This window comes from Pygocentrus nattereri, chromosome 24, assembly GCF_015220715.1.
Source record: "Pygocentrus nattereri isolate fPygNat1 chromosome 24, fPygNat1.pri, whole genome shotgun sequence".
In the NCBI taxonomy this organism is placed as follows: Eukaryota; Metazoa; Chordata; class Actinopteri; order Characiformes; family Serrasalmidae; genus Pygocentrus; species Pygocentrus nattereri.
In genome coordinates, this window is record NC_051234.1 from 29189981 (window position 1) to 29674980 (window position 485000).

The following is a 485000-nucleotide window of genomic DNA, read 5'->3' on the forward strand; positions in this document are numbered from 1 at the left end:
AAATCTCTTCCTGCCATTGGCTGTGCTAAACAGCTGTAGCTACAGGCTAATAACAACAAAAGCATGTTAGGCTGGCGTCGTGATCTCAGTTGTGATGCGGTTATGAGAGGAAGCTAATCCTGGAGTAAAAGTTTATACTGAAGTTTTCAGTCAAAACTTTAGAACAAAACCATCACAAAACAATATCCCAGACATCAAGCAATGCAGTTATAACCATGTTGTGTAATAACGGGATGTAGCTTTTAGAGCCATTAAAGGCGTCGGATGTCTGGTTCCTAGTACTATTATGGTGTACAATTTTTTTGGACTCATTTCAGACCTGAATGATTTTATTCACACCTAAACCACTGAATGATTTAAATAATTATCCTTTTATATTGACCACCTGGGCATAATTTATTTTTAACTGGTAAGTGATGATGCAGAACACTCTGGCAGTATTTTAAACCATTGGCTTCAGCACAAACTCAGCTTTTCGTTGATAAGTTAGTGAATGCAAATATTAAATGTTAAAGATGATAATTGTATACCATTTTGTGAAAGAAAAGAAAAATCGTGAGCTTGTTTATGAACTTAAAGGTCTCTTGATGTCTCTACTGTGGAAATGTACAGATCTGTGATGTTTCTCTCAGCACTGTCAGTGTTTTTTGTTGATGCTCATTCTGATGTGTATATTGCTGTAGCTGTACAGAGCCACGCTGACAAGTGTTTCCAGCCCCCGCGTCGTCACCCTGACTCTGTCAACTGTCATGTTTCAAACAAAACATGGTGTGGGAGGGTCTCTAATGCTAAATCTCTGCTTTGATTTGATCTGATGAATGGTGTTTTTTTTTTTTTTCTGATTGGCTACCAAACGATGACAAAAAATGACCAGTGATCTTTTATGCACTGATCTAAAGGACAGGCAATACAAATGATTCTGCAGATGTAGAGTAGATCCGTCCTGGGATTTCACAAAGAAATATGACACTGCACACACGTGGCAAACTGCTTAGATTTTTATTTATTTATTTATTTATTTTTAAACTGTAGTTCATTGAAGATACATGAGGAAAAATCCAAGGAGGTGACTGCACCTGCAGAGAAGCCTTCAGTTCCACATGCTGCTAAAAGTCCCCCAGTCCAACTCAACAATCCAGTCACGGTGAGTACACAAGCCTTTCATACTAACACACACATAAATTTGGCCTAAAACGGGGTAGATGAAGACAGCCAAATTAAACTAATGAGACAAATCATATTAGACTTGGTCATTTATTTATTAAGGAAAATGATCCAGTATTACAGATCTGCGAGTGGCAAAAATGTGAACCTTTACAGCTAAACGTTTCTGGAAACTGTTGATTAGTCCTGCATGGCTTGGTGGAATTTTAGCCCCTTCCTCCATACAAAACCGCTTTAACTCTTGTGTTGGTGGGTTTCCTCTCATGATTAGCTTGCTTCATGTCCACTGCACTGCAGGACCAAGAAGTGTTGAGATTCAGTGTAAAGTGATATGATCATAGACTGATGTGTCTTAAAAACAGGTAACTTGGTAAAAAAAAAAATTTCTTGTAGTAGCTGATTGACTAGCTGGGAGGCTCATCAGTGTAATCTGTTCTATTTACAACATCTGATTTTATTTGGAAAGCATGCAGCGCAATCAAAAATAACAAATGTAATTTCACCAGGAGCCCCGAAAGCCAAGCTATGCAGAGATCTGCCAGAGGATAAGAGAAGCACCGATGCAGCAGCCTGCAGTTGAGCCCAAGCCCACGGGTTCGTCCGCAGAAGACGCCAACTCTCTTGACTCTGTAGAGCACAGATGCAGAGAAACACGGCTCCCCTCAGCCAAAGCGGCACTGCCTCGTGTCCGAGACGCCTGGAAGTCTCATCAGGGTACCGGCGAGACATCGGCTTCCTCATCTCAATCCTGAGGGCTCGGCAGGGACTTGCTGCTTGGACTGAGGAATAAAGGCTCCGTGGGACAGGGCTGCTCGGCATAGCTCCCGTTCTGTAGGGCTTACTGTAAATGCACATATTGACAGCTGTCACTGGAATCAGGGCCTGCAGATGAAAGCACTTGTGGGTGCATAAGGGTTCTCTGATGTACTTTTCTTTTTTTGTTCTTTTGTTTTTGTCTAGTCCTTTATTTTTTTTAATGCTTTTATTTCCTTCTTTTTTCTTCTTCTTCTTCTTTTTTTTTTTGAAGGACGACTGGCCCTGTTGTGGAAAGGTGGTGGTTTTTTTTGGGAATTAGCTTTTTTGCCAGAGCTCAAGTCTTTTTTTTTTTTTGTTGATAACATAGTGCTGGTAGTAGGAAATACTGACTTTTTGAAGTAGTGCTGATCTTGAACCCTTTTTGTTTTTCCAGTTTTTTTAATCAACGTGTATATAATTTTCTAACCACCAGGCACTGACAGCACTGGGTCTGATTCTGTTGGGCTTTTCTACAGTAGGCTGACCAGTCGTAGCTGCTGTGCTACGCAATTCAAAAAGTCAATTTGTGTTCAGTTTTTATGTATTAATGCATCGGCACTGGAGTAGTTTTGAGCTCTGACTTTCATTTTAAAACCAGCACATGATGATTTTTTTTTTTTTTTTTTAAATTCAATTATACTGAAATGTCAAAGTAGCTGGTGTAACTATTATCTTGTCTTGTGTGCATGCATTTTTATGTATTTGATTTTTCCTTCATTTTCTTTCTTTTTTCCCCCCACTTCTTTTCTTTTAACTTCTTCTTTTAACGGATTCCCCCCAGGCCCACATTGCTTGAAATCCCCAGGCCCAAATCTGAGCCCATGTGTATCAAACATCGTCCACATCACATTCATTAAGATCCAAAAAGCAAAAAAATGGTTCCAGTTCAGCACTTGCATCGAGAAATTTGATAGATATGGTGATGCACATCATCAGATCAATTTTTAGAGGAACTGCACACTGATTAGTTCTCAGGGTGTGAGGGTGGGGGTGTGATAATGTGCCTAGTTTGCGTTTGTCTAATACAGTAAAGCTTCGTAATCAGCTTCTCAGAGTTGTTCTATGCTAGCGTGGTGCTATGGTTTGTCACTTGGTTAATTTGGTGCTGTTCTATAATCTCAGTAGGAGCAGGGATCGAGGGAGAACGTCTATCCTTTCACCTGGATTTTGCATATCATCAGATTTGCTGCCGTGGATTTGAAGGTGTTGCGTATATAACCTACATTCATTGAGATGTGCCTCCCGCACTCATGGACCAGTGGCGTGTTTGTCTCTTTCTGAAGCCCCCCACCCCGGTTAGTTGGTCAGTTGGGTCGGTTCACTCTTGAATTTTTTATTTTTTTTGGCAGAGCAAGTCTAGTCTTTTCTTTGTGTCTTCCTGCAGAGTGGAGAACCTTTATAGAATGAGTCGAGGTCATTGTGTCGCAGATGTCGGTCATGTTTCCGGTATGCCCCCCCATACGTGTTTTTTTTTTTTTTTTTTTTTTTTTTTTTTTTTTTAAATCATTTGCCCCCCTCATTTTTGACACTCAGAATGCAAGTTTAACATTTTCGTCCATTACGCATAACAGAGTAACAAAGGTTTGACTGCGGAAAAAGTTTTAAGGTGTACAAAAACTTACAAATTAACAGCGTTTGAAAACTTGAATTTTATTTAAACTTGAAAAGTGTCTCTGCCTTAACTTTTTAGAAGAGAGATTGGAGTTTGTTTCAGTTCCCAAAAGGGTAGACAAAAAAAAATGGGTGGTGTGGTAGGGATGTTCTCACAGCCTTGGTCACTGCATTTGTGTAGCACAAAACTGTCAGGGTTGAAATGGGATTTTGTTTTCTGTCTCTCTTTTTTTTTTTTTTTTTTTTTTTTTCTTTTTCTTTTGTACATGCTTATGGTCAGAACTGTAATGTGTGCTTTCACTGTACAGATGTAAATAATTGGAAAACATTTAAAAAAAAAAAAAGGTACCCTTAAATTGGTTAAGAGCAAGGTGTATTAAAATAAATGTCAATAAGAAATTGGATGCCCATTAAGTATTGATGTTTTGTCAAGTTGTTGTGTTCTGCAGAATCTCATGGAGCATTTCATCAGTTTGCCGTAACGTCTCTAGTGTGAAGTTATCACCACAAGGTGGCGTATCTTGAACATCATTTTCTTGTGGAGAGCTGAGACTGCAAAATAAAGTTCCATGACCCATAACGGCTTGAATGAGAGTTGATAGAACACTAATATTGCCTAATACAAGTGTTTTGTTTCTCTCTCTCTCTCTCTCTCTCTCTCTCTCTCTCTCTCTCTCTCTCTCTTTCTCTTTCTCTTTCTCTTTCTCTTTCTCTTTCTCTTTCTCTCTCTCTCTCTCTCTCTCTCTCTCTCTCTCTCTCTCTCTCTCTCTCTCTCTCTCTCTCGTAATGTCTAAATCCAGCTTCTGTAGAGAGAGCCTGATTATTGCTGTTTTAAGTGCTAATATGTGAGAACACTATAAAATATTAGTTTATCTCTGTCTATAATATTTGAGTTGTCTAACTTGTATAATTTTATGGTTTGCTGTTTGTTCAGGCAGTATTGTTTTCTAGAAGTCAAGGCTAAGCTTGAGGCAGACAGCTAATGCACATGAGTAGTCTATAGTCTTGATTTTAGTAAAAGGTAACTCCCCTGATTTTCCCAAATTTCTGTATAATTGAAGTGTTAACATGTCAGCAAGGTAAATCGGAGTGGTTAGGTGTGAAATGCTTCATTCCACCTCTAAAAGCCCCTCACAGAAAGTTAATACATGACATTATGAATTCACTGCCTGATGTCTGAAATGTTGCTTTACATGCGCTTTGTGATAAGGTTTTGGCCTGAAATGTGTTTGGAGGGATACAAGAAGGGTGTTCTAAGGCAAAATATTCCCCTGAGAAAACTTATTTTTCAGCTTGACCGCTATGATGATGTAGACATCATGACCCCTGGTTCCTATCACCTTCACTGCAGAGTCTGCAAGTTTCTTTACAAACGAGCCATTTATCAGACCATTCTGGATGACTTTGCACCCCAGCCACTGAATTATGCAGAAATTTTGAAAAATTGGTGGAATTCCCCTTTAAAGCTAATAGTACTTTGTGTTATGAAAGTTAATTTAAGTGATTCTTAAATCCCACAATGGGGAAATTCCACCTCTGCATTTAATCCATCCGTGAAGTGAAACACCACATACACACTAGGGGGCAGTGAGCACACTTGCCTGGAGCGGTGGGCCTATCCATGGAGCCCGGGGAGCAGTTGAGGGTTAGGTGTCTTCCTCAAGGACACCTCAGTCATGTGCTGTTGGCTCTGGGGATTGAACCAGCAACCTTCCGGTCACAGGGCCAGTTCTCTAACCTTCAGCCCACGACTGCCCCCAAGTGCCCCTCTAACCTCAAAAAGGCTGAAATATTGCTAAGTTGTTGTAATTTTTCCCTGTTTAGGCTGTATGTTAGTTTGTATATTACACAATTTCAGTATTTTAGTGATGAGCATTCGGTTTTATTTTGCTGTCATTTTTCCCACCGGCTCAGTGAGGAACTCCATATTTGTCCACATAACTGTACTGCTAATAGCTGTATTACTGAATGTAGCCCATTATTTTGTTTTAGTTTATTAGGCTTCACACTTGATATATGATAGCTATGATAGCTTCAAATACTGAAATGGTAACACCTTAGGGTGTGCTCTTGTTTTTATGTTGAACACGTGTGTCGTATTAGATGCTCAGTAACGCTGAGATTAATAACTGATCACATTGATTTATCAGTCTACTCAGGCTTTAGCAGAGCTCAGTAACGCTGAGATTGATAACTGATCACATTGATTTATCAGTCTACTCAGGCTTTAGCAGAGCTTAGTAACACTCGGATTGATAAGGGGTTAACTTCCATTGCTGCTGACCAGCAAAACCAACATCCAGAACACAACTGCTGGTGACCTATGCTCTTTTTTGTTGTTTAGTGGTGTAATATCAGTGAAGGTCAGTGCAGTGGTGGACATTTGGTTGGTTTCTCCAATAACAAAAAACTCATGATCAAGCAAATCAAGCAACATGAGCATATGTTTAATATGCTCAAGCCAAATTTAAAAAATTCATGTATATCTGTATAGGTACAGAGGTCTTTGATGGGTTAGATAAAAAACATATGAACATCTTTTTTTTTATGTATCGGCGCTGTTCAATGAAAATCAAGGAGATAAACACTCTTTAATGTAAGTTAAGGCAAAGAGATTTTATCCCGAGTGGTTTTAGAGTGTTTCCATTGGTCCGTTCATGTTCACATGACATGAACAACAGCTGTTGTGTTGAAATGATGTACAAAAATAAAATATCGACAAAAATGGAGATGCATGGTTTTCATTGGACAGTGACGATATTTAAAATGCATTTCAAATACGTTGCAGTCCATGCTGAGATACATTCCAAACATTGAAATGATTTTGGAATGTGTTGCCATGTTAACCAAATCTATTTTTAAAAAAGAAACTTTACTGTTAATGTTAAAGCAGCAATATATATATATACACACATACACAGGGTGAGTCAAAAGTCACAGGACACTGTTTTATTTCAGAAACGAAAGGGAAAATGACAGATCTGAATACCTCAGCCAGTAACGGTATCTTATAGGCTATGTTCGGCACATGGCCGCTATCTTGAAAGCCATCATATTGGATCAAGGGCAAGTTTTTCCAATGGGAAGGTGGTCATGTAGCAGATCAAAGACCAGACTTGTCTCAGAAACTGAGCCGCAATCAGACTTGCAATATCTCTTGTGGTTCAGAAAGTTGCAACAATAACTGGAAACGTTGCCTGTGGTGCAGCTATCTGACGTGTTCAGTGTGCTGTCCCTGGTGCTGAACACAGAGCTGACGGCGCAGGAACCAAACGTTATGAACCCGCATGAGAACCTCTGGAGAAATGCTGTCACAAGCCTCCACGATGCGCGATGCGGTGCTGAAGGTGGTGTTTGTTGCAGATTTTCTCAGCATACACAGTTTGTTTGAGATGACCCCAGAGATAAAAGTTGATAATAAAATAAAAAATAAAACAGTGTCCTGTGACTTTTGACTCACCCTGTATATATATATATATATATATATATATATATATATACATATATATATATGTGTGTGTGTGTGTGTGTGTGTGTGTAATTTATGAAACTGTAAGTAAAACAGTAATTTAATGATTCAGACATAAGTTTCTATCACAGTGTTATCTTAAAATGTATTTTAATCTATTAATGCTTGAGGGGCACATGTAGGGTTGGAAAAAGGGAATTTTACGTCACAAGAAAAAAATATTTACCATTTAATGGAAGTAAACAGAAACATTTTTTTCCAACTAATTTAGCATATTTCTGTTTGTTCGTCATGAAGGTTTGACACTATATAAGGCACTTCAGCCGTTTTCAAATTATGCCAAAAATGAAAAAACAACAAAAAAGGAGAGACAGGGTTTTGTCCTGACAGCAACGACATATAAACTCAGAAGACTCGTGTAGGCTCACTGGTGGTTTTGGATAGTAAGTAAAATTACTGTATTTGTGTTGTAGTCATTGCGACATCTGGTTCCCATCACCACCACTATGAAGACACCTGAGGCTGCAAGTTTCTCTACAATCAACCATTTCACATCAAAACAGCCTAAACAACTACACTGCTGAAAAAAAGACCATTAGGATTCAAATCTGATGTTTTGTTCTCTAATGGGAATTAGTTTAATGGTTACCATTAGAGACCACTAGTTTCTTGTAGGACACATTTAGATCTTATTAGTAAACCATCAAAGACAGTCAGTCCCAGAACACCTGCTTCACCTTTACACTGTGATATTAAGACATCAGGACAAACAAAAAAATGGTTCTTCAAGAGTTCTCTAGTAAAGGGAACGATTCTGTATAGAACCACGAACACTCAAAGAACCATTTGCATGCTTAAAGGTTTTTTGCATGGTGACGGTTCTTCAAATTGACAGAGAACGTGTTTGTAGGTGATTCTATATAGAACCTTTTTTGAAAACGGTTCTATAAAGCACCAAAAAGGTTCTGCTATCATTACAATGTCAAGCTTGTGACCATAGAAGAACACTTCTTGGTGCTATATAGAGCCACAATATAAAAGGCTCTATAAAGAACCAGAGAACCAAAGCACATTCTCCATCAGTCTGAAGCACAATTTCACCAAAGGACCCTTCTGGGTACTTTGAGTGATCATGGTTCTATATAGAACCATTTTATTTACTAAAGAACACTCGACGAACCATATTTAAGGGTTCTTTGAGTGATCATGGTTCTGAAGCATTTTCTTTCTTAAAGATCCCTTGAAGAACCATCCTTAAGGGTTCTTTAAATAGTTATGGTTCTATATAGATATCTATATCTTTCTAAAGAACCACTGAAGAACCATCTTTTTATGTGTGTAGTCAAGAAACTTGTTCAACAGGGTTTGTTTGCGTCATTGATCAAATTAGGCAGAAATTTGGTAAGATTGGTGGCGTTCCCCTTTCGTTTCGCCCCCTTGTGGTGAGTGGGAGAACAGCACGCCCCTTGCGTCATGCCAGGTTGAGAGAGAGAGAGAGAGAGAGAGAGAGAGAGAGAGTGAGAGAGAGAGAGGGAGCTGCGGACGCTGCTGTGCGATCAGCGAGCCTCTCCGCCGCCACACACGCCGACACACACCGCGCCTCTCTCCTCTCTCCCACCCGCCCAGCCCGGAGCCGCTCGGACATGGCTGGGCTCCGCTGAGAGAGACAGCACTCCGCACACGAAGGCGCTCCTCGACCCGCTCGGCCACCTCCATCTCCCTGAAGCCCTTATGCACCGCTGCGGCTGCGGCGCGGAGAAAGGACAGCAGCGCTGACACACTCGTCTGAGAGAGAAGAAAGAGGACGAGAGTGGTTTTATTCCCCTCTTTTCAAACGGACAATGGCGGACCGCGATGCGCTGCCCCTTCCTCTGGAAGTGCGAGCCAGATTAGCCGAACTGGAGCTGGAGTTGTCGGAAGGTAAGACGGGCAGCCTGTTTACGGAGTATCCGTGCCTTCATTGTTGTTGAAATACGGTCGCGGAGGAGACGCCAGCTCCCTCCCTCACCTACCGCCCGCCACCAGATGCTGGAGGTGAATTATTCCCCCTGCTGTTTGCAGAACGGTGATTTCGGGTGGAAAAGGCGAGGCTCAGCCCTCAATTCCCACCGCATTTCTTTGTTGTCAGTGACCTTGAATGAGCCATTCAGTTCAGACTTCTCGTTTCTCCTCAATCCTGGGAGAATTTCCGAAACTGAGACAAAAAATCCGACACGTCTCCCTGAAAACGTTAAATCACGGAGCTGAAGTCCGTCTTATTCGAATTTGCCCGTTCCACCTTAAACGGTGCAGCAGTTACACTCTAGAGCGGCAGCGCAGGCGCCGGAATTTAACGGCTGGAGCGTTACCATTTAAGGTGGACCGGAAAAATAAAATAATAGGCTGGCGAATAAGAAGCCAACTTCAGTTCTGTAAACATATAAAACATAACGTGGGGGAAAAAAGTTTTAAGAAGGAATAAAAACTGTAAGTTTGTGTGTAGAAACGTTAGTCTTAGCTAGCTAATCTAGGCTAATAAAAAGTTACAAACAGAGGAAAGGGCATCGACACCAAGTCACGAATTCTCCCGTTCCACCTTAAATGGTGCAGCAGTTCCATTCGGCCGAATGGGAGGACAAATTCAGCCTCGTCCTTAAAGCAGCTGACATATTTCTTCTCCACATCCAGATAAACAGAGTAATGCATGCATCAATGTGCATGTATGGCTCGTTGGGACGATATCTCCGCATGTAAGCGACAGTTAAACCGACACTGGAGGTGTAAACAGTCATTCAGGGAGGTCTGGAGTGAAACGCCTCACCGTAGAGGCGGCTTTCCTCACGGTGGCGGTGATAGGAACCTGGGGTCACTTGGCCAGGGGTCACTTATTTACTACCCAAAACCAATAGCGAACCTACACGCACCTCCTGGGTTAATGTATGTGATGTAAATGGTGGTAAAACAGCCATAAATCTGAAAATAACACGTTTTCCGTGGGAACTATTTGCCTTACATGTATCCCTCCGCCACGGCAGTATTAAAATGCATTCAAGCCAACGTTTTATCGCAAAAACTGTTATAAAACAGTGTCTCAGACACCAGACAGCGCATATATGACCATTTTCACGTTATACCTTTCAGTAAAGGGAGATTTCAGAGGCAGTCGACTCTTCAGACGTCTGGTTCCCATCACCACCACTGTGAACAGTTCTGACTCGGCAGGTTTTCTTGAACGAAACGCTTCACGCCAAACCGCTCCGATGGGCTTTGCTTACACGCCAGACGTCTAATTATGTGGGGTGTTTGAAAAATCGGAGGGGTTCGTCTTTAAACTGGTCTTAGGCCAGCTTTATTCAAGAGGAATAGGCCGTGTATAGCCCCCTACGCTGACAGGTTACCTTAAAGCAACCCCACCTCTATGTAAGCTGTCGTTAAAGCGGTTTTCCCGGAGAAATCTCAGTTGTCTGTGTGGTGGGCTTCGGCTTCGGCCGTTTAGCGCTGCTCGACCGTTGCTTTCTGGTGGCGCGCGGCGTCCTCGAGACCATTTAAGGCGCGAAGAGCTCTCGCTCGAGCGCCCCAGAGTTGTCGAGGCGAGCAGAGAGAGGCCGAGCCGCCGGAGTTTAATCGGTAAAAACACACATTTTATTACAGATATATCGCCGTTTTTGGGCCAGTCAGCAGTTAATGAACCCACAGCCGCTGAACGTGACTGTCTATCTGGACGGCGGTTCGTGTTTCTGCTCGCAGACGTGCTGAGGTGTGTGGGTCTGTTTTTACTGGAAGCCATCTTCAGCCTTTTCTTTGTGTTGGGATTTTTAAAAAAAATGTATTTGGTGGAAGCAAAATACTATTTAAGCCACCCAAAGGAAAAAAAAAGCCATATAGTATGTTAGAATAATGTTATAATAACTGTGAGAACATTCTCTTGTAATTATGAGGTGCTGAGCATCATTATGAAAAAGTAAGTCATATCTATGAGATACTAAGTCATAATTCTGACGTAGTACGCCAAAACTGACATTATTCTGAGGTATTAAGTAGTAATTATGATGTCAGATCTCAATATTATGAGATACTAAGTCTTAATTATATAGTTATGAGAATCTAAGTCGTAAGGTTAAGACAGTAAGTCATTAGTATGGGAAAGTAAGTCAGAATCGTGAGACCGTAAGTCATTATTATGAGGTGCTAAGTCATATTTATGACATAGCAAGTCGTTATTATGAGAAAGTAATTCATAATAATGAGATGCTAAGTCATAATTATAGGACAGTAAGTCAATATTTTGAGAAAGTAAATCATTATGAGGTGCTAAGTCATATTTATGATATGGCAAGTCGTTATTATGAGAAAGTAATTCGCAGTAATGAGATGCTAAGTCATAATTATAGGACAGTAAGTCATTATTATGAGGTGCTAAGTCATTCATGATCTAGCAAGACTTTATTATGAGAAAATAATTCATAAAAATAAGATGCTAAGTAATAATTATGACAGTAAGTCATTAAGAGATGCTAAGTCATAATTAAGACATAGAAAGTCATTATTATGAGGTGATAAGTCATATTTATGATATAGGAAGTCATTATTGTGAGAAAGTAATTCATGAAAATAAGATGCTAAGTCAATTATGACACTAAGTCATTAGTATGAGGTGCTAAGTCATATTTATGATATAGCAATGCTTTATTGATGGAAAGTAATTCATAAAAATGAGATGCTAGGTCATCATTATTGTGAGATAGGATCTCATTATGAGATGTTGTCGTAATTATCAGATGCCGTCATGATTGTGACAGTCAATATTATAAGATGCTGAGTCATAATTACAAGATGCTAACTTGTAGTTATGAGCTATTAAGTCAAAAACTCTATCATTATGACTTAAATGGATATATTTTTTCCAGTGGTGGAAACAGGCTTTAATGATACACAGCTAGGCCCTTCAGCACGGTACCTGTTCAAAAACATCTTCTCCTGAACCAGCTTTCTTGTAAAATCCATGAATTCGTGGTTTGATGGTAAGAAATTCCAGGCCGGCCTTATTTAGGTCCCCCAGTTTTATTTAAAAGGAACCATTAGCAGTCAGTTCAGTCAGTCCAGCCTTGTGTGTTGAGATGCAGTTATTGCTCAGTGTTCTGTGAAGGCTGCGCTCGTATCAGTCGTCCACGTCCACCAAATAAATCCGTGTAACTGGATCGCTGTAAAAATCAGGTGTGTAAGGACACGCATGGCTTTAATCGACAAGATTCAATTGAGTGTCTCATTCTCTATGTGGTATATCGATATGTCTCTACGCCTCTTCACAGAGCTTTAACTATCCTACTACACTACACAGGTTGATTTGGCTCAGAACAATATGTGCTAGACCCTCAGGACGGGCCGAGGGGCGCATCAGCAATTAAAGTTGCAGTGCATTGTTCGAACATTCATTAAAGTGAGATCAGGTGGAAATGGTCCGCCTCATGGGTTGTACTTTGGTCACAATAGTCTGTATCATACACAGAAACTCTACTTTTAGCAATAGTAGGTGGCTCCATGGTCCACTAATCGGATGTCACAGGGTTCTTCAGAAAACATCTCTATCCTCATGAGAGGTGGCTCTCTCCAAAAAGTGCCACGGGGACAGTTTATTGGAAACACTTCAGTACCTGTATGCGTGTTTTTACGGTGCCGCCCGGTGGAGTGGTGATGTCTTTTGGGGAAAAGTTGCTTTGTTAAGCAACTGTCTGTCAACTGTCACCCAAAAGGTGCAGTCGAGAGAGTGTGAGCATGTGGCGGGAGTGTGGTGAAGACGTGGGTGGTGTTGTGAGTCGTCTTTGGCACCGTGCGCTACAGTAGGTTCAGGGAGGATGCGGGGCACAGCGCAGTTGCTTTGAAATTCCTGTAGCTTTTTAACTCATTCCCCCGTAAAGTCTCCTCTACAGGCACATCTGGGCTTCATTTTACACATCCTCCGAGGCCCCAGGCATCTGGTGCTCCAAAACACAGCGAGGCAGCTGCCTTAACCCCTTCCTCCCTGCGCTTCGTACTCCTCAGGGTTCCTCATCAAACGCGGAGTACGATGACTACGTAGCACCTGTTTCATAAAACCGACACCCACGCACGGGATGTCTGAAGAAAACAGAAAGGCCCGTTTGTTTTCCTCTTTATGACAGGAATAAGGAGAGTAGGTGGCAATTATTCGGTGTCTTACGGTGTCGGCTCATGACTGAAGGTTAGGCTTTGTCTTGGTGCAGAAGCAACAGCTGGCTGTGCAGTTGTCGTAACGTATGCCTTGTACGCGCCACATCCGCCACAGAAGAGCGGGCCAGTTGAACCTAGTATTTGTTAGAATTGAAGATGATATTTTTAGATGTCCTTCAAGCTTCGTCAGGTTTAATCAGCTCATTTAGCAGTCATGCGCTTTGCCATTCTCTGTAATTGACATGTTGGAAAATGATCCTTCCGGACGCCGTTCCAGTAGAACCCTAGAGCATTCCTGAGTAGGGCTATGTGACTGTGAGTGTTCCTGATTCGTTTGTGTGATATTGCGACGATCCAGTTGTCACGCAACCTCCAGAATCCCTTGTGGAAATGGACTCGATCTCCCAAAATCCTCTGGGAGATCACGTGACATCACAGGTGACACAACGCTCCTATCAGCGCTCTAGGTTTCCAGAATATTGATGAGCATCACCTGGGTGGGTATATAGCCTGGGCTATAGATTAGAGACATTGCGAAGTATTGAATTGCCCGGTGTTGATTTACTGAGCGGTTTGTTATTGCTATATCTTTCGTGTATGACCTACTGCTATTCGTTTTTTGGTTTATGCTCTTTCTGCCCTGCCCTTTGGACGCATTTACTGCTTTCTCTGATTTTTGGATTTGAACTTTGCCTGTTTTTGTGACTACGATTTGGAACTCTGTTTAAATCGGTAAAAGCCCTTTCGGCTACAATCATCTGCAAGCGTCTGACTGTGCTGGGAACCTTACACCAGTCCCATTTCTACCCCTTGTTTTCGAGTGTCACCTTGCCCCTTGGATTTGAGCTACAAGGGGTAGTGGTTGAAATCTTCCCTACAAAATGGGACCCTCTGATGACTTCATTAACAGGCCACTGGTGTGAAACTGTGAGGGGAAGGGCAGTTGACATTATTAAATTAATTAAAAATTAAGTGCACAGTCTTAAGGGCTCAGCAGCAAAACCGGCCTGTTTATTTCTTAGTGACCTTGCTATGCATTCCGGCTACTGCTGTGCATTGTTGGGGTGTATTTTAGATAGATGCGTGTCGGCCCACAGAGCGTACGAGAACTCCCACCCTTTTCTCCCTGAACGGATGTGACAGCTCAAGGTCCCTTTGAGTGACTCCTGTTTTATTGACGCGTGCACAGATGAGTCCTTCGATCAGAGGGCCGTACACTCGCGGCTCATAATAGTTAATAACTCAGATCACCATTGATCTGTTTCTTAAAGTACTAGTGTCGCACTGAATGTAAATCACTGCTGATATTAGATACCACCCAGCAGGGATGGTTTACATAGCTTGCTTTGTGCTTGAGGACATGAAGAAATCCTTGTGCGTTTGCTAGCCGAGCCCCACTGCCTGAAATTTTATTACATTTTCCTGTCATGCACTAAAGAGGAAGAAAATTACTCTTTTTGACAAATAACTGGATTTCTTCTACCCCCTTGTTTGGTTGTTGGCCTACTTTCCGAAGCTGTTCATCATAGTGTTTAGAGCAGAATCCTGTGTTTTTCCCATTTGTATGTGAGTAAATTAATAAGCAAAGCTCACTCACATTGCTTAGTAGGTGAGAAGCTGTCCTCAGATGCCACCGAGTTCCTTTTTGAAGTTCTCTTTCCGTGTCTTAAAGCCTAAAATGAAGAATATGTCGTCATTAAATGTCAAAAACGAAGTAAAACGAAGTCACTTTCTAGGGATAACAGTAGTACTGGTATAAGCTTAAAAGCCAGTTGCCCCTTGGGACTGAAGAGAAGAATCCTTTTGACCTACATTGGCTAGAGTCATAGTCCTCCTTTGGGACTGAGCGCTGCATGGGAGGATATAATACTACGGGAAGGACTTTCCTGTACTGATAAAATGGTGTTATGAATTTGATACAGATATGCAGCAGATATAAGCTTTATATTTCAAATTTCAGTAGCTGACGTCACAAGTACAGTTCAGTACAGTTATAATTTCTCCTCTTAGGAAGCTTTTCTATATTATGGAACCGGTTCTGTTGGACAGTTTGGTTTTGTCAAATGCAATATGCTCTTGTGCTTATAAACAAGGTGCAAATGATTAAAGCTCATCTGTTTTAATCCGTGCTTGTTCTGATATTGAGACACAACTCATTAAGTCTGCGAAGGCTTCATTTCACATTCTTTCTGTAGAGAACCTTGGCTATATCAACAAAGAGGGTGCAGTGCTGTTAAGCAGAAACACCTTGGCAGAGTTTCTGACTAGTGCTTTTCCCAATTGGGCTGTAACCAAAGTTTCCTATTCAAGTCTGCAGGTGCTGCTTGGACCGCTGTTTTTTTCGTGGTGCTGACTGAAGTGTATGTTGTATAGGTGTGCTCTGAGCACTGATGGGACCTGACAGCGAGCTGGCAGTGGGGTTGAGGGGCAGCTCTCCGTGGCGAATGGGGGTGCACAGGTTGTGTCACTAGCGCTCACCTCCGTGTGGCCGTGGGGGTGGGATCGTGGCATTTGCTAAATGCCACGAATAAATGCTCACGCTTTGCCAGACGTGTGCAGCATTATGGTTTGTTTTTCAACATTCACAGCAATCAAATCTTTGACCAGTGCTGTTAGTGTCTCTGTTACGCTCTTATCACACATTCAGCGCTGATTAATTTAGTTCATTAATTCTTAAAGGTGTAGAAATGCATCAGTGCACTAAAGGTGCTGATTCAACTGCGCTGGTTTTGGAATCGATTAAAATGGATTACAGAGATGTTCAGTAAAGCGTGCGCTCATGTAGGTATTCGTTATAATGTGTGTATTGTGCTCCATATATATATATATACCGATCAGGCATAACATTCTGAGCACCTCCTTGTTTCTACGCTCATTGCCCATCTTATCAGCTCCACTTACTGTATAGCTGCACTTTGTAGTTCTACAGTTACAGACTGTAGTCCATCTGTTTCTCTGATACTCTGTTACCCCCTTTTACCCTGTTCTTCAGTGGTCAGGACCCCCACGGACCCTCACAGAGCAGGTACTATTTGGGTGGTGGAGCATTCTCAGCACTGCAGTAACACTGATATGTCCACTCACTGTCCACTCTATTAGACACTCCTACCTTGTCAGTCCACCTTGTAGATGTAAAGTCAGAGACGACAGCTCATCTGCTGCTGCACAGTTTGTGTTGGTCGTCCTCTAGTCCTTCATCAATGGTCACAGGACGCTGCCCACAGGACGCTGTTGGCTGGATATTTTTGGTTGGTGGACTCTTCTCAGTCCAGCAGCGACACTGAGGTGTATAAAAACTCGAGCAGCACTGCTGTGTCTGATCCACTCAGACCAGCGCAACACACACTAACACATCAGTGTTAAATAGTTATGAATCATGCCAAAATAATGCGGTCAAAATGAGAAGTGATATTCATACTCATTAAGCCTCAGATGATTAGATATTAGTGAGATGTTCTCAAACTTTCCAGAGTGCAGCTACAAGACAAGGAGCAGATGTTGAAGCACCTGCTTAGACCTAATTTCCTCTCTCTATCCCGTCAGCCTGTGCCGCTCATGAACACATGCCATCAGAGTCTGTTCCAGTCTCTGCCACCGAGGCTACTGAAGATGCATATTAGAGAAAATCAGTCTTCTACAGAACAGTGCTAGACTCAGAGCAGTTCTAATTTACCGTGACCTTTCTCTACTGGACTCTTTCTTTTCTAAGCTTACATCCTTTGTCAAAGAACGCTGCTCAGATGGCCTGTTTTTCAGGTGGGTGGTGAGTGGTTTGGGTTTATTTAGGCTCCCTGAGCTGCAGTATGATGCAGAGAGCTACTGTCTTTGAATGGCTCGCTGAGGCCCATCTGTTACCACAGAGCTCCTTCAACTGTTGACTGCCATGCAGGATTATGTCATCCCATTGACCTTCAAATTGCTTATCCTCGCCTCTAATCCAATCGCTGTAGTACGCCGACCTTCCGACCTCTCAGGAAGAAGAAGGTTAAGAGGCCTTTTTTATGAATTGTGCTTTTATCCACCAGAGAAGTCAGACTATATTTCATGGAAGCAAAGGAAACACGACTCAGGGGCGTTTCTGTTTGTTTCTGGCCTTTTAGAGCTGCAGCACAGCGGTGTGCTGATGAAGTAGGAGCCTGCAGATATCAGGTTTCCACTTCTCATTCCAGGCCCGGGTCGTCTCTAGAGGCCGAGGTTTCTTTGTTGTGACTGTATGAAGGATACCATGGGATACCGAACGGCGTGATAACATCAGAACTTCACTCCTCCGTCCCATAACAACACGTAAAGAAGCCTCTCTTTGCCTCTCGCTGTCTTTTTAGTGGCAACACATAGAGGCGGGGGACTGTGGCAAGAGAGAGAGTGTCTCAAACGATGCCTTTTTGGTGTGTCCATCACAGACTCGTGCTGTCGGTTCTACATATTATTGTCATTGGTTGTTAAAAGAAGCCAGTGCCCTTGGGAAAGGCAGTAAACAATTTCACACCTCGCTGACTTTGCCTTTCTGAAGCTTCAGTGTATAGGCACAGCTCTGTCCTCTAGATTTAGAGAACGATTCTCGCAGAGGGAGCCCAACAGACTGCATATTTTTGCTGCGTGACTGTGTTATTAGACTGTAACTCAATGCTGGGTCTGTAACCACACTTTTCACCAGAGGACACAGCTGCTGGAGAGCAACACTGACTCAGGCCGCCTAGCCATTCAGCACGGCCTGGATGACTCGGCCGAAATTAATTAGCACCATTTCATATGCTGACAATATTTTGTATACAGTACGCTGTGCATACTCTTTTCGATCATTAGAACAGCATAATTATTGTCTGCCTCTCTAAATTTTTATACATCTTATAATCTAGATTTAGCAAAGGCCCAACGCCACTTTTCCATTACTAATACCTCGACTGGAACTGAGACAGATCTAATGTTTTTCTTTAACCTTATCGAACTGAGCATTCATGGGCTGGAGGTTAGGGAACCAGCCTCGTCACCGGAAGTTCGCTGGTTCGATCCCCAGAGCCGACAGCACAAGGTGTCCTTGAGCAAGACACCTAACCCCCAACTGCTCCCCGGGCGCTGCGGATTGGGCTGCCCACCTCTCCGGGCAAGTGTGCTCACTGCCCCCTGGTGTGTGTGTGTGTGTGTGTGTGTGTGTGTGTGTGTGTGCTCACTAGTGTGTATGTGGTGTTTCACTTCATGGATGGGTTAAATGCGGAGGTGAAATTTCCCCGTTGTGGGACTAATAAGGGTCACTTAATCTTAATTTTGCCAGCAACCAATTCAGAGAATTTGATGAGGGGTCAGTTTAACTGTTAGAGAAGTGTCCATGTTGGGCATCGCATGTAGTATCTGAGCTTTCTGTTTGCAAACCCAATTGTGAAAAAGAGCTGCTTTGTCCTTTCAACAAAAACCAAACCAGCCACAACATTACATATATATTTAACATCGTGGCTGTAAAAAGCTCTCAGTATGTGCTGATGTGCTAGTATAGGCTAAAAAATTACAATATAAATGAAAACACAGACTTACTTTGCTCTGCTTTAAGCTTCAGCTCAGCTATAACCACTTTTCTCACATCTCCAGCAGGAAACTTTTCCTCAGAAGTAGAACAGTTTCTTGTAAAATGTCAAATTTTCCTCTTCCACCTTAAATGGAACCTGACACGCCAGAACATGCTTGCTGCACCGTTTAAGGTGGAACGGGAAAATCCGAAAGGGAAGCTGACTTCTGTGCATAGTCTTATCCAGAGTCTGTTTTACATTGATAAGAGCTTATAATCATTGTATTGTATTGGAATAACGTATATAAAATGAAATGTGATCGGTGTGTCACTTACATTCCTATTCATGTGTTGCTTGTTTAAAAATATAGCCTGTGAAAAAAAAATCTGGAGTTTTGGCTTTGTTAGATCACGTACTTTACATATCAAATTAATGTGGCAGCAGCACTGAGAAAACATCATTTGTAGGGCAGGGAGAGTCACTTTGTTCCGTAGGACTTAAAGGGTTAAAATTGGCTTTTTTTTCCAGACTCTTTACTTAAGATGAACATCTAAAGGTAGCCTATCATGCTCAAGCACTCTACAACCCCAGGAAAGAGATACCCAGCTCACATTATCTCACAGTGTGAAAGTGTGCCGTTTCAGGACAGATTTGTTACCAGATTAGTTTCCTTTTCTCTCCCTTCAGTATCAGATCCAGCATTTTCTGCTGATACCTGCCTGGTATTGATAACCGTCCACACAGTTTTGCCATCTCTGTGTAGAATGGGAACAATATGAGCTTATCAGTTATGTTGCAATAACAGTTATTATTAATGTCACCACTAACGTTCTCAGCTATTGTTCTGTACTTTTGAAAAACTGCTGCCGTTTTTTGTCCAAGACTAGCTCACCTATGCCCACATCCTGTAAATGGCAACCTTTGACTCTGCTGCTCTTTCCCCCGTCTCCCACCATCAGAACGAATATGCAGTCCGTCTCTCTATCCGTCTGGCCACTAGACCGGAGTGCAGAATGAAAAAAAAAATAACTCCATGCTAAAGTAAATAGGAAAGGGAGACACCTGGCATCCTGCATGACATCACTGGGCCTGAGCTGTGGCGAGGAGGCCACAACATGCAGTGAAGAATGCGATACAGGAATAGCCCCGTTTGCACTTACATGTGTTACAACAGCTGCAGGTCTTTCTCTCTAACTGTTGTGTGTGCATGTGTTGGAGTTAAGACAGCAGGAGTGATTTCCTTGTTCCATTGCTTTTTCTGGTTGATTATTTTTTTGGCATAGTGCGACTGCAGAACTAACAATCCAGAAAAGGCTAAGGCCGATGCTGTTTTCGTGCTCACCTTAAGATGTCTGAAAAAAGAAAAGATGAAAAATGTTGCTGTGTGAAGTATAGCCTGGCTTGTTTTCTGTCTGAGCTGACAACTGATGAGATGAAATTGTGCTCTAGCCTTTTTATATCTGAAGACTTAGAAAGGAACCAGAATGACTCGGAATGACGTCTGGTTCCATTGACTTCCATTGATTATTTTTCCTTCTCCTGTAAAGTTACCATTTTAGAGATACGAGGCTTTCTTCCAAGAACGACATATATCTCTAACCCATGTTTTTCCTGCTTTTTTTCTCTCTCGTTTTGGTGTCACTCCATCTCCACCCACATACTCTGTGATGATTTCATTGCATACTTCAACCTGAAGGTCACAGTTACCTTTATAGTTGTACTTTACCCATTGGCCTGTCATACAAACAGTCCCCATGCAAGTGACGTAACCAGTCCTGTAGTCATCCATGGCACTCAAGCTGAGATTCTCAAACATCTAACTACGGACTACCCATTTGTGTAGAGAACCACTTAGTGTAGATGTTACCATGACGACAAGCATCATGTGAGTCCAGTCAGAGTGAGGTGAGCAGCAGTGAGCAGTGCTTGTGTTTTTACTTACTTTAAAATGATGACTCAGGAAAACGTCCTTCACATGTCCTTATTAAAAAAGGCCGAGAGGAAGACGTCGTGTTCTGAGACACATAAGCTGGACGTCTGTCCCACTGCCGTCTTTTAAAGATCAGAGCATAAACTTTGTCGCCTCTGCAGACCAGTTTCTGCTCCGCTGTGTTGAACGGTATAAACTCTGCTATGACGTGACGCACATGCAGAACGGACTTGAGCTTTCCGGTACGGAACTTAATCGGATTCAGGCATTTACACAGATATTTTTCTTCTATGTAAAGGATTATTTACAGGATTACCCACCTCGTTCAATTGAATAGAAATTGTGTTCCGAATGGCCTCGGTCGGACTCGTCTATTACAATTGAGGTGTTTACATGGACGTATTCTATTCCGATTGAGCTATAAGTTGGATTATTAACAGATAATTAGGATGCATGTAAACATGGTTAATGTTTCCAAATGTCTAGTCTTATAGGTTATAATTTTTGATCACAGTAGATCTTCTCTGTGCTCACCTTTTGGTCCATGGATGTTCTTGATATTGACTTGGCTGAATGGGGTTGTTTCAGATGAAAGTGTTTGCCGAGTAGATAAATGCAAATGTCATGCAAATGTATCTCCGTCACATATCATTGCCAGTATAGTAGGACAAAGGCCAACACAATCCTCTACTTAGCCCATTGTACTACTTTTACAGTTGGTAGTTTAATCTGTTATCAGAAATGTTCTGGCTCAGAGAGTCAACCTGCACTTCCTGTGGTGCTGGATTGCCTTGGAAGTGCAGAAGAACCAGTGCCATACAGTGTGAGGCTTACACTGTACAGCTGAACATCAGTAGAAGTTCTCCTGTCTGTCTGTCCCTCTGTGCTCTTTGTGCAGGAATGCAGTCATGTGGTCCACTTCGGCCCCTGTGTTTACATCAGAGCGCTACTAGCAAACAATGCTCTTGTGTTCGGCTCCTTTGGAAATCTGTTCCTCTGGGCCTTTTCCTTTCCAAGGTGACAAGCGGTATCATCACCTCTGTCAAATGCCATGCTACTCTCATAGGTAACATTAAGCATCCGCCAAAGCGAACAGAACTCATTGTTCCAGCTTTTGATTGTCCACCACCAGTGAGAGTATGAGACGGGGGGGGGGGGGGACTGAGAGGAATAGCACAAGAGAGGGAACATCCAAGTCTCCTGTTTGGATTGAGCAGTCCTCAGAGATTCTGTAACCTGGAATCAATACCTTTTTTCCCCATCGCCCTCTTCAGAGCAATCGACTTGGCTGCTTACCCTCGCTCTCATAATGATCGTAATGTTCTCTTATTTCGCCAACAAGTAAACATGAACTGCACCAGCAAAGCTTGGGGTTTAACAGGCAAATCAATTTAGAAGTGGTAAAAAATAACTAAGGCTGTGCAAGGCCTTTGCTCTTGTCAGTGTTTTTTCATTGGTACATATTTTGGTTTGCTTTTGCTCTGGTAGGAAGCATTGTTCCAACACATATGCGAGTTTTCTGTTGATTGAATTCAGTGGTCTCAGGTCATTTGTGCTGAGCACCAGAGAAAAGGGACCAGTGTTTAAGCTGGTGGGAATGAGGAATTTGTATGGATATTAAGCCAACTGGAATTTGATATGGCCAAGAGCAGAAAGCATTCACACCATTTGCAGAATTTGAAATGGGGCTGTTAAGGCCCGGCAGTATTTGGGTGTGTCATCGGATCTTTTCCAGCTTTTACCCGCAACACATGAAGCCAGAAGCTTAGAAATGTGGCATTTTTTCCAGGTTTATATCAGCATCAGATCTTGTAGTACGAGATGTACTATCCCTTGGATCCCATATTTATAGAGGGAAAAAAGACACTGCTCAGGACCTTTCCACACAAACAAAGGGGTGGGGGTGGAGGGAAACGGCTGCCTAACACTCGCTGTTTTCAATTTTACATTCCCCACATGGGAAAGAATGTGCCTTTCTGTGTTTTTAGATCTTGCCTTGTGCTGTTTAAACATTACCGGCCATAGATTTTTGTGTTTCAGGGCAAAGAAAAATGCAGGGATGGGGTAGAGGGTCTGCATGGGTAGTGGGGTAGCGTAACAGCTTGCTAAGCAAAAGGTTGAGCAGGGGTTAGACAGCATGGAGCTTGGAAAGAGGAAACAAGAAGGAGTGCAAGGGAAAGAATTTGCGCCCTCCGAGATATTGTAAGACAGATGCTGAAAGGCTGTTGTTTGGGTCTCTGTCCAAACCATCATTGTAACTATAGAACTCCACACCCCCCAACCCCCACCCCAACTCCCGGCAGAGGAACGCAGGAGTAATCAGATGGGAGAAGTATCATGGCTGATCTACATGCTTTACCCACACACCTAAACTCACAGAGAAGGAAGAGAAGAGGGAGGTACACGAGGCATAGGAGGCCGCCTGCCGCTCTCCTCTGTGCCCTTCTTCTCTGGAGGCAGGCCCTCGCCTTTAATTATTCAGCTAAGGCAGCCAGAGGCCCTGTCTCTGAGACTGTGGCCACATTTAAGCCCGTGGATGACAATGCGCTCTATTCATAGGCTGCCTCTGTGCAGGCCCTTTTTTAGAGCTCAGGAGCATGTGAAGCCTTCGGTATGAGCGCGCCGGTGCTCTGTCCCATGGGAACATGTTTTGCATAGATCCGCACCACACAGGAGTCCCAGGGTGTGGGCTTTGCCATCAGCTACTTTGAGTTGAGTCATGGGTTTCCTGCGCATGTCGGAAGCTGTATCTGAGATTCATGCTGTGACCCAATTTCACATTTAATTCCTTCTGTAGAACGCCGGAGCTCACTTATCTGTGTTGTGTGTTATGTGGGTATCATTCAGTTTACCACAGGCAGTCATTTTTGCTGATGCATTTGATGATTATTATGTGCTTCCAGTGTGGGCGCTCAATCATCATGTTCTGCTTGGTTGGTTTCCTACTTTACCACCAGTTTATCATCGGCTTCTGTGCCTAATTTGGAGACTGCCCCTTATAATGACCGTCATTTCTGACGATTCTGGCCCCGCTCATCATCCCCTCAGCCCACAGACCTCCGCTGCTCAGCGGCTCCTCTAACGAAGGCAGTTTGATCCCGTCCTGTTGGCATTGTGTGAAGCTCTGTAGGTAATTAAGGTGTTCGTCTCAATGTGCCGTAACGCTCAGGCTCTTTCATCCTGTCCTTTATCGCAGCGTGGGCGCTCAGAAAGAGGGCCGCTCGCATGGCTCTGCGGTTCAGATAAGGACTGAGCATGCACCAGAGCTGCCCCGTATCAGCCCAGCCTGCAGCCTACACTCGCCTACCGATCGCACCGCTGATCGTGCCTTCATCCTCAAAGAGACAAATGACTTCTTTCTAAAGGAATTAAGTATGCACTCTCCTACCCCCTTTCCCACTTTCTATCAGCAACCATATGTGCCCAAACAAACTACTGACACAAATATTTCCACACTAACAAACACCACCCACCACAGACGGCTGTTTGCTACGCTCTGTTCCTCAGTACGTCATTTGAAGTGGAAAGGGTGAAGCTGGTTCTCGGTGGAGGAACCCTTTGAGGTGTCACATCATTTAGATTTAACTGGCTGTTCACGTTTTTAATAGCACCATGAAACTGTAGTGATTTGGATTTGGCAGATGGATGCTGACTTGGCAAGGCGCTGTTGACAGACGCTGGCATTTTACACCTGGTATCATGAGGGGTGATTTAGCAGTGGGCTCTCTGCTTTTGTCCTGCTGCCGGTCTCAGGGCGAAGCTGCATAACCAAGCCTCTCCACCACTGTCTCAATGGATAAACACGGATATAGATATCCTTGATGATTTGTTCTTGACACACCAGTTGTCCATATGGTTTTTGCAGTCAGCACAGCCTCAACCTTGTTCTCATGTGGCTAGCAAATTTCTTCTTTGTCATTAATTGATATTGTGTTTAATATTCTTTATTTCCAACATCACATTTTGAACTTTTATCTGGTGTTTCTGGGTGTAACTTTGAATATTGCATTTTCTTGAGTCTACATTGTTTTTTGCAAGCCTACATTGTTACCGGTTTTTGTCTGCACCATGGTGTCCATGTGTATGTGCTGTGGGAACACACATTTCCCTGCTATTACCTTCCTGTGGACACCCACCTCCTTACCCTCCAACACCATTTTGGGGTAATTGTGTCCCGCTGCAGCCTCTATTCCAGCTCAACCCCAGGGGCTTCTTGCTTTCTCACCATGGGCCCCTTGAAACACATAGATATCAGGCTTCAAACAGAAGCCCCCTTTTCAGGAAGTAATGGTAGATAAGAGTTGTCCTTTTCTCTTTTTCTTCTTTTCTTTTCCAGTTGAGCCCTTTTTCAGCACCAGAGAATCCTGAGTCTCAAAAGGGAGACTAAGCTGCTTTAATACTTTGTCATGGCTGATAGCCACTAGTACTTCACAGGCCTCCAGTGAAAGTCTGTGGTAAAGGGGACATAACGGATAGAGCTGGGAGTGGAAAGCAACAACGTTGGATGGCATGGACGAAGCACATGCACCCAAAACTTGGAAAATAGAAAGCGTTCCACGTGATAACGCAATGTCTCGACTTTGGGCTGGGTTGACATTTAGTTCAGCAGTTAGTCAGCCTCCCCCGTGAAACCCATGACAATGGGCAAATGTAGACGCTTGTTGGGAGACAGTGTGGCTCAGAAGCTTTGTAACATTGCCTTCTCTGTGTAACCAAAGGCTAGTTCTATTGTCGTTGCTTCTCTCCAACACTCCCCCACTTTACATTTCAGCCGTATGAGGCGGTGGTTTTGAGTGTGTGATGGATAGCCCTATTTTCGGCACTTCAAGCACGGCCGCTCACGTTAACCAGCATGCATGCTGAGAGGTCACGTTGAGGAGGCAGATGAGGTTTAAAGGAATGGTATTTCATGACACACAGGCACAGACACAGGCGTGCACAGTCATCTGTGCACACACACGGTTTCTCCCATGAACACATTTGCAGTGTGGCTGCTGTGCCGTGTAATGTGTGTGCTAGAAGGCCCTTTCTCTTGTGCACACAAGGATGGCAGGGGGGATAGAGTTACTGCTCCTACCATCTACAGCTCACCCCACCCTGGAACAGCCGTTTCTCTCTCTCTCTCTCTCTCTCTCTCTCTCTCTCTCTCTCTCTCTCTCTCTCTAGTCTCTCTCTTTGCCTCTGCATCTTGCATCTCTCACTGGCAGGTTTTCCATTCAAATGTTTTGCAAATTTGAAGCACATTTCCAAAAAGTCAATAAAAGCAAATGACTGTTTATCTATTAACTGCCGTTATGTGCTGAACATAATGTCACGTGCTAGAGGAATATCACACGAGACGAGTCTCTTGCTTGCATTCAAATCCTTACCAGCTTCTCGGTAAAGCAGTTTTGACAGCCCTCTGACAACCGTACATCACTGTAGCCATAACAGTACAGAGATGCTGAGCGGGTAGTGGCCCATTTAATGAGTGCTGTCGCCCATCGGACCCCTGGGAACATCAGTCCAGACGTAGCTTTGATGATTTTGATGATTTTTTTTTTCAAATCACATGGCGTTTAATTTTTTTCAAATCACATGTGGCTTTCGTTCCAGCTACATCATCACTCGCTCTAAAAATCTGGTTCCATCCCCATTTTTCACATTTCACTTTCATCAATAACCAAATTTTCCACCTCATCCAAGAATAAAAACTTTGGCCATTGTTTTAAATTTCTGGCTTTTCCAAGTTTTTTACAAAAAAAAAATCATAAAAAAAGTGAGTGGAAAACCCAGATTGGCCTTTCTTTTTTTTCTCTCTCTTTTCGCTGTCTTTTCATAATTCTGTTTTTATGCTCTCTATTTCTCTATATGTCCTTGTGGCATACGCCCGCCCCTCAGGCCACGATGTGGCCACTAGAGCTGGCAGGAAAGCGTGGCCCGAACATGGAGTGGCGTCGAACATCAACGAGGACGGTGGGGAGAGAGCTGGGTGTGAGAGTGGGTGGGGGACGGTGCGCAAAGCCCGAGCTCCAAGTGACGGCAGAAGGAGGAGGAGGACAACGACGGTGCCGTCAACAAGAGGCATGAGGGCAAGGAGCGAGTCCTGAGCTGCAAGCTGACGGGGAGGTGGAGCAGCGAGCTCTAGTTTCCTCTCGGCTGCTGTTGCTCGCCCCTCTCTCTCTCTCTCTCTCTCTCTCTCTCTCTCTCTCTGTTCCCTCTCAGTTCTTTTTAAAAGGCGCTTAATGAGAGCCAGCTGATACTGATATAGCTGGCAGCGTGAGCACCTGAGCTGAGAGGGAATGAGAGCTCGCTGCTGTGCCTCCCCGCCACCGCCCTTAGCTGGCAGCTCGGCCGCCCAGGTTGAATGTGAGGTGTAGTGAAGCGGCCTCACTGCATAACAGGAGGCGGGGCCCAGGCGGCGGAGCTTGGGACTCGCTCTTTGCCCTCGTGCCTCTTGTTGCCGGCACTGTCACCATCGTCTTCCTCCTGCCACCACTCGGAGCTCGGGCTTTGCACTCTGTCCCCCACCCACTCGCTGCTGTCTCACCGGCATCCTTGCTTGATGTTTAGGACACGCCTTCCTGCCGGCTCTCGTCGCCGTCATCATCAGGTCCCGGTGGGCGGGTGTATGTCACAGTCCTTTATGTTTTCACCCTCTCTCTCTGTTTCTTTCTCTCTGTCTCCTCTTTGCCCTGTGCAGCCAGGCGTGGTTCCCTGCTCCCCTGCCGTTAGATTACTGTGTTACTCTATGGGGCCACTCTCTATGTGTCTGTGTGTGCGTGTCTGATTGTCCAGTATGAAGAATGTGTTTGTCAGCTGTGGGACGTAAAGATCCCTTAAAGCCAGTTTGCAATCCAGAAGCCTCAGTGTGTGCTGCAGATGCACCCACTGTGCAGATATTATTTTGCAGTCAATGCATTTTCTAAAGCTGGATGCTCACTTTCACTTTTTTGGGTTTAGAGTCTTATTGAAAGGTTAAGGAACTCTAAATCTGCTAATATAACTGCTAAATTAGTTCTCTAAACTTGTTGTTTTTGCTGCAGAGAGTGTAATAATAGTTGAGAGAGGAGTAACGTAAGTGCATTTATTAACTTTGACCATGATGATGTACGTGCAGGGGTCGGCAACATGTGGCTCTTTTACTGTCCTGTTGCGGCTCCACAGCAGAATTAGATTTTTAGGTAATAATAAAATAATCCTCCTTTGCGGTAAAATAAAGCTCTGGTGATCATTCAACACAGTTTAACAGTAAATGGTCATAAACGCTGGAGTTAGTGTAGAACTGCTGATTCACCCTTTAACCCCAAAGGCTGGCTCGCAGACTGCTGGTCACCATGGCAACACAGACAACAGTCGTGTCGTCTGCCATTCTAAACAGTCGTCTGCAGTCTAGTTAGTAGCTAATGAAAAGGCAAAGAGAAAGATTTAAGACGAATATTGATGATTTGGAGGCCAATGGGCTTGTATTAATAATCACTCCAGCTGGGTTGCTGATATGTTTATTTTGCAGTGAGAAAGTGTCAAACACTAGAAAGTCACGATGCTGAAGTCATTTTCCCATTCCCATTCAGCCACGTAAAGAATTGAACGTTGAGAGACATTTTACAAGAAACTATTCTACTTTTGAGGAAAAGTTTCCTGCCAGAGATGCGAGAAAAGCGGCTATAGCTGAGCTAAAGCTTTGTTTATATTATATTTTTTGGCCTATATGAATACCTCAGCACATACTGAGACATATTTACAGGCACAATTGTAAAATGGGTATGAAATGTTGTGGCTCCCGAGGTGGCTTGATTTTTGTTGAAAGGACAGAATGACTCTTCTTAACATTTGGTTTGCCGAGGCCTGGTTTCGTTAAATTCATATCTCTATAATTGAGAGATTATTTGATTACTTATAACCCTATCCCAAACTATCTGCCTCATGTGTCCTCATTACCACATAAACCTGTTTAGATTGTTGAGACTGTTTCTGATCGGGAGGGCTATCTTTGTCCGATCACAGGACAGTGAAGTGCTTTAGATGTCAGAGCACTTTTGGTTGAACGCTGTTCAAATTGCCCGAGGATCCATCCTCCCACAGTGGATCTGACGTAGTTGATCACAATGGATGTCTGTGTCCGGGGTTGTGTTCACCACAGGGGAACATTCCTGCCATTATTGGCTGTGTCAGCCCAGCTCTTGGGGGGTAGTTGAGGGAGGGCTATCATCTACAGTGTTTTCAACATTAGCTCCCCATGTGAAAACAAAGCTCTAATTTCTTACAGATCTTCTCAAGATCTTTACTGTCATTCACATACAGTTCCTGTTTGCACTTCAGAGTCTGTTTTTACTCAAACGTTAGTAGTGCTCTTATTCAAATTAAGTGATTTTTTCCCTTTGTGCATGAGATGTGTATTGGCTTTGACATCAATACTGCCTTTGTCCTGTGATTTAGTAGGGGCTACAGCTGAAGTGAAGAAACGGACCATATAATCCTGCTCTTCATTAAGCCTCCTGTGCCCATGTTGACTTGGGTTTATGGCTTGTCCTAGAAATAACAGTGTGCATAAGGGCCTGAGATGCACTATCCTGTTGCTGGCTCTCCACAATGGGACATGGTCCAGTAACCCAACAAGCACTGTTGACCTCTTTAATGGCCTGCAATGGCAGCAGGCTAATCTTTCCAATCACCCTGTGTTGTGGTTATAAAGGGCATCGGAACTAGTTGGATTTAGAGGTAAATGCAGGTAAAGAAGACTGGGAGGAAGTGACATGTCATTGCCATTGTCAAACGTTATTGGGGGTAAGCAATGCACCGATAAAGCAACGACTGAATGTGTTTAAATCAGTTTGAACCAGAGGGGAACCTTCATGGCCTTCGTGGTCTTCTGTAAATGTGGGTCTGTAATTTTCAGTTCCTTTTAATTCAGTAGAATCTCATATTTAAACTTTGTAAGCAGAGTTTTCATTGAAAACAAAAGGGATGAATTCTTGAAATGGGCAGTGGAAAAACGGCCAGTCAGGATTTCTGGGACCTTTGTGGCATGTAGGTAGATATAGCTGAGTGAGCTGTCCTGTTCGTTAGGACTTAAAGCTGAAGAGAAGGCAAAATACATACGATAAAAAAATCAGTATAATTAGGAAGTGACAGAGGAATCAGACAATCGCGTATTGATTTCCATCAGCAGGACCGGTTTCCTGAGAAATACGTCAATGACTGCGGATATGAACGGCAGCCTAATCAATGAGTTGTTAGAAATGGAAAACAGTGGCAGCTCCATGCTAAGGCTTTCTACCGAGTCACTGTGAAACTGCTACAAGATAAAATATACGCTAGTGTGTCTGTAACAGTCTTCATGGAATGTCTTTCAGAAGCTTCAGATGCCTGCGTTTAATCTAGAGCTGCCAAAAAATGGTAATGCAAATCGCTCTTAGCTGAGTGCTAATAAACTACACGGATCTTGAGGCCTGTAGGAAAGCTGGTGGACTAGGGATGACTGTGAAGGGGATGGGCATCAACTACTGGAGCACTGTGTATATAGATATATGTATATACACAGTGTGTGTGTGTGTGTGTGTGTGTGTGTGTGTGTGTTTATTTATTTATTTATGGAACGAAACCTTGTATCTCCAAAATGGTAACTTTACAGGAGAAGGAAAAATCGTGCTTTACTTTTAATGCAGGCCAATGGAACCAGACATTTTTCCAAGTAATTTTGGGCTGTTTTTTTTTTATTTATCCTTCATGAAATTTACACACAATGTGAAGGACAACAGTCATTTTCAAATCATGTCAGGAACAGAAAAATGACCAAAATGGAGATACAAGTTTTAAATATTAATTATAGGCAGTAAACAGGAACAGATGATTGTAATGTGAGACCATTATGCTGTATTCATACCTTTGTAAGTGTGGCATTACTGTTTTGCTGGTGGACTTTGTCGAAAACCTCAGAAGAGTGTGATGTGAAAATCTCTTAAAGTATCACAGGGTTATCGTTCTTCATCCTTCCTGTGTAAATGTTTATTTAGTCAGAGTTCTAGTGTTTAGATTTAGATGAAAATCTCTTTTTGATTTTATGAAATTGAATTTCATAAAATATCATTTTAATCTGTCCTGCACAAAACATTGTGATCTTCATACATGATAAATACGTGGATCACAGAAGATCAGTCATGCAAATTTTTAAGCCTGAGAATATTCAAATCTTTATTTGTTTAATGTTTAAATGTTGGGCTAATAATTTACTCTTATACGCTCATGTGTGGAGAATACAGTGCTTGGTTGTTTGGATTTTCTCTCTGTGATCTCTTGGTCACCAATAGGCTCATGTAAAGTGGCCTCCTGGCCCTGCTTTGGTCCAGTGCTCAGTCTGGCATAGCTCAAGACCTAAACTGGCCCAATTCATTAGCACACAGCTGCAATGTTTATGAATGTAATTTGGAAAAAAAGGACAAAATCAAGCTAATTAATTGTGTAAAGAACATAAATGCAATTACTTTGAGTTATGTGCATTCAGACACGCACACACACACACACACACACACACACACACACACACACACACACACATACACACACACATACACGTCTCTCTCTCTCTCTCTCTCTCTTTCTCTCAGCCAGTGGTATTAGGTTTCGAATCTGAAACTGAAAATGAAAAATGGCTGCTGCTGCTGCCTGTCTCCTGGAGACTGGTTGCTAAGCAACCGCCTCCCTTTGCATTGGACTTTCTTTGCACGAGTGGAAGATGGTTTCTCCCTGTGGGTCGCACAAGAGGAAATTCAGATGAGGACGACAGCCTGCCTTCATCCCTCCCAGCTTACGCCGTGCGCTCTAAGAAAGGTGCTCTGCTTCGTGCCAGGGTTTCACGTCTCATTAATGTGGAAAGTGCGCACGGCTGGTATCGTAATACCGCAGTAATCAGAGAGGTTGCGGGGACACAGTGTTCAGTAGGAAACACCTGTTGTTCAAATGCTTACTGGAAAGATTTTGTGGTTGTGCCTCATTCATAAAAAAACAAGCGTGCAAAATGGTATGACAGATGCACGATTTTGAATTGGATTATAAAGCATATTGAAAAAAATCTCACTGAAAAGAGGTGAAACTGTTCCTTTGTGTAATGTGCTATACATCAGGGTACAGATGTTTTTTAGTCTGACTCTGTTATAGCAATGAATATATCTCTGCTACATTTGTTTAACCAAGGCGGTGGAATCCTGTTCTTTTGGATTTGCTGAATTAGGCCTGCATTGTGATGAACAAAGATAGATATAAAACCTGCATGGGGGGTGTGGGGGGGTGGGGGGTTGTGGTGGCATTGTATTAAGTACATGAATGCAGTAAAGGGAGACCACATAGTCAGACAAAGGATTGACTCCACCCAACCCCCCCCTCCATGGCTTTGACCTAAATACAAGCATTTAATTCATACAGGAAGCAAATAATGTGGTTGCTTATTCCTAATCATGTCTTAATAGTGCTGTTGGTATTGATGTTTAGAATGGCAATTGTACATTGAAAGCAGGATAATCACTTTATGAAAAACGGTGCGGTTGCCAGAGAACGTGACTCAGAGCTAATGCTGATCATTCTGTATTAGAATTCAGGAGTGAAATATTGAGGGTGAAAAAGCTCTCGATGCTAAATAGGAAATAATGAACAATTCTGCCTAATTGACACTTGTACGTAATTGGTGCGGCTGAGTCATCTTTTTAGTCAGAGGGTGTTAAGGGTCGGGGATCTTTGATACCCTGGCGTGGCGTCAGCTGTGATAAAATCCATGTTTGAATGTCTGCACGTCTGGTCACCGCGGAGGCTTTTCAACCAAAAATGACCATGCTGGAAATTTGGCTGCCCCAGATTCCCCGTTTACGGTCTCCATTAATAACTGCAGCAGGAGCCTCAGGAGGACTCTGGAGAGAAAACAGTAAAAGGGGTTCATGTCTCCGCTGCTCTGAGGAAGAGGTTTAGGGGGGGGGGGGGAAGAGAGTGTGTTAACATTATTTGCGTTCCTTGCCGAGAGTCCACCTCTTTGCCAAGAGAGTGTTTATAGAGAAGCTGAAAAGGGCTCGGTTCTCCCGGGACAGCTGGCCATTTTCAGTCATGCACACCCGCCCTGCAGTGCAAGGCATGCTACGCCCGGGCTCTTGCGAAAGCCAGCTAGAAAAGCTGCCGTCTGAGGAAATTAACCACCTTACTAGTCATCTGCATGGATGCAATGAAGTTTTGACTACCGAAAAGTAAAGCCCTGTTGAAAGGATGAACCTCTCAATAACACATACTTTGTCATTACCTTCAAAAGCATTAATAAAAAGCAAAATAAATGAATATAAATGACACAATTCTTTAAAAAAAATGCTATGTTTTTGGTTTGCTTTTGGTTTTCGTCTAAGTGTGCTACGAATTTCGTTTTTGGTTTTGGCCAAGAACGTTGCTGCATCACTATCCTGTATGAAGAGATGCTCTAACGCTCCTATTCAGTGTTGTCCGGCAGCAGAGAACTGGAAGCTCCGCTTGCCAAGAGAAATGCATCTGTGAATCGGCGAGACTTGTCACGATAGGCACTTTCCCTTTTTAGACCGAGAAAAATCTGTATTTCTATCTCCATGGTAACTGTATTGGTCCCTTCATTTCTCAGAGTGCTGACCCGCGGCTGGTGTGAGATGAGGCCAGGCATGGCTTGTGGCTCCTCCTCTTCCTCGCCATCTCCCTCCTCCTCTAAGAGACTCATTCATTAAAAATGCATTGGAATGGCATGTTTGGGTTTGAGTGCAGGGAGTGACTGGCACTGCTCTGGCAGATGATGTCCGTCTTTGTCTCTGGGGACGAATGACTGGCCATGTTTTTCAGTAAAAGTGACTTCACAGTGACAGGAAAGAGAGCGAGGGCTTCTTGATGTAAGGAGCCAACTGGAGTGAGACAAAGCAGGGAGTTAGAGAGTTGTGTGTTTGCATGTACAGCCTCTTTCGGCTGTACTCTACATGACAATGTCTCAGGAGGGGTTGTCTGGAGGCATGTGCGAGGCTTGTTTCAGGGCTGCTGGTGACCAAGCTGTAGATGCTGCCACATGAAAGCCAGTTGAAATCCCTCCGATGCAATCAACCAGCAGCTGACCCTCTCATCACTTATCCTCTGCATGCCTGGTTCTATTCTGTATTGGCAAAGGCACGCAAGGCCTGGACGATAACAATAATTAGTGAAATCAAACACCATTTTAGAGATATTTTGATAAGATGAATATGCTGTTCTATTGTTTAGCCCTGCATTAAGACAAAAGAAGAAGTCTAGCCGTTCACTCACGACAGCATAGGCCAGAGTGAAAGTCTGCTAACTATTGTTATTGATGAAATCAGTAGTAGTGGTATAGTGTTGTGGGTAACACCTTCTATGCTGTAGCCTGGGGTTCAATCCCCTGCCAGGGCAAGCACCCTATGCTATCCAATAAGAGTCCCTGGGCAAGACTCCTAAAACTACTTTCACTTGCCTGTGTAAAATGATCATCAGTGTGTCTGCTAAATGCTGTAAAATTTAAATTATGGAAAGGAAAAAAGCTGTGAATTTTACCACCGTCTGGTTTCACATTGTTGTCTGTTATTTTATCTTGGGTTAATAGCCTAGTCACATCCTAGCTTAATTCACCTCGTACCTTAGTTTGTGAAGAGTTCGTTAATCGACCAATACTAAACATGGTAAATTGTTGAAATTATGTAAAAGAAAAAAAAAAACGGTGTAACTTTGAGAAAAAAAATTAGCTGAACAAGATGTCGTCCACAGTATGGGCTAATAAAGTTTTCTTAAATTAGTTTCTTTTTTTGTGTGATTCAAAATTCAGTACACACTTACAACTGAGCATTACGAAATGGCCGTAGTCAGTATTATCGTTTTCTGAATTATTAGTAATCATCGTAATCAATGCATTGTGATGTGTGACAGTAGCTGTGTTTACACGCAAAAGTTTTTGCGAATCCGACTGAATACATTCCGATTATAGTTTAAGATTGAGGTGTTTATGCTCACTCTACTGAACAACCTGGTGAAAATCTCTGTTTACATGCTCACTACAAGTCATCCGATCACAATTACACACATAGTTCAGTGTAGATGTTGCTTTAAAACGATGTCAGACTCAGGAAAACGTCCTTCACACGTCCTTATTAAAGAAGGCCGAGAGGAAGATGTCGTGTTCTGAGACACATAAGCTGGACGTCCGTCCCACCGCCGTCTTCTAAAGATCAGAGTATGAACTTCGTCGCCTCTGCAGACCAGTTTCTGCTCCGCCGTGTTGAACGGTATAAACTCTCACTATGACGCGACGCACATGCAGAACTTTCCGATAGGGAATGTAATCAGATACAGGCGTTTACACGGATATTATTCTTCTGTTTAACGGATTATTGGCCTAAATTGTACTAGTGTTTTCCGACTGAGGTGTATACATGGACGTATCCTATTCCAATTGAGTCTGATTATTAACGTATTATTAGGATGCATGTAAACGTGTCTATGGTTACAAGAGTTTTGTCAGTATTGCCAGACTTCATCTCCCTCATCGAGAGCACTGTAGAGAAAAAGTGCAGGGAAGTTTTTGCATAAGTGTTTCACTGTTGCTTCCAGGACAGCCAGGGCGACAGTGTTTCTCAACACATTTCTGATCACTGCTCTGCTTTTTTAGCCCCTGTGTCGAGAGCATGGGGGGAAGAAAATGCAGCGCGGCTTTCCTGTGTGCAGATGAGAGTATTGGAAGCAGCTGCTTTGGCCATCTCTCTCAGGTCACATTCTCTACTGCAGGATGCGATTGTTGATTTATAAAGGAAGCAGAATGGCCAAAGAAAGGCGAGGCTGGTGAAAAACGAAGAGAGCGCACATCAAAACAGAGAAAAGTGATAGCCCTGTGCTTAAAACAAACACGCGAAACAAAGACCTCTCTTGCCCCCTCCCAATCAGCAGTAGAGGACCCAGCTGGAGCCTGAGTAGAAGAGAACTTTGTTCCCTTTTCCTTTCTCCTCTTTTAACAGTGCTTTGAGAAGCATCTCAGAGCCTGCTCTGCTATGAGGCCATGCGCCAAACACACATGATGTGATGTCACTGGTTTCCTGTTTGGTGTGAAGGACTATTCCACGTGGGTTTAATCAGGTCTGGTTGGCTCACACAAGGAGTGCAAAGACCAGAGTGTGTGTGCATGTTAGGGCTAGGCATTTCAGTCTAATTTGATATTTGAATTCGCAAGGCAGTATTTGAAAAGTGTTTTAAAAGTCTCCCTCTAAATCCCACGTAGGATTTCTATAAAGGCTACCAGCGTGTGGTATGAGGTTATTATGAGGATCAATGGCCCGGTCCAGGGGTCAGCAACCCAAGTGTTAGGAACAGCCGTTTTATCCTTTCACCAAAAATTAAACCACCCTGGGAGCCACAATATTTTTGGTCCATTTTACCATCTTGGCTGTAAATGTGTCTCAGTATGTGCTGATGTTCTGATGTTCTGTTGTGAAAACACAGACTTACTTTGCTCTGCTTTAAGCTTTAGCTCAGCTATAGTCGCTTTTCTCGCATCTCCAGCAGGAAACTTTTCCTTAAAAGCAGAACAGTTTCTGGTAAAATTTCTCTCAACATTTGACTTTTTACAAGAACGAGTTCATCTTTTCATTCGCCAGCTTCTTGTTCGAATTTTCCGTTCCGCCTTAAATGGTGCCTGAGTGTTAACTCCAGCGTTTAAGACCATTTATTGTTAAACTGTGTTAAACGATCAGCAGAGCTTCATTTTACTGTAAAGGAGGATTATTTTATTATTACTTACAAATCTGATTCTGCTATGGACCCACAACAGGGCAGTAAAAGAGCCGCATGTGGCTCCGGAGCCACGTGTTGCCGACCCCTGGCCTAGTCATATCGTAACTTTTTTCACCTCATACTTAGATCGTGAAAAGTTAGTTAACTGATCCCAAACAGGATTAAAATGGAAGTTTTATTCCATTTAATCTATTTAAACTATTCGAACAGGGAATAAAAATAACTTGAGCTGCTGTTTATAATGGTGCAGTAGCCTTTGGATGGCTGCAGTAGTCTTTCTATGCTCCTTCCTTTGGACTAAGCAGACTAAGCACTGGCTCTGCACCGCACTCTGGTAATGGTTAAGAACCATAAGGCATTGCCTGTGTTCATGGTATTATATAGAACCATTTTCCTTACTAAAGTACTCATTTTTAAGAGTGTATATAGGTTAAGCGCCTTCTAGCTCCTAGAAGAAGCCACCCAGAACTCCAGCAAAAGCTCTCAAGTTCTGTACTACCCCTTGATCGATCTTCCTTTATACCACCACGTCTTGTTGTAGGCACAGTGCACAAGTGGTAAATAAGCTGCTGAGGGCTGCTGATTACTGAGCGGCTAAGCAAAGTTAAAGTGAAAAATTATGTATTTTTTCAAAGCAACACGTGGCTGGTTTTGGTACTGAAGGCTGCTCAGTAATTGCCAATACAAAATATATACGACCTGTTCCTAACGTTGTTATTTTTGCCCACAGGATTTGTTGGTGTGGTTACTGAGCCCCTAAGGGCCCGTGGCAAAAAAACCCCAAAACTTCATGACATTGCATTCCCTCGCAAATGTTTTGTGTTCCCTCGTGAAACAATTGTGTTCCCTCACAAATGTTTTGCACTACGAAACATTTGCTCGCTGTCTGACAAGCATCTATTTTCTGCTAGGGGATGCAAAACATTTGCGAGGGAATGTCATTAATGTAATTTTTTTTTAACCACGGCCCCTAAGGGGATCTGTACCTGTTGGCCTGAGTGGCCAATGGGAATTTTTATTTCTTTCTCACGTTTTCTGTATGTAAGCGTGTTTAAACATGGTGTAATATCTCTTCAGTATCAGATCTCCTGTTCAGCAGACAGTACCACATTCCCCCACCCTGTACACTCACACACACACACACACACACACACACACACACAGCTCTGTTCTCCATTTACATAATTAAATGTCCACTCTGTAAGCATGATGCATCCTTTTCCAGTGACCTTCTCCTGCACTGTGAGAGACATTTTCCTGTAGCTTTCGTCTGTCGACTGAGTTTTTCTTTAATGCAGAAATGTAAGCCCTCCTGACCCAGAGGCTAAGCTTAATGCAAGGCTTTATGTCGGACACCAGTGTCAGTCTATCACAGATTAAACGGATCTAGCTAGTGGATGTTATTCACAGGACGTCCTGGCCCTGTCACACACGGTTGAGGATTCATGAGCATATGCGCGCTACATGCATAATACACGCTTAGGCATACGCACACACACACACACACACACACACACACACACACACACACACACACACACACACACACACACACGGACTCCGCCTCTCTCCTGTCCTGATTCCTACAGAAGAGAAATGGAGATTTATGCATAGCAACAATTCTCATCGTGCTGCCAGAAACAATTGTGTCAAGTCCAGGAGAAATGAACCTTTAGAAGTCTAGAGTTTGTGGTCGTTTAGCTGTGCTGTTAAATAATGAATTGATCACATCTTACCTAGTTTCAAAATCTATTTCATCTACATGTGACTTACATCCTCTATCAGCAGGCCTGGTCCTGCCCTTCATTAGTTTTCACATCAAATAATGACAAAAACATGGCAGAAATGATTTCAGAATTACAATTAAAAATTCAAATTAGAATAAAATATCTTGTTTCTACCTGTAAACAAAAAGGTGTTATTGATTGAAGGTTCTGCGCTTCCAATGGAATTACTCCACTCATTACTAGCGATGCGCCGATGTGGGAATTTCGGGCCAGTGCCGTTTTTGATAAATAAACATTTATAAAATGTAGAAAGTTGGACTTGAATTAGCACAACTCCAGGACAGGCTTGCCCCCCCCCGTCAAGTGGCTTATTTAGTTACAATTTAGACATTACATTACAAAAAACACAAACTGGGATGTTAATAAAAGAGAACTAACCAATATAGAAACGCATTTAATGAAACAGTTTGAACACCTTGCATCAAAGAAAAAATACAAATATCTCGTACCTACAAAAAACTAATGATTGACTTTCTAGACAGAGCTATGGTAGCGTTACAGTAGATGAAGTCTGGGAAATTGTTTGTTCCAGATGTCACAGTGGGGTTGGGAGCCAAATATGGAAAGAATGAGGTTGGAAGGTTAAAATGCGGTATTGTAGGACTGCTGGTTGCTTGTTTTAAAAATAAAAATTCTACCAATTAATGCTGGAGACACTGTGGGGTCTGGCCAGTGATCATAGTCATGCCTTCTGGGATCATTAGAAAATACAGACATTCTGGAAAAATGTTGAAGAGGAGTTCTGGAAAGTTTATATTCCCATGGACCCATTATTGTTCTTGTTGGAAGTGTTGCCTGAACACGACTTTACCAATGACCAGTGTTACATACTGCATGTTTTGTTGACGGTTGCAAGAAAGTTAATTACGATTAATTGGATGAAGCCAATGATTGTTCAGTGGGTGCAAAAAGTCAAGCATGTTTGTGGGATGGAACACATGACAGGTCAGCTGCAATTAAAACTGGGAAGAATGCCTGTCAATGTATATTAAAGGCAATAAAGGTAAAAAAACGTGTGACAGGTGAATGTAACTTTTGTTTGCAGAGAGTTACAAATGCAGTATAATGAATCATTTTATCACAGTAGCCCTGTGTCACCAAATCGCTATGTTCCAAATAAATACAGTAAATACATCATCAAATATTTGTTCTAAATATTGGTCAAATCTAATTCATCTGTCTCAGATTAATATAATGTATTTAACAATTATCTGCTAATCCCAGTATGATTCCAAATTTGTTGTCCCTGCTGGTTTCACTGAGCCAGGAGTGTAATCATCTTGCATTTAGAAATAATTAGACCAAATTTAAGATGATTCTTAGCGTGTAGAGGGACCCTGGAAGGCTAAGGAGACTCAATGGGGTGACTCTAAAGAAAAGAACAGGGGAAAAGCAGTAAAACGGTCACCATTGGTTGACGGGCAGTGGCGCGAGCGAGCCGGATACTGAAGCGCCTCCACCTGTGCTCGCCCCAGCCGTTCGTGAGTGACTCCCACAGGGGCAAGGCGCTCTGTCTGTTGCCATGGCGACTGTTGCCCTGATTTTTTTCCTGCCTCCTGTCTTCTCTAGCAAGGCCCACATACTTGGACAGCGCTGGGTTTTCAGCATGCCCATTCATATTCCCCATCTCCGCCAGCGCTCCCTGTTTGAAGGGGCCCTAACAAGATCTGCTGGGTATTGAAGCCCTGTGATCTTTACACAGCGGCATCTTCTCAGCCAGGGAGATTAGAGCATCACCTCCGTTTCCAGTGGAGCGAGGCCTGCGTGCTCTGTTGACGTGAATCATGTCGGTCACGAGCGGTTGAGGTTTCCTTTTGTTAAAAGCCGAGTTTCGGAGTGCTGTATGCCAACACTGCGGACTGTTTTGCTTAACGGGTCAATGTGCAGTCCCACTGGCTGAAGAGCTCTTTGGTTTAAAAACTGTTGTGAAGCTTCTCCGTTAGCTGCTATCAGATGTAATGTAGTAATTAAGAGTTAAAGCATGCGGCTACATATGCAGTTAAACCAGGTAACTGCAGCAGCGGACGTGCACCAGTTCATCACTTTTGGAAGGAAGGCCCTGCTCAGGTACTGGATAAGAAGTCACCTCTCTAATACACAGCGGCTGGGTTTATTAAATTTAGCATGAACTGGAAATCTTAACACACTTTCCCGTCATTCCTACATGTAGATTAGAGAGAAACGAGGGGGGCCTCTGAGCTAGTTGAGCCTTTTATCTCACTGAAACATTTTGATTTCAGATTGTCTTTAATGGACCATGTTCCCCAGAACAGACTTCAGATTTGTTCAGGGAAACGTTCTCAACTCTTTCTACTTATTTGAACAGGTCTTTTAATGTGTTTGTTATCCAACCAAAGGCTAACATTCTCATATCAACGTTTATGTTTTTTAGAGTATTTATTTGTTATTATTTTATTAACAGTCCATAATTGCATAATTGTAGATAATCAGAAATTCCACTGTTGTTGTTGTGGTCTTTTTTTGTCATTGTTGATTTGTTTTTGTGCTTGATTACTGGCGCTCTGTTGGCATTTTTCTGCCAGGCAGTGCGATACACACTCAGAAATAAAGGTAGTAAACTGTCACTAGGGCAGTGCCCCTCTTATCACTGGGCTGGGACCCTCAAGGCTCCATCTCAGTCCCTTTAGTCAGGGAACATAACTGAACCATAATCCAGTGAAATGATCTGTTCTAAGCTGTACTGACTCCACACACCCCGCCTCACCTCCAGGCTTTTATTCTACTGTTCTGTTTTAAAACATTCGGTTATGAAATGATACAAATATGTTCTTTTCCCGGGGAAAACCTTATTTAAGGTTCACAGTTGGACCTTAAAACCACTGTTGTGCCTTTGAGGGAACATTTACACTGTTTGTACCTTGATGAACAAAAATTGTACCCGTACAGAACCTTCATTTCTGACAGTGCAGTAATCTGTAATCACAAATCCTTGGTCATGTGTTTTGCTCTGAGCCATGTTGCACTTTCATGGTTCTGTTGTGTGATGGGAAACGGACACAGGCACTGGAGCAGCGTACCGATAGTTCTGGGTTTGGATTTGTAACCATCCTGTGCTGGACTGTACTGCCCAGTGGAAAACGCCATGTGTTGTTTGTGTCTTGTTCTGTTCGCTGTAATTAGGCCTGTTACAATTGTTACATGATTGCCTAATTGCAATTATTTGGGATGATCTCAGTCATTTGAGATGATATCAGCGATTTAAACTGACTACGCTGCTATGGTTTTCCTCAGTCATTGGATTTCATGATTATATTATGCCAAAAAAAGCAGAATATTAACTGGGTGCACTGAGGCAGATCAATGTAAATAGAAGAAAGAGAGTAAAGGCATCTTTGGTCTTACGACAAGAATAGCTCCAACTACAGTGTGTGACTGTAGATATTTGTGCGAGAGTCTGGAGCGCATACGACAGTGTAGGGAATCTTTTCATGTCAGTATGACCAGTTTTACTATGTAAACGTCGCTACGAAGATAGCAAATCAGCAAATCTGGCCACTTTAACCTTGTAGTTTAATAGCTGCGTACAATGTAGAAGAAAAGTCAATTAAATCAAAGGTCACAGTTATTAACTAAAGCAATGATCCACGTGCGTTACTGCGATTTTATCACGGGAAGGATGTTCTTGGGCGAAGTGGGGTAAAACTCCCCTGTGATAAAATCGCAATAACGCACAGCCTCAACTGGCTTATTGCTTTTATAAAACGGCGGCCAACATGAAATATGATAAAATACATAACAATAAGTTCTTATTAATAATAATCGACAGAACTATTCCGCCAAGAAAAGAAGTGCCTGAGAGTATGGTATCGTTGCCAAGCAACCATGGTCCACTGAATGAGGAGACAAATGTTTGGTCACTCATCGCTGTAAACTGTGGTCATTGCATGATTTGTTTAACTTTTTATCCTGTCATAATGATGTTGTGGTAACACAACACTTTCATGCAAAAACTTTCACATTGTAAGTAATTTGGTGTAGTGTAGTGGTTAACACCTCTGCCTTCTACACTGTAGACTGGGGTTCAATCCCCCACCTGGGCAAACACCCTACACTATACCAATAAGAGTCCTTAGGCAAGACTCCTAACACCGCCTTGGCCTACCTGTGAAAAATGATCAAATTGTAAGTCGCTCTGGATAAGAGCGTCAGCCAAATGCTGTAAAATGTAATTTTTGGTCACCCCGAGTTATTTAGCACCAATCCAGCTGCTCCTCTTCTCGTGCTGGGGCTGATTCTCAAACAGCTCAGTGCTCCTTACATAGTGCACTAAATTTAACTACTGGATTCTGCAGCACAACAGAGCGAAGTACAGCTAAGAAATCCTCATTTTGGATTCAACCACATCCTCACTCGATAAATGATGCTCTGTTTGGCTGTAGAGGCTAGAATTTCTAAACGTTCACGGCCAGCTCTATTTAGGGAGTACAGAGCCGTTTGGGATTCAGCCTGGCTTTGACGCGGCTTGAACATCTGAAACGTGTAAGACATTCAGGTGAAAATGTTTAGACTTTTATACTGTTGCTGTACACTTAATCACACCGTAAGAACTTTAATTGAAGCCTGTGACATTAATGATGGAGCTGTTTAGGCTGTTGGCTCTTTTAGCCTGTTAGCTAGCTGACCAGCCCAGGTCTAGTTAGGAACATAAGTTGTCAGCCCCTTGGTTTAAATAATTAATCAGTTCAATCGGTGGTCCACGCGGGCAGCATGAGAGTCAAAGGCACAAGGGTTTTTTCGTGCCGTAGTAATATACAGTTCAGTTGTTGTGAGGTGGTCAAAGGTGTGCATGTACTGTGAATTTTACAACGGCTAATCAGATTTTACATTTCATAAATGGAAATTAATCATCACCTAAAATGTCATGATTGTGACAGGCCTGGCTGTATTGAATTGAATTCCGAACCATCAGCTGACTGTGTTTTGCACACTGTGGAATTACATACATGCACACTAGTGAACACACACATTAGGCGACATTGAGCACACTTGCCTGGAGCAGTGGGCAGCCCTATCCATGGCGCCCCGGGAGCAACTGGGGATTAGGTGCCTTGCTCAAGGGCACTTCAGTCACATACTGTCAAGCGAGGGAATGGAACCAGCGACCCTCCGGTCACAGGGCTGGTTCCCTAACTTCTAACCCACGACTGCCCCCAGATTTTGTCTGTAATCAATGTCTTAAAGCAAAGATAAAGCTTTCTAGTATGGTAAGTGAGATAAAGTGAGGTATGTGCTTTGGACAGTGGTGTGGATTTAGTGGAGCAGAGGCCTCTGGTGTGCGGTCTTAAAAGATTGATATTGTGTTGAACGAGGGAGTGCTGTGTCCTCTACACACACACACACACACACAGTCAGGATTAGGTCTATATTGTCTGTATCATTGTTTGAACATTGTCACTGTGACCCTGTTCGTGTACTCTACTCGTTTTCCATCACTTTCACCTCACGGCGTGTCCCTGTATGAGTGCGAGGCAGCGCTGCCCGGCCTGGCCCTTTAGAGCACGTGGAGGCAAAGTGACACTTCATGATCACAGACTGCGTGGCCTGAGAAATGTGTCACATTTAAATAATCCAACAGGTCCAAAAACTGCAGCTGCTGAATTATGGATAAACCCGTGTCAGCGGGGACGTGTGGAGAGTGTGTAAGAGCGACGGAGTCTGGAGTCCCAGCACACACACACAAGCCCCCAGGAACCTCATGCAGGAGAAAAATGAGTCCCCGCCCGATGTATTCATTTGTCCTGATCCTGGGCAGCAGCCTCAGAGGCCTGTTATTACAACCTCTGTGAAGCGAGAATGCTCGCGCACTCCTCCTCTACACAGCCATGCAAACAAGTAATTTCTCTTTTCCTTCTCCTCCTTCTTTCTCTCTTCTGCTCTCTATCTGTCCCTCCCTCTTTACCCTTGAGCTGCTCTGCCTCATCCTCTTTCTTTATGGCTGGTGGTGTCGTTTGTGTGTGTATTGTGTCTCGTTCTGTGGTGTATTGTAAATAATTTACTGTATTTTTTGGAAAAGTTATTGACTATTATTATTCATTATAATTTCCTTCCCCAGTGTGTACACAGATCAGGCATAACATCATGACCACCTCCTTTTTTCTGCACTCATTGTCCATTTTATCAGCTCCACTTACTGTATAGCTGCACTTTGTAGTTCTACAGTTACAGACTGTAGTCCATCTGTTTCTCTGATACTTTGTTACCCCGTTCTTCAGTGGTCAGGACCCCCATGGACCCTCACAGAGGAGGTACTGTTTGGGTGGTGGGTCATTCTCAGCACTGCAGTAACACTGATGTGGTTGTGTGTGTTGTGCTGGCACGAGTGGATCAGACACAGCAGTGCTGCTTGAGTTTTTAAACACTGTCCACTCACTGTCCACTCTATTAGACACACCTACCTTGTCAATCCACCTTGTAGATGTAAAGTCAGAGACGACAGTTTATCTGTGTTGGTCATCCTGTACTCCATCAGTGGTCACAGGACGCTGTTGGATGGATATTTTTGGTTGGTGGACTATTCTCAGTCCAGCAGTGACACTGAGATGTTTAAAAACTCCAGCAGCACTGCTGTGTCTGATCCAGTCGTACCATTGCAACACACACTAACACACCACCACCACATCAGTGTTACTGCTGAGAATGACCCACCACCCAAACAGTACCTCCTCTCTGAGGGTCCATGGGGCTCCTGACCACTGCAGAACGGGGTAACAGAGTATCAGAGAAACAGATGGACTACAGTCTGTAACTGTAGAACTACAAAGTGCAGCTATACAGTAAGTGGAGCTGATAAAATGGACAATGAGCATAGAAACAAGGAGGTGGTCAGAATGTTACGCCCGATGGGTGTAAACGCCTATATGTAAAGATGCCTGTGTCTGTTAGTATGTGTGTCTGCTGTATGTTTGTGTCTCTGTCTGTTGAGGGGAGGTGTTCAAAGGTAAGCTGTGCTCTGGCTGCTCTGTTAATTGGCTCCATTATTCTTGGCTGTCTCAGACAGCACTGGCAGCACCTGTGACTTATGGGGAGAAGTAATAAAGAGTGGCCGTAAAGCAGAGAGAGAAAGACTCACTGACAGACATAGAGGGAGAGAGACACACACTAGTTCAGATCTCTCAGTTTGAATGCCACAAAGCAGATATAACTCCTACTGAGTAAACCTGCCATTTCTATAAGGCTTCGTTTCTCCTGGAGCGCAGGGTTTAGATCAGTGGTGGGCCGATCCACATTTGTAGTTTCGATCCAATTCCGCTATACAACTGATGATACCAACACGGATTCTGATACAGGAGCCCTTTTTATTTTAATGTTATCATTATTGTTGGCATTGTGTTTAAGTTATATACGTGGCCGTAGAAGAGCAAGAGACACTAACCGACGAAGTGACCAGGCCCTTTTTACGGCGAGCTCGAGCACATTCTGGGTGATGAGTCCAGCTGTCAGTCAATAGGGCTTCATGATCGCTCTTGTGATGCTGGCGAAGATGAAGCTGAACCCTCCGGGAGCGACTGGCGTTTGTTGGCAGTCATGGTTGTTTACCTCTAGATGAGCAGCGTGAAGCTCTGTCCATTTGCGCATGTGGGTCGGTTTATGAGCTTATCTGTTCAGACTTCATGTCTCATCCAGATCACATTTAAAATATATTGTGAACAGCCAAACAAAAAAAATCGGATTAGGTGAGAAAATCAGATTTGGGGCACTTTTACCTGCTGTGTAAACGTAGCCTGAGAGCTCCAACATGCTATGAAATCCTCTGTTTTCCTCTGCAGGCAGCAGTTGGTCATTGAGGATAATGAAGTTGAGCTACTTCTCTGTGATCCCTTTAGCCTTTCAATTGTCTGCTGGATGTTTATTGCGTTTCTGGAAAGCATCAGCGAGAGGCTGGTGGTGTCTTCCTGTCTGTTAGCTAGCATGGATGTACTCTTTCATGTAAAACCTCTGCAGGTGCTTAACTAAATTGGTTGCATTGTACGGCGCAACCGTACTCCCACCCCTCGGCACGCTGGCTTTACACACATTACAAGTAGCGGTGTTGCTTTTCAACGTTTCCAGACTAGAATATCTCCAAACAAACGACCAACAGCTAATGCAGTTTGCCCAGCTACAGACTGAAGATGCCGTGGGTTCCGGGTAAGATGTGAAATGAAATCTGTATCTCGTGTCACGTGTTACATTATGTTACATTGCAGCGGGTTCATGGTCCAGCGCAAGCTGTGGACCGGAATCTGGATCAGTAAGTGGATCGGCCCTGTCTGTCCGATATCCGATGAGTAAATGACGTCAGTATCGTACCTGATACTGTTGTAGGATCGGATTGGACCTCTACTCAGACTTGTATGATTTACATTGAATGCTATGGAAATCAAATCTTGACCTCGTATATCCATTGTTTGACATTTTTCAGGTTTTGACGAAATTTGAAAATGCCTGTTGCACTTTACATTGTGTGTAAATTTCATGATGAATGGACCAAAAGAAACAGCCCAAAATGATGGGAAAGAAGTCTGGTTTCCCTTGACTTACATTAAAAGTAATGTAGGTTTTTTTCCTTCTCCTGTAAAGTTGCTATTTCAGAGATACAAGGTTTTGCTCTAACAGCGATATACAGTGGGGAAAAAAAAAAGTATTAAGTCAGTCACCAATTGTGCAAGTTCTCCCACTTAAAAAGATGAGAGAGGCCTGTAATTGACATCATAGGTAGACCTCAACTATGAGAGACAAAATGAGGAAAAAAAAAAAATGTTTTTTAAATCACATCGTCTGATTTTTAAAGAATTTATTTGCAAATAATGGTGGAAAATAAGTATTTGGTCAATAACAAAAGTTCATCTCAATACTTTGTTATATATCCTTTGTTGGCAATGACAGAGGTCAAAGGTTTTCTGTAAGTCTTTACAAGGTTGGCACACACCGCTGCTGGTATTTTGGCCCATTCCTCCTGCAGATCTCCTCTAGAGCAGTGATCTTTTTGGGCTGTCGGCGGGCAACACGGACTTTCAACTCCCTCCAAAGGTTTTCTATGGGGTTGAGATCTGGAGACTGGCTAGGCCACTCCAGGACCTTGAAATGCTTCTTACGAAGCCACTCCTTTGTTGCCCTGGCAGTGTGCTTGGGATCATCGTCATGCTGAAAGACCCAGCCACGTTTCATCTTCAATGCCCTTGCTGATGGAAGGAGGTTTGCACTCAAAACAGTGACAGTAGCCTTTGTAACGTTGGTCCCAGCTTTCTGCAGGTCATTCCTGCAGAGGTTTCATTCACTAGGTCCCCCCGTGTGGTTCTGGGATTTCTGCTCACCGTTCTTGTGATCACCGCTCTTGTGATTATTGCTCCCACAGTAGATTTCTTCACACCAAGCTGCTTGCCTGTTGCAGATTCAGTCTTCCCAGCCTGGTGCAGGTCTACAATCTTGTTTCTGGTGTCCTTCAACAGCTCTTTGGTCTTCACCATAGTAGAGTTTGGAGTGTGACTGTTTGAGGTTGTGGGCAGGTGTCTTTTATACAGATAACGAGGTCAAACAGGTGCCATTAATACAGCTAATGAGTGGAGGACAGAGGAGCCTCTTAAAGAAGTTACAGGTCTGTGACAGCCAGAAATCTTGCTTGTTTGTAGGTGACCAAATACTTATTTTCCACCATTATTTGCAAATAAATTCTTTAAAAATCAGACAATGTGATTTTCTGAATCTTTTTTCCTCATTTTGTCTCTCATAGTTCAGGTCTACCTATGATGTCAATTACAGGCCTCTCATCTTTTTAAGTGGGAGAACTTGCACAATTGGTGACTGTCTAAATACTTTTTTCCCCACTGTACATGTTTGATGTTTCCATTATTTTGTGCAAACCCCATGTAAATCATTACCACCAAGTATCATTATCATCAGAATTACAGAAATTATCACAGTATATTATTTGTGATGTTATCCACCTCTAGCTCATACTCAGGTGGTGTACTTCAGAGACAGTTTGGCAATGCTATGACTTTCCGTGGACACTGACAGTTTCCATCTGCAGAGGGGAGCAACAGTGCCTGGGAGAGCGAGAGAGAGAGAGGCGTTAATATTCTGAGTGTGTTTTCTCTATCTTTCTGAGTGTGTGTGTGTGTGTGTGTGTGTGTGTGTGCCTGTGCGTGAGACAGCAGCTCCAGCAGCTCAGAGGATCACTGGGGCCCGCAGGCTGAGTTAAAGCCTGTCAAGGTCACCCAGTCCTCGCCAATTTCAAACCCCAGCCTTTTCCTCGCGCAGCCAGCCAGCAGACCTCTTCACTCTCCAGTCAGCATTGTATTTGTTGATTGGCAGTTGTCTGCGGCGCGTCAGTACTCACAACGTAATTAAAAGCTGGGATCACTCCAGAGTGTATTATCTTAATTAGCTGGGATTGATATGGCGGCCCTGGAGGTCTGATATACTGGAGCTGGGGGAACGGGGAAGGGGGGAGGGGCTGCTGGGGAATGTACTGGACTCCAGGTTTTGGAGAAATCCTCATGGTCTTGAGAGAGTTCTCCTATACATGCTGAATGAGCATGAGCAAGTCTACTAGAGCCGCCCACTATGACGATGGAGGTGTTTCCATGGCAACTGATGCAAGGGCTGTGATGTCATCAAGACCCTGGTGTTAAAAGGCCTTGGTCTGCACCCAAGTGTGAGGAGCCGGAGCTCAGTCGTGACCCAGCTGTGTGCGCACACACACGCGCACGCACGCAGGCACGCGCACACACACACACACACACACACACACACACACCCACACCTACACATACTTACATACGCTCTTTCTTTCCCTGTCCTTCACTCTTTCTCTCCCTCACACACATACCTCTCTCTTTCTCCTTTGCTTTCTCTTTCCTGTTCCCTCAATCTTTTTTTGTTTATTTCTATCGTTCCTGTACTCTCTCTCTTTTGCCTCTCTCTCTCTCTCTCTCTCTCTCTCTCATCTCATACCCACTTTCTCTCTTTCCTTCAGTTTCTCCCCTGCCCTCTTTCTCTCGTTCTCTCTTTCTTACTCTCTTTCTTTCTTTCTCTCATACCCACTCTCTTCCATTCCCAGTCTCTCTCTTTCGCCCTCTCTCTCTCTCTCGCTCTCTCTTGCTCTCTCACGCTCTCTCTCTTACACCCACTCTTATCTTTTATGCCCCTTAGTCTCTCTCTCACCCTCTCTTGTTGTCTCTCTCTCTCACTTTCATCCCATGCCCACTCTCTTTCGTTCCTTAAGTCTCTCTCTTGCCCTTTCCCACTTTCTCTTTCATCTCATAAACATTCTCTCTTTCATTCCCTCAATCTCTCTCTCTTTCTCTCTTCCACACCCTCTCTATCAGTCTGATTCCTTCAGAAAAATCTCTCTCTCTTCCTCTCACTCCTTGTCTTTTTCACACAGCCTCTTGTTTCCTCTTCACCACCCCCCGTTCCTCTCTGTCATTCTCGCTCTCTCTTTCTCCTTCCATCCACACTCATAATGACTCTCTCTCTCTCCCTCTCTCTCTCTCTCTCTCTCTCTCTCTCTCTCTCTCCCTCTCTGTCTCTCTTGTGTTGGCGTCATTCCCTCGTTAGCTGTCCCTGCCCCTTGCTGTGTGTCGTTTGGCCACGCTCCTATGGCCGCTCCCCCAGCGGTGAGGGAGTGAGTGGTTGACCTTTACCTGAATCCTCTCAGTCACTGCACTTCGGCCTCTACTATTATTTTTATGGTAGCGCCTTTGATTAGCGCTCGTCCTCATGCGAGGCCACCTACACAGCTCCCGATTTCTCTGCCCGAATCATCACATCCTCCCGCTCCCCGTTTGGAGAGGATTAGTGTACTGGCAGACTCATTCGCCTGGTGACAGCGAGTGCTCTTCCCAAATTCAGACGCAGACTGAGTTTTCTCCAAATGTTGGTCTGTGTGAGCGTGTTTTAGGGCTGCAGTTAACAGCAGTGTTAATTATGGCTATAAATTGTGTGTTGGGCAGGATAATAGAACGACAGTTAGTTGTAGCTCTAGTCCAGGGATGCCAAACTCAAACACTAAAAGGGCCACATTAAACAATCTCAACAAGTCCATGGGCCAGCTGTGTTTTTATTTTATTTTTATTTAGCATTATGGCATGACCCCATCTGGCCATTATTTGTGCAAACTATACCAAACCTACAGTGGCAAAAAATAGGCACTGAATACTTGAACGACTCAAAAATGATTTTAAATAAATAGTTTTATATAAAATAGTAGACTACATTAGCTGCAGATCACTATTAAACCACTTTAAATATCCCCACTGTTTTGTTTTGTTTTTGTGGTGCTGTCCCATAGATCAGTGTTGGGTGGGAACACACATTGATACTAGTACACACACACTGATTTTAGCAGAAAATTAAAATAATTTTGCTGGCTGAATAGGACTGTGCCACGGGCCTGACTTGTCTGGTTCAGTATTTTTGCCAATCAGGCAAGTGGATTGAAAGTTACCCTTCCCAAAAAGTGTTTATACTGTCCCAAACAGATCTTTGGTTTTCAAAGCTCTTCTCTAGAAATGTTTACTGTTATTAGTGTGTGTGTGTGTGTGTGTGTGTGTGTGTGTGTGTGTGTGTGTGTGTGTGTGTGTGAAAGAGAGAGAGAGAGCGAGAGAGAGAGTATGGGATGGCATTGATATGTATCTTTTGTGTTAGGAATGAAAACTACTGTTGTATACACTCATGGTATACACATACCCAGTGCTGCTGATGAGTGAGCAGGCGTTTTCGCTCATACTGGCGAAATAATTTTCCCAATAACTTAGCAACAATTTTCGAGAAACAGTGGTGATAAGATAAGACCTACAAACTACAAAGCACCTCTAGTATAGATGGGCAGAATCGACCCACTGAAAGCTACATTTTCAGTGAGAGAAAAAGTGTCTTACTCACTTCATTTCGTATTGCCGCTTCACTGGTATTTTGAATCACACTTCACTCTGTAAACAATAGCCAGCCCTAAACTGGCTCGATTTAACTCAGCGGTCAACCGGATTACACCATTTTTCAACAGCGAGGGGCTGTTTGCATATCAAGTATGTAGTTCACGTAATGTTAAAGTGTCAGCTTGCCTGAATGTGCCGGATTTTCAATCCAGCTGATTCAGTTTTTAGTGTTTTGTATGTTTTAAATGTCTTGACTCTGCAGAGACGTTATTCTGCATGTTGGCTGCAGTTTTATTACTCTTTGTGGATGTTTTACTGTAGTATTATTGTTAATTATTAGCGCACTGATAAAAACACACACAACACTCTTACTGCTGCTGTGGTCCAACAGCTGGTCTGTTTTCTCTGCTGTCCTGTGCTTGAAGATGTATAGTTGATGTTTGCTGCTGTTTCCATGTTAAATGCAGCGCTGTGTCCTGTAGAAACTACTTCAGGACGTTCCTACCTCGAAAAATCTGTGATGAAAAAAATGAAAAAAGGCTGAAAGTGGCTTCGATTTTCTTTGCTATGCAGTTTGGTTCATCTCGAGTAACACTTTATTTGGGTAGTCCACTTTAGATGCTTCGTAGATACTTTAAAGTTACATTCAACTAAATGTCTACTAAACTGACCATAATTTTGTTTGCCTGTAAATCTGGCTTTAATCCTAACCCTAACCTTAACCTCAACCCAAAAGCGAAACACAACCCTCACCCTGGTCCAAATCCTCACCCTAACCCCACCACTGTTTACAATCCACTGAGTTTTAAGAGATAGTTTGTTAACAATTTGAACTGTCTTTAGATAGTCTATAGATAATCTATAGAGGACTATCGGAATAAAGTGAAACCGATGAAATAGAACCTTTTTAATGTCTGCTGTGCTATAGTCTCGCAATACAAGCAAAAAAAAAAAGCAAATCCCTACAATTTATATGACTTCGGGGAAAAAAGCCCAGTTATTTGAGTGTGAATATATGTGTGGAATAAGCCCCTCCCCCATCTCTGTCCATTTTACTCTGATTGGATGCCTAGTTTTGATCATTGAAGGTGGTTTCCATGAAAGACAGTAAACAAGAGACGTAAACATGTTCGTGTTTACAAGTGTTTGATACTGTATTGAATGCGTAAGGCCCTGGCTAGTGCTTGTGGTGCCGGTGGAGGTTGTGGGAGGCTGGTTTTTCCCTTGCAGTCCAGAGTTCATTACTGCTGTGTGTAAAAAGCTGTTTTATTGCAGCAGCTTCAGACAGCAAGAGAGCGCAGATGCGAGCAGGAGGCGGCCAGTACACTCACCTGTGTGTTTAACCTGCCTTGATCTTTAGATCTTCCCTCCATCCACATTCACGCCACTGCTGATTTTACAAGCCGAACCATGTGACTGCAATTATTTTATTAGCTTGCTAATGGTTGCTTGCATCATGGCCGTTCTGGAGCATTGACTTCCCTCAGCGACTGCCTACGTTGGGTATTTACTACTCCTGTCCCCTGGTAATGAGTGAGCCGGGCCCGAGCAGCAGCCCAACGCCACGGCGACCCGATCGTTTCCAGCTCGGCTGTAATGTTTTTTAATTTGATTGAAGGAAATCTGGAAGATGGACCATTCCATCAGCTCGCTTTATTGAGCCTCGCTAGAAGTGCTCAAGCCTTCAGTGCCAACGTACCACTTACAGAAGAGAGAGGGAGAGAGAAATGGGAGGTAGAGAAAGAGAGAGAAAGGGGAGAGATCGAGGATAGGGGTGAAAGAGAGAGGGAGCAAGAAAGGGAAAGTGACAGAGGGAAAAGGAGAGAGAGAAAAAGATGGCGAGACGGAGAATTGGGGAGAGAGAAAGAGATCTCAGAAGTGCTAGCAGCATGGTGCACATTGATTATTCGCCGCTCTGGCCAGGTCTCAACAGGATCGGCTCTTTAAAAGCGTCTGCTCAGACCGCCGATGATTTACAGTGGAGTTGGGGTGGGTGGGAGGGCAAGAGGCGCACAAAATATAAGCCCCTTAACTATTGTGTCTCTGTGGACACATAATATATGAACAGATGACTGGGTGTGATTTGTGCATGTACTTAAAGTGATTGCCTCTCCAGTAGAGACCCTGTGTGAACAGTTGTGAATGGGCACCAGTATATCACAGGCACCGCAGGTTCCTGAATTTTTTAATAAGGATGCGTGATGACATCTGAATCATATTGGTATTTGCAGAAAATTGCTTCAGGAGATTTATAGTTTAGATTTTCCTGACGTTTCAAGCTGATAACTGATGATGCGTCTGTTGTATTCCTGAAGAGCGGAAGGTTTAGGCCAGGGCTCAGCAACATGCGGCTCTTTTACTGCCCTGTTGCGGCTCCACAGCATGATTTAGATTTTTTGGTAATAATAAAATAATCCTCCTTTACAGTAAAATGAAGCTCTGCTGATTGTTCAGCACAGTTTAACAATAAATGGTCTTAAACGCTGGAGTTAGTGTAGAACTGCTGATTCACCCTTTAACCCTGAAGATCAGCGCAGACGGCTGGTCACCATAGCAACACAGACAGCAGTCTTGCCTAGCTAGTAGCAAACGAAAAGGCGAAGAGAAAGATTTAAGAACTTGGATAGTTCAGCTTGAATAGTTCACGTTCCACCTTAAATGGTGCAACATTCTGGTTAATCTGGTTAATTAAGGTGGAATGGGAAAACTCAAAAAAGCGGAAAAGTTTCCTGCTGGAGATGTGAGAAAAGAGGCTATAGCTGAGCTAAAGCTTAAAGCAGAGCAAAGTAAGTCTGCGTTTCTTGTCTATATGTATATTTTTTTGCCTATACAAATACATCAGAACATACTGAGACATATTTACAGCCAAATGTTGAGGATCCCACAGTGGATTGATTTTTGTTGAAAGGACATAATGGCTCATCTTAACATTTGGGGGTGCCAATCCCTGGTTTAGGCAATGCTGGGCTATTATGCTAAAATAATATTACCGCAGGATGAGCGAGTTTCTAGTGGGTTGTATTTTCCATGAAACCGGATGCTTGCATCATGCACGGTCATGTGATAATAGAAAATGAAAGTCGATGATATTACGCATATAAAGTAGTGCTATATGCCCTTTAATTGCCATTACAATGTCCTTTTGAGTCACCCTGCTGGATCTTCTACTGCTAATACTCTCCCAGTGTAGAGAGGATGCAGTAGAAGACTGAATGTGACTGTAGTCGTGGTTAAAAGCTTTTTCTTTTCATTGCGACAATGGGACTAAAACTGTCAGAACACTGAATTCCGTCAAAAACAGTAGGTAATCTGGGCCTAATTTTCTCAGGGGAGGATGGAGGAGAACACTGGCGTGGGAAATCTGGACGGAAATAAAATCACAGAGTAGCACCTGTGGAGGAAATTACCTGAAATGACCCAATTCATACCTGATGAATCCCACCTAAATTAAATCCCATCCAAATCAGGGTAATGCATGAAAAATATCAGTATCGGCCAGGAATTCCCATATCAGTGCATCCCTGTTTTCTCCATGTCTCTTCTGGCTTTTGAAGCTTCTTCATTTTCACAGATTTCAAAGAATAATATTTCCTTTTTTGGCTTATTTATCTTGCACAGAGCTTTTCTGCCTCGGCAGAGTTAAAATGATTTGAGGCACGTTTAGAGGCTAGCAGAAGTCTTCAAACTGCATTTTTTATGGATTATGTTCGAGGCAAACATCTGTCTGAAGATTAGAAAAAGCATGCTAATCAAACTGCTCAGAAATAATCGCAGGTCATTTTGAATGCTGATGTTTTCTGACGTTCATCTCTGAGGTTCAGGCTGCGGTTCCACGGCTCTTTCATCTGCTGTGCGGTCACATCTGTGCCGGATGAAACGAGATTCGGATCGATTTGTCTCCTAGAAGTTATTCCCCGCCTCTTATCTGGGCAGTAGCCATTGACATGGTTGGCCTGGGTTCTCTTCAGTGCCAAACTGATTCAGGAAGCTGCCACCACAGGGAGCCTGTCACTTTAACCAGCTAATCTAAATGCAAATGAGCATCAGGCCTGATGTCCTGCGCCGGGAAAAGCAAAGAAAATAATAAATAAAAAAAAAAAAACGTATTTATGAAGAAGGATATGTGCTTACTCTGAATGAGCAGAGGAAATAGAGAAGTGCGTGATGTTTATTTATATACACACATGCGCGCGCACCAGCACGGGTGAAGGGATTAATCTCACCATTTGGAATTCATGGCATTATCCAAATGCACAGCAGGTTACATCAGTCAGATTATATATAGGTTTATATGTTCAGATGTATGTCAAGATGTGTATACACAGGACCAGTCAATAGTTTGAACACACCTGTTTATTCAGGTGTTGTCCTGTTCAGCGGTTTCCTCATTTTTTTACTGTTTTCCACGTTTCAGAGGAACTATAGACACTTAATGACTACGAAACAACTCAAGGGTGATTTCGTGGTGGCCAAAATTGTTAAATGAATCAAAATGAGCTCATGTCTTACATTGACTTGCCTTGATGCAACTTTGCGCACACACTCTTGGCTTTGTGTCATGCAGCTCATAAATTGGATTTTTTGCAGCTAGAAAGTATTTGTTCGGTAAGTATTTAAAAAAATATTGTTTAATATCTGTTAATCTTTAAAACAAATTCCAAGCATTAAAGCCTTTAGATTAAAATCTCTTAAAGATAACGAAAAACTTTCAGTCAAGTGGTGTTTTTAGGGGCGAGCGTTGTGGCAAAAGACATTTCTACCGATACACCATACGCAGGATGGTATTTAGAATTTCTGATGTTTGTTAAGTGTGAACAGATAAACGAAGATAACCATCAACCATAGCAGGGATGTCCATCATATATATATATATATATATATATATATATATATATATATATATATATATATATATATATAAAGAGAGAGAGAGAGAGAGAGAGAGAGCTGCTGTCGGAAGAAAACCTCTTATTTCCATTTTTGGTGTTTTTCAATTTTTGTCATCATTTGAAATTACCTGTTGTTCTGTACATTGTCTGTAAATTTCATAGAAAATGGCCCAAAAGAAATATCCCAAAATTACTTGGAAACACATCTGGTTCCATAGACTTACATTAAAAGTGAAGTAAAATTTTTCCATCTCCTGTAAAGTCGCCATGTTCTTGCCCTGTTCTTCCATGGTCAGGACCCCCACAGGACTTAGCATGTTAGTGTGTCATGCGCTGTTACATGGACTATTCTCAGTCCAGCAGTGACCCTGAGACGCTAAATCTGTGTCTGATTCAACACACACTGACACTCCACCACCAAATAGTACCTGCTCTGTGGTGGTCCTGTATGGGTCCTGACCTTTGAAGAACAGTATATCAAAGTATCAGAGTAACAGATGGACGACAGTCTATAACTTTAGAACTGCAAAGTGCTCCTGTCTGGTAAAGACATAATGGCAGTATGTACAGTTCTGAAACTTACACAAATCGGTTTTAAATACTACAATATAGACGCTTAAGGTATTTTATATGTTATGTTTTGTTTATTGAGTATTTAAGTAAACGTTTTGGGAACATGAAGGAGATGAGATTAAAGAGATGACTTGAAATTATTGTAGAATCTATGGGTAGATCTTAAGATGACCCAAGAATATCACAGTTCTGCAAGACAGAGTGGACAGTAAAAATTCCCAAAACAGGGATAGGAGAACTCTTAGGTGGCTGCAGGGTGGTATATCTGCTGAAGTGGATGCTTAAGTAGTAGGGTGTCCGAACTTTTGCAGTAATTACTATGTTTTAAAGTGCATTTCCGTTCATTTGTAGAACAAATACGCTATAGATGTGTGTGTTTATATGTATCCTGAGTGCATTGTGACACAGTTTCCTAGTGCAGAGCTTCTGTTTTGGTCCTTTCTCCAGATGTCTCTGCTAAGGATGACAGGCCTGTTAAAGGCTGGTGACCACTGTAAAACAAACGGGGTGGCTGCCTTGGATCATGTCCTGTCTGTTTGACAAGGGAGAGTTGTCGTGCGCGGTCAAACGTGGCGAGATGGCAATCTCTTTTTCTTCCCACGCTCTCTCTGTCACACACAGGTAGAGCACATCTCACTGAATGAGTTCTGAAAAACTACAGGCCTCTTCAACAAAAATACTGAGACTTGGCTCGACGAGAAGTAAAACTGCTTCTCATGAACGTTCCCAGTCTTCTTTAACGAACTTGTTAGCGGCTCTATAGCCACATCCACTCTTTCGGCTGTTTTACCTCATTGTGCTCTATTTATGCAAGCAGAATTTACAGGACTAAGGCATTTTTCAGAAGTTAACGAGTTATAAATGCTTGCAATGTGGAATTGTTTAAAAGCGGAAAATTAAAAGCGCCTGATGGTGACGGTAATATCTGCAGTGCGAGTTAAGATAGCCGCCTTTTGTCAAAACAAGGTTAAACTAGTCACGTAGCTGTTATGCATTTAATAGCAAGATGAACAGCGTGTTGCTGAGAAAAAGACGCATGTCAGAGTAACTCGAAATACAAAAGTAGGATACAGTCGTATGCAAAAATTTGGGCGCCCCTGTTCAAATGACGTTTTGTTGATTTCCTAAGTGAAAATAAGTTCAGACGCCCTCGAAAACACGTTTCTGCACATTTTAACCTACAATTCCTGTTTGCTGAATTTAATGTGCTGGGAAAAACACTACAACATAAAATGTGGCCTGTGCAAAATTTTTCATTTTGTGTCATTTTTTTTTTTCCCAGTAGGATAAACTAATAGAGGTCGATATGGTAAACATGATAAAGCAAGATAATAAACAAACAGAAATTGTGCACTGAAATGAGAAGAATGCCATATTTAAGTTCTCTGTAGAGGATAATAAGTGTAGTTTAACCGGGGGTGTTCAAACGTTGGCAGCTTTTGCAAGTCCAAATGAACTAAATGTCTCAGTGCACATCCTGAAATGAAGAACTTTTACTCTCTTTAAAATAACTGGCAGCCTAGCAGGTCTTACCTAAATAAGTTTCGGTAACTCGGCGACATTGTAAATGAGGGGCACCCTCAATGTTCTCCAAGACTAAATAAAGCTTGATTGATCGATCGATTGAACTTAAAAGTACTTGAAGTGTGAGCCTGCCAGCTAAATTATCGACAGAAATTAAAATATCTGATCGGTACTCGATATCAGCCATTCCACATTATTGGGAAAACGCGTATTCCTCTATCGCTTTTTTAACGACCGTCCGCTAACTGCAGTGACTTTCCCGACTTCCTGATGGATGGTGCGCCTGTAATCTCTTTGTGCAAGACGCGTGGAGATGGAGGGGAACGGCAGATGCGTCACTGCTGCTCAGCTCACGCTAGACAGTTCTGAATGTCTGGGCCTGCGGGCCTATCTACCTGCAATACAAAGTCCTCCACGCCGAACATTTGCAGTGTGTCAGTGCAGGAGCTTAAGCCTGCGGCATTACGCGGCAGTAGGCTGACTCAGTAAAGCCAGATTAAAAAGGAGCTTTAATGCTCTGTAAGATGACTTCATTAGCCCACGGAGGGCTAGCAGCTCCATCCCAAACACTTCTCACTAAGTATTGTAACTCATATGCAAAGCTGTGGCCTTTTTATAGAGCCTAAATATTAAGCATTTTTAGACTTTTGATGTTTTAAAAAAAAAGAAAAGAAAAAAAAGAGAGAAATGCCACTGTGGCTATAAGCACGCTATGCTTATTAATTTTCCAATTAGGAAAGCGATGGATTTTGGGCCATTTTAATTGAATTGGGCCTGCCTACTCCCAGTGACCTTTTATTCGTTTTTAATTCGCGCACGTACACCGCAGTACCTTTTTAAGGGCATATCAGAGCGTGCATGCCGCGAGGGACGGCTAAGTCCGTTGGTGCTCTGTGCCACGTGGGCGAGAGGCACTCCTGTGCCCGGTTAAGGCCGGCTGAGCTCAGGCAGGGCGCTGATTACTATATCATCTGCTTTAACTTCAAACCCAGCAAATCACTCAGCGGAAAGCCAGTTTACTCCCCTCTCTCCCCGCGCCTGTGTGTGCGTTCGCTCTGGCTCAACCAGCCAGCTAATCCTGCTCCATCTCCTTTACAGTAGTTAAAGGCACCATAAGGCTTCATCCTCTCAAACTAAACAGCACTTAGTGCTTGCTTGGAGCTTTTCCCTTTTTTTCTGCTAGAATACTGAGTTCATACAAACCCGTGTGTCCACTTTGTTTTGCTTTTTTTATTTTTGTATACAATATGAAGATGCAAGCTTTTCTTTGCACTGTGTTGAAGTTCTACAATGAATATATATACACATTATAAATGCTCCACAATCAGACCTATGTTCCATTATCTCCTGCTCAAAGTTAAGAATATTTTTCATTTTCATTGTTTTGGAGAGTTTTTTTCATGTTGTTGATGATGTTTGTGTGTTATATTGTCTGTCACATCAGGCTTACACTCCATGCTGCTTTTTGCATTGTGTGATCATCATCAATAGACGTGATGTGTAGTCCATCCTGACTTCTTGTAAATCTTGAAGATGGCGTATCCTTAAGTTAAGTGATACTTTATTAATCCCCCAAACGGGGAAATTCCACCTCCGCATTTAACCCATCCGTGAAGTGAAACACCACATACACACTAGTGAATAGACACACACACACACTAGGGGGCAGTGAGCACACTTGCCCGGAGCGGTGGGCAGCCCTATCCACGGCGCCCAGAGAGTAATTGGGGGTTAGGTGTCTTGCTCAAGGACACCTCAGTCACGGACTATCGGCATTGGGGATTGAACCAGCAACCTTCCAGTCACAGGGCCAGTTCCCTAACCTCCAGCCCACGACTGCCCCGATACTGCCCCGATTACTGGGGCCGATATCAGCCTAAAATAGTTAATCCTCTAATTTAGTCAACAAAATAAATGAATCGACTCTAATCCAGTAACAAATCTGCATACCACTTTATAATAAAGACTACTCTTATAAAGGGTTTATGAATGGTTTAAATTATGTTAATTATGATTATTAATTAGTTTATAAACATGTAAAAAGTGTGAATAAGCAGTTGTAACACTAATAAAGAAGGCAGATGTGAGCTGTTATATTTGATGAACACGAACGTCGTCGCTGTCCAAGAAAAGACAAGTATCTCCAAAATAATGACTTTACAGGAGAGGGCGAAAACACTCCTACCTTTCAATTTAAGTTAATGTAAAGAGATTTTATTTCAAGTGACTTTAGAGCGCTACGATCGGTCCATTCGTCAAGAAATATTCACACAACGTAAAAGACAACTGGTGTGATGAAATGAAGTCGTAAAATAAAAAACGACAAAAATGGAGATACGTGGTTTTCTTTGGACAGTGACGAAATGAGAGGGAGCTGACCGTTTTAATGCTGACTGATGAAAAAAGACAAAGTAAGATCAGTAACCAGTGGAGCTTTCACAGCATAGATGAATGTGTGTTTAATGTTAGGCGAACAGCAAGTCACTGTTTCCCTTTTTATTTATGTGTCGTAACAGCTTAATGATTTTTGGTTTGCATTAACTGATTAATAATAGTTTTTAAACCATTCATAAACCCATTTTAAGGGTAGTCTTATTTAAAAGTGCTACCTAAATTTGGCTTGACATAGCACATGCTCACATTGCTATCTGTGTGTTTCTTCCTGAGGGGCAGTAGGGTGTTTGAGCATGATAGCATGTTTTAAGATATCTTAAGTGAATCGCTGCATTTATAAATAGCTAAAGGTTTTTAAAAAAGGAAAATAGGGCCAGTACCAGTATGTATTGTACCATCTCTAAAAAAATCTCATTATATTAGTATGTAAAGTCAACCGCAAATCAAAATCAGAGACAGAATTCTTGTTTTCTCATGATTTTCCATTAAAATGCCCAACTTTGCCTGTCTTAAGGATGTCTTCTGAGTTATGATTATGTCACTGCGCTCCAGCAAGTGGGGAAAGATAATATTAACCAGCAGTTGCATGTTCTACCTCCTCTTTCTACCACCCCCGACTTATAGTGAACCTCCCTTATTCCATGTTTCCCTCAGAAGTACATCAGAATGATAATGTTACGACGTCTGAGTCATGTTGACTTTAAGCTTCGAGAACGTTTTTCGTCTCCTTGTGACAGTGGAGACATGGAGGATGTCGTAACTTGCGCGATTTTCAGTCTAATTAAGGCAAATCTCATTACAGCACGAGGAAATTAGCCATTTAAATGATTGATCTGTTCAATATCGGCTAATGAATTGCTCTATTCATGCCCTGAAGAGCTACACTGAGCGAGGCCCAAAGGCCATGGTCAGAGACATGGCCATATAGCGAGATGTCACAATGCAAAACTGTACATGCTTGTACACTTCCATGTGCTTACAATGAGGGCCATTCACTCAAATGCAGCTGTGTGTCCTAGACTAGAGCGAGCACTTCATCCAATAGGGCCTCTCAGGATTTCAACAGTCAATGCCAATAACAGAGGATTTTACTCCTGCTGTCATCTCTCTGTCTCTCTCTCGCTCTGTCTGCCCCCTCCAACTGTCGCCATAGCTACCTGCTGTCCCTTGGCTTATGCCATTCTCTCCATGATGCATTCATCATTATGGTGATTAAACGGGAATAAGCGATATTTTTGAGGCGGTTCGTCAGTAACAGAGTTTGCTCTGAATTGTTTTGGCTCTTTTTCCCCCTTCGCCGGCGGTTTGGGCGCAGTGATGTTTCCTATTGTCCGCTGGTCAGTTGTGGAATAAAAACAGGCTGATATATCTGATCAGATAAGGCCTGTCAGAATTGAAACTGTCCACGCTCTTCGCTTCCTGTCAATATGCAGGACTTCCTGTTAGCTTGAGCGGTTTTTGTTTTCTTTCCTACCCGCTCCGTTGTTGATATGGACACCTCTAGAGGCTCTTATCAGCCAGCGCTCTGCACCAGGGCCACGGGCAGAGGAGTCCCTGTGGGAACAGCCATATTTCAGTATCAGAGTGCTTTATTTGCTGAGACAGAGGGAGCGGCGCTGTAGCCTAAAGCCTAAATAAGTGCTGGATGGTGAACATTTTCCTAGGTGGGGCAACCCAGTTCAGTTAACAAGCCGACATCATAGCATCAGGGCCGCAGCTAATGATTATTTTCATTGTCGATTAATCTGTTGACAATTTTTTCCGATTAATCGATTCGTGGATTTTTCTGTAAAAAGTCAGAAAATGGTGAACAATGTCAATCAGTGTTTTCCAAAGCCCAAGATGATGGCCTCAAATGTCTTTTTTTAATCCACATCCCAAATATATTCAGGTTGATGTCACAGAGGAGTCAAGAAACCCGAAAATATTCGAATTTAAGAAGCAGGATTTAGAATTGTTTACATTTCTTAAATAATTACTCAAACCAGTTAATTGCTGAATAACAATAACATTAGTCAACAACTAATCAATTAATTGTTGCGGCTCTATGTAGCATTAATGAGTATGGATTCGAGTATTATGGGACCAGGTCATATAGGATAATTGGCAAGGTGCATTAAATAATATTGAACACACATTAATGGACCTGAGAGATGAAGCTGAATTTTTTTGCCTATTTACAGAATCTTCTTTTGAATAGTAAGAAAAAATACACTAAGAAACATCAGCAGCTACTTAAAGTGACCTTTATTACCTGGTGGCCCATAATACCTTCCCTGAATCCACACTATTCAAAAGACCTACATCCTGCCTCCGGTTTCATATCACTACCAAAACCCAAAGATAATAAGGCGGAGCCTTTTTTAGCCACACCCCTGCATTTTAGAACAGGAGGTGAGACTGCATCCCTGCCCCTCCTGGCCACATGGTGAGCAGTTAGATCCCATTGTTTTAAGTAAATGTGTCTCAAAGTCTGAAAATCAGTGTGGAACATTTAAGTATTGTCCTTACTGAAACTCATTGTCTGCCGTTAAGTCATTTCAAAGCAGTCCAAGCTGAAACACTCCTTCGAACTTCAATGTAATTAGGCAGGGCTATTTTTGCTCTTTTATTTAGGCGAAATTGTGGAAAATCTGAAATGGGCTGCTCAGAATTAAACACTGAAACTCAACCAGAACAGTCAGTTTCTAGGTTGAATATATAAAGCACAGCACATACACATATAATAGACATATAACACTTACATTTTATTCAGAAATCAGCAACTAAGTTACACACTAAATCTGCATAGGACAGGATCTCATATAACAGTCCTCATGTTCTGCTGACTACAAGATTACATCACTGGCGTGGGGCAGCAGTCGAAAGTCCGGCCCCAGGGCCAAAAGCGGCCCACAGACAGATTTTAAATAGCTGCTGGCTTCTGTTTTACAGTGTATTATAAGCCCACCAGCCAGTACGTTACAGTTCCTCCTTTCACCTGATGGTGGCAGCTGACCAGACCTGCAGCTTTACTCAGTGAATGACATTTAGTCGAGACTACAGACATAAAGCTCCAACTAAACACTGAGGACTGGCAATTTTGGCGAGATGGAAATCATCTTATCAGACCAAATTCAGTAGTTCAGTAAATTTTAACCCATTAAGGTTGAATAAAAATGTGGCTGCACTTGTTTATTTGACGTGTAAAGAAATTTAGCTAACAAAACCAAAAATCTATGGGTTTTTGTTTAGATTGTCTCACAAATTATATATTTTTATTAGTAAACATGTGAATAGGAAAATGATTAGATAGATAGATAGATAGATAGATAGATAGATAGATAGATAGATAGATAGATAGATACTTTATTGATCCCGAAGGAAATTTAGGATTAATACATCAGACATGTTCTGTTTTTACTCTTAAACAATTAAATTATTTATTATAAGCACTTATTAATCCTAACTGCTCTGAATGAACAATCCAGCAATAAAAGAAGCCTCGTGCGTCTTGTACACAGTGATAGGAAACACAGTCGCTCACAGAAAGCATGGATTCTGTGTGCCGATATTTTTGAAAATGTAATATTTTGAGTCATCTGTGAATAATTTGTCGGCCCTCAGGTATTTTATCACAGTGCAATCTGGCCCCTCTTTGAAAAAAGTTTGGATGCCCCTGCTCTAGTGCAAATTTCACAAAGCCCGCAGGATGCAGATCCATGTAGAAGTCCTTTGAGGGTTGGACAGCAGTTTGTGTTCAGATGTGAGAGAGAGACATGCTGCAATGTAAACATGATCCTTACTAAACTTAGCCTGAAGACCACTGCTCTGTAATCTAGCTTTAAAACAGTAGTTAGGAGCTGGACAGAAAGCTTTGTGTTGGTGAAACGTGGCATAATTCTCTGTAGTCGCTCCAGTGGACGCTCCAGAGCAGTTGTGTGGTAGGCTTCCTGAGAAAGAGACGTGCTCACTGTGGGCTTTCGCTGTGTCTGACAAAGATTTAACTGTTAGAACAAGCGGTTAGGCCTGCGGCGCAACGCACTGCAGTTTTTTTCTTTTGTAACATGATCTGTGCTCAACTGGCAGAGATAAAACACATAGCTCATTGTTTTTGTTTTACACATGACCTGGACTCACTCTCACTCTCTCTCTCTCACTCTCTCTGTATGCATGTGTATCTGTGTGTGTCGGTGCGCATGAAGCTGTAAACATGAGGAATGATCTCACTTATGAGGGTTGTGTGTGTGTACAGTGCTGGGTGGAGCGTTGTTGTATCGTCTGCTGGAGAGGAGATCTGATACTGAAGTTATATTACACCATGTGCAAACAAACTCACCTGCTCTCCACACCACAAACTGCTCATTAAACACACACACACACACACACACACACACACACACACACACACACACATTTGCCTTGCTATGCATATGAGGACATCCATGAGCTCTGAATAATCCTACACCTAAACCTAAACCTAGCCCTAACCTTAGCCCTAGCCTCAGTATCCAAAAGACAATTTTTCAACTCCAAAAATAATTGTGGTGAAAACAGCACATGCTCAAAAGCAAAACATTTAAATATTTTTTAAAAATGCGGTTGGGGGAGCTGGAGCCTATCCCAGCGGTCATCGGCCAGAAGGCAGGACACACCCTGGACAGGTCGCCGGTCCATTGCAGGACAGACAGACATGCAGTCATACACACACTCAGACCTAGGGGCAATTTAGCATGTCCAATTTGCCTGACTGCATGTCTTTGGACTGTAGGAGGAAACCAGAAAACCCGGAGGAAACCCACGCAGACACAGGGAGAACATGCAAACTCCACACATAGAGGACCCCGGTCGCCCGGCCGGGGAATCGAACCCAGGCCCCCCTTGCTGTGAGGCGACAGCACTGCCCACCACGCCTCATACTTAACCCATTAGTCCATATCTGAAATCTCACATTTCCTTTGGTTATATGTTCTCTGTGCTTGCCTGAGCATAAATATGAAGGTTTTCAAATCGATCATGGATAAAAAGTTTTTTAATCTTTTAACTGATCACATTACATTCAGTCTTTTGCTCACATGTCTACAGATTTTTAACAAAACATGTAACATGATTTAAAATTTTAAATATGATTAAATAAAAGCATTAAAATGTAATCACGAAAAATTAAATGCCAGCGGTTAGATATTCAACCAGCGTAGAACTTTATAAAATGCCATCACTTTAGATCAATTAGAGCAGTTTCTGTCATTTCTTCTTACCGTTCTAACTTCAGTTGTTGGCTTGAATGAGTTAAAAACAATAATATTTGGAATCTTTTCATTTCTCCGTTTGACCAATCAGATACGCTTCCATTTTAAAGGGCCACAATTCAACATTTTCACTTTTCTTCTTTCTCTCTGAGGTCCACTAACGTTTGTGTGAGTTTATATACCAGAAATAGTCACGGTTAATAATAATAGTGCTTCATCCTGCCGCACTGAGCGTTTTTACATTTACATTTACGGCATTTTGACTGATGCTCTTATCCAGAGAGACTTAAAATTTAATCATTTTGCACAGGTAGGCGAAGATGGTGTTAGGAGTCTTGCCCATGGACTCTTATTGGTATAGTGTAGGGGGCTTACCCAGGTGGGGATTGAACCCCAGTCTATAGTGTAGAAGGCAGAGGTGTTAACCACTACACTAACCAACCACTGTTTTTCTTATCCTCTGATCATTTTAAGGGCTCCCCTTGTTGTTGTTTCTTTCTGATGCATATTTGCTCATTTAGGTTTAATGACTGTGCGGATTGCAGGTTTAATGGAGCAGAAATATAATAACGTTGGTTGTGTTGTCCCATAGGAAGATTTATTGCTCAAAAGTGAGATAGCACAGGATTAATGGCGATTGTTGTCTGGTAGAACACAGCCTTCGTTTTGACAGCTAGAAAGCATAATAGCTAATCTGCTAATTTGGGCTCTTCAGGCTTGTATGGACTTATTACAATAGATGCAAAGAACAAAAGACAAATTGTGACGGGGAGCGAGGAGGCGGACACACGTGCTGATGAGATAAGCACTTTTTAAAGACTTTTATCATGGGCAAATCCAGGGTCATGGTCAAAACGGTCCAGGGTCATAGAGCCAACATGGATAGAACGATATACAGACAATAAACAGGTTCAAACAACACATCAAACACATCAAACAAACAGCATGATCAAACAAAGACCAGCAAAGACAAGGGGCAAACACAGGGCTTATAAAACAGGGATAACGAGGGACAGGTGAAAACAATCAGGGGTGGAGTCAACAAACAAGGGGGCTGGACCAAAACAAACGCACATGGATGATCCAAAACACAAAGCACATGGATAGGACTGGGAGGGGCCAATCGGGACACAAATCGTTAATTAAAATTTTATATATGAAAATTTCAATATCATGCAACAAAAACCATTTAATATCACAGAGATATTAAGGAGATCAGCGTCAACACTGAAAATTACATAATCATGTCATTTTTAATTTTTCTTTTTTTCAAAATTTTCATTTCATTAGGCACATGAATAATTGTGATCAACAGTTTGACTTTTTTTCTTTGCAAGTATTTTAATTTAATTTTAGCCTAAAGAGGCCAAATTAGCAATCTTGCTTCCTAGCTGTTGAGACTAAGGCCGCGTTCAGACTGCCAGTCCCGATCCAATTTATGGCATTCACACATTGTATCCATATAGATTCCTGACAGTCTGGATAACAAGAAACCTCATGAAATGTATTTTTTGAAAATCACATCCAAACCACATCGTAGGTGATTTTAAATGAGATTCCAACTGGATTTTTACAGATGCGCCTCGGACTGGCTGCGTAAATCGGATTTCAGAGTGTCTTTTGCGTCACTAAACATGTCAAATCCAGAGTGATGGAACTGCTAGAATTTAGGAGCAGCACCAAAGATTCATGCTTATGCCAGTGAATGTTGAGGAGTTTGGAGGGTGATATGATGCACCTCCATCTGTCCTGCATCTGTCTGCGTCACCAGTGTAGCCATAGTTACAGATGCCTACATAGTTGCCACGACGGCTCATGCAGGTGGGTTGGTGATGTCTGGACACACACAAATATGCTCTGATCCCTTGCAAATCACAGTGCGTACAGTCATCGTAAAAGATGTGGTTCTAGTCTGAACACAGCCTTAGTTGCTCCCAACTGGCGATGAGCACAGCTTTAGCTCAAGTAAACAAACATTACACTCTGCTGCCCTCTAAAGGTGCAGTAGCACCTGAACTGCTACTTTTCTGTTTTCCTTAATAATAAAAAAACAGAACTCAATTCACAATGAGACGCAAGCGTGTAGTTGAAATCTCCCGACTGTAGAAAATAATTGCATTCAGCTCAAATAATTGTGAACAGGCGATTATGTAATAATCTAATACGTTTCAGTTGTGTTATGCTTTTGGTGATTGTGTTTACAGATCTTTTTATTTTTCCTTAACTCAGTGTCTGTGGTAAAATTTCATTACTGCTCATTTTTGCTCCAGTGTATTTCTCAGCACTAACACACACACACTCGCTGCACACACTCCTTGTCTGAGCTGCTCAGCTGCCTGATTAACCCCACGTGGAAAACGTCTTCACACCAAACAGGAAACCGATGACATCACACCATAATCATCTTATTTGGCGCACAGTTTGCTCTGAGTGGATGTAGATTTCCTGTTAAAAAACAGAAGGAGAAGGAAAAAAGATGTTTTTCCTGCTCTGGCCTCAGCTCGAACCTGTAGCGCTGATCAATAAAGGAGCTCTGGGACAAACTCCTGCTGCACCGCCGCTCCTCTCCCATCCTCGGTCTTGACAAAGCGCCAGCTTGGAAATATTCCGCTTGCTCGTAATCCCTCTTGGATAAATAAAGGAGAGTTTTTGCTCATGAGGCTGTGCTTTCCAGCCATGCAGATTCTTTCCACCACAGGCCAGAGTGATGAGGCGGAGGACTGACCTTCTCCCAAAGAGGGACTCTACTGCAAATCGACCACAGTACCTGCAGCATGTCATTACGCAGAAGGGAAGAACGAAAGAGAAGGAGAAAAAGAAGATAAAGAAAGAAAAGCAGTGAGATAAAGAAAATACCTAAGTAAAAAGAAAAGTGGAACTAGGAAGGGAAGAGCGAGGAAAGATAAAGCGAAGAAAAGGAAAGAAAGATTAGGAAAGAAGAGCTAAAGACAAAAACAGGAAAAGGAAGGATAGAAAGAAAACAAAAATATAAAGAAGGAAAACTATAGAATATCAATAGAAAAATGAATGGAAAATGAGAAGAGAAAGAAAAAGAATGGCGGCAAAGAGAAAAGAAGAAAAAAGAAAGGAAGAAAGAGAACAAATATAGCACAAGGGAAAGATGGAAAGCAAGAGAGAAAGAAAGGAGAAGGAAAAAGAAAGGTAAAGGGGAAAGATGAGAAAGAAAAAGTGGAAATATAAGAAGAGGAGAAGAAAACGAGAGAAGAAATATTGAAAGAAAGAGAGAGAGAGTCAGGAAGGATGGAAAGCAAGAAAGAATACAAATATAGAGAGGGAGAGAAGGAACGCAATACAGAAAGAAAAAAAGGAAAAACAGATGAGAGACAAAAAGAAAATGCAGAAAGAAAGAAAAGAGTTTAAGGTAGAAAGCAACGCAGTGTGGGAGAAAAAGAAAGAAAGCGAGAGAGAGAAAGTAGAGGTAGAGAAAACTAGACACCAAAAGAAAAGAAAATGAGAGAAAAAGGAAAAGGGACAGGAAGAAAAAGACAAAGCAAAAAAATAAAGGAGCAACAAAAAAGGAGACAGAAGGAAAGAAATGGAGGAGGATACTTGCTCCATTCTTCCAGCTCCTGCTCATTCACTCAGTTGTTCACTGCTGAGCTGCTGAGCTGCTTCTTGTAGTAAAACTCCAGGTCGCTGTATTTAGGCATGAGACTAGTCACCAAGGTCATGGAGCAGCAGTTTATTCGTGTGTTTGTTTGTTCAACAGGCAAAGCTCTTTGCATTGATTTTTCAGTTTAGTGCGATCCAGATGGAAGCTCCTCCAGACACACGCGTGCACTGTAATCTGAGCCGCTCTCAGGCCTGTCTGAGGAGCCTCAGCGCTGAGCGGTGGGAGGACGAGGGCTGCAGAAGCCAACGTAGAGCTGAATGTCAGCTTGCTTCACCGTCCTGTTTCACCTTAGCTTCACTCCAACACTCCAACACAAGCCGTTAATCACAGTGTTTGTTATAGAGCGGCCTGTAAATGTAACACCAAACAAACACGAACTCACACTTGTTTGAGGCAACCAGATGTGCATACACATGGCCCTGGTTCTCTAAAGTCAGCCATGTCCATTAGTGTAGCTGCCCCACAGTATGCGGGGATGTATCCATGATGCTGGGATGGTGCGTTTTTGGTAAATGTTTTCACCTTCAATATCTTCAATCTGGTAAAGGCAGATTATAAAAGACTGGGCATCTCGCATTATACAGCTGGTTTCTGCTGATTTTTTGGGCGACTGAAATATTGGGGATCGCACACTAAACGGCATGTAGGCTGTTGCTGGACCGAACTCTTGCAAACTCTCGCAAACTCTCGCTCTCTCACATTACCAGGAGACGCAAATAAAAGGAGCAGCTACTGCTCCTGCTGTTTTGTGTTGACACGGTAAAGAAGCAGCAGGCAAACGTTTAAGTGAGGGTCATTATTATAAAGCTGTGATCACTGAGGTGTTTTTTTAGAGTTTTAAATATACACAAACTCGATTGTGCTCCTGTCTTAAATTCGGCTCATTGGCTTTGTTACCTTTCACCATTTTTTTGTTCACTTCCTGTATTTTCATCTTTCGCGCTCTCGTACATATCGGCTGACGCTCTTATCCAGAGCGACTTACAATTCGATCATTTTTACACAGGTAGGCGAAGGTGGTGTTAGGAGTCTTGCCCAAGGATTCTTATTGGTATAGTGTAGGGTGTTTACCCAGGCGGGGATTGAGCCCCAGTGTACAGCATAGAAAGCAGAGGTGTTACCCAATACACTAACCAACTCAGTTTTCATTGGCTGGAAACCGTTCAGATTGAGTCATTGATCAGTTTACACTACATTATGCTCACAGTCGGGTTGAAAGAATCAAACTTGTTTAATAAACGACTGGTCTGAAATGCTATTGGGAGGCAAAAAATCAGTCTGCACCTTTCGCACACGACTCAATTTATTCTCCAACTGTTGACTCTGACTGACCTAAAAGTCTGCAGACTAGAACCAGCCAGCACAGAGTCGGCCAGACTGAGAGTCAGGGCTAAAATCGAGGTAAAAGTCATGTAGTGTAATCCCAGCTCAGTGCATACATAAACAAACATTTTTGCTTAACATTTTTACACAGAAAAAAGTACTAAACTCATTGGATCAGTGCCCCTCTTGTCACTGGGGTGGTCCCTTCAAAAGTACGTCTCAGTACCTTTAGTCAGGGAACATAACTGAACCATAATCCACTGAAATGATATGTTCTAAGCTGTACTGACTCCACACACTCCGCCTCGCCTCCAGGCTTTTATTCTACTGTTGTTTAAAAACATTCGGTTATGAAAAGGTACAAATACCAACTTTTCACCTGGAAAAACTGATTTAAGGTTCACAATCAGGCCTTAAATCCACTGTAGTACCTTTGAGGGAACACTTACAGTGTTCGTACCTTAATGAACGAAACACGTACCTGCACAGAACCTTCATTTCTAGCAGCGTATGTAGTTATTTAAGAGTACTCACCCAGATAATGACACAGTGCAGCTTAACAGTAAACTTGCTTTGTTGTCAAAAATAGTACTTTGAACAAAAGTGTGCTCTAGCAAAATAGCGCCCTTGCAACACACACTACACATTTGAAAAATAAGCTAGATAACATTGTTTGGGTCAGCTGACTGTTGTGATTTATGGCATTCCAACTACATGAGTTGCCAGCAGGGAAGTTGCAGAGTGCCTTCTGATGGACAGATTACACAATGACAACACTGGTTGTCTTTCGTCTCTGGGTTTCTTTATTAATTGTCATTTACCCTCTGTTATAAACGCCAGTGCAGATTTATGTGCAGTAAGCTCATATCGGCCAATAATATCAGCACGCTGGGCTCTAGTGCAGACAGCTAGCCAACATTTCAGACAATTCAGTGCAACTGTTAGGGGTTCGTAACTTTGTAAAGAATATCTGAAGTCATAAGAAGTGTAGCTGTCTTAGTTGGTAAAAAGGATTAGTTCTGGATCATAAACGCAACTCCAACTCAAGATATTGCATAGAGTTCCATCACTCCAGAGAACGCATAGCCCAACTCTGGGGGGCTTTCAGCCCCTAGACCAGGGGTCTTTAATTAAAATTCAGTAAAGTTCAGCTAGAGAAAATATCCTCAAGCAAAGGTCCAGAACATCGTAATGTTTAACTTACATCACGACTCAGTGCCATATACTGTTTACTATAGTAGCCTAGAAGGAATATCAACATCTTATACAGTCAACAACTCAATATCAAATCAAATAAAGTCCAGTTCAGTCACATTTCAATAATATTTATTGTTAATTTATCTCCAAAAAGAGAAAACTATGTGAAATAACCTCCCTCTGACTCACTTTCTTTTCCGACTGCTGTTTTTTTCCTCGTCCTTCCCCTGTGTGTGTCGCTCTCTCGAGTCTCAGTGCTAACTGTAATACACGGATCTGATTGGCTGCGTAGCATCACGTGTGTAACTCCAGGAGAAAACAAGGGGGCCGGACTGGGAAGGAATCAAAACAAAGAAAGCACATGGAAGACTGGGAGGGGCCAATCGTGACAATGTGTGTTATTTAAAATGCATGCGCTTGTTCTGTGAGTCTCCCAGGCTGCTAAAGAAGATGTTACACTGATTAAAATAGGACCACCGTGTCGAAATTAAATAATTCTCCACAGTATGTTGGTTATAGGTCCAGGTCCGCATAGGATAGCGTCTAGGCCCGGACTCTGACTGACCTCTGCCCTAGACAACACTGGGCATTGGGCAGGGTGACCTCTAGAGGCCTCAAGAGCATCTCGTTCAGTTGACAATGCTTTTGTATGGAGATCCATGTTAGTAATGAGTGTGCCTTAAAGTAGCCAAATTCACTAATTAGAAGGGGTGTCTGGATACTTTTGGACATGCTTTGGAGTTACCAGTTTGTGTAAGTTCCAGTTACTATCCAGAGACTCAGAGAACATGAAGTGTACAAGAGAAGTCTTCGGTGTGATTAGAAGTGCTTGTTGAAAAGCTGACATGCTGCTAAAATGAGCTACACTCATTTCAGCCTTTCAGTATTTCAGACTAATTGCAGAAGCCAAAACGGCAATTTCAATGAATACACCCATAACACTGCAACCATGATAATAATAATATACAAATGATAATGCGGTCCAGCTAAGTAGACTCATGATTTCATCCACAATCCTTTCAAACAACATGCTTTCAAATAGACTTTTGATACTTACAGCATCTTTCATAAGCCCACCAGTAGATATTCATTAGTGCTCTTTTGGTGCCTCTATTTCTTGTGTTTAACTTGAATCAAGCACCAACAGCAGCAGTTAGAAGGTTAAGAAGATAAAAAATCTGGTAAACACGTAATTAAAAATTAAGTCATGTAGGTAAGTTTAGCAGTTTGTGTGGATGCCTTTGCAGGTGTGTTGATTAGTGGGCTTTTAGCTGAATGGAATAAACTTTTTGACATGGCACACTTGTGTATTGTGGCTCTTTGGAGAACAAGATGTTCAGCCCAGCTGCTAATTATGGTTGGGTCAAGTTTTAACAGCAGACTATTACCGAATCTGGGGTTGCTTACCTCTTAAATCTGTCAGGAGAAATACAGAAGAACTTCCAGAGCTTCATAACATTCCTGCTGCTGAAGATTTTCAACCTCCATAAATTGGATTTATGCTCACATCATGTTAGCTGTGCAGACAGTTATTGGCCAACATTTCAGACAATTCAATGCAATAGTTAGAGTGATCAGCGTGAAGAATGAAGTCACAAGACATGTTACTGTCTTGGCTTATTTGGAACATTTCATAGGCAGTTTGTAGTGTTTCTACAAATTCAGAAGAGACCAGTTTTTATTGTTTTGTGAATAAACAATGGCACACAGTGTCACTGATGCAAAGCATCAATCTTTTTCTCTGTGGTCATTATCATGACCTAAAACTTCACTTTGTCCAAGCCTGTGAGGTTTGTGAGTATTGAAATAGCATGCTTTATTTCAATACTCAATGAAATAATCAAATGCTATGGTCATTTCAGATAAACATGTATCTTTTTTCCCTATCAGATCAGTTTTCAGGTCTGACAGGAGTTTGTAGTAAAGAGGTTCCATTGGGCTTAGGCTGAGCAAAAACTCACATACCACATACAGTATAGTGGATAAGTCTTGGAAAAGTTATATTTATAGCTAATTTTTCTTTTTTTTGTCAGGAAAAAACAACAAAGTAAATACAAATATACAAAAACATCAGTTAGCGTAACCATTTACAAACCTCTTTTTGAGAAAGCCCAGTTTTACAGCTACCGTCCAGTAGCACTTTGGCTCTTCCATTGGCCCAATCCCATTTTTTTTACCTTGTTTTCATATGTCACCTTGCCCCTTGGAACAAGGGTAGTGGTTGAAGTCTTCCCTCTGAAATGGAACAGACCCTCTAATAAAAGAGCATCACTTCATTAACAGCTACTAGCGCCGCTCTGTAGGCGACCCTGCCTGTCTGCAGTGACAGCAGAGGAGGGGAAAGTTCAGCTCCTCACTGCTGGGCTTTAGTTACATTTAGGGATCATACGCCTTCAAAGAGGGGGGCAATTATTTATTATCACCCCCCCTAATTCTTCAGTGATGTGAAGTTAAAGTCAGATATTCGCCAGATTCTTGTTCAAATTTCTAGCGATGCTTGTTTTGAAGAAAAGCTATAATATAATACATTGAAACCACATTAAACCAAGACAATACAGTAGTTGTAATTTTTTAGCAGTGAAAATTCTCACATTTGTGGGTTTCTGTGGTCACTTGTGAAGCCATCTTGCCATTTTTTTCTCATAACAGTGGGCCATGTAGCTCTAACACCCTAGCCCTAGGCCGGGCTGATTGGTTGGGGCAAAGGGTGAAATGGGGTTGGGCCATTAAATTAAATCAGGAGTTCTGCTAATGGACTTTACCAGATCTTGCAGGGGCCAGCATGCTCTGAGAAATCAAAAAACCAAACCTAGATATCAGTAACGGTTTTGAAGACAAGAAACTGTTGTTCTTGTCCGTGTTTATGGAACGCGTTTGCTGTAATAGACCGTTTTCATTTTCATGGCTGTAATGGACGTTAGCGCAGTACTCTGTTCCCAAATCCACAGTGTGCCAGAATATTCGCTCAGCTGTAATCTATGTCTTATAATTTGTTTAAATTAGCTTGTGCTGCTCTTCTGTTATAAATCAGATCTTTTCATAGGTGTCCTGGCCCATTTATAACATTTCATAGGAGTTTGCAGTCATATTTACACTGGGGCCAGATTGATTAAAGACTGCATCGCATATGTTCTGCTCTGACCCACAGTATGTTTGCAGGTTTAAATTGCTGTAATCTGTATTTTATGGTGTTGGGTTACGGTTCAAAATTCATCATTTTTATATGGACATCTTTCATCTCGAAACAAAGTCTCTGGACGTATTTTCTGTGTTTTAAGGCCATACGAGGAAACAAAAGGCTTTTCAAAGTGTTTCTCAACATAATAGACAGTTTTGTAACTCAGACACATCAGTCAGTGGGAGTGGCTGAATGTGCGCATCTGTTTCCCGTTTGCTTGGAATATGAAGCTCAGTGTCTGTGCCATGTGTGACGGCCTCCGTTTGCTGCGCTGAGGTGTTTTCACTGGCACCTTCTGCAGAAGTGAGCAGAGTGGGATTTGCCTCATGCTGTGGTTTGACCCTGTGCATGTGCTTTGGCCCAACTGATGTATCTGATATTAAGGTTATTAAGGCATATTTATGGGTATCAGCAAACATCCTGCCGATAAAACACTGAGATTCTCACCGTTATTGATAAAAAAAAACGAAAACCGAATTCAAACCTGTTCTGTGATGTTTGGGACTGTAGTGTTTTGGTAAGCTTAGTTAGCAGGACACGTGTCGCACAGCACATGCCTAATTACAGTTAACTGATGATACCCCTTTTAGAGGATATCTGAGAGCGCAGAGTTTGAGTGACTGGCATTGGAGTGAAATGCGAAATCGAACGTTTTCTATGGCGAGTGGAGCTCTAAGCCATGCGTCATGCTGTCATGATTAGTTTTTCTGAGGTTTTTTCCGGCTCTGATTTTCGCCTCTATCAGTTACACCTATCAGTGACCACCCAGACCATCAATCAACGACCCCTCTAGGACATGAAGGGGTGGAATGCGTTTATTTAGCCTTGACACATGAATTTAACCTGCCAGTATTATTTTTAAATACCGCAGTATAGCTCATTCCTGTTACACTAATGCATTTTTCTTGGTCTTATGCTACTCGTTATAGCGGTGGTTCTCAAACTGGAGGCCGTAGAGGCCACTAAGAGAACACAGGAATATCCCAGGTGTTAGGATGAGGGAGTCGCAGACGAACGCAGATAGGAAATAAGTGCGTTTTTAATGACACAGAAAATATCAGCAATTGACAAAAGGGCAAAATCGTATCAGAATCATAGTCACAGTCCGGGCTATAGTCAAAAGGGTACAAATCCAAAAGACAGAGGCAGACGTATCCAAAATAGGGGCAAGGCCGGGGAATTGTATCTCTACTTTAAGCTTTAATTTTGTTAGTTTATTAAACCTGCTTTGGCCATATCTTAAACGGTGGTGCTGGTTTATAAATGGTAGATGTTATGAAACACTATTAAAATGAATGATGTGCCAATCAATTACAGTTTGCTGCCATACTGCACCCACTTAATGAACAGGGCCATGTCTCGCATGCTGCCTTCAAATTCTGTTGGAAATATCGTATTCACGAGATGGATGCAGATGAGCGGAACCACAAAGTCGTATTTACTAGTGGGACACACTGATTTTTCAATGAGCCCTGAGTTTCCAAGTTGGGGGCATGTCAACAAAAAAACCAAAACAGTCCACAGATAAACTGACCGTATTTCAGTCACAACAGTGCAGAAACCATCCACGCATGGAAATACAGATATAATGTATGTAACACATAATAACAGAAAAATAAAAGTAAACCAAAAACATTATTTCCACTATTTCTGAACAAAACCAGTTGAGCACAAATCAGGTCATACTTATGACCTCTGAAGTCTTAAGAAGGACCGTCCAAGGAGGACTTGCAAGACAGCATTAGTACGGGTCAGTGATAGCGGTGGAGAAAACTAGCAACATCGGTGCCGGTAAAGTGTGGTCCTTATTCGCTAAGGGGGCGTGAGGATTACAGCATTGTAGGGTGAACACAGAACGATGCCCAGATAAATACAAATAACTTAAATATTTAAAATAAAGAAAATGTAAAATGCCTCTAATTCTAACCTTAAGCCCTAGAATAATGTGTTTTGCCATAAAACTTCATGTGTAGAAAAAAAAACTAAGAAAATTGTTAAGTAATGAAATGTTGTCAATGCTGGTGACAACCTCAGCGCTGCAGTATTTATATCATTTAGTGCTTTAGTTTGTTTATTTGGGTTTACGAAATGTAAAATCAGATACTCGGCAGGAACCCACACTCTTCAATTATCTAATAATCGGTACGTTATCTTTAATATCTATTAATCTATTAGTAATCTATTAATATTATAACATTATCTATAATAACAAAATAAAATTTTGTATGTCATCAGTATCAGCCTGTGTTATCAGCCCACCAGTGTATCGGTTAGGCTCTAGTCAGAAGCTCAACACCTGTTCGGTAAGATACGAGATTTTGGACGTGCAAATTTTGAACCCCTGGAATATGGCCGGCTCTCAAACTCCCGCACATTCCACGGCTCTGCCGTTTTCCTCTCCCTTCATAACAGCAGTGCGCTGTGCATTTCAATTCACTCTGTGCTACAGAGGTGTCAAAATTTACGAGGACGAGTCAGGGAGAGGAGAGAGACGCACTGATAGAGAGGGAGGGAGACAGAAAGGGGGGGGTGAAGAGAGAGGCTGCCTCCCCTACATGGAGCAGGAGACGCTATACAAGTGAAGGACTTTTGATTGGCGGCGTGTGGGTGTGAGGAAATGAATCATCCAGCCTCTCTTTTTTTAAAACCTGTTCATCTTCTTCTCCTTTCTCATCCTCGGTCCCCGCAAACCTGATTCATCTCTATCCTCGTCCTCTTTCCGCAGCCCTGATGCTCAAAGCATAACATTACACCGAGGGAAGGAGCGGAGGGAGAGTGAGTCTTTACTGCTAACCAGCTGAAAGACTCCCGAGGGATCAAACGAGGCCCCCTTTCTCGATTGCTTCAAAGAGTTCCTCAAGAGCCGTGCAGGTTGTTGGTTAAAGGAGAAGTTCAGTGAAAAATCCAATTTGCAGTTTTAGCCGTATGAAGTAGGGGTGGGCAGTATGACAGTATTTTAGCATATTGTGATTAAATTTTCAGAGTATATCCTGCATATTATCAGTACTTAAAATGCATGTTTAATTATAAGCGAGCTAAATTAGTCTTGTTTGCGTTTGTATTCGTGGTAGTGTTAGTGTTTTTAAAATGGGACACCACTGCTTACAGATGGAGCCTTTTGTGAGGTCGATACTGATTTCTGACTCTAACACCATCAAGCTAAAGCTGGTTCCCATCAGGGGCGCAGACGGGATGACGTGACTTGAAATGAGATCAGATTGTCGCTTTCCTGCTCCTGTGCATTTTCAGTTTTGTGTTTTTGTGCAGATGTTAGAGGAGGAATCCACCCGTCATCTCCACAGTTTGGCAACTAATTGTTGGTGTTGTGTTGTCCATCTTTGCGAGTTCTGCTAGATTCACTGTACTTGTTTGGGTGATGTGCTCTAAAGTGTCGGGTCTTGTTAGTGGTATAAAATGTTAAGATGTCAACAGACTTTGGCTTCATGCGAGTCAGAGTATGTTTAAAAAAACGATATAGGGGCTCCCGAGTGGCGCAACCGTCTAGGCGTTGGCCGTCATCAGGAGACCGTGAGTTTGATCCCTGGTGATGCCACGGCCGTCCGTAGCCCGGAATCCAAGAGAGCACAGTTGGCCTCGATCTCACTGGGTGGGTAGGATGGCCCCCCTTATCCTCCCATCACTCAACGCGATGGTAGTCAGTGCAGACGTCTGTTAGCTGACCTTACAGATCTGGTGGTTGGCGCTTTCCTCCGAGCGCGTTAGGCTGTCCCGTGACGTTGCGTGCGTGGCAAAAGAAGCAGTGGCTGGTTTTGCAGGTCTCGGAGGAAGCCTGTGCTGCCTTCATCCTCCTAGCGTTGACAGTATTGTGTGATTGGTGTGGAATTGGGTAAAAATCCAAAAAAAAAAAAAAAAATGTATTAGTCAATGTTTTTTGCCAGAATCAGAATTTAGAACCGCTGACCAACTGTGCTTGCACACAGTGGAATTAGACCTCTGCTTTTAACCCATCCGTGCAGTGAAACACCCACGTACATGCACACTAGTGAACACACACACTGTGGAGCAGGGAGCACACTGTCTACAGCGCCCAGGTAAGGTGCTTTGCTTAAAGGGCGCTTCATTCATGCCCTGTCAGCTCAGGGGTTTGAACGGTCACAAGGTTGGTTCCCTAATCACCAGCCCACGACTGCCCATGTGATTGGCTCTCACCAAATTAAAGGAATATTGGCTGTTTGCAGATCACATGTTTAGGCCAATTCCAAACTGTAGCCAATCAGTCTTAATATCTCTACCGCTGGTGCTTTCTGTGTGTTCCAACTTATCGAAAAACGAAGTATCGTGATACTTAAGACCTGTTTACAGTTTGCATTAACAAATGTTTTGTGTCTGGATAAACGTTGGCCGGATTCCGTTTACACTTTAAAATGCGCCCCAGTGTGACCAGACGAGATCCGATTGTACTTTTCCCTCGTGAAGGACCCTACGTCCTTTCCGTTTGACTTTTGTTTACCCTTTTTTTTTCCTGTTTCAATACAAGTGGATGCTTTCATCAACCTAGAGCGCAGAAGGCTCTTGGTTTGGGACTAACTTCAGCCTTCAGTGTATCTTCCATCTCTTGTTTCATCGTTTATTCTCTCGTCTGCTAGTCAGCACTTGACTGACACATTTCCACTCACATAATTGTATACAGCTAACAAAGATGCCTTCTGTTCACACTTGTCTTAAAGGCATCTCTAAAACCAACTCACGCTTGGTGCTTCTTTAGTTTTGAACTGTTAGCAAACTTGTTTTTTTTTGCTGTGCGGTGTTCTTTTGTGCAAGAATGTAGAGAAAGAGATCGCATAAGCAAGTCTGTTTGGTGATTTAGGACCGCAGTTTGCACTGTGGTAATTGATGTGCCTAAGCTTTTCAACACATTTTGACCGATCGGCTATATCTAGGGTGAGCTGTGCTGGACTATTCTTTAAACGCCAAAGAAAAGGTCTGGAAGCAAGAAGAGGCTCAACCTCCTTCTTCTTTATATTCTTGCTGTTTGTCGCTCCCCCCGACAGTGCCTGCCTCGTCTGTTCTGCACCAGATCCTCTCCTAATTTCCAGGCAAATGAGAAGGCCCTCGTGGCTAATGCTTGGTGACAGGAGTCACAGAAAAAGCCCTGTTGCATTAATCATTACAGATTTTGTGCCATTGTCTCACCCGACGTTCGTTCGGCCGCCCAAACAGCAGCCTCACAGATATACAGCTCTGCACTGATCTTCTGCTTTTAAAGGGATCAGAATTTCTCCGTACCTTATACTTCTTTAGTTGTGCTCTTTAGTTCTGCTAATGTAACGAAAGCATTTCTAGATTGTTTTCCCAATTAAAACAGTCTTGCCTAGTTGATTTTAGTATAAAAAAGTTGTAATTAATTTTCACATTAGACTTTTACATTAACGAAGTACAAAGACGGTTTCTGTTACTTTGCCTTTGTAAGTGGAAACATGGAATTTTTGGAATGCCAGGGGCACCCAAACTTTTGCACATAACTGTACGAAAGCTAATGAAGGCTGTATCAAGTTTTCTGAATGCCTCAAAAAAAGGTCAGAACTATCCTGAACATCAGCTTGACCAACCAGGCTGCTGTCCAGTGTTTTACTGGCTTCATTAATGTTCTTTAGGATTGAATCTTAACTTCAGTGCAAACCCAAAGAAGCACACTTGATTCACTGGCTGCGTCTGGTGAGGGGGAAATTAGATTTTCCCAGAACTAGTCCTTTAATATGTTAGTTCGCCGCAGTGCTCTAGTAAAATCAATGCTTCTGTACGTGGTGGTGCAGGAGAGAAGCTGTTTTTGTGTCTTACTGCTGCAGAAAGCCTCTTTACAAAGATGTGTGTGCTGAAATACTCTTTGCCTTTTGTTCTGATGTTTGCCTTTTTTCCCTTTCTGCAGGTGACATCACACAGAAAGGCTATGAGAAGAAGAGGGCAAAACTACTCGGAGCTTATCTGCCACAGCCTCCAGGTAAATTTCTTGGTGCTGCCCACAGCTTGGCCTCCCTCCACAGGGACGCCTGAGCTTATCTCAGCCTGGAGAATGGTGCGCCCAGAGAGTTAAGCGGCGATACCGATCTGAGCGAGGGAGAGAGACAGAGAGAGAGCGAGAGACGTCTTGTGCAGCAGATGGGGTCTCCTTCGCTCCTCCTCCTATTCGAAGAGGCTCTGAAAAGCTGCTTTGGGTGTACGGTTTCTCCAGAACGGGGAGTCTAGGGCTTCAGATCTCAGCAGAACGATTCCTCACAGGTATCTTCTGCTCAGCTCCTCAGAGGGTTTTTTCCAGCACATTGTCTCCTTTGTCTAGGTTCCTTTTTGTCAAACGATACTGTAATTGCCTGGTTTTTCTTGTGGCCCTTTCAAAGCCTCATTAGGAAAGCTGAGCATTCCATAACCTTATCCAGCCGTGGAGCTAATGGAGCTCTCTGCGCATTGCTCCCTGGCCTCCGCTTGCTCAGAGCTGATAAGAGAGTGTCTGCACTTGAATTAAGACTTCTTCATAAGCTTGACTTGAGGGCTTCATGAAAGGTGCTCAGAAACCCCTCCCTGCTTTAACATGGGTTTGAACTGTTATAATCTTCCGTAGCTTCTCTAAGGCTTTATTTTTCTGTTACGTTAAATACGAACTCCCTTGATGAAAAAGGCCTTGTTTCAAATATTTTAAAGGAAAAAGTACCCTGGAAAACTGTATTTTGCCTTTTTGAATTGAGATCGATTTACTGTGGGAACGTTTGTAAAGATGTAAGAATTCTTAAAAGAATGCATCGTTCAGTGCGTATGATCCAGATATGGACACTAAAGCCTTGGGTTCACTGCATGACTTTTAAAGTCTTAATAGATTATAAAAGACTGGGCATCTCATTTAATCATATCTGATTAGTTTTTACAGATTTTTTGTGTGACTGAAATGTCACAGACTGAACGATTAGGGGTCACACGCGAACTCTTGTGTTGTCCTGCTACTAGGAGTCCCAAATAAACAGATGTGGAGCTGCTGCTACTCTGTTCTCTGCTGTTTGCACTGAAACAGTAAAGAAGCAGCAGGTAAACATGTTTAAGTGACGATCATTGTTGTCGACGACTGCGCTCGTACCTTAAACTCAGCTCATTAAAAAGCTTCGCTCCACACAAGAGGAGCTTCATTCTTCATTTTTCCTTTTTTACTTCATGTATTTTCGTCTTTCGCACTCTCTGTTTTCATTGGCTGTTGCTGGAATCTCTTCAGATTGAGTCGTTTATCGGTTAACACTGCTACTGGAATCGGTTGAAAAAATCAAACGTGTAATAAACTCTGGCTGGTCTGAAACACAATAGGGAAGCCAAAAATCTGAGTCTGCACCCCTCAAACATGACTCTACTCTCTCCAACTGACCCAAAAATCTGCAGACTGGAGCCGACCAGCACAGACTCGGCCAGACTGAGAATCAGGGCTAAAATTGGGGTAAAAGTAGTGCAGTGTAACCCCGGCTAAAGTCGAAACCACAACCCATTTGGCATTCACTGTGGTTGTGATGTTACCATGAGCACATTTACATATAGCCGCCTGTTTAGCCTTCAGGACAATAGCAGCTCATTTATGGTGCAGTGATAAGGAGTGTTGTCACTGCAGACAGTCTGTATCATGAGCAGAGTGTTGGAGTGGAAGATGTGAAGAACTTTGTAACATTCCTATTCCTGTTGGGAAGCAGATGGATCTTTATGTAAGGTCCCAAACATCCAAAAGGTGTGGATGTCGGTTTAGACTAGGAGTGTGTTCAAGTGCTCAGTTGACTGTTTGAAGCGCCAGTGCCGGTACACTTTGCTATTACAAAACCCAAGCCTTAGCGTATCATTACTGTTGGAACAAAACTTCGTACCTCCAATATGGAAACTTTACAGGAGAAGGAAAAAACATACTTTACTTTGATGTAAGTCAGTGGAACCAGACATGTTTCGAAGTAATTCTGGACCGTGTCTTTTGGTCCATTCATCACGACATTTGCACACAATGGCCAAAAGAGCCACAGGCGTTTTCAAATAATGTCAAAAACTGAAAAATGCTTGTTGACTTAAATTAAGCTTGTTGCTTGGGGCGCTTTGTTTGGACATGATTTGGAAGTTAAAGGTAACATTTATTGCTAAATAGGCTAACTACCTGTCTAGGTCCACAACCAGAATCAGAGTCGGTTTTATTGGCCAGGTGTGCTGCACACACAACGAACTACAGTGCCCATAACCAATGCCATTGCCACGATATAATGCTTACATATAACAGTAAGACAATAGACGCGATCAGACAGTTGACATGATTCTACAACAAAGACCACAGATATTGCACAGCCCAGGAATATTGTATGTTTTTAAGTATAGTCCAAAAATTGCTCAATTTAAGTTTTGCACCAAATAAGGACCAAATATTACTTGACGAATTATTGAGTATTGCACAATTCTCAGTGTGTGGTTTTTGGGATATTTTGGCACATGACTTGTGTGAGTGTTCATTTAGGTTAATGCCATTAATGTAGGTTAACAGCAAGCAGACAGAAACTGTTCTTGTGCCTGGATGTTTTGGCGGCAGGTGTTCTGTAGCGCCTGCCGGATGGGAGTAGTTCAAACATACTGTGTCCTGGGTGTGAGGGGTCCTCAGTAATTTCCCCCGACACGGGAAGAGTACAGGTTCTGGAGGGAGGACAGGTTGTTGCCGATGGTCTGTTCTGCAGCTCTAACTGTCTTTTGCAGTCTGGACTTCTCTGCTGAACCAGACAGGGAAGATGAGCAGAGTCTGGATTCCGTGAAAACCAGTGAAAACATTTCTCTGACAAAATGACGTATTGACGTGGAGAAGAGAGCTTGTGGAGAAGACGACAAGTCTCCATCATCATTCAGCGATGTACTGGTTAGCTCTAGTGTTAACTTAATAACTCTTGTGAAGTGGCCTCAGTTACTACAGTTAGTTTTTCAAAAAATAAAACTTTTTTTTGGCTGCAAATTTTTTTGTGCAGTTTTCTGCCTCACTTTGTTTGGATAGTCCACTTTAGTCCCCAGTAGATTATCTACAGATGTTCAAATTGTTAACAAACTATCTGTTGAAACTCAGTTGATGCTAAATAGTGGTGGGGTTAGTGTTAGGATTCGGACCAGGGTTAGGCCTAGGACCATGGTGAGGATTGGGTTTATTTTTTGGTCCGAGGGTCAGGATTAGAGCCAGGTTTAGAGTTAAAGAAAATTATGGTCAATTTTCGTAGAAATTCCATTGAATGAATGAACTTAAAAGTAAATTAAGTATCTACAAAGCATCTACAGTGGACTATCCAAATAAAGTGTTGCCTTTTTTCTTTTTGGACAGTTTTTTTTTACCCCCTCCTCCCAGTTAACTGAATATCAGTTCATTAACTCTTACTGATACTCAAATTTCACAACTAGTCAGATTGTGCATCCCTAGTTAGAAAGTAACAGTCTGCCCCATGCATTTCAGCCTGTAATGCTTTTTGAACAGTACAGTACAGCCAATTAGAAGTCATTTGCATTAGCCGTGCGCAATATGGCAATATTTTGTCATTAATGTGTTGAATTTTGTTCACGCTTTTCTGAGCAGATTGTGGATATTGTCTGTATGTAAAGAATACTGAACAACTGCATGTGTCATAACAGAGAGAGCATCAATGAGCCTGTTTAATTGGATTTTGTGCAGTGTAGTGTGTGAAACGCTGAATAAAAATAACCGCATTCAGTTTCTGATGGCTGTTTTGAAGTGTGGTACTGCTAGTGCATTGTGTCTGTGTCAGAATATCATTCATATATATATATATATATATATATATATATATGTGTGTGTGTGTGTGTGTGTGTGTGTGTATCACAGTATAATGATATTTTTGCCACATTGGCTACCTCTATTTTACATATTATCAGTTTTAAAGACGCAGTAAATACAGCCTGTTTATTTCTGAGGAATAAAGAGACACTGGGAGTTGGTCTTGAATTTTTATCTGACAACACAAGTAAACTTCAGAGACGAAATACCTGTGTGCAATATAATCAATACTCCATGTGCAATACATGTAAAATATTCTTACAATGTCAAGATTTTTTTTGCTTTTCTATTTATTCTGTTTAGATTGTTAATTTTGTGAAGGACAGAGTTTATATATTTTTATCTATAGTATTATATGTCACTGCTTTTTAATGAAAAAAAAAACCTGTTGCCGTTTACATTGTGTTAAATTTTCATAATGAATGGACTTAACAGTAACGACTCAGAATTACTTGGGGAAAAAAGTCTGGTTCCATTGACTTACATTAAGAGTACAGTAGGTTTTTTCCTTCTCCTTTAAAGTTTCTGTTTTGGAGATAGGAGGTTTTGTTCAGACAGCAGTGATTTTTACCAAGTAACAATCTGTAACCTTAAGTAATTAGGCTGATACCTTGTTTGAGTGCCCTGCTATCGCTTTGCTGCTGTAGCACTGTGAGTTTCCCCCGTTGTGGGACTAATATTGGATTATCTCATCTAAATAAAACACAAGAAAAATGTAGGATTTCAAACAGGTGGTTACTGAGAGAGAACGGCGTTTTCTGTAAAACATGTAAAACCATCAATGCATGTGCAAATCTCTGCCCTGCCAGCCCTTGGAGGCTGACCGCCTCTCGTCCTCAAACTGTAAGATGCCATTAGTTGGAGCGTAATGGGAACAGGCCGTCGCCATTAGCATGGAGAGATTCTCTGCAAAGTAATTGCTCGTTTCATCTCTGGAGCCTGTGTCGCTGTCCGTGGCTGCCTGTAGAAGAACGGTGTGTCTGTGGAGGGACTTTTTCACCCTTTTCATCGTGTCCTTACCGTTTTATTTTTAACTGACGATTTGACATTTCAAGGCATCTTTTTTCTTACCCAAGCCGAGCGACTGTACGCTGCGTCTGCATTGTTGATGAGAACAGCGTTTGTCGCCATAGCAACAGGCAGCCAGCATGTCCTCTGTCTGGTTGTGAGTAAAATATGACATCATGGCTGCAGCTCGGTGTGTGTATGCTGCAAGGATGGACAGCAGCGCCCAGGATATCGCTCTGTGGGTCGTATGAGATCTGCTAGAAGAGGTTTAGCAAGCCTCACTACAGTTTGGACACGATTAAAATCCTTTGTTAGACTGTTACAAAGACGAGACACGTGAAGCCGAGCCTCCGCCCTTTGTTTTTGTGCTTGGGTGGGACACGCAGTACAGTCTGCTTTCCCCCCCCTGCCAGTACACCATGCCTCAGTAGCCTCTTTCCAAAGAGGCTGAATACCCTCGTCCGGTGTCTCTCAGAGTCCTCCAAGGACTTTAAGTGCATCCATTTACCCACACAGAACAGGGACTGTCTCTGCAGGACACTTTGGCCGATTGCCGGGGAGCAAAAACGTTAACCCAATCAGGAGTGATTGGTGGAAATGACCCTTGCTAGCAGAGAGAGCAGAGCTTTAATCGGACATGAAATTTTATTCCAAACCTGAACATAACCAACAATATTTTGCTAGAGTCCTCACCTGACCTGCAGGCACAGGTTTTGAATCCAAAACTAACAATGTTCTGTATCCTGTAGACTGTAGTCTGTCTGAAATAACCGTAGCCTGACACAGTTCTGACCTACCCAGCTTCAGCCCAACAAGCTTCTGGCTGAAACCAGCCTGTATTTCTGTCTGAACCCGACTGTAGCCCAACAAAATTCTGATTAAATACCCACTGTAGCCCTCAAAATTTTCTGTGAAATTGACAGTAGCCAAACAAAAATCTGTCTAAACTCAACTCTGATGATAGCAGTTGCGAAATTGCGTTGTAGTGACAGCATTCGCTGTAATCAGATCATCGATAAACAGCATAAAAATAAATAGCCAAATCATCTTTGGAAAATTAAGGTTAAATTCTATTAAATAAACTGGAATGTAGCTGACAAAATTCTACATGAAATTCAACTGTAGCTAAAAAATTACCTGACTGTACTCGACTGTAACTGACACGATTCTGATTGAAAATAAGCCGTAGCTGAAAAACTTCTGTCTGAACCGACTGTAGCCCCTCAGTTGTAATTGAAACTCGAATTCAGATTGAAGACCGACTGCGGCCAACAAAATTCTGAATGAAGACAGACTCTAGCCCAACAAAGCTCTGATTTAAACCTGATTTTAACTATCATAATTCTGTCTAAACACAACTGTAGCTGAAAAAAATCAGTTTGAAGCCTCATTTTAACTTGGCTGTAGCCTGACAACATTCTCTATAACCCTGACTGTAGCCTGATAAAAGTGTCTAAACCGACAGCAGCCCAGAATCAGGAGGTTTAAAGGTGGGACCGAGTCTGCCAACAAGACATTCTGTCCAGCAACGTATGCCCCCTGTGCCCAGTCTATTCTAGTCTTCATCAAGCACTCTGTGCATCCGTGCATCATCTGGGCTGGACATGCTCTCTCACCTTTGCGCCTGGTGGAGTGAATAAATCTTGGTGCTGGGACATTGCTGATGAAATTGATTTCTGACTCAGGGGTCAAACAGCCCTTGGCTGGAGCACTGGACTGAACTCAGTCAGGCAGGAGCGCACGAGTCCCTCAGTCTGAGTGACGCCAGAACACAAGACGACATCGTTAGTGCAGCAGCCCAAAAGCAGAGCGCAACAATACGGCAAACATCACTACTAGCTCAACAGCCTAGACACTCAGCAGCTTCCGCAGATCCTTAGTTTTTTCACAAAGATTAAAGTGAATAAAGTCGGTCCAGTCTAGATTTGATAGGCTGTTGATTACCATGAAATGCTACAGTGTGCAGTGTATTTGCATTTACACTTGTTTTGGCTTTCCCCCCTCCAATTTATTCAACACTACGGATATTTAAACATCTTGCTAACGTCTGAAAACGTGCCTCACATCCCTCAGTTGTGTTGTCCATCTATGCGAGTGGTGTAAGTAAAGAGCAGTGGAGTAAATCAGCCTTAACAAAGAATTGGAATTTGATCTGACCTAATATAGCAAATGCCGATCCATTAAAATATGCCCTCTCTAGCAACGACATAACAACACTGCAAAACAGCAGCACGCTGGAGCCAGTGAGCCTACCCACAGCTTTCTATACCTACACTGAAAGCCTTAAAGCAGGTTATCCACGCTCTGCCTCAGCTGCAGTTATAGCTACCACCAACTGAGTGATGGGAGAGAGAGAGAGAAGGAGAAGGAGGAGTGACAGAGTTGGGGACAAAGAGGCATAGAGAAGAGATAGGGTGTGAGAAAGAAAGGGAGGAAGAAAGAAAAGAACAGGAGGAAAGAGGTCGCAGGAAATCGGGAATGCAAATCACACAGGCAGGTGTGCAGGAGTTGAAAGCTGAGGCAGAGGGAGGGGTGGTAAAAGCAGAAAACACCCCAAGCGGGGAAGGAGAGCAAGAGAGAGAAAGGGAGAGTGGTAGATGCAGAGATGTGCGAGGTGAATAAGTAATAAAAGCAGGCCTGCAGTGCTTCTGACTAGGTTGCGTAATCTCTCTCTGTCTTTCTCTTTCCCTGTCTCCCTCTCTCTCGCTATCTCTCCCTGTCTGTCCTTCAGGACTTGAAGCATCCATGGCACACGAGCGCAGACCGCCCATGGGCCCCTCCTCCGCCTCCCGGTACCACCGCAGACGCTCTTCCGGCACCCGAGACGAGCGCTACAGATCAGGTGAGTCTGCAGCAGCACCACCTACAGGCATAGCTGGACAAGCAACACAATGGAGTTAAGAAACAGTTCGGAAAAAAAAAGAGTTTACACATTTTTCCAGCTGTATTGCTGAATATTGACTCCCTTCACCCCATGTGACTCCTCTTCATGTACATACACATCATGCAGGCTTAGGGCTGACTCCAGGGCCTTTATGAAAAAAGTCAGTCTTAATATCAGTGAACCAGTGAGCTTGCCTGTTCCAAAACCTAGACTGCTGTTTGGCTGCCTGAATTACATTTTGTAAGTGTTTCTTTATCAGTCTGTAATCTACTGCAGCCAGCAGACCCAGCAGACACTCCCACTTCCAGCACTTTGCATGAATTTATGGTTTAAGCCACACCTGCTGTTCCTTTGTTTTTTGAAAGGAGGCATTGAGAAAAGTATCGTTTAGAAATTGGTACTTGGTACTGATGTTTTTTTATCGGGGGCAAATTTTTATTGTTTAAAAATGTAATTTTATTTTTATTTTTATTTTATTTTATAGTGGTAGCATAGAATCGATGGTAACCAGGTACTCAAAACCTTTTCCATACCCAGCCCTAAACAAACATGTGCAATTTATGTTGTTTGTATCAGTAAACATATATTTCCGCTCAAAATAAACAACAGAAATTGGGAACAGCTGTTCGGCTACACCATGAACGTTTGTTCATTTTTATAACTTACAGTAATGTGCGCTAAACCATATTGGCAAGTCTGCGCAACCTTAACGAACACCTGGATGTAATTTGACTACATTCCCAGCCTTGCTAACTTTCGTTACATCTTTCATTACAAGCTATTTTCCTTCAGTCAGTGTCTTAAAGGACCTGTGTTTTCAGCATCGTAGCTCACATGTCGTCTAAAGGCTGTGTGTTAATTTTATGACTTGCTTATCTCAGGGCGTGCGGTGTAGTTAACCTCCTCCCTCAGACCAAATACATGGCAATTGATGTGTCAGCAAAACAAACTTTCTGATTGGATCTCTGTTTGAAGTATCTCATGGCCTAGGAGTGCTTTGTGCTTTATCTGCGTGGCAGAAATATGGTGTGTATGTGGGTGTGTGTGTGTGACAGTGAGAGATTAATCTGTAAGAAGCTGGAGGCTGAAGGTGTTTGGCAAGCGGATTGATTCAGACACCTGATAACTTCTGTCTGTCAGTTTTCTCTGTCTCTTTCTTTGTGTCATTTCTCATGGAAAGCCACTTATAAAAACATGTTTTTTATAGCTCATATGTCCAAATCAGACTCACTGCACTGCTTTCCAGACACTATATTGCACATGAAGCCACAGTAATCAGTATTTTCAAACAAGTCGTACAGTGTTGCTAAAAGTACATCTGCTGGAAAGATCAAATGAGTCACTAATCAGGATTTGTCACCATAGAGTCTGTTGTTGTTTCAAAAATCTCATTTGAAAAGCTCTGCAAGACAAATATGCTATCTTTGACCCCAGTTTACATATTATACTAAAAAAATGAAAAGCTGGATTTGGAGGTAATACTTGCTTGAAGGGCATTTTGCTTGTTTTGGTACACATACTTTTAAGATTGTGTCCAGTATGGCTTTGCCAAGCAGTGTTTGTTCATTCCTCCATACAAATCTGGACAACCGCAGTTAAATAGTGGCTGGACCAGCAGTGAGCCACCCTCTTTACTGATTTTCTGTCACTCTGCGGGCAGCTTCAACTGGATTCTGTTAGAATTTTTACCCAATTCTTTAAATGAGGCTCTGTTGCTTTGGCAGAGTGAGTGGGGTCATTATCAGAGTGCTTTCAAGAATCAGTCTGGCTTTCCCACCATCGAGCTCCTCTTCTGTTTTGCCCAAATGACCTTCAGTAAACAGATTTCACCTCTGTCATTGTCGCAGGTTATATTATGTTATATTTAGGTTGTATTGACTCCACACACCCCGTCTCATATCCAGGCTTTTTACTTTATTGTTCTGTTTTAAAACTTTACGTTATGGGCTTCTGGTTCTCTATGGACTTGAGAATGGTTGTGTAACTTCAGTGCTCGCTGACCATTTGAAAGCACAACCCTAAAGTTGCATCGAATATTGACATGGAAAGAGTGGTTTCCCCCCAGTTTTCACCCCGATTTAATCGTCTCCAGTTCCACCCACAAGTTAGGACTCTCCAAATCACACGATACTACCAGCGCTAGGGGGTGAAGGCTAATACAGGCTCCCTCCAAGATCTGTGAAGCTGCTTTCTTTTCGAACTGCCGCTCACACAATGGCAGTGGACAGTTGAACGCGTTCGGGGGAAAGCACAAACCGCCAGTTCTGTTACGTCAGCTAACAGATGCCTGCACTGACTAGCATCACGCTGAGTGATTGGGGAGATGGGGGGGCCATCCTGCTCACCCAGAATGCCAGTTGTGCTTTCTTGGACTCCTGGCTACGGATGGCTGTAGCATCACCAGGGATCGAACTCACAAACTATGAATAAAGGGGTTGTCACTAGAGGTAGGAGTATTGTGTGTTCGAATACTGAAACAGTGGTACAACTAATTAGCCTAAGCAGTTCTCCAGAACTTGAGCAACATGGCGCTAAATTGTCAAACGCCAGTCTTGAGAAAATTCTGGACAAAATTAGAGACTTTAGATGCGACAGTAAACAACAGCTTGCCGATATAAAACGCAAACTGACCAAGACGAACAGAAGACTGGACGAGGCCGAGTGACGCAGTGAGGGAACAGAACAAAGACAGAATATGAACTGTTGAAACTGGTTCTGAAACAGAAGCTACTCTTCAAGCAAAACTGATTGACCAAGAAGGGTGCTCGCAAATCTGTGGCATCCTTGAAGTTATATAGGGATGCTGCATGGTGAGCTTTTCAGAGACCCTCCTGAATGCCAGCTTGAGCCCATGCACCAAAACCCACTCATGGGATTTGGTTGAAACCTCGTTCAATCGGTGCAAAGTTTCCGAGCTACTGAGTGAAGGAAGACAGACTTCGGAGAGCCTGGTACAAAAAAGAAATCTACAACAACAGTACAGTACGGTAGGACTTTAAAAACACTGTAAAGCCTCTGAAGGTATGTTTTCATTGTTTGTACCATGATGAACAAAACATGTACCTGCGCAGCCGCTTTATTTATAACAGTGCAATAATATGGGGACCAGTATCCTAATATTTGAGTAACCATGCCCAGCCCAAGCTTAGAGCTCTCTGGAGAGTTGTCCTAATAACAGCTTGGATCATTAGAGGCCATAGCTGTGTCAGTGTGAGGAACAGTGCCATACTTTCATATTTTCCTGTGACTACATATGGCAGTGGGTGCAGGGTACTGTCAGCTATGCTGTCAGCTTTGCATATACTCTCTCTCTCTCTCTCTCTCTCTCTCTCTCTCTCTCTCTCTCTCTCTCTCTCTCCATCTCTTTCTCTCTCTCTCTCTAACACACACATACACAGCTAGATGACTCAGTAAGCCCGGCACACATAAGGGCTGGAGGTGGTGCTTTGGCTCCTGTCACGGTCCCTTCACCACTCTGCTCATGTCACAGAGTGTGTCAGCTGTCAGGCTTCAGTCCATAGCCATTGTTAGCGCCCAATGAGCTTGTTTGTGTACCTGCCTCATTGTTTCTTCATTTTCACTCTCTGACTCGCTTTCCCACAGACGTGCACACAGAAGCGGTACAAGCGGCCCTAGCCAAACACAAGGAGAGGAAAGTGGCCGTCCCCATGCCCTCAAAACGCCGCTCCCTGGTGGTCCAGACTTCTATGGATGCCTACACCCCTCCAGGTGAGCCTCATCTCCAACCCTTACCTCACAGACATGCACTGCCTGTCAGAAGTTTGGGGAAGCTACCGTTTTAAAAATGTTTGGAAAAACTGAACGTACTAAGCTGTTTAGATCTTGCCGTTTTTCTCTGCAGAGGACCAACTGACAGGTTACCTGGGTAATAATGACATAGGCCACATATTTTATCCCCTCGTTGGGATGTTAATATTCATCAGCACCCTTCAGAGCTTGGTTTCCTGAAGGCATGTTGGCATAAAGATGATTCTTAAATGCTAGTGCGAACATCACGCTGAACACTCTCTCTACCAGTTAAGATGATCTCAGTGCTAAGACGCTTTTGAGAAGCAGGACCCAGGTGTTTAAACCTCCTTTACGCCAAAATAATTTCAATATGTGCCTTTATTTGTAGCAGGAGAAGAAAAAAATTCTAATAGTTATTTAGGTGAAACATAAAACGTATTTATTTGCATAAGGATTAGATTTACATTTTGGATCAACAGGTTTCAAATCTGCATTTCAATTTTTTGTTATTTTCCGTGTCAAGAGATGACACAAATTAGTACAAGTTCACCACTAATAAGCATTCACACTACCAGGCTGAAGTGGCATAGGTCAGATTTTTTGCCTCAGTGTGAGACAGCTGTGTTGACACACAAATCTGATCAAATCCGACCCACTTTCATATGTGGTACTACATCAGATCCGATATTTGTGGCCATACGACTTTAATGAGATCGGAATCCATGAGGTGCATCCACCATCATCCGTTTTTCCTTTCATCTTACTTAACAGTCGAGAGCTGCTCAGAGCAAATTATCTTTGTGACTAAGTCTTGTTCTGCTGGTTAGTCAGTTTGTTGTTCATGATTTATGTGGTTCATTCATCTGACGTTATTGTTTAGGACATGCTGGTCATTTCAGAACCCGAGTTCATTCACATTAATTACAGATTTGAGTCACTGACCTACATCAGAATGAACCATCAAGTGAGAAAGTTTAGATCTGAGCAAAAAAAATAGGAATTGAGCAACGAGGCTTGTAAAGTGAACATAGCCATAATGAAACATCACCTCTTCTATATACACTACAGAAATACAGTACAGTTGAAAGTTTAGAATCCGCACTTTCCTCATCATTTTTCTGTTTATGTCTTTGCAAATAAGCTACATTTGGTCTAAGGTGAAAATTAGGCAAATGAGACTTTTTTAAACAAAATTCTTCCAACAAATAGGTATTTCAAAGCGTATATACCCTTAAGGATCGAGTTAAGGTTAATAAAATGGTCTCAAAATATGATACAATAGAAGTCAAGGTTCCCCCAAACTCTTGACAGCAGTGTATGCTTTACAAACACTTAAATCCACCGTCTGGGCTGAGCGTCGAGTGGGTGTGAGTGACTCTCACTAGGCCTCTCCCCGCTTTCGTCCCTCCTGCCCCCCCTGACAGACACGTCGTCCGGCTCGGAGGAAGAGGGCGGCCAGGGCGAGGGGACACCTACGTCCAGCCAGGGCAGCGTAAGCATGGACCACTGGATCAGCCGCGCCATCCACCAGGGCTCCACCACCTCCTCCTCGTCCTCCAGTACACAAAGCGGCGGCAGTGGGGCAGCGGGGCGCCTGGCAGACGTCCTCGCCCAGACACATGTCAGCAAGCCAGGTAACTCCAGCACCCTCATCTTCCTTCCTTCTCCTCATCCCTCCACCGCCTTCTCTCTCCTGTTCTTTCGCTGCTTTCTGTCTAACCTCTGCCTCTGCTGGCTCAGCTTCCTCTGCTGCCTTTATGCTGTCTTTGTCTGCCTCCGTCTGCTGTCAGTTTCTCGTCCTTTTCATTTGCTTCCTCTCGCCCTGTACGTCTGCCTGTCTCCAGTTTACACACGCTTGGTGCCTTTTGCCAGCTTCAGTTCCTTCTGCTTATAGATGTCAGTATCTGCTTTGTGTGCTTTAGCTTTTTTGTGTGAGCTAAATTAAAGATGCAGTTCGGCGAAGAGGCTAAGTCACACATTTTTCCCTTAGTTTATCAGCCCAGATATGCTTGGTGTCTGAAGTTTGCTTATATGGAGGTACAATTGTGCAAGCCGTATGCCTAAATTATCATAATTTTCTCAGATTAGGGCTGCATAATTACTTATTTTCACTGTTGTCTTATCAGTATGAGTTTTCACGTTAACGGCGGACGTGGCATCACATTACACGGGCAGCAATGAAAGTTACCATTAGATTGTTAAAAGATGTGTCTAGTGTCAGAGCAGCAAGCTTAGCCACTCTGCTATAAAGTCAAGTATAAAGCACTAAATACACCGATCAGGTGTAACATCATGACCACCTCTTGTTTCTACGCTCATTGTCCATTTTATCAGCTCCACTTACTGTATAGCTGCTCTTTGTAGTTCTACAGTTACAGACTGTAGTCCATCTGTTTCTCTGATACTTTCTTACCCTGTTCTTCAGTGGTCAGGACCCCCATGGACCCTCACAGAGCAGGTACTGTTTGGGTGGTGGAGCATTTTCAGCACTGCAGTAAAACTGATGTGGTGGTAGTGTGTTAGTGTGTGTTGTGCTGGTCTGAGTGGATCAGACAGAGCAGAATTGCTGGAGTTTTTAAACACCTCAATGCCCCTGCTGGACTGAGAACAGTCCACCAACCAAAAACATTCAGCCAGCAGCGTCCTGTGGGCATTGTCCTCTGACCACTGGTGAAGGACTAGAGGATGACCAACACAAACGTCTCTGACTTTACATCTACAAGGACTGACAAGGTAGTAGTGTCTAATAGAGTGGACAGTGAGTGGACACAATGTTTAAAAACTCCAGCAGCACTGCTGAGTCTGATCTACTCGTACCAGCACAGCACACGCTAACACACCACCACATCAGTGTTACTGTAGTGCTGAGATCGATCCATCACATAATGATATGCCTGATAGGTGTAGCTCAAAATCTGTTCTGTCCTTAAACTGTAGAAACATGATAAATTTCTCTCTCCCATGTTTGGGGGTTAAATGTGAAGAAGTAATGGCTCCTGCTACAACAAACCTGCATCATCATAAGAAGAGAGCTTTCGAGATTTTAGAGATTTTAGTAATAATTTACTGCTTCTCATATTATAACAACTTTGAACACTGTTCTTTAAAAAATCTTTTAAAAATATGAACACATTTAGGCTTTAAGAGAACTGTTAAAACACTTTTTAGCTGGTCAAATTATGTTTTGATGAAGTTAAAATAAGTTAACACATCCCTTACAGAGAACACACTTCTGCACATTTAATGCAGTTAGTTTTTTTTTGGGTGGGGGCGGTTAGTTTTTTTTTGGGTGGGGGCGGTTAGTTTTTTTTCCTGAATTTTACATAATGGGGAAAACATCCATCCATCCATTTTCTAAGCCACTTCTCCGTCAGGGTCGCGGGGGGTGCTGGAGCCTATCCCAGCAGTCTTTGGGCGGAAGGCAGGATACACCCTGGACAGGTCGCCAGTCCATCGCAGGGCAGACAGACAGACACTCACACCTAGAGGCAATTTAGCACATCCAATTGGCCTGACTGCATGTCTTTGGACTGTGGGAGGAAACCGGAGAACCTGGAGGAAACCCACACAGACACAGGGAGAACATGCAAACTCCACACAGAGAGGGCCCTGGTCACCCGGCCGGGGAATCAAACCCAGGCCCTCCTTGCTGTGAGGCGACAGCGCTACCCACCACGCCACCGGTCATAGCACATTTTATGTTTTATTTTTTTTTCTATCTGTTTATATCAGCAAATAAATTAAAATCATGCACTATAGTAAGCTGTACAGGTCATGATTAAGTTGTTCCTTGTAGAAGATGTTTTAAGTCATTCTCACTTAGAAAATGGACAAAACATATCATTTTATGGGGGGTGTTTAATCTTTTATATGCAACAGTTCTTTTATTCATTTTCCACAGTTTTAGCGCTGTTTGTTGATAGCTTTTGGTATGTGATGCCATGCTAGACATACAAGAATAAAATACCCTCAGAGGGACTCTGGACGCAGCCAATGTGTGCCACGCAGATGTTAAATCAATCCAGGCACTTCGTTTTAAATGTAAACACAAGGCACAGTAAGAAGAGGAAAGACTTTGACTGCCAGCTCCCCTCACCCCACTCTAAGAGCGTTGACTGGGAGAAGCCGTTTAGAGGTTCATCGAGCCCCTTTGCCCGTCTCAGCGGCAAAGTGGACCGCATTATTAGCCGTATCATGTCGACGAGCTCCCTACGGCCAAGTTTAAAGTCTAGACGGAAAAAAGATCTCTCCATCCTCCACCCTCATACTTGTTTTGTTCCCTTCTTCCTTTTTCTCTCTACGCTCTGATTCTCTCCCTCAGTTTTTCATTTCCTCCTTCATTTTTCTCCTCACTCCATTGCCTCTCTGTCTTTATGTTCTCCTCGTCTCTCTCCACTTTCATTCTCTCGTTCTCTCTCTCTCTCTCTCTCTCTCTCTCTCTCTCTCTCTCTCTCTCTCTCTCTCTCTCTCACCCCCACCCTCTGTCCTATCTTTGTCACCCCTCACATGACTCTGTTGTGGCACCATCTAAAAGCAGACTACCAGACAAAGAGAGTTTGCGGGATCTGGAACACTCCCAGAACTTTTGCTCATGGCTATTTTGGACGATCATAGAGGGGGTGTAAATGTAATTATGCATCTTTATTCTTCAGCAAGACGCACACATTCCATCGGCTCAAGATCCAACTCGCCTCGATATCGTACCAGCTGCCATGGAGCGTGGAATGTATTTTTGATAGGTGGGGCCAGGCAGCAGCACCCCATGCCCACACTTGGTTGAATGTTGGGCACAAGTCCCGCAATTCTAGTCGCAGTTGCTCTTTCAGATCGCTTTGATTTGATTATCGTTTTACCGTGTTTGATCTGTGTTTGATCCTCACAGCTCTACCGTTGTCTCTGCATTCAGAGAGCAGCCGGATTTCTTAAACTCAAGTCAGTGCAATATTAAACTCTTTACACAGATTTGGCATCAAGAGATAGTCTTTATCTTGTTAAACGACACGTTAGTAGTGGGAGGAATAAAGGTTCATATGGTTCCAAACACTTAGGTCACAACCAGTATGCCTTTAGGGAATATAATATGGTTTTTATTGTTTTTTTGCATTTTTCACACTAATTAAAATAGCATGTAAGAACATTGTTACTGTGCTTGTGATGATTTAGATTTTTTTTGTTTGCTAGAGCATTGTTTAAAAAAGCGATATGTAATATTATATTTAAAAAACATTGTGTAATGTAAAATATTTAATGTCAGTTATTAACAAAGTTATCACTGCACCTTTTCTTTTCTGATTAATTAGTAAATGGCAATCAGATGGAACGATTAATCAGCTATTGAAATTAGCTGCAGCCCTGTTACTGTTACTGCGTTAATTCTAGGCATGTTTAGATTTATATATTAAGCACCTCCGTGTTTATTTAGTAGCATTTGAAGGATGGTAAATTCACACAGCGTATATACACCGACCAGGCATAACATTATGACCACCTGATTGATCAGATTCTGATTGATCAGATTCTGATTGATCAGATTGATCATTTTATCAGTTCCACTTACTATATGGGTAGTGGTGGATCATTCTCAGCACTGCAGTAACACTGATGTGGAGGTGGTGTGTTAGTTTGTGTGACACAGTGTTCAAAAACTCCAGCAGCACTTCTGTGTCTAATCCACTTGCACCAGCACAACACATACTAACACACCACCACCACATCAGTGTTACTGCAGTGCTGAGAATGCTCCACCACCCAAATAGTACCTGCTCTGTGAGGGTCCATGGGGGTCCTGACCATTGAAGAATAGGGTAAAAGGGGTAACAAAGTCTCAGAGAAACAGATGGACTACAGTCTGTAACTGTAGAACTACAGAGTGCAGCTATACAGTAAGTGGAGCTGATAAAATGGGCAATGAGCGGAGAAACAAGGAGGTGGTCAGAATGTTTTGCCTGATTGGTGTACATGCAGGATAGTCCAGGATCTTTTATGAACTTTGTATAAGTTTTGCGATCCATGCCAGCTGCTTCTCTGATTAGTTTCTTTCTGTTTGATGGGTGGGATGTGTGTGCATAGATATAGAGCTTGTGTAGGCAGCCTGAATCATAACCCCACCTTACCCACCCCTTCATGTGAGCCATGCCAGACCATGCTGTGCTCTATGGGGGGACATGGCAGCGTCCATGCTCCGGTCATCCGCCTCCCCTCCTGCCCATCCATGCCTGTGGCCGGTGACTCTTCGTCAGCTTTTAAGGTTCTGGTTCTCTCCCTCCTCCTCCTCCTCCTCCTCCTTCCACATCCAGGGCCGATTGCTCACCTCTCGCTGAAGCGGAAAACTATGCTCGGTGTAGCTGAGAACGGCAACTCGCTGCGTCGCTCCTGTGAGTTCGGATCTGACCTCCTCTGGCCACCTCCCTTGGAGTCGGATGGTCAGTATAAACCCTTTCCCCCTCAGCACACACTCAGCCCCACTCCCACCTTCTTCATCCCTCTTCATCCAGACCGCCTCAGCATCACTGTGTCCTGTGCATAGTTTCTTGTGTCTGCGCAGGACTACAGGCCTTTCAGTGTGTGTGGTGTGTGTGTGTGTGTGTGTATGTGATGAAGCTGCTCCATGTGCTGATGGTGTGTCTGACCATCAGCAGCACTGTGTTTGTAAGGACTATAGAGATGTCCTCCCCATCCCATGGCCCTGCGCTTCTGTATCTGCTGTTGTTATCCTGAGATACAAAGTGTGACGTTGTGGAAAGCGGTGTTCTTTGTGTGATCTGGACTTTTATTTTGTCATGATGGGTGCAAAGTACAGCGTGCTTGATTTATTTTGTACTAATGGGGCTTCTGTTTGGTCTGCTTTTAGATGCTCCGTCCATGCTGTCTGCATCTGTGTGTGTTTAATGTTCTTTTCTCAATCCTGTGTGTGTTTGTGTGTGTAGTTGTCGGTCTAGTGTTTTGTTACTTTCCTAAATCGCTGCTTGTGTCATACGACCCCATTTTTATGTGCATGCTGACTGTTAAACGTTGTGATGTACAGTACTGTGTAAAAGTCGTTTATTTACCTTCCAGTCAATACATGTACCATAAAATATACACTTAACAGAAAATTACAGAAGCCTCAACAGCTGAATCTAAATCAAATGTTGATTCTGCAGTTTGTCCACTCTTTCTTTTCAAGCGACTATTCTTTTCGAGACACTTGCTTTCAGTTTTGCTTCATTTTTCAACTGCAGGGATATTTCTCCATACCTCAAAGCTCAGTCTTAGAAGCTGGTTGATGATCTTCTGAAGTAATCAAACACATTCAGTGGTGTTGAGGTCTGGACTCTGGGGTGGTCAGTTCATCGTTCAGTTTCTTTGTTCAATGTGTCCGTCTCCTTTTCTCAGTGAGGTTCTTCTTGATCAGCTACACGTCCTTTCAGACCCACAGCACTGAGTTGTCTTCTCACAGTGGAAGGATGGACAGAAACACCTGTGGATGTTTTCAGGTCTGAAGCAGCTTGATTTTCTCCTCTTTTTCAAAGATGGAAGCTGTAAGTGCTGTTTATCTGATGGTCTATCAGGTCTTGCGCTGTTGTTAAGAGTCACATTTTCTCTTCAGTCATTGTTTTGGAAGTTGGATTGCACCTCCACCACCCCTGCTTATTTTTTTCTCTAACTCTTCTCTTCCTTGGAAGTGGATTATCTTGCTCCTAATCTCCTCAGAGACATCTCCTGAAATTCACACTCAATGACTGTTTTGACTTGAAATTCAGTTGATGATGGGTTTCTGAATTTTACGCATTACTGTATCTAAAAATGAGGAATTTCTGTGCAATAAAATAACTAGGAATTCTCTGATTTGGTAATTATGGACAACTGGCAATATCAAATATTTTTGTCATGTACATATTTGCCCATGCTGATACTATACACAAATATTTAGAAATTCAAGCAGAAATTTTGACTAAATCTGCATGGATTACTGTTACAAAGAAAAGTAGCTTTTACATTTTACGTTAAAAAGTGCAGTAAAATGAATAAAATGCAAACATCTTAGCAGAGCAGCCTAGCATCACCTGAATGCTCTGCTCTTCCGCAGTGCTATAAATACATCGGTAAAGATCGGTTTGAAATGTCAGTCAGATCTAATCATCAGTCACACTCCATGCATTTATTTAAAGCAGTCTTCTGGTAAAGACGATATGATTCCTGTATCATTGTGCATTCTTCAAAATAACATGTTCTTACGGTCATAGTGGTGAGTGATGTTGATGATGACATCCAGGTTGTAGTCTGAAAAGCATATTATGACATAAAGTGACATATCATGTTAATGATGTATGTCAGGGGTCTTTAATTAAAATTCAGTAAGGTCCCGTTAGAGAAAATATCCTCAAGCAAAGATCCAGAGCATCATAATGTCTAACTTACATCATGACTCAGTGCCATATACTGTTTACTGATGTAGCCTAGTAGGAATATCAGCATGTTATACAGTCAACAACTGAATATCAAACCAAATAAAGTCCAGTTCAGGCAGTTTTCAACAATATTTATTGTCATTTGTTTATTGTTTTCTCTTTTTAGATCACATCATATGAAATAACTTCCCTCTGACTCACTTTCTTCTCTGCCTGCTGTTTCTCGCCTCGTCCCTCCCCTGTGTGTACGTCACTCACTGGAGTCTCAGTGCTCATCGTAATGCACAGATCTGATTGGCTGAGTAGCGTCACATGTAATATTTACAACGTGTGCGATTGGTCTGGGAGTCTCCTGGGCTGCTAAAGTGGTACCATAAAGGCTAGAAAAGCAATGCCGATTAAAATAAGACCACCCTGGCGGTCCACCTATAAGTGACCTCTGATGTACATCATCATATTACCCACGTCTATGACAAAACTTTGCGTCTCTGACGTGGTAACTTTACAGTAGAGGCAAAAAAGGTGCTTAACTTTATATATACTGTTCCCTTGGAATTCTGACCTGACAACAGACCTGAATGCATTTTAAATATTGTGAAATATTAAAATCTTGTCATATTTATAAATGTGTAAGAGTTTTTTGGAGCAGATCAAATGCATACAGAACCTTCTAATCCTAAGAACTCACTTCAAGCTTGAAATTAGGTTCTTTCTGGCAAAACATGAAAAGAAGCACTGATTAAGTTGCGAGGAACACAAACAGTTTACTCGTAATTTCCTTTTAACACATAAAACTAATGTAACAGAGTGTCTCCGTTATGAGAAAGTGCAATTGAATGTGTTCTATGACATTTTTATATGACATTTATATGTATTATTTTTTATTTATGGAATTTATTTCTTGTTTTAAGACAAATTATGTTTTTCTTATTCAAAAGAGAATTGCAGGTTAAGTATAAAGGTCAGTGCTAAATATTTTGTCCAGTCCAGAGGTCCGACAGCAACCATCTACTATAATAAACTGTCCCAGCAATTGAGTTCAGCAGGTTTAGAGTTAAGGCCATATGAGGCTTTGTTTTGTATCAGAAATGTTGAGTCTAACCCAAAATGTCTTACTTTGGGAGAAAGAAGAAAAAGAAAATATGGATGAATGTAGGAAATCAATGTAGCTGCCGAGTATCAATATAGTATGTTGCTGTTGAAAGAAATATCAGTGGAAAATTTATTTCCTGTTGTAGGAGACATCGTATCACTGTACTAGGCCCCAGCAATACCAATCAGAGCCATTTTTGGCAGGTTGATGTCACTTTATACAAGACCCAGTCTCTATATCAATAGAGCCCTCGTAATAAGGCGTTTGACAAACACAGGCCGCACCAGCTGATTCCCCTCACGGGGACCATTCGTGGCAGACGACTTAGAAGTCGAGGGCTCTCTTGCCGTCCTTCCCAGCTTCTTCGAACTCCTCTGGGCTCAGTGGGAACTCATTAGCGCTTTCGTCAGTGAGAGAGAAAGTGTGAGCGTGCAAGTGTGAGCAGTCACCAGGCTATTTTCAGTCGTGTTACGTAAGCAAAGAGGCTGCTTGGTGTTTCCTCTGACAGTCACGCCTGAAAGAGGATGGGGCCGGGGTGGATGTAGATGTAGGACTTTATAGCCTGTTTTGTTTTCCTTGGCCACTAAACAAAAAAGCCAGCTAGATGTTTATCATGATCATTTTGACAAGACATTTTGTTGTAAAAGCTGGTGCCATAGTGGAGACCATTAGAGACAGGGCTGAGTCAAGAAAGAGACCTGGACATGACCAAGATCAGATTAAGATTTCTTCTCCAGATTGTTTTCAGAATGACAAAAAGCCCATTTTACATGAATTGCATTAACGCTAGATACCACAACACTACTAAGTCTTATGCTCACTGGCTTCAGATTTCTCAGATCTGTATAAATAGTGAAATGAATGCCTGTGTCTTTCCAAAATGAGCATTTTAAATAAACGAATGAATGAATGAATAAATGCTCCTCAGTAATAGTTCTGGCTAAGAACTTTAATTAAATTTAGAGTTGGAAAATGTGCCACAGTCATATCGTCCTAATTACTGTATGTGCCTCATTGAAAGTAAATTTATGCCGTTGAGCATTGATCAGTTGGGTTATGTGGTAGTGCGAGTGATTAAATTCTACATACAGGTTTTGAAGTCTTTGCCATTATTCTGTAGTGTGACAGCAGTAATAATAATGGGAAAAAAATGATATTTTAGTACGTGTGTCCTTGTATTAAACCTTAAACAAGCTTAACGGAATAATAAACTAAAGTGAATTCATTTATGATTAGCATGGGGCAATGCGATTTAGTCAGCATGCATGACGGACCAGCTCCAGAAAGGAATTAAGGATGAATGTGGTCAGTGGAATATATAATTATCTGAACTTTTAATGTAATCTTAATACTGTTACTCTAATAATTAATGTAATATTTAAATTTGAATAAGGCATGTGCTGTTTGGAATAAAATTTAAACATTTCTGACTGAGCTTGAGACGTAGAATCACAGAGTGAAGCTGGGTTAAATCTCATAATACTGGGCAGAAGTCAAGGATCACCCTTCATGTATTCAGTTTCAGTCAAAATGCCCATATAGTGAAATTCATTTGTTTTTCAGGAGACGTTTCTGAGGAGATTAGATAAGATTACCCACTCACATTAGGCAATTGATTTCAAAAAATACTTAAAAGCTACAGAGAAATTGGTCCTTTTATCAGCCATGCAAGACCTGGTGGACACCAAAACTGCCCTATCAGATAAACAGCACTTAAAGCTTTCATCTCTGAGAGAGGAGGATATCAATCTGCTTCAGATCTGAAAACATCCACAGGTGTTTCTGTCCATGACACCACTCAGTGCTGTGGGTCTAAAAGGATGTGTAGCTGTTGAAGAAGAACCTAAAGAGAAAAGGAGATGGACACATCAAACAAAGAAGCTGAGCAATGGACTGGCCACCCCAGAGTCCAGACCTCAACACCACTGAATGTGTTTGGATCGTGAGAAGCAGAAAATGCAACCAACTTCTAAGACTGAACTTTTTGGATTTTTAAAAATGTGAATATTTGAAAAAAGGGGTAGTGGAAGAGTGGTGGTGAGATAGACATGATCAGAGGCTGATGTAGGGCTTACAGTAGCACCAAGTTAGCAAGGTCAGTAGGAGCTCAGCTATCGGTCTTGGTCGCTGTCTTTTTTTCACTCAAATTCTCTCTCATTCTTTGCATCTCTCTCTCTCTCTCTCTCTCTCTCTCTCTCTCCCACTTTCTCCCACTGCCCACAGCCAGCCACCAGCATCAGCCCTGACTCATTCCTCTCAGCTGTATGACTAATACATGCATTTTTATCAAAGATTTAATCCAAATAGAGAAAAGCTGTAGCAGGACTGCTGAACGAAATAACGCAACCATTGATTAAATCAGCCTGTGCTTCGGCTCTGAATTCGCTTAAAGCGTTAGCTCAGTGATTCTCCATTCTGCAAAATGTAGCACTGCAATAACCCTCTATATCAAGTTATGATGTCATTGTTATGATGACATTTAGGTGCTTTTCTTTGTAACGAAACTCGAGGATGGCCGCATTCAATCCAAACCGCTCTGTCTGTTTGTCATTGAGCTTGGCAGACGTGCCGCTCTGGGCCATCTTGATGTTTTATTGCGAAGGTGACGTGGCTAGCTCAGGCCTCATTGCCATTCTACCCCCACGCCTGTTTCTGTCTCCGCAAGCCTAAATTCTGCGCCGGCCCACTCTCTTCTCACCTAGCTGCTCGATTGGGGCGTAATGGAGCGTGTGTAATGTTGGACAACCAGTGACAGTTTACGAGCTTGCAGAGAGCTCATGGCGCGACCAATGAAACGCTACTTTCATGAAGAGAGAGAAAGAGATGCGTCTGCTTGATGGTCTCTGATTCACCTGCAGACGGTGTTGGCATCGTCGTCCGGGGGCCGTAGGCACTGATATGATAGAAACATCCCCTCTAGAGGAGTCTCTTTAATATATTAGTGAGACCTGGGAGGAATGAGTGGTGAATAATAGGCCACAGACAGCTGAGGATTTACAATCAGTGAGAGAGAGAGAGAGAGAGAGAGAGAGAGAGAGAGAGAGAATAAAGCCCAGAGGAGTAACAGAGTGGAAGTAAAAAGGACTGTAATTACGGAGAGGAGGAAAAAAGCTCTCCTCTGTCCTCCATCTCCTCTCCATCCATCTACGCCTCAGACATATTCACGTTTTTTGTGAGGAATCACTCTCACCCCTCCCTCCTCCAGCCTTTTTTCCGCTCTCTCTACTAAACAATGTGCCAAGTGTCTGCGGGTCCCTTTGTAAGAGGGAGGTGAAGTGACCCGGGCCCCGGCTCTCTCTTCCTGCCCTCTGACTTCTGACTCCTGTGTTTCCTCCAAAACCCAGAGAACCACTCAGCCCCTCCAGACGTCACCACCTACACTTCGGAGCACCCGGCCCAGGTGGAACGGCCGCAAGTGTCCACTGTGCCACGAACTACTCCCAAATATGGCAATGCCGAGCTCATGGAGACCGGAGACGGTGAGTACATCTGTGTGGAAACATCTATCGGTGCCTAGTATGAATGCCAGAATGTACATTTTTTTAAGCTGCTAAACTGCAAAGAATCGTGTGTGAGCCATTCATATTATTTTCATAGTAGTCACTAAATAGTTAATTTGTTGGACAATAAGCTTTAGGATTAAAAACTGAACAATAACTAAAAGGTCTAGTGTTCTAGACTTCAGTAGCTTCAGTTGTTTGCTATACATTTGATCTATACTGTTTAAGACATAATTACATGATTAAACATATTTACATAATTAAGTTTACACTTGATTGGTTTACACTGCTGTTTGTCATATTAATAATTGTTACTATTTTAGTCAGTAATATCTTATACAGGATAGATTGAAACTACAGGCTAAGCACATGTATTTTAAGATGTTATGTTTAATATATAATTTTGAAAAGTTATTAAAAGATAAATATTACACTAATGCATTAATTAATAACTTAATTTAATATGTTTTAAAAATTATAAGAAAGACAGATGCCTTGAGAGTTTCTTTAAAATATTGGAAGAATTTGAAATATCTTGAGTCTTACAGCCTGACTGTATAGATCTGTATTAATATTAATATTATACAATATTATACAATATAATATTAATGAAAACAGTAATTCTAAAGTTTGAATGGCAGTTTCAAACTTTTAAAGCATGGAATCTATCAGGTTTGAGTCTGGACTTTCAACATTTGGACTTTCAACGTTACATTTATAACGGTGCTGAAACGTGACACACATGGTGAAGTTGAGGAGTCCAGGCTGTCTCGTCCCACACGCAAGCCAGATTCCTGGTCGTTAAAAACGAGTTTTCAGATGAAAATATGATCAAATGTGAGACTGTTATGGGCAAAGATGCTGATTTATTGCGCCGTGAGGACTTTTCTTCCACCTTAAATAAGTAAAAGACACTGAAAAAGCATTCTTTAGGCCATCACAGGTTTTCGGTGGATGCTAACACCATGATGGCTACATCACACGCATGCCACTGTCAGTCGCACCTAAAGGCACAGTGTTGCTTTTCCTCAGAGTCAGTGTGTAAACTCATTGATAGCTTGGTGATAGAGCTGTTTTGCATTTCCTCTGCAACTCCACTGTTTCTCCTGCGAATAGGCGTGTGCATTTGTTTGTTCGTTGGTTCATTCAGATGACTCTCTGCATGACTGCGAGTGCCTGTGCATGAGGGAATACTGGTTTGTGTGAATTACAGTTTGAGCTAGAGATGCGCTGCTGTGGAACTTCTGGGCCGATAATGACAAGCAATAACTAACAGTTTGTAGTGGCCGGTGCCCTGCGATGGACTGGCGACCTGTCCAGGGTGTATCCTGCCTTCTGCCCGATGACCGCTGGGATGGATGGATAGTGACCAATACTAATAACCGATAATTTTACTTTTTGTGCATTTTCCACTTTTTTTTGTATTTAATTTTTTTCCGAGAGGACAAGCTATGATGTGTCACTCAACAGAATGAGACAGATGTGTGTATATTAAAAAACTGATGAGGATTTTCTAGTTTGTTCCAAATTGTTGCCACAAACCAGCCAATAGTCAAATCCAAGTCCACACAATCAGGCAAAAGGACAGAATCGGAATAAACAGGCAAAGCTGATCTTGGATAGGTTGTAAGATTGTCATGGGCAGAGATGTTGAGTTATTGCGCCCTCAAGACTTTTCTTCCACCTTAAATAAGTAAAAGACACTAAAAAAGCATTCTTTAGGCCATTCTTCGGCATTTCGGTGGATGCTAACACCATGGTGGCTACATCACACTTGCTTGCCACTGTCGGTCGCACCTAAAGGCACAGTGTTGCTTTTCCTCAGAGTCAGTGTGTAAACTCATTGATAGCTTGGTGATAGAGCTGTTTTACGTTTCCTCTGCTACTCCACTGTTTCTCCTGATGGTAAGAAGGTGGCTTAACTGAACTGGGCTAGTTTCTATAGGCTACTTGCCTCGATTGCGAGTGTTCGGAGTTCATTGCGGAAAAGAAAAAGTTCATTACTGTGAAAAAAATGACAAGAACCATCTGTATCACTATAGTCAGCCATTTGCCACAGACCATCTAGATCTAGTGCTGTGCAGGTGCTGTGGTTTGTTGTCAGCTGTTATGGTATTTGAACATTAGCCAGTTAAATGTGAGGTAAGCAGTCTTAATGAATGAGTGATTTTCTAACAATTTAGGTATAATGAAGTTGGGTAGTTGATGGCCGTCAGAATTGCTACTTAATACTTGCTAGCTGGTGGTCCAGCCTGCCTCCAGGCCCCCCAAAATTTACATTTTTTTGCACAAAACAAGACTGCATAACCAGCAGAAACTGAAATTCAAACAATAATATGATACATTTATACAAGTTTTGTCCCCTCTGCTTAAATTACATTTTTTTTTATTTGATGTGAACGCACAAAAAATTGCAATATTTAAAAGTGCCATATTTAAGTTTGTTCCTCATTGAGGACGTATTAACTTTACTTGTTTTCGCTTAGAAAATCTATCCCCTCATCTGCGTATGAACACAAAGCAGTATTAATTGAAAGTTTAGAATCTGAACTTGTACCTGTTTTGCTTTTCAGTGAGCTCGAGAAATACGATGATAAATAATACTAGCATGAAATGATCAATATGAAATGACAGCACATGCTTTTGTTACTACTGTAATTGCAGCTTTGAACAGTTAATATCAACACTGATTGAACATCTCCCTGCTGTAAAGAGCTGTAAGAGCAGAACATGAGAAAGCTTCCAAAACATGCACTGGAGGTTGTTTGTATGCACCCTACTTGCTCGGTCCATTCATTGGACCCTGTATTCCCGGTGCCATGCAGCATAACTTGTATGGTTGATGGACAGTTCCATCTGCCTGAGTCCTGAGCTGGTATTTGTAGTGATGGATCCTCTGAGATTAGGCCATGATTGAGAGCATTGATCTGCCTCTTTTATGACAATTTAATTTGCTCCCCAGGGACGTCCTGGAGCGTCTGCATTTGACTGCATTTGTCAGAAGCATTAATCAATAACCTTCGTGGAATAAATTTGTTCGGAGTGACGCGAAAATTCAGGCATTAGATAATAAGAAAACGGAAGAGCGGGAAGCTGAAAGCAGGTCTACTCAGCCAGCCAGCCAGCTAATTTGTTCTGACTTCCCTCAGCCCGAACAGCTCTGTTTGTTTATGTGCGCATATGCGTGTGCATTTGTTTGTTCGTTGGTTCATTCAGATGACTCTCTGCATGAATGCGAGTGTCTGTGCGTGAGGGAATACTGGTTTGTGTGAATTACAGTTTGAGCTAGAGATGCGCTGCTGTGGAACTTCTGGGCCGATAATGATAAGCAATAACTAACAGTTTGTAGTGGCCGATACTAATAACCGATAATTTTACTTTTCGTGCATTTTCCACTTTTTTTTGTACTTAATTTTTTCCCGAGAGGACAACCTAAGATGTGTCACACGACAGAATGACACAGATGTGTGTATATTAAAAAACTGATGAGGATTTTCTAGTTTGCTCCAAAGTTGGTGTCACAAACCAGGAAAACTAGCTCTGAAGACAGACGCAGTGCCTCACAACATGCCTAAGCTAAAGCCTGGGCATATAAGGCTAACTAAACAGACCACATGATGCACAGAGCAGGTGAAAATACTCAGTCATTACAAACTGTTAATTATTGCTTATCATTCCACAGCAGCGCATCTTTAACTCAAACTGCAGTTCACACAAACCAGTATTGCCTCACGCACAGGCACTCGCAGTCATGCAGAGAGTCATCTGAACGAACCAACGAACAAACAAATGCACACGCATATGCGCACGTCCATGAGCCGGGGTCATGTGATCATCCGAGGGGCTCTGGGAATTGGAGTCCTTGGTGGATGAATGTGGGACATGATGTTTATGTACTAAAACAGTCCCAATTCATTTTTACATGACGACTTCTCTTTATCGCTTAGAATTAAACAGGCTGATTTTGTCACTAAGCCTTTAAGACTATATGTATATGTAAATGACCTCTGTTCTGGTTGGCTGCTCTGTCTTGCTCTTCATCAAGAACTGTCCAGTCTGAAATGCTCTTCAACTTCAGCATGAATGGACAAAGCTAAGCTGCTGTTGACTGAATAGGCTGGCATATGAAAATGTGATGGTTCACAAAAAAAAAATCAGTTCAGAGCAGTTTGATCGGACTGTATGGACTGGGAAATGTATTTTCTGAGATTTGCATGTTTACATACTACATTAAATTCTCATTTTTAAAAAAGTACATGATTTAGGGCCTTTAAACAAGTTAACTATAATCCACATATAAGTACAGTGAGCATAAAACTGGTTACAGCCGAATCATTGATTCAGTTTACATAATCATGACATAGCAAAATCAGACACAACAGCTATTCTAAACATTTTTCATATTTATCCGGAGTGAATTTCAGTGCCAAGTGAATGTAATATTAGGCCCTGTCCATGTCCGACCACTAGCTATCTTCTAATTATCTTCTAATAACTGGACAGTACTAATTTCAAGTATGAATGGGGTCCACAAAAGGATTTGGTTGGGAAAGAAATGACCACAGGCAGTAGCATTCCCGCTAGAGGGTGAGTCAAATATCCAGGCTTCTAAGTGTGTGGTGTCTGTGGTGTTATCCACTGTGCTGTCCACTCCAGAGAGTTAGAGAAAAACAGAACTGACCACACTTTAAAAAGATGGTTCTTCAAGGGTTCTTTAGCAAAGAATATATATATATATATATATATATAGAACGATGAACGCTCAAATAAACCTTTGTATCATTAAATTGTTCTTCACTTTGATGGAGAATGTGCTGTAGAAGGTTTTATGTAGAACCTTATTGATAAAGGGTTCTATATAGCACTAAAATGGTTCATCTGTTGGTACAATGTCAAGTCTCTAAAAATAGAACCTTTTTTGGTGCTGTATAGAGCCCTTTTCAAAAAGGTTCTACATGAAACCATATAAAAGACATTCTCTGTCAATCTGAGGAACATGCTCATGATGCAAAGAACCCTTTTCTTTGAGTGTTCATCATTTTTAATGTAGTGTGCATACATGTGCATCAGTTTATGTATTATTACATTATCCCATTTATGGAAGAACAACATATCGTCACTGATGAATTTTGCACTCCTAGTTTGACCAGCATCTTTAAACATATATACATGTGTGCGATCTTCAGGAGTTCCCGTCAGCAGTCGAGTCTCTGCTAAGATCCAGCAGCTGGTTAACACGCTGAAGCAGCCCAGACGACCTCCGCTTCGGGAATTTTTCGTCGACGACTTCGAGGAGCTTCTCGAGGGTAGGATCAGGAGACTCCTTCTGAAGCATCCTGACATTACTGGGCTTCAGCACAGTTCATACTCTGTATCTGGCATGTGCTGGCTTGTCACACCATCTAAATATAGGCCTCCAGATATAGAAAATATTCAAAAAGAATAATGAAAAATCAGTTGTTTGCATGATAATTTTACAGTAGACAGGCTAGAAGGCCAGTTTTCTTTTCTTTATCAACTGTTGATTTTGTATTTAATATCTTATAATCTGTTCATCTTATATAATATTGTTCATCTTATATAATATTGCATATGTAAATATGTAGCCAGGAGTTACTACTGAACCTAATACTTCTGAGCCTACATTGCTTATGTTTACAAGCCTACATAGTTTAAAACTGATAAAAGTAATGTAGCTGTTTTGTAAGTAGTCACATGTAATGTTGATAAAGAGTCCTACTCTGCCATGAAGACACTGTAAGCATTTACAGTGAAGCTTACTAGCTTATGTTTCATAAGCCGCTTCTCCATTGTTGACCAATGACATGTTGCTTTTAATTTGTGCTGCCACCTTTTGATTAAAGCTAATATTACTTTGCTAACCTAGTGACTGTTTTCTAGCTATGTTAAAATGTTTGCTGTCATTTTGAATTTTATTTCAGATGTTAACTGAATATTTGGTTCATTTTGATACATATGTAAAAAAGAAAAAAATATAAAGTTTTATAAAAAAAATTATAAAATTGATAAAAGTTTCTAAACAAATTCCAGAGAAATGGAAAGCACATGTTGTGGACTAATAAATGAAATCTTTATCAAGTCAGTCAGCTGGACAGAAAATAACAAAGCCTCTGCTTCCCTCCGATGTTTGCGGTTGCAGTCCAGCAGCCTGACCCAAACCAGCCACGGCCGGAGGGGGCCCAGATGCTGACCATGAGGGGAGAGCAGCTGGGAGTAGTGACCAACTGGCCTCCGTCCCTGGAGGCGGCGCTGCAGCGCTGGGGAACCATTTCTCCCAAAGCCCCCTGCCTGACCACCATGGACACCAACGGCAAGCCCCTCTACGTCCTCACTTATGGTAAACCATAATCTCATATTTTACACACCTTAACATAAATGCCTTTGGCATGTAAGCCCATTGTAAGAAATGGTTTGACAAAAAATCTGATTTACACAATTTCCCTCTTACCTCAAATGTGGTCAATGTTACATACAATGTTAGAAACCATGTAAGTGAGTCTGTTTCAAATGACTTACGGCAAGTGTTGGATGATTTAGAGTTGTATGCAAAAATGTGGGCACCCTTGGTCACACGACATGTTTTGAGGAATTTTCTAGGTGAAAGTAATCGTGTACAGAGAACACATTTTAATATTTAATTACATTTTATTTGTTGAATTTGTTGATCTGTTAAATGTAGTTATTTACTTTGCTCAATTTCTGGCACAGTTTCTATTTTCTGTGTTTTCTGTTATTTTTCTGTGTTAAATTCCACAAATAAAAAGAAATGTAGTTAAATTAGCAGAGAAATGCCATATTTAAGTGTGATCCCTGTAGAAGATTAGCTAACTTGTGTTCACTTAGACAGTCAATAAAATATGTAACTTTTGCTGTTTGCCCAGTGCTAATTGATGGGTACAAGCTTCCATTACCTGTTTGGCTACTTTGGCCTCATAGCTCCAGTGCAAAACTAAAGAGGCAAACCTCAGACAAACCTCAGGCAAATCAACTGCATTTGGGGTCTTAACAAAAATGACTAAAGTACAATGGGTGGGATTAGTTTTACGTGGGTAGGTGGAGTAATGAAATCATTACCTACGTCATTTTGGTTCCATTCTAATGTCATGTCAGTAATTTTTAAAGACTGCGTGCTTTCACATCAGTAAAGATTATAGCGGAAGTAACTCCAGGTTGTGTTAATTCCATTGCCTGTCGGCAAATATTCCAGCCGGTTCTGTGTGTGGATGCACTTGGAGAAGTAGCCAAAACAACCAACCAAACCAATTTATGAACATTAACCCCTTAAAATGCTTATGGCTTGTTATTCAGTAGCTACAGGGACTTCAATGCAAACTGGTTGAGCCATTTTTAGTTTACAGAAGTGAGTAATAAACCTTTATTAATACGCCAGTAGGCCCTGGCCATTAAGAGATGATAAAAAAAAAAACAATGTTTATGAAACTATATAATTTTAAATATTATTAAGTATTTGGACACATGAGCAGCTGCATGTGTTGCCTAAATATCTTTTTTGTTTGGATGGAAATATGTGAATCAAGCCGTCTACCGTTTTTATAATTTCTTCAGAAATTTCTTATCCCCTCATAAACATTAGAAACGTCCTGTGATAAAATTTCATTAACCCCACCTCCAGATGGAAAACTAATCCCCATCAAATAGTATTTAAATGTTTTTTTGCTTATTTAACATAGAGTGAGGAATAACATATTTTATGGGAGGTGCATAAATGTGCTTGTATTGGATGGCTCAGAGAGTGTGTGTTTCATTTATATTGCGATGTGTGTGTGTGTTTGTGCGCGAGGTGCTTGCCCCTGTGTCAGGTGAGCTCTCTGAGCGAGGATCCCGCCTGCAGCGTGTCACCGGTGAGAGGGTGTGAGGGGGTTGCAGTGTTGAGTTGCTGTGTACGTGTTTAAGTGTTTTTTCCTCTTTCCTCTCTGTAGTGGTTAATAATTTCATTCTCTGTTCCTCAAGAAGCGAGTCCTTACGGTCTTATTTGTCACACACGCTCAAACCATACAGGTGATGATATTCCTCTGAAAGCCCAGCAAATGATGCTTTTATTTCACCATGCCCTAGAGCTGGGCGACAACCCAATATTTCACTGATATCAACACTTTTATAATTGTATCAGCATCAGTATTGGCATAGTTTAACTGCAGCTGCGTAGGTAAGTGCCTGCCAGCAGCCACTCCGGACCATTTATAGAGCCTAATTTGACTTAATTTAGCTGAATTCGATAGGCAGTCTCAGAGATATTAGAAAGAAGAAGTCAGTTCAGTGGTGCGTCTTTTTATGGAGAAAGTCCCATATTTCAATTAAAAGCTTCAGTCGACTTACTGGTTGGCAGCTTAGCGTTATGTAGGAACGTGACAAAGAATTGGCTAAATAGCTAGAAAGATTGTACATAATTGTTCATATCCTAACAGCATAAATATCATCAATTAAAGATCAATTTTACAATAATTCATTAAAGAAATAAATAAAATAACAGTAAAGAGCTCCCTCACTTGAACTAGTGCCACAAGTGCTGGTGATGCTGTGTGCCATATGTGTTTTCTATCACTGAAGCTTTAATAAATGCTGCACCTCACACCACTAATTTACCTGTTTAATAATTCAACACATATACTGTACTATGATCAATGTGGACTGGGTGAATACTGGTTGAATGCTCCTTTAACTCTAGGCTTTCTAGTAAAATGGGATTCCACCGATTTTTCACAAATTTCTACAGAATGAAATGGTGACGATGTAAATAAAGTCATTCAGAGTGGTTTGATGTGAAATGGTCTGTTCAATATAAACGTACAAAGTCAGAGTTTTTCATAGTGTTGGTGATAGGAACCAGATGTCGGAAGAGTTTAATGCCCCTGCAAACTACCATAAAGAAAATTTATTACAGAAAATAGTCACAAATATGCCTGATGACTGAGACATTGTTAGTATTTTACCAGCATCAGCATTACATATAAAAACTCAAGAGTGTAGGTTCACTGGTCATTTTGGATAGAAAATAAAATGGCTATATTTGCCTTGTAGACATTGTGACCCCTGGTTCCTACTGTATTCAAAGGGAAATGAGCAGCTTTAACACCAGACCAGGTCAGCAACCAGATTAACCGAAAACAATACATGGGAGTAAACAAGATCAGAGTTGAATAAACAAGCGAGGGTCGTAACCAGAAAGTACACATATGTGGAAAGACAGTCCACCTTGTAGATGTAAAGTCAGAGACGACAGCTCATCTGCTGCTGCACAGTTTCAGTGTTGGTCATCCTCTAGTCCTTCATCAGTGGTCACAGGACGCTGCTGGCTGGATATTTTTGGTTGGTGGACTTTTCTCAGTCCAGCAGTGACACTGAGGTGTTTAAAAACTCCAGTAGCACTGCTGTGTCTGATCCACTCAGACCAGCACGACACACACTAACACCACCACCATGTCAGTGCTGAGAATGATAATAGATATAGCTGAGAATAGATAGATAGATAGATAGATAGATAGATAGATAGATAGATAGATAGATAGATAGATAGATAGATAGATACTTTATTGATCCCGAAGGAAATTTAGGAAGTGGAGCTGATAAGATGGACAATGAGTGTAGAAACAAGGAGGTGGTCAGAATGTTACGCCTGATAGGTGCATGTACAGAGCAAAACAGGTGGTGATGATTATTGACCTGCTTTGTTTACATTGCAGTTTTGTACTGCCATATTATGGATTAATGTCAGATACCAGTACACCGAATACATACATCCATACCTGCATGCACACATGAATATACACTCAGACACAGTGCATACAAACACATCTATAGTCCAGAAATATGTTTATCTGTATATTGTTTGTATTACAGTATGTGTATCTAAAGCTCTGTAAATAAGTATGTAATATTTTAAACATCATGTTATTCCTTGTAATGAACTGCATTCGTTAAATGGAAAACAATTTACTGTTAATTCAAATTGTGTTCAGATTTTTTTTGCAGAAACTCTTAAAAGTAATAAAAGTATTATAGTACGTGATAATGCTTTTAGTATTAAAAGTATTGTATCTCTGTTGTCAGAATAAAACCTACATTGTGTAAATTGCATGATGATTAGACCAAGAGAAACAAACCAAAATTGCTTGTAAAAACTCTGGTTCCTTTGACTTTACATTACATTACATTGACATTAAAAGTAAAGTATGTTTTTTTTCAAAAGTTACCATTTTGGAGATACAAGGTTTTGTTCCTAAAACAGCGATACATTAATACTGGACTGTTGCTGCTCTTTAGAACTAGGGTTCACTGTAATGAGCATCAGAAATAGCTTGTGAACGGTAATTATAAATAATTATGAATGTTTCATCATCATTTAATGCTGCCTTTAGAATAAGACTAGAGCTAGATCATCACTGGCTTTGTTCACATGCAAATATTTTTGCCAATCCTATTTCATACATTCCAATTATGTATTAAGACTGAGGTGTTTTTGCTCACTTTACTCAACAATCTGATGGAAAATCTCCGTTTATGTACACACTGCAAGTAATCCGATCCCAAATTACACGCATACATAGAGTACCACTTAGTGTAGACGTTACCATGACAACGAGCATCGTGTGAGTCATGTCAGAGTGAGATGAGCAGCAGTGAGCAGTGCTTGTGTTTTTAATTACTTTAAAATGATGACTCAGGAAAACGTCCTTCACATGTCCTTATTAAAGAAGGCAGAGAGGAAGACGTCGTGTTCTGAGACACATAAGCTGGACGTCCGTCCCACTGCTGTCTTTTAAAGATCAGAGTATAAACTTCATCTCCTCTGCAGACCAGTTTCTGGGTTCCATCATGTTAAATATTCTAAACCTTGGCTTTGACGCAAACGCAGAATGTACTTACATTTTCCGATAGGGAATGTAATCAGATAGAAGCATTTGCTCAGATATTATTATTCTATTTAACAGATTATTCACAGGATTACCCACCTTGTTCAGTTGGATAGATATTCCAAATGGGCTCAGGCGGACTAGACTATTCCCATTGAGGTGTTTACATGGGCATATTCTATTCCGATTGAGCTATTAGTTGGATTAGTAACAGATTATCAAGATGTATGTAAATATGGATAATGTGTCCTGCGACATGATTTAGGTCTGAATGGGTTAAATGCTCAGGCACTGTGAGTCAAATCACTGAACACAATGAGCACTCGGCTATAGTCTGTACTGCCATATAAAACTCCAACAAAATTAAAAAGAGCTTTACTTAACTGTCTGTTTCAGGCTTTGCTTGTCCAAGTAGCTGATGCTAAAAAGCTTAAATGGACACGTTTGTTATCTTGATGCTAATATTAAGTAAGAATTCCCATTGACAGGCTAATGGAAATATGGCTTTATAAAAATTTAATCCTGAAGCATTCCAAAACCTTGTCCCACATGCTGTTTTTATTGTCCCTGGGACGTCTGGAGCTCTACTGCAATAAACCATGTCACATTAAACCATTCTGAGTGAGTTTGTTTACATCTCAACCACTGAATTGTGCAGACATGATGAGAATTATTAGAATTATTAGAATAATTTCATAATAATTTAAGTTGCAGTTCTTAGTTTTTCAACTTGGCCTTTAATGAGTTATCGTTGTTGCGATCGAGATACATTTGTCTTGGAAAAAAAAAAGTATTATAAAAATATGTAGAGCCGGCATCTCTGGTGCAACTAGAGCATCCCAGAAAGAACAGCACATCCACACTCAGGGAATGTAATCTTTCTGAATTTTTTGCGTTTTTTGAACTGAACAAGCTCAGGAGAGGTGCCTGTGTTTCGCCCCGTCAGAAAATGACTTTACTCTCCCTTTTTGATTTTTGAAATGCTGAAATATTTATTGAATTATACATTTGGTCATATTGCCCAGCTCTGCCATGCCCCTGTTTCCTGTCTGCTCTGGCCTTGTCTGGTCAGGTCAGGCCGCTGTGTGGATGACGTGACACCCCCCCCCCCCCATCTTTCTTTTGCTCAGGCTGCCTGCGGAGCTGTGAGTTGAGTCAGCAGGAGCTGTGCAGTGCTGGCTCTCAGACACACAGCAGCTAGCCTCCACCTCCACACACACACACACACACACACACACAATGATCCGGGATGGGCCCACTGCGCTCTCCATGCGCCGGGCTGTGTGGGCCGAGGCTTTGTCTGAAAATAGAAAAGCCGACTGCCTGTTTCTGTGGCCTCTCCTCTCCCTTCCTCTCTCCTTCTCTCGCTCTCTCTCTCTCTCTCTCTCTATCTCCTTCATATTTCTCTCTCCCTCCGTCTCTGTCACTCTCTCTGTTTCTTCACTCTCTCTCTGTTTCTGCTCTGTCGCCTCTCTGTCTCTATCTCCTTCATATTTCTCTCTCTCTCCATCTCTGTCTCTCTCTTTCTTTCTCTCTTTCTCTGTCCCTCTCTCTCTCTTTCTTTCTCCCTCTCTCTCTCCCTCCTCCTCTGAAGCCCTGGGGGAATTTCAGGCTGCTCGTCAGCTCATTAAAACCTCACCCAAATCAAAAGAGTAATTAACTTCACAGCGAACGCAGGAGCAGAGTGAGATTGATATCTCTCGCCCGCTGCTCGCTTCGCACTGGGGTTTTATTCACGTCCTCTGTGTGAGTTTATGCCTGATAGCATGGGGTCAGAAATTCAGCTAGACCTTAGTGATATGATTTATAGCATTTTAAATGTATATGACTTGGTTTCTAAACCCTGTGAGATTCTTTGTACTGTTATGGTTTGTATATGACTTTCTGGACCTGAATGATGAACTTAATATGGTTACGAATGTATTTGACTTTGTAGCTTGAGCTCTGTTATGAAACTGTTATGAATATGGCTGTGACATTCAAACCAAGAGGTACCTGAATCCACATTTCATCTCTCTTTTTCTCTTGATGTGGGATTTTTGAATTCCTCTTTGCTTGTGCTGGATGTCGTGTGTTTGACCTTTCTGCTAGAGTTCAGGCTGCTGTTTCCTCATGGAGTTACTGACCACTCGGGATATTTTAATATGCTTAGCATAAAGGAGGTTTCCGACAATTGGACCAGATGAAAGCACTCAGAGGCAGCTGGTGGTGGGCTGTTTGTTCAGGATGTAACGTGTCTGTGTGATCTGCATGGCAGGGAAGCTGTGGTCGCGGAGCATCAAAGTGGCCTACAACATCCTTCACAAACTGGGAACCAAGCAGGAGCCCATGGTCAGGCCAGGAGACCGGGTGAGCAACAGGACCGATGCTGAAGCCTTCTCTTTCACAGATCATTATGATTTATCAATTTAAACAATTAATTTAAAATAAAATTATTAAGCTTTGGAAGTAAGGTGGACAATATTCATTGTTACCATGAACAAATATTACACAAAATAATCACTCTTGGAGCAAAACCTCAGGTCCCGCAAAAAAATAGAAGAAGGAAAAAACTTTGTTCACAAAGTGAACATAAAAGTATTTTATGCTAAATTGTTCTGGACATTTTGTATTTGTCCAATCATCATGAAAAGATGTAAATTAAGTAAAAAATAATTTTATTTTTATGTATGTATGTGTTTATTTGCTGAGAAAAGTATTAATTTTTGAATAAACAAAAAATATATAAATAATAATTAGTGATTTTTTGGATTTTCTGGAGTGTGTTTGTTTAACCATCTCCAAGCCTCTCCTCGAGGAAGTCCAGTATTATATGTAGTTAAAAAGCAGCTCCTGGTTTGACCAATCAGAGCTCAGTAAATTGAGCTCATGATGTCATTAATGTAATGATATTAACGAGTCTCTGTGGCGGCTGTGAAGGGATCAAGGAAAAATATGGACCCAAGAAATTCTTGTTACTTTTTATAGTTTTTATGTTTATTTGAATTATGAATATGATTTTATTGTAATGTATATTGTGATAAACTCACTGCTGAGGTACATTGTTTAAAATGTGCTTAGATGCCTAAAACTTTCACACAGTACAGTTTATTTTGAATTTACATTCTTTACTGACAGTTTCAGATTTGTTTCTTTTGATGCCAGGAAATGAAACTATAGATTCAATTTTTTTTTTTACAGAACAAAATTGCAGCAGTAACTTTCCATAAAATTAAGATAATTTAAGATAATCCTTTATTAGTCCCACAGCGGGGAAATTCACCATGCTACAAAGGCAAAGGGATACCAAGGCATTGAAGAAGAGAATTAACAAATAATCAACCTTGTTAATTACTTAACCTTGTTAAGGTTACAGTTTCTGACTTATGGCTGTATACGCAATATAAAAAAAACTGAAGAAAAAAAATCTAAGATGAAAAGCTGTACTCTATCCTTTACCTCAACTCTATGACTATTCATAAAAATGAATAAATGAAATAAAATAAACAAAAAAATCACACTTATGAGGATATTTTAAATTATATGATTCAAATCATACTTAAACTGAAATTGAAAAATAAAATTGAAAATTTAGAATCGGCACTTTCTCTGCTCATTTGAATGAGCTGTGAAAGAGAAATAATGAATACCTAAATTACACCATGTTCTTCTTATCATTGGCACTTTGACTTACACCGACTAACTTGACTCTTCTTCCTTTATACACTCTAATTCTCATTTAAGGAATGCGTGGTTACTCTCACTTTGGTGTCATGTCAGTGGTTCTGTCTAGCGTCTGACACTTCCCCCTCTCCCCCACGCTCTCTCTCTCTTATCTCTCTGTGAGCAGGTGGCGCTCGTGTTCCCCAACAACGACCCCGCCGCCTTCATGGTGGCCTTCTATGGCTGCCTACTGGCTGAGGTTGTGCCTGTGCCCATCGAGGTGCCACTCACTAGGAAGGTGAGGATACAAACTGCCCTGCACAGACTTTACAGCATCTACTGAGGCCCAGCTAGCTCTTGTGCAGCGCATGACTGGACAGTTTGAGTGCGCACTAATGATTTTAGCCTTGAATTTCTTGCCCTGGACATGTTTTCTGGGGATCTGCTACAACCTCCTGCCCAGACTGGTGCTTTGTGCCCATTATGACAGATCATTAACTGCTTGAACCATAAGAATTCATATGTAGTCTCACACTTAAATTCACCTGGCCAGTGCAATGTCCAATCGGAATGCAGTAGGAAACTCAGGAAGTGTCCAAACAAAGCCATGTAGCTCCAAGACAGCAACTTTAGACGAAAAGGCAAAAATGCTCTTAAATTTTAATGTAAGCTTTTTTTTTTAATTATGTAGAGAAATAAAAAAGAAATTCCATTTACATGGTTTATATATGACAGCAACAATATTGCTTTATAATATCATACATGCCATATATAACAGATTTTGTCACAAAGCAGCTTTACAGAAAATCCAGGTCCAAGCCATCATGGGTGTCGTCATCTCTTTTTTATTAAAGGAAATAATGATTATTTAATAGACAATTCACCATTAAAAACACTTTATCATTACATATTTGATGTAATATGTAAAATGTTTTTTATCCAGAGTAGTTTGCTTCGGTTTTATCCAGAGTAGTTTGCTTCGGGTTTTATCCAGAGTAGTTTGCTTCGGGTTTTATCCAGAGTAGTTTGCTATCTATTACTGGACAGTAAAAGTCGAAAGGATAAAAGCTAGTTTGAAAAAGTTTGAAAATTGCTCTGGCTCCATTTTGCCAAAGTCGTGTTAGACACGTCTTGCATTTGCGACTGGTGATACAGTGGGATCACTCCACAGAAAAGATGAAGTCAGAGCCTCATCTGCATTTATTTGCATGTATTTTAACAAATTAATTTTATATTTCTATAATAGAAATTTCTAATAGAAAATGTACTGAAATTTTAGCTTTATCGCAGCTTTTTATTATAACAAATACTGTTTGTGAAATAGACGATTTACAATTAAAAATGCTTTATCACTATATATTTAAGAGATGATAAAAAGCTAGTCTGACGTAAAGTTAGAAAATTTCTCGGGACACTTCTTGTTCATAATGGGATCCCGCCACATGAAAGACGATGTCAGAGCCTCATCTGCATCATGTACTACTGCGTCCAGATGACAACAGATTGCGCACAATAAATGTCATGTAGTCTGAGCACTGCATCAATTCTGGGATTGTGTAAGTCATGCAGTGTCCACTTTGAAGCTGGACAGACAGGATTTAATCTTCATTTTTGACTGTGTTACAAGCTGCAGCGCCACTGCCAACGCCCCCCCCACCCCCCATTTCTTGCAGCATAACCTCAAAGCTTGAGCTTCCGGTATGCAGTGCCAAGGCAACAGGCTTCATGATACTAAATATTAATATCTCTGCATTATTCATGTTTAATGTTAAGTGTTATGAAGGCCTTATGGAAACTTAAGCTCTGAGCGCTGTAAATATTGCAGGCGCCCCTCGTCTATTTTTGATAGCCACTGTTTTTTGTCAACTCCCAGTCTGAATGTGTCTTTGTGGAGGCGCAGGCCTTGTCCTGCTGAAATGCATACGTTGGAATTTCTCGCTGTAGAGAACGGAGTGAGGTGTGTGCTAGTGTGAGTGTGTGTGTGTGTGTGTGTGTGTGTGTGTGTGTGTGTGTGTGTGTGTGTGTGTGTGTGCGTGCGTGCGTGCGTGTGTGTGTGTGTGTGTATGTATGGGGAAGTGGCTCAGCCTTTTGGCAAGGCTCAGTCCGATCCCTCATCAGTCCAAAAATTCCAGGAAAAGGACCTTGAAACTGGCAGAACACTCTCTGGCTTCCTTTCCCTGCAGCTCCACACAGAGTCCAATAAAACTCTGTCCGCATTCCAGCTGAAAGGCGGCCGGATCTCTTTGCACTTGTTGCACGGAGTCACCAGAGCTGAGCAGAAATCACCAAAGTACCGCTTTGAACCGCTTCAACCGCTGGATTATTCTTTAACATCGTCAGTTTTAATGGGGAATTCCACCTATTTCCCAAAATTTCTTTTGTCTTTCAGAGTGGTTTGATGTGAAGTGATGCCCTGTAGAGAAGCTTACTGGCTCAGTATAGTGGTAGTGATAGGAACCAGGGGTCATTATGTCTATAACCCAACACTGTCTCAGGCATCATTCATCATATCGGAAGTTATTTCATGTTTAACTTTCGTGTACTTTGAGGTGTGTTAAACACCTGATGTCTGGTTCCTCTAACCACCAGTGTCAATGGTTTTGAGTCTACTTTCTCTAAAATTAGAGTGAAAATTATTAAGACTGTGTTGAATAGTAGGTGGCACGGTGGTGCAGTGGGTAGCACTGTTGCTTCACAATAAGGGCCTGGGTTTGATTCCCTGGGTGGGCGACCAGGGTCCTTGCTGTGTGGAGTTTGCATGTTCTCCCCGTGTCTGGGTGGATTTCCTCCAGGTCCAAAGACATGAAGTTAGGCCAATTGGTTATGCTTAGTTGCTCCTAGGTGTGAGTGAATGTACACCATATTTCCAAAAGTATTGGCTTGTCTGCTTTCACACGCATATGAACTTGAGTGACATCCCATTCTTAATCCATAGGGTTTAATATGATGTCGGCCCACCCTTTGCAACTATAAATTCTTCAACACTTTTGGGAAGGCTTTCCACAAGGGTTAGGAGTGTATTTATGGGAATTTCTGACCGTTCTTCCAGAAGCGCATTTGTGAGGTCAGACACTGATGTTGGATGAGAAGGTCTGGCTTGCAGTCTCCACTCTAATTCATCCCAAAGGTGTTCTGTCGGGTTGAGGTCAGGACTCTGTGCAGGCCAATCAAGTTCTTCCACACCAAACTCGCTCATCCATGTCTTTATGGACCTGCTTTATGCACTGGAGCGCAGTCATGTCGGAACAGGAAGTTGCCATCCCCAAACTGTTCCCACAAAGTTGGGAGCATGAAATTGTCCCAAATCTCTTGGTGCTAAAGCATTAAGAGTTCCTTTCACTGGAACTAAGGGGCCCAACTCCTGAAAAACAACCCCACACCATGATCCCCCCTCCACCAAACTTTACACTTGGCACAATGTAGTCAGACAAGTACCGTCTCCTGGCAACCGCCAAACCCAGACTCGTCCATTGGATTTCCAGAGAGAGAAGCGTGATTGTTCACTCCAGAGAACACGTCTCCACTGCTCTAGAGTCCAGTGGCGGCGCTTTACACCACTGCATTCCACGCTTTGCATTGCGCTTGGTGATGTAAGGCTTGGATGCAGCTGCTCAGCCATGGAAACCCATTCCATGAAGCTCTCTACGCTGTTCTTGAGCTGATCTGAAGGCCACATGAAGTTTGGAGGTCTGTAGTGATTGACTCTGCGCACTATGCTCCTCAGTGTAGTGAATTTATCAGGGTTAAAGACTGACCTTCGTCATTTTGAATTTAAAAATTTATCTTTATTAGATCACATGAACACACTGGGTCATCAAAACACCCAGAGATACGCTCAACTGGAAGTGTGGTTGGTCAGCACACAAAAAACCTGGTTGGCCGTGTTTGTGATAACAATTAACAAGAGGTATATTTTGCAGCTCTGTTATGCAACATAATCTGTTATGTAATTGAAGTGTGGCTCCACATACAGGCCTTTGCAGTCTAAGGGGTTATACATGTTCAGCTTTGTGGAAAAACACATACAAATGCACACACACGTTAGTTTACAGGCTGTTTTGGAAACACAGTCATCTCTCGCAGCTTAACTTCAGAAATAGGCCCCGGCCGCCCCCGGTGGTGTATTTCTGGCAGGTGCTGATGGATGTTTTGTATTGTGAGGCTGTTTAAAGCATGGCTTCGTGTTCTCTCTGCTTGGCATGATCTAGGACGCGGGCAGCCAGCAGATTGGCTTTCTCCTGGGCAGCTGTGGTGTGACAGTGGCTTTGACCAGCGATGCGTGCCACAAGGGGCTGCCCAAAGGACCCACCGGGGAAATACCCCAGTTCAAAGGTCAGTCTGATTCAGTCAACACGGCAGCATGTATAGAGGTGTAGAATGAAGAAAGGAAAAGAGTGTGTGTGGGAGCGTGATGGGGCACCAAGGTCACGAAGGAGGAGTGTGTGTGTGTGTGTTTGTGTGTGTGATCTGATCTAAGCCAGGACGCCTGCAGTCAGCATTTTTGCCCTCAGCTGCAGTGAGACGACGTTATAAATAGCATAGGCAGAGGTAACGAGTTTGTGATACTGCTGTAGTGCTGATAAAGAACAGAAAACACTGAATGTTTATTTATGCAGAGAGACAGAATCTTAAAAGGAGACACATCCATGTTAGCCATTAGAAGTAGTGATGCGCCGAAATGACAATTCCTAGCTGAAAGTCAAAATTCAGGACACACTTAGCCAAAAGACCTAGGATGACCATATGTGCTCTTTTTCCAGGACTTCAAAAATGTGTCTGGCCAGTGTTTCCAAAAAAAAAAAAAAACTGAATTAAAAAAAAAAAAAGAATATAAAATCAAATATGGTCACCTTATGAAAACTGAATTCAAAAACCAAAATGAAGTTTATTTTTTTTTTATTTGTTGTTTAAATAAACATAAAATATTAAAACCAAAAGGTAAAGAAAAAAATATTATTTTGTAATTGCAGTAGAACAAATCTGAGATGACACTGAGCTAACAGCAAGTAAAACAGTTTCCTTCAAATGTCCTTCAGATCCTAAAACACCCTTATATAGTCATAAATTAGATTCGTGATTCAAGATTTCTATCTCAGCATGAATCTCAATGTTTGTAGTTAATTCTAATTTGGTTTAAATGTACCTTCAGTAATCGTAGTCCTGTTTAATTCCATCTCACTGTAATGTAAAAACCTGCTAATACTTATGGCTGTGTGCTACACATTTATTGTTATTGAGTGTGATATCTGTTACATAATGCTGACATGAGCATGTAGCATTTACCAACTATGTTTCAGACTGAAGAAATGACATTGATTTTCTGTACAAGTCACTCAGTCAAATGTCTAAGATACTATATTAAAGATCCTCCTCTGGTCTGGTCCAATAGTGGTACAGTTACCTAATGAATTACATTTACACTCACTGGCCACTTTATTAGGTGCTTGTTAACACAAATAGCTGATCAGCCAATCACACGGCCGCAACTCAGTGCATTTAGGCATGTAGAGGTGGTCAAGATAATTTGCTGAAGTGCAGACCGAGCATCAGAACGGGGAAGAAAGGGGATTTAAGGGACTTTGAACGTGGCGTGGTTGTTGGTGCCAGACGGGCTGGTCTGAGTATTTCAGAAACTGCTGATCTGCTGGGATTTTCACGCACAACCATCTCTAGGGTTCACAGAGAACTGTCCAAAAAGAGGAAATATCCAGTGAGCGGTCAGTTGTGTGGACAAAAATGCCTTGTTGATGTGAGAGGTCAGAGGGGAATGGGCAGACTGGTTCCAGATGATAGAAAGGCAACAGTAACTCAAATAACCGACCAAAATCTCTGAGGAACGTTTCCAACACCTTCTTGAAAGTCTGCCTGGAAGAATTAAGGCAGTTCTGAAGGCAAGGGGGTCCAACCTCTTACTAGCTAGTGTACCTAATAAAGTGTCTGGTGAGTGTATATTCCGTACTGACAGGGTCAAGGCTGCACTTGTGACTTCTTGCTATTTGTTTCAATATCAAAACATTAAAAAAGTAAAAAACTAAGCAAGAACTTTCCACCAGATTCATATTGTAGAAATATATCTCCTCTTTTAGTTTGTTTCTGAGCTACAAGTGTACAAATAAGTATGACCGTGATAACGGTGACTCCTGAGGGTCAATCACATTATCTGTCTGATTATTGCTGCTGCCGCTGATGATGATGGTGATTACAGATACTAAATTACTTTTAAAGGCCTCATGCTAAAGTATGGCTATAGATGCTTTCATTAAACCTGTTTGTTGTTGGTGTGCACCACAGGGTGGCCCAAGCTGCTGTGGTTCGTCACAGAATCCAAACACCTCTCCAAGCCACCTCGTGATTGGTTCCCTCATATCAAAGACGCAAACAACGACACCGCCTACATAGAGGTAAGCATCCCAAAACTGCTCTTTAGTCCGGTGTCTCTTAGGACTAGGAGCCTGAATAGAAGCTTGGATGAGGTGTCACTTCTATTCGACCGTTTTTCCTGACCACAGAGTGAATTTTTCCTCATTCTGCCACTGTAAATTGCCCGTATTTTCCCTGTTGCTGGAACCCATCGCATCGACATCCGTTTTCCATATGCTATTTTCCCCAGCCGCTTTAAACTCTATTACGATCTCTCATTCTTGGATATTCCATATCTTGAGCCTGCCTGCAGGGTGGAATAAAAATCAATAGTTCCTATCAACGTGCAGCAGCGGACCTGCCTTCCATTAGCGGCGTATCACAGAGTGGCTGATGAATGATTAACGCATGCTTAATTGTGAAGTGAGGCTTATGTCGGGGGTTTTAAGATAAGATAATGGCTTTTCCTGTTAATTCACAACAAGGTAGTACAGTACGTCAGAGTGAACACGGCTGCCCCAGTCTAGGATTATTGATCATGTGGAGAATAAACCCTCAGCCCATCCATCATGAAGACAGAGAAATCCGAGACACCTCGTACGCATGCAGTTCTATTATCAGACACAATGCAGAATGTAAAGGCTCAGATCTCAGTTAGCTGCATTAGAGCTACTGCTTATATGGTGCTGAAACTTGGCAAATTTAAGTAGCAGCTCGTAACACTTTGTTTTGCATTTTTAATATGTGCTGTAGTGTAGTTTTGCATTTTTAAAATACGTTGTTTTAGGGTGCCTCTTAAAAAGGAATTCCACCAATTTTTCCAAATTCCTGCATAATTAAATGGTTAAGATGTGAGCAGAGTCATTCGGAGTGGTCTGATGTGAAATGCTATTTTCTAGAGAAGCATTCTGAGTAGAATTGTGGAATTGTTCACAGTGGTGGTGATAGGAATCGAATGTCTGAAGAGTTTAATGCCTCTAACAGCGCACTCACAGAAAGTTACTAAATGAAATGGTTATGAATATGCTGACTGATGTCTGAGACAATGTTTTATGATAGTTTTAGGAATATTTTGGGCATTTTTTCACTGCAGAAGGTGCCTGCAAGGTGCTTTTAGGCAAAGAAAAAGTGTAGAAACTCCGAAGACACGTATAGGTTCACTGGTGGTTTTGGATAGTAAATAAAATGTCTGTGTTTGTGTTGTAGATTTGATGACCCCTGCTTCCCATCAGCACCACTGTAAAGAAATTGGCAACTTTGAAAGATTGCTGAAATTCCCATTTAACATCTGCCCAGGCACAGCTGAAAGCCTTTTGTGCTAACTATGGCTCATTTAGAGTAACTTGCCAAAACATCAGCAAAAACATATCCCTTCTTTAGTTCTCCAATGTGGCTGTGAAATGAATATATCTAACAAGTTCATAAAGCTTTTTTTTTCTTAAAGATTTTTTTAACAGCACTGTCCAAATCGCATGTCTAAATTATTGCACAGTTATCTCATCAAACTGCTTAAAATTTTAAGTAGATGTGCACATTTTACAGTTAATTTGATTTTGTTGCCCAGCTGTTTCTTCAAAAACTGAATTTTGTGTGTCCAGAAATGGATGCTTGTGTGTGTTTCAGCTGATAGTTGATGACATGGCATGTGTGTGTGTGTGTGTGTGTGTGTGTGTGTGTGATTGAGTACAGTATAAAACCTGTAAGGATGGAAGTGTCTTGGGCGTGACGGTGATGAGGATTGCTCTGCTCACACACTGCCAGGCCCTCACACAGTCCTGCGGCTACACTGAGGGTGAGTATCCACACACATTTGTTTTAATTATGCATCATTTAATTATGTAAAATGTTATGAATGTATCAAATATTTATGTAAGTACTTTTATTTCATAATAATATGTCCCATATATTTTTATGGACTGAGGAGTTCAAATTTGAACTCTTTGGATGCAACACAGTCTTTCAGTCTTTTCTGCAACCATCTGTCCACCATAGTGGAGGATCGGTGCAAGTTTTGGGGATGTATAACATCGGAAATTAGTGATTTGTTTTTGTTTGAAAGTGCTGTGGATGCCCATTAATGCAAACAGATTTTAAGATATCATCTGGAAAAAAAATTATTGGGAGGAAATTCATTCTACAGTAGTTATCAAACAAAGAAGCTGCTGGTGTTCTCAGAACAATGGACTGGACACTCTAGAGTCCAGACCTCAGTATCATTGAATCCGTTTTGGATTATCTGGATCATGAGAGGCAGAAAATGTTGTGAACTTCTCAGAGTAAACTTTGGAGGTTTGGAAAAAAATATTCCTGTAGATTTCTTTGAAAAACTGAAAACAAGACAGAAAATAGAGGCTGTAATAAAGGCAAAGGGTGCAAAAACTGATTATCTATTTAGTTGTTAAAGCTTCTGTGCAGATTTCTGGTGAATATTTCTAGATATTACATTATTTTATCCAGGGACTGAAAAAAATAACTTGTAGTTAATGAGTATTTTGACTGGAAATTAAATCAAATAAAGGTTGTTCTTTGAATTTTGCATAGTACTGTTTGCCCACATTCCATTGGGGCTAGTATATGTCATGATGTAAATGATACGACTCATTAACCTTGCATTTTGCAATGAATCTCTTTCTCTCTCTTTCTCTGTTCCAGCTGAGACCATAGTGAATGTATTAGACTTTAAGAAGGACGTTGGCCTGTGGCATGGCATTCTTACAGTAAGTTACTCTTGACTGTTGATCATGCCGTCCCAAAGCCAAACGCTCCCACAGAGAAACGATGAGAAATGCTGACATAATGTGTGTATCCCTCAGAGCGTGATGAACATGATGCACGTGATCAGCATTCCCTACTCCCTGATGAAGGTCAACCCGCTCTCGTGGATCCAGAAAGTGTGCCAGTACAAAGGTCTGTCCCTCCACAAGTGAAGTATAAAGCTTGATATGTTCTGAATTATGAATTCCTGGTCTGTAATGGTAATATATTCTGCTGAGGTCTAGTTTAGAGATGTGCATTTTGACTGTTTTTAAGATAAGATAAGATAATCCTTTATTAGTCCCACAGGGAAATTCACAGTATTACAGCAGCAGCAGAGTAACAGGAGTAAGGCACTCAATAATAGAAATGGGAAACAGTATAAACCTTATCCACATTATAAATAATAAAAATTAAAGCTAAATCTCTAGACTATTTACAGGAAAATAAGGATACTAATAAAAAATTTTTGATTTTTATTTTGATACTCTGGTGTCCATAAGAGATCATGAACAGATATCTGGTCAACTGCAAAGAAAGACAAACATTAACTGAAAAATAATGCAGGGCTGAAGGCTTACTTTTTTGGATAACGGCACTGGTGTTACACAAAAGTTTTACATCAGAGAAGCGTGTTTAATTACCCAAAAATGGGAAAATTGGTAGGTTTTCATGCTGGACAATATGAAGCTGCCTCTTCAGATGAGCTAGTAGGCCAACAGTAAGTCAAATAATTCAAATAAATTAACAAATGTCATGTTGGATGCTGACAAGGACTTTTTGGCTGTGTTCACATAACAAGCCCAATAGCTCAATAGCTCTGATCAGCTCTCAGCTGACTGATACGAAGGGGAAAAAGGTGAGATGTGTTGCTTTTCCACCTTTTGCAGGCTTTAACTTCTGTTCGGTGCAGAGTGTTCTCATTAAGGCGGCATTGGTCGTGATTTGGATACGCATCCATTCTAGGAGCACATATGAAAGTGGCTCAGGCCAGATTTTAAAAGATCAGATTTGGGTGTCCACATGGCTCTGAAAGCACCAGAGTCCCATTAGGACAAAAAATCTGATTTGCGCCACTTCAGTCTGGTAATGTGAACGCAGCCTTCGTCTTCTACACAAAGCTTTTCTCCTCAGTGGATGATGTGACAACTTTATTTATTTTAGAACACCAGCTAGAGTAGTTAGTAAAACAGTCATGCAATCTGTGCCTTCTCAGTCACATCCTTAACGACGTGTCTTTCTCAACATGCTCACATTCAGTCACTAGTGTTTCAGAGTAACAAAGTATAACATCGCGTAATGAGTACCCTTATGGTGACTTCATTATTCAAATACTCAGAAACAGTCAACGGATGCTGGTGCACGTCCTTCGTCTAATTGCATCTTGCCCTCGTGTGTGTGTTTGCGTGTGCAGCTAAAGTGGCGTGTGTGAAGAGCAGGGACATGCACTGGGCTCTGGTGGCCCACAGGGACCAGAGAGACATCAACCTGAGCTCACTGCGCATGCTGGTGGTGGCTGATGGATCCAACCCATGTGAGTTAATTATTCACCCATTTCTCTCTCTTTTTATTTATCTCTCTTTTTCTGTGCTCTCATTCTGTCTTTTCTCCCGCCCTCTCCGTGTGGCGCTTTTTTTCTTGCCCTCTCTCTCTTTTTCCCTGACTTTCATGTAACTGTGGTGTGAAAGTTAAGGCATGAGCAGCTGATTGTGTGGATTACGAGGATTCTTGAAAAGCTCTAATGCTTAGAAAACTGTTTATTTGGATGTGCGTGTTTATAAGACATGGTACATATGATAAATAGCATCTTGAATGTTCACGGATGAGCCAAGACATTATGACCACTCACAGATGAAGTGGATAACCTCTCATAACAGCTAGCGCATGTCTAGGTCTGGGATATATTAGAGAGTAAGCAAACAGTTGGTTCTCGTGTTGAATGTGGGAGAAATGGGCAGCGCACAGGGATGAAGGAAAATGTGAACCATCTGCGGAGCCCTGAGGATCAGATTGGGAAACAACAGGCTTAAAACTTTTGCACAGTACTGTGTATAAATCTTTCTGCTGAATTTGTTCAAAGTCGTAGTTCAAAACACATTTTGGGATTTAAACTGACTTAGTTTAGACTAAATCCTTTTGTTTTGAATCACCCTGTAGTTTAATTATGTTTACTTTATTAAAATACATGATTGATCATTCCGTTCTGTCACTGCCCAAACAATCATAACGCTACCGAAACTTTACCAGACGTTTCAGTTAGTCTCACCAGTTTTGGACACACATAAAATAAGTATTTTTCCCTAAAACACAGTGGAAACCTTTACTTGCGAAAATATGTGTTTCGGTAGTGATAATTATTGATGTTCACACTAATTTTCAGACTTTGGGACACATTTACAAAAATAGTGGGATCTAACTGATCATTATATGGCCATGAGGGACAGGGATGCAGTCTCGCTTATTGCCCTAAAAGGCAGGGGTGTGGCTAAATTAAGGCTCCGCCTACAGACTAACACTGTGATTCTGTGTATAGTTTTTTTATAAAGTTTTTGTATAATGTTTTTTTTTTGTTTTTTTTTTAGAAATTCAACTCATCATAAAGCAATTTTAAAAGTAATCCAACATTTAAAAAGTTATTTTCACAAGTGTAAATTTAGGGGTTAGGATTTTGGACAGACACCTCTCAGAAGCAACCCTATAAATGATGATTTTGTATATATTTAGCTTATTACTATCTCTGTTAATACCTTTTATTTAAATAGATCATAACATAACCCTTATAAATATCTAAGGTCTAAAAACATAAATGTTGTAATAGTTTTTACTGTGGGACTGCAGTTTGAACTATTTTGAACGCACACACACACACACATACACACATACACACACACACACACACATACACACATACACACACACACACACATGGTCTTGTATCATAACTGCTCTCTAAGACCTGTACGGGTGTGAGTGTGCTTGCTGTAACGTCACAGTGCATATGAGATAAGTAGTCCAGTGTTGCTATTGGCTCTGATACAGCAACGTTGCACCCACGTCTCCATCACACAGTGAAATGATTTCAATATTAATTAGGAAGTAATGAGAAATCGCTCCACCCTCTCTTAATTTGTTTCTCTCTCTGTCTCTCTCTCTACAGGGTCTATCTCATCATGCGATGCGTTCCTAAACGTCTTCCAGAGTAAGGGGCTGAGGCCGGAGGTCATTTGTCCGTGTGCCAGCTCTCCTGAGGCCCTCACTGTGGCCATCAGGAGGTGAGTAATATCCTGCCACTCTCACACGTGCTACCAGTCCGCAGTCCAGTGCTCTGCTTGTACATGTTTGTGGGTATTTTGGTTGAACATATCGTTGCTGTCAGAAGAAACCTTGTATCCGCAAATATGTTTAAAAACTTTACAGGAGAAGGAAAAACATTCTTAACATGCAATAGATGTAGCAAGATTTTTTTCCAAATAATGTTTGACCATTTCAGCAGACTATGGTATAAATGTTGACACAATTCAAAGGTATCTGGAGTTTTCAAATTATACAAAAAATGCCAAAAACAGAAATACAGTTTTTACAACTATAAACTCATCATTCTTGCAGAATCTGGTCAAAAATGTATGTTATAATTTGTAGTAAATTGCACATTTTATGAACACTTTAGAAATTAACAGTTATCATAGCTATAAAACCTAAATAATTATAGCAGCCTTCACCAGTAGACAGTAATGATGCTAAGTAAAAGCAACATTTAATTATGTAATTTAGGATTGTATCATCTTTCAGATAAAAATATCTTAAAATACAGGCTGAGAAACATAAGCAATGCAGGCTCATAACAATGCAATTTTAAATAAATATGCCAAACACGATGAATATACACTGAAAACATTCACAATGATATTAGACAAAACAGTTACACTTTATTAAAGGATACTGTTCATAAAGGCTACATGACACCTACATAAGCTTGTTGTAACAAATAACATAAACCTTTATAACCCAAAGCTCACAATTTGTGGGCATAACGATAGGTCACTTCAGCCTTTATATCTGCAGAATGGTTTAAGCTTCAGCCATGAGACACATATCAGACAATTCTGACGCGCTAGCATGACGTCATCGAGCTGTGAGCTCAGCATCAGTGAGTAATTCAGCTCTGAAAATCACCCAAAATCCTGATATCATTGCTCTGTTTTTTTGGACTTCATGTTCCAAGAAAGGGTTAAAACAGCAACACGATTCACACATCAGATCACTCATCAGACTCTGTCCTCACCATTCAGAGGGATTTCATCCAACTGTGACCATCCATCAGCCTGCAATCCAGCTCCAAAAACACCCACAACCCCACTCTTTCCTGTTATATTACATCCCTGCTTTAAGGCTTAATATTATCAGAATCAGAATCCTTTATTGATCCCAGAGGGAAATTGCAGTATTATAAACAAAGGGTTAAAAATAGCAACATGATTCACACATAAGAACCACTGTAAAACCTGCTATTAGCTCTCTGCTTTAGCCTTCATATGGCAACAAAAGGGCTAATAAAGACTTATTCCACGAGACATCATCTGTTATAAAGTCTGCATTTGTCAATTTTTATATCAAACTGGCATATGCAACTTTTACAACTCCTGCTGGAATAATTTTGTTAATGTTTACGTAGGGTTATGTCAGTTGTCATTTAGCCTTATGTACACTACCCTAAAGTAAAGTGTTATAGACACAAGTAATAGATGCCATACATGGCTGAGAGTTTAAGAAAGCGTAACTGGTCTCTGGGTCGATAGAAAGACCCACCCTCTGCCCCATCACTCAAGTGTGATGCTGACCAACACTGGTGTCTGTTAGCCGACATAGCAGAATTGGCAGTTAGTGTTCCCTAAGGGCGCTGAGCCGGCAAACGATGTTGCGTTAGTGGTGGACTGAAAAGATGCGGTGGTGCTTCAGATGTCCTGGAGGAAGCTTGTGCTAGCCTTAACCCTAATAGCTTGGTAGTGCATGATGGTGTGGATCTAGCTAGTGGGCGGATTGGACATGGCTAAACTGGGAGGAAAAAACTCTCAATAATAATAATAATAATAATAATAATAATAATAATAATAATAATGCAGGATCAGATCTTAAACATAGTATCAGTTAATGATAAAAAAATATTTTGAATGCCAAACAAGGTTGAGGTTATTTTAGTCTGAACATTTTCTGTGACCACACATTCTCTACAGAGAACAAACTTACACACACTTACACAAACATTACACACATCTAGCAGATTCTACCGTATTGTGGACAAATTGAACCTCTGGCTATAAATCTATTAACATTCTACTGGAAAAAAAATTCACATCAAAATACCAAACTCGCCTATTGTATGAATTTACACAGCTGATATTTTCACATTGCGGAGAGCAATTGAGAACGCAGTTGTCTCAGGGATAAAGGCAATGCAGACGTGCAGACAGTGAGAAGAATCTTCATATAAATTTACTGAATTATTCATTGCTGTCTTCTTTATTTGTGTTTTTAGTACTTACATGAGAAAAAACACAAACTGTGAGACTTTGAAGAATGTAAATAATAAACTCACAATAGCAGACAAGGGAAGGCTCGTTTGAAACAATGACAGTGTATTTGTAAGAGAAAATCCATCAATCAATCAATAAACAAACAAATAAATAATAAAAGGTGGCTATGCAGAATCCTGTCTTTCATCTCTATTTAGCTACAAAATAGTGATGAACACTGCGCTGTCTATCCAAACAGTGTTTTACAACTCTTCTAGAATCTTCTAGGTTGTGTTATAGAGCTCTTGACTCTCTGGTTTGACCAGAGGTACCTAAACTTTTGTATATAATGGTATATATATATCACTGCTGTCGAAAGAAAACCTTGTATCTCCAAAATGGTAACTACAGGAGAAAGAAAAAGCATACTTTACTTTTAATGTAAGTCAATGGAACCAGACTTTTGTCCAAGTAATTTAGGGCTGCTTCTTTTGGTCCAATCATCATAATATTAACACACAATGTAAAGAGCAACAGGCATTTTCAGATTATGTCACCCTATGATATTCTACCCCTACACCTTTTTAACCCCCCAACCTCTCACTCAGCTGTGATCCAGTCCTGCCCCCCTGCCAATACTCACACTCACTCTGCAACCTCACTCCAACCCACTGATTCAGTATGATGCCGTTTTTTCCATGATTCACTATCGTCAGTTCTGTTGAACACACCAGCACCGACTGTGCTTTCAAAGCAGAGACTCAGAGTCTCAGAAGGTCACTTCGAAATCATCTTTAAAACGTTCCTTTATGTCTTTCTAAAGGATACTGGCTCTTATAAGTGACACATCACCACGCCAAGCTCTATATGCCTTTAATGCATTTTCCAAAACCATTTACAAGAAATAATATTTTCTTAGACTGGTCCTGTAATTATGTTCTGGAGAAGGCTGACATATCTCGAGTGTGACCCAGCTGAACGTGGCATATGGTTTTCATTTGGCTGGATTAACTTTGTCTCTGGTCATTCCTTCAGCCTGCGCTCTCTTTCATGACACTGTTCAGATGAAAAAAAAGGCTTTTATGAAGCCCAACAAAAAAAAAATTAAATGAATAAAATTCTAATAAAATCCATGCTGACGGCATTGCGTGCAGAGATGAGAAAAGTCTCCATCCAGCGAGAAACGCCATTCCACACTCAGCCGGTGATAAATAACTTTAATGCTGTTTTTGTCATCGAGGCAGTGACATCATTTAATTTGTAATTCACAGATGTAACCAACAGACCAGTAATGACCCCCTTAGCTGTGCCTCTCACACCCCCTCCCAACACACGAACGCGCCCACATATACACACACACACACACACACACACACACCCTTTTATACCCCATTAAGCAAAAGTGCTTGGAAAGCACGTTTTTGGGTTCACACAGACAGGCATGCTTTTTCATCTTCTGAACTCGTTTCTCTTTTATAAACTTATAATGCCAGTACCACCCACACATAGAGTAGCACTCAAAAGTTTGGACACAGTGTAGGTTTTTCATAATTCTGAATACCTTCTGATGTAGGCTTATGCTTCAGTGCTATACATAGTGTGTTTTTGCTTGTAAAAGCACAAGATATCATTAGAATAAATGCAAATAAACAAAAATGCAGTTATAACAGGGCCTTTTACGGAACAGTCATTGGCTGGCGGTTAGGGAGCCAGCTCTGTGACGGGAAGGTCATCAGTTCAATCCCCTTAGCTGACAGTACATGACTGAAGTGCCCTTGTGCAAGGCACCTAACCCCCAGTTGCTTCGCAGGCGCTGTGGATAGGGCTGCCCACCGCTCTGGGCAGTTGTGCTCACTGCCCTTTAGTGTGTGTGTTCACTAGTGTGTATGTGGGTGTTTCGCTGCACGAATGGGTTAAATGAGTTGAGATGAGTTATAATTCAGTTTGTAATGTCTCTGTCCTTATTCATTAAGTGGAAAATGGTAAAAAAACAAACAAGGAAAACAATTTATATCTAATCTCTTTGAAAATATCTCCTGAAAAAAAGACCTGTACTTAATGGCTGTTGTGACTTGGAAATTAAATAAGTAGTGGTCTCTGACTCTTGCACAGTTCTCTGTATTAAAACTGTGAGCTTCCACTGTTTATTCTGATGCTGATATCAGTCAATAAGGCACTGTTTAGGTATAATAAACCTTAAATCTAAATCTAGAAGTTTATTAGATGTTTAACTGAATTTTTAGCCCCTTAAAGCTTTTTTTGATATGTTTGAAAATGGCCTGAGAAGTGAGCTACATTGAGCTGAATTACCACCTTGAGATCCACTGAAGATGCCCTGAAGGTTCTTTCACCTCCACTTACTGCAGGCCTACTGATGATAGCAACCAGCCACCGGGTCGAGGGGTCCTGTCCATGCAGGGTTTGAGCCACGGGGTCATCAGAGTGGACACAGAGGAGCGCCTTTCCGTCCTCACGGTGCAGGATGTGGGCACGGTCATGCCTGGAGGTACACACACCCACACACACTCACATGAGTCACCTGCGGAGTCGTGAGTCACACACACATACACACACAGTTACACACACGCACACATTCACACCCAAACAAACAAAACGCAGTCAGCCCAGTTTAGTTTTGTAATGTCAATATGGAGTCGGAGAAGCAATATTGTCTGGATTGGTGAGGGATTTTGCAAGTTCACTTCAAACCTTGTTATAAAACTAATAACAACGAGATAGATTTGCCACAGCTTTGTGAAGGGCATGTAAACAACAGTGTGGACAAAACATTTGTTGCAGCTATTGAAATACACATGCCCAGAGGATCTAAATGAAACTACATTAGACCAAAGCAGTAATTGTGATTGATTATCCTAGAGATTGCAACGTGTCCGTTCTTTGCATCGCCATCACTGTAAGACCACCATAGCACAATACTGCATACAGCCTTTTCTTTTCCCAAAAAAAGGCATTAAAATGAAATGTTGCACTTGTTGATGCTTACAGATATTTTGATCACTCCAAAACAAAGCATTACTCCTCTCTTTAAAGGTAGACAGTACATAATGAATCACTCTCATGCCCTGCTCTGTGCTGGGAAATGATCTCAGCTTGATTCGTGGCTAAATTGTGCAATGTTTGAAAAATAATGGGCTCCTGACTATTTTGGAATGAATCTATTTTCTGTATTTGAAGGAGGGGTTTGGTGAAAAATGTCATTTACGCGGTTTTTCCACATACCATGGGTTTAATTGATCAACCAAGTTTCTTTAGTTTAGCGCTGGAGCTACAAGGCTAATGTTACTAATAAACACTAGAAGTCAATAGTCACCCAAACCTTTCCATAAATACACCCCTAAAACTTCCCTTAGTCTATGTGCTGTAGAGCACAGCATGACTTGTTAAGTAAAGCTGCACCAGTACCACTTTTCAATAACGAGTACTGATACCGATACTGACTCTAACCTAACTCACATACAAGTCCTGATGTTTATATAATGACATTTTTAAAATATTTTACTTTGGTAAAATTTGTGTTCTGTGTCACAAATTAAACACACTCAGCGTGGCTAGGTGCTTTACTTTTTTTGGATTATATTTATTGATATGCTTGAGAACTTATTTATTTAAAGAAAGAACAGAAGCTATGGACGTAGTCTGTGGCATCCATATGCTTGCTTGCATGCAAAGGAGGGGGTGGGGAGGGGGGCATTTTGACACAACATTCCTGTTGTCTAAAGTACCTCTTCCCAGCGTACAGACACACAGTAAAGTTTTGTTCACGTTTTATAGTTCACAGTAATACCCGATACTGGCAAGTCTGCCCGACATTAATAAAGACCTGGATAGGTTTGAGAGAAGTTCTGAGAATTTGGGTGACTATTAACTTCTAGTGTTTATTAGCAGTGTTACCCTCATAGCTCCAGCACTAAACTAAAGAAACACAGTTTGAACACCAGAGATGTCTTGGCTGATCAGCTACATCGGGGGGTAAGCGATACGTTGTGTAAATGAGATTTTTCACTGAGCCATTTCTTTAACATGTGTTGATGGGATGTGTTTGTGTGTGTGTGTGTGTGTGTGTGTGTGTGTGTGTGTGTGTGTGTGTGTGTGTGCGTGTGTGTGTGTGTGTGTGTGTGTGTGTGTGTGTGTGTGTGTGTGTGTGTGCGTGCGGCTTTCGCGCTTCTCTTCAGCTTTGATGTGTGTGGTGAAACCGGAGGGAGTTCCGCAGCTGTGCAGAACCGATGAGATCGGAGAGCTGTGTGTGTGTTCAGTCGCCACGGGAACATCGTACTACGGGCTCTCAGGCATGACGAAGAACACCTTTGAGGTTCGCTTACAAACCTGCAGTCATCATTCGAACTCGCAGTTTTGAATTCATACAATCATATTGCTGATTTGAAGTGAAACAGTGCTTATACTGTATGTTAAACCCTTCGTAGGCTGCAATTACCTGATAATTCAAATGTAGTTCTGTAATTGACCCATTAAGGCTGGGCTATTTCTACCGTTTAATCTGCTCTTCTCTGTTAATCACCTGATTTCTGGGTCCTGCTGCTGTGTTTATCGGATGTGTAAAAATATGATCTAGATTCATAGGTTTGCATTCAGTTTGAGTCACAAACTACTATTTTGAACAAGAAAACATATTAACAGAAATATAAGTTGCACGTGAGTCATGATTTAGCCTTTCAAAACAGATATAAACGCTTACGGATCCGAGCTAAGCTCTAAATAAGCTTGCACCCAACACTAAAGGCTCTTGTGCATCTTTAATACAGTGATAGAAAATATTGAATACACACTGAAAACACCAGTTCTACATGCTGATGTGTTTCACTCCAGCCAACACGCACACACACACACACACACACACATGCTGTAACTCTTCTGGTGACAAACTGAAATTAGTTGCCAAATTCTCAGGAGGAAATTGCAGGTGAGATGCTCAGTTTGACAGAATGAATTGTATAGTTACTTGATGAGATTTAGATTTTATTTACATTCTGTATCAACACGTTCATTCCTAGCTTCTTTTAATGTGATAAAATGAAAAATACAACAAAAAAATTAAAAATGCTTTTTGTCTTTCTGCAAAACGACTGCGCAGAGCATAAACTTCAAAACATAGTTAAAAACATAATAAAACATCTCTTCTGCTCATAAATGTATGTGGCATTGACTGAAACTTTAAAAGATTTTTTCAGTGAACTACAAGTGAGAAATATAAAATTACTTTTTTTAAATTACCATTGGAAATAGTGTTGTATAAATAGATTTGAATTGAACTGAATGTTATTAATGCCGTCAGTAACGGCAGCTTCTAAAATTCTAATCTAGAAAATTCTAACAGACGTATGGACTGTGCGCCGTTGTTGTGTTTAGGTTTTCCCTATGAATAGCTCTGGGGCTCCTGTCAGTGAGTACCCCTTCACCAGGACAGGTCTGCTAGGCTTTGTGGGGCCAGGCGGCCTGGTCTTCATCGCAGGAAAGATGGATGGCCTCATGGTGGTCAGCGGGAGGAGGCACAATGCAGACGACATTGTCGCCACAGCACTGGCTGTGGAGCCCATGAAGTTTGTGTATCGGGGCAGGTGAGTGCTGCCATAAAGGCACAGAACCACACAACATTTCTGTGCTTGTGAAGGCCTTAACTGTCTTGTTCCCACACCTTACTAAATCATGACCACTTAATTATCTCCCACTCAATTTAATGAGTCAAAGCCACATATTAGTTTCATTAAGAATGTATGTCACCAGCAGGATTCGGGTTGGACTTGTTTTAATGTGTTTGTAAGTAAAACCAGAAACAGATGCACATACACTGATGTGGTCAGGACCCTCATGGACCCTCGCAAAGCACAGGCTTTTTGAGTGGTGGATCATTCTCAGCACAGAAGCAACACTGATGTGGTGGTGGTGTGTCAGTGTGTGTTGTGCTAGTACGAGTGGATCAGACTCAGCAGTGCTGCTTGAGTTTTTAAACACTGTGTCCACTCACTGTCCACTCTATTAGAACCTGCTACCTTGTCAGTCCACCTTCTAGATGTCTACGACAACAGCTCATCTGCTGCTGCACAGTTTGTGTTGGTCATCCTCTAGTCCTTTATCAGTGCCTAAAGGACGCTGCCCACAGGACGCTGTTGGCTGGATATTTTTGGTTGATGGGCTATTCTAAGTCCAGTAGTGACACTGAGGTGTTTAAAAACTCCAGCAGCACTGCTGTGTCTGATCCACTCAGACCAGCACAACACACACTAACACACCACCACCACATCAGTGTTAATGCAGTGCTGACAATGATCCATTACCCAAATAGTACCTGCTCTGTGAGGGTCCATGGGGGTCCTGACCACTGAAGAACAGGGTAACAGAGTATCAGAGAAACAGATGGACTACAGTCTGTAACTGTAGAACTACAGAGTGCAGCTATACAGTAAGTGGAGCTGATAAAATGGACATTAATCCTAGAAACAAGAAGTCATAATGTTATGCTGGATCGGTGTACATGAAGAAATTTCTGCTCCAGGGTGCGATAGTTATCTTGTTTGGCTACAGTGTGTTAATCAAGCCTGCGGTTTGCACAGTGTGAATATGTACACAAGAGAGCGCGGGGAGCTGTGAACCAGAGTTTGGATTCTTCTGTTTGCATTAGAGAACTTGGCTTGATTTCCATCTGCAGAAATTGTCCCGGGATGAGCAGTGTTTGACAATTTCTTGAGCTTTGTAAACTGTTTCTGGCTCAAATTCTGTGCATGTGGCGCATTAACCCAGCTCTTTAAAATGTGTATTTGGAAACTAATCCTCATGCAGGATAGCTGTGTTCTCCGTGACGGTGCTGCACGACGAGCGCATAGTGGTGGTGGCTGAGCAGAGGCCTGACTCCACAGAGGAGGACAGCTTCCAGTGGATGAGCCGAGTGCTGCAGGTACGTCTTTTCTTATTCTCTCATTTAATGAATGCTTTTAATTGGTGTTTTTCTACTGGACTTTTCTCATCATTAGTAAAACTAGAGGCAGTTTGCATTAGGTGCATGTTTCACATTGATATGTTGACATGTTTAACTGTCAAGTTCAGTTTAAGCACTTATTGAAGGGTAATGATTGTGGCTGTCAAATTATGAAAACAATGAGTCACAATTATGTAGTTAACCGTGATTTATCATCTCTGTCTTATTAGCCCAAATTTGACCTTAAAGATTTTGTGTAGATGAAAATGAGTGCATATGTCTTGTATTGTATACAAATTTCATTTCAGGACATTCATGCATTGTAATGCTTGTGGTGAGACTCAGCTAATCACTCTAGAGAAAGTAAACAAAGTGAAAATACAAATGAAAATACTAAAACTGAAATATATTAAATATGCACAAAATATATAGACAGAAGGGACCTATATAAGAAAAAATGTATTTATATCATATTAAAATATTAATAATATTAATAATTTGAACACAGCAGCACTCCTTTACGATGTGTGAAAAGGTCATGACTAATGGACCAGTAGAAATCCAGAATGACTTGGAATAGGATCTCTTTACATTAACATTAGTATTAAAAATTTAGAATGTTTTTGCCCTTTCCTGAAAAGTTACTATTTTGGAGTTTTTTCAGACAGCAGAGAAACATCATATACAGTCAGTGTTTCCAGATCTTGTTTGTTTATAACTTCTCTCATTTTGGAGGCCCTCAAGGCTCCATCGGTCTCCTGCGAGCACTGCCCAACGTGGTCTGCTGAAGGTGCTGAATTGTGGCTTTAAAAGATGAACAATTGTGGATTCTGTCATAGAAACAAAGTGTGCGAGCAGCTGAGCTTCAGCCTGCGCTGCTACGGAAGGTCTGAAGAGTCAAACAACAAAATGCGTTCCCATGCGTTAATGACACAGTTATCCTGCATTAGGAACATTTCCAAAAAATGATTGGCATTCATTTATGGCATTAACTTTGTTAAAACTTGAACTGTGACAGTCCTAATAATTACATTATTGCATAATTAACAACATAGCAAGTTACGTAATTAAATACATTTACAGTCATAGTGAATGGACAAGTTCTAGCCTGCTCTACTGAAGGTTTTCTTTTTGTTTTTAAGGCAAAAAAACCCACAAAAGGCTAAAGTATAATTAAAATCATGTTAAAATTATGTCATCCTCTACAAATGCACATACATGTGATATCACTTAGGGTGTGAGAAGGACCCTTCGTCTGAATAATTAACAGAAAATTATAACATTGCCTTTGTTTTCACTTTTAAGGGTTACCATAAGTCATTGTTGGCAATATAAAATGTTTAGTCTTTCTATAATAGTGAGAAGAAGCACCATCAGAGTTTAACCTGGGAATATTGTTTGTTTTTTTTTATACGGGTGCATTTTTAACTTTGGCAGTGATCTAAAATTAAACCTACGACCTCTTGACCTGTGGCCAGGTTTGTGTATACCTGAGCTACCACCATCCTGTCTAGCAGAAACTCCCTCAGCCAGTGGAAGTTGCAAAACCCCTCTCCAGATTCAATTAGAGCTCAGGTTATGGCTGGCCTGCTCCAGCCTGCACATCAGCATGTTCTTAAGAGCCTGTCACACATGCAGTGTAGAAACAAACCCGACTGTCAGAGCACAAATGCTGATGTTCCCTCATTTTTTTGGCTTGTCTCTCTTTGTTTGCAAGTCATTAATCTTGTAAGTACGGTATTTATTCCTTGTCCCTTTATTTGTGTTTTGTAATTTGCAGCGGCACAATGCAGTAAAGGTCAGGCGCTGTGGCACGTCTGCTTTGCTCTCTGCGGGCGGTCTTGCTTCAGCCCACGCTGATGCACCGTGCTTATTTTGTGGTTATTTTTAATCCTTTTGCTGTCTAATATGAGTCCTTTTCTGCAGGCCATAGATAGCATCCATAACGTCGGAGTGTTCTGTCTGGCCTTGGTCCCTGCTAACACCCTTCCCAAGACGCCCCTGGGCGGGATCCACCTGTCGGAGACCAAACAGCTGTTCCTGGAGGGCTCCCTGCACCCCTGCAATGTGCTCATGTGCCCCCACACCTGCGTCACCAACCTGCCCAAACCCAGGCAGAAACAGCCAGGTATGTCTTCATAGCAGCATCACATCTGACAGAGTACTTAAAAGAGTAGCTTGGAAAAATCAAGTTTACCTAATTTCCTCTGATCAGTGTGGTTGATTAGTGAAGATATGTTTTGTGTCTGACTAGGAATGGAACCTTATAGCCACTAGTTTGTATTGTACAAACTGCATGACTAAACACACCTGCCCCAAACTGTTGGTTTGTTAATTAGTCTCAAACAGACTTGCTTTTGTGGCTTCGGACACTGTGTGACATATTGTCGTCTATAAAAATGGACAAACGTTTGTTGCAGAACTAAAAATAGTAATAGTAGCCCTCTTCAAGCCTATACTTTTGAGTATTTTTAGAATTGTGAAAGTTAACACTACTATTTTTTTATGCAATTAACATATTTCTAGTTTAACCTTCAAACCATATGTAGTAGTGCAGGCTGATGCCCATCTGCTTGTGCAAGTTCCTCCACTGTAACAAGAGTCCCCAAGCAAAGGCAAGAGGGTGCAGTTGCTGAGGAGTTGGAACAATTGCTAGTATATATAATATATAGTTGTATGTAAAACTATGAACACCCCTAGTTAAATTACTTGTTCATTTTCTAAGTGAAAATAAGTTAAGGCATTGTTTACAGTAAAATTATATATGATATTTTTGTGCAAAAAAGTACTAAATGACAAAAAAATACTAAAGACTAAAAAACGTGCTGCAGCTTTTGCACAGGACACATTTTATGTGTTGAATTCAGCAAATAAACAGTAATTGGGCATTAAAATGTGCAGAAGTATGGTCTCTGTAGAGAGTGTAATAACTTATTAACACACTCTCTACAGGCTTAACTTAGAAAATTAACAAAATGTGTCATTTGTGAGCTGGGTGCCCAAACTTTTCCATACAACTGTATTTGATATATATATATATGTGTGTGTGTGTGTGTGTGTGTGTGTGTATGATATATATGGTATATGTGGTATATCCACTGCTCTCACAGGATATCATTAATGAAAAGCAGAAACAGTGGAAATCCCATGAATTGACAATTAATTTGAACTGTACATCCATACAATGAAAATGCTATTGATTTATTGAAAGTAATACATAAGTTCCAATAAACCTTATTTTTGTCCATCCATATAGCTATATTAAAATGCACTGCTTTTTAAATGGACAAATCTGTAATTAAATGTAATACTGATTAACTGCTGTTGGCACAAAATCTTTTATCTCCATTTTTGTCGATTTTTTGACATGATTTGAAAATGCCATTTGACCCTTACATTGTGTGTCAATTTCATGATGAAGGGACCAAAAGAAACAGCTCAAAATGACTTGGGGGGATGGGGGGGTGGGGTTCTTCTCCTATAAAGTTGTCGTTGTAGAGATGCAAGGTTTTGTTTCAGTAAAAGTGATATGTTCATGTAACATCTGTCAGGTGTCTCATTTCTCCCTGAGATTAGGTCGTCATGACACTTTCTGAAGTAAAATGACTTTGTAGACTTTGTAGCTCAGTGTATGTCACAGTGACCGAATGCTGATATATGATGCAGCTCGTAAGGCTGGTTGAACAAACATTTTATCTGGCACTGGTAAGATTTAAGCTTTTTTGCTGTGGCACATCATCAGCATTATGCCACTGTGATATACACTAAGCTACAAAGTTAGTTGTTACAAGGTGCTGTCATTTCACTCGATAAACAACCCAGTATCAGAAAAGATCATTGATTGTGTTTACATGCAAAGATTTTTGCTTTTCCGATTGAACACATTCCAATTACAGATAAAGACTGAAATATTTATATCCTCACTCTACTCAACAATCTGATGTAAAATCTGAGTTACGTGCACACTACAAGCGATCGGATCCAAAATTATGCGCATGCGTGCAACACCGCTTGGTGTATACGTTACCATGAGAATGAGCATCAGATGAGCAGCAGTGAGAAGTGCTTGTGTTTTTAATGACTTTAAAATGATGTCAGACTCAGGAAAACGTCCTTCACATGTCCTTATTAAAGAAGGCCAAGAGGAAGACATTGTGTTCTGAGACACATAAGCTGGATGCCTGTCCTTAAACTTAACAAACTTAAACTGTCCGATTGGGAATATAATCAGATACAGGCGTTGACATGGTTATTATTCCTCTATTTAAGTGATTATTTACTGAATTTCTCACCTTGTTGAATCAGATAGAAATTGTATCCTGAATGCCCTCAATCAGTCTAGCCTAGTTTGATTGAGGTGTTTACATGAACATATTCAATTCTGATTCAGCTATTAGTCAGATTATTAATCAATTATCAGGCTGCTTGTAAACGTAGCTATATCAACATTGACAAAAAAGGTCTTTATGACAGATGATTCCTTTGAAAAATGCCTTTATAAATGTTTGTGTAGGTTTGTGTCAGTTGTCATAATAAGCATATGCAGGTGTAATGTAGTCTTATGAACACTGCCCTACGGTAAAGTGTTATCAAAAATGTAAATTTGACGTTTGGGTGTTTGTGCGGGTGGGTGGGTGGGTTGGGTATTTTTGGAACAGTTTGCATGCACCATTTGTTTGTGACTCAGGAACGTTGGAGAATTTGCATGTGACTATGTCAGAGAGACAGTGACACAGCAGCATCTGTTTCATCCTTTGAAGTGTCTCTGTGAGTATACGTCACCCTTTCACTCCGTGTTGTGCAGAGATCGGACCTGCTTCAGTGATGGTGGGAAACCTGGTGTCGGGGAAGAGAATCGCACAGGCCAGCGGCAGAGACCTGGGCCAGATTGAAGATAATGATCAGGCAAGAAAGGTGTGTGTGTGGCACCATGGGGCCCCGATTTTCATCTGCTCGTCCATCCACCCACCCATCCATCCATCCATACATGCATTAGGGCATTCGGTTCATCTTTTCACCTGTGCAACTGGAGCCCAGGCAACAAGAATGCTTAAATATCCATTTTCATTTTGGCCTCCTTGACCACTCTCTTTGCATTTTGATTTGCTCAGTCGAGGCATTCATCAGTGTCCAGCCTCACTTATCATGAAGATAAGCAAGCACACCCACCCATGCTCCATAATTACCCTGATAAGATATATAACCACGTCCACTTATGACTGCTGTATTTCAGACTGCCTGTGCCGCAGTCATTTTTCATTTCTCCGCTTTTAGGGAGGCTGGAGGCTCGTTTAATTCTTACTACATATTCATCTCTGCAATCAATAACTGTCATAGCCAGAGTCTGCAAAGAACACGGTCCCACGAACAGTTAGACCTCTAGGGTCTCACAAGCTCTGTGATGTCAGGCTTTGGATATTAATGGATTTGAAACCATTTTTCCGGATTGTAAATTGGTCCGAAAAAGATCATCCTACTTTTTTTGAACTCCGCTGACATTTGTTGAAAAGTCGAGCCAGAACAGGCATCAGAGTAATTATTCTTCACGGGGAGCTGTTTTCTGCCTCTGTTTGTGTTGGGCTGATTTCTCTGCTTTCTGCTTTGCTGTCAGTCAGTCAGCTTTTGCTCAGACAGAATCCATTACTGTGTCCTCTCAAGCTGAAAGATGGCAGCCATTACTGCATCAGCATGACTGCTGCCTGCCCTACCTTAACCCTTACTCATGTGCACTACTGCACACTCTCACTCACTCACTCACTCATTCACTCACTCATTCTCTTGCTCACTTGCTCACTCGCTTATTAATTCACACATTCATTTGCTGACTCACTTCCCATCATGGTCAGTCATCCATTCACTCATTTGCTCACTCTCTCCTTCGTTCACAACCTCACTCTCCCACTCAGTCCTATAATCCCTCCCTCACATGCTCACTCACTCATTAATTTACTCACTTGCTCACACACTTTGCTCACTCGTTCACTCAATAATTTGCTCACTGACTGATGCTTACTCACTCACTTATTTATTCATCCATTCATACACTCGAACCCTTGCTCAGTCACAAGCTCACTCCCTTGCTGGCTCATTCGTTCACACTCTCAATCGTTCACTCGCTTGCTCGTGCACTCAGTCACTCGTTCACTGATTCACACTCTTGCTCCCTTATTTATTCACTCAGCCACGCGATCATTCACTCACATACTTACTCAGTCACTCATAAGCTCAGTCTCAAACCCTCACTGAATCACTCGTTCTTTTTATTAAATCACTCACAGATTTACTCATTTGCTCCCTACTTCGCTCACTCACTCATTTATTTGTTCATTTGCTCACTCACTCTTTTCTGTTTTTTGTCTCCATCTCTCTCTCTCACTCTTAATTCTTTGATTCTGTCTTTTCCACTCTTTCTCTCTCTCCCTCACTGTTGTCTGTCTCTCTATTTCATCCTCTCTTTGTCTACTGTATGTCTACTTGTATGCACTCCACACCTTTTCTCTCACAGTTAATCAGTATGTGAGTTCAGGAACACTCATCACTTACCTCTTTGGGTGCTCCTCTGTGTCTCTCACTGCATGCCATTTAACCCATCCCAACGTCGCATGGACCTGAGATGTACGACTCCACTGCATGTTATCCGGGGCATCACACGGTCACATTCACGGTCTTACACCCTCATTTATACCTTTACATGCTCGTTTGCTCCTTCGCATGTCCATTAATACCCAAAGCATGCTCTCTCCCCTCGTTCCGCCATTCCATTCATGCCCATGAAAATCGGGCCCTGTTTGTGTGATTGGGAGCGCTGCTGTTTCACGGCTTTTTAAGAAGGGCTTGAACTTCGCCTGGGAATAACAGGGCTGTAAATGATGAAGTAACACCTGCGGCACTTTCAGACCCGAGGTAATGCCGGCTCCAGCTGCTAATTCATTTAACAGAGCTTTCTCTGTGAGTGCTAACAAAACAGTTTATGCTTTAGCACAAATATTTTGCCTGTTGAAGAGGTGTTGTGAAGATATGCTTTGTTTCCTGTTGATTGGATGATGTGTCATCATTAACACTGACAGTCTCAAGTGTTGAGATACCCATGTAATAAAATCTTTTTGAAATATGATATCTAGTACAACAATTTTATACTGTCTGTTTGTATACTGTTTACTGACAGAAAGTTTTCTCTTCCTGTAGTTCCTCTTCTTGTCCGAGGTGTTGCAGTGGCGGGCGCAGACCACTCCAGACCATGTGCTCTTTACCCTGCTTAGCTCACGGGTAACACTGCCCACACACTTAGATTAGCACTTATAATAAGGTATAGGAGATATAATAATAAGGAGATATCATACATGTATTATTTATTTGTCTCTGTCCTTTAAAATGAAAAAGCTTTTTTGCTATTGTGCCTTTGAGACTGATATATGTAAATCTCTGTTCTAATTTGGCTGCTCTATATTGTTTTGAATTTAAAATTCAGTTCAGATTGACTCCAGAAATATTAGGCCCCTGAGCAAAGTGATTAAAATCATTTATCTGAGGACTAAGTGTGTTTTTGTGAAAACCATATAACATTAGAGTGTACTAATGGTCTAAAAGTGTAACAAGAATGTATAGTTTTCAAAAGTTAGAGAAACATAGGTTTGGTTCCTGACTTGTTGGTGCACTCCAGCCATCACATGGATTTGACTTCATTAGCAGCTCACATTATTTAATGTAAAGAAAGACTGATAAGCCAGACCAGATATTGGATGATAACTACAAATAATACAAAAATACTTTCAGTTCTAAAACTGTGGAACTGAACTGTTGCTGATGATTCCTAATTGACTGTATACGTGTGTTTGTAGGGAGCGGTCTTGAGCTCGCTGACGTGTCTGCAGCTGCATAAGCGAGCCGAGAAGATAGCCGCCATGCTGATGGAGCGAGGACACCTGCAGGATGGAGATCACGTGGCTCTGGTCTACCCGCCAGGTACACCACACACTCCTCACTCACACCATTCTCAGCATCCCAAATCCTTCATGTGCTGTACTTTTGTTTATTTTGGTCTTTTTCTCCTGCATGTGTTTTCCCTTTGCCTCATCATGCAGGTATAGACTTGATAGCAGCCTTTTATGGGTGCCTGTACGCTGGCTGTGTGCCCATCACCGTGCGCCCGCCACACCCCCAGAACATTGCCACCACGTTGCCCACTGTGAAGATGATTGTGGAGGTGGGTGCTGAAATTGAGCTGACTCAGTAACCTAGTATAAAGACAGAATATGTATATCTGTGCAAAAGGCTTAATTGACATATATTAAATCACTACTGATTGTATTATTTTTAATTGTATTTATTGTGATATAAGAGTAAATAAATGCTTATTTACTGAAAAAGTAGCTTTTTAAATTTTAATTACCTCGGGTTTCTGAGACATTTGCATGGTACTGTCCATATGGGTTATTCAATGAGAAAAGCTGTTCAGATGAGTTAAATCAATGGACAGAACTCATGAGAACAGGATACAGGTCCAACAACAGTATAAAATAGACACACAGGTCAAAATAAGTTACTGAGGGGGCAGGTTATCTTCAACCAATGAGTATCTGGCGATAGGTGATATTAGAATAATAGGCTAACTTGCTTAACCCCTTTCTGCAGGCCCCCTAGCAGCCATTCTTCCAGTAAAATGGAAATCGATGCAAATATTTTGAATTATTGTGATCGAGTAAGCTGGGCACAGGTTTTTCCAAGTAACTCTGTTATCAGATTAACTAGGACGTTGTTGTCTTTGTGCGTGTGCAATGTTGGGTCTCTGTGTTGAACTGCTAGAGAGCAATTCTGTGTGAAACGGGAGGAATGAGAAACCACTGCTGTGAAAACAACCTCACACCTCTCCACAAAGACAACCGTTCAGAGATAAAACAGACCCCACAACTGCCACTTTCTTCATATCAAAAATTGTGTACAACTACCACAATAAAAAAAAATTAAACACATAAAACACTTTTAGAAGTGTTGACCTGCCTGCTCACCTACAAAGATGAAGATCCAGCTCGCTTGTTTAATGAATCACACACTTCCATTGAAATGTATTTTGTCAACATTACCGAAGAAAAAATGCATAACGGAAAATCTGAGGGCTCTCCAGAACAGGCTGAAATCGCATATTATGGCTGCTGTGAAAACTTATTCCACTTGACACTGCAGTTAGCACATCTCACCATTATATGATAGAGATTTACAGGAGAAGAAGGAGACAGTGTGGTAAACTGTAATCTCTCACTAGATAAACCAAAAAAACAATTTCTTTTGCTACTTCTATGACTGGGACTGATGAAGTTCTGCATTCTTATTGAAATGCTTGACTCAAAAGGTTGAATTGGAATGGAAAGCTTTTGGACGTCAAACAGGGATCAGAAATAGAATAAAATATCAGTAAGTTTGCTGAGCAGAACCAATATTACTGTTATGGTGTTCCAAGCCCAACATAATGTTCCTAAACCATAGAAAACAAAATGAATAACAGGCTTAATTCTGTTCCTTGTTCATTATATAGGCCTGTTTGTTTGGCCTATATGTTTTTATTGATAAGGACACAGAGGCTGTGGAACTGTACAGTTTGTAATTTGCTAAAATGCTCTAATAAGCTCTTAAATAGCCATAAATAATTTACCTGACATTAGACAGGTTTAGCTTCCCAATTTACATTCCCAATTAAATATAGCAACATCGACTGAACTGAAAGATCTTAACAGCTTGCTCACATCATTCCTTTGACTGCAGTTTGAAGAATAGGTCACCTTGTAGGACAAACCAGGAATGCAAAGATGAGGGGGACGGTATTCCCGCTGAGGGGGCACTGCCTCCTCATGGTCCCTAAAGTGCTAGGCATGCCTTGATATTTGTGTGTTTGCTCATTTGTGCTTGTGAGCGTTTTGTTTGTGTTTGCTTGATGTGTTTGTGTGTGCAGGTGAGCCGGTCGGCCTGCGTGATGACCACACAGGTCATAAGCAAGCTGCTGAAGTCCAAGGAAGCGTCTGCTGCAGTGGACGTCAGGACGTGGCCTCCTGTTCTAGACACCGGTGAGCAGATGGGCTTTGTGTTTTCCTGCATAATATTATATTATTATTCTGTAGATTGTTCTGCAATGATGGAGTCAAATTCTGATGAAAAGGGCTTTCTTTGGAACAGTGGTTTTCAACCTGTATTTTTAAATTATGTTTTTTTGACTCAACCACCACCACCATCATTCACACTGTATGCAATGTGTGGAACAGTTACATGACATTTAAACAAAAAGTCTCCATAAGCCCTTGTAAATCTAAGAGCTGAATACTTCATTATTTTTTAATAGTTTTTTTTTTTACTGTGGGACTGCAGTTTGAACCAATTCAGTAGAATTATCCATATAAATATATGGATAAATATCCATATAAATCCTACACATATACTCTATATAGACAAATTATTGAGTCAAGGTGTTTCAGCCACACACACTCATTGCTAACAGGTGGATAAAATTAAGCACATAGCCTTGCAGTCTCGATAGATGAACACTGGCAGTAAAAAGGGTCGGACTGATGAGACGGACTGACTTTAAACGTGACGTTATAATAGGATGCCACCTCTGAATGACGATTTTTAAGTACAATCAGGTCAATCTGAGGGTCGTGATTTTATGTTTGAAAACCAGTACTCTGGAAGATGTGCGCACAAACTCAAACAAGCTTTCTGGAATGTTCTTTAGATGATCTGCCAAAGAAGAAGCCCCCTCAACTGTACAAGCCCTCCAACCCCGATACGCTGGCCTACCTTGACTTCAGCGTGTCCACCACAGGGATGCTTGCAGGAGTAAAGGTAAACCCTGTTTGGATACACATATTAACCCATCTCACTCATATAGTGTCTTCCATGTGTTTGTTTAGTTAGCTCAGTGTCCTCAACATGTAGCCCCAGTGCACCAGAGCGGGCAGAGTTTTAAAAACGTTTCCCTGCCCGAGCTGTTGTTTGGTTGTTGGCGGGTGGTGAAATGTAACATTAGGTGTGGAGGGCATAAAAGAACATTAGCTTTCTCCTCTTTCTTGTTTTGAAATGGAAGACATACCGGTGGAAAAGCATGACTAATAGTGCACTGTGTGCAAACTGAGCCCACCCGCCACTGTCCTATCATCTGTGCTGGAGCAATTTCCCGTTTACATTTTGTGCAAAGGGGTGCGCTAATGAATTGTGAAAAAATGGACTGTAATTGTTATTGTTTGTCTCTGGGTAAATTAGCATAATGGGGTGAGATACTAATTTGCAGTGGCGACAGATGATGAGTTTGAAAGTTCACATTGTAAATTGCTTTTTAGCACAACAGGCCAGCCTCATTATTGTATCAGGAGTCTGTCAGAAAAAGAGAAAAAAGACATTACGAACATTTAGAACACCCCTGAGGCTACATCGTCACCTTCCTCAGACAGCAGCAGTACACCTGTCACATTAGTGAAACAAGTGCTAATGTAAATCCCTCACCTCGCTCTCTTTCTGTCTCTCTTTTTGCCTCTCTGCCTCTCACTCTCTCTTCCTTCCTCCCCTCCACTTCTTTATATTTCAGATGTCTCACTCCGCCACCAGTGCCTTCTGCCGCTCAATCAAGCTCCAGTGTGAGCTGTACCCCTCTCGCGAGGTGGCCATCTGCCTGGACCCATACTGCGGCCTGGGCTTCGTCCTCTGGTGCCTCTGCAGGTAAGATCAAAGAAGACAAAAATAATCGTAACTCATTCTGTATGTCAACTGTTTGTACACCTTACGCTCTATACGTCAGCAGTAGATTGTGGAAGAGTAGTATAGTCTCTAATTGAACGCTAATGTTTTGTACTAAACAGAAATAACGGTGAGGTAGTTCTCTTGTCGTTTAATTGTGGCTGAAAAGCCCCCATAATGATTTTAAAATGAAGACATTGAAAACCATCTACATCACATTCTTACCTCATTCTGGTAACACAGAATGAGGCAGCCTCACTTGGTGCATTGGGCATTTAGAAAATTTTATATTTTTTTTATATGAGTAAGGGGAAATTCCACTTTTTTTCATTGCTACATAATTAAATGTTTAAGTTGTAAACATCATTCAGAGTGGTTTGATGTTAAATGCCCCATTTTAGAGAAATATACCAAGTCAGATTTGTTCACTGTGGTGGTGATGGGAACCACATGTCTTAAGAGTTTAGTGCATCTAAAACCATATCACAGAAAGTAATTACATGAAATGGTAAAAAATACACTGCATAATATTGTTTTACAATAGTTCTGAGTTCGAGTTTTGGCCTTAGGAGGTATTTTTTCAAATCCATCCATGGTGGAGGAAAGAGTTGGTGAGTTTTAGTGACTGTTTTTCTTTTGTTTACAAATCACTGAAATTCCCCTTTCACTGGGCCTATTGAATATTTTCATTTTTGGATATTCTGTCACATTATATCTCAAATATTTGAATATTTAGTAATAATAAGCAAAGCTCAAGAGATGCAACTGAATGGAAAAAATATATTCTCATTGCATTTGTTATTTTTGTGTATGTGATTTTACACCATGGCATACATTCTCTTTTATTAAAACTTAATTGTAGTATTTCCAGGTAAGGAAAAACATCACTGATAAATAATTATTCTTGATAGCAAGTGGCATGAAAATGCTAATGCTCAAGCTGGCAGCCCTTATCAGAATGCTGGCTTTGTTTGAACAGCGCAGAGGAAACCGCATCTTTTTAATTATTCCCTTAAAAGTGAAAACACTTTTTGATTAACTCTTGCCAGTGATTGGTTGGGGTTGGGGCGGGGGGTGATCAAGGTTTTTAGGACACTCAGAACTGCTTTAAACCAGAATATGTGCTAACCTCGTCAGCCATCCAAAACAGTAGGGAACTATTTGGACTGCACCTGGAGTTGAGAACATACTGTCGCCAGAATTGAGTCTCGCAAGCCATGCCAAAGCCCAGTCTCCATTGAGTCCGGTGTGCAGAGCTGGCAACTGTGTGGTGAATTTGTCTTGATAAAGAAGAGCATTGGTTCATAAAAGTGGTAAACATTTTTGTATATAATCCATTTGTAAATGTATTTGTAAATGTTATTGAATTTATGCAATATAATATTTGTTACAGGCCCAAAATGAACAGAATGCTACATCATTCTATTCAGTAGTCTAATCTAATTTAGATTAGATTAGACTACTGAATAGTCAAATGATTTACCCTCATGGAGTTTTTATATTTGAAAGCATACCAAGAATGTTATTTATGTTATTTTTGCCAAAATATGACTGAATACTGCAAATAAATGTATAATCTGTGATTAATCGATTCTAAAGTTTCAAAATCAATGCAACTGAATCGCCACCGTTCTTACACCCTTAGTGTAAAAGAGAGAATGCCGCTTCCTCTGTTCCTCCACATGGCCGTCCCTCATCCTGTCCAGCACAATGGCTGCATTGTGGCAGCGTAAGAGAGCACTGCAGGTGGCTAGCCACATTTCCGAATTAAGTATTGAACTGGTGTGCAGAGATTCCTCCTTTAGCAAATCCTCTTTTTGTGCTGTGTCTACATTTCTGCTGGGCGAGTACAGGCGCTGTTTTGTGCTGCGTCTACTCCTCGAGTGTGAAGCGTGTACTCAGCACGTCTGTCTTGCTTGAGCGAAGTGTGCTTTCCGGATGCTTCTCTGTAGTCAGTGCCCCACCCCTCCTCTCGGCTCTGTGCTCTCGCTGTGTTTATGTGTTGTACTGAGTGTGTGCTTTCTCTCTGCTGTGTGCAGTGTGTACTCAGGGCACCAGTCCATCCTGATCCCGCCGTCGGAGCTGGAAGTGAACCCGGCGCTCTGGCTGCTGGCTGTCAGTCAGTTCCGTGTCAGGGACACCTTCTGTTCATACTCAGTCATGGAGCTGTGCACCAAGGGCCTGGGCCTGCAGACCGAATCACTCAAGGTACAGCTTGTTAGATTCTAGTCCAGACAGCCACACAATACTTTCCAGTGGACACAATCTCGACTCTCTCTCTCTCTCTCTCTCTCTCTCTTTTTTTATAGAAAATGTCTATATATAATGTCTAAATATTTTATGTATTATATTTTGTTAAAATTGAAAGAAGTGACACTAGAGTCAGACATAAAAAAAAAAAAAACACCAATATGTGGTTTGTGTGGAAGACCAATGCATCTGGACCATGTAATGCATCTTTACATGTTAACATTGTATAAACAGGCTCAAAAAGAAGGTCCGGCTCAGATGCTATATCATCATTATACTAATGAAGATATGATGAGAGTAGTAGTAATTCAGTCACATCCTCAGAAGACATGCCCTTCACCAAGTTTTATCTGAGATCTCTTCGAATTCTCTTTCAGCACGCTCAAAACACAAGCCAAAATGTTTTGCCCATGTAGCACGCAATTTCCACACATTTTCACCAAAATACTCTAAATCCCAAGGAAATTCTGTTTTTTGTGACAGATTTTTAGTGGTCAGCTCAAAGAATTGGGAATAGGCGACTGTATAATTATTGTGACCACTCTACTGTTGGGCAAACATTAATATTATTAACCCCTCAACATTTCAGGTTTATTTCATACAATGTCTTATTGTTCAGAACCTACAGCCACTTCAATGCAAACTAATAGAGCTATTCTTAGGTTGTTAAGGTTGTCTTTAATTGACAAAAATTGACATTTTTTTCTTTAGCCTTCAGTGCTAATTGGGATCCACCAATCATGAACTTTTATGACCAAATCTTATTTATTTATTTATGGCCAAATGGTCAGTTTTTATGAACTCGTTTTTGTTATCCTGTTTGGGGTAAATGAAGACACATCAGTACTTTTTAGGCAAACTTGCAATGTAAACAATATAATTTGCTTTTTAATGGACCAAACTGACAGTAACAACAACCAAATAAGTGGCTACATCAAAAGTAAGATATTTTGGTATAGTTGTAACAGCAGCATTCAAATACAGTGCTAATGCACTCATCAGCCTCATTTTATTTAAGTCATAAAACCGGAACATAAATCTGCCAAAGTAAAAAATATAGATTGCCATTTTTCTTGTTTTGAGCAAGTTTTTGATTTGGGCCATTTCCAGATGTGCATGCCTTATTGCTCATGTTTATAAGCTTGCATAGTTTAATACAGAGAAAACAGATATGGTTCAAAATCTAACATCTAAATTATGCCTGGCCCAAAAATGTTCCTTTTCCTCAGGACTAGGAATGAATGGTTTAAGGCTAGTATAACTAACTGGATTAACTTTTAGGCCAGCGACTGTTTTCTAGCTATGCTAAAATCTTCAAGGACACCATTTGTAAAGGAGCACGTCGCTGCAAATTGGATTGCAATTTCAGTTCCATAGCTTGTCTTTTATTCAAATATTAACTGAATTTTTGTTAATCTTATAAAATCTTATGCAACTCTTATTTTATTTTATTATTATTATTATTATCTTATGCAACTCTTATTTTATCTTATTTTATTATTATTATTATTTTGTTGCAAATAGTCTAGAGATTTAACTTTAATTTTTATTATTTATAATGTTTAAAATATTTATACTGTTTCCCGTTTCTATTACTGAGTCCCTTACTTCTATTACTCTGCTGCTGCTGTAATACTGTGAATTTCCCCGCTGTGGGACTAATAAAGGATTATCTTATCCTGTCTTATCTTATCTTAAATAAGTACATTTTTGACTAGACTTTCATCTCGCACACAATGAATATATGTCACAGGCTCAAAATACCTGTCTGTACATACTTGTGGATCTTTTATCCACTCTATCAATGCAATCAGAGTGAAGTGTGAGGTTGAGAACGTCAGTGAATTGTGCTGTCATTATTATCTAAAATTCATAGACAGATTATTAATCCTGGAGCAAATGGGGCGCTGCAGCAGCAACAGCAGAACTATACAAATCACATGCATATATTAGAAGAAGTACATATACATAAACAGCACTCGTTCTGCTGATATTGGAAGAAGTGACTATCATAGCCGTTTGTTCATATGTTCACAAATTCCATGCTTGTATTAGTTCATTTGTAGCATTATTGAATGTTAATTAGCAGCTGGCTCCTAATTATTGCTGAAAACGTCTTATTACCCACATTTATAAATGATATCTGTGCTAACGGGCTGGTTGTAGTGTTGTGGTGCTTTTATCCTGCGGCTCTGAGCTGGCAAAGAGCGTGCCTGCACTGGGCGTGAATGTGTGTGTAATTACTGCCTCAGCAGGGCTGGAGAAAAAGAAAAGGCCGCCTGTGCCTTCTGGCGAGCCTGCCTTGTAAAATGTGTTTTATTTACTGTGATTTAGTCGGCTGAGATTGCCATAGTTACTGACTGCTGTCTAGAGCAGCGGTGCACTTCATTAACTTCGGGGACATCTAGAGCAGCACCATGCAGTTCATTAAGATTAGGGGCAATCGATGAGGGAGAAGAACCTGGCCACAAATAAAAACTTCTAGCAAAAAAGTCAAGAGATAAAGTGTTCTTACATGCCATCTTCTGTAGACCTTGTTATCTTTACGAAGGGGAAGTATGTTAGTTTACATTTAGTTACATTTGATTTGCTTTATATAATTATTTTAGGGTAATTGTGTCGTTATATAGATACACGATAAATTATAAACGCATGTGATTTCATTCCTGTATCAGCAGGTTCGTGTCTGCACTTAATTCTGTTGATTTCAGCTTCTTAAAAATTGCAAAAACAGGACTTTTTCATATTTCAGGAATGTTCTTTCATTTCAGATATCCCCTCTTCTGCTTACAAACACAAATATATTAATTAGAATCAGCTGTATGTACTTAGGATTAAGTAAGGATTAAGTTTAAGGTTCCTTAGTTTTTTTACGTACCAAAATTACGTACCAAACTCAGAGTCATGCAATTGAAGCCATGGTGGAATATTCCAACAGTGCCACAATGCTAAAAGAACATCAGTTGCTATTATTCACGAAGTGATCTTGATCCAAATTTTTATTTTACTGTATATGTACAGTACTGTGCAAAATACACCTAAACACATCGTTTAAAACCTTTTGTCTGAGCAATAAATGTGTTTTTGCTTGTAAAAAAACAAAACATATGTCTTTGTCTTTAACCTCTTAAACTCCTTGGAACCACCGGTGGTTCCAAAACGCATTTCGTCATGTTCTTCATAACTTTCATATTTCATAAGCTCCATTCAGAAGCTGGGCGTCGTGTGAGGCTGTAGCTCTTCTCTCCAGTCTAATAGACGGTGACGTCATTTTAAACCCTTATAATAAAAGAAGCTGAACTTTGTTTTTCTACTGAAAGTCGACCCGTTTTTCCCCAAATCTGGGCTCTAAACTATAAACAGACGGCGTCTCATCAGTGATCTGCTCTGGAAACATGGCTTTTAGAAAACAACACAAAGAGCGTCGGAGATTTTTGGCTTTCAGCAGTAAATTGTAAGCATATAGTGATATGTGGAGATCATAAACCACATGTTCTGTTAAATTGAGGGGAGGTTTTAAATAAATAAATAAAAATTACATTTATTTCTTACAGTTATTGAATAATTTGCTGTAAGATTTGGTCACGTAAATTAAATCATGCAATTACTGAATTATTTGCCTTACGATAAGATTTCTCCATGACATGGATTTGTTCAATTCCATCACCTGCACACCTGATTTAACATAACGAAGTACGTTTAAGCAAACCAGGTATTAGATGAGAAGAGGTTTGGAAATGGTTAAACACGTTGACAAAGTAAAATAAAGTCTGCACTCTGACTGAGACACTCCAAAAAGTGGATTTTACTCTTATAAAGCCATTTTATAGTAGATTTACTTCAGTGTTCAAAGTCAATCATCCAGCTTCAGCCAGCACACAGCCACCCTGACATGATCCCATAGGATGCCTTAATAAACAGACAGAGATTTAAAATAAATATTCCCTTAATCAGTAATCAAATAGATTAAATATTGTGATCAATAACCACATAGGTAGTATTGCCTAACAGAATATTAATTCTCTCACTGAGGGTCGGCCTTAGTCTGTCTGCATAGGGGATTCTAGACACTGGAAAGCCCCTGGGTTCACAGAGAGGCCTGTGTGTACTTACTGACCCAGTGGAGAGAGGGGCAGGTTGACCTTAAAAGATAAAGCAGACTGGTAAAAAATCCAGTTTTTAGGAGTGAGCATCAGCATGCGATGACCAAATTAATGGATGAAGAGATGCACCTGTTAGAGAAGGAGCTAATATCAAAATTTGGGAGGCAAGGCGGGGGGATATCAAATTACCCCAAATAAATGGTATAAAAACTGTTGTGTGGATCACTGTATTTGCACAGTTGGGGTCTCTTGAGACCCTGAGCCACCAGATGCTGAAATGAAGAAGAAGCCTTTTTCCCTCAGCGTCTGAAGACTCTTTCCTTTGGACATCTTTTGAGAACTTAGATCAGTTATTAGTGAAAGTGTTTAGCTGGTATTTAAAGATTTCTTTTTTATTCATAATTTTATGTTGTAGGACTGGGTTTGAGGGGATAGTCCTTGGTCTTGACAAAACCTTGAATTTCCCCATTTTAGTCTTAATTTGGTTCGTTTGTGGGTCTATTTAGAGGGCTCTGAGTTTGTTAGACGTTTCCACAGACATGCAGAAACCATGACTCAGCAGTCTGAGATCTTTGGAAATGCTGAAACAACTGATGGGACAGTTGTATCGACCCTCTGTTTTTGTGTGTGTGCAGTCTCGTGGTTTGGACCTATCCCGTGTCAGGACGTGTGTGGTGGTGGCGGAGGAGAGGCCCCGGATAGCGCTCACTCAGTCTTTCTCCAAACTCTTCAAAGACTTGGGCCTGCACCCGCGGGCCGTCAGCACATCTTTTGGCTGCAGAGTCAACCTGGCCATCTGCCTGCAGGTTGGTGAACTTCTAGACCCGCTTGTGTTCATGTGTTTGTGTTTGTGGGTGTGGGTGTGTGTGTGAGAGAGAGAGATAGTGAGAGAGAGAACAAGACCAGAGGAAGCAGCCACATCTTCAGAATAGGGCTGCAGTGACTGATTGACAACAGTTAGTTGTCATCTGCGTTGATTATGGGGAAAAGGTGACACATCAACACCTCAGTTACTTAAGAACACACACAGACACACACACACACACACACACACATGCACGTCACATGCAGGAAACACCCTTGACAGGCCACCAGTCCATCACAGTGCTACTCATAAACAAAAGCATCTTATAATGTTCACATGGTATATGCACAGATTATGACAGATTGCAGTGCATTTTAGACAGCGTAGGGGGCAGCATACAAGAAGAATCACTTGTTGTACAGACAGAACTTTGAAAGATAGCTGTATTTTGACCACACTGTGGAGAGTAGGTCTGGGTAGCATCCAAAAATAATTAACACTATCTTGTTAAAAGAATCAAATTGCCACCCAAGCCCCATCCGCTGACAGCCTCCCCCACCATACACACACAGTTCTCTGCTATCTTTATATTTTCTGTGCTATCCTTAGCATACAGTCATATGCAAAAGTTTGGACACCCCTGGTAAATAGAGATGTTTTGTTGATTTTATAATGTTCAGATTTTCTGATTTTAAGAACGTGTATCTTAGAGTTTCCCAACTCAAAGGAAAAATCACAGAAAATACCCCCTCAATTGGGAATTCCAATGGAAAGTTGGGATGGTGTCACAACACCAAATAAATGAAAGTTTGTTCCTAGTAGAGGATGTATTTGTAAGGGTCCAGGCGGCCCCGCCTGCTGCCAGCAGAGGGCGAAAGCAGCAAGGTGCCCAGCCTGCACTACCAGTTGCCAGCAGAGGGCGATGGCGGTGAGGAGCCATGGACTAATTAGGCTCACTAGATACACCTGTGGGCACCCCTACTTAAGGCTGTGGCAAACGGCAGTGTTTGTCACACCTTTGTAGAGGGGTGACTGGTATGGTACCTAGTATTAGAAAAGAAAAGAAAAGAAAAGAAAAGAAAAGAAAAGAAAAGAAAAGAAAAGAAAAGAAAAGAAAAGAAAAGAAAAGAAAAGAAAAGAAAATGAAAAGAGAAGAGACTGCCCCAAAACAAAAAAGAGAGAAAAGAGGGCTGAGAAAAGAAATTGCCCCAAAAAAATAAAAAGAGAGAAGAAGAGGGCTGGAAAAAACAACATTGCCCCCAAATAAGTCACAAAAGGGGAAAAAAAGAGAAAAGAATCCAGTCCATACAAAAGGTGTTTGCTGTAAGAACAAACAAGTGAAGGGAAACAAAGTTTGCCTTCCCATCACAGTTATGGTGGCAGTGTCTTTTGAGTTTCCATTGTCTTTTATTTCACGTTTCCAACTCAGCCTTTGTTTGAGCATGCTGGTTATGGCTTCCTTTGTTCAATGTTCCCGCCTTTTTTCCTTCCCTTCCTTGAAGGGCCTCCTCCGGGGTTTCCTGTGCATCCCGGTGGCGCAGTTGTAACGCCACGGACCGCTGATCGATACAGTGGTGGTTCAAACCCGGCTCTGGGTTACCGGATTTACAACGTCAGAAACACACGCTCTGTTGCCCCAATAAATCTCCTTACTTCCGTTTTTTTCATTGGCTTTCAGTTCTGCACTTGGCTCCGCCTCCCCGACGTCCAGTAACAGCATTAACTTATTTACACTTAGAAAAACAAGAAAACGTAATTGGACCAGGGGTGGTCACACTTTTTTTGTATCTGACTGTATCTGCCCTTTTAACATTAACTGATTTGGTGAAATATTTTATTTTTTTTTTTTTGAAAAAGTTTTTTTGAGTTTTTTGAAAACTGTCACCTCTTATGTTCAGAAGTTGTTACTGCAAACACATGTGAGCTCTTGCTGTTGTAAGTTCATAGTGACTTACATTGTAGTATATCAGGTTGCTACACAAGCTCTAGTAAATGAGTTCCAAGGCCATGTGCACATCCTTAAAATAAACAAGCTGTTTTCCATCATTATTGGGGGTGAACTCTGACTTATAATAAGAATTATATTTTCAGATATTAGTGCTGATCCACTCTCATACTCTGCATCTGGCAGGTCAAAACCAGGAACCACAAGTCATAATGGTTTGATTTAGTAGATTATTTAATAGTTGATAGATTAATTAACTACAGAAATCAGGTTATTTGCAGACCTGCTACATTAATAAGGTATGTTACATAATCCCAGATTGTCTGTCTGTCTGTCTGTCTGTCTGTCTGTCTGTGTGTGTGGCTGATGTAGAGATTGGGCCATAATCCTTGTCCTGACATTTTCACAACCTCTAGACTTCTGTCTGCACAGCTGGAATGGTGCTTGGAATTAAGAGAGAGGATTTGAGCTCCTGGCACCTCAAGTTGTTGCCAAGAGTGCCTGTGGTTTAACTGTGCTTATGCTTTTGCTCATGTCTCAGAAATCCATCAAACTAAGAGCAAATGTGTGTTTCATTTTGGCAGGTGAAATTGATTTTTGTCTCAAATTGAGATGCAGAGAATACAGGTATAGGTTGGAGTTAATATATTTGTGAGTGTATTTAAAAGTTTGAGTCAAGATAGTGATAAATTGTTCTCATGAGACTTTTGGTAAGACTTGGTTTTATAACGCTGTTATGAGTACATCTTAATGTCTGTCTTTGAGGGTTTCTTACCGTCTCGCTGTTCTATTATATCCAGAGTGAAGGAGGGACGGTAACAAAACACAAGGATGTTTACAGTTCTGCGTTTCATCTTTTGTCAGCAATTTTTCATTTTTGACAGTGTTAAACCAACAGTTCAAATCTAGATTTCAGTTTTCAATTAGTTTTCACTTCAAAAAGTGTAGCTGATTAGCCAGGACATGTTATGTTTTCTTTTTTTTTTTTTTTAGCACTGGAGCTATGAGGCTGATGTTGCTATCAGAAGTTAGTCACCAAAATTTTTTGGTAACACTTCACTGTAGGGTACTGTTCATTAGGCTACGTAAGACAACTGACATAACCCTACATAACCGTTTGTAAATGCTTATCCCAGCAGGCAGACTTGCTGTAAAGGTTACATTTGTCAATTTTGATATAAATTAGCTAAAGCAGCCTTTATGACGGATATTGCCAATTGGAATAAGCATTTATAAATATTTATGTATAGTTGTTAGCTGTCATGAAGTTTATGTAAGTGTCATATAGCCATATGAACAAAACCCTATAGTAAAGTGTTAATTTTCCCATAAATACTTTGTGGCTGCATGTTGAGGCTTTGTGCAGGGAGTCATACTGTGTCCTAAACCACACCAAGAAATCAGCGCAACTTTAATGAAGACCTGGATTTGGTTTGAGGGGACTGAGAAAAGTCTCTTTACAGAAAATCTAAGATTTCTCTGAACCATTGCACTTACATCCTTACAAAGTTGGCTTGCAGATGTGAAGTTGTAGAGTTACACTCAAAGATTGACCACATATTACCTCAGTCTGTCACCTGTGTCATTTTTGCATGTGGTTTTATCTTTTTCTTTTCCACTGATTATTTTTGCCCACAATTCATTTCTTATGTATGTTTTTTTTTTATTCTTTTTGTCATGTCCTTTATCTTCCTGTCTATCACTTCTTCTTTTATCTTGCACCTTCATTTTTCTCTTCCTCTCCCTCCCTGGTTTTCTCCCTCTCATTCTCTCTCTCTTTGTCCACCCCCTCGTCTCATCACTGGCTGCTGTAGCCTCACAGGCTTGGGAAGCTTGATCAGGTAGGGACGCCCCACACTCCCTTGCCCCCCGTGCTGATTGTGGTGTGGGTCTGGGTCACTAGCTTTGCCAGATTCTGGTTTCCCCGGCGTGAGACGCCACATGCCTCGTGCCTTGTGCTAATGGGGGTGGTCGAAGGTGTGGGTGTTTTTCTAACATGTCCACCTGTTTCAATGGCGATGCAGGATTACCAGGCTAAATGGACTAATAGACTAATGGCTGCTGACTCTAGTGCCCTTAGAAGGAGAGAGAGCTCTGAGGCTTAAACCCCCATCCCAGTGGGACCCTCCAGACCCATCATGTTGATCTGCACATGGGCTCAGTGAGTTCAGATAACCACAGTAGCATTTGCTGCCTTCACATGCTTGTGAAATGGTCGAACTTTGCACTTGCAAAGTCCTAATAGTAAAGTTTCTGCATTTAAGTGCCTTACAAGATATCAAGAATGCCTCAAGGTAGAGGGTTCCATCCTCGTTTGGGCCATTGGCTGGATCATTTATTAGTCCTAGTATGGAGACACTTACGACAACCAACCAACCAACCAACCAACCAACAATACAATCCAATGCAGATACAAGGAATTTTCTAGACATGTGCATTCTGACTCATTTTGATGTTCAAGTATTTGAGAGTTAATGAATGGCTGCCTCTTTAGATGAGGCAGTGAGCTAGCACTTATAAACAAAGCCTTTTTTCCTCAGTGGATGAACTTCACAAATTCCCAAATAGTAATTCCACTATTCTAATACAGGCACCTAGAACGGTTAATCAAGTACTCTAAGTACCATGCACATCCCTAGTGTTACTTTAAATTAGGAAACAGACCGAAATCTGCCCGTTTGCTAATTTACTAGTATGTATACTATGTGTTCGCTAGTTATGTGGCTAGTTGGGAGTGTATTTGATATGCACCACTAATGTAAGCTAGTTAGCTAGGCTGTTTTGTTATCTCTAACATTTTCCAATATTGTAAAATGCACGTAATGCAATTGAGCAATTTTGGATTTGATTCAAAAAGATTAATGTAATTTCAAAGCACCATATTTTTAGTGAGGTGCCTAAGAACCAATCACATACCAATTGAAAGAGAGGGTCGTATAGTTCGTCATAACTGTGCAACATGATTTCCGTCGACAGTGAACCTCCAACAGCTCAGAGATTTTGGCATTGGGTCCACAACACTGGATTGCAGTGACATCCGACATGCTCAATCAAGTATGGAATGAAATTGACCGACTATGGCGTTGATGGTGTCCGTACAGCTTGAGGAGGTTCAGACTGAGCACTTGTAAAATTGCATAATAAACTTTATACTCATTTTAAACCATCATTTTTTTTTTTTTTAAATTGGATGAATCTTTTTGAATCCTCCTTATAAAAAATGACCTACCATTAACCAGTAAAATGCCATAATGAAAGTGTAAAGGCTAGAAAAAAGCTTTTTTCCTTTTTTGTCCTGAGTTTTAACTTACAGGTCAGGAACTCGTGCTTTGTTTAATTCCAGTTGGGTGTGGGTATCGGTCAATAATTTGATACTGATGGTACAACTGATAACTTGGCTTAAATTCAAAATCCTGAAAAAAATATTGAGGTAAATCTCAACAGATTGTGGAGTAATCAAAGGAACAATTTAAGAAGCGCTAAAAATTCATAATAACATACAGAACTCAGTCACCAGTAGAGATTTTGGAACAAACATGCTTATTTGCTCACTAAAGCTGATAAACTCACTGCTTAGGTATTGAAATTTGGTATCGAATGACACTTTTTATTTACTGAAGCGATTCTGTCAGTACCATAAAAGCACTGAATCAGAGCACCCAGCCCTACTTCCATTAGCACGCGAAGGCAGCAGTTTATAGCCCATAGCATGGTAAGATGATGGCCACATGGTGGAGTTTGAGTTCATTCTGTTTTATTGTCCACCACTGACCTCCAGAATTATAGACCAACTGTAATTCGCCAACTGTGAACCATTAACTGAGCCAGGTTTCGACACATGAAGTGAAAATGAGCCCATATGTAGTCAATTCATATGGAATCAGTGACCTGAAACGGGCTTTGATGGAGTCAGTCTTGCCTGTACAGCATGGCTATGGTCTATGTCCACTTGGAGGGTGCCCCCTGCTGGGCCCTGGCCCACTGGGAGAGGGGTAGGGCTGTGGGTCTGTTAGGCTCTTAGTGTGTGCATCATTTGTGCTGGCTTAGTTGGGTTTAAAGCTGCATGCTCCAATGACTTTCCTTTCCCTGCAAGCGAATGAATGGGTTTGGTTCTGTCATGGCTCTTGGTTAAATGGAAAGGGGGCTTCTTCACTGCCTGGTAAAGATCCCAACTGAAAAATGAACATTTTCTGACAGACAGGGATATTGATTTTAAGAGCTTGAGCAGTTAGATAACCGATAATATTGGCAGCTGTAATTTGCTAGTTAAACAGTGCTTGACTGACGGATATAGTTGTCAACAGTGAATTAAGTCTGATTGTCAGTCCCCGTTTCTTAAACTCAAAAATCTACAATATACTCAAAAAAATTGTAGTACAAAGGATGGAGTTTTTCATAATTCTTAGCAGTTGTGGTGTTTTCTGGTAATTATTTTTTTTCTGTAATAACACATTCTGTGTTAGAATATAACATGTTTTGTTATTATAATCAAAAGTCACATAAACATGAGCAAGTAGTGACTCACTGTTACACACACACAATGATTTGAGTGATCTTCACATATCAGAGGTGTTCTTTATTATAATACAAAACAAGCCACGAAATACAGTACCGTGCAAAAGTCAGAGACGACCATTCTTCATTTAATTTCCAGTCAAAACAGCCAATAAGTACAGGTTTTTCATTTTCTGCTTTAGGAAAAAAGCAGATGTATGTATTTAACAGAACATTACACAGAAGCCACACCAGCTAAATATAATATATCGCTGTTGTCAGAAGAAAACCTCATATCCCCAAAATAATGACTTTACAGGAGAAGGGGAAAAAACTACTTTACTTTTAATGCAAGTCAATAGAACCAGATAATTCTCCAAGTCCTAGAAGTGGGTTGCATTTAGATAATCTCAAACACATTCAGTGATGTTGAGGTCTGGACTCAGTCCATTGTTCAGCTTCTTTGTTTGTCTCCTCCTTTTCTGATTGAGGCTTCTTGACAGACAGACATCCTTTCAGACCCACCGCGCTGAGTCGTCTTCTCACAGTGGAAGGATGAATACGTTTTCAGATCTGAAGCTGCTTGATTTTCACCTCTTTCTCAGCTAGGAGTCCAATTTTCTCTGCATCTTTTAATAATTATTTGAACTCCAGTTCTGGAAACGCTTGTTTTTACACTCATAGTCTTTGACTGTCGCCTTCCTTATGCAAGTGGATTATTTTATATCTGATCTTCTCAAATATCTCCTGAAAAATGTACTCCTATTAATACTCAGTGGAAGCTTTGACTGGAAATTAAATAAATGAAGGCCGGTCTCTTGAAGGCCAGACTTTCGCACAGGACTGTGCGAGTACTTCAGATGTAATCCACCAACCAATGCATCAGTCAGAGCCTAGTACTAAGAAACGATCTCTGATCAGTGAGCAGATCACAGCAGTGAAGTGACTGACAGGCATGAGCGTTCAGTGAACCATCTCTGTGGCTGGAGAGCTATAACAAACTTCGGAGAGGCCTGTCTGCTTGTCTCCACAACACTTCTGTGTCTCTTCCTCTCAGCACCCACGCACCGTCACTTTTAACATCCCAGCCCTGTCATTCACAGCTCCAGCCTTCTCTCCGCTTTATAAACTTTTCATTGTAGAGCCATCTGTGGGTGATGGTTTGAGATGAGATTTTTCTGCTTGCATCTGGCTGATGTGCACTTTTTTCCACTCAAGTCTTTTTTGTTTGTTTTTGTTCATTGTATTGATTTTACTAAATTAAGAATACTACTTGATTATTTTTTAAAAGAAAGAATATTTCAGTTCTTTGGTGCACTCAGCAAAGCCTTGATTATGAGAAGGGTAACATCCAACTAACATGTGCTCTGTATGGGTTGTAGGGCACCTCTGGACCAGACCCAACTACTGTGTACGTGGACATGAGGGCCCTCAGACATGACAGGTGAGTGATTTGAACATCATAAACATTTTGAAATGTTGGTTGTGCCTCTGATGGTGAACATGTTGAGAAGTCAGTCAAAAGGATGTGTTTTCTTGAGGATGTGAGTAAATGATCTGCTGTTGTCATCAGTACATTCATCATAATGTTGATTCTGAATTTGAGATTTATACATCAAGCTGGACCTCCTTTTTTAAACTGTGCTTGCAGTGTTAATACGATGTGGTCTGAAAAACACCACCACAATCCAACCCGACACCACTGACTTGAACATTTAAATTATAACGAAGTGTTTCTTTTCTCCTGACTCAGTAACACCACTTTCACTTATAACAAGCTTTAAAACTTATTTTAGGTAGTAGTTTTTGGTTTCAGTATCACTATCAGAAAAGAAAGTGTTATAGTGCCATCTCTAGTTGTACTCAGATTAGAATTTGTCTGTATAGATGTTGGTGTTTTATGCCATCATCACACTGAACACTGTAAAGTAAAATTTCCCTGGTGAAAAATCCAATTCACCAATTCCAATAGAATGGGATACAGAAACACGAAAAAGCAGTTAGCATTTAGTTTTGCTTCATTTTAACCTTGTGAATTTGTAAACATCATTGAGAGCTTCAGTGAACTTACTGCAGCTTGTTGTTCACAACTGCAAAACAAACAACAAGAGGTTAACCAGTCAATATTAACTAGCCAAGCTATACAGTTAAATGTAAAAGTTTGAACAGTCCTGGGCAAATTACATGATTTTTGATTGTCTAATAAAATGAGTCAACACGTCTTCTACAGGAGACTTTAATTTAATTTAATTTAATTTATTTTAAGGGCAGCACGGTGGCGCAGTGGGTAGTGCTGTCGCCTCACAGCGAGCCTGGGTTCGATTCCCCGGCCGGGTGACGGGGGTCCTCTCTATGTGGAGTTTGCATGTTCTCCCCGTGTCTAGGGTGTATCCTGCCTTCTGCCCGATGACCGCTGGGATAGGCTCCAGCACCCCCACGCGACCCTGAGGGAGGCGGCTTAGAAAATGGATGGATGGAAATTTAATTTAAATTACATTTTTCTGTAAATTTTAGTGTAAAATTTAATGCATTGGAAAAATCTCAAGCACAAAATGTGCCGCAACTTTTGCTCAGACCACATTTTGTGTTGATTTAAAAAAAAAATTTTTATTTTTTTTTTTATTCAGCAAATAAACAGTAATTGTGTATCTCTGTAGAGGGGGTGTCAACTTATTTTCACTTGAATCAACAAATCATGTGTCCAGGGGCACCCAAACTTTTACAAATGACGGTGTTCCCTCCAAAATCACATCGGCCTGATTTTTGCTGCACCTCAATGAAGAAAATAGTGAGGCTTCTTTCAGATTTAGGCCTGCAATTTGCTCAGTGCTAATTATTAGGACACATGCGTGCATTACTGGTTAGCTATGCTAGTCTTGTAGCTCTAATGCAGACTAACTTCAAACACATGACTGATGAACTACTTCTGTGAAAAAATGACTTGCTTTTGATTTTTTTTCCCTGAACTTTCGCTTGAAGTATATTTTTGGCCTTTTGATGTTCACATTCCAAGGCTTTTCCAAACCCTGCAGACGCAGTATTCATCAACATGAACCCGAACAGTGAAAGCAGCGACTCCGTAGTGCTCTCCTGCCCTCGTTTGTCATCTTTACAACATTCTCCATAAAATTAAACAGTTATTAAAGTGTGTTTGTGAGCAGACGGCTGCTCTGCCGACAGACTCCCTTTTTGTCTTTAATTGGACGGGATAGTGCAGGCTGTGGCTGCGTAGTCAGAACTCTAATTACAGTTTACTGGCAAGGCTGCCTAATATGGGACAATCACTGCAGACACATTTACAAGCAGCGAGCATCAGTAACCAATACAAATGCTTCTATTGTTTATTTTGCAAATTCATGTCCAGAATAACCTCCTTTCAGAAGTGCATGTTCCTTCAGCTCCGTCACGTTGAACAGTTGGCTTTACTTGTCTGAGGAATGTTGGCTTTGCTGAACAGTAGTGTTGTAGTTTGGTAGATTGTGTCGTTTCTCACTGACACTGTTTAGGACTGGTTTGAAGTCTTTGGGAAATCTTAAGAGCAGAATAAAGATTTTTTTCTTTCTTTCAGAGTGCGGCTGGTTGAGCGAGGCTCTCCTCATAGCCTGCCTCTCATGGAGTCTGGAAAGGTAAACAGAGGCCTATTTACTCCTCATGTACACCTTTCATTGTGTGGGTTGATTTCACACCAAACCTGACAATCTCGCCCTAAAATAATCTTCATTTCAGATTTTACCTGGAGTACGAATCATCATTGCTAATCCGGAGACCAAGGGCCCTTTGGGAGATTCTCATCTCGGCGAGGTATTTCCATTTTTAACCCTTAAGTGTGTAGCTTTGTTTGTGACCTTATTTCCTCTTTTTCAGATAAGTGACAAACGGAATACTAGAATATAACAATTTTTGATTTATTATTTTGTTATTGACAATAAATAAAGAGTTTTGCACCGTCAGTGCAGTGTTTGTGAGACAGGTTCGGATAAAATTGGAAAAAAAAAAAAAAAAAGTCTTGGCAAGTGGAAAAAAACTGAAAATGGTTAAGAGTTGTGTGCAAAAGTGCATGTTTTGTTAATACGTCAAAATAAGTTAATACCCACCATACAAAGAACACATGTAACCCTCTGAGGTCTACAAACACACCTGCATGCCAAATTCGAGGTTTCCGTATGCTTCTCTATCTTTGTGATAATCCAGCGCAGAAGCACGGTTCAAACGTTTCCTGAATCTGTACATTCCGTCCTATCACGAGATCATACGTGACTCACAGCCGGAGTTATCAGACTATGAAGAGGGGCTGAGATGCACGTCATCTGCCTCTCACCGTGTGGAACTGGGGGATTCATGTGTCCATCTACATTTTGTGAAACTGACCAGTGGACACTTAGGAAATCACTAAGGACTGACCGTCACGCCAGAAACCCTTCATTCTTCATTCAGTCCGCATCGGAGACTCGTGTGAAACAGCATGCAGAGTTTTTGACTGCTGAAGCACAAATCGAGAAAATGCTCTCATATTTCTGCAAATATTGGTAAAATGTGCCATAACTTTTGCACAGACCACATTTGATGTCACAATATAATAAATTCAACAAATAAACAGTGGCTGTGCATTAAAAGGTGCAGAAGTGTGTCTCTGTGGAGAATGAGCTCACTTAGTTAACATGTCCTTTGGTCAGGCTGCCCAAAATTTACACATGACTGCATTTCTTTCTCATTATTTATTAGAGGTTTATTCAACTACTTCTGGACTTTTTCACCTATATAATGTATCTAGTGATTTGTGACTGACAATTTTGCTTTTTTTGAGAAATAATCCAGATAATTCTGCTTATTTTTAGAAGGGTTCATATCCTACATTTTTCTTGTAATTTATTTTTTCCACTGAGGCACACTAATTGTGTGTGTGTGTGTGTGTGTGTGTGTGTGTGTGTGTGTGTGTGTGTGGTTTTATTATATCACTTCTATCGCCTTTTATTACAAAAACAGGACATTCAGCTTTCTATAATATGGGCCCTTGGGCAGTGGAATAAAACAGTACGTAAAATAGCTTAAAACAAAAACCGGAATAAATATGAACTAGATTTAAGATGGTTTTTGTGAGGTAAAAATGATGCACTGCCTCTGTCAGTGACCCGTGTGTGAAGCCTGTACAGCTGAGGCTGGTCTCTTCATCGCTGTTCTGTGCTTGCAGATCTGGGTGCACAGCGGTCATAACGGCAGCGGCTACTTCACCGTGTATGGAGACGAGGCTCTGCAGTCTGACCACTTTAACTCCCGCCTGAGCTTCGGAGACACACAGACCGTGTGGGCGCGCACAGGCTACCTGGGATTCCTGCGGCGCACAGAGCTGACCGACGCCAGCGGAGGTGAATGTTGGGGCTTTTTCACTCTGACAGTTTTCTCCACGGTTTCATCCTCGGGTCTCGTTTGAAAAAGTCTTAAATATAGTTGTATGCAAAAGTTGACACCCTTGGTTAAACTGGATTTTATAAGTGACAACTATAAACAGAAATATGCACTGTAAAAAATGATTGTGTTTTAACTTAGTGAGTATCCTGGTTGCTTCACAAAACTTCAGATAATAAAACAGAATGTAAACCACAGATCATTGTTGTCCTTTAGAAGTAGAATGACGTCAAAAATTAAGGCAACCAGGTTGCTGGCCTTTTTACATTTCTACATTTTTGACAGTGTGGTGTGTTTCTGCAAATTGTAGTGCGCAAATTCTATTGACTTGCTGAGCTTAACATATTGAGAAAAAAATAAAATGCTAAATGCACAAGCCATTTTTAATGTTTAGTTTTTTTCCCAGTATTGTTAATTAAAATTGCTAGTTTTATACATTAAAACTGTAAGGGTCCAGCTGGCCCCGCCTGCTGCCTGCAGAGGGCAACGGTGGCGAGGAGCTGTGGACTAATCAGGCTGACCCGATACGAAACAAAAAAGAAAAGAGCTGGAAAAGCAAAAGAGGGAAAACTACTTAACCCCAAAACTACGTAAAAGCTCAGAAGGCTGCTTGAACAAGAGACGGCTCCGAGCCATGCAAAAGTGTTTGCTCCTCAAAGAGCAAACTGGCAAAACCTAAAGCTGACCTTCCTCTCATGATCACAGAGGAAGCGTCTTGTTTTCTGATCATTTATTTCGCCTTTTTCTAACAGCCTGTTTGAGACGCTGCTTGAGGCGTTTCCTTTGTCTTCCGTTCGTCCCAACCTCTTCATTTCCACCTTCCTTGAGGTGCTTTGCCCGTGGTCGCCAGTGTATCCCAGCGGCGCAGCGGACTGCCAATCATTACAGCGACGGTTCGGTCCAGGTCACCTCATTAGCAGCACCAAACACACTCTCCGTTGCCCCCATATGTCTCCTTACTCCCCTTTTCCCTTTATGCTGGCTTTCAGTTCTGCACCTGGGTCCACTTTCCCGCTGTCCCAAAACAAAAACGTGCAGAAAAAAACAATTTCAGGGGTATTCATGTTTGCATTTGACTGCACTGTGTCGTTTACATCAGTGTGCCTTTTGTTTGTTCCAGTTTAAAATTGATATTGTGATGAATTTTCTACATCACTGATATGGAATGATGTCAGTGTGCTAATAGCTCTTATGTCTGATGTGTTCACAGAGAGGCATGATGCGCTGTACGTGGTGGGCGCTCTGGATGAGGCCATGGAGCTGAGGGGGATGAGGTACCACCCCATCGACATCGAAACCTCCGTCATCCGCGCACACAAGAGCATCATGGAGTGGTATCGGCCCTGTTTTCAGCTCTGTGCTTCGTTTACTAGGAGGCCTGTTTTGGTGGCTTAGCTGAGTAACTTTTTGTTTTGTTTATTTTCTGCAGTGCGGTGTTTCCCTGGACCAACCTGCTGGTGGTGGTAGTGGAGCTGGAGGGTTCGGAGCAGGAGGCGCTGGACCTGGTGCCGTTGGTGACAAACGCAGTGCTGGAGGAGCATTACCTGATCGTGGGCGTGGTGGTAGTGGTGGACGTCGGCGTGATCCCCATTAACTCCCGCGGAGAGAAGCAGAGGATGCACCTGCGCGACGGCTTCCTCGCGGACCAGCTGGACCCCATCTACGTGGCCTATAATATGTAGCCCCAGTGTATGTGTGTATGTTTGAAGATCACGAATGACTGGTGGGGTCATCTTCATGAAAAGAGAAAAATACTGACTGTGATGGACCGTCATGGAGAAAATGTAAAATGTGAGCGCTCTGACCGACAGAGACGGAAGGAAGAATCCATTCATCTTGGAAGAAAGGAAGCAACCGTCCTTCTCCAGGATGGACGAAGAGCCCCTGCTTTTGCTCGTTTGGATATCGCTTTTTACAAGTGTCGCTCTGTTTTCATGTACGGTATCGCAGCGTTGCTCATTTTCAGTCAGCCCTACATGAGCGAAGGACTTTTAAATATCTACATACTGTGGCAAACTGTGTATTTTACGTTTACTGTAGATTTGGAGTAACTTGTTCAAAATTCTACATACATAAACGATGCAGGACACTTTTTTTTTTTTTTTTTTTAAAAGAGGTACAAAACCAATACAGTTCTATGTATAATTGCAACCGTCCTCCAGCAATTTGCCCATTTTCATTTTATGACCTTTGTAAATGTCCCCATAGCAGGATGCAAAAAAAAAAAAAAAAAAAAAAAAAAAAATCCCTGCTTTTTCAATTACATGTTTAATATCATTGTACAAAGATGAAGGTAAACACAAGTCAAGTTGTGTAATTATGTACAGAAAATAGTTATTATTTATTTTGTTCTTTTTAGAAGTGTGTGAGAGAAGACATTTGGAAATGTTTTCCTCATTAAATAATATTGCTAATATAAAACAAAGCATTGTATCATCTTGAGTGAGTAGTATCACATCAAGTATATGTAAAAAATATAAATATACAAATTATATATATAAATAAATAAATATAAATATATATAAATATTAAAATAAGATCTAGGAGTCACCAATGAAGTTTCCGATGCAGTACTTGCCACTTGCATGGTGTCTGTAGACAGAAGTTTGACGAACGTTTAACGCGCACACGAGCGAAGCCGAGAATAACGTCACTGCGAACAGAGAAAGAGGAGAAAAAAAAACCCCATCTTTTTTTTAATCAGATGGATGCATCGTGTAATGCCCTTACGAAAAGAATTCTTACCATGTGCCTGGAGCTCTGTTTACACACAGTGTCACACCTTTGGCTGAACTGCTGCACTTCTTACGTTACTCACGTTTTTTTGTTTTTTTCTTTGCTTGTTTGCTTTTTGAGTTCTTCCTTTTTTTGTTTTTGTATCCTAAACTTTTCTGCGAGTAACTTATTAGCAGGTTTGTACAGATGCGCATTTAGGCTGACCGGTCACATTGAAGCCATCCCAGTCTGTGCTTTTTCCATAAAAGACACAACCGGAAAAACATCTGCTGCAGCTGCCCGCAACCCATTTTTACATTATGTGCAAGTTAATGCAATCTTACCTGCTTTGCTGCTTTCCTGCTTTAGTCATTTTAGAGTCTTCATCCTACCTGGCACACCTTCGAGCCAAGGAACTGCAGGTATATGCAATATACAAATCTGACAGGTGAAAAATACAGCAGCTAATTAAGAGACGGACAAAGGAAAGCATATGAATTGTCACTTGTACATTACATTAGGACATGATTTGGCTCACGAGTGCTTGTTCTATTCTAATTCCAGAAAACTAGCGGTCATCCGAGATCAGCAAAACGTTGCCCTTTCCTGCCTTATCGCTGCGTATGGTTTGGGTTGCGACGTCTAGCGCGAGTAGCTAATCCTCGAGGTGCAGAGGTGGGGGTCTTGTAGTGCTGTCCGGCCGTCCCCCGTACAATTATCTTTATTTTTTTGTTTGTGGTTTTTTTTTCATAAGTGTAATTAAAGTTGTACTGTGTATGGGAACCAAGTTTACACTTCTTCATAGAGTGACAATGCAATTATTTTTTCTTTTTAAAAAGAAGGAAAAGTCTTAACGTACGTATTCGGAAGCATTAGTGTTGTCATTCCCATACAAAAATGGAAAAAAAAAAAATGTTTTCCCCATTTGGAAAAAGAGAAAAAAAAAAATGTGCACATAACTTTCAACCTGTGACGTTCCTTCCCTTTTTTGTTGGAAATCTTAGACTTACTACGTGAGAGAGTCTGCATGGTGTGTGTAAATATTGTTGGTTACAGAAAAAAAGACAAAAAAAATTATTTTGTATGGTGCAGGTGTGTTTGAAATTCTGTTTTGTACACATAATTAAAAGTATTAAATAACACTTTTATAGAAGCCTGCTTTGGCCTACCTTCACAAGATATGGTGCAATAAAGTGCTTTGATTGGTAAAACTGTCATTGTTAAGTTTGCATTGGCTTCGTAAAAAGGAAAAAAAAACAAGTCCCCAAATAAAACCCTTTCATTTGCCTCCAAAAAGATTTTCAAAACCACTATCACCGCTTGATGATATGTTTATTGTTTATACATAGTACTGTTACATACTGAAATGCAGGAGGGGGCACCTCGGACCGAGACGCGCAGGAAGGGCAGGACTTTGAACTTTTACACCACATTAATCCGTAAGCACATATGAAAGGAAAGACTACGCCTGGCGCAGACTGCCAGCTGGACTGTGGCCGTTCTTTCAGTAGTCTGTCATCCCCCCCCCCACATAAATTAAAAATGAAAAAAAGAGAAAAGAAAATAAAACAGAAAAAAGGTTGTTCGCAGTTACAAAGTGATGTCAAATTACCTCATAAAAACAAATAAAAGGTGCATTCACAGAGGAAATGCGGCAAACGAATGGGAAATAACGACTTTCATGCGCACTGGAATGAAACAATTGCCATATCTTTTTTTTTTTTGTTTTTTTTTTTTTTAACAGATTGACTTTTATCAAATACATAGTTAATGCATTCATGAAATGTACATAATGCTACTAACGTGCAAATCTCATCAAATAGTCACGTTTAGCGGCAGACAGTTATTTACATGTAGTGCAACAGTGACGTGGAGAGACAGGCAAACTCAGGTGTATCGACACCTGCTGATTCAGAAAGGGACAAACCACATAGGAGTCTGTGCAAAAAGACAACAAAGTCCTTGTGATTCCTAAACTCTTCAGTCAGCACCAACTCTGAGAAGAGCTTCTCTAGTTCAGAGTGAGAACTTTGAGCGTGAATCCCTGCTTCGTTTCGGGGATATAAGTTGCTTTCTTTATGGGTAATTTTAGTAAAAGAGCTTAAAATTCCATTTTTAAAATGCAGAATTTACACTGATCTCTGTACAAACTGACCTCATGATTCTCATCATATTCGACTCCCTTGCGACCACACCGGAATCGTGAAACGTGGACGTGACACACGGCTACTCTCCCTGACTGCAAGGAAACAACATAGGTAGCATTAGGGCACACAAGCAAAGCATGAAGTATGGAAACAGTGGGGTTGGAGGGGGGGGGCGTGTTTCACACATATAAACCTCACCAAGATCCCACTCAGCAAAGATTTATAACACTTTAGCTACAGAAAATGGACCCAAAATTAGCACATAAATAATCTGTTTTCATTAAAAATTCATCTTTCTATTTTAAAGTGTAACATGAAATGTGCATATTCATAAATGGAAGAGATTGTATTTTTTTTCTTTTTTTTAATCCCGACAGAAACGACCTGCCATCTTTAACCCTGTTCCCAAAAAAGATGATACATCACAACCATCGATAAAAACCAAGCGCAGAGGAAAAACACCACCAAGGTCAATCAACGCAGGAGGCAAACACCGTCCGCTTATATAAAAAGTCAAAATATCTACATGGCGAGTGATTAAGAATCACATGTTTTAAAAAGGTTATTACTTCACATTTCAGTTAGTTTGTAGGCAAGCAAGGCTCTTTTCATTGTACAGCAAATAAAAGAGATTTACAGAAGTAAAACAGTATAATCCAAACGTAAAATCCTCTCCTCGGCGCCCTGCCCGCGTTCATCAGAGCGGAATACGAGTCCTCCTCCACGGTGAGGAAAGAGTGTCCTGGGGCGCGTGGGTTTGAAACTTCTGATTCCAGGCGTCAGGTGGGGCTGGGGGGCTTGGGGGGGTGAGAAGGGGTATAAACAAAATCATCCGATAGCGTGGCGTGTTAGATGGGTGGAGGTACGAGGGCGTGTGGAGACCGGCTGCGGCTCATCTCTTCCTGCGGCAGGTGCGTTTGTGGTCTGCGTGCCAGTGCTCCTGCTGGCACTTGATGGAGCAGTAGGAGGTGTTCCAGCAGCAGTGATACATGGCCTCCTCCTCGCAGTTATAGCACTGACAGACAGGGGGAGCCACAGTGTAAGAAAAACATCTGCTCTACATTTTTTTTTTCCAGACAATCAAGCCCAGTTTATTCTCTCAGAAAAACATTTAAAAATGTATTTTTTCAATTGAACTTTATTACTTTTAGTTTATTCAAATCAAGTTTATTGCTTGGTTATAAAGCAGTATGAGCTGATATATAAACTGTATATAAACTGCTATTATTATTGCCATCATCATCATCATCATCATACTGTACCAAAATTTTTGCTGCTGTTGTTTTTCGGTGTTTGACAGTCTGAAAATGCTCGATGATGAATGAAACGGGGGGGGGGGGGGGGGGGGGGGGGGGGGGGGATAATGGAAAATGTAAATGTAATATATACTGGTGGTGAGGGAGCATCTTCGCCTACCAGCAGAGAAACTGAAGGAAACACATGCAGGCAGCTTCAGTGAGCTAATGGGAACATTATGCATCTCTCAGACTGCAGTTAAAGTAATGTTTTCTTCCAGACAGGAAAAAGAAGCCCCAGCATCCAGACTGCACCTCTGACTGAATTTACCTGCAAAGCACATCATCTAAAATACAGACGGCTGCAACTACTGAATATGTTCAGATCCTCTCAAATACGGTCTTGAACTTTGCAATGTTCAGTTTCAGGATAAGACATGTTCTAGATCTTACTTCAGTAACTTATTATTATTATTATTATTATTATTATTATTTTTTATTTTTATTATTATTAATAATAATAATAATAATAATACTGACCAGACACACTAAATTGCCTCAGGGAGTGTGTGTGAGTGTATATGTCTGTGTGTCTGCCCTGCAACAGACTGGTGGCCTGTCCAGGGTGTTTCCTGCTTTCCGCCCAGTGACCACTGGAATAGGCACCAGCACCCCGTGTCCCATGAGGACAAGCGGTGTAATGTACCATCATTATCATCATTACCATCAGTAGTAGTACACAGTATTGTTACACTGCATGGGTCCTATTTTACTCATTTATAAATGTTATTAAAATTTAAAAAATAAATCCTGGGCTTCTGCCTGATCTGGTAACCCTGATCAGGCCGCTGGCTCTGTGTGCAGGTAAGCAGAGGTAAAAGCATGAAAATGTTTTTGATCGGCTCCTGTCAGTTAATGTGGGGGTGATCAAGTTTCCTAGCCACTCAAAACTGCTTCATACCAGAGGACGCTAAACTCAGCCACATCAGCTTTACTGGCCAGTGCAGCCACAGCTCTGAACGGCTAGCTGGCTGCATGCTCTCATTTAGAGCTTGGTAACAAATGCAGCTGAGAACGTTCGAGCTAGATCGCAATCTGGAGCAGACAAACTTACTTAGACTGCACCTAAAGTTAAAACTGATAGTCACCTGTGAGAGTTTCACATCTCCAAAGAGCTGACAGTGCATGCTATAGGGCACAAGCTAGTGTTTGTTTCTCTGCAGAACTGAGCGAGTTCCTAACAGTAATGTGCGTCGTGTGTAATGAATCTTCTGCAGCCCTCAAATCGTCTGGGTGAAATGTACCAGGTTTAAAGTCTAAATGATCGTGTCTGCTGCTGCATTCGTTCACTCACCCACTGCTTCTTCTTGGTCTGTGAGATGAGCTGCTTGTGCTGGCTCACCATTTTCTTCATCTCCTCCATCAGCTCCTCTTTGCACTTGTCCTTCACCTGCTTGCACTTGCGCTCCATCTCAGCCTGAGTGCTGGCCACTGCTTTACTCACTGCCTGCCTCTTCTCCTCCTCCATCTCAGCTCGCAACTTTACAGACGGAACAAAGTGGAGAAATGAGCAGAGGGGCTCCGATAACCGTGCCAGTACTGCTGCTGCTACTCCCAGTAAAGAGTTCTACTGACGATAGATTTTATTTGTTTCATCAACCTTGCCCTGCTAGAGCACAGGTGTTCCAGACTGATGAGAGAGCATGACAAAATTTGTACAAAGATCCAGTGTTTGCACTTTTGCTGTTGTTGGTCTCTTCAGACACTTTATATTTGTGAATCATCATCAGCTGTGAAAGAAAATCAGTCCATGCTTCTAGGACTAATCAATTTAAACGATATACGTAGAACAGGAGTGGCCCAAACAGTAATTTACAGGCTCAGAATAGTGGCTGGTATTTCCAGATGATTGCTGACCTCTCATTCTCACCCTGAAGCAGTATTTTCATTACAATTCAAATACAGCAGATAATTCAAAACAGATCCGTATCCATATAAACCTGTCCATGAGTCCATGATGATCGTGCTACATGCACATCCGTTAACACAAAAGCCCTTGCCACTATTTTTTTTTTTAACCCTTGTGTGGCGCTCAGGTCTGAGGGACTCCTTTTAAATGTTTACCACACAAAGAAATTGTGATTTATTATTTCAACCCCATATTTCTTGGCCTTTGCTTATTTTCTGTAAATGACATATAAAATAACCCATTCTTCACTCTGTTCACCCCCCACACATTTATATTACACAGGTGGTAATATAATGGGGGGTAAAAGTGTGGAGGTGCTGTGTCCTTCATTCTGTTCTCCTACATGGCCTGCTGTTTGTGTTGGTGTGTGTGGGTGTGTGTGTGTGGGTGTGTGGGCAACATGGACAGACTGCTGACTGGCTACAGCTGCTAAAAGAGAACCCTACACTGGCCACTTGTGACAAATTGTTATGGCTGTATTGATTTAAAAAATAAAGCAGGGGATTCACCAGACCACTGAGTGACAAACACATCAACACCACACAAGGGTTAAGCATTTTGTAGTGTTACGCACTATATAATGGGCCTCATTCTCTTCCTAAAACCCACTTGTACAGTTTTCAAAAGATGCTGACCTTCACAGGTGTTTCCTTAATGGGATTTGTTCTTAGGCAAGAACAGAACCTACACACACTCGAGAGCACAAAGGTGTGAACAGTTCTATGGTTTAAGAACACATGAAGAACCTGATGACAGACTTTTTCCCTAGGACCTTTTGCTAAAACAAATCTAAGAACATAAATTGGTGAACGAGGCCCGGTGATACGATCTTGTTTGCCCTGCAGCTCCTGCACTGTGCCGTGTGGATGCTACTCATCTCTGACACCAACAGCGATAAAAACCTGTCATAGTAAACAGACCTGCTGTTTGTGCTGCCAAGATATGAAAGTGTTTAATCTGAAAAGAAATGCATGATTTTACAGCAGAGTTGGAGGCTACAATACTCAGATAACAATCACTACTTACTTGTTTGGGATGATTCATCGAACGCATCAAGCCTTCATGGTGCACCTACTTCCTACCGCAAATTCTGCAGAGCAGTTTTTTTATCATCTGATCAAATAAAATAAAAGCGCACCTACACATGATTTCTCAGGCTACTTTGGTGACATGGGTGTCTGGCATGAAATGATGATACATTCAACTTACCAAACTATTTATTTTTAATATTTATTTTTAACACTTCATACACCAGCAGAATCATTTCTAACTGAAGACCTTTACTGATGAAACGCATCTTGGGCTACATTTATTTTAAACTAATGGTAACAGTACAAACACGCCTTTTTTCAGATAAGTCCTGAACTAAAGTTGATAGATTCATCAATTATTATTCAGTTAATCGACTAATCGAACTATTCAGATCTTTTTTGGGGGGAGGGGGGTGGGGGGGGGCACCATCATTCAAAATGACATTTCACCACGCAGTGTTTTCCTTAGTGGTGCTACAACAACAGAAGCCATTTCTCTCCCTCTGCTGTAGTGTACCGCAGTCTGTCTGAACAACTTTTTGTTTTACATGAACATTAAAGAGCCAGTTGGAAGTGTGTCAACAACTACAGTTCACAGACACTTCGCTGTGGACGCTGTCTATTTTTTTAACTTGGTCAGTTTAACTTGCAGCTCTAGTCCCTGCTCAGCCTCCCCCAAACTACTTACCAATTATCCAACGAACAAAATTTGTACCAACAAGCCTGAAACAATAAACCTACAATCAACAACAAATAAACCAAACAAAGTACAGGCTTGACCCTCACCTTGTCCAGAGCCTCTTTGAGCACGCGTTCTGTTTCCCGCTTGTTCTCAGCCTTCATCATCTCCTTGACGTCGCTGAAGATTTTGGTGTATTTGTCGTGGCACATGTTCTGGCAGCTGCCCTCGTTTACCGTCTGTGTGCTGCGGTGGAGCATGCGGGGCGTGGGCGAGGAAGAGGAAGATGAAGGTGAACTGGACTTTTTGGTCTGTGTCGAGACGGACATGCGCTCTGGCTGGTGAGGTGTGGCGGTGGGGATCTCCTGACTGGAGCTCACCGCCTCCACCTCCGGCTCAGGCTCCTGCTGGGACAGAACAGGAGTGAAGGGTTATTCTCACAGACGAGCTGTAAAGAAGCCCAGCATAGCGTACTGGCTGAGGTGTTTAGAAAGAACGCGTACCTCCTCTTTGGGTTCAGGTGCTTGAGAACGACGGCTCTTCTTGGCTTTGGGCTCCTGGTTACCCTTGGACTAAAGGCACAACAAAAAGTTCATCAGTGTGGCCGAGTATGAGAAAATAATGAACGTTTTGCAGGAGAACTGAGCCTTTCCTTCTATGGATAGCGTCATACAGTCTCAGAAAGCACATACGCAAGCTTATTTAAGATTACAACTGAATGTGCTTTGAGGCGACACAGGCATGTCATTTCTATAAAGCTATATTAATTACATTACATTAATTCTAGTTGCATAGCTCCAGTGCACTATATAGTATAAAAGCTACCTGAAAACACCAACATAACATTCTGACCACCTCCTTGTTTCTCCGCTCAGTGTCCATTTTATCAGCTCCACTTACTGTATAGCTGCACTCTGTAGTTCTACAGTTACAGACTGTAGTCCATCTGTTTCTCTGATACTCTGTTACCCCCTTTTACCCTGTTCTTCAGTGGGCAGGACCCCCATGAACTCACAGAGCAGGTACTATTTGGGTGGTGGATCATTCTCAGCACTGCAGTAACACTGACGTGGTGGTGGTGTGTTAGTGAGTGTTGTGCTGGTCTGAGTGGATCAGACACAGCAGTGCTGCTGGTTTTTTAAAAACCTCAGTGTCACTACTGGACTGAGAATAGTCCACCGACCAAAAATATCCAGCCACCAGCGTCCTGTCGATGAACGTAGACACAAGGCGGTGGTCATAATGTTATGGTGGTGTATATTTAGTTAGACTGCATCACTTTAATGCTGATTTATTGAATATACATGTGCAAATGCTCGAGGTGTTAAAGAATGCATGACAACACTATACACTTTTCTAATAACACACATGGTTCTTCTGCACCATCATTTCAATCAAAATTTTGCTTCAATTTTGCTCCAACACTTAAAAAAACTTCAGCAAGCACAGGCAGCAGTGTTGATGGAACCATGGTGCTCACCTGCTCATTGCTGGTGGAGGAGATGCTGGACTCAGCCTCATCCTGCCGCTCGTCTTGCCGCTCCGGTCGCTCTGATCTCTCCTCTGGCCGTCCCTTCCAGGTGCGGCCCTCGCGCAGAAAGCGCTGGTGCAGCTCCAGCTCTTCACAGGCTTTCTTCCAGCCCGCACTGCGCTTCACCTGTAGCTGCTGCACACTCACAGAGATCTCCTGGATGTTGTCTGATGGGATCCAGGCCCTGGAGCAAGCAAACCACACAGGTATCAACATACCGGGTAAGATGACCAGCAAGCTGCATTCACCCTTCATGGGCAGGATTGTGCTTTGCGTGTTCCTAAGAGATTTAAATTGGCACACCACCCATAATATTCATTATAACTAGAGCCGCAACAATAGAGCATTTTCATGCCCTTGTATTCGACGCAGTGGAAGTCACCACAGTAAGGAAAACATTTTTACATTCTTATTAAGGTATTTACCTTCTTTGTTCTTTTGGTGGAACACTTCATTTTCAAAGAGAAGAAAGCTTGACAAGAGCTACATTAAAAGTCTGCAGATGTAAGTAAGGTAACGGATATAAAACGCCGTATATGAACAGGAGAGAGATAATAAACGATATTATAAAGAAAAAGTGGTTGTGTTACCTTAGTAAGCTAAAATTCAGAAAATGAGCCAATAAACTGTACGGACTTACTGCATGATTATTTGCAGCGATTGTGTTAATTGGTAAGGTTGGACTCTCAAAAGACAAGCGGAGTAAGGTCTAGAAATCTGATTAAGAACCTGATAGAGAGGCTGGATTTTAGCTCAGTGATCAAGTTTTCTCAGTACATGTGAACTCTTACTCTGATTTCTTTCATATTTCTCAGTCTGAGCATGTGTAAAATCAGACCACGGTACCAAACATAAGCAAGCAGCGTTGCCCTGAGATAGCAACAAAACAATTTGAGCCTACATGCTTGACGAAATGAAGGATTTAAATATTTATCTTCTGGGTGACACATGTTCATGTTTGCGACATGAATTTTGAGTTTACGTTACGTTTATGTCACGTCTTCTGTGAGTTTATTGGCTGGGTGCAAAGCAGAAATCTGATTACTGACTCATGCAGACCTGGAGTTTTACCAATATCTGATTACTCAAGTACATGTAAACGCTTTAATCGGATTACTGACAAAATCTGATTTTCTGCAGTTGTTGGATTATTAAGTGCATGTTAACGCACTCAATAAGTATGAATGACTTAACTGTCAAGCCGCAGCACACTGACTATAATACAGTAAACATTAGACAGCAGGTAATACTCAAAGAAAACCTTGTAGACTGTAAGTCAAGTTTACTCAGAAAAATAAACTGTTCCACCAGAAAAAACATATTTTGCGGAAAAATAAACATGTTAAATTAAGTAAAATAATACATTCTCACTGCTTTATTGTTTTCCCTGCTATGCTGACTTCAGCTGGGTATGGAGATGTGAAAAGGGTGTATTATTTGACACTTGTGGAATAAGGCTGACAGGTCATTTACTTGAAAATAACTTTTAAGGCTTTATAATGTAATATGATACATGTGATCATTAGACATATTACAGGTAAGGGTCAATATATAAAGCAGGGTAATATAATAAATAAAGGGTCTTTTATAAAGCAGCAGAACAACAGAAACACTGCTTGTTGCACAGATAAAAATGTGAGGAAACAGCAAAAGGCATAACATTTCGAATAGCCAACCGATCGACTAACTGAATAATAAACAACAGAAACAATGACAAGACAGACAGAGACAGGCAGGGGTGTAAAATTAGCCCTCACCTCTGGTGCTGGTGGCCAAAAAAGCGCACGTCCACCTGATTACCTTCTCTCTGCATTACTTTGGCAGGCCAGTAGCCGAAGCCCTTCATCCTGGCCCATACCAGCTCATGATTGGGTGCCTAAACATAAAAAGGTAAAAAACTGAATTTAGTGGGGTGGAAAACTAATCCAGTAGTTCAACATGGACTTCAAAACTAGTCCAGTACTTACACATGGGTAACAAAACCAGTTGTCCGGTCGAGCATTGGACAGATGGAAGCAGTTTCTGCACAAAAGTAACTCATTCAACTGTTGAGAAAATCAAATATATAAAGGAAATTAGCCAATTTCCCCTCCGACAGCAGCAAAAACACAACACTTTCACAGACTTGGTGTAAATCAGCTGCCATTATGATTTCTAGACTTGCCTCTTGCAGCATATGGAAATTCACTAATAACACCAACATAAATGAAATATTTAAAAACAGCTTAATGAAAACATTTTATGAGCTTCCATTTGAGCTCTTACCTCGTGGCATGTGTCATTGTAGAGAAGCCTGGCGATTTCCGTCTGATCACTATGTGCTGTAGTGAAAGAAACCACCTGGAGTAAGCAATCGATGCACCCATCATTATTACATAAAGTATTCCCACCATCCCAACACAATCAGTCTAACCTCCGTGCAGAATAGCTGTGTTGTGCACGATAAGCTGAGCATCTGCTTTGAACTCCTCGAAGCTTTTGTATTTGCCCTCTGAGATGTTCTGCAGGTGGAAAGAGAAACATTTGAGGATGCCACAGCAGCAGAAGCTGATCCGTATAAAGTAGATGCTCCCAAACATGCTTGTGGAGATTTACTATACTGCAGAGTTTACATCCAGTCACAAAAACACATCTGGCTCTAATTTTTCCGAAGCTGCTGAAGTGCTCGCTGGGCGGAATCGGGTAGGTTAGATTACAGTTAAGGATGGATGCTTCAAAAATGATTGCTAATTGAATACAGAATACCTTTCATTTAAAAAGGAAAACTCAATGGGAAACATTTCATATGCATAAGAACAAAAAACACGAGGGATTTTACACTTATTTACTGTCTGTGAGGTTTGTTTAGGTGTATGTGATGAACTGTTGCACTGACAATACACAACTTACACGTACAAACTTGCCATCATGCTTAAAGAGTAACACTACACACTAAGGGCTTTTATTTCGTTAACTGCTGAAATGCTTTGTTCTGTAATAAAAATATACATCGGTCTTGCTTGAAACGTGAACACGACTTTCCAAACTATATAAATGTCATTACCGCGGTCAGTCTACACAGCAAAGTATGAACTCGAAGTTGCAAAAGTGCCATTTGATTCGGTCATTCTCCATATTTCTGGTAGCTAACTTTAGCTAGAAAAACCAAATCTTCTAGGAGATTTCTAGAAAAATCTTCTAAGCCACTTCTCCTTCTGGGTCGCAGGGGGTGCTGGAGCCTACCCCAGCGGTCATCGGGCAGAAGGCAGGATACACCCTGGACAGATCACCAGTCCGTTGCAGGGCAGACAGACATTCACACAGACACTCGCACCTAGGGGCAATTTAGCATGTCCAATTGGCCTGACTGCATGTCTTTGGACTGTGGGAGGAAACCGGAGAACCCGGAGGAAACCCACGCAGACACGGGGAGAACATGCAAACTCCACACAGAGAGGACCCTGGTCGCCCAGCCGGGGAATCGAACCCAGGCCCTACTTGCTGTGAGGTGACCGCGCTACCCACCACGTCTATTTCACATCACACAAGACAAAATTCAAAATAACTTGTGATTTATTTCTTTTTTTCCATTTCAGACCGCACATGCCAACCTGTGGTCTCATCGATCTTTAGTGTCGCTGCTTTTCTTTTGCGTGGGGTCGGAGTAAAAATCAGCTGAATATAGGCGGCCCATGTCTGATATGATGGAGGGAAAGTTGGTTCACAGAACAGTGTTTTCTAGCTGGCTATATTTTTTCCACAATTGTGAGCAACTGCTTGTCGTTATTTTGATGGAGGAGTAGTTCCTACCTTCTTTCATACATACGTTGATGATGAGACATCGGCCTGCTTTCTTGTTTTCTAATTTTTTTTTTATACTCATACATGTGAACTGGTGAGGATTTCGCCCTACAGGTTTTATTTATGGTTTCCTTTGAATTCCTGATTAGGTAAACAAGTTCAGATATCTTTATATGCAAATAACAACCTGCTGTCTATAATTAGGTCTAGAGCTGAGCTCTTCAGTAGATCTAAAGTGCAAGGTTACATCCTGCCTCTACTGCACTGGCACTGCCCCAGTTCAGTGGTCTTGTTGTGCCCTCACCTCCTGAATGTTGTCCACGTCCAGTGCTGTGTGGATCAGCCTCCTGTACATGGGCTGCTTTGTCTCTTTGCCTCTCTTGGGCAGGTCGACCGCCTGAGAAACAGAGATTCAGCTGAAAATATTCTCTGTACTGTGAAGGCCATTAGATGAAAGATAATCTTACAGATAATCAGAGTAACAATTCAAACTTACTCTTTCTTTCATACGTGCAAGAATGAACCTCAGGTATGTGGTCATTTCCTGTTTGCCAAAATTTTTCCTTTTGCTACCCTGTTGGCAAGACAAAGATATAAAAAAAAAAACAACAAAAAAAAAAAACATGTATTGCCAAAACATCAGCGATGGTTAAAAGCACACTGTGTTACAAGACAAGTGGTTTACTGCACCACCAAAGACTAAAATAAGCCTCAAACATCACGTTTCACAATGTGAGAGATTCTCGATGACGAACACGTAAATCACTGGCATCTGGAAGGTTTCAAACATGTGCTTAACAGCTAGTTGTGCACAAAACATGCTATAAATCAATGTTAACATATAATCTGAATAATATGGATGTCTCTGTCTCAGTATGTGCGCATCGCTAGTGTTGTGTTTAATTACTTTTCCCATTGAAAACAAAACTTTAGTCTCTTATACAGAGGAAAACAATTCAGACTGATTGTTTTTGTTAAAACACTTCCAGTGCACATGTCTGATGGCTGCTGCCTTGCCCTTAAAAACATAAACAAAAAAATATGTATTTATAAACCTAAAGAAAGATGGCTATTAAAAAAAACAAGGAAAAATATTCAGATACAACGAGAATGTATAAATATATGCAAAGTCAATAAAAAAGAAAGCTCAACAAATGAATGCCGCAAATATAAGAATAAAAATGTCCTTGTGAAAATTATACCTGGTGTTATTATCAAAGACACCTCTGGTTGGGAAGATTTCATTTACGTGACCAAATCTTACGGCAAATTATTCAATAACTATGAAATGAATTTAAATTTTCATTTTATTTATTTTTTGTAAAAGCTCCCCTCAAATGAACAAAATGTGTTTTATGATCTCCACATATCACTATATCCTTACAATTCACTGCTGAAAGCCAAAAATCTCCGCCGCTCTTTGTGTTGTTTTCTAAAAGTGATGTTTCCAGAGCAGATCACTGAAGAGACGCCGCCTGTTTATAGTTTAGAGCCCAGATTTGGGGAAAAACGGGTCGACTTTCAGTAGAAAAACAAACCTAAGAACGTACAGCTTTGGATAACACTGTGAACTTTAATTCATTTTACAGACCATTTAGTTCACTTGATCTTAGTTTGGTAAATTTTAAAGAGAAAATAAATGAATGCAAATATTTTTCCACACACTTCATTGCTCCACTTCGTGCGTGTGCATGTGCCTACCCTGCAGATAGTGCACTGCCAGTGGGAAGTGGTGTCCCTGGGCCGGTGCTCTTCAGGGAGACAGCGTAGGTGATAGACGCGGAAGCAGCTGTCACACTCCAGTACGTCGCCGGGCAAGTGGCACTCGAAGCAGTACCAGTCATGGCTCTCCGCCTCCCAATCCTGCAACACACACAGCACAGTGATCGCCCTCCGCCCAGCCCCGCCTTGCGGACCAGCGGACTGCACAGGCTCCGTCCCTCAGATGAGATCAAAGCGGAGGCCTGAGCCAAGCGCCATCACAGTCACTGACTTTAACTTGAAGTGTAGTTGCTTTACAATTCACTATGCACAGTATTTAGAATGATCAAGATTATTTACCATAGATTCAATTTAAATGGTCAGTATGATGAACTTTATATTCATTGTGTGGTTTGCATAAAAAAAACATTGCATTCTGATAACCACGATCAGATTTGACAGAATATATTAAGCTTTTTTTTTTTTAATAGATGTTCTGTTACATTCCCTCTATTCCCTCTTATTTTTAGGTGAATGACCATTTAAATCAAACCCAAACCATCACAGATATTGTGAATCTCAATCACATTCTCACATGCCACATTCACATTCACCACGTTTTCACACTATTTTCTTTGGGATGAATCCATCTTTACCCATTTATCTAAGAGGGGGAAAAAAAGGATCAACATTTTGAAGAAACTCACCACCAGCATCACCACCACCACCATCACACACACACACACAGTAGTAAGACAAATTAGGGAACACAGATAGAAACTTTGCACCGGCCAATCGGGCCTCAGGCAACCTGTGAATTTGTGGCCATAACTACAGAAATGCACTTAACTTGTTTACAATGTATATTGCACCCCTGTCGACAGAACACATGCTTTTCAAAATCATACTCCATTGCCACTGGCGGTAAACTCATGTTTTAAAAACTCAGCAATTACAGCAGGAGTTGTAGAAAGTAGCAATGACCTGCAAATTCTGGCAAAATCTGATTTAGGCCCAATGCCATTTAACCCCTCGCCCCTACTACTGAGCCCTTAGCCCTCTGTTTTACGCATCTAGGCGTAGGGTGTCCCAATTTTTGTTGAGATAGCATGTTAATGTTTCACGTTCCACCTTAAATATTCCAGCAGTTCTGATGCCTCAAGCCCCAGAATGTAACTGTTGCACCATTTAAGGTGGAACAGTAAAATTCGAACAAGAAACTGGTGAATATCTGACTTCAGCTTCATATCACTGAAGAATTAGGGGGGGTGATAATAAATAATTGCCCCCCTCTTTGAAGGCGTATGATCCCTAAATGTAATTAGTCCCATCTCCAATAAGGCTTTGTGTCCAACCAAACAAGCTCTGGATCTTGTGTTTTGTTATCTATGGTGGATATTTGTGACTATAAATATTCAACTGGTCTGGTAGTTTGTTAAAAGGGAAAAATGGCTACAAAAATCTCCAAGGCAAGAGGCCACTCAGGCCATTTTTAACGGCCAAAATGTAAAACAATGTGACACCAGGTAATACGCAATGTGGACCCTTGTATTACTGCCAGTACATCAACTATGCACGGCTGCCGTCCAAACTGCTTTCAGCGCTTTCAAGGTATCAAAGGAGACCTGCAGCTGAAAAGTCCAAACAGTGCAGACGCATCTCTGTACTATTCTTGTTGCTCCTACAGAAAAGGTGGGTGGATGTTTAGCTGGAACACTTATGAGGGTGAGTATTCTGGCAAGAGTAATGTTAGGTCAGCTTCAATCCTAGGTCTCCATCAGTGTTTGGAGGTTTACTGCTCTTGAGAGGGTGCTTTGAAAAGAGGAATCAAAAAGAGGTGTTTCACAAAGTGGGATTTCTCAGAAAGCTGGATAACGTAAACCCAAAGTCAGGATTGCCCAACAGTAACATCCGTTTGTTCTCCTTATTTTGGACAGACCTAAGTAAGAAATCCTGCTTTGTAAAATACCTCCAGATGTGTGAAACCACAATGTATGTGTATGTATCTGGGGCAAGGAGAGCTTTTAAAGATTCAAAGAGCTAGCTAGTATGAAAATATCACAACTACTTGCCATTCAGTGACAAAACAGACTCACGGGGATGACTGCGCACGGAACAGCTTTGAAGCTTAACGAAGCTTATAGACAGCAGTACATGGGACGACCTCTGATTCTTTAACACCAATTTCACATTCTTCTCAATTAAGCAATAGATTGTACTCCTCAGAGTTATTCATGACACTGGAGAGGATTCAGCATCATGGATGTGAGCAATTTCACAAGTAATCCTACTTTCATTACACTGCTATGACAAAAAGCTATATTCAGTTCAAATGCTGTACCGTGCACAGTTTACACAAACTACCAACTACAGGGAAGATTAAAGCAGTAAGTAGAAATCACAGCAAATTAATGTCAGCCTACCTTGCTTCCCTCAGACATCTGCTCCTGTGATTGCAAGTGATCCAGAAAAAATTGCTTAAAATCCTAAATCTGACAGTTTGAGTCGGCTGAGTGTAACCGCTGGGTTTTAGCGCTAGAACCTTACACATGCGCCAAGTGGCTGAGGATGCAGCACAAACACAAACTGCCCCTAAAAGCAGTCTCTCACACAGGAGAGGAATCTCACCAGCTACTAGTGAAAACACTGACATCTTAAAGTCTCTTTGGCACCAAAAGCATGTGAAGGAGACTAAAGGGAAACTGTACTTAAATGAGTTTAAATAAGTAAAACTAGATTTAAATTAGCTTTGAAGGAGAGCACAAGAGAGAAAACAGACTGTGTCAGGAAACCTAAGAAATTGTAAAGCACAAGCTACTATCAAATACAAGTAATTAAGATAAAGATAAAATTTATCATCATAAACATTCTGAAGGAACAACATGCACAACAATGGGTTGTGTAACTGAAGACAAACTTATTTTAGTAATAATCTACTGGCTATTTAAAACAATAGCTTAAACTGTGCTGAAGTTATTCTCCAAACTGAGGACCTGGGTACACATTCTTCACTGTGCTGCATTCATATGTTAATACAATGTGTATGAGCAGTTAGAAGTATCCATACAGGTCCCTATATCAGTTGTAAGACCAGGCAAGTGCAATACAGAAACATCATCTTATCTTACCATTTCATCCCCCGGCAGCCAGTAGCCCTCCTGCTCAACCCCAGCTTTGGACCCTTTGCAGCCCACAGTGAGGGTCTCCACCACCAGGCCGTCTTTTACCGCAAGCACCAGCTGCCTGGCCGTTTCTTTCGGATGCATGCCGTACACACGGCTTAAATACCTGCAGGAAAAATACTAGTACAGACCATGCTTGTTTCCTGTTCCCATACTTCTGAAAAAAACAAACAAACAAACAAAAACGGTAAACTCAAATAAATGTGGTGGAGGATTACTTTGAGATCCTGTCCATGTTTGCGATCTGCTTCTGGTTGCGAATGACTTCAATGGCTGACCACACATACTGGACGACTTTAGGGTCGGCCTGCCTCTTTTTCACCACCCGTGACATGACTGTGCGTTCCAACCTGCAACACGTTAACGTACATTACTGCATGCTTTAAAGCCATGACAAGGAGAGGGGCAACATCAGGGACCACATACGGTGCAGCTAGAAGTGGACATCATCAGTGAAACGGACTGAAATACTGCTGAAGATGTTACGCCGTAACGGCGTCCAGTGGACGACTCTAATAACATTTTCACAGCTGGACTGCATCGAGGACGTTTTGCCAAAATTAATTCCTAATAAGCCCAGCAAGATTATTTCTTATCTCTTATTTCCATTTTGTTTTCCCATCAGACATTTTCGTTTTCCCGTCAGTGTCAGCTACAAAAAAGAATAATAATCAAAAGTACATTATCCATGCCGCATACTGCTTAAAGTCATTTTCAATGAAAGGCAATTGGCCAGTTTCCCCATCAGGGTGCGATAAATTCAACAGCATTTGTTTAGGTCCACCGTGCTTTTGTTAGCGCTGGAGGAACACCAAGCATAGTTTTGTAGAGGTGACAGTCAGGAAAGCTTTTAGGGGATGAAGTGGGAGGACAAGAGGTTTCAACTTTGATCAACTTTTAAAAAAATGGTTCTGGTTGAAGTCAATATTCGTCAAAGCTGTTTCAAACCACTGCAATGATTCTGGGCATGGAGTCCAGCTTGGGGCGAACAACTAATCTTCATGCATCTGCTTAAAGCAATGGATGCAGGCATCTTTCACAAGATCATAAAAGTGAGCAACCATCAGCCTGCTGGGGGAATAAAGGACATTTGGAACCAGTAGGATTAAACCTTGATGGTTTGCTTTCTATCTTAATGGTTACCACTGGAAACCACTAGTTTCCTGTAGGACACCTTTAGCAAACGAGTAGATGAATCTGGAGATAGTCCCAGAACGCTTGTTAAACCACTGAAACCTTTACACTATGATAACCCATCAAGACAAACACAAAATACCACTTGCTGACTACTGGACACTACCAGGTACCAACAGAGACTTTTTGGCTTCTCTATTTTTTTAGCAGGGCACTCAGGACAGAGAGGAACTCAATACTGCAGTACAACGTTCTCAACAAGCAAAATCTGACACCTTTCACACGGTTAGAAATAAGGGTTCTGTGCAGGGACATCTCTCACTCATCAAGGTACAAACAGTGTAAATGTTCCCTCAAGGGCTCTACAGTGGTTTTAAGGTCTGGTTGTGAACCTTAAATCAGTTTTTCCAGGTGAAAACTTCGTATTTGTACCTTTTCATAACCGAATGAATTAAATCAGAGCAGTAGAATAAAAGCCTGGAGGCGAGGCAGGGTGTGTGGAGTCAGTACAGCTTAGAACACATCATTTCAGTGGATTATGGTCCAGTTATGTTCTCAGACTAAAGGCACTGAGATGCACCCTTGAGAGTCCCACCCCACTGACGAGGGGCACAGCCCCAGAGACGGTTTACTACCTTTATTTCTGAGAGCGCACACCTGCACTGAACATCACTTTGAACATCACTCTGAACATCACTCTGAACATCACTCTGAACATGAGCACGTAAACATGTGCCAGCGCCCCGCAAGCCTCAACTCAAACTCATACAGGTGTCAATCAACGACTACTCCCTTATGGTGCATGAGTGAGTCTAACTTTGGCCCTTTTTTCCCTCCCACTTGGTCAGGCAAATGAAAGATCTGGTCAGGGTCATCACATGCACGTGCATAGCCAGTGCATAAACAGGGGCCTGAACCGGACAACTAACAGGTCAGTCAATTCACACTGTGTTTACTAAACAAAGCCTGGCACTTCTATTACAGCTTCCAAGACGCATCGACCTGTGTGGCAAACAGGACCAGAGACACACACTACTCACTTCACCTCATCAAAGCTTCCACATGACTGCGCAACCTGGGGCACACGTTGACCCCCTTCGTTACACGTTACTGCTACAAGGTGGGACGCATCAGTGTGGGACCTCTCTGAAGGACGCAGGCTGGTATTAATGAAGCAAACCTGGTGCTCCTATTTGCTGTACCTGTAGACCCCCAGAGCGAGTGTCGGAATGTAGGAGGAGGTGAAGCCAAGCCGGGGTGAAGGACGCGCGGGCTGGTGAACGGACCACAGCTGGACTGAAGGTGGACTAAAGACACGTTTATCAGCAACAACCAGCGAGACCACGCAGCTCGACTGCCCTCAACGCGGCTGTGTGCGCGACGTCATCCGCGCGCTGGAGGGACACGACGGCGGCTACGGTGCTCGCAGTCCACGCGAAGACAAACTCGACCAGCTCGACTACGTTTGCTTAATACCGTTTTGGCGAGCACTCGCGGTCGAAAACCCGACGAAACGCTGACAGAGGCGAAGGGGGAAGCCTGTTAGCGCAGCGAGGCGTTCTCGTCGGCAGCAGAGCTAAAGCGGACGCCATGTTGATATTCCTCCCTCGCTTCGAGACAAAACCAGGCAGTCGGGAGCGGATTTGTTTTGTGCTCCAGACGCCGAAAACGGCATCGAATCGGCGCCGTTTTCGCTCGTACTTACCACCGTCAGATAGCTGAATGAATGCCTCGCCTTACAGTCCCGCTCGCGACGCTCACATGTGTGGTTTGGGGGGTGAAATGCGAGGGGAGCGCCGTGCCAGGCCCGCCGGCCCCACTTCCACTCGAGGCGGTATAAACACAGGCAGGCTGGCTGGCTGCGTTCAGGGCGCTGGAGAGCTCTAGCGGCCGCACCGAGAGTTGCTGTCTGCTTTCCTGCCTGCACGTACACCAAAAAACTGACCACACTAACATACACAAAGCACTACACACACACACACATATATGATATATATACATACATCAAGCCCACCTCCTTCTTGCTACCCTCATACAAGCAAGCTACACTTACCCTAGAGGTGCACCCAGACTGTGGTCCACCTGTTTCTCTGCATACCTTCACCATGTTCTTCAAAGGTCAGGACCCCCACAGAGCAGGTATTATTTGGGTGGTGGGTCATTCTCAGCTGTGGCACTGATGTGGTGGTAGTTTGTTGTGCTGGTACGAGTGGATCAGACACAGCAGTGCTGCTGGAGCTTTTCAAGGCCTGGGCCGTTCTCCCTTTGGAGCCATCTCCAAAGGCTTGCAGAGCTTAAAAGATACTTATAATAATAAGCTCCTTTCACACAGATGACCAATTGTCATCGTTTGAGAAACCGTTTTTAGTATAAAAAGGTTTGACTTCGAGATTGAATGAATAAAACAAATTCATGTTTATGTATGAACATTATGTTTATGCATGGACAACATGGACGTTATACTGCATTTAACTATGTATTTCACTTAAAGATTTAATTTGTCACAGAGGTCTTGGTCCCTGGTGTTGTCAGGACCCTTATATGTAGTATTTTCATCTCTATTAAACTGCTTCCTTGGATCAGTGCACAGCAGAGAGGAAACATCTCAAGGTGTGAGAAAGTGAGGCCATACTTGTACTTTAGATTTAATTCGTTTATTAATTATTTTATCGGGCAGCACATAACTTCTGTGTGTTACGTGCTTTTGTTATGTGTCATGTGGCTGGATAAAGGAATAAAAAAAATGCCAAATATAATTTATGCCATTGATTTTAAAGGTTAAGAGACCCTTATTAGTCCCACAACGGGGAAATTTCACCTCCTCATTTAACCCATCTGTGCAGTGAAACGCCACATACACTCTAGTGAGCGCACACACACGCGAGGGGGCAGTGAGCACACTTGCCCGGCACAGTGGGCAGCCCTATCCGCAGTGCCTGGGGAGCAGTTGGGGGTTAGGTGCTGCACCTCAGTCATGTACTGTCGGCTCTGGGGATTGAACCGGCGACCTTCCGGTCACAAGGCTGACTGCCCCATAGTTGCACAAGGCCATCTGGATGCTAATGTATCAGCCAGTTAACCAAATCCTCAGCCTGTCACTGGTGTCACAGTCACTGGCTTTACACCATATTGCGATAACACCAGTGACATGTAGTGACACCAGTGACTAATGTTAATGTAATTAATGATCAGAACACCTGCAAAACTAGTAAATATGGAACTTTGATATGTATCAATATTTAAATCTAGGCATGACCAGACAGAGTGCAGGAGAGGCAGCATAGTGATTTAGACAGAGATATACCCCCTCAGTCCTGAGACTGGACGATTTAAAAACAAACGATATTTAGTTATAAACATGTTACCTACTGCCTACTAAACAGCATAATACACACCTTTTTGTTTACTGGGAAACATATTCAGTGTCTAGTATATTCGACATTTGGACTTTTGAAAAATGATATTTCTAATTACACAACAAGACACAAAGCAAGCACTGATCTTTTTCTGTATTTACTGTTTGTACAGCTACATGAAAAAAAATTCTGAACACTTGGAACCGCCTGGTCTTCTGCAGGAAGAGCTCCTACAACACTAAATAATTGTCACGGGTGTTACCGATTCGTTATGATAAGGTGTTCTTTTGGAAGAAATATTGTCTGTATTAAGAGTATCTTATTTGAAATGTTAGAATAATTAATTTTTGCACTGATTTGTATCTTAGTTGTTCTTTTTTTATGTTTATTGTACAACAATTTATTTTTATTTCACAAAACAGTAAATAGAGGTATGTTAAAATATATGACATCTGTATTTTTTGTATTAGTCCATGTGTAAAGAGCTTTGATACCATAGTTATTCTATTATTCTCTTTTCTTGCCAATAAAAAACAATAAATATAGTCACATTAAATTTGTGGAAATTAGTATAATAATATGCCCTGTGCCTTCTGCCTGATGACTGCTGGGATAGGCTCCAGCACCCCCCCGCGACCCTGACTGGAGAAGCGGCTTAGAAAATGGATGGATGGATGGATGGATGGATGGATAGTATAGTAATAGTGGAAAAATAAATGAAGTAATGACAAAAAGAATGCCTCATTAAGGGGTAACACCAGGGACAAACTGAACACAACTTGGCATTTTACATTAAAATATATTAAATCATGCTCAGCTTTAAACTCTCCATTTTGCATATATGTAATAGGAGATATTAATGGACACATTAAGGTTTTGTTTTGGAATTAAAGAATTTAATTTTTTTTTAATTTATCCATCTGAATTCTGACTTCAGATGGAGAATGACCGACCTCAGTGTCATTGCTGGACTGACAACACTCCCAACAATCAAAAGTATCTAGCCAACAGCATCCTGTGACCACTGATGAAGGACTAGAGGATGACCAACACAAACTGTGCAGCAGCAGATGAGCTGTCTTCTCTGACTTTACATCTACAAGGTGGACTGACAAAGTAGGAGTGTCTAATAGAGTGGACAATGTGTTTAAAAACTCCAGCAGCACTGCTGAGTCTGATCCACTCAGACCAGCACAACACACACCAACACACCACCACCACGTCAGTGTTACTGCAGTGATGAGAATGATCCACCACCCAAATTGTACCTGCTCTATGAGCTTCCATGGGGGTCCTAACCACTGAAGAACAGGGTAACAGAGTATCAGAGAAACAGATGGACTACAGTCTGTAACTGTAGAACTACAAAGTGCAGCTATACAGTAAGTGGAGCTGATAAAGTGGACAATGAGCGTAGAAACGAGGTGGTTTTGATGTTCTCACTGATTTAACCTAAGGTGAGGTTTGTGAGAATAGCCTCAATCTGGTATTAATTTGGACAGTATCATATTCATTCATAATGACTGGTATGTTCTTATTCAGGGTGATTGCACTCGTGATTGTGTTTGAGCTGGGATGAGCAGACATGGTGTGCTGACAGCTGTGTGTGAAGGAATTTCATGAAGCTGTTTTGGTGGCCTTCATTACAGGATCAGCATCACCACAAGATGGCAGTCTACCAATGCAAATGCACTCATTGGCCACTTTATTGGAAACACCTATTCTCCTGCTCAGTCAGGCAATTATCCAATCAGCCAATCATTGCAGCAGTGCATAAAATCATTCAGAAACAAGTCAAGAGCTCAGAATGGAGAGAAAATGTGCTCTAGAGGGTTTCCATCAACATATTTATATTATAACTGAGCATAAAACATATAAAAGATATAAAAATATCAGAAGAATGTTTTTTACACTTGGCTGAGGTGGACAAGTTGATTTATCGACAAAGGCGAACAATGGTGGTGTAATGTTTCTGAATAAGTGGTGACATAGCAGGAATTAAAGTTGTTTTCACTCCATCTACTGATAACGAATGTGGTGGCAAATGAAAATCATCAGTGCTGCATTTAGACTGATGTTCCCAGGGTTTGATGGGCGTCACTGCAGTGAGACTGCAACTTCAGCCCTCATCAAATGGTCCACTGTCTGCTCCACTTGGCATCTCTGAGCTGTTAGGGCTACAGTTATGCAGACTTGTACAAAGACATGACTGGGCCCCTGGAAAACTTCCCAAAGACACAGGGTCAAGATCTAGACACCCCCCAATCTCAATTAGGTTCTTTACTATCGAACGTCTGTTGATACAGAAGTGGAACTTTTGCAGATAATACACACATTTCAAGCACATTAAAATGAATACCAATCTAATTTACATAAGATGTTCTAAGCTGTTAGTGACTTTAAAATGCTGCAGTAAAATCACTATTTTTAAGATATGCATAATGTGACATGCTAAACTGCTAATTTTGTTTGCCTGCTTTTTAAGCTACTGTTTTATCTACTGTGTGTATATTACAGTCCTAGTGCTATCCAGTCAGACTTGGAAACTACTTTCTGAAACTACTGAAACCCCAGCCGTTCACATAAGCCAAATGTGCGTTTCAGCCCAATTGAACCCCTTGGTATACACTCTCATCTACTCTGGCACTGACGGGTATTCCTAATATATATATATATAAATAAAAGTTGGTTTGGGGGCCTTCATTACAGGATCAACAACACCATACTTATGTTTATATACATAAGGCATCATGCTTTCTGAACACAGTGCTCAATCACTTGAACTAGGGCCCTTTGAAGGGTCAAAAGTTTCTCACTGTAACATACATGGTGACGGTGGAGGTCTTAATAACGTACCTACTATGAAAGAAACAACAGAGGCAGCGTTGTAGACGGCAGTGGTCTGTGAGGCCATTGAATACTTTACGCTTGTGGACAAAGAATTCCAATGAGAAAAACCGACACGGTGTCTTGTGTGAACTATTAGCTACACTGTCTCCATGGTTTCTGCTGCTGCTCCATTTCGTCCATATCCACAAGCTTTCAGAGAACGTGCACAAATATAGACGAAACAAACGAGTACGGACAGCAGACTCCGTCCTTATCCATATTCGTATTTAATGTTGAGCATAAATGAGCCTGTAGGCCCACAAGCCACACTTTGGGCAGTCCTGCTCTAAAGTTTACAGAGAGTAGTGCAAAAACATGCAGTAAATGATAGGAGGGGTCAGGAAGGCTACAATAACTCAAATAACCACTCTTCACAACAGTGGTGATCAGAAAAGCATCTCTAAACGCAGAACACATCGAGCCTTGAAGCAGATAAACACGATTCTGAGCCCAGTACAGACTCACTGAAACTGGTGAACCTTGCTCCCAAACTGCTTTGTGTGAACAAGCAGGTGGTGGTGGTCTAATGACCTTGGGAGTGTTTTTTTTTTTTTTTGAGCCCCCTAATACCACTTGAGCATTGTTTGAATGCCAGAGCCTATTTGAGTACTGTTGGTGACAATGCGTATCCCTTTATGGCTGCCATTTACCCATCTTCCAGTGGCTACTTCAAGCATGATAACGCACCCTGTCACCAACCAAGCAAGCCTACTCAAACTCATTCCATGAATATGAGTCTATCATTGGAGTGTATTTCAGTGGCCTCCCTAGTTTCCAATACAGCGCCTTTGGGACGTGGTAGGACGTGAGATGTACATCATGATTGTGCAGCTAACAAATCTGCAGCAGTTGTGTGACGTGATCAGATCAACGTGGGCCAGAATTTCTAAGGAATGGTTCAAGCACCTTGAATCAATGCCACGAAGAAAACAGGCTGTGTTCACAGAGCAAAGGCGTCCCACCCAGTATTAGAACTGTGTTTGTAATAAGGAGCCCAGTGAGTGAGCCCATCTATTTTCTTATCTTAACATAACAGTAGAAACAATCACTGTATTTTCAAAAGCTTCGTTGAAATCAAGAATCCTACAAATCTGATCTCACGCAAGTTGTATTAGATACAGTCTGGCGCTCTTCATTTCTTTTTAGGACACTTAAAAATCTGCAGTTAGGCTGAATTAGGACAAACGTGTTCTTTCTGAGGTCTGTAATTCTGACGTGAAATATGGTGTACTGTGACAAATACATGGGCTACAATCTCATGTTTTGAGAACTGAAGCTGTAATAAATGTATATGAATATCTATACATAAATATCTGTCTATTCAGGACCTGAAGCTGTGATAAATGTCTATAAATCTATATAACATAAGTATTAATACCTATAAAAATAGGCTACCAAGCTTGATAGGAGGTCAGTCAAGCCTCAGAGCCAATTAGACTCAGCAAATATTTATTTATTTATTTATTTATTATTCCTTTATTTGAAAAAGGCCTCATTTTTGTGGACATTGCTGAATGTTTTATAAGGCTACAGCTCATCAGCTACATTTTTACTGCCCCATTTAATCCACAGTGAAAGTAGCTACCAAAAACCTATGTGGACCTGTAACCGTAGAACTACAAAGTGCACCTACATAGTAAGTGGAGCTGATAAAATGGACAAGGAGGTGGTCATAATGTTATGCTTGATTGCTATATAGAACCACATTATAATTCCATGGTACATCCAGTACATCCAGGGTTCTCCGGGGTTACAATAAAGTTCTGAAGCTCTGAAGTAAAAGGTGAAAGCAAAAGCATTGCAGGCGCTGATCCAACAGAACAGAATGAAATTAAACTCAAAAGAGGAACTAAACGTGAAGAACTACAATGGAACTGTTGAAATAGTGCACTTTCTTCACAAATGTTCTTGCGCAGAAGAAAAATAGTAGCTTGTCACAGTTATTACTTAATTGCCTGATCGCAATGGTCTGAGCTGACCGCAGTCATTTTCCACAGTTGTTAGCTTTCACAATCTTATGTTTAGGTTGGAACATCCGGAATGTGAACTGGGTGCGTTTTCATCCGCTGAGTTGAAGCAAATGTGTGAAAATAAAAGGAAGCAGGAAACATTTATTAAGACATGGGTCTTACGAAAACAACAAAATGTTCGACTGATAACGGGCAGCTGTGAGTAATGTTTGTTTATTTGAGCTCAAGTCAGGAGCTACTAAGTATGGAGAGCAAGGAAGCAAGGTCAGTTAATTTGGCCATGTTAGGCTTGTACTTTAACGGTTGCACACACTCTCAGAAATAAAGGTAGTAAACTGCCACTGGGGCAGGTGCCCCTACTGTCACTGGGGTGGTCCCCTCAAGGGTCCATCTCAGTGCCTTTAGTCAGGGAACATAACTGAACCATAATCCACTGAAATGATCTGTTCTAAGCTGTACTGACTCCACACACCCCGCCTCGCCTCCAGGCTTTTATTCTACTGCTCTGCTTTAAAACATTTGTTTATAAAAAGGTACAAATACGAACTTATCACCTGGAAAAACTGATTTAAGGTTCAAAATCAGACCTTAAACCACTGTAGAACCTTTGAGGGAACATTTACACTGTTTTTACTTTGATTAAGGAAAAATGTACCTGCACAGAACCTCCATTTCTAACAGTGTGCAATGAACTTGAATTTATTTATGTGGCAATTCATCATCAGCTAAAGTTTCATGACTGTGACAGCTGTGGTTTGAAAGGACTTTAATATCAGCCTTGCAAATGTACAAATCTCTCCAAAGTGCTTCACTACATGGAACTGAGAAAATGAAACTAGTAACTAGACACTTTGACTGTCAGTCATTATCCTACATATACGGTCACTGCCATCTCCCCCACTTCCTAACTGTCCTACTGTCAAAGATGAGTTTCCACTGTCAAACAGTGCAGTCCATTATTTCTAATGCTGCCGTATCCATGCTGCAAGACAGTCCTGGGTTCTACTATTTACATTAGCATGTCATAACAGGACAGAGAGGGGTCTTGGGTAGTGCGGAGAGAATAAACACAGGAAAGGAGCCGTTTCAAAAGCCAGCCACTCATACAAAAGTGTTTGGGGATGTGCACAGATGCACAGATTACCATTCTTATTCAGTAGTAATATCGCTGCAGTGGAAAGTATTCAGCTGGTTTAAAATACGCTGCGGCCCTAATGAACGTTGGGTCATGGTACATCCAAACTTTCACAGTTTTCTGCGAGGCCTGCCGTTGCCAGGTTTTCTTGGAGTGAAGCGTGCTTACATTTTTTCCCTTAATATCACAACAAATTATTTAAAAGTCCAAACAGACAATTAAACATTTGATAAAATGTTTATTATCCGTTCTATTATTGCAGCAAACCTGGGATTTTGGCGCCAGTTTTTGATGTGGAACCATGTTAACGGTCGAGACAGAATGTAAGGAATGAGAAGGTTCAAACCCACTGAATAATTCTGACTCATGGGCAAACATTACCAAACAAGGCCCACCTTGTTACATGAAGAGGGGAATTTGTTTTATTGTTGAATGCTTCATGTGAGAAATATAGTGAACTGTGTGCTTGTTGCTGCCAGCAGAAATAGCATTTTTATACTTTTCCTCTCTTTTCCATAGTCAGGAAGTTCAGCAGCTGTTACATTCTTTTAATAAAATCAATAATTGGATTTGTTTATTTATTAAATGTCATTCCTGTGCAATCTCCAAAAAGGCCTTTTGGAAATAAGAACAGAAACATTACCAGGCCCAAAGCAGGGAAAACTCAAATTTCCTTGTTATTTTTTTGTCATTTTTTAAATAAAAGACGTCTTGTTTACTCCCAGTCCTTATGCTCCACATATGAAAAGTGAGCTGCAAAAACAGCCCATTTTGTGAAGACATGAAAACAAACATGTTTATTTAAGCGATAGGACCCAAGAGGGAGTGTGTTATCGCGAGCCTTCGGCTCGTGCCTGCGACCAAATCACAGCTGTGATGTTATTCACGATAACACACTCTCTCGTGCTCTATTGCTTTTATGCAACAATTAAATAAATAAAGTAATCAATGTATAAACTGGGCTGTGACTGCGGCATTTAATTTTTTAATGTTCGCAGTTGCTTCAACAAAATTATTATTCCTTAACGAGCAGCTTGTTGCTACGTCAGAGTAATGAGCTCCGCCCACTCGCTGCTCAGTCTGCTGTAAGCCGCGCCTTTTGAAGTTCAGACTGAGCCATAAAACTGCCGCAATATCAAGTTCAGCTCAGTTTTGTCATTTTTTTGCCAGATCAATACTGATGTTTGGCATATGTTCATTTCTGGCTGATTCCAGGTTGTTCAGCTGTTCTTCTGTCACAGCTGCCGACTGAAAAGCTGCTCAGTGGTGACGACAGTTTGGGAATTTAGTGTGGTCTCGTATTCAGAGTCGGACCAAATCGGCTGTCGGTCAAATGTGATCTTAACAGTGTCCGTTTTCTGTTTGTTCAATGTTACAGAGCTCATTTACATAGATCATCTTTAAAGTAGGTGACAAAAGCAGCCTGTTTAATTTTAAGGGATTAAAAGTGGTTGGGAAATGGGTCAGTGTAAAAATAAATGGTACATAAATACACACAAAGTTCACGGACCTCAGGGGAAAACGAGAACAGAAGAATGTAGGGTGAGCCCTCTCAAAGAAAATGATGACTGATATAAATGTGATGAATAGTGCGTCTTTCTTTTCTTCGTGATCTCCTGCACACGCGGTCTGGATTACAGAAAAGAAAGTTCTGAGCTCGTCTCACTGTGGCTTTGTAGCTCTCCCCCTTTATTAATGGTGTAATAAAAATCAGTTGATTGATTTATTGAATAGAATATAAAATAACAGAATCTGCATATTGTGTATTTTATTATCTGATATTATCTGGCAGATCACAAATTTTTTGTAATCCACAGTCGACTCAAAAACTGTCCAAACTATTGTTTTTACAGCACAGGCCGTACAGGATCAACCTAGATTTAGGCCCAGACACTAATAAGATGCACTGAACCAGGTCTAGTGTGACTGAAACTTTTGCACTGTTTTCTATATAATTTTTCTCTATCAAGAGACTTAAATGTCTCAGTTAAATCATGTTACACTATTTTTTAATGTAAGTTCTCTCACTTCAATTTTCTTATGAAACATAAACAGTTATAATTTATGATGCTGTGTGTTGGCCCTAAAACCACCACAGGAGGTCACTGTGGTGTCAGGTCTTACTCTAATGTTGCTGAAATGCTGAGTAAATGAGTAATTGTGTGTGTGTGTGTGTGTGTGTGTGTGTGTGTGTGTGAGTGTGTGTATATACATATCGCTGTTGTCAGAACAAAACCTCATATCTCCAAAATGGTAACTTTGCAGGCGAAGGAAAAACCTACTTTACTTTTAACGTAAGTCAATGGAACCAGATGCTTTTCCAAATCATTTTGGGCCGTTTATTCTCGTCTACTCATCATGACATTTGCACACAATGTAAAGGACAAAAGGTATTTTCAAAGTATTTCCAAAACTGAAAAAGTCAAAAATGGAGATACAAGGTATTGTTCCGACAGCAGTTATGTATGTAAAAATAAATAAATAAATAAATATGTATATATATATATATATATATATATATATATATATATATATATACACACACACACACACACACACACACACACACACATACATACATATATATATATATATATATATATATATATATATATATATGTATATATATATGTATACTACATGATCAGTAATATACTGTAAATAACTCAAAAGCTTGGGATCACTTACAGCTACCAAAAAAAAAATGTTTTGATTCTTTTGAATTTACATTTACGGCATTTGGCTGACGCTCTGATCCAGAGCGAGTTACAGTTTGATCATTTTACACAGGTGGGTGAAGGTGGTGTTAGGAGTCTTGCCCAAGGACTCTTATTGCTATAGTGTAGGGTGTTTGGCCTGGTGGGGGATTGAACCCCAGTCTACAGCGTAAAGGGCAGAGGTGTTAACCACTACACTAACCAACCAACTACAAGACTTTGAATGTATGTATGGAAAAAATCAGTGAATCCCTGTTTTTAATGAAAAAAAAAGTACTAAAATGAACATCCATAATGCCTCATATTTGAAATGTGCTCATCACACATCAGGCATATAATTCAATAAATTAGGCAATACTAATATATTATGTATTATTTAATAATTCAACGTTGCTTCTGGTCTTGAGCTTATAATATTTCATATTACATCTGCAGAGTATAAATTATTACTGAGTAAAATAACCGTTATTAATGTAATGGGAGATTCCAAACCTTTGAACGCTGGCATATTTGGTTCCTATCCTACTTGTTTAATGTGTTGGAAATAAGAAATTAAGCCTCTAATCAGCTTTTGGATCTTTGCAGACAGCCTGAAACCAGAGGACATCCAACACAACCAAGAGCATAACATTTTAGCCCTTCCTAAAATAGCCTGCCCTGATAAAACCCCTCACATTACTCGTTTTCTTTAGTAAGGTTCTCATTTTCAGTTAAACGGCCCATGTCATCCAATTTTCGTGCCTTTTATTATCTTTATTGAAGTCTATTTATAACGTTTGTGTGGTTTTATGTGACAAAAACGGTCATAATTCACTTTTAACATCATAACTTCTGTACACTTCTTATCCCTTATAATTAAACAGGCTCTTTTTATTGCTGTGTCTTTAAGACTGACATACAGTTGTATGCAAATGTTTTAATACCCCTGGTCAAACGACACTTTATTTTATACAGTAAATAAAATTAAATATAACAACTTTCTGCTGATTTTAGAGCACAATTTATGTTTATTTGCTGAATTTAACACATTGGAAAAAAAGTAAACTTATCAAATTTACCGTTACCTCTGTACATGATACATCTTATGTTTTATTTTCCCCCTTTAATATGTTAAACTCAGCAAATAAAATGTAATAGTGCATGAAAATATGCAAAGGTGTGTTCTGAGGACCTGCTCACTTATTTTCAGTTAGAAATTCAGCAATTTTTTAATTAAAAAAATAATCCAGGCTGAAATCCTCCTTATAACGTCAGCGTTAATAGGCAGGGCTATACTGATGTACGCTGAATGGGCAGGGCTAAACTGCTGTAGGCTGGATCAGTGGATATATGCTATGTTTGTTTGTTCTGACGTCACAGAAACAACGATTTCCAAACGAGTTGTTTCTGCTGCTTAGTTTTCGTATACAGACTGTATGGACTAGCGAGTGAGCGGTACATTGGGAAACTTTAATAAAGTTTAATGTTCTTTACCTTCCACAACAGTGGGGAAAATGTAGTTTTCCATGATAGGGGCACTTTAAGTTTCTTTTTCAAACTTTTATTCACAGTGTCTGTGCGGGACAGACATGCCAAGGCTGCTTACGATGTGGAAGAAAAGGGGAGGCAAATGGTTTTAAAAGATGAATTATTCAGCGAGAGGAAGCCCCAGGCTTCTCCTTTTCATAATTTCTCAAAGCAAACAATGTGTTTGTGAAAAAAGAGCTAATAAATCCATCATAAACAGTATTTAATCTGCATGTCCAAAGCCTGTGGGCTCAGTGACATAACACCTGGTCCCCCTTTGTTCTCGTGAGAGAGCAGCAGTCCTTATAATTTCTGCTGCTTGAAAAAGTGATGAATAATTCAGACAAATTTCAAAGATCTCTTACAGCAACATGGTTGGAAAAAAGCATGTTCTGCTTTTGGAGATTCAAAGTATGCAAAAATGAGGTCGGTGTAGCAGCTGACGCTGAAAAAGAAATCTATTTCCCAAAATAAAAGACTCGCTGCTCCACCATCGCTCGGTTCTTTGACCCCTTTTCTTTCAGTGGAGGAAGGGCACTCATGTAATGAAGTGGTACCGGACCTACAGGTCAGGTCTGGGACCCTAGTGGCCGATTTAATTGTCAGTGAGTGATGAATGCTCCTCATGCTCCCTGACTTCTTACAGCTCACCAAAGATGATTGAGGGCGTTTGACTGGAGTCATTTACCTGAGCTCAAAGCACTTTAGGCTTGACAAGCAGTTACTTTGGCACTGGGCCGCTCTGAACAAATGAATTTACTATTTCAGTCACTCTCGGACTAAAAAGGCCCTTGTTCAAAGCCAACAATCTCCTTCGAATCTTTTGAATCGACATCAGAACAATTTCAGATCAGTAAGCAAACTGTCACATCAAGCCTAAGGCCCATGTACAAAAGCCCTGCCGACTAATAGAAGGAAAGAAAGGAATCCTCTGATTGAGTTTTCACACCATGGCCGAATCAGAAATGTCAATTTTCACACTTTTTTCCTCACCATGGCCGAACAAAGGAGAGTCACTCAGGCAAATTAAAATTGCTCGCTTGCTTTCAGCTCCACGGTTTATTGATCGTCGCCACACCAGTGAACAGGATGCTTTGAAGCTTGACACCTGAGGAAGGAAACACACAGGTAAGTACAGACTGCCTCACCAAATAGAAGACCGAAGAAAAAGGTCAATGATTTTCCTCTCAGTTACTTTTTAATCAGATTTTCTTGTCAAAGCAACAGCGGGAGATTACAGAGCAAAGATTTACAGATTACAGAGCAAATATTCTGGGTATGAATGTTCACCGCTGAGAGACAATTCCACAAAGTGTACGCTCTAGAAAACCTGAAAGGCTCTGATAGTTTAAAGCACAGCCTTCTGGCACATTAGAGTCAGCTTTCTGTATTAATACGTTCAGCCTTTTTCTCCATCCTCTCACTGTCTCTCACCATCTGCTGCGGCCAGACGACAATCCTTACAGATCCCGGCCTGCTCTCTCTCAGACTCACAGATAAGCTGCCCCTGCAGAACATCACTTCTGTTATTCACTCCACAACTGTGCTATATCCTATCCAACAATCCGATTTAACATTTTACAGACCTTTCTTGAAACCTGAGTTACAAGAGCCTGCTTACTACTGTTATTATGCTACCTAAATGTGGCTAATGGCTGAAAAGAGGGAGTCGTTCATTTTGTGGCTGTCTAAACTGTCAGACTTTTTATGTTTCTGAAGAAGACCTGGTGAAAAGTAGTGAAAGAAAATACAGGGTGATTCAAAAAGATTCATTCCCTACACTTTGCCAGGACATGTGACCCCTGAGCAGAAAGCGTTCTGCGTTCTCCACGTCAATAAGAGTGAATCCGTCATAACTGTGCTGCGGGATTTTCGTGGGCAGTGAACCTCCAACAGCTCAGAGCGTTCGTCGTTGGTTCCACAGCACTGGACGATCTCCGAAATCGCACTAAAGGGGCCGTGAGTGCAGCGACACCCGACTTGCTCAGTCCAGTATGCGATGAATTTGACTGTGGTGTTGATGTTGTCTGTACAGCTGGAGGAGGATCAGACTGAGAACTTGTACAGTTTGTTGTTGTTATTGTTGGAGCAATAATTACATAATAAACTTTATGCTCCTTAAACCATTTACAACGTACTACGTTATTCTGCAACAATTTACAAGTGAAATAAATCAATTTGTAAACGGATGAATGTTTGTAAATTAATTGTATAATTAATATAACAAGATTATAGGTAACGCTTTATACTAGACGTGACAGACCTCTTCAAAATACTGTTCCTCTGACATTCATTTCATCATTTTATTTATTTGGTAAGTTGTTAAACTGTTAGTAAGGGTGTAATGATTTCCATCCATCCATTTTCTAAGCTGCTTCTCCCTCAGGGTCGCGGGGGGGTGCTGGAGCCTATCCCAGCGGTCATCGGGCGGAAGGCAGGATACACCCTGGATAGGTCGCCAGTCCATCTCAGGGCAGACAGACAGACACAGGCAGTCACTCACACCTAGAGGGAATTTAGCATGTCCAATTGGCCTGACTGCATGTCTTTGGACTGTGGGAGGAAACCCGGAGAACCTGGAGGAAACCCACGCAGACACGGGGAGAACATGCAAACTCCACACCCTGGACCCTGGTCACCCGGCCGGGGAATCGAACCCAGGCCCTCCTCGCCATGAGATGACAGCGCTGAAAACGTGTGTATTGCTACACCACTGGAGGTCAATGTTACAGAGTGGCCAATTTTCCAGTTCCGACGTTGAAATTGTGAGTAAAATGATGCACTGGAGAGAATCTTACCAAGGAACCAGCGGTTGTGATGTCTACAATACAAATATAGCCACTTTGTTTACAACCCAAAACAACCACCGAACCTAAACATCTCAAATGAGTTTTCAAATTCAATGTGCTTAACGTACGTGCTTAAAAAGACGGTTCTTCAAGGGTTCTTCAGTAACCAAAATAGTTCTACTTAGAACCCTGAGTTCCATATAGAACTATTTTGTGCTTAAATAGTTCTTTGCATGGTGACACGGTTCTTCTGCGTGACAGAGAACGTGTAGTATACGGTTCTATATAAAACCTTTTTTTGAAAATGGTTCTATATGGAACCAAAAAAGGGTTTTGTTATTGTTACGATGTCAAGCTTGTAATAACAGGAGATCTCTTTTTGGTGTCAGAAGCATATGCAACACATTCTCCATCAACCTGAAGAACCATTTAGCATGCAAATCGTTCTTTACAGAACGCATGGTTCTAAATAGAACCATACACCTTACTAAAGAACCCTTGAAGAACTATCTTGTGTGAAGTGTGTGGTGTTAAAAATAGTGTAAATCCTGAAGGAATACATTTTCTTTGGCTTTTCCCTTTTTTCCTAGTTTTCCATGGACGCCTGTTCCGGCCACGGGAAAAAAATACACAGCCATTTAGTAAGTCATAATAACATGAAAGTTTTCCATAATTATGACTTAGTATCTCATCATCATGACTTGCTATTTAATAATAACGAAATCTTATCTAAAAATTATGACTTAGTATCTCATACTTATGGCTTGGTATCTCATAATAATGAGATTCTATCTAATTATAATGACTTATTATCTCATAATTATGACACAGAATCTCATTATGGCCTATCCTCTCATAATCATGTCTTAACATCTCATAATTATCACGTAGTATCTCATAATCATAAGATCCTATTTGATAATTATGACTTAGCATGTCATAATTATGATTTAGTATCTAGTAATAATGAGATTCTATCCAATAATTGACTTCTCATAATTATGACCTGTCTTCTAATAATCACGACTTATCTCATACGTATGACTTGCTATCTCCCAACTATGACCTGTCTTCTCATAATCATGACTTAGCATCTCATAATTATCACTTAGTATCTCATAAGATCCTATCTAATAATTATGACTTAGCATGTCATAATTATGATTTAGTATCTTGAAATAATGAGATTCTATCCAATAATTATGACTTATCTCATAATTATGACCAATCTTCTCATAATCATGACTTATTATCTCATATTTATAACTTATGTCCCAATTATGACCTGTCTTCTCATAATCATGACTTAGTAACTCATAAGATCCTATCTGATAATTTTAATAATAAACTTATCACATAATTATGACTTAGTATCTCATAATAATGAGATTCTAATTATTATGACTTATCTCATAATTATGACTTGATATCTCATAAAAATTAGATCCTATCTGATGATTACGACTTAGCATGTCATAATTATGACTTATAATAATTATGATTTAGCATCTCCTAGGTATGACTTACCTTCTCATAATTATGACTTGCCATTTAGTATCCCAAAATTATGACTTATCATCCCAAAATTATGACATGCTGTCTCATGAGTTTCTGTTCAATCATTCTGACATATTATCTCAGAATTTCGACTGAGCATCTCGTGATAAAGACCAAGTCATAATTATGACATATTTCTCATCACTTTGAGCAGTAAGCGAGAGAATGGTGTAGTAAGTGATTATTATTATTATTAAGTCTTCATTCTGGAGAACTTTCTCATTGTGTTCGCTTCGTAAACGGCTGTGTATTTTCTCCAGCGGCGGAATCAGGCTTAGGGTTACTGTGTTCGGTGAGACGAGCAGTTTCATGCTCTCCCTCACAGCCCGCTGAGGAAAGGAGGAGCAGCTCCAGCCTCTCGGCTGAGGCAACTGTCCTCCTCACTCAGCTGCCAGCCGGGCTCGCCGCAACAGCACCGAGGGGCCACTCCTGGAGAGCCGAGCTCTTAGCGCACCTTTTCTTCACGGACGCTTTGTGGGTTTATTTTTTTATTTTTGTCACTTAAAAAATGTCTCGTTCTTCTGACACACACGTTGGAATTATCCGCATTTACTGAGTTCATGTGGGACCAAGAGCCACTCAGGAGGACAGAGACATGCATCGCCTTCACCACCTTCTCCATCTGCTCCTCACAGTTTGGCTGTGGCGCGCGGTAAGCTAACCAGTTAGCTAACGTTAACTAACCGTATTTAACGTTAACTTAGCTTTCCGTTTTCGATATTTGAATATTTGATAGCCTTCACTTTTTATTTTCACGCTTTTTCTGGTGATATTTCACACTTATGTGACGGGGAGACCAGTGAAGTTTGCCTTTAGTCTTCTGTGAAGACACAAGAGCAAAAATAAAACTGCTCTCGAGCCGTTCAGCCGTTATTTTTACCCGTCGGTTGAGTGGATTTGAATTGCTAGCCTGTCATTTCAGCCGTCTCGGCACTTTCTGTCACTTTTGCCCGCGTCTTCTTTTCAGTCGCAGTCTAGCTCTGTTACCACACAACCAGTTTACCTTTTAAACACGGCAAATGGAAACCGCTTTCTCCCGGAGGCGCCTCTGAAAAAACATTTGTGGCGTAGAAAGAGTGGCATTATATTTGTAAGGCGGCGATTCAGGTATTTGGTTCTTTTTCTTTTCCCACCTGTATTCAGCCAAACCTCGCCTCCTCAGTTGTGATTGGTTTATACGTTATACTGACAAGCAATTTGCCAATCGTAGCGCAACCCGCTTGCAGAATTAGCCAATCCTAGAGAAGATAGGCGGGACCTGCCGGAATACAGGTGGAAAACAATGCGTTTGACAGAAGAGTGTCTGAAGTTAGGGGTGTTAAAGGGGAATATTACCGAGTTTTAAAATTTCCCTCGTACTATAATGGAAAAAGGCCCCATTGTAAGTAAGAACATGTTCTTAATGGTTTACCTGCTTAAATTAAAGGCTAAATAAGTAATGAAATAATGAAAATAATGAAAAGTCATTTGGAGTGGTCTGGTAGATCTCCAGGAGGGCTGGTGACCACAGCTCTACAGGCTTTTAATATTTTTTAACTGGCTACTGTGCTAAAAAATCTGCATCTCAACTTATTTAAGTTCTAACCCTATAGAAATGATATTATATGTTGTAACCCTATAGAAATGATGTTATACATTGTAACCCTATAGAAATGATGTTATAAGTTGTAACCCTATAGAAATGATGTTATACATTGTAACCCTAGAGAAATGATGTTATAAGTTGTTTTATTTCTGCTTATTTCTAATCTTAGTAAATGTAGCTCAGATTTCTACACTTTATAAGCGTTTATTTATCATCATTGGCAGATATGCACATGAAAAATAGTGGATATTGGCATCGGCCCAGAATTCTCATACGTCCCTACTTTTTATTTATGAGCAAAACATTATTGGAAAGTTCAAGAGAGCCTGCCATGGTCAGAACATCATCTAGATGTTTATGACCAGTGTTTCCAGCATATTATAAGAAACGGTCGTTTAACCCTTGTGTGGTGTTCAGGTCTGTGGGACCATTTTTGTTTGTTAGGGTGGACAACATGGACAGGCTGCTGACTGGCTACAGCTGCTAAAGGAGTACCCTACACTGGTCTCTTGTAATATTGTAAACATGCGGTGGGACCGCCAGACCACTGAGTAACAAACACCACACAAAGGTTAACGTCGTATTAGTGTTCTATCTACACTTTTGAGGGATGTTTTTTTGATGTTTATGAGTCCTGAGCTGGCATTCCAGCAAAATCCGAACTTTCCCAGCTTTGCTGTCATTTTGCCCATTTAGACAATTCACACTGCAGTTCTGCTGACCGAAAACAGACCTGTGAATGTTCTCTTGCAGTTCAGACCTTTTTTTGACACCAGCGATCTAGGAACGTTTACAAATGCTGGCAACGTTCGGCTGTTGAAACCAGTGAACCATGGCAGAAGACTGCGTGAAATTCCACAAATGACTCGGAAAGCACAACCACTGCTAACCAACCTTGGAAAAAGCCCATTAATGTGAACCTATGGACAATGTGCCATTGTAGTGGCCATCCAGCCATAAGAGAGTGGTATTTTGCCCTGTAAACACTTTGGGATTGCTGCAGTTGCAAAGATGTAAACAGCACTTGCAGAACATTTTAGGCCACAATTTAATTAAGGAAACGGCTGCTCTGCTTAACATTAAGTGCACAGGTATGCATAAAACCGTATAGGGTATTCGATTTCAGTGATATGCTTTCATAATAGCTCATTGGCCTTTTCTAACAGGACTGCAACAGTGTTTTATATGACCATATGGTCCGTCTCCAGTGGGAGAGATGCAGCAACGCTGCACAAGTGCACAAACACAGTTATCTCCAAATTATAAAACATATCTGTGTTACGCCGCAGAGACCTCAAAACTCTCTCCTTTCACGTGATTCTCACGATATTAGGGCTGATATTGAGCACGGTCTGGTTTGTACGGGTTTTATCTGTCTTTGTGCATCAGTCCACAGGAAAAGTAAGACTTTCCATAGATCTGCTTTCACATGAACAGTGGTCACACTGCACGTCTATGGTTTAACCTTGCTGCCCTTAGCTGGCTTAAAGCCAGAACCGTAGGGCGTAGCCCTTCAAATTACATACTTGATCCTTGGCTCAGAAGATATCTTCCCACAATGAAGACATATTAAACAGATTCCAACCAAGTAGGAAGAAAGGACTCATTGGAAGACTTAACGGCTTGTTCCGAGAGTAACCACACGCTCTACGGTGTTACAATAAGTGTCCAAAAGGGTTCTTTGGAGTGCCATATTAGAACTCACGGTAACACTTTACTGTAGGGTGCTGTTCATAAGGCTACATGACACCTACATATGGTTGTCATTACAACTGACATAACCCTACATAGCTGTTTATGAATACTTATTACAACAAGCGTCATCTGTCATAAAGCCTACTTTAGCTGACTTTGATCAAAATTGGCAAACACGTCTCCACTGCTCTAGAGTCCAGTGGCGGCGCTTTACACCACTGCATTCCACGCTTTGCACTGCGCTTGGTGATGTAAGGCTTGGATGCAGCTGCTCGGCCATGGAAACCCATTCCATGAAGCTCTCTACACTGTTCTTGAGCTGATCTGAAGGCCACATGAAGTTTGGAGGTCTGTAGTGAGTGACTCTGCAGAAAGTTGCCGAACTCTGTGCACTTTTGGCCTCAGCACGCACATGAATAAATAAATAAATATATATATATGTACAGTACTGTACACCCAAGACACATTTTCAAAATCTATTTATTTGTGTAGTTTGTGTTTATTTGCTGAGAAAAGTGTTAATATTTGAATAAACAAAATTTATAGAATATTAATTAATGAGATATATAAATATAAAATAATTAGTGATTTTCTGGATGTTAGTGTGATTGTTTAACCATCTCCAAGCCGCTCCTCGAGGAAGTCCAGTATTATATGTAGTTAAAAAGCAGCTCCTGGTTTGACCAATCAGTGCTCAGTAAATTGAGCTCATGATGTAATTGATGATATTAACGAGTCTCTGTGGCGGCTGTGAAGGTGTCCAGGAAAAATATGGACCAGAGAAATTCTTGTTACTGTTCTAATGTATATTGTGATAAACTCACTGCTGAGGCCAATTGTTTAAAATGTGCTTAGATGCCTAGCTATATATATGTGTGTGTGTGTGTGTGTGTGTGTGTGTGTGTGTGTGTGTGTGTGTGTGTGTGTGTGTGTGTGTGTGTGTGTGTGTGTGAGTTAGAATTCACGTCCAGTTTTAAGGCACAGCATGTAATGCTTGCAAATGAAGACCAAAATATCCGCTGCCCTCAATGCAAAAGCCAGCATTTTTCTCCTTTCCCCTCTCAGACGAGGATGTTACTTGTGAAGAAAAGTGGTTTTAATTGCCCTTGTACTGTAAACATGTGCAGCGATGCTGGCTGTATGTTAAGTGGCGGTCAGCAGCCTATCTGGTACGGCACATTTTCACAGACTCCCGGGCGGCTCCAGCCTCCTCTCCCTCTGCCTGCAGTCATATCACTGTTACAGGAGGATTATCCAGAACGCTAAATACCTCCCGATTATTTTTCATTAGGCCCAGCATTAATCCACACTAAAGTGGGCTGTAAATCTGAAGTGGGCTGCATGCTCGTGAATCGTTTTATGTTGTTTAAAATGGTGCTCGCAGTACATCAAACTGGCCAGCAGCTGTTCCAAAACAATCACACTAACTTATTTAGAGTGGCGGTATGGAAATTCACAGTGTGCCAGTTCTTTTCCTGAACAAGAAGCTGCTGCGTTTATCCAGAAGTGGTGTGTATTGGATGCTTTTGGGTTGACTTCATCGAGGCATTGAGCCAAGAAATGATTTTTTTTTTGTATTTGTGTAAATTTTATATTAAAAGATTCATTCAGAGGATCCAACATGTTTAGAATTTTATTAAATATTAATGGGCAAGGATAAAGTTTTCAACAGCAGTCCACATTATATATTTTATATTAGTAGTCTGGATATCTCTGAAACTGAGTGCTTCCAGCCTCCTGTGGCTGGGACTGAACCCCCAGCTGTGATGAGGGTTTTTGGCAGTTGACGGTGTTGCCATTAGGGATTAGATTAGCTTTAGATTCCATTAGATTGCCGTCCCTTTGTAACTTCATTCACCATCTAAGTGGAGGTTTCATATTTAATGTGTGAATCATGTAGTCAAAACGGTAAGTTTTCCAACTGAGTGTGGTTCCTGGATCCAGTCAGATTTGTATGGTTTTCCAAGTGCGCTGAAACTGCCACTGAGCCCTGAGCCCTCTGTTTTGCACGTTCATGTCTAGGGGTGGGGTGTCCCAATTATTGTTGAGATAGAGGGGTGGGGTGAAGTGGTGGGGCTACATGACCCTCCAAACAGAGGTTTTTCAGAGACTCCAAACAGAGAGAAATGAGAAAAAAAGAAAAACCGGCGAGACGGAGAACAAGAAACCAAAGACACCCACAAATGTGAGAATTTTCTCAAAATTGCAGTCACCACTGTTTTAATTTGTCTCAATGCATTATGGTTGTTTTCTTTATAACAAGCATAAAAAATTCCAGTAGCATGCTAATGTCTCTGTAGCAAGCTGGGTAACTTTCCCGTTCCACCTTAAATAGTCCAGCAGTTCTGATGCCTGAAGTGCCAGAATGTAACTACTGCAACATTTAAGGTGGATCGGGAAAATTCAAACTGGTGAACATCTGACTTCAGCTTCACATCACTGAAAAATTAAGGGGGGGTGATAATAAATAATTGCCCCCCTCTTTGAAGGCGTATGATGTCTAAATGTAACTAAAGCCCAGCAGTGAGGAGCTGAACTTCACCCTCCTCTGCTGTCACTGCAGACAGGCAGGGTCGCCCACAGAGCAGCAGCTGTAATGAATAATGAAGCATTTTTTTTTTTTTTTTTTTGAGGGTCCCGAGGGTCCACTAGGGCAAGATTTCAACTGCTACTCCTTGTAACTCCGTTCCAAGGGGTTAGAGTGACACTCAAAAACAAGGGGTAGAGGTAAAAGGAAGAAATGGGACTGGGTCTAAATCAGGAGTGTCAAACTCAACTACTACAAGGGCCGTGTTAAAAACCCGCGACAAATCTGTGAGCCAGCTGTGGTTTTATTTTATTTTTACTTAATATTTCGCCAGGACCCCAACTGTGCATGTCTTGTTCAAAATATGCCAAAACTACAACCACAAAAAATAGGCAGTGAATAGCAGAACGATTAAAAAATAATTTAGAATAAAAACAAGTTGTTTTAATTAAAATAATAGACTACATTAGCTGCAGATAACCTTTTTTGTCAGTTTTTTTAATGGTCCAGTCTGATAGACCGTTGTTGGGGAGGGGGTGCGAGCACACGTTACGTTGCACTGCATGCTGGGAACTGTAGTGCAGTTCATGGTGAAATGGGTTAATTTTAATAGAAAACTAAAATAACTTTGCGGGCTGAATAGGATTGTGCCCGATTTGGCCCGCGGGCCTTGTGTTTGACACACGGGGTCTAAATCGTGGGCACCCAAACTTTTGGTCTTGGGGGGCCAAAGTTAAATATTTATGAGGGACAAAGAACCATAAAGGCAAAACAATATACAAAGTTTTTAAAAATGTGTTTTCTAACATTGTACCACTTTTTTAACCAAAATATTTCAAATTTGAATGGAAAATGTGAATGTAATAAGCTGCAGTTGTATAAAAATATGTTTGTTCTCTCTTTGAGTGAGGGACTAGGGTTTCTGTAACTTTATGGGCCACGTGCCACAATTTGGGCAGCTCTGGTCTTGATGAATTGCGTTTATTTCCTGACACGCTTCCTTCAAAGATATGAGCGCCACGAGCTCAAAATCAGGATATTTCAGTGCTACTCTGTAATAGTAGCTGATAGGCTTAACTAAGAGTTGAATGTATTGCAGAACAAAATGACAGAGAACCATAAATATTGGAAACGATGCCAGATTACCAAATATATAGATTATATACATATATATATTAGATATATACATTCATTTCCATTTCACGGGTAATCATTTTAACAGCAGTCATTAGAAATGGCATCAATCTGATACCAGGTATCGGGCCAGTGTCAGCAGAAAATGCTGGACATTGAAGAGAAAAATGAATGAATCTGCTCCAGCCCTGCAAAAAACCTGGTCTGAAACAGCTCAGACTCCCCTTTAATGAGGTGATATTGCTAGCTGTGTGTTTCTCTGTAGGTATTAGAGTGCTTGAGTAGTTTCAGCATGATAGCCTACGTGTGGACGCTCGTCTTAAAAGGTTTATGTATCAAAATTATAGTTAAAGCACAATTAATCATTCCTCTGTTTATCCCTTAGTATCCCTTTTCTACCGTGCTGTTAAGACTGATATGTAAATGACCTTACATGGTCTCTGCTCTGGGAGTGGGCGGAGCCACAGCTGAAGGCGGAATGGGTGGATGTATGTAAATTTGTTGGGTTTTGTAACATCATAAAAGTAATGAAATTAAAAAATGTTTTCTTTTTTTTTCATATAGGCACTTGGAAGTGAATGAAAATTGTATATTATTGGTATTATTATCATTATTATTATTAGTATTATTATTATTGTTATTATTATTATTATTATTACCTTGAAGTAAATAGTTTTCCATCATATGAGCCATTTAGGTAAAGTGCTTCCAATAAAAATAGCTCAGTTTATAGAATTATACCTAAAGATGCAAATTCGGATCAGGACTGATACCGATTGATACTCAAGGTTTTAATATCACTATCGATAATGGAAAAGAAACTTCATTTACATTTGCACTAAAATAAAACAAAATTTGTTATTCAAGACTTTTTTTACACAAATATTTGAGCAGCTAACTAACGCTGTGGCAAAGGCAAACAGTGAGACAGTCCGGACTGTTTTGGAAGGGCCTGAGCAGTTTATTAAAGAACACCATGAACAGCGTGACACTGATTTTCATTTATTTATTTATTTATTTATTTTTTGCTGTGACAGTTTCACGCTTGCTGGTTAAGACCCTAGAAAGTGTGTGCGCAGGAAACAGTGAGAGCTACACGGAGGGGGCAGGAGCGGAGGGGGTGAGCCGAAACTACAAAGGTGAAAGGAAACAAGATCGCACGTCTAAAGCTGCTACTGTGCTGAGCCCACAGCTTTCAGGTGCTACGTCAAGTCGTAGTTTTCAATAGGAAACAGCTGCAGTCAGGAGTTTAAACGGACAGCAGTTATAAGGACTGTATTCGTGGTCACTGGTCAAACGTCAATCCCGAAAACCTCCTGCTGCAACATCTTTCGTGCAAAACCATCAGTTAGCCTGCCATAAATGTAGAGTTTCAAAGGACTTATTTGTGTGAGGGGTTTATGCGTGCGTCTGTTTGTCACATTTGGTTTGGCAAAAAAAATCACATTTACACAATTTTCAGTTGTTTTTTTTAACATAGTTTAAGGCAAACGAATTTGGATTCGTAGTATTCAATTACGTCATTAAGAAGACCACGTAACCATGTTGGTAGGTGATTCTGACTGTGCTCTGACAGAGCTCATCCCATCACCGTCGCTGCAGGTGGATAAGAGCCAGGCCAAAAAAAACAGAACGACCATGTAAAATGATTTAAAGACTTCTAGATGCTTTAGATGCATCTCAAGAAAACGCAACAAGAAGATAAGCTAGATTGGTGGACTGGATCCGTAAAGCAGGCACACTGCACACCTCCAGAGTTCAGAATATTTCAGTGCAGGATATTTCATAAAACTAATAAAGTAGCTGCCAAAGCTCTTAAATAATAAAGTCATGCATGTATATATATGTGTGTGTGTGTGTGTGTGTGTGTGTGTGTATATATATATATATAATGTCGAGCTCAAGTCAGCTTCATATTCATCAGCTTCTCCTTTGAATTTTCTGTTCCACCTTAAATGGTGCTGCACTTGCACTGAGGTACCTTAAACATAGAACGAATTTCGAAAGTTGGCGAATACGAAGCCAGTATCGTTTGGAAATGTTTACTGAGCAGCTAATAAGCGGCACAGTAAAGCTAGAATCAGCCATTGGAGCTGCTGATGGCGTAACATTGGCTGATCTAATGCCGCATCCTGAACTACAAATACTCACTTCATGTATTACATTAATGAGTGCACTTCTAATGGTGTTTGCACTACGTTTTGCATACTATTTAGTGTGCTAGTATATGGTTTGGAACATGAAAACGCAGCAGGGAATCTCAGCCATTTAGACTATAGCTTTCGTTTTTGTCATGAACTGCAACCACAAATGAAATGAAATCAAGTCAATAACTTGAATACATTGGTTAAAGTACTGGTTTCCTGCCTTTGCTGGATTGGTTGTGGCTGTGCACTGTTAGAAGGTCCTATGACGAGTTCAGAAGCGCTCAGAAATATTACAGCAGTGTTGAAAATATTTCAGGCTGACAGTTTTTTATATACAAACTATTCACATTTGCATTTGAACAGAAGCTCCATAGGAACCTATTCATTTGGGACTCGCATGGGAGCGCCCTCTAGCCAAAGCTGCCAAAGCTGATTGACATTATTGAGAGGTAGTTCTCTTCTCTGTGCATCCTCTGGGTAGCTCTATCGCTGATGTTAGCTAGGTCCAGAAGCAGTGAAAATATATTTGGAATATTGTCCACTGAGGTGCAAAGACTTTAAAAATACCAAACCAATGATTCAGTAATATCAAATTTCATTACATAAAAGTTTTGTAAAAATACCAGATGGTTAAAATATCACAAGTGTCCAGCGTAGGGTTCTCCTTTAGCAGCTGTAGCCAGTCAGCAGCCTGTCCATGTTGTGCATCCTCACAAACACACACACACACACACACACACACACACACACTAACAGCAGGCCATGTAGGAGGAGAACAGAGTGAAGGACACAGCACCTCCACACTTTTACTCCCCGTGGGTTCATCCAATGTGTAATGTGAATGTGTGGGGGTGAACAGAGTGAAGGCCCTGAAAATGGTTTATTTAATATGTTCTTCACAGGATTTTGGTGAACGCTGAAAATGGGTCTCACGGACCCCAAAACCACACAGACCTAATAAATGTGGCTACCAAATCTAAAATAGCTTAAATAGTAAACTCACACATATATAAAGCTGAAGTTTGCGTCTTATTCGCCAGCTTCTCGTTTGAATTTTCCGTTCCACCTTAACTGGTGGTTTAGTTACACCAAGGTGCCTAGGCTGATTGGCTGTATTTGGAGCGAGAGGAAAACTGTGCACATTTAATTTATGGCTGATCCGTCGCTTCAAACACAAAATTGCATGGTCTATTATTCCTGCAGCGGTAGAGTCCCAGCTAGCTTTTCTAACAAATCACTGTTGAGACTTTGGAAAATGGGATGAGTCGGTAGTGAGTGCTCAGGGAACAGATCTGCACACAGTGCCTTGATAGTGCTGCTACATTTACACAGAGATTATATAGGAGGGATAAAACAGTCAAGGGGCAGCTTAAACGATGGCATGGGCTTAACATATGGACCCACATGTATGACTAACCCAGCTTAAATAGCGTTGTTGATTCCTTTTGATTACCAGAATCATATTAGCGTGACACAATGGAATCTGCGTGCACTAAAGGAAAACCGTCAGATCTTTTTCAATAGTACAGTAATTACTGTGATTTACTTAATTATGGATCACATGCGTTTGCTCTGTATTTAATGAACCATTCTCCTCTGAAGCAATCCTTTATACAGTCGCTAATAGAATTGCATTGTATTCATGCCCTCAGTGCCTTGTTATCTACATGCTGCATAAAGACGTTGATCGCGTGTATTGTTCTGCCCCGACGTGAAACTGGCCTGCGTTTTTGGAAGAGATGAACACCGACAGTTTAGAGGGGCAGGCCGTGATTCAGTCTGATTCAGAGAAACGTCCTTATGTGCGTCGTTTGGAAATAAACCCGGAGCCATTGTGACTAAGGGTCGTCTTAGCGTGACTGACACACACACATACAGACTTATTACGGTGCCTAAGATGATGACCTACCGTCTTAAGCAGTTGAGGTCAGATTTAGCTCGAGTGTCTGCTGGTTTGAAGCAGCACCATGTGACAGAAGTCTGTATATGTCTGGCCTTGAGGTCAGCGATGTGTTAGTGGTTTGCGTATTTTTAGAAACGATACAAAGCATCGTTTTTATTTTCAGTCCAAAACCGTTAAACAGACAAACCCTAGCAACTGTGTGTAGGGCTGCTTATTGCAATTGTGATACACTTTGCATATATAAAGAATGCACTGGCCAACCTGGTCAAACGGTAACGTGACATGGTTCTCTTCTCTGGTTTTGGCAGCAGTGTGTCAGAACTTTAGCTTAGTATCTCAAAATTATGACTTGTGCTCTCAAAATATTGATTACTATGATCTAATAATTATTGATAGCAAGACTTATTATTCAGTAACTACAAGAACTACAGTGCAAACTGGCTGAGTTATTCTCAGGTTACAGAAGTGTGTAGTAAAACCTTGGACCGGTGAATTCCTGGCCATTAAATGGTTAATATCTTGCAATAGTGACTCACTATTGAAATAATAATTTCTCAAAATTTGCTATGGAAGAAAAATGACTTATTTTTCTCAAAATGTTGATGAAATATGACAAAATATTGGCTTAGTATCTGATATTAATGACTTATTATTTCAAGATAGTTATATACTTATTTTACTCTGAGATACTAAGTCAGGGAAGAAAGAAAATGAGTCATTATACTGGGATGTTAAGTCAATATTTCAAGAAAAAAAAGGTTATTATTTTGAGTTATCAAGTCGATAATTTGAGATATCAAGTAATATTTAGAGAAATTGTGAGTATTTGTCAGTATTGAGACTCTATGTCAGTGTCTTGTGGGATTGCGGCCACAACAGTAGTGGGCTTCCATAGTAAACTCATGTACTGGTGACAACAGGCTAAAAATCAGTAGCACGGAGGAACATTTAGCAGCTCACAGAGGTTCACATTTGTAAACAGGCTTTATTACTTAAAAAGTAGTCAGGGGAAATCTTTTGGTTGGTGTGCAGGAGGTGGAGGTTGCCCCTTCAGATGAGTTGACGAACTGACACTAACACTAGAGCTGACTGTTGCAGTGCTATGTGCTCATGGGCTTCTACACACGTTATCCTGTATTCAGTATAAGATGTGCCAACATGTTACTTTGCTGAGGTAACATTAAGAACAGAGAAATATCTTTTCATTGCTTTTGGTTTTAGGCTTTATTCACACATACTGCTTCTGTGTGGCATGAGCCACATGACAGCGTGAGTCTTTCACACATACAGCAGTGAGAAAGTCATACATACATTCTAGTTTCCAGATGGATAAATGGTCACATCAGTCACTCTGTCAATCAGTCAAATTTTTTTATGAAAGCACATGGTATATATCGCTGTTGTCGGAAGAAAACCTCGTATCTCCAAAATTGGAACTTTACAGGAGAAAGAAAAAACATACTGCAGTTTTAATGCAAGTCAATGGAACCAGACGTCTTTCCAAGTCATTTTGGGCCGTTTCTTTTGCTCCGTTCATCATTAAATTTACACACAATGTAAAGGGCAACAGGTCCTTTGAAATTATGTCAAAAACTGAAAAATGTTTTGCTATATGTTTGTCCCTGACAGCATTTTGACTTGTAATTAGGCAAAGGTTTCAATCCTGGGAGGCCAACCGGGAAATCTGTTTGCAACACAGAATGTTTAACTAGTACTTTGTTATGAAGTAAATTCAGTTTAAAAATATAGTTTTTAAGTTTGTTTACAGTTTTCTATTGGCTTATTTTAGTGTATGTTGCGTAACGAGTGTGGTGTGCAGAAAGAATCTGAGCCGGCTCTGTTCTCTAAATACCACACTGCTTTATTGTGACGTCTGGGATGCCCTGCCGCTTCACAGCCTGTGTGAACATGCTGACCAGTTAACATGGGCACTGAAATGAAAATCATGACTTTCCGCATCGCTCACACCATGCAGATGCAGTATTTGTGAATTGGGCCTTAGATTTAACTGAGCAACTCAAGCACTTTATTACTTAAATGCTTTATTTTTGTTGGATTAAATCAGCGGCGCCCATACTTTTGTGGCATGAGATCTACTTTTTCCAGTGGACAGGTCATCAAGCTTTTACCATTAAAAGAAAAAAAGGCTTTTTTTTAAAAGCTCAGAGGCCCATATTGATATTCAACATCACAGGGCAAACGGCTGAAAAATCACACTAACCTTATTCTGATGATTTGCACTGGACGGTGTCAGCCAGGTTTGTGTAGTCTGGACCACTTGTTTCTTCCTGAGTTCACCTTTAGCTGAGAGTTCTTCATCATGGGTTCTGTGTGTAGTAAACACATTCTTTGGAAGTGCGATGACTTGGCAAATCACGCAGATTCATTTAGAGCTTGACACTGTGAAAAATAGTCCTCCACCTGCTCTGCATGGAGGAGGTAAGCTTTTCGGTTTCTTTGTGCTCGGTCTCACACTCGTCTTCTGAAGGAGTCAGTTTAGGTTGCAAAAGGAAAAACGCAAAAGTGGAGCTACACGAGCGGCAACCGATAACTGAAAACGTCCGAGGTTGCCAGAGAGCCACATTCACAGAAGTGCTTAAGGCGGGCTGTGGCACAGCTACAGTAACAAGCAGTGAATTACAGAGATGGTGGCCACATTCCACGTCATACTGACCTGCCCACCACCAGAAGCAGTAAGAAAGTGTTTAAATTTGATAGCCTGTTTAAATGAGGTGCAATGTACCAATGGACGCTGCAGTCCACTCCACCTTACGCTTGATCCAGGTGGACGAGCTGCGGAGCTGAGGGGGCAGGGACAAGGAAGCGGAACAACAAGCTCTTGTTCCCTCTCAGCTCTTTTTAAAAGGTGCTCTTTAAACGGAGAGAGAGAACGAGAGCTTGTTGTTCCGCTTCCTCGTCACATCCCCCTGCTCATTGCTTGCCCGCCCGGATCGAACCGGTCACTGTGGGACTAGAGGCGGTGCCCAGGAGATGGTGCTCGGAACTCGAGCGCCGTTCCCCTTTCACTCGCAGAGTTCCTCTCCCCGCTCGGAATTCGGGCCCACCTTCCTGCTGGTTCTAGTGGCCGCCAACGGGGCCCGATGGACGGACACGTGCCGTAGTGAGTCATATCTCTGTATATCACTGTTGTCAGAAGAAAACCTTGTATCTCCATTTTTGTCATTTTTCAGTTTTTGACATAATTTGAAAAGTCCTATTGCTCTTTACATTGCACATGAATTTCATGATCAATGGACCAAAAGAAACGGCCCAAAATGACCTGGGAAAATGTCTGGTTCCATTGACTTACATTAAAAGTAAAGTAGGTTTTTTCCTTCTCCTGTAAAGTCACCATTTTTGAGATACGAGGTTTTCTTCCGACAACAGCAATATCCTACCTTTATTTTGCTCAATGGGCACAATCACAACAGTGCTTTAGGTGGGCAGTGACACTTGTTTTGGCCACATTCTGCATCAATCACGTTCACCTGCCCGCTACCAGACGCAGCAAGAAAGTTCTGAAATTAGATAGCCTGTTTAAACGAGATGCAGTGTACCAACGTGTCGATCACCATCAACATATAGGGCACCCCTGGATTAATACACATACAGAACTGTGATTGGTGACAGTATTAACGAGCGATATATTGTGCAGCCCTACCTGCATGCTGTTGTCATTTTTTGTTGCTTTCTTTTAAGATTTCACGTGACTTTTGCTAAAAACCCCCTCAAATAATTTCTTTTCATTTCTCAGGGGATTTTAGGCCATCAGCTATGCAGGCTTTGTGGTGCTACTTTGATCAGCCTGGCACTGTTGTGAACCGTGTCACTTTGAATCCTTCTCGCTGATCCTTAGCTGTGAATGCTGTCAACACAGAGGGATGTTTAACTGTGCACGAAGCGCTCCGAGTGCTAAGAGCTTTAACGGAAACAAATCATGCTTGGCTGATAAAAAAAAACATTTTGCACGCCTATTTGGAATGTCTTCATAGGTCACGGATGTCTAAATATTTACGCCCAGACGTTCGCAAAGCGTCTCGGGGAAGATGTTTACTTGCCGAGACCTTTACCTGTCATAGCTTTAAGTCAGACTTGATATGAAGGATGAGTCGTGGGGGTTAACTGTGCAATAATGTGCTAATAATACGGTTTTCCTCTCCAAAGGTCAGTGGGAGACACCCGAACTGTCATTTCTTGTTTGAGCTGCAGTCGGCAGAGAAGGAATGCTGGGCCAAGCTGGAAGAAGAGCAGGTCCCGGAGTCCGGAGGTACTGTACGTCATATGTGCTGACAGATGAATGTTATGTCATATTGTATATATATTGTATTGTATATTCTACCTTCATTTTACTCAGTGGCCACTTTATCAGAAACGCCTGCTTTGTAGCTCAACATTGCTGGTGGAAATTTTCAGACTTTTGTGCCACCCTCTGCCATCAGTGGTCATTTTCTGACCACAGGGTCATTCGTGGAATCTTATCGATATAATTCCGATATCAAAATGCAACCTTAGTTAATTTCACATTTCTGTTCAGATACATTTTTTTATGCGTTTTTATGAAGGCATACCATCAGGTGATCAAGAATTCTGTTTCAGCACCATGATACAGCTGTTGCTTATTAATTTCAGTTTACACAGCTATGGTGCCATGGCAAATTCCAGTCACCATAGCCTTTCCACCAGTCGATCCTTGAAGTCCTATTATTTGGTCAACAGCAATTCCTGTAGAACTAGACCTGTCACAATTTTAGCTGACAATTAACTGTTAGAACTATAGTTGAATTTGAGTGTTTGGTCATATACCATTTCGATGATTACCGTTTGTGTACTTATTTATGTAAACAATTTCAGAATGTCATAAATTACGAGACCCTTCAAGCCTTTTAAGGTTTCATTCTTACACTCAACAGACATGGGCTCGTCTAAGTGGCTGACTGAGTATTTAACAGTAAAGATAATTGACCCTTACAAATGAAGAGAAGCCTATAAAAGATATCTAAACACTCCTTGCTTGTATTTTTTCACTGGAGGACCTGGAAGGTCTATGAGAGAGGTGTTTCTAATAAAGTGGCCAGCGAGTGGAACCACAAGGTAGGTGTTGCTAATAAAGTGGCCTATGAGTGACAGCACAAGGTAGGTGTTTCTATTAAAGTGGCCATTTAGTGGAAATACAAGGTTAGTGTTTCTGATAAAGTGGCCAGTGTGTTAAAGCACAAAGTAGTAGTTTCAAATAAAGTGGCCAGTGTGTGGAAGCACAAGGTAGGTTTTTATAATAAAGTGACCAGTTAATGAAAACATAAGCTAGGCGTTTCTAATAAAGTGGCCAGTAAGTGGAAGCACAAGGTAGGGTTTTATAATAAAGTGACCAGTTAATGAAAACATAAGCTAGGCGTTTCTAATAAAGTGGCCAGTGTGTGAAAGGACAAGGTAGGGTTTTATAATAAAGTGACCAGTTAATGAAAACATAAGCTAGGCGTTTCTAATAAAGTGGCCAGTGTGTGAAAGCACATGGTAAGTTTTTATAATAAAGTGACCAGTTAATGAAAACATAAGCTAGGCGTTTCTAATAAAGTGGCCAGTGTGTGAAAGGACAAGGTAGGGTTTTATAATAAAGTGACCAGTTAATGAAAACATAAGCTAGGCGTTTCTAATAAAGTGGCCAGTAAGTGGAAGCACAAGGTAGGTGTTTCTGATAAAGTGACCAGTTAATGAAAACATAAGCTAGGCGTTTCTAATAAAGTGGCCAGTGTGTGAAAGCACAAGGTAAGTTTTTATAATAAAGTGACCAGTTAATGAAAACATAAGCTAGGCGTTTCTAATAAAGTGGCCAGCGAGTGGAACCACAAGGTAGGTGTTGCTAATAAAGTGGCCTATGAGTGACAGCACAAGGTAGGTGTTTCTATTAAAGTGGCCATTTAGTGGAAATACAAGGTTAGTGTTTCTGATAAAGTGGCCAGTGTGTTAAAGCACAAAGTAGTAGTTTCAAATAAAGTGGCCAGTGTGTGGAAGCACAAGGTAGGTTTTTATAATAAAGTGACCAGTTAATGAAAACATAAGCTAGGCGTTTCTAATAAAGTGGCCAGTAAGTGGAAGCACAAGGTAGGGTTTTATAATAAAGTGACCAGTTAATGAAAACATAAGCTAGGCGTTTCTAATAAAGTGGCCAGTGTGTGAAAGGACAAGGTAGGTTTTTATAATAAAGTGACCAGTTAATGAAAACATAAGCTAGACGTTTCTAATAAAGTGGCCAGTGACTGTAAGTACGAGGTGTGTGTGACTGTGAACCAGGCCTAGTTCTGTTTCTTGTAATACTGTCTGAAGACCACACAAGACCACACTCATAAAAAAGGATATGATTTTTTTTCTTAATCCAAAAAAGAGAAAGATTAGTGATGCAGTTAAATTACAGCCACAGTTTTGCTGTAGAGCGTCGCAGATTCTTTGCATATCGATACATTCCACAATCTTTTCAAGGTCACAAGGCCAGTGTTCCTGTGCGGACCGCAGCCAGAAACGTTAAATCAGCTTAAACTCTCTCTTACCTCCCTGGAATGGGATCTTATGCTCCTAATCTGTCAGGCTTTGTGGGATTGTGTTTGATCTTCAACCGGGCCATTGTACGATGGTGAGCACTCGGAAGATTTAACTTCGCCCTCCAGGTGCGCAGCGGCTGCGTGGCTTTTAAATCGAGGGCACTTTCGATATTCTCACGGCTTTGAGCGGCACTTATTAATGATTGATTGTCAGGATTGCGCTCTAATCGCAGCCTTAATGCATATAACCAACATCAGAATGACACAATAAATTAGGGTGGAAATTGGATTAGTGCTGAAGGAAAGATCAGTTAAAAGTAATAAGGCGTGTTTAAAAGGACAGAAAGCGTTTGCTTTTAGACCCTCCTCCCCTCCGCAGCTTCTCAGAGCCTGTCATCTTGACTCACTGTTGATGTCTGCATCAGTGTATTAATCATTAAACCCTTGAATGATATGCTTGAGCATAACACAAAGCGACAGTAAGCGTCGATGCGTATGCTGCAGTCTCTCTTTCTTGTTGTCGCTGGGAAGACGAATGTGCAGCCATTCATTTGCACCACAGCTCCATTGTTAAAAAGGGAATCATTTTGTGTGAGGAGGGAAGATGTTATAGTGCCTAAAAGCCATGTTGGTTCTTATTAAGCGCATGAGACGTGTCTGGAAGGCTTTATTTACTCGGGTGGCCTATTTTTATCCAAACTACCAAGAACATCGTTAACTGGCACGCGGAATCATAACACTTGTCTGGTGTGCTCACATTTCTGCAAACAGTGCTGGGACACTGAGAAGCAAACGACGAACTGGACTTGGCTAGAAAAATTCAGGCCATTTATTGCGTGACAGTAACGCATTGTGCGTGTTGTGGCATTTTGAAATGAGGCAGTGGAGGCTCACGCGGTCACGTGATCGTCTGAGATTCCAGTCTCCATTGGTAAAAAGGCCTGTAGCTTATGAGCGAAGCGGGGGCTAAATGAAGTCTGGGCTCAGAATCCGGCAGCCACTTCAGTTTCATGACGCAGCAACTCAGAAACGAACCAGCTGGCACTGCTTAAGAAACAATGAGACACTGCAGTAAATTTCTCAGCGCTTGATTTTTCACAATGTAATCACTCAGCCTCCCTCCTTATATAACCCCCCTCCTTCTCTGGAGCCATCTCTCTCTCTCTCCCTCTCGATATATGTATACATATGTATACATATATATATATATATATATATACATATATATATATATATATATATATATATATATATATATATATATATATATATATATATATATATATATATATGTATGTATACAGTACACCCATTACATTTCTGCAAATATTTTATTCTATCTTTTCATGGGACGACACTAGAAATGAAACTCGGATATAACTTAAAGTAGTCAGTATGCAGCTTGTATAGCAGTGCAGATTTACTGTCCTCTGAAAAGAACTCAACGACCCACCATGCCACCGTGCCGCCCTATATATATATAAGTAGTTTAAAACATTCCTAACTTTTAATTGACTTGGATATTAGATAAAAATACTTTTGCTTTGAATGATCTGAAGCCTTAATTTTTGTTTATTAAAATAAGTGACTGAACATTCAAAACAGTCATATAACCACAACCAAATTCTCAGTAGTGACCAGTAGACTGGTTTAAAGCAGAACTGAAAAATGCTAGTGTCATGCTTGACTCCTCCCACTCCCCCATGTGCTCGTGTTGTGTTTTGGTCAGGTCCACGTGCTTTTTTTTTTGGATCCCAGTCCGGCCCCTCTTTTGGTTACTCCGCCCCTGATTTCTCCCACCTGTGTTTCCACCTGTGTCTTGTGATCCCTTGTTAGCCCTCGTGTATTTAAGCCCTGTGTTTGCCCTGGTCTGTGTTGGTCTTTGTTCTGTTTGATTGAGCTGCTTGTTTTATGTTTATGCTGTTTGGAGTTCTGTGTTCATTTTTGTCATGTGTGTCCCTCCTGCTCTACGTGTCGGCTATATGAACCTGGACCGTTTTGTCAATGACCCTGGATGACCTCTAAAATGCAGTGGCATGGCTAAAATAAGGCTTCATTTTTTGCTTATGATGAATCTACATCTTTCATTGCTTTTTTTGGGGGGGGCTGTCATCGGCTGGAGGTTAGGGAACTGGCCCTGTGACCGGAAGGTCGCCGGTTTGATCCCCAGAGCCGACAGTCCATGACTGAGGTGTCCTTGAGCAAGACACCTAACCCCCAACTGCTCCCCGGGCGCTGTGGATTGGGCTGCCCACCACTCCGGTGGGCAAGTGTGCTCACTGCCCCCTGGTGTGTGTGTGCCCCCTAGTGTGTATGTGGTGTTTCAGTTCACGGATGGGTTAAATGCGATGGTGAAATTTCCCCATTTGTGGGATTAAAAAAAAAAAAAAAAAGTCTAACTCACTTTATGTTTAAATAAATCATTGTAAATATCTAAGATCTGATTAGATAAGATCATTAAATAGTTTATTTAATGTGGGACCACAGTTTGAACTAATTCATATTCACAAAGAGACACAGAGAGAGACAGAAAAAGAGAGGGAGAGACCGAGTGAGAGCAAGTCAGAGAGAGAGACAGAAAAAGAGAGGGAGAGACCGAGTGAGAGCAAGTCAGAGAGAGAGAGAGAGACAGAAAAAGAGAGGGAGAGACAGAGTGAGAGCAAGTCAGAGAGAGAGAGAGAGAGACAGAAAAAGAGAGGGAGAGACAGAGTGAGAGCAAGTCAGAGAGAGAGACAGAAAAAGAGAGGGAGAGACAGAGTGAGAGCAAGTCAGAGAGAGAGAGAGAGAGACAGAAAAAGAGAGGGAGAGACAGAGTGAGAGCAAGTCAGAGAGAGAGACAGAAAAAGAGAGGGAGAGACAGAGTGAGAGCAAGTCAGAGAGAGAGAGACAGAAAAAGAGAGGGAGAGACCGAGTGAGAGCAAGTCAGAGAGAGAGAGAGAGACAGAAAAAGAGAGGGAGAGACAGAGTGAGAGCAAGTCAGAGAGAGACAGAAAGAGAGGGAGACACAGAGTGAGAGCAAGTCAGAGAGAGAGAGAGACAGAAAGAGAGGGAGAGACAGAGTGAGAGCAAGTCAGAGAGAGAGAGAGAGACAGAAAAAGAGAGGGAGAGACAGAGTGAGAGCAAGTCAGAGAGAGACAGAAAAAGAGAGGGAGACACAGAGTGAGAGCAAGTCAGAGAGAGAGAGAGACAGAAAGAGAGGGAGAGACAGAGTGAGAGCAAGTCAGAGAGAGAGACAGAAAAAGAGAGGGAGAGACCGAGTGAGAGCAAGTCAGAGAGAGAGAGAGAGACAGAAAAAGAGAGGGAGAGACAGAGTGAGAGCAAGTCAGTGAGAGACAGAAAGAGAGGGAGACACCGAGTGAGAGCAAGTCAGAGAGAGAGAGACAGAAAAAGAGAGGGAGAGACAGAGTGAGAGCAAGTCAGAGAGAGAGAGAGAGACAGAAAAAGAGAGGGAGAGACCGAGTGAGAGCAAGTCAGTGAGAGACAGAAAGAGAGGGAGACACCGAGTGAGAGCAAGTCAGAGAGAGAGAGAGACAGAAAAAGAGAGGGAGAGACAGAGTGAGAGCAAGTCAGAGAGAGAGAGAGAGACAGAAAAAGAGAGGGAGAGACAGAGTGAGAGCAAGTCAGAGAGAGAGAGAGAGACAGAAAAAGAGAGGGAGAGACAGAGTGAGAGCAAGTCAGTGAGAGACAGAAAGAGAGGGAGACACCGAGTGAGAGCAAGTCAGAGAGAGAGAGAGACAGAAAAAGAGAGGGAGAGACAGAGTGAGAGCAAGTCAGAGAGAGAGAGACAGAAAAAGAGGGAAAGACCGAGTGAGAGCAAGTCAGAGAGAGAAAGACAGACAGTGAGACAGACAGAGAGAGTGAGAGAGAGTACTGTGCAAAAGTCTTAAAATGGTCAGAAAGGATTAAAAGATGTAGTGGAACTCTGAACAACCTCCTGCAAGGCCTGTTATTATACATTTCCTAGAAATTAAATAAATGCAGAGGGGGCTTTCTTTTTTGCACAGTACTATACATGTACATCGTCCGGTCCTTCTCTCTCATTCTTTCTTTTTTCTCTCTCATGCACTCCCTCTTTAAATGCCTTGCATAGATGTGAACTGAAGCACTCGTCCATCTTTGTCTAGCAGATTAGAATTCAGGCTATAAACCAGCGAGTAACGGCTGCTAATGGAGTGACTCTGTGTTTGAGGTAATCTTTGGCTTTTGCTCATTTTTAAAGCTCCGTGTACTCTGTGGTGCTTTGCTTGTCCAATTTGATGGATGACAATGTCATTGAACCCTCAAAGTATGCTCAGCCCTTCACATCGCACTCGAACAACAGCTGCTCATTAAGACAGATGGATCCAGCTTAGCTACCTATAGCTTATCTATGCCACTTATCCTCCTGGGGGTGCTGGAGCCTCTCCCAGCTCTCACTGGGCAGAAGGCAGGAAACACCCTGGACAGGTCGCCAGTCCATCACAAGGCGTCTAAAGAAGTGGTTTTGCAAAAAGTCAAATTTACACGAATTTCCCCTCATGCCAGTTTTGCTTTGAGACCTAAACGTCATCCCGGATCTTTTTGAGCCTTTGCTTGTGACACTAAAACAAAAAAGTCCCATGAAATCTGAGCCAACACCTCATTATAAATGACCTGATTTATAAATTACAGCGTTTCTCAGTCGCTTTGACAATTATGTCCAATCAGACGTCATTTTCTCTAAATAGTTTCCACCAAAAGAGTAAAGACTGTTTTATCATATTCGTTCAAACTGCGTGAGTGAAAAACACTGTTGAAAGCAACTATTAACTGATCAGACCTTAGATAAACACAAAGACTATGTTATGATCTGTAGAAGCCCAAAATATTTACATATACATACATATATATATATATATATATATATATATATATATATATATATATATATATATATATATATATATATATATGTATATATATATACACACACACACACACACACACACACATATATATATATATATACATACACACACACATATATATATATATATATATACATATACACATTTTTATATATATATATATATATATATATATATATATATATATACACACACACTATATATATATATATATACACATCCATCCATCCATTTTCCAAGCCGCTTCTCCGTCAGGGTCTATATATATATTAATAGCTAAATATATACAAAGTGATCATTCATAGGATTATTTCTATTGGGAGGTGGCTGTCCCAAACCCCAACCACAAAATTTACTGGACTTTTTAATTGTAAAATGTGCCACAAAGAGTCAACGTGCAGTTAAAAAGATCAAGGAAGGCTTTACTGATGGAAACAAATTCCAGGTTTGTGGTCACAAAACAAGTCTGGGTCAAATCCAGGAAACGCAGCCAGTACCAAAAAGACAAAAAACCCAAAGGGTCAGGCAAAATGGTCATAAACAGGAATCAAACAAACTAGAGAACGGTCAGTAGATCATTAGTGATGCAATACCTCACAAGCATTCTGTGCTACTGCCTGGCCTTATAAACTAAACTAGGGAGATCACATGATACACAGTACAGGTGCACAGAGTTAGTATTCCAGTGAGTGAGCGCGGTGATTGGAGTATGAGGGAAGGTCAGGCGTCATTGGAGTCAGGTGTTTTAGTTTGTAGGTGGAGCCTTGTTTTGGCCACGCCCCTGCATTTTAGAGCAGGAAGTGAGACTGCATCCCTGTCCCTCATGGCCGCATGGTGAGCAGTTAGATCCCATTGTTTTAAGTAAATGTGTCCCAAAGTTTGAAAATCAGTGTGGAACATTAAGAATGGTCACCTCTGAAACATAATTTCTGCATTTCAAACTTTTCTGTGTTTTAATGTGTTTGCTAGTCATGAGCTGGCTAGCGTTTTTTGAGTTCTGCTCAAAATGAGCTAAAATGGTCACTACTGGAACATTTGGTAAGGTTTTGGTAGTTTTAGGATTCTTTTGTTGCTGACAAAACTGAATGTTAATTTGTTTTAAAACAATAAACATAATTAGGGTACAGGGTCACCCAAAAAAAAGCATTTTAGGCTCCAAATCGGTTAAAAATTAAAATAGAATAAAAAATAAAAATAAAAAAGAGTTTTCAGCTCTGACTTTAAACCAGTTTTGTAGAATCAACCATAAATAGGGTTTACACACCAGCTCTAACTTAATAAGATATAATAAAGTTGACTATTAAATATGCCGACTGCATATCACTCTGACCAGTATTCATCTCTGTTTGTCATCACTGTTTGACAAAAGAGTGGAGGGTATGTGGATGGAATGTTTTGCAATTTATGATAACATATTACATTATTTACCGAAAGACAAGAAAATGATTCATTCTTAAAAGGTTGTTTTCGAAAAAGTATGTGAAATGTGTAGTGAGTAATTAGGCTGGATGTAAATGGGAGCTAACTTTAATAAACAAACTAGTAGAAACCAATAAACTACAAGGTTTAAAAACAAGTAAACACATTGAGCAAACAAAATACAAGGCAGACACATAAATACAAGATATAGCACAGTGCCGTGAGTAGACTAAACAACCATGGACTGTAGGCTACATCAAGCCCTTTGCATTTAGGCTATATCAAGCTCTGACTTGATGAGGAACACCTGGGAGAGGGAGGAGACAGCGACTACGAACGGGTGAGAATCTTAAAAGGGGCGGCAGGAAAAAAGGGAGGAGCACAGGAACCAAAAGAAAAACAAAAGCACATGGCCACCACACTGGGCAAGAAACAGACACAGGCAGAAGAAACTGGGACAAAATGCAAGTGAGAACAATGACAATGTATTAACACAAAGTGACCACGAAGATTTGACCCCATCAAAAAAACTGTATTATTTTAGATATATAATATTATTATAAATATATATTATTTTCTCATCACTTAGCGATGCTGCTTCTTTGAATATAGACCACTGTAGTTGTTGTCATTTTGTCGTGTTGTCATTTTGTAGTCGGCGCCATGCTCTTATGCCCATATTAGGAACTCCGGGTCTAAGCTCCATTTCTCTTTGGGCAGAATGAATAGGGTTTTTGAAAAATCACCTCTATACCACAATAGCTTTAGCTCGCATATAGCAATACTAATATTATAGCTCTATAATGACCTCATAATTCGGAGGATCCAGTGGTGTTCGGGAGAAAAATGTTCACAGAACAAAACGTATCGGGTTCTAAACATTTTTATTCTAAACATTTATAATAATATTATTTTATTATTACACAGGTGGCGCTAGAGGCGATGTTTCGAAAACCCTATTCATTCTGGCCATAGAGATGCCGCTCAGACCCAGAGTTCCTAATATGGGCATAACGAGGACCACAGCATGACGCACGACTACAGTGGTCTATTAACAATAAAACCTTACATAGTGCAGCTTTAAGCATGACACCGAATGCTGACCAGCTTCATAGCCATTGAGCTGATGAAGTGAACATGCTGACCACTTTTTTCCCCCTCAGTGTGGTTGAATAAATGGTGTTACCTGAAAGCTGTACTGTGTCAGGGTCACTCTAGACCACATGGTACATTTCTCACAGCCATGATGCTGTGAGTTGTAGAGGTGAAGCGTTCTCTGGGTTCTTTAACCACAGCAGCACGCTCTCTGCAGACTTCAACGTGGGTGTGAACATGTGGGTTTCCTCTCCACAGGCTGCCGAGGCACGTGGGACAACATTTCCTGTTGGCGCCACGCGGAGGTCGGGGAGGTGGTCGTCAATACCTGCCCGGACGCACTGAAAAACCTCTTTGGCAGAGACGGTAATTCATTTGAGCAAATCATAACCACAGGAACGGTCATTAGAAGAGCATTAGGAGAGCAGTGACCGCTGAGAGATTAGACTGCACACAGTGATCCAAGCTCACCATGAGAAACGACGTGGTTTATCACCCAATACTTCACTATTATCTGCGGTTTTTAATGCTATACATAAATAGAGGCTTTACTGAGACATTTCACAAGCTTTCATAAGCCAAGTTCTTGTCACTGTTTCATCAAACACTGCCTGCAATAAGCAATAAATAGCAGATATGAGTGATTGCTTGATAGCGCAAACATGTCTTTAGAGAGAACGTAGGCTAGAGCTATATTTGGGACTAGTTGACTCTCATTGGCAACCGCTGTTGCTGTTATGCATGTGAGTTTGCACGAGAAAGAGAGAGAGAGAGAGCGAGCGAGTATGTGTTGTGTGAGTGGGGAGTGAGGCTTGGTTCTGGGATCCCAAAGGCTAGAGTGAGTGAATCACGCACCCCACTCTGCTCAGTCTTGTTCAGTGACCCGTGGGTTCAGGCCAAGTGCACAGCACCAGTTTGCCTTTTCTCCCTCCATCCACACAGCACTGGGGCAGTCAGGCATTCAGCCCTGAGTCCAGCCGGCATGCCAGCCCTGCAGCCGGCCTATTTTTACCCCTCCACAGCCCTGCCCTGAGACCCACTGACACAGAGGTCTCGCAAAAGGCCCGCCACTTAGGTGGCCAGCCAGCCATTCAGTGAGCCTAATGGGTGCATCGCATCTGGGACCGTGTTCATATGCAAAACCTGTATTTTTACACTAGTTCAGTAGTTCAGGCTATATTTTTATAACAACCACCTTTTTGCAGTAATCATTTCCCACACTTAGGGGAAAAAAAGTTATTTAGTAGTAACTATTTTTACTAGTTATATTTTCAGTATATTCAGTATGCCATTACTGTAACTTACTATTTTATTTTATACTTCTCATAATTATGATAATTAGCATCTAATAAGGTAAATATTTCTTAATTACAAGAGTTTGCCACAATTGTGACATATTATCTCGTTATCATGAGACATTAACTGATAATTGTGAGATAGTATCTCATTATCATGAGACATTAGTTGATAATTGTGAGATAGTATCTCATTATCATGAGACATTAATTGATAATTGTGAGATAGTATCTTATTATCATGAGACACTAACTGCGCTCACAAATTGTGAGATAGTATTTTTTAATTTTGAGTTATTAAGCTATTTATGGGATAGTATGTCATAATTAAGAGAAACTATGATCTCTCATAATTATGCTAAACTTATTATCAGTAACAAGTCCTAATTATTAGCATTAGTCATAACCAATTATTATAACTTGCTAAATATTTATTTTCATGTGGTTGACACACATCTGGTGGACAAAGATTTTATCTTTAACATGTATATTAATTTAATTTTATATATTAACGTATATTAATGTTTTTAATAGCTTATGATCTGTTCATTTAATGCAATGTTGCATTTTGAATGGTTTTAGTATTTGCCTGGTGTCTTTAGTGCAGAAGTCCAAAAAGTCCATGAGGTGATGCTTTAATTTTCTGGATTGTTATCTTGTGATAATGGGTTAATTATCTAGTGATCTCAAAATAACAAGCTTGTTATCAGCAAAAGTTATTATCATGAGACAACTTTAAACGTTTATTATCGTGAGATAACAAGATAACTCGTTATTTCAAGATAACTATAACAACAAAAGTTGTTGTCTTGAGAACTGTTATCTTGAGACCACAAAATAGCATATTATCTCAAGATAACCACTTTTGTTGTTTTATCGTGAGTTATCAGGATAACCTAGCTTGTTATTTCAGGAAAATAACTTGTTATCTCAAGATAACAATCAAGAAAATGAAAAGGACCTAATGGACTACCTTTCTGGACTTCCGTACTTTAGACATAATCGCTGAACCCTGAACTGTGACTGACCTAATGGCATGTGGCTTTAGCTTTTTATGGACTAAATTGCTCAAAGGGGAATTAAAAAAAAATCATTAGGATGTAAATAAAGTCATTCAGAGTGGTCTGGTGTGAAACGCTCTGTTCTAGAGAAACTTCCCAAGTCAGAATTGTTCACAGTGGTGGTGATAGGAACCAGACGTCCACCTCTAAAAGCTCCCTCACAGAAAGTTATTACACAAAACGGTTATGAATATTCCTCCTAATGCCCAGGACATTGCTTTACAATGGTTTTGGAATCCAATTATGGATTAAAACACATTTTTCAACTGACTTATGGTGAAGAGGTGCATGCAGGCCATTATAAGGCAAAATAGTCACCAAACAAAAACGTGTTGTCCAGATTTACCACTAATTTAATTAAAATAAACTAATTTGAACCAGATTGCGTAGGCATGACGAGCATAGACACGGACACTAAAATGCCCACGTGCACATCTATGCTGACCACTGTATATTTACGGCTCAACCAAAGTGTGCATGTACTCAGAAGAAACACTCCAGGTAACAGAGAAGCAGCACTCATTTTCCTTTCAGATGATAATACGAGTTCTTTTCACTTGGGTTTTCCCTCCCATGTTATCAGCTTCATTCATCCACAGTGCAGCCCGTTTGCATAAATTCTCAGCCGAATTGCTGTGACGTTGTACGTTCTCTCGTGGGCTGGCTGGGCCTTCGCTAGCTATTTTGCACCCAGCAGCCCGACTCTAGCCTCAGGCTTGTGTGGGCTGAAATAGGCCTCCACTCCCTCCCTTCCGTACCTCCACCGCCCACCCGTCCTCTTTACACTGCCCTCTGGAAAGAGGAGAAAATTATACAGCAACTCCCTTCTCCCTTGTCACCACACCTAACGCTGTGTTGGATGTGAGCTTGTTCGACTGACTTGTCATCTTCAGAGTCGAGACAAGCTGACAGTTGGACAGACGCTACACTCAAGTGGCTCAGGAATACAAGTCTGATCACGTCTGATTAACGTCCTCCTTCATAGGGACAGAAGTGTCCCAGTGGAGGAGACAAGGCTGCCTGGAGTGGGATGTTGAGTGACCGTTTGTGTCTGTGGTTGAGGGTGGGTGCTTCGTGCTTTTCCTCATTTATTATTCATCCATGTGTATTTAGAGTGAAGGTGGTGAGCGAGTCTGCATGTTTGCATGAGTGTGTGAGTGTGTGTGTGTGTGTGTGTGTGTGTGTGTGTGTGATTATTGTTTCATGGTGGTCACAAACTGAGCTAAACAGCCACACTGATTCATGCCGAGGGTGTTTACATTCGTCTCTCTCTCTGAGTGCCGCAATATGCTCTTAAACTCTCTGTATGTCTGACTCACTAAAAGCCATTAAACATTCAGACCTCTTAGCTTCTCTGTCTCGAATACCGATATATAGTATGTACCCACCTCTCAGGGGGTCTTCAGTGTCTTGCTCTTGAAGGGCCATGTTAACATAATGGAGTGTGTCGAGTGAAAAAATTATTACTTTATTAGGTTTGCTTTAGTATCACTTAGAGCTCTTTAGCAAAAGGCAGAGATGTGAACGAAGGCAAATGTAAAGCTGAGCTAGCTTATTCACTTCACTCAGACTAACCTAGCAAGTGTTCTTCACTCCACCTAAACTAAAAGAAAAATTCACTCATGGTAAACGATTCTGACGCCACACTGGACTTTAAAAAAAAAAAAAAAGACTTAAAATGAGCTTGAAATTTTACTTCACTCAGACTAAACTAGTAATTTTACTTCACTCAGACTAAACTAGGAAGTTTTCCCACTTAAACTAAACTGTTGGAAAGTTTACTTCACTCAAGCATAGCTTCCAAGTGTCCAGCGATCCAGCTGAATTGGGAAATTTCACTGAACTCAAACTAAACTAGTAGGTTTTCTAACTTAAACTAAACTGTCTGCAAGCGTTTTTTGAAAATGCTTTACATTGTGTGTAAATTTCCAAAAGACTGAAAATGACTTGGGGAAAAAACATTCTGGTTCCATTGACTTACATTAAAAGTTAAGTAGGGGTTTCCTTCTCCTGTAAAGTTACCATTTTGGAGATACGAGGTCTCGTTCAGCTCTTCACTCCTAAGCTTTAAATTACATTTAGGGCATCATACGCCTTCAAATAGGGGGATAATTATTTATTATCACCCACCCCTAATTCTTCAGTGATGTGAAGCTGAAGTCAGATGTTCACCAGCTTCTTGTTAAAATTTTCCTGTTCCACCTTGAATGGAGCAGCAGTTACATTCTGGCATGACTGTTTAAGGTGGAATGGGAAATTTAGCTAACTACCAAGACATTGGCATGCTATTATCGATTTTTTAATACTTGTTACGAAGAAAAGGGCCATAATACGTTAAAACAACATTAAACTAAGATAAAACAGTGGTTATTATTGTGACGTGGCAGCAGGACACAGACGCATGCAGATCCTAAACAGTGGATTTTAATATATAGATAGGGCACAGGCAAATACGTGGTCGAAAAGGAGTCCAAGAGTCGATACACAGATTCAATAACACCGGCGACAGTCACAAGGGGCGAAGACAAAGAAACGAACAAACGGTTAATCCAAGCAGGGGTCAAACAGGGAAACAAGGCAGTCCAGAATATGGCTCGGAATGCTCTCATAGACGCAATACTTCGCACTATGCCTATGATAAGCCATGGCTTAATTACTAGACCAAACCCTATTCACCTGACCAACACAGGTGAATCTTATTAGAATTCAGGGGAACGTGAACGCTGATAGGTATGTGAGTCAGAGAACAGAACGTGCACAGAATCCTGGGAATTGGAGTCTGGATGGGAGTTCTCTGGATGTGTGACAATTATCATTTATAACAGAGACAATATTCAATTTTGTGGGTTTCTTTGGTCACTTGTTCAGCCATCTTGACTTTTTTTTTCTAAGGTTTAAGCGCTAGGGGCAAGGGCTGAAATGGGATTGGGCCTTACTCTCTCCTTCTCTATGTATATATATGTACGTATACATATATATATATATATATATATATATATATATATATATACACAGCTCAACACATCCTAGATCTGAATGAATGAAATATTCTATTGAATTCTTTGTTCTGTACAGTTGAATGTGCTGACAACAAAATCACAAAAATCATCAATGGAAATCAAATTTATTAACCAATGGAGGCCTGGATTTGGAGTCACACACAGAATTAAAGTGGAAAAACACACGACAGGCTGATCCAACTTTGATGTAATGTCCTTAAAACAAATTGATGTCCCAGATGTGCTCAATCGGATTCAGGTCTGGGGAACGGGCGGGCCAGTCCATAGCTTCAATGCCTTCATCTTGCAGGAACTGCTGACACACTTGTCCTGCATTAGGAGGAACCCGGGGCCAACCACACCAGCATATGGTCTCACAAGGGGTCTGAGGATCTCATCTTGGTACCTAATGGCAGTCAGGCTACCTCTGGCGAGCACATGGAGGGCTGTGCGGCCCTCCAAAGAAATGCCCCCCCACACCATTACTGACCCACTGCCAAACCGGTCATGCTGAAGGATGTTGCAGGCAGCAGATCGCTCTCCACGGCGTCTCCAGACTCTGTCACGTCTGTCACATGTGCTCAGTGTGAACCTGCTTTCATCTGTGAAGATCACAGGGTGCCAGTGGAGAATTTGCCAATCCTGGTGTTCTCTGGCAAATGCCAAGCGTCCTGCACAGTGTTGGGCTGTGAGCACAACCCCCATCTGTGGACGTCGGGCCCTCATACCATCCTCATGGAGTCAGTTTCTAACCGTTTGTGCAGACATATGCACATTTGTGGCCTGCAGGAGGTCATTTTGCAGGGCTCTGGCAGTGCTCCTCCTGTTCCTCCTTGCACAAAGGCGGAGGTAGCAGTCCTGCTGCTGGGTTGTTGCCCTCCTATGGCCTCCTCCACGTCTCCTGGTGTACTGGCCTGTCTCCTGGTAGCGCCTCCAGCCTCCAGACACTACGCTGACAGACACAGCAAACCTTCTTGCCACAGCTCCCATTGATGTGCTGTCCTGGATGAGCTGCACTACCTGAGCCACTTGTGTGGGTTGTAGAGTCCGTCTCCTGCTACCACGAGTGTGAAAGACCACCAACATTCAAAAGTGACCAAAAAATCAGCCAGAAAGCAGAAAGGTACTGAGAAGTGGTCTGTGGACCCACCTGCAGAACCACTCCTTTATTGAGTGTGTCTTGTTAATAGCCAATAATTTCCACCTGTTGTTTATTCCATTTGCACAACAGCTGTGAAATTGATTGTCAATCAGTGTTGCTTCCTAAGTGGACAGTTTGATTTCACAGAAGTTTGATTTACTTGGAGTTATATTGTGTTGTTTAAGTGTTCCCTTTATTTTTTTGAGCAGTGTATATATATATATATATATATATATATATATATATATATATATATATATATATATATATATATATGTGTGTGTGTGTGTGTGTGTGTGTGTGTGTGTGTGTGTGTGTGTGTGTGTGTATATGTAGATATATGTAAATATAGATATATATGCGCATATATTTGCTGCAAGCACTGATGTTATCCTGTAAGTTCATATAATGCACCATTTGCCTGCCAAGTCTGCTGTTGCAGATATAATGGTAGCTATTTATGGAATATCCTGTGTGGGAAGCAAATGTGTTGTTGCTGATGCTATTATCAAGCCTACACAGTAATGCTAGAGCCACAAACATGTGTATGTGCTGTATTCTTAGCCCCCAGCCACTGACCATCCCTCAGCAGTATAGCATATGGAAGCAGAGTACAAATGAGACACCGATGTTGACGATGATGGTGAAAAATGATGACAAGCTCCCTGGTGTAGTGTGACTGCAGCTAATGAGAGGCAGATCACAGTGTATCAGTGACTCTTAGGTGAAAGCATGCACTGCCTGTATAAACAGAACTAAGCATGTGTGCACTGTACTTTCATCTGCAGTACACATTGCATGTATACTACTAATTTAATCCAGTTCAGTACTAAATACAGAGCACCAGCAGAGTTGTCTTCTCTCAGTGGAAGGATGGCAGATCTGAAGCTTGATTTTCTCTCAAAGAGGAAAGCTTTAAGTACTGTTTATCTGATGGGTACAGTTGGTGATCTACCAGGCCTTGCACGGATCTTAGGATTCCAATTTTGTTTTTCACTCTTTTTCCACTTGACTTTATCCTTCCTTATGCAAGTGGATTATGTTACATCTAATCTCCTCAGAAAAACCTCCTAAAAATTAATAACTTGCTTAATGGCACTTAATGGTATTTTTGACTGGAAATGAAATAAATGAATAGTGGCCTCTGCAGTGTACAAATAGAAAACAGTAAAATGCATTAGAATAAAAGTCAAAACCAAGAGTCAAAATCAAAATACAGATAAAAATGAAAATGAATGGTTTTAAAAGATGAGGTCAACAAAGCAGGAGGTCACCTGATGAAATGTTAGAAGAATAAGACCAACAGGTAGAATCAGGTGAGCTTCTACTTGCTTGGAGTGAAAACCTGCAGCCACACCAGTTCTTTGTGGAGAAGATTGGACACCCCTGCTGTAGAGTTTTGTATATCTACTTAGACATTGGCTGTGTTTACATGCGAAGATTTTTGCCGTTCCAATTGAACACATTCCGATTATGGATTAAGACTGAGGTGTTTATGCTCACTCTACTCAACAATCTGATGGAAAATCTCTGTTTACATGCTCACTACAAGTCATCCGATCCAAAATTATACACATGTGTAGAGAACCTCTTAGTGTAGACATTACCATAACAACGTGCATCACGCGAGGTCCAGTCAGAGTGAGATGAGCAGCAGTGAGCAGTGATTGTGTCTTTAACTGCTTTAAAATGACGTCAGACTCAGGAAAACGTCCTTCACGTGTCCTTATTAAAGAAGGCCGAGAGGAAGACGTCGTGTTCTGAGACACATAAGCTGGACGTCCGTCCCACCGCCGTCTTTTAAAGATCAGAGCATAAACTTCGTCTCCTCTGCAGACCAGTTTCTGCTCCGCTGTGTTGAACAGTATAAACGTCCACTATGACGCGACGCACATGCGCAGAACGTACGTAAACTTTCCGATAGGGAATGTAAACAGATACAGGCATTTACAGGATTACTAACCTCGTTCAGTCGGATAGAAACTGTGTTCTGAATGTGCTCAATCGGACTAGACTATTCCAGTTGAGGTGTTTACATGGACGTATTCTATTCGGATTAAGCTATTAGTCAGATTATTAACAGATCATTAGGCTGCATGTGAACGTGGCTAATGATACTACCAAACCAGACGGATATTAAAAAGGTGAGCGCAGGCTCTGTTGCATTTAAATAAAACTGTAACATCCCTTGAAAATCAAAACATCTTGAGTTGCCTCAAAGAATAATATTGCCTCAGAAAGAACAATATTACTTCAGAAAGACTGTTGTCTCAGAAAATGTAACCCAATTTGAATAATTTTGAATAATTACATGAAAAACATGTTCGCTGTTGCCGTAGATGCAGTTCTCCTAATTGCTCAGTCTAAAAATGCTTTCTGATAGATGAGAAAAAGCAGTGGCAGATAAAGTCTTTATGTATTTTTGTCTTTCAGGGAAGATCAGCAGGAACTGTACGGATGATGGATGGTCAGTGGTGTACCCCAGTGTTCGTACCGAGTGCTATTCTGAGTACAAGCCCGACAAGGTTAGTGGGAGAGCGATGGGACATATGCCATTGGGAACACTGAATTTTCATGAGGAATATTTTGGTTCTCACCAGACAGGCACACTTTTAGCTGGGACATGTGTTCATCGTCTGGCCTGTGACAGATAGTGTGGATAAGAGAAGGTAATGAAATTAGTGCACAAACTCATGCAGGAAGGATCCGTTTTGACTGATAGGTGGCCCCTGTCATCTGCAGTGAGTACTGCACTGACTAAAGGATCGCTGTGTCTGGAGCCTCGGGGCTCTTGAACATCTCTGTCCAAACCACTCAGCTCCCTCGCCTGGTCCTCTGCCAGCTGAGGCTGCTTTTGGGTGTGTGTGTGTGTGTGTGTGTGGTGAGTGAGTGAGACAGAAGAGCGAAGAAAGCGTTTGAAAAGTGTGAGATCCTAGACTATTTTGATGGGCTTCCCATCAAGTTGCAGCTCATATTATGTTTCTCCTTAAAAAAGGCAGCCAGACTGAGGACAAAATGATTTTGCACTGTAGAAAGGAGAAAAGAAGCATCAGGAGCCAAAAAATACATGATAACAGACTTAAAGAGCAAAAAGAGATTCATTCTCATCCGTAAGAACACACTCAGCCTAAAAGGAGAAGCGAGTGTTCAGCTTGCTTATACTGAAACCTATCAGGCCTTATTAGAACCGACCAGTTTCTCTGGTCATGAAGCTGCTTCTTTCTTTCATATATATATATTTTTTCATATTTTCTAATTGGGCATTAAATGTGTGGTTTTATCTTGTGGCTGTTGCTGGTGCAGCTGTGGAGTATTGGGTAAATCAGAAAGATAGAAACAAGCCACTGACCTGGAAAGGTGGGGCACTTTGCAGGAAGTGAACCATGAGGAAATGTGATGTCATGCAAAGCATCAGAGAGAAGGTTCAAGCAGTGGGACTTAGCTGATTGATTTAGACAGCGGGCCGTGTATACTTAACAAGTAGATGCACAATATCTCACAAAAGTGAGTACACCCCTCACATTTCTGCAAATATTTTATTCTATCTTTTCATGTGACGACATTGTAGAAATGAAACTCGGATATAACTTAAAGTGGTCAGTGTGCAGCTTGTATAGCAGTGCAGATTTACTGTCCTCTGAAAAGAACTCAACACACAGTCATTAATGTCTAAATAGCTAGCAACACAAATGAGTCCACCTCACAGTGAACATGTCCAAATTATGTTGTTGTCCCTCCCTGGTATCATGTGACTGGTTAGAGTTAGAAGGTTCCAGGTGTGAATGGGGAGCAGGGATGTTAAATTTGGTGTTTTGGGTACAATTCACTCATACTGGCCACTGGATATTCAACATGGAACCTCATGGCAAAGAACTCTCTGAGGATGTGAAACACGGCCTAGGCTATAAGAAGATTGATGGCACCCTAAAACTGAGCTAAATATATATCATACAGTGGTTTTCCAGGACAGGTTCCACTCGGAACAGGTCTCGCCAGGGTCGACCAAAGAAGTTGTCCATTACTTGTCCAGCTTCATATCCAGGGGTTGGCTTCAGAAAATATGTGCATGAGTGTTGCCAGCATTGCTGCAGAGGTTGAAGAAGTGGGAGGTCAGCCTGTCAGTGCTCCAACCATATGCTGCACAATGCATCAACTCGGTCTGCATGGCCGTCCCAGAAGGAAACCACTTCTGAAGCTGACGAACAAGAAAGCCTGGATACTGTTATCTGAACATGAGCAGTCCAAGAACATGGAGTACTGGAACCATGTCCTGTGGTCTGACGAGACCATGATAAACTTGTTTGGCTCAGGTGGTGTCCAGCATGTGTGGTGGTGCCCTGGTGAGGAGTACCAAGACAACTGTCTCTTGCCTACGGTCAAGCATGATGGTGGTAGCATCATGGTCTGGGGCTGTATGCATGCTGCCGGCAATGAGGAGCTGCGGTTCATTGAGGGAAACTGTGACATTCTGAAACAGAGCATGATGCAGTCCCTTCGGAAAGCCGCCTCGCCTTTGTCCCCCTCTTTTTAACATTCTTTGCCTGTTATTGTAAAATGCCTGATACCCTTTCCTTTGTGAAAAATGTAACAAAAGAAATGGCCAGAAAACTTCCCCAAATATAAATCACCCACTGTCCCATCCCCACCTCAGCTAGCTTAGAGACCCTCCCTGAGGCATGTTGCAGTCATGGTATAGAACATAAAATGTATTACGATTTCTGATTCACATTGACTTTTCTGATTGCTACTTTCCTCATATACTCTCAAAAAAGGTATGAAACTGTCTCTGAAGCCTCAAGGGTACGTCTCAGTACCTTTAATCAGGGAACATAAGTGAACCATAATCCACTGAAATGATGTTTTCTAAGCTGCACTGGACTCCACACACACCCCGTCTTGCCTTCAGGCTTTTATTTTACTGCTCCGTTTTAAACATTAGGATATACAAACTTTTCACCTGGAAAAACTTCTTAAAGGTTCACAATCCGACCTTAAAACCACTGCTGTACCTTTGAGAGAACATTTACACTGTTTGTACCTTGATGAACAAAAAACATGCCTGCACGGAACCTTCATTTCGAACAGCTCGGGTGCAGAGCTCAAGGGAAAATCGGAAGACATTACATCTCTAAAGCATATTGTTAGGATACCAAGCAAAGTTAGAACCTATAACCCAGCAGTTAGAACTGTGTAACTATCAACGGCCACCTCCACAATCCCTTTTGTAACTGTAACCTTATTCATAACATACTAGCAGGGCCTGTTATTGCTTAAAATATTACCACTGTGTTTTGTTTTCATATCCCTGGTGCAATATTTTATTATAAAAAATATCAGCTTAACCTCCTGGCTTTGATCTGAACATCTCTACTGAAAAAATCTTTGGATGCTATTCGGGGGAGTGAGGCAGAAAAGGTTAGTTTCATGTTGGAGTTATTAACATAAGTCAAGCAGACTGCTACAGAGTTTCTGTTATTCACACAAGAACTGTAGTCACTTATATAACTCAAAAGACGTCTAAAAGGGAGGTTAAAGACTCATAAAGGATCATAAAGAACAGGCTCAAACGCTTGCTCTTTATCTGATCCAGGAGAAGAAGCGCAGCCTCTCATTTACACTAAAAAGCTCTTATCTGGGGAGCTAATTTAGTGCAAGGCGGTTCTCATGGAACAGCGATCCTCGGCAAAACCATAATTATCTTCCGACATGAAGCGGTAGATGCTGTTCAGATGTTCCACGTGCTTTTGTGTGACAAGTTTGGGTTTGAACGTCTAGGGACTCAGCGTTGAGGGCAAACTCCTCTCACGCTTGAGTAATCCGCTCGCCTGGATTCAGTGGCTTGTCAGCGCTGCTGGAGATGATCCCGGGGATCGGATCAGACACCTAGACCGCACTCAGCGGTGAGACGAAAACTGCACGAAGGAGCTGCTTCTCTGAAGCAGTCGTGAAACCGCACAAACCCGAGGGTGCGGGAAGACACAGACTCGTGCCCTGAGGAGGATGATTCAACTCAGCTGTAAATGGGTTTAATTTAAAGCTTCCCTTGGAGTAAAAATGGCATACGACTAATCATTGACTCGCCCCTTCGCTGCAGCCCCTGAATAATGTAAGTGCTAAAAATGTTACTAGGAAGGAGAGGCCTGTCGTAAGGATTTAGGTTTGGATTCTGTGGGACATCTTGTTTGCCCTGTTAATTAGCAGCACCACCTCCACCTCATCCCAAAAATGCTCAGTAGGGTTGAGATCTAGGGACCGTGCAGTCATGATATATGGCTGTATCATGGTGCATTATCATGCTGGAAGTGTCCATCTGAGAGGGGATCAACCATAGTCAAGAGATTAACTTAGTCAGCAATACATTGACAGCCCTGATTTACCTGTAGTTTGAAAAAACCGTACTCACTCATTTATTTCTTTACTGCGAACCATAGCAAGACACTAGTATTTCCACACTTGGGCCTTTCCTTTAAACACAGGTGACATTCCAGCAATCTGCCACGAGAAGCTGTGAGATACTGTGATTTTACCACGGGGAAGGGTGTTTTTAGGCATGGCGCAAAGCAGAGTGCCTAAAGCTCCTTTCCCCAAGATAAAATCGCAGTAACACACGGTCTCAAGTGACTTATTGCTTTTATAAAATGACGACCAACATGAACTATGATAAAATACGCACTTTTTCAGAAAGTAATTTAACTTATTATTAATAACAATCGACATAAAACAAGTATTCCACCAAGAATTACAGTTCCTTTAGAATATGGTATCGTTACCAAGCAACCATGGACCACTGAAAGAGGAGAATAACATTTGGTCACTCATCGCTGTATATTGTGGTCATTTCATTAACTTTTTAACTTTTTGTTGTGTCACAATGAGCATATGATAAAACAAAACTGTTTAATACGGTAATCTTCACTTTATAAGAACTTTTTGGGCACCAAATTACTACAGTGAGTCATGTTCAGCACCAATCCAACAGCGCCCACACGCTGGGGCCAAATCTCAAACAGCTCCCTGCTCCCTACATAGCTAGTGCACTACATAGGAATTTAACTACCCGGTTCCTGCTCCAATACAGTGAATAATATAGCTAAAAATAGTCATTTGGGATTCAGCCACACCCTCTCTCGATAAATGATGCACTATTTGGCTGTAGAGGCTAGAATTTCTTAACGTCCATAGCTAGCACACTGTTTAGGGAGTACAGAGCTGCTTGGAATTCAATATGGGTTTAATATGATGCCGGCCCACCCTTTGCAGCTATAACAGCTTCAGCTCTTCTGGGAAGGCTTTCGACAAGGGTTAGGAGTGTGTTTATGGGAATGTTTGACCGTTCTTCCAGAAGCACATTTGTGAGGTCAGACACTGATTTTGGACGAGAAGGCCTGGCTCACAGTCTCCGCTCTAATTCATCCCAAAGGTGTTCTGTCGGGTGGAGGTCAGGACTCTGTGCAGGCCAGTCAAGTTCTTCCACACCAAACTGGCTCATCCGTGTCTTTATGGACCTGCTTTGTGCACTGGTGCGCAGTCATGCTGGAACAGGAAGGGGCCGTCCCCAAACTGTTCCCCCAAAGTTGGGAGTATGAAATTGTCCAAAATCTCTTGGTGCTGAACATTAAGAGTTCCTTTCACTGGAACAAAGGGGCCCAACTCCTGAAAATCAAGCCCACACCATGATCCCCCCTCCACCAAACTTTACACTTGGCACAGTGCAGTCAGACAATCGGCAACTGCCAAACCCAGACTCGCCTATCGGATTTCCAGATGGAGAAGCGTGATTGGTCACTCCAGAGAACACGTCTCCACTGCTCTAGAGTCCAGTGGCGCCACTTTACACCACTGTATTCCACACTTTGCGTTGCGTTTGGTGATGTAAGGCTTGGAAGCAGCTGTTTGGCCATGGAAACCCATTCCACCAAGCTGTTTTTGAGCTGATCTGGAGGCCACATGAAGTTTGGAGGTCTGTAGTGATTGACTCTGCAGAAAGTTGGTGACCTCTGTGCACTATGACCCTCAGCATCTGCTGACCCTGGTCTGTCATTTTACATGGCCGACCACTCTGTGGCTGAGTTGCTGTCATTCCCAATCGATTCCACTTTGTTATAATCCCACTGACCTGACTGTGGAATATTTAGTAGTGCAGAAATTTCATGACTGGACTTGTTGCACAGAGACGTCCTATCACGGTACCACGCTCAACTTATGTCATAAATTGAAAAACGACATGGAGATACAAGGTTTTTTTCAGACAGCAGAGATATATTTATGCAACGTTCACATAACAAGCCTCGTTGCTCAAATCTGATTTTTTGGTGAAATCCGATCTCTCTGACTTGATGGTTCAAGCTCATTTAGGTAAGTTACTCAAATCTGTCATTAATGTAAACGAACTGCATCACTGCATCATCAGCACAAACTAACGAGCAGAACGAGCTTCGCTGAGATCATTAACTCTGATCAGCTCTCAGCTTCATTATTAGAGCCAGACGGAGGAGAAAAAGGTGAGATGAGCTGCTTTTCCACCGTTTACAGGCTTTAACTTCTGTTTGGCGCTGCTGCCATGGTAACGCTGAATGATGGAGCACGCGCAGTGGAGGAAAAAGCACAAGAATACCGATTCCGTCACATTAAGGTCACATGGCCACGAATCGGATATATATCCGATCTAGGACCACATACAAAAGTGTCTCGAGTCGGATTTGAAAAGATCAGATTTGCCCTGAAAACATCAGATCTGAGATCTGATCACATTAGGGCAAAAAAATAGGATTTGTGCCACTTTAACCTTGCAATGTGAATGTAGCTTTGAATAAATACAAGAGAGAAGCAGTTTCAGAAGAACTTCCTAACAAAGGTGAACAGAAATATTTTGTTTTGTGTGTATTAATACCCCTGGTGGTGTGCTTTGTGTTTGCTTGGTGTTCTGTCTTGCTTGTTTTCTACACATCTCTGTCTGTGGTTTTCTTTGTGTCATTATTTTGTTCAGTAGTGTTCAGTTTTTGTTTTCTCACCTTTGTGGATACCTGTATTGTTATGGATTTTTAATAAAAACCAAGCACCTTCCATCTTCATCCTGCTTCTTCATCTTCCTCAACATTGCATATCGCTGCTGTTGGAAAGAAAACCTCATATCTGCATTTTTGACATTTTTCTGTTTTTTACATAATTTGAAAATGTGTGTTATTCTGTACATTGTGTGTAAATTTCATGAAGAACGGTCCAGAAGAAATATCCCAAAATTACTTGGAAAGACGTCTGGTTCCATTGACTTACATTAAAAGTGAAGTATGCTTTTTCCCTCTCCTGTAAAGTTACTATTTTGGAGATACGAGGTTTTCTTCCGACAACATGTAACCATGAACCCTCAACAAACTCTTTGCTTGATTCTTGGTTCTTCAGTTTGACAGAGAATGTGTTGTGTATAGCTGTATGTAGTACCTTTACACAGTTCTTCTATTAATGCTTGTTTTAATGTCTGTTAATCACCTTAGTTTTATGATGATTCCTTAGTCTTTTTTTGTATCTTGATTATATGATGTCAGTACATGTGTTTTGTTACTACCCAACTCTGCCTATATCTTTGTGTTAAAGGCTCTTTCAGTCACAACGCTTCAGTGCAGTCAGGACCAAAGAAAGTGGAACAGTTTTTAAGTGTTTTAGGTGGAAGGTAGAGCTGGGCGATATGAACATCACGATAAATGTCAAATCGTTATTTCTTTCAAGTTTGAAGGCTGATTTTTGCTCCCGAGTGGTTGTGTTTTTAAACTATCCTGCTCAGAACACGACAGACACTCACCAAATATTTCACAAATCTGTCTTTGGATAGTGGGAGAAAGGTTCAGGTCTGATGTTTTTACCAGATGGAAAAGAACTGCTGCAAATTTTGTAATAAAGAAGAGTTCCTCAACGATGTCAGCTTAGTATGAGCCACAAACATTAGCTGGCTCGGTATGTCAGTGAGGGATCACACCGCCTTACTGCCATCACTCCTACCACATCCAAGTCAAATACCCCATCGCAGGCATTTGGGCTTCTCTACACTGTCGTGGTAGAATAATCTGACGCTCGCTGTGTAAAAGCATTAACTGCAGTATGATTTTCTCACACCAGACAAAGAGAGTCCTCCTTTTAGGTACGTTTAAACTGAAATCTGTGCTTTTTGTCTTGTTTGATCTACAGTAGCATGAATTCGCCGCACTGTGCAAGTGACAGAGTGCTTCTTTAGGTTAGCCAGCTGCTAGAAACAGCTAGCCTGGGAAACTGGCATTCTCCCACTCTCCAGTGCCACTCATGCAGGATCTTCAGTTTGCTTTCGTTTAAATCCGGGCTGTAACTTTCATGGACCCACTTCTTTCTTTCACTTTTGTTGTTTGAGAATGCACTAATACTAAAATATGACTGAGCGCCACTGATCTCGTCACTCATGCTTGGTCACAGGAGAACAGATCACCTGTTGTTCCACTCAAACAGAGAATGTACAATTTCGCATTTCAGACGTTTCCAAAGTATATTTGGTGACTCATTTTGCCCCCTGCACCCCCCCCCCCCCCCCCCCCCAATCATGTCAAAAAAAGTGCACCCCCTTGTGGCTACAGCAGAATAATGTCGCTATAGCGGTAGAAAACACCGCCAGGGCTGTCGCTAGAACGTGGCAGCATGAGAATCGTCTATCATATCGAACATTTGTGGAACATTTCTTATATTTCTATCAAGGAAATTTATATTGCGACAATTATTGTTGTTGTTTTGTCACCCAGCCGTAGTGGAAGGTTATTTTAGAAAAGCTTTTGACGGCTCCCAGGTGGTGCAACACTCTTAAGTGTTGGCTCTATCATCATGAGATTGCAAGTTCGATCCCTGGTGATGATTCAGACATCCGTGGCCGGGAGTCCAAGAGGACACAGATGGCCTCGCTCTCTGGGTGGGTAGGATGCCTCCCCTCCACCCCTCCACCCCTTCTCCCGCATCACTAGTCAGCGCAGGCGTCTGTTAGCTGACGTAACAGATCTGCCAGTTGGTGATTTTCTCCGAGCGCGTTCGGCTGCCCTATGATGTTGAGTGAGCAGCAGTTTGAAAAGATGCAGTGGTGTTTCACAGGTCTCGGAGGAAGCCTGTGTTAGCCTCGTCCTCCTAGCGTTAGTAGTATTGTGTGATTGGTGGAGTCCTAACTAGTGGGTGGAATTGGAAACAACTGGATTGGGAAGAAAACTGGGGAAATTTTAAATAAAAAAAGGAAAGTTTTTGACCGTAAAATCCTTTTCCTTACGTCATAAATATGTTTTATGCACTACACTTTTTTTTTGTTAGAAGCAGCAATTTGTATAATGTTGGGGCTGCACCTATTGGCATTTCATTGTATATTGGGAGGAAATAGGAAAACAGTAGTCACTGACCCCACAACAAGAGCATTTTGTTTTATTTGCTCAAGCACTTAGAAACATTGTTGGTAGCTCCATGAAATAAAGCCCACGAGGTGCACTTTCGACCTCAATTAGATGCAGGACTGTTGTCAGTCTTGGGTTTTGGGACGCTGGCCAGATGGTTCTCTGATTCATACGTATGATTCGGGGGTGAAACAGGGCAGTGAGTTGTTTTTCTTTCTGTACCTGCGATGGGGGGAAATTAAACATCAGAGCAATTTCCTGATGAGAAGTGGTGGAGGCAGAGAGGGCAAAATCTGTGCCTCACAGGAATCCGCTCTTTGAAATTAGCGAAGATGACACAGAGTTCCCCTCCTGAGGGTTTGAGGGGAAGTGTGGGCTGACCTTGACCAAGGCTCATCTGCAGCCTCACTTCAGTTCTGAATGTGCACCAGACTAACCCAGCGTGTTTTCGTCTTCGAGCTATTACAGCAAAGTTTTGAATGCTGATCCTTTGAAACTGGTGTACTGGTTTTATTTTAGGGTCATTTTGGAAATAGGCTCATTTATTAGCCCCATTTGTCTTTCATGCATCATTATGGCAAGAAAAGATTGTCAAGAGGTGCCTTCAGATGCTCCCAAGACTGTGGAATATCATCCAGTAGGACTCAAAAAGCAGACAACAGAATTTTGTTGTTTAACCCCATAAAATCTCAGGTTTATGACACACTAAGGCTTATTATTCACTAACAACACTGTTTTAAATGAAGGTTTTGTGCAGGTACATTTTTCGTTCATCAAGGTACAAACAATGTAAATGTACCCTCTAAGGTATAACAGTGGTTTTAAGGTCCTATTGTGAACCTTAAATACATTTTTCCAGGTGAAAAGTACATACACTCTATTTCCAAAAGTATTCAGTTACCTGTTCAAATAATTGAATTCAGGGGTTCTAATTACTTCCATGGCCACAATTGTATAAAACCAAGCACCTAGGCCTGCAGACTGCTTCTCTAAACATTAGTGAAAGAATGGGTCACTCTCAGGAGCTCAGTGAATGGTTTCCATGGCCGAGCAACAATGATACCACGTGTGCAACTGTGGGATTATAACAAAGTGGAAGCGATTGGGAACGACAGCAACTCAGCCACAAAGTGGTTGGCCACGTAAAATGACAGAGCGGGGTCACCGGATGCTGAGGGTCATAGTGCACCGAGGTCATCAACTTTCTGCAGAGTAAATCACTACAGACCTCCAAACTTCATGTGGCCTTCAGATCAGCTCAAGAACAGCATAGAGAGCTTCATGGAATGGGTTTCCATGGCCGAGCAGCTGCATCCAAGCCTTACATCACCAAGCACAACGCAAAGCGTGGAATGCAGTGGTGTAAAGCGCCGCCACTGGACTCTAGAGCAGTGGAGACGTGTTCTCTGGAGTGACCAATCACACTTCTCCATCTGGCAATTCGATGGACAAGTCTGGGTTTGTAGGGTTTGTTGGGTTTTTGTAACGTTGGTCCCAGCTTTTTGCAGGTCATTCACTCGGTCCCCCCCGTGTGGTTCTAGGATTTCTGCTCATCGTTCTTGTGATCATTTTGACCCCACGGGCTGAGATCTTGCGTGGAGCCCCTGATTGAGGGACATTAGCAGTGGTCTTGTAGGTCTTCCATTTTCTGATTATTGCTCCCACAGTAGATTTCTTCACACCAAGCTGCTTGCCTGTTGCAGATTCAGTCTTCCCAGGTCTTCACCATAGTGGAGTTTGGAGTGTGACCGTTTGAGGTTGTGGGCAGGTGTCTTTTATACAGATAACGAGGTCAAACAGGTGCCATTAATACTGGTAATGAGTGGAGGACAGAGGAGCCTCTTAAAGAAGAAGTTACAGGTCTGTGACAGCCAGAAATCTTGCTTGTTTGTAGGTGACCAAATACTTATTTTCCACCATTATTTGCAAATAAATTCTTTAAAAATCAGACAATGTGATTTTCTGAATTTTTTTCCTCATTTTGTCTCTCATAGTTCAGGTCTACCTATGATGTCAGTTACAGGCCTCTCAGCTTTTTAAGTGGGAGAACTTGCACAATTGGTGACTGTCTAAATACTTTTTTTCTCCACTGTAGCTGCAAAGGGTGGGCCGACATCATATTGAACCCTATGGATTAAGAATGGGATGGCAATCAAGTTCATATGGGTGTGAAGGCAGACGAGCGCATACTTTTGGAAATATAGTGTATTTGTATCTTTTCATAATCTAATGTTTTAAAACAGAACATTAACATAAAAAAGCCTGCAGACGAGACGGGGTGTGTGGAGTCAATACACCAAAAAATATAATTTTAATGGATTATGGTACAGTTATGTTAAATGACTGATACGCAGATGAACCCTTGAGAGCCCACTCCAGTGACAAGAAGGGCACTGCCCCAGTGACAGTTTTGCACCTCTATTCCTGAGAGTGTACAGGGACTTCAATGCCAACTGGCTGAGCTGTTCTTATGATATAGAAGTATGTATTAAAACTTTGGGGCCCTGGCAAAGTAAGTGGTTACACCTCATAGGTTCACACTATTTTGATGGAAGGCCCTGTCAAAGTGCTGCTGACCTTTCACAGGACCCAGTCCTGTTTTAATGTCACCTTTTATATGAGGCTTTCCAGAAACTTTCCGTGGGCAACCCCAAAAACACATTCCAAAAAGGCTCCTTGATATCTCTCTGCCAACATATAAGTGTCTGTCTGAAAAAGGACATGAGCTGGCTTTCTCTCGAAACCTTTCCTGTGTTGTGCAAAGTGACTGGTTCCTGTCTCACGCCACCTCCCGCCGTAACTCAGTTAACCTTTAGGCCGTCACACCAAAGAATGTCCAAATATTTTAATTCTTTTTGAATTAACGTGGTCAAGCAGGAGATGGTGTTTTAGTTTTAACATGGTATGCGCTACAGTGGGTCACTGGCTGGAATGATAAGGGCCAAAGCTTCAGCGCTGGTCAATACTGTCATGCGTTATGCTGTTGTATGTCCACATGTCTGCTTCCAACACTGTGTAAGAACATCTGCATCTTATTAAAGCTCAAAAGCGAAGAGGACTAAGACAATGATATACAGTGAACAAGCCATTCCATAAAATTTAATGGGCAATGCATGGAATGCTGCTAATGTGGTGTCCAGATCTGGAATGCTGCCGGTGGTGTCTAAGGCCTGAAGAATGCTGTTTATGGAGGACGCTCCATCAAGCTCCTCTCCCACCACTCGTGCTCAGAGTTTCCCTGGTTATCAGCTCTGCATGTCATCATTGGGGCGGTAGACGTCTACTTCAGTAAACGCTCGACTGGTCAAAGGGGGTGAGAGGGTCATCTGTACTGTTTACGCCTGCCGGATCACTGCGAATGTTGTCCCCTTAGCACTTATTTATAACTCTGACGGAGACAGGGAGGAGAAGGTATTTCGAGGAATAAGCGTGTCTGATGTTTTCTAGGAACTGAAAATGAAAACACAACCTTATGTTCTTCTTGTTTTCCCAGCTGGTGTTCTACACCGTCGTGAAGACCCTGTACACGCTGGGCCACAGTCTCTCTCTCATCGCTCTCATCACTGGCAGTACCATCCTGTGTCTCTTCAGGTACAAAAAAAAGAGCCATCTGCCAGACAAAATGCACCCTCTCCCTCTCTGCTTTATGTAAGTCTCTGCTCTTGTGAATGGACAGCTGTGGCAGATATTAACTGTAATCATTACAGGTCTTGAGTTTTGGCAGTATTTTTGGAAACACCATAATTCAGAGTTTTTGACACTGAGTATAAACATTACGCTTGGCGTTCTATCTCATCTTGATAGTGTTTATATGACTGGGAGCCTGAAATATTCATATAAAAGCTGGGAGGTGAACAAATTGAGAATTGCTTAAGATTTTTTACTAGATTTCTCTTTTACGAGGGACTTGTTATCTGCAGAAAACATGAGTGTTTGTTGAATTTGTTCTCTGTATCTTGCAGAAAGCTACACTGCACAAGGAACTACATCCATCTGAATCTGTTCTTCTCCTTCATCCTGAGAGCTATTGCCGTGCTGATCAAGGATGCCATATTGTTTTCGCACAGTGAGAACATGAAATGCCATGAACAGCCCTCACTGGTGAGCAAAGGAAAGATGAAAATACCTGCCTTTACTCTAAATTGCGGCTGTTTCGGGGCTCTAATTGTCCTCTGCGTCAGTTTTTGTTGCATTATAGATACACCAAAATGGCCAATAAGTAACACCTTCTTGTGGTCAATATCAAAAACCAATAATTTAACTTTATTTTAAATAACAAACATTTTAAAACAAGTTCACACTTTAACACATATATGAGATGTGGTGAGGGTACGACAGGATGAAACTCTCAAGATGTATCATTGGCCAGTACATAGCCACAGCATTGCTAAATGTAGGCCTGTGACAGCCATAACTTTTTTTTATCTGACCATTAGATTAAATAGCATCTAAATAGTTGTGTTTAGTCATTAATCCTCTTTTTTGCATGCAGTTATTAAAGCACAAGCCTAAAATGACCATATTGATCTTCATTTCCAATTGTACATACTTAGAAACTTCTAAATGACAATATAAACAGCTTAAACAGCTTAAAACCAACATTACTCACATTTTCCCACTTTATTATAGTACTAGTTAGTTAGAAGGTAGAACTTCCGTTGCTCCTGTGAGATCCATAACGTCTCTCCATACATTTTCTTCTTTCTCTGTATTTATTGTATTTATTATGTATTTATTCTTCTTTCTCTTTTTATTGGCTCAACCAAACTGATGATAAAGCACTGAGGAATGTAATTGTGGTCAGCTTAAATAATCCTGATCAGCTCGAGTAATTGTGATTGTTATGTAATAACTGTGACAGGTGTAGCTAAATCAAATTCATCTAACATTGCTAGTTTAGTAGTTGTGTTCCTATCTAGAACCACAGATCTGCCATGTGTGGGGCTGTTGTGTTGTGTATAACTCATTTAACCTTGTTTGAGAAGGAGGAGACTAGTTACTTGGTTTGTACTTGAGCGCAAATTAGCTGCACGTGGTCATTTATAATTATATGCAATTTCAAGTCCAATATTCGTTTCTAAAATAATAATTAAATTGGAAAATAATATATCAGCCATCAACATATTGTGCAGCTTTAACCGTCATTAACGCAGCATCTCCAGTGTGAGGCCAAGTTCTCAGACCATAACATTTCCGGTGTTTGGCAGACGCTCTTACCCAGAGCGACATGCAGTTTGATCATTTTACACGGGTAGGCGTAGGTGGTGTTAGGAGCCTTGCACCAGGACTCTTATTGGCATAGTGTAGTGTGCTCACTTAGGCCAGGGATTGGTCTCCAGTCTAGAGGGCAGTGGTGTTACCCATACCAACCATAAAGATACAATCAAGTTGAGATTTTCCCATGAAGCACTGCTATGTTCTGTTTCTGCTCTTCAGATAGGGTGCAAGGCCAGCCTGGTCATTTTCAACTACTTCGTCATGGCTAATTTCTTCTGGCTGCTGGTGGAGGGCTTGTATCTTCACACCCTGCTGATGGTGATCTTCTCCAAGAACCGGCACTTTGTGGTCTATCTCTTCATTGGGTGGGGTGAGTCCCGCTCCCTTCGTTCAGAAAGGCTGTACTGTCTCACGTTGTGCACCACATATGCGCTTTGCTCACAAGACAGAGTCATTCAAGGTTTTTGGTTTTGTGCCCAGAGAGAACGTAAACACCATTGTAGCATCCCTAAACTGCTGGAGCCTGTTGTGTTGTAGAGCTGTTTCCTGAGTTTTTCTTTTCCGCCATCACGTACAATCCTTCAAGCGAAAGCCTGAAATCACGTTTCTACCCCGAAGCACCATTCATGTATTTGTTCCAGTTTTCACGGTGACCATCTGCAGGGATAAAGTCGTCTTTCGGCGAGGGGGATAAAAGAAGCAAGGCAGCATTTGGTCAGCTTTCTCCTTGACAGCCAGAGGCCACGAGCAAATAATCTTCAATTTAGAAGCAAGTCTTAAACACTCCACACGCAAACAAGCGCCCGCCTTTTCCTAACACTGCGCTTTCACCTTCCAGCTCGTTCTCCTCAGCAAATGAGAGTAGTTGAGGGGAAGGAAGGCTCGTCATTGTCACTGGCTTTTCTCACCACTGCATTACGTATTAAACGTCTTTGTAGTTGATTGTTTCAGTGGAGCGAAGCCTCTGCCAGACTCAGAAATTAAACGAGGGTGACTACAGTTCAGTCTCTGTGCCTGAAAGACTGGGTCTGGACTTTGGCTCAGTGGAAACATCCCATCAACACCTCATCAACATTCCCTTTCATCATGACAGTGATAATAAACAATCTCCTTTCTTTTGTGTTTACCGCAGTTTTTTCTCCCTTCCCTACGCGCTCGGCACAAACTCCTTTTGTAATGTTGGTTACAGTGTTTACCCCACTCAGAATCAAGCCATGTCCTCTTGCCAAGATCTAGACAGTGATATACCCCCTTAATTTCCCATCTAATGATATACTGGGCGTCATAAGAGTCCTTAGGACAAGCAATCACACCATTAAGACGCTTACCAGACCGTTATAAAGCATCCAAAGCCTCGAGGAACTTGACAAATGATAAACCTACTTATATATGATCCTACACTTACATGCTTTATAGGAGAAGGGTTGTAATAATGTTCCTGTGTCCTTGAAATATATCGTTACGTTATTGCCTACCTCTCTGTCTTCCTGCTAGGATTCCCCACAATCTTTGTGATAGCGTGGGTCATTTGCAGGATATACCTGGAGGACAGGGGGTGAGTAGAGCCAGGCTTGTTCTCATGGGACTTTCAATATCGAATGACTGGCCTTTAGGGCAAAAAAAATTTAAAAGCTCTTTCTTTTTACCCAAAATTCAGGTCAGTTGGGTGTTCTGTTATAATGTAAGTGGTGATTTTTTCTCCTCTTGCAGATGCTGGGAGAGAAATGATGCCACCATTCCCTGGAGGGTGATCAATTGGCCAATCATGACTTCTGTTGTAGTAAGAAGGCCCTGTTTTTGTTTTATTGGCATTTTGAAAAAGATAATGCTGTAGTGTCCATCCTAAAAAAAGCGTATACTTAAAGTTAATTTTTAATTAAACTTGAGTCCAAGTGTATTTCCCAAGTATACTATCTGTAGTAAGTACACTTACATCAGTGTTCTAGAAATATACTTATAAGTGTACTGTTTCAACTTTTTGCGAATAAATTAGCCCCAAACAGTACACATGTGTACTGTTAGGTATTCTTTGGTTGTAAAAGTAGTAAATTTATCAGCACACAACTAGTTTACATTTAAGTTTTATTTTGTACTTCAACTATACACTATAGTGAACTTCTAGGTACGAGATATAAACTTCTTGCCCACTTTTTAGTTTATGAAAGTATACTTAGTATATACTTAGTATATACTTAATAAGTATAATTACAAATACAGGCCACAGATACATACAAGTATATGAATAATTATATACAAGTATTTGTATATACAAGTTTATTTACAGTACAAGTACAATTAGGTCAAATTTGCTTAAACTTTTCTGTATACTTGACAGTATAAGCCAAGTACGTTTAATTAGACAAAATTAACGTGAAATTTTGTCTAATATATCTTTGATAAGTACACGAAAAGTAAACTAAATATTTAGTTTACTTTTTTGTAAGGGCTTGCATGAGATGGTATTGAACAAAATGCTGAGCAGCCGTTTTCAAATGTCCCAGGCCAGACTCCCTGAAGCCACATGCAAATGTCAGAGACCACCCATCATTTCTTTAATTTCCAGCTTTTCAGGAGGTGTTTCTGAGATGATTAGATGTAAAATAATTCGCTTGCATAAGGAAGGAGAAAGTTAAAGAACAATGGGGGAAAAATAGTGTGTCCATAACTGGAGTACAATAATTTGTTCAAAGCTACAGAGAAAACAGGCCTCCTAACAACCACCTGGACGACCTGGTAGACAACAAAACTGCTCCCAACTCCAAAACTGCTCCCCTTCAGGAGACATTTCTGAGGAGATTAGATAGAAGAGAATCCACTTGCATAAAGAAGGAGAAAGTCAAAGGAGAATAACAGAAAAACAGGAGTTTCCAAAAACTGCCCCCATCAGATAAACATCACTTAAAGCTTTCCTCTGAGAGAGAGGAGAAAATGAAGCTGCTTCAGATCTGAAAACATCCACAGGTGTTTCTGTCCATCCTTCCACTGTGAGAAGACCACTCAGCGCTGTGGGTCTGAAAGGACGTGTAGCTGATCAAGAAGAACCTCACTGAGAAAAGAAAGTAGAAAGAGAAGAAAATCAAACAAAGAAATATGATAAATGAGTGTATCACATAGACAAATCGGTCTGGATCTCCTTAATTCCAGTTAACTGAAATCACGCTATTTCATGAGCCCTCTGTCACTTAGAGTTGTGGAGATATTGGCTAGATGACGCTAGAAGGGATAAGAATACAAGCTGAAATTGGCCTGCATTCTGCTCACATCTGGACAGTCCAACTATATTTATACAAATAAAAATGGATCATTAAAGGATTTGACTTTAATATCCTAGAGGGCTGCTTTCCTGGATATGGATTAAGCCTAGTCTTAGACTAAATTGAAGCGCCAGTGATGAATCATCTTTGGAAATTCTTTTTAGTCTAGGCTTAGTCTCAATCTGGTTGTGGGAAATGTTTGCAGTGGACTGCCATGGCTTTTTAGATGCAATGGCTGAGTGTAGCTACAGTGTACCGTATCACTGTATCTAAAGTCCAATACTTTTTAATAGTACAACATAATAAACAGTTCAATACTTTTAACTGAATTCTTTAATGGACCTTTATCACCGAACAGCAGATTTTTCTCTTCTTCTTTTTAACAGCCCAGTTTGAATTCATTATTTTTGCGATGTCACAAAGAAAACCACACTTCCACCTGTTCAGCCAATAGTGGTTTAGCTCCGCCTATGCACACTGATGTTATAAGGGCAGTTCATTTACATATATCGGCCTAAAAGGAGCAGTAAGACAGATAAGATAATACTTTATTAGTCCCACCACAGGGGAAATTTACAGTGCTACAGTAGCAGAGTAACAAGAAGAGAATTAGCACACAAGGTTAGTTATTAGTTATTTCCATATATACAATATACATATACATATACACTCATTGTCCATTTTATCTGCTCCACTTACTGTATAGCTGCACTTTGTAGTTCTACAGTTACAGACTGTAGTCCAGCTGTTTCTCTGATACTTTGTTACCCTGTTCTTCAGTGGTCAGGACCCCCATGGACCCTCACAGAGCAGGTACTGTTTGGGTGGTGGGTCATTCTCAGCACTGCAGCAACACTGACGTGGTGGTGGTGGTGTGTTAGTATCTCTTCTTATAATGTAACGTAATAGAATAAAAAATGCAGCAAGTGGATTTTAATACATTCGTTTTTGACCATATTTTGCAGACATGATGAGCATATGTCACAGGCACCTACTTGCGGACCATTGCTCGAGGCTGTAGTCAAACACAGTTTGTTTATAAACCAAGCTATGATGAGTTTTTGTCGGCTGAACGATTTAGCTTCTCTCCCTGTGCACTGTCTCCGGAGCAGACGTGCTGTCGTTACCCCCTCTCCTCCCCCCAGGGCCCAGCGTGAGCGAGTCCCCTGGCTCTGCTGTGACAGTTTCATTTTACATAAGCTCACCTGCAAGAGAGCACTGATCTGCTGATGAAGTGGGGTGAGTTTGACAGCAGTGTCTCTGCAAATCCAGGTCAGAACAGACCCATTCCTCTTGAACAGGTTGGGTGGGGAAGAAGACGTGCTGCTTTCCTGCTTCTGGGTAAAATATGCACTTGTAGTAATCCAAGTCGTTAACCTCTTTCAGAGGCACATATCTCTCATAATGCCCAGCGCAGAATGTTACACATAACTCCCACACTCATCCTGTCGGGCTCATCCTGAGCCAAAGCAGAGCAGATCCTGTTCTGTTTGTTTTAGGGCTTGACCAGTATAAACAGTTTCCGGCCGATCCTGATAGTGACTTTAAGGTTAAAAGGGCTTACGGCAACCAGTAGTGTCCTTTGGTCAACCAAGATAAGTGTATATTAAGGGGTCCAAGCATTAAATGCTCGAACCTTATTGTAATTTTTAGGATTTTTCTTTTTCTATATACACAGGTTCTGGAGCAACATATTGCTGTTGTTGGAACAAAACCTTGTATCTCCATTTTGATATTCAGTTTGTGACATAATTTGAAAACACATGTTGGCCTTTATATTGTGTGTAAATTTCATGAAGGACGGGTCAAAGTTAATGACCAAAAATGACTTGGGAAAAAGTCTGGTTCCATTGACTTACATTGAAAGTAATGTATGTTTTTTCCTTCTCCTGTAAAGTTACCATTTTGAAGATACAAGGTTTTGTTCCAAAAGCAGCAATATGCTGCCGTCCAGATGACGTCTTTTTCAGGGAAGGCCTTGCTTATTTCAGCAAAGACAAAAACAAACCACGTTCTTCACAAACTAAAACAGCATGGCTGTGTAGTAAAAACTGTCTGCAGTAGACTCATTGAAAATATTTGATGCATTATGAAATGGAAAATATGACAAAGGAGAGCACAAACTGTTGAGCAGCTAAAATCATATATCAAACAAGAACGGGAAGAAAATTCACTTTCAAAACTACAGCAGTGTCTCCTCAGTTGCCAAACACTTGCAGAGTGTTGTTAAAAGAATAGGTGGTGAAACACAGCGGTAAACACGCCCCCGTCCCAACGTTTTTGAAACATATTCGTTGTAGGTATACAAAAACAAACAAAAACAATAAGATTTCTCACTTTCAATATTTGATTTGTTGTCTTTGTACTGCTCTGAATTAAATGTAGTGTTTAATTGATTTGCACATCATTGCATTTTGTTTTTATTTACATTTTGCACAGCATCCCAACTTTCTTGCAAACAGGGTTTAACATCAATAGCTGTTGAACTCCATGGCTGTCCACCACGGCTTTCTGACTGATTTCCTCTCACTGCTATGCACCAAACTTTCTCTGTGAGAACAGGATGGAATATATGCTTGTCTTATCGCTTGTGGATGTTTACTTTTGTTATTGTTCTTTGCGGCTGTTGTCCTCATTGTTCGGGGTTGTGTTCTCCCAAACACCACTATTTTTATCCGCACACTTCATTTTTAGTAGACCTGTCTATCCGTACCACTTATTGCACCACCTCAATTCAAACACGTTCCTCCACTTGAATGATCAACCCGCCTATTCAGATAGAAGCTGTTCTTTATTGGAAATAAACATAAAATCCCAAGGAATCCCAAGTCCCAAGAAACACAGAGTAAAATATTGCAAATGCTTGAATGATACTGAAATTGCTGGATGTTTACTATAACAGCCAAAGTTGGAATGAAAAAATACAAGATAGAAACACAATAAAATATGGCTAAAAACATCTGATCAGACCTACACTATCTTCATCAGTCCAGAGAACACGTCTCCACTGCTCTAGAGTCCGGTGGCGGCGCTTTACACCACTGCATTCCACACTTTGCATTGCGCTTGGTGATGTAAGGCTTGGCTGCAGCTGCTCAGCCATGGAAACCCATTCCATGAAGCTCTCTACTCTGTTCTTGAGCTGATCTGAAGGCCACATGAAGTTTGGAGGTCTATAGTGATTGACTCTGCAGAAAGTTGGTGACTATGCCCCTCAGCATCTGCTCTGTCATTTTACATGGCTTGGAGTTGCTGTCATTCCCAATCACTTCCACTTCCACATATTTAGTAGTGAGGAAATTTCATGACTGCACTTGCTGCACAGGTGGCGTCCGATCACGGTACCACGCTTGAATTCACTGAGCTCCTGAGAGCGACCCATTCTTTCACTAATGTCTGTAGAAGCAGTCTGCAGGCCTAGGGGCTCGGCTTTATACACCTGTGGCCATGGAAGTGATTGTAACACCTGAATTAAGTGATTTGGGTGAGTAAAGTACTTTTGGAAATATATTGTATCAGAGAATCGATAGCCTGAGTGTGGTCCTGACAGTGCACAGAGTCTTATCCTGCAACTCTGCTAAAGCAGAAATTGTAAAAAAAAGGTAAAGTACTTATTTGCTTTACTGCTGGATGTGCATTTAGGCAAACGCCAGCATGGCCATTGGAGCAAACGGTGTAATGAACAAACAGATGAGCTGATGGATGGATGAACAAATAAACCGACAACAGGCAGACAGATAGATGAGCTGGCTTGTTATGTCATGCTTGCTAGGTTAGCTTTTTTTTTTAGCAAGTTTCTCTGACTCTAACAGAGGTAAGGCGACAGAAGGAGAAAACAGTTCTGTTAAAGCTGTGTGCAGGAAAAACCACATCAGCCTTGTGATTGGTGAGGATACTGCTTATGTATCATTATGCAAAATTAGGACCACCCACTTTACATCAAAAGAGGTGAACAACTAAGAGATACAGCCTCAGTTTCATGCACTTTGAAAAGTTCATCACAGGTCATACTCCAAACCAAATAAATGCTTGACTAATAATAAAGGATTTAAATATGCTTCATCTTCTAGATGATGTATGACCATATGTTCAGGTAAAGTGGCGCAACCTTATTTCTTTTTTAAAAAGCTACGGCATGATGTTTGAGTTTTATGTTCCTTTACGTCACATCCTCGTCTGTGCGTTTATTGGCCGGTCGCAAAGCAGAAATGATCTGATTACTTCTGACTCATGTAGACCTGGTGCTTGTAAACTCGTTGTTTGTCAGATTACGCGTTTGTCAGATTACTGACAAAATCTGATTTGTTGCAGTTGTTGAATTATTAAGCGCATGTAAAGGCACTCGTGCAGAATTGTCTTCTCTATAGTGCAGGTATTATATAACTTATTTTCACTTCTGTGGATCTTATTTTCAAAATCTGTGGAATTTGACTGGGGTGTCTAAACATTTGCATGTGACTTTCTATTTTGCTCCTGAGATTAACCTGCATGGATTACGATCTGTAACCTTTTTCATCCAATTTTAACCGTTAGTTACACAGCTATTTAGTGTTTAACCCCTTAAATGGTCAGCACTATACACATTTATAGAACCTAAGAATAACTCAGCCAGTTTGCATTAGTCCCTGTAGTGACTGAGTAATAAGCCTTATTATGTAATAATCCTGAAATTTAAAGGGGTTAACAGTTAATCTGTCAATCACTTACATTCCTAATTTGGATATATTGTACCTTTTGGTAATTTTGATACTGTTTTGTATTCAAATGTACTACTTTCTGTTTTGCAGTCACACAGTTACAGTTAGAGTATCTTATATACACTGAATGTTTCACCCTATCAGAGAAAAAGTCATTAATCATCAGCTCATTATCCGTGATGTTTTTGCAGATATTGATAAAACCAAGGTTTGAGAACATCAGCTTATACGAGCCGGCAGCTGATATATCAGCTCGGCTTCCCTTTGTTTATTTCCGTTGCAGTAGATGCTGTCAAGGCAGCAAAGCCTGAGATGATCAATAGCGACATGTTGCATACAGCAGAGCTGTGTTGCATGCTTTATCCTACATAACTATACAAGTCCTGGTCAAACAATCCTTGACAAGATATCAGGAGAAGCTCTTCGTCGTTATGAAATCAAATCGTTATGAAATGCCTTGTGAGAAAATAATTGCAATGATATCACAAAGTCCTCTACTTTCTTTTGGATATTAAAATGATAATAAGGCTAAACTGAAGGGTGGATCATGCTTTTATCCAGTCTTAACAAAGCAGGCTGGTGAAAATTGTGTTCTGCCACTGTATGGACATTCAGTTCACAGTATGGACATTCAGTTCACAGTATGGACATTCAGTTCAGTGTATGGACATTCAGTTCAGTGTATGGACATTCAGTTCACAGTATGGACATTCAGTTCACAGTATGGACATTCAGTTCAGTGTATGGACATTCAGTTCACAGTATGGACATTCAGTTCACAGTATGGACATTCAGTTCACTGTATGGACATTCAGTTCACAGTATGGACATTCAGTTCAGTGTATGGACATTCAGTTCACAGTATGGACATTCAGTTCAGTGTATGGACATTCAGTTCAGTGTATGGACATTCAGTTCACATTATGGACATTCATTTCAGTGTATGGACATTCAGTTCACTGTATGGACATTCAGTTCACAGTATGGACATTCAGTTCAGTGTATGGACATTCAGTTCAGTGTATGGACATTCAGTTCACAGTATGGACATTCAGTTCACAGTATGGACATTCAGTTCAGTGTATGGACATTCAGTTCACAGTATGGACATTCAGTTCACAGTATGGACATTCAGTTCACTGTATGGACATTCAGTTCACAGTATGGACATTCAGTTCAGTGTATGGACATTCAGTTCACAGTATGGACATTCAGTTCAGTGTATGGACATTCAGTTCAGTGTATGGACATTCAGTTCACATTATGGACATTCATTTCAGTGTATGGACATTCAGTTCACTGTATGGACATTCAGTTCACAGTATGGACATTCAGTTCACTGTATGGACATTCAGTTCAGCGTATGGACATTCAGTTCACTGTATGGACATTCAGTTCAGTGTATGGACATTCAGTTCACAGTATGGACATTCAGTTCAGTGTATGGACATTCAGTTCACAGTATGGACATTCAGTTCAGTGTATGGACATTCAGTTCACTGTATGGACATTCAGTTCAGTGTATGGACATTCAGTTCAGTGTATGGACATTCAGTTCACAGTATGGACATTCATTTCAGTGTATGGACATTCAGTTCACAGTATGGACATTCATTTCAGTGTATGGACATTCAGTTCACAGTATGGACATTCAGTTCAGTGTATGGACATTCAGTTCACTGTATGGACATTCAGTTCAGTGTATGGACATTCAGTTCACTGTATGGACATTCAGTTCAGTGTATGGACATTCAGTTCACAGTATGGACATTCATTTCAGTGTATGGACATTCAGTTCACAGTATGGACATTCAGTTCAGTGTATGGACATTCAGTTCACTGTATGGACATTCAGTTCAGTGTATGGACATTCAGTTCAGTGTATGGACACTCAGTTATCTTTTAAAATGGACAAAAGTACAGACAAAAGTCACAGCGTAAGGTTGCTACTGTTATGGTTTTTAGCTATGCATCATGTTTGTCCCTGTTTATATAAAATATTCTTGGGGTGAAACATTACTATTACTATACACACTTAAAATATGGTTCTTCAGGAGTTCTTTGGTAAGGGCATTGGCTCTATTTAGAACCATCATGGTGAAAAAGGTCATCAGAGTGAGGGAGAATGGGTTGTAAACGTTTCTATGTGGAGCTTTTTGGAAAATGGTTCTATATAGCACCAAACAAGGTTGTGCTGTCGCTATGATGTCAAGCTCATAACAGCAGCAGAACCCTTTTTGGTGCTGTATGGAACCATGAAAAAAAGGAATGTGCTGTCTTTAGTGATTTATTTCACTTACTGGAAAGTCAGTCCACTCTGCGGTCATCTTGGCACCGCACCCGGCCAGTTACGTTCAGTCATATAAAACTAGGCTGCTGTGTCTACATTAACATTTCAAAAACATAAGGCATTTGTAGTGTTTGGCTTCAAAAACAGCTTGTTATCAGTTTGCTTTGGATAATATATATTAATGATGGCCATTCTGGCTCCTTTCAGTAATTCAGATCATTTGGCTCGGCTCACGTAGAAGATCTGACTCTTTTGGCTCCAAATTTGCTGCTCATTTGGTAGCAGTGTTTCCCTCCAGAATTAGATATGTTAGCACTATTTATATATATATATATATATTTATTTATTTTATTTTTTTTCCAGTAATTAGTCTACCTTCCAAGGAACTAATGAACAAATAGCGAAACGTTTGTTATAAAGGTAATAAATACCGATAAAAAGTTTCACTGGATGAATTTTGAGAGGCAGGGATAACAGGATAGGCAGACCAGCTAAATGCAGCCGAATCCATCAACCAGTCATAAACAAACAAAGAAACAGACAAAGTCAGTTCAAAATTCAAATATAAGAAAAAAAGTGGAAAAGTCAAAAATCAGAAGAATTTACATGGCATGCTTTGAAAGACAGCAAAGAATTACACAAAAAAGCCAAAAAAAAAATAAATCCCAGACCCAAATTAATACAACAGCCAACAGGTGTTGGGGTAATGAGGGGGCAAAGTCGGAATGCTCCAATGCAAGAGATAAAAAAGGGGAGTTCTGTGACAAACCAAGAGAATAATGCTGAATTTTCCGCTATACTGTCGTAAAATCTGCCCATTTGTTTTGTCTTAATTTACAAAAGAATCAGCCCTTTGATGCAAGTCTTCTCCAGGCATTCACACCGTACTGACGCTGTCTCCTCCTTTATGAAAAATCTGGGCGAACTTCAATCTGCAAATTTGCCAACCTCAGAAGTGCGAGCCAGTTGAAAACGAGATGTTGAGTTGAGATCTGTCCTTTCTGAAAAAACAAGCTCCTCAGTCAAATAAAATTGCTTGTCATTCACTTTTGCAACAAACTGTCTTGCTGATGTTAACTAGCTACTAACTACATCACATCATGACCACTCATTATAATATGATTTTTGGTCCATGCCGACATTAAAAGTAGCGAGGCAGCCGTCCGGTGTGACTGCAGCTTGAGGCATTCGGTTTGCTCAGTGCCAACTCTCAGGATAATAGCACCTATTACTCATAACAAGCATAAAGACATTAGTTTGTAGGGGAAGACGTTTTGATTGTTTTGCTGAACTTATCGTTAATTTATTTCTCTCTCTCCTCAGATCAACTTCATTCTGTTCATCAGCATCATTAGGATCTTGGTGCAGAAGCTCAGGTGTCCTGACGTAGGAGGGAATGACCAGTCTCAATACAGGTACACTGTAAAACTCACTGCACATCTTAGTGAGAGAAATAAGTTAATACGACAAAACACTACAGAACGTTGGAGTAACTTAACCGGAAAAATCAAATTAACTCAAAAATAAATTGTTAAGCTGGTGAATCATTTTTAGTAAGATTGTGTTTTTCAGCATATTTTGAGTTAAGGTGACTTTATTTAAATGTATTATATTCACTATTGATTTACATGCAAGTACAAACAGGCCAGTAATGGGTTGTTTTTAAAGACTGTTGAAAACTTGGTGTGGCTTCATGTGCATAAATGTTTAGATTTAAATGATTTGGACTTTTTTCATCATTTTATTTTCATGATTTCAGACTCAAAGATGAAAAGAATACATTTATTACAATTTAGTTTTAGACTCTCAGCTTTACTTAAATGTTTGGCCAATGCAACCTTCTTGAGTAAAACTCATTCTTATTGGCTCTTAGTTCCATATATTTACATATTGGGCGTGTCAGATTTATAGACTTTTGTGACTCATGCCGCTCAGTACTGATCAAACATCAGTGTTGAGAGAGCTGAGTTGCTAAGTTTCTATTTGACGAGGCTTAATGCTACTGACACTACGTCTGTGCTCTGGACTGTACTGTCAGCCTTTGAAGAGGTGGTCAGCAGCGACATTTAAGTGGATAAGACCTTGTTACAAATGTCTATGACCATGTCTTTGCAATATAATATGAGTTTGTCAATATAATAACCTAGAGGGGAATTTAATTTACAAATAATTATTTTGAGTTAGAACAGCTTTAACATAAATCCTCAGTTAACGCAGTCATTTTAATAGCAACAAAACAAATAGAATTTGTTATTGAACTTCATGTATTTGAGGTAATCAGTTTCATTGAGGTAATCAGTCATTTGAGTTGATTTAACCCATAGGCTTTACAGCGTAGACCACATGCGCAGTTATTTCTCTCGCTCTCTCTCTTTCACACGAACGCACATGGAAACGTCCTTATCTGTCCCCACGTTTTTTTCTCCAACAGTTACGCTGTCCTGCTCTGACAGGTGGACGGAGATTGCTGTACCATGTTTCATCAGACTTTTCCATTTTCCATCGTAAATTTCTGAATGTGTTTGAGCTTCTGGCTGCTGAAATATTTATTTGTGTATTTGTGCCCCTCTGAGCAATCACCCTGACTGTCACTAATGCATGAGGAGTAGTGTTTTTCTTCCTTGGCATTCTTCAGGATTTTCCCAAATCGGAATTTCATTCCTTGTGAGAAATGTGATTGTAAGTGCAACACTGTGAGCGCTTCAGTGAGAAACACTGCTGTTGGTTTTGGTTTGTCTGCACAATAGGTGAGGGTCCCCCCTCTCACCCCCTAACCCCAACCCCCCGAGTCCTCTTAGTGAATCCCCGTTTCTCTCTTTCCCTCTTGTTGCAGGAGGCTGGCGAAGTCGACACTGTTGCTGATCCCACTCTTCGGGGTTAACTACATTGTGTTTGTGTATATGAGAGAGGAGAGTGAAAGCGACACATTTCATAGCTACAAAATATTCTTTGACCTCTGCATCGGCTCCTTCCAGGTACGGTGATTGAATGCGCCGTTCAGGATTGCTGGTTATAGCCTTCATTTCGTTTCCTGAAGTCTTGTATCTCGATGCTGTTTTCACAGGGATTGGTTGTTGCCATTTTGTACTGCTTTCTGAATAGTGAGGTGAGTATCGCTTTCTGAAAAAGTCTCCCAGGAGCAAAACTAAAGCCTGTATTTGATGGAACAATTTATCCAACATTTTCATTCACATATATACCACCCACAAAAAATTTGGGGACCCTTTGAGTTCTTTGAAAATGTTGCAAGTAATGTTAAATATACTGTTACTTTTCAATCAAGTAAATAAATTACTAGAACTAATACTTTGCACCACTTCATCAACGTTCATCAAAGCATCGTATGAACACTCAATGGATCTTTAGTTGAGGATATAGTTCTGTATAGAACCATGAACACTCAAAGAACCCTTTGCATGATCAGATGGTTCTATATACTATCTATACTTTTCTGAAAAAGGGTTCAATGTAGCACCCAAAAGGAGTTCTTCTAGTGTTACACGCTTGACATTGTAACGATAGGAGCGCCCTTTTAGGTGCTGCATAGACCCACCCTGGATACTTTGCATCAATGTGAAGAACCCTTTCACAATGCAGAGAAGCCTTAAAGCATGCAAATGGTTCTTTGAGTGTTTATGGTTCTATATAGAACCACTTTCTTTATTAAAGAACCTTTGAGGAAACATCTTTTTTTAAGAGTTAAGACTAGGTTCAAATTTGCATAATATTCCTGACCTGATTTGGTAACGGGGATTCACTGATGTGGTGTTTAAAGTTGCTTCTGTAGGATTTTACTGGAGTTCTAGGGCTAATAGAGTCATGTGCAACACTGCAACACTTAATGTAACACTTCCCCCACATCGAACTTAAATATGGCATTTTTCTGCAAATTTTAGTGCTATTTCTGTTTATTTGTCAAGCTTAACTTATTGGAAAATAAGTAAAACGTACTGATCATTAGGGGTGCAACGATTATTCAACTTAGTTGACTAAAATTGATGATCAAATTAGTTGGCAACTAATTTAATAATCGTTTAGTTAGTGATGTCATTATGCAGCTTTCTCACACTCACTAAGAATGTTTTGACATTGCCACTTATTGGCAGCCTCGAGAACAGAATCCTCAGAAGTGTGGGTGCATTTCATACTAAACTCAGAAAAAAGGTTGTCAGTTATGCTATTTGTATTATAAGCCGACTGTCTAGCTACCAGTAACATTAAAAGCTGTCTTACTTCATGTTATGAGCTTTAACATCTATTTCGAAATGCATGTTCTTTTGAATTGTGAACGGAGAAGCAAGTATTATATAACTACTATAAACAGCTGTTCACTTTCCAAGTAACGTACACAATTTTAAACATTGCATCGTTCTCTTAACGTCGTGGCCACTGGTGTGTCCAAAATTTGGCGAACATAGAGAATGTTAACCAACAGTTTTCTGTTTTTTCGTGAATGTTTGCTGCCACTCGAGGTTTCAGGAGGTAGTTCTACGCTAACATACAGGGCAGCTGGACGAAGGGTTACAGCTGAAATGAAATGCTTACGCAAAGTCGTTCAAATCTAACTGTTCATAGAAAAAAAGTTTGCCATAAACATTCTCCACTTTTTCCCTCCGGTCCATCAGAGGGCAAAGACTCTGACTTTCCTCCGCTTCAATAACGACCTGTGTTTGTAGAATTTAGTTGCATCCGAGTGTAGACACACAGCAGAATAAACATCCTTGATTTTAAATTCTGACAGGAAAATCTTTTGGAGTTTTATTTATCTTTTGTAAGTTAATTAAAACAGTGAATTTTGGAATAAGTTAATTATCTTTGTTGTCTTTATTGTACGCTAACAAATGCATAAGACAACCTTAAGCTAAATTTAAAAGCTGAAAGCTGCATAAGAGCTATTTGGTAATGTCGTGTGTCACGATCGGCCCCTCCCAGTCCTACATGTGCTTTTGTTTTGTATTGGTCTTGTCCATGTGATTCCTTGTTTTGTTTCTTCCCAGTCCTGCCCCCTTGTTTCCAGACCCTGCCCCTATTTGTAACCACCTGTGTCTTGTTAACCCTCGTTATGCCTTGTATTTAAGCCCTGTGTTTTCCCGTTAGTCTGCTGGTCTTTGTTTGGTCTTTGTGTTGTATTGTTGAGTATCGTTCTTCCGGCCTCCGTTGTGTGTTATTCCTGTGTTCATTTTCGTCACGTCTGTCCCTCATTCTCTCCGTGTTGCCTCGTTGACCCTGGACTGTCTAGACCCTGATATTGGATTTGCCCCCTAATAAATCTCGCTTCTCTCAGCACATGCGTCCGCCTCATCATCACTCCCACAGGTTACATCGTGATTCTGAATAATCGATTATTTCTTTCAATAACTGATGTTGTAGCCCTACTGCTCGTCCAAAAACTTTTGACAGTCCTTGTTTGCGTCCCGGCACTGAGCATCATGAATGTGTGTGCTGCAGGTCCAGACTGAGCTGAAGAGGAAGTGGCGGAGTGTGTGTCTGAAGCGTTACATCGGCCGAGACTACCGACTGCACAGCTCGTCCATTTCTAGGAACGGCGCAGACAACATGGCGCAGTTCCATCGCAACTCCCGAGCCCAGTCCTTCCTCCAGACGGAGACCACCGTAATGTGAGCCCGTTCTCACTCACAAGCACACACAAACTCTGTTCTTTTGGAGCGGCTGTACAGGAAATGCCATAATCAGGGTCCACTGCATTGTCCTGTAGTTTTCTTAACCCATCTACAAATAAGTTTCGCAAATATTTGTCGAACGTCGTGCTTTTTGCTACATGCTGAAGAGGCTGGGATGCACCATTTTACCAGCAGGACATGATTAGTGATGCCAGATGCTGTTGTGAGTGTGTTTTTGTACCAAATTTCAGTGTATAGTGGACCAGCTGGTGTTTTAAGTGATAGAATGTCAGTACAGAGTGTAAGAGTACAAGATTACATAAACTTTGATAAATCACACGTTCAGTTTTGCATTTCCACTGTTTGCAGATAACTTATTCCAGCTCCTATGACTTGTTTGTTCTCGCACGTGTAAACATAGAAGGATACAAATGTTTCACTTCCAAACATTTCTTTATTAGTCCAGCACTTGTATTATACTGGGCCTGGCTTCAAGCACAGTACTTATGACCCTGTAAATATTTCTCAACTCCTGGCTGTTATTATGGATGGTCAGAGAGTCAGACACAGAAAAAATGCTTGACGCCAGCCTCGTGGAAGCGTTAGGCACAGCGATGTCCATGCTGTGTACAGAACTAGCACAAGGCTGGGGTTGAAAAGCCCTTGAACGGCTGCAGCGATGCTTCAGGGCTAAAGACAGAACAGAAGCTATGGTTCTCCACCACGGAGAGCTCATTAGGAACCCATTATTGCCGGAGGTGTTCGCATCCGCTCTGTTACAGACGAGGCCTTACGTTCCAAAGGGTGATTCCATGACGTCGGTGCATTTCTTGCATGAGGGGACACCGTGTTAACTCTGCTCAAGTGGAGACGTGGAAGAAGCACAAAACCAAAGAGCCAAACTTACGCATGGAACAGAATCCTACTGGTGAAGAAGGACTGGGTTGTTAATACATTAAAAACCGGTTTTCAATACTTGGATTAAGTCTGGTCTGGGACTAAATTGCAGTGGCAGTGGTGTAGACTTGTGGCAGTAGTCTGTAATTTGGTATTATATTTTGTACGTATGCTCACATTATTATGGATGCTTCAAAATACTGTCAATGGATTTTGGTCTAACAGATATAAAAAAAAATTTAAATATCATCACTGTCCAATGAAAACCATGTATCTCCATTTTTGTTGCTTTTCAGTTTTTTACACCATTTCAACAAACCATTTATATTGTGTAAAAGTTTCAGACCAATAGAAATGCTCTAAAATCTCTTTACATTGACTTACATTGAAAGGTAAGAGTGTTTTGCCTTCTCCTGTAAAGTTAATATTTTGGTGATACTTGCTTTTTATTGGACAGCAACGATATGCAGATCAGCTCTCCTTTCATAAGAATGGAGATACTGTTGTACAGTAATCACATGATGCAGTCGTACCCAAAAGTGAAAATGAGTTAACACGTCCTCTACAGGGAGCAAGCTTTAAAAAAGTCTGCAAATTTTACTGCACAATTTCTACAATTTCTATTTATAGTGAAAATAACATGGCATATCAACGTGCCATAATTTTATACAGAGCCACATTACGTTTTATGAATTTGTTTTATTTTTTCTTGTCTATTTGTTAAATTTAGCAAATAAGGAGCATTAAAATGTGTTATCTGTGGAGGATACGGCCTTATTTTTACTCAGAAAATCAACGTCATGTCGTTTGGCCAGTCCAAACTTTGGTGCACAGCTGTATGTTCTCTCTTCTGAGCAAATCAGTGATGCAGATAAGCATTCACAGTGCAGCAGCCACAGCACAGCAAGGTGAGGAGAGGTCTCAGAACCATGAAAAGAAATGAAAACGCACGTCCCACCCGGCTTGGAGGAGGAAAAAGCCTCATGTGTTTTTCCATTAGCAGTTTGAGTCTTTATGAAGTAAAAGGAACAAAACCATAGTAAAAATCCCCTACCTAGCACATAGGAGACTGCTGAGAGGCGAATCCGGTAATATTTACAGTTACGCTCCGGAAGGTAGTTGACGGCAAACCAGATTAGGGCTGAAAGATGAATAATTTTTATATCAAAATAGCAATTGAACAGAGTGTTGTGACATCACAACCACAACTTACTGGCAGTCTGGTGCACTACATTCAGAAATCAGGCCTGGTTTTCTTGGCAAAAAAAAAAAAAGCCTGAACCTAAGTTTATGGGAAATAATTGCAATTTAAATTGCATTCACAATATTAGTTAAAAAAAACTATTGCAATTAGATATTTTCCCAAATTGTTCAGCCCAAAGTTTTTTCACTGATGGAAAATTCAAACAGCAGCTTCTGGCAGCAGACAGTGAAACGAGTTCAGACTTCTTGCCGTTGACCATGGAGACTGAATAAACCAGATGTAATTTTTTTGAATAATGGATGCACAGATTAAGATTAGATTAAGTGGACAACAGGGAAATTTCACCTCTGTATTCCCTAACCTTCAGCCCACAGCTGCCCAGTACTGTATGTAGAACTGTATGTATGTACAGACCTGTATGTAGGCTCCAGTGCATGGCTGCCCAGTGTCTCATTGTTGAAGTCCTGACACATCTACATTTACATTTATGGCATTTGGCTGACGCTCTTATCCAGAGCGACTTACAATTTGATCATTTTTACATAGGGAGGCCAAGGCGGTGTTAGGAGTCTTGCCCAAGGACCTTTATTGGTATAGTGTAGGGTGCTTACTCAGATGGGGATTGAACCCCAGTCTATAGTGTAGAAGGCAGAGGTGTTAACCACTACACTAACCAACCAAAATAAAAAGAGCACCGAGCATCTTACTGCCTTTTGTTCCCCTTAAATGATCAATCGACACTGCTAAGGCTCTCCATTGATAATCATACATTTTCACCACTGACGCTGTCACAATGGCAGTGTTTCCATCACCGCATGCCACCGCACTGCTATCAAGTACGGAACATTTTTCTCAGTGCTAAGGTGTTAACACAGTAGTAAGCTCTAAGTGGAAGTAATTACTGAAATATTCGCCGTTAAACTGGAACATACAAGGTAAAATAAGTTGCCTGAATGTCTTTTAAAAGCTTTAAATTAGGGTTTAGCAATGGCAAAAATATCATGATGTTACACATCATGATAAAAAAATGCTCTCAAAATCCGAGTAGGAATTTTTTCTTTCAAAGTTTCACATACGCAGTGAATTACATCATTAAAATTAAATAACCAGGACTAATTACGCTCTCTTAGTAATGAGTCATGCAGTTGGACAGTGTTATAGAAGTATTGATGATGTTCAAGCTCAGAAAAGCATATTGCGACATGCTGTTAGGTCATTTATAATGATAAATATTATCTCTAAACTATTAAACTGTTATTTATAAATATAAACCTTTAGCTTGATGCTAATGTAACATGGAAAAGGCAATTAGTAGTGCCAGTAGAAATTAGCAGATCAAACACTATAAGTACAGACTTCAACAATACGTTGTTTTATCATGAAATGTGTGGCTGGGTATATAATTTAGAAAGTTTAAGAAACTGCTTTAGTGTTGGAGCATTTTCACAGCTCTTAGAAATGGTCGAGGGTCTCTGTGGCTCTAATTCTAACTGCAAAACTCCTATATGATGATGAAACACGCTGAGCATCAGTCATTTTTTAGGATTATTTTATTGTAGATATTGTACGTGCATAAACAGTACGGCTGTTTAAGAAATGACATTGAGAATGTACTTTGTTTATCTTTGAACATTTTATACAGTAGTGTGGTAACACTGTAAACTGTGTTTTTATGATATAAGATGTTTATATCGGCACCTGCCTACATTCACCACTGCAAATGCTTTTTAGTCCAGACAGAGGCCACAAATGTGATCAAGTGTTGATAATCTAATCTAAAGCTTTGATGTTGATGAAGTAGATGTCTAACTGATGTTTAACCACTTACTGCCATAACCATCATCTCAATCTGTGCTGACATCAATCTTAATTTTTCACAAATTGTGTGTTTTCAGTCTTTAAAATGTATGCAGAGACATTCAGGGTGGTGAAATGCTTTGTTCTAGAGAAACCAAGTCAGAATAGTTCACAGTAGTGGTGATAGGAACCAGACACCCACCTCTAAAAGCTCCCTCAGAATATTATTACATGAAATTCTTACACGTGATTAGCCACGTTTACATGCAGCCTAATATTCTGTTAATAATCTGACCAGTAGCTCAATTGGAATAGAATACGTCCATATAAACACCTCATTTGGAATAGTCTCAGAATATAATTTCTATTCGATTGAACGAGGTGGGTCATCCTGTAAATAATCTGTTTAATAGAAGAATAATATTCATGTAAGTGCCTGTATTTGATTACATTCCCAATCGAAAAGTCTGTTTGTGCATCACATCATAGGGAAAGTTTATAACGTTCAACATGCCGGAGCAGAAACTGGTCTGTAGAGGAGACGAAGTTCATGCTCTGATCTTTAAAAGACGGCGGTGGGACGGACGTCCAGCTTATGTGTCTCAGAGCACGACGTCTTCCTCTCGGCCTTCTTTAGTGAGGACATGTGAAGGACGTTTTCCTGAGTCTGACGTCATTATAAAGCATTTAAAAACACAAGCACTGCTCACTGCTGCTCATCTCACTCTGACTGGACTCATGTGATGACTGGTTGTCAGGGTAACATCTGCACTACGTGATTCTCTACACAAGTGTGTAATGAGATCTGATTACTTGTCGTTTGCGTATAAACTTTTTGCATATAAACTGAGATTTTCCATCAGATTGTTGAGTAGAGTGAGTATAAACATCTCAGTCTTAATCTATAATTGGAATGTATTTATTTAGGTTGGCCAAAATGTTTACATGTAAACACAGCCACTGTAACACCAGAGTTTTGAGGCAAGATTTTGTCCTAAAACATAATTTTAAAAAAAAATCCATTCATGGTGAAGAGGTATTTGAAAGGGTGTTATGAGGCAAAATAGTCCCTAAAAACCTTCTTTTTTCAGAATTATCACTATTTTATAATGATCAACATTACCTATATAACCTGAGAAGAGTGCAGGTTCACTGGTGGTTTACGGTGGTAAATTGAATTATTATACTTGTGTTAAAGACATCACAACCCCCCGGGTCCTGTCACCACCACTGTAGAGAAATCTGAGTCTCTGCAATAAACTATTTCACATCTAACCACTCCGAATGACTCAGTGGCTGAAATGTGCGGAATCTATATATTAAGTTGCTTAGTTAGTTTGCTAACATCCTGTAGACCATCTACAGAAGCATCCAAATGAAGTGGGATGTAGTCTTATGCAGCCAGAGGAATCTAAGATCCTGGCAAGTGAAGTCAAAGTAGGACCAAAAAGTGAAAGTTTGTCAGATTTTTTGCTTGTTGCGCAATCACGTTGTCTGTAGCTCCGGAAACACTGCCCGGGCATCTAACGTGAATGTTGCTTGTGAACCGACTCTGTTCCTTTTACGGTATGTCTAATTTACAGCATGTGAATGTACTTCATATCCATGATGCCATAATGCAAATGGGCTTCGAGAGGCTTCCTCGGAACTAGAGGTACAACAGTGTTTAGGGCCTCTGTTAATAAAAATAAAAACAGTAGACTTTGAGAAAGAAGTCGGAATATTTCGAGAATAAAGTTGGAATATTTCAAGAAAAAAAGGATAAAGTGGGCTAACTGTAGGGGGGCTTCCATAACGCTTTGGGGTTCCATAGCGCTCTCGGTTGCTGTACTGTGGCACTGGAGTGCCACTCACTCCAGTCCCTTTGTGACTCGATAAATTTGGTTATCATTCTCCTTGTCTGTGGAACTTCATACCCTATGCGGAGATGTAGCCGTGTAGACGACCCTGCCTGTGATTCTCCTTCAACAACACAGACAGACGGTTTCCTCCGAGTCCGTCTGGCTCTTTATTCTAGATAAACACAGTTTCCTGCTCACCGTTTCTGATAACAGACAGGGAGACTGAGTGTTTCTTTATGGGTTAAATCAATATGAAAGCATAACTCTACCAACTCGTTTAACACGAGGAGGTGCTGCTTCCCTTTGCGAAGCCTTTGGCCACAATATTGCAACATTTTCTGGTTTTAATGCCACTTTTATGTCCTAATTCTATTACTTTTTTTCTCAAAATAGTCTGACTTTATTCTCGAAATATTACTCTTTTCTCTAAATTTTATGACTTTTTTCTCGAAATGTTCTTTTTTCTCAAAAATAGTATTTTTTTTTTCAAAATACTTTTTCTTGAAATATTATGTATTATTTCTTCAACTAGTATGACTTATTTCTCTAAATATTACGACTTTATTCTCGAAGTCTGATATTTTTATTTCTATTAACAGTGGCCCTAAAGCGCCATTGTATAGGTGGAGCCCAGTCTTTAAAGTGCTTTTACATGTCCAGGGCTTTGTACAATAGACTATTAATGATAAGTGTTCAGCTGGCAGATGGAGAGGAAGATGATGTCTTTTGCCAAACTGTATTGGACAGCATCATGTACGCATACAATCATATCTTGTTGTTTTGTGCTTTAATGTAACATTTTATGACTTTTTTGTTAAGTAATTATAGACAGCGTTGTTAGACAAGGGAAGCTTTAAAGCAGTATCGCAGTGTTTTTCAGCTCTATCTGTCTATCAGTTACCACAAACAACAATATTAACATGTTTCTCTGTATTTACTAACAGTTGACATGAAACCCACACACAGGGAGCCCCCAGTCCTGTATAAGTAAAAACAATCCATAGCCATGACTTAACTTGTGGGAACAAGATCCTAATGCAAAGCCACGACTTAGTAAGTCGTGACCACACATTATTTTTATTTATGAGGGATGTAGCCAGCAGGGCTCTGTACATGAAAGCTATTAGGCAGTTGCTGAAGTTACTAAGTAATTCAGTACTGTGCGAATGCCAGAGACCACCCCTGTTTATGTAACTTCCAGTCAAGTCAAATCAAGAGGCTTTTATTGTCATTCCATCTTTATACAAGTACATTCCTCCAGGAACAACACGGAGCAACAAAGAATAAAAAGTGCAAACGTGAAGACATCATGTGCAAACAAAAAAATTAAACTAGAAACAATAAATACGATAAATTAAACCGACATTAGACACAGTAAACAGACAGGACAGTGCAGCACCAACACGGCACTGTTTATGGACATGAGGTCGTGGAATAAGGTGCAGAGATATTTAACCTGCTGTGATCTGTGAGTCACGCAGTCAGATGACCAACGTAAACACAGCAGTTACTGAGGTAGAAAAACCTGAGCAAAACAGTGAAAACAGTGTAGCAGCAATGATCCAGATAGTGCAGGTAGAGCATCAAAAGAGGTGAGGGGGGCTTTCAGATCAGTCAAAACAGCCATTAAGTACAAGTTATTTGTTTTTCTTCATCAGGAAAAAAGAAGAAAACATATTTAAAGGGGGATTCATTACACAGAAGCCTCAATAACTAAACATAACGTCCATTAGTTTTGGGTGTTTAATGTACCCTCTCTTCACCCTAGACATCCTTTTCAGTAGACTTGCTTTTGTTTTTTTTTTTTCAAATTTGCAGGGATATTTTTCCACACCTCCAAAGTTCAGTGTTAGAAGTAGTTTTTTCTGATTTTCTGCTTTTCTATTACATATTTAGATTTCAGAAAACCTGACACAATATCTTTCAAAAGGATCTATCTAGAACCGTCTCCAGCACATTCTCCATCAATCTGAAGAACCCTTTCACAATGCAAAGAACTCTTTAATCATACAGAAGAGTGTTATGGTTCCATATATAAACATTTTCTTTACTAAAGATCCCTTGACACAACATTGTTTTTAAGTGCACAGCGCTGAGTGGTCTTCTCACAGTGGGAGGATGGACAGAAACACCTGTGGATGTAATCAGACCTGAAGCAGCTTTAAGTGCTGTTTACCTGATGGGGACAGTTTTGGTGTCCACCAGGTCTTGAGGCTGTTTTTCTGTAGATCTTTTAGCAATTTTTTTGACTTAAGGTTCTTCAATGTGTGGAATACTTTCATGAATTGTTCACTTAAAGATGTTTGTGGACACAAAAAAACATTGCACCCACGTTTTAACTGTGCTGCTCCAGTGTTTAAAGAAGAACAGCTTCGGTAAGACGTTCTCTAATGTCTGCCTCATCCTAACACCCCATGTGTCAAACACAAGGCCTGTGGGTCTAATCAGGCCCTTGGCACAATCCTATCAGCCCCACAATAGTCGTTTAATTTCCTACTAATATTACCGTGTCTCATAATGTGCTGCACTACACTCCCCAGCATGCACTGCAATATAATGTGCTCCGACTCTCCAACTCCAATAATCCATAGGACAGCGCTTACGCCTCAATTCAACACAATTCTACACATTTCCACCCCAGTCAAATCACCTAACACACTAGCTGCATTTCAGCTGCAGTTCAACCACTATAAACACCAAACGTCAGCTCAGCAGCTCAGAAACTGAGCCCAAGTGTTAATGAACTTGCAGCAAAGAGAGAGTGCCGGGTGTCTAGTTCAAGCAAATAGGCAGGATTAAAAGACTCCTGGGGGCATTTAAATGTTATTTCAAGTCTTCGTGGAATATTTCAAGGTCTACAAGTGCCTGTATTTTACTGTTGAAGTTTATGCGTATTTTGAATAAACAATGGTCAGTTTGGTGTTTAGCAAAATGTTTAATAAAATGAAATAAAACACAGGCGTTCTCTGGCCCACAGATTTTAAATCATTTGAGTGATTCCTGTCCTAACACCTGTATTGCAACACTGCAATAGCTGTAGTTTTGAATATGGATTATAGCCTCATATTTAAACACAGGCCTTTTCAGCATCTGCCCAATGACATCTATTATAAGTGAGTTTCAAGTCAACCTTTTTTTATTGTTGCTCTTTCTTAAGCACAGGGAAACATTTTAAAGTGCTTGTCTGTGGTAATCAGAAGTGTGATTCAGATGCAGCAGATGGGAGACGAGGTTGCAGGATGCGGGAATATTCCTTTACAATGACTCAAGCTGTCTGTAAGCTTTTTATGCATTTGTAAGCCATTCGTTAACCCTAACCGCCATTCGACTGTCGATTTAGGTCACATGAATCGAAGGACGTGTGAAACGGCACGTGCATATATGAGCTGTGCTGGTGAATTGTGACCCAGAGATGGCGCGTGGAGACAGATAGTGAGTCGGATCACATTCAAGCGGAGCTAAAAGAGTGAGCAGGCCCGAGGCTCGCACACACGCAGATCCTCTGATCTGATGTGACAGAGTGGCCAACGGCAGGAACACATTCAGCGTCATTAACATGGAGAGCAAATGAGAGGCAGCACATTGGCCATTATTCAGATTTGTCCGCCTTCCAGAAAGGGAAGGAGTGCTGTTTGTGTGAATGGAACGTGGGAGGTGTTTCGCTGGGTCAGTCTGCTCGCCTGTTACTGTCTATTAGACTCAGACCTGAGTTCTGAGTAAAGGGGCTGCACTATAAATGTATTTTATGTGGGGGGAAAAAGATCTTTATGTTCTTTCCTTTATACATTGTCTAAATAATTTGCTTGTCACAGCTTTGGAAAGAGAATTTCTTGTACATTACATATAAATACTTCATTAAATGTGGACATTTGACACCTTGGTGTGTGGTATGTGTGTGTGTTGAGTGCATTATACATGTGGAAATCCACTGGAATTATGACTTAAGCCTCGTGTGGTGTCGATGTGTTTGTTACTCAGTGGTCTGGTGGACCCACCGCATTATTGGTCTTTTAAATCAATAATTTCTGTAAAAATACCAGATGTTTAAAATATCACAAGTGTCCATAGGGTTCTCCTTTAGCAGCTGTAGCCAGTCAGCAGCCTATCCATGTTGTCCACCTTCACACACACACCCCCCATCAGGCCATGTAGGAGAACAGAGTGAAAAGCACAGCACCTCCACGCTGTATGGGGGGTGAACAGAGTGAAGACACTGAAAATGGGTTCTTTTATATGGTCTTCACAGAAACTGAGCCGTTGAAATAATAATAAAACACATTTTTTCTTTTGGTAAACATTGAAAATGGGTCCCACAGACCCGAACACCACACAAGGGCTAAGATTATATATCTGTTCTACCACTGATAATGTTAATATTCTAAATATTATTTAAAACTGTCTATGCTTTATGTACAATACTGTGCAAATGTCACAGCCATCATTTTTCAATTTCCTGTCAAAAAAAACGTCAGTACTTAAGTATTTAGTGAGCCTTTATTCCAGCATCCATTGTTTTCATGAGACTCACTTTCAGTGTTTCAAAAATCCCCAGGGATGTTTTTCAACATCTCCAAAGTTCAGTGATGATTTTCTGAAGTAATCAAACACATTCAGTGGTGCTGAGGTCTGTTCAGGGGTGGTCAGTCCATCGTTCAGCTTCTTTGTTTGATGTGTCCATCTCCTTTTCTCAGGGAGGTTCTTCTTGATCAGCTACACGTCCTTTCAGACCCACAGCGCTGAGTGGTTTTCTCACAGTGGAAGGATGGACAGAAACACCTGTGGATGTTTTCAGATCTGAAGCAGCCTGAGTTTCTCCTCTCTCTCAGAGACGAAAGCTTTAAGTGCTGCTTATCTGTTTTGGTGTCTACCAGGTCTTCCAGATGGTTGTTAGGACGCCCGTTTTCTCTGTAGCTTTTAATGATTTTTAGAGCTCCAGTTTCCAGTTTCACTCATTCGGCTTTGCTTATGCAAATGGATTATTAAATCTAATCTCCGCAGAAATATCTCCTGAAAAATGAGGAACTTGTACTTAATCGCTCTTTTGACTGGAAATGAAAGAAGTAAAGGGTGGTCTCTGACACTGTATTTAAAGCTCCTATTAACCTGAGCTAAATCGGGCTATTCTAGTTTATTTAGATCTGATAGAGCCAGAGAAAACCTAGACCCATTAGTAATTTGGATATGGATAGGCAGCCAATGTCTAAGCTCTGTATTAAGCAAGCATAGAAACAGAGTATTGCATTTCTCTCAAGCTCATTATTAATATTATTAATGTGCTATGTGTGGAGGGCTCATATTTTGGTCTGACATTTTAGCCATTAGTATCATGTTTAAAAAAAATAATAAAACGTAGGTGCACACCATAAAAGGCAAGAATTCTCTGGGGCATTCTTGCAGATTTGCTGCTCTCTGACAGTGTAGTTTCTGATTCTGAAACACTAGCTGACTAACTCTCTTCAGAAAGCTCTGACTGAAACTGCTGGTGCTGTCCTGCTTCATGCACTATAGTTCAGAAGTTTGGGATAGTGTAGATGTAAATATAAATGTGTAATGTAAAATAGGGGAGCAGTCGTGGGCTGGGGGTTAGGGAACCAGCCCTGTGACTGGAAGGTCACCAGTTCGATCCCCTGAGCCGACAGTACGAGACTGAAGTGCCCTTGATCAAGGCACGTAACCCCCACCTGCTCCCCTGCTGTGGATAGGGCTGCCCACCGCTCCAGGCAGGTGTGCTCACTGCCCCTACGGTGTGTGTTCACTCGTTCTTTCACAAAAATAAAATGGTTCTATATGGAACCTTTTTGAAAAAGTTTTATATAGCAACCAAGAAGGTTCTTCCGTTGTTACAGTGTCAAGCCTGTAATGATAGAAGGACCCGTATTGGTGCTGTATAGAGCCCTTTTCAAAAAATAGGAAATAAACAAATAAAAAACTGAAAACAAATAACTACAAACAGTTTTAAACTTATTTCTTAAAACCACACCATCAAAGAGCAGCTTTTACCGAAATTTTCAAGATTTTGTTTTTTTTAATGCTAATTTTGCTAAATTGGTGGAATCCCCCTTTTAGAGCATACATTGAAACTTATTGGCTCTGCAGTCCCAGCTTCTCTAACGCTTACTTCATTAGAGTGTGGCCACTTCCACTCAAAACCCTACGATTCTCAAACGATCTAGATGTACTGAGTGAACTTAAACAGCGGTTTTACAATAGCACACAGTTTCCCAAACAAATGATTAGGAATACTGTGACTATGACCATAATGACTAAAGGCTCTTGTTTTCTCAAAATAAGTATTCATCGTGTTGAAAACGCCACATACTTTCTCCATGAGCAATAACTCGTTTTTTTAGCTTTGCCATTATTTTAAGTCCAAATCTTGGGAACAAAAGTTGTTTCGACCTCATGAGTCACAGTTTGAACCTGAATCTGATGGATCAGTTTTTCTTCTGCCTGGCAGAAACAGGCTTTCATACAAAAAAAACAAATGAGTCAAACACACAGTGATACTGAACTGCTCAATTAGGTAGTTACGCTTTTGTTGATTTGTAGGGAAGCTTCTAGTCCAGGGTTCGGCAACCCAAATGCTTAGAAGAGCCATTTTGTCCTTTGTATATAAATCAAAGCACCTTGAGAGCCACAACATATTATGTCCATTTTACCCTCTTGGCTATAAATGTCTTGGTATGTGCTGATGTCCTAGCATAGAGTAAAAATAGAATATAAATGCAAACACAGACTTTGCTCTGCTTTAAGCGGAGCAAAGTCAGCTATAGCCACTTTTCTCACATCTCCAGCAGGAAACTTTTCCTCAAAAGTAGAGCAGTTTCCTGTAAAACGTCTCTCAACATTCAACTTTTTACGAAGCTGAAGTCGCTTCTCATTCCCCAGCTTCTTGTTCAGATTTTCCTGTTCCACCTTAAATGGTACATGTGGCGTAACTAAAAGTGCTGCACCATGTAAGCTGGAACTTCAGCTTTGCGACTTTTTGGTGTTTGACAGTTTCTCATTGCAGATTAAACGTATCGGGAAACCAGCTGGAGTGATTATAAATGGTAATAAGTCCGTTAGTTTCCAAATTGTCCATGTTCATCTTAAATCTTTCTCTTTGCCATTTCGTCTGTGCACCAAGGGTTAAAGGGCGAAATAGCAGTTCTACATTAACTCAAACCATTTAGTGTTAAAACTGTGTTTGAACAATTAGCAGAGCTTTGTTTACGCAGAGCTTTATACGGCAAAGGATGATTATATTATTTTTACCTAAAATTTAATTCTGCTGAAACAGAGCAGTAGAAGAGCTGCATGTGGCCGAGCCCTGTTCTAGTATATAACCCACTAAATTGGTCACATCCTCCAGCACAAAGTGTCAGAAGACTGTTGTAATTATTGCACCTCTTAGTAAATCTGGCACAAAGTCTTCAGTCCTCCTTTCAGCTCAGGAGGGAGGTGGGTGTGCTGAGTAGTGATTGCACTCCTGTAGCTCATTTCTAATTGGTGAAGCTGAGGGTGTTACAACTTACCCCATGTTACAACCCTCTCCAGTCTCTCCTCACTCATCTGTGGGTGCGCAGCTGTGTATTTTTTTCTGTTCTCATTTGTCAAGTTATTTCAGAGTCACACCCACAGAGTCCCTTGATTCTACGGTGACGTGTGGGTTTTGTTTTGCTAGTGTCATATTCCACGCTGAGACACTGTGTTACACTGAACAGCGCTGCATCTCTCTTTGTGCCGCCTTTTAGGCCACTGTACTCCCCTGGGCCTCACCGAAGAGCTGTCGAACGTTCTTCATCTACCGACACGCAAGCTTGCACACACACACACACACACAGAGGCCCAGCGACTCATTTCACCATGCGTCGCCTCGAAAACCCAACTGTACACTTGCGCTAAAGCAGCTGAACTGGCATAAAAAGGCAGCCATCACCACACGAGCCCCTCTCCAGAGAGGTTTGCTCATTGAGATGTAGGCGCTCCGTCTGTGAGCTTTCGGGATCGAGCCTGTGTGTATTTTTAGCGAGTGGATGGTCAGAAGAGGACTGGGTTTAAGAGGTCGGCCTCTCTCATGTCTCTCATGTCCCCTCGATCAGTGTACAGAAGGCTATCATGAGGCCGAGGCAGGGGGGTTGAACTCTTGTGTTTCTGTGAACACTGCCCCCCTCTCATTAGCACCATATTCATTAACAGGGCAGTCCCTCTAATTAACCAATAACAGTTACTCTGTGGAGCCAGAAATGATTCAAGTGATTTTCTCAGCTTCTGACCGAAGATGACAAGAAGAGCCGCCGGTGGTGTCCCCGGTGTTGTGCGTGCGGGAAATTAAAGCAAAAGAAATCGAAATATTTCAGCTGAGAACGTTACAACAATGTACAGTAATTCCTGTGCAACAGGACGTAATGTCAGTTCACTCTCAATAAAGCACTGTTGATTGTTGATTGACTTCTAATCAGCTTTAACGAACAAAGAGCTCCAGACTCAGGCACTTGCTAAACTCAAGAGCTTTTCTCAAAATATGCTGCAACATCCAGGACCGATTTGTAGTGATGCACTGGAATAAAAATGCTTGACCAAAACTGAAACCACAGGACACAGTCAGCTAAAAAACTACATGTTATACACACAGGCAGTGACGTTGGACAAGAAGGTCTGGCTCACAATCAATGTTCCAATTCAACCCCAAGGTCTACAGTGGGGTTGCGGTCAGGGCTTTCTGTCCCTCCACACCTCATCAAACCATGTCAGCTCTCTTTGTCCGCAAGGGCATTGTCATGCTGGAACCGGAAAGGACACACATCACTAGTGTTGATCTTGCTTCCAGAGGCAGTTTGGAGCTCTGTAGTAAGAGATGCGACAGTGGACAGGTGATAAGTAACCATGGCATTAACTTTCATTGTTACGCAGACGATATGCAACTGTACATATCAGCCAAGCCTGATGACAAATACAGGTTAAAGAAAACAGAGAACTGTGTAAAAGAGGTGAAACGCTGGATGTCGCGTAACTTCCTCCTACTAAACAGTAACAAAACAGAGGTTCTCCTTCTGGGTCCAAAAGTGGGAAGAAATAAATGATCAGATTTCATTTTAAATCTCGCTGACTTTCCAGTTACACCTGGCTCAGCAGCATTCGATCATTCGATCAACACATAGGCCGCATCACTAGGACAGCTTTTTTACATCTTCTCAACATTGCCAAGATAAGAAATGCCCTGTCCCTGCATGATGTAGAAACACTAGTACACGCTTTTATTACTTCTAGGCTAGACTACTGTAACGCGCTACTGTCAGGATGTACGAGCAGGAATCTAAACAATCTTCAGCTAGTCCAAAACGCCGCAGCCAGGGTCCTCACTAAAACTAGAACATTTGATCATATCAGTCCAGCTTTATCATCACTTCATTGGCTGCCTGTTAAATTCCGTATTGATTATAAAATCCTTTTATTGACTTATAAAGCTCCACATGGGCTCGCTCCTGAGTACTTACAAGACCTTATTTCCTATTATGAGCCATCACGACTACTCAGATCCCAGAGTGCTGGCTTATTAATAGTTCCTAGAATTCCTAAGGCTGCAGCTGGGGGAAAAGCTTTTTCTTATAAAGCCCCTAAACTCTGGAATGATCTTCCAGAAACTGTTCGGGACTCAGACACAGTCTCAGTGTTTAAATCTAGGCTGAAAACTCACTTGTTCAGTTTAGCTTTTGGTAGCTAATGTTCCCCCTTAGATAAAGGCAGCAGATCCAGGGGTCCATGGACACAGGGAATTATAGTAAACTGAGACGCTGGTGCCGTCATCCCGCTGCTCGTACATGGTCACTCAAGTTTGTGGTCGGTGGAGCGGAGGGATGCCAGACTGTTTCAGAGTGCTGCCGTGTCTGTGTGTCCTTCTGGTTCTCTCCTGTTAGTTAAGCTGTCATAGTCAGATCTGCCGGAGTCGTTAGCCACACTCTGGAAATGTTCCCTGTTTCCCTGTTTCCCTGTTTACGGATAGAATAAAACTAATTCCCTCTCCCTGCCTTTTTCACACTGAAGGACAACTGACTGTTGAGCTCTCCTGCTACCCTTCAGACCAGCTGCCCACGCTCCAGCTACCGTCACCTGCCTTGGACTAGCTGCCCACCCTACACTGATGTTTTCATGGACTCCCAGCTATTACTACTACTAATACTACTGCTATTAATATTAGTACTACTACTACTATTATTACTACTACTACTATTACTACTACTAATATTACTACTGTTATTATTACTACTACTAATACTGCTACTGTTAATATTAGTAATATAATAACTTTGTAGGTAGTCAGACCAGAGGAGGATGGGTCCCCCCCTTGTGAGCCTTGGTTCCTCTCAAGTTTTCTTCCTCAGCTCTGAGGGAGTTTCTCCTTGTCACTGCTGCCCCTGGCCTGCTCACCTGGGTTTTTAATTAATGTTAAAACTCTGTCTTTACTGGAATTCTGTGAAGCTGCTTTGTGACAACATCAGTTGTAAAAAGTGCTACAAATAAATTTGACTGACTTGACATGACAGTGGCACGTTTAAAGTCACTGAGCTCTTCCGTATTACCCATTCTAATGCCTCAACTTATTCATTAGGAGGAGTGTCCGGATATTTTTGGCCATAAAATGTGTGTGTGTGTGTGTGTGTGTGATTTTTTATATATATATATATATATATATATATATATATATATATATATATATATATATATATATATATATATTCAAATTCACTCTTCCGCTCCTGATTGGCTGTTTTCTGCTCTGGTTTCACCCCAAGGTTTTGTATGTAATGGACCTATATAAAAAAGACACATTAAAGGGGAATTCCACTGATTTCTCAAAAAAAATTAATAATTTTAATTGTGCAACATGCGCCAGTGTAGAAAAGAGGTGAGGAAGAGGGTGCAGGCAGGATGGAGTGGGTGGAGACGGGTGTCAGGGCTGATGTGTGACAGAAGGATAGCAGCAAGAGTGAAAGGGAAGGTCTACAAGACAGCAGTGCGTCCTGCTATGATGTTTGGTTTGGAGACTGTGGCTCTGTCTAAAAGACAGGAGGCTGAGCTGGAGGTGGCGGAGATGAAGATGCTGAGATTTTCGTTGGGAGTGACAAGGATGGACAAGATTAGAAATGAGCAGATCAGAGGGACAGTGAAGGTGGAGCAGTTTGGAGATAAAGCCAGAGAGGCCAGGTTGAGATGGTTTGGACATGTGTTGAGGAGGAATAGTGGATATATTGGGCAAAGAATGTTGGAGATGGAGCTGCCGGGTAGAAGGAGAAGAGGTAGACCTCAGAGAAGGTTTATGGATGTAGTGAAGGTGGACATGGAGATGGTTGGTGTAAAAGTAGAGGAGGCAGTGGATAGGGCAAGATGGAGGCAGATGATCCGCTGTGGCGACCCCTAAAGGGAGCAGCCGAAAGAAGAAGAAGAAGAAGAAGAATTGTGCAACATGCGCAATGAAATAGACAAGATGTAAACACAGTAATTCAGAAACTTGTTAAGTCAAAACTGGTTATAGCAGTGCTGATTGGAAGCCACCATCAAATCATTTAATGCCTCTTAAAGCTACGTCACAGAATCAAATATGCTGTAGGGTGCAAGATGCTTTGTGATAGTTTTGCAATAAAGTTTTGGCCTTTTATGGTGGAGGAATGATGCAGTGACTTGTAGGGTAAAATCGCTTTTTCAGATTTATGACTATTTAACCTTCATCACCATTATGTTTAAAGTCTCCAGACACATGTACGTTCACTGTGGTTATATTTGTATTGTTTTATCAGTGGAATTTAACTATGAAACAATAGAAAGTGCCACCGTTTACACTACTGTTCAAAAGTGTGAGGTACAAACTCCAAAGTACTAGGTAATAATTTTGAGTATTATGATGGTACGTTCTTAAGACAGTTTAACTAAATTACAATGAAATTCTGGTCAATTCTTACTGCTAACAGAGTAAGTGTGTGGGGTACAGTTGCTAAAATGCTGTGTAATCGCTTTGGGTCAAATCTGGGTATTCAGCAAAACAGTCCAACCAAATCACACTGAAATGCCCACAATGTTCTAGCTATTAAACTCATAAAGAACAGTTACTGTAATGAGTTAAACATCACAGGATTATTTGGAGTAACAAGGTGGTGGATGCAAACATACATGTGTCACACATTTAATCAGGAAAGTAAATCAAAACATGTATGAGTAGATTACAGAGATAGTTTTGTATATGTAAATGGGAAGAACGCAGTAATAGCACAGGAAGAATAATTACTTTCCTTTACAGCCCAGATTCAGTTTAAGTTATAGCTAATAAACACATGAATACTATGTAAGACTCTGTACTTTATTCATGTATATAAAACCTCCTGGTCATTTTTATCCAAAATACTTGCATGGTACTTTGGAGTTAACCCCTTAAAATCCCAGGGTTGTAACATACTAAGCCGTATTATTCAGTAACTACAGGGACTTCAATGCAAAACTGGCTGCATTATTCTTAAGTTCTAGAAGTATGTAGTAAAACTTTGGGCCCGCTGGTGGGCCCTGGCCATTTAAGAACCTGTTGGGCATTTCAGTGTAATTTAGTTAGACCGTAGTTAGATAGACTGCCTTGGAACATCATGTTACCTAAAATAATAAGCAAGTACCTCATACAACCTCACACTTACCTGGTTAATACCTAGAACTAGGGGTGGGAATCTTTAGGCACTTCACAGTTTGATTCGATTATGATTCATGATGAGGCTGCGATGCGATTATAAAACGCTAATCAATGCATCTTGATGCCTCTTTTTTTTTTCTATACAGGATTTCTACATTTTTCTCTCTGTGTGAGGACTCGGTAGTTTTGAATCAAAGTATTTGTAATGATCCATAATGAATTTACTTCCAATATCTTTTATTAATCCATTAAAATGGGAGTGATCTAGAAGGCTCTCATTCACTGCTCTTGTTTGAGACATTGCTGCCACTCATCTGCAATAAAACATGACATAAGGTGGGAATGGTTACAGCCTCCCAGCCCGTTTTCTTTAGTGGTTTTCTAACTTTTTTTGGTCTTGTTGTAGAGAGTCAGGGGTCACTGTGTCAGTAAAATATCTTCAAGACTCAATCTCGGCTCAACAGTGTGCAACACGGCACAAAAGCCCTGGTTCTCATGACTGAGAAGTGGCGTGCAGACTGCAGATACATAGCCTGCGAAGTCTCGCCTGGCTAGTAGCTATGAAAAGGCAAAGAGATTTAAGACGAACATTTGGAGACGAATGGACTTATTCGCATTTATGAGCAGCGCAGTTGGTTTCCTGGAACGGTAAATCTGCAATGAGAGACTGTCAAACAATAAAAAGTTGATGAAGTCACTTCTCTTTCGAATTCCCCCGCTCCACCTTAAATAGTGCTGCATTTACATTCAGTGCGTCAGTCAGAACTTAAGGTGGAACGGAAAAATTCAAGCAAGAATCTGGAGAATAAGAAGCAATTTCAGCCTCGTAAAACAGTCGAACGATGAGGGACATTTTACAATAAGCTGCTCCGCTTCTGAGGAAAAGTTTCCTGAGGGAAAGGGGAGGAAAGCGGCTACAGCTGAGCTAAAGCTTAAAGCAGAGCAAAGTCTGTGTTTTCGTTTGTATTTTTTAGTCTATACTAGGACATCAGCACACACTGAGACATACTGGACATTAAATGCTGTGGGACCCAAGATGGTCAGATTTTTATTGAAAGGACAAAATGGCTCTTCGTAACATCTGGGTTGTGACTCCTGACCTAACCTGGCTTTAATGCAGAGCTGGTTGGATTTTTCCTCAACCTCATCCGGTTGTGTCGTCACAGACTGTCTGGGCGCTGCACTTACCCGCTTCCAAGTCCCACTTTTTACGTTCCGTCAACATTATGGTATAAATTAAATATTTAGAAAATCATTTTTTTGACGTTTATAATGCATCTAATTATCAGGATTTTCACGCACCCCCTACCTAGAACCATAAAAAGAGCACTACCGAATACTCTATACAGTGTTCTTCATTTTCCAATTTATGCAATGGTGATTAGGGCACATGTCCATAACAGCATTCCTGGTTGTTTGCCTATTTCCAGTCTTCTGGATCTCGAGCGTGGACATGTGCTAAATCTGCCCACATGTGTTTTGACCCCTGCTGTGTATAATGACAGCAGTTATTGAATTAGCCCAGAATAAAGTCACTGAGTGTAAGACTGCCTGTGCATTTGTCACAAGAGAGCAGATCTTTAAAGAGACCCTGTGACATTCAGCTATATGGACCACAAGCAGACGCCTTTGCAGCAAACAACAGCGTGAAGCCACTGGGGCTGCTGACCCTTCATTCCAACCTGTTCAGATGAGAGTGAAAGGAGGGAGCAGAGCTGATGTGCATGTGTGTCCACACCAGTGACAGCAGCCATGTAGTCACCGATGATCGAGGCACAGGGGGAAGCGGTTGCTGTGGGGACGGAGTGTGTGAAGAGGGCGCTGAAGCGGAGAGCTCTACACACACTCTGGGGAGCAGTCAGCACGCTGGCTGGCAGATGATTCCGCAGCCCGGCTGCACTGCAACTGTACACCATTTCATGCCAACAACATCCTTCATCAGTGGTTAACGTCCATTTCAGTGGCCTGTAGGAGAAAGGCAGGGCGGGTTTTCTCAGGATTCTTCGATTAGCATCATCTGGAGAGATTTTTAAAGGACATAAAGAATTAGTAAAATACTGGCATTTTTAAAGTTGTAGCAGCTATAAACCACGGGCCTCAAACTACTGCCTGCCAGGCGGCTTCATATGGTCTGAAACGCAAAGGTGTTTTTTTGTGCGTCTAAATATTTACGTCTGACGAGTAGACTTGCTTTACCCTCCAGACATTGTTAGTAAAACAGATCAGTTGGCTGATGCATGTTAACAGCAAAAATGAAGCACCGCATGCAAGAGGAGCCCAGTACACCAAGAACGCTGCACACTGAGGTGTAAATAACTTTCCTATAATTCTACTTTTGACTGTTGTTTAGTTAAATCTGCTTACTTTGTGGCATAGCAGTAGATGTAGCATTAAGAAATGTATGAAATTATCAGACAAATCCACTAAGAATGCAGAGTTCACTGCTTTATATTTGGCAACACCACTCGCAACTTCAGTTCAGCAGGAACACCAGTGCTATCACAATAAGAGTGTCATGTAATTCTATTGTTTATAGTGAGTTGAACACTAATGCTAAAATATTTATTAAACAGTCTGTGTTTTTTGCCACTTCTATTACTACCACTACAGCTACTACTACTGCTAAAACTAATAATAATAATACTTACTATAGTAGTAGTAGTACTAGTAGTAGTTGTTGTGAATTGCGGTGAAAGAAGGATTGCTAAACATTGTCCAAGATGTACTGAAATATATATGTATATATTTCAAAAATGTGAAAATGTATATAGTTCAAAAATGTATACTATAAAAAATTGACTTTCCCCCACATTTTTTCATCCCAGTCAGACTTTTCTGTCACAGTGTGATGTCCCCAGCTGATGGCCTAGTTAGAGTCTACTGTTGCAGTGTCCCCAGCTCAGCCCAGTCAAACTCCTCAGTTGTGGTGTAAAGTCACTGGTTTGCAGCCCAGTCAAACTCCTTCGTCATGGTGTGAAGTCTCCAGCTCACGTCCCGGCCAAACTCCTCTGTTATGGTGTGAAGTCTCCAGCTCACGTCCCGGCCAAACTCCTCTGTTATGGTGTGAAGTCTCCAGCTCACGTCCCGGCCAAACTCCTCTGTTATGGTGTGAAGTCTCCAGCTCACGTCCCGGCCAAACTCCTCTGTTATGGTGTGAAGTCTCCAGCTCATGTCCCAGTCAAACTCCTCTGTTATGGTGTGAAGTCTCCAGCTCATGTCCCAGTCAAACTCCTCTGTTATGGTGTGAAGTCTCCAGCTCACGTCCCAGACAAACTCCTCTGTTATGGTGTGAAGTCTCCAGCTCACGTCCCGGCCAAACTCCTCCATCATGGCGTGAAGTCTCCAGCTCACGTCCTGGCCAAACTCCTCCGTCATGGTGTAAAGTCTCCAGCTCACGTCCCGGCCAAACTCCTCTGTTATGGTGTGAAGTCTCCAGCTCACGTCCCGCCCAAACTCCTCCATCATGGCGTGAAGTCTCCAGCTCACGTCCCGGTCACAATCCTCCTGCATGGCGTGACGTCTCCAGCTCACGTCCCAGGCAAACTCCTCTGTCATGCTGTGAAGTCTCCAGCTCATGTTCCAGTCAAACCTCTCTGTCATGGTGTTGGGCAGTGAGGAGGCGGACTTTTATTATGGGCAAATCCAGGGTCATGGTCAAAATGGTGCAGGTTCAGGTAGCCAATACGAAGAGCAGGAGGGACAGACAGCACGTCAGAACAGGCTTACAAACAATTCAAACATCAAACAAAGACCAGTACTAGACTAAAGAAAACACAGGGCTTAAATACAAGAGGGCTAACGATGGTCAGGTGGTAACAATCAGGGGTGTAGTCAGACAACAAGGGGGCTGGACTGAACCAAAACAAATGCGCATGGATGAAAAAGTAAACATGGAGTAGTGGGAGGAGCCAACCGTGACAATGGCACAAAAGAAGGGAAAAAACTTTTTTTTTTTAAAGTACAAGTAGTAAACATAAACCTTTTTTAATTAAAATATGTGTGTTGAAAAATATATTGGGGCAAATGTTCAGAGTTTTGGCTTATCAGGCTTTATCTCTGCTCGTCTATAATAAAGTAATAACAAGTGATCATTGGAACCATTAAACTTGCTTTCCATTTTCCCGCAATAACTAGTCACATAGCTCAAATTCATCCGCAGATATGTTTATATATATATACATATGTGCAATTCATACTTCTTTCATTACACACTTCTGCTGTCATTACCATTACAGCAAATCTTATAAATGCACCAATAAATGTTTGGTTACTATTAAAATGAGAATGGCAGAGAGTACAGGGCTGCCAACAGGAGACTGGCATTCTGATGGCCAGAAATCTTAGAAAATTTAAGTACATCTCTGCTTACAGACCCCAATGGTGACAGCACATCTTAATAAAACGATGCATGACCACAACTTAATAAGGAGTGGAAATGGGATCATAATACATGGACATCATTAAAGTATTGGAACAAGATCATTATGTCATGGCAATGCCTTAGTAATATGTGGGAATGGCTTAATTATCTCATTCCCAAGCCTTACCAAGTCATGGTCACAGTTTAAAAAGTTAGTCAACTCATTCCTTATTAAGTCATGGCCAAGCATTAAAATCCCAACACCGTATTTAGTCATGACTATGAGCTGCCAAGTAAGTCACTATATAGCCACTATATAATTCATTCAAAAATAGCCAGTTTATTTACTTTATTTACATATGTTTAGTGTGCGGTTTACAGACGATAGCATCCGAAATAGCTGTTTTTCTGGTTCGTGTGAACTTCAGTAGACCTGTTCTCTTCATTAAGACTGCAGAACTCCATGGTCTGTACTCTTTCCCCTCAGATCTCTCTAGCAGTGATGTGCTCAATAGCCCCCGCTGGAGTGCGGCCCCTCGCTGAGGGTCTGTTCTTTTTTGGAGGGGATGTACGTGCTCCGCTGGACAAGAACACCCTCAGGCCTCTCTGCTGGTATCGACATTCGCTGTGTCCAAAAAACGTCAACTCAAGAACTAAAAATGACGGCAATCAATCTCCATTCCAGTTCTTGCCTACAATCATTGGCCACTTTATTAGAAACCCCTTCCTTGTAGGGCTTCTCTGGCAAGCTATTTTCATGCACAGTTTTTGTTGACAATTATCAAACTCTTGATCAAAGTATCTGACCACACAGATGCTCTTGGCTGGTGAATTTAAACCAGTGCCAAACCCACTACCATGTTGGCGTCACTGCTGTGCTGAGAACCAGATAATATTGGATGAGCAACAGTTGTGTGGCCTGAAACATAGCTTAATTGATATATTTTCTTTTTTTAAACTCAAGGATGCTTTACAATTCCAATCAACAAATAAACACACACACACACACACACACACACATATAAATATACATTTCCCCAGCTAGTTTTTTGGCCCAGTTAAATTCTGAAGTCTTGGCACAAAGTCTCCAGCTGATGGTACAAACTGATTTGATGTCCCCGGCTTGCAGCCCAGTCAAAGTGCCTGATTTGTAGCCAAGTCATCTTCTCGGTCATGTCGCAAATTCTCCAGTTTATGGCCTAACAAAAATCCTTTGTTAGGGCACGAAGTCTCCAGCTCACAGCCCAGTCCAACTTCTCTGTCATGGCACAAAGTCTCCAGCTCATGGCCCAGTCAGACTCCTCTGTTATGACACAAGGGTTCCAGCTCATGGCCCAGTCAAACTCCTCTTTTGCTCCTCTGTAGACTTTGTGCCTTAACAAAAGAGCAGTCTAGTCAAACACCTCTGTCTTAGTGCAAAGTCTCCAGCTCAAAGCCCTGTCAAACTCCTCAGTTGTGGTGTAAAAAAACTTGATTTGCAGCCCAGTCAGACTCCTCTGTCATGGCACAAAGTCTGCAGTTTATGGCCTAACAAAAATCCTTTGTTATGGCACGAAGTCCTCAGCTCACAGCCTAATTGTACTTAGTTGTGTTGTGTTTAGAATTAGAATTTACAACCATTTGTCTCTGTGTTTTTCACACTGTGGAATTGGACCTCTGCATTTAACCCATCCGTGCAGTGAAACACCCACATACATGCACACTAGTGAACACACACACTAGGGGGCAGTGAGCACACTTGCCCAGAGCAGTGGGCAGCCCTATCCACGGCGCCCAGGGAGCAACTGGGGGTTAGGTGTCTAGCTCAAGGGCACTTCAGTCATGGACTGTCAGCCAAGGGGATCGAACCGGCAACTTTCCGGTCACAGGGCTGGCTCCCTAATCTCCAGCCCACAACTGCCCCCTGCAAGTTTCCAGCTTGCAGCCCAGTCAAACGACTCTGTCGCGATGTAAGGTTCAGCTCATGGACTAGTCAGACTCCACTGTCATGCTACAATGTATTGCAGTGGAGAAAAGGTTGTAGAAAATATAGATTCTTTCAATCAATATCATACATGTGTTTAAAATGAGAAGAGGAGAAACTTAATGTTAAGTTTTGAATTTAACAAGAGTTGCTCGGTGACTCATCCGTCACATTTTAAATGTTTTTGTTATTGTTTTACATCAAAACAAACATAAAACCCTTATAAGTGCAGATTCAGTTATGTAATATCTGTATACCTAATGAAGTAATTACACAATTACACAGTTTAGAAAAACAACAGTAGCCTAATAACTAAGCCTTCACATATAGTTTGTGATCTTGACATGTTTCCAGAGTAGAAAATATCCACCAATAGTGCATGTGTAAAAGAGAGAACACGCGATGCTGATTAAATGAACAGATCTAATTGTCATGCATGGTTAACAAGCTGTTTGTATGTACAGTGCCAGTCCAGGAGTGGGAGGAAACTTTAGATGGGCTCAGATGGATGGTGGAGTTGTTTTATCCAGACAGGCAGCAGCTGGAGGCTTTACTCACCTTGAATAATGAATGTCCTGACGAAGGGGGAGAGAACACTCTGAGCCCCGTCCCAGGAGACAAGTCCAAAATATCCATGCAAAAGGGAAACCAAACAGCTACTATTTAAGGTCTATCAATGTTTCGGTATAAATGCTCATGTACACAGGACAGCTCCGGCCACGCAAGCCTAATTTCAGCTCACACACGGGCCTGAACAATAGGAGTCAAAGAATATCAGTGAGCATACGGTCAGATGAATTTACAAAAAGGAAAAACGATGCCTGATGAATATTTGCAGTCCATGAACCTAATGTCCTTCTGTTGTCCCATAAACAGTTAGTTACAGAGTGTTTTACTGGAGAGTCCACTTTGATGATCTAACATTCTCTGTATCAGTTGGGCCAGAGGTCCAGGCCCTTATCCTAGCATACATATATATATATATATATATATATATATATATATATATATATATATATATATATATATATATATATATAAGACCATAATCCAGTCTTAAAATAAAATTCACTTATATTTTGCTGAAGATCGCTCTTCCCTGTAAATCCCCTGGCATATTGTTCTGTCCTCTGGGGCCTCTCTGAGTGCGCCACCTCCCTCAACATTGCTTTCCACCACAGGAGGCAGATGTGCATGGCTCGGCCCTGTTCCTTGACTGTGCAGTGCTGTTGTGCCCCCAGAAAAGAGAGAGTGCTCACTCTGTCACTGAAAGGCTCCTTTCATTCGCTGCTCTGGAGGGTTTGAAAAGCAGAAGCGGGTGAGCGGGAAGAGATGTTCAATTAAAAGCCCTGAGGTCTCTGCACTCAGAGAGAGCGAAGCGCCTCTGCGTTCCCTGACCACTACGACCAGCTTTTGTTTGCTCTTAGCGTCCACGTAAATAATGCACGCTGCAGTTTTGGTCGGACAGCGAAATGCCATCGCAGAATGCTGAATAAAACACTGTACCTCTTAGGAGGAATGGTCTAGGATAGGACTTCTTGGGTGGAGGTCACTGATGGGGTCATCAATTTTTGACACTGCAGAAGAAAACTAGAGTTCAGTGGCGCAGCTTTCTGTAGCCCAGTGTCCCTTAAACCTTTATCGCTTGAACAGAATTTAGATTTCATATCTTTTCGTTTTTCCTTGTCGTCTCACTACAATACCCAGCAATCATTATATAGATGCATCATACAACCACTAGGAATCCCTGTGGTGTCAACCAAGCCTGACTGGTACCCTAGCCAGTTAGCTATAGGCTAATACATGCAACCAAGCATTAGCGTCGCTCTTACCTTGATCATTGGTTCTGTCTTTCTTTAGCACAGAATCCCAGAAACTAGTGTCTTATCCTTTCAGCTGGAGATAAGAAGGCAATCCGAGGTAAGATAACTAGAGAGCACTGTAGCTACCTTGCTAAGCTTTTACCTTGTTGTCCTCCTCATACGATGAGACATTTCTGTCGTTTAAGTAAGCCATCCTCTCCATCGTAATGATGGTTTAATGACAGTTACCACAGTAATACAGTTGTAATCTGCCTTTCTTCAAACAGCTCAGCCTCCAAAGTATCCCCCAAAGCAGTTTTACTGTTTCAAAAACTTCTCCCACCAACGATGAATGTGATCAGAGGTGGGTTTTAAACTGGAAGACCTCACTCTAGTCCAGGGGTCTAGAATTTGAAGTTTTAAGAAGAACCAATTTGTCCTTTCAACAAAAATCAATCCAACTTGGGAGCCACAACATTTTATATTCATTTTACCATCTCGGCTGCAAATGTGTCTCAGTGTGTGCTGATGTACGAGTATAGACTAAAAAATAAAAGAAAACAAAGACTTATTTTGCTCTGCTTTAAGCTTCAGCTCAGCTATAGCTGCTTTTCTCACATCTCCAGCAGGAAACTTTTCCGCAAAAGTAGAATAATGTTAGTTTCTTGTACAACGTCGCTCAACATTCGACTTTTTATGAGACTGAAATCACCTTCTTATTCCTCAGCTTCCCCTTCGAATTTTCCTTTAAATGGTGCCTGAGGTGCCAGAATGTAAGTGCTGAGCCACTTAAGGTGGAACAAGAAACTGACGACTTCACCTTCGTGACTTTTTAGTGTGTGACAGTTTCTCACAACAGATTAAACGTGTCAGGAAACCAGCTGGAGTGATTATAAATGCAAATAAGTCCATTTATCTCCAAATGATCAATGTTTGTCTAAAATGCCTCTCTTTGCCTCTTTGGTAGCTACTAGCTAGGCCAAATTCTTGTCTGTATTATGCGTTGAGCAGTTTGTTTTTACTGCAAAGGAAGATTATTTCATCTTTACCTGAAAATTTAATTCTATACCTTTCAGTAAGAGACCCACACATGTTGTTAACCCCTGGACTAGAATCCTGCAGCCATGCTGTAGGAGAAAGCCTATTTATAAGGACACTTATGAAAATAATAGCCTATAATATACCAAACACTACAAAATACTGATCCATAAATACATAAAACAGCAGTTCTCAAACTTTTTTATTTTTTAAGCCCCCTTTGAGGATAGTTAGTGGAAATTTAGCACAAATTGCAGTTTTCCCCTCACCAAATATGTCCAAGACGCAAGATGCTTGAACTTTGCTTCTATTGTTTTGAACCAGCGCTACCAGTCTGTGAATTAGAATGATGCAAATTGCATGTTGCCTCAAACCGCATTGCATTGCTAAAAGCCCTGTATTTTACTTTTTCATATTTTCTTTGTATTTTTTTTTTGTTATGACAAATTTGGCATTTGTGTTGTTTTATGTATTAAATACAGCTGTAATTAATTTTTACGTTACTATTTTCCAGCTTCTGTTTTTGTTTCTGTGCCTTTAAGAATATATTTTGATATTGTTCTGATTAGCTCTGTTCTGATTGGCTGCTCTGTATTGTGCCTTATTCAAAAACAGGCCAAGCTGAAATCAGACCACCGATGTGGGTGGGCGGAGCTAAATCGCTGTAGCTGAATGAGCAGATAGGTACACACTGGCATTACAAAAACAATGAATTTGCAGCTCAGTTGGACTGGAGTAAATGGTACATTTTTAAAATGTAGCACTTTTAGGACAAACCCTTGCAAGCTGCTGTTCACATTGTGTGAAAATTTCATGAATGGACCAATAGAATTGGTTCTAAATACATAATATACAGGCATATCATTCTGACCACCTCCTCGTTTCTACACTCATTGTCCATCTTATCAGCTCCACTTACTGTATAGCTGCACTTTGTAGTTCTACAGTTACAGACTGTAGTCCATCTGTTTCTCTGATACTCTGTTACCCCATTTTACCCTGTTCTTCAGTGGTCAGGACAGGTGGTCATAATATTATGCCTGATCGGTGTAAATATTTTTTCAGCCACTTTGGAGATTAAATTTTCTGACAAGGACAATGTACTACAATGTACACAAACTCCTTTGTTCCACAACATTTCAGTTTTCCATAATATGGGCCCTTTATGGAGGTTTAAATGCACTGTTTATACTGTAATGCTTACTAATAGTACTATTAGCTATAAAAATGGACAGAAGTATAACAAAATCCAGGGTTCAAAGGTTGTATCTAACATTCAGGGTTGTATGCAACATACAAAAGTTTAAACACCCCTTTCAAAGGACAGTTTTTTGTAATGTAATCTTTAGTAAGTTATATTCTCTACACAGAACTTAAACATGGCATTTTTCAGCAAATTTTAGAGCACATTTTTATTGATTTACTGTTGCAGATATTTAGAAAAAATAAAACATATAATATAAAATACACTATAACTTCTGTGCAGGCCACGTTTTCTCATGCAGTTTGTTAAATTCAGTAGAAATTTTGTGTTTAACTGCTTTTGCCTGCAAGACATCTTGATGTTGTTTTGAAAATGTGATAGAAAAACTGGATGCTTCTTAGAAATGTAATCTCAGATGTTCAATTGTACATCAACTGTAAAATTCAGTTTCAGTTTATATTGTTCAGAGGTGGACGAAGTACACAAATCATATACATGAGTTAAAGTAGAGACCCCCAAGGTAAAATATCACTCCAGTAAAAGTAGAAGTTCCTCCCTTTAGACCTCCACTTGAGTAAAAGTACTAAAGTATTTACCTTCAAATGTACTTAAGTATAAAGTAAAAGTACTAAAAGAGTAATTAACTTTATACAACTTCATTACAAGTTTAATAAAAACTGGCTTTAAACTCAGGATCACAGATGAGCTCCTTTACTATGTTGATCTGTAGGCGTCTGTTCATAAACATAAACCAGCCCAAACTCATTTACTATAAAATGAAATGGTGTTTGTAGAAATTCAGAAAAAAGCCGCGTCAGTCTCGACTGCATATGTGGACATATTTCTATATTGTGCTCTATTTACACAAAGTTAGGTTAGTTCATCATTTATGTTGAACAGACTCTCCCAAAGTTTTACGCTGCTGCGCTGACGTTGAACCGCGTGCTGCACTGGGTTGGTATGACCAACAGGTCAGAACCAGCTCTAAACAAAGTGACCGCTGGGCCCTGATTGGTGCTCTGGCTTTGCGCTTCTTTCGTTTTGACATGTTACATTTTTATACACACAGAAACCAAAAGGAACGACAGATTTCTCAAAATGTAGGAGGAAAAAGTCGGATATTAGACTCTGAAATGTAGTGGAGTGAAAGGAAAAAGTCGCCCAGAACGGAGAAACTTCAGTACAGATACACCAAAAGAAAAACTATTAAATAACTAATTACATTTACTTAGTTAATGTCCACCACTGATATTGTTCGTCCACAAAACTTAAAGTTCAATTTCAGTTCAAAATTAAATCTGAGACAGCATTCAACATTCAGTTTCAGGTTTTTACATTTAAATTCAAATTTCTAATGAAGTCTAACTTCACAGTCTTGACTTAGAACCCTTGAAAGCAAACATGCTACTACATCTGTCTCATCTATGTCCACTTTTTGGCAGCTGAAATCTGACAGTTGGACAAAGCCGAATGTTCCTCGCTGGTTGTGTAAGAGGGCAGAGCGAGTGCACAGACTGCTGCTGGGGAAAGACTCAGTGCTCCACACAAAGAGAAAACAACTTTCAGTTGTGTTCAGGTCTAATGTGGTGAGTTACAGATGAGGTCCAGTTCTAAACACAGGCTGGTCTCTGGTGAGCTTGTTCAGGCTGCTGGGTTCTGGTCAGAGCGCCGGTTGAGGAGATTCACCCTGATTAACCTGCAGAGTGTGTCACAGCAGGCCTGTTAATGTGACTGGTCTGGCTACTTGAGGACAGTCTGAATCAGAAGACGACACATCATGTCTCCCATCTGCCTGTTGTAAAGCAGTGCCATCCCATCAGTGAGAGAGGAACGCCACCTTAATCTGCTCTAATGCCTCAACGCTGCATCCGGATGCAGTTTGCTGTCTCGTTGCTGCCTTGAGCTTAGCCTTTTAGCCTCTAGAAGCCGAGGCTTATTCTCCTGTTGTTAAGCTTAAGCATGCAAGTAAATACACAAGGATGCACAAATCTGACAGTGAAGATTCAGCTGCACCAGTTTTATAATGTCATCCAAAAATGAAATACACTATCACTATATACACTAAATGATTCTAATATGTAAATATGCACTGTGCAAGTCAGAGACCACCCTTCATCTACATAAATTATAGTCAAGCCTACCGTCAAGTACAAGTTTTGATATTTCTGAGGACATTATGAAAAAATAACTTTTCAAACTGGTGTTTTTAATAAAAATGAAAAGATCTAGAAACAATTTGACACCTAACAACCACCTGGAAGACCTGGTAGACCCCAAAAGCTTCCATCTTTGAGAGAGGAGAAATCTGCTTCAGATCTGAAAACATCCACAGGTGTTTCTGTCCATCCACTGTGAGAAAACCACTCAGTGTTGTGGGTCTGAAAGGACGTGTAGCTGATCAAGAAGAACCTCACTGAGAAAAGGAGACGGACACACCAAACAAAGAAGCTGGACGATGGACTGACCACCCCAGAGTCCAGACCTCAACACCACTGAATGGGTTTGATCACTTCAGAAAATCAACCAGCTTCTAAGACTGAACTTTGGAGGTGTGTCTGCAGATTCTTTGAGAAATTGAAAGCAATACTTAGTTCTTGTAGCTGTATTGTATCGAGAATGAAGTTAAAAGATAATGAATTTACAAAATACTGTATGTTTCAACAGTAATAATATATTATAAATCCAAAATACAGGGGGTCTTGGGGCATCTGGGACCCTCTTGGGACCCCCTGAATGTCTCAAAATAAAAACTCTGGGGGGGGGGGTCCCTGAAAATAAAGTTTTTAGGAAGTTATGCTGTCCTTGGAAAAATAGACACTCGAATACAAATTCAGTGAAGCCCCCTTTGTTTTGCTACTTCACCCACAATTGAACTGCTGTCTTTGATATTCTTAAGTGAGTAGAGATGCAGCACTGGTCTGCCTCAGGGTGGCGCTGTAGCAGACTGGTCCACCCTGATGATTCTTGATAGCCTAATAACTGTAACTAAGCCTGGATTTCCTCTGAAAATCTTTGCAATGAGTCGCAGCTCATTTGTAAATCTGAAAACTTGCCCATTTTCCCAAGAGATTTGTGTAAAAAGTGACTGTCCTCGTTTCTCACACTGAAGACAGAAGAGGAGATGAGGAGGATCTCAATTAATGTGAGAAAGACAACATTACCAAACTAGAGAAGAGCATTTGCAGAAGAATTGTTGAACTGAACATGCTGCCATTGAAGGACCAGCCCCGCTGTGGAGAGTGAGTTAGCCGCCAGCCAAGATGGGACGCCTTAATAACAGGAGGTATTTCACACACTGATTATGATCAAGGCTCAAGGCAGATAGTCTGACATAAATGACTGTAAACAGAATCACGGCATATGATTTATCCTTTAATCGCTTCTTGTTGTTCTCAGAATCCTTGCAATATTGAATAAAACACCTTAAAACTCCTTTTGGTGTCTTGTTTATAATATTTAATACTGCAGTCATTACTGTATATAAAACAAGACAAATTATTAAAATGATAAGTGACTCCAAGCTTTTGAAGTTTAGTGTATATACCACTGTATGTACAAATATGTACTGTATATAGTGCATTTACACATACTACATGTGATCTATTTCATTCATATTGTGAAAAACTGTATATAAACAGAATATTTCAATATAATTTATTTAAAATGGGATGTGATTAAAATATGTACTCATTTTTTGTCCTAATTAAAAAACAAACATGAATGTAACGTGGAATGGCTCAGCGGACAGAGAATGTGAGCCTAGGCCGTCAGAGTTACATCCCAGAGGCCTACCAGCTGAGCCACCACAGGGAGCCAGCTCTTACACAGTAAACAGAAATCTTGGTGTTATAATATCTGTTTCAGTCATATTTGCATATTTGTGCAGTATTCTTAAAAATGGTGTAAAAATCGTTATTCAGCAACTACTTTAAAATGCTTCAAAAGTAAGAATATGATATCAAATTACTATTATTATGTCATGTGAGCCCACAGACAGACCTATTAAGTCTCAGAGGTTAAATTAGAAGCTTATTATTCATTTATTAATCTGTTATTGTAAGTTATTATCCAGTAACTACCACAAATGATTACGAAACTACTGTGAAACTGTCATGAAGACGAGAGTATAGCACTGAATTGTGAGCCTACAAGCCTTTACAGTTTGAGGTATGTACTTTAAATGTTCTTAGCTGATTATTTGGTCCATTATAGGTATATGAAAGTCCAGTAACACCTTATTTGGGGAGTCCACTTTAGATGCTTTGTAGGTACTTCATTTACTTTCAAGTTACATTCAACTAAATGTCTACTAAATTGACCATGATGTTCATTATGCATTTAAGGTGACACTGCATTTAAGGTGGTACTGAATTTAAGGTGAAGGTTGAAAGTAGCAGTGAATTTAAGGTGGCAGTGAATTTTAGGTGTCAGTAAATTTAAGGTGGTCCACTTTAGATGCTTTGTAGATACTTTCAAGTTACATTCAACTAAATGTCTACTAAATTGGCCATAATTTTCTTTTACTCTAAATATGCCTCTAATCCTAACCCTCGCCTTAACCTCAACCCAAAACCTAAACCTGGCCCTCACCCTGGTCCAAAGCCTAACCCTGATCCAAAGCCTAACCCTAAACCCACCACTGTTTAGTTTCAGATAGTTTGTTATCTTGATCATCTGTAGATCATCTATAGGGGAGTATAGTGGACTATCCACATAAAGTGAGACCTGAAAGCTGCTAAGATTTCTGTAGTTTAGTTAGAGACTGACTCTCCAGATGTGAATACATGCAGAACACTGTCATTCGGGCACTCATTACTCATAAATCATTTCTCAAGCTGAAAAAGCAATAGAACTGTAACTAGGTCATTAGTCAAAACGTTCTTCTGCCACTTGGGTTGCTCTGATTTTTTCCAGCAAATAATGTCCGTTTCAATGCTGAAAGCTGTTGATGTTACGCAGAAAGCGAACACCCACTGTCGTCTTTTTCAGGAGCGCTTTTCTACGCACCTACAGAAATAGAACTAATTCAGTTGTCGTCCGTCCATCCAGACGCTCCACCAAGACGTTCTAACAACCAGTCTCTCTCCTCCATCCCTGCTTGTTTATGGCTGTGCTCTTGTGTTCTTACCACATGCTTATAAATGATTGAATAGATGGAGTTCAGTAGGTTGTGTATGACCTCAAGAGCTGTAACACAGATGAGTACACAGAACAAAGCAAAACGAAAGGCCTCTGAGGGACCGAGGAGCAAAGAGCAAGCATCTGATTTCAATTTAGGCTTCCCACACATGCTCTTCTGAGGCTGCAAAACATTTACTCCGGGCCTGTTTAGGCCCAAGACATGGCTGTGTTATCTTACATGCCAAATATTTGGTATAATCGTGCCATTTGGCAAAGCAGGAGCTGTTTTGAATCGACATGCTTCTCACCACTAGGTGGCAACAGCACATTGAGGAATATATGGTTTGTATGTTACTCATACGTACCTCCCTCCCACATTTGGTTTTGGTTACAGGAGCGCACAGTTCACAGTATCAGACAGACATTCACATGTAGCCAATAAAATGAAATAAAATAGAATAAAACATGCATTTCTACCATCACTCACTCACTTATACACACACACACACACACACACACACACACTGGTTTAGCGGATGGAGTTGAGTTTAATACTATATACCAGTATTTTTGAAGTGCAGAATGAAGCTGGAATAATGTTTATGTGTAATATTTTAACAGTTCAAGAGAGTGATGGCTTGTGGGAAGGAGCTCTTCTGCAGCCTGGATGTCCTGATCCTCATCTGGCTGAAGCGCCGGCCTGAGGGAAGGAGCTGGAGCAGGTGGTGTCCGGGGTGTGACGAGTCAGCAAAGATCCTCTCTGTGCGCTTCCTGGTTCTGGAGGCATGCAGTTCCAGCAATGTGGGTAACTTAACCACAATTGTCCTCTCTGAAGACCTGATGATGTGCTGCAGTCTGATGATGCCCTGCAGTCTGATGATGTGCTGCTGTCTGATGATGTGCTGCAGTCTGATGATGCGCTGCAGTCTGATAATGTGCTGCAGTCTGATGATGCCCTGCAGTCTGATAATGTGCTGCAGTCTGATAATGTGCTGCAGTCTGATGATGCCCTGCAGTCTGATGATGCGCTGCTGTCTGATGATGTGCTGCAGTCTGATGATGCGCTGCAGTCTGATAATGTGCTGCAGTCTGATGATGCCCTGCAGTCTGATAATGTGCTGCAGTCTGATAATGTGCTGCAGTCTGATGATGTGCTGCAGTCTGATGATGCCCTGCAGTCTGATGATGCCCTGCAGTCTGATAATGTGCTGCAGTCTGATGATGTGCTGCAGTCTGATGATGCCCTGCAGTCTGATGATGCGCTGCAGTCTGATGATGCCCTGCAGTCTGATAATGTGCTGCAGTCTGATGATGCCCTGCAGTCTGATAATGTGCTGCAGTCTGATAATGTGCTGCAGTCTGATGATGTGCTGCAGTCTGATGATGCCCTGCAGTCTGATGATGTGCTGCAGTCTGATGATGCGCTGCAGTCTGATGATGCCCTGCAGTCTGATAATGTGCTGCAGTCTGATGATGTGCTGCAGTCTGATGATGCCCTGCAGTCTGATGATGCGCTGCAGTCTGATAATGTGCTGCAGTCTGATGATGCACTGCAGTCTGATAATGTGCTGCAGTCTGATGATGCCCTGCAGTCTGATGATGCCCTGCAGTCTGATGATGCCCTGCAGTCTGATAATGTGCTGCAGTCTGATGATGTGCTGCAGTCTGATGATGCCCTGCAGTCTGATGATGCGCTGCAGTCTGATGATGCCCTGCAGTCTGATAATGTGCTGCAGTCTGATGATGCCCTGCAGTCTGATAATGTGCTGCAGTCTGATAATGTGCTGCAGTCTGATGATGTGCTGCAGTCTGATGATGCCCTGCAGTCTGATGATGTGCTGCAGTCTGATGATGCGCTGCAGTCTGATGATGCCCTGCAGTCTGATAATGTGCTGCAGTCTGATGATGTGCTGCAGTCTGATGATGCCCTGCAGTCTGATGATGCGCTGCAGTCTGATAATGTGCTGCAGTCTGATGATGCACTGCAGTCTGATAATGTGCTGCAGTCTGATGATGCCCTGCAGTCTGATGATGCGCTGCAGTCTGATGATGTGCTGCAGTCTGAAGATGTGCTGCAGTCTGATGATGCACTACAGTCTGATGATGCACTACAGTTTGATGATGTGCTGCAGTCTGATGATGCACTACAGTCTGATGATGTGCTGCAGTCTGATGATGCCCTGCAGTCTGATGATGCGCTGCAGTCTGATAATGTGCTGCAGTCTGATGATGCACTACAGTCTGATGATGTGCTGCAGTCTGATGATGCCCTGCAGTCTGATGATGCGCTGCAGTCTGATGATGTGCTGCAGTCTGATGATGTGCTGCAGTCTGAAGATGTGCTGCAGTCTGATGATGCACTACAGTCTGATGATGCACTACAGTTTGATGATGTGCTGCAGTCTGATGATGCCCTGCAGTCTGATGATGCGCTGCAGTCTGATGATGTGCTGCAGTCTGAAGATGTGCTGCAGTCTGATGATGCACTACAGTCTGATGATGCACTACAGTTTGATGATGTGCTGCAGTCTGATGATGCACTACAGTCTGATGATGTGCTGCAGTCTGATGATGCCCTGCAGTCTGATGATGCGCTGCAGTCTGATAATGTGCTGCAGTCTGATGATGCACTACAGTCTGATGATGTGCTGCAGTCTGATGATGCCCTGCAGTCTGATGATGCGCTGCAGTCTGATAATGTGCTGCAGTCTGAAGATGTGCTGCAGTCTGATGATGCACTACAGTCTGATGATGCACTACAGTTTGATGATGTGCTGCAGTCTGATGATGCACTAAAGTCTGATGATGTGCTGCAGTCTGATGATGCACTACAGTCTGATGATGTGCTGCAGTCTGATGATGCACTACAGTCTGATGATGTGCTGCAGTCTGATGATGTGCTGTAGTCTGATAATGTGCTGCAGTCTGATAATGTGCTGCAGTCTGATGATGTGCTGCAGTCTGATGATGCACTACAGTCTGGTGATGCACTACAGTCTGATGATGCGCTGCAGTCTGATGATGTGCTGCAGTCTGATAATGTGCTGCAGTCTGATGATGTGCTGCAGTCTGATGATGCGCTGCTGTCTGATGATGCGCTGCAGTCTGATGATGCACTACAGTCTGGTGATGCACTACAGTCTGATGATGCGCTGCAGTCTGATGTTGTGCTGCAGTCTGATGATGTGCTGTAGTCTGATAATGTGCTGCAGTCTGATAATGTGCTGCAGTCTGATGATGTGCTGCAGTCTGATGATGCGCTGCTGTCTGATGATGCGCTGCAGTCTGATGATGCGCTGCAGTCTGATGATGCGCTGCTGTCTGATGATGCGCTGCAGTCTGATTATGTGCTGCAGTCTGATAATGTGCTGCAGTCTGATGATGTGCTGCAGTCTGATGATGCACTACAGTCTGGTGATGCACTACAGTCTGATGATGTGCTGCAGTCTGATGATGCACTACAGTCTGGTGATGCACTACAGTCTGATGATGCGCTGCAGTCTGATGATGCCCTGCAGTCTGATGATGCGCTGCAGTCTGATGATGTGCTGCAGTCTGATGATGTGCTGCAGTCTGATGATGCACTACAGTCTGATGATGTGCTGCAGTCTGATGATGCACTACAGTCTGGTGATGCACTACAGTCTGATGATGTGCTGCAGTCTGATGATGCACTACAGTCTGGTGATGCACTACAGTCTGATGATGTGCTGCAGTCTGATAATGTGCTGCAGTCTGATGATGTGCTGCAGTCTGATGATGCGCTGCTGTCTGATGTGCTGCAGTCTGATGCACTACAGTCTGAATAATACTTAATATGTTAATACTTAAATTATTATCAAACTTTCTGGTGATGCTCAGTTGATTATCAACAGCATTAAGGTCAGGGTTTGATTTAGCAGTAGTTTTTGAGGTTAGGGTTAGGTTTAGGATTAGCATTAGGGACAGATTTAATAGAATCTTTCACACACAACTTCACATTCAGTTGCATTTAATAGATATTTATTTGAATGTTATATAATGAGAATAATGAACTGAGCATCTACATACTATTTACAGTGGAACATCCAAATAAAGGGTCAGCTAAAAAAAATAACAGAAAAATAAATCTGAATAATGACATTAATAACAGCTTTTTTCTTGATCATGTGAAACGTTTTTTAAAGCAAACAAAATTATGTAGCCTTTTATTTTGTGAACAGTATTACTGCACGTTTTTGGAATTTGGGGCTTTTAATTATTTTTATTGTGGGCGAAGGGGCCTTTATTTCACTTATTTAGTCGTTCTTTCTTTCAGTCTTTTTGCTCATTTTTGCCTCTGTAGTGGACCCCAGTTTTTGAGTCACTTTGGGTCTTGTAGTCTTTGGTCCCCTGAGGTCCCAGGCAGTCAGAGGCACTTGGGCGCAGATCTCAGCACTTTCCTCAGCTGCCCTTTGCTTTCTCTGCCATCCACTGCGCCTTGGACACTGGCGAGGGTGCCTCTTGTGTGTGCTGGAGCTCTCTGACTCTCAGCCGACTCTCTGACTTGCTTCCTCTGGTGTCTCACCTGAGCTGGACATTGGTCGCCTTCCAGCGATCTGATGTGCATCTGTTGGCATGTGTGAGCATCTCTGGACATAGTAGCCATATTGATAAGCTCATGCCACTAAGTGCAATAAGCCATCTGCTGTTTATGCTGCACTCAGCCCAATTTTTACAGCTGCCGCCGATCTTCCTGACTAGTTTTCATTTCCCTGCCATTTCAGGTTTGTGGCAGTTCCAGTACCATGTCCCATCTAGGCCCACTAGGCACTCGATCACTGGCATTCACTTCCAGCATGTGTGCCATGCAAAGCTGTGCTGCCTGTTGCTTTGCTTCTACGGCGTCTCTTTCGCCGGCTTCTCTCTCAGCGGCTCTGTGGTCGAGCCTCACCGCACTGTTTCCATTACTGTGGTTTTTTGCCAGGCTCAGCCTTTTTTTCTCACCACCTGCCTTTAAGTTCTTCAAAGCAATGTTCCAGTCCTTGGTGCAGGTGCAGTGGTGGGCACTTTCCCACTTCTGACACCAAATGCAGACACAGGGAAGGCCATGATTTCTGCTACAAGAAGTGTTCTTTATTAACACCAGCAGAAGGGGCATGTGAACAGTCAGGGAATGGTGGGAAAGACCACCCCTAGCTAACAATATAAACAATATGAATTACCTCATTTAACGTTCCTTTGGTGGAGGATGTCACGATTGGCCCCTCCCAGTCCTGTCCATGTGCATTTGTTTTGGTTTTCTAGTCCTGCTCCCTCGTTTCATGACTCCACCCCTGATTGTCTCCACCTGTGTTTGCACCTGTCCCTTGTTACCCTTATGTACTTAAGCCCTGTGTTTTCCCCGGTCTGGTTACTGGTCTTTGTTTGAATCTCTGTCTGTGTTGTTGGTGTTATATGCTGTGTCGGTTGTACTGGTGTTGTTTGTTTGATTCTGGTTTATGTCATGTCTGGTCCCCGATCTATCTGTGTTGGCTCATTGACCCTGGACTGTCTTGACCCTGATTTTGGATTTGCCCTTAATAAATCTCGCTTATCTCAGCACGTGCGTCCGCCTCCTCGCTCCACGTCACAGAGGACAGCAGGGCACACAACACCACATCTCTAGAGCCCCTTCCCTAAACTGGAGCAAGTGGCGGCCACCACGATATCACTCTTCACAATACTTCCCAGCTCTTTTCCCCCACAGTGCACAGTCTCATGAGGTCTTCATCAGCTTTGAATAATTGGATTTGCTGAATGACACTTGGATAGTGGTCTGTTTGAATTGAGTGTCCCCTCTAAATGACATTAGTGGAAAGAATGAATGAAAACACTTTGTGTTGAGGTATATAAAGAGGCTCTGTCACTGAAAGAGTTATTTGCATCCTAATTTAAGCTGCTTTGAGAAGATCGAATACCATGTCTAAGGAAGGCTGATTATTCATGCACAGCGTTTTACATCTTTAAAAACTCTTAGAATGTACAGCTCGTCGGGATGAACAGTGGTCCTCATAGTGTCTGTGCAGACTAGAGAAAAGGGGGCAGTTAGTTATGCAAAAAGAGCAAAAATGTATTCATGTGAAGCTGCTTCCTGTGTGATTTGTGCTCATAAGTCAGCTATGGAATGTTAAGAGCAACACATGTGCGTAGTTTTCCTCAGGAGGCAGCGCTGCCTTACAAATGACCTCCACCTTCAGGTCTATGTGCAATAAATTGCTTCCAGAATTTGTTTGTTTGCAATTAAGCAGTCAACAAAGCTATGCAGCAGGATGTTCAGTCCAGCGCTGATTCTCTTTAAAGGGACGTCTTATTTCCATCTGCCTTTCCAGCAGTGATTGGGGCGTGGCTAGGGGCCAAGCTATTTTTTTTTAATAGCCACAGATCTTTTCTGGGATGCACAAATGATGGAATTACATGCAAACATGCAATTTGCACATCGTGTGTTCTAACTTTTACATATAAAACATTGAGAGCTGAAAGCCTAATGCTATCTTTATTATTATTGGGGTTTTTTGTTTCGTTTGTATGGCCATATTGCAAAATTGCCATAAAATACAGACAATTTTAAAGATAAAATTTCTCAGACACGTTGCTGTCAGAACAAAACCTTTTATCTCCAATTTTGTCGTTTTTCAGTTTTTGACCTAATTTAAAAATGCCTGCTGCCGTTTACATTGTATGTAAATTTCATGATGAACGGAACAAAAGAAACGGCCCAGAATGACTTGTAAAAATGTCTGGTTCCATTGACTTACATTAAAAGTAAAGCACGTTTATTCCTTCTCCTGTAAAGTTACCATTTCGGAGATGCAAGGTTTTCTTCCAACTGATCCATGGTATCAGTGCAGTGAACTACAATACTACGCTTAAACCTTGTCTACCTCAGCTTTTACTTTTTAGACTGTTGATCTGCAGACTGAAAGAAAACGCTAAAACATTTGACGTAAGTGGTCTAATTTAACTGACCGTCCAGCCAGACTGCCTAGCACAAGAGCAAGAGGTGAACCGTTATGATTCAATTATAAGCATGACTATAACTTCCAAATCCCCTCTAAACTGATGAGCACACAGAAATAGCCCAGTCCAAAGCTGCATTTCAGACAGAGTTCTGCATAATCCATAAATGAACAGCTAAAGTCATGCATGTGAACGGTGTGATGTCAGCATTTTCAAATAGCTGTGTTTCCAGAATTCACCACCTCAGAGAGGGTTTCCAAAAAGCTCAGTTGTCAGTGAAGGAAAAGGCTGTTTTCATGTAAGCATGAAGCCTAAACACAGAGCAAATCACTCACAGTCTTCAAAAATATCCAGGATGGCTCGTTTTATAGTTTACACACCACTCTTCCTTTCTGATTAAGCCTGGGATAGAATTAAAAGGGCTCAATTCAGCCGACCCATCAGCAATCGTTTTTCTCCATAGAATAGGTAGATACAGCCAGCTGAGCTCTCCTACTGGTTAGGACTTCAAGAGAATAAACACAATAAACACCAGTACAGAAAACCACTCAGTAGTTTCACAGGGAAAGCAAGACCTCACAACTAGTATAAGCTAAAGCCCGGGCTTATATACTAACCTAACAAGTCCTGTGACAAATACACAGCTGAAGATAGTTAGTACTCAGGTGAACTTGAACGGTGATAGGAGGATGGAGTTCGAGTCTGGCTGCAAGAGCAAGGGAAATAGCTCCGCCTCTTGATTCCCCAGTGGATTCTGGGGAATGCAGTTCTTGTCCTACTGAGGACTGGCAGAATGCGTGACAACGAGGCCCATTGTTCTTCTTGAGGTGTATCACACAGTGGGTTTGCTTAATCATTCAAACGTTTTGAGGGATTTTTGCTTTCTCGTGTGGATGTAGAGGTTTTAAAAAACGCTATGAACATGGACAGAGATCAATTTAAAGTTAAACTAATGAAATAAAAAAGAATAAAAAACTAACAGACTTCGACTTTTTCCCAGGATCATTATGGCTTCTCTGAAGGCCTAGAAGGCCCTAAGGGTTCTTCATTACTAAAAGCCTTGTTAGCCTTACTTTTAGCGTACGTTTGAAAATCAAGAATGACCTTACTGTCCACAATGAACACAAAATGTTATGTGGGGCATTTCTGGCTCCATCTGGCTCTTGTGCCTGTCTCAAAGCCAAAAATACAATTTGTAAAAAAGCTCCAAGTATCAGAGCTGGACAAAGTACACAAACCATGTACTTGAGTTAAAGTAGAGACACCCAAGGTAAAATATTACTCCAGTAAAAGTAGAAGTTCCTCCCTTTAGACCTCCAATGAGTAAAAGTACTAAAGTATTTACCTTCAAATGTACTTAAGTATAAAGTAAAAGTACTAAAAGAGTAATTCTGGCTCTGATGTCCTGTTATCATTTTTATAACCAGACTGGCTTCCTGAACTCATTTCAGGTGAAAGTCCTCCAGCGTCTCTCTTGGTAAACCAGTCTTTTAATAGAACGTCATTAATTAGTGACGCTGACGTCTATTAAAATGATCAGAAGCACAAAACACTGAAGGTAAACAGTTTCCATCAGGGAGAACCGAGTGGCTCTGAAATCACTTTTTACACACAAGCAAAGTTTCAGTTTCAGATTTATTTACAACTTAGTTCCAAGTTTAAGTTGAATAAAAACTGGCTTTAAACTCAGGATCACAGATGAGCTCCTTTACTATGTTGATCTGTAGGCGTCTGTTCATAAACATAAACCAGCCCAAACTCATTTACTATAAAATGAAATGGTGTTTGTAGAAATTCAGAAAAAAGCCGCGTCAGTCTCGACTGCATATGTGGACATATTTCTATATTGAGCTCTATTTACACAAAGTTAGGTTAGTTCATCGTTTATGTTGAACAGACTCTCCCAAAGTTTTACGCTGCTGCGCTGACGTTGAACCGCGTGCTGCACTGGGTCGGTATGACCAACAGGTCAAAACCAGCTCTAAACAAAGTGACCGCTGGGCCCTGATTGGTGCTCTGGCTTTGCACTTCTTTCCTTTTGACATGTTACGTTTTTATACACACAGAAACCAAAAGGAAGGAGAGATTTCTCAAAATGTAGGAGGAAAAAGTCGGATATTAGACTCTGAAATGTAGTGAAGTGAAAGGAAAAAGTGGAGAAACTTCAGTACAGATACACCAAAAATACTAAAGTACAGAAACTAATTACATTTACTCAGTTACTCAGTTACTGTCAAGCACTGCCAAGTATACAAAGAACAGATGACAGAACAAAGCCATTGAATGGACATGAAGCAAGAGTGTAAACCACATTTCACATGAATGAATTATTACATTGATACAGTGAGGTCTTTCAGTTCACTCGCCTTTGACGGTGATTGTGTTGGTGTAGTTTATTTATGTGGAAGTGATGAACATGTTTAAATCAGTTACACTGAATTCATCACTTTTCTTCAGTGTAGCAGGTGTTGGGTCATATGGAGCCCCGCTGGTGACATCCTGTATAAATAAAAATAATGCATAGCCACGCCTTATTAAGATGTGGGAACGAGATCCTAATGTGTGGCCATGACTCAGTAAGGCGTGGGAATGAGATAATGAAGTCATGGCCATGATTTAGTAAGGCGTGGGAACGAGATCATGGCTTACTAAGTCGTGGACGTGCGTTAGGATCTCATTCCCACGCCTTACTAAGTCATGGCCATGCATTATTTTTACTGATACAGGATGTCACCATTAGTAGTCCTTAGGGTCACATTGGTTTTCTGTTCCTGCTCATTGATGATGGACTTAAAATGAAGAGCTCTCCAGCAGCAATCGCTGACTCATTTTCTCATGTCTTATTAAAACCCCCTCACTTAGTTGTGCATGTTTTCCCTTCTTACTTCATCATTTACTGAGCTGTTAACACTTCTCTTTTTCCTAGCTGCCCTGCTGGAGACTCAGAGTGGGCGGCTCAGTGAGGTGTGAGATGCAGTGGGCTGCTCAGAAGCAGTGTTGAGTTGCAGTGCAGTCGGTGCTGGGTGTGAAGTTTGTGATGCACTTCTGCTCGATCTTCTACTTGACTGGGCGAGAAACGTGAGTCACTGACTGACCGAAATCACCCCGATCTCGTCACAGAAACCATGTGACGTCAAATAACTTTGGCTGTGTGGCTCCTCCTTTTCAGGGTGTAGCACTAAAGCTGTGTGCACTTCAGACTTGTGTAGGTACCATGTCACCCAGCAGGTCGTCCCCTCGGAATGATTAGGTTCTGTCTGTTCTCTGAGCAGGTTTGAGATATTGAGCCTCAAAGTTCTGTTCTCAATGTTCTCAAAGCTCAATTCTGTTTTTTTCATACATGAAAATGACAGACACCCTAAATTTATTCTAAATGTACAACATAAACATCCTATGAAATTTGGAAATGACTGTTTTTATGAACAGGTCAAACGCAGACAGAACCCTCTGCTCCCAAGACCTCACGTTCTGAGTTAGAAGGTTCTTCCTGGCACGATGTGAGAAGAAACAATGATTTTGAAGGAACACAAGCAGTTTATAGTCTAATTAGTTTTAAAACATAAAATTAGTGTCGTAACAAAGTGTTTACATTATCAGAAAGTTCTGAATGCATTTTATGACATCTTTATGTGCCAGTGACTTTGGAGGCGTGGCTATGCAGATGACCACATGCCCATGTGTTCAATACAGAGCCCTTTTTGCAGCAGAATTATGGCCTCCCCTGTTTATGTATATACATATATATGTATGTGTGTGTGTGTGTGTGTGTGTGTGTGTGTGTGTGTGTGTGTGTGTGTGTGTGTAGAACTTAAATTTAGCATTTTTCGGCAAATTTTCACACCAAATTTGTATTTTTGTGCTGAGTTTAACACATTAACAGCGGAGAAAAATAAAACATTACATTTAAAATGTGCAATAACTTTTGCACAGGCACATAACTATATATATATATATATATATATATATTTATTTTTAATGTATTGTTATGTTCAGCAAATAAATAGTAATTATACATTACAATACGGAGAAACATGAACACGTTCCCTGTCTGTGTGTGTGTGTGTGTGTGTGCGCGTGTGTGTGTGTGTGTGTGTGTGTATGTATATATATATAAAAACAGTCATGACGGCCGGAGACCGCCAGTCGCTCCAGCTTCAGTTTCAGCTTCGGGAGCATCACAGGAGCGATTAAAGCTCCAGTGACTGACAGAACACAGTGTGTGCGAGTTCACCTTAAAAAGGACTCGTATCACATTTCAGGGAAAAGATCGGATTTGGGCCCCTTTATGCTGCGTTTACACAGCAGGTTAAAGCGGCCCCAATCCGATCTTTTTCCTCATATGTGACACAGATGTGCAGTGTGAACAGCAGAAAACGCACTGAATCTGACATGTTCAATTCCGAATTGAGACGCTTTCATATGTGGTACTGGAATCCGATCCGTATCCGATCTGCGGCGATGCGACTCAGTCTGAACAGCCAGATCGGATTTCATGCGACTTTTACGTCAATCCAACTCGATATTCGGTGTAATTTCGCGCTGCTGAGACTCAGAAACATTCGGGTTGATGTTTCTGTACAAAACATTAGAGGAGACTCATCGCAGCCGCTCCGGGTTTGAAGAGGTTTCGAACGAAACAGCCGAGCGCGGCCGGAAAAGCCGAGCGCGGCAGGAGGAGCCCGAGCGTGGCCGGAGAAGTCCGAGCGCGGCCGGAGGAGCCCGAGCGTGGCCGGAAAAGCCCGAGCGCGGCAGGAGGAGCCCGATCGTGGCCGGAGGAGTCCGAGCGCGGCCGCAGCAGCCCGAGCGCGGCCGGAGCAGTCCGAGCGTGGCCGGAAGAGCCCGAGCGTGGCCGGAAGAGCCCGAGGCTGCAGCGTTTAAAGAATCTGAGGACACGAACCAAAGAAGTGGCCGTAGCCGAATAACTCGCCCTTTTTACGGCGACCTCGAACACAGTGTGGGTGATGAGCCCACGTGGACCACTGAAACTTCATAATCGCTCCTGTGATGCTTTAGAAGACGAAACCGGGAACGACTAGTTTTCGCTGGTCTTTATGACTGTTTACCTCTGGCCAAGCCGCGTGAAGCTCTGTCCTTTTGCGCATGCGCGTCGGTTTCGGAGCTGATCTGTTCAGACTGATGTCCTACAGACCACATTTAAAAGATGGTGTGAACAGCCAAACAAACAAATCGGATGTGGGGAGAAAATCAGATTTGATCCACTTCTACCTGCTGTGTAAACGCAGCCAAAGAAAAAGAAGGAGAAGAAGAAGTAGAAGGAGGAGAAGAAAAAGAACTTGAAGAAATATAAGAACCGTAAAGAAAAAAGAACCACAAAAAAACGTAACAGTGAAAAAATAACAGTGAACAGAGCGAGAGGGCCAAGGTGTTTTGCCACAGAATGGAACGGATTCAGGCAAAACTCACCCAGGAAGTGCGTGACATGCCCCACAAAGGACAGAGGAGGAGCACAGGGTCCCCGGGGCCTTCACTGCACCAGGGGGAGAGACTCCAGAGACCTCCTCCTTTGGCTGGGCGTGATGGAAAACACACAGGTGATCCAGGAGCAGGAGGAGGGTGAGCAGGTGACCCAGGACTCCCTCTTCAGGTACTTTGAGCAGATGGATATGCAGCAGGACCTCTTGGAGGAGAGGAAGCAGCCGTAGAACCTGGCAGGTAGGTCCTAGGGGAATTATGGGAGTTGTAGTCCAGTTGTGGTTCATGGCTTCACATTTAAAGGGGCATTACAGAAACTTCACTACAACTAAAAAGCAGAGGAGCTGACTGTTTGCCTCCAGCTGAGGAGGAACATCTTCTGGCAGATGACGCAACCTTATAGTTTCTGTTAAGCCCCATGATGCGCGTGTTAAAGCAGAGATGTAGCATTTTGAAGTGCACTGAAATTAAGACTAAAGTTAAAAAAATAGTTTTGTTGTTCTTTTATCTCTTTTGTGAAGCTGGTTTTTCTCAGTCTGATGGGAAGCACTGAGTGACCTGGCTGCCTTGAAATTTTGAGTTCAGTCAACTTCTAATAGTAAAGTATTATTTAAAGTTTAAGGAAGTCAAAGTTTTAAGGAAGGTGACACTGTTTTAGTGAAAACACTGAATGCTTTTATTACAGTGTGGAGGCCCTAAAATGCCAAAATCTTCTGGAAATCTTTAACCATGATGCTTGGAAAAACTTCCGCTCTCTACATCATCCTCAGTGTGTACACTTTGGAAAATAAAGTAGCTTTTTAACATAAAAAAGTAAGTAATCTGGCTTGACATAGCAACATTTGTAATATGTACCCTCTGTGTGAGGTCCATGAAGTCAAATTCAGTATTTCTATTACTGTGTCTGTATCTTTGTGATAAAACAGCACAGAACTACAGTTCAAACATTTCCTGAATCTGTAGAGTCACATCCTGTGTTGAAGAGGGGCTGAGATACACGTCATCAGCCTCTCACCGTGTGGAACTGGTGGATTTGTGTGTCCATCTACATTCTGGGTGAAACTGACCAATGGACACTCAGGAAATCACTGAGGACTGACCATCATGCCGGAAACCCTTCATTCTTTATTCTGTCCACATCGGAGACTTGTGAGAAACACAGTGGTGGAGAGTAACTGAGTAAATGTAATTAGTTTCTATACTTAAGGAGTTTTTTGTGTGTCTGTACTGAAGTTTTTCTGTATTACTTTCACTACATTTTGTGACATCTGTCATTCCTTTTGATTTCTGTGCACGCGGTTCAACGTCAGCACAGCAGCGTAAAACTTTGGGAGAGTCTGTTCAACATAAATGATGAACTAACCTAACTTTGTGTAAATAGAGCTCAATATAGAAATATGTCCACATATGCAGTCGAGACTGACGCGGCTTTTTTCTGAATTTCTACAAACACCATTTCATTTTATAGTAAATGAGTTTGGGCTGGTTTATGTTTATGAACAGAGGCCTACAGATCAACATAGTAAAGGAGCTCATCTGTGATCCTGAGTTTAAAGCCAGTTTTTATTCAACTTAAACTTGGAACTAAGTTGTAAATAAATCTGAAACTGAAACTTTGCTTGTGTGTAAAAAGTGATTTCAGAGCCACTCGGTTCTCCCTGATGGAAACTGTTTACCTTCAGTGTTTTGTGCTTCTGATCATTTTAATAGACGTCAGCGTCACTAATTAATGACGTTCTATTAAAAGACTGGTTTACCAAGAGAGACGCTGGAGGACTTTCACCTGAAATGAGTTCATGAAGCCAGTCTGGTTATAAAAATGATAACAGGACATCAGAGCCAGAATTACTCTTTTAGTACTTTTACTTTATACTTAAGTACATTTGAAGGGAAATACTTTAGTACTTTTACTCAAATGGAGGTCTAAAGGGAGGAACTTCTACTTTTTCTGAAGTAATATTTTACCTTGGGGTTCTCGACCTTTAACTCTAGTACATGGTTTGTGGACTTTGTCCATCGCTGATGAAACAGTGTGCAGAGAGTTTACAGCTGCTGAAGCTGCTGCAGCGGTTTTGGAAAGTAGCGATGAAGATAAGGGAGCATTTGGATATAAAACGTTTTTTTTACACATAATTTCTTGCATCAAATCGTCCAGCAATATGATGATGCAATGTACCCTTAGAAAGCTTGAAATGTCTGGATTTCATTCCCACAAACCATTTCATGATCTGGTATTCACAGCAGATGCAATTGTCATGTTTGCAACACATGCACTAAATGAGCAAACATTAGCAAATCTGTGGGTTCTTACCTTCAAAGCCTCTCTGCTTTCCACAGAGACGCTATAAGATATCATATCAGAACATGTGGTCCTAATAACACGGCAAGCGTCAGAGATTAGTTTAGAGATCTGTGAGTCAGGTGAAACTAAACTCCTCCACTCTAGCTTCTGTTACTCTGTGTCAGTAATTCACACCATTTGTTAAAACAGCAATTGTGAATAACATTCATTCATTGAAGAAAACCTTCCTTACCTTCATCTTCACACACTGGTACACACATTAACTCATGCTGAGTAATTTAACGCCGTGGCTGTTGATATGTGGCTTATTCCTTCTTAATGACTAATGACTTCTTGATTAATCATTGGTAAATGCCTTAATAACTGTCAGATCACTACACAGAGGTCACAAAGGTCACAAAGTATTAAGTATTGTATCCCTGAGTACCTGCATCTCATTTATTATCTACCTCAGACTAACTGTACATATGGAATGTGAACAGCAGCACATTTCATAGTTTTATTTCATAACTTTTTACTGTGCAACTGTACATTGGAATAGTGCAGTACTAGTGTGTACTGTGTATATGTGTAAATTCAGAATCAGTGTGTGTGTGTGTAAATATATATATATATATATATATATATATATATATATATATATATATATATATATATATATATATATATATATATATATAATTTTTTTCCTTTTTCTTCTTAGATATTTATATATATTTTTGTATTTAAATTCTATAAAAGGGCTACGCACCTAAGATTTTCACTCACTCTCCACCTGTAAATGTGATGAGATTAGAAATTAATTGATCGTTATATGCTAATAAGTACTAAAAATGACTCCTTATTTATGTATTAGTAACTACTCATTAAGCATCAGTCATTACTTAGTAACCTACTTTGTAATTAGTAATTGAGTACACTGTTAACTGATTTTTGATGTAATTAGTGACTGAGTTCACTGTTAACTTAGACAGTAGGACATTTACTCAACTGTGTACTAACTGCTGCCTAAAACACTGTTAATGAACTCACAAGTGTGTTTATTCATATAAAGAAATAAAACCCCCCTTTATATTAAGTGCCTCTAATAACTGTGTAGTTACAGATTAACAATACATACAGTAAGTGCTACTACTGCTGATGCGTTCATGATACAGATAGGTTACAGTAGTACAGCCTATGTAAATGCACATGTGTAGCAGCTTCAGTCTTTGCTCATGTGACATCATTACATAATTGAGATGCTGATAGTTGTAACACTGCATGTATATTGGAACTGCTGAGTTTCCAGCCAGCGTACACTGCGTCTGCACAGGAGCAGCCAACATTTCTGACATTTGGCCAGCTGTGGCAGTACGCTTGTGTTGTAACATGCTAACCTAACCATTCCAACTTCCAACCATTCTGTAATGAGATGGCAATTTACACAGCAACCGCAGGCACTTTAAAATAAAGACATTTCCTGTGTAGTTGGTGTGTAGATACAGTGACATTGCACTATAGGTTTAGTATAATATGACACATGTACCAGCGTTCATTACATAAAGGCTACTTTTAAAGATATGCCCATCTGCTGCCCGTCTAATTATACTCACCCTGTTACAATCAAAGAAGTGTTGATGAAAAAGCAGCAGCTGACCTTATTATGCATGCGCAATTATATAAGTGTGCCCTGCGCCCCTTCCCCGGGCCCTGATGACAGCTGTGAGAGCTGGCAGGAGAGCAGGGCCCTAACTGTGAATGCTGCAGAGGGACCCGTGCGATGAGGGGAGGTGGAGGGCAGCTGCCAGAGATGGGACGCTGTTTACATTGCCATGGTTACGGTCACCGTGTGAATTTATAGCTATTATTTTAAATTGGAAACTTCTTCAAATCTGACTTTGGTTAAAGATCATCAAGTCATGCAGCTTCATTTGTCACAGAACTGGCGTATAATGATATTTTATAATACTGAAAAATCCTGATATGAACTCTTCCAGATGTGCCCCCACAAAATGCCAAAAAAAAACCCCACCTAAAACACTGGAACGTCACCTTCACCACAGTCTGGGCACACCACTGATGCTAACCTTCCTTTTAGGAGTCACGCCAGTGATTCCCAAAGTTTTTACAGCTCAGGTCACATTTATTCTCCTAATGCGTACGTCATCTAGCTCACACACAAAGTGGCCAGTACGTGGAAACATTAGGTAGGTGTTTCTAATAAAGTAGCCAGTTAGTGGAAGTAGAAGGTGGTGGTTTCTAATAAAGCGGATAGTTAGAGGAAACACAAAGTAGGTATTTAAAATGCAGTGGCCAGTAAGTGGAAGCAAAAGGCAAGGGTTTCTAATAAAGTGGACATTTAGAGGAAGCACAAGGTAGATGTTTCTGTTATAGTGGCCAGTTAAGTGAAAGCACTAGGTAGGTGTTTCTAGTAAAGTGGCCAGTTAGTGGAAGTAGAAGGAAGGTGTTTCTAGTAAAGTGGCCAGTTAGCAGAAGCAAAGATGGGTGTTTCTAATAAAGTGGCCCGTTCGTGGAACCACAAGGTGGTTGTTTCTAATAAAGGAAGATGTTTCTAATAAAGAGGCCAGTTAGTGGAAGTAGAAGGAAGGTGTTTCTAAGTAAAGTGGCCAGTTAGCAGAAGCAAAGATGGGTGTTTCTAATAAAGTGGCCCGTTCGTGGAACCACAAGGTGGTTGTTTCTAATAAAGGAAGATGTTTCTAATAAAGTGGCCAGTTAGTGGAAGTAGAAGGTAGGTGTTTCTAAGTAAAGTGGCCAGTTAGCAGAAGCAAAGATGGGTGTTTCTAATAAAGTGGCCAGTTAGCAGAAGCAAAGATGGGTGTTTCTAATAAAGTGGCCCGTTCGTGGAACCACAAGGTGGTTGTTTCTAATAAAGGAAGATGTTTCTAATAAAGTGGCCCGTTCGTGTAACCACAAGGTGGTTGTTTCTAATAAAGGAAGATGTTTCTAATAAAGTGGCCAGTTAGTGCAAGTACAGCGTAGACGTTTCTAATAAAATGGCCAGTTAGAGGTGGCCGGTATGTGGAAGTAGAGGGTAGGTGTTTCTAATAAAATGGCGAGTACAAGGTCTAAGCTCTAAGCGCTGGGATTCACATAAAAACACAATCAACTGAGATCAGCCAGTAGTATTTCCTCAGATATGATTAATGCAGATATTTTATTCCCCTCTAGAGAGCAGCATTGGCACTGTTCTACATCCATGTTCAGTTCAGCAGAGTGTAGTTTGAGAAGGACAGGCCAGTGTGATCCTACTTTCCTGGAGCATTTGCTTCATCTAGTGGAGGGATGTGAGCCTCACTGCGTAATGTCAGCAAAATGTGTTTTTGATGGAGGCATCTAAACAATAACTAGTCCTGTTGTCAGTTGATGTTTATGCTGTGGTTTTTTTATTTTGTCACATGAAGAAAACATCAACAAACAGATTGATGGGGCAGCAGATTTATTTATGTAATTAACAGTAATGTGCATATCGCTGTTGTCGGAACAAAACCTTGTATCTCCATTTTTCAGTTTTTGACCTGATCTAAAAAAATGCCTATTGCCTTTTATACTGTGTGTATATGTCATGATAAACGATGAAAATGATGAAAAGAAACGGCCCAAAATGACATGAAAAGATGTCTGGTTCCATTGACTTGCATTAAAAGTAAAGTATGTTTTTTCTTTCTCTTGTAAAGTTACCATTCTGGAGATGCCAGGTTTAGATCCGACAGCAGCGATATGCTTCTGTTGCCTAAAATGCTACGAATATGCAAATGTGACCGCCTTAAGATAAATGAGAGAAGTTATGAAGGCTTATCTTTGAAGCCTCATTCATAATCTGAGTTAATAACACCATTACATAAACCACAATCTGACCTCTGTGAAACCCAAATAACCAAAGCAGCGTTTCAGAGCTTGTTGGTGTATCACATTAAAAAGCAACAACAATTATACAGTAAAATAATAATAAAAAAAACCAAATGGCTTTTCTGTCATAATCCTATTGAGTTTGCATTGGTAACTGTCCTCTGACACAGGTCAGTGAGCTGGTGGTGATTCTGCACTGACCTGTATTTAAAGGCCAAATGTGTCAAAAATAAAAATAAACTCTAAGAACTGGTTTCCCAGACCCAGATTAAGCCTAAGCCTAGACTAAAGGTTTGGTTTTTATGGTAGAACATCGCTGACACTGCAGTTTAGTCCAAGTGGTAAATGCTGCTATACTTAAAGGGCAGTTCCACAGATTTTTCAAAATTCCTGTGTAAGTCAGTTGCTGAGATGTACACAAAGTAATTCAGAGCGGTTTAGTGTGAAATCCTCCGTTTTAGAGATGCTCACCAACTCAGATTTCCTTACAGCAGAGGTGATGGGGACCAGGGGTTGCCATGACTACAACACATGTAGACGTTTAATTTACATGTTAAGATCAGATAAGATGAGTTAAGATGAGATAATCCTTTATTAGTCCCACAATGGGGAAATTCTCAGTGTTACAGCAGCAATGGAAGAGCAAGACACTCAAGAAAAGGAGAAGAAGTAACAAGAAGAGAACAAACAAGCAAGTAATTAACTTTAAGTACTTTTTACAGTTTGTTACTAGTTACTATATAGACAATATATATAATACTAAACATAAAAATAAGACAAAGAATATAAATCTATCCTTCACAAAAAAACAATATAAACAATTATAAGTAAATATAAAGCTAAAATAAGACTATTTTGTCTGAATCTCACATGGAGTTCTGCACATGAGGTTTATGTCACACATGGGATGGTGAGGAGTTATAATATAAACAATTATAAACAGAGAGCTAAGGAGATAGAGATATTTTAAAAAATAATTCACATGGAGTGTTGATTATATTCCACACAAGAAAAGGTGATAAACTCACTATGTTCTGTGAATATGTTGTGAAATGTAGTGATAAAAATACTGGGGACAATTTTGACGTACATGCACGTTCCACCATGAAAGCACCTATAAAAATAGGCCAAAGCCTTCTCAACACATTCATAAGCCAATATCTCAGATATCAGGCAGCACGTTCATAACCACTTCGTGTAATATCTTTCCGAGTCTGATTCCTATAACAGTTCAGACTGTGTGTTAGTCTAGAAAGAAGCACTTCAAACCACACCGAATGACTGTGTTTACATCTTGGCCGCTGAGGTACGCAGACATAATGAATAGTTGCTGGAATTCCCCTTCATGAATATTAAAATATGATTATTTTACAGGGAAAGCACAAGCGTCGAGACGGCTCATGCCACTGCTTTAGCTACGTGATGCACAGTTTTCTGTTGTTATATATTATCATGTGCTGCGTACACCATACAGTAAATTCTAGGTATTAATCAGGAACTATGAGGCACATACTTCAAAGTACTAGATAATTATTTGTGGTAGCCTGAAGATGAGCTCAAAGCAAATTCCAACAACTTGCTTAACAAGTTCTTGGTATTCACTGAGTTATTATGTACAACGCAGTCCAAAGTGATGTGTAACCATTTTTGGTAAAAGTGAGAGGAGGACGATGTTACACTGAAATGACTAACGGGTTCTAGGTATTAAACTGAGAAAGAACAGAGTAAAAAGCCTAATGATTATTTGGACTAATAAGCTGGTAAATACAAACATATCACTGCTGTCATAACAACACCTCATATCTTCAAAGTGGTAATTTTACAGGAGAAAAACAGGCGAAATTTAATAATCAAGCGAGGCAGATCTCTGATATCTGATATGCTGTGAGGCAGGGGTCAAAACTCAAATGTTAAGAAGATCCATTTGGTCCTTTCGATAAAAATCAAACCACCTTGGGAGCCTCAACATTTTATGTCAGCTTTACCATCGTGGCTGTAAATCTGTCTCAGTATGTGTTAATGTCCTAATATAGGCTCAAATATATATAATATAAACACAAACACTGACTTACTTTGCTCTGGTTTAAGCTTTGGCTCAGCTATAGTCACTTTTCTCGCATCTCTGGCAGGAAACTTTTCCTCTGAAGTCGCTTTTCAATCATCAGTTTCTTCTTCGAAATGTCCACCTCAAATGGGGCCTGTGGTGCCAGAATGTACCTGCTGCACCATTTAAGGTGGAGCGGGGAAATTAGAACAAGAAGCCGGCGAATGAGACACTGACTTCAGCTTCTTGACTCTTTATTGTTTTGAGTTTCTTGTTGCAGATTAAACATATCAGGAAACCAGCTGGAGTGATTATAAACGCAAACAGTGGTCACTGTTCGTCTTAAATCTCTCTCTTTGCCGTTTCGTTAGCTACTAGCTATGAGAGATTGTTGTCGTTGCTATGGTGACCAGCAGTTTACATGACGATCTTCAGGGCTAAAGGGTGAATTAGCAGTTATACCTTAATTCCATCATTTAAGACCATTTATTGTTAAACTGTGTTGAATGATCAGCAGAGCTTTATTTTATAAGCAGGATTATTTTATTTTATTTTTTCCTAAAAATCTATTTCTGCCGTGGAGCCGCAACAGGGTGCACAGCTCCAGAGCCGTGTGGTGCCGACCCCTGCTGTGAGGTCACAGTCACAGGTCACAGGTGTTCACCCAGAGGGTTCTGGGAATCCATCAGAGAGTTAGGGCTGGCTGGACGTGTGCCACTCTCAGTTCCATAAGACCCCAAATGTCACACTAGTGTTCATTTGAATAGCTTTTGAGCAAAGATGTTCACTCAGCTTCAAGAGAAGAGTCCTCTTCCCTATTAGCACTACCGGTCCTTTAGTCATGAGGTCACTTTTCCACTGACCTCCTGAAGCATAGGATAGAGGGGGTGTCCTCATGAATAATGTAGCCTTTCTTGTATAAATATATAATTCCATAGAAAAAACTTGCAGAGAGAAATGTGACTGAAAGTCTTGTGATGGTGCGCTCTGTGCAGCACTTACATGAGTATTGTGATTTATCCAATGAATCATAAAATGTTGCAACAGGAGAAGAGTTGCAGAAATGTGAAGTAGACACTTGTGCTTTGGCAAATGACAGTGGTCTCCAGAAGTACGGGCAAACTTGGTAAATATGTTAGGTTTAAAAAGTGTGAAAATGTCCATTATTTGATATTTTAACTCAAATAAAAGTCAGGTTTCTCTCATATTATAATCGCAATATGATTGAAGATGATAATCAGTGATTATGGCTGGAAATGCCTGACTAATATTCATGGCAGACCATTGGGGCAGTCGTGGGCTGGAGGTTAGGGATCTGGCCCTGTGACCGGAAGGTCCGATCCCCAGGGCCGACAGTCCATGGGGTCCTTGAGCAAGACACCTAACCCCCAACTGCTCCCCGGGCGCTGTGGATAGGGCTGCCCACCGCTCCGGGCAAGTGTGCTCACTGCCCCCTAGTGTGTGTATTCACTAGTGTGTATGTGGTGTTTCACTTCATGGATGGGTAAAATGCGGAGGTGGAATTTCCCCGGTTGTGGGATCAAAAAAGTATCACTTACTTACTTACAAACATTCCAAAAGCAATGGGCCAAATGTTCAGGACGTTCAAGTCTAATGGCCACAAACAGAGTCACACAGACACTCATACAGTGTACACACAGACTCACACGCTTACAGCAATAACAGCACAGATAATGCATTAAAGGTGGCATTGCATTTAAGATGGTAGTGAATTTAAGGTAGAACTGAATTTAAGGTGGCACTGAATTTAAGGTATCTGTAAATTTAAGATGGCAGTGCATTTAAGGTAGAACTGAATTTAAAGTGGCACTGATTTTAAGGTGGCAGTGAATTTAAGGTAGCACTGTATTTAAGGTGGAACTGCATTTAAGGTAGCACTGAATTTAAGGTGGAACTGCATTCAAGGTAGCAATGAATTCAAGGTGGAACTGCTTTCAAGGTAGCAATGAATTCAAGGTGGAGCTGCATTTGAAGGTAGCAGTTTAAGGTAGCACCTAGCAACGCATTACTGTCCACCTTGGATACTGTAGCAATCACCTTGCAACATCCAAGCAACACTTTAACAACCATCAACAGTCTTCCACGACTTTAACGTTTTAACGTAGTTGGCTGGCATTTTCAAGCCAACTTAAAGTTCGTTCCTGAAACTTCCCTCTCTAGTTAATGAATGGTGTGAGTTTTAGCTTTAGCCACTACACTGGGACACTTCCTCAAGTAGACCGAGAAAGGGAAGCTCCCTCTCCCAAAAGAGCATATTCAACCACATTGCTCACCCGCACACCGAACAGAACGAGGCTGAATGAAAGCTTGAGGTCACTTCTCCATGCGACCATTAGCCAAGGTTCTTTATTGCATGTATGCAGGGAGAAATGGAGCCAACAGATCTGTACACATCTGTATCTGTTATGAAGCACAAACTATTAAGTTAGTTTAGACAAACAAACAAACAAATACAGATCTGCCACAACCACGTTCATATAACTAGTAATAACAGCTTTCTTGACTGCAGGAACTTCTATGACATGAAGGCCTTCAGTTTGCGAAAGAGAAAAAATGCATTGAATTTTTTTGCTTCAAATGTTTACATCAATAAAAAAACTGCACATTTATTATTAACAAAAGTCAGTTCACTTTAAGACGTAGTTCTGTTAATGTAACGTATCGCTGCTGTCGGAACAAAACCTTGTATCTCCAGTTTTGTCGTTTTTAAGTTTTGGTCTTTTTCTATTTCAGGTCCTTTAGATTGTGTGTAAATTTCATGATGAATGGACCAACAGAAATGACCCAAAATGACCTGGGAAAATGTCTGGTTCCATTGACTTACATTTGAAGTAAAGTAGGTTTTTTCCTTCTCCTGTAAAGTCACCATTTTGGAGATACGAGGTTTTGATCCGACAACAGCGATATTTTAATCGTTTGGGAATTACATACACATCTAAAAAAACAACTTTTCCAGTGTAACAGCTGTCCGTTTGCAAACTTTCTCAGATGCAGAGGTGAGAATTTGGCAAAATCTGATAGATAAGATCCAGAAGACCCCAGACATCACGGCTCATTTGAATAGTATTAAGCAAAGACGCTCACTCAGCTTCAAGAGAAGAGTCCTCTTCCCTTTTAGCACTACCGGTTCTTTAGTCATGAGGTCACTTTTTCCTGACCGCCTGAAGCGTGGGATAGACAGGGTGTCCTCTTGATTAATGTAGCATTTCTCGCATGTTTGACTAAGTATGGTCAGAGGGTGTGCATGTCCAGTGAGCATGTGCAAATGAAAATCCATGACAAAGAATGACCGAAATGAGCACCTCATGAGCTTTCAGAGCACTTTCTCTCAATGAGTGACCCCCCTCTTTTGCATGAAGGGGAAAACCACGCTTATGCAATTCACTGTCACATGACGATTTACAGGAAAAGACCAACATTTTCTCTGCTTTTACTTTCAAATCGTCAGAGTTTGGTTGTGAATCTGACAACAACCTAACATGAGCTGAGACAATCAGGCATTACTCTCATTCTTAGATTGTCATGGTTACAATTAAACTAGGTTTGAAAAGTTTTCCAAACTCTTAAAAACGAAGCTTCCTAATTTGGCCCAATCCCATTTCTTATTTTTACCCCTAGCCCTTGTTTTGGAGTTATAAGGGGCAGTGGTTGAAGTCTTCCCTCTGAAATGGGGCCCTCAAATAAAAGAGCATCACTTCATTAACAGCTAACAGACCCGGCCCATCTGCAGGGACAGCAGAGGAGGGGAAAGTTCAGCTCCTCACTGCTGGGCTTTAGTTACATTTAGGGATCATACGCCTTCAAAGAGGGGGCAGTTATTTATAATCTCCCCCCCTAATTCTTCAGTGATGTGAAGCTGAAGTCAGATGTTCACCAGATTCTTGTTTTTTTACTTTCCCGTTCCACCTTAAATGGTGCAGCAGTTACATTCTGGCGCTTAAGGTATCAAAACTGCTGGACTGTTTAAGGTGGAACGGCTAGCTAGCTACCAAGACAGCAACATACTACTAGCGATTTTTTATGCTTGCTATGAAAAAAACAATCATAATACATTGAAATCAAGATAAAACAGTGGGTATTGGAATTTTTGTGGAGAAAATTCTCACATTTGTGGGTTTCTTTGGTCTGTTGTTTAGCCATCTTAACGTTTTTTTCTTTTTTTTCCTCATAACATCTCCGTTTGGAGTGAGCCTCTGAAAACCTGTTCAACACAACTTCACCATAACCATCGACTCACTCTCACTCTCCCCGACAAAGGTTGCTAGGAACCTGGGGGTTATGCTAGATGACCAACTCTCCTTTACGCACCATGTTGCCTCGGTGGCTCGGTCCTGCCGCTTTGCGCAGTACAACATCAGACAGATATGGCCGTTTCTAACACAACGAGCCACCCAACTCTTGGTACAAGCAGTGGTCATCTCACGCCTCGACTACTGCAATGCCATACTGACGGGCCTCCCGGCCTGTGTTGTAAAACCACCGAAGATGGTTCAGAACGCTGCAGCGCATCTGGTCTTTAACCAACCAAAACGGGCGCATGTCACCCCACTGCTCATTGAGCTCCACTGCTTACCGGTTGCTGCTCGTATCAAATTTAAAACTCTTACGATTGCCTACAAGGTGTTAACAGAGCAGGCTCCTTCCTACCTGCACTCGCTCCTAAAGGCTTACAGCACCGCCCGGCCGCTGCGATCCTCCAATGAACGTCGCTTAGCTTTGCCAAACAGTCACACAAAGCAATCGAGACTGTTCTCATACTTGATTCCCCAATGGTGGAACAAGCTACCTTCCGCTGTCAGAGCAGCGGCGTCCCTCGCTATGTTTAAGAAACTCCTGAGGACAGAGCTCTTCAGGGAGCACTTACTCTGATCGCCTCCTGCAAATCTAACCACTACCAACCTCATCTCCTTCTTGCCCTCTTTCCCTTCTCTACCCCGCTATTACCCTTTGGCCTCCTTTAAGGCCTGACTATGTTTGTTCTATGTACCACATTATTTGTAAGTCGCTTTGGATAAAAGCGTCTGCTAAATGTAATGTAATAATAATAATGAAAAACGTCCGTTTGGAGGGTCATGTAGCCCTAACACTTCGCCCCACCCCTCTATCTCAACTAAAATCAGGGCACCCTAATAATCACTGTGCAGTTTATTGGAAGATTAGAGAAAATTGACTTATTTTATATCCAATCAAAACAACCAATAAGTTCAAGTTCTTCTTTTTTCAGGAGACCTTTCTGAGGAGATTAGATAGAAGAGACTCCACTTGCATAAAGAAGGAGAAAGTCAAAGGAAAATAACAGAAAAACAGGAGTTTCCAGAAACTGCCCCCATCAGATAAACATCACTTAGAGCTTTCATCTCTGAGAGAGAGGAGAAAAGGAAGCTGCTTCAGATCTGAAAACATCCACAGGTGTTTCTGTCCATCCTTCCACTGGGAGAAGACCGCTCAGCGCTGTGGGTCTGAAAGGACGTGTAGCTGATCAAGAAGAACCTCACAGAGAAAAGGAGACGGACACGTCGAACAAAGAAGCTGAACGATGGACTGACCACCCAAGAGTCCAGACCTCAACACCACCTCAACGTCATGGGTTTGATTACTTCAGAAAATCATCAACCAGCTTGAGACTGAGCTTTGGAGGCGTTTCTGCAGATTCTTTGAGAAACTGAAAGTGAGACTGGAGGCAGGAATAAAGGTAAATAATGTTCACTAAGTACTGAAAAAATGTTTTATATTCACTTGTTCGAAGTTTCTGAACTTATACTTTGTGGCTGTTTTTAGTTGAAAGTAAATAAATGAAGGGTGGTCAGAAGGTGCACTTTGTAGGTTTGCAATTATTGACCGCAGCCCATCTGCTGCTGCACAACTCATCAGCGACCCTCTACTTCGTCAGTGAAAAGGGGGCGCACTATAGGAGCACCTCTTATTTGGATGGTGGACTGACGTTGACATGTTGACATACTGAGGGCATGATTGTTGCACTGGTTTCTAGGAGAAACTTAACTGATACAGAACACTGTCAACTGTTTTAATGTTCCTGATACCTGAATATTGTCTTCCCAGTGGCTCTTTAAAAACACTGTCCTTTAAATAAACACTATGCTAGACCATAATATAGGCACGTTCTTCTGTTGAACCAAAAGTGGCTCTTTCCAAACTTTCCAAAGCCTTATTTTGATCATATTTGTGATATGAGATCATTTGGAGGGCAGAAATGTGACTGGATGTCATGTGAATAATAGAACACGGTGAGGCAGGAGAGCAGCAGAACAGTATCGGGAACGTTTTTCAGAAGTAGAGTCTGGTAAATGACAGTGCTCTCCAGAGTTATTGGCACCCTTGGTAGAGATTGAAAAGTGAAAAGAGTGTGAACATTTGAATCTATGTTGCGTTTGAAGGGCAGATTTCTCTCATAAGTTTATGATGATAGAAGATCACATTTAATGACTCTCTCTGGAAGTGCCTGGCTAATATTCATGGCAGACCATTACAAACATTTATAACGCAATATTAGATCAAATAAATTGATCTCGGGCTGTTGAAGGTGATCAAAATAATGATTGTGAAACATCAAACATATTGTGAAAAATAATGTGTTGTAATAAGAATCATTAATTTATGAATGGTGTGAGTTTTAGCTGTATTTTTATAGCCACTCTGTGGGACACTTCCTCAAGTAGGCCAACAAAGGGAAGCTCCATTTCCCGAAAAAGGATATTCAGCCACATTGCTCACTGAACAGAACGAGGCTGAATGAATGCTTGTGGTCACTTCTCCATGCAACCATTAGTCGAAGTTCTTAGGCCCATTCCCATTTCTTATTTTTACCCCTACCCCTTTCGAGTGTCACCTCACCTTGAGTTACAAGCAGTAGTGGGTGAAATCTTCCTCTACGAAATGGGACCCTCAAATAAAAACAACATCACTTCATTAACAGCTGCTAGTGCTGCTCTGTAGGCGACCCTGCCCGTCTGCAGGGACAGCAGAGGAGGGGAAAGTTCAGCTCCTTCCTGCTGGGCTTTAGTTACATTTAGGGATCATACGCCTTCAAAGAGGGGGGCAATTATTTATTGTCACCCCCCCCTAATTCTTCAGTGATATGAAGCTGAAGTCAGATGTTCACCAGTTTCTTGTTTGAATTTTCCCGTTCCACCTTAAATGGAGCAGCAGTTACATTCTGGCGCTTCAGGAGTCAGAACTGCTGGACTATTTAAGGTGGAATGGGAAATTTAGCTAGCTAACTACTGAGACATCAGCATACCATTAACGATTTTAAAACTTGTTATGAAGAAAAGGACCAACACACACTATATTGCCAAAAGTATTCAGTCACCCATCTAAATCATTGAATTTAGGTGTTCCAGTCACTTCCATGGCCACAGGTGTATAAAGTCGAGCCCCTCGGCCTGCAGACAGCTTCTACAGACATTAGTGAAAGAATGGGTCGCTCTCAGGAGCTCAGTGAATTCCAGCGTGGTGCCGTGATCGGACGCCACCTGTGCAGCAAGTCCAGTCGTGAAATTTCCTCACTACTAAATATTCCACAGTCAACTGTCAGTGGGATTATAACAAAGTGGAAGTGATTGGGAACGACAGCAACTCAGCCACGAAGTGGTCGGCCACTTAAAATGACAGAGCGGGGTCAGCGGATGCTGAGGGGCATAGTGCACAGAGGTCACCGACTTTCTGCAGAGTCAATCACTACAGACCTCTAAACTTCATGTGGCCTCCAGATCAGCTCAAGAACAGCGTACAGAGCTTCATGGAATGGGTTTCCTTGGCCGAGCAGCTGCATCCAAGTCTTACATCACCAAGCACAATGCAAAGCATTGAATGCATTGTTATAAAGTGCTGCCACTGGACTCTAGAGCAGTGGAGACGTGTTCTCTGGACTGACCAATCACACTTCTCCATCAGGCAACCCGATGGACGAGTCTGGGTTTGGCGGTTGCCATGAGAACAGTACTTGTCTGACTACATTGTGCCAAGTGTAGAGTTTGGTGGAGGGGGGATTATGGTGTGGGGTTGTTTTTCAGGAGTTGGGCTCGGCCCCTTAGTTCCAGTGAAAGGAACTCTTAAAGCTTCAGCACCAAGAGATTTTGGACAATTTCATGCTCCCAACTTTGTGGGAACAGTTTGGGGACGGCCCCTTCCTGCTCCAACATGACTGCACACAAGTGCACAAAGCAGGTCCATGAAGACGTGGATGAGCCAGTTTGGTGTGGAAGAACACAACTGGCCTGCACAGAGTCCTGACCTCAACCCAAAAGAACACCTTTGCGATAAATTAGAGTGGAGACTGTGAGCCAGGCCTTCTCGTCCAACATCAGTGTCTGACCTCACAAATGCGCTTCTGGAAGAACGGTCAGAAATTCCCATAAGCACACTTCTAACCCTTGTGAAAAGCCTTCCCAGAATAGCTGAAGCTGTCATAGCTGCAAAAGGTGGGCCGGCATCATATTAAACCCTATGGATTAAGAATGGGATGTCAAGGTCATATGCATGTGAAGGCAGAGCAAATACTTTTGGAAACACAGTGTACATTGAAACAACATTAAATTAAGATAATAGAATGGTTATGGCAAATATTAACAGAGACAATTCTCACATTTGTGGTTTTCTTCGATGACTTGCACAGCCATAATTTCTTTTCTCATAACACTCCGTTTGGAGTTTGTGCTTTTGAAAAACCTGAACTCTGCGTTTTTAATGACGTTGAAATATATTTCTATGGAAATGCGTCTGACTCACAAAACCAGAACTCAATTTTTGTTGTTGTAGGTCAGAAAGAATGTCAAAATTTATAAAAGTGTTTTTATTTTTTGTTTCGTACTGTTTAAATACTCTTTATATTATATTATGAAAAATATCAGAGTCGATTTCCATTTTGCTGGTGGAATGGCCAGAAGGGGGGCAGCAGAAAGACGTTAAACATCATACTTTGGTGCCTTTTGCACAGTTCTGTATTTAATCTGCTTGGATTCATTAATCAAATCAAATTAAATGTATTTGTAGCGCTTTTTACATCTGATGTCACAAAGCAGCTTCACAGAATTCCAGAAAAGACAAAGTTTTAACAAGAATGTAAAAAAACCCCAGGTGAGCAAGCCAGGGGCGACGGTGGCAAGGAGAACCTCCCTCGGAGCTGAGGAAGAAACCTTGGGAGGAACCATTATTACTGAATGCAAGCATCATCACACTATATGTCCAAAAGTATCCAGACACCCTTTCTATTGAGTGAATTCAGCTTTAATTGAATTGAATACAGACCCATCAGCCAACTGTGTTTGCACACAGAGGATTTAGATCTCCACATTTAACCCATCCGCGCATTGAAACACCCACATACATGCACACTAGTGAACACACACTCTAGGGGGCAGTGAGCACACTTGCTCAGAGTGGCGGACAGCCCTATCCACGGCCCCCAGAGAGCAACTGGGGGTTAGGTGCCTTGCTCAAGGGCACTTCAGTCACATACTGTCGGCTGAGGGGATCGAACCGGTAACCTCCAGCCCACGACTGCCCCAATGCAATAAAGTCCGCTCATCGCTGACATAGGTGTTCAATGTCAAACCCAACTGTAAAAATACTAATGGTATATGTAAGTTGTCACACATGCTTGTGTAGGCGGGTGTCAAGCAGCCTGATCGACACAGACCGTGTTGTTTTGGATGCTTTTGTATTGCAGTTTCTTGAAATCAGAATGCAGCGTATGACTCTAAGAGCATGAAGATCACATGTTGTCTTAACTTTCAGGATGAAGGCCTAGTCCTTATAGTTAACATAGTTTCAGATACTCAAACTCTTAACTAACACAAACCACACCGACAAAAATCGGTCGATGAATTTATGCCTGGATGCCCTTTTACATGCTCACATATCTGAAGGCAAAGCAGCTTCTGTTTTTGCGGTTTGCAGTTGAAACTTGGCACTTGCTGCTGTTCCGCCTGTGGTCTGCAGCAGCTCACAAGTAAAAAGGTGAAGAGATCGAGATAACAGATAGTGAAGAGCTCAAATTAGCTGCTGCAATGGCTGATGGCAGAGGATAAAACCAGCAGAATTTACATACTGCCTAGAATAATCTTGTTTTTTCAAGGATGAGATGAAAATTATTTATAATTAATAATTTATTATATAACCATTTTTTTTCTTTTCTCATATTACTCTGTTTGGAGTCTCTGAAAAACCTACATTTGGAGGGTCATGTAGCCCCAACACTTCGCCCTACCCCTCTATCTCAACAAGAATTGGGACACCCTACCCCTAGACGTGAATGTGCAAAAAAGGAGGGCTAAGGGCTCAGTGGTAGGGGTGAAGTGTGAAAAGGGATTGGGCCACAGACCATAGACCACCAGACTGGAAGTGTTTATCAGGTCCCCCTAAGACTTTTACCCCCAAAAACAGGTAAAACAACAGTTTCATATGTTTGTATATTGTATGCGTCTGAATATATTTCTTATCTGTAATTGTAAATATTACAGTGTGCTTCCCATATTCATGCCTGGAAGAATCCTGCAATATGATTTCAGTTCTTTGAAAAGGAAAAATGTTATCCTGTTCCTTTTTTAAGAGGCTTAAGTTGGCTTAGTATTCACCAGCCTCGTGTTATACTTTTCCGGTCCACCTTAAGAGATGCAGCAGTTACCTTAAAGGCCGGAATGGAGCCTGACTGCAGCGCCATTTAAGGTGGAACGGAAATTTGAATATGAAACTGGCAAAAAAAGAAGCAAATCTCAAATCTTTTCTTTCCTTGTGTCGTTTATAGTAATCGTTTATTGCATCCCAAATCATGGAGAAACTGTAAACTGCTGTGCAGGGAAACGTTTCGTGAGCAGGACTCGTGCTGAGCAGTGGAAACACACGGAGTCGAAGAGTCGACTCCAAGTATTTCGAATCTTTAGAGGTATTAGCCCAGACTCGAGCCCTACTCACAGATTCGACTCTTTTGGAATCGACTCCCAGTCAGTTAGCTGCTCAGTTAACGTGTTCAAGCGAGCGTTAAAGTGGTGGCCACTGAAGACTAAAGACGAAGTAAAAAAAACCCAAAAGCCTAAGCTGAAGAGAAGGAGAAACATATGGTTCCCACAGAATATGGACTTACTTTCCTACAGAATGTGGCCTATTCCTTTAACGTTAGTCAAGTACAGACCTGGCTGCTGTGTGGTTGTAACACTTTGCCTACCTTTTTGGCAGTTTGATAGCATCTGTGGTTCTGGTATAGCACTGTGGGGATCTGTTTCAGCGGAAATGGTTGTTTGCTGTTGTTGTGTAGGGCAGTTGGGCCTAGAGTACTTGTGGGTGACTACAGAAGTTGTGTGGTACGTGCCCTACTGAGCTGGTATAAAGCATTCATGATCATAAACACTCTTATTAGCTACACCTGTTCAGTTACTTGTTAACACAAATAGCTAACCAGCCAATCACATGGCCACAAAAATCAGTCCAATGAAAGAGTTTTTCTGACTCAACTTCATTACAGGATGAAGTCTGAGGCCTCAAGGCCAATTAGACTTTTAACTCCACAAACAGGCCTCTGAATCTCCCCCTCTATTTAAAGTCATAGCCCCACCCTAATCAGACTGGGCTAAACCATAGCTAAGAGCAAGTGGGTTAACAGGGGATACAATGACAATCTAAGTCTATTAATACAGACATCATTGTCATTAACATACATGCTGGCATGTCATTTGACTATTCACTCATATTACGGGTAAATATATTCTGAATTGTATATGTTTTATATTGTTCTTTCTCTCCCACAGGTAACTCGATTTCAGGCCCCCCACCTCCCCTTTAGTTATCTGAGGACCCTTCGGTTGCTGTAAAAGAGGAAGCTGGATGCGCTGCCTTTCCTAAAGCAACAGGGCCAGAGAGAACCACAGATCAACAAGTCAGTACGCATATGTGCACATTTCTACTTTAAAATCTCTGAAGTCTATACAAATTGTCCCAAAATAGCCTTGGTGATGGGGCAGACCTACTGACTTCTTCACACCCAAAACATACTCCTAACACTAAACCTGGTACTCATCCTGGTTCTTAATCTAACCCCTTATCTTTACCTCAACCCAAAACCTAGCCCTAACCCTGGTCAGTGTTAGGTCTGGCTAAGGAAACCTAATTATCTGATTTTCATCAGGTAGTTTTCTTTCTTCAACAGTTTGAACATCTGTAAAATTGGACAAATTCTGCTGTGTCCCACGTTGTCATAACATCAGGCCGTTATCTGCTGCCAACAGCAGTGCAGTCCTTACCCTACCTCTTCCAGCACCCCTGCCCTAAGCTAATACAAACCCATAGTAAGACTGTGTCATCATCAGTCAGAATGCTGCTGAACATAAACCCTTCACTATAAAGCATGTGTCCGCTCACACAGTCCAGCAGGTACAGCTTCTACTCAATGAAGACAATTTAACTTGAGTCAAGATCAGAAAGCAGAGATGAACAAAGATGAGGAAAAACTTCACAGCAAACTTAATAACCTAAACTTAGTCATTCTAGGCATGAATAATTACAGCCACGTGACTTTGGATGGGTAATAAAAATCACATTCTCCTACATCAGGGACAGAGTCTTACTTTTTCCATCTTTTGGCCGCAGCTAAAGCTTAAATTTCAAGCAGTCTTGAGGCAGTGGCGCATAGCAGCAAGCCTTTAATAAGACTGCTGTGTATAATGTTGACATGAAATGTTAGCATGTTAACAGTTGTGAAGGGTAGGACTTTACAGTCTCTCACATTTGCTGTTAATTGCCATGGGTTGTTTTCTTTTATATAAGCTTAACTTTATCTGCACCTCTGAGCATTAATGGTACCATCACAGATGTGCAAGTGACCCATGCTTTACCAGCTAAAACTCCCCTGTACTGGTCCAGATGCTGACTTTTGAATTTTGCTAATTGAGATGATTCTTTTCTATCTGTTGCCCAAAAAAACACAATGTCCATGCTTTCCATAAACGCTTTGAAAGGTGAACTCATTGGACCACAACACAGGTTTCCACTTTGAACAGTACAGTATAACGAAACACTACTGGGCTACTTCTCCAGTGCAGTAATAAAAGGTGCACAGTAGACAGTGCAAAGACAAAAGACAGTAAAAGACAAGACAAAATGTGCATAGTCAGTAGGTACAGGTGTCGAACATAGACAAAATGTGCATAGGCAAGGTTATAGCAGGTGCATTGGACGTATAGACAGTGCATAGTCAGATATTCAAGTGTATTAGATATATAGACAGAAATGCGCTGGTGAATTGCAGTAAATGCAGAAGTACTAGTGGTGTAAACAGTGATCTGTATATAAAGTGTACAGTGCAGGTAGAGAGTAGCAGCATAATGTTCAGGTAACATCTTAAGCAGTTACAGTATAAATATATAAATATACTAGAAATAAGGCTTAGTCAGAGATGAAGTGCGCAGCATACAGTCCTCTGAGCTGGTGGAGCTCAGTGTGTAGTGTGCTGGGTGGTCAGGCTGATGAGTAACTGACTGTAGTCATGATTCCTGAATTCCTTGTATTATGAAATGTTGTTCTTAAAGAGTTGGACTGTTCGCTCATGCAGTTTTTCACAAACACTAACAAGGTAAAATGTTAAACGTCTTTCTTGTTCTTTGTGCTTTTTTCGGTTAGATACTTGTTTTTATTTGCATTTTACTTTACTTGCATAAAATATAATTGGGCTTATATTTTATGGGCAATATATTACGCATATAATGTTCATTATTTCCCTAAAAAAAACAACTAAAACTGAAAAGCAGCATCACGGTGTACCAATGCATTGCACACCTTTGGGTCATAAAGTGCAGCGTTTCATTGGCAGCTCAACATTTCATGGACATTCCCTGAAATGGCATAAACTTCCAGTAAGTGTAACTTCATAAAACTAAAGAATAACTCAGCATTGCTTTCCATTTAGTCACTGCATATTACACATTAGGATTTAGTGACTAAGAATTCAAGGAGTTGACCATGCAGTGTTGCTTCTGCTTTCGCACAGTTAATACCAAAAAGACTGGGGAGGCCTGAGACGGTAACTTCAGATTGCATTTGTCCAATAACTGCAGACATAAAACATTTTCACACTTCTCTTTGATAGCAGACTAGGTTAGTTTCCTTTTGAATAAATTATTCCTGTCAAGGAGGTTATTTTCATTTTCTCTTTAGCTTAATTAGTCTGTACTGAAATAGGTCATGGTTCAAATGGTATTTCCCAATATAAGGGCACTCATCAATCTATTAAAACAAACTTCCACTTGTCACTTGCTTCAGTGCTTTTAGTTTAGAACAGCACTGTTAGGGATTATGTTTCTGTGTATTTGCAGTTGGTGAAAAAATCACATTTATAATGAGTAAAGTAGTCCAAATTAAATGGTGGGTTTAGTAAAAGTTTGATTAGGGGCTGTGTGAAATATATACATAACATGTAATAAATAGCATGAACTGATGTATGAACCCGTTGTCTGTTGCTGTACCAGCTTCTTTTTTACGCTGACCAAAAGGATTTCCCCCTCAAACCCATTCAGCAGCGCAGTGCATTGTAGCTCCATTTGGCTTTATAATAGTCTTCAGAGCCAGTTTCCTGCTTTTTTTCAAATTGATTGAATTTATTTGATGATGAAAAATACACATAATGTTGCACAGCAGCTGCTGCTCACAGTTTAAATCCCTGAAGATTAAAGTACAATAAAGCCCTAAAACTTATTTCCATTGTTGTCCTCTTCATATAAAACACACAAATTGAACATCACAGACCAGCAAATGCAAACAGCACAAGACACACTGAGATGATACACAACAGGGTGGCTTTCCTAAGTAAAACATTTGTTATGTACTCTGTATTTAAAACTAAAGCCTTGCTTGCTTACACACTGATGGAAAACCATCCTTTTAAACCCAGTTTAAGTTAAGGGATACTTTTTAATCCCACAAACATTTAATTTGATTAACTTCTTTTAAATCTTTAGTTTTAATTGTTTTTTAAATGTTTTTAATTTACATAAATTTTATTTTATTTACATTAATTACATTTTTCTGTATTTTTTCATTTGGAAAGCACTTTGAATGACCGTTGTGTATGAAAGGTGCTATATAAATAAACTTGCCTTGCCTTGCCTTGCCTTTGGGGCAGAAAGTTAAGGAAACTTTCTGCTGAAGTTACGAACTTTGTTCCAAAGCAGGACGTTTGTTCCAAAGCAGGACGTTTGTTTCAAAGCAGAGCTGCAGAATGAGCTCAAGCATCTCTAACCATAGAAAAGTAAATTGGATCTCTCCCTTCCACTGTTAACCAGTTCAGCTGTCTAAAATAAGTACATTCAAAATGTGGGTGTCATTTAAAATGACCCATGACAGTATATTTTGAGCTTTTTGTAATTTGTGAGTTTCTCGGTCAAACCAGTATAGCAGGGGGTGATACTGCGCTAGAACTTTGGCCAATATTTGAAAAATGTACATCCAAAAAGCAGCTTTCCCAGCTGTGAATATTTAGCTTTTTGATTTATTTTAGCAAGGGTTTCAAAGCCATACCTTCACCTGATGTAGAACTATCTAATCCAATTTTCCATCTAAATCCAAGATACTTTACACTTGTTTTTGTGGTAATGATATCTTCCTCTACTTTTTTACAATTAGGCCCAATTATTTACTGGTCTTTATTTTAGAACCAAAAACAAGAGCCTTTGTTTTTCAAGGTAATCTGTTATCTGATATTCTGATTCTGATCTGATTTTCAATAACTGCTTTATTCTTATGAGACACCCGAAGACCAGAATCATCTGCATATAAGAAGATTCTACATGTACAGACTGATTTTAGATCATTGACATATTATTATTATTATTATTATTATTATTATAAGCTGTATCTGTAAATTCTGTAAATCCCACAAAACCATCCCACAGGATTTTCTTTCATCTGCATCACTTCTCATGAGGTCAGTTAGGTAGAGCAGGCATGTATCTGCGGAATGGGGTTTTTGAAAACATGATAGTTTATATGAGAAACTAGTTTTTGCAATGCATTCATGTAACTGTTCTTGTATGAATTTTTCCCATCACCTTTGATAATGCATGAATAATTGAGAGGTCGTTCCTGACCCACTGCCATGGTAGCTAGGTAGCATTATAGGAAAAAGAGCACAAAGAAAACAAAATGAAAGATTCGTAACTAGCATGCCGGTTATCTGGCTTGTGATTGGATAAGACCTCTTTGCTCTCACTAGTTATGGTCAAAGTCACCATGAAATCAAAGACACTCACACATATTGCTATTTATGTGAAAATGCTGTAAATCAGTGTCTTTTGGTGTACATCATAAACTGGCATATTTGCACCACTGGTCTAGTTCTGTGGGGACGTCCCCGACACTGTAACTGGAAGAACAAACGAATAAGGTGTACCTGCTTACCTGCCAACATGTAGTGCATGCATGGCACCTGGCAGGAAGCCTAGCCTTAGTATCTGCAGCAGCTGATTAATCTTTTAAAGAAACATCAAAATGCCTGTTCTGCCACCACCAACAGACAAACAAATCAAAAGAATGACTAAAAAACGAGCATCGCCTATGTAGGGCAAACGCGTGTGGATTACCAAAGCCAGAGGGAGCAGAAAGGAGTTGAATGATGCTAACCTTGCCCTATTATATATTGATGGAAGAGGCTGTGTTTCATTGCCCTTTGAGTTGCTAACCATTTAGATCAGCCACGTTCCACCAAAACCAAGTATAACTTGCTGTTAACTTTATTGGCCAACTCAAATGTGAAGCGCATAGGATCAGTCATGGGCAACCTCCAGTGGAAAACAAGCTTTTTGACTAAAGGGATTTCCATCCTCGCCCCTTGTCATCTACAGTAAGCCTGCTCGGAACTGAACCCGACACTTGCTTTACAGCTTGGTCAACATGTGAGACATTTTTTTCTGGTAGAACTCAGCAGTGTATCTCACATAGAACAGATCTTCCTGTAAAAGATCTAAACACATGTTCTGTAGAAGGTAGTTCACTGACTGTTAGAAGTAACGCACACTGCATCATCCTGACTGTTCGTACAGGCTGGTTTATCATGTTGGTTTAACACATCTTTGTTGAGCATAGCGGTGTGAGAAGTGAGAGGGTGTGGTGTGGTCAGGGCAGAGCCGGTTACGTGTGGTCCAGATGTTACAGTAAATTTCGCTTTGCATTCTTCAAACTGAGGTTTTAAAAAAATGCACACAGTGCTCTGCAAAAATGAGCAAGACCTGGTAGACACCAAATCCCCTCATCAGATAAACGGCACTCAAAGCTTTTGTATTTCAGAGAGAGGAGAAAATCAAGCCGCTTCAGATCTGAAAACATCCACAGGAGTTTCTGTCCAGCCTTCCACTGTGAGAAGACCACTCAGTGCTGTGGGTCTGAAAGGACGTGTAGCTGATCGAGAAGAACCTCACTGAGAAAGTCACTGAGAGTCAGACACACCAAACAAAGAAGCTGAACGATGGACTGACCACCCCAGAGTCCAGACCTCAACACCACTGAATGGGTTTGGGAAGACTTGGATTTATGAGAAGCAGAACGTTAGAACTGTGGAAAAATATCCGTGCAGGGAAGCTGTAACACTTACTGAACAGGGTCATCGTTAGCAGTTAAACATTCAAGAAAACCAACCTATGTGCATGTATTATGAAAAGTCTGTATTAATAAAAGCTAAAAGTTGGAGTAGTGATGAAGTATGGTGGTTGCTAGCTTGCTCAGAGTTCATGCTATTGGCAACTGGGAAGCTACAGCTAATAAGCTATCAAAACATGGGAAGCTTAGCTGAGAATGCTTATATTAAGCTCATATACAGACGGAAATTTAGTGGTGAATATGTATGTGAAAAAATGTTTCTGTGTTAAGCTTTAATAACATTTTAAAACAGAATTTCATCGCTTGGTAACACATTGAATCGCTCATGTGTTGAAACCTCTGTGTTCTGCGGTGGCCGAGAGGAAGAGCAGTTGGGGAAAAGAGTCACACCCATTATAGTGTTGCTGTTCTTTTTGGACACCACACAGGAGATTCATAGATAAGAGGCTCATCTCCAAAAACTGAACTGAAACGCGCAGCACACACAAATACATTTACACTGAAACAAGGTTTTAACTACCTAAGTAGCAGCATATTGGACTGGTGACCAACTTATGTTTGTGTGTGTGTGTGTGTGTGTATATATATATATATATATATATATTACACAATATTACACAATAATTATATTGTATACATGTGTGTATGTATGTGTATATATATCTCACTGCTGTTGGGGGGAAAAAACCTTGTATCTCCATTTTTTCCAGTTTTTGATGTAATGTAATTATGTCAGTTTCCCTTTACAATCTGTGTAAATTTCATGATGATTGGACCAAAAGAAACAGCCCAAAATTACTGGGGGGGTAAAAATCCGGTTCTATTGACTTTCATTAAAGTAGAACATGTTTTTTTTCTTCTCCTGTAAAGTTACCATTTTGGAGATACGAGGTTTTGTTCCGACAATTATATATGATGCATATATAAATATAAATAATTTGTGTGTGTTATATGTTTGTGTGTGTATAAATATATGGCTGTCACATTGTGGATGACGCATTTTGTTACCTTTTTAATACGACCTGTATTGTCTTAACCCGGCGTGCAGATCTAAAAGAGATGTGCTCTATGCTTTTGTATTGAACAGTGAAGCCAGACAAAAAGTTTGATAAGTGAATGCATCATTTTTTGAGAGGGTGGTCTGTCTGCCATGAGAATGTCTAAGTAGAAGAAGTCGGACTGCATTTCTCAGAAGTCTCTGATTGCTAATGACAGAGTAACGGAACAGGGCATGAGTCATGGAAACCCTCCTCCTCTTCATGCACGAGTAATATGGAAGGGAAATGAGACACTAAATTACACACACTTCTTTTTGCAGAGTAACTTTATTGCTTAAGAGCAGCAGTGCTTACAGTCAAAGTGAGATCAGCCTTTGAAACTGGGGCATAACAGTGTACAAATAATAATTCACCCTGTGACCGGGGCCGTAAACTACATTAAAGCCCAAACCAGGGATGTGGGAAAGTGGTTTAAGTTGGGGCGCTGAAATTTGAACCTGTGTCTAAGTGAGTAGGGCTGCTAGTCGAGTCAAATTGTGTGTTCTAAGCTTGACTGGCTAATAAAAGGAGTAATTCTACAGCTCCACAAACAAGTGCATTAGTGATTATATTTTAAAGTGTTTGTTAGTAATAAAAAGAAAATAATTCATATTCTTTAATTGCTTTCCATGTACATCTAAATCTAAATCCACAAAAAACAAGTGACCGCGCCGTCTCTAAAAACTGGACCAAGCAGAGACTTCACTTCATTCTACCCATTTGTGTTCAGAGTATTGCTGTCTTTTAAATTTCCACATTGCATTATCTATATTAAAGTAGAACAGTTTTAAAGCCCGTTGTAAGGTGTGATGGTGTACTGTACTCCGTGGGACTCAGTGGTGTTTGGCGCAGACATAACGAAGACACAGATTTCTGCTTGTTTGAAAATATTGATTTAAATGAGCAAAATCTGCTCTTATGTTAGGCTTCAGTTTTGCCTTTCAAGTATTTAACCATTTAAAATATGCAACTAAAACTGAACAGTTATAAGATAAATAAGAGCAGCTGTACAATACCTGCAGAGCTTAAATACAGCCATCAGGAATTTAACAAAAAATCAAATAAAGATTAGACATTCAATTTTTTATTAAACAGAAAACATTAGCTGTAGAGATCGTCTTCCTCTTGTGATGCGGCTGTTGCCACACTACGGGTAAACCTCAGCACCGGCATCCGTGCTCGTTTTCTATCCAAGTAATGTGAGTCATTTTGTGATGTCAGTGTAGTGTTTGAAGTTTCAAGTTTGTCATTTGCACAACATGTCAAGACATTTATGCATTGCAGTGCTTGTGGTGAGGCTCAGGCTCGCTATATGTGCACACACACACACACACCCACCCACACACACACACATATATATACACATATGTATTTATGTGTGTGTATGTATGTGAATATATATATATATATATATATATATATATATATATATATATATATACATTTTTTAAAAATTACATATATTAAGTATACACAAAGTCTAGAGAAAATATACAAAATAGTCTTATGAGGCCATGAACTTCTGTCACTTGATCCTTACTGTCTGCCTCGGTCTAACTCATCTGCTGCACTGGCTCCTCACAAATGAACTCGGCGTTTGCTCTGCTGCTGTTCTGTTTGAGCTCTGTTCATACTAAAGCAGGTTTCTCTGCTTCCAGTTTCTTGACATCTTAAGGGTTTTTCTTGATTTAAAACTTTGAATTTATCTTGAATCAAAGTATAGACAGAATTCTGGTATTGATTCAGGCTGATGCTGCAGTTTTTAGGTATGTGACCTCAGTCCCAAGCATAGCCTGCGGGCAGGGCGTCAAATCTGGTACGGGTGTAGAGACAGACTTCCTGTCATGACGCTGCTATTGCCACTCTCAAAGTAAACCAAGGTGAACTTCAGCCCTGATTTTTGACCCAAGAGATATGGGTCATTTTGCAGGGCATATATAGGTCATAATGTCACTGTACTATGAAACCATGAATTTCTGGCTAGACACATTTGAAGCGAAGCTCCAGGGTCGATCTGAAAAATCAAAAGTTGGACACAAAGCGTGTTTTGGCTGGTTGAGGACATTTGGTGTAAGGGGAAAGCTGTGCACATTTGATTTTTTTTTTTCTCTAAAATGTCAGTTTATTTGACAAAGATCTCAAAAATTAGACTAAATGTCAGTGGCCAAGTGTGAAAAAAGTGAATGATGCAGATTTTTTTGGCTGTTTATATTTGCCTACACCCTACTCTGGCTTAACACAGAGCACTATTGGCCAATCTAGACCACTGTAACACTTGATGTATTGCTGGTAACTGTATGTTTATGGTTGTGCCGTATGTTACCTGTATAAAGTGAAGTAATGCAACGTGAAAGAAAAATCTAGTCATGCTTCTACATTGAATTTCCCACTTTGAGCCCCACCTGTCAATCACTGGGAGAAATTGTGTTAGAACTGGCATCACCCATTTCCATTGTTTTTGAAAATGCTGTCTCAGATTGTGGCCTCCTTTTGTGGGTAAAGGTCCCAGGAAGCCAGCAGAGCGACAGAGCTCTTGTAGTTCCTGTCTTAAGACATTTATGCTTTATGGCTCAGAGCTTCTGCTCGCTATCCCAGTGCTTAGCATTCATTCACTGTGTTAATCAGCCATTGTTACAGCATGTATGGCTAATAATAATTATTATGGTTATTATACGTATCTAGAAATTTTAAAGTGAAGTGACGCTTCTAGTGAAACTTCAGTGGAATCACTGAAACCTCAACTAGAAGAAGTTCACGTAGGGGAGAGCCGACTGGATCTTTTTGGTTTTCTACAGCTTCACCGGCTGTTAACGCCAATTTCATTAATATACTTATTTAAAACCAGCACAAAACATCTGAAAGATTGGAATAAAGTAGAGGAAAGCTCCTGTTTTTAAATGTTTTCACTTTTTCTTTTTAAAATCTGTGTAAATATATGAAACAAAAGACTTAAAGAATTAACTCTGTCTTTGTTTACTAAAGGTGCCTTAGTTGTAACACAGTATAACGGATAACCTTGCAGTGCAGACGCTGTACATAAGCTCAGCTAGCACTTGCTGTGAGGTTGTCACCTGCTTCAAAACTGTGGTAGTAAAGTTCAGTAATGGGGAAAAAAAATACATGCCTTAAAAACACTTTTTGGCACAGATCTCTTAAAATGCTGATAATCACTCCGAATTTTCGCACGAGACCGTGGCTAGGAAGTGTGGTAATGTGGCCAGAAGCTCATGCGGCTTGACTTTGTATTACAGCATAAGAATTGTTAAATTGTGCCCCGCATTAGGTTGTTTCCCATGCTCACCTGTGATCTATATAGAAAATAAGATTTATTGTTCAACTTTATAGCTCTCAAAGTACAAAGATCTACTGATTTCTAAACATCCAACAAAAACCCTAAATTCTAATGTCTCTTATATCTCATCATTCACACAACACTGAGTCACATTTCCATCTGTAATACACAGTGAGCGTTAGTCACAGGGCTCAAGTGACCTCTCACATCTTTTCTTTTCTTCGGGAATCTGGGAATGATTTCTACATATATAGAGCTACTGGGCAAAATAGACTCCTACTGAAGAAAACGAGGAAACTGGCGGTCAAAAACGGAATTTATTACTAATTACTTATTAATAATTACTAATAATACTTATATGTCAAGTCTGCCCATGTGAAGTCAGCTGCTGTGAGTCACCCTGTAAAGCCTGAGATAATCATTTAAAAGTCAGAGGCGTCGGGTCAGGAGTTTATCAGAACACGCCATACGTCTTTACATATGAATGTCACACGCGCAGAGGCAACAAGACGTTGCTCCATGTTTAGGTCTCAAATGCAAAACCAACATTATACAGAAGATATGATGACAGCAGGAGCTGATATACTCATCCTTGGAAGACCTGTCCTTCTTTTTGAAGTTCTTTTTGAGTTCTGTTGTAACGGAACGGAACACTTGGGGAAAGGGTCCGAAGCACAGCCCATGCTACGCCAGAGGGGTCTCCAAATCTCCAAAACTTACATAGTGGAGTTTCAAGATACACAAAACTAGACACATTTGTTTTGTAATCCTTGATTTCTTTAACTGCGTCTTCTTTTAATGTGCAGTTTGTGTTCATATCAGTCTAAATATAACGTGTGGCTTCTGAACATTCTTTCGCATTGTGTGCCATTAAACCCGAAGATACTATCAGCAGTTGCTGATGACTACAGGGCACGATTGGAAGATAATTCATTGCACATCTCTCAAGCCTAGGGCTGAGTCTGGGTGAAGTTCAGTTTACCTCTGAGTGGAGTAGAGCATCTCAAATTTGTTGCGGGTGTGGAATCAGTCTTTTCTTGTGACTGTGCTGTTGTTTTTCTCAGGGTAAACCGAATTCAGCCTTAGCGATCAGATCTTTTTCCACCCAGGAAATGTGAGTCATTAGTGAGGACCGTGAACTTCTGTCACTTTAAAAAATCATAATCATCATGACCAAGTCCGAGTCAGTCTACTACACCTGCTGCTCCCAAACAAGCTTTTGAATCGCACTGGTTGCTCAGCTCCTGCAAAAGGTGTTTGTTCTGCCATTTGAACCCTACAAAAGCAGCTGTTTCCAGCTCTTTGAGAACTTTTATAAGGAGACACTTTCTTGCCAGAACATTGTTTTTTTTGTTTTTTTTTTAAATAAAAGTAGGACTAAATTCAGGCTTCAGACTGGCTGCTACTACCGTTATTGACCTTGTGATGTTCTTTAAATATTATCCAAGATGTGGATTCATTGTCCTTATATTATCAGCGCAACACTGAAAAGGCTAAACGTCTTTTGATTGAGGACATTTGAAGTAGGGAGAAAGCTGTGCACATGGGATTTTTCTCTAAACATTTGTTTTATTAATTACAGAACATCCCATAAATGAGTCTGTATGAAAAACATCTTTTGTCTATTTATTTAGGTTTGCCAACACCCTACACTCAGCAAGAGACTCGCTTGACTTAGTTCTGGTCGTTGTATGTTTGTGAGCTGTACGTTACCTGTATAAAGTGCTGCAAAATTAAAGAGAAATATTCTTGTGCTTTTAGGCTGAATGTCCATCCCTGCCCTACTTGTCATCTTACTAGGCAGAAATCCTGCTTAGAAATGACCTCATCCTTCCTTTCCACTGCATTCTGAGTGAATGACAGAACCCATGAAGTTCCTGTCATAAGACATTCATGCATTATGGTTGTTCAAATGAGTCTTCGCTCACTGTCCCAGTGCTTATTCGCTATGTGTTAATCAGCTGTTGTCCCAAACTGCGGTGCTATTAATAATTACGGCTATTGCCTGCATGTCAAAATTCTAAAGTGAGGTGAGCCTTTCAGTGAAGCTTCAGCGGAAATCATCTCATGCATGATCTAAAAAGCAAATATAAAGATTTATTGTTGAAATTTACCTACAAATAAGAGCTACTCTTTTCTGAATATCCAGCCAAACCCCCTCAATTTTGTATTTCTAGAATTCTTCCTCAACACTGTAACATAACCGAGTCACATCAACATTTGCAACACACTGCAAGCCCTGCAAGGGACCTTTCGCATCATTCTTTCCAGATGATGCGGAAATCTCTTCTACATATACAGGCAAGATATACTATACACCCCAGAGGCTCTTGACGTTGTAGCTGTGGTCCTTCTGAAATGAATGACCTGTTTTTGTCATTCATACGTACTGCACCACAAAATCTGGGACCACAGAATTCACTCACAGTAGGAAAGAGAAATGACGATAAAATGTTGAAGAATGAGAGGCTTGAGCAAATAAATACGCATAAACATCATAGAGACGACACGACGTCGACACTTTCACCTGCAGTTTATCTTATGTCTCTGTTGTTTAGGTTTGTCTGCCGCAGGACGATGAAGTACTGCAATTATTAAAATAATGGCTATTGTATACATGTCGAAATTCTGAAGTGATGCTTTTAGTGAAGCTTCCAGCCAAACCCCATTAATTTTAATTTCTAGGGTTCTTACTCAGTACTATAACATTGAGTCACATTTACATTGGAAAGGGACCTTTCACAGTTTTTCTGATGATCTGGAAGTCACTTCTACATATACAGGTAGGACATACTCGACAAAACCATACATGTTGGAGGCACTTGATTTTGTAGCTGTGGTCCTTCTGAAAAGTGACAGTTTTTGTCATTTGTGCATAATGCACAACAAAATATCTGACCCCAGAGTTTAACTCACAGTAAGAGCATTTATAATGAAATGTTGAAGTATGAGAGCAAGTAAAAATTCATAAACAACCACGGAAACTTAGGACCATGACAGCACAACGTTGACACTTCCACCTACAGTTTATCTCGTACTGCAATTATAAGTCTTAAAATAAAACAGCACTGTTAGTCACAGAAACTCTCCCGCTCTCCACACACAGGTTATATAGAAGGAAACAGAACACCAACACACTTTTGCAGAGTAATGGTACTTTATTGATTAGGAACAGCGGTTCTTAGTCATAATGAGATTAGACATTGAAATTATATATGTGTAAACAGAGATATTACAGTATTAATAATAACTCAATGCTGGCAAGATATAATGCATAAATAAGTATGTATAATGTATATATGCAGAAGTCTATTCAAATATAAAAGAGCGATGGCCAAGAAATCCTTTGGACTGGTTTGCCATTTTCAGTCTTTGTACTCTTCCAGATCTGTAAGACAGATTGGTTAATATGATTAGTATGATTAATATGAATGCTGCTGCTTTCTTTATTCAGACAAGTCAAATCTGACCATTAAGCTGTTTAGGGACATCGGAGACTATCCGGGCTCTGTTGAGATGGGCTCTACTGAGACTGATTCCTCTCTTTCTCTTTTTATTTCACACTTTTATTCAGCAGTCCTAGAGGTGGACCAGGTGGTCTGCGTTTTTGCAGCATGGAATTATTTTAAAGAAAATAAATAAAACTTGCAAAACAGAGAAAAAGAAGCAGATGGTTTTACAACACAACACTTAAAGCAATATTTCATGTCAGCATGGGAACTGGTAGCCAAGTTATCGAGGTCAGTTAAAATGGAATCGATCACCATTAAACATACTATAATATGGTAATTAAACAGTATCAGGCCAAAAGATAAAAGGGCACAATATTATGGACACATTAAAGATTGAGTATAATTTTATTGTAAAATGTTTTACAGTAAAAATGTAAAATTACATGTCATCAATTATTTATTTGCCTAGCCAATTTTACCCAAGTTGGGTTCTATCGTCTTGTACTATACTTTGTATTAAATTAGATCTGGTCATCCCTACTACTTATCAAGACTGGACAAGGAGAGTACGTACACAAAAAGAGAGATTAAAATGTTTGTCATGATTTAGGATGAGAATAAACAAAATCTTGCACGGATATTTACTGACAGTTATGGAAAATTTGAATAATAAATGGTGATCACATCAGGCTTAATATTTAGAGACTCAATTTCAGGCTTTATGGTTGATGCTCCTGAAAACACACGTTTCAGATGAAGTCTAGTTCAGGCTCTACTGTGGTGGCTGCAGGTATAAATACCTTTTTGTCTCCTTTGGATCCAGCGGGCAGTGGGGTCAGAGCAGAATTTTTCCGTATTTGAGTAAAATCTACAAATGATAGACACAAATTAGGAATGTGGTCTTGAGAATGTTTCGAAAAATGATAAAAGATGCAAAATTAATATGAATAATAAATTTACATGACTGCTTCAACACAAGGTGCCAGTGCATTCTGGTGCTTGTATCCAATGAGCGAAATGTTACGCGGGATAGGCATTTTGGACACCTGCTCACAGCAAACCAGGCCGACTCTAGTAGGCCGACGAACTGAGAGAGACACAGAGAGACACAGAGAGACACAGAGAGACACAGAGAGACACAGAGAGACACAGAGAGATACAGAGAGACACAGAGAGACACAGAGAGACACACCAAATGAATAACTGCAAACATGAAAGTTTAACATAAGCAAAGGCAAAAGGTGGGTATGCAAAAAACACAGTTCACTGATCCTCGATACAATATCGCAGTCAACTTTTATGTTGTAAACAAGCCACCAGCATGATTTAAATGATTCATATTTCAACTTTTGACTCAACAGTTTCAACAGTTTGAGCGTATTCATGAAAGAAGCAGGTGCAGCACCACCATACATGGTAATAAGATCCTTCATGCAAGCGAGCTGAAGTTAAGCATGAAGCTCGTACTCACATCGCTCTTTCATGTAGGCACAAAATATCTAGCATTGCTGTTTTGCTTCATTATAAGTGAAGCAGCACTGGATATAAAAAAAAAACACCTTCATTAAATGACATACACCATCGTTTGAATTCCTAAGTACTAAAATTTTCAGTGCACACTTACAGCTACCAGATGCACCAGTTGCGCAGCCAAAAAGGACGAGCAGCACAGCCAAAGCACAAAGACTGCTATTCCAACGCATCATGGCTCTCGGTGGTGAGATCAGTAGCAACTTTGTGTTCAATCAGTCAATGACTGTTCATTTTGTGGGCGCTTCTCTTTTATTGCCGAGCCCAATCAAGTAGAAAATAGACGTGCGTCACAAACTTCACACCCCACTAGACAAGGCACTGCACTACGGCACTTTTCTGACCACATTGTAAAAAGATGGCTCGCACCTCGAGACCACATTAAGCCCCGGCAGTGCAGTCAGCAAAAAGGTAAACCGGCACACTTGCAGGATGGTAAATGATGAAGTTTGAAGGAAAAACGTGTGCATGATGTGCGGGAACATTGTGAACTTCTCTTAATGAGAAATGAGCAAGGGGGCTTTGTGATTACTTGCATTGCTTCAGCTGCTTTACAGACAAGTCCAGACAGAAGCGAAAACTCTGAGCACCTTTTTATTTTTTGAGGTTTTGATGGAGGTTTCACTTCGACTAGCATGCATTTAGATGCAGCTTGGCAAGTCTTGTGGCATTTCTTGTTTGGTATTCATTGTGAGACCCAAGATCATTTCTTGATTAAATGAGCATTTAACCTTTGGTAAACTTCACTGATGTTCTTATGGTTCCTTCATAAAATTTTTGACAAGAAAAATGTTGCGTAACCAATCTTGCCAAAGTAAATCTTTGTCCTACCACAGTGAAGATAGTTGACATGGCCAATGAAATGACTTGAAATGAAATGAAAAAAAAAAAAAATCTAAGATTATACCTTACAAACCATTTCTTATTTTACTGGAAATAAAGGTGTGTGTGTGTGTGTGTGTGTGTGTGTGTGTGTGTGTGTGTATATATATTTTGTTATTGATCTGCACATTTGTCACACCAGAATCTACAGTGTCATTGTAAAGAGCCCCTGCTGAAAAAATCTCTTCTAAGCTGGTTTGTGCTGGTCTGGAGCTGGTTTAACCAGCTCGCCAACATCCAAAACACAACCCATGCTGGTGACCAGCTGTTTTTTTTTCTAGTAGAGCATTTAGATGCAGTAACTTACAATAATTGAACTTGGACAATATCAGTGTTTAAAAGCTTTTAAATCACGTTTAGCCAAAACAAACCAAATACAGCGAAAACTAAAGCCATTTATTGCTTCATTTGATTTATGTGCTAAAATGTGGTTGTAGAGCTTTTAGGCCTTGAACGGTTGGAAGGCCATGTCCTCACTGCAGGGTTGTCAATAGGAATTTATTTGCAGTGGTGCTGAAACGTGTGAAGGGGGAGCTGTATCTGTGGTTGTTACAGTGGCAATATGTGAACACCTGAGCATTTGGGGAGCAGCAGTGTTATTTGATATCTGTATGACTGGCTTGTCAATTTGAATGCAACCAATTAGTTTGCTGATGCAATATGTTCTGTGCCCCGTTTGGCAAATTAAAAGCATTGCTTTGATATTACTTTGTTCATTTTATTGCTTGTCTGTCATTTTTAACTGCTCGTGCTGCATGAACGATATGATCATCCGAAAAGAGTCAGATGATTGAACAGGCAGATTACGTGCTGACATGCTGATATAAGAAGCAGAACAGCATGGTCTGTTGTTGAACCCTCACATAAATGCGCTCCCACCAGCAGTAAAACACCAATTTTCACCAATGTCTTCAGCCGATCACTAGAACTCTGCTCTTCTCCCACACGCTTGAAGACGTCCATCATTCCAGTCCCCCCAAAAAAGGACCTCACTAGACTAAATGACTACAGGCCAGCAGCCCTGACCTCTGTAGTGATGAAGATCTTTGTAGCCCACCTGAAGACCATTACAAACCCTCTGATGCATTCCCTGCAGTTTGCATACAACAGGTCTGTTGATGACGTGGTTAACTTGGCCCTGCACTTCATGCTACATCATGACAGTTGTGGACTTCAACACCATAGTGTCAGAGCTGTTATAGGACAGATTGTCCCAGCTGTCGGTCCCAGATCCCCCTGGACTGAAGCAGCGTGAGTCTGAAACCACCGTTCATTTGTTTAGTGTGCACCTGAGTACAGTTGGACTGTTTACACCTGTGGAAGTGGACCGAACTTGAAACAGTTCAGCAGGTCCACACCTACTCTGTTTGATGGCGTAGCGTACATTTCTGGGCATATAACAAGTTTGAATTTCTAACGGCTGAAGGAAACTGCTTATTAAATAATATTAGCATTGCGCTTTGTTCACAGTTTTCATTTGGCTTCATGAACTGAAGCGGAGACCGTGCCTGTACGCTACCAGCAAGTCAGCATTTAACCTTCGGTAAACTTCATTGAGGTCCCTTCATAAAATTTTTGACAAGAAAAATGTTGCAGAAGGAATAGTTAGTTTTTTTTCTATACACGTGTTTACCAGTCTTGCCAAAGTAAATCTTTGTCCTACCACAGTGAAGACAGTTGACATGACCAATGATTTCTAGCCAACATAGATACATTAGTTAACTATCAGGACACACATATATGGAAACTTAGGCTTGTGTCCTCGCTTCGTATAACCTGCACACCTTTGTAGGATAGGATGACATCTAATGGCTTGATTCTTAACGTGATCCTGGGTGGCCACTGAATCCAGCCAAGCTGTCAAATTGAAGTTCAGGTGCTAGCTAGTGTTACTTACCTAGCTCACTGGCCAGCTAGCAACACTGACAAGTTCACATGCTCTGGTTTCCTCACGCAGTCCAAAGACATGCAGTCAGGCCAGCTGGAGATGTGTAAGGTGTGTGTGTGTGTAAGAGAATGTGTGTGTCTCCCCTGTGATGGACTTGCGACCTGTGCAGGATGTTAGGTGAGCACTAGACAGATTCCAGCATCTCCAGTGACCCAGAGGGGTAAGTGGCTTAAATAATGATTTAAAAAAAAAAAATTATTATTATTATTATTATTATTATTATTATTATTATTATTATCAATCAAGTGAAAGAACAAGCCAACATTCATGGTAAAATAAGCCCAGCACTGAGTAAAAAAGACTCCAGAACTGCATCCTTCTAATGACCCACCACAGTGGTTAAAAACCCACCAGTTGAGTTCATAGAACGTGTGTTCTGTCCAGTATTTACCCAATGCTGGGTTGCCAAATAACCCAGGTTGGATTGTTTTCAGCCCAGCGTTTTTTAGAGGTGTGAACACTCGTACCCAGCTGCACACAAAACAAGTAAACCATAGCCTGCAAAAAATCACAGCTTTCTGTTGTTCAGTTCGCTGTTCAGTTCGCTGTTCAGTCGCTGTTCGGTCGCTGTTCAGTCGCTGTTCAGTTCTCTGTTCAGTTCTCTGCTGTCTGGAGCACTTTTTTTTGATAGTTTGAAGCAAACAAGTGAATTCAGTGTCCGTGCACGTCGGTGCTGCACTGTGTCGACCTATTAAACTTCTGACTCTTTACTGAGGCTCATTTCTTGCAGCACGAGCTGCTTCTAATAACGTCAGAAGAGCAACAACAAACCATTTTATTTTTTCACAGAACTTATTTTTGATAGGTTGGGCCAGACATCAGCGAGCTGTTTGGTTGAAGTCAAACTGCTGCGTATTAAACCGATCAAGCATAAAGAAGTAGAGATGGAGTGAGGGTTATTTTGATGTCTCTGATTGTGGTGCATGGCGACATTAATCGCTCACCCTGCCTCACTGTGTCAAATTGCGCTCAGAACTCAAAAGGTTTATTACGTTTCATGATGTTATCTAGAGCTTCTCTCAAAACCCATTAAAGTCCCAGGCTTAGTACCTACTACTGCTCATTATTCAGTAACTACAGGCACTTCAGTGCAAAGATGAGCTATCTTTAGCTGATAGAAGTGAGTAATAAAACTTTGGGCCCACTGGTGCCCCCAACCATATAAGGGGTTAATGCTCTGAAGATATACTATTGAAAACCTCATCAGGGAGCCACGGAGTGGAATCTAGTCTTTAGTGGTTAATGTGCTGTGATGTGCTGCCCCTGGAGTTCTGCTGAGCTTTATTTAGTCTAGTATTCCTGTCTACATTAGTTGTGTCCTCGAAGGTTTTTCCCCTTATTGAGCAAGAAAACAAGTACAGCTTTGCATGATGTTATTTCAGATTTGATTCATTTATTGTCCGTTTAATGGCAATTTTACAGTGTCATGGTTAAAATGAAACTTTTCAATTATAAATAATAACAACAAATTCTAATAAATACAATCTGCTTCAAAAGAAAACCTGCCCATAAATATGATAAATTAATAAATTAATTTAGTTTAGCATTAAAAAAAATGCCTTGTTAAACATTTTAAACATTCATATCAAATGTATAATTCTGCCGCTGCATTGTCAGTTGGAGTGCAGTCGTGGAGCAGTGGTGGTTGGTGTTTGGCTGGTCCTTCTTCTGAGACTTTAACTGCTCTCGGTTGAGCTCTGTGGCACTGAGAAAGTCAGACGAGGTGACACGGAGGTTGGAGACACTGTCGTCTTCTGTTGTCTTCTAAGAAAACGAGAACAGAAATTCAGGGTTTGATTGACGCAACATGAAAAGTGGTGTTCTTAAATTGTACAACACTTTCGAAAAAGCTCAAGCTTACACAAACTCTTCAATCTTCTTCCGCACCCAAGGCTGTCTCGGATCGATGCAGAAATGTCCCCTTTCTGTCTCGAAGCTGTCAAAAGCAAGTTTTTACAGTAATGAATACATAATTTTCTTAAAGATGCACATTTGTAGCTGTTGGTGTGCTCTGTATGCTCTCTGATTTGCAGAAGTGGTCCTTACATGACAGCTTTGACACATGGAGGGCTGCTCTTCTGTAACCTGAAAGATTTGAGGGGTTCCACCACCCTGGACCTCGAGATAGAGACACAGCAGGGACTGACTTTCTCAGCATCTAAATGAGCAAGAAACCAGAAACACATGAAGCCAGTGAAGAAAAAAGCACCACACAAATGAGAAATCTGTTGGAATGTTGCAGATCTCTCTTCATATGAAAGCTAAATTAACATTAACAGTTAACATTGGGCAACGTGAAGCGGGTATATCCACTCAGTATGGGTCCATTTCTGTTATCAGATTTTAATGTAGCAGCAAAAATGTTGGTCCACAACTATAAAACATCACAGCAATGGTTAATATATCTGTAAACAAGTGCAGTTTACCTGCTGAGGTCCAGATGGTAAAAGCGACGATTGCTACGGCGGCCAGGCTCCTCATCACAGCTACACTGGTCTTCATTTTCTCGCCTGATCTCCGTCTCGTCAGAAGAAGTGACTGATTACTGAGGGCGAAGCTGTCGTCTTAAGTAGCGACGAAAGAGGAACTGAGAAAAGTGAAGATGTGTTCCGTGATGTCCTAATGGAGTATTTCTGTCAGAGGTCCGGCCCTTTTTTCTGCCCAGTCACAATAAATGGCTCTGCCGGGCAGTTTCTAGTTTCGCAGGGGATGTGACCTCATTGTTCATGACCATCGGAAACGTGACTTAAACAGACCATTTCAAGCGTCTTTCATAGATGGAAAATTCTGTAAGAACCTAGTTCTGCCCACCTGTCTACACTGCCTAATCCAACACTTGCGTATTCGGAGTGCCTTGGTCAAAAGGAATGTGAATATGTTGACAAAGGCCAAAAAGTATGTGGACATTTAACCACTGGTAAACTTTACTGAAGTTCTAAATAACTATTTCATGAAATAAATAAATTAAGAGACCCTTATTAGTCCCACAACGGGGAAATTTCACCTCCGCATTTAACCCATCCGTGAAACGAAACACCTCATACACACTAGTGAGCGCACGCACACTAGGGGGCAGTGAACACACTTGCCTGGAGCGGTAGGCAGCCCAATCCGCAGCGCCTGGGGAGCAGTTGGGGGTTAGGCGTCTTGCTCAAGGACACCTCAGTTATGTGTTGGCGGCTCTGGAGATCGAACCGGCGACCTTCTGGTCACGAGGCTGGTTCCCTGACCTCCAGCCCATGACTGCCCTGAACAAGTTCGATGGCGTAAGTTTGAATTTCTCACGGCTGAAGGAAACTGCTTATTATTTTTTTAAAAAACTTTTTATTAGGAGGAAGTGAAACTAAGCCCAATACAACATCACGTTTACATACAGAATACCTTCACAACTTTCCCCATTTTTCCACCACACATCAACCAGGTTTTATAATAGAACACACACAAAAACAAAAATGTACCCCCCCACCCCCTCAAATGTCCCATCCCAGCTCACCACACCCAACACGCACACTGCGAATAGCGATAGCTACAGAAAGGCCACGACACTTGTATGGAAGCACACAATTAACCAGGTAATACTTTTAGGTTGGAAAAATATGATATAAAGGGCTGCCATTTCTGGAAAAATGTATCTGTACACCCTCTTTGTACCTTATTTTCTCTAATTTTAAAAAAAGCATGACGTCCCTCAGCCAGCAAGAAATAGAAGGGGGCTTGGTAGATTTCCATAGTAACAATAAGCAGCGTCTTGCCAATAAGGATGTAAAAGCTATAATGCTGCTTTGCATAGTGCCAAGTGCGAGAGAGCGGTCTGAAACCCCAAATATAGCAATTAGTGCACAAGGTTGTACCTGAACTCCAAGAACAGTGGACATTATAGTAAAATAACCCGTCCAAAAACCTTTTAGTGCAGGACAAAGAAAAAACATGTGGCTAAGGTCACAGGGGGAACCATAGCATCTATCACACACATCTTTCACTTCTGGATACAATTTAGAAAGCCTAGATTTAGAGAAGTGTGCCCTGTATAAAACCTTAAACTGAATTAATCCAAGTCGCGCACAAGAGGTAGTAGAGCGTATACCATCCACGGCCTGTTCCCAAATGCCTTCTTCCATTTGAATTCCTAGTTCCTCCTCCCATTTACCCTTCAATTTTAGATCAGAGTGATCACTAATAGACATAATGAGATTATACAATTTCGAGATAACTCCTCTATGATGAGGAACCATTGAAAGCATGGTTTCACAACACTGTACTAGAGGTAATGAAGGAAAACTAGGAAGACATTTAGCCACAAAATTGCGAACTTGAAAATAGCGGAATAGATGAGTGCCAGGAAGGCCATGTCGGGAGGACAAATTAGCAAAACTGACAAAGACACCGTCTACATACAAGTGTTTACATTGCGTAATACCTTTATCAGCCCATAGTGAAAAAGCAGAATCCAAAATTGATGGAGGAAACAAATGATTATTATGTAAAGGACTCAGAGAGGAAGCCGAATTCAATTTAAAATGTCGCCTGAATTGATACCAAATTTTTAGTGTGTTAAGAACCACCTGATTATCTGTGTACAGAGAAGGCTTTGTGGGCAAAGAGGAATAAAGTAGAGCAGATAGAGAAGAACCTTTACACGATGAACTTTCTATTTTACACCAAGAGGATCCAGGAGACACTAGCCAGTAACAAAGCTTATGAATATGAGCAGACCAATAATAAACTTGAAAATTAGGTAATGCAAGTCCTCCGCTAAGTCTACTTCTCTGCAGCATAGTTTTACGGAGCCTAGGTGGTTTCCCTCCCCAAATAAAGGAACAAATAATCTGATCTAATGAATCAAAGAAATGTTTTGGTAAAAAGAGAGGAATTGACTGGAATAAAAACAGAAATTTTGGTAAAATGTTCATTTTAATAACATTAATCCTACCAATTAATGACAGGGGAAGGTTACCCCATCTTTGAATATCAGACGTAACCCTCGAAATAAGAGGAGTAAAATTAGCAGCTGCAAGACCAGATAATGAACGAGTCACATTGATACCTAGATATTTAAACCCAGAATGACTTAATTTAAAAGGCAAATCCAACTGTTGAAGATGACAGGCTGCAACATTAATAGGAAAACACTCACTTTTCACCAAATTTAATTTATAACCTGAGAAAGTGCCAAAATTCTCCAGAATACTTAAAACAGCAGGGACAGAAAATGTAGGATTAGTTAGATACAGTAACAAATATAACGATAATTTATGTTCAGTATCATTACGGACGATTCCTTTGAATAAGGAGGAAGATTTCAGTGCGATAGATAGATGCTCAATTGCGATGGCAAAAAGAAGAGGTGACAGTGGGCAACCTTGGCGAGTTCCACAACCAAGATTAAAATAATCCGAATATCATTATATCACAGAATATCACTAACATCATTAGTGTGGACACTGGCTTTAGGGGAAGAATAAAGAAGGCGGATCCAAGAAATAAACTTATCACCAAAGCCAAATTTCCTCAAAACAGCAAACAAGTACTCCCACTCGACCCTGTCAAATGCCTTTTCCGCATCCAAAGAAATTACAATTTCAGGAAGTACATCTAATTGCTTTGAGTAAATTATATTAAAAAGTGTACGAATATTAAAAAACAATTGATGCCCCTTTATGAAACCATTTTGATCCTCAGATATAATACGAGGGAGCACATTCTCCAAACGGGATGCAAGTATTTTAGCCAATACCTTTACATCAGCATTAAGCAGAGATAGTGGTCTATATGAACCACAGGAGGCTGGATCCTTGTCCTGTTTGAGGAGAAGTGCAACGGTGGCCTGTGTCAGAATTGGTGGTAGTGAACCGCCTTCCAAGGATTCGTTGAACACAGATAGAAGTAATGGAGCCAAAGCACCAGCGAATGTCTTAAAAACTCAATTGGAAAGCCATCGGGGCCGGGGGCTTTGTTAGATTGCATCGCTTTAATTACATTCAGTACTTCCTCAAGAGAAAGTGGAGAATCCAATTGCTTAGCGATATCAACATCAACCACTGGGATTGAAAGACCATCAAGAAAGTTGTCCATTCTAGTGCTATCTATAGGAAATTCTGATTTATATAATGAGGAGTAATAAGATTTAAAGGTAGCATTAATCTCCGAGGGGGGTGTAGTAATGACGTTATGAGCGTTTCTGATACTGGGTATCAAACGTGAATCGGCCTGGCGCTTCAGCTGATGCGCCAGTAAACGACTTGCTTTGTCACCATGTTCATAATATGCACAATAATAAGCGTTCTGCCTCTTTAGTGGTAATACGGTCAAACTCCGCCTGAGAGTCAATACGCTGTTTAAGTAATTCTGGAGAAGGATTCAACGCATACAAGTGATCAAGATTCCTGATAACAGATGTAAGTTTGTTAATTCTAGCATTATTGTTTTTGTTAGTAAAAGCAGAGTAAGATATGATTTGACCTCTTAGGTAGCATTTAAGTGTCTCCCAATGCAGTGAGTATGAAACAGATTCAGTTTGATTAAAAGCCAAGAAGTCATTAACAGTATTTGAAATAAAATTGCAAAATTGCCTTTCTGCTAACAGAAGAGGGTTAAATCTCCAAAGTGATGGGTTACATTTGGCAGTAGAAATTTGAATATCCAATAATAATGGTGAATGATCTGAAATTACAATACCTAAATAGTCAATAGAGTTCACACAAGAGTTAAGTGCACTGTCAATTAAAAAATAGTCAATTCTAGAAAATGAGTGGTGCACCGGAGAAAAAAGAGAAAACTTTTTATTAGAGGGGTTACGAGATCTCCATGGATCCACAAGTCCATTTTGTTCCATAAAATCTATGAATGATCTAGACATAGCAGATTGAGTTAGATTAAGAGGATTGGAACGATCTAAGGTAGGATTGAAAACACAATTTAGATCCCCTCCGAGAATTAACAGATGTGTACTTAAACAGGGGATATTACTTAATAACTTATTAACAAATTCAACATCATCAAAATTTGGAGCATAGACATTTACCAACAAAACCTTCGTCTGCATGACAGTACCAGCAACTATGAGGTATCGGCCATCTCTATCTGCAATAATATTGGTGGCAGGAAACTGACATTTTTTACTAATTAATATGGCAACGCCCCTAGACTTATTAAAATTTGAATGGAAGACCTGACTTACCCAAGGACAATATAACCTGTGTTGATCTTTAGTGCGAAGGTGAGTCTCCTGTAAAAAAACTACATCAGAAGTTTGTCTTTTTAAATGTGCAAGGACCCTGGATCGTTTAACAGGATTACCCATACCTCTAACATTCCAACTAATAAATCTGAGATGTGTGTCTGACCCAGCTACGCTGGGACCACTATCGCCATCAACCATTTAAATAAATAAGACAACAAAAACTCAAATGGTGCGGTGAGCAGAGATGGAACGCCCTCCCCCCAAAATACCCCCAAACACAAACACACCCAAAGTCTCCATAAACCCAAAAAAGAGAAAAAATATATAAAACAAACAAAACAAAGGAGACAGCAGTGTTTCCCACAGTAACGAAACGCTGTTCACACTAGTGTGAAGCAACACGGGGACTACGCAGAAAAAGAAGTGAAAAAGAGATAAAAGAAGAGAGAGAGAGAGAAAAAGGGACATTCCCACCGATTTTACCACAATACAACATTATGCACTAAAAACGAGTCAATAATGTATTACATTAAAATAAAACCCCTATTTTCAAACCAAGAGATGAACACTTTAACAAGAGAAAATATGTTATACAAAAAGAAACAACAGTGTAAAAAATCAATAAAATAAACTAATACCTGTATAACCACAATAACACAGTTAACATCAGTGTATCAAAAGGACAGTATAACTTTAACCTCAGAAAAGGTTGGAGTTCACCTAGCGGTCAAAGTTTTAATATACTTGTTGGCTTCTTCCGCTGAAACAAAATCCTTTTCAGTACCGTTATGTGAAATTTGGAGCCGCGCTGGATAAATTAGACCAAACCGAACACCGTCAATGTCCCGAAGTTTCCGTCTGACATCATTAAAAGCAGCCCGAGCCACCTTAGCAGTGTAGTCAGGAAAGACCGAGATAGTTAAATCTCCAACTTTAATTTGTCGGAGCTCTCTGGCGCGGCACAAAATGTCCACACAATCACTGTGATAGTGGAACCTACACACGATGGCTCGTGGACGATCACCTGGCTTGGGTTTGGGTTGGAGGGTTGGAGTTTATTTACCTGTGCGGCGAGAGACTTTATAGACGCCTTCATCTCTGAGACGTCATCGGAGCACACGGTGAGCGCGCGCTCCATCTCTCCGACTGTGTTTTTAATGTCAGACACAGTGGCGTCGATAGCAGCTTTATCAGAAGCTAACTGTGTCTTTACCGCGTTCAGGTCCGACTTTATAGAGGACAGGACATCTCCGAGTGTTTCCTGGAGCTCCCTTTTAAAAATCTCCGCGATGTCTTTCCTCAGTGAAGCCAGCAGCTCTAATTTGAGAGTAGCGATGTCAGGGCTGGTGTGTGCTGAGGAGACTACAGCAGATACCGCTGGCTTGCTTGAGGTCGCGGTCAGAGATTGTGCAGTAGGCCGCAATCGAGTCTGAACAGTACTGTGAGTTTTAATATCTTTTGCAGCCATGTCAGACACTGAAAGTTAGGCTTTCCAACAAAAGAAACACAATAAACTTCATGGGGGTAAAATAAAGCAGAAGAAACGAACTCGAATGTGCAGTTAAATCATAAATATTTACGAAATCGGCAGGAGCGACCAAAACTGTGTCTTACTCCATAGATGCTCGATAGCGCCCCCCCTAAACTCTATTATTTCCGGAAACTGCTTATTAAATAATATTAACATTGCGCTTTGTTCACAGTTTTCATTTGGCTTCATGAACTGAAGCGGAGACCCTGCCTGTACGCTACCACCAAGTCAGTATTTAACCTTCGGTAAACTTCACTGAGGTTCCTTCATAAAATTTTTGTTGCAGCAGGAATGTTTTTTTTTTTTTTTTTAATAGTTTCTATACACGTGTTTACCAATCTTGCCAAAGCAAATCTTTGTCCTACCACAGTGAAGACAGTTGACATGACCAATGATTTCTAGCTAACGTAGATACATTAGTTAACTATCAGGACACACATATATGGAAACTTAGGCTTGTGTCCTCGCTTCCTATAACCTGCACACCTTTGTAGGATAGGATGACATCTAATGGCTTGATTCTTAACATGATCCTGGGTGGCCACTGAATCCAGCCAAGCTGTCAAATTTAAGTTCAGGTGCTAGCTAGTGTTACTTACCTAGCTCACTGGCCAGCTAGCAACACTGACAAGTTCACATGCTGTTCACAAGACATGCAGTCAGGCCAGCTGGAGATGTGTAAGGTGTGTGTGTGTGTAAGAGAATGTGTGTCTCCCCTGTGATGGACTTGCGACCTGTGCAGGATGTTTCCTGCCTTCCGTTAGGTGAGCACTAGCAGACTCCAGCATCTCCAGTGACCCAGAGGGGTAAGTGGCTTAAATAATGATTTAAAAAAAAAAGTATTATTATTATTGTTATTATTGTTATTATTATTATTATTATTATTAATCAAGTGAAAGAACAAGCCAAAATTCATGGTAAAATAAGCCCAGCACTGAGTAAAAAAGACTCCAGAACTGTATCCTTCTAATGACCCACCACAGTGGTTAAATTGTGGTTAAAAAGTGGTTAAAGTGGCAGCTTTCTGCTGTTCAGTTCGCTGTTCAGTTCGCTGTTCAGTTCGCTGTTCAGTTCTCTGCTGTCTGGAGCACTTTTTTTTGATAGTTTGAAGCAAACAAGTGAATTCAGTGTCCGTGCACGTCGGTGCTGCACTGTGTCGACCTATTAAACTTCTGACTCTTTACTGAGGCTCATTTCTTGCAGCACGAGCTGCTTCTAATAACGTCAGAAGAGCAACAACAAACCATTTTATTTTTTCACAGAACTTATTTTTGATAGGTTGGGCCAGACATCAGCGAGCTGTTTGGTTGAAGTCAAACTGCTGCGTATTAAACCGATCAAGCATAAAGAAGTAGAGATGGAGTGAGGGTTATTTTGATGTCTCTGATTGTGGTGCATGGCGACATTAATCGCTCACCCTGCCTCACTGTGTCAAATTGCGCTCAGAACTCAAAAGGTTTATTACGTTTCATGATGTTATCTAGAGCTTCTCTCATAACCCATTAAAGTCCCAGGCTTAGTACCTACTACTGCTCATTATTCAGTAACTACAGGCACTTCAGTGCAAAGATGAGCTATCTTTAGCTGATAGAAGTGAGTAATAAAACTTTGGGCCCACTGGTGCCCCCAACCATATAAGGGGTTAATGCTCTGAAGATATACTATTGAAAACCTCATCAGGGAGCCACGGAGTGGAATCTAGTCTTTAGTGGTTAATGTGCTGTGATGTGCTGCCCCTGGAGTTCTGCTGAGCTTTATTTAGTCTAGTATTCCTGTCTACATTAGTTGTGTCCTCGAAGGTTTTTCCCCTTATTGAGCAAGAAAACAAGTACAGCTTTGCATGATGTTATTTCAGATTTGATTCATTTATTGTCCGTTTAATGGCAATTTTACAGTGTCATGGTTAAAATGAAACTTTTCAATTAGAAATAATGTCTTCAAATAAACTCCGCAACAAATTCTAATAAATACAATCTGACTTTAACTGCTCTCGGTTGAGCTCTGTGGCACTGAGAAAGTCAGACGAGGTGACACGGAGGTTGGAGACACTGTCGTCTTCTGTTGTCTTCTAAAATGAGAAAAAAAGAGAAACCATATAAAATCAGGTTCTAGCAGGTGCGGCATGAAAAGGTGGAGTCTGTGAACTTTACAGCACCTTTAAGATAGAACTTACCTAAACTCTTCAATCTTCTTCCGCACCCAAGGCTGTCTCGGATCGATGCAGAATTGTCCCTTTTCTGTCTCGAAGCTGTCAAAAGCAAGTTTTTACAGTAATGAATGTGTAACTATCTTTCTTAAAGATGCACATTTGTAGCTGTTGGTGTGCTCTGTATGCTCTCTGATTTGCAGACGTGGTCCTTACATGACAGCTTTGACACATGGAGGGCTGCTCTTCTGTAACCTGAAAGATTTGAGGGGTTCCACCACCCTGGACCTCGAGATAGACACACAGCAGGGACTGACTTTCTCAGCATCTAAATGAGCAAGAAACCAGAAACACATGAAGCCAGTGAATAAAAAGCACAACACAAATGAGAAATCTGTTGGAATGTTGTAGGATATCCCTCTTTATAGGAAAAGCAAAATTAACCTCTTAACTGTCCAGAGCCCGCCGCTGCCCCAATGTTTTATCATACACTGCTGTAATGTAAGAACAGCTCAACCAGTTGGAATTGAAGTCCCTGTAGTTACTGAACAATAAGTTGTAGTATGTAATAAGCCTGAGATTTGAAGGGGTACACATTAACATTTAACATTAGGCAAATGCCTCTCTCTCACTTTCTCTCTCACTTTCCCTTTCAGTTCATCTGTGGGCTCAGCATGTTCTGGTCACTAATATCAGTACTGATCTGAGACATAAGGCTTGAAATTGGGTCTCTGTCGATAAAGCCTGACCTGAACACCGTTAAGTATTAAATTCAGCAACTGTAAGTCTGTGGTCTCAGATTTTGTTGTTCATTATTTACAAATGACAAAAACCGTGTCCTTCTTTTCAGAAGGATCACAGCTGTGAATCCAAGTGCCTCTAATGTAGAGTTTTGTTTAGTGTATCTTGCCTATATATGCAGAAGTGATTTCCAGATCATTGTGAGGTGAAACAGAAGTTGGAGACACTGTCGTCTTCTGTTGTCGTCTGAAATTAAAAAAAAAGAGAAACCATATAAAATCAGGTTCTGACAGGCGCAGCATGAAAAGGTGGAGTCTGTGAACTTTACAGCACTTTTGAGTTATAACTTACACAAACTCTTCAATCTTCTTCCGCACCCAAGGCTGTCTCGGATCGATGCAGTAATGTCCCCTTTCTGTCTCGAAGCTGTCAAAAGCAAGTTTTTACAGTAATGAATACATAATTTTCTTAAAGATGCACATTTGTAGCTGTTGGTGTGCTCTGTATGCTCTCTGATTTGCAGAAGTGGTCCTTACATGACAGCTTTGACACATGGAGGGCTGCTCTTCTGTAACCTGAAAGATTTGAGGGGTTCCACCACCCTGGACCTCAAGACTGAGACACAGCAGGGACTGACTTTCTCAGCACCTAAATGAGCAAGAAACCAGAAACACATGAAGCCAGTGAAGAAAAGCACAACACAAATGAGAAATCTGTTGGAATGTTGCAGATCTCTCTTCATATGAAAGCTAAATTAACATTAACAGTTAACATTGGGCAACGTGAAGCGGGTATATCCACTCAGTATGGGTCCATTTCTGTTATCAGATTTTAATGTAGCAGCAAAAATGTTGGTCCACAACTATAAAACATCACAGCAATGGTTAATATATCTGTAAACAAGTGCAGTTTACCTGCTGAGGTCCAGATGGTAAAAGCGACGATTGCTACGGCGGCCAGGCTCCTCATCACAGCTACACTGGTCTTCATTTTCTCGCCTGATCTCCGTCTCGTCAGAAGAAGTGACTGATTACTGAGGGCGAAGCTGTCGTCTTAAGTAGCGGCGAAAGAGGAACTGAGAAAAGTGAAGATGAGTTCCGTGATGTCCTGATGGAGTATTTCTGTCAGAGGTCCGGCCCTTTTTTATGCCCAGTCAACATAAATCGCTCTGCCGGGCAGTTTCTAGTTTGGCAGGGGATGTGACCTCATTGTTCATGACCATCGGAAACGTGACTTAAACAGACTATTTCAAGTGTCTTTCATAGATGGAAAATTCTGTAAGAACCTAGTTCTGCCCACCTGACTACACTGCCTAATCTACAACTGTATATAATACGTTAAGGTGTGCCCCGGTGAATCACTCAGTGCGAGACAGTGGAGTCGTCCATGCTTTGACTGTTACTGTAGTTTTTCCTCAACAGTCATTTTCATTTCATTTAACGGCCCCCAGTGTTACAGAAACATACAGTTCGATACTGTTTCACTATGCAGCTGTAATTTAAAGTATAATACTGTATAATGCTGCTAATGTTAACTGTATCTGTGTTTATTTTATATCCACGAGTGTCTGTTTTGTTCACCCAGTGTTACAACCGTGAACACAGTTTCCTTGGCCTTTCTAATCATATGAGTTAAAAACATGAAACAAAAACAGTTTGAGTAGCTTCATCCTGCAAAACATTTATTTTAGTATAAATAAAGTTTTGATTGTTCTTGCAATCAGTCTGCACGTCAGAAATGGCAGTGTCAATAAAGGGAAATCTGTTTCTAAGCTGGTTTATGCTGGTCTGGAGCAGGTTTAACCAGCACCCCAACATCCAAAACACAACTCATACTGGTTTTTCGGGTCTCTGCAGGTTTTTCTAGTAGGACGTTTAGATGCATTAACTTACAATTACTTTCAAATTAACTTACAATTGACCTTGCCGGACATCACTAGTGTAAAAACCAACGTTCAGAAATGTGTAAACCATGTTTAACCAACACAAACCAAATAAAGGAAAAACTACAATCACTTATTGGTTCGTGAATATCTGCTAAATGTGGTTGTAGAGCTTTTAGGCCTGCAGAGCTGGCAGGAAGGTCATGCCTTCACTGCAGGGGCGGCACTAGGAATTTATTTGCAGTGGTGGTGAAACATGAAGGGGGTGCTGTATCTGTGGTTGCTGTGGTGGAACACTGGGCGTCTTGGAGCGACGCTGGTGTTTATGGCTGATTTGTCAATTTGAACGCTGATGCAATATGTTCCACTACCCATCTGCCAAATTAAAAGCATCGCTTCACTGTCATCTTATTCATTTTATTTCTTGTGCTACATGAATGATCTGCGCATGTGAAGGGTGAGATGATGAAGCAGGCAGATCATGTGCTGACGTGCTGCTATCAGAAGCAGGAAAGCGCGCTCTGATGTTGAATTGCAGGTTGACAGCCCTTTGACTTTTTCTTTCCTTTTCTATTCGATTCGGTTGGTTTCACACTGACGGCCAAAGTGCACCAAATTACACACAAGTGCTTGTTTGTTGGTCAGAAGGTTCGCAGGTTTATAAGTGCTCTGTTAGTTTTATGTTTACGACTGTTTGAGCCAAAAACTGCATGAAAATGAGAGTGTCTGTCAAAGCAGTAATAATATCTGCTGTCTTTAAACTTCAGTTACTAAGCTGCAAGCATGCTGGTTCCTCTTTTTCGCTGCCTGCGCTGCTGAGGCTCAGTGTGGGTTCGAGGTGTGAGCTGTATTTTTACAGTGTGATAGCAAGCAGTGGTGTGGTGCGGTGCAATGACCACCTCTTTTTCCTACATGATGGGCTTGACAATAAAAGAGAGGCGCCCACAAAATTGACAGTCATTGACTGTTTGACAGTCTCTACTGATCTCACCACAGAGAGCCATGATGCGTTGGAATAGCAGTCTTTGTGCTTTGGCTGTGCTGCTCGTCCTTTTTGGCTGCACAGCTGGTGTATCTGGTAGCTGTAAGTGTGCACTGAAATTTTTAGTACTTAGGAATTCAAACGATGGTGTATTTCATTTAATGAAGTGTTTTTAAAAATATCCAGTGCTGCTTTTTTGCTTCACTTATGCTAATGTCAAAGAACAATGTGAGTAATATGAATGCTTGACTTTAGTTGCTTTGCATGAAGGATCTTATTACCGCGTATGACAGCGCTGCACCTGCTTCTTTCTTGGACACAAACTTGGTGGAAAAGTGGAAATATGAACCATTTAAAGCCACAACCTAGGAAATGACTGTGATATTGTATTGAGGATCGAAGGACTGTTGTTTTTTTGCGTACTCGCATTTTGTGTTTGATTACATAAAACCTTCTGACTTGTAAAGTTATTAGTTTGGAAAGCCTCTTTCTCTCTAACTCTCACTTTCAGATCGTCTGCCTACTAGAGTCCGCCTGGTTTGCTGTGAGCAAGTGTCCAGAATGCCTATCCCACGTAACATAGAGCTGATTGGATACAAGCACCAGAATGCATTGGCACCTTGTGTTGAAGCAGTCATGTAAATTTATCATTTATATCAATTTTGCATCTTTTATCATTTTTTTTATCATTTTCCAAGCATTCTCAGTAGCATATTTACAGGGTTTGACCACGTTTTTTAAAATATTATGTAAATTATTTGTAGATTTTACTCAAAGACAGACAAATTCTGCTCTGACCCCGCTGCCCGCTGGATCCAAAGGAGAAAACAAGGTATTTACACCTGCAGCCACCACAGTAGAGCCTGAGCTCAACTTCATCTGTTTATATGTTCATTTCTTTAGGACTGTCAGTGCTTATCTTTGGGCTCAACATGTTCTGGTCACTGATATCAATACTTATGAGACATAAAACTTGAAATTGAGTCTCTAAAAATAAGCCTGATCTGATGAATATATTACCAAAAGCTTCAGTAACTGTCAGTAAATATCATCGCGCATAAATACAGGTTTTTAAATATTCTCATTACAAGTCTTGACTAACATTTTAATCTCTAATCGTCCAGATCAGGTTTTTTGTAACTCGATCCAGTTTATGTACTTTAATATTAGGCATACACAGACATTTACATGTTCACAGAGGATTGAGCCGAATGTAGCCATTTAGGTCAAATTTTCTAGGCTAACAAAAAATTTTCCGCTTTTATTGTAAATAATTTTCCAGTTGAAGTTCACGCAGTTCATTTTAGATCTATGATGTGGTGCTTTTTTATCTTTTGAACTTTCGTTTTTTGATCATCATGCAATAGTATGTTTAATGGTGATTGTGATCCAGGTTTGATTGACCTCGATAACTTGGCTACTATTTTCCATCCTGCCATGAAATTTAATTTTTTTTAGTGATATAAACTGATCTGGTTTCTTTCCCTTCTTGGGTTGTAAAACCATCTGCTCCTCTCTCTCTTTTGCAAATTTTCATTTATTTGAAATAGTTCCGCACTGCAAGAATGTAGACCACTTAGACCACCTCTTTGACTGTTAAATAAACAGAGAGGATTAAATCTGGATCCGTCTCAATAGAGCCAATTCATTCAGACGCACCCGGATCGCCTCCGACCTTCTTTAAACAGCTTAATGGTCAGATTTGATTTGTCTGAATAAAGAAAGCAGCAGCATTCATATTAATCATACTAATCATATTAACCAATCTGTCTTACAGATCTGGAAGAGTACAAAGACTGAAAATGGCAAACCAGTCCAAAGGATTTCTTGTTCATCTTTCTTTAATATATACTTCTGCATATATACGTTATACATACTTACTAATAATATATGCTTAATAATGCATTATATCTAGCCAGCAGTGAGTTATTATTAGTGCATTTTTGTGCCTCTGCTTATACTGTGGTTTATATATGATCTCATTATGACTAAGAACCGCTGTTCCTAATCAATAAAGTACCATTACTCTGCAAAAGTGTGTTGGTGTTCTGTTTCCTTCTATATAACCTGTGTGTGGAGAGCGGGAGAGTTTCTGTGACTAACAGTGCTGCTTTATTTTAAGACTTATAATTGTAGTACTTCATCGTCCTGCGGCAGACAAACCAAAACGAAAGAAACACGAGATAAACTGCAGGTGAAAGTGTCGACGTCGTGTCGTCTCTATGATATTTATGCGTATTTATTTGCTCAGGCCTCTCATTCTTCAACATTTTATCGTCATTTCTCTTTCCTACTGTGAGTGAATTCTGTGGTCCCAGATTTTGTGGCACAGTATGTATGAATGACAAAAACAGGTCATTCATTTCAGAAGGACCACAGCTACAACGTCAAGAGCCTCTGGGGTGTATAGTATATCTTGCCTGTATATGTAGAAGAGATTTCCGCATCATCTGGAAAAAATGATGCGAAAGGTCCCTTGCAGGGCTTGCAGTGTGTTGCAAATGTTGATGTGACTCGATTATGTTACAGTGTTGAGGAAGAATTCTAGAAATACAAAATTGAGGGGGTTTGGCTGGATATTCAGAAAAGAGTAGCTCTTATTTGTAGGTAAATTTCAACAATAAATCTTTATTTGCTTTTTAGATCATGCATGAAATGATTTCCGCTGAAGCTTCACTGAAAGGCTCACCTCACTTTTTGATTTTGATATGCAGGCAATAGCCGTAATTATTATTAGCACTGCAGTTTGTAACGATGGCTGATCAACACAGTGAATTACTGTGCTAAGCGCTGGGATAGAGAGCAAAGGCTCCTTCGAGCAACCATAACTCATTAATGTCCTGAGCCAGTAGCTAAAAGGGCTCTGTTGTTCTGCTGGCTTCCTCTTATACTCAGAAAAGGAGCTACAGTGTGAGAGCGTGTGAGAACGTGTGAGAACGGGGGACTAAGAAGCATGAATACATTTCTATGCTGCACCATTTCACTTTATATGGTAATCTATTGCAACATGGTAAATCAGAGTAGGGCAAAGGTCTAGACCATTACTTTCTTACAATTGGCAGTTGTTGACATTATCTAATTTATGAGAGATTCATCAGTTGTGAAATGTGTTTTAACTTTTTGGCCCCAAATGTCCACAGATGTCCTCAATCAGCCTAATCAGTTCTACCTTAGAGCTTCAATGCAAGTGTGTCTATTCACTGGACACTGAAGTACAGTGTGGCCATAATGAGTAGCAGTAGCCAGTCAGAAATCCAGGGTTTTTATAATACTGCACTGACATCTTGACCTACATGTGCCCCACAAAATGACCCACGTTTCTCGGGTACAAAATTAGGGCTGTAGTTCGGTTTACGTCAGAAAGTGGCTCTCTTCACTTGCAACGAATTTGACACCCTGCCCACAGACTTTGCTTGGATAAAGGTCACATGCCTAAACTGTAGCATCAGCCTCAATTAGTATGTACTTTTATGCAATATGAATTCAGAGCTGTTTCATTAAGTTAATTAAATGTCTCCACAAAACACAAAGTGTCAAGAAACTGGAAGCACAGAAACCTGCTGTAGTACAAATGGAGCTCAGATAGAACAACCAGCAGCAGAGCAAACCCGGGTTCATTCGGAAGAAGCCGGTTCAGCAGATGAGGTAGGCCGAGGCTGACCGTGAGGATCTTGAACTTTAAAGTGACTGCTAAACTTCCTTTGGGATCAGTAAAGTATCCATCCATCCATCCATCCATCCATCCATCCATCCATCCATCCATCCATCCATCCATCCATCCATCCATCCATCCATCCATCCGAAGTTCTTGGGAAGGTGCAGGGGGTAGTGCTGTCGTCTCACAGTAAGAAGGGCCTGGGTTTGATTCCTTGGCCAGGCGACCAGGGTCCTGTCGGTGTGGAGTTTGGATGTTCTCCCAATGTCTGTGTGGGTTTCCTCCCACAGTCCAAAGACATGAAGTCAGGCCAGTTGTACATGGTAAATTGTCCCTGTGTGTGAGAAAGTGTCTGTCTGTCTGCCCTGTGATGGTATCCTGCCTTCCGCGGGTTGAGAGCTGGGATGAGCTTCAGCACCCCCCCGGACCCAGAAGGAGAAGTGGCTTAGAAGAAGTTGTTCTTGGCGTCATAACACGACACTGACATCACAAAACGGCTGATATTAAATATGGACTCTGGTGGTCAGTTTATTGTCAAGCCTCTTTGTTTGATGTGTCCATCTCCTTTTCTTAGGGAGGTTTTTCTTGATCAGCTACACATCCTTTCAGACCCATGGTGCTGAGTGGTCTTCTCACAGTGGAAGGATGGACAGAAACCCCTGTGGAAGTTTTCAGATCTGAAGCAGCTTCTTTTTCTGCTCTCTCTGAAATACAAAAGCTGTAAGTGCCATTTATCTGATGGGGGAATTTGGTGTCTACCAGGTCTTACTCATTTGTGAGGAGTCCCATCTTATTTTCCAGCTTTGGAACCTCTTCCTTTCCCTTCAACTTTCTCCTTTCTTTATGTAAGTGGATTGTCTTGTATCTGATTTCCTCAGAAACATCTGAAAGTGAATAACTTGTATTTAATGGCCATTTGACTGGAAATTAAACAATCGATGAGCGGTCTCTGACTTTTGCAGAGCATTGTGAATGCAAAGCAAAATATATTGTAAATTCCAGATCACTCGTCGCCGGCTCTGCCCTGATCCCACCTTCCTCCATCCCAAACCAAGCAAGCACTCAGGGTGATACCATATGTGTTACCCCTAACAGTCCGTGAATTATCTTCTATATGTTTGAATTTTTAACAGGAAGATCTGTTCTAATTACATGTTCTGTGAGATACACTGTTGAGTTCAATCAGCAAAAATATCTGTCAGATTCATTTCAGAGCAGGTTTACTGTAGATGACGCAGGGCGAGGATGAAAATTCAAAAGCACAAACTGAAACTAAAGGTACTGATACATTTCCCTTTCAAAAAGCAGGTTATCTTTCCCACTGGAAGTTGCTCGTGATTGGTCCCCACTTTTGAGCTGGCCAAAACGCTAAGTGAATGGTGAGTTATATCTGTTGGTTTTGGTGGAGCTTCACAGTAGTGTAGTGGTGCAGATCTGCAGGTTTATGATGAACATCCAAAAACAAGAGACTGATTTACATTACACTCTTGTATAAATAGTGAGATGTTTATGTCTGTGATTTTATGGTTAATGTAGCAGGAATGAAACATGTCATTAGATAAATAGATAATATACCAGCAAGATTTTTTCGAGAAGCTCCAAAGTCATCACTCCTTATTTTTCTCATATTGTTAATATTTCTATACAATCAGCTTCAGCTACAGTATCAGATGCCTCATAAATGGTGGGATACAAAAACTAGCTTCTTATAGAAGCTACAGTCAGGGTTTCAAAAATCCCATTCTGCTGAAACATCTAACTGATCTCATGGGAAGTGATGTAGATGAAGGAAAATTCTGAGAGATGGTTTTGTGGGATTTGCAGAATTTGATGCAGTTGATCATGTATTTGCTTTAACTGAAAGTTGAGGGCTGTGGGTTTTACTAGTTTGACCCTAAATTGGATTCAGTCGCGTTTAAAAAATCGTAGATGGGTAATTAATGTAAATGGGATTTACGCATAGGAGTATGGGATGTAGAATTCCAGGTTGGGATGTTTCATTTTGGGACAGGAAAATCTGTCTGTACATGTAGTCTCTTCTTATATGCAGAGGATTTTGTTCTTTTGGTGATCCCCAGTGCCGACAGCACATGACTGAGGTGTCCTTGAGCAAGACACCTAACCCCCAGCTGCTCCCTGGGTGCTGCGGATTGGGCTGCCCACCGCTCCGGGCAAGTGTGTTCACTGCCTCCTAGTGTGTGCGTGCTCACTAGAGTGTATGAGGTGTTTCAGTTCACGGACGGGGTAAATGCGGAGGTGAAATTTCCCCGTTGTGGGACTAATAAGAGTCTCTTAATCTTTAGTTCAGTGACACCTCTTGGTTCAATGGTTCAACTTAGAAACAAGCAAAAGGTGATCTGGTTTCCTCCCACAGTCCAAAGACATGCAGTCAGTCCAGCTGGAGATACTAAAGGATACCCCAGGTGTGAGTGTGTATGTCTGTGTCTCTGCCCTGTGATGGACTGGCGACCTGTCCAGGGTGTTTCCTGCCTCCTGCCAAATGACAGTTGGGATAGGCTTCAATGTGCTGGGTCATTAAAATGATCCAGTTCTGGAGTCTTTTTTCTTTAATGGTGGGTTAATTTTATAATGCATGTTGGGTTGTTTTGTCTGAGTCTCTTATCATTTGAGCAGCTTATCCTCCTGGGTCATTCTAACCACCCAGCATAATCGCTTAATAGCAGACCGTTTTATTTTGTCACACAGACCACAGAGCTTATTTTTGACAGGTTGGACCAGACATCAGTGAGTTGTCTGGTTGAATTCAAGCGGACACTTATTGAACCGATGAAGCATAAAGATGCCCCGCGATGGACTGGCGACCTGTCCAGGGTATCCTGCCTTCCGCCCGAAGACTGCTGGGATAGGCTCCAGCATCCCCCCGCGACCCTGACGGAGAAGCGGCTTAGAAAATGGATGGATGGATGGATGGATGGATGGATGGATGGATGAAGCATAAAGAAGTAGAGATGGAGTGAGGTTCATTTTTATGGTGCTGATTGTGGTACATGGCCCATTTTAATGCAACACACTGAGTGTCACAGTACATTTTATTACGAATATTAGTGAGCCATAAATCTAGGCTGTAAACTTGTGATGTCCTAATAGAAGTTAAAGCTAAAATAGGTTGTTTACCGGAGGCAAATGGAACATTTTTCGTGGGATGCTTAAGGATGCGCCGAACGATTTTCAGGGGTTGATTTAGAACCCCCTAGTACCCCTGTGGTGCCTCAACTGCCTCACTGTGTCAAAACACATTCAGAACAGTTTATTACATGTTTCATCATGCTGTGTTGAGTTTCTCTCTTAACCTCTTAAAATCCCAGGCTTATTACTTACTAATGCTTATTATGCAATAACTACAGGGACTTTAACGCAAACTGGCTGAGCTGTTCTTCGTTTATAGAAATGTGCATTAAAGCTTTGGGACACTGGCGGGCCCCGACTGTAAGGGCTTCATCCTCTGAAGATAACCATGAAGATATCTTGTGTCTACATTAGTTGTGTCTTGGATGGTTTTAGCAATCCACTGAACAAGAAAACAAGTGCAGCATTGCATAATGCTACTTCAGATTTGATCCATTTACTGTCCATTTAATGGCAATTTTATAGTGTGTGGTTTGTGGTGGTTTAAAATACAGGACAAATAATTTCATTGACTTTTTTTTGTAAATGATTACATCGTCAAATGAAATTCTAAAAAATACAATCCGCTTCAAAAGAAAAACTGCCCATAAATAAGATGAAATAATGGAAAATCAGCTTTTTAAATGCCTTGGTAAACATTTTAAACAGGTGTCTAATTTAGAAACTGCTGCATTCATGGTTGGTGTGCAGTCGTATAGCAGTAGTAGTTGATGCTTGGTTCATCCTTCTTCTGAGACGTCTTCTCTGGTGCTGAGAAAGTCAGGTGGGGGGACACAGAGGTTGGAGACACTGTCGTCTTCTGTCGTCTTCTAAGGAAATGAGAAAACGTATAAAATCAGGATCTGATTGGCGCAATATTGTCTAAATTTTATAGCACTTAAAAAAAAAGTACACGTTAATCTTACATAAGCTCGTCAATCTTCTCCTGCACCCAAGGCTGTGATGCATCCAGGCAGTAATGTTCATTTTCTGTCTCAAAGCTGTCAAAAGCAAGTTTTTACAGTAATGAATACAATTATCTTTTTAAAATGCACTTAAGCAGTGCAGGTGTGCTCTGTATGCTCTCTAATTGGCAGAAGTGGTCCTTACATGACAGCTTTGACGCATGGAGGGTTCCTGTCTTGTAACCTGTATGCTTTTAGGGGTTCCACCACCCTGGACCTCGAGACAGAGACACAGCAGGGCCTTCTAACATTCTCAGCAACTAAATGAGCAAAAAAACCAAAACACATGAAGCAGCCGATGATTTAAAAACACAACACGAATGAGAAATGTTAGAATATTGTTGTACGTCTCTCTTAACCTCTTAACTGTCCAGAGCCCGCCGCTGCCCCAGTGTTTTATCACACACTGCTGTAACCTAAGAACAGCTCAACCAGTTGGAATTGAAGTCCCTGTAGTTACTGAACAATAAGTTGTAGTATGTAATAAGCCTGAGATTTGAAGGGGTACACATTAACATTTAACATTAGGCAAATGCCTCTCTCTCACTTTCTCTCTCACTTTCCCTTTCAGTTCCATTTTCAGCAATGGAAAAACATATCTGTAAACAAGTGGGGTAGTTGGGGGCTGGAGGTTAGGGAGCCCTGTGACCGGAACGTCGCCGGTTCAATCCCCAGAGCCGACAGCACATGACTGAGGTGTCCTTGAGCAAGACACCTAACCCCCAACTGCTCCCCGGGCACTGAGGATTGGGCCCACCACTCCGGGCAAGCATGCTCACTACCCCCTAGTGTGTGTGTGCTCACTAGAGTGTATGTGGTGTTTCACTTCACGGACGGGTTAAATGCGGAGGTCAAATTTCCCCGTTGTGGGACTAATAAGGGTCACTTACTCTAATCTAAAGTGGAGTAGGTCAGCGCAGTCTGACAATTGCTACGGTGGCCAGGCTCCTCATCACAGCTACACTGGTCTTCATTTTCTGACCTGATCTCTGTCTCGTCAGAAGAAGTGGTTGATTACTGAGGACGAAGCTGTGGTCTCAAGTCACAGCAGAAACAGGAACTGAAGGAAGTGGAGATGTTCCTTTGCGTCCTAATAGAGTATTTCTGTCAGAGGTGCGTCCCTTTTTCTTTCGGATGATAAAATTAAACTTGGCAAGATTGAGGACTGTATAAAAGACATAAAAGATTGGATGTCAAATAATTTTCTGCTACTTAACTCAGATAAAACAGAGGTCCTGCTTCTTGGTTCAAAATTAGCCAGAAACAGACTGTCTAACTCAACACTAAAACTTAACAATCTCTCAGTTTCATCAAGCTTATCTGTTAAAAATCTTGGTGTTGTGATAGACGCTGATCTCTCCTTCGACACACATATAACTAATATCACTAGAACAGCCGTCCTGCATCTTCACAATATTGCTAAATTAAGAAATTCATGATCTCTACAGGACGCAGAAAAGCTAGTTCATGCATTTATCACTTCAAGGCTGGATTATTGTAATGCCCTGCTGTCTGGATGTCCCAGCAAAAGCCTTAACAAGCTTCAGCTAGTCCAGAACGCTGCAGCCAGAGTCCTCACAAGAACTAGGAAGTTTGACCATATTAGTCCAGTTTTATCAAACCTGCACTGGTTACCAGTTAAATTTCGCATTGATTATAAAACTATATTACTGACATATAAAGCTCTAAACGGACTCGCCCCTCAGTACCTGAGTGAACTTCTCTCCTACTGTGAACCATCACGCCTACTTAGATCACAAGGTGCTGCTCACTACTGGTACCTAGAATTAATAAAGCTACATCAGGGGGGAGAGCTTTCTCATACAAAGCCCCCCAGCTCTGGAATAATCTTCCTGCTAATCGGGAATCAGACACAGCCTCAATCTTTAAGTCTAGGCTAAAAACTTACTTGTACAGTCAAGCATTTGGTGACTAGTCTTCCCTGTCAGGTCTAGACCTGCTGGAGTCTCTGCTGCTCTGTTTTACTGTAATCTGTGGTCAGCCACTCTTTACAGTACTAACTCTGTTTTTTTCTTTCCTTTCTCTGCCGAGCTGATCAGCTGCCCATCCTGTGCGTCTGATGCTGTTGCCTCTACTGCCTTGATTGGTGCCGCTGCTCACCAGCCTTCTGGACCGGTTTGACCACCACTGAGCTTCTTGCTGTACAGCGCTGTGCAGTCCTCATCCTCAGATCTTCTCTTTTCCCACTTTACTATAAAACTTCATACTAATAATGTTTGCTGTCCGGTGTCGACCAGAGGAGGATGGGTTCCCCTTCTGAGTCTTGGTTCCTCTCAAGGTTTCTTCCTCTTTTAGGGAGTTTTTCCTTGCCACCGTCGCCGCTGGCGACGCTCATGGGGCTCGGACCCGGAGTTTCTCTCTTCTTTTCTCTTCTCTCTGTAATACTGATTGTTCTGTAAAGCTGTTTTGTGACAACACCTGTTGTAAAAAGCGCTATATAAATAAATTTTGCTTGCTTGCTTGCTTTTCTCTACTCAGTCAGACATGTGGCTCTGTCGGGAATCTGGTTCTCTCCTTTATTTTCTTTTCTTCAGTGCTGAGGAGATTTGACATTAAGGCTGTTTTCACACCCAGTTCGTGTGCTAAAGTCTGCTCCAGAGTCGGTTCGGTTGGTTTCACACTGCCACAGCTAAAGTGGACCGAATTACACGAGTGCTTGGTTGTTGGTCAGAAGGTTTGGCGGAATAGAAGTGCTCTGTTACTCTTATGGTTACGTCCATTTGAGGTAAAAACTCCTACTTTACATGTAAATGAGACACTTAACATCTGTGTGTCACAGTCAAAGCAATAATACTAAACTTTACTTAGAACAGAGTCTCTGCTCATCTCAGCACAGAGAACTCTAACGTAGAGTTTTGTTTAGTGTATCTTGCCTATATGTGCAGAAGTGATTTCCAGATCATTGTGAGGTGAAACAGAAGTTGGAGACACTGTCGTCTTCTGTTGTCGTCTGAAATGAAAAAAAAGAGAAACCATATAAAATCAGGTTCTGACAGGTGCAGCATGAAAAGGTGGAGTCTGTGAACTTTACAGCACCTTTAAGATAGAACTTACCTAAACTCTTCAATCTTCTCCCGCACCCAAGGCTGTCTCGGATCAATGCAGAATCGTCCCTTTTCTGTCTCGAAGCTGTCAAAAGCAAGTTTTTACAGTAATGATTGTGTAATTATGTTTCTTAAAGATGCACATTTGTAGCTGTTGGTGTGCTCTGTATGCTCTCTGATTTGCAGAAGTGGTCCTTACATCACAGCTTTGAGACATAGATGTCTGCTCTCCTGTAACCTGACAGATTTGAGGGGTTCCACCACCCTGGACCTCGAGATAGAGACACAGCAGGGACTGACTTTCTCAGCATCTAAATGAGCAAGAAACCAGAAACACATGAAGCCAGTGAAGAAAAAGCACCACACAAATGAGAAATCTGTTGGAATGTTGCAGATCTCTCTTCATATGAAAGCTAAATTAACATTAACAGTTAACATTGGGCAACGTGAAGCGAGTATATCCACTCAGTATGGGTCCATTTCTGTTATCAGATTTTAATGTAGCAGCAAAAATGTTGGTCCACAACTATAAAACATCACAGCAATGGTTAATATATCTGTAAACAAGTGCAGTTTACCTGCTGAGGTCCAGATGGTAAAAGCGACGATTGCTACGGCGGCCAGGCTCCTCATCACAGCTACACTGGTCTTCATTTTCTCACCTGATCTCCGTCTCGTCAGAAGAAGTGGCTGATTACTGAGAGCCAAGCTGTGGTCTCAAGTCACAGCAGAAACAGGAACGGAAGGAAGTGAAGATGTTCCTTTGCGTCCTAATAGAGTATTTCTGTCAGAGGTCCGGCCCTTTTTCTCTACTCAGTCAGACATGTGGCTCTGCCGGGAATCTGGTTCTCTCCTTTATTTTCTTTTCTTCAGTGCTGAGGAGATTTGACATTAAGGCTGTTTTCACACCTAGTTGGTGTGCTAAAGTCTGCTCCAGAGTCGGTTCGGTTGGTTTCACACTGCTGCAGCTAAAGTGGACCGAATATAGATATTCTATAGATAGTTTATAGATAGATTCTATAAATCAATCGTTTATTTATCTCTTTGGCTGCACAGCTGGTGATCTGGTAGCCGTAAATGTGCACTGAAATTTTTAGTACTTAGGAATTCAAACGATGGTACGTATTATTTAATGAGGGCGTTTGTTTTAAAGATTCTGATTCAGTTCTGTTAATGTTTTTTTTTGTGTTTGTCAAAGAGCAATGTGAGTAATATGAATGCTTCAGTTCGTTTGCAGGAAGGATCTTATTACTTATCTTATTTCTTGGACACAAACTGTAGTCAAAAGTTGAAATATGAATCATTTACAGCAACAACCTAAAAATTGACTGTGATACTGTATTGAGGATCAGAGGACTGTTGGTCTTTTTTGCATAGCAGAAAAAGAGCAGGTGACTCTGCTTTTTTGTGTCTCATTGGGGGCAGTCGTGCGCTGGAGGTTAGGGAACTGGCCCTGTGACCGGAAGGTTGCCTCTTCGATCCCCAGTGCCGACAGTCCATGACTGAGGTGACCTTGAGCAAGACACCTAACCCCCAATTGCTCCCTGGGCGCCGTGGATAGGGCTGCCCACCGCTCCGGGCAAGTGTGCTCACTGCCCCTTAGTGTGTGTGTATTCACTAGTGTTTCACTTCATGGATGGGTTAAATGCGGAGGTGGAATTTCCCCGTTTGTGGGATTAAAAAAAATATTGTTTAGTTTCATTTAATTCAAAAGCGATCAGTCGTGGTGGTGTTTTTTCTCATTAATTGATCATTCAAGTAGCTTGTCTTCCTAGGTCATTCTAAGGCTCACTTTCACTCACTATTACGCCTACTTTGTTTTGTTCTGACCTCTCAAACTTCTTCGGTGTGACAGGTGTGAATACTTCACACTAAACAAATGAAATGTAGTCTGAAAAAAATCAGGGGAAAACAAGGGAATTCAACATCAGTGCTGCACTTCAAACTGACCCGTATTAAACCGGTCAAGCATCAAGAAGTAGAGATGGAGTGAGGTTTATTTTTATGTCTCTGGTTGTGATATGTGGAGACATTGATTTTCAGGAGGTGCCCTGGCACTGCGCCTGCCTCACTGAGTCAAACTGGATTCAAAACTGTAATTTATTACTGTAATTGACTAATTAAAATGTTTCGTCATGCTGAGTTGAGTTTCACTCTTAACTCATTCAAATCCCAGGCGTATTCCATACGAAGGCATGTTATTCAGTATTACATTAGTTACATTAGTTGTGTCTTTGAAGGTTTTTTCCCTCATTGAGCAAGAAAACAAGAACAGCTTTGCATGATGTTATTTCAGATTTGATCCATTTATTGTCCATTTAATGGCAATTTTACAGTGTCATAGTTACAATGAAACTTTTCAATTATAAATAATAATGTCTTCAAATAAACTCCGCAACAAATTCTAATAAATACGATCTGCTTCAAAAGAAAACCTGCCCATAAATATGATAAATTAATACAATTTAGCTTAGCATTATAAAATGCCTTGTTAAACATTTTAAACATTCATATCAAATGTATAATTCTGCCACTGTATTGTCAGTTGGAGTGCAGTCATGGAGCAGTGGTGGTTGGTGTTTGGTTGGTCCTTCTTCTGAGACTTTAACTGCTCTCGGTTGAGCTCTGTCGCACTGAGAAAGTCAGACGAGGTGACACGGAGGTTGGAGACACTGTCGTCTTCTGTTGTCTTCTAAAATGAGAAAAAAAGAGAAACCATATAAAATCAGGTTCTGACAGGCGCAGCATGAAAAGGTGGAGTCTGTGAACTTTACAGCACTTTTGAGTTATAACTTACACAAACTCTTCAATCTTCTTCCGCACCCAAGACTGTTTCGGATCAATGCAGAATTGTCCCTTTTCTGTCTCGAAGCTGTCAAAAGCAAGTTTTTACAGTAATGAATACATAATTTTCTTAAAGATGCACATTTGTAGCTGTTGGTGTGCTCTGTATGCTCTCTGATTTGCAGAAGTGGTCCTTACATGACAGCTTTGACACATGGAGGGCTGCTCTTCTGTAACCTGAAAGATTTGAGGGGTTCCACCACCCTGGACCTCGAGATAGAGACACAGCAGGGACTGACTTTCTCAGCATCTAAATGAGCAAGAAACCAGAAACACATGAAGCCAGTGAAGAAAAAGCACAACACAAATGAGAAATCTGTTGGAATGTTGCAGATCTCTCTTCATATGAAAGCTAAATTAACATTAACAGTTAACATTGGGCAACGTGAAGCGAGTATATCCACTCAGTATGGGTCCATTTCTGTTATCAGATTTTAATGTAGCAGCAAAAATGTTGGTCCACAGCTATAAAACATCACAGCAATGGTTAATATATCTGTAAACAAGTGCAGTTTACCTGCTGAGGTCCAGATGGTAAAAGCGACGATTGCTACGGCGGCCAGGCTCCTCATCACAGCTACACTGGTCTTCATTTTCTCACCTGATCTCCGTCTCGTCAGAAGAAGTGACTGATTACTGAGGGCGAAGCTGTCGTCTTAAGTAGCGACGAAAGAGGAACTGAGAGAAAGTGAAGATGTGTTCCGTGATGTCCTAATGGAGTATTTCTGTCAGAGGTCCGGCCCTTTTTTCTGCCCAGTCAACATATATGGCTCTGCCGGGCAGTTTCTAGTTTCGTAGGGGATGTGACCTCATTGTTCGTGAATAAGCACAAATGTGACTTAAACTAATTGTTTCAGATGTCCTTTGAAGATGCAATTGACTACACTGCCTAATCTACAACTGTATGTATGATACATTAAGGTGTGCCCCGCTGACTGCGAAACAGTGGAGTCGTCCATGCTTTGACTGTTACTGTAGTTTTTCCTCAACAGTCATTTTCATCATGACTTCATTTTCTCTTTCTAATAACTGTCTCGTTAATCATACACTTGCATATTCAGAGTGCCTTGGTCAAAAGGAATGTGAATATGTTCACATAAAGGCCAAAAAGTATGTGGACATTTAATGCTTGGTAAACTTTATTGACGTACTCTTGGTAAAATGCTTAACAAAAAATAGATTAATGAAAAATTAGCTGATGCAGTGTACAGCAATGTACAGTTCAATGCCATTTAAGTACAGGTTACTATTGTAATTCAGTATTTTACAGTATAATACTGCTAATGTGTAGCCTCTTATTATCCAGGGTATATTTTGGTTTGTCCATCTGAATTCACGTGACCAAATTATTCACTAACTGCATTAAAATGACCTCTCCATGGATCACCACCTTATCGTGGTGGAGAGGTTTGTGTGCTTGAATGATCCTAGGAGCTATGTTGTCTGGACTAAAAGCTCCTGGTAGGGTCTCCCATGGCAAACGGGTCCTAGGTGATAGGCCAGACAAAGTGTGATCCATAATCACCCCTATGAAAACAAGAAAGCAGGACTTGTGTACCCTGCCCGGATCAGGGTTACCGGGGCCCCACCCTGGAGCCAGGCATGGGGGAGGGGCTCGCCAGCGAGCGTATGGTGGCCGGGCATTCACTCATGGTGCCCGGCCGGGCCCAGCCCGAAGGAGCTACATGAGTCCCCCCTCCCATCGACCCACCACCGATGGGAGGGGCAGTAGTAGGGGTGCGGTGCATTGTGGATCGGGCAGTGTCCGAAGGCGTGGGCCTTGGCGTTCTGATCCTCGGTTGCTGAAACTGGCTTTTGGCTTCAGCTTTCACTGGATCAGTTTGCAGCTGAGTGTGAAGCGGCCGGGATGAGGATCAGTACCTCCAAATCCGAGGCCATGGTTCTCAGGCGGGAAAGTGTGGAGAGCCCTCTCTGGGTCGGGGATGAGCTCTTGCCTCAAGTGGAGGAGTTCAAGTATCTCGGGGTCTTGTTCACGAGTGATGGTACAAGGGAGCGGGAGATTGACAGGCGGATTGGTGCTGGGTCAGCAGTGATGCGGGCTCTTTACCGGTCTGTTGTGGTAAAGAAAGAGCTGAGCCATAAGGCAAGGCTCTCGATTTACCGGTCGATCTACGTTCCCACCCTCACCTGTGGTCATGAGCTTTGGGTAATGACCGAAAGAACGAGATCGCGAATACAAGCGGCCGAAATGAGTTTCCTCAGCAGGGTGGCTGGACTCTCCCTTAGAGATACGGTGAGAAGTTCGGTCATCCGGGAGGGACTCGGAGTAGAGCCGCTGCTTCTCCACGTGGAGAGGAGCCAGTTGAGGTGGTTCGGGCATCTTGTTAGGATGCCTCCTGGACGCCTCCCTTGGGAGGTGTCACAGGCAAGTCCACCGGGGAGGAGACCCCGGGGAAGACCCAGGACACGCTGGCGTGACTATATCGCCCAGCTGGCCTGGGAGCACCTCGGAATCCCTCCCAGGGAGCTAGTGGAAGTGGCTGGGGAAAGGGAGGTCTGGGCCTCATTGCTCAGGATGCTGCCCCTGCGACCCGAACCCCGGAGAAGCGGAAGATGATGGATTTTTGGTGTTTTATGATCTCCACGTATCACTATATGCTTACAATTTATAGCTGAAAGCCAAAAATCTCCGACGCTGTTTGTGTTATTTTCTAAAAGTGATGTTTCCTGAGCAGATCACTGATGAGACGCCGCCTGTTTATAGTTTAGAGCCCAGATTTGGGGAAAAACGGGTCGACTTTCAGTAGAAAAACAAACTGAGTTCAGCTTCTTTTATTATAAGGGTTTAAAATGACGTCACCGTCTATTAGACTTTTCCTGGTAGGAATAGCTACAGATTTTTTTCTCTGTATTTTCTCAATGTTTCTCTATATTTTCCTCTATATCTATATAGTTGTTTTTCTATATTTGTTTTTACTCCTTTTAAATTGTTTCAAAATAACCTTCTGCCCCAGCACAGTGAACTCAGTTGGCAGGGCCTTTTCAGTCACATGACTGAGTAGTTTGAGTAGATCTTAAACATTTTTTATTTTATTGCAAATAAAGTTTTGATTGCCCTTTCAAGCAGTCTGTGCATTTGCCGCATCAGAAACTGCAATGCCAACAAAGGAAATCCCTGCTGAAAAAAAAACAGCAAGACCAGCATGAATTCCATGCTGACCTAAACAGGCTTATGCTGATCTGGTGTTGATTAACCAGCATACCAGCCTCCAAATTACAACATATCTTGGGATATGAGTCCTCACAGGATATTTCAAAAACTTCATAAGCTACAGTGCTAGAACAGTGCGCCATGTAGAGGACATCCTGTCCTTTCCAGTGATGTCTGGAATTCTCTAACTTTTTCTAGCACTCACACAATGTAACTTCGACATTACCAGTGTAAAAACCAATGGTCAAAAACTAAACCAAGTTTAGCCAACACAAATCCTGCGGAGCCCTGCTGATGACATCCTATACAAATAAAAACAATGCATGGCCACACTCTATTAAGACGTGGGAAAGAGACCCTAATGTGTGGCCACAATTTGGTACGTCATGAGAACGATTCCCATGCCTTACTAAGCCGTGGCCAAGACTTAATTACCTCATTCCTAGGCCTTACTAAGTCGTGGCCACACATTAGAATCTCATTCCCACGCGTTAATACAGCATGGCCAGGCATGGTTTTTATTTAAAGTACAATTCAGTCAGATTTCAATATTTATTGTCAGTTTTCTCTGAGATCACATCATGTGAAATAACTTCCCTCTGACTCACTTTCTTCTCTGACTGCAGTTTCTCGCCTCGTCTTTGCCGTGTGTGTGCATCACTCGCTTGAATCTCAAGGCTCATCGTAATGCACAGATCTGATTGGCTGAGTAGCGTCACGTGTGATATTTACAACGCATGTGATTGGTCTGTGAGTCTCCGGCCGCTAAAGTGGTACCGTAAAGGCTAGAAAAGTTACACTGATTAAAACAGGACCACCCCATTGAAATAAAGTAATTCTCCATAGTTGATCAGTTATAGGACAGTGTCTGGGTCTGGACATCGGATTTAAAGCATGGCACACATCATTGATGACGACATTAGGAACGCTAACCTTACTGCAGTAAGCAAGTCTTATGTGTAGGACTTTGCAAGGGTCATGCACAGTCAGTTGCGAAGTGTCCTTTTTTAGATTCAGTATAGCTTCAGATAACAAAACTGACCGAATGAAGAACATAATGCAGTAAATGTGGGAGAAGAAAAATTTACTATTTTCTTCTTTTTTTTTTTTACTATTACTATTATAAACTTACTAAAACTTCAGCTATTATTCTGGATAGCTTGCTAGGATATTTTTCTATGCAAACTAGACTGACCAACCATTTCAAGTTGGTCAAGCCTCCTTCCTTTAAAGCAGCACTATGCAATATTTAGGTTTAAACTCAAAGAAGTAGCATTTATGAGTCAGGAAAAAACAACACATTAAAATATGGTGTGCCTTCGCCACTGTAAACCATTTAAAAGTCAGAGGTACTGACTAGAATTGGGTGGGAGTTTTACTGACCATGTCGTACATCTTTACATATTAACGTCACACGCACGACTCAAAAAGAAGGTCTAGCTTGATGTTTAATGTCAAATGCAAAACCAGCATCATTCTGATGAAGATAGATGACAACAGTAGGGGCAATGGGGCAGTCGTGGGCTAGTGGTCACGGATCCAGCCTTTCGGTCCCCTGAGCCGACAGTACATGATTGTGGATAAGGCTGACCACCACTCCAGGCAAGTGTGCTCACTGCCCCCTAGTGTGTGTGTTGTTGCACTACATGGATGGTTAGATTTCAGAGGTGAAATTCCCCCATTGTGGGACCATTAAGGGTCAGTTAGTCTTAGTCTAGATAATTAACTCGAGTTCACTTCGGGTCAGTGTCATCTGCTTGTGGGGACCCGAAGCACAACCGATGGTACAAAATATTCTTCCACGTGTTGCATACAATTCCATATTTCCACCGGAGACGTCTTCAGATCCCTTACGTTGTGTTTACATGCTGCGTTGGCTGTGTTTAGCATTTGTGTTGGCCTTCAGACTGAGGGTTTGTCTGTAATCAAAGGTTCATTATATGAAGCCACGTTGGTCCTGACAGGTTTTAATAGGGGTCTAATTTTTTACAGTTCAGTGCCTGCAACTATTAACAAGACTGCAGTTATTTACTGAAGACTCAAGACTCGGACTCACACAAAGCAACTTGCGAACATGTCCAAATACTTTCTGGACCCACTGTAATCCAACAAATCAGTCAAGAACAGAAGAGAGCAGAGTTACAGATTACAGTTTCATTTAGTGTTAAAGTAACACCATCAGTTTGTAGACATCACATCATTTTCGACTAGAGGAAGTGCTCACAGCTCAAGATATAGCCCATCACTCAGTTTTCAGTATAATGCTCATTTGAGCGTTATTTTTTTTTCCTTTTCTTAACTGTATTAACACTGAGGAGCTTGCAGCCAAGAGCAGGAGACCAGAAGGCATAGCAAGTTGTCAAAATGTATGAAGTTGAAGTTCAGTTGAAGTTTGCATTTATGGAAAATGTGCACTGTTTAAATCCAGTCTAGCCGTATGCCTGGCACCCGTGGCGTGACTTCTGTGAATTCCACTGAAGTTATGATTGCGAAACCAGAGTACTTTAACAGGAAGAGTTTGGGTGGACCAATTTTGGTAACGGTAAAAGACAGAAAATGGATAAAGCCAGTAATAATAGAAACAATACTAATAAGTTGATTTGTATGGGAGCAGACGTGAACGTACCTCCCGGTGAAAAATGAGATTTTATGGATTCGAGTCTAAATGTGTGATTAGGATTATATGGCATGTGAGAAGAAGTGTGGAACATTAAAACCAAAACCCCTGAAAATAATGGAGGCAAAGACTAGACACAGTAAAAGCTGAAAAAAAGAATTTATAGGTGATTTTTTAGATTTAAAAAAAAAGATCATTGGACTTTCATTAACATCAAAAATATTTGAGGGTTAGGATTAGGCTTTGGTTCAGGTTAAGGTTAGGGTTAGGATTAGGGCCAGGGTGAGAGTTAGGATTAGCCTTTGCGTTGAGGTTAAGGTTAGGATTAGGGCCAGGGTGAGGGTTAGGATTAGGTTTTGGATTGAGGTTAAGGTTAGGGTTAGCATTAAGGCTGGGGTGAAAGTTAGGATTAGGCTTTGGGTTGAGGTTAAGGTTAGGATTATGGTGAGGGTGAGGGTTAGAATTAGGCTTTGGGTTGAGGTTAAGATTAGGGTTTGGATTAGGGCCAGGGTGAGAGTTAGGATTAGGCTTTGGGTTGAGGTTAAGGTTAGGGTTTGGATTAGGGCCAGGGTGAGAGTTAGGATTAGGTTTTGGGTTGAGGTTAAATTTAGGGTTAGGATTGGTTCAGGGTGAGAATTAGGATTAGGCTTTGGGTTGAGGTTAAGGTTAGGATTATGGTCAGGGTGAGGGTTAGGATTAGGTTTTGGGTTGAGGTTAAGGTTAGGGTTTGGATTAGGGCCAGGGTGAAAGTTAGGATTAGGCTTTGGGTTGAGGTTAAGGTTAGGGTTTGGATTAGGGCCAGGGTGAGAGTTAGGATTAGGTTTTGGGTTGAGGTTAAGTTTAGGGTTAGGATTGGTTCAGGGTGAGAATTAGGATTAGGCTTTGGGTTGAGGTTAAGGTTAGGGTTTGGATTAGGGCCAGGGTGAGAGTTAGGATTAGGCTTTGGGTTGAGGTTAAGGTTAGGGTTTGGATTAGGGCCAGGGTGAGAGTTAGGATTAGGTTTTGGGTTGAGGTTAAATTTAGGGTTAGGATTGGTTCAGGGTGAGAATTAGGATTAGGCTTTGGGTTGAGGTTAAGGTTAGGGTTTGGATTAGGGCCAGGGTGAGAGTTAGGATTAGGCTTTGGGTTGAGGTTAAGGTTAGGGTTTGGATTAGGGCCAGGGTGAGAGTTAGGATTAGGCTTTGGGTTGAGGTTAAGGTTAGGGTTTGGATTAGGGCCAGGGTGAGAGTTAGGATTAGGCTTTGGGTTGAGGTTAAGGTTAGGGTTAGGATTAGGGCCAGGGTGAGGGTTAGGTGTTGGGTAAGGATGGTAAGGTTAGGTTTTGCATAATGAAAGTAACTTACTAACAACACAACTACTTTAATTAAAGTCATGTATCGACAGGACGTCTACAGATATTTACCTCAGTGTATTCAGATGCTTCACTGTCATGTTGTTGATGTCTTACTGATAATCTGAATTTATTAATCGTCTACAAAGGACCACTCTAAATAAAGTGTTATTGGTTATATTAGTTGTTGACGCTCGTGTAATTTTCTGTTAAATATGTTTGCATAAAAATTGCTTTGCTGAAAAGTAGAAAGGCTGAGAGAAACCAAACTGAGGCCACTTCTCATGACTTACTGACTGAAAATGGAACAAAACGTAAAGCTGAGAGCAGCAGAGGAACTTCTGCTGAAGATCTATGAAAGTGAAAATGAACCTGCACGTTGCTGTTTAAAGCTATATTTACAAACATGCTGGAAAAAGCTGTATGTTTCTGTGGTAATAACAGATTATTAGGGTCTTACTGGATCTTGCTGGTGGAGTGATTAGTTACAGCTCTCCCACAGCTGTGAGAAGAGTCAGCGCAAGTCAGAATAGTTCTGAAAGTCACACGCTGCCCACTAAAACACCACGCAGCGTGTGCTGATGGTTTCCTTCTTCCTTGCTGGTGCGCTTTTGATGAGGAGCTGTTTACCTGACGTTTGCATACTGAGGGGCTTTTTTTTTACAGTTGAGGTTCATGATTATAACATCAGCATAGAGGGAAACATGAGAAGCACTGATTCTGCTGCAAGAAGTGCTGTTTATTAGAACCACCAGTGGTAAGGCTCATAACACTGGGGACAGCTGGGCCACTTCTAGCCATAGATTGTCACTCTACTGTAGATATAAACCCACTCTAACTAACCCCACTGCCCAACACACAATGACACAATAAACATACGACACCACTGCAAAGTGCAGGCCACTTTGTTTTGTACTGCAGTATCAACGCTGTTTGAAGAACTTGCACTGCTTTTAGGACAGAACGAGCGAGACTCCAGCCCTGTTCTGTTGAGATTAGTTTTAAAAGGGGGTCCTAGGCTTGTTTCTCTTTTCTGTGGTTTTCTCCCTCCTCCTCTAAAAACATCACAGGCCCTGTTTTTCACCAAACATCTCCATCCTCTCTTCACCAGAAGACCAATAGCAGGAGGAGAAATAAAACACTATCAGGGAAGCAAGGTCTCATTAAAAGGGTGATTATAGCATCAGCTACAGCATTTTATATTCACTTAGAGCTACACAGTATCATCGAAGCAACTTCTCATGTGAATGGAGATCATATTGTAGCGTCAGAGTTGAGTAAGACACAGAGGAGGCCGTTATTTCACCACAAGAAGGGCTCTTTATTAAACATCAGGGCAGAAGTGGTCACCACCCACCAGCTTCACCCTGATGGTACACCAACCCCAGCACAAAACAGCCCCACAGAATAGCAATAAACACATGCCTTTAACTGACAAACAACAACATAAACAACATTTAGGTCCCTTTTCCAGAGCGTGCAGGCCTCCAATTAGCCCCACAAGGTCTGAGCCAGCCATTGCTATATATATATATATATATATAGCAATGACCTATGAAGATAAAAATGCTGTTAATATGCAAATTACACCCTACGAATGACTAATATCATAATAATAGTCTATCAAAATTGAAAAACAGCTAATTGACTGCCTAGTGGAGTAACTGAGCATTGCATGAATCTTTGCTTTTGCATTGCTTCCTGTACCTGCACAGAAATAGCGTTGCATGCAGCTCAGCTGTATGGACGTTTCACAATGTAAAGCCAGCCTTAGTTTCTTCATTTACGAAATACTTGATCATGAAAACATAATTTGCATCCTCATGCAAAATGCACTCAATAGAAAAAAAGTACACACAATAATAGTAAAAAATAAACCATCTCCATAAATATGCATGACATTTTCAAAGTAAGATAAATAAATAGTGAAAACATCTACAGATAATTAAATAAAGGCCTTAACTACAAAAATATATAAATACTCTGTCAGTGTGTGTAAAGTTCAGTACAAAGAGTTGTGAACAGAAGAGTCCTTGCCGGTGGTGTATGGGGTGCTGCTGGTGGTTGGAAGGTATGAACAAGAGCTTTGGCCAGACCAGTTTAGGAAGTGGTGGAAGAAATTCTGACACATCAGTCTGCACACTCCTTTACTTCCTCTAGTTCATTTTCTTCTCCATGGCCTTACATGGGCTGCCTCTCTGGGGGGGAGAAAGATAAACATCTACATGTAACAACTTAAGTTTGTCGTATGGACGTTTCAGTCAAGTGTAGATCTGGAAATGTTTCTAATTTGTAACATCAGAATTTTAGTTTTGAAATTTGTATCCCCTATTTTCCATCAAAAGTACTGGAGCTCACCTTCTCTAATGTCTTCAGTGTTGCATTGATCCATTTGGCATCTACACTGATGCAGTGTATTCTTCCATTCTCTGTCCTGAACCTGAGCAGATCAAGAGACCATTCTGACTCTGTTTGTTTGCACTTGATTAAATTTGCATGAGAATGATCATCTAAATGTTTTCATCTTCAGACATACAGAGAGGAGAGTTCCATTCAAAACAAAAAGTTGACTTACACATAGGCCTCAACACACGGTCCCTTGACGGGGACATATGCACACTTTTCAATTCGGCCCCTAAAACGTCCCAGGCTGGTGCTGGGACAGCATGTTGTCACCTTGTCGTCCCCTTGAAAACGGCAAAAGAAACGTCAAGATATGTCATGATATATAGATATGTATGTATAGGTGATACATAAGTAAATGACACTTATATTGGTGTATACATTACATTTAGAGCTACTTATCTGGCCAGTAAGCCTTTATTTGGACATAAAACACTGACATTACACAAATATAAATATATAACTTTCTTGTTTATACAGTAAAACTGTATGTATATTTTACATGATAAACTTTGAGCACACCTGGTCTACCAAGCTCAAATAAATAATTTTTTTGCATGTTTTGATGCACAATTTATGTAGTGTCATGAAATGTACCACAACTTTTGTACAGGCCTTGTTTTATGTCCATGTTGGATTCAGCAAATAAACAGTAATTGTGGATTAAAACATGCAGAAGGGTGCTCTGTGTACGGGATGTTCATTCATTTTCAATTCAAAATCAACAAAAAACGTCATTTGACCGGAGGCGCCCAAACTTTGGTGTGCAACTCCATATAGTTGTGATGTAAACATAAGAAAAGTATTATTTTTTTTACTAGGGTTTATGTAGAAAATCATATTCCCAGCTATTTATTTGGATAAAAATTTGAAGTGGAAAAAAAAAAACATTAAAAACAACAAATTATGATTTGTTTTATGCTTAAATGGCCAGGATCTGCTGATGTCCAAACTTTCTTATTATCTGAAATATACACCCAGTATCTATGGTTTGATACTTGGTTGATTTAATCAAAACTTTACTTAAAGTAAATCAGGTATGCTGGGCTTAATGTAACAAATCCATGCAATGGCTGGAGTGCTTTAAGAAGAAGAACCAAACCTGTGCTTCCACTTACAATCCCACAAAATAGTCACTGTATTTACATTTACTTATTTACTAAACCTATACAGTTAAACCTAAGACGTTTTCAGAGTATTAGATGAAAAAGCACTCACCTCCAAACACACAGGTGGACAGTAACACCACTCCATAGCAGAGGCAGATGATTTGACGAGAGGTTAGATGCATGGTAGATGAGTCTGGAGGGCTGGAGGCTGTAGGAATGCCGTTGGTCTTCTCCAATACTGAACTCATTCAGACACAACACCTTTATATTGTATCAGGAATAGAGAAGTCAGAGTGAGGCATCCATCTTTTAAATAGCACCAGTGGAATAACTTGCAAACACCTCGGTCAGTTATGGCATGACACATTCTTGTGCAGTCGTTCAAGCGGCCTCAGACCGATTCATCACTAGTCTACATTCTAAATAATGAGTCCTTCTAATTTGGGCCTCCAGCAGATTCTTGCCTCTTCATTTGCATCTTTGATTTGACGCATGATCTTTCTGTTGTTAAGCATTGTAGTTGCTTGTTTTGTGACTCCGTAACAAATACATATCTCAGAGTTGACTGTCCAAGCAAAAATCACCGTTGCTCTAGCAGTCCACTAGTCTTCATGTTCATTAGCAGGAGATATTGTGGCATAAATTCTGGATGAGATGTACAGTAAAGTATGTTTCATAGTTTTGATCAGGGGTGGCTCGATGCCACTTTTTCATGCCTGATACTGATATCAATATCGCAAACTTGAATGTCTGCCGATACTGATACCAATCCAATACTTATTCTTGCTGTTAACCCCTTAAAGCTGGGCGTTCACTAGACAACTTTCAGACCCTTGACAGACTTCTAAAACGGAGAGCATCACAAACTTAGTGTCAGTTTGTCACAGAATTTCTTGTCTTTTTGTGGAGAGGGCGCTCACACTAGACGACGATGCACAGAGAGAGAATAACACACATAATTAGTTTGGGCTATGAATAAAAACTCAAACTCACAGATTTCCTCAGATCACATGACACCAACAAAGCTAAACTTGTTGGAGCTGTTTGTGCTTTATGTGCAGCGAAAGCACAAACTGGGGATTAAGTTAAGTGATACTTTTTTAATCCCACAAATGGGGAAATTCCACCTCTGCACACCACATACACACTAGTGAATATACACACACTAGGGGGCAGTGAGCACACTTGCCCAGAGCGGTGGGCAGCCCTATCCACGGCACCCGGGGAGCAGTTGGGGGTTAGGTGTCTTGCTCAAGGACACCTCAGTCATGGACTGTCGGCACTGGGGATCGAACCGGCAACCTTCCGGTCACAGGGCCAGTTCCCTAAATTCCAGCTCACGACTGCCCCAGTTTTAGGATTAAAAAGATGAAAAACTAAAATGGTACTGAGAAGCCCTGATATTACAGTAAGAACTGGCAGCTGAGCTGAAATTGGAAAGAGTGATTTGACTTCTGGAACCACACATTATAAACATAACGGCTCTCGTCTGCCTGTGTTTTACACACAGCTCCTCTGGCTTCACCCCGCTGTTCATGCAGATCTCTTTGCCTGTTTCTCTTCTAGCTCTCTGATTGGCTGTCCTTTGAATAAATTGTTGAAATCTCTGACCTTCTTAAACTGCAGGACTCATGAATGTTTTGAGTTGTAACCTCCCAACCTGGAAAATCGTTTCAGATTGTGAAAATGCATCGCAGGGGGCAAATCAGGCTTAAAGTCAGGCAAAAAATGATGTAGTGTCGGTGGGCCCAACGTTTTATTACACACTCCTGAAACCCAAGAGTCCCTGAAGTTGCTGAATAATATGCCTTAGTACGTGATAAGCCTGTAGGATGTACTTTAACCTAACCTAATGTAACATAACCTTCTAAATACTTTCTTGCTCAAACCATGAAACAAATATTCTACTGCCCTTAAATTGGGAATAAACAGCCCATAACATGACTCACTTACACCATGCTGTCTTTATTTAAAGACACAGTTTTCACAAACAGAACTTTTAGCAGCATTTTTGGTTAGTCGGCACTATTCAAACATTCAAGATATAGTTTAAAGTAACCACTCCGTGTAGTCGATACCTCATTGATATAGCAAAGACCAAGTCTCAGTGTAAACTGTAACTTATAGCTTTACATAAATAAAATTGCATTACATCTTAATGCACTCGCAACTGAAACTACTCCACACAACAGACATGATGACCAAGCTGCTGAGAGGTCTCAGTCATGCCTGAGCCATGTCCACGTGACACACGCTGCTCATCTGTCTCGTGACTCGGGCTCAAATGACACAGGTTTGAAACATTCGAATATCTATTTTTGCGCATTATGTCCATAAGAGGGCAAAGTGGTACCACAAGAGTGATGCATCCTATTCACTTGCCCCTCAAATTCATGTTCCCTTACTAATCACATCCCCAGGAGTGTGAATTCACTGGCAAGAAATCAGCACCAAACAACACAGCAGCTGTAAATAAGTGTTCAAGAAATGTGTAAATGTTTATTATGCTGCCCACTGGATTCTCAGTCATTTCATTTTAAATTGTGATTGTGACTTTGTGTGACTCCTGTCTGTCATGCAGTGCATTCAGTGCAGTGGTCCAGGCCCACACAAGAACCCGCGAGGCAGACAGCAGCCATACCGCTCCTTTTATTACAGTAGAATATTTATTTTCCCTACCGGGACAGCAAACATATATCATTCCGCTGTCTTGATAAGGTTGGCTCCCCACTGACTGTCCACTCTCTGACCACATAGATTACTGTACTGCATACTGCAACTAGTTTTTAATCTCCTTAAACAGATTTAAACTGTGTTAAATTAAACAATGTTAAATTAAATTTGCGAGTTTAGGCCATGCCTTCAACATGGTGGCGGTAGTATGAGGAAAGACTGATTGTGGGAGGAGGGAGAACTCTGAGAACTTGGGCTGGAATTCTGGGCAGCTTCTGGCTGTAGCTAGAAGGCTTGCCCCCCTCATAGCTCACAGTAGGACTGATGTTGGACGGAGGAACAGGGAGGAGATGGGGTGGCAGTGGGAATTGCGAACCCTTCGTCACAGAAATGGAAGGTGAGGGTTTTAATTTATATGGTGTTAGACTGGAAGAAGGAGGGGTTTTAGGCATGTTCCTCCCCCCAAACTTCAGATATAGCATAACTACATATTATTCACTTCACTCATTTACAAAGCTTAACGAAAGAAATCAATAAATACAAAATACGTAAATTGGACTGTGAGTTGAAAAAGTGGCATTTTGTCCAATACTCTGTTTAACCACTAGTGGGCTACCTGGAAAATGCTGAGCAAAAAGCCAGTGGGCTATCTCTTGCTATCTGGGCAGTTGTGACGCATCTCTCTCAAAGTCGAGAGTGTTTTTGTGACAGATTAGGCCGTTAGATAATATGTGATAATGCTTTTTTCTTCTGATAGCCAATCCAGTGATTTTGGCCAGTTTCAGACCTCGATACTGACACTGAGTACTGGATCGCCGCACCCTTAGTTTTATTCCCATGCTCCTCATTCATAATGGGGTGGAGGTTTTACAGCCGAACTTGTGTAAATGTAAAGAATACCCATCCAATACTGTTGAGTTTTTTTTTTATATCTATCTCATATTCCTTATTTTATATAACCAATATAAAGATTTCCATTTAATCATGTTGAATCAACAACGCATATGGAGAAAATGCACTTATTTACTTAGAAACACAGTGAATAGAGAAGAATACTTTAAAATAATTTATTTATTTTCTCACAATAAAAAAAATAAAATTATGTCCATAAATACACAAAGTTTACAAACATATACTTAAATAAATAGCAATAATATTAAGCTTATTTTAATGCATAATGAAATAAAGCAAAAAAAACAAACACTCTTAATGCTATTATAAATGTGGACCCACAAAGTTTTGTGGGTGTTGATGGCGGTTGGAAAGTATGAACGAGAGCTTTGGCTAGACTGGGGAAGGAAGTGGTGAAAGAATTTCTGATCCACAGGACTATGCGCTCCTTTACTTCCTCCAGTTGCTTTCTTTGGGCGCGCCCTCACACGGCCTAGATTGCTGTGGGGGGAAAGATAAGCATCATGAATTAATCACTGATCAAGAGCACTGAGTATTTTTCAATGTCCTATTTTTATTTGCACCTCATATTTTATATTTCTCCATTTTTTTCAGTAAAAAGTACATAATAAGTAACACTTAACAGAATATCTCATTCATTTTTGTAGCCCTATCATTATGGTTCTTTATAATGCTACAGATGATGATGGTTCTGTAGAGAGCCATGAATACTTAGGGAACCGTTTCTACACCAGACTGGTTCTTGCATGGTGAAATGGTTCTTCATATTGATGGAGAAAGTGTTGTAGATGGTGAAAAAGCGTTGAAAAGCGTTCTACATAGCACAAAGCAGGTTCTGCTACTGTTATGACAAAAAATATGCAAAACATTCTCTGTCAACCTGGAGAACTATTTCACTCTGCAAAGAACCATTTAAGCAGGAACTGAGAAGTTATGGTTCTGTATAGAACCACTGGGCCTCATTCACCAACCTTTCTTCAGCAGAAAATTCTTCTTAAAACCCACTTACACCGTTTTCACAGTGGCTCTGACGTTCACCAGTGTTTGCTTATTTGGGATTTGTTCTTAGGTAAGAACAGAATCTACACACTCAGGAGTACGAAGGCGAGAACAGTTCTGTGGTTTAAGAACACGTCGTGAATCTCACGTAGACTTTTTCTTAGAACGTTTCTCAATAACACATTTAAGAAAATACTTGGGAAGTTACTGGTGAATGAGGTCCAGTGTCTTTTCTAAAGAACCTTTGAAGAACCGTCTATTTTTAAGAGTGTAGACATTGATGGCTTTCGGACAGATGGACAAAATTTGACGATGAGCCTTTGAACATATTCACTGAATTTTAGAACTCACGTTCTTTAACTGTTCCAGCTTTGAAATCATCCACTTGCTGTGCACACTGATGCAGTGTTTCCTGTTATTCTTCGTGGTGAGCCTGAGCAGATCAAGAAGCCAGGTGTGAAAACCCTTTCTTACATTTGTTTTGATGTTCACACATCACACCATTTGACCAAACATTTACTGGGAATGACCATCTAAAACGTTTAGTTTAAGGCATACAGAGAGGACAGTTTCGCTCCAAACATAACGTCTGCTTGTCCAAAACCAGGTAACTTACACATATGCTTCGTGGCAATTTTTCCTGCCGCGGACATATGTACAATTTACAATATGCCCCCGAACAGATTCAGCCGGCTTCTTGTGACAGCATGTTGACACCTTGGGGTCTTTAAAAGCTGCCAAACAGCAAAAGAAACATCAAAATATGTTAGAGATATGTTTTAAAAATAAAGGCAGATGATACAACAGTGTAAATGTTGTTGCTGTCAAAAGAAAAACTTTACAGGAGAAGAAAAAATATTCATAACTTATAATGGAAGTCAATCTAAAATGTAAATTTAGACCGTTTCTATTGGTCCAACATAGATTTTCACACTGAGTTTTCAAATTGGGCAAAAAAGCCAAAAACAGAAAGAAAATTGGAGGTATAAGTGATGATACATAATTAAAGTTATATTAAACTAATATTAATTTATATAGGCACAGATATTTTTTACACAATATGTTGAACAATTGTAATGAAAGGTAAAACTAGTAAATGGAAACTATTCCCTAAAATAGCAGAAAATGGCTGTAGATGATGTGTCCACTTACCATTACTTAGAAAATCAATGTGTTTTGACCCGAGGTGTTTAGGTATATGCGTATATACACTGACCAGCCACTTCAACAAGTACACCACCTTATTTCTACACACTTCCATTTCACCAGCTCCACTTACTATCAGCTCTTTGTAGTTCTACAGTTACAGACTGTAGTCCATCCGTTTCTCTGATACTCTGTTACCCCCTTTTACCCTGTTCTTCAGTGGTCAGGAGTGGAGCTGAAGTTTTTAAACACCTTAGTGTCACTGCTGGACTGAGAATAGTCCACCTGCTAAAATATCCAGCCAGCAGTGTCCTGTGGACAGCGTCCTGTGACCACTCATGAAGGACTAGAGGATGACCAACACACACTGTGCAGCAGCAGATGAGCTGTCGTCTCTGACTTTACATCTACAAGGTGGACCAACAAGGTAAGAGTGTCTAATAGAGTGGACAGTGAGTGGACACAGTTTTTAAAAACTCCAGCAGCACTGCTGTGTCTGATCCACTCAGACCAGCGCAGCACACACTAACGTCCGTGTTACTGCACTGCTGAGAATGACCCACCACCCTAATAGTACCTGCTCTGTGAGGGTCCATGGGGGTCCTGACCACTGAAGAACAGGGTAACAAAGTATCAGCGAAACAGATGGACTACAGTCTGTGACTGTAGAACCACAGGACTGTAGAAGTGCTCCTATATGGTCAGCGGAGCTGATAAAATGGATAGAGAGTGTAGATGCGGTTGACCGTGTGTGTATACATTAAGACTTTCTCACAATGTCATATAAATAGCACTCACCTCCACGCACAGCAGTTGACAGCAACACCACTGCATAAAAGAGGCAGATGGTTTGAGGAGAGGTCAGACTGAGATGCATTGTTGCTGATGAGGTCTGGAGGGCTAAAACACTGCACGACTGTTCCTCCTTAGTACTGAACTCTCAGAGACACAGCACCTTTTTATGGTCAGTAATGGGGAAGTTTCTCTTAATAGCATCAGTGGAATAAGTTGCAAACAGTTCTATCAGTCAGGGTGTGTGATGATACATGATTGTGCTGTCATTCGTGCTTGACCGATTTATCACGGATCTAAATTCTTTCTTAATAGAGAGTGTTTCTGCTTTCAGTGGTGTAACAGGCTTCGCACACACTTCTGCATTGTCATTGCATCTTTTCATATGCGGTATTACCATATGTATCCATAAAAGGGCTTGACTCTACCTCTTGCCTTGACACTGAGTCATCTTTCTGTTGTTACGCATTGCTGCTGCTTGTTTTGCTTTCCCAAAACACACACACATTTCAGAAACGACTGTCCCTAAGAAAATATTCAGGCAGAGCGCATTTGGGTCTTATTCTAGTACCGGGGTATTTAATTAGAATTCAGTATGGTCTAGTTAGAGAAAAACTTCTCAAGGAAACGTCTAGAACATCATAATGTCTAACTTACATCATGACTCAGTGCCATGTACTGTTTACTGAAGTAGCCTAGTAGGAATATCAGCATGTTATACAGTCAACAACTGAATATCAAATCAAATAAAATCCAGTTCAGTCAGATTTCAACAATATTTATCATCATTGTTTATTGTTTTCTCATTATAGAGTGCGCCATCTGAAATAACTTCCCTGTGACTCACTTTCTTCTCCGACTGCTGTTTCTCGTCTCGTCTCGTCTTTACACAGATCTGATTGGCTGAATAGCGTCACGTGTGATATTTACAACGCATGCAATTGGTCTGTGAGTTTCCTGGGTTGCTAAAGCTACTGTAATGACTAGAAATGATACGCAGATTAAAATAGCTCCACCTCGGCAGAATTAAATAATTATCCATAGTTTATCAGTTGTAGGTCCAGGTCTGGATAGGACAGCGTCTGGGTCTGGACTCGGCCTGCCTATTAGCGACATCCTGTTCTAATTGTTTGAAATGAACAATCCTGAGATGCTGTGGACCTGATTATCATTAAGATAGAGATGAGGAGCAGTGTGCAAGCAACGGTGCAGCCACCCCGTCTCCAGCCGCTGCTGGCACAAATGGTTCTATGTAGGTACAAAAAAAGGTTCTCTCATTTTCAAATGTAGTATCAGTACAGACTTGACGTTACAACAGAATGTGCCTAGGCCAGTCAAGTTATGTTATAACACAACCAGAAAGTGAAGAGTAACTGAGGCTGGATCTGCTCTGAATTTGCCAGCAATCAGAATATTATTGTCGGAACAAAACCTCGTATCTCCAAAATAGTAACTTTACAGGAGAAGGAAAAAACCTACTTTGCTTTTAATGTAAGTCAATGGAACCAGAATTTTTTCCTGTGTCATTTTTGGCCGTTTCATTTGGTTCATTCAGTATAAAATTTATACACAATATAAAGAACAACAGGCATTTTCAAAATGTCAGAAACAAAAAAACAACATAATTGCTGGAGATACATGGTTTTGTCCCAACAGCAGCTTTTTGATAGAATCAGAGGGTTCTAGAGATGCTATTAAACCCTTAAATGGACAGTTTATTACTAAAGTAGCCAAAGTGTTATTACATGTCTGTAACCTAAGATATAGTGTACTGAATAATAAGCCTTAACATGTAATAAGGCTGGGATTAAAGGGGTTAAAAGAGGAGAGTGGACATAAAGGTAGAAATTGCTGCTGTAAATTGCTGTGATGGACTTGGATTTCCAAGAGCATCCGAGTAAGACTGTAATGGCTATTTATCTGCATGAGTCCTCCATCAAATTCCTGCAAGATTCCCAGGACGGCTTGTTGGCGAACAGAAGCCGACACATTACAGTTGAGTAATGGACTGGCCTCTGTTACTTCTACAGCTGACCTTTCAGTTTCGCAAGTCGAAAAGCATCACGGAAGTGGATTTTTTTAATAATTGTAGTGGCATGCACCTCCAGCTTGGCTGCACACAACTTCTCCATTTGATGTGTGTGGCTACTTCTGTGCAGAAGTGATGCAGCATTGCTAAAGCTTCGTTTTTACAAATTTCTTTTAGCTGCTCACACTCCAGAGAAATTTCTCACAATTTTTCAGCAGTATACTCTTTTAAATAAACATAAACAAGTCATTTTGTAGCAGCATAATCGAGCATAAATCCAGACATGAGCCAATAGGGTCAGGAACGAATGCATAAAATACAGATAATATAGAAACTTCGATTTTGGGCTCAGGATGAAGAGGAAACCTTTTTTGAGAAAAGTAGAAACTTGCACCACACAGCCATGTGCAGCTTGCACTCGCCTCGTCTGTCAGATGACACATTTTGTTGATTTTCTATTTGTAAATACGTTAACATCCTTGACAGAAAACGAACTTAAATATGGAATTTTTCTGCAATTTTACCGCACATTTACTGTGTATTTGCTGAATTTAACATATTGGAATAAATGAAACATGAAATATAGATGTGCCTTAACTTTTGCCACATTTTATGTTTCAATATTTTATCTTATCTCATAAATAAATAGTAATACTTCATGCAAGTCTGCAGAAGTGTGTTCTCTGTATAGGATGTGTTAATGTTTTTCACTTTCAACGAAAAAAAAATCAACAAAACATACTTAATTTGATGGGGGTGGGGTGCTCAAACTTTTGCATGCAACTATATATGTGAATGCTGCCGTTACTCAACCCCTTACGAGACCACGACCCACCAGCAGGCCCCGAGTTTTATTCACTTATATTCAATTACACACTATATTCATACTATGAATATCTCAGCCAGTTTCCACTGAAGACCCTTTAGATACTGAATAATAAGCCTCAGTGTGTAGTAAGAAGATAATGAGTCAAGCTTTCAGTACAGTTGCTAACTGACTGTAGACACAAATGAGTGCAAACTGACAAAACAATCCGAAACAAACATATGAACATGTTTAAAAGACAAGTTATAGATGCAGTTTGTTGACAAATATCTGAAAAATCATTGACAGGATCAACATCATCATCAAAGAGAGAAGACAACAAGGTCTTCAGTGTGTATTTGAAAGGCTGCATTCATAACATGAGAACACAACATCAAAACCTTGAGTTCTAAGTAGAACCCTTTCGTGCTTAAATGGCTCTTTGCGTGGTAAAATGGTTCTTCATATTAAGAAAGAGTGCACTGTGTATGGTTCCGTGTAGCTTTTTGAATATGCGTCTGTATAGCAGGCCACCCTGACCACCCCTTCAAAACTGCACGTGTTTTTGGCTCTATAGAGAACCTTTTTGAAAATGGTTCTAGCACCAAAAAGGGTTCTTCTTTTATTACAATCTTAACATCATAACAATGGGCAGTGCTATACATAAACATACACACATGCACAGTTTTAAAGGGTTGGTCAAGGTGGCCACTGTCTTGCCCTGAAATCTGATTGGCCACCCCACATGCCACAGTGTGCTTGTACAACATGACAGTTAATCATGTGATAACAGCAGCCACATGATAACTCAGCCAAGTGATGATAGATAAGATCGACGTAACCTTGCTATAAATATGTCATGACAGATATCATACGCTGTCTTATGGTGTCACAGCGGATCATGTCCAGTAATACAGGAGTGTTGCTTTTCCTGAGAGACACCATCATATTTGTTGTCATGACAACAATCTAGCTTACGCTTAGCAAAAATGAGCTTGCGACATCAGTCGTTATGCAGTGTCCTAACTTCAAGCGTTTAGCCAGATAACTTAAAATTCTTTAAGGGGAATTCCACAAATTTTTAGAATTTTCGGAATAATTCAGTCATTGAGATTTAAAGAGTCATTCAGAGTGATTTGATGTGCTGTACTTCTGTAAAAGGAAACTTGCTGACTCACATTTCTTTTCCTCGACTTGAGGCTTAAGATATCTGGCTAAACTCAGAAATCCTGCCCCACCATCACAGAGCAGGTACTATTTGGGTGGTGGGTCATTCTCAGCACTGCAGTAACACTGACGTGGTGGTGGTGTGTTAGTGTGTGTTGTTCTGGTCTGAGTGGATCAGACACAGCAGTGCTGCTGGGGTTTTTCAACACTGTGTCCACTCACTGTCCACTCTATTAGACACTCCTACCTGGTCGGTCCACCTTGTAGATGTAAAGTCAGAGACGACAGCTCATCTGCTGCTGCACAGTTTGTGTTGGTCATCCTCTAGTCCTTCATCAGTGGTCACAGGATGCTGTTGGCTGGACATTTTTGGTTGGTGGACTATTCTCAGTCCAGCAGAGACACTGAGGTGTTTAAAAACTCCAGCAGCACTGCTGTGTCTGATCCACTCAGACCAGCACAACACACACTAACACACCACCACCACGTCAGTGTTGCTACAGTGCTGAGAATGATCCACCACCTGCTCTGTGAGGGTCCATGGGGGTCCTGACCACTGAAGAACAGGGTAACAGAGTATCAGAGAAACAGATGGACTACAGTCTGTAACTGTAGAACTACAAAGTGCAGCTATACAGTAAGTGGAGCTGATAAGATGGACAGTCAGCGTAGAAACAAGGGGGTGGTCAGAATGTGATGCCTGATCAGTGTATTTCATACAGGTGGAACCATTGTGCACATCTGAGTGAAGTAAATGTAAAGAAACCTTTTTTAGTGTATATAGACAACATTTAAATATTTTTATGGAAATATATCTAAATCTGGAATAAAACATTTATCTATTCTTTTGAGAATGTTTAGTTTTAAAGTGGCCCATTTTAAGTTATGTTTCAGTATGTTTACAGGAATTATACTAAAATAAATGCATTCCTTCGTTCTTAAACAAAAGCATATTTAATTATCATCATAAATGAATTATTTAGACGTATTTTAAAGCGTTGACTTTTAAACTGTGCTTTAGTACATTTTGATGGCATTTTGGAAACTCACAAACACATTTGAGTATCGTGCACTGAGTTGGGATTATTTAGATGATAAGAAGCAGAAAATGCTAAACCTATGCTAAAGGTCATGCAGAGAAAACACACTGAATACAAAAAATACTTTGAAAATAATTTATTTATTGTAAAAAAAAAAAAAAAAAAAATGACTCCATGAATGAATTCATACACATAAATGAAATAAACAGCGAACACATTAAAGTGAAACTCTAAAGATGCCTGCTTTAATGGTTTCTTGCCTGGTGAAATGGTTCTTCAGATTGATGGAGAATGTGTTCTATAGAGCATCAAAAAGGGTTCTTCTGTTGTTGTTCTTATGTCAAGCTTTTAATAAAAGAAGAACCTTCTTTTTGGTGCTATAGAGAAACATAAGCAACATATTCTCCAGTCTGAAGAACGATCTCACCATTCAGACAACCACCAAAGCATGCAAATACTGTTCATGGTTCTGTATAGAACCATTGTCATCACTAAAGAACCCTTAAAAAACATGGGTTTTAAAAAGTGTAGGCAATTCATAAATAAATGAAAACATGAAGAAACTGTAGATGATACAAAAATATAAATTCTGTTATTATATGGAAAGTTTCGTTTCATTCCAGTTCAAAGTGTTGTGAACAGAACAACTTCATGCTGCCATTAATGTGGATCCTCCAAGTTTTGTGGGCGTTGCTGGTGGTTTGACGGTGTGAAGAAGCTTTGGCCAGACTGCACACGGCTTTATCTCCTCCAGCTGATGCTCTAGTGTGTGCCCTCACACGGTTTGCCGCTCTGTTCAGAAGAAAGAGAAGCATCTTGGTTTAATAACTGAAGCTTCTCTGGTGGAAGATCCCATAAAGAGTATAGGTTTATGCTATTGTCTATTTTTATTTATATTAAATGATAACCCCCGATATTTATTAGGTACATGTAGCTACATTACGTACGTTACATTGTGCATAATAAACAAAGCTTTTATTAGAGTAGGTGTAAGAGGGGGCTTTGATGGGGCTTTCATTGAGCCTCATTTATTTTGCTAGCGTCATCATGGCTTTACATTCCATACATATGTCTGATAAACAGGAGTGCAGCCAGATGTATGATAACTCACGTTCTTTAACTCTTCCAGCTTTGAAATCACCCACGTGCTGTCCACTTTGGTGCAGTGTTTCGAATGATTCGTCATGATGAGCCTGACCAGATCAGGAAAGCAGGTGTGAAAAACCTTTCTTGCATTCATTCTAGTGTCCACAAATCAGACATATTTTGTGTGTCCATTTCATTGAACATTTACTGGGAATCACCATCTAAAACCTTCAGCTTCGGATGTACAGAGAGGTCAGTTGCACTCAAAACAAAACGTCTGGTTTTCCAACGCCAGGTAACTTACACATAGGCCTCCTTGCACCTTCCCTTTTTACTTTCCGGGACGTATGTACACCTCGAAATTTTGCCGTAGATGGGTCCAGGGGTGGTGCTCCGACAGCAGGTTTTCACTTTGCTGTCATTAAAAAACACTGCAAAACAGCAGAAGAAACATCAGGACATGTTAGAGAAACATCTTATAAACTAAGAGACCATTATTAGTCCCACAACGGGGAAATTCCACCTCCGCATTTAATCCATCTGTGCAGTGAAACACCACATACACTCTAGTGAATGCATACACACTAGGGCGCGGTGGGCAGCCCTATCTGCAGCGCCCGGGGAGCAGTTGGGGGTTAGGTGCCTTGCTCAAGGACACCTCAATCACATACCGTCGGCGCTGGGGATCGAACCGGCGACATTCCGGTCACAGGTACGGTTCCCTAACCTCCAGCCATCGTTTGCCCCACAGGCAGATATTCGGCATTATTAATGGTCTATTAATAGCTTTCATGAACCCAGAAAGACACCAATACTCTTTACAAAATCCAATACATGTATATATTTACAATGATTAACCTTATTATCTATTTAAACCCAAAACATTAATTGAGAAAATAATAAGCTAAATATATACAAAGTCATCATTTATAGGGTATTTCTTGTATATTTACATTTGTGAAAAAAAAAAGTTTTCATTTTTTTTTTTTCTTTTAAGGTTAAGTTAGAAGATTCAGATTTATCCTGGGTTTAATTTTTTGCATAAATAAAAGAAACATTACCACCAATTTCATGATAGAGCCCATCGTTTAGACGTAAGTGTGGATCATTAAGAACGGTCACTATATTTCCCGCAGATAAGTAAACTCCGTTATGTTTTGAATATATACAATAGTATGATTTTATGTGTGTACAGCTGTTTAAAGCTGTTTTTGCATATAAACACCCAAAGAGCAAAACCTTGGGTCTCTATTTTTTTTACATAATTTGAATAAACCAGCTTTCGAAATGTCATGACAGAATATCAGATGCGGTCAAAAAAGAAAATGTGTTGCATTAACATGTATTAACCAGTGTTTTTCCTGCTCTTGTAAAATGACTTTTGGAGGTACAGAAAAATTGCTTTGATAGTGACGATATACATAATCAGAATTAAAATTGTCTGCAGTATGTTTTTACAGTAAAACACTATATGGGGAAGTCGTGGGCTGGAGATTAGGGAACTGGCCCTGTGACCGGAACGTTGCTGGTTCCCCAGCACCGACAGTCCATGACTGAGGTGTCCTTGAGCAAGACACCTAACCCCCAATTGCTCCCCAGGCGCCGTGGATAGGGCTGCCCACCGCTCCGGGCAAGTGTGATCACTGCCCCCTAGTGTGTGTGTGCTCACTAGTGTGTATGTGGTGTTTCACTTTCTCAGATGGGTTAAATGCAGAGGTGGAAAGTATCGCTTAACTTATATGACAGTAGAATAAACACAAACGCACACTGATAAATAGCTTCTTTACAGTATTATATAAAGAACACTCACCTCCATGACCGATCACACAGGTGGACAGGAAAGCTACTGCATAAAAGAGGCAGATGGTTTGAATGGAGGTCAGACTGAGATGCATTGTTGCTGCTGAGGTCTGGAGGGCTGGAGATTGCAGGACGGTTACTGTTCTTCAGTACTGAACTCCTTCAGACATAACACTTTTATACTCTGTCAGGAAGTGGGAAGTCTTTCTTACGAGCAGCATCAGTGGAATAAGTTGCAAACATTCTTTATTCATAGTGCGCTGTGACACTCCTCTGCAGTCATTCAGAGTGATTGAGCTCTTAATCACTGATCTAAATTCTGTAAGAGCTTCGGCTTCCGTCAGATTCCTCGGCAGTGTAACCTGACAGACGTCTGCGTTATCTAATGCATCTCCACACCTTCAAAATCAGAGCATGTATGCAATAAGATTGGAATTCACGGTAACACTGTCTATGAAAGTCACATTTGAATGCATCTATAAACACATTTATAACATGTTATAATGCATTCATAAAGCATCATAAACGTGGCTATAAATATTCATAAAAATGCATGATAAATATAGCCATGCTTATTATGCCATGTAAATTAACGTAATGCATTATAAGTACTGTGTGGTAATGCGACCGTGTGTGGTGGATGAGATGAGGCCCCAGGAAAAACTTTGGGGGGATGCAAAGGTGAGGATCCATCAATTCTTTTTGATTTATTAAGTTTACAAAAAAATGAGGAAAAAAAAAACACAAACAAAAAAGGAAAATGCATAAAACAATCGCCAGGCTTCTCCCAGCCTCTAGATTACCCCCCTGGTCTATGAGCCCACCTGCTAGGCCCTGCCACCCTTAGCAGACAATTCGTCTGCTCCAAGCTGTGGTTCCCTCTGGTCTATGCACTGCTGCCTTAATACCTCCCCCTTCCATGGAACACACCATCCTAAGGGGTTATAAGACAAAAGAAGCATTAAAATCAGTACACAATATACATTACTTAACAAGGACACGGTTACTTTAGATTTCTCTAAATACACTAGTCAGTTTTCTCTATTCTGTCTATGGGGTCTGCCGACAGAGGACACCCCGCCCCTTGAGGAGATTAATCAGGGAAGTACGATTATGTCCATCAATGATTTCTTACAGGTGTAACTGTTCCTTCTAAAGTGAGCTTAATCTGATGTAGATGCATCTCATATTACTAAAGGTGTAGAGCAGATGTAACCTCTATGGTGATGTGTCTGGCACCTTGACATCATCACATACCATTCATAACACATTATAAGAGCTCATAAGCTGTATTCGTCCGCTCTAAGTGAAGCGTACTGGACTAAAGCCTCCTCCAGGGTTCAGACTGAGGCTTCAAGTTTGAGTATTTACTGAAGGATTTACTGAAACACTAAAACACAATAAAGCTCATTACAGGCTTCAAATGTCAGAGTTTAAACTAGAGCAACATCAGTGTTTCACCCAATGTGGGAAAGTCAATGTTCACCACTGTTAATGTGCACCACCATTAGCCTGGCACTGACTTAACACTGCATATCCAATAAAACGCCAGCAGAAATCAGCATCACTGTACTGTAGTGTTACAGAGTGAAGGTTAGAGTGTTATTAACACTACTTATAATGCATTATAGTAATAATTCATAATGTATAATAAACATGGCTATAATGTGTAATTTAGTGTAATTCATTTTTATAAATATGTATAACCAAGTTTATAATGCCTTATGAATGCATGATAACATGTTATAAATGTGTCACTTATTTTGCTTTGCCTGAATAAATGCACATTTTTCCATCATTCTGAAAACGCTCACTTTCCCTGACAGTTTTCAGGTGCTCACCATGACTGGATTGTGCTGGAGGAGTCTGGATTTACGCGAGTCACACTGAGGACACAGTGAATAGTGTTAGTTTCTTCTTACTAATTTTAGTGTATTTCAAAAGTAGAAGCCACGCAGGAAGCAGTACAGTCACACCCTGATATTCTTAAACTGGGAAAGTATCAAACCCTTAAGATTTTAAGCAATATGACAGCAAATGGGTGAAAGCAGTGATCCAGAAGTACAGCATTCAATGAGAAAATACTCACTTCAGTTCCTGGCAATGAATTAAGGTAATGAATGAACAGCCAGTCCAGCCCACTGAACACATTTCATTATGACACAGCCAACAAATAAAGAATAATCTCACTTAGTGATTTTAGAATTTACTGTGGCAACGCAAATAGGGTAGAACCAAAAGGTTTGTGTTTAAACTTGGGTCATTTAATACTACAAGACTGTAATCTTGTGTTTTTCATGTTGTACACGTAAAGAAAAGTACCAAAAAGTTCAGTCTTAGAAGTTAGTTGCATTTTCTGCTTCTAAAGGATACGATCTAACACCAGATTTAGTTGTTGAGGATTCTGTCCTTTTTATTTTGACTTTTTTCTAAAACTGGAAAGTAAATAACTCTTATTTGATGGGCATTTTGACTAGAAATAAATAAATGGTGGTCTCTGACAGTATATTGCTGCTGTTGGAAGAAAATCTGCATTTTTGTAATTTTTCAGTTTTTGACATAATTTGAAAGTGTCTGTTGCCCTTTGTGTGTGTGAATTTCATGATGAATGGACCAAAATGACTTGGAAAACATTCTGGTTCCATTGACGTACATTAAAAGTAAAGTAGGTTTTATTCTTTTCCTGGAAAGTTACCATTTTGGAGATACAGTTTTTGGTTTTCCTCGACAACAGTGACATATATACACACACACACACATATACTCACACCAAAGACTGACCGTCTGTACACCTACTCCTTCAGGCAGTTACAATGACATAATCAGCCAATCTTGGTCAGCAGTGCATAAAGTTATGCAAGGCTGTGCTTCCCGAAAGCACAGTTGAGCAACTACTGTGGGAACTGTTTAAAATGATTGTATGATAGTCTCTTTATCATATAACTATGTTGTTCAACGATACTTTAGGCAAATGCACCCCACGTATGAGCCAGCAGCTCCAAGTATTGTTCACATCAGTCATTAGAATAGGCAAAAATGTGATGAGTCATTTTGACCATGGCATGATTGTTGGTGCCAGACTGGCTGTATTTCAGTAATTGTTGATCTCCTGGGATTTTCTTGCACAGCGGCCTCTAGAGTTTATTCAGAATGGCATTTTCATAGCAGTTGTAATTTTATGAGCATAAACTATTAATAAGTTGAAGATTTCTGCATGAATTATGACTACTACCTTTTAAGTGCCATCAGTAAGTGCTATATGAACAGTGCTTTTCCAGAATAATATTTTCACTACTCCTTCAGTCCATGTATGCTTGGTAACTATAGCTGATCATAAAACCTTGTCATTTCAGTTTTTCATTTTTTTATATGATGTGAAATGCCCAGTTACCCTTTCCTGTTTATTTAAGTTTCATGATAAACAGACCAATAGCAAGGGTCCAAAATGACTAAAAAAACATTGTTACATTAACTTACATAAGGTTTCTTCTCCTGTAAAGCCACCGTTTTGAAGGTAGAAAGTTCTGCTCTGACAGTGACAGTATGCGCTATAGAATTACTCATCTTGGTGGAGGAATTCTTTGTCTTTATTTTATGTTGTCATCATTTTATAAAAGCAGTAAGATACTGCTGTGTATTACAGTAATTAAAGTTTCATTCCACTTTGTGCTGTTCCTGAGAATGCCCCTTACCCATAATGTAATGATGCTTTATGTTGATGGTCCCTTAGATGATCTGCATACTCAGTGATTATCAGACTTTCTGGTAATTGACTATCAACAACATTACAGTTAGGTTTACAGTGTCGTCCCAGGAAAAGATAGAATGAAATATTTGCAGAAATGTGAGGGGTGCACTCACTTTTGTGAGACACTGTGTGTGTGTATATGTATGTATGTATGTATATATATATATATATATATATATATATATATATATATATATATATATATATATATATATATGTATATATATGTATATACATGCATGCTGTTTGCTATCCGGTGTCGACCAGAGGAGGATGGCTTCCCCTTTTGAGTGTTGGTTCCTCTCAAGGTTCCTTCCTCTTGCTTTTAGGGAGTTTTTCCTTGCCATTTAATGCTTGTGGGGGCTCGGACCCGATTTCTATGTAAAGCAGCTTTGTGACAATGCTTATTGTAAAAAGCAAAATATAAATAAACTTTGATATGACTTGACTTGATATACACACTGTGTGTATACATATAGTGGTGCTGACCTGTAACGAGGAGCGATGTAGCGGACGCAAGTGCGGAGGTAAGCGACTTTTATTGAGGGCAAATCCAGGTTCATGGTCAAGACGGTCCAGGTTCAAAAAGGATAGACTGAGGTTCAGACATGACAAATAATCATCAAATCAAATCAAATTTATTTGTATAGCGCTTTTTACAACGGATGTTGTCACAAAGCAGCTTTACAGAATTTCAGACAAGAAAAAGTTTCAAGAGAACTGTAAGAATGTACAGAAACCCCCCCGGTGGGCAAGCCGGGGGCAACAGTGGCAAGGAAAAACTCCCTCAGAACTGAGGAAGAAACCTTGGGAGGAACCAGGCTCACCAGGGGGGACCCATCCTCCTCTGGTCAAACTACCTACAAGTGATTATACTACTAATATTAACAGCAGTAATATTGGTATTAGATAACAGACTCAATTAAATAACAGACTCAAACCAACACAGAGCTTAAAACAGTACAAAGACGAGCAACAACGACCAGCGAAGACAAAGGGCAAACACAGGGCTTAAATACACAGGGATAACGAGGGACAGGTGCAAACAATCAGGGGCGGAGGCACAAAACCAAAACAAATGTACATGGACGGGACTGGGAGGGGCCAATCATGACATGACCACAGTGTTCGCTTGCTAATTTTAAGTGAAGCAGGCTATACAGTGACCTTTCCCTGAGATTTTATCTGAGCAATTATCGCTCTAATGTACAGCATAACTTTATAAGTTTATTTTGAGGGACTGAAAAGAGAATCTTGATTTTTGAGATATTGGGAGGGTCCATGAGGTTAATTAGAGGTCCTAGACCCTTAATCCAGGACCCCCTGTATGTATGTACATGTGTGTGTGTGTATACACTATATTTCCAAAAGTATTTGCTCATCTGGCTTCACATGCATATGAACTTCAGTGACATCCCATTCTTAATCCATAGGGTTTAATATGATGCCGGCCCACCCTTTGCAGCTGTAACAGCTTCAACTCCTCTGGGAAGGCTTTCCACAAGGTTTAGGAGTGTGATTATATGAATTTTTGTGTTCTTCCAGAACATTTGTGAGGTCAGACACTGATGTTGGACGAGAAGGCCTGACTCACAGTCTCCACTCTAATTCATCCCAAAGGTGTTCTATTGGGTTGAGGTCAGGACTCTGTGCAGGCCAGTCCAGTTCTTCCATGCCAAACGGGCTCATCCAAACTGGCTCATTTATGGACCTGCTTTGTGCACTGGTGCGCAGTCATGTTGGAACGGGAAGGGGCCGTCCCCAAACTGTTCCCACAAAGTTGAGAGTATGAAATTGTCCAAAATCTCTTGGTGCTGAAGCTTTAAGAGTTCCTTTCACTTGAACTAAGGGGCCGAGCCCAAATCCTGAAAAACAACCCCACACCATAAGACTCGTCCACTGGATTTCCAGATGGAGAAGCGTGAGTGGTCACTCCAGTGAACATGTCTCCACTACACTAGAGTCCAGTATACACACACACACACACACACACACACACACGCACATATATATGTATATATATATATACATAGACTCTGGTCATGAAGTGTGTATCAGTATCAACATCCATTGTCCATTTTATCAGCTCCCCTTACCATACAGGTGCACTGTGTTAGTTCTCAGTAGTCTATGCATATCACAGTCAAAGCAATAAGAAATCTAATATCTGCTACTTTATAATTGATTGTAACCAATCAGGTCTCACAGAGTGCCAAAATTATTGCTGGTTTGTGGTTATTAGAAGCAGCTCATGATAGAGGAGCGATGTGAGAGGCTATCATCAGTCAAACATTAAAACACCCAGTTTATGTGACCAGTATACCACTGTTGAGCTGCTAGGAGATGCAGACAAGCATGCTCTCCTTCACTTCTTAATGCAGATCCTCAAAAAAATCAGACCCAGCATTCTTTTGGAAGTAGATTGAGACTCAAACTACCGTTTATTTGTTTAGCCTGCAGTCGAGTACAGGTGTAGCGTTCACACCTGTCAGAATGGACTGAACTAAAGAAAAAGTTCTGATTGTCTGCAACTAACATGGTAGATGTGAAAATGGTCCTAGTTAAAGACAAACAGAAGGTTTCCTTTGGCTTATTTATTCATTTAAATATTAATTTAAATTAGTATTTGTTCAATTAAACATGGTTGTTTAAAAGAAATGACAAATTTCTGAATGTGCAGAAGTGATGAGCACTAAAATGCTGATGAGTACCCACTTCCAGACCATAAAAAAAACTGGCACTGTTAACAAAAACGAAAAAAGAAGCTGTCAGCAAAAGTTAAATGCAGGGGTTTCAGTTGAAACTGTCCCAGGAAGTGCAGAGACTTCAGAATATAAGGCAAAGGTGGTCATATTTCTTATGTTTATGTAAGAAGGCATGGGTGAGACTGTGGGGGAGTTTCCCTCAAAAATACACGGCGTGGATTGCAAGGCGCTTCATTTTTACTCTCATGCTCGTTCCTAAAAAGAGATACAAAACCTCTTAGTTAGACCAGTGGAATTTTTGTTTCATGCCTCTGAAAACCGTTGTTGCCCAATGCTGTCTGTATATTTAACACTGGCAGTTTATTTTAAGTGTCTGAAGAGCACAAATAGCTGAAGCGAGTTTGAGTCACAGAGAGGATGTTCAGAGGAAATCCCCATTCAGACATATGACTGGACATGAAGATCAGCTAAAAGTGTTATAACTACATAACATACTTCATCTGTTACCTTTGACTGCATTTCATCCATGTCCACTTCATCCATGTCCACTTGCATGTCTGAAACAGTACATAACTGTTGTGACTTCATTAATGACTAAGCCCTGGTTATCAGTTTTAGCACTCATGATGGCTTATTTTAGTGCTCTTCCTGCTCTCAGACACCTTGTATAGCTCACAGAGACACTGACACTTACTCGTCTACATTAAATATTCTACCAGTAAAATAGCTTTTTTTATTCTACATACATTCTTTGAAGAATACATAACCAGAAGATGTTAAAAATATGCTACTACTACCACTAATAATAATAATACAACCCCAATTCCACTGAAGTTGGGAAATAAAAACAGAATACGATGATTTGCAAATCCTTTTCAACCTTTACTCAATTAAATACACTACATAGACAAGATATTTCATGTTCAAACGGATAAACTTTATTGTTTTTTGCAAATATTCACTCATTTTGAATTTGATGCCTGCAACACGTTCCAGAGAAGTTGGGACAGGGGCGTGTTTACCACTGTGTTACATCACCTTTCCTTTAACACTCAATAAGCGTTTGGGAACTGAGGACAGTAATTGTTGAAGCTTTGTAGGTGGAATTCTTTCCCATTCTTGCTTGATGTACAGCTTCAGCTGCTCAGCAGTCCGGGGGCTCTGTCGTCATATTTTGAGCTTCATAATGCGCCACACATTTTCAGTGGGAGATGGTCTGGACTGCAGGCAGGCCAGTCTAGTACCCGCACTCTTTTACTATGAAGCCACGCTGTTGTAACACGTGCAGAATGTGGCTCGGCATCGTCTTGCTGAAATAAGCAGGACGTCCCTGAAAAAGACGCTGCTTGGACGGCAGCAGATGTTGCTCCAAAACCTGTATGTACCTTTCAGCATTAATGGGGCCTTCACAGATGTGCAGGTTACCCTGCCATGGGCACTAACACACCCCCACACCATCGGAGATGCTGGCTTTTGAACTTTGAGCTGATAACAATCCGGACAGTCCTTTTCCTCTCTTGCCCGGAGGACACGACGTCCATGATTTCCAAAAACAATCTGAAATGTGGACGCGTCAGACCACAGGACACTTTTCCACTCTGCGTCAGTCCATCTCAGATGAGCTCGGCCCAGAGAAGCCGGCGGCGTTTCTGGGTAGTGTTGATATCTGGCTTTCGCTTTGCATGGCAGAGTTTTAACTAGTACTTGTAGATGGAGCGACGAACTGAGTTCACTGACAGTGGTTTTCTGAAGTGTTTCTGAGCCCATGTGGGAATATCCGTTACAGAATGATGTGGGTTTTAATGCAGTGCCGTCTGAGGGTCAGACTGTATTAGTAACAGACTGTTACTAATAACTGTAATTATACAGTTACTAACAGACTGTTACTAATAACTGTAATTATACAGTTACTAACAGACTGTTACTAATAACTGTAATTATACAGTTACTAACAGACTGTTACTAATAACTGTAATTATACAGTTACTAACACTGTTACATACACTGTTACTAATAACTAACTATCGTACAGTTGCTAACATAGTTACTAACATACAGTTACTAACAGACTGTTACTAATAACTGTAATTATACAGTTACTAACAGACTGTTACTAATAACTGTAATTATACAGTTACTAACAGACTGTTACTAATAACTGTAATTATACAGTTACTAACACTGTTACATACACTGTTACTAATAACTAACTATCGTACAGTTGCTAACATAGTTACTAACATACAGTTACTAACAGACTGTTACTAATAACTATCATACAGTTATCATACAGTTACTGACATACTGTAAAAACTAACGTACACTGTAACTTACACACATACTGAATTGTAATATTATACAGTTACTAAAAACGGAAGTGAAGAAACTGTTCTACTTACTACATACTGTTACTAATATACTCGTTACAAACATGCTTTTATTATAATAGTCATTACTTTACACAAGCTAAAACGACAATTTCCAAAATCATTGCAAACGTATACGCAGCATATACTAGCCATTAAAATAAATAAACGCTGGAGTGACACGAATTGAATCAGTTTTGTTAGAACATAAAATCATGTTACCTAGCACAGCGAATGAAAATGATCTCAGTGAATTAATCTGATTGGATAACAAGTGTAACCTCTGACTATTTTCGAGAAAGGCCTATCTTTAGGACGTTTCATACTGCTGGATATCTGATATGGGTGTTTTCTCTGCAACACGGTTACACAAGCTTACCAAAGAATTCATAGTTTCTGCGTCAGTCTGGATGATATCACAGGGCCAGATGTCATGACCCTTAAGTTAGGATGATGCGTTTTCACTGAAGAGCACTCACTTCAACACGTATTGCAACACATTAAGCATGAGATGGTAATGGGAGGAAGCAGATGAGGTCCTCTGTGCTTCTGTTGAAGTAGGAGGTGATGCATGCAAAAGATAAGTGCGCTTATTTGCAGGCTGTGCTGGAAACCGCAGCTCAGGAAGTCACAACAATATTATTGTTCTCATCTACAATCCAGCCCGTATCGCTGGTAATCGAGTCATTCCACTGGCATAAACCTTCCATTTGTATTGACATGGCAACTCACTGTATATTTATACAGCTCGTCTCAGAATCTCCTGAAAAAGGCAGATCTTCTCTATCCTGAGATTGACCTAACAGGGGTGCGTGATGGTGTCATGATAAGCTCCTTTCATGTGGATGACACTGTAAGAAGCGTTTCAGTTTCGGTTCTGAGACAACAACACTACTAGAACTAGGTTCTTTTACTTGGGTGAATGAGAGGTATGGGGTTGTGATTTAGATGACAGTGGTTGCTGTACTGTAATTTAATTGGACTGGACAACTGATATTACAGTCTTGGACAGGCTTGGACTGTGGACTCGGACTTACTGCGCCCCCACTGGAAAAGTCCTAGTGTAAAGGTGTGACGCTTTGTCCTGTCTGCCTTCATCAATACATTTATCTCCTCAAAATGTCCATCAATATCACCTTATACTGACCATTATTCTCTCACTGGACACTGTAGAATGAAAATATACCTGGACAGCAACTGCAGCCCATCACAGTTTGTATTCATTATACTCTACACTCTTGAAAAAGATGGTTCTTTAGTAAAATAGAACAGATTGATGTAGATGTGTTGCAGATGGTTCTGTATGGAACATTTCTGAATTAGGGTTCTATATAGGACCAAAAAGGGTTCTGCTAGTGTAACAATCTTGAGAAATGCTACACACTTTAAAAAGATAGCTCTTCAGGGGTTCTTTAGTAGAGCACTATGTAGAGCCATGAAAACTCAAAAACCCTTTACATGATTAAAAGGTTCCTTGCATCATGAAAGCATTCTTCAGATTTATGAAAAAATGGTTCTATATAGAATCTTTTTGAAAAGGGTTCTATATTGCACCAAAAGGGTTCTTCTATTGTTACGGTTTCAAGCTTCCAACAACGGAAGAACCCTTTTTGGTGTTTTATAGAACCTTTTCCAAAAAAGTTCCATATAGAACCATCTACAGCATATTCTCCATCAATCTGAAGAACAATTCTTTGAGTGTTCATGGTTCTAAACATATACCCATTTTCTTTATTAAAGAACCCTTGAAGAACCATCTTTTTAAAAAGTGTGTGGAGAACCCTTTTCAAAGAGGTTGTATATAAAACCATATACAGCGCTTTCTCTGTCAATCTGAAGAGCCCTTTCATGATGGAAAGAACCCTTTAATCATGCAAAAGGTTATTTGAGTGTTCATGGTTCTATATAGAACCATTCTCTTTGCTAAAGAACTCTTGAACCACCATTGTTTTTTCATCAGTGGTCAGTTTCCGACCACAGAGCTGCTGTTGGCTGGATATTTTTGGGTGGTGAACTATTCTTAACCTAGCAGTGACACTGACGTGTGTAAAAACCCACTAACACCGCCGTGTCTGACACTCTTCCACTACCACACACTCCAATGGCAGTAAACTGTCAGCGTCACTCCTGTGTTAAGAATTGTCCACCTTCCAAAGAATACTTGGTCAGCAGATATTCTGTGGTCAGAAACTTACCAGTGATGAGTGGGGTAGAGGAAGGCTGATGAATTGGACCTGAGATCAACTGGGCCACAGTGTACACCCTCTACAGAGAATACGCATAAATATGGCATTTATTTCTGCATATTTTACTGCACAATTTCTGTTTATTTACTAAATATAACAAATTGGAAAAAATAATGCATCATTACTTTTGCACAGGCCTTTTTATGCTTTATTTTTTTCCCAGTATCTTAAAAAAAAAGGCTGAAATTCTGCATTAAAGTGAAGTGTGTTTGCTGTGGTGGATATGTTAAATAAATGTTTCCATTTAGAAAGTTAGCATGATATACACTGCCCAAAAAAATAAAGGGAACACTTAAACAACACAATATAACTCCAAGTAAATCAAACTTCTGTGAAATCAAACTGTCCACTTAGGAAGCAACACTGATTGACAATCAATTTCACAGCTGTTGTGCAAATGGAACAGACAACAGGTGGAAATTACTGGCAATTACCAAGACGCACTCAATAAAGGAGTGGTTCTGCAGGTGGGGACCACAGACCACTTCTCAGTACCTTTCTGCTTTCTGGCTGATGTTTTGGTCACTTTTGAATGATGGTGGTGCTTTCACACTCGTGGTAGCAGGAGACTCTACAACCCACACAAGTGGCTCAGGTAGTGCAGCTCATCCAGGACAGCACATCAATGGGAGCTGTGGCAAGAAGGTTTGCTGTGTCTGTCAGCGTAGTGTCTGGAGGCTGGAGGCGCTACCAGGAGACAGGCCAGTACACCAGGAGACGTGGAGGAGGCCGTAGGAGGGCAACAACCCAGCAGCAGGACCGCTACCTCCACCTTTGTGTGAGGAGGAACAGGAGGAGCTCTGCCAGAGCCCTGCAAAATGACCTCCAGCAGGCCACAAATGTGCATGTGTCTGCACAAACGGTTAGAAACCGACTCCATGAGGATGGTATGAGGGCCCGACGTCCACAGATGGGGGTTGTGCTCACAGCCCAACACTGTGCAGGACGCTTGGCATTTGCCAGAGAACACCAGGATTGGCAAGTTCGCCACTAGCACCCTGTGATCTTCACAGATGAAAGCAGGTTCACACTGAGCACATGACAGACGTGACAGAGTCTGGAGACGCCGTGGAGAGCGATCTGCTGCCTGCAACGTCCTTCAGCATGACCGGTTTGGCAGTGGGTCAGTAATGGTGTGGGGTGGCATTTCTTTGGAGGGCCGCACAGCCCTCCATGTGCTCGCCAGAGGTAGCCTGACTGCCATTAGGTACCAAGATGAGATCCTCAGACCCCTTGTGAGACCATATGCTGGTGCGGTTGGCCCTGGGTTGCTCCTAATGCAGGACAATGCTAGACCTCATGTGGCTGGAGTGTGTCAGCAGTTCCTGCAAGATGAAGGCATTGAAGCTATGGACCGGCCCGCCCGTTCCCCAGACCTGAATCCGATTGAGCACATCTGGGACATCATGTCTCGCTCCATCCAGCAACGCCACGTTGCACCACAGACTGTCCAGGAGTTGGCGGATGCTTTAGTCCAGGTCTTGGAGGAAATCCCTCAGGAGACCAACCACCACCTCATCAGGAGCATGCCCAGCCGTTGTAGGGAGGTCATACAGGCACGTGGAGGCCACACACAACACTGAGCCTCATTTTGACTTGTTTTAAGGACATCACATCAAAGTTGGATCAGCCTGTCGTGTGTTTTTCCACTTTAATTTTGTGTGTGACTCCAAATCCAGCCCTCCATTGGTTAATAAATTTGATTTCCATTGATGAGTTTTGTGATTTTGTTGTCAGCACATTCAACTTTGTACAGAACAAAGTATTCAATGAGAATATTTCATTCACTCAGATCTAGGATGTGTTATTTGAGTGTTCCCTTTTTTTTGAGCAGTGACTTTTGCCTGGGGTGCCCAAATTTTTCCATAGGACTGTTCACAGTGAACGTACTAGGTTGGTGTTTCTAATAAAGTGGCCAAGTGCGTAGTAACACAAGCTATTAATATATTGAGTGGGGAGTGTAGTAACAGTGTAACTACTTTGTAAAAATGATATTACCTTATTTAATTTTGTTTGGTTGTTTTTTTACTGATATACTATCCACATATGTGTTTATAACGGTTTCAAAGAAAAGAAGAGTTTCAGAAAATACACCAGCTCAAATCCTGAAGACTTAGCTGCTGATTATAAGAGGAAAAAGATATGATCAAGAATGGAGCTGTGAGAACTTATATTCATATAAAAAGTACATTGTTTGTTGTTGTTTTTTTTTTTACATTTGAAAGTTCCAGCTCTTTCCATGGCCTCAATGTTTTATGATGAATGACATACAAAAATAACAGGAAGAAAATCTTAATAAACTTGAGATGTTTTTCCTAAACTCTCAGAAAAAAGGCACTAACCTGTGACTGGGTTACCCCTCAAGTCACTGGGGCGGTACCTTTATTTAGGGAACATAATTGTACCAATTCTATTTCAGTTATATTTTTCAGTTTCAGTGTTTCAGTGGCTGCTGTCTTCTCTCAGAACACCCTGCACTGACTTCAGGCTTTTTATTTCGCTTTCTCTTTTAAAACATTAGCTTGTGAAAAAGGCACATGCATATTTTTCCCGTGGAAAAACTTACTTAAGGTACATGTTCCTCTAACATTGTTTGTGCCTTGATGAACTGAAATGTATGTGCGTTGTATCTTTATACTGGCAGAGATTCAAATTGAATTGCAGACGTGGTATTGCTTGTTATGTCGCTCATATTCTTGAGGCCTGTCAGTGTCCTGGTGAGGCCTATGAGTCAGCCTCCAAACCCCTGACTCATTTCTGTCATGGTCACTGGGGGGGAGACGCAAGCATCGGTTTCATTTAGAAGGATTTCTGATGCCATCTTGTGATCAAAGGAGAACATTGCTGTTGTTGAAGAGTCGGTGTTGAGATATTTTACGACTGTTTGTGAAGGACGGCTTTAGGATCATAAGTCATTTAGTCTTAAAGGCCTGTTATGTTTGTCCTCAGACATGTTAGTCTCATTATAGTTACTTAATAGTTTATAATACAAACTCATTTTAGACCAGCAATATTGTGAAATGTTCAAAAAACATCTTAAACAGGTGATGCAATCATGTTTAGGTATAAAACAAGCCATGTATGAGTGAAGAACATCAGTAAAATATCCAGCAGTTTAAGAACTTTGGCCCTCATTCTCCACTATCTTCATTTTTTTCTTACATTTGTTTCCCGATAAGAAGTGATTCATGACGTGTTCTTAAACCGCAGAATTGTTCACACCTTTGTGTTCTTGAGTGTGTGTAGATTCTGTTTTTCCCAACCAGAACATCCCAAATAAGAAAACATTAATGAAAGTCGGAATCTTTGTGAAAACTGCATAAGTGGGTTTTAAGAAGAAATTTCTTCTTAATAGCAGTTGGTGAGTGAGACCCTTAGACCTTAGACATCTTTGTGTTTATCTTATAATCCATTGCAAGATTTTTCCTAAAATAGAACATTTTGACAAACTATTGTCAGTAAACATCGTCCGTCTCTGAAAATGCAAGTTGAGACTACTATCCACCGAGGAAGCAATGTCTAAAGAATGTCCAGAAACGCTGCCGACTTCTCTGGACTTCAGCTCATCTGTGACGAAGTGATACACAGTGAAAAAGTGTGTTGTGGTCTGAAGAGTCAGCCTTTCGCCTTGTGTCAATTGGAATAATGGACATTGTTTTATTTGGACCAAGGAAGAAAAAGACCATCCAGACTCCGAAAGCACCATTACTGCTTAACACATTTTGGAGCAACGAGCCTTTTAGATGACGTCTTTTTCAGAGACATCCAGGCTTATTTCATTGACGGTGCCAAGAAACATCCTACACATGCTAGACTGACCTGCCTGCAGTCCAGAACTGTCTACCATTGAAAGTGTGTGGTGCATTGTTAAGCTACAAATATAACAACAAAGGCCCCTAGATGGCGAAAGACCTGCATAAGAGAAGAGCTTCAAAAATTCGGCTTTCAAAACTGAATCAGTGATCCCCATATAAGTATTGTTAAAAGGAAAGGTGATGAAACACAGTGGTAAACGTATTCCAGTCACAGCTTTTTTGGAACACATTACAGGCACATTTGGAATTAGCTTATATTTGCAAAAAACAGCAAGTCCATAAAGTATAACAAACTATTGTGGTGGAAGGTGTGGATGGAACACAGCTTCCTCCAGCTGAACAGTGCCAAAACAGAGGCAATCATGATTGGCACCCCACATCAGACTCAGTCAACCTCGTATTACATTCTCCGGCCACAACATTTCACTCTCCTCATTAGTCTCCAGTCTTGGTTTGAGGGTTGACCCTGAACTCACTTTCGAGGCCCATATAAATCACCTCTGCAAGACCTCCTTTCACCACCTCAGAAACATTGCTCCACTCTGACTGTATCTGATGCTGAAAAACTGGTTCATGCTTTCGTCTCCTCCAGACTCGACTACTGCAATGCACTTCTCATTGGTATTCCTGGCAAGAGTCTCCAGAGGCTACAATATATTCAGAACAGCGCTGCTAGGATCCCGATGAGAGTGCGTAAATATGGGCACATCACACCCATCCTCTGTTCTCTTCACTGGCTTCCCATCTCTGCCAGGATCGAATACAAGGTTTCCATCCTCACCTACTAGTGCATTTACAGCAATGCCCCTACACATCTGAAAGAACTCCTCACCCCACTGACTTCATCACGATCCCTTCATTCTATGAACAGACATTGCCTCCCTCCCCAGAACTAAACTCTGCACCATGGGGGACCGGGCCTTCTGTTCTGCTGCTCCTCGCTTATGGAAAGCTCTCCCTGACCATCTGAGGGCACCGCAGTCGAGTGAGAGTTTTAAAAAAGGACTTAAAACCATTTTCTTCAGCAGAACTTATAACCCGTGATCTTCCTATAGAGTGTAAAGATGCTTTTATAGTAGTTCTTTGATTCTATAGAAATGCTTCAACTGTATAGCACTTTGAGATTTGCTTAAAATGTAAAGTGCGTTACAAATAAAATGTGTTATTATTATTATTATTATTATTATTATTACTGTGTTCATGTACCATTTTCAAGTTATAACAGTTCAAGCTAAATGTATGACGCTTTTCTGTTTTTTTGGAATTTAGCATACCTTCCCAAACTTTTTTGAATTTGTAGATACTGAATCACAAATATTAAGATTAATAACTGAATAATAAGCTTTGAAACCATTCAATCCCAAGCTTATTACATAAGGCGAGTTATTCAGTAATTACAGAGACTTTAGTGCAGTCGGGCTGATGTATTCTTAGGTTATAGGTGTGTAATAAAACCCATTTGAAGGGATAAGGAGCTCACTGTGCTGTGTGTTGGTGAATTTCCCCGCTATTTCCAGTGTGTGAGTAATGAATGGTTCAGTTATTGTTTTTCACTGCGTCTGCTGAATGTTTGTGGTGCTGTATAGTTTACATAGTTGGTTTATTGGCAACCACTGTCCACAAAACCTATTCAAGTAATGAATATACTTCATATTTGTAAACAAGCCTACTTGCACCTGCTCCTCTGACTTGAGTTAGTGGTTTCATCATGAGAGATGCAGGATGTGATGACGCAGCTGGAATTTTGTACAGTGACATTTGTGCCTCTGTGTAGTTTGAGTTCTTCAGATTATGGCCTAAAGAAGTCATCGACAGAGCTGAGCTGTCATTTTTCATTTGATATAGTATGTTCCAATATTTAAACCTCGATCATTGGCCGACACAGATCGCTTAACTTTAAAATGATCTGTTTTTAATTTTAACACTTACAGGGCCCATTTCAAGGGAAACTGAATTTTCCTAACTAAAATAATTCTATATACTATGTAAACAATCTTAGTTTCATAATGTAGCATTGACTTCCCAGTCAGTATGGTCGATACACGGAAACACATGCAAGAACAGCCCAATTTATATTCACAGTTATTTTATGATGTCACAAAAGCTTATTTACATATAATAACCTATTTAGACTATAGAAGTTTAGCTCCACCTATTCATTACCAAGTTATATGGAGTGTTTCAGCCTGGATTTCTACAATATACTGTAGTTACAATTGATACGATGTTGGTAAAATATAGAGCAGCCAATCAAAACACAACTACTTTACATACATCAATCTTAAAGGCACTAGAGATTGGAAAATGGTCAAGAAAAAATAAACTATTAAATAAAATACTAAATCTTTTTAAAAACTATTTTTGGTGCATAAAATCATGCAAATACATACCAAATATAGGATACAGGGTCTTAATGATGAGCATCTAAAAGTTACACTATCATGGTCAAACTACTCAAACCCTCCCCAACCCCATATATTTGATCCCCTCCAGCATTTTCTGCCAACATCAGCCCAATGCTGATACTCTACAAGATTGATTTTCCATATTTTAGGCTAAACCTAACCCTAAGCCTGGCCTTAACATCAGAGGTGTAAGTAACGATTTACATGTACTCTCGTTACTGTAACTGAGTACAGCTTCCCCTTTAATTCCACTTAATCAGCTTTTATTGAGTAGAATTAAATCATAGTACTTTTACTTGAGTTCATTTTTAATGAAATATTTTTACTTCGATACTTTAATGTTCATAATGTTACAGAGTAAAAATAAACGATGAGCATATCAGCTCAGACACCAATAGGAACGAAGCGTGGGTAAATTTAAAAGATTCACCAATCAAAACAACAGCAGCTCTGGCAGGAGAAACATCACAGGGAGGTCCAGTTTAGTGAAGGACAGAGGAGAACTGGACCAGACCACATGAGGAACAGACTGCGTCCAAACGGTCATTGGTATTCATGTAACATGAGCTAAAGAAACAGCATCATTATCAGCAGCTGAACGCGAAACCCGCTGAGATCCGCTCTCACAGCTCCACTCCAGACTGAGGGAGTGTTAGCCAAGCTAGCTGCTCTGAGCTGAGCAGGTTCCGTGTTCACGGTTCTTCTTTCTTTTGTAAGGATTCTGTTTATTACACCGGAAATCTGTTGAGTATATTTATTACAAGTGCCTGTCACTTCTCTCTCTCTCTGTCTCTCTCTCTCTCTCTCTCCTCTCTGTCTTTCTTTCTCTCTCTCTTTCTTTCTTTCTCTCTCTCTCTGTCTCTCTCTCTGTCTCTGTCTCTCACTCTCTCTTTCTTTCCCTCTGTCTGTCTCTCTCTCCCTCTCCCTCTCACTCTCTCTCTTTCTCTTTCCTTCTGCCTCTCTCTCTCTCCCTCAGTCTCTCTCTCTCTGTCTCTCTCTGTCTCTCACTCTCTCTCTTTCTCTTTCCCTCTGTCTCTCTCTCTATCTCTCACTCTCTCTTTCTCTTTCCCTCCACCTCTCTCTCTCTCTCTGTCTCTCTCCCTCTGTCTCTCTCTCCCTCTCTGTCTCTCTGTCTCTCTGTCTCTCTCTGTCTCTCTCCCTCTGTCTCTCTGTCTCTCACTCTCTCTCTTTCTCTCTCTCTCTTTCTCTTTCCCTCCGCCTCTCTCTCTCTGTCTCTCTCCCTCTGTCTCTCTGTCTCCCTCTCTGTCTCTTTCTCTGTCTCTCTGTCTCTCTCTGTCTCTCTCCCTCTGTCTCTCTGTGTGTATATATATATATATATATATATATTCCTCTGTCTCTTCCTGTCTCTCTCTGTGACTCTTTGTCTCGCTCTCTTCCTCTTCCTCTCTCTCTGTCACTTTTTGTCTCACTCTCTTCCTCTTCCTCTCTCTCTCTCTCTCTCTCTCTCTCTCTCTCTGTACCTTGGTGTTTGTCTTTAACTGTGAGAGGCTGTGTGGCTCTTTAACTGTCTAATGCAGTAATAATGTCTGATGCTGTATAAAGGGATCAGCATGATTAGTGAAATGCATTACAGTGAAATCAAAGCTGGGCAAATCACTGATGTTGCTGCTGATTTTAATGGTGAAGATGTTCTGAAGAGACATCAGTGAAAATACGTAGTTTGAAGGCTGTGAATGTGTTTACTATCTGTAGAGATTCACGACTATTAACGTAAGCTAGAGTCCCGGGAGCTGACGGGCAGCAGGACTCTCACTAAAATTACTGTGCCATGCCACTGGACGGTGTGGAGAGAGCCGCGATTGGGGAGGAGGCAGAGCGCAAAACCCAAGCCCCCCTGAGCCTCGCCCCCTGTTCTGCAGCGAGGCCGCGTCACTACACCTCACGTTCGAGCCGGGCGGCCAACCTGCATCCTGGGGGCGGTGACAGGGAGGCAGAGCAACGAGCTCTCGTTCCCTCTCGGCTCAGGTGCTTTTAAAAAGAGCGGAGAGGGAGAGAGGGAGAGAGGGGCGAGCAGCAGAAAACAAAAGACTTAGCTTTAGTGATTTTCTGTACAGATTATGACCAGTGATGTTGCCGAGTAGCTCAAATACGTTGAGGTTGTGCAAACGGAAATATAAAAAAATAACTAAGTAATTTAGTACTTACATCGTTTGTCAACAAACTATTATTCACTCTTCTTTGAGAAATTTTATTTAGTAATACTTGTACTTGGGGCAGTCGTGGGCTGGAGGTTAGGGATCTGGCCCTGTAACCAGAAGGTTGCCGGTTCGATCCCCAGGGCCGACAGTCCATGAAGGAGGTGTCCTTGAGCAAGACACCTAACCCCCAACTGCTCCCCGGGTGCTGTGGATAGGGCTGCCCACCGCTCCGGGCAAGTGTGTGCTCACTGCCCCCTAGTGTGTGTGTTCACTAGTGTGTATGTGGTGTTTCACTTCACGGATGGGTTAAATGCGGAGGTGGAATTTCCCCGGTTGTGGGATCAAAAAAGTATCACTTACTTATTACTTATTGAGTAAATGATCACTACAGTAACAGTACTTGTACTGGGGATTTTCAGTACTCTTTACACCCCTGCTAGACATCCACCTCAAACCTACACCTAATCCTAAAACTCACCCTAACTGTAATGCTGACAGCCAAGTTTCACCAGTTTGTTCATTACTTTTCACAATTTTCCATTTACATCAGTTGTAGTTAATCAACTGAGGCGTGTTTGGTGTCCAAGTCTTGCTTAGTTCAGCGAACTAGAAGTCAACAGTCACTCAATCCTTTGCTTGAATACATCTCCAAAAGTTGTCTGAACCCACTAAAACCACATCCAGGTCTTTATTAAGGTTGCACAGACTTGTTGATGTGGCTTAGGATGCAGCATGACATACTGTGGGCTATAAAGGTGAATATCTAGGGCATGTGGAAAAGTTTGTCAGACTGTTGGCTGAAACGTCTTGAGTAATTTGAGTATCTGTAGATTCTAGTTCGTCTACAGGGGACTGTCAAAGTAAAGCATGTCTGTGATCATTTGTGGTGGCCAGTGAGCAGGTTAGTGCAGTACATGGCATATATGTGCTTTCAGTGGAACTCACTTTTGCATTGTTGCCAACAATGTATAGTGCATGAGAAATGCTTCCATACGTGAGCGCAGGTTAAATGTCAAGTCATATGCAACAGACCACAATGACTTTCCCTTCTCTGCACTCACACTCGATGCAATGTGAAGAACACAGCCTTGTTAGCTCTTCTCATCCTGACGTTTCTAAACTGCACAGCGCTTCTGTGTTCTGCTGTGAGTGTTCTTGTGTGGCTGTCAGTCATTTTTCTTCTCCAGTCTTGTTTCTTATAGCAATTAAATAAGATACAGAGTATGATGATGTAAGGTGCTGTGCAGTACACTGAAAAAATAAAAATGCACCAATATATAATAAACTATATATACTGACATAATTATATTTATAATTACTATAGTAATATACACCAGTAATAATGGCTGCAGTCAATAATTATGTGCCATTATGTTTTTTGGGTGATTTTGGGCTCCTTCTTTTGGTCCATTTATCATGAAATTTACATTCAACGTGAAGAGAAACAGGCGTTTTCAGATTATGTGAAAAACTGAAAAAAACGAAACAGACAAAAAAATTGAGATGCAGCATTTAATGATTCAGATGTTCCTCATAAATGTTTATGTATTTTAAGAATATGAATTCTTTCAAAAACCTACAAGGCAACATTATTGGCAGCTATAAAGAACATGAAAATGAAAGTTATGGGGAAAAGTTATTTATGTTGATCCTGCACTAGAGGAACTCTGTTGGTGTCGTTGCCCATTTGCTGATTGCAGAGAGGCCATCAGATATTTATAATTGTCTGGACTGTTATCTTGAGATCATGACTTAATTGAGAAGATCCACTTTTTTTCTTGTGATTTTCTTTTTTTCAAGTTGTAATCTCGAGAAAACAGTGTTTGTTATCTTGGGATCACGAGAAAAATAAGTTGCCTTTAGTGTCTTGTGATCTCAGGATAACAACAACTGCTGCCACGAGAGTAGAACTTATTTTCTTGTAATCTCAAGAAAGCAGCTTTTGTTATCTTGGAATTACAAGACAGTTATGTCATGATCTCAAGACAATAGACCAGAAAGTTAGAGCTACCTCATGGCCTCTGTGGATGTCTGTAAAAGTCCCTTTGTCGTTCATCATTGCGGGTAAAACCAAAGAGCGAACTCAAGGGAGACAGAAGGCTGTGGACATGCACAGATTAGGAAAGTTATTTTAAAAGATGGTCAGTTTAAATGACCATTAAGCACAATTAGGCTGACAATAGTGTAGCTCAAAAGTGTGGTAGAGTTCAAATTTGCCAGGAAGAGGATACAAGGGCGCACTTCCCCCACTCACAGCGGGTAGGTTGCTATGAGATGCAAAGGGGAACCCAAAGATCAGTTTCAGAACTGCATGGTTGGGGTTTTCAAATTTAAAAATCCACGGTCAGATGTCACCACCATGACCAGAAACTTTTCGAAGAGTTCCACAAAAGATGCCTTTCAGGTCACAGATTGCAGGCCTGGACTGCTAAATGTCATTGAAGCTACAAACGTATCACGTCAAACCAAAAGCACTTCATACCCGCTGTCCAATATGGTGAGGGATCCCTTTTGCTTTGGGCTGTTTTACTGCTGGTCATCCAGGAGCTCCTGTGAAAACTACAGGGCTACAGAGATTTTAGCCCAAAAGCTTTCTGCCCCTGCCAGAAAACAGAAGCTCGGATGTGGGTAGACCCTTCCACTTTTAGCAAGATAATGATCTCAAACGCACATCACAACCCAGACAGAAATGGTTGCAAGAGCACAAAGAAAAGTTTTGCAGTGGCCTCTCTCAGTCCCCCGATTTGAACCCATGTCAGAAGAAGAGGGAAGTGCACAAGCAGCGACTGGGACTGGACTGGAAATGTTCTGAATGGAGGAGTGGTCCAAGATCCCTCAACGAGTGTTCTCCAGCCTTGTTACAGAAAGCAGCTTAGTGCTGTTTTTCTCGCAAGATGAGGCTTCAACAAATATTAAAAATAGAGGTGCAAATATTTTTTAATGTTTTCTAAAAATGTTGTTACTTCTTTGTTCCAGAACACAGTTTGTTTAAATGAAGGATAATTCTGGAGTGCACTGTAATTAATACGTTTCCAAAAGCCTATATATAATAACAGTGTTCAGTCCACTCGTAAAAATGTTCCAGAAAGGGTTCTTTGGAGTTATAAACAACTTTTTGTTCCCTTTACAGGTCGTCTACCAAACCTACATAGATACATACATTTCACACATACTCTCACACTTTCACTCTTGTGCACTGCTCTCTCTTTCTAGTGTAGTCCATGTGTACGACAAAGTCCAGCTAACGGTCTTCCAAAGTGCTCACTATGGGCGGAATTAAATGAAAGCTCACTAAATAGTAACTGTTAGAAATTTTAGTAAGTGAGGGACGTCCTAATTATGAAAACATGATCTTTACATCAGATAAAAAGTACAATGGTTGAATACAATGTAGAACGTACCTAATAGCACAAATAACAGCTGGGATTCGATTTGGCATGGACTGGACACGTTTCTGGATGCCTTCCCTGGCGTCTTTGTCATTGTTCCAGGTTTTTTCGAGAGGATTCAAATCTGTGGATTTTGTGGGTCCAGGTGTGTGGATGCTCCTAAATGTTGGTCATACCAATCAGTCACATTTGCAGCCCTGTGAATGTGAGAAGTGTCATCTTGGAAAACAGGGATAGGAATGTAACGTTCCTAGGTCAGATGATGAACAAAAGGCAAAACCTGGTTGTCCAGCGGCTCAGTGTCGGCACTGTGGGTCAAATTTACTGTCACCTCAACCAAAGGACCCATTTCTGCATAATTAACCCCCCCCCCCTCCCAGAGCATCGCAGAGCATCGCAGAGCATCCCAGAGCATCCCAGAGCATCCTGCCTGAACCACACCTGCACACAGTCCTCATTGGAGGCCTCCTGAGCTCTGTGATGAACACAACACTGAGCATCATTCACATATAGGCAGAAACGAGATTCATCTGCCCAGATAAGATGTTTCCAGTCATGAACAGTCCAATTTTTGTCACTGTTTGCCCTGCGATGGACCTGCGACCTGTCCTTGCCTTTCGCCAAATGACAGCTGGGATAGGCTCCAGCACCCCCCACGACCCAGAAGGAAAAGCGGCTTAGAAGATGTGTGCATCCACTGTAGCCAGCAACTTTGTGAGTGCCCTCTTGTGTGCTACTCTGCTCCATAGGTTTATGCTATGCAGTTCCCTGTGGAAATTGGTTATGAAGGACCTGCGTTGACTTCTAGAAGCAATTCTTACCTGAAAACGAAGCGTCTGTTTTGTCTTTTGCCCACAGTTCTGACAAGAATTTCCTGTAGAGGGGGATTTTTGTGACTGCTGGTAGACCTTTATGAAACAAATGAACGAATGAAATATTTTCCCTGTATCATTTTACAAGATCAGCTAGGACACTCATGAGTGGGTTGAGCTGCTAGTGAGAAATGAGGGGTAAAAAGAGAGGGGTGAGAACTCAGTTCTCAGGGAGAGGTGAGAAAACAACTCACACCTCTCCACACAGACAGCTGTGCCAAGACAAAACAGAAACCACACCTGCAGCTTTCTCGATGTGAAAAAGAGTAGTGTACAACCACCACAACAAAACACATCACAGCACAATAAGAAGTCTTCTTCTGAACGGAACTCGCTCGAACACCAATGAAGCCCAAAATCCGTATAATCTGTTTTTGTGAATCATACACGCTTGCCTCGTACAATTTCCATCAAGGTTACTGAACAAACAAAGCATGTGTAGTCCAACCAAGAGGCCTTCATAATAGACGGAAATGGCATTTGGCGGCTACTGTGTAAAGAAGTTAAGACCCTCAGTGTGCTTTTTAAAAGAACCTTTTATTTAAAGGTTGTGTAACAAAGAACCATTTTGGCACCTTTATTTTTAAGAGTGTACATTACTGTGCAATGTTTTCTGCGTGACCTGTGCCACCCAAGATCATGTTGTAATTGACATGCTATCTGGAAATGTTCACTCTTTCTGAGAATACCTACCTAGGAAGGCAGGTATGATTATTAGAATAGCCTACCCTGTACTTGGAAACGGTCTCGATCAGTCATCAGCAACCATATGTACTTCCTCTCAGCTCAGCGAGTGACCACACAGCCACTATCACCTCGCAGCCGCTACACAACTACAACCGCAAAAAGCTACAGGAAACTAACACTCCTCACTAGATATTGCTCACACAGTGGCTCTGAGTCAGAGTGTGCAGAGAGAACAGCCAGACAGATTTCATTTTTATTTATTCAGTTTAGTCAGTGAAATACGTTGTGGATAAGATCGTGTAGGTTAGTTAGCGTCTATAAACTGCAGGCCTCTGCTTGAGCTATTCGTTTAAGACAACATTTACCAACAAGTTAAGTTTGTAAGCGAATGCACCATGAACTTCAGTCATACACAGATGCAGTAAGCTTAGCCTGTGTGGCCTTCAGGCTTTGATGTCATTCCAAAGCTGATTAATGTGTTCATTCATTTGTGTATCGTTGGGTACTTTCCACTTTCAGACACACCTTGTATCTGTAACACTGTATGGTGGTCATGCGCTTATACACACACACACACACCACATTCGCATGCACACAGGTTTGTTTTTATACCTTCTCAGAACGTGGGGTCAAACCATCATCACCATCATACCCATATGTATTATTTATTTGTAAGATCTCATATATATATATATATATATATATATATATATATATGTTTTTTTTCCTTTTCTCCTATATGTAACAGAAATCTAAGCGTAGTCCTAAACCTAAACCAAAAACAATTGTTTATTTTTGTTCAATTTTCCTGACATTGTTAATTGTACCTGTTTTCACCCCACTTCATATTTGTCCTCACAATGTAGGACTGTGTATATATAAATTCCAATATTTGTCATTGTTCAATATGTATTATGTATATATACATATGTACAGTATATGTAAAAATGTCTCGTATATATTATGTAAGTGTCTGTGTATATAAACCTGAAACCTAAAAGACTGTTTTCTTTTTTTTTCCTGACATTGTAAATTACATCTGTTGTCACCCCGTCTTTGTCCTCCAGACATAGGAAAACAAACTCACACACACACGCAAATTATTAGGCAGGACAGAGGACCATCGGAAAGGTGGGCTGTTATAACAAAAGTGTGCATGTGTGAATTTTCCAGCCGTCTGATGGCCAACTGGAAGGTGTCAAGGGGGCTTCTGTTTCTGAGGTAAAGGCTGGGGGCTGGTGGGGAGGGTGAGTGTGTGGTAGGAAGCTTTGAAGTGTTCTTTCCCCTCTCGAGCACATATAAAGTAATACTTGGGGGGGGGCTACTATCAGATATCACCGATCAGTCTTTGCAAGCTGAAGAGATGAGAGCTGCGCTGCTGTGTCTGACTGTAATGCTGCTGGCAGCCGCCGTCTGCCAAGGTAAGAGCTTCTTGTTCTTTCTGAATTTTCTTCTGTTGTCATAACACTGTGATGATTTGCCGTTTCATGCTGAGGGTGTCTAACATTTTTTTTTTTTCTTGGGCCAACAGCGATTGGGCCAGGTTCATGTGAATGCCTCAAGACTTCAAACACGGTTCTCCAGATCTCAAAAATAAAGAGTTACTCTGTGCAGAAGTCAGGCCTTTGCCCCATTGACGCTGTTGTGTGAGTACTCTTTCTTCTGTAAACAGATAAAACAGTAAGACCTGTTACTGCGTCTAAGAGTATATCTGTATATTGATTGACTCCAGAGCCAGTTCATAATGTTGTGAATGTACTTTGGCGTATGAGTGTATTATGAATAGATCTACACCTGAGCTTTTTAGATTTTACTATTGGTAATTTTGTAAAAAATTCTCTATTTCTCATCATCGTTCTCACTTAGCTTTCTCTTTGCTTTTCCAGATTCACTACTGTGAAAGGAGTCAAGATTTGCTCAGACCCACAGAAGCCTTGGGTGAAAAGAGCCATGAAGATAGTGGATGGAAGAAGGACGACCGTTTCCTCAAAAGCAATTCCAGCGACTACTGCTTTTATCCCCACACGGAATACAACAGGTGATCTGGGTCTCACTTCATCAACAAATCTGACCAGTAGCTTCAATATCACAATGTGACATCTATCCTATACTCTTCATTGTGGTCCTGGATGGTCAGCAGTCCTTATATTCTGAGATTCACCTGACCCCTGCTTTGTGCTCTGTTTGAAGTTGATGTTCCGTGTCCTTCCAAATGCCTTTGTTCATCGCTTTTGTCTTGTACAGTTATGGCAAGTGCTCTGGCAAGCAGTTTGAGCAAAAGTATAATATTGGACTCTGAAAAGAAATAAAAGGTTATGGGTTTCTCATTTTTGGCATATTCTTCTCGCTTGATCCTTATGATGAGAGAAGTCTGGAGAGAGGAACTGGCAAGAGTTTGAACAGAGCTGAATTCAGCCATTACCTACCAAATCTAATATATTTCCAAAGCCTATATAATATAATACAACTCTAACTGTACAGTATGTGCTGTACACCACACTCTTAAAACTAAAAGATCCAAAACCATTTTAGTTCAATGCGCAGAAGCAACATTTCGGTTACCTAACGTTCCCTCCAGTGGAACCATTTTTGTGGTTTAAACCTTTCTTAAGTTTAAAGAAATATTAGCTATATATATATTAGGTAAAGGTTCTAGATTCCTTTAAACGGTCCTTCACACATCTCATTGGTTCATTAAGGTCTAGTTTCATACTGGGTTCTTTAGGGCAGCAAGAATGGTTCTTCTTTGGCATTGATTCCCAAGGTAGTGGCGAAGGCCTCTGAGATGATCTACATTTTTCCTTCATTCAAGTGTATTACAAGCTGGATTGGAGCGAGGAAGTGGACCATCTGGGGGCCCTGAGGACCGGGTTAGGAACCACTGTGTCGTAGCATTTCTATGGCAATATTTTTCTGTCTTTTTGGAAAATTATTGAAAATTGAAAATTATTTAAACATTTAAAAGACTCCTCACACACAGATCTCTGGTTCGTCTATGGCAGGGGTCACCAGTCTTGTCCACAAATGGCTGGTCAAGCAGAAGCAGTTCTGACTGGATTTAATCTGTTGGTCTCAGTTTTAAAACAGCTGATTAGGTATGTGATGTGTTCTCCTGCTTGGTCGGAATGGAAATCTGCAGCCATGCTGGCCGTTTACGGATATGACTGGTTACACCTGCTCTGTGGCAATGCTCAAAGAACCCTTTTTTAAGCGTGAAGGTTCTTTAAACCTTTAAAAGGTCCTTCACACTCGCAATTCTCTTTTTCAGACATGGTTGTTTAGGAAAGCAAGTAGTTATTCTATGGCATCGCTTACATATTGACTGCACTTACAATTTGGAATTAAGTGGTGCAATCTGGAAATGTTCAGAATTCCACTTGACTGTATGGGAAAGCAGGTGTAATGATGGTAAAATCAGAATGTCACCTCTTCTTCACTGTATTTTTAGATGGTCAGTCCTTATCCTTCATCTGACCTCTGTATTGTATGATGCCAGTCTAAGCTAACTCTGGAATTAGACGAGTAACTGTGGCAGATGGGTGCTGCGAAAAGTGATTAATGTATTAGATATTATATGTATCCAGTTTTTACGCTTAATAAAACTGTGCACTGGTCAAGAATTCGGGTTTGTTTGTTGCTTAATGGTACAGGCATTTAGTGTGTAAACGTGTGTGCATGTAAGTGTGTGATGCGTGGAGTTTGGGGATGACGGGGGTGGTCTATGTGACAATGCTCATGTCGTCACTTTTAGTGCAGTTTTCGTATGCGGGAGGTTTACAGTCACCTGAGGTGTGAGTGGGTTCAGACCCACAAAGCTGTACACTGGGGACGTCCCTAGCAAACTCAGAATGCACTGCACAAAACTCGCACTTTGACATACGTCTCACCTAATTCACATTCACAACACACAGACCAGCTGACAGGTTGCACTCAGATCCACTCAAGCGCCTTTAGAAGTTGTTGAAAAAACCCAGGAGCAAATTCTTAATTTGTGAGTTCTGTAAAGACGAAAAGATCGTCATTAATACCGATGTCAGTTTTTTCAGGGAACTAAAATTCTGGTAACTGATAATGTTACTGAATATAATCTTATGTGGTCGAAAATGAAGAGACCCTTCAATAGTTTCGCAGTCTCAAGATGATGATCTCAGATGGTTGCACCACATTCTCAATTGTCAAATGTCTTTGTCAAAACTTCAATAAACATTAGAGAAAATTAGTCTCTGATAATATAATTATACTTCGGAATCACCTTAGAACCAGACTTTAAAGCTTGAACTTAAAGTACATAATATGAATGTGAACTCTGGACCTTGTGTGTTTGATTGTTGTCCAAAGTACCACCACATTTCAGAGGGCGGTTTTCATAATTCATAATCTGTATAAAGACACTGGCCCTAATTTGTCAGGGCACTGATGCGTCTGTCTTTAAGGACGTACAAGCTACTCTGCCTTTGATTCATAAAGCTTCCGTATGATGTTGAAACAGCTTTGAGCGCAAGTGATGAATCAGCTTTGGTGCATGAAATCAAGTGCCAATCTTCCAGCACCTCATTTACATATCACATACATGAAGCACCCTCTATTTCATGCAGGTGTTTGGGTTGGAAGCCAATGGAATACCATTCAGCAGCTTGTGAATTGCTCTGCTCATAGATGGAGTTTAAGGTTGAGCAGTTACTGACAAAACTTTATAGTGTTGAAATTGACTTGAAAGAATAAAATGTGAAATATACAAAATGTCTATTTTTAAGCTGGTAAAATGATATGTAGTGTAATTATTTTCCTAAAATAATATGTTTCACCCCTTAAATGGCCAGGACCAACTCACAGGCCCAAAGTGTTATTGCACAGTTCTATAACTAGAATAGCTCAGCAAGTTTGTATTGAAGTACATGCAGTTACTATAAGCCTTAGCATGCAATACCTCTGGGGTTTTAGGGTTTTAACACTGCATTATTGTAGCATATGTGTTGTATTGTTTATGTTTTTGGATGGTGTCTGTAGTACAAAACAAAAGCCCAGTCTTTAAATGAAACGTGGAATAGTTGTAGCTTTTGTTTATGCTATTGTGCATGTAAACTAATTGCACCCACTTGTGTGTTGGATTACCATATGTATGAAGTATTTTTTCTATTTTTATTCTTATTATTGGTATTATAGATTATATTGATAATAGTTTAGGCTGTAAATAAACGCCACACTCAGTACACTATAGATGAAACAAAAATCTCGGTGAAATTTGCTCACACTCATTTCTTGATCAGAATTAACCAGACGACCACAATCAGTGCTTCATTGACAGGATTTATGCTGATCACAGTAAACCTGTGATTAATATTTGTTTAAATGATGCATATTTTGGGCCTTAACATTTAACGTGTTAACATTGTATTTGTGCTGTCTCCAAACTTAGGAGGCCAATGTCCAGAAGTGGTGTTTGTCTAGTAGATCAAGCTAGCAGGTCTGTCAATGCACCTTTTTGAGCTCAAGGCCATTGTCCAGACTCTTGGCCCTCGGTTCATCACACTAGTCATGCAAATGCCCAAAGGAACAATAGTGCCTTGTCTGGTGTAACGTCCTGAACCAATCTTTCTTTTGCATTGATTTTAACAAACACTCATTGATTTTAACAAACTTTTTTATAGTGTTTGCAACATCTATGGCATGTTTTATCCATGTTTTAGGCCAAATACTTAAAAGCTAAAATTTACCCAAGAAAAAAAAACAGTTTAACATCGTCAAACCACCACATGAACCAGCATATTTCAAACAAAAACTTCTACCTGTGGTCTGCAGCTCACTTCTTCATTCAAGTGTGAATACATTAATGAGCAGACGTAGCAGCATTCGACTCACTTGCTGAGTTTAATGTCTTTTGTATGGATTGGCTTGACTATAGGAATGTCACCATCTAAGAGATAAGAAAAAAGGAAGCTTAAGAAAACTGTATATTCACTTCCAACACAGGATCTGCTGCGTGTAACAGACATTTAAGTGGCATATTCTTTCTATTGTACGTAGCAGCTGAACAGTGAAGAGTGAGGCTTATCCTTTGGTAAAACTTACTAGAGGAGCTTATTAGTTGTCTGCTGAGCTGTTCAGCCTAAACCTAGTTATGCAAAACCTTTTATTTTATGTATTTTTTTAATGTAATTTTTAAATTTATTTATTTATTTTACCTATATATGTATGTATGAAGACATTTACGCATATACTTGCAATTTATAACACAACATTGAACTTAATTTGTAACTACAAATATATATTTGTATTTAATATAATATATATAAACGCAAAAGCAACTTGAGTGTGCAGAATCTGCTAAACATGGCTTTATAATGACCTTCGGACACCTTATTTATTATTCACATTGTAAAATAATTGCTGAGCTGATTCATCGAGCAATTTTAAATTGCAGTGTTTCAAATTGAATAATCTTTTTAAATGGTGTAATCGTGAGAGTTTAAACTCAGGTAATTGTTGAATTTAATGTTTATTCATGATTTCATGAATGATTCAATGTACTGAATTGAGTTTACTGATTAAATGAGTTGATTAAAGATATAAATAGTACTAACCACTGACATCCTGAAAATCAAGTGTGAGGCAAACATCTACACTGCTTATCAGATTTCTGAGAAAAAAGAGGAGCTGGTTCCACGTGAACCGCTGGTTTGTAGTGCTGTGTATGAGTTCTGATGCTGTATAAAGGGATCAGCATGATTAGTGAAATGCATTACAGTGAAATCAAAGCTGGGCAAATCACTGATGTTGCTGCTGATTTTAACGGTGAAGATGTTCTGAACAGACATCAGTGAAAATACGTAGTTTGAAGGCTCTGAATGTGTTTACTGTCTGTAGAGGTTCATGTAAATCATGCTAACATAAATGAGCCATGATGAAAAGCAAGAAAAGTGCATCCCTGAAGAACGTGAAGAAAGTATGGTGTTCTCAAGGTGTCCGCATGATTCAGTGCAGTGAAGTCAGGGGGAGGTGAACAGAATGAATTTCTCACTGACTGGGTGAGAAAGTGTGGGTTGGTCCCGTGGAGTCACTGTATGAAGTGAGTGGGTGACGCTAGCGGCCGTTTTCCACACTCGCAGAGCAAACCACAGTGCAAGGAATAATTGAGGCAGCAGTTTCAGTGGTCAAGACACATTGGCCAGAACGCATGTCTTAAAACTTCTGCACTGCTTCAGTTCCTGTCTCAGAATAAATTAAGAATTAAAATTAAACTTAATAGGTTTCAATAGCGCGCTTCCTATTCAGGTGTATCTCAGTAAGTCTCTGTGGGGCCCTTACTGTGGTTTAGACCAAAGCCTGTGAGACTTGTAGGCCAAAGTGTGGCTCATGACGACGTTTTGTTTGGCTCTCTAGATGGCATTTTCATAGAGGTGACCTTGCTCATGCTGAAGCCATTCTAGATTCATTATTTATGAGTTTCATAGCAACTTGTTGACATGCAGATTTTATTTTGGGTCATGCATCATCATTAATAAAGGTCAGGGTTAGAGGTTAGGAAACCAGCCCTGTGACCAGAAGGGTGCCGGTTCGATCCCCTGAGCCAAGAGTATGTGACTGAAGTGCCCTTGAGCAAGGCACCTAACCCCCAACTGCTCCTTGGGTGCCGTGGATAGGGCTGCCGGCCGCTCTGGGCAAGCGTGCTCACTGTCCCTTAGTCTGTATGTGGTGTTTCACTGCATGGTTGGGTTACATGCAGAGGTGAAATTTCCCCATTGTGGGACTAATGAGGGTCTCTTAATCTTGAAATTCTGATTTTACTTTCTGGCTTTCTAGGAGCTAAAATTATTCAGTCTACCAGAGAAAAGACCAAAGACGTGAGAATCAAATCTACATTGTTCACCACTCCGCTCATATCACACTGTCTAGCAGCTACATGATTCATCTGTCCAGCAATTTCCCCACCTGTCTCCTTTGTTCTTACACCACACACCAAGTCAGCGAACAATTCCTCCAATACACTCCCCACCACTTAAATAGGAAAGTACAGGAAAATTCCTTTTCAATGAAGCGTGTGAACATTTTCTAGAAGTTCTTACTCAACGCAGAACTCGGTATGAGAGGTCAAATCTCCATGAAAGACAAAAAAAAAATCAGGTTAGTGTTTTATAAAGAATTCTACTCCTTTGCCTGTTTTAAAGGCCTCAGTTGAACTTGTTTGCATTGTTTATTCATTGCATGTGAGCAAACCGGTCAATGTTTGTAAAAGTGTTTTTATCGTGTTTTATTGCGGAAGTTGTATATGATTTTGTGACATCACGAAAGCCGCAGTTGCGCTCTCATTTAACCTCATCCAATTTTAACCTCATACAATTTTATAATTGTTTTCACCTCTCATTGCTTGCTAGCAGCTCAGCGCAGAGTCAGAGTTACTGGCAAAACATTTTATTTTGTTATATTAATTTAAAATACCAATGTTTTCTGTTCTTTAGACTAAGCACGAGGGGAAGAGGGCTACCAATAATATTTCAGTGTTCATCATCATGGCTAATCAATTAGTTAGCCAATGCTCGCTAACTTAGCTAGCTGCCTGTCATGCACTGGATTTTCATTCATTTACTGTAACACATAATACGAGCATCAGATATCACAATAAAATTTAAAATGCCAAATTAAAAGTATCTTAATGTGGTACTAAATAATGCTTGATAACTGATTTAATTATAATAGCTTTAGCCATTGTTTAGGGTTTATTTATACTGTAGGTATAAATAAGGTAAATTAGGATTGTACCTAATGTTAGCACATAGTTGCCACGTTATTAATATTTTATAATATTATATTATTATTATTAATTATTTTTATTATTATATTATTAATATGTTTGCAATTATTACTACAGTAAAAAAAATAGCTGTGGCTGATTATTCAGTAACTGTGTTGAATTGTTGGGTAACTACTTTGAAACTACTAAGTTACACAGATGAACCAAAACATTAAAACCATACACAGATGAATTGAGTAACATCAATTATCCACATGCAAGTGAAGGTCTGGGATATATTAGATGGTCAACAAATAGTTGGATCTAGCAATGGACCTGGCCATGGCCCTGCGATGGACTGGTGGCCTGTCCAGGGTGTATCCTGCCTTACACCCGATTTGTGTGGTGTGTGTGTGTGTGTGAAGACCTTAGCGACTTTGGTGAAGGCTCAGATCGTTGTGGCCAGATGACTGGGTCCAAGCATCTCCAGAAGCTCCTGGTCAGCAGTGTTGAGTACCTGCTGACAGTGGTCAGAAGAAGGACAAATCAAAAACCAGCGACAGTGTTTGGTACCCAAGGCAAATCAACATACAAGCAAAACAAACTGTCCGAACTGACAGAAGGTCTACTGTGGCACAAGTAGTGGAAGTGTTTAATGATGGTTATGGGAGGAATGTGTCACAACGCACAGTGCACCCTGCTGTGTACGGGACTACGTAGCCACAGATCAGTCAGAGTGTCCATTCTGACCCCTGTTCACCAACAAGAAGGTCAGGTATTGGCACGCAAGTGAGGGAACTCGACCTGAAAACTATGGAAGAAGGTTGCCTGGTCTGATGAGTTCCATTTTCTTTTACATCATGTGAACAACCTGGTAGATGAGCACCGTTTACCTGGGGAAGTGATGGCACCAAAATACACAAAACAAGCCACTAGAGGGAGTGTGACAGGCAGTGGGCAGTGTTTTGCTGGGAAACCTAAACCTTGATCAGTTCCACTTACTGTATAGCTGCACTCTGTAGTTCTACAGTTACAGACTGTAGTCCATCTGTTTCTCTGATACTCTGTTACCCTGTTCTTCAGTGGTCAGGACCCCCATGGACCCTCACAGAGCAGGTACTATTTGGGTGGTGAATCATTCTCAGCACTGCAGTAACACTGACGTGGTGGTGGTGTGTTAGTGTGTGTTGCGCTGGTCTGACTGGATATATAACTAATATATAGTCCTATATAGTCATTATGCAACAGTTTGGGTTTCCTAAGTGAAAATCAGTTCACATTTTCTCTACAGAGAACAAACCACATTTTAATACAACTACTGTTCATTTGCTAAACCTAACATATTGAAAGAAAAAGAACAGAAAATGTGTCCTGTAAAAAAAAAAGCACATTTTATAGTTTCTGATTCTTTCCAATATGTTAAATGTAGCATATAAATACAAATTGTGCACTAAAATTAAATTTTATTTCACTAAAATGTCATTTTTTTACATTTGTTCTCTATAGAGAACTGTATACGTTCAATAAAATCATAGGTTTCTGCATGTCCTCTCAGCGTTTACATGGATTCACGCGTTTCTGGAACTTTCCTGCGGAGGTTTGGTGTTTGTAAAAGTTTTAGTCCTTGTTTATTGGTATGACTGGTCGGTCAGTCCAGTCCATTCATCTAATAATCCCATTTCACTGCTGCCGATTGTGGTTAGGTAATTTTAAAGTGACAAGTAGGTCATATTTTCCACTCTATTGTTAGAGTCTCTCTCTCTCTTTGTGTCTATTTATATCTCTCTCTCGCACTCTTGCTCACCACACACACACTTGTACACCCTTGCACTTTCTCCGACCAAATTGTGGGTTGAGGGGCTGCGTGTTGAGGAGGGGGGATGGAAACGAAAGTGCGTTATAAGGTGTGGAGCGGTGAGTACGTTAATCAGAACTACTTCTAGCACTTCTACGCATCATGATGAATCTGTACCACGCAGTCTTCCTCTGCTTGGCGTTCTGTCTGTTCTGCGGCACTGCGGGTGAGTCGGAGACAGCTGCTGCAGCTGCTGCTGCAGTGCAGGGTTGGGGTGAATGTGCTCAGTGTTTTGTAAGACTGCTCTCAGGAAACGCTAAAAATCAGTGGTCCCACTTTATATTAAGTGTCTCTAACAGCTGCGTAGTTCCACATGATCAACATATCGTCGCTGTCCAATGAAAACCATCTATGTCCACTTTTGCTGATTTTTAGTTTTCTACCTCATTTCAACGAACCAGCTGTCCTTTCCGTTGTGTAACAATTTCATGATGAACAGACCAATAGAAACGCTCTAAAATCACTTGGAACAAAATCTCTTTACGTTGACTTACATTGAAAGGTAAGAGTGTTTTTGCCTTCTCCTGTGAGGTTTAAATCTTGGAGATACTTGTTTTTCACTGGACAGTGATGATGTGCAACAACACTGTAACTACTGATGTTTTGCTTCATGTAATTACACCTGTGTGTCTTCTACACAGTAACGTTCCTATAGTTTAGTGTTAAAGTTACACTTTAATCTAAGTGGACAGTCCCTGTGTAGTTGATCCTGTGTAATAATGGAGGGGTAGTATAGACGCTGCTTTGGGGGAAATCTAATGCAACACATTTAATGAATGTCCTAAAAGCTGCATGTTGATCTAAGGAGGCGTCTGCTGTTCCGTCACATTACAAGCTGGTTTAAAGCTGAAACTGGTTCCACTGTCACAGCACCAGCAACATTAACGCCAGCTAAATGTAGGAAAGCTGGCAGATACCGTGTAAATAATGTCTTAATATAAGTTATTACACACTTCCTTTTACTGCTGGAAAAAACAAACTGCTGTTCCAGTCTAATTACAATGCAATTACATTTATTAACCCTTGTGTAATTACATGAGAGAGAATAGGCTGTTACAACTATTAAGATACACTTGTGTAACTACATCGGCTGTACTCCTGTAATTCATCTATAACAGTGACTAAATCTTTAGTAGTGAAAGTGTTGCATATCGCCGCTGTCGGAGCAAAACCTCATTTCTAACCTTGTATGGTTTTCAGTTTTTGACATGATTTAAAGTGTCTGTTGCTCTTTACAAAGTATGTAAATTTCACAATGAATGGACGAATAAAAATGACCCAAAATTACTTGGTAAAAATTCTGGTTCCATTGACTTCCATTGAAAGTAAAGTAGGTTTTTTCCTTCTCCTGTAAAGTTACTATTTTGTTCCGCCAACAATGATATCTTGTTCACATGTAATTACCCAGTTATTAGAGACAGTTAATATGAAGTGGGACCCAATCAGTAAATTGGTGGTATAGTCGACTACATTGCAGTAGACTGTACTGTTATGTTGAAACTTTGTGATTGCAAGTTTTACATTGTGTGAACATTCTACTGACTTTGTTCCCATAGAAATGATCCAGACTAACTCATGATGAATCAGGACGTGTTCATGCAGCAGCACTAATATATACCTGGACTAACATTGTGATGATTTTGTTTCTTGTAGCTTCAAGCTGGCCCCCGCAGTGCTGTCTAAAATTATCAAATAGAAGGATGCCAGCGAGGAGATTTGCATATTATACAGTCTACAGTGCGGGACTTTGCCCCATCAACGCAGTTGCGTAAGTGCACTGATCGTCAGAGTTTCTTTATTGCTCATAACCACTGACTCTATTTCATAACCTTTACTGGGCAAAAGTTCTCAGTCGTGGTTCTTCAGCCTGTGGATTTTGTTCTCTGTTCTCAGTGCTAATCTGTTTGCTTGTTCATTTTAACTCCAGTTTTTGGACGCATAAAGACCGGAAGCTGTGTTATGATCCAGACCTGGACTGGGTGAAAAACGTTATGAAGACCATAGGTCCAAGAAGCAGCTCTGCTCCAGCGCCCTCGAAACCCAAGGACAGCTCCAGAAGAAGAAGGGGGAAAGGCAAGAAAATAAAGGTCAAAGCTGAATAAACAGTAAAACAAATCTATTTGTGTTTCTACTTTTAAACTAGATTGGGCTGGATAGTCATAGGAGATTAAGTAATATATTATATAGATATATACATTTTGCCATATGTTTAATATACAATATTGTGCAAAAGTCACCGAAGCAAATTGTTCAAACCCACTTTTCTCAGCAGGAAATGTGTTTTTGCCAGTAAAAACTGTAAATAACTCTTGAATAAATGATAAATGGACCATTCTGCTGAATTACTTCAATTACTGTGGTGCCACAGTTAAAAAAAAAAAGAAGCTTAAAGTAACAATTGTGTATTCAGAGCTTAGATATTTACGATGTGTATGTTCTGGTCTTTTTAAACCCGATGCATTATTAGAGATGGTAATAAGCTAAATATGTAAGAAACCATCATTTATAGGGCAATTTCTTTTGGCAGATGTCTGTCCTAAAACCCTAAACCGTAAATTTACAGTTTTGAAAATAATACTTTTTTTCATTTTGTTGTTTTTAAAAGTGTGTTTGATTTATTTTTAAGTGAAGTTGAATTATTTAGATTTTGGAGTTTAATTCTGAATTCAAGAACGTTTCATGGCACTATTGAAATCAGCGTGGAACATTAGGAACTGTCAATACTGAAGCATATATTTTTTGCAGTTAAGAATTATTTTCTTTTTTTCTGTGTTTTAACGAAAATCACGATGATTTTATGTGTGTGTGCAACTTTTCAAAGCTGCGTTTGCAAGTCATGTACTGTCACTACCGAAACAGTCACTACTGAAACCTTAAAAAAGTTTCAGAAGAGTTATGATTGTTTCAGTAATGACCAAATGTAATGTTGTGTTATTTGTTTTAATAAATGAAACATAATTAAGGTATTGGGTCTCTCAAAGCAAAATGATTTTAGTCTAAAGTGGGAATTGTGCTTGAAATGTGTTTTCAAGACTTTGATCCAGTTCGGTGGAAATACGAAACTAAGCTGTCAAACATTGGATTGATTTCTAACATTCTCAGGTACTACTTTTGCACAGAGCTGTATATTTTAATACACATCTCCAAAAAGTAAGGGTGGATGTAGATGAGAGAAAAGAAGAGAAGAGAGAAGCTACTGTGGTCCAATAGCCTCACCAACACGCAAGGATCACTGCTGAAGACCCAAAAATAGAAGTGGAAAGAGAAAGAAACAAAAAGGAAAGAAAAATGAACAGTAAAAATGTGTTACTGTGCCTGGGGATAAAATACACTGGGCTGGATTATAGTCATGGATTTGAATATCATTGCTGCCCAAAGAGAAACTAGTATCTCCAAAATAGTAACTTTACAGGAGAGGCAGAAACACTCTTACCTTTCAATGTAAGTTAATGTAAAGGGGTTTTATTCCAGGTGATTTAAAAGCGTTTCTATTGGTCCGTTTATCATGAAATCATAACACATCGTAAAGGACGGCAGGTGTGCTGATGTGATCTAGAAAAATAAAAATGGACAAAAATAGAAATGCATGTTTTTCTTTGGACGTGATGAATATGCACTTTTGTAAAGCAAAGCGACTCAGATCTGTTTGTATTTATGCTTGAATCTGTGGGTTTTGCTCAGAATGTCACTCAGCCCACGCTGCTGTGATCACACTTTCGATCTGATTATAACTTATAAAAAAATTACTGGTTTTCCTCAGAACGTCCCAATTCTAACCGCTAAACCACCCAGTTTCCCCAGTTTCCATCTGCCAGACCTAGAACTACAGTTAGATTACAGTTAAGGTCTGTTTTAATCTTTATAAACAATTTATAAGTAAAAATCTAACTTAAATTTGTCGGCCTGTGTAGCATTTTTTGTTACCAGAGCACAGCAGTATTAACAATGTTGGGTTAAAGTGTTCATTTTAGTCGCTCCAGGATGCTCCACTTACACATTAAGCACAAACTTTCCGTTTTGCAGTAGAATGGTGTTTTACACTGTTCTCTAAACTTATTATCTGTAGTTCAATGAACTTACAAAAGTCAAATTACCTTTCAAATTTACAATAAAAAAAATTATTAGCAACTTTTGGGAATCCAACTGTCTAAGCGTTCACACCAATATCAAGATTTTAAACCGCAGTGATGCCACAGCCATCCGTAATCAGGAGCCCAGTGAAATGCCAGGTGGGACTGTGTGATCTGAGTCTCAGCGAGTGGAGAAACTGAGTAAATATTGTTGTCTTAACTGAGATGCAGAACAAAAAAGTAAACTGAGTTGAGTTGGGTGACGCTATTGTCCTCAAGTTGTTAGCTCAAAAAGTCTGTGTGATAAGTTGCCTTCTAATTTGAAGTTGAGCTTTGTTGAGTTTGAGTGAAGTTGAGTTTTGAACTTGTGGCTAAATTTGTTTCCATGAAATCAGCCTTTAATCTTTAACCTGTAAATCTGTCGCCTTGCTTAATGTTTTCAGTATTTACTCTCTTTCTTGCTAAATTTTATTTTGGCTCATTTTGTTGTCATATCCATGTGCCACTGATATAAACAAATACATGTTTTAAACATAAATAAATTGTTCTTTTACTTGTTGTGTTTATTTCTCTATACTGAGAGCTTTTACTTGTGTTATGAAATCTCTTCAGTTAATCACAGTGCTCTGGTTTGTGTTGTGTGGGGGATTTCCATCATTCTTATTATCTAAAAGGTTTGATTTTTCATATTTACTATATTTTTTAAGACAGCATGACTGTATATACGATGCATGTTTTTGTGTTGATGGTCTGTTGACCATCATTGCCGTTCAGTGCGAGAGCATTTAGTCCTGCTAGTAAGCTGTCAGTAATATGAAGGCAGCTTGGACAGGTGATGCACACAGGAAGAGCGGCCTGTTCAAGACCGTTTCCCTAAAATGTATCTTCAGAGATGACCACTAGGAGGCGCTAGATAACAGTAACTGCTGAAATCACCCTCAAACTCAGTGAAGTCAGCTTTTCTTGGCTGGAAGTCAAGCTGAGTTTCTCGTCCGCGTCTGTCACCGCTCTGTACTCTCCCTGCTGGAGGGAAGTTCCCCTTCCTCTGTGTTGGGGGGGGTGCTTGGAAGTTTTAAACACTTTCACACAGTTTGGTCAGTGACAGACATCAGACATCACTTCATACCGATTCTTTACAAAATTAAATAGTTTTAATGAGCCTATCGGCAAGTGTTTCTCTTATCATTAGTAGTACTGAAGGGAAATCACTGTACATGAGGTCATTGTAGTTACACTGAAAAAATAATGCTTTGAATGTATTGATTCAAATGTAAACTCAGTTTGGACTTTAATTAAATACAGTCACAAGCAAAGGTTTGGGCTTCCCTGGTCAAATGACATGTTCTAAGTGAAAATAGGTGAATACGTCCTCCACAGAGAGCACACTTTGAAGCATTTTAATGCACAATTACTGTTTATTTGCTTAATTGGAAACATTGAGGAATTCCGCCTGTGAAAAATACATGGTACGTTTTATATATTTAAACAAAATATTTTTATATTAAACAGGACAGAACAGACCTTTTGCATTACAGAAATTGTGCACTATAATTATCACTACACCATTGCTATCCAAAAAAACATTTATCTCATACATGTAAATTTCATGATGATTGGACCAATAGAAATTATATATATATATATATATAGTATAGACATAGTAGAGGAGGGACATAGTAGAGAAGAATTTAATTGTGTCGGCCAAGAAAGAAGAGCGTAATGTCCCAGCCTCGTGCTAGGCCAGCTCCAGCCACTAGGTGGAGACAAGTCACTGCTAAGGGGTAATTAGGGCTGAGTAGTACCAGCTGGGTGTACCCTGCTTAAGGGCTGCCCACATGCTACTTTCTGCTCAGTGTTGAGTTCATGCAGCCATATGCATGTCTCTGACTTAGCTTGTAATTTCGGGATTGGTTCTTGAGTCTTGAGTCTAAGTAAGTAAGTAAGTATGTAAAAAAACAAAAAACTTTGAATGCTCTTTTGGTGACTGCTTTCCCCTTTAGTTTTTTAAAACTATTTTTAGTTTTAAGAGATATTTTTAGTTTTAAAAGAAATACCCCCCTTTGTTTATCAATGCTCTTGCAAGACTGTCTGCAGCATTGCCATGGTAGCTCAGTGGTAATACACTGTGTGACACCCCCGTGTTGCGAGGTTGCAAGTTTCAAGTCTCACTCATTTTTCATGCTCTCGAAACTGTACTACTCTGCACTTGACTCCACCTCTTGTGCTTGGCTGGTGGCGTGCCCCATAGTGTTCTGGTATCTGAACAAAGGAACTGTCCGATTCCCACTCAGGGTAAGCCAGACATCACATTACAAAGAGAAACATTTTAAAAAGACAATGACCTGGGATGGCCGTTTAACTCTGTGGCCTCTGACCGGCTTGAGAATTCATCCTTAAATACAAAACCCAGTCCTACTGAGAAGCCATACCAAGTTAATAAAATCTTACTTAAATTTGGGTATGGCCAAACGTCGACTGGCGACGTCTCTAGAGAAGAATCGTTCGAAAGAGCCAGCTGTCGATGAAACGATAATACGTGGTTGTAGCAGATGAGCTACGGCCACAACTCAACAGTGTTCGAGAAATGTTTAAGGAAGAATTCACTCCGGTCTTCGAGAGGATTGCTATGCATCAAAACAATAAGTAGTAACTTCGAAAACATGCAGCGACTTGATATGTTAAGAAGGAATCCGTTCCAAGTTAAATGTGTGGTAGAGGCTCTCCAAGTGAAAATGGCATCGATGGAAGACAAAAGCCATGAGTCGAACATCCACATGGGCAGTCTCAAAGAGGGTGAAGAGGGAGATGACCCGGTGAGATTTATAGAACAACAACTGCCCGAGTGGATACCTTTCCTGGAAGGAAAGCACAGCGTGGACCGGTCCAACTCGAGCCCACAGACTTTCCTTTTCAAACGGCTTCGATACCGGGACCTCAAAGGAGCTTGCACCGAGGGTCCAATACAACATAAAGGCAGACAGCTGCAGTTCTTCCCTGACTACAGCATTTTCACCACAAACAAGAGGAGAGCGATGGCCCAAGCTAGGAAAAGGCACGCACAGATCGGTGTGTCATCGTTCATGCTTTACCCTGCTGTGATCAAAGTCACCCAAAGGGAATGTTTCTCTTCTCGAGACCCTGGTGAAAGTTGAGCAGCTCGCAGCTGAAATTGCTTTGTCTTCTCCTCCAAACAGCGTTGTGACGGGTGGCGACAGGATCGATATGTAGATGGATATTTTGAATGGTTATCCGTTATCCAGGGGTTTGCTTCGTGAAGATGGAGGCAGGATGGGATGACCCAATGCGACCCAATGCCGTTTTGGCTACGTATCCTAACGAATTTACTTTAATGGCAGAAAGGAGGGCATGTTTCAGCTCTCTGCATACTGCCTCCATCTCATTTTGATTTCTATGCCCAGGACTGCCCAAGTAAATTGTAGTAAATTAACAGGTAAATTAAAATATCTTGGAATGGTAATGGGCTAAATGGTGCTGTTAAACTGGCCAAATGTTTAGATTACTTACGATATAATGGGGCATCAATTGCTCTGATACAAGAATCTCATTTAAAGCCCATCGATGTGCACAGATTTCGATGTAGATATTTTAGGATGGAAGCCTCATCTTCTGCTATAAATAAAACTAAAGGAGTACCAATACGTTTTGTAAGAAGAATACATTTTTCTGTCGATTCTTCTGGTGGGGATAGTGAAGGTCGCATCACCTACGTTCTTGGTACACGGAATAGTACAAAATGTGCTCTAATATCAATATATGCTCCAAATGAAAATGACCCTATATTTGTTTCTAAATTAATGCATATCATCCCAGGTTTTGGGGATTGGCAGCTTATTAAAGGTACTGGAGTGAGGAATTACACTTTTTTTCATAAAAGCTATTCTCATATATTTACTTTATCTCACCTACTCTTATTCGAAAATGTAACCATCTTACCCGTTCTATTATCCGATTATTCCCCATTATCCACGCTTCTTTTGCCCGTTCCAAGATTACATAAATCTCATCGCTGGAGGTTTAATACCTCTTTATTACAGGACCCAGAATTTCTACCCCCACTACGTAGTTCCCTCATGGAATTCATGTAACTCAACTGTAAATCGGCACATGACCCCCAATCTTTGTAGGAAGCCACTAAATGTCACATTAGGGGGAAATGTATAGCTTTTTCCTCTTTTCAAAGTAAGGTTAGATGTAGACACATAGTGGAGAGAATGCATTGGAGAGAACTTAATGTTAAACGCAATTGGGTTGTGGTGTGGAAAAGCTTTATCACTGCAAAAAACCCAGAACACCACATAATTCTATAATTCTATCATAAGTTCTTACAAAAAGCGCTGAAAATATGGTTTGAACCCTCAGTTCCTGTGCATCTTCTTTGGCTTACTTCTTTTCAGGACATCACTGTTTGGAATGTACAACAGCCAGGATAAATAGGCCAAAATAAGAACAGTTGTGTCCGGGTCAAATACTGAGAAAGAGCTGTTGAAAGCATTGAGAGAAATATCAGCCTTTTCTAACTGATACGAGGGTGGAAACTCCAGTATACTGAGTTCATTCGTTTATCTATTCAGGTATTCATTTGTTTATATGTCTTTTCCTCTTGTGTGGTTCTACCTCTGACCACCACTGTCCTGGGCTTTTTGAACATAGTTCTCATGTTTTTTTTTTGTGTTTGATTATTAATAAAATATTGATCACAAAAAAAACAACAACAACAAAAATCCAAGACAATGACCCCAAACATGCAGTCAAAGAAACTCAAGACTGGTTTTTAACAAAGGCGAAGGTGCTTCCATTGGCATGCCACTCTCCTGGCATCACTCCCATTGAACATTTTTGAATGTAAAAGTTTTTGAAAGTCTTTCATCACTGGAACCTTCGTAGCTTTGTGTGATTGAAGACAGTTTGTCGAGAGGATTGGGCCAAAATTGAACCACAATGCTGCGAAAAGGTAATTACTCCTTACTATAGATGCCTCAAAGCAAATAACAGCTTTACAAGAAATTTCTAACAGTATTCATTTTGGTGTCTGGATACTTTTTTCCATATAAATTTCATTTTCACACATCACACATACAGCTGAGACATACAGCAGAGTGGGATGTACTGAAGAGCTGAGGGCAAGTGAGTTAGGTTTTTGTGAAATGGAAATATCCAAGAGCAACAAAACCTCCTCCAGAAAACGGTACACAAGCTCACTAATTGGGAGCACCAAACCTGGGTCTCACTTTATGTGGATAGTCCGCTAGAGTCCCCTATGGATTATCTACAGATGGTCAAATTGTTAACAAACTATCTGTTGAAACTCAGTTGATGATTGTAAACCGTGGTGGGACTAGGGTTAGGATTTGGACCAGGGTGAGGGTTTTAGGTTTTCGGTTGAGGTAAAGGTGAGAGTTAGGATTAGAGACAGAAAATTATGATCAATTTTGTAGATATTTAGTTGAATGTAACATGAAAGTAAATTAAGCATCTACAAAGCATCTAAAGTGGACTCTTCAAATAAAATGGTACACAAGCCTGTGCTGGAAAAGATATTTCATCATTTTTTACGCCGTCTCAACACTTGGCTTAATTATTTTCTTAATTAAAAAGCTAAACCGTAGCAATATTGCAGTTTACAGTATTATGAATATTTTAAATTTAATAATTTAAAATATTTTAGGTTGCTATTTTGCTATTTTAGGTTTTTATTACATACTAAGGCTTATTATTCAGTAACTACAGCGACAATGCAAACTAGCTGAGCTGTTGTTCGGTTGTACAGGGTAATAAAACTTTGGGCCCTGGACATTTAATAGGTTAAGAAAACCCTCATATCTTTGAAATGGTAACATTCTAGAAGAAAAAGAGTAAATGAGAGAAAGAAAAGTAATAATACAATAATTATTAAGTCGCAAAGTCGAACTATTAAAATAAAGAATGATAGTTAATTGCGTTATTTTGTGTAAAAAATTGTGATTAATTGTATTTGATTTTTACTCAAAGTTTAACCTAAAGAAATGTTTATTCCATCTAAAAAGCAACAGTGGCTGCATGTTGAAACCAACATATATCATCATCACACATATATATATATATATATAGTAAATGGTTCCATTTGAATTGAATTGACATGCTTCATCTATGTCAGGTGATCACAAATGAATAAAATGAGCTACATTGACACAATAACTGCCCAAACAAGTGGACTTACAGAAAGCAGTTATGTTGACGTAACACATTTTGAGTGCAACCACTTTGCTGTTGCGTTTGTGAGGTTGCTGCTCAGTACTTTACTACTAGTACTATACAACAAAGCGAAAACATGTCATCACCACCCTATTTGCTCTCAACATTATGGTAAATCTGGCGATGTGTTTTTATAAATCTGGCTCGTTGTCTTTTAACTTTGTACTTGTAAATATGGACAAAAATGATTTATGTATTTTGAGGCCTAAACATGTTTTAATGATGTTTAGAGGGAAAATTGTATCCAGACACCTCAAATTAATAGCCTTGTTTGTCTATATTTTTGGGGTTGCTATCTTCAAATGTTGAAGCTCCATATAGTAATGCTCCCACCACCATACTTCACTGTAGTATAGCGTTCTTGGTATCATACGCACAACCCTTCTTTCTCCAAACATCATGCGCTGAAATGCTAAAGATGTATATATTTGTTTTGTCTGATGAGAGAACGTTGTTCCCAAGCAGTTCTGATTCGTCTCAGTGCTCATGTCCAAAATTGAATCATGCATCACTGTTGTTCTTTGTTAGCAGAGAAGTTCTACATGGGGTTTCGGAGATGAATACAGTGCGGTTCTCTGAGTAACTGCTGTTCGTTCTGCTTTCAGGCTATCCTGCAAACTGTTTTCAGTTTACATGCAAATATCGTTTAAAAGTGTTTTCCCTGAGGAAGCTCCTCCACCTTCACCATGATTTACACTAAAATCTTCCCACCCAATGACATCTGTTAAAATGGCATCAGGTGTAATTTGCATGAGAATAATTTAGACAGATAGATAGATAGATAGATAGATAGATAGATAGATAGATAGATAGATAGATAGATAGATAGATAGATAGATAGATAGATACTTTATTGATCCCGAAGGAAATTGACTATTTTGCTGTTATTTCTGCAGCATTAATAATGTTATAATTACATTTAAATGTTACATATACAGATTGGTTCTCTTAAAAGATTGTTATTCTTTTTGATTTTCTATCATCTGTTCATCTACTTGGATTTTCTTTTGTCTTTCCTCTCTATTCTTCCCAATTTTTTCTCAGATTCTTCTTCGATGGCCTCTCTGAGCTCCATTCACCATTCCTCTGGCTCTACATCAGGTATGTTCACCATCTGAAATTGGTTCCTTTATTGTCTTTAAAGACAGTTGGTGCACTGCCTAATTTGAATGAATTGCTTACAAGTTAGTGATCTGTTCCTGAATCAGCCTCATGCCATGTCTTTGTGATGAAAATGGATCGCTTCCATCTCTTGGTGCAAAAATGGCATGTATTTGGCTTAGGTGAACCCTTGATGGTGATATTAAAGTATACTCACATCATTTGGGTTGCTTGAAGAACATATTAGTAATGAAGAAACACTGAGGTGTTGAGTTGTCTCCTATCTGTCAGTTTCAGCCTGAGCTTGATCACATAACTTTTAGGTTTCTTCTTTACCTGCATCTGTTATGTCTGTTGTTGACTGTGTATAATGTTAAATGGCTATAAAAAAAAATCCAAATTAACATCAGTTGTTACCATTTTTACTACTTGATCTATTTCAATTTCCAGGTCTCTTAAAATCAGTAGTTGGCTGGAACATTCTCTCTCTCATTTACACCATTACATCTAATTGCACACTTGTTATTTTGTCTGTGTCGTCACTGCAACAATTGAATAGGTTGAAATACAATGTCTGACCTTTATTGCCTTTACTGGCTAACTGTGTTGTTGGTGGGCCCTTACCATGAGAGAGAGAGAGAGAGAGAGAGAGAGGAGGGGGGAGAGGAGAGAGAGAGAGAGAGAGAGAGAGAGAGAGAGAGAGAGAGAGAGAGAGAGAGAGAGAGAATGTTCCATCCAAATAGTGATTTTAAGAGGCCTGGAAATTGAAACAGATCAAATAAAAATGGTAATAACTTTAGTTTTAGGTAAAATACTAACAGCAAAGCTTTTTGCTGAAGCCCCCCCCCCCACAGTGTTTTAGTGCTTTCTCTCAGTCAGCAGATATTAGAAGGTAAGTAGTGAAGCGTAATGTGAGCTGGACCAAATCCATGTACACTTTTTACTGTAAAGCTGTTGGTAGAAGTCAAAATATCAAGGCAACATGATGCATTAAGATTTTTGAGTGACAGCTGCTTTTGTCGTCATCTTTTCTAAGGGTCATTTGTTTGGTTTGTTTGTTTATCTAACATTAGACTGCCCAGACAACATAAAACGTTTATTGGTACATGATGTGCTTGCCTAGGCAGTCGAATTCACAGTCCGCTGGGTTAAAGGCAGAGGTGTTGTCCACTATGCTTTACAAACCACAGTCTGAAGGCTGGAAGGGTGATGTCACCACTGATATTTCTGTTGAACACATCATATCTTAAGAAATGTTTAACCCCTTATGTGGCCAGTATAAAACATCCGTTTCTTCTTAAAAACACAAATGAACTTTAGTAAGGATGACTACAAAAGCTGCTGTTGGGAAAACTAGAAGACCTTAATGCATCACATTGCCTTGGTATTTGAAGTTATCTGGACACTTTTTACAGTGTTGTTTGTGCAAAATCAAGCATTGTGTTCATTATAAACATTCAAACAGGTCTTCCTTATAAAATCTATGTTCAACATGCGAGACACAGGCTAAATTCAAATATCAGGATTATTTATAGTGACTTGATTAACCATTAGAACCTATTGCTCATGTTTTGCATAACTATTTTATAACTATTTTAAACTTGATAACACAAAAACTGTTGAACTTGCACAGACAGTACACATCACAATCAACAGCGTTGCCACATCATCATGGAGAAAGACCCAGAATCCACTTCTCATCCTAATATTAACAAGTAACAAGAGATGCCTGTGAGATATGTGTCTATCTGCAGCAGGGTAATCAACTGGCTTTTTACAGGTGCACCATACAACAGCTTCTCCCTCTCTCCAGAGACGACCTTGACCCTGAATCATTTAGTCAAAGGAAACCAAATGGTGTGTATACCTCCCCAGGACAATGCTGAGATGCTGCCTGAGGCAGGTAAGTGCTTTCTTTTTGACAATAAAATATGTAATTTAAGTTAGTGACCCGGATTAATCCCACAATAGTGAAATTTCACCTCCACATTTACCCCATCCGAGCAGTGAAACACCACATATAACACTAGTGAACACACACACTAGGGGGCAGTGAGCACACTTGCCCAGGGCGGTGTGCAGCCCTATCCACGGCGCTCGGGGAGCAGATGGGGGTTAGGTGTCTTGCTCAAGGGCACTTCAGTCACGTACTGTCAGCTCAGAGGATTGAAACGGCAACCTTCTGGTCACAAGGCTGGTTCCCTAACGTCCAACCGTAACTTTAAACTTCTGATTGAGTTCTGATTGGTCCCTGAGATGTCCCTTTACAACTCAGCATACATTGACTGAATCTGAAGCAACTTCCCACCACAGACCCTGGCAGCTTTAAGAGAGCTTCTTTGAATGAGTGGAAGTTGTTTTGACGTGTGGTATAAGTGTGTACATATGACACAAACCCGAACAGAGGTTGCCTCACACTGTCATCCAGTTTTTGTCAATGTAGTAGTTAATTTTAGTCAGTGTAATGATTAATTTAGGTAAAATCTCTCCTGTGTGTATGAAATAAAGGTACAATGACTAAAGGTCCAGGTATTGATGAACAAAACGACAAAAGCACAAGAAATAAATAAAGGAAAAGACAAAATAAAAAAGGCAAATAAACGTCTGTAGTATTCTAGGTGATCTGTAAGGAGTGAGATGTGAAGGCAGAATGCGTGTTGTTTTACAAGAGGCAGGGTTTAGAGCACATGACAGACCAATAAGCACCAGATTGTCCAGAGAAATAGAGAACAGTGTAGACAGAACATAGAAAAGATGGAGGAGGAGAATAGAGAATACAGTATAAACCAATAAAATAAACATGTACAACCTAATTTACAAGGGGAAAAAAACTAGGACATAAATAAAAACAGAAAGCCATGATGAACAATTCATTTAAACCTGATAATTGAAAATTGTAGAAAAGACAACCAATCAAATGTTGAAACCTTTGTTGAGAAATATTGTTTTTTGTATTGTGTTTTGGAAAATATGTGCACATTTTCAATCTGATGCCAGCAACATGCTTCAAAAAAGTTGGGACAGAGGCATGTTCACCACTGTGTTACACCTCGTTTAACAAACACTCTGAGGAGTCCTGAGGAGTTCCAATTCCTGTAGATTCAAAAGTGAAACGTTTTCCAATTATTACTTGAGTTAGGGTTTCAGCTGTTCAACAGTTTGGAGTCTTCTTTGTCAGGCCCAGAGAAGGCGACAGCATTTCTCAATCCTGTTTATATTTGTTTTTTTCTTTGCATAGTAGAGTTGTAACTTGCTTTTGTGGATGCAGCAACAAACCGTTCATAGACAGTTTATAGACAGGCAGATAGATGTTGTTTTTTCACTTGAACCTCAAAAATTGAACCTAACAAAGTGAATTAGATTCATTCAAGTATTAAATTGAAATAATGGAAGGCATTTTTAGGTTTAACTGATAAACTGATTTTTCAGTAAATAATTTTTTTATTATTTCATATTTGCTTTTATTCTTCAGGAACATCAACCCCTCACACCCCTTCTAGTGCAGGTACTATCACAATCGATATTGCAATATATATATATATATATATATATATATATATATATATATATATATATATATATATGTATATATATATATATACATGTATATGTATGTGTGTGTGTATATGTGTGTGTATATGTGTGTGTGTGTGCAACCACACATAAAACTCTTTGCATTGCGTTACAATTTCATAATGAATGGACTAATAGAAATGCTCCATCTTATTTTCTCTTTTTACTTGTTTTCTCTCAGCTTTTAGTGCACAGGCACTACATCTGTTACAACCTTGTTTCCAAAAAAGTTTTAGGAAAAGTATTCTGTGTCCCAACTTTTTTGGAAGTGGGGTTGTACACGTCCTGTTATTTTAAAATGAAATTAAGCAGTAGAATATTGCACACATATTGACAAAGGTACTGCAGATACAGAGCTTGCTGCACAGCCCTGAGCTTAAAGTACATATTTAAATTATTGCATGTGTAACAGAATATGAGTAGAGTCCTGCAAAACCTTTCAGTTTCATCCTTCAAATACATATTTCAGTGTGTTAGTGACCCGAGCCGTCATTTCTGCCTCTCTGCCTTGTCCTTTTTTTGCACTTCTGCCCTCTCTCTAATATTCTTCATCCCAATTCACTAATAGCAACATTCCAGAATTATTTAAAAAAAAGTTTTATTCTAGTCACTTTTTCTGTGAAAGGTTTAAAAGAGGTTGTTAGTGTCCAGAGATACATAAGTTTTGTAATTTACAGCTGCGCTTTCATGAAGTATTTTAGTAGTTTTTCACAGAATGTCTACTGTGTTTAACTCTTGTAGCTCTGCCTTTTAGTGCTAGACAGCATGTCCTGAATGTTTGTACATGTTATTTGCTGTTATTCCTCATTGTGTAAAACTACCCATGAATTCAAGGGTTAATGTTGTGTTAAGGCAAACTAGATGAGGCTAAAAGCTACTCGTGTTTTCAGTAGGACATCACTGAATAGCTTTTGAAGTGATGTACATCAAAGGAGAGAGTCGGCTCTTCGTCTAGAGAAAAGTGGAACATGTATGTGTAGATACTTGTATATTCAGCATACGCTAGCCTTGGTTATTGGATAATGATGTTTCTCAGAGTTAGTTACAGGCTTGTGTTGTACACAGGTCAGTCTTTTTTGGAGGAAACATTCCAAACACTGGAAACTGCAACAGGTTTGACGACAAGCCTACTCGGAGAAACTTACTGCCTGCAGAAGACTGAAGACTAAGGACCTTTCTCTATAAAACAGAGCCCTGTCATACGGCCACACTTACTTTGAACTAATGTGTTGAACATGCAGTACTGTTCAACAGTAAGAGACCGTCTTTCAATTATTTCACCACTTTTTTACTTTCAAGTAAAACAGCAATTAAAAACAAGGTGTTCATTTTTCAACATCAGAAAACATTTTAAAATCTGCAGACACATCTCCAAAGCTCAGTCTTAGAAGCTGGTTGATGATTTTCTAAAGTTATCTGGGGTGGTCAGTCCACTGTTCAGCTTTTTTTTTGTTTAATGTGTCCTCCTTTTATCAGTGAGGTTCTTCTTGATCAGCTACACATCCTTTCAGACCCACAACACCGAGTGGTCTTCTCACAATGGAATGATGAAAGCTTTAAGTGGGCTTTATCTGATGGGGACAGTTTTAGTGGTCTACCAGGTGTTGTGCAGACAAGAATTTCTCTGTGTCTCTTAACCATTTATACCCCTGATCTGAGTGAACATAGCAGGTTTGGTCATTTTTTAAATTAAATTTGCCTGTGAAACGCAGCTCAGTTTGGAATTCGCCTGACCTGAAAGCTGTGGAGAAATCATGACGACGTATGACCAGTTTAATGCAGGGCATCCACTCCACAAAAGGGTGTTTTGTTTGTTTAACATCAGTTTTTAAGATTGTCCATATGAATGTATGATGTGTTATTCAGCACTTGGGAGTTAAATGTCAGTAATAATTGGCTGTAGATGTAGACGTGGTACAGCAGGAGGTAGCAGCAGTAGCTAGAAAGTGTTAAGAAACTTTTATGAATACATTATGTGATGTCACATCATTTGTAATGTAGACATGCTTCATATAGAGTGTTAATATTTGTCCTAAAAGCTAGGGGGGGTGATTTTGAGCAAAATGTAACTATTCTTCCTCCATTCTTGCGTTTACTAATAGAAAAATTAATTTTAACCTCATAACAAGCCGTGTTGAGTAGGCCCAACGTTTTATTACAAATTTCTATAACCTATTAATAACTCCATTAGTTTGCATTAAAACGCCTGTACTTGCTGAATCATACGGCTTTATATGAAATATACCTGAAATGTAATCACAACTACCTCTTCTGAGTTTAGGCTTCACCTGGTTGAAAAGTGCTACTGAACCTTTGAATGAAAAGTACAATGGTTTTTTGGGATTTGTTGTTCTAAATTCTAGACTGGACTTAATCTACTTCTTTAAAACTGGTCCTTTAATATTTTAGTAATCTGGGAATGCATCCTGGTTTAAATATATTTCCATATTTTTATGTTAATTGCTTTGTCAGCAAGTAAGCATGTATATTAGGAGCATTTTATGTACATGTTTGTATATTTATACCACTTTAAATAAATCTCTCATTTTCATCTTTAACGTTTATTCTTCTATACTGCGAGCTTTTACTTTTGTTATGAAATATTTCTTCTATTAAAACACACAGTGTTTTGTTTGTGTTGTGTGGGGATTTCCATCATTCTTGATTTTTCATATTTACTATATTTAAGACAGCATGACTGTATATACGATGCATGTTTTTGAGTTGATGCTCTGTTGACCATCATTGCCGTTCAGTGTGAGAGCATTTAGTCCTGCTAGTAAAGCTGTCAGTTATATGAAGGCAGCTTGGACAGGTGATGCACACAGGAAGAGCGGCCTGTTCAAGACCGTTTCCCTAAAATGCATCTTCAGAGATGACCACTAGGAGGCGCTAGATAACAGTAACTGCTGAAATCACCCTCAAACTCAGTGAAGTCAGCCTTTCTTGGCTGGAAGTCAAGCTGAGTTTCTCGTCCGCGTCTGTCACCACTCTGTACTCTCCCTGCTGGCGGGAAGTTCCCCTTCCTCTTCCTCCTTCTTACCACTTGACCCTCCCTCCAAGTGTGACTTTCAATATTACTGTAGTGTTTTTATGTGAAGCTCCAGTCACAGATTGCTGCTAGTCAGGAGGCCAGTTTTGAGAGGCTATAAACAAAAATGCACCCACTAAAATGGGCAATCTCCTGGTCAAAAAGAGAGACAAAGAACATCATCCATGTAAAATGACAGCTAGCAACACAGGAATATCTGAGAACTCCTAAAACCAGAGAAAAAAGGTTTGATAACCAGTGAATGGTGTCCAAATAAAACTGAGCACTGAGGTATAACAGTACTAACTGCAGTAAACTCATTTCCATATTATAGCCGGTGTTGATAACATTAGGATGGGTTAAGATCATAACTAATGTTCGAACCACCCACCATCTGTACTTGTAGGTTGAGCCCATCATTCCTGCTTAAATGAAGGTGCAATTCAACCCATGACCAGCCTAAACACTCAATCAGGCCTTTTCATTCAAGAAACCATGAGCTGCACAGGAGGGCAGAGGCAGTGAGAGAAGCTATGTAATCATTCTTAAATGTCTTCTTCTTTTAGTCATCAAAAATAATTAGTTCATCATAGCAAGTGCCTTTTGATTGGTAAGTTGACTGACTTACACTGTAATACATTATTAAGAAGGACACTGCACTGTTAGAAATAAAGGTTCTGTGCAGGTTTTTGTTCATTGAGGTACAAACCCCCGTAATTAGCCCCTTAAAGGTACAGCAGTGGTTTTAAGGTCTGATCATGAACCTTAAATCAGTTTTATGTAGTCTATGTAAAAAGTTCAAATTTGTACCTTTTCATAACCGAATGTTTTAAAACAGAGCAGTAGAATAAAAGCCTGGAGGCGAGGCGAGGCGGGGTGTGTGGAGTCAGTACAGCTTAGAGCAGATCAGTTGATTATGGTTCAGTTATGTTCCCTGACTAAAGGGACTGAGATGGATCATTGAAGGAACCACCTCAGCGATAAGAGAGTCACTGCCCCAGAGACAGCTTCATACCATTATCAAAGAGTGTATGCCTGGGACGTTTGTTTTGTTTAACTTGTGGAGTCTGAAGAGCACTAGCTGGTATGTTTTCAGCTTTGCTGTGACCATAGCTCCAAATTTAGTGACGGACTGTAACAGTGGGGAGCAATGAGGTGGACGCACTTGCTGAGAAAAGCAAGATTTATTCGGGGCAGATCCATAATCAGGGTCAAAACGGTCCATGGTCAGAGAGCCAACACGGAGAGCAGGAGGGACAGACATAACGAAACAAACACAGAATTCAAACAATACACTTTGAACAATACAAACAGCACAAACAATACCAAGACCAACAACCATCTAGGAAAAACACAGGTGGTAACAATCAGGGGCGGAGTCAGAAAACAAGGGGGCTGGACTGGGAAGGAATAAAAACAAATAGAACATGGAAGAGTGGGAGGGGCCAATCGTCACAAAGACATGTGACAGGTGAGCATAATTATCGTTTAAATTAAGTGGTATAAATAGAAACTGGCCACTGGTAAACAGACACTTTTTATTTAGTTTTATTTATTTATTTAGTTGTGGAAATGAAGCATTTTCAGCATTGCTTCCCATCTTTAAGTACCAGACTTGTATCATTTGGTGAAAACATGTAAATTACGTGAAATGCAAATGTGTTCTTACGTTCCTTGAACGTTACCAAAAGGTAAGAACTACAAATGAGAGAGGTTTATCACAGTGGTTGTGTTTACATGGAAAGATTTTTGCCAATCAGATTAAGACTCAGGTGTTTATATACACACTCTACTCAACAGTTGGATGGAAAATCTCCATTTATACGCTCTTCGTATCAAGTGAGTCCAGTCAGAGTGAGATGAGCAGCAGTGAGCAGTGCTCGTGTTTTTAATTGTTTTAAAACGATGTCAGACTCAGGAAAACGTCCTGCATATGTCCTTATTAAAGAAGGCTGAGAGGAAGACGTCGAGTTCTGAGACACATAAGCTGGACATCCGTCCCACCGCCGTCTTTTAAAGATCAGAGTATAAACTTCGTCTCCTCTGCAGACCAGTTTCTGCTCCGCTGTGTTGAACAGTATAAACTCTCACTATGACTTAAACTTTACGATTGGGAACGTAATCAGATACGGGCGTTTAGGTTATTATTCTGTTTAACGGATTATTTACAGGATTACCCACCTCAATCGGATAGAAATCCTAATGGCCTCAATCGGACTAATCTATTGCAATCGAGGTGTATATCCAAACATAGTCTATTCCGATTGAGCTGTTAGTTGGATTAGTAACAGATCTGCTGCACTTACACTAACTTAAGTACTTGACACATGTTATTGAGATAAAATGTCCCGTAGCCCCCTGTGAGTGCAGAAGAGAGGGAACAGACTCTGGATCTGAGATCAGGCCAAGGTAATGCGTCTGCTGGGACACAGTCTTTGCCAAGCTTTGTGATTCTCGTAAACCATGAATAAACAGAGTATGAGGCAGCGGATGTGTGCCAGGACTACTAGCCCAGTCTGCCCTTTTACAGCCGAGAGTGTTTGTGACTGGACTTCTGAGAAATGCGTTTCATAAAGTCGGGTGTCGGTGTTTTAAAGCAGATCCTTGTCACAGTTTGCAGAGCGCTGAAATGAAGCAGCCTGTAACGGGTAATACGAGTCATTGTCTGAGCCTAACCATGTCTCTGTGTAGTGAGACACTGATGTGGTGCACTACGTATTCTATGGAATATTGAAAATGTTATTAAATTTTACTGCAGCAGCTCAGCTGTTGGCACTGAGGGAAAGAGACGTTCCCTTTGTATTCTGCACGTCCGTTTCCTGCACAGATAAACATATTAAAGACTATGATAGCTGATGATGTCATTCCAGGAACATACAGGACCTCCACGCTCTTACATGAGTGGTTATAAATGGACATAATACACAGTTGTTTGCAAAAAGTTTGGGCGCTGCTGTCAGAACAAAACCTCATATCTCCAAAACAGTAACTTTACAGGAGAAGGAAAGAACATACTTTACTTTTAATGTAAGTCAATGGAACCAGAATGTTTTCCAAGTAATTTTGGGCCGTTTCTTTTGGTCCATTCATCATGAAATTTACGCACAATGTAAAGGCCAACAGGTATTTTCAAATGATGTCAAAAACTGAAAAATGCAAAAAATTTAGATATGAGGTTTTGTTCCGACAGCAGCGGGATTCTGTTGTGTTTTGTACAAACATCCTCTACAGAGAACACAGTTCTGCATGTTTTAGTGCACAACTGCTGTTTATTTACTGAATTAAACAAAACGGGGAAAAATAAAACTCAAATTGTAGCCTGTGCAAAAGTTATGGCATGTTTTATACTGTATATTGCATTATTTTCCCAATAAACACAGCAAATAAGGCAAGTTTGTTTATATAGCCTATTTCATATTTCATCGTAATTCAATGTGCTTTACGTATTGCAGCAAAAACAGCTGTAAAAGAAAAAATAAAGGCCTAAAAACATACAAAGTGCAATAGATAAAACTAATAATTAAAAAGAAGTACATAAAAGCCCAATATAAAAACATCAAATAAGAAAAAGGAAAGGAAATTACAAAGATAACAGGCTTGTGTCATTATAATGAGCTTATTAAAGGTACAATGCTTAAAGTAAAGTGCAAATCCACACTGAAGCCATAAAGAGTGTTTTGGCCTGGGCTGCTTACTGAATGAGGCTGCATCAGTCTTAAAGGTACAGTAACAAAAAGAAAAAGAAAAGAAAAAATGATTTAGTAAAAATGAATTATGACTTTTTTGTTGCAGACCTCCTTTATAGGTGGCCCTGAGGGGAAAAAAAAGAATTGAAAAAGACAGGATAGGATAGGAGCCCTTTAATAAAAAAGGCCCTAAAAATGAGTAAATACAAGTCAAAAGGAGACGCTTACGTCTTAATACATACATAATATGTATGTCTATGGTTTCCTGAGCGTTTCCAGAGAAGCTGACCCCAGTAGAGCAGGAAACTAGCACCATACTGGGTTTCTGTTTTGGTTTTTGTGGTGGGTTTCGTTGTGACTTGCTCCCTTGCACATTCACTTGCTTCCTCCGTCCCTTCTCTGTTACATCAAGTGTGTGTACGTTTGTACGTGGACGCATGTTTGGGTTCTGAGTTTACAGCTTCGTGTGAGGATGGCGGCGGAGGAGGACGGGGTGAAATTAGTCGGCTGCTGCCTCACTGCGCTCTCATCACAGAGTGTAAAATGCTGTGGAAAACACACCTGCTCCCCCTCACACTCGGCCAGGGGTCGCCACTGTAGCCGCTCTGGAGCGGATCGATGTGAGACACTGTACCACCAGGAGATTACATTCAGACCCCTCTGTCCTTCCTACAAAACACACACACACACACACACACACACACACATACAGGAACCATGCACATTTTCACCAGCAGCAACAGGTAGAGGCAGCAGCTCACAGTCTGACAGTATAACACAGTCATTGTTATATTACACATCATCATCTCTTCTTTCATAGCTTATGAGGGAAAAGCCCTTATAATCCAGAGGCTTTGGAAGCTTCACTTGCATTTTTGTTTGTAGAAGTACAAGAATTCTCAGTAGGATATACTCTATAGCTGTGTCCCAATTCAGGGACTGCATCCTTGAGAGGCTGCATTTGAAGGCCGATTGCGTCACACAGTGTGTTCCAAATCAGGGGCTGGATCCTTCAATGGACAAGGTCTATGAAGGCGTGTCCTTTGAAGGCTGTGTAGACCCATGAAGGCTGAACCAAAACAACACAGTCTGCCCTACAGCCGGTTTTCTGTTTGAGTCACAGCACCGCTGTTCCCGTCCTTACCGTTAGATCAGGAAATGCCGCTCCTGTCAAGATCTTTTAGTTCTTTAAAGATGGAGCCAGAAACTTTGATTTTAGTTTTGTTTACTTTGTCATTTATTAGAGCTGGAGATGCTTCACTGTCGGCTACCGATGAGAGAGTTTTTTTTAAATGTTTTTATTTATTTTGCATTTGTATCATTAGCCATTCACCTCAGTTTAAACCCAGTACTTATATTTAAAAATGCCTCTTCAGTCACCAGTTGCTTCTCTGTTGATGCCACTATGTTCTCGAATCCTCGCCAGCATTGCAATGAGCCTCAAGATATGTTGGCTGGTGAAGGATGCCCCATTGGATCCATTGCTGCCACGGAGAAGAAGGACAGTCGGCCGCATGTGAAGGAGTCGTCGAAATGAGTCAGACTAGTTGCGCCCGATGTTATTAACATATCGTACTGTATTAACGTATTTTATAATCAGTTGTCTATTTGAATAATATGAAATAAAACAAAGTGCTATATTCATAGTACATATTTACCATAAAGAGGACTATTTATTCTATAGTGTTTTCATGTTTGTGTAGCAGCAGCTTTCAAATACAGCATCACTGCACTTACCTGCCTCGGCAACAAAGCTCAGCCAAAATAAAACGAAATGTAATACATACAGTGTGGCCTAATTTGCTCATTATTGATTTTTTTGACAGTACTGATTTGTAACTAGCCTACTTACCTGTAGAATTTTTTATAATATTATAATACGGTTAATGAGGTTTGAAAATCTCAGATCTCTGAAGTGATAACTTTATAGGAGCGGGAAAAATTGTTTAACATATACTGATGTAAGTAAATTGTGTTCCATTGTTTGGTCATTTCTATTGTTTAAAATGAGCACAAACGGCAGATAATAAAAACAAAAAATAAAAATGACCGCAATGGTCAGTGGTGTAACTACCAGAGCCGAGACACTGGGGGCTCCTGTCCCTTTACTGGACCTCCTATATTGTTCCTTAGGCATTTATACATCCATGATTCATGGTTAACTATGATAACTTAATAATACACCTCAACTATTATCCTACATTAGAGAACTAACCTGGCTGTGACATAACAATAGCAAGTAAACAGGCAAATTATCTTGTCTTTTTTATTTACTGAAGGAAATTTTCAGACAGGGGTGGACTTTATGTTTGAATTATTGCTCTGTAGATATTTTTGAACTTTTCTCTGATGCACTCAGTCATTTATGTCTCATCCCAGCTTCCAATCATACAGGCCTGTTGAGTTAAAGCAAGGACACTGTTATTACTGCATGTTATGAATATCCAGTATCTACTGCAGATCAATACAGAGACCTTTCACATAGGCCATGGCTATCATAACATGCAGGATGAAGGAGCTCCATCATCCTCTGTGGTGCAGGCTCTGTGAAGGCAGGGTCAATGAGGTGTACCTCATGGCGACTGAGAGGCGTCTAGACACAACCGGCTAACACTCATGCCCATCCAAGTCCCTGCACACCAGTAATGCTGGGCTGCCTGGTGCTTCTGTATGCTCAGTCTTACACACAGGACCATTCGAAAGCTAATAGAGTCCTATTACGCTCCTGGCTAAATGCCTGGCATGAATCCAAAGCTCCTGCAAAGATGATGTCTTTTTTGCTACATTCACTTGTCACTACTGTCCAAAGGAAAACATCTATCTCCATTTTTTCCGATTTTCATTTTTCTACTTCGTTTGAGCACAAGCAGCTGCCCTTTGCATTGTGTGAGCCTTTCATGATGAATGGACTGTTAGAAATGCTCAAAAATGGCTTGGAGTAAAATCTCTTTACAGTAACTTGCATTGAAAGTAAAGAATGTTTTCACCCTCTTTGTAAACTTAACATTTTAGAGATACTTGTTTTTCATTGGACAGCAATGATATTCTTAATTAAGTTGATGTGACAATTTATGCTTTTTCATATAGTTTTCGCAGGTTGCAGTATTCAAGCTAGAACCACAAAACTTTGTAAGATTGTAGGGCCTATACAATAAACATGCGCTTGTACTTTTGGGCCTGTACGGATTTCGTACAGAGTTCATTTCTTGGAGCATTCATTCAATACAATTTTAACACACACACAAAATATTTATATACATATATATATATACACTTACATTAGCAACCAACTAGGATACCATACCAATGGCCTAGCAGCACCTTAGCAATTTTCTGGGATACAATGGCAATGGCCTAGCAACTCCTTAACAATTACCTGGCATACTATAGCATAGTAATGGCCTAGCAGCACCTTAGCAACCACTGAGAATGCTATAGGAACCACCTAGCAACACTTAAGCAACCTCCTGAAATATAGCAGTGGCCAAGCAACACTTAGCAACCACCTGGGATACCGTAACAAAGGTTTCTTTGCCTCCAGAGCAGGACCCTAAGCTCTAATTAACAGCAACACTGACCTACACTCCTCTATGTGTTGTTTTTTTCATCGATTGTTCTTCCCATGGAGTGGGATCAGCAGCCACCATACTGCATGTACTCACTCGGGGCAGGTTCACAAGTGTTAACTCACAGCAAGACTGACCCACACTCCTCTATGCGTCATTTTTTCAGCCCTCGTTTCTACCAAAGAGTCCCATTCATTACAAAAAACATGAACCAACTACTTGGCAACCCCCTAAAAAACATTAACAAGTCATAAATCATAGCAACTGCCTAGATACACTTTAGCCATTGTGCAATGACTTTGCATTTTCTTTAGGAAATGCACTATTTACATCTTATTTATAATCACTCCACAGGAAGTAACCTTTACACTCTCAGAAATAAAGGTAGGAAATTGTCACTGGCTCAATGCCCCTCTTGTCACTGGGGTGGGACCCTCAAGGCTCCATCCCTATACCTTTAGTCAGGGAACATAACTGAACCATAAGCCACTGAAATGATGTGTTCTAAGCTATACTGACTCCACACACCCCGCCTCGCCTCCAGGCTTTTATTCTACTGCTCTGTTTTAAAACATTCAATTATGAAAAGTTGCAAATACAAACTTTTCAGCTGGAAAAGCTTATTTAAGGTGTACAATCGGACCTTAAAACCTCTGCTGTACCTTTGAGGGAACATTTGCATTGTTTGTATCTTGATGAACGAAAAATGTACCTGCACAGAACCTTCATTTCTAAGATTATAGAAGCATTAAACGCTTCAGACGCCTGGTTCTTATCACCACCATTGCAGACAGTTCTGACTCAAGTTTCTTTAGAACAGACATTTTATATTAAACCGCTCTGAACTTGAATGACTTTGTTTACGCCTTAACAGTTTCTGCATAAATTTTGAAAAATTGATGGACATTAAATGGTAGGGATCTGTTAGGGACCATCAAGTGTCTCATTCAGAGATTTTCCTCGTCGCATTTTTAAGTGGGCCCATGCAAAACTTGTAGGTATACAACATGCCTGCTTATCACATAGACTGCACCTCTAAATTGATTCCACTTTAGCTTTGTAATGGGAATGCAGGCTGTGCCTTAATGGCCTCATCAGGCGACGAATTACCTCTTAGCACTGGACCGAAATGTGTCATAACTTCTGGATTCGATTCATTAGCGCCATTGATCACGTCCTCGGGTCTGTTTCTCCTTTATCCCTGGTCTCTGGGTCTCACATTAAGTGTCTATCCAGCTGCGTGCGGGAGATAGTAGCCTGGAGTTTGCTTTGGGGATTTGAGTGTTTTAAAGCTGTGGGGTTGACTGGGGCCACTGTCACCTCGTGTCGTGTGGGGGGCAGAGGGCCCGACTGTGTGTCTCAGATTAGCTGCGGCCTTTAGGTCAGGGATTTGAGCTTTGACCCGGGTTGTAGCCAAGCAGCCACAGAATTTGGAAACAGTAGGTGTTAATAATGTGTGTTAAAGCTAAAGCACTCGCCTTCAGCTCCCATGAGGGCTAAAGAGAGTACGGTGGGTCAGAGTGGACTGTGTTAAAGGAAAGAGTTAATCCTTGTGTGTGCCAAACATAGACAACGGAAGCTTGTGGTACAATAAACAATAAGCGCTGCAAGAAATGATATCTGGGCAAAATGACAGCATCTTAAATGTAGTTTTTTTACTTTTCTGAAAAGGAATTTTGGAACTTTGAAAAATGTAAAAGTAAAGCTTAAAAACTGAGATTAAATATTACAAATTCTGCTTTATTTCTAGGCGACTATTCAAATTTAAGCACATTTCTGACAAGCCTTTCTCTTATCCCTTCTGCTAACCATGCACTACACACTTAAAAGAGGTTCTTTAGTAAAGCAAATGGTTCATATAGAACCACGAACGCCCAAATAACACTTTATGTGATTAAATGGTTCTTTGCATGGTGAAATTGTTCTTCAGACTGATGGAGAATGTGCTGTACTGTTCGAAATGAAGGTTCTGTGCAGGCACATTTTTTGTTAATCAAGGTACAAACAATGTAAATGTTTCCTCAAAGGTACAGCAGAGGCTTTAAGGTCCGATTGTGAAACCTTAAATAGGTTTTTCCAGGTGAAAAGTTCGTATTTGTACCTTTTCATAACCGAATGTTTTAAAATAAAGGCCTGGATGCGAGGCGGGGTGTGTGGAGTACAACTCAGAAAATATCATTTCAGTGGATTATGGTTCAGTTATGTTCCCTGACTAGAGGTACTGAGATGTAGCCTTGAGGGTCCCGCCCCAGTGATTGTTCACTACCTTTATTTCTGAGAGTGTAGATGGTTCTATATAGAACCTTTTTGAAGAGGCTTCTATATGGCACCAAAATAGGTTCTGCTACTGTTACGATACGAGTGTGCAACAATAGATACGAGTGTGCACCTTTTCAAAAAGGTGCTATGCAAAGCCATTTTCCTTACTAAAGAACCCTTGAAGAACCCTCTTTTTAAGAGTGTGGAAGACTTTGGAAAGACTCTGAAAAGACTGGCATCTGACACTCTATCACACCTCAGACCGTGTGTCACTAGTCACAGAGGTTTTAGTCACAGACTATGATTTTTAAAAGCTGGGGATCTTGCATGGTCACTATCTGCAAACTGTATTTAATGTTTTTATTATGACACTCAAGATTAATCAGCTTACTTTGGCATTTTTATTGTGTAACATCGTCTTATCATCGTCTTTACCTTGATAAGCCTTGCTGTCGCCTCACAGCAAGAAGGGCCTGGGTTCGATTCCCCGGCCAGGTGAGCAGGGTCCTCTCTGTGTGGAGTTTGCATGTTCTCCCCGTGTCTGCATGGGTTTCCTCCTTTGCAAAGCCAATTGGACATGCAAAATTGCCCCTAGGTTGGAGTGTGTGAGTGAATGTGTCTGTCTGTCTTCCCTGCGATGGACTGGTGACCTGTCCAGGGTGTATGCTCCAGCAATCCCTGTGACCCAGAAGGGTAAGCAGCATAAAAGATCTCACTTAAAATGTCTTTAAATAGATCACTTATGTGAATTAAGCACTCAAGAAGTGCCTAAAAGTACCTTTCCATGAAACAACATGAGTAGAAGTACAAAAGTAGCAGGTCAAAATATTACCTAAAGCAGCATTATGTGAAAATTGGTATTACTCTTGGGCTCCCCCTACAGTTGCAGAGTGTATTTCACTTTTACACCGCTGTCATAAATACAAATTGTACTATTTACCCCTTCATGGACAGCTAGTAGACGCTACAGATTACACTCACAATTTCAGTTGTTTCTATGTATAAATAACCAAAATTGTAACGTGGAGTGAGGAGGCGGACGCATACGCTGAGATAAGCGAGATTTATTAGGGGCAAATCCAGGGTCATAGTCAAGACAGTCCAGGTTCCAATAGTCGATACCGAGTTGAGGGTGGACAGACATAAGTGAAAACTAAAAAACAAACCACAAAGACAGTCCAAACAGAGTCCAGGCAAACCAGTACAGCAAAACAAAGACCAGCAAACACAGGGCTTAAATACACAGGGATAACGAGGGACAGGTGGAAAACAGGTGGAGACAATCAGGGGCGGAGTCATGAAACAAGGGGGCTAAACCAAAACATGAACACATGGACAGGTCTGGGAGGGGCCATCGTGACAAAAATTGTGAGAGTAATCTGTAGCATTCATATACTTGAATGGCACGCATGCATTCAAGTATACAACTACGTCACAACCTTTCATAAATATCATTGACTGATGAACGCGCATGATATCTGACCCCCCAGGACCCCCTGTATTTGCCACCTTGCATCCAGATTAGTCTTTCTGGGTGTTTTGCCAACAACCATGAACAGTTTTGGTCACAGTGATAATGCAGGCCAATCTTTAATCATATCACATCAAGACTTCACCAACATGTGCAATATATCACAAGGAATATCGCAATCACAATATGCAGCAATGTATATGTTTGTTCAGTTCTCATGGCTTTAATGCCTGCAACATCAACAGCAATAAGGATTTCCATAAAAAACAAGCATAAACACTTTGAAAATCCCCAGCCTTCACTCTGGATGTTTCTTGGATTGTTGCTGCTCCGAGTGCTGGCGTAACACAATTATCATATTTATAAGGATTCGGGGGAAAGCTGCGCATATTGACCCAGTTAAGTAGATGCTACGCAGGGATTTGCTTTATCACCATAACAGCATCCCCCCCGCGTCTGTTTGCCGATACTCAGGGAACGCGCATGATATCTGATCACTAGATATTGATTAGATTAGACAGAGCAGCTGTTTGATAATGAGATTTCTAGTAATTATAAAGACCTAGCAGGGAAGGAGCCCCACAGATTGATCTGTTTTGCTTCATTTCCATGCTTGAGAAAGGAGACAATCTGCAGGGCGGCTTGTGTTGCGTTCCTCTGATTTCGACCCTCTGTTTGATTACTTATATAACTGTGCAGGAGGGACCAAGGGTCTTTTTTCTTCTCTTGCTCCTCTATATAGTCAGAGAGATGCTCTACGCCTTCTGAGCGTTCCAGGAGAAGGCGCATCACAGGGAGAGGAGCTCTTTGACAGTTCTTCGTGCATGGGTGGCCTCGTATATGAAACTGAATTTCTGTGTGTGAAGTCAAGACAAAGAGAGAAGGAGATGTGGATCGTGAAGGGATGTTTGTTGAAGGCTGAAGTGTGGAAAATAAAAGGAACAGAACTTTTTTGCAATAGCATCATGTCAAGACAAACACCAGGTCCAGTACAGGGCAAAATACTGAGGTATACAAAACTACTGAATACGCTTAGGATACATATCGATAAAATACGCAGGAAAAACTTTAGTTTTAATTTTTCTCACATTGTTCCTCGCTGTTACAGTTTTATGTAATTTTAATATGTTTCATGAAAGAATTCCGTTGTTGAAATAGATACAAAAATAAATACAAAATTCTCACCGTATTCTTTAATTCACTGCTCCAGTTCACTGCTGCTCCATAAGCCCACCTCCCGCTCAGAACCTTAGTCAACAATTCTGCACATGCCATTCACAAAATATTGCAAATTGGACTAAAGTAAGTAGCGTTTTTCAGTTAACGATAAGTGTGTGACTTGTCGTGGAAGCACAGCACCAAACCAAAGCTAAGCTTGTCACTAAGCTTGTCCACTACTCAGTTCAGTCATCCCTCAAAAGTTTACTAACGCTCAGTTCAATAACTGGCTCATCACGCTGATTTATCTGTCTACTCAGGCTTTAGCAGGAGCCTGGGTCTTTGTAAAGAAGGCATTTTTCTGAGTTCTTCTTTAGAGTACATTATTACATGCTGGGTGCTGATTTAAAAAAAGTTCCTTAACAAGCACTGACAGTGTTTCTTTGAAAGATGGGATATATTTTTTCTAAATTGAGTGTTTAAATATTCTAATAGTGTTCTATTAAAAATGTAAAGTAAAGTAATTTAAAGTGAAATGTAATTTGAACTGAATACAGATATTTGTAATACATATTCCCAGTACTTGTTCTCTGTCACATTACCTGGCTAATGGCACAGGTCATTTTTGGGCATTATATGACCCTGTTATTCTACCAAAAAGAAATGTGTCATGACAACTCATGGCAGAATATGACATCTGTAAGACATGTTTATGACGTGGTCTTAAACATGACTACGTCAGTGTGTTGTAGCAGTGTTCAGGTAAAGTCTTGTCACTTGAACTCTGTCTTTTCTTGGTCTCAGACTAAGATGGACTCTGGAAATTGTTTGTGAGACCAGAGTGTGATGCTGCCATCTGAGGAAATAGGAAACTGAACTTTATTGGATATCAATATTATTATTGAATAGCAACGAAACCTCCCATCAGAATAAAACATTTCTTACTCTAACCTTGCTTTCACACTGGCAGCAACGCGTCCGACATAGCGGCCAGAGGTCAGGCAATCCAACAAAGTTAAGTGGAGTTAAACTTTATGCAAATAAGGGCAATTACCAATAGGAATTGAGCCTTGAGTTGCCACTTTAGCCATCTCTGCCACTGTAAAATGGTGTGCTCCCATTTGGTTCCTAGATAACTGTTCCTACTAGAGGTGAAACAGGCACCACAAATAGATGTGATTGCAAGGCTAAACCAAATGCTGTTTTCCTTACAAACTGCACAGACACAAGAATTAAATAAGCATAAAAGCGATTTCTCACCAGGACTTTTTATTTTTAGCGGGGATCTATTTGAACCAAAGGTCAGTTGGAGTTCAGAAACACCTATAGGTGAAGAAAGCAAAGGCAAAGTTGGCAAAGTTGGACTAAAATATATATATATATATATATATATATATATAGTAATAATCAATAATAATTAATCTATAATATATTATTTAGTGTGATATTTTACCAAATATGTCATAAACATAATCATATTTATCAGAGCCCTTAAAATCCCATCCCAGTGTGTTTACACACTAAGCCTTATCATTTAGTAACTACAGGGACTTTAATACAAACTGGGCTATTCTTAGTCTAGAGACACTATTGTCTAGACACTACTGTTCACTTCTGTAGTGTTATAGACATTATTGTACACTTCTGTAGTGTTATAGACATTACTGTACACTTCTGTAGCGCTGTAGACACTACTGTACACTTCTGTAGTGTTATAGACATTACTGTACACTTCTGTAGCACTATAGACACTACTGTACACTTCTGTAGTGTTATAGACATTACTGTACACTTCTGTAGTGTTATAGACATTACTGTACACTTCTGTAGCGCTGTAGACACTACTGTACACTTCTGTAGTGCTATAGACACTACTGTACACTTCTGTAGTGTTATAGACACTACTGTACACTTCTGTAGTGTTATAGACATTATTGTACACTTCTGTAGTGTTATAGACATTACTGTACACTTCTGTAGCGCTGTAGACACTACTGTACACTTCTGTAGTGCTATAGACACTACTGTACACTTCTGTAGCGCTGTAGACACTACTGTACACTTCTGTAGTGTTATAGACATTACTGTACACTTCTGTAGTGTTATAGACATTACTGTACACTTCTGTAGCGCTGTAGACACTACTGTACACTTCTGTAGTGTTATAGACATTACTGTACACTTCTGTAGCGCTGTAGACATTACTGTACACTTCTGTAGTGTTATAGACATTACTGTACACTTCTGTAGTGCTATAGACACTACTGTACACTTCTGTAGCGCTGTAGACACTACTGTACACTTCTGTAGTGCTATAGACACTACTGTACACTTCTGTAGTGTTATAGACATTACTGTACACTTCTGTAGTGCTATAGACACTACTGTACACTTCTGTAGTGTTATAGACATTACTGTACACTTCTGTAGTGCTATAGACACTACTGTACACTTCTGTAGCGCTGTAGACACTACTGTACACTTCTGTAGTGCTATAGACACTACTGTATACTTCTGTAGTGCTATAGACACTACTGTACACTTCTGTAGTGTTATAGACATTACTGTACACTTCTGTAGCGCTGTAGACACTACTGTACACTTCTGTAGCGCTGTAGACACTACTGTACACTTCTGTAGTGTTATAGACACTACTGTACACTTCTGTAGTGCTATAGACACTTCTGTCTAGAACACTGTAGAAGTGTACAGTAAAACTGTGTGCCTGTCGGTGGGGCCTGGACATTTAAGGGGTGAATATATATAATGTATAATAAAGTTAATGAATGTACAATTTAATTTTTTTTCTCCTTTCATCTTTTAATTTTTATATTCTGATAAAATCTTAACTTGTTCTCTGTCCAATAAGGCCATTTTAACACTTGGACCACTTCAACGTTTTACGGTCTCACAGCACTGACTCGTGGTATATTTGCATACACAAATATATCAAACAAACCCTGAGACCTTTACACAGACCCACAAATGAACCAAACACAGACCGCCTCCCAAGGTGGTTTCAATACAGTTCATTTGTGGTTTGTTTTGTGGTCTGATTGTTTTTTGCTTTGGGAAAGCAAAACAGCCCCATTGTTAAAAAACCTTGAGGCTTACCGTACATACACAGCCTCAATCTTCCAGCACTTACCGGGCGATAACAAACGTCTCGGAGAATGACTGCCCGTGGGTTTGTACGATCTCATGAAGAGACAGCAGGGCAATATTAAAGCAGGAAGCCATGAGAGGCCATGTGTACCATGGTTAAAGGGTTATGTTAGGCATTATGCAATGCAGTGTAACTCTCTAACATTACCAGTGGTGAAATCCCTGTAATGCACGGCCATGAGGAGTTTATTGCTTTTTTATATAACAGTGACAAACAATCAGATCTGATGATAAACTTTACCCACAATTCAGCATCACCAGGTGGGGTCTGAGATGCAGAGCGGTCTAAGATCTCACCAGTGGTCATTTGAAGTCGGTTCCTATTCGGGTTCACGTTACGAGAACTGAATTTGGTTCATTTAAAAAAAAATAAAATCCAAAGCATTTGAACTCTCGAAGGGAACAAAAATCAACCCATTTGCCAGAAAATAAAACCTGTTCTTAATTGTTTCAAGCTTGACAAATTGACTTTGAAAGAATATTGAAAGAATATTTTATTTATATGCATGACGCTGCCTTCCTGTGTCTAAAGACAAGAGAAAGAGTCACATTTTGCAACCAAGCACAAGCAATTGGAGGGCGGACTTTGAAAGGAGAAAATGAAAACAACACTTAGCTGTGAAGTGATATTTCACAGAACCTTTGCGTTTTGCTCTGTCACTACTTGACATCACATCAAAACCATGTGGGCTGCAGATATCAAATAAAATTAACCAGACTGAGTTGAAAGAACACATGAAAGTACGAAAATATCTCAAAAGCGTCGTAAAATTTCAGCTGGCCTAAATTCTACACATTTATCGCACTTCTGTATTGAACTTGGCACGTCCTGTATTGAACTTGGCTACTGAAAAGGCCTTTAACCTGCCGCGTCTAGTGCTCAGCATCTCTGAGTGGCAGAACGGAGCCATCTGTGTGGGGTTAAGAGAAGGCCGTGCCTCTCTCTGGAGCCGGGGTGCTGTAGGGCCCCAGTGCTGACCCCTGGGGCTCTCTGTGGAGAATGAAGGCCTTGGCCTGTCTGCCATGGAGCCGGGGCCAGGGGCCCACTCACCCCCACCCCACCAGGGGACAGCCATTGTCTGCCAGGCTCTTCCCACACTCCTGTTCACCTCTGGTGGGTGGGGCCTGAGATCCCGTCAATCCAGCAGCGTGCGGCCCTCTGACAGCCCACAATGGAGTCGCTCCGGTTTTGTTCCGTTTTGTGCTGCTCCTCAAAAGCGTCTGGTGCACAGGAAGGGAAAAGAAGAGGGAGGGGGTTGTTCCTATCTGTCTGATGCAGCTTACTAAACCACAGGGCCTTTATTTTCCCAAAGCAATAAAGACGTGGTGAACATGCACTAAGCTTCTGCTCTGCGACCTGCGCTAAGTCATCAGCCAGGCAGGAATTTACAGAACTAAACCTTGAGACTCTAAACCATGAATGAGCGTCTAATGGACGGTGAACATTTAAACACTGCCAACACATTTCTTTTCTTTATGGACTGAAAGGTCTGCAGATATTAGCACTATCTGAGAAGCTGGACGCGGGGTTGTTGGGTTCTTCGGTCTGGTTGCTTGTATGAGGGACACTTCTCTCACCCGATTCCCTGCACACTCCTAAAAGTGCCACCAAAGGTTGTTTGGAGTCACACAATAGAGGAAACACTTCTGGGTCCCTAAAGACCCTTTCAGTGTCCTTGAAAAAACTTTTCAGGTTATTTTAAGAGTTGAAAACCAAGGCAGATTAGACGACTTATTTTTGAAAGTTATTGGAAGTTATTGGGTGTAAACAAATGACAGCGTATGTTTTACCATTGAATAACTTACTTCTTGTTCCCAAAATACACAATATTAAAGAAAACATCCAAAAATACCTCTTGGTATTTCATTGCTGTTGTAAATAAATCTCATATCTCTGAACTATGAGCACTTTGTAACTTTTTGTGAAGGTACATGTTGAAGTTTTGTTCAATTTTATAGCTCGACAAAAAGTTATATAGTGTCCTAAACCAAATTGACAAGTCTGTGTGGCCTTGATGAAGACCTGCTGTTTGAGAGACGTTTTGGGAATGTGTTTGCAGAAAAGATTTGGGTAACTATTGACTCCTAGTGTTTGTTAGTATAGCCTCTTAGTTCTAGCAATGAAGATGCAAAATTTGGGCACCAAGTGGAAAACTGTGTAAATTGGATGTTTTTGTCGAACCATTGCTTTAATCAGAAAAGGAACAAAGAGGCTGTTGAAGAGCAAAAGCGCTGAAACTGACCTGCCTGAGTTTTACACAGGAGGGCTGTTTTGATTGCTTTCCAAGACACAGCATGCAAATTTTACTGGCTTTGAGTCTTTGTCAAGCACTTGCCTTCAGTGAAACGCCCAAGATAGTTTTTGGTTTGATGCTTGGTTCTAGGAAAAACTTAAAAAAACTCTAAGCAAACATTCTTTAAGCTTTCATAAGGTTCTTCACACTTGCATATCTCATTTGCAAAACTGACGGCATCATTTCAAAGAAAGCTTCTTGGCACCTTTATTCTGTGTAGAGCTGCAAAGACATGCCATGTGCTTTTAAGGCTGCTTTACCTCTGGCTGATGGAGCGACCAGCTCAGTACTCGGAAACCTGCATAATACCTCCGACTGCCTCACGCCTTACTGTGGTTTTCCCTCAGTGGCCTGCCAACAGTGCTGTGAATTATCATTCCAAAAGAGAGACCCGGTCCAAGAAACCAAGTGTGGATGAGGATAAAGACTCCTTGGAAAGTGTCACGAGAGTCAGTTGAAAGGTAATTAGGCCATGTCAACCCATCCAGCTGTATTTTCCTTTCTTAAGTGCCCTTTCTACACACTTCAGCTTTGCCCTAATATGCCAAGAGGCCTCAGTGAGGAAAGGCCTTTACCCTTCCTTCACCATGGATACACATGTGCCATGGACATATATGTTGCGGCTCACAAGTTTAGAATCACCGAACGGAGGTTTGGGATCACTGGGCCTCATTTACCAATAATCTTCCTACATTTTTCCTTAAATGTATTCTTGAAAAAGGTCCTAAGAACGTCAGAATCTCTGTGAAAACTGTGAAAGTGAGGAAACTTTGTCCTAAGCATGGTTGCTGAATGAAGCCAGTTGTTTTCAATAATATAAAACTAATTTGACTGCCAATAAATGTATGAAATGATTCTATCATGCTAGCGCTAACAACTAGTGCTAAATAAGCACAAGAATGTTATGAAGCTGAGACAACATTAAGAAATATTGTGTCCAGAGTTCTGAGGTGAGCTATGGAAGATTTGGACTATAAAGGCTATATTGAGAAGGAATTGTATTGTAGCATCAATGATGCAGTGGTTGGATGCATCACAAATAGTGATGAGTCTGGCTATAGGCAGGAGGTGGAGCAGCTGGAGAGTTGGTGCAGTGAGAACAACCTCTGCATCAATGTGAAGAAGACAAAGGAGATGATTGTGGATTTCAGAAGGGGCAACACCATCCCTCCCCTCCCCCTGTGCATCGGAGGATCTGCAGTGGAAGTGGTTTCCAGCTATAGGTACTTGGGTGTACACCTATATAACAACCTTACCTGGAGTAATAACACTTCCAGCCAGATCAGGAAGGCACATCAGCGCCTCTACTTCCTCAGACGGTTGAGGCGTGCTGGACTCGGGAGCTCAGTCCTCACCTCATTCTACAGATGTGTGGTGGAGAGCGTTCGGTGCTCCAGCATCACCGTGTTGCACGGAAGCTGCTCTGCGGCAGAAAGGAAAGCTCTGCAGACGGTGGTGAAGGCTGCACAGAGGACTGTTGGAGTCAGCCTTCCCACCACCATGGACATTTACACCTCCAGATGCAGGAAAAGGGCCACTGGCATCATGAAGGACCCCACCCACCCAGCACACACACTCTTTGTCCTGCTCCCCTCAGGTAGGAGGTTGTGGAGCATTAAGAGTAAAACAACCAGACTGAGGAACGGCTTCTTCCCTGAAGCCGTAAGACTCTTAAACTCCAGTTAGACGTCACTGCAACGGCACTTCATGTCCACTTATTTATCTCTGCTGCTGTACTGAACCAGTGCCCACACTATATCACCCCTCCACTATATCACCCCTCCACTATATCACCCCTACACATGTAACTCTATACACGTCACTTTATACATTACCAGTGTTAAGATGTAC

The 485000-nt window shown here is 40.9% G+C and overlaps 11 protein-coding genes and 2 long non-coding RNA genes across 27 annotated transcripts in view; 6 read left to right on the forward strand and 7 right to left on the reverse strand.

Annotated features, from left to right (window-relative positions):
- The window catches only part of larp4b (La ribonucleoprotein 4B), a 24238-nt gene extending 21662 nt beyond the window's left edge, over positions 1-2576 (forward strand). For both annotated transcript variants that reach the window (XM_017710444.2, XM_017710445.2), the window contains exons 16-17: positions 1033-1144; positions 1671-2576. In XM_017710444.2, the coding sequence (XP_017565933.1) occupies positions 1033-1144; positions 1671-1916 (358 nt within the window). In that variant the 3' untranslated portion in view covers positions 1917-2576. The remainder of the gene's footprint in view (positions 1-1032; positions 1145-1670) is intronic.
- Positions 2577-8580: 6004 nt separating this feature from the next.
- On the forward strand, positions 8581-176081 carry dip2ca (disco-interacting protein 2 homolog Ca). Of its 10 annotated transcripts, none has more exons than XM_017710432.2 (39): positions 8582-8959; positions 80881-80952; positions 88514-88624; positions 92270-92395; positions 93802-94050; positions 98713-98838; positions 105244-105378; positions 110586-110705; positions 111560-111757; positions 118549-118640; positions 120121-120231; positions 124142-124265; positions 126225-126334; positions 127983-128085; positions 128946-129010; positions 129107-129200; positions 130462-130581; positions 132205-132319; positions 136924-137063; positions 138751-138887; positions 139943-140151; positions 141371-141485; positions 143433-143634; positions 146311-146420; positions 148692-148772; positions 149345-149468; positions 149588-149709; positions 151450-151561; positions 152227-152336; positions 153076-153206; positions 155264-155432; positions 160213-160383; positions 164142-164168; positions 168204-168265; positions 170390-170447; positions 170548-170622; positions 172010-172184; positions 173435-173558; positions 173654-176081. In XM_017710432.2, exons 1-39 carry the CDS (start codon positions 8881-8883, stop codon positions 173904-173906), a joined length of 4857 nt encoding a protein of 1618 aa, XP_017565921.1. In that variant the 5' UTR covers positions 8582-8880; the 3' UTR covers positions 173907-176081. The 10 variants fall into 10 exon arrangements, with proteins under 10 accessions (XP_037389926.1, XP_017565921.1, XP_017565925.1 ...); XM_017710436.2 differs by having other exon boundaries at positions 93841-94050; XM_017710433.2 differs by having other exon boundaries at positions 8583-8959; positions 146311-146411.
- Positions 176082-176254: 173 nt separating this feature from the next.
- On the reverse strand, positions 176255-195253 carry zmynd11 (zinc finger, MYND-type containing 11). Of its 4 annotated transcripts, none has more exons than XM_017710440.2 (16): positions 195034-195252; positions 192413-192544; positions 192141-192300; positions 191436-191459; positions 189013-189174; positions 187808-187885; positions 187616-187708; positions 185945-186032; positions 185797-185852; positions 185499-185576; positions 185289-185407; positions 183481-183715; positions 182504-182572; positions 182108-182407; positions 179676-179861; positions 176255-178101 (listed from the first exon to the last, which is right to left on the reverse strand). In XM_017710440.2, the coding sequence occupies exons 2-16, from the start codon at positions 192526-192528 to the stop codon at positions 177979-177981; spliced, it is 1887 nt and encodes a 628-aa protein (XP_017565929.1). In that variant the 5' UTR covers positions 192529-192544; positions 195034-195252; the 3' UTR covers positions 176255-177978. The 4 variants fall into 4 exon arrangements, with proteins under 4 accessions (XP_017565929.1, XP_017565930.1, XP_017565931.1 ...); XM_017710441.2 differs by having other exon boundaries at positions 182108-182404; positions 195034-195248; XM_017710442.2 differs by lacking the exon at positions 191436-191459 and having other exon boundaries at positions 195034-195253.
- A 16412-nt stretch (positions 195254-211665) lies between these two features.
- On the forward strand, positions 211666-277301 carry vipr2 (vasoactive intestinal peptide receptor 2). The gene is made up of 13 exons (XM_017710412.2): positions 211666-211899; positions 226403-226505; positions 236430-236537; positions 245101-245192; positions 257545-257642; positions 258014-258152; positions 259488-259638; positions 260763-260823; positions 260979-261048; positions 270833-270924; positions 272343-272484; positions 272574-272615; positions 274958-277301. Exons 1-13 carry the CDS (start codon positions 211843-211845, stop codon positions 275129-275131), a joined length of 1329 nt encoding a protein of 442 aa, XP_017565901.1. The 5' UTR covers positions 211666-211842; the 3' UTR covers positions 275132-277301.
- A 30319-nt stretch (positions 277302-307620) lies between these two features.
- si:ch211-263m18.4 (activating transcription factor 7-interacting protein 1) lies at positions 307621-312674 on the forward strand (the record flags this gene model as incomplete). Its single annotated transcript, XM_037533815.1, has 5 exons — positions 307621-307715; positions 309845-309908; positions 310098-310340; positions 310407-311816; positions 312240-312674. Coding segments are annotated over exons 1-5 (2247 nt in total), but the record flags the coding sequence as incomplete, so codon positions are not given.
- Positions 312675-339874: 27200 nt separating this feature from the next.
- Positions 339875-346940, forward strand: LOC108434952. The gene is made up of 3 exons (XR_001858409.2): positions 339875-340019; positions 341378-341505; positions 346902-346940. It is a non-coding gene; the product is annotated as an uncharacterized LOC108434952 (long non-coding RNA).
- Positions 346941-354674: 7734 nt separating this feature from the next.
- Positions 354675-356767, reverse strand: ccl34b.4 (chemokine (C-C motif) ligand 34b, duplicate 4). The gene is made up of 4 exons (XM_037534240.1): positions 356616-356767; positions 355952-356078; positions 355792-355859; positions 354675-354927 (listed from the first exon to the last, which is right to left on the reverse strand). The coding sequence occupies exons 1-4, from the start codon at positions 356695-356697 to the stop codon at positions 354905-354907; spliced, it is 300 nt and encodes a 99-aa protein (XP_037390137.1). The 5' UTR covers positions 356698-356767; the 3' UTR covers positions 354675-354904.
- A 4200-nt stretch (positions 356768-360967) lies between these two features.
- Positions 360968-372001, reverse strand: LOC108417684. 2 transcript variants are annotated; one of them, XM_037534236.1, is made up of 8 exons: positions 371864-372001; positions 371486-371597; positions 371301-371375; positions 371119-371195; positions 370425-370536; positions 370236-370310; positions 370047-370130; positions 360968-361031 (listed from the first exon to the last, which is right to left on the reverse strand). In XM_037534236.1, the coding sequence occupies exons 1-8, from the start codon at positions 371937-371939 to the stop codon at positions 361028-361030; spliced, it is 615 nt and encodes a 204-aa protein (XP_037390133.1). In that variant the 5' UTR covers positions 371940-372001; the 3' UTR covers positions 360968-361027. The 2 variants fall into 2 exon arrangements, with proteins under 2 accessions (XP_037390133.1, XP_037390134.1); XM_037534237.1 differs by lacking the exon at positions 360968-361031 and having other exon boundaries at positions 369904-370130.
- Positions 360981-361905, reverse strand: LOC108434944 (C-C motif chemokine 24-like). The gene is made up of 4 exons (XM_037534238.1): positions 361778-361905; positions 361398-361509; positions 361213-361287; positions 360981-361115 (listed from the first exon to the last, which is right to left on the reverse strand). The coding sequence occupies exons 1-4, from the start codon at positions 361851-361853 to the stop codon at positions 361028-361030; spliced, it is 351 nt and encodes a 116-aa protein (XP_037390135.1). The 5' UTR covers positions 361854-361905; the 3' UTR covers positions 360981-361027.
- An 8974-nt stretch (positions 372002-380975) lies between the features above and the next one.
- On the reverse strand, positions 380976-385307 carry LOC119262394. The gene is made up of 7 exons (XM_037534235.1): positions 385203-385307; positions 384824-384935; positions 384635-384709; positions 384454-384530; positions 381705-381819; positions 381521-381595; positions 380976-381424 (listed from the first exon to the last, which is right to left on the reverse strand). Exons 1-7 carry the CDS (start codon positions 385276-385278, stop codon positions 381289-381291), a joined length of 666 nt encoding a protein of 221 aa, XP_037390132.1. The 5' UTR covers positions 385279-385307; the 3' UTR covers positions 380976-381288.
- A 1599-nt stretch (positions 385308-386906) lies between these two features.
- Positions 386907-388147, reverse strand: LOC119262395 (C-C motif chemokine 24-like). Its single transcript, XM_037534239.1, has 4 exons — positions 387986-388147; positions 387607-387718; positions 387422-387496; positions 386907-387316 (listed from the first exon to the last, which is right to left on the reverse strand). Exons 1-4 carry the CDS (start codon positions 388059-388061, stop codon positions 387229-387231), a joined length of 351 nt encoding a protein of 116 aa, XP_037390136.1. The 5' UTR covers positions 388062-388147; the 3' UTR covers positions 386907-387228.
- An 8403-nt stretch (positions 388148-396550) lies between these two features.
- Positions 396551-397266, reverse strand: LOC108434954. Its single transcript, XR_001858410.1, has 3 exons — positions 397163-397266; positions 396946-397027; positions 396551-396785 (listed from the first exon to the last, which is right to left on the reverse strand). It is a non-coding gene; the product is annotated as an uncharacterized LOC108434954 (long non-coding RNA).
- A 41005-nt stretch (positions 397267-438271) lies between these two features.
- Positions 438272-450489, forward strand: LOC108434962 (C-C motif chemokine 2-like). Its single transcript, XM_017710431.2, has 5 exons — positions 438272-438361; positions 438472-438586; positions 438827-438978; positions 449177-449291; positions 449451-450489. The coding sequence occupies exons 1-5, from the start codon at positions 438304-438306 to the stop codon at positions 449623-449625; spliced, it is 615 nt and encodes a 204-aa protein (XP_017565920.1). The 5' UTR covers positions 438272-438303; the 3' UTR covers positions 449626-450489.
- Positions 450490-485000: the final 34511 nt, after the last annotated feature.

What these genes read in the sequence shown, in the direction of transcription:
- dip2ca (XM_017710432.2), top strand. Translation starts at nt 8,881, where the DNA reads ATGGCGGACCGCGATGCGCTGCCCCTTCCTCTGGAAGTGCGAGCCAGA. An exon ending in GGCTCTGGTCTACCCGCCAG is followed by an intron (nt 149,469 to 149,587) that starts GTACACCACACA and finishes CTCATCATGCAG; the next exon opens with GTATAGACTTGATAGCAGCC. An exon ending in GCTGACCGACGCCAGCGGAG is followed by an intron (nt 172,185 to 173,434) that starts GTGAATGTTGGG and finishes ATGTGTTCACAG; the next exon opens with AGAGGCATGATGCGCTGTAC.
- LOC108434944 (XM_037534238.1), bottom strand. Translation starts at nt 361,853, where the DNA reads ATGAAGACCAGTGTAGCTGTGATGAGGAGCCTGGCCGCCGTAGCAATC. An exon ending in CCATGTGTCAAAGCTGTCAT is followed by an intron (nt 361,288 to 361,397) that starts GTAAGGACCACT and finishes TGCTTTTGACAG; the next exon opens with CTTCGAGACAGAAAGGGGAC. An exon ending in AAGAAGATTGAAGAGTTTGT is followed by an intron (nt 361,116 to 361,212) that starts GTAAGCTTGAGC and finishes TCGTTTTCTTAG; the next exon opens with AAGACAACAGAAGACGACAG.
- vipr2 (XM_017710412.2), top strand. Translation starts at nt 211,843, where the DNA reads ATGCATCGCCTTCACCACCTTCTCCATCTGCTCCTCACAGTTTGGCTG. An exon ending in ACCATCCTGTGTCTCTTCAG is followed by an intron (nt 257,643 to 258,013) that starts GTACAAAAAAAA and finishes TGTATCTTGCAG; the next exon opens with AAAGCTACACTGCACAAGGA. An exon ending in TCTGCATCGGCTCCTTCCAG is followed by an intron (nt 272,485 to 272,573) that starts GTACGGTGATTG and finishes CTGTTTTCACAG; the next exon opens with GGATTGGTTGTTGCCATTTT.
- LOC108417684 (XM_037534236.1), bottom strand. Translation starts at nt 371,939, where the DNA reads ATGAAGACCAGTGTAGCTGTGATGAGGAGCCTGGCCGCCGTAGCAATC. An exon ending in AAGAAGATTGAAGAGTTTGT is followed by an intron (nt 371,196 to 371,300) that starts GTAAGTTATAAC and finishes TTTTAATTTCAG; the next exon opens with ACGACAACAGAAGACGACAG. An exon ending in AATCACTTCTGCATATATAG is followed by an intron (nt 370,537 to 371,118) that starts GCAAGATACACT and finishes TTGCTCATTTAG; the next exon opens with ATGCTGAGAAAGTCAGTCCC.
- zmynd11 (XM_017710440.2), bottom strand. Translation starts at nt 192,528, where the DNA reads ATGTCACGGGTGGTGAAAAAGAGGCAGGCCGACCCTAAAGTCGTCCAG. An exon ending in GGCTGCCGGGGGATGAAATG is followed by an intron (nt 191,460 to 192,140) that starts GTAAGATAAGAT and finishes TTGCAATCACAG; the next exon opens with GAGCAGATGTCTGAGGGAAG. An exon ending in ACGTGGACAACATTCAGGAG is followed by an intron (nt 186,033 to 187,615) that starts GTGAGGGCACAA and finishes TTCCACCTGCAG; the next exon opens with AACATCTCAGAGGGCAAATA.
- LOC108434962 (XM_017710431.2), top strand. Translation starts at nt 438,304, where the DNA reads ATGAGAGCTGCGCTGCTGTGTCTGACTGTAATGCTGCTGGCAGCCGCC. An exon ending in CCCCACACGGAATACAACAG is followed by an intron (nt 438,979 to 449,176) that starts GTGATCTGGGTC and finishes TGTTTCTTGTAG; the next exon opens with CTTCAAGCTGGCCCCCGCAG. An exon ending in TGCCCCATCAACGCAGTTGC is followed by an intron (nt 449,292 to 449,450) that starts GTAAGTGCACTG and finishes TTTTAACTCCAG; the next exon opens with TTTTTGGACGCATAAAGACC.
- LOC119262394 (XM_037534235.1), bottom strand. Translation starts at nt 385,278, where the DNA reads ATGAAGACCAGTGTAGCTGTGATGAGGAGCCTGGCCGCCGTAGCAATC. An exon ending in AATCACTTCTGCACATATAG is followed by an intron (nt 381,820 to 384,453) that starts GCAAGATACACT and finishes TTGCTCATTTAG; the next exon opens with TTGCTGAGAATGTTAGAAGG. An exon ending in CCATGCGTCAAAGCTGTCAT is followed by an intron (nt 381,596 to 381,704) that starts GTAAGGACCACT and finishes TGCTTTTGACAG; the next exon opens with CTTTGAGACAGAAAATGAAC.
- ccl34b.4 (XM_037534240.1), bottom strand. Translation starts at nt 356,697, where the DNA reads ATGATGCGTTGGAATAGCAGTCTTTGTGCTTTGGCTGTGCTGCTCGTC. An exon ending in AACTGGTGCATCTGGTAGCT is followed by an intron (nt 356,079 to 356,615) that starts GTAAGTGTGCAC and finishes TGTCTCTCTCAG; the next exon opens with TTCGTCGGCCTACTAGAGTC. An exon ending in GATCCAAAGGAGACAAAAAG is followed by an intron (nt 354,928 to 355,791) that starts GTATTTATACCT and finishes TCTGTCTTACAG; the next exon opens with ATCTGGAAGAGTACAAAGAC.
- LOC119262395 (XM_037534239.1), bottom strand. Translation starts at nt 388,061, where the DNA reads ATGAAGACCAGTGTAGCTGTGATGAGGAGCCTGGCCGCCGTAGCAATC. An exon ending in CCATGTGTCAAAGCTGTCAT is followed by an intron (nt 387,497 to 387,606) that starts GTAAGGACCACT and finishes TGCTTTTGACAG; the next exon opens with CTTCGAGACAGAAAAGGGAC. An exon ending in AAGAAGATTGAAGAGTTTGT is followed by an intron (nt 387,317 to 387,421) that starts GTAAGTTATAAC and finishes TTCTCATTTTAG; the next exon opens with AAGACAACAGAAGACGACAG.